The sequence below is a fragment of the Cucurbitaria berberidis genome, assembly GCF_010015615.1.
Source record: "Cucurbitaria berberidis CBS 394.84 unplaced genomic scaffold K460scaffold_4, whole genome shotgun sequence".
Classification (NCBI taxonomy): Eukaryota; Fungi; Ascomycota; class Dothideomycetes; order Pleosporales; family Cucurbitariaceae; genus Cucurbitaria; species Cucurbitaria berberidis.
In genome coordinates this window covers 41114-563921 of record NW_024468938.1, presented here as the reverse complement: position 1 = coordinate 563921, position 522808 = coordinate 41114, and the positions used below count along the sequence as shown (strand labels likewise).

The window sequence follows — 522808 nt, the reverse complement described above, 5'->3', positions numbered from 1 at the left end:
ACAGCTCTCCTACCACACACGATGACCATCGAAACTTGCATTGGTCTGCTTGCAATTTGACGACTCCATGACTTGCGCAAACAATTGCTACGGCCAAAGTATATTTAGCTCCAATGGCCCCTCTTTAGCGGGGCAATCGCGCTGCACGAGATGCCTCGGATAACTTTGCCCACGGCATGACGTCGTCGTCGGCGCGATCCTCGGTCATGGACAACTGAGTCGCGACGGGCAGCTATCCAATCTCCAAACAGCACGCAAGACGATATTTACAAGTCCCTAGACCTCAATTGCACTTATCGAACCTCCACACGCGCATCGCCAATCGTATTTCACGTCGTAAACGCGATCGCAACCCTTCACGAGCCTATTCCCATCATGACATCTCCCGCCGAATTTCACGGCTGGCTAGGCCACGACAACAAAGCCGCCCAAGGAAACCTAATCTGGTCGTCTTTCAAACCGAAGTCGTTCAATCCAATCGATGTCGACATCAAGATCTTAGCCTGTGGAATCTGTGGTAGTGACATTCACACGTTGCGCTCAGGCTGGGGCGCCACGCACTACCCTGCGTGTGTAGGGCACGAGATCGTGGGCCATGTCGTGCGAGTGGGAGACAAGGTTACAAACATTAAGCTGGGCGATAGAGTCGGAGTGGGAGCGCAGGCGTTCAGCTGCTTGCGGAACGATTGCGAAGAGTGCAGTAACGGCTTGGAGCAACACTGTACCAAAATGGTGGGGACGTATAATGCGAAATACCCAGACGGCAGTTGGAGTATGGGCGGGTATGCAGACTACATTCGTGTGCCCGCGCATTTCGCCATCAAGATCCCCGCGAGCCTGAAGAGCGAAGACGCAGCACCAATGATGTGTGGCGGTATCACAGTCTTTGCGCCGCTACGGAACAATGGCGCAGGCCCCGGTAAGAAGGTGGGAATCGTAGGCCTAGGAGGACTAGGACACTTTGGCATAATCTTTGCGAAGGCGCTCGGCTGCGAAAAGGTCGTGGCGATTAGCAGACGGAGAAACAAGGTCGAAGACGCAAAGGCCATGGGCGCAACCGATTACATAGCCACTTCCGAAGACGACAAATGGGCCCGCAAGCACGCGCGCAGTCTTGACCTCATCATATCAACTGTCTCATCACCAGATATGCCCCTCGAGTCTTATCTCCGGCTCCTTCGCACAAACGGAACCTTTATCCAGGTCGGTGCGCCCGAGGACAAGTTACCGCCCATCGCGGCGTTTGGCCTCATTGGAAAAGGATGTAAAATCGGAGGCAGTCAGATTGGCAGCCCGAAGGATATTGAATATATGCTGCATTTTGCTGCGGAGAAGGGGGTCAAGCCGTGGGTGCAGCAAAGAAGCATGAAGGAGGCCAACAAGTGTGTAGTCGATATGGAAGATGGCCATGCGCGGTATCGCTATGTGCTCGTGAATCCGGATCATGAGGGCAGGGCGAAGATATGAGAAGGTTATTTCTAGTGTACAAGATGGAGTGTATCGCGACTACATATGGTATCGTCCAGCGCCGGAAAATAACAGCGGGACAGGATCGCGGCCCTCGCGCATCACTACCTCGACATGACTATCATTATCCTCCTTTCTATCCTCCTGTTCCTCTAGCCCCTGTCGCCCATAGCGGCAGTGTATTATTCTGCTCTTGAACCTTCCCGCTGTCCGCTTCCGATCGGATGTCAGCGTAGTAGTGTACTCTTGAAACTTTTGCACACTACCGCCTCCTTCAACCTCACTCTGGAAAGTATGACGTACCCGAACGCCCTTTGTAAACGCAATCATCTTCGTCTTGGAATCCGCCTGTGGTACCGCCGTACTCGATGTCCTCGGACTGCTAAAAGAGAGCCTCTTCATGGCTGTTTTGGCCACCACGGCCCATGTCTTCTCGCTGAAGAGCGCGTGGTCGAGTTCCTTCTTCAACCTCGCCAACAGCGCGGCGAGCAGCTTGAAAGTATCAAGCATCAGAGGCCAATACCGCTTCGCAGCATTCTTCCACCCCATCTTGATTCGGTCAGAGGCATGATTGCACTTCCTTACTTTCTTCCACAATGCCTCTTTTGCATCATCAAACTCCTTCAGCCACGGCTCCGTCGACTTCCTGACGCGGTACACCAGATTCGTGAGCTGGTACTGAATTTCCGATTGGCGGTCTTGGATCCTGGGTAGCGCTTTGTATAAAGGGTGGGCAGAGAGTCCGGATAAGACGTTGATGTCGGCTTGCTGCTTCTTCAGGATGTGGGCGAGGAATATGCAAGTTTCGACTAGGATTTTGGCTTGGTCGCGGGTGAGCGACATGCCCGCTATCTCGGCGGTGGTTGGTTTTCTTGGTAGTAGAGACATTAGGGTCGAGTGTACAGATGGCCTTGAGCGGAAGTGCGTAGTAGATGTGGTTTGCATCGAGTCTTGGTGAGGTTGAAGGGCGGAGATTAGCGGCTGGACTGTTGAAGAGCTGGGTTTAAGTGTGAAAGAGTGCTTCGAGGGCGATGTCTGGCGGTGTATTTAGTTGTTTCTTCCCGTCGTTGCCACGCCGGTGTGGGATTACTTTCACCGGCTGAACCATGGTACAGAGTATTCGGTCAAAAAGAGGTTTTGGAAAACGTCCTCTGGCCCAGAAGAAGTTACCCAGTAAGCTATCGCCGTATGTAATCGAGCCGCAACGACATGGTGAATATCTGCTCATGGAGTGTAGTGTAGGAGGCACAGCGTCGGAGAAGGAATACGCAGTGAAAAACAGTTGGCGCAGGTCAGGTACATCCGAGTTTGAGGGGGTAGAAACATGTCTGCGTTTGGGCTAGCAAACAGCGAGGGTGGCAAAGCGGAAGTGGGAGCGACAAACGAGGTATGGTTTCACAGTATGTCTCTGACTAAGTAAGACTTTTCGCAACGTTTTTCCCGTCCAGAGGAGCGAATCACATGCAATTTGGGCCATTTAGGATGCATATAAAATCTCGTTTCAAATTACGATATCTTGATGATACCGGAAGTTTACCCCATTTGGAGATTGGACGTCTTGGCTTGCTGTGTCGTTAACTCGTAAAGCTTCGGCACAGTGGATTCCATTCTGAGAAGGCAACAAACGATGATTGATACCGTCGACGCTTCCAGCCACGATAGCAGAAGTGGTGGTAGAATCGGCGGCGAAGATGGTTGCGGCTACGAAGTGGACTACAACTCATGAAAGATGATATATTCCAAGGACGAAGAACACTACGATAAGAAAGAGAGAATACAAAACCAGCCCCATGATGAAACTCCCGAACGCCAGAATAAAGAATGAGGCCAGACATAACAGACCGCCTACCGCCAAGTCCCATGCGCTCCGTCGACGCCATCTCAGTTCGCGAAGCGTGTCAGCTTCATCGAAGCCTGCTTGAAATTCCCACCTCCGGTAGAAGAGATAAAGCTGACACACGGCTGAACAGACGCGCTGCCACTTCGGGCCCGGTCCAGAGAAGACAACAAAAGCCGGTGTATTATACCAAGTCAGAGCAACAGTGGTAATCGTGGTGCGCCTGCTCAATTGCTCCACGCCCATGAAGACACAACGGCGAACCGTTGACCGCTGTATAAGGGCGTCCATTTCCCCGCAGATATCGTCCCACAGGTCGCGGTACCCCAGATGCGCATGAACGCAATCCGCATTGAAAGTGAAGACCACCTTGGTGATCCAGGCCCAGTTCCACGGTATCAGCTCGGAATCGAAGCGAGTCATCGGATTGAGGAGCACTTGGGGGATCTCGATCGTTAATGTGGAGGTGTTGAGCGTGTCTGCTAGCGAGGATAGCATGATCACACCTTGCTCGGCTAGAGCGCTTTTCCTCAATGCGTACTCCCTCCTGATGGTTTTTAGTGCCTCATGGTCAAATTCTTCCTGGATGAGGCGGCATGTTCGACGCAGGCCGTGGAAGTCAGGGCGCTGTGCGACTGTCGGTAGAAGGTGTTTGTAGATGTTGAGGCGAATTTCTGGGGGTAGTGAGAGCAGTGACGGGCGGTATGTTTGTTCTCGGTTGAACATATCCAGGAGTATTTCGAGGATATTTGCGTCGTCTCTGTAGTTGCGTTTAAAAGGTTGTATTCTTCAATGTCTTGGATGGCTTTGCGGAGTTTTAATCTTGAGAGATCCGGGATGGATGCGAAGTCTTATGAGTTTGCAGGTCGAGTAAAAAAAACCAGTAGGGTTGCGCTCTTTTAAAAGGTATTTTGAGAAAGAAAACATCTATAAATTCACTAGCTTGAAAGTGGAACTTTGGATCAGACGAATAAAATGAAGGTAATGTGGTGAGCATATTTCCCACGATTGAGAACTTTCCCGTGGTTGACCTTGCAAATATGAAAGGGGACCCATCTCAGGAGCTGCAAAGTAATCAACAAATAACTCACATCTCAAGGCAGAACGCCATACTAGCAGTGGCTTAGCAATTGTCCCTAGGGCGTAGGCGCTTCTTGACACCCTGTGTATTCTGTAGTGTGCAAATTACATTATCAGTCTGCAAAAACGTTGCCAAAAGCAGGGCGCAGGTGTATGAGGTGCTACCTCAAGGCTGAGCATTGTTTTGAGAAGTCTGCGTATGAGTTAGGCAATGCGAGTACAATGCGTTCGGGCATATTTCTGCCAAAGGCGTGTAAGGATATCAATGAGTCAATTTTAAGTGTCCTGCAATCCAGTTTAGGAGTCTATCATTTGGTATCGTGAAAATGTCAAAGCTCCGTCCCATGCACTTACGCCACACAAACACATCTGTCCCCTTTCAAGACCTCGATTTCGTAATGGTCGTTCCGTGCCCGCGCATGTGCGTCGATGAGCGCATAACGCTCTGGAAAGACGTCGAATGCGCTGTAGGCCAGGGGAGGTCGCAGCCAATTGTTTAGTCTAGGAAGCCCGCTCTGGGCCAAAGTTCCCTGTGGGATTCTATCGAAGCCGATCCTCTGTCCGAAAAGTCAGTTTTACATGCCCGCGCCCAGCTTGTCGATCTTCTCAAACTCACGCATCTTGTTCAGCTCGTCGAGTATTGCTTGCAGTTCATCCGTGTGCAGTTTGTCGTTTAACGAGGGGATAAGCGTCGTTGCCTCGTCAGCCGTCTCGGGCGTTAGCGTCCCTAACATGTTGTTAGACTCATTGCTCTCGTATAAATGGTGACTACTCATGTACCTAACAGCGCCCGCTCTACAGTTGAGAGCTCAGGGTGGGTGTCGAACAGGGCGCCAATGGAGATGATACTCTCCTCCTCCTTGTAGCGGGCAAAATTCTCGAGGTAGTCTAGGAAGTGGGTGATGATCCTGTCCCCAGTTAGCTACGGCTCTTTCTCTCCATATTCTGCCCTTTTCCTCGAGTAACGATGATCGACGTACTGGTTGTCATTGTATATCCTATCTCGCAGCGGGTTGTTCTCTGGGTCCTTCTTCTTTCTCGCCTCGTGGACAGCGGCTACGACAGCGCGCGCCTCGGATACGGACAGGGCATGGACATCCTCGAAGTCGCCAAGCTTGATCTCGTTACCCATCTCCTCCTCCTGCTGAACTGGGGGTTTCGGGCGCGAAACTAGCCTTGGGGCCTTGAAGACTTGTGGCTGTGGCATCTGCCGGGATGCGCTCTCCCCGTCTCCATCCATGATGATTTAGGTGAAGTGAGTCGTAGTTTGGGGTGGCTAAGTTGAGCGCAGTGGAGGGATGTGCAAGTCTTTGTTGCTGTCTGCGGCGCGTCTTTGTGTGTGTGAGAAGGCTGCGCGTGACGGCGGTCGGGTGGTCGGGCAAGCAGAAGCGACTGTGTTTCCTGGAGGGACGTGAAGGTTCAGGGTGGTGGCAGTGGTGACGGCGACGGCGACGAGTACTCTGGCGGACAAGTTTCGCGGTGGATCAGTTTCGCGGTGGATCCATCCATTGCTCGGTGCCAAAGTCGAGCTCCATCCCAAGACGTACTAGCGCGCGGCAGAAAGCCCCACCGCCTGGCGTACATTTCCCGGGGTTAGCTTGGAGGAGAGAAGGGGAGTTGAGGGATGACGGGAGGGAGCTGGCTGCAGTTAACGCTTGACTTGCCGTGTGTCAAAGTCATGTCCTATGTGAAATGCTTGGTGTGGCGTGTCCAAAGACAGACAGCAGTTTCGTACGTCGGATGAGGCCTCGTTCATGTGTAGGACGGTTGCAGTCTTCCAGGTGAGACGGGTCCTAGCAAAGATACAAAGGAGGCCTGCCGACCGCGCACCTCACATTGTCTGCCCTTGAAGGCTAACTTAAAATAAGTTCAATGGGCCTCCTCGCCCTCCGTCTGCCCTGGTGTGTTGCTGACGGGTGTGCATCGCAATCAGCGGACAGCGCTAACCTCGAGTGCTTACCAAAGAGGCCTAGCGTTACAGCGCCCATCCACAGCCTCAACATCGCTGTGTGCTGTAACACCTCACGATACCAGACGCCCACGCCCGCCTCAAGTCTGCCCGCCTCGAGACCTGGAATTGCGCTGCTGCAAACTCCCAGCTTGCCCCCCAGTCCCACCGGCTGTCCTGGCCGTGTTTCAGCCCTTGTGCAGGGTCCCAGGCCCATCCCACCCCCCCAATAGCTCGCCCAGTCCACCCCATTCACTGCACCACTCCCTCTTCCCCGCGGCGACCGCATGCCACCGAAATTCACCCTCGCGCCCACTGTACATACGCACCACGCCTCCCCGACCTCTCGACATTGCTACACGCTGCGCATCTCCAAATCAAGCGCCCTCGCCCTCGTCAAAACAACCGCGGCCTCGCAGCACCTCCTGTCCGTCTAGGTCCAAGTGCTGCCTCACAACCAGCCTCGTGTTGCCCTCGTCTATTGTAACACTGACACGTGCGCCGTCGCATAACACACTGTCGAAACTTATAGGCCCCTGCCATCTTCCGACTGTCACGCGTTCTTCAATCGCCCGGTTGCAGCACGACTCTGCCGCGTGCCTCTGTGAAGGGAGCAACGCCAAATCTGGCGTAAGTGGACATGGGAACGCCGGCGGAGGGACCGCCTCCAATGGACAACCATGGCACCCCGCAGCAGTACGGCTACGACCCACGCAGCAATGGCCTCTCGAGGCGACTCACCGACGACGCGCAGTCGTCAACACACAGCCTGGCGCCCCAGAACCGCTCAGACTACCCCACCAGGTCAATGACCGATCCACTTCAACAACAACAGCAGAACCTGCCCGTACCCAAACCGAAGCGCAGTGGGAAGATATGTGGAAAGTGTGGAGAGGGGTTGACTGGACAATTCGTAAGAGCGTTAGGTGATACTTATCATTTGGAATGTTTTACTTGTCACGTAAGCCTTCCGCTTTCTTTGGTGACCTAGCGTCGCAACTGGCGTGACAAACTCGCCATGAGTGGAATTGTTACGCTTACAACCGCGCTTTGTTGCGATTTGGGCTTCGTGTTATCGTGTTTTTACTGCTTCGTGGGGCTCTATGCTAACATTTGCTTAGGACTGCGGCAAGATAGTAGCGTCCAAATTCTTCCCCGTGCCTGAGAAGCCGCCCGGGCAGTACCCACTGTGCGAAACGGATTACTTCCGGCGACTCGACCTGCTTTGCTTCGAATGCGGCCAGGCCCTTCGCGGGTCATACATCACAGCACTAGACCGCAAATATCACATCGAGCACTTTACGTGCTCCGTTTGCCCCACCGTATTTGGCGCGTCGGATAGCTACTACGAGCACGAAGGGAGCGTATACTGCCACTACCACTATTCTACAAAGTTTGCGCAGCGATGCAACGGCTGCCAAACTTCAATTCTTAAACAGTTTGTCGAGATCTTCCGTAATGGACAGAACCAACACTGGCATCCGGAATGCTACATGATCCACAAATACTGGAACGTTCGGCTCCATTCAACCGGGCAGCCCATCATCGAACGCCTGCAAGATGACAGCGACGCGACGGACGAGGTGCGCGAGACCGTGCGCCAGCAGGAGGAAGAAATCGAAGCCAAGGTCAACTGGATCTGGAAGACACTGTCGGCCTTTGAAGAGAAGTCTGCGACTTGCATCTCTGATATGCTGCTTCATGTAAGCAACGGCGCGTATGTCGACGGCGTAATGGCAGCCAAGAAGTTCATTGTGCACGTGGAACTCCTGTTTGCCGCTGCAGACGATCTTGAGGCGCAGTTAATTACCAGGACTCCCAAAGGTCTGACCTACTCACGTGAATCAAAGTTGCTCTGTAAGAAGGTGGTGGCTTTCTTTGCGCTCCTCACCCAATCCCAGGGAACGGGTGTTCGACGGCTCGGCGTTACCCAGGAACTCTTATCCCTGGTTACGGGCTTGGCTCACTACCTCAAGCTTTTGATCCGCATCTGCCTGCAAGGTGCCCTAAAGCTAGAGCGGGAAACCCGGAGTGCGACCGGTCTGACCAACTTTCTCACTCAAGTCAATTCGCTCGATGCTCGACTCGAGGAAGAGGCTCAACGGGACCAGGCCGCCGAATCTGCTTTACTCGTCCCTCGATGGGCCGACGCGTGTCCGATATGTGACGCCCAAGTCGAGGACAAGTGCTTACACTTGAACCATATGTCATTCAATTACGGTTGTATGATCTGCCGAGGCTGCAATACTGACCTACGCAGCGATGTTCGCAATGCGTATTGGAGCAAGAGCACGCAACGAGTCTACTGTCATTCCTGTGCAGCAGCGCAGCCAGACGCAGAGAGTGGCTTCCAACAGGTAACGAAGCTCCGGCAATATGTACATCTGTTAAACGTGGCTCATGCCCGTCTCATGGCGACACTGCGATCCAGTGGTGCGCTACCTCACACTTCTGGTAAGCTCGGTCTCTCCTAACAGCCCCTACCTATCGTCGCCACTCATCTTGACACCCTTCCTCAGATTTCTGGAGCCGCTTCCGAGATTACATTCGTCCCACTAATGAGTTGTAGATGATCCCAACCTCACAGGCTACGATTCTTCGCAAGGACATCGTCTGGGTGACAAGGGATCCGAGCTTCAGCCAGCGCACCTGCGACAAGATTCGCGTTCAAAATCATATGGAGGGACCTCGACTACCGAAAGCCAGCATAGCACGAACGCTGCCTACGAGCAGTCCATGTCCGATATCAAACGCCTGAGATCAACACGTCTAGACAAGCACCTCTCAAACACAATGAAGAGGGCCCGCGCATCGCGCATCCTCGACGGCCCAGAGGGTATCGAGGCTGGGGGCGATCCCAATGTACGGAATGGCATGCAAATTGTGCAGGAGCGTGATGGGCAGGCCGATCAAGACAACGTAACCTTAGCGGTCAACTCTCTTGCCTTGGACGACATTGCACGTATGGCCGCAATGGAGCAGCAGCGAGAGCAAAGACCAAATGCATTCCGTGCTGGTGGTAGTGCTCTACTCGGGCAGGATATACCGAAATTGCACAACGGACATCGTCGTGACTTTTCCGGGGGGCAAGAGTTACAAAATGTAACGGAGGGCCGATCACGAACGTTCTTTTCGGAGCTTTCCCCCCTAGAATACTTCAAGCTCAAAGGGCTTGCTGTGCTTCACTTGGGACTGCTACTTGATGACAATCAGTACAACCAGGGTGAGCTACTCGATCTCATCGAATCCAAGAAGAACAACTTCTGGGGCAAAATTGGATTTGGCAAAGCCAAGAGCAAGCCAAAGAAGACTCCGACGGCAGTCGAGAAACCCGTCTCAGATAAAGCAACCTTTAGACAGGCACTCGAGTACTTGGTGGAAAAGTATGGCGACGAATGTACTGAAGGCGTAGGACCCGGCGCACTCAAGGTTCCCGCCCTGCTGCAGGATTGCATTACTGCGATGAGGAGCATGGACATGTCGATAGAGGGCGTTTTCCGAAAGAATGGCAATCTCAAGGCCTTGCGGGAGCTCGAGGAAGAGATTGATGCCAAAGGCGTGCAACAAGTCGACTTGAACACGAAGAACCCGGTCATCCTTGCCAATCTCCTCAAGCGCTTCCTGAGACTGATGCCGGAGCCGGTGCTGACTTTGAAGCTCTACAGGCTGTTCATGACAGCTAATGGTGAGTAAATATTTGTTCTTTGGTCAACATCTACTGACAAAGCTAGACCTCGAAGATGAAGAGCAAAGAAAGAAGGTGTTACATCTAGTGTTGTGCCTATTACCGAAAGCTCACCGTGATACCATGGAGGTGTTGTTCTGCTTCCTCAATTGGGTCTCGTCTTTCCACACGGTCGATGAGGAGTCGGGGAACAAAATGGACACATGGAACATTGCCACTGTCATGGCGCCAAACATTCTACGAGAAAGCAATGACAAGGAGGTAAAAAATGTGGATCAGGGTGCAGTCCGGGTAGTTTTCGACCTGATCGAGAACAACGATGAGTTTTCCGAGGTATGTGCATCTCAATTCCCAATATGGTATCTTCCTGACTCTCTATAGGTTCCTCCCGAAATCATGGAGCTCCTTAGCGATGACTCGTCTGACATGAGTGCCAAGGAGATTATGCGACAGTGGGAGCAGAGAGGCAAGAACCCTATGGCGGCTGCCCCCGCAGCCTCACCTAGAAACCAAGGTGGAACAGCGAAACGAAAGGATGAGCGTAATGCGCCCCAAATCACGCAAGCGGACAATAACCCCCAGGCCTATGCTAGCGAGGCATCGGTCCGCCAAACTCCTGGTGCCGGCAACCAGGCCTTGGCACCTCCTAATTCTCAAGACAACCCTGAACTGGGCTCACCCAATCCTCCTTATGGACAAAATCCTCAGGCTTCGGCAGAAAGCCATCGAACTGCGTCGCCGCACCGGCAGAGCTACCGCTCACCGGCGGCTTTGCAGAAACAGACACAGATCGGGACTGCGGGCGCCGGGTGAATGCTCTAGGCCGCTTCCCCAACATTGGATCAAGCTCGGCGTTGGTGTTTATTATTTTCTTTCTCGGCATGAGCGACAAGCTTTAAATGAGCGGCGATACCATTCTTTGCACCCAAGACGGGCTGTTTAACATTACGTTCTCTGGGTCCAGATGATCCTCTCTTCGCATCGGTTTGGCACAGGGTGACGACTGCGACCTCATTACCTCACTTTGGTTCCCACGCTGGCTGGATTATTCGGCGAGTCGACGCACATCAAAACGAAATTATTCACGGCATTGGCGACGGCGTTTTGATTGGTTACACCTGCCATCTACGATTTTGGCCGCGGAAATGTTTCTGTGAAAGTTGAGTTGTATGACGGAGGGGCAAGTAGTGGAGCGAAGCATCACAGAGAGCTAGCTATGAGCGACTCGGGGTCATGTTGGGATCATTGGGCCTGTGTGCGCAGGTGAAGGCGCGTCCATTGGTGTATGCCCAAACAGGGGCTGGCGGTGTGGATAATGTGTGCGGATTGGTGTAATAGTTGGCATCGGTCTCGATACCGATTGAAAAAGCCTATCGTGCTATGCATAAGTCATCTCGGTTTCTCTTCTCCATCCTTCTCATTGTTTTGACTAATTGTTGTTTCTGCTGCCATCGCACCTTCCCCTTTCCCCTCACCTTTCATCGCGGCGCTTTCCGCTTTCCTCAGCTCTTCACACCACAGAACGCCATCTTCCTTCCTTGCCCCTACCTTCCATACCTTTGCTCTCTCGCCTAAAGGCCTAATACACGCACGTTTATCTGCAAACCTGGTAATCTCTTCTGGATTGAAGAACTGCCTCATTGCAGTCATCGCTGTCACCAGTACCTATCTCTAGCCCTTGGAGTTTATGCATCCCGTTGCGGCAAGATGATGGACCCGGCGACGGCTAGATTAGCATTGAAGATTCAGCTCGACGATGTCGACACCATTCTCAAGACCCTGACCCCATCGAGCCACGATGCTAACACTAATGATGAGAAAGCAGCTTTCGAGGCACTTCGCAGCGAGCTAGTCAAAACGAGGAACGAAGTTCACGGCCAAGTATACGCATATAACATACTGAAGGAAGAGAATGCCAATCGCACAGCGTTCAAGCGACTCTTGACTGAAGAGCAACAGGCTGAACGTGAGTAGCGGCATCATTGGCATAGAGAGAGCTAACATGGGTGAAGGTGATCATGAGATGGCCTGTAGACTCGCCGGTAAGCCGGTGCCTCAGCGTCCTGCAGTGTTGAACAAGCGACCTGGAGATGAAGAGGCTGCAGCGGATCAGAGGGCCGAGGCAGTCAATGGTACATCAACAGGTAGTAAAGAGCTATGTGTCAGTCTCGACGGCAGTCAGACAGCAGGCCCGCAACTTCAGCCACAGACTTTGAGAAAGCGCCCTATCGAAGAGCAACTGGTGTCAGAGCAGAATAATGGCGCGAGCAAGAAAGCCCACATCGACGATGAAGCCGACGAGACGACAGCACCCCAACCTCGACCCCGACCTGCTACGCCGAACAAGCGTACCGCCTTCCTAGATCCTGCCGTGCTTAGAGAGATCGAGGATGGCAGAACCAAGCGAGCGAGGCGTGAGGAACCGGTCGACTGGCCCCGGCTTGGTCTTGATGGTGTTGTCACCACGGCACCGGCTACAGTCGACCCGTCTAGTATCGACAAAGGCAAAGGCAAAGCGGATCCTGCCACACAGGGTACCTGCTCCTCGTGTCTTGACATGCATCCCACATACAACATGCTCCAGCTACCGTGCAAGGAGGACGGTGAAATGGAGCCGCATGCCTACTGCCGCGAATGCATTCGACGACTGTTCGAATCATCAGTTACCGATCCCTCCCACTTTCCGCCGCGCTGCTGCTCGAAGATCATCCCGTTGCTCAGTTGCACGCCCTTCCTGCCACGGGATCTCATCGCTCGGTTTATGGCCAGGCGCGAAGAGCTCGAGACCGCGAACCGCACGTACTGTAGCAACACAGGGTGCTCAAAGTGGGTACGGCCTGTCGATGTCGTAGGAGGCGTGGCGACATGTTCAGTCTGCACCCATAAGACGTGTGCAACGTGTAAGGGCAAGCAACATGACGGGCTCTGCCCCGAGGACAAGGACGTCAAAGAGCTCATGAGCGTTGCCCAGCAGAAGCGCTGGCAGACATGTCCTAATTGCAAGGAGATGGTGGAGCTTGAGCAAGGCTGCTACCACATCACGTACGTCGTCAGATAAAGTATGGGAATGCAAATTTGCTAACTACACGTAGTTGTCGTTGCCGTCACGAGTTTTGCTACCTCTGCGTCGCGAAGTGGAAGACATGCAACTGCACAGTTTGGGACGAGCGCAACATCATCGACCGTCCTCAGGGTGACAACAATGCAGATGTCGCTCAACCTCTCGTTCATGTTCCCGCACCAGCTCCAGCTGTCCCCCCTGTTGTCCGCCCTCAACCCGCAGTCATTGCGAACCAGAACGGAGAGAGGGCCCAGAATCAGCTCCGAGTTCAGATACCAGTTCAGCGACAAAATCAACCTCAAGTCGGAAAGGATCCCCACGCAAATCGCCGCCCAAAGCGACGCAACAGAAAGCAAAACCATGTCCATGAGCACGGGTTTGAGCGTTACTATCGTAGCCAGGGATGGAACACGGCATGCCATCATTGCGGACGCGCAGATCGCTGGGTCAACTGCTGCTTCCAATGTGGACTAAGCGTGTGCTGGTACTGCACGAAGCATCCCAACTAGAGAAGGGTTAAGGGAAGTGCGACCAGAGAGTGTCGTTGGAGTGGTACTTGAATGTACGATTATGTGTCAAGATATGGCATGGAAGGTGATTTGATTAGACATAGCCACCTCTTCTAAGAAGAAGAAGAACACGCGCAGTCTCGTGGGAAGTTCTCGTGGTGATAGCGATAGTCTGTCTCACTACAATCAGGTCTCTGATGATCATATCACGCAGGTAAGTAAAGTTAGCATAGTACAAACCTACATATCTACATTTCATCTATGGGTCACTTCTGTTCGACTTATCCCTCACATTAACACACATCGGTCATCTCTCTACTTTCTAACAGCAACAACAAACAGCCTCGGGTACCCCAGTAGCACCTTCCCATCCACCAACTGCAGATACGCCCTTTTCAATCGTCTTTCATATTCCCCCAGAAATGCACTCTTCGCCTCTTCCCCGTCAATCCTATTCAGATACGGCTGCAGGCCCGTCCCCTTAACCCACTCAACAATTGCACCCGCATCCTTGAGCACATGAAAATAATTTGTGCGCCAAACATTAACACTCCCCGCCAGCGGAATAAGCGCATTATAAAACTCTTCTGGCGGCTCAATAGGATCCAAATCCGGCCTATCGCGATCCCCCACGTCGCCTATGCGCGTATCGGAAAAGGAAGACGACCACGCTGAATCAGGTAGCAGAGCTGTGTCCCGCATCAGCGCGTGCGACGCTTCGTGGTAGTTGTCTGGCACCTGGATTGCTACCACGCCGCCTGGACGGAGAGAGGCGAACAGGCGGGTGAGAGTAGGGATGCGTGACGTGTGCCGGAGCCAGTGGAACACAGCGTTGCTGAAGAGCAGATCGGGCTCTTGTCCACTCTCAAACGTAGCCAAATCCCCCGTTACGAACTCCACATCTGGCAGCGCTGAGCGCGCTTTTTCTAGCATATCGGGCGATGAGTCCATGCCTGTTAGCTTGGCGCCTGGAAATGCGTCGCGCAGTACCTGTGTGCTGTTTCCTGGCCCGCAGCCTAGGTCGTAGATGCGTGGCGTGGATGTGCTGATGTGTGGTGTTACTTGCGCGACGAGGTCGTATACGGCGCGTGTGCGCTCGTTGTTGAATTTCAGGTATTGGGTTGCGGACCAGTCTTTGGTTGTAGGGGCCGCCATGGTGCGTCGTGGTGTGGTGCTGATGCTGCGATTTTGGTGCTTATAAGGCAGTCGTTGTCGTTGGACTTGTTGTGAGGTGCATGTCATTGTATGATAGAGGGCATTAGTCACAGTATTCCGCGCCCATGATAGCGGCTGCGAGATGCGAAGAGGGGCTCGGGATATCATGGTCAAGCCGATCTTAGTGTAATTGTGGGATGTTCTAGGTAGAGCGGAGGGATGCAAGCTGAAGACTGCGAAGGCGATTCCGATGATAGAACTACTACACTGTTAGAGGTTCACTGCCAAGGCTGACCAATCGGGACGCTGATCCTTACGGGAATTGATTCATCTCCGGAGCGATCTAATTTTAGTACATTATTTTCTAACAAGAACGTCAGTAATAAGGCTGACAAGGATACTATGCTGCGATATGACTCAAATCCAACATCGATGAAAGAAAACGAACAGCCTGTATTACACATTATTCCCAGCAAGCAAAATCACTTAGAAATGTAAGTCAGAAAGAGATAATCAAGCTATTACGCCCTCACTCTTGCCAATTGTGACTTCGGGATATGCCGTGACATCCTCGTTATACTCAACAGGCACGTTCGGATCATCTGGGATGCGCGCAGTAGTGCTGACAACCTGAACGGTGAGAGCCTTGAGGTCTGACTGTGGGATCAGGACTCCATCACCCTATTCCCTATTAGCTAAGCTGTCGAAAGAACTATATGGAGAGAACATACCGAGTAGACCTTCCAGGTCAATTTGTCCTTCAAATATGGCACAACGTCTTCCGAATTCAGACTTTTCAGTTTCCCAGCGGCGACTTGATCGAGGAGGTGTGCGGTTAGGCCGACGGTACCTTTGAGTGTCTGATCGATCGTGGAAGCCCGCTCTGACTTTTGCTTGGCCCTACGACTTGTGTGCGCCATACTGTTGTGATCTGTTGGCATTAAGATCATCCACGTTCCAGCATCGATACTTGGATCGGATGAGAAGTCTCCAACAAGCGAGAAGCGAACGACAAAGGTTGGCGGAAGACCATGCGCAGAGGCTTGCGTCTCGATCGTCCAGTCTGTGAAGGTTCCGTTCTTCGCTAGTAGGATATGGCCACCCCCTGATGCAGGAGGGGTCGTGAGCTGTGTTCTAGCGTTTCCGCCATAGAGGTTTGAGATGATTGCTTTGATAGCCACCCTGTAATCCTCATCTGAATCGTATTTCCAAGGCTGTGTTTCCGGGTATGTGTAACCCAGGACTGTATGATTCCAGCAATCCTTCGTCGTCCAAAAGTCACCCGATTCCTTTCGGAAGGGGAGCAATGCCGTGCGATTGTTTACCATTTGTCCGTCTTCAAGGAACCGATTGCCATTACGTAGCTTGAATGGTTCCATAGTGGAGTTCGGGTGTGCTGCCTGGTAGAGTGCGAAAAGACGGTCGACGTTACTATCAGGCTATCAGCTTCAAAACGTGGGATATTTGGTAAGGAGCACTCACGCGTGATGAAGCATGAAGAGTGGCTCGAAGGCGGAGTACTCTAGTGGCCAGAAATGGCCTTTGAATGCGACATTAGCCTCCCAGCCACCACCGACAATTCCATGTATCCAGCCATGCGGCTGTTCAATCCGGTCTGCAAATCTTGCAAACGTACTGGACCTGTATACCAGACCCATCTCGGTTAGGATATTTCGTTGCTGTTCGTTGTAAGACCGTTCAAACTCAATTTGCTGTGATGTGGCATTACGTCCGTCTCCAGTCGGCCATCGAAGCGTTTTCGTAATATTTGCCCACTGCAGCTTAATTAGTAACTATTTTCAGAACTAGCCGTTTAGATTACCTTTCCCTCAAAGTCTTCGGGGACAACTGGGTGGAATCGATATGTATGAAGTGGATTCCACATATCCTTCTCCACACCATCGGTTTTGATGACCGAAATCATCTCCGTTGTAAAGAAGTCTGGAACAGGGCCCCCCTTTTCCCCCTGGGCCCAGTCCCAATAAGGCATGCGAAATGATCTCGCAGCTTTACTATACCGTTCATACCGATCCTCGGGCGCGCGGGATGCAATTTCTTGAATGCGTTCATGCAATACTTGCTACATTCTCGTCAGCATTCAAACTTCTGAGCATCTCGCGGGAAAAATTCTCGCTAGGGTGCTCTGTGAACTCACTTCGAAAAGCGTGAGGTATGGACGATGCCAACTGAGAAACAGCTGATTGTTATGTGGACAATAACCTGAGCTGCCAATCCTGTCAGGACGGCCTGGCGCATTCCCCCAAGTCTTGTATGGTCTGCCATGGACGCCTAAAATATCAAAGTCAGTCACCTTTAGCATTCAATGCGAGATCTACTCACCAGCAAGTCCATAGAAGGAGTACGGATCACTTTGATCTGTCCAGTGAAGTGCTTCCAGCCCCAGTAGATACAGGTTCCATTGATCTGGATAGTTTTCTTTCAGATCGCGGACTTCACGACGGACAAAAACATTGCCTGAGAAAAGTTTAGCACTGGTTCAAGGGGTCTGGACTGCAGAGGATCCGCTCACCGTTCCTATCTCTTGACTGGACCCCAGAAACTAAGCCCGCGCCAGACTGCCGGCCCCGCAAATGCTCGGCGCGACTAACTACGTTGCATTTGGCGATAGAAATGAGACTGAGTGGCAGTAGCAATCGAATGACCCACGGGATGGGCATCGTGGGCGGATGTGCTGATGGACTTGTTGCTGTTTGAAACCAGGCAGATGGAGTGGACAGATATATATCTGTATTACAGTGAGGTCTGTAATTGGATCTAGTCTAGCCACTCGTCAGAGCTACCACTCAAATGATGGGGCGATGCGTGGCGACTGTTCAGACGTGGTCTAGGTCGTAAGACTTTTCGCCTCTGTTGGAAAGCCACGGAGAACTAGAAAAGATTTTTAAGAACACATGAGCGAACTGGCTGCTGATGATATGAATGCGTGCCATCAAAAAGGTAACTGATGCTATCCTTTTGAAGATTTGAGTTGCTGCTGGCGGTGTGTGGAATGATGGTAGCGAGATCGTGTTTACAAGGGAACGGAACCCAACCGTAGTTGCCTGAAAGAAGAACCACGTACCTTGAACTATGACTCTGCGACGGAGAACGAGCGTATGTATATTGCGCGCGTAAAATTAACAGTATTTGAAGATATTACAAACGATTAGCGAGAGATTTCTTGCAGAAAATGTGCTATAAGTATGGCCTAGCATTAGCGCGCGACCCAACTAGCAGTACGTGATAAGAACGGATCATACCCTGCAATGCGCTAACGACACATCAAGGGTTGACAGTCATCAATGATGTGGCCAAGAGGATTGTGAAAGAAGTTGAAGTGAGGGGCAGCGCTGACGTGGAAAGTTGTGCTTTCCCATCACAGCTCTGTCCCTCCTGCCTCAGCGGGTGTTGGATTCCTGGAGTACAAGAACCATCGCGTTTTCGAAAAGTTTGCACAAACAGCCGTTGCATGTAACATACGCGTGGTTTTCAAAGCGATCTGACGGGCGTTTACACATGATGGTGTTGTGCATGCTGACGGCCATGGGTGCCTTTCTCCAAGCTGACTTCCATCTCCCCCATAAGGAACGCAAACAACAAAGTTGAATGTTGCTGGGCGGTTACAGCCGAGTGTTTCCGCAAGTCATGTAGCACAACGCGTGGATATAGGGGCCGCATACGCTGATATATTGGCCACTGCACGATCGGGTAACGAATAATCGGTCAGGTACTAGCGGCTATCAAAGATATGACGATCACTTACTATGCAGTGATATTATACATACCGATACCGGTTCATTTAGTGGTCGATATGTCGGACATCTTCCAGCCTCAATATATCATAGAATTTGCAAAAAGAAAAACCCGGAGATTGGAATTGGACGGTGACTCGTAAAATAGCTGTGCCACGTCACAGAAGATAACGAAAAGTTTATTGGCGGTATGGAAACTTAGAAAGGAGGCACTAATGGAAGTCACTTGTAACCATGCAACCAGCCGCAGTTGATAGCTTCGTGTGTCTGTGGAACTTGGGCCACGCCTCCAAATGAGTACCGTATCGTCAAAGTCATGAATTATTCTGATCGTATCCTCGTGTAGTTTGTGGGCTTCCACGTCAAAGCCTCCCTGTACTACCTCATCACCGCTTCAAATATCATTGTACCCGAGGAATCTCTTCTCCAATTGCTTATCGGCGACGGCCCAAGCCCAGGCACGTCCAGCTTCGCCACACCACAATGCTGACGGGTCATCTGACTTTTCGAGCATGCCATCTTTTCCCATCAATTTGATCTCATGGCCCGTCGTGTAGGTCATGAAGTGCTCAAACTGCTTCCCATCCAACGCAAGAGCGTTTCCGGCAATGCCATGACACAAGCAGGGCTCTTTGGTCAAAAGACCCCTTTCCCATATACTCTCTCTAGCCTTTGCAATCACCCTGTCTATGCGATCGTGAAGCCCCGGGAAATATTTTCGAATTGAAAGTAGAGAAGCGACCACACCTGGTGCCCCGTGACAGAATTGTACAAGCCTGTCGCGGCCCGGCGGGAGTGACGACGGAAAATTTCCGCTCTCGTATTGATAGCTTAGAAGCGCACCCAACTCAGCTTCCAGCTTCGGTGCCCATAATGGATCGGTAAGTACGATTTGTGTGATGATACCGACTGCACCATGGACGGCGCCCACATAGGCCTTACCACGCCATTTCCAAGGGCGAGGGCTAGCCACAATGTTTTCGATCAACTCATCCGCCGTGTCCTCAATGAGCTCTATAATCTCCTTATTGTTGGTAAAGGCTCCGCGAACCAATCGAAGGAGGTATAAATAGCCCGCACGTCCGTGCAGCCACTCATTTGAAGTGTCGGGCTCGAGCATGACAGCAGCGTGGTCGCAAAGCTCCTTCACTGTATCCGGATCCCTTGCTGTGACGGCGTACAGGGCAAGCAGAGACATGATGTCGTTGGAGATACCACATTTGCTTGGAGAAGGGGCTGGGAACTCTTTGATATGGGCTTGTGCCTGTTCGATATACGCCGCAGACCATGTGTTCAGTGGATAGTCGTCCAAGGTCAGATCTGGGTATATGTTATGGAGAGCGTAGAAGAGGAACGCCACAGAGATCGGTCCATAATAGAGGCCACCGCCTGGTGGAACGTGATGCGGAGGATGTTCTGTAATGAGTCGGTCTAGAGACGCCAGTAGTTGCTTGTGAGGATCTCGGCGTGCCAGCGGCGCATCATTTTTGAAATAGCGGGGTATCGATTTCGGTGCTGATTGCGCTGTGGTTTCTGTAGGCGGCACGGATTCCCCAGACATGGTAACAGAAGTAGACGAACTAAGGTCGATCTCTGGCGGCAGAGGATGTACTAGGTTTGCGGGAGTGACTGAAAAGGTCTGAGATCGTAGCGGCCCGACGATGACGTCAGCGGGGCTCGTAGGTGCCTTCGTAAGATGCTCAGAATTTCGTCCTAGGATAGTAGACTGCGAGTCAAGGATTAACAGCAGAAATTAAGAGAAGGAAGTCCTGAGAAGGTGAGGAATGGTGAAGATGTTGCAGGATGATAGGGCTCGGATCTGACCATGACTAGCTTCATCACGTGGCGATCGTGCGACGGCTCTAGGCTGCTTTGACAACCAAACATGCTTTTGCATTGACGAAGATTAATGTTCTACATAGAAATATTTTACAATCATGCATTTTTGCTGAAGAAGTATGCTAACGTGTGGTACCTGCACGTACCGAAGTACCACTGCTCACAATGGGCTTTCTTTCAGCCACATGTACAGTTCAAGGGACATATGATTTCGGTCTGTAGAGTTTAAAGGTTCTATACTGAGCCTTGAGTGACCTGATGCAATGCATGCCTATTCACCTGATGAATCGGCCTCAAGACTGGTTCGGCTGGGAGTTCAGCAAAAGGTCGGGTCCGTTGAGGATAGAGTGGCACAATCTCACGACCATCGAGCTGCTGAACATACTCTGGGGTGGTATGTGGTCGGGATACTTGCGATTGGGGTTTCAAATTGTCGTATTGGGAAGATGCACTGCCTGCATCAAGATCAGTCACGACCAGAACGTAATGTGGGTGTGCGATCATCTTACTGGAAAGCTGCTGCGACATGTCGCTACCCACACAAGGAGAGGGATAAGATGGCGATTGATACACCTTTTTGTGCCGCATTCTCCTAACGCAAAAGAATAGGAATAAAGCTATGACGACGAGAATAACAGTACCTACCGCCGCTCCAACAAGTGCTGCTATGGGTGTCGAATGGGAACTGGTAGCCGGTGTCGAGACTGCGACAGATGGAATGATAGTCTCCGATCCATGTGTGACTGTTTTGTATACTGTAGGGTCTACAAGAACGGAAGTACCGGTCTGCTGGAGTGATGTCTCGAGTGAATTCGAAGTCCTTGAATCACTCGAAATATGGGTGAAGGACGTAATTACTGGGCGAGATGACGATGCTATTGCGAGAGGCAATGGCGTCAGCACAGTTGTTGGTCTTGACATCTCAGCTGTTCCACTTGTAACTATACGCAAGTTAGATTCTTCTATGATCAGTTAATTTGAACGTACATCGACCTGGCGTGCGATCATTCTCTTTTGGACAACTAGCGCTCGGATTACAAGGATCTTCTGGAGGATTCAAACAGCAACCAATGAATCCACCTGCACAATTGTAGATGGTTCCTCCAGATGGGCAGGATCCATTTTGGCGTCGCATTTGTGGGCTCATTGTAGACAGTTCATCAAACTCAACACGAAAGGGATGCAAAAGGAATTTTGAGCTGTGGAAGGAGAATTGGAAATATACCAGCGCATCAACTGCTGGGATTCGTCTGCAATACATTGCCATGAAAGCGACGTGGCGAGGTGCGGCTGTGCGCAAACAAAGCGTCGCACTCCAAGGGTTAAACACTTCGATCGTGACCTGAAACGACCTGCCAATTGCGGCCATGGGATGAAAGAGAACCTGTGTTTCCATCATACTGATCTATATTTATATCACCGCAAATATAGGCATCTGATCAATACGTAAATGGGAAAATATGATGCTGCGCAGGAAGAGAGGCAGTGATGAACGAGAACATCAGCTTCGTTCAGCGAGCCAACAGGAGCAAACTGTTCAATAACCCTATAGTTGTCTACAAAGTCGCCTCGTCTTCGATACTAGCACAAAGCTCTAGTTTGGTCACGCCGTATTCCTATGTAGGATCTATCGCGGTCCCGGCTACTCGCGTGGAGTCGAGAGTTCGCTCCACGCATGAAGATGATAGTAATAGTTGACCTATCATAACCCTTCTCACCACACACGAACAGTAAAACTCATTCTTTAAATACCAAAACAAAGTTCTACGCAGTGATCTCTTAGATCTTCTTCCAGCTTCTAAAACAGGTCAATGACCGTCTCAGATTGCTTACTATCCCAACTGTTTAGACCCTGTACACAAGCTTCTCAGCGCTAACTGGCCGCATCCACTCCTCTGGCCGCTTGGCTTTTCTATCTTTCATACCACCCGCACCAAGCAACTGGAAACCATCCTCCACTACTTTTTCCAATCCACCGGGCATCAATCGAACCGGGGTCGGTTTTAGCTCCAAACCCATGGCCACGCTGAGCCACTCATAAAACGCCACTGAAAAGCCGCGGGCGGCAGGCGACTGTTTCACAGTGAAGCCTTGATATTGAACTTCTTCTCCGAGACCTTCCCATACCGCGCCGTATATTGGCTCAACAGAGAGATCATCCGCTTTCCAGGTTCCGCCTTCTCGAGACCTTACGATAGCGCTCTTCCCACCCCGTGTGAGGGTCGAGGCAATGCGCTGTACTGTGTCGCCTTCAGCGATGCAGTCATAAGCGTAGTGAATTTCAGAATCGTCAGCTAGCTTCTTGACTTGCTCCGACCAATTGGTGTCGCGATAGTCTACGAGATAATCGTATGCGTACGGTTGTGCTCTCAACATTTCCCATCGAGCTTTGCTTGCAGCACCAAATAGTCTGATCGTCATCCCGCTTGCTTTCGCAGTTAGTCGTACCATTTGAGCAGCGTACAAGCCGACTGAAGTGGAAGCCCCATAGATGAAGAAGTTGACAACTTTGGGGTCCTGTTCATTGAATGCGTTGCCTTGGTTCCATTCTGGGTGCTCCTCGAGGGCTAGTTTTGGTTCATAATGAAACGGCGCTTTTAGTTGAAGACGGTACCAGATCGCTTGTGCGGCAGTCAGAGCCACAAGGCTCACACTCGCAGCCTCATTTGTTGAGACGCCGTTCGGTATTATCCAAACGAGATCCCATGGGACAGTCAGGAACTCCGAAAAGGCGCCGGCCCGCTCATTAACGCTACAAGCACCTTGCAAGAATCCAGCAATACGGACACCTTTCTTAAAGTGAGCAGAGTTCGGGACTGACGCTCCCACATCGACGACTAAGCCGGCAAAGTCGCTTCCAATTTTTCGACCGGAGCTTGCCAATGGATGCAGGACGTAGAGTGGGTCTATAGGGTTGAGTGAGATGGCCTCAACCTTAACCAAAAGTTCGTTTGGTGCTTGCACTGGTAGGGAGACGTACTGGAGTTCCGCGGTTCGAGTTTCGGCATTAAGCACAAGGGCCCGCATGCTGAATTATGTCGATATGTTCAACGCTAGGACTTTAAATAGAGAGAGAGAGAGAGATGTGGAGTTGTAAAGATCGCCTAGAGAGCTCTCTGCGAATCGTAGAAGCTATTTTGCAACAATGAATGGTACTGGCTGGAGGTAGGCAGGACTACGCAGGGTTTTCGTTTGGAATATCAAAATAGTAGCGGCATTAAATATATCCAGGCTTTGTTGAAATCAAAAAGCGCCCACTGGTAGCCTTCATGCTGACCAACATTGCGCTCTTAGTGAGCAACTAAGATTACGTGAGCAATATTGCGCCCTACCAACAACACAACCAGGCAGTGCCGAGGTTGACCTATCGTACCACTGGGGATCAACTGAAGAATTCTAGTCTATCTTCCAAACTTGCTACCCGAATACTTCCAGCAAATCAAGGTAATAACAATTAAAGGTCCGAGTTTTAATTTGACTAGATGCAAAACTTATATATATTACTCTTTGCTATTTATTATACTGTTTAATATTATACACAAGTAGCATAACTAATATTTTAATTATTATTTTACTTATATTTATAAAGAAATATTATATATTATTTTAATTTTATATAAAGTTTTAAAGTACTTATAAAATTTTATAAAATACTATTTAATAGCTTTTATATATATAAAAAAAAACTATTATACTAAACTTTATAAGTATAGTAAAAGACGCACTATACTTTTTTTTTAGTATAAAAATAATTTATTACTATTAGTACTATTTTAAATTTTATTTTTTAGTATTTTACTTTACTTATTAAAAAAAAATTTAAAAAAATAAAAAAAAATAATAATTATAGCGCGCAGGGCACGTAGTTTCTAAATATTTATAATTATAATATTTAGTAATTTTTTTAGTTTTTTAGCTATAGCTACTTTGCAGCGTAGGTAGAAAGTTTAAAATATAAATAATACATTATTATATATATTTAATTTATTAAGCAATATTATTAAATTATAAGTTTTAAAAAAAGTGCTTAAATAAATTACTAGCTTTTTATTTTATTACTGCTATAGGCAGTAGCATTACTATTATATAGCTAGAATTAGTTTTATAGTTTTACAACTAGGTTTTGCGTTATAGTATTATACTATTTATTTTATTATAATACTGCTTTTATAATTTGTAGAAAATTTCTAAGCTTTACAACTTATTCTTCTCTCTGTATATTGCTACTAATATTCGGTCGCAAAAACCTCCAAAACCTATATCCTTTTACATGTATGAATAAAGTAACTTTGAGTACTACATTTCTTTTTCTCATTCATCACACATTCAGCATTACCCCTCACAACTACATATTAACAACATATATTCAACACTACGCACCACCAATACACATTCAACACCACACAATCACCATCACGCACAAGCAACATACTCTATCTTCAAAATGGTGTCCAACATTATTTGCGGTACTATTCTGGATAGGTCTACCGCCCGGCATATTCTTGAACTCTCCCGCATAATCCACCGAGCTGTCACACTCGCTCTGAGGTCTAACAAGAAGCATGACTTCACACGCCAAACGAAGTCTACTTGGGCCATATCTGCAGCCAAGAATCTAGACCCCCTGGATGAAGACATCTGGAGGGCCAAAAGCGAAATCGCCTCACGCCATATCAGTTTCTATGAAGAATGGAAGGCTATCAAGTACGAAGAACACGCATGGACGTGGCCCAAATCCAAGTACAGTAGTTCACTATGGAGAACCTTCCAGAGGGCCATGGACCAAAACCGCCCGATATATGAGCTTCGAAATTGGTTTTCCCACGAATATGGAGTCCGCCGGACTACAGTTGAAGCCGAGCAAGAGCAATTCGAGAGGCTTCTTCAGGAGTACAAGGACCTTCAACCTATCCTTAAAGAGTTGATTGTAAATCTGGAAGCAGGCCTGGAAGATATTTTAGCCTGGGGAAATCCATATGACGTATCTTCGCGTTCATTGCTTGATGACAAACAACCTGGGTACACGCAAGACTGCAAGGCAGTTTGTCTCAAGATAAAGAAGAGAGAGGAAAATATATTGATAAAGCGCAGGCAAGTAGATATCGAATACGAAGCAAGGCGGACTCGAGTAGCCAGGGGGGAGGACCCTTGGGGAGGCGAAGAATCGGTGCAGACTACCGAGAAAGTGGAGGAGTGGTGCGCTCAGGTCGGTGAGCACTTCCAGGGTGTCGAGTATTCGGAGGCCTCTGATGAGGTAGACGAAGGCATAGTAGTCCTTACAGACGAGGCACCAGATTCGGAGGGTGAAGAGGCACTGGGGTGCATTGAAAGCCCCCCGGGTGCCCTGATCTGGGGCGGAGATGTGCTGCTAGTAGAAGGTGCTGTCGAACTCCCGGCTATCTTGAAGCAAGCAGGTTGGGGCATGATTCTGGGGTTGGAGATGATGATGCGCCTGCTGGGCATTGTAAAGCCTGCACTTGCAGAAGTACTTGATGGCATACAGGCTGCAGTTTGACACGTACCTCTGTGTTGCGAAAGGTCAGCGAAGGCAATCAGGCTAGGTTATAAACAGATAGTGTAGGCATTTATTGTATTTCGAAGGCCTCCAGGCATTCCTATGTAGCAACAGGCAAACTCTTGTAATTCTTCTGTGTATTCCATGTCCGCCACTCTCCAGCGTTGACCGGCTCATATTTCTTCACTTCACCCTCCTCTTTTATCACAGGGTCGATGAGTACATCCGGATCGGGATGAATAAAGAATGGTATGGAGTACCTCGACGGCAATATATCGCCCGAGGTCTTCGGACTCACGACCCTATGTATAGTGCTTCGACAGCGATCGTTCGTGAGACGTTGTAAGAGATCGGCGATGTTGATGAGAACGGTCCCGCGGACGGGCAACGCAGCTTTGAAATCTCCGGTGTGGAAAGGATCGACTTCGAGACCGCCGACAGAGTCTTGGAATAGCAAGGTGCAGAGTCCAAAGTCTGTGTGAGGGATGATACGCGCGTGGCCTTCTTGCTCGACAATCTTCTTCTCGATGGCCGGGTAGTGGATCAGACGGAGTTGCGGGTCCGCTTGCTTTGTGATGCCTGTGAAGAAATCTTCGCCAAGATCCATGGCAATTGCGAGACACTTTAGGACGTTGAGACCAAGAACGTAGCATTGCCCATAGAACTCATCAATAGTCTCTCGGAAACCTGGAAGCTCAGAGTCGGTCGGGCAGGATGGATTTCTGAAGCGGCGGTGCTCGTAGCATTCTTTGTGATCGACGCCGCCGTTGGCTTCGTCCCCATCACCTGTGTAGCCTTGGTTTAGCTCGGCATCTTGGAGGCGCCAGGTGATCTTCTGCTGTAACGGAAGATCGAAGAAAGATTTCGCCTAATTGCTGTTAAAAGGTATCACCACCAACTTGCCCTTTGACATACGAGCCCAAAGATCTCGTCCACCCTCTCCTGTGGAATTCCATGATCCTTCACGTACACCCATCCCACGGTTGAGAACGCGTTATACAGTTGCTTCGCAACCGCGCGTTTATCCGCATCATCGCCGTTGATGAACTTGTCAAATGACACGATAGCGATATCTGCAGCGTCAGTCATGTTCGAGTTAGTGAACTTCAACGTGCTAGACAATTGACTGTGTGACACTCGAGCAGGCACCTAGCTGATATTAAAGTCATAGCCATCGTCGGGCCAAGATTATAACGGCGAGGTAGGTAGTGGGGTGGTGGGGGCAAAATTCTACGTTAGCCCGCGAGGACCCCTAAAAAGCTATGACCATGCTATTAGTTACCCCGCTAAGTCCGAGATAATGTTATTCGACTTTGATTACACCCATCGCGATCGGCAGGCTGTAGTCGTTATTATTTGCGCATACGGAAAGCAACATAACCGAAATCCGGGCGATGATAGCAGCTTTCTCCGATACTGCTCAATCTGGTATCAACCAATTCCCGCCAGAGACGATAGCAAGCATGATAGCCGGCACAATTCAGCAGTGCAGTGCGTGATATCAAGGGACTCCAGACTAAGAGACAGTGAAGAGATGCGTAGAGCCTTGAGACAGCGGCTGGCGTTATATTTCACTGCAACAGCCGTGAGGTTTCGCCTACTCACCTAATAAACCGTTCAAGAAGAAGGTTAGACGCAGGGAGTTATGGTAGAACGCAAAGTCTCGCGGCTGGTACCGCGCAACTCAAAAGCACTGGTCGTATGTCTGATCATGCTTTCAGCAATCGACTCCGTCCTCGTAGGCTACGACTCTTCCCTAATGGGGTCATTCAATGTAATGCCCTCCTACATATCCTACTTTACTCTCAACACTACGACGAAGTCCCTCAACACAGCTATATCCTACGTCAGCGGCGCAGCCATTTCCTTCATCTCCGGACCATGGGTAGATTGGCGGGGTCGTCGTGAGGCCATCTTTTGGTCCGCATTAATCACGCTAGTTGGCGGAGTGATTCAAGGTGCTGCTCACAACATTGCAACATTCCTTGCAGGAAGACTGATCGTGGGATTTGGAATGGGGCTTGCGCAGACTAGTACGCCAACCTTGCTGGCGGAGACGGTGCCAGTGAGGTGGAGGGGTTTTGCGATGGGGTTGTATTATGCGTGCTGGGGGGTTGGGACGTTGCTTGCTAGTGGGGTTTGCTATGGTGTAAGTACTAATGTGTGCTAAGTCATGTTGGTGCTGACGCGAGGTAGACGCAGAGCCTGACAACAACTTGGGCATGGCGCATCCCATCACTTCTTCAGGCTGCTCCATCGGTGTGGTGTTTGATCATCTTGCTCTTTATTCCTGAGTCGCCCCGCTGGCTGATCGCAAAGGGTCGCAAAGAGGAGGCACTAGAAGTCATCGCAATAGCCAATTCGAACGGCAATGTGGACGATCCCGTAGTCAAGGTCCAGTTCAAGGAGATCGAAGATACCATACGTTTTGAGAAAGAACGGGAATCATCAGTCTGGAAGGCCCTCATCCACCCATCAAACCGCAAGCGCGTGCTTATCACGGCGACATTCCCACTTTTTGTCATGCTACCTGGAACCAACATTGTCACTTTCTACTTTGGTGACATGCTGAGCAGCGCCGGTATTGAGGACCCCACTACGCAGCTCCAGATCAACGTCATTCTCACATCTTTCACGCTTGTCGTCGCTCTTGCTGGATCCTGGTTCGCAGACAAGGTCGGCCGCAAGACGTTGTGCGCCGGCTCGCTCACTGGTGGTATCGTATCTTTGTACGTTCTAGCGGGGCTCACTGCAAAGTACGGAGAGTCTGGGGATTCGAGTGGCATCTACGGTACAATCGCGATGATATTCATCTACAATGCAACCTACGCATGGGGCATGACGCCGCTTACCGTGCTATATCCACCAGAGGTCCTGTCATATGACATCCGTGCTATAGGTATGGGTATCTATACGCTTGTAACGAAGCTCTGTGGGATCTTTGTCACCATGGTCATTCCATTCGGCATGAAAGCAATCAGCTGGAAGGTGTATATCATCAACGCTAGTGTCGATATACTATTCGTCCTATTCGTGCTCCTCGTCTGGGTGGAAACGCGAGGCTTAACGCTCGAAGAGGTGGATAAAGTTTTTGATGGTGTGAAGCACTCGAACGTGCCGGATCTAGAGACTATCAAAGGTGGAGAACAAGACGCTCTAGTGGTTACCGAAGGTTTCGTTACAACCCGTCAGAATGTAGGGTTTGAAAACAAGGAGGCGACATGAATACATCGCGAGCTATATCTCAGACGAGAGAAATACTCTAACATAAATAAATGAAAAGCGTCAAATACAGGGACACGGCCATATATTGATACGACGATTGAGCTTGGTGATTTCTCTATGCTTTATTCATACTACGTGCTAGTATATGATACAGGAAGCGAATTTTGACTCTCTTATTGCTTTCGTCTTCTTCTTTTGCCATCCACAGTCTTTACCATGTCCGCAAAGATCGAACTAAAGCTGTGATAATATTTGTCGTCCCCTTTGACATCTGTGAGGAAAATCCAATCCGCAGTCTCCTCAACCTGTTCAATAACAAAATCCAGAACCTGTCTGCTCAGGTGTGGTAGTGAATGGAGGATGATGGCGAGCTTTGAGCGAGGCATTTTGTGCGAATGGAGTGGGTCAAAGGTGTCTTTATCGAGCCACTTGTCGAACGTTTCTTCGAACACGACGGTGATATCTGTGAGATTGAGGTATGATTCCTGGTATATAGCCTTAGAGTTTAGGATCCGCGAAGATATGAGACCAGGGTTGTGTGCTGGGTATTGATTAGCAATTTACTCGGAACGACGTTGGTGAACTTGTAAACATACCCACGAAGCGGTCCTTGAACGATGTCCCGTTCTTCACCGCCTGACCTGCCCTTTTGAGGTAAGAATACTCTTCAGCACTGTATGTGCTTGGTGTTTCATCGAGGAAGATTCCGTCTACCCTCATTTTGGTGTTGTTCGTCACCTTCGGCCATTTCGCATAGATATCAATCTCTGCTAACACGCTCTCAATGTCTTTCTCGGTGTAATGTGTTGCAACATAGCCCAAGGCCCTGATATTTGGGTACGCTCGTAGTTTCGGTATCTCGTCAAGGTAGACTTGATCGGGAAGTGAGTCTAGACAGGGTCCAGAGCACGGGTTGATGATTACAGTGAAGTCGACATTCCGATGTGCTTTTGCTCTACGGAAATATCAGTATGAGAATTTATTTTGACCAAGGTTAGACTCACGCTGCGTATAGCGGATCCCAAGCGCCAGCATTAGGGTAAATGTAAAGTGGCAAAAGGATTGACATGATTGGCCAAAGATGTATCGTAATGCCATAGTTGGGAATTAACTTGCAGATGGGCTTCTTATACCTATGTACTAAGTCGTAGTCTACGATATGTCGTCAGGCGTAGAATAAACGCTCGGCATACCTTGTACATGGGAACAAATTACGGACCAAATCGTTGTTTACTGCCATGATCCTTTAGATGACCGGCTGTATCACACATGAAGGTCTCGGCAAATGCTTACGTGGCATACGCTATTTGCAGGCTTGAGATGCTGTGATCGGCTTAACGGCTACTGTTACGGCAAATAGGGTGCGCAATGCGGGTTTCCAGATTGTATGCCAGGATACCGCAACAACCGGTCAAATGAAATCGATTGCTAAGTAGCCAATAAGCGCAAAGCTATCCCACATTTCGGTTTGCAACGCGTACATATATCGTTCTATGGTGGTTTACAGACCTGCGACCAGGTTTTGCGTGCGGTACCGTACCGTTCATTTTATTGCAACACCGCTTTTACGATTTGCAGAGAGCTCTCCGAGCTTTACAACTTATTCTTCTCTCAAACCTTGCTCAGTAGACACCGAGTAATTTTTGTGCTATTGCAAGCCTGAGAGATGAAGTTGGCGTTTATTTTATCACGATTCTACTAAAGATTGCTTTGCGCTCGTAACACCGGTGCGCCCATTCCATGGGGGTAGTATGACAAGCCATCGATCTCAACGATGTGAGAAATTAAGCCGCAATGCAGGCCGGGATTGATCTTCACATTGATATTTTCTTCAGTTCCAGGTTTTCCCGACAAAGTCGATAAATCGATCTCGTCGTGTGATCCACAGTCTTGAAAGTCACCAAAGTGATGGAGTGCAGCCCGCCAGTCTTTTGTAGGAGCATGAAGATTAGGCCAGGGCCCATGTTGTGATCCAGAATACAATGCTCTACACCAGACCCGACCAGTCGAACGATCATAGCCTACTAGAACCTGGATTAAAGTGCGAAGGAAAGAATTGACACAACTTAGCCATATAATGCCAATGAAGTGTTTTCTACCCTTCGAAATGGCAAAATCGTGCTGAGAAAATCTTTCAGTGTCTCCATACGGCGTGTCATATTCTGGGATCAACAGTTCCTGGTGTTTCCCATCCCACAAATCGTATGGTCGGACACAATCGATCTGGTATAGAGAGACACTTTCTTTGCTACTGCTTCGCTTAAGATGAAAGCAATGCATTGCAGAGCTCCTGAAATTCCGTGGGATCTGGGGCGTGTGCTCGATGTAGAGCGTGGTGGGATTGTCCTGCAATGTGGTCCAATCCCAGCAAGCGTTTGCCTGCACTCTTGTATACTTTAGCGACTCTAACTGTTGCAGTAGCAATGCGACTTTCTTCCCAGTTGGAAATTCAGCATTCAGCATGCAGAGATAAAGCGACTTGTCCCAGATACGACTCATTCCTTTCCTTGGAACAGGCTGAATACATGTTTCGATGCGCAACCCTAAATTTAAAGTTGCGTATGCAATATGATTATGTTCGCCGCATACAATATGTTGAGAGTTCTGGAACTCACGAGGCGATCTTGCCAGTAAGCCCCGGAAGCCTGACGGAGATCCCTGCAGTGCCCTCCACGCGAATATTGAGTCATCCGAGGACGTCCTCATGATTTCTTCTTGCAGTCGCCTGAATGCGTTGTCTCCTTCTCCATTCAACATGGCCATGTGTATCGCAAAAATACCCATCAGGCTATAAGCCATGTCTTCCTTGCGAGTAGTCTTCCGATGAGCCGCCCAGGACATTTTTTGTGCAACTGAAGCTTGGCTCAAGTCACCGCTTGACAAAACGTACGTGGGTATTCCAGTTATAGCGCAAATAGTGCTGCTGAAGTTATGTTTGTCGAAGATATGATTCCATTCTTGGTCATAAAAGTTGACCAAGAATGGTGCGATAAGCTCTTGTAATGTCCAGCCCCTAGTGACCCACCTCGACTCTTTCAGAACCTTATACAAGTAATCTCCGTCTCTCTGATCATAAACGACAGTTCTTGCATCTTCAAGGTATACGATGCAGAAACTCGACCTATTATACCATTGGTACATCGAGTTGATCGCTTGCTGCAGCTCTGCGCTACTGCTCTTATCAATACAACATGTATCGACCCAGAAGTAATCCAACTTCTTTTCTTTCGCCAACTTGGCAGTTTGCTCAATCTTCTTGTACCCGGCACGGTCACCCATGGACTCTCTCACATTTGTGGAAATGTTATGCCCAGCGGCGGCCTCTAGAGCAGCGACAAAGGCATGGTTCTGCCTCAAATGGTCGGGCAATGCAACGAGCTTTTGCAGGAACCACATTTCCTGGTAGCTAACCTCCTCCTCGCCCCACGTGTGGGAGAGAATGGCGTATGGTGGGATTTGGTCATCGTGAAAGACCTCGAATTCGAAGGTGGTGGAATGCAAGAGGCGCATGGTCGCTAGCAATATGGAAAACACAGGAAATTCCTGTGCTCAGATTGAAAAGAAGGCTGCGTTGGCGATGGGAGAGGGCTGAAAAGCTGACAGGTCGTAGGGCGAGGCACACATGTGTCGTGTCTTAGGCCGGAGAGATAACGTTATCAACGACGCAATAATCGACTGTTATCTTGTTAACATAGTGGAGTGCAGAACTTGTGTGCTTGACTTCGGAAGGAAGGCTGAAGGAAGCGTGATAGCTATGTGGCGCAGTGATCGAGCTAAAAGCTAGGCGAAGACGTTCAGCCTAGCTAAGCATGGGAGAATCTGCCGTGCGCTGGATCGGGTGTCGAGGGCAAATATTGTAAATATTGTAAATATATAAAGCCCTGGTAGTAAGGGCAGAAAGAGAGGATGAATATAGAAAGTGGCTACTCCTCCACCAATCATCAACTAGCCGCTCCGCGGATGGTATGTACGACACTAAAGCACCGCTCTCACGCTCTCTTTGCTATCTCTATAGCCTGCCGACTTTGCTTCTGCTTCAACCTCCCTCCATCTTCTCTCAACATCTTCCTCGCAGATATACGTGATTAACCAGCTCCCCACCCCACCCCACCTCCACGCGAGGGGATCCTCCTCAACCCTCAGCCCCGCCGCCTCGTACTGTGCTTTCCCAACCTTGCCCTTTCCATTGAAAGCGCCGAATTCCTTTAGTTGACGATCACGCTCTTGTTGCTCTGGGCCATCATGGACGTGATACAAATACTGCTGTCGATTTCCCCGTGAGACGACGCGCTCCGTTCGCTCGCGGCGGCAACGCTCGTACACTTCCAGGACTTTCTTCTTCTCGGCAGTAGATTTCGATGTGAGGCGGGCAAGGCAGAGACCGAGGACGTGGCCATCTTCTAGACTCATACCTGCTCCACTCGCTAGGTATGGCAGAGTTGCGTGTGCAGCGTCTCCAAGAATCGTGAAAGCAGCTGACTCATGGGACCATGTTGGATCGAGGCCTGGCCGGATCATAAGCCGCCATTTCGCCACCGACTGACACAGATTGAGGAGCTTGGGGATTCTGGGATCCCAGTCTTTGTACAAGGCGCGCATTTCTTCGACATTGCCGGCTAGTGTGTTGGCGCCAGCGGGCATATCGTCCGGCACAAGGAGCACCATGTTGAACAATTTGCCGCCACGGAGGACGTAGTTTACTGCATGAGCATCCGGCCCAATCCAGTAGTTTACTTGTGGATCTTCAATCATGGATTTTAGTTCGGGGTCCTTTATCATATCCTGAGTGTTGAGAAGAAGTCTATATGCTAGGTCGCCTGTAAGGAGGGGAGGATCTTCGTGACCGAGGAGAATTTCGCGACATTTGGAATTTATGCCGTCTGCGCCTACTATGAGGTCGGCTTTATATCTCGTTCCGTCTGCGCATACCGCGATAGCGGTTGTGGAGTCGCCATGGGCACCCGTCTCATACTCGATATTGTCAACTCTTTTCTTGACCGTCAATGTTGCCCCTAGTTCTATTGCTCTTTCTAACAATCCCATGTGCAGATTTGCCCTATGGAAATCCCAGAACGGTGTTCCACACTGCTCGGCATATTCATGGAAATCCATATCTGATAGCTTGTTGCCCTTCCACCCGATCATATTGCATAACCGCGGTGCGGTAGAATGCTGGGAAAGATAGCCTTCCAGGCCCCAGGAGATGAGGACCCGGGAAGCATTGGGAAGGCATTGGATTCCTGCCCCGATTTCGCCTATTTCAGCTGTTGATTCGAGGATGTGAACGTTGTGGCCTGCGAGCAAGATGGATATGCCTGCTCCAAGGCCGCCGAGGCCCGCGCCGACGATAATTACCTGCAAAGGTCAATAGACATCCCCAGAGGAAAACCAGCTTCTGAAGAGTGACTGCTTACATCGAGCTTGCTAGAGGCATCTCTTTGCTGTTTTTGGATTACTTGAGGTTTGTCGGAAGCCATGATGTCACTATTTCAATACTTCAAATACTCGACTGTCAACCCTCTTAGCAGATGTCGACAGAATAATAGTGTCAACAGATCATTAAAAGTATGAGGACATACCGAAAGTGTGGTTAATACTCAACCGTCTCCAAGTGCCGCCATCCTCGCCCACCTATCGTCCCAGTAAATGTGACAACATCCTCATAGCACCGATCGTATCGAATGGCGCTTATCGAGCTAGTGTCTCAGTCAAAGGATCGTACATGGAAGCACAGAATGGGGGGTGCATCTCGATTGGTTGAGATATTTGAGTGGTGGAGGTTACAAATGGCTACGGCGGGCTGCTGATGCTGGAGATGTAAAAGTGGGGGATGATATGGGAGGAACGGTGAGGGGTATACATAGCTTCAAGCGGGGCCATTCCGATTCTTCGGAACAAGCTTCAGGAGGGGAAACAAGCTGAAGCAAAAAGCCGATACTAATCGCGACAAATTCAATGTATATAAGACAAGACGTGCAAAAAGGCAGAATTAGTATGCGATTACACGTCACCGACAAGTGAACGTCTTCCGAGTGTTGCATTTTGAGGAGATCATCGTGTTTATTGCTTGTAGTATCGAAAAGCCTACTGCGGAATGGGGCCATTATAATCGATCAAAGAGTATGCTTTGCCCTCTTTCTGCAGTCTCAATATCTCACCAGGTCGCGCCGGCATCTTTGCGCCTTTTGGTACGGTGTTGTTCTTCTTAAAGTCATCTGCCATCTGCTCCATTGTAACCCACTCGACTCCCTCGTGCTTGTTGATGTGCTCAATGATTCTGTAAAGAGTTAGCTCTTACTTCTTAATTACCTACTCAGAGTCAACGTGCCTTTCGTGCATAAGAATGACATGTGGTTTCCCTGATACGTCGGGATGAATCGTCATTGGGAAGACAAACTCGTCGTACTCTCGGTAGAAGTAGTCAAAGTGGTCCATCCAGATCTGCTCAACATCTCTAGGATTAACCCATCCGTGAGAATTTGCACTCTTCTTCATGAACATCATTGGCGGCAGATCATCTATGTACCAACTCCCAGGGATCTGCGAGAAGGAATCCATGAGTTCATGTCTCACACGCAGGTTCTGCATCTACTCTTACCTCTACCAGTCCTGTATCTGTCCCTTTTGTGAGGGGCTTCATCCACTCCACTGCCGTCTTATTGTAGTCGATCTTTGTCCACTCGTCGCCCGTGCGTAGCCAGTAACACTTGTGGTCCTCATGCGACATGGAGTGGTCGTATGCAATGCCGTAGGATAGGAGCAGGTCGCAGCCCTCCTTTGAGGTTTCCCACCATGGGGCTACAGTGCCACGGGGCGGCTTGCCACAGAACTCGGTAAGCATTTTGTAGGTCTTGTCGAGGACGTCGCGTTGTTGTTCGAAGGTCATGTCTGCGGGGTTTTCATGTGAGTATCCATGGAGCCCTATCTCGTGGCCTGCGTCGCGGATGGCGGCACAGTCTTCGGGAAAAGTCTCAAGGGAGTGACCTGTGATCATCAATCTGCTGTTATGGTGTCGAGTGTTTTGGAAAGAATCGTACCAGGAATGAACCACGTTGTTTTGATATTGTACTTGTCGAACAGTTTCAGTAGACGCTGCGTGCCTACAGTGCCGGCCCATAGTCCTAAATCGTGTCATTTCACAGTCATAGTTCGGGAAACAAATAAATCTTACCTCTACTAATGTCACTTGTAGAGTCTTCTCCTCCATACGAGCCTAACCAGCCAGCTACAGCGTCTACGTCAACTCCGTAGCTAACGAGTACCTTCTTCTTGCCCATTGTATCTGTGTGTTAAGGGTTGAGGTGGCTCTAGTGAAGGAGTAAGAAGTGATGTGAACGAGCTATGAGCGTGGATCTGTGAATAGATTGCAGGCAAGACACAGCTCAAGACGGGAAACAGCTACCCCGCTTACGTCGGAACCTTTACGCATGGCATTGGGTCGAGAATCGACTGAGAGGGTGGGGGCTCGATAGTGAGGCACGTGATCTCCGATAGCTGCTTATCATTTGCATGGCGCGTGAGCACGTGCACTGGCTCCCATCGTACGCGCCGTCGGCTATTACGTTATCGGCAATACCAGCATCCGTGTCAGGTAGCATACTGATCCTCTTCACTCGGAGGCGCAAAGTGAAGCCTGAGTATCTTCGAACACCCAAGTAGTTGCGAAACTAATTTTTATAGTGTATTTAGATACCTACAAACAGCTAAGCAGCTCCAAGCTACATTCAATAGTACCCTGGTAGGCATTGGTGGTACCTTTTCTTAGAGGTCTACGTGATTTCTAGGAATGACATGACTAAGGTTCAACGGAACCCCTAAGAATCTTATCAATAGCCTGAGCTGCACCGAGAGCCTTCTCCTCCTGCAAGCGACGGGCTACAACTTGTACACCAATCGGCATACCATCCATTTTTTCCAGATCGAAAACATTCCAATTCCACTCATCTATTGCATTCCTCGGTTGGTACGAGTCCATCGACTGCGCGGCGTCGGCATCAAGCTCTTTCGAGACGTGGCCGGCCGGTAATACTACCGCAGGGTAATCGACGAAGTTAAAGACCTTCGTGTATCCCACCCACCGGCACTTACGGTGAGGTACTGCGGAGTGGGGCATGACAGGTGTTAGCAAGATGTCAATCTGCTTCCCCGTTGGAGACTTCGACGCGTTCCAAAGGTCCAAGTATCGCTCTTGCGCGGCAATCTTCTGCTTGTTGAGCTGCCAATAGTTGTAAACTGAGATCGGCTTCCCCCTATTGACAAGTACTTCGACGTGAGGGATGAATGGCTCTCCTCCGGCTTCAACATCTCTCTGAATGTCTTCGCCTCCATCAGCGGTGTAGTATTGATCCTATTCAGTCTTAGTTGACGTGCTTCTATCATGAGGTAGTAGCTTACCATAATCTCGATACATTCTTTGTGTAGGCTACCTGGCGTCCACGACACGACTTCGTGTCCCGCCTTTTCAAGCTTCGCGACGACCTCCTCTAGTACGCGTGTGACGGGCGGATGTGGTCTAACAACACCATCATCTCGCATTACCGCAACAACTAGGGGCCGTGAACGTGCTTGCTCGAAGATCTCGGGACGCCACGGCACTGGACAGCATTTTGGATCTCGATCCCAAGGACTTCGCTCAATTACTGCCTTGGTGACTGCGATTAGCGATTCAATATTGCGGGTCATAGGCCCAATTACGGACGGCACATGTTCTTGGCCCTCGGTTGACACAGAGACACCTCGATACGGTAGGCGAGTATTCTGGTGGGTTATTAGTCACACTTCCATGCCAAAGAGCGAGCTAAGGAGATTCAACTTACACTGGGCTTCAAGCCATAAGTGCCGTTCATATGCGATGGGATACGTATGCGCCAATGTCTGTGCCCCATCCAATGACGGTTCCGCGGAGTGATAAAAGTGTACCCTCTCCTCCCGTAGAGCCACCGGGGGTGAAGGCCGGATTCCTCGGATGAACGGTGAGGCCCCATAGCGGGTTCTCCGTTTCACACCACTGTCATTGTTGAGCTTAACGTAACTTCACATATAGCCCTGCAGATGGGATATCCTTGGGCAACATACCATAATGCTCTGCGGCAAATTAGACTTTGCGACAATAATGGCCCCCATCTCCTTTAGGAGCGATACCAAAGCGCAGTCCCGTGTCGCCGGTTTAAAGGCACGCCCGACATATCCAAGTGTACTGTCGTATCCTTGAACATCAAACTGATCCTTCAGAGTCATGGGTACGCCATGCAGGGGTCCCACGAGGCGGCCGTTATTCTGAAAATACTCGTCAAGCTCATTGGCCTGCTGAATCGCATTGTCGAAAAGAACTTCGGTAAGGCTAAGACCCAGTTAGCTAACTACCTGGGAACGCAGCAAAGACTGCTAACGGGGACGTGCCAGTTTGTCTGTGCGAGTTAGTAGAATTCCGAAACGGATTTTCGAGGGACTGTGGGGAATTGTACACGTCTGTGAGCTTCGACGGCCCTGTGAAGATGGCGTGAGAATGGTACGATAAGTGAGGACCTCGCGGAGCCTACCGGTGGATGTATGCGTTCAGTAGTTGCGATGCCGTCACAACGCCAGACAGTATTGCTTGCAAAATCTCTTCGACGCTGTCAATGGCTAGAGGGTCTTGGGCGTTTCCTTTAGTTGTGCCGGTTCCAACGAGGTGCAGCAACTTGGCGTCGTCTATTTGCGAGTCTTTGGCAGAAATAGGGGGAATCCGGACCTCGGAGTGCGCCTTGTGAGTCTCAACGAAAGCTTGGATGAGATCGTCGCGCAGCCTTCGTTTCGTGTTGGCTGTTTGAAGCCATTGAGGTGTGTTGGAGATGGTCATATTAGCCGTAAGATGCTGACGAGGAGGAAGAAAGTTATTTCACCCGCAATCGTATATCACAAAGACGCGCGACATCGGCGCGACGAGACCAAGCACTCAGCAATTGAAGCTACCGCGGCTGCTGACACATCTGTCGGGAATATCATGATAGCGGGTGCTTGTCAAACAGACGAGATGAACAGTGGGGGAAGATGCAAGGGGTCATCGAAAAGCCGAGGCCCGTTCTCCACATTCAACCAGAATATCTTCACGGCGCTGAATTCGGCTACCCCTGTCACAAGTCACCCCATCCCAGAAAACGTTTTCACGGCAAAAGCAACTAGACGCACTCTTGTGTCACACTCTTGGTACACCATGGCGACCCTCGATGGACTGAAAATGGGAGCATGTTCAGCAGAGCATCGGACGGTACCCCTCCATCGTCCTCACGTACCCCCATTTTCGCACCCTAGTGGCCGACCAAACATAGCCAGGGCAAGACTTATAGCATGTCTCCTTCGATATGGAGCTTCATGAAGCGCACAGCACCCAACAGCCCACCATCGTCGAAGCTTCAGAAGATGGCTCCCGGATTGCTGGAGACCGAGTCCCGCTCGTCGGGCACCAGCATGGACGTGACATCGCAGTTCTCGTATGTGAGGGACGAAGACTACTCAAGCTTCATGAGCGATGTCTTAGTTGTTGGTGCAGGGCCGGCTGGTCTCATGCTTGCGTAGGTGACTAGAGTCCAATGAATGGGCAAGACTCCGTCTGACTTGAAGCAGCGATAATCTAGTGAGATACGGTATCAAAACGCGAATCATCGACGACCGACCCGACCGCACCTTGACCGGACGCGCCGATGGCCTCCAGCCCAAGACGATCGAGACGCTACGCCAGATGCGCGTTGCTGAGCCGCTGCTACGGAAGGGCGTCAAGGTCTACGACATTTCCTTCTGGAAGTCGACGAGCGAGAAGTCGTTGTACCGCACAGGTCGCGAGATCCACTACCCGCCCATCGTAGATCTTCTCGACCCATACATTCTGCTGGTGCACCAGGGCATGGTTGAGGCCGTCTTCGAGGATGACCTTAGGGAGCGGGGCATCGTCGTCTCGCGCAACACAGCCTTCGTCGGCTTCGACTACACGCCAATGTCTATCCGCCCCCTGACGGTCAGCTGCGCACAAGATGTCAATCACGCTAAGAAGACCTACTCCACACGGTATATTGTTGGTTGTGATGGTGCACATTCTAAGGTCCGCAAGTGTATACCGGGGGCGACGCCTGTGGGTTCCTCTACAGAAGCAGTCTGGGGTGTACTCGACGGCGTACTTGAGACGGATTTTCCCGACCTCTGGAGCAAGGTCGTTGTACAGTCGGAAGCACTTGGATCAGTGCTAATTATCCCCCGCGAGAGGGGTCTGACTCGCATGTACATTGAACTAAGGCCAGGGTCAACGGAGGCAGTTGGCGGGGAGCAAACTACACAAGAGTTCGTACAAAAGCGAGCGCAGGCCATCATGCAGCCATACAGACTGGAGTGGAGGAATGTAGAATGGTTCGGCCGTTATAAAGTCGGACAGAGGGTAGCTGCCAGATTCACCGACGACGAGCAAAGAGTGTTTATCGCTGGCGATGCCAGTCACACTCATTCGCCCAAAGCGGCTCAGGGTATGAACACATCGATGCACGACTCGTGGAATTTGGCCTGGAAATTGAACTTCGCTACCCGTGGCCTCGCGAAACCTACTCTACTAGAGAGCTACGAGCAGGAGCGACAAAAGATTGCGAAGGACCTAATCGACTTTGACTACGAACACGCCAACGCCTTCCACGCTGGAGACCCAACAGCTCTTGCAGCAAATTTCGCTAAGAACGTTGCCTTCATGTCGGGATACGGCGTCAGCTATGAGCATAACATCCTCAACGTCCAATCCAAAAACTACGACCGCGGTTTCTTGACACCTGGTTTCCTGCTACCCCCTGCCAGGGTCACGCGTTACGTCGACGCCAATCCGGTCGACATCCAGACCGACATTCCAGCACTCGGTCAGTTCCGCCTCTATTTCTTCACACACGACATCCGTGCGGCGATGCCCTTTTTGGAGACTGTGTGCCACTGGCAATCTGGAAGCAGTTCCTACGTCGGTCGCATCACCGCTGCTGGTAATGCATCATATACCACCCAGCCTCCTCTTGCTGCACCTCACGATCAATTCGTCTTACCTGAGCGATACACTCCTGTTAGCGGCGTGTTCACCTACGCTCTGGTAACGGACGAGGACCGCAACGGTATTGAGATCAAGGACCTACCTCCCGTCCTCCGCGAATCAGTGTGGACATTCTACCTCGATGACATTCCGGAAACAGACACTCGCAAGCAGAAGTGTATGGACAAGTGGCTTGATGGTCTGGATGAGAACGAAGTGGTCATTGTTAACGTGCGGCCTGACGGTTACGTCGGCACTGTTCGACGATTCGCGGAAGGCAACAGAGACAATGGTCTTGTTGCTGTGCAATGGATGGACGACTACTACGAACAATTTTTACGAGACGCATAGTAAATATTTTGATGAAGAACGATGATTACCGTTTGTTTGGATGCATAGTCTTGGCGTTTGGGATAGAGTCGAGTCCGCAAGCATGAGTTACATGCCGTGTGTTACCTGTCAAATGAATATAGATAGTTTGAGCATTTTAACTTCACGTCCTATTTGCTTCACTATTTTAGCCACAATTTTTTAACAATCTGCAGGCAAGCCAATGTAACGGTCCTTAACCTACTCGTTACCAGAACATCGCCAAACCTCCAATTTCAAGCCTATCTTCATCACCTCCGCTCTCGCACACCATCTCAAGAATCATCAAAAACCAAAACGCTAGAGTGTATCTAGGTGGAGCTACACGCCCGATGGTTCCCTATCTTTGGCGTATGTCCACCGAGACCTCGAACAGCCCAGTCCCACAGTCACTAGCCTCCCTCACTCTTATCAACATATCCCCGCGGCTGCTAACACTAAGACTAATCAGCACATCAACCTCAACGTTGAACAGTTCAACATATCCCCGCGGCTGCTAACACTAAGACTAATCAGCACATCAACCTCAACGTTGAACAGTTCAACACCGATTGTGTATTCAGTGGCGTGTGCCTTGTTCGAATCACGGTTGCCGTACAGCCCATGCATGATATGCAACGAACCATGTCAAGTACAGCCCAAAGATGGAGGCACTAAGCCGCGTACAATAGGTGTGGAGGGAAAGGATGGAGAACCTCAAACTGCACATAAGGTGTCCGGCATTACCACTCACTTCAGACCAAGCTCAGCATCTTGCTTAGACCAGAGCTGTGCATTTTTCTACTAACTGTTTCAAACGGCACGTAGCTGCAGTCTTGGGCATGAGACACGATGAAACCGAACCAAAATCCATAGGAGTCGACGAGACAGGGCCAAGGATGTCATAGTACAGCTTCGAGAAAGACCAAGTGCTTGGTACCACAATGTCAATTGTTGACACTGCTACTGAGCGCGCCTACGGTATGCCAGCTCCCAATGCTGTTTCCATATGTGTTGTCCTCTAACATCAAACCAGTCCGAAAACTCGACTTCTATCTCCTTCCGTTTCCTCTCCATCATGTGTTTCTTCAGTGCTGTTAAAAGGTCTAATCTGGGTAGCGCGGAGACGGACGGCATGGACAAAGATCTCCGGTTCACTTGGGAACAATACTGTCTCCTCATTCTACTGTTCTATATTCCAACGGGTTCTCTGGTTTACCGCTGAATATGTTGACAAAGAAGTGGAGTGGGTAGTTTATGCTTCCGTCTCGTAAGTTGAATTCTCCTTCAAGGCTTTGGTATGACAATATATTAACGTTTGGATGGTAGGCTGGGGCGCAATGGCACTTTTCCAATGCACCGCGACGAACTTTGCTGGCATGCTCGTCATCGTCATTCGTCTCCTGCTTGGTGCTTTCGAGGCTGGTTTCTTCACCGCTGTCGTCTTCTACCTCACGCTATTTTACACGCGTGGGGAGCTTGGGTTCCGCATCGCGCTTTTCTTCAGTAGTGCGCTACTTAGTGGTGCCTTTAGTGGTCTCATTTCGTTCGCCGTTTTCCGCATCGAGCATACCATCCCGGGCTGGAAATGGCTGTGTATCATCGAAGGTAAGGGCATTAATAATGACATTAATCCGAGTCTTTCCGGACTAACGGGGACGTAGGTGCAATGACTGTCATCAATGCCTTTATCGGCTTCGCCTAGCTCCCTGCCTCACCTCAGTCTGCATGGGTTCTCAACGAGGCCGAACGTGCCGTAGCGGAGCGACGCACGCTCCGCGATCCATCTTCGACTGGATCTCATGATTTCAATGTGAAATCCATGTTCAAGGACTGGAAGGACTGGAAGATGATGCTCTGGTGCATCATCGCCTTCACCTACCCTGTCGCCTTCGCCACAACATCGAATTTCCTGCCCCAAATCGTCCAGTGCCTTGGCTATAGCGTAGTCACAAACCTTTGGGCTATGGCGCCCAACACTGTCGGCTTCGTCGTGCTGTCGTGTATCTGCTATAGCTCAGACTACTTCCGCGAACGTACATTAGACATCGTCCTCTCGCTGTGCATTTCGCTCGTCGGTCTCATTATCCCCGCAACAATAGATGTTCTGCATAATAAGAGTGCGACTTACTTCGCATGCTTCATGCTAGCTTCCAGCGCTTATATCCCATCCTGCCTCGTGCACTGCTGGCACAATAACAACAACCTCCACGAGAATGCGCGCGCCTCTACTACCGGCCTCCTGGTCGGCTTGGGCAACTTGGGGGGTATCTTGACGGCAGCGACGTTTAGAAGTCAGTATGCGCCCAAGTACGTGCCGACATTGATTGCAACCGCGGCGTGCAATATTACGTGTATCTGCTTTACGATGATTTTGGGTGGTGTGTGGATGAAGACGGATAACCGGAGGAGGGATAACTAGCAGGGGCTGAGAATCCGCGCGGAGAAGATCCGGACGGACCAATTAGCTGATGGGAAGAAGAGTGAGCAGTGGCGGTACTTCACTTAGACGAGGGACTTAGTGCGCGAGCAGATTCGGGAAGAAGGTCATGCTAAGAAGGACGGTAAAGAGCCCTTTTCCAATAAAAGTTGCTGTACAAGTCTTTGCGGTATTGACGAGATCAAGAGGAGTTGGACTGGCTAGTGCGATATTGTGGCTTAGTTTCTCGGCGGTAGATTACACGGTGACATAGGCTGTCCACCGAATCTGAATCCATCAGGTCGTTAACATATTTTAAAGCCACAAGGTTGAGTGATACCGGTTGCCTCGTCTCTTCACGCATCGTTCCGCACCTTGCCTCATTCAGGCGGTGCACGTGTTCGCCAAGCCTTTCTGCACAGGCCCAATCGGAAAACTGGACATTACGGCAATAGACCTCGAGATCATCACCACTTCATCACATTGCGTTTTTTGCCGCCCTTTAACCCATGCGTTTGCGCTCATTCTATCCCCCATGGTCTTCGGCATCCGGTTGTGGCGCATCCCACATAGCCTTTTCACTTGCAATCGATATTGCATCCTGCCAAGAGCTGGGCACAGAACCGTACATAGACCAGGATGGGTCAGAGAACTAGTCGAAATAAAGAGATGGGGAAATAGAAGCGTAGGCATGACTCAGCTGCAGGCCTGTTCAAGACAAATTGATCCGACGCTCACTGAAGAGAAAGACAAAAAGAGCGAATGCCACCCCAATCGTTTAGACGACAAGGTGACGGTTCACCCCTCCGTCAAGCCAGTCCCCCAGATTTTACAAGTAAAATGGTCGATCAAAGACTCATTGGTCGACGCATTTCCATCTTTACCACCAAGTATCCTGAAATCCATATCCCGCCAGGAACCCGATATTCGCATGTTAAAGGATTATCTCGGCCGCTGCCCAAATCCAAAGTTAGTCTTCGATGCCATTCAGATGAGACGGTTAGCCTTTGAAACGCGAATGTTATATCAGAAAAAGCAGAAGATCAGGTTGATGGAACTTGGAACATCTCATGACCCACAGGATCTCGCTAGTGTCGCAAACAAGTTGAGGAGGTACCGTAGGCATCTTCGTACCCTAGATTACATCCGCCAACAGTTGCGTTCGTATGGAGATGCTGTAGATGCACATGATGGGGTGCCCCATGTGGTTCAGGCAACGACAAAAGATGCGACCCATCCTACAACAACAGATGCCGGTCATCCTACAACAACAGATGCCGGTCATCCTACAACAACAGATGCCGGTCATCCTACAACAACAGATGCCGGTCATCCTACAACAACAGATGTCGGTCATCCTACAACAACAGATGCCGGTCATCCTTCAACAACACCCATGGTAGACGCATCTCGACCTCTCTTATTGGAACAAGCAATTGCCAACGGTTCGTTTCTAAGCACTTATAGGATAGATGAGTTCACTATGGGCCGGTCTGATGCTGAGAAGGCTGCAGTTCTGCGCAAAGTCATAGTTGATATAGAACACAGATTACGGCATGACAGAAGCAGTGGGCTATCACACAGGTCGAAAAAGCTCAAGATGCTGCTGAGCACGTTCAAGGATCGGTACAAGTTATCGCAGACGTCGCGCGGGATTCCAGAAAATAAACCTGTTCAAGGTAGAATTCCGAATAGATTCACCAAGATATCCTACGCAACCTTAGAAGAAGAAATTGCAGGGGTCAAAGAGTGGAGAAATACTGAGAAGAAGACCATGAGGAATGCCTTTGCGCGATACACTCGCGTGATGCGGCATAATAGCGCCGTCAAAGGATCTGAGTCTCGCGCCACAATCAAGCGTCAGTACGAAACGAGCTTATTGAAATACCAGACTGTCTCTAAGTATCTGGAGAGGCTTAACAAAGAAGTCGCTCGAGGGGCCAACCTGTGCGAGCAAGTAGACACGCAATCGGTGTCTGACCAAGTGGAATCTTCCACGCCCGACCTGTCAGAGGGTGCAAACGAGCAGCTCCCCATTGAACCTCTTTATACTCCGTATAACGTCCAGCATTACGTATTAGGGAATATTCTTGATCAATTCAAGGAGGCGATGTATCTGTTCGGCCGCCGTGAATTTCGAGTACACATGGAGTCCCGAGGCTGGAGTAGTCCAGAAAGCATCCCCGTTACAGAGTTCATGTCGGTCATGACAACGGATCCAGACATACGCGACCGCTACAAATTTTTCGAGCACGAATTCCAATCATTACGGCGCATTCGCAATGCCTATGCCCATTCTGTAGTCAGTATGACTATAACGGAGACGCATACATTGCTACGCGACATGCGAACAGTAGCAAGCGCTCTCCGCTTTTCTACAATGGTGCCTCGGATAGAAGAATATCTTGACGTCTTAGCGTCATTCGAACACAATTACCAAAAAGCACAAGCAGAAGTTCGAGAGAAAGGTCTAGCGAAGTTACGCAGGTTGCGCTTGGAACGAGACACCGCAAGTAAGAGAATCGATGGCAAAATATCTGAAATCCAGCGCCAGTTACAGGACCTCGAATCACAAAAGAGGACCATCCAAAGTAGCTTTGAAAAAGGATCTCTTGATGTCCGTCAAAAGTGGGGACGTGTGGATCGCCAGGTAGGGTCGCAGCTATCGCAAGACCTTGCAGCATTTGCATTGGAGGAACATATCCGACGCTCATTGCGGGCTATGCCTACCCCCAGGGCTACATCTCTTGTACAAAGACTGTTTGCCGACCATGCTTCGGGCTCGGCAGTGAGCTTAGATGCAAATACCGGCGCTGGTTCGGCACAGGTTTCAGAAGCCAGCCCATTGCCCTCCGCTTCAGATACAGCACTGGGCATGCCGTCCAGTGACGCAAAATTAAAGGACTCGTACTTGGCACCATCATTGGTAACGACTAGCGCGGCAGACATACCGATAAAGATGCCGCCACCGGCTGTGGAAGAGCCTCGTGAGCTCAGACAAGGTAAGCTTCAATTCATGAACCATGGAATCATCTGACCTTTACAGGGGTTAAAGAAACCGCCTTCCCTTACCAAAAATTTGAACCCCAGACTGTCAAGCTGGCGGATATAGATGATTCGAATGAAATCGATGTCAACCAAGATCCAAGTTTCCGCTTCCTCCAAGTTGAAAATCTTTTAGACCAATCACAAGATGTTGCGTTAGATAAACCGTCTGCACCGGCCAACGACCTTTCACAGTCCGGCGAGGCTTGCGATGCAGGGCTCAAGACCAAACTTCTATCTGTCAACGGTCTCAGAGCCTCTACCCGACAGAATAAGTTCAAGCCTAAAGTAGAGATTGCACAGTCTGAACAACTATCTTTCTCAACCGATTCGAAAGGAAGCAAGACAATTACGCGACGATGGCACGAGAAAGCGCTAAGATTGGAACACCGCCACAGAGCAAGTAGGACGCGGCCGGGTTTTGGCAACAGTCGGGGCCTTCATCACTCTCTACTTTCGGTCCAGAAATATGGCACTTCCTCGTCTTCCGGAGAGTTGGCCGGTTGCCCCAGTAGATAATAAGGCATCCCTTGATTCTCCTGGCCATCAGTTCAAGACGAGTCGTCATAGCGATCTCAAATCCCCTGAGGCAATCCCTCGGCCAAGCCATATACGCGTGACCCTCAGTCAAACCGGAAAGGTGGTCCCCATCTCCTTGTTTCTTGTTATGCACTCAAAAGCATGTTCGTGGAAACCTCTTCACGCTTTCAACCTTTTCCTGTATACCAATAGCACAATCAGGCATATTTTAAGTGGATTTTTGCATTTTGGATGTACAATTAGCACTTGTGTTGATATTTGTATGCATGCTTGAGAGAGGTTCCTACTGCTTAGAGAGCAGGAGTAAAGCTTTAGGCGCGCTTTATAGTAAATAGTAGCCTTAAATGCTAATATTACTAATATTATTTTACACTTTACTTTTTATTAATAATAAAAAGTATATTAATAATATAATAAGCTTACGCTAAGCTTTTTGTAAATATACTATTATTAAACTACTATTATTATTACTATTACTACTACTAAAATACTTTTAATTATTTTATTATAATTATTATAAATCTTGCGTACTTTGCGTAAAAACTTTTTTATTTTATTTAATTTTTAATTTAGTATGCTTGTAATTTTAAAAAAATTTACTAAAAATTTTTGCAAAACTAATATATTTTTACTATAATTTTAGTAATATGCTAATTTTCTATACTTACTATACTATATTTTTAAGTATAAGTAGCTTTAGCTCTAGCAATTTTAGTATATTTAAAAAATAAGTACTATATCTGCATATTTTATAATTTTAATTTAAAAATTTAAAAATTTTAAAAATATATAAAATATACTAAGCGCAAAGTATTTACTTTATTTTTTTTTAATAAATTTTTTATATTACTAAAATTTTTTACTTTAGCTTTTGCTTTTACTTAAAATTTTATATTAAGCGCCTGCAGTAGTAATACAAATACTATTTATTATTTATACTTAAAATTTTTTACTTTATTTTTAAATATTTTAAGCTTTTTTTTTTTTACTTTTTAGCTTTTTCTAAAACTTCTACTAATTTATTTCTACTTTTAGTATTATTTTTTTTTTATTTTTTTTTTAATTTTTATAGTTTACTATTTAAATTACAATAAGCGCTGCAAATATTAATATTACTAGTTAAAAAGTGTAAAATAATAGTTTTTTTAAGCTTTTATCCTGCTGCCTATAGTTTATTATAAAAACTAATAAAAATTTTTTAAATATTAATAATTTTGTTTAAAAAGTATAAAATATTAGTTTTTTTAAATTTTTATTTTTTAGTTTAGTAGTTTTTAAGCCTGCGCAAGAGCTTTATAATATTAATAATTTTACTTAAAAAGCGCAGAATATTAATTTTTTTAAATTTATACTTTTTTACTTATAATTTACTAAGCCTAAAAAAAAGCTTAGCAATATTAATAATTTTAGTTAAAAATTATAAAATATTAATTTTTTTAAATTTTAGCTTTTTAACTTTTTAGTTATTAAGCAAGGGTAAAAGCTTAATAATATTAATATTTTTAAAATAAAAGCGCAGGATACTAGCTTTTTTTAGCTTAAGTTTTTTAATATACAAAATACTAAGTTTAAAAAAAAGCTTAGCAATATTAGTAATATTAAAAAGGAAGTATTAAATAGTAGTATTTTTAAGCTTTTTATTAAATTTAATAAATTTATAGGAAAAAGCGCTAAAAAGAAAATAGTAAAAAAAGTAGCTATTAAAAAAGGCAAAAGCAAAGGCAAGCGCGTAATAAATAAAAATAAAAATAAAAATTTTAAAAATTTTAAAGCTTTGCTGCTTTTGCTCTTAATACTTATACTAATAAAAAAAAAAGTAAAAATATTTTGCTTTTTTTAAAATACTTAAACATAGTAAATTATTTTAATATAGCGCGTAGTAGGGCAAAAAGCAAGTATATAATTATATAAACTAAAAAGCTAAAGCTTTTTAAAAGTATAAATTTAAATTTTTTTTTTTAGTAATTTTGTTTTTTTTAAGCTTTAGTTAATATATTCTAAAATAAACTACTTAAAAACTGTATTTAGTAAATATATTTAAATTTTTTATAATTTTTTACTTTTTTTATTTTTAATTATACTAATTTACTTTGTAGGATTATTTTCTTTTTATTTACTTTTTTTAGTTTAGTATTTTTTTATTTTAAAATTTTAGTACTTATAAGCTTTGCAGATAGGTATTACTAATTTTATTATATTATAGTGCTATATTTTTTAGTAATAAGTTTTATAATACTAGTAAAAAAAATTTTAAGCTGCGCTATTATACTTATTATAAAAAAAGCAATATAAGTTATAAGTATTTTTAAAAAAAATTTTAAATAATTTAAAATTTTTTTAATTAAATTTAATTAATGCTAAATTTTAATAATATTTTAAATAGTACTAAAGTCTGCCTACTTGCGCCTTATAACTATAACTATGCTATAAGTTTTTTTTTTAAAATTTTTAATATTTATTAAAATAAAAGCTAATAATTTTAGTATTAAGCTACTTGCTTTAAGTTTTACTATATAATACTTAAGCTTTAAAAAGTAATTAATTTTAAATATTATTTTTTTTAATTTTTAGCTAATTATATATATAGAAATTAGAGCTTTAGTATAGTAAGCTTATTTTTTAATATACTATACTTAATCTTTTAAGCTTTAGTATATCTGTTTAAATAATTATATAAATTTAAAAAATAAAATTTAGCTTTTAATTATTTAAAAAAGTATATTTTTTTAATATTATTAGTATATTCTAGAACTACAGCTAATATAGAAGTAAAATGCAAATATTTAATATTAGTAATAAAAAAGCTAAAGCTGTAAAAACGCAAATTAAAGCTTATAAAGTAAAAAGCGCTATTTTAAGTAAATATTTTTAATTTTTTTAATATTTAAACTAGCACTTAATTAACTTTTTATAAGCTTTAACTTTAAGCTACTTTTTAAAGTTAAAAGCAAAGCTAAGTATTTATATAAAATTAAAAAAGCAAAACTAGTTAAAAATAGCTTTACTAGGCCTAGTACTCTTTGCAAAGCTTAAAAGTAAAAAAGTATAAATAATTAAGCTAGTAATGCACATTTTTTATAGCAATAATAAGTAGATTTTTTATTTTTTTTAATATTTTTTAAGCTCTAATATAAGAAAAATAGTATTTAGAATTTTTTTTAAAATTATTAGAATAAATAATACCTAGCTCTAATAAAGCTTTATATAGTTATTTTTTTTAGTATTATTTATATATATAGCTAGGTAATAATAAGCTTTATAAACAATATCTATAATTATTTTATATTATAAATTATTTACTTTTTCTAACTTGTTTTTTTTTAAATTGCAGAATAGTTATATAAGTATAAACTATATTTTATTATATATTACTATAAATAATAAAGTTAGGTTAAGATATACTTGCTAATATATAAAATTCTAATTTAATTTATAAATATATTTTATATCTTCCTACTAGAACATTTAAATTTATAAATATATTATTTTAATATAATAAAACTCTTATATTATAGAAAAATAGTAATAAAATATATATATTAACTTATGCTAACTACTAAGTATAGTAAAGTAAGTATTTAGTATTTTTATATATTATGCTAAGTACTTTAGTTATACTAAAATATTTTTTATAAATAAATAACAAAGCAACGCTAAAGCTTAAAATTATATAAACTAATAAAATAGCCTAAAAGCTGCAGAGCGCACAGATAAAAATGCTAAAAAATTAGTTATAAAATATTACTTTAAATATTTAGCTAGGCCTTAATAAATATAAATAATATATAAAAAAAAGCAGTTAAATGCTTAAAGCTTAAAAGGGTAATATTTTATATAAAGTAGAGTTTAGATTTTAAATACTATAGTATAATTTTTAAAATTTATTTTTATAATTTTAAAAATATTAAGCACTGCAAGCACAGAAATTTAATAGCTTTAGCTTTAATAAAATATATACTATTAAAGTAAAAAATATAATGCGTCTAGTAAAATAAAAATATAAATATAGTTATATTAAAGAATTTTACTATAACTTTAGATTTTTAGTATATATTACTTAAACTATTTTCTCTTCTAAATTAAATTAAAAATATTAATTTTTTAATAACGTATTATATAGGCAAGTTAGTTGCCCGGTTGAGTTAGTTACAATGCTAAAACCCTACTAAAATTAGTAGTCTTCTACTATTAAACGCAATGCTTTAATATAACAATATATAATCTTTTTAAAAAAAAAACTAAATATAGCTTGCAGTTTAGGCTTTAAAATATAATATAAATTTTTTTTAATAAAAAGCTGCGCAGATCTACAGCGTTTTTTAAATAATACTTAATAATTAACTAAAAGGAAAGCTTCTACAATACAATATTAAGCTTAATAAAATAAAGCTTTTTTTAATAAAAAAAAAAGTAATTATTTAGTATATACTTTATTTTAAGAACTAAAAATTTCTGCCCTAACTAGCTGCTATAAATAATATAGCTAATACTTTGCTAGTTAAATATAAGCAATTACTTATTAGCAAAAACTAAGCTAGCATATTTGTTAGATAATATCTATAGTTTAGTACTAGAATTTTTTAAAAGTATAATTACTAAAAAATTTTATATAAAAATTTTAAGCTTATACAAAGCTAGTTTTAACTTATAAAAAATATAAAGGCTAAGCATAGTATTTAAAATAAAAATATATATAATTTTAATAAAATAAGCTTTATAATAAGCTAGATATTATATAAAACTATTATTTTAAGTACTAATTATTAAAAACAGCCGAAAATAGTGCAGCAGAGTAATTAAAAATAAGTAATAATAATTTAAAATATTAATATAATAAAGTAAACTATTTTACTTTTTATTATTTTTGCAGGCAAAAACTACTTTTTAGCCTAATATAAAAAAAATAGCCTACCTTATAATTAAGTTATTATAGTTTTTAAAAATAGCTAAATAATAAATAAGTTTACTTTTAAATAGTTAAAGCACTTTAATAAGTATACTAAAAAAAAAATTATTAGTACTTATTATTTATTTATTATTAATAGTTATAAAAGCTACGCATTAGTTTAATTCTAGCAGTACTATAAAAAATAAAAAATTATTACTTTTTATATGCCCTTATATTTGTTGCACTTACTATAACTACTTAATATAAATTATTTTATACTTTTAAAAAAAGTATATAAATGCTAAGCTAAAAAGCTAATACGCAATAGCATTAACTATATTATTAAAATTAAGTTTTTACTATACTTTAAACTAGCTTTTAATACTATTATTATAAAAAGTAATATTTTAAGTAGCTTTAAAGGCGCTAGTCTAATTTTTTTTAATTTTAAAGCTATAATATTAAAGCTTAATATCTAATTGCGTACTTTACTATTATTTACTATTAAAAATAGTCCCTAAAAGTTAAAAATACTAAGCAATACTTTAAAATTTAAGTTTTAATTAATATTAATTAAAATAAAAATTTAAAAGTACTTAAATAGTTCTTTTACTTTAATAGTTAAAGTTTTTAAAAAAATTTTAAAAAGTGCAGCTATAGTTGTATATAAGCTTGTATTAGTATAAAAAAAAATTGCTAAGCTTTAAGCAGCTAATAAAGCTACTATATAATAAAAATTATATAAAAAAAAGTAAGTATAGAAAAAAAAAACTTTTATAGTAAAAAATAATTTTTAATTAATAATTCTAAAGGAGTTTAAGGCGTATAGTAATAAAAAAAAAGTAAAAAAGCAAGTATATATTAAAGTAGGTAAGCCTTTTTAAAGGCGCTATAAATACTATAGTAAAGCTAGGCATAATGCGCAAATATATAAGCAAAAAGTAAAAATAGTTTTTAAATAAATTAGCTTATTATAATTTACTGCTATAGTTTTCTACAGTGCTGTACTATTGTGTATAGTACTAATTTTAGTAAAATTTTAGTATTATAATTAACTTAACTAGGCAACTAACTCGCCTGTGTAATACATTATGCTAAGTTTATTTTTTTAGCTAATTATATTCTTTATCTTAATTTATACAGTACTTATATAAAATATTATAATATAGCAATTTTTTTTAATATTTAAAGTTTTAATTTTAAGTAGAAAATTAAGAAAGAGTTTTATATTTTTAAAATTTTTATATAAAGTAAATAAAAGCTATATTATAGCTATAAACTCCTAGAAATATTAAAGAACTACTATAAATACTATAGAAAAATATTTCTTAGTATTTTATTTTACTTATAAAAATAAAAGCGCAAGTATTTATAAAGTAATTAAATAAATACTATAGTATATATAAAGTATTATTTTTATTTATTCTATTATATTATTATTTTCTTCTTTTTTATTCTATAGCTATAGCTAGTAGTACAGCCTACAATATCTAGATGCAATTTTTAAGTTTATATTATATACTTTTATTACTAAACTAACTTAGTATAAAAAAATATTATTAAAATTATAAATATATTTAGCTTTTGCCTGCTCTAACGCTTTTTTATTAATTTTAGCTTATTTTTTTTATGCCTTTTTTACAATTTTTTTTTAAAGTAGCTATTCCTATAATTAACTTTATTTTTTTTAACTTTTTTATATTATTTTTTTAAAAAAATTAGCTTAAAAAGCATTAAGAATATTATATAGTTTATAAATACTAATAACTAACTATATAATATAAGCATTTATAAAATTTTTTACTTTTTGCTTGCTAAAATTCTTAGTATATATTTTTTAAAATACCTAGTGCAACTTTTAGAATATATTTAGCTAAAACTAAATTAATATTAAAATTATCTAGTATATTATAAGCTTATAGCTGCCTTCCTTCTAATTTTTTAATAGCGCTACTATGTTGTTTTTATATACTTTTTTCTTTATTAGTAGTAGTATATTACTAGTATTATATAATATAACCTAGTTTTTAATAATAATTTAGTATATTTTTGCATATTTTATTAAGTAGCGTAATAAAGTACGTAGATTAAATAAAAATTAAGTAAATAATTAAAGTAAATAATTATAAAAATTAAAAAGTATTAAGTTCTATAGTTGCAGTTCTAAATATAGTTTTATTAATATAATAAATAGTATTAGTTAAAAAAAGCTATTTAGAATAGCTAAATGCTTATTAAAAATAATAATATGCTTCTACTATAGTAGCATTATAAATAAAAGCAGCTGTACTAGAGTTTTTAAAAATTTTAAAGCTAAAATTTTATTTAATTTAGCTTTTTTGTAATTGCGTATAGTATTAGTATAATATAAATATATTTATAGAAAATTTATATAAGCTATTTTTTTAGTAGAAAATAACTAGACTTATAGCCTTTTATTTTACTTTTTTATAAATATTAGTTTTATAAGCATTATACGCAGCTTTTTTTAAAAAATTTTATATATTTTTTTAAATATTATAATATTTTTTATAGTAACTTTCCCTTGCGCAATAAATTTATTAGCAGCAGTATATATTTACTTAATATTATAAGCACCTTTATTATTATTTAAGTTTTTATTAGTATTATTTATTTTTTACTATTTATTTAGTTAAAAAAGGAAACGCTTAGTATAGCGCAAATTCTATTATAGTTTTTATTATCTTAATATTAAAATATATTAGAAAAAAAAAAGTAATATAAGCTACTTTTTAGTTTTAATATAAAATTGCAATTATAAACTTATTATACTTATAATGCACTAGCCCGCCTTTTTGCTTTAATATAAGTATTAAAAAAGTTAAATTAAACTTTACTAAGTTTTATGCTTATAAAATTAACTTTTATTTTAAATAAAATTATTTAATATAAGCTAAAAAAATTGCGGCTTTAGCCTTTATATTTATTTACTATAATATTTTAGTATTATATACTTATTTATTGCATAGTACAGGTTTTTGTATACTAACTATTATAGTTACTAATTTTTTTTTATATAAAGCTTTTAATATTTTTTTATTACTTTTTTGCTTTTAGCCTAATATTATATACTTAAGCTTAAAATTTCTAATTAAACTATTATATTTTTAGCTTTTTAAAATATTTTTGCATTTATTTGCCTATAAATTACTAAAAAAAATAGCTAGCCTTAAAATAGCATTAACATTAATAAAGAAATAAATAAATAAGACTAGAATTTTATAAATATTTAAATTATTTACTAAAATAACTTAAATAATTTAAAAGTAGTTAATAAGCGTCTATAAGTAGTATTTAAAAATATATAAAATAATATTAAAAGTACGCACGCAAAGCAGACCTATAAAAATTATAAATTATAAGTATAGTTATTAGGGGGTAGCTTTAGGCAATAGTATTTGCTTTACGCTATAAAGAATAAGGAAAAAATAGCTAATAAAAAGCTGTCTTTTAGCTTAATAAATTAATAATACTTAATACTATTATTTTGTAAGTATAGCGCAGGTTAAATATAAAATTTTTATATATATACTAATTTTTAAAAGGGATAGCGCAGTATTACTATAATATTAATTTTTAGTAATAATATTTTGTTATAAAGCCTTTTTAGCTAGCTAGCGTCTTACTAGTATGCAGAATTCTTTTTATATATTATTATACTATAGTGCTTTTAGTAAATTTTTTACGCGTGCGCAATAACTCTGCGTTTATTATATAATTATTATACTATATAAATAAAATATATTATATACTTTTTTTATATAAAAGTAAGAGCAAATAAGTAGCTTATAGTAATATAGTAAAGCTTAATAATAGAAGATTTTTATAAGCTACTATTACTTTATTACTTTAAGCATTTATAATTTATCTAATTTATATTTTTTATATACATATAACGCACTTACTGCGCCTACTATTATAGTTTATTATTTAAATTTTAAGTATATTAAAAAGGCGTATATATGCAATGCTTGCTTTTTTATATTTAGTATAGAAAAAAAGTATACTAATTATATTGCTATAGTTGCAACTTGTATATACTGCGCTTAAAATATTATTAAATAAAAAAAAAACTACAACTGCTTTAAGTATTACTATTGTAACTATTACGCTGCTAGTAACTATAGTAGCTATAATTTTATAAATATTTTAAAATAATTTATTATAAATATGCTTTAGTTAATTAATATAAGTACTTTATAAATTTAATAGCTGCTTAAATTATTTATATATGCTGCGCACTTGCTATAGCATAGTAGTTACTAATACTATAACTTTTAAAACTAATACTATAATTATTTAAACTAGTATTAAGCTTGCGCGCTACTAGCGCTAGTTTAATTTAAAATTTATAAGCTATTATTATATTACTATTTATTTTAAAACTTTAATAAGTATAGCTACTTAGGTACTTACAACTTTTTCCTAATTTTTAAAATTAATTTTAGCTAAGTAGTATTGCATTGCAACTGCTCTAAAGCAAGTTATTAGCTATTTAGCTAGAATAGTATATTTGTATATTACGCGCACTTATAATACTTACTAATTATACTTTAAAATAGTGCTAATAGTAGTAATTCTAAGTTTAATTTTAAGCTTAAAGCTAAAACTAAGCTTTTATATATTGCACTTACCGCGCCTGCTTTTTAAGAAAAAGCTATTACTAATAAAAAAATAAATAAGTTTCTTAATAAGGCCGGCCTTTTTAAAAAAGAATAATTAGTTTAAAAAATTTTTTAAATAGTATTTTTTTATTTATTTTTTAGTTTTATAGGCTATAAATACCTTAGCTTATAAGCTTTTACTATAAATAAATTTTCTTTTATATGCAATATATATATGTTTTATTTATATAAACTATGCTTTTTTACTTTTTTTTAACTATAGTGCTTGTTAATCCTACTTAAACTCTTTAATTAAATTATTTATATTTTTAAAGTCTAATACTAGAGTTTAAGTATTTTAAAACTTATTATAGCCTTTTTAGCGTAATAAGTACTAAAATTATCCTTTTTTAGTATGCTTTTTTAAAATTTTTTCTACTTCCTAAATTTTTTTTTTTTTAGTATTAATTTTTAATAACTAAGTATTTTTTTCTGTTTCTTGCCTAAATTTCTAGCATTCTAGTAAAAAAATATAAAATATATTATAAATCTAGTAATAAAGTAAAAATAATAAATAATATACTTATAATCTAACTGCTTTTTATACTTAAAAAAAGCTAATAAACTTGCTAAATAGTTTCTTGCTTAGCTAGTTTACTAAGTTAATATATTTTATACTAAGTAGTATAAAATTTTTTTAGCAGAATATTTTAGGTTTATATTTTTTATTATAGTATTAATTTTAATATTTTTATACTTTTTATAAATATATTATAAGCGTTGCTTTTGCGTAGTATATATGCTTAACTTTATTAACTATATTTAGCATTTCTTTTTATAGCCTACTGTCTTTAAAAAGGGTAGTAATTAGTAAGTACTTGCTATATATAGCATAAAAAAGTATTATTTTTATTAATTTATATATAAAGTTATTATATACAAATTGCGCTATATTTAAAAGCTATATTTAGTTATTTTAAGCAGTTAAAGCAAAGATTTAGAAGTACTATTTAAAAGTTTAATTTTAGTATTTTATTTACTTATTAGTTTAAAAATAAAAAGCAGTACTTAACCTGCGCTTTATTTATAGCTAATAGCAGATTTTTACTTAAAAAGTAAAAATAAATATAAATTTTTTATTTAATATAATACCTTTTTATAGCCTAAATTTAAAAATTACTTAGTTAAAATATATAGCTGTAAACTATTTTGCATTTTATGTTTTTAAAGCAAGTATATAAAGCGCTATTTTTAAAAAATAGTTAATAATTATAAAAATTGTATTATATACGCAACCTAGGCTATCTTTTGCTAAAAATAAGCTAGTAATAAAGTTTAGTAAAATTTTTTTAAAAATTTCTATAAGTATAAGTAGTAAAAATAGTTTGCTATATTAACTATGCTTTTACGCTTTGCTTTTTTAGCATATAGCGCACATTTTTATATAATTTTAAATATTATTATTAAGTATAAACTAGTAATACAACTAGCTAATTAGCTTAAGCATTTTTTGTGCGCTAAAGTAGCCTATTAGGCGCATATTATAATAATAAAAAAAAATTTCTTGTTTAATAGCTAGCTTTTCTAAAATATATATCCTGCTATTATATTGCAAAATACTTTTTTTATTAAAGTATTAAATATATATTTTTCTATTATTTTAAGTACTTTTTATATTTGCAGAATTTATAACTTACTATTAAGTAAAAGTATTTTTTTGCTATAGCTAATATAAAATTTTTACTAGTATAAAAAACTTTACTATTGCAAGTTTACTACTAATTAATACTTTAGCTAGTAAGCATAGTACATATAAAATGCACTTTATAGCGCTAGCAATAAAAACTATTTTAATTTTATAAATAGTAGTAATGTATGTTTTATACGCGCTAACTAAGCTAAGCTTAAGTATAAATTTTTTTATTTTATTTAGTACTACTTTTACTAGTAGTTTATTTTATAAAGTAAATAGTAGTTAAATTAGCAATAAGTTTTCTTGCTTATAATCTGCTTTTTTAAATAGTGCGTCTGTAAAGTTTGTTTTCTTTAAATAGTATTTTACTTTAAAATTAAAAATTTTAAAGTAAATTACTTAATATGCTTAGCGCAGGTTTAGCTTCTGTATAGCACGCATAAAGCTTAAGTTATTATAATTACTAAGTACTTATATTATATACTGCGCTCTTTTAAAGTAGTACTTTTATTATTTAAAACTATATATAATAGCTAAAAGCTTTAAATTATATATTTTATAGTTAAGCTTAGCACTCTAAAGTTTCTAAAATATAAAAGCAATTAAATATTATTTTTTATTTTTAAAATACTGTAATAGTATATTTATAATAGTAAAAGTAAAAATATTTATTTTAATTTAAATAGGCCGCGCAAGATTAAAATAGCGTAAAATAAGTATATTTAAAAAGCGTTATTTAAGCATTTTAAAAAATATATTAGCTTTATTAGTTTATTAAAATTTTTAAAACTTTTTAAAAAAATTAGTTAGAGCGGCAGTTTTCTTAGTATATTTTTTAATAAATTAGTAGTAAAAGTTTGCAAAGCCTAAAAAGAACTAAAATTTTTTAGTATTAGTAAATTATAATTATTATATAATTATTTTTACCTGTATAAAGTCCGCGCATATACTTTGCATTATAATAATATATTTAAAAAAGTATATTTTATTAGAAGTAAAAGTATACTTTTTTAAGTTAATAAAAAATTCTGCTTTATATAAAAATATAAGTATAGAGCTAACTGCGCGCTAGTAAACTGCAATATTAGCGCTATAAATATAAATAAAAATATTATTTAAGTAAACTACGCAAATATAGTCTAAATATTTACTAAATGCTTTATTAATATAGGCTTAAAAGCTTACTAAAGTATTAATAAGCTTAAAAAGTATAACTAAGTACTTAAAATGCCTGTATTAAGTTTAAAAAGCTATTTTTTATTTATTACTTACTATAATTTTTAAGTAGTAGTATGCGTTTTGCAAGTTAAAAGTAGTATAGTAATATATACTTAATAAGTAGTTTAAAGTTTTTCTAACTAAAAAAAAAAAGTAATAGTTTTTAATAGTAATAGTATTAAATTTTTAATAGTTAATGCAAAGGCAGAGCTTACTATTTTTTTTAAAAATAAAAAGTATAAAAGTTTTTATAAGGCTTATACTATGCCTAATTTTTTTTTTTTTAAATATATTATTTAAATATTTGCAGAGCACTTTAAGCTTATATATAAAAAAATTATATAAAAAACTATAAAAAGGTTCTTTGTTAGCTATAAAAAAAATAGTATAATTTAATATTTTAAAATTTAAAAAAGTTTCTGCTACTTTTTTATTAAAAATATTCTAGTATTTAGATAATGCGTTTAGTATGCGTACTTTATATACTATATACGCTTAATAAATATAAATATTATAGTCTAAACTTACTTTAGTAGTTTGTAGAACTCTTAAAAAGTATATATTAAAACTAGTTTAATTTAAGCTTTTTAGTAGCTAAGCTATTATAGCTAGCTAGATATTTACTAAAGTATATCCCTAATGCTAAGTTTAAAAACTATAATTAATATAAATTTTTTTTTATTGTAAAAAAGAATTGCTAAAAAAAAAAAAGGCGCCTTTTTTATTTATTCTATATACAGTAACTTAAATATAGTATTTTATATTTATATTATTTATTAAGTATATTTAAAACTTATATACTGCGTATATACTTTAATACTATAAACTAATCTATTTTAACTTTAAAAGCTTAGCTCTTTTAAAAAATTTTAAATTTATTTTTATAGCTACTTATTAGCTAATAAAGCTTATATCTGCCTATAAGTCTAAAATAATTTAAAATTTTTTTTTAAAACTAGTATTATTAGCAGCGCTATATATGCGCTTTATACTTAATAAAATATTTATAAAAACGCGCTTTATTATCTTTAAGCTAAAAATAAGGCCTAGCTTTTTCCTATTTAGTTAACGCGTATAGGAAGGTAATTTAAATTACTTTTATATTTATTAGTATAGTATTTAATTTTGTAATATTTATAATATATAATACTATTTTTATTTTATAGTTTAGTAGCAGGTTTACTTAGCTTAAGCTTTAAAGCTAAGTTTCTAAATTTAGCTTTAAATATACTATATAAGCATTGTTTATGCGCAGGCAAAAATTAATATAAATTATATTTTAGTATAAAGCTTAATACTATTAAATTTTCCTTAATTATAAGTATTTAATAGTAGTTAATAATTACTTTCTGCAATTTTAGCTTAAATTTTAAAAACAGGTATTAAACTTTCTGCTTTTTAATATAAGGCGTAAGCTAGTTTTTAAAAATATTAAAATAAATTATAAATAAACAAATAGTTTAGTTTTTTTATTATATAGTTTAAGCGTGCGCTATAGCTACTTTAAAGCTATAATTAACTAAGTTAGCAAGTAAGTTAAGCATATACTGCTTAAAATATTTTTAAGTAAATAATATACTGCGCGCTTTAAAAGTATACTTATAATATATATACTAAAGTTTTTTTAAATTTTTACTAAAATATTGCATTACTTAAGTAATTTTAATATTATTTTAAAAAAATTTCTATAGCAGAAGTTAGAATGCTACCTTGTATAAGCAGAAGAATTTATAGTATTTTTTAAAATTTTTTTTTTAATATTTAAAAAAATTTTTTAGTTAAAGCATGCGCTTTATGTGCAAAAATATAAGCGCACTATTTACGCCCTACTTGCGCATTTTAATAATTTTAAATTTAAAAGTTCCTTTTATAAGTAAAATTAAAGTAGAATTATATTTAGTATTTTTTAATTGCGCTATTTCTGCTTTAATTATAAAAAAACATTATTATACTTAAAATTTATTGCGCTTTTTTTTAGCAACTAAAATACACTTTTTAAATATTAAAAGTGCGCTTTAATTGCTAAGTTCTGCCTTGCTATTTAGTTAAAAATTAGCTAAAGCTAGTAGTTTTAATAGTATAGCCTATTAGCTTAATTATATTAGAAAGGCTATTTTTAGGCTATTATACTATAAAGTATTATTTTATTAAAAAATAGCTTTAGGCAATAGTATTTGCTTTACGCTATAAAAAATAAAAATAAAATAGCTAATAAAAAGCTATTTTCTAGCTTAATAAGTTAATAATACTTAATACTGCTATTTTGCAAATATAGCGTAAGTTAAATATAAAATTTTTATATGCGCACTAATTCTTAAAGGGGATAGCGCAGTATTACTGTAACACTAACTCCCGGTAACGATACCTTGTTACAATAGTTAAAAAAAAACTTTTTTATTAAATTTAATAAAAATTTATAAAATAATAATTAAAGTTGTAGTTATTTGCTAATATATATATACTAATAATAAATAATTTTGCTATTATTTCTAGAAATACTCTACTTTTAATTTATATATAAATTAAGTTTTACTATAAAAAACTAAAGGCATTATTAAATAATATAAATATTATAGCTAAATTTTTTAAAGCTACTAATTTCTATAAGTCTAAAAATAGTAACTTTTAATTATTTACTTTTATAATAAAAGCTGCTATAACTTATTACTACGTTTATAAATAAAACTGCTAAAGCTTAGCTTTTACAGAAAATAACAAAAAAAAATAAATAAAAAACTTATATTTATTAAATATTATTTAGCATTATATATAAGCGCTTAAATGCTAAAAAGTATATTATATATTAAATTTAATAAGTAAATATATACTTATTTTATTTTGCAGGCTAGAAAAGGGCTTAACTAAAAAAGCGTGCAGGTAATAATTAAAAAAAAATTTAAAAATTTCTACTAATATAACGCGGGATATACTAAAAATTGCAGTAATTACTAAAAATAAAATAAAGTTAATTTTTGCAGCTAGGCTAAGTAATATTAATAAATAATAATAAGCCTAGCTTATATTATTGCTTTTTTATATTTACTTTATTTAGACAAAGTTTTATAAATTAAAGTTTAAAATATTTAAGTACTTAATAATAATATAAGAAAAATAAAGCTTATATTATATTTCTGTAAAATATAGTAATTAAAAAGTAAGTTATTAATAATACTAAAAAAATATAATTAACTAATTATTAATATAGAAGTTTAACTTTTTTATTTATACTATAACTAAAATTACTTATAGCTAAATATCCCTACACTTTTTTTTAAGTAAGTCTTAATATTAAAAATTATAAAAAATTATTTATTTTGCCTATTTTTTTTATTAGATTAGCTAAAAATTTTAACAAGTAAAGAAACTTTGCTAGTAAATTTATTTTATACTTTAAAATTTCTATATTAATAAGCTTTTCTAAAGCTATACTAGTTTTATTTAAAAATTTTGTTATAATTTATATAAAATTAGAAAATAAGTATAATTATATACTAGCTACTTATTCCGCCGCAGTAGAGCGCAATAATTTATTACTACTATATACTAAAATATTATATAATTCTATAATTATAGAAATTAAAGTAAAAATTTTAATAGTACTATAATTATTTAGTATTTAATTAGTATTTTTAACTAGTTTTAGACTTCCTACAAAGACTACTTTAATTTAATAACTTAAAAGCAGCGCTATACAACTTGCAGCAGAAAAAGCTAGATATTTTTAATATAGCTTAATATAATTTTTAATAATTTTTATATTTTTTATAATACTATATTTTAATAAATTAAGTATATATTAAGGTATAGTTAAATATATAAATTGTACTAGTATCCTAGTAAATAATACTATATTTAAAGTAATTTTTTAAGTTAAATAAGGCTTTTGCTTTTTATAGTTTTTACTTACTATTTTTTATACTTTTACTTTTAAGTTTACTATAAACGTTATTTTTTTATATATTAATTAGTAAATACTATATTGTACTATTATACATTTTTTTTATTTAAATATTTATAATAGCTTTATATTATAGTAAAACTAGTAGTAAAAACTAGTAAGCTTTTATATATTACAAAAGCAGTACGCACTAAAAAGCTAGGCAGAAAATTTTTAATTAAAGCTAAAAATACTAGAAATACTAAGTTTTTTACTAGAAAATATTAAAATATATACTTACTTTTTATTTTACCTAGTCTAGACTAGAATACTTTACTAGTTTATAGCTTTTTAGTTTATACTAATTTTATAGTAAAAAATACTAATATATTTAAACTTTATAAAATAATAATTTATAATTTTTGCTATATTTAGTTAAAATTTTAGTTTATACTTTTTATGCCTAGTAGCAATTATAGTAATAATGCTAGAATATTTAAAAAGTCTGCTCTACAAGTTTATAACTAAATATAATTTAATTTATTATAAATTTTAATTAAATAATAAGCAAAGTATTAGAAATATTGTAGAATTAAAAGCAAAATAAAATATTATTTAAAAATAGAATACTTAGCTACTATAGCTACTAAGCGTTGTGCTAAATAGCAGCAGAAATAAAAAAAAAAATTTAAAAATTTATTATTTACAGAAGAAAAGCTTTAGTAAGTAGTAGTTATTTTAAATATTATTATAAATAAATTTAAAATTAATATGTTTAAATTAGTATTTTAAAGTAGTAGTATTATAAAACTTTGCTATTATAGCTATAAAATTTAGAAAGCAGTATATTTTTTATATTTTATAATTTATATAATTTAGTTTGCTAATTATTATTATTATAAAATTTAGTAAATAGTAAAGATGTTTTAAATAAAACAGAAAAAAAAGAACTTTTCTTCTATAGCTATTTTTATAAAATATTATAGTTTATAGCTTTATATTTATAATAATAGCTTATATATTTTAAGCTGCCTTATTAGAAATGTAGTATATTAAAAAAAATATATTTTATATAAATTTTATAGTAAAATATTATATTATTTAAAAATTTTATTTATAAAGCTTTAAAATTCTAAAATTAAATAAACAAACTATAAAGCTAGTAGCTAGTAAATTAAGTACTTTAGTTTAAAAATACTTAGTAAGCATAAAATGCTACTTTTTTAATTTTAAAAAATATTTTTTAGCTTTTTTAATTTTTAAGCAGTATATTATATTAAATTATATTAAAATTTATATACGTTAGTACTTACACGTTTAATTAATTAATTATTAAAAATAATAAAAAAAAATATTAATTTTATTTAATAATTTTAAAAAAAAGTTACTTATATTTTTTTATAAGTATAGTTTTTGTATTTTTTGCAGTATTATACTAAATATATTTATTTTAAAATTAAATTTAGGTTATACAAAGCTAAAATACTATAATAATTATAAAAAAAAATAGAATAAATTTAGCAAACTTATATAAGTATAAAAAAGTTATAAATTATAATTACTTAAGTTTTAAGTATTAAATTTTATAAGTTTTTATATAACTAATGCGTAGTATTTTTAAAATTTTTTATATTAATTTTAAAAAAATTAAAAATTTACTAGAATACTTTTAACTTATTTATAACTTATTTTGCTTTATGCACTATAGCCTAAAATAGTATTTTTTTTAATTTTTTAGTTTAAAATTTTAAAAAAAAATAAGTACTATATCTGCGCATCCTGCATTTTTAGTTTAAAAATTTAAAAATTTTAAAAGTATATAAAGTATGCTAAAGCAAAATATTTATTTTACTTTTATATAGTAAATTTTTAGTATTACTAAAAAAATTTATTTTATTTTTTACTTTTACTTAAAGTTCTATATTAAGTACTTACTATAATAATATAAGCACTGCTTATTATCTGCACTTAAAATTTTTTATTTTATTTTTAAATATTTTAAATTTTTTTTTTTTACTTTTTAGCTATTTTAAAAATATATATTAACTTATTTATACTTTAAGTACTTACCCTTTATATAAAGCCCTATATTTATAAAATTAATATAACTTAGCTATAATAATATTTATAATTTAGCTATTAAAAAGTAATAATACTATAAATTTTAAAAGTAAGCTTAGTAAAGCCTTTACCCTTTATTTAAAAAAAATTAAAAAATAAGTTGTAAAATTTAAAGTAAAAATGCAAAAATATTATATATTTTAAAGGCTAGCCTTATTCCCTAAAAAAAAAGAAAAAAAAAAATTAAAAAATAAGTTATAAGATCTAAAGTAGGAATGCAAAAATATTATATATTTTAAAGCCTAGCTATATCTACCTAAAAAAAAAAAAAAAAAAAAAAAAAAAATTATCTTTTAATATTTTTAATTTATTCTTTTATATATTTGCTTTTTACACTCTTATAATTATACTAAACAATTAATTAGCTTTAAAATATTATAAGTTTAAATTTTTTTTTAAGTAACTCTATTCCTTTTAAGCTTTAGCTAGTATGCCCTAGCCTAATATATATAAAAATAAATTTAGTATATATATTTTTTATATTTATAAGCATTTGCTGCATATATTTTTAAATATACTAATTTATTTTATAGTATTACTTTTTTCCTATTTATTCTTTTTAACTAAGTATTTTATTTTTTTAAAACTTTAGTACTTATAAGCTTTTCTAATTTATATTAAAAATATTTAAATATTATTTGCTGCCTATTAAGGTAAATATAAAAAAATTAAACTTAATTTTACTATATTTATATATTTATTTTTTTATTATTAAAATAGCTACTAAAGTTACTACTATTTTTTTAAAAAACTTTAAATACTTTAAAATTTTTTTTACTAAATATTAATAATACTAAAAAATAATTTAAATTAAAAATATAGAAGTTAGTGCATTTGCAAACTATAACTATAGTTTAGCTATTTATTTATATATTAGAATTTTTAAGCATATTATTTATAAAAGCTAATAAAAAACTTATTTTTGCTTATTTTGCTTTTTTCTAACTAAGTGTATAAACTTTTTTATTATATAAGTAGAGAATATTAGTACTTTTAAGCTTTTATTTTTAAAATATTAATACTACTTTAGTATTATATTTTATCTTTTTTATATTAATAATAGAAATAAGTACTATTTTTTTTATTTTAATATTTTAAGTACTATAAAAAATAGTATAATATTTATTAGTATAAATTTAATATTTAAAATTAGTAGTAAGTAAAGCTTGTATATGCGCTACTTATATTTTTTAAGCTAAAATAAAAATAAATATTTAAAGCTATATTTTTAATTTTTTTAATTTTTAAATATAAAAACTGCAATATATTCTTTATAATAAATATAAAATAGCTATAAAAAACTACTCTAATAGCAAATAATACAAAAATTAGGGGTATAAGCAATTATTTTTAAAATACTTAATATTTTTAAAAAATTTTGCTAGCTTTTTTAATTTTTTTAAAAAATTTTAAAAAAAAATGCAAGCTTACTTATATTAAAATCTAAATTTTAGTTTTTAAAAATGCGCAGTACTTAAAAAGTATATAAAAAAATAATTATAGTTTTAACTATTTTTATTTTTAATATATTTTGTATATATTAAGCCCTCTTTTAAAAATTATTATTTATTTTAAATTATAAAATAAATACTTTTACTTATTTTTATACTTTTATTATTTTTAAAGTTCTTAGTACAGAATTATATAATAAAAAAATAATTTACTTTTAAAAATTGTATAATATACTAGTACTTATTTAAAACTAGCTTTTTACTAGTAAGCATAAAAAGGCGCAGCTAGAGTCTTACCCTTGCCCCCCTAATTCTGCTTTGGCATTTTTCATTAATGAGACTTTAAAGCTGGATAGCTAATTACACTAGTAATTAAATAGTGCAGAAGTAAGCTTACCGCTAGGTAGACTGCGCTAGGACAGCCATTAAACAGTTACACATTATGCCTTGAAATGTAAATATGGTGCGAGTGTGCGCAGACCCTTAGTCCCAGGTAGTACTAGTATTGGTGAGAATGTCTGTGCAATACGAGGTGCCCATGCCTCTTATAGCAAATACCCGAATGCCTCTCCGGATACTTCCCTGGTAAGGCGAACGCCGAGGGTTTTTCATGTAGTGAGACTCTTTTCTTACCAAAAGATTATATTAAATCCATTGATGTGCTTCAAATGCCAGCATTCTCGGTCCTTCTCCACGGGCTCGATGCCCTGAAGGTCGGACATACGGTACAGATGGAGACATGGCGTGCACCGCCAACGAACTGCCCTCGGATTAGGTAGACAACGACTATGCCTAGACCGTGGGCAATTTTCTTTGGAAGATGTATAAGTAGACGAGAGACTGCTGAGCAAGAATGGCATCCACAATCACCAGAGCGTCGATCCCCAGAGAGCCACTACTCATTCGAAGGCTTCGCCAACTCAATTGCAATACCACCAAACATGCTTCTAAACAGGATTCTCACCATTGCCGCAATTGGGCTTACAGCTTCTGGCTTTGTCATTCCAGAAGGGCAGGAAGAAGGCACCTACGCTGTCGAGTTCGTTGACGGCGTCGAGGTCCACACAAAACTCGCCAACGCCACCGTCTACGCCCCTCTTCCGAAGCCTTACGCATCTGAGCCTCAACCTAACCGCCTTATACGCCGCGATTACTCCTGCGGAGGTGCCCGGGACCTCCATCACGGCAACACGGATGCCGCCAACGCGGACCTGGACCGCCAGTGCGGAGGAGGTGTGAACGTCAACCCTGGGATGAACTATTACTCTATCCGCGGCGATATTGTGGCTTTCTTCTGCAACTTCAGCGATCGCGAAGCGAAGTATTGCAGTGCGGGTGGCAGACAGGATTACTCGAGGGAGATTACGAAAGCGTGTGGTTGGTACAACTCCGGCTGGTTCACCTTTCCAAACCAATGGAGTATCGGCTATGATCGCGGACGATGCTTCTGTGGCGGATGTGCTTGATTGAAGAATCAGAAAGATCGGTGGGATTATCGTATAAGTGTGATGGCAAAAGTTGATGTGGAGTATGGGAGGAGATGTGACTACTAGGAGATGTAGGATTTGCGAGGACGTAACATCCAACTTGCTGCGTCCTTGGATGGGGATTTTCAAAGGCGATGGGAGCTAAAACACCAAAATCAAGCGATGCTAGCTTCTAAGTTCGTTCCCTTAAATAAGATCCTTCCATCTTTCACTTATAGGCTTCATAAATGGTGAACGCCCAGTAATTCCAAAACGCAATAATTCAACCGCACCGCTTTAGCTAAACTACCAAGCGGAAGCTTTGACTCTCGGGTACACTTATACCTTCCCGCCCCGTGTCGCAACTACTGTGCCATGACGGTGCTAACATAGCGACGGGGCACTTCATAGCTCTCCACGAACTTAACGTACGATAGATCAGTAAGTCATAACATGACAACAGCTTCACGTTCTTCATTGATGCGGCGAATATGTGCTCACAGAAAACATCCCGGGCGATAGACACCAATTACTGGTTCAATGTTGAAAATCAGCCGAACGAAAAGACAATTCGGGGGTATATGCAGCGTTTATTATAATCATCGTGGAGCAATACTATGGTCCTCCGAGTCCACCCCCTCCAACCAAACGCCACTGCACCAAGCCTCTAAGCACTATCATTCCGTCGTGCACAACCGCCCATCGAACTTTACTCAAGCACCTACTAACCACTGCAGCAAGGCCATTCGTTCCTCTCTTCCCCATCCCACCCGCGATTCCTCCTTGATATCCACTTTGTAGCAACTTCTCCGGCTCACTCTGGAGTATCGCGCCAAGCAGGCTTTTCATTTCTGCCGCGGGATCCCAGATAATCTCATCTTCCTCATCATCCAGATGCTTTAAGTGAGTGGGCAATTGATCTGTTGCAACAGGAGGGACAGGGCGTGCATACCACACGCCCCAGACAACGAGTGTGCCGAGATAGACAGCCCAAGGGTGGTGCCATAAGCGTCCACCGCCGACATCATGAAAACTCAGTTCGCCATCGAGAATGTCGACACCTTCGCTTACGAGCGCTGCGGCATGCCAAACGGCTTTTCCTGCTTCGTGCACGTTTTCCGCTACCCATTTCTTGACAGCGCGTTGTGAGCGTGCGTAGTCCTGGCGCGCAACTGGCCGGCCGAGAATATGTCGCGAGCCAGCGTAGATTTGTAGATCGAGAAAGGGTGTGCAAAGGAGAATATGAGCGGCGTGGTAGAGGGCTAGGGTAGCGGTGCGAGAGACTTGGAACTCCTTGGCGAGGTAATGATCGGATGAAGGGAGGCGGGAAAGATACTGGTTGCAGAAGTCTGTATAGTCATTGTGCCATGTCGTGTATGACGTGGCGAGGCGCGTCTGCCAGTTACCCAGGGGATTGGTGTCGATGACGCCTGGGATGGTTAGTGGTGCTCTACGAACATTGGGACTACGCAACTTACCTAGGGACGTCTGATCTCGCCGCTGCATATCCCATGCAACGGACATTAGACCATGCAGGAGCAGCGATCTTGACAGAGCGTTCATGTTCTTGGGTACGGTGGCAGCATTCGGGTGGAGATACATCTTCAAACACGACAGGAATATGGGAGGAGTAGGCTGCTTTTGGCGCAACTGATGCCAGGTCTCAGCCGAGTCCGCCTCCCACAATGACTGGTCGCATGGAAGGTTCGAGCGAAGTTCGAAAGCTGACATGCAGAGAGACTGACAGAACAGTACTGCGTGCTGGGTGTCCCACATGAAGCATAGAAATGCAAGTCTACCAAACGTTAGTCATTGTGAAGTTTAACAGATATCGAAAATACCTTTTCATCTGTTCGGCTTCACGCCATGTTCGCCAGTCGTCCTCCAAATCATCAGTGGCATCAGCCAATGTTGGTGGGCGAATACTCTGGCAGTCACTCCGCCGAATCAAGTTAATTAATAAACCGTGGAAAAGATGAGACATCTCGTGCTGCTTTTGCCCCGCCCTACTCTTACCGAAGCACTCAACAAGTAAAATCGTTTGCAGGACCCATAAACTAGGTTTCGCCGAAAATCCAGCATTCGCAAATATTTGCGGCCGCAATACGTCGTGAATACAAACCTGTTCAAGTCAGGTTAGGGTTTGCCTCAAAGACGCGGTATAACGTACAGCTAGCTGATGGGCATCCTTCTCGCCATATGTGGCCCCAAGTAGAAGGACTGACATCAAAAGTAGCGTGTCCACCTCCGAGGGGTCGAACGTCGACATGTGTATAAGAGGGTAAGCGGTATTGAAGCGCGTAAAGAAGAGATCACAATATGTTTGTAAACATGACAGGGTAAGTAGCGTGTGATCACGCATCACAATACTGCCATCTGGTGCAGTGGGCTGCGTGATATCAACCAGGTCTAGCATTTGTTGGCGAGCCAGTTCATCAATGATGGGTAGACTTTTTGACGGAAAGAGCATCGACATCGGACGCTCTACATCGAGGACTACCCCGGCGTGCGGTATCGGGTTTGTTATCCCAGGGGACACTGGAGCATTTTCCAGCTCGAGCCTCGATTGCTGGTTGACTTTACCCTGGGCATTCTTCTGCACCTCGTCACTAAGTTGCGGCGAGATCAGTGTTGCAGACGGTGAATGATCTTGTGGTGAGTCAGTCCGCGACCCAAAATGACCGACTGTCGACAAAGTCTTGTCAACGTTCACATGATCAAGCTGAAGGTCGAAGGCATGGCTTGGTTGTGAGATGGTAGTGGTGTTCAAGGCAAATGCAGTGAACGGTTCTTGCACAGCGGCTTGTTGAAATTGACCAGACCGTGGAAGGTCCATGTCGAAGAGCCAATTATAATTGCTCATCGTGGTAAATGGGTTGTTGAATGAGCTCGCCGTATCCGGGTTGAAGATATCGTCAAAGGGAGCATCGCCGAATGCAGTAGAGGCCAACGGCTCAGGCAGAGGCTGCGACAGATCCGTAGACCAAAATCTCTGGTCTATTGGCGAGTACGATTCCGATGAAGAAAGGAGATTTGAGTCCAATGTGGTTGAAGGAAAGTTTGTTCCTGTGCCAGAATCATGATCTTCCCAGGAATGGCTAAGCGAGGCGTTATGTGAGCTAGGCGGCGAGATTGGGGCACCTTCCTCCTGGTTTGAGAAGGGCACAAAGTCTGATAATGACTGAAGTGGGTCCACGTCATGTGGCTGCTGCGTAGTAGGTTGAGGTATTTGCACGCCGCTCGACAACGTAGGCTTCTTAGTGACGATTCTGCCAGTGGAATCCTTCCACATGCGCTTTCTCGTATTCAATATACCGCAACCTTCAGCACCAGCTTCCTCGTCCTTCTGACGATGACGACTCACGTGCCTTTCTATACATACTGTCAGCACTTTCCACAAAGAGCGGTGACAATGTAAGGCTCTACAGAAAAGACAACTCTTTACGTATCCTGCTCTAGGTTGCATCCGAATTGGGTACACAGTGGGGGCGCACGGCATACAAAGCCTTGCCCTTTGCTGTGCTAATCAAAGCTCGGCCCGGTTCAAGGACACTTGCGAAATAATGATAGTGTTACGCAGAGTCGGAGATGATAGAAAGGTCGTGCAAAGTATTCAATCCACTCTTGAAGAATCGAGTGATCAAAGAAGATTGGAGCACGTGCAGGGAACCTGAAGACTTGCAAGGAACCGCGTCTCACCGAGGAGGTCTCTCCGCTTAAAGTGAGCCCTGCATCTATCGCATGTATACTCGCCAGTCGAATGGTTCAGCAGATGTCTTTGGAGATGCTCTGTATACAGTCAATACGTAGCGCTATGATCATCCCAAGGCTATACTAACCTGCTCTCGTAAAACTTCTGCCACACCCGTCATTTGTGCAAACAAATCTCTTGCCCTCATTTCTGCCCACTACTTCCCTTCTCCTTCGTCCTCGAGGCATTGAACTAGCGTAGTCTGAAGTAATGGATGCCATGACGCAAATGAACAGCCGGTGATATGTCGATGTTGCAAGTGCAATTGAAGGTTGGGGGCGTGCGGAGGTGATTAATGGGGGTTTTGAGGACCCACTTCTTGAAGGATTAGGGTGTTATCAGGAACGAAACATCCGATATCAAGACCGGATTTGGCAGTTGGAGCCGTTCCTCTAGAAAGCGGGGTTGAGAGGGAGCTACGCACATTAGCGTGCCACTATGTGATCCTTCAGACTCACAACCTCAAGAGTGGGGGTGAGCAATGGTTGGCCATGAACAGCTCGGAGAACTTTAAGAAGGCCATGACTAGTACTTGTATAGTTCGTTCTGAGTACTGCTGTGTCTCGTACTACCTGCTAACAGCTGACATAATAAAAAAAGTAGGAAACTGCTAACAATACACCAACATTACTAGCAATCAAGTCCTATCGTTATCAACGAACTATACTAGCCCCCGTTGGAGGACGGCACATTTACGAGTGCATTGCAGCGACGCAAGGTTAATATGTATGACAACTAAATGAGGGTTGTCTATCCATAGCTTTGCGATAGCTTTTGACACATTGGCGGCCTGCGCTTTAGTCACGACTCGACTAATACTTGCGAGGTGTTCGAACAATAGCCGGTTTGTTTACAATAGAAAATACGACTCTGGACTAGAATATACGTTGAAGTTGAGCATAGATGCAAGCTAGTATAACGTGACTTTCGTAAGCGTTAACGAAGCTAATTTCTTAGACAGCATTAATGATGATTGATTTCATAGTGGTAGGAATTCGTTACCTTTTTAAAGCTTTAGCTACACGAATTAATTCTGTCATATCTAGAAGACTCGCAATCTTCATTGTCCCGAAAACCCCGGAATTATCTGCCTGTTACACTACAACTACGCAACAGCAACCAAAAAGCTCGTCTCCCCCTCCCTCCTCTCCACCCTCGCCCGATCAACAAGCTCATCACCAACCGCCAACCGCAGCCTCTCACTCGTAGCCGGACTATCCAGCCCCCACCCATCCGTCACACTCTTCCCGTTCATAATCCGCGCCGCCTTGATCGCTTCCCGGAGCGCAAAGAAGACGGTCGAACCCATGAAAAGCGGCGGCTCGCCTATGCCCTTGCTACTCTGCACACTGCGGAGGTGGTTCCAGGACAAGGGCTTGCCGTCGTTATCGTAGCGCAGCATGCTGGTGTTGAAGACTTGAGGGATGTCGCTGAAGCCGGGGATCTTGTAGGTTCCGGGCCCGCGGGTGAAAAGCTGGCCGTCGCGCGTCCAGAGGGTTTCTTCCATGGTGAAGAGGCCTTGACCTTGGACAAAGGCGCCTTCGATTTGGCCGTAGTCGATTGCCGGGTTGATGGAATTGCCCACGTCCTGTTGTGTTTTGTTAATCGAGAGGGATAGTGTGGAGAAAAGTGTGTGGCTTACCATCATGATATCAGTCCGCAACACAGTGTGATCGCCCGTAAGTAGATCCAATTCTACCTCCGAGCAGCACGCTCCTTGGGTCCAGTAGTAGTACAGGGGCTTCACCGTCTCCAAGTTCGTGTCGCCCCAGGTATATCCGACTTTAGGCATCTTCCAGAATCCGTTCGCAGCGAGGTTGACGCGGTCAAGGTAGGCAGCATGAGCGATCTCCTTGAGCGGTGCGCCCTGGCCAAGCTTTTCACGATAAGGTTTCAGGCGCTCGTTGATTTGATTGCAAGCATCAATGACAGCCATGCCGTTGAGATCGGAGCCTGAGGAGGCAGCGGTGGGCGACGCATTTGCAATTTGATAGGTTTGGCTGTCTTGGGTGTAGATGGCATCAAGGGGGGTACCAAGCTCTTGCGCAGCAATCTGGCACATCTTGGTGTAGAGACCTTGACCCATTTCTGTTCCTCCGTGGTGTAGTAGCACACTGCCATCGTGATATATCTTGACATAGGCCCCGGCTTGGTTGAGATGCAGAGCAGTCGCAAAACTGAGCCCGAACTTTGACGGAATGAGGCAGATGCCTCGCTTCCTCCAGCGATTCTTGGAGTTGAACTCCGCAACTGCGGCCTTTCGTCTGTCGTAATCTGAAGACTTGCTTAGTTGTTGTAGGAGAAGTGGTACATGCCAGTCCTCGTCAATCTTCTGGAAGAATGGTGTGTGTTCTCCTGGCGTGTACAGGTTTTTCCATCGTAGTTCATCCACATCCATGCCCAATCCTTCCGCGACGTTGTACATGACCGTCTCTGAGAAGTACATTCCCTGAGGAGCACCAAAGCCTCGGTATGCAGTGTTGCTATGAATATTAGTTCTGCAGACATAGCCTCGTAGGTATACGTTCGGACACTCGTAGGAATTGTCAAAGTGCGTAAGACATCGATCCATGACGGCTCCACTCATGTCCTGTGAGAAGCCACCATTGTTGTAGACATCGGCTTCAAGTGCGAGCAGCTTGCCCTCCTTTGTAACTCCAACTTTCCAGCGCGCCTGGAAGGGATGCCTCTGGCCACTGAGCAGCATGTCCTCATCGCGGTTCAGCATGATGCGTACTGGCCTCTTTTCCTTTCTCGCAGCGATGGCCGTGTAAACTGCGAATGGCACGCTGCGAGACTCCTTGCCACCGAATCCACCTCCCATCCGCTTCACACGGGCGTTAATGCGATTGCTGGGCACGCCTAATACCGAACTCACAAACTCTTGCGTTTCCATAGTGTTTTGTGTTGACGACCATACCTCCATTGCACCATCCTCGCCTGTTGGAATGGAAAGAGCAGCATTGGTTTCAAGATAAAAGTGTTCTTGGCCACCCAGTCTAGTGACGCCTTCGAAGATCCTATCACACCGAGCGAAAGCGTCCTCCATCTTGTCGTCAATAGCAAGACGTTTTCTTAGGAACTTGCCATGTGGAAAGAAGCTTTCGGCTGCGATTGCTTCGTCGATGGTAAGGATGGGCTGGAGAACCTCGTATTCTACTTTGACAGCCCGCGCCGCTGCTTGTGCTTCAAGAGCTGAATCGGCATACACCATACCAATAACCTGGCCATGGAAAAGGACCTTGTCTTCCGCGAAGAAGGGTTCATCTTTCTTGATTGAGCCCCAGACGTTGACATCTGCCGGTATACTGTTCCGGTTGATGTATCCCACGACGCCAGGCATTTCCAGCGCTCGTTCCCAGTCGATGCTCAGTATCTTTGCATGTGCTTTTGTCGACATGACCAGTCCGCCAAATAGCTCTCGGTCTAGTCGCGGTTCGTCATCCAAATACAAGGCCTCCCCCGTACACTGCTTCAAAGCAGAGAGGTGCGCAACCTGCTTGCCTACCACGCGCTGTTCGTGGGGATTATAGTCATCGCGAACACCGCTAGAAATTTCCCGGTGAATCTCATCAATGACCTGCTCATCGACGTTTCCAAGACCAAACTCGGCTGCCGACTCGTGCCAGAAGCGGAAGAATAGCGAAAGCGTCAGCGTCTTGCGATAGTCGGCCATGCCACCTGGGACGCCGTATGGAAGGTCATAGTCCTCGAGCAAGGCAGTGAGGGCGGCTTCCAACGTGTCTGAATGAAACCATCGCTTGCCCAAGAGAGCACTCTGAGTTTTTGGAGATTCTTTGGTCATGGGCGCCATCCCGCCGTACACGATACAAGCATCCTCAACAATGTCTTCCGAGTCAAGCCTCACACGGAATGCAGCAGTAACGATAGCAATATCATCATCTTTTCGTTTGGCTTGTTTGTAGGCTTTCAAGACTTCCCTCGAGTTGGGCGGTGGGAGCGGTATTCTGATACGATGGAGGATAGCATCAGGAGGTAGATTTGTCGTTCGATACGCCACAAAAAACTTCCGTATCGGAAGGTCAACGCTGCCATGTTTCTTATTGATGGCCTCTAATGTTGCACCAGCCGCTATCAACACCGGATTCGCGTCGGAGATTGGCGAGGCCGTGGCAATGTTGCCTGCAAGAGAGGCTACATTGCGGATTTGGCGACCAGCGAAGTATCGAAGTTGTTTCCGGAGCGCCTCCAACACCATTGCACGCTTCCCAAGCTTGGCATAGATCTGCTTACAGATCTGCTCCAACTCGGTGAGTGGCGTGTTAGCAGCTACTACCAGTTCCCTAGCATTTTCCAACTCCGCTTCTAGCGGCAGCTTGGTTTGCTTCAACTCTGCGATGTCCGAGACATATACAGAGACAGCGAAGTCAGAATTTTTGAAGCGAACTTCTACTTGCACTTCGCTAGCTCCACCGACAAGCTTCGCCGAGGGGTAAGCGTCCTTTAGCTCGACCAGTTGCTCGAGCTTCGTAGGCCTGAACCAGATCTTCTTGTCGTTTCCATAGCACAGAGCCTGTGATTCGTACTTCCACAGAGCTGGAGGGAAAATAATCTCTGTGTCTGGTATGTATTCCTTGAACTCAATCTTTGGAACTCCCTTCTCCGAATTCACGGATAGTGCCTCCTGGAGTGCTGTTGTTGCTTTAGTCTCGGCACCAGCACCATACTCCTTGCTCTTTAAAGGTTTGGCGTAGCTTGCTCCAGCAATTGCTGGGTCTTGCGTGGGACAATTCGTCGCGCTAACGATGGCGGGGATATGCTCATCGTCTGAGCTGGTGATGGGCTCTGTTGGTGGCGATGATGTGTTCGACCTGCTTTCATTTGAGCTGCTATCAGAAGGGGTATCCCGGCAGCAGCCTCCCGGCCGCCCACAGGAAACCTTGGAAGGACCTGCGCCCCGGTTGCGAGTCAGGTCAACTAAATCCCTCTCAAGATGCTCCCCATCTGCGGTTGTCGGCTCATTTTCCTCCGCCAGCTGACCCTTTAGATCCTCTGTGACGAATGTTTTTGCAGCATTCAAGATTGGCTTGTATCCTGTGCACCTGCAAAGGTTCCCATCCAGATGACCTTCCATCTCAATATCGCGCGCGCTGAGGTGGTACTTGTGCGTCTCTGGGTCGTATGCATTTCGCACGACCGCATACAGCGACATGACAATCCCAGGCGTGCAGAAACCACACTGGCTCCCGTGTAGCTTCGCTATCCTCTCTTGCAAGGGATGTGGCCTGTCCACGTTGCCGATGCCCTCCACGGTAATGACATGTTTGCCATCGATGCCCACCAACGGGAAGAGACATGCGTTTACAGACAGGTGTTTGATCCTCCTCTTCCCAGACTGTACATGTGCTACTTGGAGCACGACTGTACATGCGCCACAACCGCCCTCGCCACAGCCTAGCTTCGTGCCCTTGAGGTTTGGCTGCGCGCGGATATAGTCCAGAAGCGTCCAATGTGGGTTCGGATTGCTGATGATGGTTTTCCGTCCATTGATGTAGCACGTAATATCCGATTTCAAGTACGTCGATTCGATGAGCGGCGTGAGTGCATCGGCGGCGGAACGGGCCCGCGGCGGGTCCGCCGCTGCCGATTTGGGGGGAGTTGGCAGCAGGGGCATGGCAGGCTATGAACCAAGAAACGGAGAAAGACGACTTGAAAGACGCAGCCTATGCGACGCCCTGCACAACCGCACAATATGAACCCCCTCAGTAATCCGCGACGTTCACGCCCCCTCACGTAATGCTCTCGCTGATTGGGTGTGAAGCTAAGGTCTCGATAGCTTTCCCGATCGGAGGGTTTGTAGCACACCCCACTCTTACATGCAGAAAATTGTACGGTGGGCCGTTTGGCTGTAGGGCGCAAGGCGCGAGGGCGTAAAGTGTAAGGCTTGCAGTACTGCCCCTCCCCCATTCCTGCAACACAAACTTGGGATTTGCGGCAATGGATACTATGGGTGGGAGATTTAGCGCAGGTACAATAGGGGACCCTGACCTCAAAATATGCGTACATCCAAAATTCTTGATATCTTGTGGGGAGCTTCCACAACTGCTCCTGCACTCCCAATCCAGCACATAGCATATCCAGAAGCACATACGCCAGCATGCCGAAAGCAGATAGCCCGTCTGGGTTCAAGTCGCTCAAGCAGACTGCTCTGTTTACACCGTTCAAGCTGGGCCCTCTGAACCTCGAGCACAGGATCGTACAGGCGCCTCTTACGCGCATGCGAGCAACCAAGGAGAGCGATGGCGTCTTCGTCCCCAACGACTTGCAAGTCGAGTACTACAGCCAGCGCGCGACCAAAGGCGGTCTCCAGCTGACTGAAGCTACTGATATTGCCCAATATGTAAGATGCAGGAGACTGAGAGTCGTGACACTCGCTGATTCTTCTAGGCTAGCGGTTACCCAGGCGTACCAGGGGTTTTCTCAGACTCGCAGATTGCAGGTTGGAAGAAGGTGACAGATGCCGTCCACGCAAAGGGTGGTTATATATTCTGCCAACTATGGCACACCGGACGCGCTTCGCCGCCCTCGTTTCGTGCTGGCGCCCCCACAGTCAGTTCAAGCGACATCCCCATGGAAGGAAGCTGGCTGGATGGCGTGGCTTGCGCTGAGCACCCGCCCAAACCTTTGAGCTTCGAAGAGATCCAACACTGGACGAAGACTTGGGGCGAGGCTGCGAAGAAAGCTCGTGAGGCTGGCTTCGACGGCATTGAGATCCACGGTGCCAACGGATACCTACTCGACCAGTTCCTGCATGATAACGTAAATAAGAGGACAGACCAATATGGCGGATCAATCGAGAACCGCAGTCGCTTCCCCCTTGAAGTCATCCAGGCATGCTCCAAGGCTATCGGCGCTGACCGTGTCGGTATCCGTCTCAGCCCGTACAACTACTTCCAGGACACCAAGGACAGCAATCCCAACGAGCATTGGGAGTACCTGAGTGAGAAGATCGCTACTCTACCAGAGAATGAGAGACCCGCTTACGTGCACATGTGAGCACATTGCGTAGCAATTTGTCTTGATAAATACTAACAACGCCCACTAGGGTCGAGCCTCGCTTCGATGAAGTACTGGACGAGCAGGCCAAGTTGGATGCTCTGGCTGCATACACCTCGAAGGGTGGCAAGGGCGTTGAGGCCGAAGCCACAGCCAAAGGCAAGGGCAATACCCTCGCCGTCTTCCGCAGCATCTTGCAAAAGGGTGGCGTCAAGTTCATCGCTGCTGGTGGTTTCGATCGGGATAACGCTGTGCCAAAGATTGAGTCTGGCGACGCTGACCTCATCATCTTCGGTCGATGGTTCCTCGCGAATCCAGATCTTCCAAAACGTCTGGCCGAGGGTCTAGAGCTGAACCAGTACGACCGTAACACATTCTATGGCGCAGACCCACCCCAAAAGGGCTATGTTGATTACCCTTTCTACGGACAGACTGCCTCTGCTTGACTGCATAGTAGGCTTTGATGCATTTCCGGCGCTGGACTTCGTCAGTATGTTCCTCTCATAGAATAGAGTCGCATATACGATAGAATTTGACTCACTTTGAATGTTATTCGTCATGTGTCGCCATGTTTAGCTGTCCTCATTGCGTCTTCGAGGTTGAAATGGCCCATAAGGCCGTAGTGGTCTGTCACAAAGGCCACCTCTCCTTCACTCTCAAGAGCTTTCCTGAATCTCTCGTCTCCCACTTGTACTCCAACCCCTATCCGCTCCAGCCGGTCGACATGCACACCACCCCAAAATATTTCCTTGTCGAGCCTCTGATGTCCCCACCTACTCGCACCAACACCACTCTGAAACCCCCACGTCGCTCCGACATCATCACCCTCAATGCCACCTAGTTCAAGGTAGGCGTCTTTGAAGCCGTGTTCTTGCGGGGCCGTCTTATCGCGCGCCTGATTGGCATTACAGTCTCCAGCAAGAATGCTGGCTGAGATGCCTTCATCTGCATTCTGAAGATGCTTCGCGAGTGCGCTCCACTGCACAGGACGCATGCTGCCGTAACTGGAATCAAGATGAACATTGCAAAGTCGCAGATATCTTGGTTGTGGCGTATCGAGGCGTATATCCACTAACAACGCGTCGCGCTGGTACTCACTCACGAACCACATCCGGGAGACGTTGGATATTGCCAGTCGTCGATCGATCAAAGTGATCTGACCATATGGTGCAACCAACCTTGATGTATCGACATCTGTAAGATTGAAGCATTCGCGAACCCAAGGCGCGTTCATGATTTGATTGAGGTCATTCGCTTGCTGCTCGTCTGAGCCGCTCGTTTCCATAATCTCTTGCAAATGGACGACCACAGCGCAAGACTCTGGGATCTGCGAGACTAGCTCTTCCAGATGCGAAAGCGCCGAAGCCATGCGCGCGCGGGGATGCGAGGCCATAAAGTCGATGTTCCATGTGATGACGCGGAGGGCTTTCGAGGGGGCGCCTTCTCCTGCGGCCAAACGCGGGAATGACACGTCGGGCTTGACAGAGCTCCAGTAGCCATTGCGGAAGCTGAAATAGGGCTGCGGCTCGGGCTCGTAAGTCAATTGCTTCTCCAGAAGCGTGTTGAGCATAGATTTCGAGACCATAATTAATGATAGCGTCGAGGGCGTGGGAGTCGCAGATGATGGCGTTTGCAATTCGCTGTTCCTTCATCAACTTTAGGCGCGGGACGTGCTCCGGAAACGACCAAGCAACCCGTTTTCGTCATTTATACCCACTTTATCGTACCAACTTCCATCAAGCCGAGCTTATAGCTTGTGTAGTAGGTTTCCACAAATAAGTTCAATGAGGAAGAAGAAATATTGTGGAACTAATTTACAACCGCTTGCTGTATCCCCGAACCTCAAGTGCCTAGGTCACTACAGTCACAACAGTTACCAAGATTTATATGACAAGACAGTGCATCGCAAGCTAGAACACAAGAAGTGAGTTTTTAGTCCCGGCATCACTGTTAGTTTCGCATTGTTGTTCTCTCATAACAAGGGGCAAGTGCTACCATTCTTACTAGTGCTGCCACCTACTTCTCTTTGATGTACCTCGTCTTCCCGTTTCCTCGCCTCTTTATGATGTGCATTCTGATCCTACTCAATTGCAGCTCCCAGAGACCAAGAATCTATAGCAACCATGGGCGAAACATGGTACACTGGGGATTCTCAGGGTCTGATGCGAACTGCGCGTCAGTCCAACCGTTCTGATACCTGGAGAAATAGTCGCAACTTCCTGTCGCACACGTCCAAAATCCCAACCTAGGTATGCTAGTTTCATTACCTGCTCGATCTTGACGACTGATGGCACCACAGAAGCACAATGGATTACCACCAGATATACCACGGTTGTCGCCCCATGTAATCCATCTATGGCAATGGTCGCATAAATAGTACGGTCGGCCTGCATTGCCATTGCTATTGCCTTGATTCACGATATTTCGATCTCCTTGCCCCGCGCCACAGTGGTGGCAAGGAGGAGACATAGGAGATAATCGAGGCTGTAGTGTTGACATAGGGCCGTGAAGGTCTCGATCCTCGGAACCACTACATTCAAGTTAGGCAGGACATCATAGTTATACATGCGAATACTAGCCAAATTGTATAGGGCTGACGCCTCCCAAAGTCCAAACGAGCTTGATTGTGATGATTGATGGATCTGATCAAATGGAATGCTGTCCTGTCCAGGTCCGAGTGGAAAAGGATGGAAGAATGTAAGGCCACAAGAAGATAACAGCTATGAGGCAAATAAATTCAAGTTAATAGGGAGGAGAAGCCTGCCTTTATGGTCTCCATATGCGAGTTGAGCCACTTCATGCAGTCCAACGTGTCTTCCAGTAAGTCGTCAATAATAGGGCTCTGTCATGGTCATCCTCACCGGAACTTGGCGCTCAGAACTACCTGTTAAGTTGTCGCCAATCAATGGAGGTATTTTGAGTGCAGGGATGCTTGTAACCAGGCCAGTGGTGAAGCAACACAACATGTACTGTGCATCGCAGGCCACAACAGTATAGATGCATGCGACTTCTTTCAGGCTCTTAGTATGTTCATCACCTGTACAAATGCCTCTGTTGTTCCTCCTTTTCCCTTCTATATCCCATTCATTCCTGACGACCTGCAAGTTCCCCTTCACTGTCCCCGGAATATGGCAAATGGACCACGGCCAGCTCAGGATGGACGCTAAAAAGGTATGGTTTAGTGTCGCAAATGAAATAGGGTTCCAAAGCGAAGAAGTTCGGCATAGGTTGTGTGTCTAAACGTACATAGAGGGGCTTTCCTTTGATGTGATGAAGAGTAGAGCACATTCTAGAAGCCAAGACATTACTAGCAAAGTGACATCTTATACTTTGTGTAAGCTTTAATGTTTATAGTTATATCTGAGCTAATCGTTGGATTGCCGCTGCGAGGTCTCCTGCGCCGCGGAAGCGATCACTCCCCCGCAGCCGCCTACAACTCAGATAAGCTCCCGATAAGAGCTCCATCAACCAACGGTTGCATGACGTTTACGCATCTCCGCGCCCCGTGGATATGTACACTGACATAATGTTTCTCTTGTCAAAAAAAAAGATGCTTCACTACTATTCATCGCGTTGACTGCCCTGACTCGATCTGAAGATTGACTCACCAAAATTCAACCTTCAACACCAGGCACAATGACTGCAGCGAACGGACACGCAAACACTGTAAACTCGGAGCACTTCTCCCCATATAGAGCCGATGGCAAACTAGTAGGTCGCATTCCAGCTTTGCAGATCTTGTGGACCTAAAAGGACTGGACGCGTTACCTCCCATGAACTCGCAATATCGTAATCGCCCCACACGTAGTACTGGACTGACATTTTTGTCTGGTGTAGTATGGATTTGTCTGTGTGGTGACAGGCGCGACCCAACCTGTTGGAAGAGCAATTGTTGCTGAGCTTGCTGGTGAGTCTACGTCCTAGGCAAGTTCAATGTCTTCCAAGTCACGAAGCAGCAGTCTCATCAAACCTACCGAAACTAACCAGAATTTAGCCCACGGCGCGGCATGCATATACGCATGCTCCTCGAACCCGAATGACCCATACGCCGAACTTGCTGAAACTATCAACGCACAATACCCTAACACCAAAGTCATCGGGTACCCCTACAAGATCAACTCAGAAGAAGACACTCTAGGTCTAATCGACGATGTACTGAACTCCTGGGGCCGCCTCGACGTATGGACTTCCAGCACTGGGCTCCTCGGTCCACCATCAATCACCACGACAGGCACGAAAGACCTGTACGCAGCCTTTGAGACAAACGCCATGCCTGCTTTCTTTGCCCTGAAGTACGCGCCTGCAGCAATGCAGAAAACCGCGCCTAAAGGCAGCTATCCCAACGCTGCACCTAAAGACGCACCCTACGGTAGCATCATAGTCATCACGTCTGTTGCAGGGACGTATGGTGGTTGCTGGGCCCCTGCCTTTACCATGGCTTCTCACGCGGCTCTGGGCGTCGTGCGCTCTGGTGTGCTAGTTCTCAAGGGCACTGGTGTTCGCATCAACGCCATCACTGCCGGCCAGATTGACGTTGGAGTCGATTTGAGGGATAGCGGTGTGAAGGAGATGGCGCAGGGACAGTTTCCGCCCGCCTCGTTGCAGGGTGGGGAGACTCAGAAGAGGACGATTGGGCTGGAGAGGGCTGGTAGGCCAGAAGAAGTAGGGAGGGTTGCTGGGTTTTTGGCGAGCGGCTTCAGTAGTTATATCACGGGGGCAGAGCTGAGGGTTGATGGTGGGGCGGGGGTCATGAATCCTTTGACTGTGCCCGTGTAGAATGTGATATTTGTGTAGTGGGAAGTACTCTGATAATCTGTTAACAAAAAACAGAGGTTGAGCCTCGTACGGCTTTGAGATATTCTACCCCTCTTCTCTCTGATCACGCATTGACAAGGCTCCTATCACCGTCTCACAATTTTGCTGTCACTTCCTTTTATTCTAGAAGTTTGGCTGAGTATGCGTAGCACCTCAATTGTCATCATCATCCTCGCCATCAAACAAGCCCCGAACCTTATGCTCAGGTTCCATCTCATTCCACTCCTCGATCACCTTCTCCGCCATTTCATAATCATCGTTTGAATGAAATCCAGTTATAGCAAGACGACAGATGTTCCTCGCGATACGATACTCTGTCGAATATGCGTACCTCAAATACTCCGGCCCAACAGCGTCCTCAAACGCGGTCTTGACCGCCTGAAGATCAGAATCAGTTGGCGCCACGTTGGCCAGCGCCTCATCCAAGTCCTCATCTCCTTCAAAATCCCATAGCCAAGATGGTGGACGGCAGTTCACGAATGAGGGGGCGAAGACAGCTTCGTCCCAGTCTAGAATCGCGGAGAGGTGTGCAGTGCCAGGCGAGGTGATGTCGATGAGGATGTTGCGCGGCTCAAAGTCCATGTGCGCTAGGGAGTATGTGACATCTTTGAAGATTCCCCTTCGGTGCAGCTCCTCGATGATGGGAGTGAAAGATTTCCACGGATTAGTGTGTTCGCGGTGGAGCGAGAGGTCGTATTCGCGCTGACGAGCAAACTGAGACGTGAGGAAGTCGTACACGCTTTGTGGAGCGGAGTATGTGAATGCCTCTCCTGAGCCGGGTCGGAAGGCGTTTCGTGGTGGGCATTGCAAGCGCAGGACTTGGGCGGGTGAAGCACTGTTTGGAATACTGTCTGGATCAAGAGTGCCAGGGCATGATGACCGCAACTTTCCCATCTCCGCTAGGGCGGAACCAAGCTCCCGCGCGAAAGCGATGCGCTGCTGGGTATTCAAATCCAAATACACCTCTTCGGCTGACTTACCGGGCAGGCGAGGCTGAATTGTGAATCGACTTCCAACCGGATTATCGCTAGAAAGACTCAAGAACTTTATCTTCGGCACGGGGACTTTTGTGCCAGCGAGAAAAGATAGTATAGCAACTTCTTGTTCAACCCATGCATGCTCGTACCGTGGTATACGAATCACAAACTCATGGAGCTGAGAGTTGCGGCCTGAGCTTGGGCAAACCTTCTGAGCTAGTTTCTGAGCATGGCGTAGAATCCACGACATCTGCTTCTTCGAGGAGTCAACTTGGATTCCAAGAACGCGGTTGTAGGAGCCTCCCTCCATACGTGTGACCCGGAAGGCGTCCGTTGCTAGGCGCGGCCACATCTTTTTGCTCAGCTCGATGACTTTCGTTTGGAGGGTTTCGAAAGGTTCATGTTCGAACATCTCGGTCGAAGTGGTGGATATTTCGGACACAGCGATCGATGCAGCATCATCTATAGTATCATGGTTGTTGATGAACCGGTCCATATGCTCTATGAATATGCTGGACATGTTTGGGTTGAGTTGGAAATAGATTGGGTGAGAGCGGGAAGATTATAATGCTATTCCAAGATGTGGAAGGCTTCCTATATGTTAGCTACAAATTCTAACACAAAGTTTGACCTAGGGGACAAAGAATACATTGTGGCTTACCAGGTCGGATATGCCACCCTTAGAGCCCCGTTGTTCATTGTCTCCTACGCTACTGCGTAGAGTCAAGGATAGCTCCTTTCCTTTGATACCTTGTTCATACTTCCTCACTGTAGGATGAAAAGGTACCAAAATAGCATTGTCTCTTAACATACTCTGCATTTGCCAACAAATGCAAGAGCACATAGCTTGACTCTATATCTCCCCCTCAAACTTACATTCCAATTTCATCATACAGCGTTCCATTATCGTCATTAAGACCACAATACAACGACCTAACGAGCTAACTTACCTCAAAGACTAGTTTAGAAAATGGCTCGCAAACTCGGCGCAAAGGTAACCCATCATTGTTGGTGTGGCAAAACCGGATATTGTCGCAAGCACTTAGCTAGGTGTGAAAAACACCAGATAGACTACTACGCCAATGGTAAGTGTAAAAGCTGCGAAGGCGAAGCAGATGCTGCGGCTCGAAAAGAGCAGAAGCAGAAGCAGGATCATATTAAACAAGACGAAGAAGCCAGAAAGCGACAAGAAGATGAGGCGTGGTACGGTAAGACCAAGAGTAGAAAGTAGGTATGAGGGGAAGGTAAGGTAACATGACTGAATATCTGTCCCTGGTTCCCGAGAAATTGCCCCCGTCGAGAGAAGCACGGCTTGTAGAAGTCTTGTAGGGTGGAAAGGCTGCCATCACATCGTCGGCGCCGTACCCCTAATTTACCAATTCCTAACGGTATCATGCAAAGATTAGATGAGGCTTGTAGCTTTGTGTTAGAAATGGTGTTGGAACGGAAAGTGCAGAATATGTGCACTTATCCAATACATTATGCAATGAAATCCCAAGCTCTCCAAATAAAATCGCCATCAGCCATCAATTGCACAATCTGCCTGGCGAGTGAACACGCTAGACCAACTTACAGAATATCACTATGATTCATCACCAGCGTACCGGAATTACTGGGTCGAGTTCTACGAGACTTCCGCAAGGACAGTGAGTAATATTTTGTTATCGATGCGGCAACCCTCAGTTGGTGTGGCACCATGCCTGTATCCTGCGCGAAGCTTGAGATCCAAGTCTGCGGCGCTATAACCTTTCAAGTTATTCTTAAGAACAAGCGAAAAGGCCCAGGAGCAGAGAGTCGTCGTGTCTGATACATTTTCTGCGGGTACTGCACTACTAAATGCTTGTATCATCAAAGAATCCATAGTCAACTGACCAACGCCTTCAGCATGGACATCCGTCTGCAGCAACTCCGAGGCAGAAGTTGAAGCAGTAGGAAAGGTGGGAAGCTCCCATGAGAGAGGTGAAGCGAGTTGGAGCGAATCTCGAGACATCTGAGTTGAAGCTATGACATCTGGACCTAATGATCCAGGTGTACATTGTGCTTGTTCTTCGTGGCTCATGATTTGTGTCAAGTGCGGCTTGTAGAGGTTAGGAATGAGCAAGATCCGGACATCATGAGAATTACACACCTGTAGACTATTCATAGACAGGAAATGAGGCGAGCAGAGTTTGACTTGGGAACCACTTTCGTTATCTAGTAGAACCCGCGAAATATTTGGAGCGATGTGGGCCGCATTATTGTAAACTTTGAGAAAGTCATCGCGCAACCCCAGAGACTGTAAGAGTCGTTTGAGCGACTTGTTTTCTGTTTCTAGCTGCTCTAGCTTTTGATCGGTTGCAGATTCCATATTGCCGTTTTCGTATTGACGGATCTTATCCTCGAGGCTTGCGATGTATTCTTTCTGGCGCGCGCGACAACGTCGCTGGTTGTTACGAATGCGCTCAGGATCTGTAGTCTATTCTTCAAGTTCAGTACCCAAGTCAGAACTTGGGAAGATGGGATGGACCGTACCTTTCCTTTTGAGGTTGATCCGTTAGTACTGCTTGTCATCTTTAAAATCCTGGGGATGACTGCTCGAAGGATGCTGCCTGAAGTCGGTGCGGTGCTGTGAGTCGCTTCCTTGGTCTAAGACTTGAAAAAGTTAATATGAACCTGTCTGAAGTCGAGACTGAAGGGCCGCTTAGTGTCAACTTATGTTGGTGTAGCTACAGACGAAGTTGGCCGTAATCATGTCCGTGGTCGCGGTGCCAAGGCCGGCCAACCTAGCTCCGGCGAGTCAATATACAGTGTGAGCTCATCCGCCATTCACCACTCAACCATGTCGAGAAAGGTCCGTTAAGAGTACCCACATTGATCTTCGAATGAACAACTGACCACGTACTAGAGTAGCGACACGCCATCATCCAAGCGCATTCGCGAAAACCAAAGGCGTTCCCGTAACCGGCGCGCCGAACTCCTAAACGACCTCCAGACACGCGTGCACGAGTTTGAGCGGCAGGGCGTTATAGCCACACAGGATATGCAGCAGGCTGCGCGAAAAGTTGCCCAGGATAACATTCGACTTCGCAGTCTGCTTGCGCTCCACGGCGTCTTGCAGGAAGAAGTAGACTCCTATCTACGATTGTCAGACGAGGTACATGTCCCTACCCTCCAGGGCTCATTGGTAAACCCACAAGATGGAATGCCTGAGAGAGATTTGAATCGCAGCTTAAGTCCGACACAATCCTCGCATCAAGCTCAGAGTCAGTACGTCGGTGATGGGCCTACGAATGTTAATCTACAGTTTGAACCGCACCAACAAAAGCCATCTACCGCACGGCATTCGAAAGCAATAGAAACCGATACTAGTACACGCGTTCAAACAGAACAGTCAATACCCAAAGTAGCAGAGCAATGTTGTGATCTTCAAGGCCATAATGGATCGATTGACAGCAATTACGTATGCCCTGTCACCGAACCTCCAGGATGTCCGAACTCTTCCAGCTGCTTCTGCGCTCCTGCGCCATCAGTTCCATTTTATTCCGTTAGCTCTGGACTTGAAATCTCATGCGAGACAGCCGCAACAATCATCGCCGAAATGCGAGGGGATGGAGATAGGGACTCAATTCGTGCATCGCTTGGGTGTGGTGACCGAGGAGATTGTAACATCAAAAATTCCACAGTTTTGCAGGTTATGGACGAGGGACACGGATGACGCGGGATGCTACGGCATGTTCTGTTGAGCATCGAATTCATCCCGATGAGTACCACATTATCAGCCGTGCGAGCCAACTATTACGAAAATAGATTTCGAGCCCAAATTGGTTCGTGCGAGACTATGCACATCCTACAAAGTAGAGACCCTGTCGGTGGTGCATATCCTAGCTCGAAGCATCTATTGCTATGAAAAGGCGGTTGAATAAGTCGCGCAGCAAGCAAGACTCGTCACAATGCAAAATAACTATTGTAATAGCTCAGACATTGTCCGAGTCTCTACGCCGGATGATTTTGTGTTTGGCGACTCTTTACTCTACGAAGTTGGAAGATAAAGAAGCTTGCGAGTACATACGTAATACCAGCGAAAATTTGGGTATAAAGATACTGCTTCGAGGAAGAAGGCCGTCTAAGTTTCAAGGCAATGCCTTCAGATACTAAGCAATATTGTTAGTTACAACGTCCATAAGAATAGTGGGTAAACCCTACCCGTAGCTGGAATTATAACTGTCGCCCATGAGAGAGACAGTAGTGACTGCAAGTTCTTTATCCCCGCAACTTCGACACAGAGCGGACCTATAGTCTGTATTAGAGGCAATGTTAGCGCATGCACTATGGATAGTGGAGAGGGGTTAAGTGACCCAACGCACCATCCAGAAAACCCCAACGACAGCCCCGCAAATGATTGCAAAAAACCCAGTGAGTCCAAAAGATGTAGCAGGCAACCAGAAAGCAAAACATGAAAGACCACACAACAGGGTTAAAACACCGGCTGTGTCGATTCGGCTCCATCGGTCGCTGAGTATGCCAATAATTGGTCGTCCGACTGCAGTGCCCACATTCAACAGCCCGATCACGTCTGTAGCTTGGGCTCTAGTGAGACCTATGGATAAGGCAAAGTCGGATAGAGAGAAGAGCAGCGTAACATATCCCAGCATGCTAATGAACACCCAGGAAAGCAGTAATATCACATCGTATCGTTGAAGGAGTTTAGTGTCGAATGCAAGCTGAAATGGTTGGATGACATGATTCCGGTCCCGTATTGCTATGATTGCGGCGAAATTGGCGGCGAGTGCGATGATCCCGGTGATGCGTAAAGCCCAGCTCATATTCAGATGTTGAATGATAGCCTCAGTGCCCCACGCGAAGGCAGCACCGCCAACGCCAGATCCGGCAGCACTAATCCCATTGGCTAGACTACGGCGTCGAACGAACCACTGAGAAAGGATGGGAAGACTGGGGATGTATAGGAATCCAATGCCACAGCCGATGAGAATGCCTTGAGAGATATGCAGCTGCCATATTCGAGTCGCGAATGAAGCTGCAATGAAACCTCCGATTTGGAAGACCAATCCAGCAAGCATTGTCGTGTGTATCCCAAACCTCCGAGTAAGAATGGTAACAACGGGCGCTATAAGCATCGCTATCGAGAAGTTGAAGCCGCCAATGAAAGCATAATCCCATGTCGTTGCTTCAGGAAAAACATCGTCGGCCAAATAATGTGAGAGATAGATGCCATATGCCTAAGTAACGAGTCAGTAAAATTGCTGATTAAAGAGGTAATAGTTGTAGAAAGATGTCAAAGGTAGTATGAAGACACCACAACAACCTGTCTAATGCGTTTATTGCAGTGTATGCCTACCGAGACGGTGCCCCAGGTAAAGCAATTGATCGTAAAGCATGCTGCTACGCAGACCCAGCCATAACCACCGTCTGGAAGCACATATTCTTCTCTGTTGTCATCGTTTCCTATGCTATTGAATTCGTTCATTGGTGCCGATGATCGGTCGGCCAGGGAAATTGCCATCCTGCTTTTACAATGCGAGTACTAGTGGATCCTGAGAGGAAGTTGTGAGTCATCTTGGACTTTTATGGTTCTGAGATACAGGTTGGGTGCTCAGTATGTCACCTGCTCGCGGCAGTATGTCACTCCCGCGGTAAGCATTCCGAACACTTGCCCCGCGCACATTCATACGCCATAAAAGTTTTTAGTTAGTGAGCTAAGGCAGAGATCTGATATTAATGTTTCATGTCATCAGATCCCCTTTCTATGCTTGATTTATGCTATATACATTTTATATACTTATTTCTATGATATCCTATTGAAATGCCGGCGTAGGCGCAAGGCCGTTATCAAGCATACAACCTCTCGTTAATTCATTTACATATCGTCCAAAGATGGACCATTCCTTAGGTCTAACAACCTCGCCTTTTCCTCCTTCACCCTCTTCTCCTCTCTCTCGCTGTACCGATCACCGAAAAGATCAAAGTGTGGCCGCATTACCAGCGTATACTTTACAAATTCCTCCATACAATCAACGAGCCTGTCTCTGTTCCCACTTGGCATAAGCCTACTCCCTCCTTCACTCGCGTCCTCGCCTGTGAACTGTGTATAAGCCATGGGTATTGAGCTTTGATTCGGAATAGCAAACATGCGCATCCACCGTCCAAGAATGCGCAGGGAGTTCACAGTATTGAATGATTGGGATCCACCGGATACTTGGGCAATCGCTAATGTGCGTCCTTGAGTCGGCCGAACGGAGCCTGTTGAGAGGGGTATCCAGTCGATCTGGTTCTTGAAAACTGCAGTCTAGGTAGAACAAGCTCGTTAGCTCAATGGAAAGCATATGGTACGGAACAATCCAAGGGCACTTACAAGGTTTCCGTGTTGCTCAGGACTTATCCAGACGTGGCCATCGCTCCACTTACTAAGATCTCGCAACTCCTGCACTTTTGGGTGTGAGTGCTGAACATCGTCCTTTACAGGCAGTCCACTAGGGTCGTACACGCGGACGTCGCAGCCAAGCCGAAAGAGTATTCGACTAGCCTCAAATGCTAGGAGACGTGAGTAAGACCTGCACGACATCAGCTTCAATTACACGCATGCAGATTGCCGCACGACCAGTAGGGTTTATACCGGTTTCGCAAGCTGCCATATAAAACGAGCACATTCAATCTGGTGCCCCCATTCCTCAGGACTTGGAGATCTACCATCTCCAATGCTGTGCTAAGCTCGAGCCGACCAACCCAGTCTTGGTCTGAGTGTGTATTGTCATCTAACAGGAAGGGTCGATACTTTTTTCGAATGATAGCGTCATCTTGGCGGGCCGGAATTGCAAGAGAGAGGCCGCGATATGCCGGGTCTGTCGTGAGTTCAGTTCGAGCACGCTCTGCTGCCGTGTTGTTCAAATCCCCGTTCGTCACTGTACCCATCGTTCGAAAGAATAATTGATAGCGACTGAACTTCGCGATAGTACAGATACCCGTTCGTCGAAGTGAAGGGCAAATAATCATGAATCTGTTGCGCGGAGGAATATACTGAGATGGCAAAAATGCTGTGGAGATACGACCCTGATAGCTGTAATGGTATATGTCGCTAAATGTAGTGTCGAAAGGGTCGAATGTCACTGCGAAGCGAGCAGTACGTCACTCGGAAAAGACCGATTAGCCCGCTACATTAGCGCCTACTCTTACTTGCCTCTAAAGTACGCCGTTAGCTAACTTCAAAGATATATGAGGAGTTAGACGTCTAGATAATTTGTCCACTTTAGTAGGAGTTTCTTGTAATAAGGGATATATATCAGGTAGGACGCGCAATTGGTGTGAGGGCTTAGGCTTCACGCAACCTTTGCCTTATCCTCCTCCTGCGTCTTCCTCATCTCCTCCCTCGGCGGCAGCACGTCCGGCCCAAAGCTCAATGGCAGCAACTCGCCCATGGTCCTAACAATCCACTTGCCCTCCTTGTTGAACATGAATATCGGTGTCTCTAGTCCTAAGAACTCTCTCAGGAATTGTCGACACATACCACACGGCGAGCAGAAATCAACAATGTCCGTAGAGACGCCGACAGCCTTGAACGACCCAAGGCGGTGTCCAGCTAAGACTGCGGTTCCCATTGCGACGCGCTCAGCACATGTGCCGACTGGATAGGAGGCATTTTCAACGTTTCCGCCGGTTATGATGTGTGAGGTGGGGTAGGTGGAGGATGATGTTGAATTCGGAGCTGTGGAGGAGGTGGGTTCGAGGAGGAGGGAGGCGCCAACGCGGAAGAGAGAATATGGGCCTGATAGTAGAATTAACATGGGATTCTTCATTGGTAGTCAACTATGTCGGCCATGATTAATACGCCCTGAAGTGGTGCCTACTCACAGTATGCCCTTGTCTTCGCGTCAAAGCATTGCTCGCCCAGGGCTTGTAGTTCCTGTGCGGAAACGCCGTGGATCAAACCATCTTTCTCAGTGACAGGTTCAGCGGGACTGAAGTTTGGAGATGTTGTAGTCATGGTGAATGAAGATGGAAAGAAGAGTCGTAACGTGGGAAGCTTTTGACGATGCTAAGCCGAGGCTTGCCGCTATGGCTACAAAGGAAGGTTGAAGACAAGCGTCGGAGGTTCCCGATAGATTGGCTGAGCTCGAGATTGAAGCTGTAAGCTATAGTTTTCAAGTATGTCAGCGTGCCGATTGCTTGGTCACAATTACGTGAGTTTGATGGGTCCATCATTTCGAGAGTGATATCCCATCCCAACGCCCTTACATATGCGCCTCTTTTGTGACACTCCAGATGTTTTATCTGCAAAATCATATAACAATTAATAGATTTCTCGTCAAAATTAACATTAGTAGTCTCTGAGGCGTATGCACTTCTATTCGTTTTATCGATGACGCGCGGTGATGGTGACGTAAATTGCCGCGGCTCGACCGCGGAATTCCTCGCCGCCGAACTCGCTCTCGGAACAAACCCAACACCGCGTCGTCCTTTTAACACCTGCCACTGCATAGACAAGTCCAAACATAGCCATTTCGAATTTGTCAAACATGCGAACAATCCGCCCAACATCCGCGCGCAGACTCCGCGCATCTCTCACCTCCGAACCATCCATCTCGCCGTTCCGCGCGCAGCATCGCGCAACACCATGCCTCCTCTGCGCGCACCGTATACCACCCCAAATTCCAGCGCATCGCTTTCAATCAACATCAGCTGGTTCAAATACTCGAGAAACCCCCTTTGACGCGCAAACATCACCGCTGCAACAGTCTTCACAACCCCAAACACACTACGCCTTCTTCCCTAACTCCGTACCGACGGGCCCTCCTCCAGAAGGACATTTCACCATAGACCTAAACGCCCTGAAGAAAGAGTTCTTACAACTCCAAGCGCGCGCACATCCCGACCTGCACCCGCAAGCCAACAAGAAGCGCGCCGAAGCCCTCTCCTCGCGAATAAACGAAGCCTACAAGACGCTACAAGACCCGTTGCGGCGGGCACAGTACGTGCTGAGCTTGAGGGGGATTGAGGTAGCGGAGGATGAGACTGCAAAGGTGGAGGACCCTGAACTCCTGATGGAGGTGCTAGAGGCCCGGGAACAAATTGAGGAAGCGGAGAAAGAGGAGGATTTGGTGGAAATGAAGACTGTCAATGAAGAGAGGATAGCGGAAAGTACGAAGGTGCTAGAACAGGCGTTCCGGGAGGATGATCTCCAAACGGCAAAGAGCGAGACTGTGAAGCTGAGATATTGGATCAATATCAGGGAGAGCATACATTCATGGGAGAAGGGTGTGCCGGTCGTGTTGCAGCATTGATAGAATGGGAGGTGTTGAACTTTATGACAGATGGCCTTCTTAATGGCGTTTTAGTATCCGAATCCGTATTTATTATGATTCGTAATGAGAGCTATTTTAATACTCAATAGGATAGCTTCAGCATCACACTTAAGTAGTTGCTTGTTATCAGAAAAAGACGCGCTTCAGGCTCTACCACCCCCACCGTGTAGAGGGCTGCCCGCTGGTATCTTCTTACAGTATAGACGCGACCGTACTAGTCCCCAAATTCAGAGAAGTCGTCTTCAGTAGACACACAACAGATCCCACAGAAGCCCACCCCACCCTCCTGGAGTCCAATCGTTGTAATAGAAGTGACTAAAGATGACGCAGTCGGACGTGATTGCGGTTCCGTTGAAAGCATTTTTGAGCCCGCCAACCGCTTTATTGTCTGACGACCTTCCATGGTGGCCAAGCTCCGCAACCAACTGCGACAAACTATCCATGTTCGTACGAATAAACTTCTGTCGCGTCCCATGGTTTTCGAAAAAGTCCATCTCGGTCACAGATATGCCCTTGAGCACTACGGCCATCTCCATGAAAATGACACCAAGACAAGACTCCAAATGTCCGGCTTGGTGTTGCGAGATTCATGATGGGCGACTTCAGGCGCACAGTACCTTACAGTCAACCCATTTCCCTGCTCACCGTGGTGCTACCGCTTGCATCATCGAAATCTCGAGATAGGCCAAAATCTGCGAATAAGACATTTCCACGATATAGCTTCAGCAGCAAAAAAGGCAATTGTTGACGACGAAAGCGCAAAAAATGGGTCCTGCCGCGACTCGAACGCGGGGCCTCTCGCAAATGTGCTTAGAGTCACATGATTTTAAGTCACGTGACGACCCCTAAGCGAGAATCATACCACTAGACCACAGGACCGGACTTCAGAAGCTTGATGCTGTGAAGCGTGCTGCTTTGAAGATTGATGGAGAGGAGGAAAAATGCAAAATATATATATTTGGCAATGGATACGTTGCAGATTTGAGACGGGCCTAAGCGCACAAGGAATGATGGACGCGAAGTGGGGTCCTCCTAAAGTGATGACATGTGAAAACGAAGACAATCAGCTTTAGCTTCCAGTTGTGCTGCGGGATACAAGTCTCAACTGTACATTTGCGAGGACGTGCCATCAGCGAATGACGAACATAAACGCGTCGAGCAAGCTCCAATCCGCGATAGCTCCACCAACACTCTACATCGCGCACAGCAAGTCCAGCTCTTCATGGCTGCCACGAAGCTCCCATCCTTCCCTTGATTAGGTGAAGGGAATATAGGCTATAATGGTGCGACTTTTCGTACCTGAAGGTGCGTATCTCTACAATTGCATCACGCTTTGCTAATCCAGTGCAGGAGAGGGTCAGCATGCCCTAGCACGCCGACAACCTGGTGCGCTGGCTGCACAGCGCAAAATCACATCGTTACCTTGGAAAGCATGCACTGTCGCCGGCGGCATCACAGGATTCCTTGCGCTCGTGGGGCGATCGCGTCCAGGCATCTTCCTCCGGTCTGTCGCGGTTGTCGCTGTCTTAGACCTCTCATTCACGGCCTGTCAACTATACGGACGACGTGAGCTGAACAGAGGCGTGTTCAAGTTAGATGGCATCGAACCAGCACCGGGAAAACTGTGGGAAAGGACAAGGCATTGGACTGAGGAAGACGCGGCTTTGGGCGGAGCAGGTCTTGGAATCTTTACTGCTTTGAATCCGCGCGCATTGCCCGGTGTCTTCGGATGGAAACGCATCATAGGGTCAGCGGTGGTTGGGGCTGCCTTTGGATCGTTGGTTGGAGAGCGGATGCTGCCCCGATTTCCCTCACAACTGCTGACAGTCCTTGATTCAGCAGATACGATGGCTCGACGCACAAATTACGATCGATTGCACCAGAATGAAGAGGCGAAGGCATCCCTCTCCCGCTTCGGGAACTTCGCACTTACGCTCTACACTTTGCCTGTCCTCCATATTCTCAGAAGCCCCACGGCATGGGATGCAGCACCTAGGTCTGGTATGATACAGAGACGATCACAACAAGGAACACCGGGACCACAGCCTACTACCATACAGCAGCTCCAGAGTATTGTGACCATCAACGTTGATTTTGAGAAAGAAGAGCTAGCTGGGCCTGACATTGAAGGAGCGAGTCGAACGTACACAGATGATCTCAAGACCAGGGACATGGAAGCCGTAGAGCACTATCTCGAGCACTTGCAGGAGCTAAAGAAAAACACATTCCACGAAGCGCGATACGTATGGTACCAGTTGGCCAAAAAGGAGCGCGTGTTTTACGATATAGTTGAGGACGACGACGAAAAAGATCTTTTTCGCAGAGAAATCCAACTCCTCAGCAGCGTCGCTCAACAGCTGATGTGCCGCGAGGCAATACTCGCTTTCCACATCGCCGACGCGCGCAAGCAGGTTCGCCAGATGGACCACAGTGGCTCTACTGCCCCTGCTGCCCCCACGCTGTCCGATCCGCTTCAAAGCGACATCCTCATTGACAGTGAGGACCAGCATAGCCCACAAATCACCACCAACCAAATCCGCACAGTCTGGACGCGACAGAAAGAGATACTAGCCCACCTTGAGCAGGCCGTATCGCATCACGATACGTTCAAATTGCAAAGTGGAGAGGCTGCAGACCCCCACCTCCAACAGCTCAGGCAGGATATAAAGTATCTCACCAAAAATGTGGAAGCCACAGGACGAGTACTGAGAGAATTCGAGGAGCAAGTGCGCAAGGCTGAAGAGGATGCACAGAAGTGATGGATGGCAGAGCGCAAACAGTGGAAAACACGTTTCAAGCTTGCTGCCAGCCGCTTCTGCTGCCCGCATGTCCCTCGTTGCCTAGACGATGTGTGCTCATGGCCAATACGATTCGCCATGAAGATTACAGCGTCTTCCGGGCTATTTGAAATATCGTCAATTGTTCCGCCCGTCCTGGAATAGCATCTGATGTGATGGAAGATTCATTCCAGATGTTGCTTTCGCTGCAAGACTTCCACAGGCAGCCACGATAGCACCAATCACACTCCTTCAGGGGTAAATTACTACGTCTCTGCACGGAGGTAAGCGACTCTATAGGACCTAGGAAGTTCCATTACAACTGCGTACGAACGGGTCGCGTGCGATATTGGTACTAGAGGCGTTGTCAGGTTCCAAGCCAGCTCCATGAGGGAAAGTAGCCTAGAGCTATTCTATTCAGATACATTCACACAAGCGTGTCTAAAGCCTAATCTCAATATGATGTAATACTGTTACTCAATTCTTTACCATCTTCCACTATGAAGATGCCTTCTTCCCCTGCCCTACACCGAACGTCGCGCCACCTTCCTGAAGGAATGCTTCTTCTTCCTCTGTACTCTGTCTCCCTAGCGCCCTATTCCGATGCGGATATCTTCCAAAGCGATCCAGAATCTCCCTATGCATTACCTCTGCTTTGCTCTGCCCGTCGAGAAACATCTGTGTGCCTTTCAAATTGCCTTCCGCATATCCTGGTAGGCCTTCCAGCTCCCGTCTGTACTCGTCTAGTATGTGATCGACTTGCTGGTGGGCAGCTATGTCCTCGGAGTGCATGAGCGGCATATAAAACCACAGTCTATGCGCGGCGGAGTAGCGGAACAGCGGGTGTGTATCTAGTCGTGTGACGGGAGCTCTACCATCGAGCAGCGCACGAGTAAATTGAAAAGACATATTGTCGTAATGCGTAAACACATTCCGCAAACCTTCATCAGTGCGGTATATATTCCTCGGCATCTGATCCAGCAGGAGCGTCAGACTGAGCGCCGTCCACGCCGCGTCTTCCCCTTGTCCGCCCTGATCCTTCCGCGCAACGGCTGCCACCTCATCGAGAAAAGGCTGCGCATTCGCGTCCGGGAAGTTCTCTGGTCCAATGGCCTCCAGCGCAGGCGCAAACGCCTCTCTACACACCCCGTCGAATGCGCGCCGCTCTTCAGGCGCAGCCATGAACCAACGCTGCATCACCTTGGTATCAAGCTCGCGGCCCTGCAGATCCATGTCAGGGAACCATACGTCGATTACTTGCTTGTATAAAGCAGGATTGAAGATTGTTCGGTCGAGCTGGAAGGTAGACATCGCGCGTCGATGGTGCGTGGAAAGCGGGAGGAGGCTCGAGAGGAATAGGCTGGATGTGACGAGGCGCAAGGGCGTTCGCGCTGTGAGGTGTGTGAGCATTTAGTAGCTATGGTATTATGGAGGGTAATGGTCTATCATTATTTGTGCCAGGGCGGACGATGCCATAGTGCTGTTCTAGCTTGTTAGCTAGGAATTGAAGCTCGTCGGTCCTTGTAGGATGCCGATAAGTATCCGATGACTAATTGATCGTTCAAGGGAACTTCCGTCGTCCGAATGCTAAATAATAACATCCTAAATTTAATTTGTAGTCGAAGTGATGGCGATACATCGTCTCTGTAGGCATTGGCTGTAGGACGAGGAGGCGGGACAGAGCGAGGCTTCGCTACCGGCGGTGGTGGTAAGGGTTGTCCCGTCCCACTCTTCCTACACCCATGTATGCCACTCTGCCAGCCAGGCCTATCTACGAATCACCCAACAGCTAATAAACCATCGACTGGTTCCCTGGTCATTTAAAGTCTGTGTCATTATACCCATGCTCCTATTGCGCGAGAGGTGTCATGATACATCTAGCCCGTCTTCTTTCAACCAGGTCTTGCTGGACCTAATACGCCGACTAGGAAGCACTCTGTCCAGTCATGACATAGGCCTTCAGAATAGAGTTGAGTCTAGAGCATTGTCTAGAAGAAAGCTTCAGCTACCTCCTTTCTCCGCACCCCGCCAATTCCCCTCATCTATGTTCTCCATAGGATCTATCCGGCCGAAATGTGGGGAGACGTGCATACTCCAAACACTATGCACGTCAAGCGCACTAAAATGTTCGGACGGCAGTAAGCACATATCGAAGCAACAACATAGGTTAGGAGAACTTTGCCTGACTCTCTTTCATTCTCTCTTTCCTCTGCTCTGGTTGTTTAGAAACACAACACCTAGCCCCACATGTATACCCTCGTGCTTCTTTCCGTCTTCCTCACCATCTTCATTGTCTATAGGCGTTACCAGAACCGCCCACCTCCCGGAACCAAGCATGCTCCTGGACCCTCCGGCCTGCCTATTCTTGGAAACGCACACCAACTTAGTCGCCAGGCACACCAGCAAATCACAGCATGGGCCCGCGAATATGGCGAAGTCTACAAGATCCGATTGGGATGGAACGACTGGTACATGATCTGCTCGCCCGAAGCATGCAAAGAAATACTTGACAAGCAATCTATACATACAAGCTCGCGAACGCCGATGCCGGCTGCCGGTGATGCGCTGAGTGGTGGCATGCGCTTCCTGTTCATGCCTTATGGGCTGGAATGGAGGAAGCTAAGGGGCATTAGCCACAAATTGTTGACGCCGGCCGTGAGTGCGACGTTCAAGCCGAGTCAGGAGTTTGAGGCGAAAATGCTACTTGAGGAGGTATTGAAGGGAGCGGATGAGGAGAGGGGGAATGGGGTGGGTTATACGGCGATTAGGAGGTATACGGTTAGTGTGATCATGACGAGTACGTATGGGAGGAGAATTCCTGACTGGGTAAGTCGTCCATGTCGAACCCGTGGAGGAGCGAGTGAAATCAGCTGATTGATGCCAGGACTGCAACGAAGTCCATGGAATCTACAGCCTCATGAACGACTTCTCCATCGTCGCGAGACCAGGAAATTATCTCGCGGACACTTTACCTTTTCTCGGTAACCTTCCACCGCGGCTGCAATGGTGGCGCAAAGATCTTCAGCCGCTGTTTGAAAAGCAAGCCAACCTTTGGATGTCCTTCTTCACTTCACTTAAAACGCAAATGGAAACGAAGCAGGCGCCCGAATGTTTCGTAAAGCAGTTCATCGAGAGTGACTACGAAAAGCAAGGCATCAGCGAGCTTCAAGCTGCGTTCCTCGCTGGAAGTATGATCGAAGCAGGGAGCGAAACAACCTCTGCATCGCTCAACACAGTAGTTCTATACCTCGGCGCAAACCCAGACGTTCAAAGAAAAGCACAGGAGGAAATCGACAGAGTTGTAGGCTCGTCTAGGTCACCAAGTTTTGATGACGAGGCAGACCTACTATACATACGCGCCATCGTGAAGGAAATCCTGCGCATACGCCCCGTAACCAACATCGGCACACCGCATTACACTACCGCACCCATAACATACAAAGGCATCTATATCCCCGCTAATTCAGTAGTGGCTCTGCAACAATACCCCATCCACTATGATGCCTCTCTCTTCCCGGAGCCCAACCGCTTCAATCCAGACCGGTACCTCGCCCACCCACACGGCAGCGGCCACTACGCGGCGGGCCCGGCCTCAGCGCGCGACCACTGGTCTTTCGGCGCGGGACGAAGGATTTGCTCTGGGGTGCATCTTGCGGAGAATAGCATGTTCATTGTGCTTGCCAAGGTGCTGTGGGCATTTGATATTTTGCCGCCGATTGGGCAGGATGGGCAGGAGGAAGTGGTGGATACGAGCGACGACGCTTTCGATCCTGCGGGGAGCACCACCATGCCAAAGCCATATAGAGTGAGATGGAAGGTAAGGAGTGAAAAGATTAGGGAGACAATACTCAAGGAGGCACAGGAAGCGAAGCGGAATGGGTATGTACTGAGAGGAGTGAAAGTTGGGGAGGAGGGCGTTGGGGTAGAAGTGTGAGTAAGAGAAGGTGAAAATTCCATGCATCTATTTCCATGTCGTTGTCTCATTTGTTTTTGTCTCGCGCTTTCCACGCTAGTTGCGTTTGCCCTGGCAATATGGGGTGCTCAATGTTTCTCTACATACGCGTAACAAACAAAGCAACTTCCCTCGTTACTATTTATTCCGCGCGTCACCCACACTCATCGCAACTTCCGCAGTACAAACGAAAAGGATCAACCAGAATTACGCAGGATAAATGAATGCTCACCGAACACATTCCACCCTCCATATGATCGATGCCTCTCTCACTTGCTCAGTCTCTAGAAATGCACGCCAATGGCAACAGCCCTCCATCTTCCCCGTCTCCGATGCAGAACGCCTCTGCCCGTCCGTCTCTCTCACCAGCAGACTGCCGTACTCTTGGAAAGATCCTCAGCGATGTTCGCAGTCCTTCGCCTCTGTCGGTACCTGATGTTAGCGAAGTAGACGCAAGCTTTCTTAGCGCAACGGCCGCCACCGACAAAAACAGAGCGTCCGCCTACAAAGATGACGCGCAGTATGAGGATGAGCAGTACGAGTGCGGGGATGAGCGGGAGGGCGGATATGAAGATGAGGATGGTAGCATGGAGTTGAGTGATGTGGACGGACAGGAACCTCTAGGGCTTGCAGAGTACGAACCTGACACGATTGAGGATATTATGAATTTACCGGGGCAGACTGCCCCTCCTGCCCCGGTCCAGGATTTCAGCAACCTCTATGCTCACGACTTGCCAGCGGATTACGAGATGAAGAAGAAGCAAGAGCTGGCTGCTCGTGCTTCGATTGAGGAGGCGCTAGAGAAGCAGCGATTGGAGCACGAGGGTGTACAGCTAGTTGCAGCCGAAGATGACAGGTACGAAGATTATATGGCTTTGGATGAGATGCAGGGCGAAGAGTTGGATTTCTCTGAGGACCCAGTATTCCAAGCTCTTCAGGTTGAAATCGGCATGAGAGCGATGAACAAGGACGAGGAGGAAGAGGGAGAGGTTGAGGTACGCTTGACAACACATCCACCCACAGTGTTGTGATCTTTGACCACAAACTAACGGCTTGACAGACCTTCACAGAATACAATAGTGGCTCGTCTCTACCCTTCTCCAGTACCACCGCTCGCCGAGCCTCAGAAGATGCACCGATGAGTTCGCTCTCCTTCCCTCTCCAGGTCAACTCGCCAGCAGTCATACAAACCCCAGGCGGCAAGCACATCGGCTTCGCTCCCAACGCTACCATTCCTGACACGCCCTTTGCCAAGACCTTGAACTACTTCAAGCAGTACAAAGGCAAAGAGAACTCACCTTCCAAACGCCGTCGGAATGCCTCGTCCCCCGAAGAGATTGCGGAACTCGCTCGTGAAGCTATAGATGACGACGAAGAGGGCCTGAAGGATCTGGACAAGTATCGCGAAATGGATCTCGCACCCATGGAGCCTGTGATGGAGAGCGACTCGGCTGGCGACTTGATCACATTGGGCACCCCGGCGAAGGCTCGGCGCTCTCAGAGCTTCACTGCCGTGGGTCAGGGTCCATTTCAGCTGCAGTGCATGCTTGCTAATGAGAGGGTCGGGCTGGATCAACATACCATCCCAGAGCTAGTTGAGGCAGCTAACGAAGAGATCGAATGTGATGCATTGAGACAGTTGGAGGATCGAGAGCAGACCGCTTCTCCTCTCTTTACGCATTCTTCTATACGCGAGCAAGACAAAGACAACGATGCCGATACGGAAGACTCGGACTATGTCTCACGCACAGTGCAAAAGGAGAATCAGCTCGTACAGATCTCACAGCACCCAACATTCATACTCGTTGTTGAAATGCTTCCGGGGGCTATGTTCTGGGCAACCGCTGCGCAGATTGTGAAGTATAGCAACGGGGCGTTTGATATGCTTGTGGAGAAGCTTACAGGGTTGAAGGTGTAAGATGTAGACCTCGGACTTCCTATAGTAGTTTTACTGGGTCGACTTGAGGGCGAGGGTTCAGTGTTCTCGGAGGCTTTGCGCTGGAAGATGTATAGCCTGATAGATAGATTCAATGACGATAGCCATAAGCCTTTGATACTCGCCCATAAATGCTAAACAACCCAATCGCTTACAACACCAACCTATGCATCATATCTTTACTCCAACCAAGAACACCTATACACACACCGCACTCTTTTTTCTTACTATTATCTCACCCAACTCAACCTAACAGTCGTCCTCTTCCCCATAAATCCCTCAGTTGCGTGATAGACAAGCACAACGAGGAAGAGGACGACCGCAACCGTCATGCTTCTGCTCCTTCTCCTTCTCCTTCCTCGCCATCATCCAACCCTTCGTAATCCGTCAAATCATCACTCATAATATGTAGAATCTGCGAGAAAGTACGACTCTTCCACCTGCCCATGCCCTCCATCAGATCCGCACAGTGTAGTAGCGTTCGGCGTGCAGCGAGATACCCGCCCTCCATCGGGACGCCCGTAATGCTAAAGGTCCCACCAGAACGAATGAATTTTATTGCGGAAGAGGAGGTGCTGTTATTATTACTGTTATTATTGCCATTGCTGCTGCTGTTGTTATTAAGAGGCGATTGTGCGCGGTGGTCGATAAGGCCGAATTGGCCGACGGAAATCCAGTCTACGATGTCGAGCAGCTCGATACATGGTTCGATATTTAGGCCTCCGCACGCTGCTGCTGCTGCCGAAGTAGGAGGTATTGGTATTGGTTCTGGAGGTAACGTGAAGATATACAGGCCCAGCACAAGCGCCGCGTGGAACAAGGCGACCACGCTGTGCGGATTAACGATATCAGATACCTTGCGGTCGAAAAGTAGTTTGTAAATATGCGCAGCGTGAAGGACGGAGCGGCGCGCGGCTGGAGTTTGTGACCATGCGGATATGTCTTCTAGTGCGTTGACAGCGGGCTCTGGCCCTGAGCGCCCTGCGGCGATCTCGAAGTAGCGCATGTTTGCGCCGAGGATCATGCAGGATGCGTGCCAGAGGACAGCAGAATTGAGGTCAGCGGTGCGCAGTGCGTCGATGGAAGACGACGACAGGTTCACCAGGAGGGGCAAGATATCCCTGCTCCGCGGGTCCTCGGCGTAGATGCGCCAGGGTTCGAGATGTTTCTGGGAAACACCTGTGCCGGAGGCGAGGCGCTCGTTTGACTCGTAGATGCGGAGTAGTAGCAAAGTCAAAAGACTTCGGAAACTTGATGCGTCGAGCTTCAGCCCTGGTGTTGGATGGAAGGATGGCGTGATTTTGTTCGAGTGAATTTTGGAGCCGCGTTGCACGAGGTGGAACCATTTACTCGCCGAGTTGACGTGGTAGAGGGTGTAATCTGAGGGAGGGAGGATTTGGACTGTTTCCGGCCGGATCATGGGTGTAGTGGAAAGATAGGCTGCCCACCAGCAATCTGCTTCGATGAGACCAAAGATGATCCTAGTTGATGTCAGTAGTCTCCTTGCGAGAAGGCACATTAGTTGTATACCTTTTACCGCATTCAATCTTCGACCACGCCTTCCATTTTGCATCGATATCCACGACCTCTTCAAGAAGAGCATCTACTTTTACACCTTCATTGGCGGAGAATAGTCCTTGTTTGTGAGCAACCGTTATTAGCTCCGCGTACATCTTCTCGGCCTGCGCTATGCGACTCTTCCGCTGATTCATATTAGCTCGTGTGATTGTTTCCTCGTTAGCTGACATACCCCCGTTATAGACGCGAGATTCAGAGCGAGTAAGCTCGTTGCAATGATGCGCATTTGTCTATGAGGTGGATGATTGGCTGATGATAGGGATTGAAGCTCCGTAAAAACTATTTGTAGTACAGCCTAATCTGTTGTTAAACATACGAAACCAATCATGGCAGTGGAGTACTTACCGGGAATGTTCGTGTGACAAACTTTGCCGCGCCTGCTGTACCCAAAATACTAAGACCAATGAGGCACATGCACAGTAGTAAAGGCCGGGGTGAATTCTTTGCCGAGAATGTCGGAATGTGGATGATGGGGAGCGTAGGATGGAAGTAGTAGAGGTACATTTCCATTGCGATGTCCAGAATCTCTGCGGGTGGAAATCGTACATTATCGATGCTTGGGCTTCCTGCTGCGTCTCCACTTGAAGATGCAGTGTCGCCATAGGACTCTGATCGCGTCGGGCCAGACAGTGGCACATTGTTCAAAGCACCCTGGAGCATGCTTCTACACTCTTCATCGAGGCCCCAGCGCGAATTTCTCCGTTCCCTTTCGCTTATGGGCGTGTCCACAGTTCCAGAGGAGACCTCGGAAAGAATGTTCGTGCAATCGCAAGTGACCAGACTTTGCCATAGCTCTGGCATTAGTCGCGAAGACTTCGGATTCCGCGAAGGCCAACAACTTTGCACCCGCTGGAATCGTTCTCGTGGGACTCTACTCGCTATAGAGACACTACTGCCGGATGGGCTGGGCTGGTTATCTGGAAGTGCACGGAATGCCTCGTGGTCAAAGAAGCCATCTACTCCCATGTGATGCGAGCCGTGGGGCGTATGCATGTCGCTTTCCAAGGGAAAGAGCCACGTTTGCAATGCATCGGCTGGTGTTCGATTCGGGACTGGATTATTGCTTTGTACTAGCTCAAAAGCCCATTGATCCAGGCTCGACACGTGTGCAGCTGGCGAGAAGGAGAGGGCCTCCATCGCCGGGTCGATGGGCGGACCCATACTTTCGTGGTGGGTGCGATTCATCATATGTCCACTATCCGACCGCGCGATAATCATAGGTGATGGTGACCGCCAGGGTGTGTCCGCCGATGGTTCGAGATGCTGTGCTGCATTGATGAGCGCTTCGATACGGTCTTCGCCTGGTGACAGTGGCTGTAATCTCGAAGGTTGCCGAGGATGTGTATTTGGCGATAGAAATTGGCCTTCCCCATTGACTTGCTGTAGCTGCGATTCTCTTCTCCTCGATAATGGCGACAAGCTGGGGTCTTCTCGGACTTGTGGTGTCGCTGCCGGAGTCGGGCCGTTTCCGCTTCGTAACGCAGTTCCGCGAGGAGTGTGAGTGTCATCTAGCGAGTGGTGACGAAAGTCTTGCTGTTCGTGACGATTTTGCTGCTCATTGTTTTTCATCCGATTCATGGCATTTTGCGCATGGCCTTTGCAATGTCGAAATAGGACGTCGCTATGCTACTTGTTGGACGCGCGCTGTAGGATGATTGACTGGGTCTCACCTTCTGGAGAAGTGTTTCTTGCATGTCGGGCACTCATACGGTCGCTCGCGTGTGTCTGTGGGCAAAATCAGTCTGGGTGCGATGCTTGGGATTTATGGGGAACATACGCGACCTCTCGTGTCGCTTGACGTGCTCACTACATAGTTAGCGAGTGTTTATGAAGCTAGGGCGTAGGTCGTCGATGGTTTGACGACGTCGAACAATTGCTCATGTAAGACATGCGGGCTTGATTGCAGATAGCACTTACTATGAGGAAGTTAGCAGACATGTCCCGATGGTTTATGTGTAGGAGTTTATTACCAGCTTGGTAAACGTACGCTCGCACATGCTGCATTGTTTCAGCGCCATGACGGGCTCTTATCGCGTCGCGAGCAATGTTCCGGCACAGCTGTTTAGTCCTTCGGCATCTGTTTCGCGTCGTCGCAAAGGGTCTCTTGAGTGAATGGGTGACCGGAGGTGTCGAGCCTGGCGTTGCGAGCGGTCATAGTAGCCAAGAGATCGGATGCGGGGGAAGCACGACCATCATGACTCGGTTAAGCGTTATAGGCCGGGATCCTTTCATCTCTTCACTCAATCTTCATCTAGAAAGCATATAAACCTGTCGACCTGCGCCTGCAGATTGAGGCGTCTGCTTATCTGTCTCTCTTCCCTCAACAGCTGATCTTTGGGCTGCTCATCGTTGCTACTCGGGACCATCACTATTCACATTTCAAACGCCCACCAAGGAGGCCGAGGCACGAGACCCTCATCTACAATGAAAAAGCTGCGCCAGTCCATCATTGCCCCCGAAAATAAAAGCCATATGGCCGTAAAGGACCGTACTTGAAAGGTAGGCTTCTCGAAGGATTTGCCCTAGTCCAACAAGGACCGACGTGCATGTGGGGCCACCCCTGCCAGCTGACCATTGTCGGTTTGCATCTTGTATCATTCGCCGCATTTTAAACATATGCTTAAGATGATCCGGTGCTCGTTCTCAATCAATGTCTACTTTGGCTGTCGATTAGATCTGCGCGAAATGGCCAATATTCATTATAGGTGCGGATCTTGGGTCATAAGGTTTCACTTAGACACTCGATCGGACAAGGTGGTACCCGTATATACTAGCTTGCATGTCGCTTGCTGTCTCTTCTTGGTCGCTCGCATTGCAAGTACTGTGTGGGCAAGCAAGAGTAGTACAAGAAAGTAGGCATTACCCCATTATTCGTAGCGGTTTTTACTAGTGAACGTTCCTAAGATACCTTTCCAAGTATATCCAACACGGCCGAATAGACAACCAACAACACACCACCGCCGGGCCCAAACCTCAGGATCTTGGCCACGTACCCCTTATACAATGCTTTGAACCCTTCCTCTCTCGCCACAACGCCTAAACTCGGCCACGCCCATGCATACTTGGGTCTTACACCCGGCACTTTGGCAACACTCTGGATCCTGCTCTTGACCACATCAAGCGGCGTGTTAAACGTCGTACCAACAACGCCACCAACAAAGCCCGCGACTAAATCATTCACAGTCTTCTGCCTACGCGGATTGGAAGACGTTGTGGGATTGGGCAGCTGGGCCCGGACTTGAAATATGCAGCCGAAGTACCCTGCATTCCAAACGATATGCCGCCAGAGCGTGGCTTCGAAGCCATTATAGAGCGCCAAGGGACCTTCTTGACGAACCACTTTGACTAAGCAGTCTAGAAGTCCGTTGTAGCGCGACGCAGAGGTCTTGTCTTGAAGGCGGATCTTGAGCAGTTCGAAGGGGACTACGATGAGCGACTCGGTAGCACCTGCGCTGGCGCCCGTTAGGACAGCGAGTTGTTGATTGAGTGTCGGTGTCGAGAAAATGCGTTGGTAGAAAGGTGCGAAGGAGTCGTTTGCGGAGAATTTGATCGCTCTGGAGTCAGTTAAACCAAGTAAGAATGCTCAGAGGCGGATGGCTTGCTTACCTTTTAGGGACTTCCATCAGAATAGGAGCAGTTATACCGCGATACAGCCTCGAGACTCCTTCATTCCGAATGATCTTCCTGAAGCAGTCCCAGACACCATTGTACCCTTCACCGTCGACAGCTCGCCCGTGCTGCAATTGTATGCGTGTTTTCACCACGTCAAGCGGATACCTTCCTACACTCTTAGTAATCTGGTCTCTCAAGTAGCAAATTAGTTCTCACATTACTAAGATCTCCGATATGCCAGCAACAGCTCCAGCTGCGAACTGATACCGAAATGGCAGAACTTGCGGCCTCTCATGCCCTGTGCCATCATTTTTGCCCACCATCTTGGAAATGTTCGATCTCCAAAGGGGTTGAGACAATTATTCAGCAGCAAAACACTTCCATAATCATTTTCGTACCCCGACTATGTGGTTGCCTAGGTACTACCACTATCGGATTTCCCCACTACTCCCATGATAAATTTGCGGCTTTCCTGACATCCCACATATTGTTGCCATATGCAGGGTCCTTCTGGGCCGCATTTGAAAGGATGTGGGTGTGCAGGGGTATCTACAGGGGCTTTTTGTGGGGTTTAGACAGCGTTGGTGGGGCTAGTGCGGTGATTGTCCACTTTGGGGTATAACAAAAAATGTGGATGTGGGGCATGTTGGAGAAGGAGCAATTAGCATAGTCTCCGCATCATCAACTAAAATTACGATCATGTGATAGCGCGAATTGGTTAATTTTGAAAGTTACGTGTTTCTGTATCGCGGTGAGAAATTTGCTAACCCTATTTTAAGTCCTTCGAAGGCTGAACAAGTGAATTTTATCGCTATGCTACAATGTTTCTCTCTCTTAATTCTTTGATCTCCTCTGCTTCAAACCCTAACATTTCTCTCAAGACCTCATCTGTGTGCTGACCTAGCAATGGCGGCGGCGAACGGATCTTCGGTTCTGCTCTTGAATACTTGACCGGGTGATTGACTAGCTTCAGTGGGCCACAAGCAGGATGGTCAACCTCCTCTATCATGTTGCGCGCAATTACATGCTTGTGGTTTATCGTGCCCTGGATGTCATTGACCGCTGCGTATGGCATACCACTGCCTTCCAATATCTCCAGCCACTCTTGTGTTGTTTTAGTCTGAAGTTGGGTTTCAATGAGGTGGTCCACGGTTTCGCGGTGTTTGACGCGCAGTGCGTTCGTGATGAAGCGTGGATCTGTCTTCCACTCTGGTTTGCCAAGTTTATCGCATAGGATACCGAACATCTTCTCATTAGTGCCACCGACGGCGATGTTTGTGTCTTTCGTTTTGTAGGCGCGATATGGTACTACTGTCGCTGTGAACCAGTTAGCCATTAGTTCATCATTATTTGTCTTCCATCCAAGACCAAAACATAAGATAGAGCTTACCGTGAGCAGTTCCCCATCGACCGCTGTCTTTCTTTCCAGTCACTAGACAGCTACTCGCGATATTCGCCAACCCAGCGACTTGACAATCACTCAGACTCGCGTCAATCCACTGCCCCAAGCCCGTCTCTTTCCTCGACAACAGCGCCGCTTGTATCCCAATCGCCGTATACATTCCCGTCATGATATCTGTGACTGCAACGCCGACCTTCACTGGTGGCCCGTCTCGCTCGCCCGTGATGTGCATTAAGCCCATTTCCGCCTCAACCATGACATCGTAGCCTGCGCGGTCGCGGTATGGGCCTGTTTGACCGTAGCCTGTAACGGAGGCGTAGATGAGCGAGGGGTTGAGAGCTGAGAGGGTATCGTAGTCAAGGGAATACTTTGCTAGGGACCCAGGGAGGTAGTTCTCGACAAGAATGTCGCATTGGCGAACGAGCGAGTGAAGGATCGATGTGCCAGTCGGGTTGTTGAAGGAGAGGGCTAGAGACTTCTTGTTGCGGTTCACCTTAAAGTAATCAGTATCATGGGTCTAGGATTAGGTGAGTTCGTGAGGAGCCTACGGAGAGGTAATATGCGCTCTCTCCCGGGAATTGACGCTCGACGCCGTCATTGTAGGGCGCATCTGGTGGTCCCCATGATCGGGTGTCGTCACCTCTTGTTGGATGCTCGATCTTGATGACTTCTGCACTGTGATGCCCGTTAGTAGGTAGATAGAAATATTTGAACAGGCTGTAACTCACCCAAGATCCCCCAATATCTGGGTGCAGTACGGCTACTAGCTGTCAGCATCTTTGATCTTCTTCCCGATAGAGCAATGACCTACCCCTGCAAGCACCCTGGTCATATCCAGCACCTTGATGCCAGCCAAGGGTAACCTTTCAATTAATTTCTTGTCTACATTGTTCTTCGTTGCAATATCCCTCTTCCATAGCTGGGATGGCCTTGCCGGCAACCGATAGGTCGGTAAACAGAGCCTTGTGCGCGGTGCTGCCCTCAGAAGGGTCTCTAGAGAATTCATGGTACTGATTTGGGTACGCCATCCTTGAGCTTTGTCATGTTAAAGAGAATGTGTTAGCGATAGTTGTAAAATCTTGCCCCACATGCTGTAGGTGGGGACGCTAGGTAGCTCAGGAACCGGACGAACCGGATTGCACAGACGTTTTCTGACAACTGCAGGAACACCGAGGCCATACTCATTGCTTGATATTAGATATAGAACGAACAAGGTGTACAAATTGCCTGCCAAAGAACCTTGCTAAAACCCGAGAATACTAAAAGATTATCAAAACATTCATGCCGTGATCCCATGAGTCTCACCAGTCCCATTCGTCCCATTCTGTCCATTGATCTTAGAATCACGGCGCAGGTACGGCTCGAGCTCTTCTGAATGAACACCTTCCGCATCGCTAGTGTTTGCGCCATGTGCGAAACCGCCAAAGTAGTAGGGAGCGAGCCGTCGCTTCTCGGCAATCTTGTCCTCGTGCACTCGAGCGAGCAGTTCCTGAGCTCTTTTGTTCGCGGAGAATCGATCCTGAAGTGCATGTTAGCTCTGAGTTCACAATGCAGTCTTTGACTCCAAAGCTTACCGGAAGGCCCTTCCAAACTTTGTAGTCTGTACCGTGAGTGTCAATCGTCCCGCAACCCTTACGAGCGTACTCCGTCCAGAGGAAGAGTCGGCTTGATTCGACCATAATAGTCAATTGATCTTTACGCACGTTAGTTATTAAGTTTTGGGCTGATTTAGTAGAATCTCACCTTGCAAGATCTTCTCTGGCTGGCTCTCTTGTATCCTCATGCCATGCTGGTACCCTTCGTGAAACCCACCGTGGGGTGTATGCCCTCCCTCATAGCTACCGCCTCCAGGCAGAAAGTCATCGCTTCGCCCCAAGCCTTTCCCATAGATGCATGCAAGGAACTCAGATGCAGAGTTGCGATGGAAATAAGGTAGTCGGAAAGTATTCGTAGCCACATCCCAGCGAGGCCCGAACCATAGGAAGTCTGCCAAAGGCGTAAGGGGATCCCGGGATTTGGCGGTCAGAACAATAAAGATCGATGGGTCCGTATGGTCGATCGACGTGCTGTTTTGTGAGGAGAACTTGGTTAGGTCGTATTTGTACGGCACGACATTGCCATGCCATGCAACGAGATCGAAGGGGCTATGGTCTTGCTGTATGGAGACCAACTGTCCGTTGATCTTGTTCACGATCTGCCAGTCGACGTGAAGCTCGTCATCAATGGCAGCAACCGGGTAGAGGAAGTCGCGAGGATTCGCAAGACCATGGCCGCCAAGAGGACCGAGATCTGGGAGCTCCCACGTCGATCCCCAAATCTCAGTTATGTAACCCCGTGCTTCTTTAGTATCCGGTGCTAGGTTCAAACAGAACCTGATACCTCGTTGAATGACGCAAATCTCGCCAGGCTGTAAAAATATCTTCCCCATCTCAGTCTTGATGTCAAGGTTACCCTGCTGCGCACAGATGAGGAAATCGCCATCTGCGTTACAGAACGCTCGCCGTTCCATACTCGAATTAATCATGTACACGTAGAGAGCAAGCCCTTCTCGAATGTTGGGATCTCCACTGCCTGCAAGGGTATGCAGTCCGTCCGCAAAATCGATCTTCTCGTCTTCCTTCGGTAGCGGAAATGGGTGCCATTCTGCTTGCTCGGGAAGTGTTGCGACTTTGGGATTGAGGGAGAGAAAGCAATTTTGAATGTTAGATTTTGATTCAATCGGAATATATCCATCTGACGGGGTTAGGAAATGCATCAGAAGTCGAAGACGATGCTTACTGTGTGCAGCCGCTGGCCGGCAGCGGTACATATAGGTACTGAAGTTCTGGTGGCGTGGAGCCGTAAATGCTGAGGATGTGATGCCCTCTGTGTACAGTCCGAATCGAACTTCATGAGGGTTGTTTTGCGCAACTGGCAACGTTCCTGGAATGACTTCAGACTGATGTCGGTTGCCCCATCCTGGTTGGTAGTCGTATGGGTCGTTCGCACGAGTTGGCTTTAGTCTTTGAAGATCCGTGAAATGAAAGGCTTTCTGAGGGTCGGTGACAAGCTTGCGTTCCTTGAACTCTGACATGTTGTTAGACAAATGGTAGAACGAAGAAAGTCGATGAAGTTTACCATCTCAGCTCAATCCAGCCTTTTATCAAGTGGTCCATGATCACGGACCTTTAGCTGGCATCTGCCGCTAAGAGTGGTGCGGGTGGCCCATGATGTGGTGGCGGGGCCCGTCCTCAATATGGCGGGGTTATAGATTCGGTAAGTCCCCTACGGAGGCTGTGAGAGGCCCACAATGAATGGAACATGTGGTTAAACCTGGTTAGTGGGACGCGGTAAATGAATGCGTAAGATGCTCTGCGTACTGAATAGCATCGCAATATGAGTGATGAGGCTTATTTGCGGGGTTGTCTATAATGTTGATGATATGACCAATTGATTTAACAGTGCTTACTCAAACCAAGTACATGCAATGCTCCCATCAAGATATATCTACTCTTAATGATCTTTTCTCGCTAATTTTAGGGTCGAAGTAGATATGTTATCTTGATGCAGCCAGAACCTCATCGACCATCAGACCGCATGACCCCAGGTAATTCTTTGCGTCGCACAGTGAGCTCAATTCGTCGTTGGAGATTTTGTCAGTAATCTCAGAGCGGGTCTGCAGAGCCTCCAATAGACTCGTGTCGTTTTCAATACTCTCTTTGCATGCTTCGTACACAACGTCGTGAGCTTTCGAACGACCAACGTGAGGAGCGAGGCCCATCATCACTGCTTCAGCGACGATGAGTCCTCTGGTCGAATAGAGATTATCGAGCATCTTTTGGGGATTCACAACGAGCCCGGCAAGTGCAAAGTCCGCTTGGTTTAGTGCACCAACAGCAATGACGAAGCTCTCTGGTACCGCGACCCATTCCAGGTGCCACGGACCCGAGGCACGTTCAAAGTCTGACACCATGCCGTCAAGAACCAGTCCGGCGTTCGATCGCAAAATCTTGGATGCTGCCAATATAACTTCGCTTGAGATGGGGTTTCTCTTTTGCGGCATAGTAGAAGATGCGCCGCGATGCGGGACGAAAGGCTCTGATACCTCCGAAAGCTCGTTCGATGACATGAGGATGATATCGAGAGCTAGTTTGCCCAAAGTTCCACCAACAAGCGCGAGATAGTTTGTGATCTCAGCAACACCATCTCTTGCAACATGCCAGGTGATTGGTGGATCGGTAAGGCCAAGGTCCTTCGCCATTTCCTTTCGAACACGTATGCCATCGTCGCCTGAGCCCAAGGAAGCTAGAGAGCCTGCAGCTCCTCCAAATTGAACCATTAACGCGCGAGGCTTCAGTTGTTCGAGACGTTCGAGGTGTCGCTGAAAACTCGATAGCCAGATGGCGCATTTGTGCCCGAAGGTGATCGGTAGAGCGTGTTGCAGATGGGTGCGGCCAGCCATGGGCGTGTCTCGATGTTTCCTCGATAGGCTTTCAAGGTTCTTGATGACGGAGCGAAGCGTCCGCTCAACAATCTCAAGGCCTTCTTTCATCTGCAAAATGCTGGCCAGGTCCATGATATCCTGAGTTGTTGCTCCCCAATGTACATAGCGGCCAGCTTCTTCGCCGCAAGACGCAGACAGTTGCCGGACCAAAGGGAAGATTGGGTAGCCGACGATTTCAGTTTCGCGACGCAGCCTATCATAGTCCAAATCCACTTCAATGGCCTTGGAGGTCACAAGTTCTCCAATATGGGACGGAATAACATTGCATTTTGACTGTGCTCTCGCCAAAGCTGTCTCAGCGTCGACGCAGCGATTGATGTACGCCTTGTCGTCAAACACCTTTCGAATCTCATCGGTTCCGAATAGTGTGCGAAAGATGACGGAGTCGATAGCGCTCACACTGCCTAGGCTTCGGCGTTGGTAATGGACATTGGCCAGTCGTGGAAGGGCACGTAGTGGGGCACGTCGAAGGAGAAACATGACGGGACGCTCAATCGCAACAAAACCTCAGGGAGGAAGGTACAAATGCAAAAGGAACCGTAGCGACACAAAAGACATTGCGGCTCCAAGACGGCGGTGTAAGTGTGTGTGGGACGTCCTGCGCTGCATCGTGTGGGGAATGTAGTGCCGAGACGGGGCAGCGCGCCCCTGTAAGTAGTCTTCCGAATTCAGCTAGCGTGCATATCACATGAGCCACGCGTCGTGCTGGCGTTCACCGAGTTCGTAAACGCGTCAAGCTACACATTCCCATCATAATCAGAATTCGGAATTGTGTACCCGATAGATATCTATCTCCTTAATCAATTGAGCTAGTTCATCTCCTCTGCTACGACTCCCGAATGAATAGCGATGCGACGCCTTGCCCGGTACTCGCGCACATGCTTACAATGCCAATCTCCTTGTCTTGTCGCCGTAGCTCACCAAAGAGAGTCGCAGTCTGGCGGGCGCCTGTTGCGCCCGTCGGATGACCAAGAGCGATGGCGCCGCCGTTTGGATTTACTTTCTCTTCATCCAAGCCTAGCTCGCGTATGCACGCAATGGTCTGGCTTGCAAAGGCCTCATTCAGCTCTATAATATCGACGTCCTTCAGCTCAACACCCGTCCACTTTAGTAACGCTGGTATGGCATAGATTGGTGCGATGCCCATCTCGTCGGGCGCACAGCCTCTGACCTGTGTTCCAACGAAGCGACCCAGTGGTGTCAGCCCACGCTCCTCTGCCCACGACCTTCGAGCCAGGATGGTAGACGATGCGCCGTCTGATATTTGGGACCTGTCGAGTTAGTTCTATGTCTGTGTCCGAAAAGCAAGATGAAACTTACGAATTGCCTGCCGTGCTCTTTCCATTCTCGCCAAATACTGGCTTGAGTGTTGACACTTTCTCGAATGTCAGACCATGCCTAATGCCATCATCCTTCGTCACCTCGTATCCACTTGGCTGCCCTGTTGCCTCATCAACCCTCTGGATTGTTACAGGAACAGTCTCCCAATCGAAACGACCTTCTTTCTGGGCTCGACTGGCACGGCCATGACTCTCCACGGCGTACTCGTCCTGAGATTTGCGGTCAATCTTGTACTTTTCCGCCACATTCTCTGATGTAATTCCCATAGGCATAAGACAGTCGCGAGCATCTTTGACAGTAGAACCCAGGAGAGTAGGCGAAACATCGGTTGGAACACCTCGCGATCCATAATTTCTTGACATGCACTCTACGCCTCCAGCAAGGCCAACATCAATCTGTCCCACCATAATCGAGTGCGATATGTGGGTGATAGCTTGCAGACTGCTCGAACACTGGCGATTGACAGTATGGAAAGTCGTCGAGTTCGGGAACCCAGCATGGTTGAGCGCCATGCGACCGGTCTTCGCAAATCCCAGTTCAGCCAACACATTGCCAATCATGGCGTCGTTTACATCCTTAGGCTCAATATGCGCACGTCGTACAGCCTCTTGCATCACCTGCGGAGTATTAGCATGGAAATACGGCTGAGCTTGTCCTATCCTACTGGCATCAAGATGTCTTCCGGGTGAGCATCTTTGTATCCCCCTTTGAAGCTGCGGTTAATTGGAGACCTGACCGCAGAAAGCAAGACCACATCGTTTGGACTCTTCTGCAGTACATTTCGTGCAGCTCTGGTGAAGGTCGCCATCTTTTGCATCAACTTCCAAATACGAGCTGCAACATGGTTACAATGTTCACCGCTTAGTGTACTCTCAAAACTGCAGGGGTTGCCGCTTCTTGGTCACGGAAACAAGCTGTGGCGGGGCAGGGTTGTGTGGGGCGAGATCCAACGGCCCCTCCATGACGATTCATGGAACATAGCAATGGTGCTTACTAAGATTGGACGCTGCATCGAGTACACGTTCGACCTCACCATTCGGTGTACACAGCTAACCGATTTTCTTCGCTACTAATGATGGCGCTTCCGAACAAGTATCAAAATGGCAGCATTGACTCCTCGGTCAAGGGCGTATATCGAGCTTCCCCCATCAAGCTTATGATATATGGAAATGGTAAGCTTGATCGCTAAAAGGCCACACAGGAGTTAATAGAATTTTCAGGGACAAGCAATCAATTGTCAGATGTCGTTGCAGAACTCGGAGGAACCAAAGCGTTCATCATTACCGGTCGATCACTGTACGAGAAGACTCCAGTGATCAAGAACATCGAGAAGGCACTTGGCGCTGCGCACGGTGGAACTTTCAGCAAGATTGGACAACATGCGTATGTGTGGTTAGTATGTGGCGTAGAAGTGGTAGCTGATGCACGACAGACCAATTCAAGATATCCGGGAAGCCACGGCGTTAATGTCGAAATCCGGATGCGATGTTCTCATAGCAATAGGCGGTGGATCACCTATTGACTCTGCTAAGGCTATTGCATACAACATCCACCAAGAAACGGGAAAATGGGTACCTAGCATTGCCGTACCGACGACACTGAGCGTAGCTGAGACAACACAAAACGCTGGCTTCACTACAGAAGAGAAGCATAAAATCGCCGTCAGCCATCCAGAGCTCGTACCGAAAGGTTGGTCACAGAGCGTCCTAAAAGTCGGGAAGAGTGAACTAACTGGTCAAAGCTGTGGTATATGATGGCAATCTTGCAATATACACGCCACTCACTCTATGGACAAGCACGGGTGTATGCCAACGCCGCCACAAACCTCCTAGACTAGTGTAGTGACTGACGACAAGATAGATTCGGTCACTGGACCATGCAGTCGAGCTAATGTACCACCCGCTTGCCGCCGAGATACCAACGAAGCGCATGTGCTTGGAGGCTATCAAAGATCTCTTCGCCTACCTCCCGCAATCCAAAGACAATCCAGATGACGCGGAGGTACGCACGAAACTCTTCCTCGCGTGCTATTCATCGCTCTTTCCCTTCCTCTACACTGGCGGCGTGGGTCTTAGCCACAGCATCGGCCACGCCATTGGCGCTACATACAGCATTCCACACGGCATCACAAGCTGCCTAAGTCTAGCGCCAACAGTGCAATTCAAGGCCAGTAACCCGGAAGAAGCAAAGCAAATCGCCAGGATCATCCCATACATTGGGAGGCAAAGTTCGGGAAGCGATGAAAAGGACTCGCTAGTTGTGGCAAATGCTATCGCGAGCCTTGTCCAACAGCTTGGACACAAGACCACTTTGACAGCTGTAAGTGTACAGCAGCGTAAAAAATAGGCAGAAGCTGATGCATTGCAGTATAAGGTTCCCACTGGCGATGCTGAACAAGAAGCTATCGCATCTCGTGCACTGCATAGCAAGGATCACAAGGATTTCGCCAGTTGTGAGTACACCACCATACAAACTTTATTATCATGCAGCTAAACATTCCACTAGTAAAACAAATTGTTCACAACCTCTATTGATAAAGCCAATCGTGAGAGAATAGTATTAGGGAAAGAACTAGCAACATGTGTAAGAGCGCAAACATGTCGAGTGCAGGAATGGGAAAATGTATATCAGTAATGGAAAACATCTCCATATCCGTGTCCTAAAACTTCTTCCAGTTCTTCCATCAACCAATGAGATTGCATATTGGCCGCTTTTCCGTGCTCTGCCGGCTCAACTCTCTTCCGCCAGCGGTTTGCGGAGCCTTTTCCGAGCTAAAGTCTCCACCGGCTTCGACCGGCAATTGGGTCGGCTTGCTACATTGGTTCTAGTGCATAATGCAACCCACCCGCAGTCGTGTGGGGAGCTTGAACTCCGCAACCAAAAAGTTGTAACCCCCAATATCACTCGCAGCATTGTGCATTGAGAGTTGTGGAGCGGCTGGAAGCTGGTGGTAATCGTTCTACATCGTCGCGTATACCACTTGTTAGCTTAGGGTTCAACAAGCATTTCAACTTGCTTCTGCACCAACCGGAACTCTTTTTGAGCACTTTGAAGCCTATTACGATTTAATTACGTCTTTACGACTCCAACGCCCACGATACTCACGATGCAACGGACATTTCTCTTCGCGGCTCGCCGCAATGGTCCAGCCATTCGCTTCTTTTCCAGCACAGCAATGCGACCAGCGATAAACAAGATAGTCGCATCTGCACATGAAGCCATCAAGGATCTAAAATCGGACAGCACAGTACTTGTTGGTGGCTTTGGGTTTTCTGGGGTACCGAATACATTGATCAACGCTCTGCGCGACCGATCAGACCTCACCAACTTCACGGTCGTTAGCAACAATGCGGGGATGCCTGGCGTCGGCCTCGGACAGCTGCTTGAAACCAAGCAAATTGGGACGATGGTTGCAAGTTACATCGGAGACAACAAAGTGTTCGAACAGATGTATTTGAAGGGGCAGCTGAGCTTGGAATTGACACCTCAAGGCACAATTGCGGAGAAGTGCGCTGCTGGTGCGGCTGGTGTACCGGCCTTCTACACACCTGCAGCTTATGGAACAATAGGTACGCGATTAACGACTTGGCTGGTGGACGACGTAGATAATAATAGTGTGGAGCAAGGAAGCTAACACAACTCAGTACAAACTGGTGAACTCCCGGTCCGCTACAACACCGACGGAACAATTGCGAAAATGGCCCCTCCCAAAGAAACTCGCGAGTTCAACGGCAAAGCTTACGTCCTCGAAGAAGCGATATATGGCGATTACGCTTTCGTCAAGGTGGCGAAAGCCGACCGTTTGGGCAACTGCCAGTTCCGCAAAGCGCAAAACAACTTCAACGAAGCGATGGGCAAGAATGCAAAGATCACGATTGTGGAGGCGGACGAGATTGTGGAGGATGGACAAATAGCGCCGGAAGACATTCATTTGCAGGGAATATATGTCAAGAAGGTCATTAAGAGTACCGAGAAGAAGGAGATTGAGAGGTTGGTGCATTGGAAGACGCCCGAGGAGCAGAAGAAGGCATTGCTGGCAGGTGGTAAGTACAAGTGGCCCAATAGTAAAGAAGTCATACTTATTCGTCGTCAGGTTCAACAGAAGCATCACAGAAGCGAGAGCGCATCATCAAGCGAGCCGCGCAGGAGTTGAAGGATGGCATGTATGTCAACCTCGGTATCGGCATGCCTCTTGCAGCACCTGCTTTCCTGCCGGAAGGCACCGAAATCATTCTAGAGTCTGAGAATGGTATTTTGGGCATGGGCAGATATCCCAAGCCTGGTGAAGAAGGTACGAACTCTTGAAGCCCGAACCCAGAGTCAAATATCTTTGAATAGTCGGTTACTAACTTACATACAAGATCCGGATCTTATCAATGCCGGCAAAGAGACCGTAACTTTGATTCAAGGAGCATCCACATTCGGCAGCCACGAGAGCTTTGGTATGATTCGATCTGGGCGAATCGACGTCGCAATGCTAGGCGCAATGCAAGTTAACCAATACGGAGGTGAGTTCCATATCCATTTCCATTTTATAATACTTTTCATCTAATCGCGCCGCCAGATCTTGCAAACTTCATGCTTCCCGGCAAAGTGAAAGGCATCGGTGGGGCCATGGATCTCGTCGCAAACCCCACCCAGACTAAAGTGGTAATCACTATGGAGCACGTCGACAAGAAGGGAAACCCGAAGATCCTGAACCAATGCACGTTCCCGTTAACAGGGCAGAAGTGTGTTTCGACGATTATCACGGATCTGGCTGTGTTCGACGTCGATCGTATTGAGGGCCTTACACTGAAGGAGTATGCGAAGGGCGTCACAGTTGATGAGATCAAGGCAAAGACAGAAGCACCGTTCAAGGTCGCGGAGGACTTGAAAGAGATGAACGTTTAAGCTTAGAGAAGAGCAGCAGAAAGTTGAAAAGGTGTTCTGGCTTTGCATTAGGGTGTAAGTAAGCGCAAGGCGTTCAGGCTTTGTCGATTGTTCATCATATCACCAGCAAATATACCGTTTCCGTCTAATCACACTACCGACTCCCTCCCTCTACAGCATCCAAACTCACATACGCTGGTGCAGGTAAGTCCTCACTAATATCACCCCAAGCACTCCAATGTTTCCATACCAACTTCTGCTGCTCGACCTCATCTGCAATCGCAATCGCCATATCTGCCACACTGATGCCCGTCAATCTCCCTTCGAAGATATCCTTACCCTCATGCCGCTCGCCATTCAGCGCCATATCGTCAATACTAATTTCGTAGTTTCCAGTTCGTCTACCAGGTCGATACAGGGCGCTAGGGCTCACGAAGCTCCATCGAAAGCTCTCATTCCCATCAAAAAACATATACGCCGTGCGACCCGCCTTGATGAAATCACTCGCCTTGTCCTGCTTCTTGATAGAGTCTTCATACTCCCTAATCACACGCTTTTCTTCCTCGGTCGCTGATCCTTTCGCCTCAGCGATCCGAGCTTCACGATAGGCACGCAGGCTCGTGCCCATGATCCCGAGCCGCTCCTCCATGTACGCTATGTGTGCGAGCGACGTGGAGATTGCGCGGCGGTATGCAAGGAAGAAGTCTGGATGGTCGACACAGCAGGTTAATGTACCGGGGACATGCAAGGAGCCTGCGCCACCAACAAAGAGGAAGTAGTTTGCTGAAGAGACTTTGTAGGCGAGGATCAGCTTACGAACTGTTTCGAGGAATGGCACTGTAGAGATGTAATCAGCGCTGTCTTATCCTCATTCATGGTATATCTTATTTCAGAAAAAAAATAAAGGATTCTGACGCACTATATTGCAGCGCCCCAGCACCGGCCGTGTGCGGTCCGTACTCTGAGACCAAGACATCGACACCATCAAAGCTCCGTGCTAGCTCTTCAATTGATGTTGCGTCTATGTCTACGGGTCGTGGGATGTATCGCTCGTGCTTGCCGAGCTTTTGCGGGTTGCGCGAGATTCCGATGACAGTGTGGCCGCGATTTAGGAGTTCGACCGCGAGGTATGATCCTCCAAAGCCTGCTGGGCCTATGACACCGATTTTTAGGGACTTTTCAGAAGACATTGCCGTTGAATCTTGATGCAAATGACAATGAGACTTTGATAAGATTGAAGATTATGGGCAGAGCAAGTGGGGTGAGTTAACTGTCACTTGATTGTACTGAGATAACATGTTCAATTCCCCAAACTTAACACATAATTCCTCTGCTAACAAACACGGTACTATTTCACCGAGGATGTTAATTTGGGGAAGGATTTAGGAAGTGAGGGGATAATGTGGGGCAATAGTGAATATGCAGGGACAGCAACGCGCTAAACAACTAACTCCATGTAGGAGCAGCATAGAGATTAAGACCTCGAATGCAGTCTCCCAACGTCATTAGGAAATATCACCAACTCAAAGTCCAAAATATTGTCCTCACTATGTCGGAAAACTACGCTTTCATCGGTCCATCTGCCTCATCCAATGGCGTCGTCACAAACTAATTTTATCCAGGTCTCGGAGCCATGGGCTACGCAATGGCTGTGAACATACGACAAAATATACCGAAGGATTCAATCCTATATATTAATGACATCAATTCCTCGGCATGCGAGCGCTTCAAAGCCCAATACAGCAACCATGGACCTATCGAAATAGTGTCGACCGCGCGTGAAGCAGCAGAGAATGCCAAAATACTAATCTCAATAGTACCAGGCGCTATAGACGTAAAGAAAGTTTACTTGGACGAGAACACTGGTGTCATTGCGGCGAGGAAGGACGACGAGAGGTTGTTCTTAGAGTGTAGTACGATCGACGTAGAGAGTACGAGAGAAGTAGGGAAGACGTTGTTGGAAAAGGGTATGGGAACATACATCGACACGCCAGTATCTGTAAGTTATTTTCTATCTCCCTCATCCTACACTTATGACTAAGGACTACAATAGGGCGGTGTCCCAGCCGCCGAACGGGGTGATCTTAGCATGCTCATCGGCTATCCTCCGCCATCAGACTCAAACCCAACCTCCCGTCGCCTCCGGTATGTTCTCGCTCTAATTGGCACTCCGTCAAAGTTCTTCTACCTACACACCCTTGGCGCCGGCCTCACCGCTAAAATCGCAAACAACTACCTTTCCGGCACCATTCTCCTAGCGACAGCCGAAGCCCTCGCCATGGGTGTTAAACACGGCCTGGATCCTACGGCCCTGTACTCTGTCATTAAGAATAGCACAGGTCAGAGTTGGATGTGCGATCATGTTCTGCCGATTCCAAATGTGCAGACGGAGTATTGGGTGCCGAGCAACAGTGGGTACAAGCCCGGTTTCAAAACGCAAATGATGCTCAAGGACTTGGGCTTGGGGATAGAAAGTGCGAAGCAGGTTGGTGTTGCCCCAACCATGGCGGAGGCGGCCTTGGGTGTTTGGGAGAATGCGAGCAGGGATGAGAGATGTCTAGATAGGGATGGAAGTAGTATTTATCTGCACGTTGGGGGTATTTTGCCCGAGGGGTTCGAAGATACTGGGAAGAAGAAGGAAGATGGGACATGGGAGTTTGCATAGATACGTCTTAGCTTAGACTATAGACTTTACTGCCCCTGAAAGAAGTTCTGGAAAGCGTCCAGGATGTTATCAAAACCCGCCAACTCACCCAATTTAAGCACACGATCGTTCCGCCCCACATCCACTGGATTCCCATCTTCGACATACTTCGTTGCCACTCCTTCGCTACTCGGTCCATAGACCCTCGCCCCAAGCCTTTGCCCTTGAACTGGCGGCCATGGATCCTCGCCGTTCACAAAATCGATAAAATCTTCTGCAAATTTCTTTGCCAATTCTCTACACTCCTTATTCAAGTGCTCGTTGAAATTTTGAAACAGATAAGAAACATCAAGAATGTGTCCCGCTTCGCCTTGGAAGCGGCCAGGCCAAGGTATGCCTTCATTGAAATGGTAGAGGAAGAACTTGGACTCGCTGGTATTGGGCCATCCCTGGGCAAAGGCACGAGCAGGCGCATAAAAACTGATCTCGGTCGCAAAGCGAAGAATGGAGAGGAGAGCCTCGTCATCAGGGGTAGATGGCGTGATGTTGTAGGATGAGAGGAGAGCTGTGGCTGCTGAGGGGTGAGAGGCGAGGGTGGCGTTAACGGAGTGGATAAACTTCTGCGCGATATTGGCCTTTCGGGCATCAAGGCCCATGTATGCAAGTATGTTGGCCTGGATAGTGTCAGTGACACTCAGCAAGTCGTAGTATATGGCATACATCGAGCTTTGACTCCCCAATCATTACCGCATTACACCATTTGCGACCGGGCATCAAGAAAGCAACGTTATCTTCCTTAGACGAGACTGTTAGGAAATCCGGTGTGCCCGGTACAGTATCTCCATCGACTGCGGGGAGCAACAGTGCGCCTAATGGAACTTTCTGCCAGAGATCATCCACCGGTAGGCTAAGGAGTGCTTCGATACGTTCTTCGGGTGACTTATCAGCGAGCCCAAAGGCTTTGATGATTTGCTGATACGAAGATTCTGCAACGGCTAGAGGTATGGGCTTGAAAAGAAGGGTAGCTCCTCCTGTGCTGAGGCAACGCTTCATTAGAGGCTCCTTTGAGCAAAGGAACATCGTTACGGAAACTGATATGGTTAATCAATGGATAGGGAAGGTGAAAAGCCCACTTACGCCCCCCGGCACTCTCGCCGACAGCTGTAATCTCGTCTGGATCGCCGCCGAATCCACCGATGAACTTCTTGATCCATCTCATAGCGGTGCGTTGATCATGAAGCCCATTGTTCGCTTTATACCCTGCATTGCGCAACTCCTCTGAACTCAAGAAGCCAGTGACACCTAGTCGATAACTACGGATTTTCAGTAAAAATGTTGTATGGGATTTCAAATACTCACTTGATTGTGATACCAATGATAGGCTTCCCCTTCTCAGCTGATAGCTTCACTATCGAGGCTGGGTTGTAGTGCGGGTACCAACTTGACCCAACGGCAAAACCACCTCCATGTATAAACACGTATACAGGGAGTTTTGAGTTGCTGTTAATGTCGCCATTGGGGCCTCGAGGTACGGTGATGTTCAAGTTGAGCCCTTCGATATCGGAGTGTGTTGGAACATCTGGGATTGGAAGGGAGTGTTGAATGAAGCCAAACTCGCGATTGACAGCACCGACTGGTGATACTGGGGGTGGTCTAGTAGACATTAATAGAGGATCAAAAGGTAGCAATGGAAGCATACCCATATTTTGAAGCATCGATAGCCCCAGAACCGTAGCCTTCCACAAGTTCGGCCGCAGCGAGGCGGTTCTTCAAATTCGCATACTTCAGGCCTAGGAATTGTACTGTTCCATCTCCCACATTGCCCTTCAATTCGCCTAAGCTCGAATGCTGGAAATTTGCAGACATTCTGTTCCTATTTTTGATAGGTGATGTAGTTCGATCAATCCAAACAGAACACACCTTCCCAATAGCACAGTTGACTGGATAGTATTGATTCGTGGTCAATTAAGAGGGTATTGATGGCTAGTTCCTGTGTCAGGGTCTAGCGGAATAAGCTCCGTGGGGTAAAAAATACCCCGCATTGGTACTTATGAGCAGTGGGGCATCACACTAGGATGTATATTTAACTGCTGCAACAATGTGGGGAATCGGAGTAAGGATGGCTCTCGTATGGAAGCTTTCGGTAGTCGCTGTGCGTGTCGACGCGATTCGGCAATTGACAAACACGAGCGGGTGTAACTGGTATTAGCTGAAGGTACTCACCAACTAAATATCTTTGTACTTGTACCGAAGATGACAGTCACGGACTTCGGAAGTGGAAGCTTGCCGCGTACAGATGCTTTTGTCGAGCTTTCTCTGCTTGATGGTGGAAGCTTCATTGGCGACCTTAGCAGGTTGCATGCTGGCGAGAGTGGCGGATTTCGCATGTATAACTGGGCTTTTTACATCTCACATCGAGGAAGACACATCATCTGGGATCTTGGATTGGACGAGGTACGTAGCCATCTTCGAACTGATCGATTGACTTACCTTGCTGATTTTGATGTTGGTAGGATCGGAGTTGCTATACACCCTGGGTCAACCAATTCATGCTTGATCAAGTGAACCACGTCGGGCCACGAAGAACTATAGTTCAGCAGTTGTCTGAAAGAGGAGTCTTGGCAAACCAAATCGATACTGTGTTGTTCAGGTAAGCCGATGCCTGTCTTTGCAGTCCGACAATTGACTAGTACGCAGTCACGCACACTGGGATCACTCACGACCTATCAGCGACGTGTTTCCGAACGCAACGGCCTACTTCGGACCGGGAACAAGGTCTGCTTGCTCGCCCGGACACCTAGAGGAGCCTAACGCGCAATGGGACGGCCGTTTCTTCGATCCGAATCATGCGACGGAAAGATGGGAAGAGGTTGCGGGGACCTGGGCGAAGTTCGGTCCATTCAACGTAGCGATGGACTACTTCGGTGATGGTAGCTTCTGGGTCATTCAGTCGCCTGGACACATGCCAGGAAACCTGTCGGCTGCTGCAAGGTTGCGAGACGGTAGCTGGGTACTGCTCGGATCTGATTGCTGCCATTCTAGGTACGCTAGAGTTGAAAGGGGTACGGGGCGTTTGCTGACAAGTTTAGGGAGTTACTTGACGGAAAGAAGGAGATTGCGCAATTTGGTGAGAACATGTCTCTTCACACTGATCTCAATGCCGCAAAGGACACAATCGCGAAAATACGAACCTTAGAAAGGGGTTGCGGTCTCCACGTGGCACTCGCGCACGATGCAAGCTGGTTGAAGCAAGGTAGTGATAGCGTACTAATGTCGTTATTGGATGACTATATGAAGGCGGCGGTTAAGGAGGGACGGATAGCTAGGGATGAGATACCATAAACAGTGGAAGTTCCAGAATTCATGGGTCATTTGACTGACCTCCTAGCAACGACAGTTACTGCTATCGAGATGACGAAGTCTAGTAGCTTCAAGGCTCTATGCACGCGCTAGATGAAGTCTCTCGATTCTCCCCGTGATCACCTGAGTGCAAGCCTTGTCATCTTTTCAAGACTAGCTATCTAAAGATTGGTAAGATTTATGTTACGGCGCGAAGAAATGCACCAGACATTGTTAGAGATAGTATTTTGATCGGGTATAGCTCCGGCACTTATTTGAAATGTAGATGCTAGACACAGCCGTTATTTTCGCGTTGGTTTCGAGAAGGATGCGCGTTGATAAACGTCAGCAAGGCGGCGTACGAGATGGAGTCGCGCGCACTCCCACGCACGAAAGCATATACATGGAGCTAACACGCCAAGTGTACCCCAAAGTTTTGAAAGGCGAATCTCAACACAGAAGATGCAGGGCTCTCTTTGGAGTGACGATCCATGTCATTTGAGCCGACGAATACATTGTGTTCCATTGCAGATTAGTACAGGTTTGTGCGACCAGGCACCGACCCAACAAAAGCGGGGAGCCTAGCGCTGACAGCTAATCAGCGAAATAACACCTCCTAATTTGATAGCCCATGAGGCTGCTTACTGCTTACATTCCCCAAGCCATGGCGGCGGATCTGTTCTGTCTTAAGGTCCTCGAAAGCCTTCCCGGTTGGTAATCTGGACGAGGTGACACGACTTCTGCTCCTCACTTCCTGTGCATACAATGGCAGTACACGACTTACCGTTGGCAATGATCTTTTTTACTGGAATTGTCGCAGTACTGGCATATGGTCTATTCAAACTTATCAATGAGCGACGTTTCTATAAAGACCTGGTACGTCGCACTGCGATGATTTGCTCTACTGATCGAAGAGATTATTATTGTCATCCTCACTGTGCTCCTCGCCATGAACGATATTCTGATTTTACTGCACATGGTTCTAACATTTATGTAGCCGAAACCACCGCACAGTTTCTTCTGGGGTCACCTTAAGATCTTGGAAGATGCCTTCAAGATGTTGCCTAAGGACGCCCATTATCAAGCAGCAGTGATGACTATTGCCAGGAAGTACGACATGCCGGAAGTCTTCTACCTGGATCTTTGGCCAGCTGCCCCTGGTCAGGTTGTGGTGACAAATCCAGATGTCGCACTTCATATGACCGCCATCAGGAATCACCCAAAGCATGAGGCTGAGAAGTGGTTTGTCGATCCTCTGATTGGAACAGGCAATATCGTCAGCACAAATGGAGCGCGATGGAAATACTTGCACAAGATGCGTATGAAAATACACTGTATACACTGCAAATAAGACATATCTGACTTTCTACCCATGCCTTTAGTGAGCCCAGCATTTTCTATAACACATATTAGCAATATGAGATCTATGGTGGCTGCCGTAAGTATTCTTGATCCAAACGATAATGCAAAAGTCACTGACAACATGTTCTGCCTCTCAGGAAGTCATGAAATTTCGCTCGATCCTTCAGAGGAAATCCGAATCTGGAGACACCTTCAGACTTGAGGATATCACACAACATCTGACTTTCGATGTCATCACCACCGCTACTTTTGGCCACTCACTAGATGCACAAACCAAAGGCAACATTGCTCTACAGCATTTCGAAGACATGTGTAGGGCATTCATGCAAACTCGAAAATCATTCAACTTGGTCCGGAACTTCTTTCTGGACAGAAAGCGCAATGCAGCAAGGAAGAAGCTTGACGAAGTCATCGCCGTGCTCATAAAAGAAAGATTTGAAAAGATACTGCAAGATAAAGTGGACCTTACGGAAAAGCGTGGCCTTGGGGTCATGGATCTTATCCTCCGAGACCATCTAGAGAATTCGAGCCAGACGGGGAGACAGGAGCTCGATCCTGAATTCCTCGAAAATGCTATCACACAGGTCAAGACACTGCTCATCGGCGGTACCAGCACAACGTCAGACACAGTCTGTTTCGGGGTCATGCTTCTGAGTGTGCACCCCGAAGTTGTCCAGAAGATGCGTGAGGAACATGATCGAATCTTCGCAAAGGGTATCGAAGCAACATACGAACTTCTGAAATCAAATCCACACAAGCTTAATGAGCTCGAATACACAAACAACGTCATCAAGGAAGTGTTGCGCCTCTATCCAATAGGCAACACTGCCCGTGCAGGCTTAGACACTATCCCCTTCGAGGGCCGAGATTATCCAACCAAAGGCCTCATGGTCAACCCGGTCCAGTTTGTGATGCATATGAACCCAAAGATCTTTCCGAATCCGACCAAGTTTGACCCAGACCGCTTCACACGCGACGATTTCCCGCGCCACGCATGGCGTCCATTTGAGAAAGGTCCTCGGGCTTGCTTGGGTCAGCCGTTGGCCATGGATGAATTGAGAATCACGCTGCTGTTGACCGTGAGAGACTTTGACTTCACGTGTGCAGATCTCAAGCCAAACAAGACACCGCGTGTGGAGTGGACCGATCTCGACTTGACATTCGGCGACCGCGCATTCCAGGAAATGGTCTTCGAGGCAAGGCCAAGAGACGGTATGCCGTTGACAGTTAGGAAATCTCGGTGGTCGCCATGATCATTTCTTTTTTCCGGGCCTGGGGTGTCGATGAGATAGGAATACGGTATGCGCCCACGATGTTGAGTCAGTGGAGCCTTGCTAAGACGTTGCGGCACCAGCAATTATTCGACACTATCTAGCTTTTGACGGTGGTCGGTAACCAGGTTTACAATCATTCTCTATCGCCTACGAAATTTCTGTCGGGGCGTCGATATTGGGATGTATAACTTGTAAGCATATCTAGTAAGCAAGTGAAAGGCAGCGAGAACTTCCCAGGCTATGATCTCATTTGGGAAAGCGGAAATTGAGATCACTAGCCGGAAATCAATAGATTCTCTAGCAAGTATAGTGAGCATCCTGCATCATTTTACTAACATCTTCCATGCTAGAGACCTGCACGTGCGCATTCGTCTAAGCTATCGTTGTAGTTGTTACGCTCTCTTAGAGCCTACTGGCGTACCCACCAGCCTCCTTGGTGAACATAACTTTTATTGGCGCAGCAAGTAAATCCTCATCCTTGATTGCGCGGCTCAATGCTTGATAATGCTCGCTTTTTGCGTGTGCCTCGAGTGACGCCTGGTCTTTGTATCTGCTCGCTGTTAGCTATAGCACTTCACAGTATCGAAATGCAGTTGGAGATCGAGCTACATACGTCTCTAGCATTACAAACGAAGGGTTGTCACCCTTGATTTCTCGCTGCAGATGGTAGCGAAGCGCACCGGGCTCGTTGGCTTCCACGGCTTTGGTAGCGATGGTGAGGAGTTCTTCAACCTGAGATAGGAGTCAGGAACGGAGAATTCAGGGTATCGAGATGTAATATTTACCCTATCTGCTTTCCCTGATTTAGGTGTGATTATTGCGATGATGTCGAAAGGGCTCGACATGATGATGTAGTGGTGGCTTCCTCGTCCAGTAGGCTGGTATATGTAATGCAGAGATGTTTAAAAGCCCAGTAAATACAAGCGAAGTTTTTAGCAGCTTATATTGTTTATAATATATCCGTAGAGCAATGTATATGGAAGTAGCGAGTCGTCGCAATTTTTTCTCCACTCGACTTTGGAAGCCGAAAGATGCCGAGGCACAGCTAAAAAGGAAACGTCATCGTTGATCGTCATCGTTGATCGTACGCCCACCTCGCCAGCTTGGAGTTATCAGTCTTAGAACAGCTCGTGGATATTATATTGCAAGTGGGCAAGGATCTTTAGAAACCGAGTCCACTGTGTGACAGGAATTTGCTACAGTGCGCCGAAATTGCAAGGCAAGTGTGCGCTTATCTTCTGCCAGTAGAAGATGTATCAGACTTCCCTCGATCAATATGAGTATTTCTCATAGTTGTCGCTCAATGCGAGAAGCTAGATAATTAGCTTGTTGGGGCACAATAGGGTTGGCCTACAAAAGTAACTCGTTGTGAAAGCAGACCGACCGTTTCGAGAAGCTATACAGAGATACTAGGTGGACAGGTACGAGGACCGTCACCGCATTTTACGAGCATCTAATAGATTTTAGTATAGGAAGTAGTGAACGCCTTTTTCGTTGAGCTATCACCTTTAGAGCGCTACGGCTTACTTTATTCGCTAAGAGTCTACCAGCCGGCCGAGAACCTCATCTATGCCACAATTGGGGACCATGCCTGCCTCGATACTAAGTAGTTAGGCATCCAGCAATGGTATGCGCACGATACTACAACAAGAGCCTGCTCCACTAGCGTAGGATTGTAGCTGATACGTGCGTCTCTAGTTTTCGATCAGCGCAACTTTATTCGTGCAAATCACTACTACTTGGTCCTGGCAGCAGTCTCGGCCTTTCGAAAAGCAATTGGATGTCAGCCCTAGTATACCTAAGTGTCCATGTGTTTCCCCTCACTTAGTGGAACTCCACAGCGGCTTCCGACTGACATAAGAACGCGGCCGCACGCAAGTTCAATTCAACGCAAAAACTCGAACATTAATTTTAACCTTATTAATTCTCAAGAACACCGGAACAGACAACAAGATGGCAATCACAGTGTTCATGTTCATCCCCCGCAAGCCCGGCATGTCCCTCGAGGCCTTCAAAGACCACTACGAAAACAAACACGTACCCCTTATTCTCAAAGCTCTCGGCGACGCAAAACCCCTCCGTCACTCGAGGTATTACTGCCAGCGTAATTCTGCAGCCCAGGAGGGCGCTGACGTTCCACCACCACTTCTGTACCTCGGTGATCCAAGCACAGTCGACTATGATTGCATTGCGACGGTAGAGTTCGAGGACCAAGCACATTTTATAAGGTTCAATGAGACATTTGAGACTAGTCCGTTGAAGAAAGAGATACAGGAGGATCAGGATGCTTTTGCAGACTCGAGCAAGTTTAAAATATTGGCTGTTGAGACGCCGAGGATTACAACTTGAAGGCTAGTCGTAAGGGAGATATTTTGCAGTCAAGGTTATCAGAGCTGTGTTATCACCAAACAAAACAATTTGTATTATGTGTCCTTAGCAATCATACGTGAAATGCCCTTTCTGTGTGATGACGGAAAAGGAGAATCTGCAGCCAACTGCAACGCGAGAACCGACCCTATGAGAGCACTAAAGAATTTGAAACATATCCACATAGCATTATTCGCTATCTTCCAAAAGCAAAACTCCCACACATATGTAAATTTCCTAGAGAGGTCTTACTGGATGATTGCTGGCTTTTTGTTCTGCTGCTGCTGTAGGCAGCAGCATCGCTGTTACGTGGCTAGAATCAGTTTTATAGTTCTGTTTTGCGTTGCGGTACCGTAGCGTTTATTTTGTTGCAACCCTGCTTTTATAATTTGCAGAGAGCTTCTGAGCTTTACAACTTATTCTTCTCTTACTGCATGCCAACAGTGGTTGCTGTCTTGCTCCAGGAGCACACGCCAGCAAGGTTTTGTTCTCGATTATGAAAACGCCAGACAGATCGCGAGGCCTACGGTGTGGATCAAAGCTCGACGGCGAAATACAAGAATGCAGTGTCGTTGATCACGTGGCGAATAAAGGGTGTGGGTGCGCCTTATTTCAAATCATTTGGGATAACTCGTAGGCTCTAACGATCTGCTAAAATGCATGTAGTTGTATTTTCGCACCTACAGTGGTATAGTTCGCTACTCCTACTCATCATCCCCACCACCCGTAGCATTCGTGATAATGACCTGCCTCGCCCCTAGGTCGTACTTGTCGCCCGGTCTGAGGAAGTAAAATCTCTCTGCGGGTGGGTTCTTCAGTTCACTTCCCTCACGAGACCAAAACCCTCCATCGTATATCAGCACGTACGTACTACCGAAAACCTCTGCCTCATTTTGGTGTACAATGAGCGCTGTATCCTCGTCGATGGCCACTCCCAAAATATCTGGGTACTTGCGTGTGATATTGAACAAATCAAATTGTCGATTTCTTACCAGCACGTGCTGGTCAATGGCCGTGTTCTTCAGGTATCCAAATCCAACGATGTGATCCCCGATAATGGCTTGATTGCCCGCTGTGTCCCCTCTGGCAAGGAAACTGCCTTGTATACTAGCTCCAGCGCTCGAGCCAGATATTACACCTCCTCGGTCGAGCACTGCTTGAAATGCCTTCTCCGTCTTGGTGCCTGCATATGCATCCACGAGCCTCCACTGCCTGCCTCCTCCGAAATAGACACCCTTGGCCTTAAGGAGCGGCGCAACAAAATCATCAGTGTTTGCGACCTCTGGATCGTAGGTGTGAAGAATGGTCACATTCTTTGCTCCCAGGCGACGGAAGGACAGTGCAGCAGAGAAATTTGCTCCGTATGTAGATTCGCCGCCAGCGGTTGGGACGACGACGATCGGTGCGTCTGGTCCACCGGCAAGCGATATGATGCGCTCCCAGATTTTATCACTTTGAAGGTTGCCGCCGACTATCACCAAGTGTCCATTTTCAGGGCCAACATAAGTTGTGTTGGTGCCGTTGGTGACGGGTTGTGCGAAGGCCGTTACCGCGAAGAAAGCGGCGGAAAGGATAGGTATGAGTAACATAATCCAATGCTTACCAAGTCGGATTTATGTAGCGGACTTGCTTTATATACTTATTCGAGCTTTGCGTTCGTCGTGGTGACAATTGGCTATCACATCATCGCGGGCCTAGTCCAGTTGAGGCAAGATCATCAACAACCTGCCTAATTAGGAACATACACCATCAACCCCACTGTTGACGATGTCTTGGACACGTACCGCAGTATGGCAAACCAGACCTGAAACAAAACTCCGAAAGCAACTCCCAGGACTCTCCTGAACAGTGACAAGATGGCACTATAACTACATCCATACCCTCTAACGAAGCCCCTAGAAAGTCATAACAAGGTCGTCTATGATAGATCTCGTCTGTTTGCAGATTAGTTCGTTTGAATACCTCGAAAAGTTCATTGAGAAAAGTTATAGCGGTTGCCATGTTTATCCAGTCTTAACAGGAGTGCAGACCACAAGTATTGTAGAACATTGGCGACGGGATCCCAAAACACACCTTTACCTCGTTAACAAGAAGCTTAATTCCGGGCCCAACATGGCCTTCAGAAGACGTCTTACCTAACGTCGATGACTTTAAAGCCACCGTACTCGACTACTACATCGAAGTCTTCAACCTCGCCAAAGACATACTTAAAGTCCTCGCGCTACCCTTGGACCTGGAAGAATCATACTTGAACGAGTACGCCACCGACGCAGTCGCCATAATGCGCCTACTCCACTACCCCAGCCAGCCCCCCGATAGCCCAGAAAAGTTCACCCGCGGAATCGGTGCACACAAAGACTTTGGATGTGCTAACAAGGAGTGGCTAGATGTTGCACCGACGCCCGACACCTTCGTCGTCAATTGAGGCAATCTGATGATGCGCTGGTCGAACGATAAGTACATATCCAACCTTCACCGTGTTATCAATGTCAGTGGCGTGGAGAGGTATAGTATCCCGGTGTTATCCTCGGGCAACCCGAATTATGTGGTCAAGTGCCTACCAAACTGCAAGAAGGAGGATGAGGAACCCAAGTGGCCACCGATTACGATCGAGCGGGCAATTTTGGCAGGGTACTCGGATAGTTGTTGGAGTGCGGAAAGGTTCAAGAGGGATGCTGCAGCAAAAGCGGCGAGTGAGGGGCCTCTAATGCCACAGCCGAAGGAGGTTGCTGTTGTATAAATGGGCAGTTCACATGGATATGTAGAAGTGTCTCGCAAGTCAATATATAGTTCCGTTATTGTCCCTAGACCTTGCTTAGGGGTGGACTTTGGGCTACTGTTGCCTTCTTGGCTTTCTTATCTTGTTGCCCTGGCTACCTTCCTTCACCCTATTCATGCTCAGTCTACCGATGGTCATTCCAGCTCTTCATTTGTCTCCTCCTGTCTCTCGTGCATTCCTACCTGCTCCATCTGACCCTCCCTTTGCCCCTGGTATAGCTGTCCTCCCAAAACGTGATAAAGTATCCGCTTCTGCCCGTCAATAAACACTGTCGGCCAAGTTCGAGCCCGTCTCCACTCCAACAACATAAGTTTACAGTACATGATTTGCCATGTCGTCACAACACCGGCGCGTAGATATAAGAACATGCGTCGCAACATCACACACTCAGGCTGATACGCGTATTTCCTATATTGCGCGCCAACTATGCTGTCGAAATAGGCTTTCACTTGTCGACCTTCTTCAGTCTCCGGCTCCCGGATTGAATTGAAGTCCCCGTAACTGGCGACATCGTCTTCGCTGTGCTACAGCCAGGTGGGTGGGCAGCAGGACATGTACTGGGGCGCAAAAAGGCCGTGTTCCCATCCAAAGACACATTTGATCTCCACCGACTTGTCATCTACTCGATCAACGAGTATGTGAGCTGGGTGAAGGGCTAGGTGCGTGAAGTAGAAGTAGTCGACGTCTGGGATCATTCCTCGACTGTGCATATCCGCTGCAAGGCTGGTAAAACCATCCCAGATCCAGTGTTGATCGGGCGAATCGTGTCTCTCCTGGCCCTTCATGTGCTCACATAGATCGATGATAAACTGTAGAGTTGTTTGTTTCCGAGCTTCCGAAAGGTCAATCTCGTGTTCCGCTCCCATGACATGACGGTTGAGAAGTTCCTTTTGGAAGATCATGATGGATTCTTCTGCGTAGGTATAGCTCGAAAGGATCGAACAGCTCGTACTTTTTTGGCTCTGCAATCGCAGAATCAACTTAGCAACTTCCTTCGTGAGACCCATCCGCTGTTCGAAATTGAGTTTGCTCAAGACCTTTTTCAGATTTTCACCTGACTGATGGTACTGGAGCATGAATGGCATCCCGAGGGGATTGGAGTTTGACAAATCCCATTTGACGAAGGAGGGTGTCGGAACGACTGTGTAATTCTTTACGTAGTGGGAAGTGATGATATCGAGGTTCATATGTTTATTGTGATGGTTCGGAATGCGAAGAACATATTCTTTGGTATTCGAGTTCCTGTCGGGTGCTTTACTGCTTGACTGAGGCGGTTGTCCTGACCCTTTCTCAAAGTTCTCAAAGTATCCTCAACGTACGCGTTCAATTTCTTCCGCCTGGGGTAGTCTACAGCTCTCAACTATGGTTTCTTAACCCGCCTATTTTAATAAAAATAACGCTAGCTTTAGTTACCTAATCTCTGCTCTTGCATTTAACTAAATACTAGCTACTTAATTCTATTCCTAAACTTCTACTATTATTCCAACGCTTATAGCCTGTACGGCCTACTTAGCCGTTTGTTTATTATTTTTTAGAATTATTTAAAAAAAACTAGGTAGTCTAGATTAGTAGCAGTAAGAGTAAAAACAGATATTTTTTATATAAAAAATTAAAGTTGCTAAATTTTAACATTTTTAATATTTTTAACTGTTGGAGTATTTTTTAGTATATAGGCTGTTAGTAAATAGTTATAAAAAAATAAAAGCTTTTTACTAAATATTAGTTTTTAGTAGAAAAGGGTACTTTGCATAAAAGCTACTATCTTTTCTATTTTTTTAAGCTGCAGAATTCTGCTTTTATAGACATTATTGTTTAAAAGCCCGTCACAGGTTAGCTAAAAAAAATTTAATAAATTAATACTTTAATAAGCAGTAAAGAAAAAAGGAATTTGTTCTATTATTATATAGTATAGCAGATAGAAGACAAAGGCTACAGAGCAGCTTTATACATGCTTTAAAAGCAAGTAACTCCTCGCAAATATAACTACAACTTGCATTAAACTTATTAGTAGTTATCAAGAGCAGAAAATTAATATTTAGTACTATAAAAAAACAATAATAAAGTTTAGAACTATAGTTAGCAACCGTCTCAACCTATCTTAGAAAAATTAATGTAATTACAAACATCTCCGCACTCAAAGTACTTTCACAGAACCAGCGATAGCTCAACTAGGGCGTAGGCGCTTTGAAAATCCTCTTGTCCTGACCCTCCAGCGGTTGTCCCGTCGTAGAGACGCACTCCCAGTTTAACAAATCGATTATACTTGCCACTGTCCAAGCACTTGATAACAAGGTCGTCTATACCGAGATTGGGAAAAGTTTGAGCCGCAAGCTGGGCGACTCTCGTCTCGAACGTACTCCATGACACTCTTGAGTGTGCAACCACAGAAGTAGGTGGGATGTTCTCATTAAAATCTAGACCTCCAATTAAAACTATATTCGTGCTGTTGGTCTTGTTTCCATCACCCTCCATGTTCGAGTCGGAATTGGCCATCTGCTCTTCAATAGGAATTGTTCCACTGTCTGCAAGAGCCGCTTTCGGATAGTGTACCAAGTATTGGGTTGGTGGAGTTGCTGCCCCGGACGCTATAGCGGCAGCGAACGATGACCATTCGATAACCGGAAGATGTGGGGATAGTGATAGACTAGCGAAAGTACAGGATAACGATACTTCTGCGGTATTGAGGTGCTTGTTTTTAGGCACAAAGGAGAAAAGACAGGTCGCGAAAGGCGTATATGTGCGGGTAGGCTCACCTTCCCCGCGCGCCGAGGAGGACCTGCCCCAACATCATACTTCCAAGATCAGTGAAGGAAAGCTCGCATGACATGTTGGAAGCTAGTACCGTGAAATGCTAACCATCTTTGTTGATCGGTAATACACAATCGACGTTCCCCAACCCATTGTAATGACGCTTTAATAAAACTCTATATTCATACCATCACATTGCTCTTCAATCTACCGCTTTACTCGTCCGGTCCAATCACGCCCTCACTAGCTGCCATGTTACATTGCCTGAAGATTCTGACTTCCTCAGGCAGGAAGCTGCCAGTCACACTATGCAACACACCACGGTTGTTGAAGAGAGCCATATCACCTTCCTCCCAATCCACTGCATACACTAGCTCCGGTGCAATACCCGGCCGCTGCAACCGGTGCACGATTTCGCGAACTTCTTTCAGGTCGGAGATTGTACTTCCGTCAGCCAGGTGCAGCGCTTGAACGGCGGAAGGATGAATTTGCAGAGCGAGCTGGCCAGTGACCGGGTTCTTCCAGCACATGGGGAGGATTTTAATTTTGGACTTGTCGATTGGGGGAAGTTGATCGGCCGGTAGCTCGATGTTTTCTGAAACGAGACCGAGACCGTGAGAGCGCGAGCGTGCGGGGGACATCCAGATGTAGGGGTGTGGCGCATACTGGTCATGAGCTCGTCAGTCTCGATTCAGGACTGTTTGTACAGTAGTAGATATGTTCTCTCACCTGCACCTTCGTGGTCCTAGCGAACTTCTTATCCTCTTCGCTCAACAAATCGTACATCTTGTAGCTTGACACAAATGCTGTGCTACCTCTCGAGAGCTTCAGTTCGTCACCTGTCCCATCATCATACCGTAGCATCTGGTACTCTGTCTTTGGCACCTTGACAGCTAGTAAGCTAGTAACCTTTGGCGGCTCGAGATCATACAGGGCAGCGTCAATATGCCACCTGTAAAATCGGGTATTATCGCGATCGTCTTCGTCACTGATTACTTCCTTATGGAACGTGCGGTGGTGTGGGTGTTTCAAGGTTATGTTTTTGAGGCCTTCAAATTCAGCTACTGGTCCATTACCGATAACTTGGACTTGTGGTTGATGAGGAATGGTCTTTAGGTCGGGATGTAAGATTGAGCGCTTTGCATCGAGCGTTTTGCCATGGCCGTAGTCTGTTGATGTGGGGTCGAAGAGGCGTGTGAGCTCATATTGGGCTTTGGCGGAGAGTGATTGTTGGTTTTTGAAGAGGACGACCTGGTTTGAGTAGAGAGCGTTGATGATGACTCTGGTGTCAGTTTCTGTTGGAGTGTTACGATTAGGGTTCTCAAACTCGCAGAAGTAGACGCACCAGTGAGGTTTTCGAGGTCAGCTCCTCGGATTTCGGCACCAAAGTCAAAAGATGAGCCTGGCTGTGGCTCAATCTTATGAATGGTGATTGGGCTGGCGGTTGCGTGCGGCATTGTGCTTTAGCGACTGGGGGTTTTTTGCCGTAGGCTTTGCGCGTCTTGCTGTAATATTATATTCACTCGCGCTCTTGTGTTTATCTATCGTATTCCCTCCATCTAGTTATATACTGGACGTTCGGAGACTCAAGTGAACGCTCGTCCCGACAGTGGTGGAGCGCGGAGGTCGCCGATAGAGCCTAGGTTCCGCCCCGAACCAATGAAATTCTATCGCGCCTATAGGCGGCGGAGATTCACCACGACAGAGCCGTGATAAGGAATCGTCGCACTGCGATTTTCACTCCTGTCGCAAGCTGCCGATGATTATTCTATCTTCGCTATTATGTGATGCGCCATGTACAACTTGTGGAGAACGGAATATGGCGACGTAGGAATAGAACTAAGTTTCGAAAACGTCCCACCAACAATTGAATATTCCTACCTACACATTATATCTCTCAGTACTGCCCGATTGCCCTATTGGGGTCTAACTTCAGCTCAGAACCTTCGGTCCCGCGTCGTCATTCTCGTCCTCGCTATACTCCCCATCATTCGAGGATTCGCAGCAGTCGTCTTCATCTAACTCACTACTACAGTCGCTCCCACAAATTGGCAAATCATCTTCCACTAACCCCTCGGTCTCCGGGTACATCTGCTGCCAGGTCTGGAAGATATCCCTCGCCTCTTGCCAATGCTCCGGGCCGTGTACACCGTTCCTCAGAAGTTCGAATACCCGCCTGGCTATGATGAATTCTGGTTCGAAGGCATATCGTAGCCACTCCTCGTCTGCCAATTCTTCGAACGTCTTCTTCAGCTCCAATTGATCAGCATCTGCGGGTGTTGACAACGCCCTAATCTCATAATTGCCTCCGCTATAGATGTCGGTCCAAAGCCATAGCGGCGCCCGATAAGCCATGAACTTAGGGGCAAAGAAAACCCACTCACTGTCCCAATCTAGGACTGCGGTGATTTCGACAGCTGTCTCGTCGCCCTTTTCGACAAGTATATTGTGACCGACGAAATCAGTGTGGCAGAAGTAGAACTTATCGGTATCGGGAAGGAATCCGTGTTTGCGGAGTGACGATATGATGATGTCCACTCTGTTCCAAATCTCCTCGACGATGATGTTACGAGCTCCATAATGTTCTCTCCAGCGGCTGCACAAATCCTTGAGGGACTCGAAGGTTGACTGACGTTGAGTTGCAGTGCACTTCGGAATGGGTGTTCGATTCGAACGGGTCTTCGGAATTTCAAATTGATGAAGTTGCATTTCAAATGATGATAATGTGGCCGGACCGATATTCCCTGCTGAGGTACTCGTGATAGAGTTGAGCTCGCGTTGGACCTCCATTATGCGTCGCACAAGGCACTTCTTTTGCTCAAGGTTCAGGTGCAACTCCGAAAGCTGCATACCCGGAAGGCGAGCTTGAATGGCATACGGGGAGCCGATGGCATTGACTGAGAGAACGTTGAAGTGAATGGTCTTAGGTATCGGAAGTGTTAAACGAGAGCTGGCGAATTGGAGAACAGCGATGTTATCTGTCAACTCCTCACTGCAAGTATAGAAGCGCGGAATGCGAACAATGTACTGCTCCGAAACGGTTTGCTCGCCTATGCCAATCATAGCGCGCACTCGCTGCTGCAACCATCGCACTGTAAACTTTTGTGCTCGAGGCGGAAGTAGAGTGATGCCGATGATGCGATGGAAACTACCGCCCCGCATGCGCTCGATGCCAATACTCGCGGTATCATGCCCGGGGAACACCTCTAAGCAGAGCTGTATAACCTTATGTTGAAAGTTCGTAAACGGCTCTTGCGCAAACTTGTCGGTAGAGGTAGTGGAGACCACAGAACAAGCGCCATCGTCGCTTTCGAAAGCAGTCTTAGCTTCCGTAGAGTAGCACTTGTCGCTGTTATCGACCTGCATCGAGTGGGGTGCGCGGGCATTGTGTTGGCCGTGGTTTGAATCCGTTGATTGTGACAGACAAGAATTGGCTCGGATGGCACAATCTCCCATATTGTTGTTGGTTACACCCATTCCACAAAGTGAGGGAGCTATTAACGAGATAGCTGGTACGATAATGCGCGTGGAAAGAGCGGCTGAGTGGGAACAGGTTCAGTGCGTGGTGTCTGGATGAGTAGCCCTTGTCTGAGGGGAATCTAAGAAACGTGTCGTTGGGGGTGAATAAGAAATTAGGCACAGAAATTCACCTGCAGTTCCATGGTGGGGGACCAGTACAAACGAAGTGGGTGGTCGCAATCGGTGACTCAGCGACTGCACTTGTGGACATTCACCTTTCCTATACATACCCAAAGTCTTGCACAACAGCGAAAATACTAGCATAGAAATAGTGAGAAATGTCTTGTTGATCCTTATGTGGATTATTACTTACCTTTTGCTTTTGAGCATGGGGACAAGCTGCGTGGTTGTGAGTAAACCAATCTATGGCCCCGATTTTGCGTATATCATGCGTACAGCGAGTAAATAGTCCGGGTGACAGCTTGATACCGTTTGCTTCTCACTTAAGTAAGCGCGCACTCTCTGTTGATATCTCTTGTGCATCTGTTCGCTCAGAGTGAATCGTCATTCACAGAAAGTTCCGCGCACCTCTATGATATATAGAATCTTGCAGATTTGAAGACATCGAAACCAACAACGATCGTCGTATAGGTCTACCAGCTATGCCTTCTGAGTACGGAACCCAGCATCATTGTCCGAAAGACGATAATTGCCGCCGGAAGCCAGCGAAAGGGCCATGTCCAGTGAGCTGCTCCCATCAGGATAAACATAACAAAAGCTAATAGATCTACTAATAGGTACATCAGAGGTGGTGCCTTAAACCAGGACACGAAGGACAGTACTGCCTCATCGACGAGAAGATTGGCTGCGAGTCATGCAAGGCCGAGTTCTACGCTGAGCAGCGTCGTTTGCACAGGGAGGCACAAGAAGAAAGAGAGCAGAAGAGGAAGGAGAAAGAAAACAAGAGCCAAGCCGAGAAAGACCGCCAGGGCCGCCGTACAGGGAAGAAGTGAGTGGTGTATATGTGCTTCATGCAGGTGCTTCCTGATAACAATAAGGCTACCTCGGGGCGCGTTCTTGAGTTTCTCGGGCAACCTACTAGTACATCGCGCTTTAAATTACGTTCGCCTTTTTTTAGTTTACAAGAACGTCTTCCAAGTGCTAATTTGAAAAGAGTTCGCTGGACCAAGGAGCAAAAGGATCAACACCGCGATACTTCCGGAGATGTTGGCGCTACCGCCACGAACTAACTCTGCTCGAGCTACAACATCTCCTACAAAGAAGGAATGATGGGAATAAATGGAATCTTAGGAGAGGGACTCGAATATAGACAGGTAGTAGGACGAGGTTTCTGGGTAAAGAAATGGATAACTTAAGTTACTTGAATATATACAACGATTAGAGGATTCAGAGAGCTTAATTCCCGAAGGCACACACATGTTTCGGAACATCAGTCAATCATTCCAGGCTGAAATCAGTAGTCACCAAATGCTCTGACAGCTCACAAGATCGACTAAGTGCTAAAGTGAAAGGATTGGCTTGGGCCGCTCAACAAAAAGGAAACGACCCTACCACTATCGTCCACTCTGGCAACCATATGCCCTCTCGTAAAGCATATCTCCAACCCTGATCACTTATGTCGTATTCTTCATTAGGATGTTCTCTTTTCATCCTCGCTATCCTCACCACTACTATGAAAGGGTATTTCGTCTTCCTCACTATCGGTATCCTCTCCGGGGAAATAGTCCAGTTCCAATTTCCGGTCATAATGCAGCTTCTGCCACTCGCTGACAATGTCTTCTGCCTCTTTGCTATCTTCATTAGAGAAGATTCCGTCTCTAAGTCTTGTGAACATTCGACGTGCCATGATGTACTCGGGACTCAACGCATAGCGCTTCCACTCGTCGCTTGCTAATTCTTCAAACAGTCCTTTCATTCGTGAAAGCTCCGGATCCGTAGGCTCCGTCATTGGAAACATCTCATCCCACTCATTGGAGTCATCCTCTAGCCACAACCAGAAGGGCGCACGGTAGGCCACAAACTTGGGACAGAAGTGAGCAAACTCCGCGTCCCAGTCGAGCACACCGGTGAGAAGCAAGGTTGACTCGTCGACAATCTCTACAAGCATGTTGCGGGAATAGAGATCCAGGTGGCAGAAATAGAATTTGTCTGTGTCGGGTATGAAGCCCTTGTCATGAAGTGATTGTGCAATCCTCTTGAAGTGGGCCCATTCAGGATTCACAAACTGATCATTGTGGCCTTCGAACTCTTGCCAGCGGCTCGCCTGTTCGACTAGAAATTCCAGCGTCGTTTGCGGAACGGCGTGTGTTGACCACGGCTTTGTCCAAGTGGGTACCCGATTGTGTCCGACTTTGAAGGTATGGAGCTGCAGCTCTTCTTCGCTAGCCATATGTTCAATGTCGTTTGAAGGTGCAATGATGCCTGCAGAAGAACTCGTGATAATCTGCAACTTCATCGTGAAGTCTACAATGATACGTAGCGCACAGTCTTTCTGGGCCATCGTGAGAGTCTTCCATATGCGCTCTAGGTTTCTACCTGGAAGGTAGTCCTGGATTGTATAGGGTCGAGATAGAATATTGTCCGGGCTCGTGTCCAGGCGAACAATCCGTGGGACCACAGAACCGAGATGCTTCCTCGCGAACTCCAGGGCTGGGATGTCGTAAGATATATCCCAGTTGTTGCGCGATTGATCCCACCGCGGAGTTCGCAGAATGTAGTTTTTCGGAACTTGTGGTTCAAGGCGGCCAGTAATGCGAGGGAGAAATGAACGAAGCCATGGAAGGGTCCATTTCGCCGGAAGCCGAGGAAAGATGGTGACGGCGGTGATGCGATTGTAGCTTCCCCCCTCAATGTGTTCAATATTGAACGTCGTGTTGCGAAACTCCGAAGAGCAAATATGCGCTACTTTGTCATTGAAGGTATCAGAAGGCTCCTGGCCATACAGGATGGTCGAACGGGTAGAGGTATTGGGACTGTTCGCGCCGTCTTTGTCGTCCACCTGCTCCGAATCTACAACAAAATCTTCTCGTGTTTCACCTAACTCCTTGCTATTGCGCGGAGCAGGCGGGGCACTACGAGAGTCCTCGGTGGTCATCGGCAACGGTGTCGGGTAGTTGAGCATGTCGCCAATGAGGACCCATCTATAGGCTAGGAGTGAGAGGGTTGTGCTGCAAACCAAATACTGCACGCGACATTGTTTCTTGTTTGTCGCGCTTGGCATCCGCCTATTTTTGAGGTATAACAAACTGACTCAGAAGGTGAAAGCGGAGAGGGTTCGAAGAGTGAATGCTGACAAGAGCTCGCGCCCAGAGCGTCAATGCGGCCATGAAGTGAGTAGCCGAGTCGGAAAATATAGAGGGTTTCGAAGCAAAGGGAAGTGTATAATTTTGGAAGAAGATCGTGCAGGAGATGATAGTATTTGGAATTCGATTTGGCGATTCATAGCTAGGCAGATCCAATGCGAAGATGCCGGGTATCTTTCAGTTCCAAGTTTCTAAGCGATTTGACAAGTGCAAGAAGAAGCATATGAAGAAGTTCACTAAGAATCTTCGATGGTGTGCAACATCGCTATCTTTGCGAGTTCTCCACGACATGTAGTCGCCACGGTATTTCGAAGAGCTGTGAGAAGTATTTGCGTTGGGTATCAACATGCTCGCGCCTGGCATGCCACAGGAGGGAGAATAGACCTGGCCAAGTCATTTCATCTAGGCCAGAGAAGATGGCAGCCTACTGCAAAGTCGACATATATTCTAATCAAGGTTGGTGTTGAGATGAGCAGTGCGGAATAGGCCGCATGTCTCCTGTCATCGCCCCTCGTCTGATTGGCCATCGGGAGCTGCCCCCTCCGCCCCGACCCTGACTGCCGACTTACAGCTGCTTGGTCATGATGGACAAAGCATCGTCCTGCCAAGTCTTGCAGCTCCATTCGCCGCTTGCTAAACCTTTACCAACCAGCCATCAGCGCGATGATGTTCTTTTACAAGCCTGCGTTCGAACATTCTCGTAGACTTTTCAGTGAGCGGTATAAAGCGCCACCCTTCGACCGATGAAGACGCTCTCCACCATCTTCTTCGCCATCATCGCAATTGCCATAGCAGTCTACCGCAGCGACTCTATGCTCTCGAGGGTCACGCAGATATCGAAACAATTCACTCCGATCACGAGGTTCACGAATACCTTCTTCAATAACACCAAAGATATGTCGACAGGCACCATGTTCCGCGGCTTGGCCGTCATCCCGGACGAGCCATTGACCACGAATGCGCCTCGCAAGATCGCCAAATCCTTCCACGCGATTGAGCAGTCAGAGGGTGCGGGCGCAAAAGTGAGGAGAAGTGTTGGAACACCACAACTTCGCAACTTCTCACCCTTCCTCATGCTTGACCACTTCGCCATTCCGCCTGGGGCTGGCTTCCCGGACCACCCCCACCGTGGCCAGGAGACTATCACATACCTTCTCTCCGGCGCTGTCGACCACGAAGACTTCGCCGGCAATAAAGGCACAATCGAGACGGGCGACCTCCAGTTCATGACCGCTGGTCGAGGCATCGTACATGCCGAAATGCCGCGCCAGAACGCTGACGGCTCGCCAAACGTCGGAATGCAGCTGTGGGTCGACCTTCCCAAGGAGTTGAAATCGTGCGAACCGAGATACCGAGACTTGCGCGCGAATGAGATACCGGAGGCCACATCGGATGATGGCAAGGTACGAGTGAAGATCATCAGCGGGAAGGCGTACGGAACGGAGAGTTTGAAGGAGCTGGCATATACACCTGTTTGGTTGCTTGACTTTACGGTTCAGCCTGGCGGGACAGTCAAGCAGAGTCTGCCAAAGGGGTGGAACGCATTTGCATACCTGCTCAACGGCACCACCATCTTCTCTTCCGACGGCGTATCGCGACCGGTCGAGCAATACCACAACGTAGTTTTTGAGAAGGGTGGCGACAGCATCGAAGCGTCGGTTGAGGAGGGCGCGGAGAAAGAGTCGAGATTCATATTGGTCGCTGGATTGCCACTCGATCAGCCTATTGTACAGTACGGACCTTTCGTTGTGACGAGCAGGGACGAGGTCATGCAGGCGATGATGGACTATCAGACACACTCGAATGGATTTGAGAGAGCGAACAACTGGGAGAGTGAGATTGGCAAGAGCATGGTTCACTAAGTAGTTCTTTTCGTGTTTCTTGTATATATTTCACTCACGATGCGTCGTTGAGCAAGGCTTTCTACCGAATGATATCACTGCAGCGCTCTACTTTTCTCCCTTACGCTCAACAGCGTCCATTTCTACGTCTATGGCTACACGTACTGACCTTGAAACCAGATCTTCCATGCTTTTCTCTACCCACGTTCTAACTTGTTCTATAGACTGACACATCCATTCGAGCTATCCTCGACAAAAATACTCCCATAGATCTGACCCTCACCGCGCTCTGAAATCGGCTCCTGGTACCCATCCCAAACCACCGTCTGTGTCTCTGTTGGCTTCTTCGCAATCCCCACCTGCAATTGCCCTCCTCCAGCATTCTCATTCGGAAGAGACCCCGTAACAGCTTCCAACGGCGCATTTCCCGCAGAATAGTAGACCTGTATCGTACTACGCTTCTAATTAGCATCTCAAAAAAAAAAACTTCATCCATCCCAAGCCCTCGAAAGACTCACTTATTCCCATGATCCAACTGCACCCCGAAATTCTGCCACGCACCAAACAGAATCGGCGTCCGAAACACAAACTCATTCTTCCCATTCTGCACCTTCCAACTCTCCCTCTCTTCCCACGTATCGACCCCGTTCCCTCCATCCCCTACAAGCACCACTCCGCCCACAAACGTAAACTGGTTCCCGCTATAATCCGCTTTCTCATGCCACACATTCATGTACTCGTGACTTAGGTTTAGCGGCCGGGTAAGGTCTTGCTTGATGCTCCAGTGGAACGTCACGGTACCGTTGTCTGCTGCGTCGGCGCCGACGTCGTTCGCATCGTCTTTGAGGAGGAGGCCCGCGCGGCGGAATCCGGTTTGTAGTCTTGAGCCTGGGCGGAATAGGGAGGCAGAGTCGATGGTTACTTCGATTGGTTTGTGCAGGGAGGAGGAGTCGAAGCGTGAGGGGGACGCAGAGATGTTCGGGAGGAGGAGAATCGAGGACCAGGTGCGGTTTTCGCCTTTGACGAAGCCTGGGTTATAGGGTGATGTGGAGGCATCGTCAAAAGAAGAGAGTGTGAGGTTGGAGGGTATGCGGCCGTCGAAGATTAACGGACATTTTATCTTGTTTGTGCTGTTAGTGAAGGGTTGGCGATGCGATAGTGTTGCTGCGGCCAAGGTAGCGAATTCGAGTGCTATGAAGAAGCGCATCGTGAGCTTCGGGGGCTTTACAAATGAATACAAGATCGCAACTCGCGTATTACCTTTATTCGATTATAATTCAAGCTAGTGGGTCTTGCATATATTACGCAATTAGGTAGATCGGGTAGAGTAATATAGAGAGTTCGAGAATAGCAATTTTGCCGGAACACGTATAAAGCATTGAACGTTTACCCCTGTCTCGGTTATAACGGAAGCCTGTTGTTTGGATCTGAACTGTGCCTATTATCGAGACTTTCCCTAGAATGAGGATGATATGGGTCATCTTGCTGCGTGAATGTTTACCTTATAAACAGCAAAAGTTGAACTCGGGAACATGTGATACGATATGATGTCCCTATATGAGAAGATAAAGAAATTCTAGACCTATATTAACGCAACTATGCTAGAGCTGGAATACTAGAGAAGAATGCATACAGTCGATAGAACGCCCAAAATGATAAAAAAGAATGACCGTATGGATGAAACACAACGCTGCACCACACAATGCAAAATATAACAACAAATCCTCACCTCCGCATGGTATGATCATAAAGCCCTGTAGCCTTCCTCTTCATGGGCCCAGGTTTCTTCTCGCTATTGCCCCAAAATTTCAGATACCAAAGTGGTCTCCAGGTCCATTGTGCCTCATCGTCGAGCGCAGTGTCGAGGATCCAAGTCACGACAGCGGTAAATGCGACAGCACCGATTGCACTTATCCAATATATCCAGAAATCCTTTTTGTTGGGCGCATAGTTGTCTTGCATGCTGAAAAGACTGCTGGTATACGCGAGTGGGATGAACAAAAGAGCGAGCAAATTCAGACGTTTGACGCGCTTTGCTTCCTCCAGATTCTGACGGTTTCCGGCAATGGAGGCTAAGCCCGTCATGGCTTGCACGAGGTTATCTGCACGCTCTTTGAGGATCTTGAGTCGGAAGTATACATATTGAAAATCCTTCTCACAGTCTTTCCAATTCGCGCTGCGCACCTTCGAGGAGGCGTCGAGCTTCCCATCTAGATGATATCCTAGGCTAAGCAGCGTATCTTCAATGTCATCGCGATAATTCCCGCAGCGGCGAGATATAGTTTGCAGGCTCTTCCACTGATCCTGCTCTTCGACCCATGCCGTTGTGAGCCGCAGTTCGAGCGATGGAAGCATAGCCTTTATATAGTCAACCAATTGGAGGTAGTGTGCAGCAACGATCTTCTTAATAAAGATAGCAGACATGTTGGGTGTGTCCCAGTCTTCCTGAGAGAGCATGTCAGAGTGTTGCTGATAATAATGGAGGAGATCGCGTAGCATGGAGGTGTGCGGATGTGGCCTTTTGCTCGATATTCGATCATGCGAGACAGCCGGCAAAAAATCGACATAACCATCCTGGAAAGGCCCGTTCTTGAGTTCACCTCGAAGATTAATATTTTGGCGGATTGTATTCTCGCTCCCAACGACCTCCTTTGGGGTAGGGGAGAGATGAAAGAGCTGCGGGTCACAGAGAATCACAACTAGCTAGGCGTTAGACAAGATCACAAGAGCCACTGCCCAGTGTAAAAATTAACATACCATCCCAGCCCCCCTTTCCAGTCTTCCTGCACCACCAGGTGACCTTCCGTCTTAAGATACCTGTCGTGCTCTCCTCTTTGTGTCTTGGCGCCGTCATTCCAATGTGCCTTCGTGTCCGCTGGCAGAAATAATAGCGGTTCTCAATCGCCTTGTTGAACTGCCTCAGCTCGCAGTACTGCAAATGGAAACTCTTTTCTGGGTCCAACAAGCTTGGCTGCGGTAACGCGTCGCTTACAGGCGTGAAATCATTACTCCAAACGCAAGTTCTCTCTTGTCGCTGGAAAAAGGTAGGCTCCATGTAAAAGTGGCCGCCAATGATAGAAACATAGTCGGGTGCCAGACCTTCCATTATGTAGATACGTCGGCGATCATGGTCATGAGTCGAGTTTTGGAAGTGATTCCGAAGATCTGCGGCGTTCTTGAACTCGGTCGTCTCGAAGCCAGGCTGGCCCGTTGCAGGGGCGTCCAAAAGCACAACAAGCGCATTTCCATTCTTTAAAGGACCATCCTTATTGTTCGGATCTGACTTTTTCAATCCAGGATTCGAGCCGCTAAGGGCTTCAATGTACTTCTGATATGGACCTATCAGAGGTAAGCTGTGATGTGCAGGGGTCTAGAGAGGGATTATATCTACCTTCAGCACACAACCAGGATCCGACCAGATCTTGCTTTGGCGGAACAGGACTGTGGGTCACAGTCCTAGCGGTCGTGGCGGCGGAGGCTTTTTCGAGCTCGAGGGGTCCGCCAACATCGCTCATCTGGACTGAATTGCCGTTACTGGTCATTGCGACATACGCCCCACCCAACGTGTCAGACGTCTGGCAACCACTTTACGACCACCAACTGACGGCACAACGAAGCAATGAAGAGAGCACTGTAACGCTCAGAACGCGTTGACGATTACTCGATGCCTTCCGTTGTCGCGGGAGGGATGAAGCGAGCCGCAGGCGACCGTTCGACTTTTTTCAAGCGGCTGCATCGAGGCGGAGCTGAGCTGCACCTTGGGGGCCAAAAGTACGCCAAGTCATCCGTGCGTTCAGGCTTCGCTTGATGTTGCATCTTGCGCTTTGATAGCGCGCGCATCGAGGCTGTGAGACGTGGATCCGGTGAAGGATGAAGAGAATGTTTCTAGTGCTCCAACCTGAGGCAAAGAACGGGCAGTGGGCATGGTGTGCGAGCCAACAACAATTGTAATCAAAAGTGGCATGAAAACTTAATGAAACTTGTTTCCCGAAGGATCAGGGGTGTTTGGCATGAGTAGCTTCCAGGGGCGACGCCCGACGACTGGCAAGAGAGCCATCGTTAATGGATTGGTGAGGGTTAGGGACTGGAGATAATATGTGGAGCATCATAGCGTGCCACAACATGCGCAGCGCTTAACGATTGACAGTCTCCTGCTTCTTGCTCTACTCGTTCACAATACTCTACTCTTAGTTAGTTTGAAATGGCACAGCCTGGCTCTGCCGAGCGTGCATGATTTATAGCATGGAGGATCCCTTCAGGCTGCGCTGTTTCTGCAGCCACGCCACAGCGGTACCCCACACCATCGAGCGTGGGCTGATTTTCATCTTCAGCCTGATCGGCATACAGCTTACCTACAATCCTCATGATATTCTCGCCTCGCCTTCCACTCTCTGCATTTTTGTATGCTAGTCTAGCTCAACCAGTTCTTGGTTGTTGCAGAATGAAAAAATTCTAAGGCTTTATTCCAACACCGAATACCATGAGGCTCCTCAACACGCGAACGTTGGAATTGACCATCTTCATTGGCAACGTTCCGGAATATGTCATTCTTTCCCATCGTTGGGAAGAAGACGAGCTCACGTTCGAACACATCGTCAAAGACCCGATAAGCAACCCGAAGAGCAGGGCTCGACAGAAGCAGAACTTCAAAAAGATTCAAGGGACTTGCGCGCTTGCAGCTAGAGATGGTTTCGATTGGGTCTGGATTGACAGCTGCTGCATCAACAAATCCAGCTCAGCGGAGCTTCAAGAGGCTATCAATTCTATGTTCCGGTGGTATCAAGAAGCTGAAATCTGTTATGCGTTTCTGAACGATGTTCCAAACCAGGAGGCCGGATGGGGCGAGCGATTTCGACACAGCAAGTGGTTCACTCGAGGCTGGACATTACAAGAGCTACTAGCACCAGCAACTGTGGAATTCTATGCCGCAGATTGGTCCCCTATTGGAACCAAAATCTCACGGTACGAGGAGGTCTCATATATTACGAGGATCGCGCCAATCGCGCTGAGCCACCAATGGCACACAGTGTGGTACAAATTTCTAGCGGCAGAAAAGATGTCGTGGGCTGCCCACCGGAAGGTCAGTCGCGCTGAAGACGAGACATATTGCCTTCTCGGCCTTTTCGACGTCAACCTACCCCTTCTCTACGGCGAGGGGAGTGAGAAAGCCTTTCGTCGGTTGCAAGGAGAAATTTACAAGATGGATGGCGACTGTTCGCTATTTCTCTTCACGTACATGCCCAATTCCGCATGTGCTCCGCTGTTTTCAGAGAGTCCAACACGCTTCTGCCAAATCACAGACTGTCCAGAGTGCGCTCCACTTCCCCGATGTTTCCCTCTTGATGTTTCGTACTCTCTCCTCTGTTTTCTGGGCTCTGCTCGTGAAACTATGGCAGACGATCATTTTGTGAGGCTTGTCAGAAAAGGCTCTAGCGTCAGGTTGCCATTAGTGAGGTTTGAAGAGGTTAAAGATTCCATCCTGCCACTTGGTCCATCTATCGGCCCTGATAAACCTAGTTGGTTCGCGATTTTGAACATCTTGCGCAAAGATCGCCAAGACTATGTAGTAGGCCTTCCTTTGATTAGACGGGATAACCATTCATTCTTACGTCTTAAGTACGTCCCGGTCCTCTTGTCTTCCAAACATCGACAAAACGTTGTGTCAACTCCGATAACAGTACTTGAAGATTGGCAGCCAATTTTAGGTGATAAAATAGTGTCTTTTGAGTTCAAAAGTACATCGTTCAGTATTATATCCTGGAAAATGCGAGGGGCATGGGGGAGTGTGGAAAGAATGGAAGCATGCTCAGAACGGACAGCGCGGCTCTCACTCCCTATGCTGAGCTTTGAACCATATACCGTCACTCTACGAGTTTCAAGGACGCGATTTCCTGCGATTCAGGTTCTTTGCACTTTCAGGACTCAAGGACAAGCTAAGTTTGATAATCTTGGTATGGTAGGAGCTGAAATTACGAGCGGGTTGGAATCCACAGACACTGCTGGGACGTCGCTGAGACTGAAGGAACTGCTAAGTTATTGCGATCGACTTTGTCTTCCGTTGCAAAACGAGGATTATGTGCGTATTGCCTTACGACGACTGCCTCCGTTAGATCGTCGCATCGGCTCAAATGAAAGCAATTCTCGATATCGAGTTGAGATTGATCTCGCCAGTGCGGATATATCAGATCGAGTTCCGGTAAATCAAGCTCAATGATCAGTACTTCCACCCCATTCTCATGTCTCAACACATCGCCACGTATTGCTACCTGGGCCTTGAATAGTATACTTTTCTCGTCTGTACATACAGCAGAGGCCATTTTGAATCCAGCAACTGCTTCTTTACTACAGCCACTGAATCAATTTGTTTCTACCAATGGCCGTTCAACGGAGTTACGCAGTGTGCACTTTCACGACGACACAAATCTCATTAACCCAAAGTGAAATTCAACGCCGGGACACCCATTGCACCCCCTTCAATCCTAGTACCAATACCTTTGCACAACGTTACTCGATGTCTCAGAACAATCGAACCGGAGCGAGCGCAGCACCTAGTGCTCGAAGACCCCGCTCCGAATTCATACCATCTTTGCCATTCTTCTTCTCGTCTAGGTACTTCTCTACCTCTTCTTCATTCATATTGCGGTATTTCATGATAAGCTCTTTGTTCTTCTGTTCCTCCTGGATCTGGGCTTCAGTCTTCTCGACCAATCGCGCCTTGTCCTCACGAGGTTCTTGCCCTTTACTGAACGGGTTCAACTTCGATCGCTTGGAAGGCTTGATGGTGCTTGAAGTATGAACAGGTAGTTCTGCCGCTGATGATGGCTTTGATATGGTAGATTTTTCTGCTACGGATTAGGAAGTGACGAGGGATTGAATAGTGGCTAACGTACTTTCGCGACCCGTTGTGTCAATCGGCGGGTTATACAAACCGATTGAGAGCACCATCGCGATTTTACTGGAGAGTTTCTGTTCGAGTCTAGTCTCACTTTAATATCATGAAGATCGTATATCCACTTTATAGATCGGAGGATCACTGGTGCATGGAGCTCGGGGGCTGTGCTGCGGGGCTGTGGAGCTACACCCTAAGATCGCATTTCAGCCTTGAGATTGAACATCGGCACGCAATAGGCTGGAGATCATACTAGACGTGTATCCAGTGCGAAGTACGAGGACTTCTAATGCAATGCCTGTGACTATACTAAAGGTGAACAAATAATATGACTCAAAAAGCGCCAGTCGAATACGCTTTACTAGCTTTGCTGGGCCGGTGAACCCTTGTCGTCAACCTGACCTTCGCATACAAGGCCTCTAGTACCACTCTAGAAACAAGACGATATTTCTTGTGCACTGAGATTTTATCTTGTGGTTATCACAGGATTGTTGTGGCTTCAAGTTTCCCGATAGATTCTAGCTCTCGTCGCCTTGTTTTTGAATAGCCGCCTGAACCATGGTGGCTGCCGATTCTGCCTTGAACAATGTGCATATACGGACGCATCTGATAACACCTAGCGTCATGGCTGAGCATGCGGAATCGCAGTGTGGGATAATCACACGCCAAGAAGTGTGGATGGTCACTTGATTAGAAAATGAGATCGAGACCACGCCACCCTGAGATTCTAAGAGAAAGTGTGAAAATGGGCAAAGTTGATTAGAACAATGCAGTTGTGATTAGGAACATCATCAATTTGTGCCATGTGGAAGCCTACTGATACATCCACACAATCACGACAAAAAGTAACGGCGTGTGCCTATAAGGATGGAAAAGAACTATAGAGTCATTGATTGATTCTGTACCCGTCAAGACTGCCAGTGCCATCGTGCAGGAATATCGCTCCGCCTGTAAATGCTCAAACGCCTAGCAATGCCCCACCATTCCATATATCCGCGTCCCAAAGCCACCCCATACTCAGGTCTATACACTCAGTGCGGCGGGAGCAACTATCTCTTGAGGCTGGGCCGCAATTGGAACTTCCGTCGCTGCCTCTGGACCCTTGACGCGCTTCGCTTCAGGCTCGTCTTCGGTATTATCATTCCGCGTATCTTTCTGCTCGTTGGTATCGGCTTCTTGCTTTACCGCTTCTTTGACTCTCGCCCTCTTTGAAGCGCGAGATTCTTGCGTTGGTATGCCTAGATGCCCATCGACCACCTTCGCTTGATCCAGCATACCATCCACATCCTCTAGACGGAGCGCCTTGATAACATCGACATAACACTTCGAGCTGTTCATTGCCTTATATGCCTTGTCCTTCCCAGGAATCATCTGACCTAGTAGGTATTTTGTGTTTCCCCATCGATTCTCCACTAGTAGTGCGAAGCGCATGTAGTCGGTTACCGCGGTCTTCCACTGCGATCGCCACTCGTGGGGTCCGCCCTCTGCGTCTGGTCTAAAGCAGCTGGGGTTCTTCTCAGCTTCGGTCGCGATCATGGCCCCGTCAACGTTGAACTCTTCCATAAGCTGAAGAGCTTCTGTGCGTGATATGACGTCGCCGTTCATAATGCATGCGACACCAGCTTCCCTGCATATATCCCCAATCATTTTAAGTTGGTGTCGGATGGCCCTTTCCCTGGGTCGCATGGGTGTTGTGCGGCAGTGCACTGTGAGCCCAGTGATGCCTGTGCGAACCAGCCGCTTGACGAGCGTTTCTGTGTCTTCTGGCAGGTCCAAGATGCGTATCTTGACACTGATGCCAATTTCGTACGGCTTGCCCACCTCCTCAACTAAGCGCGTCAAGATGTCGCAAAGCAGGTCTGGGGTCTTGAGAAGTGCTGCGCCCATGCCTCCCGCTGTCGAGAAAGGCTTGGGGCATCCCGAGTTGATATCAATGCCCGCGACATCCCCTGCAACCATCTTTGCCGCCTGCACGGCTAGCTCCGGATTCGCTGTACCCATTTGGTATATCAGCTTGCCCTTCTCGAGCTCCGGGTGTATACGGTATATGACGCTCTCGCGATTATGCGGATCGAGCGTGGGGTTTTTGAGCTTGGAAGTCGGCAGGCGCGAGAATTCTAGAGTCGACGTGTGCGGATTCAGGCGTCTCGTGGTACCAATCATGGCGCGATCGATCGTCTCGGGCCCCCATACCAAGTCTGCGCCGTACTTCAGCGCCAGCAATCGTGAGGGTAATTCACCGGAGCGCACCATGGGCGCAAGCACCACTTTGCCTCGGTAGTCGACGCCATTTTTGGGGATAGGTACGCGTGCGGGCTCGTTGGAAGCCATGGCTCGTGTTATCGTGCGGGACAGGCTTCGTAGCATAACATGTCGTGGTGAAAGTCAAGTTTTGAGTACATTTGCATGTGGAGTCAAAATCGTCGGGCGTTCTAGAAATTCCGCGTGCAGATGATGTCCAAAGGGGGTATAGCGCGGTACATCTCCCGTTGTAGCCCCAGATAACCTCCCCCCGAGCGATTGCAGTCACACTAGCACAATATCTCTCGCCTCGATCTCCATCTCCATCTCCATCTCCATCTCCATCTCCATCTCCATCTCCATCTCGTCAGCTTCTCCATTCATCAAATCATGGAAATAAGCGTCCCAAGAAAATGCCGCCTTTGCGTTTCGTTGTTCCCATCACCCACATTTCTGAGGATATGTACGACCGGTGCTCCATTGAACACGCAGACAAGGTCGCTGGACTGTACTCCTCGCTTTGTGAAGCCGAATCTTTCTTCTTTGGTTTGAAACAGCTGCCTGCCAGAAAGGCACCGTAGTAAATCATGAAATCGCCATGCATGGGTATTTTGCCATCTACGCAAAAACCCTGCCATGTCTGCATCGGACATGTTTAGCTCCGAAAGTGGAGAGCTCGCATTCAACCTGGCAGATCGTGAGCATGATTCCAGTTCTACGAACCACGAGAGAAAGAGAGATATCGCGAATCTCCAGCGTCTCAAGTTCGAATCTTGAAGGTCCTCGAGTATAGGTTTCTATGACCTTGTGTTCAAATCCCCCAAGGTCAAGTGTCGTAGAGTACCTTTACATAATTCAAGAAATGTCATGAAGGTCGAGTCAAAAAGTGCAGGTGCGAATAATTCAAGGTTCGTCAGACCTGGACGATGTTGGTAACGATGTATCTAGCGGGCCAAGATCCCATTGGGCCGATAGTCAAGGTATGCAGAGCTGGGGACGTTGTTTTCCTTAAGTTCACCTGTGGTCCAGATCCATACAGGCCCAAATGATGCTAAGTTGTCATGCGTTTGACAGTCAGAGTTTAAACACGCTTAAAGATGGCAGAGATCTTGTCCAGTGGAACCGACATCATGAAACTGTGGGCTTCGTATAATGCTACTACCAGCTCTAATACCTTTAGAGTGACACTAGCTTCTCCCATTGCCTTCAAGAGAATATATAGCCCAATGCAAGTACCGCCCTCATGAGGGTAGGGAGGCTTAAGAAAGGCAAAGCTGGGGGTAGATTCATATCGACGTGCGACATTTGTATAGCTCGCAGAAATGTAGTCCTTGTACTGGGATATTGAACGTTATGCAAGTTAAGTTGAGCTTTCAGACATGTGGAGACAATGACAATCTGCCCCTCTATGCTCTTCCGATTTACATAGCACCCCCAGAGAACTCGTTTACTCGTAACACACAGTTAAGTCAAAGTTAGTTAAACTTTTCTTGGGAGTAATTAATGATACTAGCATATGCAGAGGTGGTTTAATTACAGATATAATTCTCGAGCAACAGTGATTATTTTACAACTTAGCTTTCGCAGCCTCTGGACTCGCAACCTGAACCATGATTTTACCTGTAACTAGTTAGTATCGTCCATTTACTAGAGCGACAGTAGACTTACCAGTATTTTTGCCTTCAAATAGCCCAACCAGTGCTTCTTCAGCCTTCGTGATACCGCCCTCAATGATAGTTTCTTTCCTCTTGAGCTTGCCTTCTGATAGCCACTGAGCAAGCTGTTTCCTTGCCTCAGTGTACTTGTCTGCGAAGTCGAAGACAACAAAGCCTTGCATGCGAATACGCATGGAAATGATCATGAGGTAGTTCTGGAAGTGTAAGCAGTGAGATCTGACTTGAGGGGTGGAATGCAGAAGACGTACCTTGGGGCCTTGCGGCTTCTTGTTGTTGTATTCGCTGATAGCGCCGCACATGACGAACCGACTGAACGGCTTTGCCCTCGACAGCGCCAGATCCAGAATTTCTCCACCCACATTGTCAAAGTAGACATCGATGAGTCCCTTCGTTGCAGCCCTGAACTTCTTTGCGAAATCCGGGTCCTTGTAGTTCAGCGCGTCATCGAAGCCGAGCTCCTCCTTCAACCACTGAACCTTGCTATCCTCGCCAGCAAGACCCAAAACGGTCGCACCCTTCAATTTGGCAATCTGACCGACTACACTTCCCGTAGCACCTGCCGCACCGCTCACAACTACAAAGTCTCCCGCTTTGACTTGGCCAATCTCCAAGATGCCAAAGTACGCAGTCAAGCCGGTCATGCCTAAGACGCCCAGAGCGTCCGTAGGTACCGCGCCTTCAGGAAGATCGAGTGGCTCGACAAACTTCTCTTTCAGTACAGTGTACTCTGACCATCCGCACATTCCTGTCGCATAAGTACCAACGGGAAATTTCTTTGACTTGGAAGCGACAATGATTCCGATGCCATTTCCGCGCATCACGGCGCCGATCTCAACAGGTGGAACATAGGAGCGTGTGGGGTTCAACCAGCCGCGCATTGCCGGGTCCAGGGAGAGGTAGAGCGTCTGGAAGATGACTTCGCCATCCTGGAGGGAGGAGGCGGTGGGAATGGCATGTGTTTTGGGTGTAAATGTCTTTCCGGCGATGATGTGGCTTTGTGGCCGCTCGGCCAGATGTATTGAAGTGTATGATGGCATATCGATGGTTGTAGAAGAGTAGTATGCACTTTTGTAAGACGTCGTCCGGTTCAAAGTTCAGAGAGCGCTACCACGAAGCCGATAGTATCGCGAGGACTCGTAACACAGTTTAAAGTCGAGGAAGGATCGAGGAACGGAAATCAGAATCTAATGGTTCTTTTGTTTCTCTTCGGTCCGGCTCTGCACAGATTGCGCGGCAGTACGTGCCTCATGGCGTCGTCGAGCGAGTTGTGGGGTTTTGAGGAAGCGGAGAAGATACCGAGGCTCGGGCAGTGGTTTCCTTTTCGGGACGCTTACCTACGAAGGTCACAAAATCTTCACGCCCTGAGCGCCCCAACACGCAATACCGACTAGAGTAAACTGGAGGGGTAGTGCAATAGCACATGCAAGAAATTTTATAAATGAAGGTGTAAATAGAATCATGATGCGCTGGCAATCACTGCTGCTCGTCTTGGTACCATCTCTTACGATCTTTGACAACTGGAATTCCACGTCGAAGGTAGGCATGATTTTGCAATCAGTCCTGAAAGAAGTAGATGTGAGGAAGCTTTAGCTGACCGATAAATGTGCTGTTGGTGTGGATTAGACATTCAAGTAAAGGTAAAGCGCGGGAAGAAAAAGTAATTTTGGCCAACCAAAATTATTTCAATATCAACGCCGCCCAATGCATGTCGTGCTGGATAATCACTCCTCCGCACCCGCCATCTCGACATCACCATCCTCACCCTCTTCACCCTCTTCTTCTTGCTCGCCCCACCACAGCGTTGGGCCTAGACCAGCCTGATTCATCGAGCCCTATTTCAGACATTAGTATATCAAGGAAGAATGTAAGGGTGCTAGATACTCACAACAAGCCTCCAAGCCGTACCCCTCTCCTCAATAATCTCACCCTTCTCGTCCTTTTGCACGATAGTTGGCCGTTGGTCAATCCACTCCTCTTGCTCAACCCTAAACAGCACTGGCTCGCCCTTGTCGAGAAAGAGCTCTGTGCCATCCGAGTTCCACACCCAGACATTCTCAGCGGCAGAAAAGGATGAGTTTTCGAAGAGGTTCTGATAAGGAATGAAGACCTCGGACGTGAAATCTAGGTCGAGAATGATGCCATCTGGATTTGAAGTTTTGATGCGTCCGTAAATGATCTCACCGCGGAAGGGGCGGAAGACAGACATGCGGAATTCGACTGTAGGATGTCAGAGGACATACGGTGCGATTGAGCGGTAGAATGGGCTTACTCTTTACGTTGACGAGCCCGGTCCCGTGGCCGATCAGCCCCTCAGTTGCTGAGAGAAGGTCCCACATGCATATACATAGGCCGATACCAGGGATGATTTTGTTGCTGTACTTCTCGTTGACTACATCTTTGATAGCTTGGGCGCTAGGCTTGTTGAAGTCCTGGGGTTTGACTTGTATCAAGTCTTGTATAGTGGACTAAGACTGTTAGTGACTGTTGTGCAATCATGAGTAGTAGTCTTATGATTAAAACTCGGACATTGCTTTTTTCAGCTTGCCGGATGAGATCGTTTTATAGCGTGTAGCTCATGTTCCAATGTGTTTTTGTAGCTAGCTCGATTTTTCTTTCGTACCGTTGAAGGGTACGTTATACGGAGAGACTACGCGTATTCAAAGACAGAGAATCACTTACGAGTATGAACATGATTGTATCTTTGGAGGCTTCATGAGTATAGAGGCTGGCGAGGAGGGTTATTGCGACATATTCAAGTGATTGGAGAAGGTGAGGCTGCGGAATTGATCTTAGCGTTGCACTAGTACTATCGATAAGACTTTTTGTGAGAACTGGTCGGACTTCCGCGTCGCGTCCCATCTCGAAAACAATCTGGAACTGTTGTTGCCTCTAGTTCTCCTTTCATGTCAGTTCAACCTTTAGGATGTGAAATTATGTTCTTCTCATTTCATCAGACCTAACCCTATCAAACGGTGACGATGACGTCGTTCAAATTCCCACCTCCACCGCCGCCGCCGCCGAAAGCCTCGTCGTCCAGCGATAGCCAGCAACCGTACGCAAGTCAGAGGGGTGGTCACAGCAGAGGCAGGGCTGATGGAGGTCGGGGGAGAGGAGGAGGACAAAGTCGAGGGGGCGGCAGTCAGAACTTCCGCGGAAACGCAAGAGGCGGACAAGGGCAGTTCAATGGGCGCGGAGCTACAAACAGCAGAGGCGGCCCGAGAGGAGGCTCAGGGGGAGGCTATCAGAACAACAGAGGAGGTGGATACCAAAGAGGTGGCTCAAACCTAGGCTATGGGCAGCAGCAGTACCAACACGCTCCTCTACCTACGAATGCACCACCGACTGGACCCCCTGCGAGAGCCTACGTCAACCCTTCCTTCGTATCACAGTCGCCATCGACAGGACAAGCGCAGTCACAAGTTGATCCGAATGCTCTCGTGCAAGCCATGTCGTTCATGTCTACACCCGCTGGACAGCAGTCCATGGCCGCGTTCGCCAACCATATGGCAAGTGCGGGAAATACTGCACCCCAGTACTCACAGTCACCTCCACACCATCATGCGCAACCAGTGCCTCGATACTCCCCACCCCAGCATGCAGGCCAGAAGCGAAAGCTTAACGATCGCAACAGTCTTCCACAGTCGCAGTCGCAACGAAAACCACCGCAACAAAGCACGAAGCCGCCACGGGCGAAAGCTGCTGTGCCCCCACCCGTTCCTAGTTTTGGCTTCTCGCTACCCACGCCTTCTGTCGTACGACCATTGACGATATCAAAAGGGAAGGCCAAAACCGATGCGAAGAAGCGCAAAGTCAACTTGGGACTCACTAAACACCCTCTGCCCGAGGAGAGCAGCGACGAGGAAGATATCGATGAAGAAGCTAAATATGCTGAGAAGCTCGCTGGCGGAGGCTTTGCTTTCGAGCATGAAGGCGAACAAATCTCAATACGAACTGCTGCGGAGGTTGCTGCATGGATTAAAGATAGAAGGAAGAATTTCCCGACACAAAAGAGGATCTTGGAGAAGGCAGAAGTAGCTGCGATGAAGCGGATGAGTGAATTAGACTTCTTGCGCAAGCTAAAAGGAAAGGCACCGAAGTCGGAGACGTCGACTCAGCAGGATAAACCCGCAAAGATTCGCGATGAGAGAAAACCGAACAAGAAAAAGACGGATGACGATATGCGAAGACAGGCAGAGCTAGCAGCGCTACGGAGGAAGCTTCACGAGAGCATGTTGGCGAAAAACGCAAAGTCCTCGACTGTCGACCTAGGGCTTGGGTATGACAGCGAGACGGAGTCAGACTCTGAGAGCTCCGTGCTCTCGGAATCATCCGTGGCGTCAAGCTCTGAGGAGTCATCAGACGAATCCGAATCCGAATCTGACGAAAGCGACGAAGCTCCAGAAGCGACGTCGTCGAAGGTCGGTCCTCCGCCGATCAACGTTCCACGACCTGCGCCTCCACCAGCCCTACCCCGACCCGTGCCAGGAAAGCCCAAGGTTTGCTCCGATTGGGAGCGGCATGGGAGATGTAGCTATAGCAACAAGTGCAAGTTCGAGCATCCGCGAAAGGAGGAGAAACGGATAGGGCTGTTTGAGATGATGGTGGAGCAGGAATTGGTCAAGGCGGATGAAACAGCGCTTGATGCGATCAAGTATTTGGGACAGCACGGCTTCCTAGGCTGAGTTTTGATGTATACAGTTCACGAGCATCGCTTCATGTGCAATTATTCTCCAATGACATAAGTACATCCTTCCTGGCCCACCCAAACCTCATGTATGCGCTTCGCGTCGACATCCCATCTTGCGCCAGGGCCTATTGTTTCCCTTTTCGGCTCTTCATCGTCAGGGTATGCATATGTTATCGAGCCGTTGAGTACAAGGTGGGTTGTCATGCCACTGTGCTTGTGTGGTGGATAGTGTGCATTGCTGTAGAGCGGTTAATATCACTGTGGTGGGGACTTGTCTTTAGTGAATGAACGCTTACGGGCTGTCTGTCCAGGTGAAGACGTGATTGAAACCCCAAGACCTCACCTCAGTCTCAGCTTCTCTGCGCGACTTGGCCATAGTTTGTTTGCTGTTTGTTAGAGACTCAGCAAGACGTAGGAAGCTTGGACGATCAGGTCCCGACTTTGGACCCTGTGACGTCGACGGGCTTGGCGAGGCTGCAAGGGCACATGTCAGCGTGCATCCTCTGGCTTGTAACAAGATCAGGGAGACGAGCGCAAATTCATGGTATCTCTCCCCATGATGCATATGATGTCGCGTGTCATACGCAAGCAAGTATTCTCTGGCAGCTGCCATCGGCCTGACTGGTCGATCAAACGGATAGCGGCAGCCAAGGTAGGCTCGAGCTGACTGACGACAGGGCTGCCAGCCCACTTCCACGTCGCGGGCCGCACTTCACTCGTAGGTCCCGCTCTCCACAACAAACATTGTCAGACCTCACATTGCGTGTTTGAGGTCTGGCGAGTGAGCTGATTTCATATTTCGGGGTTTGTTATTACGTTATTCGCATGACAGGACATTGGAGGTTTGGACACGCAAGCACTGCCACCCGCCCATAAGCACAGCCAGCTGAACCCAGGCCTCAAACCTCCAACACACCGCAGACACCTCTCTTTCTCCCTACAACCCTCACGATGACGATGCCAGCCAAGGACCAAAAGGTCGGCGCCCCGAAGCTTGACGAGCCACAGCTCCAGGCAGGTGGAGGTACAGCATCGGCCGCACCGAAAGCCCGCGTTGTCGATGCGCTATCTCCACTCCTCGTCCAGCACCTGAGAACGGCACACGACGAGCTCGTGAACAAGTACCAGCTCACGACCAAGGAGGGACAGACACGCTGGCTGACGGATGAACAACAATGTTCAGCGCAAGATGCGGAACTGCTGGCGGATGGCTCCTTCTCCCACTTTGCAAACTACTTCCTGTCTGGGGCCGCCAACGTTATGAAGCCTGCGCAGGCTGTCGACGAATCGTATCCCATCTCCAACTACTTCATCTCGTCGAGCCACAACACATACCTCACTGGCAACCAACTGTCGAGCGAGTCGAGCGTCGATGCATACAAGAACGTCCTTCTTCGAGGCTGTCGCTGTGTGGAGATTGACGTGTGGGACGGAGAAGAACCCTCAGATTCGAGCTCGGATGAGGAGGCTGCCCGCGGCAACCCTGGCGCTGCAGCTAAGAAAGAGAAGTCAGGGCTTAGTATCCGCAAGAGACTTGAGCTCAGATTCAGAAAGAAAGGAACATCTCCTGAAGACAAACCAAAGGAGCCGTCATCACCCACTCGGGATGGTGATCAAGGAATACAGCCCTGGCGTTCAACCTCTTCCTGGAGAGCCGAACCGAGAGTATTGCATGGCTACACCTTAACCAAGGACATGTCGTTTCGAGCAGTGTGTGCTGCCATCAGAGACTACGCGTTCAGAACATCGAGTCTACCACTCATTGTCAGCCTCGAAGTACATACTTGCCCCGAACAGCAGGAGATAATGGTCGAACTCATGAACGAGTACTGGAAGGGTCTGCTGGTTGACCTGCCGCTAGATCCTGCCCAAAATTCAGAGAACACGAGCTTGCCGACTCTGAAAGACCTAGAGAACAAGATTCTTGTAAAGGTGAAGCGTGCCTCGCACGCCAAACCTGCACCTGATGTAGCAAAACCTACCACTCTACAAGCGCCAGCACCGCCCCTCACGCATACTACAAGTGCTGCTTCAGTGGCTTCGTCCGTAACATCGTCGGATGAAACCCCCGAAGGCGAGAAGAAGCCATCAGAACCGAAGCCTAAGGTTATTGAAGCGCTGTCGAACCTGGGAGTGTACTTTGGGAGCTATCACTTCAAGGGGCTTGATGCACCCGGTAAGTACCATTTATTTTCTCATTTGACGCCGTATACACAATGACCATGATGGCGGTCTAGCCATGTGCTTACTACAACGTGCTAATACCAAAGCAGAGGCCAGCATACCTACCCACGTCTTCTCCCTATCTGAAAAGTCGCTGATGGAGGTTCACGAAACAAACCCCGCTGGCTTGTTCACGCACAACAAGCACTTCTTCATGCGCGCATATCCAAAGGGGCTTCGCCTCAACTCTTCCAACCTGAACCCATCTGTCTTCTGGCGCGCCGGTGTACAGATAGTAGCACTCAACTGGCAACGCTGGGATGGTGGCATGATGCAGAACGAAGCCATGTTCGCAGGCACTGCTGGCTGGGTCCTCAAGCCAGAAGGCTATCGCAGCACTAGCCAGGAAGTAACACAGAAGACTGCGATCGCGCACCACAATCTCGACCTGAGCATCGAGTTCCTTGCGGGGCAAGATATTCCATTACCGCCTGAAGAAGATGATCCCAAGGATTTCAAGCCGTTCATCAAGGTCGAGTTGCATGTCGAGAAACCCGAAGAGCGCAACGCTGAGCCTGTTCCTGGTAATGGTAGGAGCCAGAAGGGCGAGTACAAGAAGAAAACCAAGACATATCGGACCACAAATCCCGACTTCGGACGCGAGATTGTTAAATTTGAGGGTGTACACGGCGCCTCGGATGAGTTGACCTTTGTCAGGTGAGTTTGACCTGCTTTTTATTCCCATATTCAGGAAGTGTACGTCGCCATGAAAGCAAGCATCATCCCGTATAAAGTGGACCATCTGCCGGAATCGGCGAATCCGTCGTCGACGACCCGGGTTTGGCCATCACTGCATCGACGTTGCAGCTTTCCACGTTTCACCAATTACACAAGCGATCCAAAACATTCCAGCTTTGCATGCTGGGTGCGACACCTGGGATTGGCGCCAACGCTGCTGCATGTCATGCATATTGCCGTTAAACCCGGTTTGGCGTTCACGCCTCGTCACTCCTTCAAGATCTAGGCAACGCACGGTTCGGACTTTTAGCCACCAGCACCCGGTTACCCGGCTTAAGGTCTTACACGACCGCCTGGCTGCAGTTCCCAAGGTGGCACGTTAAACCAGCCAATATCACGGCGGTCACTTTCCCATCGCCCTCGACGTTGTCTTACGGACTACAGCCTCCCACCGCCGGAAAAGCCTCCTGGTCAATCCATTCGCTCCTCTTCTCTTATCCTCTTACAGCCTTATTGTCTGATTGTGCTAACCTGGGTTACACAGATTCAAAGTCATGGACGACGAGCGTATCAGCGACGATCTCGCCGCGTGGGCGTGCTTCCGCCTCGATCGTCTGCAGCCTGGCCTCCGATTGCTGCATCTCTACGATGCAAATGGCGTGATTACCAAAGGAGTGCTGCTGGTGCGGATCAGGAAGACGGTCAGTCTGGCTTGAAGCAGCTTTACAGCGATTCACCCATGACTATTGTTATTATTCATGCTTCCTTGCATGGCGTCTTCATTACCACCGCCGCTGTGCTCACCCTCGGCGAGAGGTATTACATACTGATGCATGTCTAGTTGTTCCCGATAGGGCGGAGATTGGCTCGCGGAAACGTTTTCAGCGAGGACGTTTCCGATCGTCATCATCGCCGGAACCGATACCATGGGAGCGAGGGACATAGACCCATGCCTTGCGGTGGGTATTGTGGACGAAGGGGCCCTAATCGACCCGGCCATTCTTCTCGCTGAGTCAGTCGAACTAGCGAGGTCTGGGGCAGCTTTTCTTTTGCCATGTGTAGACGATGACTTTCCTTTTGTGCATGCCCTCTCCCGTTAGATACATCCAGGGTCGCGATTACGACCTATCTTAGCATCGATACCACTGAACCTGCTCTGGAATACATATGATATTCTTACCCACTGTCAATACCCTTACAAATACTCCGATCAACAAAGTTCTTCTCGTACTCGATGTCGTTGATGTGCTGTCTTGCAGTGAAAACCTCAGCTACTTATTGTCTAAGCATATTAATTATAGTGCATGCGTACAATATTTGTTCTTACGAAACTAAGTAACGTTGTTCTCCATGTCCCGTGAAAGGGAGATGGATGAAACGATGATATAGCAGCGTCATGTCATGTAATGTTGTAAACGTATTGTCAATCCCTTGTCCTCGCCCCCTCTACTCAAATAACTAATCACTCCCACGGGTTCCTTATTTACTTACACCTAGGATTCAGGACCTCGCTGAGATAAAGACACACATAGAGGAGATGCGATGATGTCAATTCACCGTTCTAAAAAGGGCTAGCTTTACGATTAGTAACGATGGTATAGGGAGTGTAGTGAGAAGAAGAAATCCTAAAGCCCATCTAGATCGCCCCGGTAACCGTAGAGACAGAATTTCCATTTCTAGGCACACTTGCCAGGGCTGAACCGATCGTCATCAATGATGCCCCTACCTCCATCCCTCTTTCTCTATGTGTGTGTACGCCCCTCGTAGCATCATACCAGCGCATGAAGCTCACCGCTCCGAAGACATGTGTTGTATGCGCAGCATTGACCGATAAGCATAATGTCGAAAACGTAGCATATACCAGATTCATTCTCGTCGTGACACGTGCCAGCCCTCCCATCCGCGTGTAATTTCCGATCCAAACGTTGCATACGTGTGTCTTGTGTTCCACAAAGTCAGTCAGCCAGCCATCGTCGCCACAATGGCATGCCCACCTTCGCCAACAGGTGTGGAGACTGGCCAAACGGAACAGGTTCCTGGGTTGGAGACTGGCTCACGGTATTACCAATGCGACGGCTGTGGTTGCTGTTGTATAACTTTACGTGGAGGGGTCGTCAAAGCGGCCGCATGAAGCCGTGTTCAGACAAGCATGCCATGCTTCGGTCCCATTGGGGTATGGATTGTCGGTAGAGTTGAGTCGGCCCATCGAGGTCCTCTGATGGGAGCTGACTGAAAGCCTTAGTTTGGTTGATAAAGTATGTATCTTCTCTATAATGGATGTTTACTATAGTTCGTATTGACGGCGTTGGCGTCGAATTTCTCTGCGGGACCTCTTGCGAAGCCCCAGGTGGGTACCGGTCCCGATGACATGGACCCGACGAGTGTACGAACGCACGTTGTCGTACGATGCGAGTAGGTTCGAATGGGAGATTGTAGGCGAGAAGCATGCCAAAATGCCTAACAAATTGCACGTAGAGAGTTTTAGGCACGCAAGCTCTGTTAGTTGAAAGCGACTCGAATGGCATAGCTCAATGAAAATGCTGCTGCACCAGGCACTCGAATCCAAACCTTCTCGATGAGTGGAGAGCAATCACGTGGAGGCACCGAGACCTCGAAGTCGCCAACTGAATGAAAGTGAATGGTTGTCTCTCCTTAAACTTCAATTGGTTTTGAAAAGAATCGTCATCCCGACTGGGCTGGTGCCGAAGGCCAATTAGCTGTCTTCTTGTTTATGTGCTGTGAGAATATTCGTGTGGTGTGGGCCACATCGGAGAATCTGGTTTCGTCATTGAGTGTTACGCTCCTTTATCCTCAATCTGTCCGATCGCGGCGCTGGTCTGAGGCACAAACCATGATATGCATATGTACTCCCACCAAATGGCGCCTTGCGTTACTGATTGAACAGATTAAGATACGTCCAATGAATAGTATTGGAGGCCATGTTCCCGCCGTTTGGGTAAGGTTGTAGGGATATGAATAGCGGCGCACAATCACTCATAGTGTGACCTCTTGGAACGAGTACTGAAATAGTAGAGGCAAAGGTGATTAGACCCATGTTCAGACTTTATTGGTGGACCGAGTCGGTCGATCGCTTGGGAACGGGACTGGATGATGTTTATGAAATTCGCCCGGACCTATGTCCCTACGTCTAATTAGTATGCATGGCCTCGGGAGATCGGACCCAGTGCGTGGATCCCGCCAGCGTCAGACCATCGCGGCAAAGGCGGATAAAGAAGTAAACTGGTATTTCAAAGCTCCGACTGTAGAACGGGTCAGAAGAAGCCCCGGTCCCTGTCTTAACGTGTTGACCTCGAGCTTACACCACCGCGCGGATGTGGTTCGCTGACTGGATGATCATGCGTAGGATTGCGTTGATTCGGTGTTCTGAAGCCTTGGGTGCAACGTATCTCCTCCGCAGGTACGGTGTCAAGGCGAACCGCGTCTAACGCTGTGTCTGTGTTCCTTGTCACGAGGCCAATAGAGGGAATTCGAAGGCACATGAGACGCGGCCTGTCAATCGTAGTCGAGGACGTATGTGGAGCGATTTGTTGAGCCATCATTTCGATTCAGGCCTTCACAAACTATCAAACGGACCAATTAGCTAGGTAGCGGCTCTCCCTTTATTTAGAAGAGGAGATTGACGCTTGCCGAGTGATAGGCTTGGAAACTACAGGGCCATGGCTTCCGAGCGGTTAAGATCGCTAGTTTATCACTCGTTCTGGCCTGACAGACGGGACTACCCTTAGCTTACCAGTATGATAGGCAGAACAGCTACGTTATTTGCCATCCTCGTTCTGCCGTGCGCTTAGCCATTGACTGCTAACATCCATTCGCTCTCTCGCTATATTTCTAGCCGCGAATCTGTTCAAACATAGCATAGCTTGCTTCCCGGAATAGTCTTTCAACGCATCCAGAGCAATGAGATATCAAGGAGACATCTCCGTCAATGAAATGTACCCCGTTTACGTAAATTTTCATGCTGGGTATGCACCCTGGGAAAGCGACCTGTAGTTGAAGCAGCGACGTGCTATGTAGATGAAACTTCTCCAAACGTATCAGCTCGTTTTGGGCCGAAGCAACCTTGTTGTTTGAGCGGTGAGATTATATCTGTTGCATGGCATGTCCCGGAACAGGCAAACTGTTTCCAAGGACGTAGCGTGTTCGATCGATTGCGGCGTTTCTTGTCAGACCGACTCAGCTTCGATGGTGCCACCTTGATCAAGTCCCGAGATTCGTGATGCTCGGCTGTTTTGAGACCGAGAGTAGAGCCGAAGCCAGATACCAGATGAGAAACGATGTGCTAAACGTTCGATTTGTGCGTTCAGCCGAGCCTCCAAAAAGCACTATGACTGTCTGCCTCGCAGTAGCGTGAGTTTGGGCAAACGTCAGCATACAAATGTAAGGGAATTTTGGGGATTGATTGTTAAAGCGCCATAACCAGAGGAATCTGGTCGGTGATATCTTCCTACCCTATGCAGACACCTTTCGCATCAAGCAGGTAACATATGTTGATTGATCGATATGTCAGCCTCTTCAAGAAAAGCGCAAGTTTCGCAATGGATCGCAAATGGTTCCTTTCTAGAATACCGATACGACGAGACTGATGTTGTAAGGATACTCTTTTGTACTATATCATGTGCATATTATACATCGAAGTCGCAGAAGCACACCGGGGAGTCTGAAGATAACGGCAGTTACCCTTGCATGTTGTTGGGCGGTGGACCCAGGCCTGCGTGACAGGTACCGGGGTACATGTTAACGGTTGTGAGTGGTGGGAACGACGAAAAGTGGCTAACACCGATCGTAGAAGCTTAGCATATAGCTGCATAACTCGATGGGATCTCCGGCTGAATGTGTGGAACTTGAGTAGGCTGTGTACATCAGTGGCCGCTTGACGTGCCACAATTGAGGCCATCTGCATTAGCTGAAAGAGGTAAGCGAAACAGCCACCCCGGGGAAAAGAGAACGACAAGACGTTAGAATCGGAGTCGATAGTTCCACAATTCTTGTTCTACTCATTTGAGCATCCACAAATTATGATGCTCCACAACATGGGGAGGCGCGTAAGGGTATGGGACCCTGGTTGCTTGGTGATCCAGGTTTGGTATGGTGCTGCTGTGGCTTGTTTAGCGCAGACGCAGAAAAGTTGAGAAAGTGACGAGTATAAGCATCATGTTTGGACAACATGAATCCTTGCCATTCATCGGCCCATCCCAAGGTCGCACCTCGGCGGGTTGTCAACACGATTTGCACGCAAGATGCCATCCACTGTGAAAGTACGGACACGAAAAGCTATAGTATGGTAGCAGCCTAGATGCACCAAGACGGGAGATGCTCAATGCTCAAACTATTTAGGTAGCGTTAGTGATCAGGATCGTGTTGTTTGACCCATTTCAAACCTTAATCGGATACAAACGTTACTCGTCAGAAGAGCGGTGGATGCCTGTTATTAAACTTCGAGGTTATGGTAAATTGATAGTGTCCAGACTGTAGGTCCCTTGAGGCAGGGAGCACTCGGTGCCCGAACCTTCCATGCCTTCCGCGTAAGAGGTGGGTTCTCGGGGGGTTCGGAAGGCTTGCGAGTCCTAAAAAAGCAACCCGAGGCCTTGCATTCCCGGAGAACCGGTTGACATGTACTCGGCCGCATGTCCGCGGCCAAGTAGGACTGCATGGCGCAACCTTTCCAAACTCCTATCGTCAACGATACACAACATGCCCTTGCTAAAACGCTTGCCGGCGCTACAGTAAGAGTTGTCTTCTCGAGATCGGGAGAGTGTAGGCGCCACAAGCGTGCCGTGCTGTAGCAGGGGCTCCTAGTGTTGTAACGCTGCTGAGGAAGCTGGTACATATATAAAGAGACGCCTATCCACTGATCGGGAGGAGCATCATCCCGCTCGCTCCCGTATAGCAGTATATCCAGTCCATCTCTTCAACGTTCCTTTAATCCACACACGCACACACGCACACGCACACGCACATAGATAGCCCCGCTCCCTCTTCGACTATCGACGCTTGTCATTCTGCTTCTCGAAACCACTGTCATGTGCCAACACACTCCAGTCGACAAAATCGTCATTCCTTATATGAACGAGGTTGAGGGCATCAGCACCATGCCGGTAAGTCTTGTGAAACCCTTCTGAACTGCATTGGCTTGAAACGAGCGCTGAGTTTTGAAGGTACCTGGTCGTCGTTGCCCTGCCTGTCTCGAACGCGGAGACACTGTGTGGGTCATTCCTGGCAAGTGCTGCCCACAGTGCGGTACTCCAGTCAACTAGACTGGTGCTTCGGTACGTTTGGATGGTACAGGGTCCTAGTCTGACAGCCTCGTTGACATTCAATGAAGGACTGACACTGCTTTCGAACTCGATACCTCCCTGGCTTTCCGGCGTAGAATGGGATACTTAGAAAAGAGCTGCTGCATCTTGAGCTTGGGATTATTGTCTGCATTTGCTGGAGTTCAGTTTGTCGATATCTGAGGATATCTTTATTTTTGTAAACCTCGGTCCAGTCTAATAGGCAAATGTAAACTTGTGACTTGCTGCGATGCGTTCGATTTTACGTTCAACTCTTTCCGCGGGATCGTTTTCGAATTGATGTTGCTGCACCAGTGTATATGTCATCTGCTCAAGCTCTATAAGCTGATTAAGGTAGTAGGTCCTCGAGCTGCAATGAGTCCTTCGAAAGAGTGAATGCTCATGAGAAATTGTGTTTCAGGTGTCAACTAAGCATCCGGGAACGAGGAGAAACGAAGTTGAAGGTTGATGGTGGTGGATGAGTGCGAGTGTAAACAACGGCGCCTCGCTTATTAGTCAATAGACGATCTGGAAGGAGCGCCCTAGAGGAAGGTACGTTATCAACAGTGTGTTTGTGGACGGTTTAGTGGAGGTCATCGATGAAAAAACATGCAATATTATGATCGTCATCTACAGTGCGGATGAGAAGATACATTTGTCGGGGTGAGACTGGTGTCTCGAGCAGTTCAATACCGCAAGCTCGCAAGAGAAACAGACAGACATGCCGGACGCAAGCCCTGCTAGCCCTTGATGATGCCCAGATGGCGCCTACTCGTCCCAGAATGCTAAGGGGATGAGTGTCCAATTCCAACGCCAGATCCAGATATGGTACAGATTGCCTTCTAACCCAAAAAACATTGATCATTAAAAGTCGTAGAATGTGCGGGATGCACTAGGTTCAGCTGCCCGTTTGCTGCCGCTGTTGGGTCATTACCCACCGCATCTTGTCGCGTGTTTCTTTCATATCGTCAGTGAGCCTCTGTGCCTCCCTCTCTTTCTCTGGCAGAGCGAGTCGTAGTCGTTGTGCTTCCTGCAGGAGGGCGTCCATCTCTTTGCGGTGCTCCCTCTTGTAGGCAGCCATCATGTCTGTCATTCTGTCCTCGGACCGTGTCGTCCTCGTCATTTCATGGTGTAACTGGTCACTGATGATGGCTTGCCGTTTGATCTTGTCTGCGTCCTCGATCCGCTGTTTCCGTAGCTCATGTAGCGCCTCGTTGATGTGCCTGATCTTCTTCTCATAGCCGTCGGTAATGCGCTTGAATCCATCCCTCGCTGTTTCGAGTTGTGTCTCTGCTAGGCCCTTCATTTCGTACGCCTGCGAGAGCTGCCTCTGTGTTTCTGAACGTGTGTCTCCCAGCATCTTCAGCGCTTCTTCGGCCCGTTGCTCGGCAACCCTCCTCCTCTTAGCTTCGGCCTCGAGTGTAGCCTTCAGCTCGTCCAGCTTCCGGTCCTTCCGCTCTATCGCTCTCGCATTGGTGTCGGCGAGCACTTGGAGATGCTGGAACTCGGCGCGGGAGTCTTCGGCTTTGGATCGTGCGGCCGACACTCGCTTGGTTTCATCCTCTCTGGCGAGCTTCTCTGCTGTCAATTCTCTCCGCAGTCGGTCGTTCTCTGATGTGATCTTATCAATGTATTGCGACGTCTTGGAATTCGGGATGCTGTGTGGGTTGGGGCGGGCCCATGGTGAGGTTGCGTTTGGATCGCCGGCCATGACGGCTGTCTCGACGGCTAGAGGTCCGGATACGTTGCGAGAGGATGTGTAGGCAGGCATGGCAGCGGCGATGGCTGATCGAGGGGGGATTGCGTTTGCGGTATGCAGCGGGTCGTCTGAGGTCCATGCAGAGCCGTTCATGACATTCTCCTCGCGCGTGGTGAAACTGAGCTCGGGGAGCAGCGGTGCTATTTTTGGTTCTCCAGCGTTAGCATTGAAGCTCGTCCAATTGTGGTTCAGAGATATGTGCGCGAAAGAACAAGCAATGCAGATGTGCGGTAGAAAGAGTTGGATGTTTACGCGGCTCGCATAATTAGCATGACGGGGGATGCGCCCGTGTTTGGAAAACGCAGGGGGCGTAGGGGAAGCGCGCTAGGCTTACCTGGAGCAAGCGTAACCACCTGCTTGGTCGTATCCTTCTTCTTCTTACTAAAGAGCAGCGGCAAGCTTCGCGGTTGAGGATCTCTTGGGGGATCCTTTCTATCGTTCATCTGTATTCATATGAGCATCTGCATCCATATCTTGAAGCTTGTTGAGAAAGGAAGACACCATTCAGGCCAAAGCAAACAGAAGCAACGTGCTGGTGAGACAAAGTTTTGGTGGAGATTGCCAGCCAGAGACATTGATAAATCGAGCCCAATTCTATGAACTCTCTTTAATGAGACACGTACCTTGGCCACTCCAATTGCGTTGATGCGATTGAAACAAACCTACACAATTGTTAGCTTTGGCTGCAGTCTTGCAAAGTTGGCTGCTGCTGCTGCTGCTCTGTACACAGTTGGCTAGTGAGTTAATCAGTGAGCAGTTGGCTATGGACTTGCGCGCCAATGTGATTAGTCATGCTTGGATTACTTTGCTTCACTCTGCAAACATCCATCTTCAAAAGCAGCTTCGTGTTGGTGAATATTGCGGCCAATCGTTCATCGTTAGCTACAAGAGCGGTTTAGCGCCAGTGCAAAGTGGGGCTGCAACCCCAGCAACGAATCTACGAAGCATTTCCATGATCAAAGAACACTCACTGACATGTAGGTCGTTCTAATTGAACATTTGTTAGCGCTCGAATTTTGCCTCGCATTTTGTGTTCTATTTTTGCGTGGTGGTTAAGACCTCGTACCTGTTTTAACCACTAACATGATCAGATTAGTCGCTGCACAGCCATGAAACAGCTTCTAAATTGTGATAATCCTGAGCTTACAGACTTCGGCATCTTATTCTGGTCCACCAACAATTGATGTATCAGTTCTGGACAATTCCTGAGATCAAGGGTTCAGGTGGTTATTTAGCGTGCGGAACCCTATGTAGACGTGAGAGGTAGAGTAGAGGACTTGGGATGTCAATAAGGGGAGGGGGGGTTGGGTAGGTAGAGAGAGAAATGGCTCTTTCGTGTTTACATGTCCCCTTCACCACTAATGTTCGAGAGATGTATTTTTGGGGGGAAAAGTTGACTTGGGTTTTCTACCAGACCTAGAGGCTGTTGAAGACAAATGAAACGGATATCATTCCTTTAGTATTTACATCGACGAGCTATGCTGTCACGTTCTAGAACATATCAGGCGCCTTTCGAATGCGCTCCTTTCCCTCAAAGGGCTGCTCGGACTTGATCTCGTTGTTCCTGAGTACCTCGAGCTTGCGCTCGTTCTCTTCGTATGCGAGCTTCTTGTATTTTGCGATGACTTGGTCCATTGGGACCTGGCTGCCGGCTGGTACGTTGTATGGTGATCCGACGTTCATAATCCTGCACATTGTTAGTCTCAAGCCCTCCATCGCGAATATAGTCTTGCTCAACGCTCCCTGACCACCAAAGATTCCCCTAGAGAAAAATGGCCGATAACTGTAGTGACTGGTACGTACTCGGGGAACTTCATGTCCACATACTCCTGCGGCCTTGAGTTCATGAAGAGCACTCGATCCTCACCCGCCTGCTCAATCAGACGAACGTGTATATCATTACTCCTCGCCCACCGCTCCTGCGCTTCCGTGTACTTGGCGATCATGCGGGTAAAGAAAGGTTCTGTGTTGTCGCTGTTGGTTCGCGAAATGGCATAAATTGCCCACCCGGTCGGGATCACGGCAATCGTGCCCCAAAAGCCCCGCTATAAACCAATTGAGTCAGTAACTTCTCCCTTGAGGTATTGCGATAGAATATAGCACGCCGGTGGTGCTACGGAAAGGTGGTGGACGCTTGACGTACCCCCATGGGCTCATTGACGGGTCCGTGGCCGTGGCCATGAGCGTGCGTATCGTGCGCATATCGACGCGGCTGGCGCGAGAGGTTGGTTCGGCCGGTCCGGGCAGCAGCCACTGTTGTCCTGCGAAGTGACTGCATCGTGTGAGGGGTGGGTTGTCGGGTTGAGATGTCCAACCGCCGGAGCTCTGCGATGATGAAGCTCAAATCCGCTTGCGCCGTATACGGATTGGCGCCTTGGCGCTACACCCTGCTCGTCACTCATCGTCCTGTTCAACCTTGTTCTTCGCATGACTGATTCCTATTTCATGTATCATACAAGATGAGTATCTTTTCCTCTACAATGTTGCGAATCTGCCATCATGGCTCGCTTCGAAGATTTGAGCGACGACGTCCTTTACTTGATTCTCCGACATGTAAGCACCTTTCCAGGTTCAACGATTGGTCACTGACATTGAGCAGTTGTCCCCTGAGCGTTTATCTAGCCTGTGTTGTCTGCGGCTTGTGTCAACCCGAGTGAAGGCCTTTGCCGAGTCCGTACTGTACAGAAATATCATCCTGGAAGACAATGACCAACATGACCTCGCTTCGTACCGTTTCATTGAGCGGTTAAGCAACCCTGGGGATGCTCTGTCTCAACATGTGCGTTCTCTTCAGATTAAGTCATTTAGAGGCGATCATGAAAGTTTTTGCATGAATACGGAACTCTTAGCAGCATGTCTGAACAGTCTTGAGAGACTCAGCTCGTTTAAGTAAGTAATCTCAACTACGTCTGTGATTCCACAATCGTCGAGCGATAGTTGGACTCTACGCGGCATGTCATTTGGTTATTCACTAACCATTGCCTTTAAAGTTGGGACTCTAAAGTTCCTTTACCCGGGGGACTACTGAGCATCTTACATGAACGTTTGCCAGATGTGCGGCTCTGCGCTACTGTCAATGATCTCGACCAAGCGCTCCTAGATTCGCCTCAACTTCACCGTTTGGCCGTTTCACTTCCAGACTTGGACCCTACCGACCATAAGAAGCCAGTTCTCTGGGAACAGCTTAAGCAGATACTTGTACACTGTCATAATCTGCGGCGCTTAATGCTTGATGTCCATCCGGACCGTACAGTACGACCATTACCCGACCTCACCATAGAGGGTACTCAGAACTCGGTTGTTGTTGAGTCTTATACACGTTGGGGTTACCGAGGTGTATCTACCGATGCCGACATCACTTCTCATCGGTCGCGCGAATCAGAGAAGAACATGGTGCAAATTCCACTAGAACCTGGCGATGTACTGCCTACTCTCGAGGACCTTGACATCCGAGCCAAGACTTACAATCTTGATGCGAGACATTGTGCTCAACTTCTGCACTGCATGAACTGGACAAGGCTGAGGCGCCTTAGGCTCGGCCCATCAGATCCCAAGATGTTCTTTGAAACTTTCAAGGACAAACTTCCCAATCTCGAGGTTTTTGAGTTCACGTACATTTACGAGAATCTACACTACACTCCATATGATACTTACACACCCAAGCTTTCTGCATGCGCCGAATTTGTCGCTTCGATCACCGTACTGAAGGAATTTATTGTTCGATGCAATACCGTCAACCTGAAAGATAGTCTCTGGATGTCCCTGGCGGAGGTGCACGGCCCGCATTTGGAGCGTCTTTCCATTCAGGCTCGTTACCAGGACCTAGAGGCTCCTATCTGCAACGGCAACCTAGGCGATCTTCTCGCTTGTTTCTCTAACCTACTCGCATTGGATCTTGCTCTTCGCACCTGCATTTCAATGCCATTTATGTGTTCGTTCTGCCCAATACAAGGGCATGCATTAGTAAGTATTACCTGTGTAATCTGTCCCAAATGCTAAAACTGAGCAGAGTACAAACTACGTTGACACAATACCGGTCATCGCATCTATCAGATCTCTTCAGATATCGATCCGAGTTCACCCTTGCGATCAATCGCTCTACTCGTACATTGCCGATCACGCTCACTGCGCTATCCGGAAGGTATGGACTGCATACGCAAATGATTCGAGAAATTGTGAGCTGGAGACGTTCAACATTAAGTTTTGGCGTTGGGAGCCTACGTCACCTCATCTGAACGAGGATGGATTTCCTCGTAATGCCCATATCACAAGACTGGTTTTCGAAAGCAGGATGTGCGGAGACAGACTGATTATCAAACCTCGCAACCACCATAAGGTCCAGCCAGTGAATCAAGTATGGCATGGGACTGAAGGGGAAGGACTTCAGGCGACATATGTTGCTGAAGAGCAGAACGTCCCAGCTCCACTGTTTAATGTGAGCGATCGGTTCCGTGAAGCGCTTGGGCGATTCTTTCCACAGTTGCCCAATGGTACTCGTTCGAGGCGTTATCGGTGAATGTTTCCCATATCGATTGAAAACCACTGTTGAATACTACTCATAGTAGAGGGTTGCACGCTTTGTTAGTCATGTTTTTGTACACCATAAATCTGGAGCCTCGACTAAGTTCTTTCTCTTTTGTATCAATAACTGTCTTTTACCTCTCACAATATAGGCTTTATGCTGATACACTCAATTATCTACTATGTAAGTCTTGGCAACATGTCAATTAACCTAATCAGATCGCTCATCAATAGGGCCGATGTTCGTCTTGCTGCACCGGACCCAAGCACAAACCAAAGGGCATCAGCGATTTGACCACATGTCAAAATACCGCGAATATCTTCGAAGCGCGAAGCTGCCGAATGGCTTTCTGCCATCGATCGGTAACCGCTTTCCGATTTGGATACATTCGAGGGTGGTTGGTGGTGATGCTGATGCGATTCCCTACGCGAATTGCGCAATTGGCCCAGCTCCACCGTCCAATCACAGTCACATGCCGAGCCCATTCACCCCCGGCGCGAACCATTCTCGGCTGGCACCAAAACGCCATGCATGTCTTTTAATGTGCTTATCCTATCGCTGAAGGCGCATTTCCGACATCGCCAGCCATTTTGCACAGATGTGAGCGGATGCTGTCGATCAGTTGGAACCTCTACCACAAGACATTTGCGACACCTCGTGAGCGGATTGTCTTTGATACGATTGTGGATACGCAGTCGACTGTTAGCTTGACAGATTCACTCGGAGTGCTTGGGGTTAGTTGGGACTACAATATGGGTCATCATCGATCGCGCAGGCCTACGTCTTCGGATTCTGGGTATGACACTACTTCCGAAGGACCCACTTCACCCTCAAACGACAGGATCGAGAGTCGAGTCACCGTAGAATCCCCAGGAGCAGCCATAAACCAAAAAGGCGAGAGATTATCAGCGGGCGACGAACGTTCTTCATTCCTCTCCTCCACTACACGCACCGACCTTAACCTATCTATCGGCACAGAACTCTCTGATATCCAGCTTTCATCACTTAATCCGCAACAACTCGATGAATTAGCCTTGCTTGTCTCAGAACGAGGTGTGGTTTTCTTTCGCGACCAGGACCTCACTTCAGAAGAGCAAATCCACATTTTCGACCATTATGGAGCGTCCGGGGAGAGACAAATCGCAGAGAAAAGCCAAGGTTCCTTGAAGGTTAAACGGAGTAAAGAAGACCATGGGGAGAAGTTCACATATGCATCGGGGAGGCAAAATGAATGGACGTCGGACAGAAGCTTCGAGGTGGAGCCCCCAAGCTATGCAATGGCGAGAGTGGAGGAGGTGGAGGGGTTTGGAGCGGACACAGTTTGGGTAAGTTGAGATAGTAATCTTTCAGAACCAGAATGGTCTATTAATGGCGGAAGGTTTCGCAATACGGCTTGTATGATGCCCTGAGCAAACGTATGAAAAGCTTCCTGGATGACCTGGACGCGGTACACACATCAAAATTTCAATGTGAGTACGCTCAAAATTTCGTGCTGGTAAATACCTGATATACATCGCAGATGACTCCATTGTCAATCTCAGGGGCATGCCATCAAACCGCGGTCCGGTAGAAACCTACCATCCCGCAGTTCGTACGCATCCAGTGACCGGATTGAAAGCACTGAATGTCACGCCTGGTTCTGTCACGGCGTTTGAAGACCTAACGAGGAAGGAGTCCGATAAGTTGCTTGAACTTCTAGAGTATCAGATCAATTCTTCAGATGAGCAAACTGTGCGGTTCAGATGGGAAGCTGGGAGCGTTGCCATATGGGACAACCGATGTACTGCGCACAAATCCATTCCGGGCTCAACTACCAACAGTATCAAGATTATCGAAACAGCCGTACTTGGGGAGAAGCGTGGGTGTATATCTCTGTGAGAAAAACGACCGCTGACGAAATCTAGCGTATCTTGATCCGCGCAGTGAGAGTCGTGACGAAAGAGGGAAACGCCTTGCGAGAGAAGCACTACAGGAACAAGAAAGACTAAAGGAGATCAAAGCGCGGTACAATAACACCCCTTTGCGTAGGATCTTGCGGTATCAAGCCTACGGCGGAGAATGTACATTTGGCACTATCTCTTCCACTTCATCTGCTAATGACCCTAGCAGCAAATTCGGATAAAACCAGCCCTTCACATCATTCGCACGATTATAGAGCAAGATTCGTCCCGGATCCTATAGCGACCGAGAAGAGTTCTGAAGATTCTGCGTCAATCCCAAATGGCAAAAATCTAACGCAGCACGCGAAGGAACTAGTAAAAGACATCGAGTCCGAGGATGCGGTACTCGTGGTCGAGAAGAAGTTGAATTCGGAAAGTAGAGTGGAAGTGAGCTCAAAGGGGTCGCCATTGAGGCGTATAATCCAGAGACAGATCTCTGGCAATATCGGAGCGCGAGGAACGAATCGGAAGTAACGGCTTCTCTTTCTACTTCACAATCAGTCCTGGAAATGTAATGAATGTCGAGGAGAGTCGAGAGGTCTGCTTGTATCAGTATTTCTTTTTCGGAAGATTGATTGTATGAATTTGGTACGTAGGTGCCTTCTTTAGATGTAAATTCTCGCATTCCTTCGCTCAAATTCAATATTTTCTGTTCTGATCGAGGAGGAAATATTGTGAGGAAGTCATCATCTTTAAAGTCTGAGCGTCTTCAGCCGAAAAGGGAATAGTTCGATTATCATGACAACGCATACAGTGGGTACCACAGTTATCATTTGTTGAATGTCGATTAAACCACTCAGATGACAGGTAGCTGTCATTCTGACTTCGACCTATCAAATCGGACACAGTTATAAGCTTGCCCCTCACTGCTCCCTATTCTCAGAATCTTTGTATACTGCATGGTTCTTAGCGTATATGTACAATTCCGCTTCTTCTTAGCTAGCCATTAGTGTCCTATTTCCCTAAAAAAACCCTTACACGACTAAGAGTTGCAGCCCATAACCTCAGAGGGGCTGCCTTGCGTCCTTGTAAATCGCATCTACCGGACTGCCCTGCATCATAACTCATATACTCGAGGTCGAGGAACGAAATGAGTAACGACACGCGGCAACACCAAGCCGAGGCCATGGAAGCTGGTAGCTTCAATTACGATCCCCTGGAGACAGCATCAACGATTCGCATCTTGGCCCTTCATCCTGGAGTTGGAAATGAGCCGTTGCGTGCTGATCTATATCACGAGGAACTTGGCGCGGCGAAGGATACATTTCTAGCTTTGAGCTATGTCTGGGGCAATTCTAGCTATCAGCGGCTACTTACTTGTCAATCGGGAACAATCTGTCTCACCGCAAATCTAGAAGACGCTCTCAAGCACCTCCGACTACCGGACGAAGTACAAAATGTCTGGGCTGACGCTGCTTGTATCAATCAAGAAGATATACAGGAGCGTGGCAACCAAGTTAGGCTCATGGGACAGATCTACAGCTACGCAGGGCAGGTTATAATATGGCTGGGTCATGACCACAATAACACTGCATCGGCGACTTTCAGGATGTTCCTATATCCGACAGAACCCCTAGCCCGAGACGCGAAGCCGCTTTCACTGATTAGCGAGTTATCGAGATGCGATTACTTCACGCGCATATGGGTGATGCAGGAGGCAATCCTGGGCGAGAACACAGTCGTACTCTGGGGAACCGAAGTAATTTACATAGACGACCTGACCGAGGGGATTCAGCTTAGGCTGTCTGAACTTTACCTGACACCGCGACACTTTGAAGCCTTCTCGTGGATCGAGGAGAGGCACGAGGCGACCAAATTGAGAGATGGTGCGTTTGACCTTTTACGCGTCCTACAACTAGTGCGACCCAGACACTGCAAGGACGACCGTGACCGCATCTACGCGATCTTGAGTGTTCCGTACAATGCCTCGATTCCGTGGAATTCTTTGCTCAAAGATGTCAACCCGGACTACACCATATCAACTCATGAGTTGTACTTCTATGTGGCACACAGGGCAATTCATTACGGAGGCACTCTGGGCTTGCTGAACTCGGTACACCATAGTTCAATCCTCGAGAAATGGAAAGTCAACTCACTACCTTCATGGGTACCCAAATGGAACGAAGATGTTGCGTCGAACTTGGACAACGAATATCTGTATGGAGCCCATGACCCTGAGAGATCAATGTCCTCTTTGGCTGCAACAGTCAACCTCGACGCAAGAACTTTATGCGTCAAATGCCGCCGAACAAACAAAGTCACAGCGCTTTCCTGTGATAACATACTTCTTGAGAGACATAACCCCGATTTCGACAAGCTCTACAAATTTTGGGACGAAAGTCTGAAACCAATCGTTGAAAGCAAGGCACTTGTCGATGGGGCATGGTTAAATATAGCCCTATGCAATGTTCTTCGTACGCAAGATGAGTGGGTCAGTAATTCTCAGGCCGATAACTGGTCTAAGACAATGGGTCAAGTCAATTTACTTGAACTACATATCAAAGAGCAGCGTGGTAAAGGTCCTCTGAATGGGACCTGGGAAAGGTTATTAGACGTCTTCGCAAATGCCGTGAGTACGGTCAAAAGGGAAAGTTCGCGAAGCGCCGATTGGATTACTTTTAAATCATACCTTGAACCTCTTGGCCATGACATAACCTGGAACGGGATGCTGCGAGGTCGTAGAGTGTTCTTGACCAAGACGCATCACGTCGGCCTCGGTCCGGAGGCCATGCGTGAAGGTGATATCATCATCGAGCTAGAGGGAAGTAATGTTCCCTTTGTCCTCCGGCAGCAAGAGCATTTCTATCAGTTCGTCGGCGCTGCTTACATACCTGAGATCATGCAAGTTGATGCAACCAGGCATGCCACGAATAAAGGAGCGAAGACGGAAGCAATAGCCTTGGAAGTAGTCGACATACGATAGGAAGAATTCGTGTTTGGCTGCCTTTGAGCGCTAACAGTAGTATCCCATGAGAATTACACGCCAGACAAGAGAATATACAGATCATTATAAAGACGGGAATGCCTACCCTTCTTCTTCTCTTTGGTTCACGTGTCCATCATTCTGTGGCTCTCCTGATATCTGCGCATCTGTTAATGTCCCACTCTCCCAACTACGCCAATACTTTTGAATCTCAACTGTGATATCCCTTTTCGTTTCGCCCTTCTCCCACACGTTACCCACCTCCCCCAACATATTTAGCCACTCAGGCATTCTCCCTGAACGTCCATCGTCACCCGCAAAATGCACGATGAAGTCCCCTTTGCGCGCTCGGAACCATTCCAAGTCTTCAGGCTCAAGGCCATCTCTGTATTTTTCCACACTTTCATTCTCATCTGGGTATGCATTGAACCAGTACCATGGCACCCTTGCAACGCCATCCTTCCACTTCTCTTCGTTTATGATCTTCTCCATCGCCGTTTGTTCTGCAAGTACGAGTTCTTCGTCGGGTCGGAAGTATCGATACGCGAGGATCGTGTTGAAGAGCGAGATAGACCATTCATTAACACGGAACATGAAGACGCCAGCGTTCAGGCCGAGCCCGTCGTTGTTGATGATTAGGTTCACTGTTTCATAGTCTTTAGTAGCGGGTGGTACGAAGGCTGAGAGGGGTCTGCAGGAGTCGAGGACGATGGCGTCGCGGTCAATCCACATAACCCACTCTAGGCGCTCGTCCTCTGGCTTCAGCATCTCGTTCATGACGAGATTGAGAAGAAAGGCGATCTTGTTCCATGCGCCGTCGGATAACTGTTCGCATAGTATGTGAGTTGATGTGCCGTGGACTGCGCTGTGGAACATCTGGGACTGAATCGCGCGTTGGTATGCTTCTGCTGGTTGTCCGGTCGTGATTGATGCAAATGCAACGCGGCGGGTTTCCTCTGGTGTAAAAGGTGTGTGCTTTGTGCATGACTCATTTCGCGCAATCGCTGACTGCTTCATGTGGTCGTCAAAATGCGGTAAACATTGCGTCGTACCATAGGAGATAAATGTTCGATTATATTCGCTCAGTATACTTGCGGTGGTCGTATTGCTTGAGGAAGGTGCAGCGCTGGCATCTGCTGAGATTGATGTCTTCGTGACAAGATCTGACGTTGTTCCACTGATTGAATTTGCTAATGCAGAAGACTCTTCGTCGTTGTCTTCGGCCTGATGTGTCTTGATGGCATCTCGGAACCATGATCCTTCCGGAATATTGCTCAACTTCGTTGGACTCGGGTCTGCTATATGCGGGGCTGTCGAGAATAGTGGCAATTGGTAGAACACGGCGATGGTGAATACTGCGATGAGGACTTTGGGTAGCAATGACCCGGGTAGGGGCATCCTAAAAGCACTTCTTGACGGCAAAAGCATGTTAAAGAAAGGTAATACTGGGTGAAAAAGACACTTCAAATCTCGATGTGAGTGGAAATCTGGCGTCCCCAATGCGCCAGGACTATTCAGGGGACTATTCAGGGGATTAGAAAGTAAGCTTGAAGGCGCGGCAAATCCCGCTATTATATTTCAGGGTTTCAGTTGTCATCACCTGTCGTTCATAGACTTGGCATAATTGTATGTGGAAATGGTCTCTGCAGGGCTCGACGTCGTAATCGTACAGAAGCCAAATCCCAGGCCGAATTTGCAAGGAAGGAATGTTATCAAATTTTCATAAATACCCGGTTAACTCTACTAACAGGATACTTTTGACTTACGAGCATGTATTTAGGGCTATTTTATAGAGTTTTATATGGACAACGAGATGGGGTATCACGTAATAGACACTAGATAATACAAACCGGTAATTCCCTCTATTAGTTATACAAAAACACGAAAAGCGTATATTTAGAGCTATGCACAGTCGAGATAATGGGCTGTTCTGCGGTCAAAGGCGCGCAAGGGCGAACTATCCGTACAGAAGGCGTCCCCAGTGTCAAGTGAACGCCAAGCATGGATGGGAACCCTATATCAATTACTCAGGTGGTACATTAGCAGGGCATAACCTGAGAATACATGAATCAGACCCCGTACATGTCACAGTAAGCACTAAGTCTTCCTATCGGTCCTAGCCTCTAGCATCGTTGAACTAGTCGTTTTACCTCCCACACCAGCCCTGCGCACCTAAACCTATGTTATAGCTATAGAAACAGCAGAATAAGAAACAAGGTAATCTAGAACCTCAAGATATATATTTAATAGCAGAAAGAAAGTATACAGACGACTTTGGTAGGTTGTGTTCAGCCATCATCTTATTCCCGTTTCTTCGACGAGGCTAGAGCGGGGCGTAGTGCAACCCTGTAAGGCGTAAACAGCTGTCGGAGACCTGCGGTCATATTATTGATAAGCACGGGTAGAAATAGTTTACCCGGAATTATAAAGCTGGCAGAGATCAACGCTCGAACGCTCTCAGCATTCGTCACTTCTGCTCTGAATCCCCGACTCTCCTCAGAAACACAATTTACCACGGAACTTCGATCGATATGGCAGCGCAAGACTTCGACCCCGATATGTATACCAAAATGTTTACTTTCACGAGTAAATACCATCGCGACCTGTATCCCGCCATTGAAGCCGCGCAAAGTAGCGGATCTGGAAAACATGTCCTCGTCACCGGCGCATCCAAAGGCCTCGGTCGCGCCATGGCACTATCATGGGCCCGTGCAGGCGCTGCCGGAATCGCAATATGTAGCCGTAAGGTGGAGACTCTCGCGCCAGTCGCTGCAGAGATCAAAGCTCTCAATTCCAAAATAGAGGTTCTAGCTCTTGCCTGCGACACTACAAAATCGTCTGACGTTGCCAAACTTTTCGAGAAATCAAAGGAGAACTTTGGGAAGCTGGATGTCGTGATTGCAAATGTTGGACTCACATCTTATGGCAAGATTGGCGAAGAAGACGAAGAAGAGTGGTGGGACATCATGACCACAAATATTCGCAGTGCACATCTCGCTGCGCACCACTATATTCGCATCTTCGGTCCAGACCCCATAGGGACTTTCATTACAATGACTTCCGGTGTCGCGGGTGTGGCTTTTCCTGGTCTATCTTCGTACGGCATGTCCAAGTCGGCGGATATCAATCTCGTAGAGTATCTAGACATTGAATATGCCAGTCTCAAGGCCTTCTCGATGGATCCAGGGGTCGTGAAGGGTGTTGCGGCAATGCCAGCGTTCGTGCCATATGCGTTTGACACGCCGGAGTTAGTCGGAGCATTTTCAATTTGGTTGGCGAGTGGGAGGGCGGATAAGGTCAAGGGCGGGTATGTCCATATTACATGGGATGTGGAGGAATTAGAGAAGTATGGAGATGAGATCAAAGAGAAGGGCTTGTTGAAAAGTAAATTTCTGGGGGGACTTTTAGGGAACGAAGGTGGTGCTCTGAAGAAGTAGATCTGTGGACTGTCGGGGGGACAATAAAATATCTTTGATAGGATGTAGACCTGGAAAAAGATAAACATGTGTAAAGAGGGCCCAAAGCCGAAAGCAATCTTACCACCCAACTCTTCAGAAGGCACTTGCCCGTTCTGGCAATCACAATGAGTGCGACCCGTCCGTGATCAAATGCACAGGTCCAGCTAATCTTCTTTCAGTCTCCGCCCAGGATGCCATTCGTCGCTTGTCCTGGGTCCAGAGTGTGCCCTCGAGACCATGCTTCCACATCCAATTTTCGCATAGAATCAGGTCATCATCATCGCCGTAGAAGCTGGTCGCCACATCGGCTTCCCAAATCCTCACCGTATCGTTGGCCTCCCAGCTTCTGGTGCCATGAGGCGTACGATGATTCGAGTTCACGTCGACCAAAACAACATCCAGAACATTTCCCTTGTATGCCTTGAACAAGAGGTCGATGTCGGTAGAGGCTAGCTCTGGTGGGCGCAAGAATATCAATGTCTGTAGAGACGACATTGAGAAACAAAAATCTAAGTGTGCATCCATCATCTCTTGAACGGTTATAGCTAGCCTCTTGAGGTTGAGAGGTGGATAAGGAAAGTAGTCGACGACATCGAAACTGACAACAAGTTCTTCGAGATTCGGCATATGTAGGAAAATGTTATTCTCGATGATATGTGGCTGGACTAAATCCACCTCGCTTGCTGGCGCATACAAGGTTTGAAGATCCAGGATCAGCCTTCTCAATGCACGCCCAATGACACTGCAAAGATCGATGACCTGCGGTAGTCGGACCATGGTCGAGCCAATGCCATCTTTGGTTGTATTAATCGGCGAGATGAAAGTAGAGGTGATATATCGCGTCGTCTCCGCGTTGGCGAAGAGTTTCTCATTGCGCCCCGCCTGTCCATACTTGAGCGCTTGGGGGTGAGATCCAAGATTTAATCCCAATGTTCTACAAAAGCGAGCATAGTTCGTACAATTGTCCAAACAAAGACAGTAAGAGTAGAGATATCTTGATGCAATAGGATAGATATTGCGCGACACTAAAGTGAGCGCGCGCAATGCTTTGGTGATCGCATTGGAGGGTTCGTATGCCACCGGCTGCTGACCGTCGCGTGTGCCTACGAGCTGATCGAGAACGTTGAAGAACAGCTCAGGAGGTAGAGTTGAGAACGCTCCCTGTAGGCGCGCTTCTGCTGGTGGCCGTAGCATGTTGTTTTCCGGTACTCAAAAAGTGTTGATGTGAAGACAGGAGACAGGTCATCTGACCGTGGGAATACTTCGGCAGACCATGGGAAATACCTCGGCAGACCATGGCACTGTCCTTATGCCTTACGAAGTTAGTTTGACTCCCCTTTTGGCTAGCCCTGGCTCCCAGTACCTTCCATGGTCTGCCGAGGTATTTCCCATGGTCAGATGAGATGACAACACACCTTATAGTCAGATGTTGAGGAGAGTGAAGAAAGTGGGGCCATAGTAGGGCTTACGTTATCTCACTAATGTTGACCGGGACTAGCTGCTGTTCATCCGACACGAACGCATTGCAAACATTGTACTAAGCAAAAAAAGGTTAGATTTATGCTTTTGAAATACTAAAGTCCTTTTGGGTAAGTTCACGAACGCTTGGCTATTCACGCCATACGCAGGCAATATCATTTGGGCTAAGCTGCGATACATATTATTGCATAGACTCTGACCATCAAGAACTACCGTAAACGGGGAAACTTATACGAGTCACTAAAGGTATCAGGTGACGATAAATGGGAATTAGGGACTATGTTACGGACATCCTGTCTGATACACCACTATTGAAAGGTGAGTGCTACACTGCATTGAACTGGCAAAGCTTATCGGTAGGATATAGATAATCCCACTGGCGAACCAGCTCAGTAGCCAAGATCCGTCTACCTTTGGTCAACATGCCACCTTCCAAGATATAGAAGAGCTTTCGGGCAAGGACACCCTCTGGCGAAAGCGCAAAACCGACGAACTCTTCAGATGCCACCAATTTAAACGTGTTCTTGAGCAGAATGCCTTCCTCATACTCTGGCTCTTCTATAGCATTGTCTTCATCTCGCTCGCTAGAATGAGACCCCATCCATGCCCAGTAGGGTGGGCGGAAAGCGACAAACTTCGGAGCAAAGAAGGACATGTCCCAATCCACGATCCCCGTAACTTCTACCGTAGTGGGAGAAGTGACAATGGCGAGGATGTTGCGCGGATAGAGGTCGTCATGAACGAGGTGGAAGCGGTCGCCTAACCATCCGCGACGGCTGAGGGAGCGCCCAATAGCGACGAGTTGAGTCCAGAGAGCCTTGTTTTCGTGGTGATCGATGGACTCCTCATATCTGTGCCAGCGCTGACAATGATCTACTAAATACTCAAACGGCGTCTGGGGTGATGCTAGCTGTTCGTCTACCTGATTGAAGCCAGGAAACCTCGCAGCCAGTTGGTCAGTTGGAACCGGGTACTGTCTGATGTGGATATGCGATGCGCTAGGAAATTCGAGATTCTGGATGGATATAAAACCAGCTGCCGGTGCAGTGACTGCTGCAATTTTTTCGATGATTTTCGTGATCTGCTCTACCGCGGACACCATCTGCTGAGTGTTTAGTGTTCTCATGAGGATTCGTAGACTTTGCCCGCGTAGACGATTTTGAAGTACATACGGTCTTTGTAGAGCGTTATTCTCATTCAACTCGTAGCTGATCACTTTAGGTACTGGTATGGTAAGTCGAGAGCTAACAACTTGCAGGATTGCAACATCGCGTGTCATGTCGCTAATTAAACCTGAAAGCTGATCGCGTCCATCCAGCGGGAGACGGACAACGTAATCCTGCGGTGTTGAAGTACGAAGGAGTTTGTAGAAACTATAAGCAAATGACAATGCAGAATCTCGATGCTTCTTGGATGGCAGAATCGACACCCCTATCACGCGATTGAAGGCGCCTGACCCTACTTCTTCGATCATCAGCTGCGCAGATGCCTCCAGACTTGGGAATAGCTCTACCACAAGCTGATTTATCTTGTACTTGAACGTAGAAAAGGGTTCCTGCCCGTTGTCATCCAGTTCATCAGTCTTAGCCCACACGATATCAAGTGGGTTGCGTAGCTCTCGTTCCTTGGCTGCGTGTGTGAGAGGCGAGAGAGTAGAGTATGTGTTCTCTACCGCTGTAATAGTAGATAACGAGGCCTCTGATGACCATGGCGACTGCTTATAGAGACCTTCTGGAGGAACCAACTTTAAAGCGCACATTCTACTGCCCTTATGCCACGGGCCTTTCGGTACAGGTAGGAATAAAATCATAACTGATTTTTGATCCTCATTCATCACCTCATTGTGTACGAAGTACCGGGCATTGTGTATACACATAATCGTTACGCACCCACATTGTATTGAATGGCAGAAGTAGGTGATTGATTAAAGACTGAGACTACGGGCAGGAGCCCCTATATATATATAAGCCCAGCCCCCTTTCCAGTGTCAACACATCTTGCTTCTAGCCTTTGAAATCCGTAAGATCCCACAGACATATCATTACTACTTGGTGGTCCTCACGTTTATGACACCAAATTGCTTACACCAACATATAACATGTGATACTCTTTACTACCTTGTTCCTAGATGATATAGTAGTTCATGCATGCGCTTGCGGCGCCAAATCCACACTCTGTTCCGAACCTTAAACATGTGCACTTGTGGCGCTAATGACCAGGAGGAGGCTCATAGAGAAGGAACCTTTGTAAAGGTCTGAGAGTTCTCTGCAAACAGTGGAAGTGGTGTTGTAACACAAGATAAGTCAATGCCAAAATGCCTTCTACAAACTATTACGAGCTCACTATATGTTAGATTGAGATCAACGACAAACTTTGCAAGATAGCCTACACTTACCGTGTTTAAAGATACGTTGCCTAATACTTTGACTGCTTTCTAATCTTCCCAGGGTTCCAAAATGTCTCATTCTCCTTGCTTTTCTCTGAATCCCTCTCAGCCGCAGCAACGAGTCGTTCGCGCTTCGCCTCTGCATCTCGCTTACGCTCGCATGACTGGCAGCCTTCTTGGTTTTGGAGATGGAACTACCCACGGCAGCCATTGCGACATGGCATCTCGTGCTTCTTGCAATATATGAGTGGACCGGATTTAACTTCAATGCATCCACCTGGGCTGATGTCACCAATCCAGGCGCGCCCACCTGCGCAATGATGCTTAGTTCCTGTTCCTCCTTTCGGCATAATGCCTATGTCAGTACAATTACAAATCTTGTGTATCTATTGGTAGATATTCTCAGGGCATGGGTACCTTGTTCATAAGTAAAGGATTTAATCATATCTTTCACGCAGGTCAGCTATGTATGCCGAACTTCTAAATAAGACCATTGTGATAGAAGCACTGTGAAATGAAGTCAAAATGCATTGTTCTTCGCATTGATAAGTTAGACGAATATTGTACGCATACACAATTTTGAAAAGGATGTTAACATTGACAATGAACGAACATCGTGGAAAAATAACAAAGAACCGTTAAACCAGCAATCTGCTTGATTCCCAATACTTAGAACAAAATCTTCTTCTTCCCCTTATCCACAACCATCAATTACAGTCGCCAGTGGCGCCATGAACACAAACTCACGAAACATTGCACCTTCTACTAATTTAAAAAATGCAGCACAAGAGCGGAGAACATATCGAGCCTGAGGTGAGCAATGTCGCCAATGAGGAGGCGGCCTCTGAAACCTCAACCATTCGTCATAGTCATGAGCCCTTTGAATACTTCCAACACAAGGTCTCCAAAATCATCGCAGAGCACTTCAGTCGAGATATATTGGACATCAAGGCCAAAGAAATATAGCTTTAAGTGGTTCAAGTCGCAATATCTAGGCGCTCTACGGAAAAGCAAATCACACGGAGCAGAGTCATACATTGTCCGTATTCCTCGCCAAGACGGAGATGATATGGACCGCAATGTTGCCATTTTGAAAGCAACTCGGTCACAGCTTAAATTACCGGTCCCGAATGTCATCACTTACGATCTGTCAGCCAGCAATGTCTTTGAGAAGCCGTACATGATCCAGAAACGCCTACCAGGCCAAAACCTTGCGCAGCTCTGGAAATCCCTGAATATGGAACAAAAGCAGTGCGCCGTAAAGCGCATCACTGACCTATTTTCTAGGATTGCTTCAGTTGAAGGACCAGCCGGTGATATATCGCTTGAAAATCTCTCACGAGCTCCAAACGGGTGCATCCACATTGAGAAGTTCTGTGTTCCAGCTCGCGGTCTAGAAGATGAATCCTTTGACAAGGCAAATACTTGGTCAGCACTACCACAAAAGCCCCTTGACCATCTGCTCGAACAATGCGAACGATGGCGCGAGTATCAAACGTCGCAAGGTGCATGCTTCGATGAGATTTGGGACAGCTTCGCTGCTATCTCCAAGGCTCTGGAGGCGCGTGGATTTCTTGATGGGCCAAGTGGCTTACTTCATGGAGATCTCAAGGCGTACAATCTACTCGCAGAGGTACAAAGCCCTACCGAAGTCGAGATTACCGGCGTCATCGATTGGGACTATGCCGTCGTTGCGCCCGAGTGTGTAGCCTACCGTGCCCCATTTTGGCTTTGGATTCCCGAAGATATGGATAGTGCTGATGAAGACGATGAATCTAATGCGAACCTTGAACCTTGCTCAGATGAAGGCCGGATATTCAAGGATGTGTTCCTGTCCCATGCTTCAGAGAAGTTCAAACGTTATGCTTTTTCCCCCGAAGCATTGCTGGCTAGACGTATGTTTCTCATCTTGCAGAAGGGCATCTTTGGACCCTGGAACATGATGGAAGCAGATAACATCATTCGTGATTGGGATGAATTACATCCAGGGGACAACGTCACCACCGCCGATATAGGCGCTAATGCCTCTATAGGCATCTTCTACTAGCAACGAGCACGTCTTGTTATTTTCCAGCTTTTAAACTGGCTTTGATAGTGTATTTTTAGTTCTAAATCCGCTCCGTACTAAAGTAAAACTGTAGCACTGTAATATATATATACCTTTGTAAAAACTACAGACACTGCCTTAACGCACCCTGGCCTTTACTCTCTAGTCCTTTCATTTAGACTAAAAAGCTGCTAATTAGATAATAATAGGAGTATTTTACTAGATTAAAAACAGAATAAACATTATTATTTTGTAAATAATTTAGCACCTTGTCCTATTTTTTATATAAAAAAAATATTCAAAAAATATTCACAAAGTATTCACAAAATATTCAAAAAGTACTCATAAAATAGTCAAAAATAGTCAAAAATATTAAATAGGATTAGTGTTGTTCCTGGCCTTGACGTATAAGAACACTACATTCGCCAACTTAAGACACTCAACATCCAGCACTCAGTTTGACTCCAGAGCCTCAAATACTCTGGAATATACCAAATACCAGCTTTGTGACCTTTTTTGCATCTTCCAACAGCAGTCGTGGGTGTTTAGCACTTTGACGACAAATCGCTCCAACGGCCGGTCTTCAGCCAATCATACGAAAGCCTGTCCCGACCAATCATATACGTCATCGACCATCGACAGCAAACTTTGGAAACTTGCGCAACCATGGTGTCTACCATACGACGCTCTATTCGTCACAGTCAAGCATCAGATCAAGCGCGTAGGATTCACGAACAGCGCGCTCGACAAGAGCACCTTGCGGAATTGACTAGGGCCGAACAAGAGCACGACAGCTTGCGCGAGGCCAGAGAAGCTCTACAGATCCAACTACGACGTATACAGATACACCGTGTTGTGAATCAGCAAACGGTCACTGGACCTGAGATTACTACTGTGCCCCAGCCTTCCACTCCGAGTTTACCAATTCAATCAGTCACTCAGAAACTCTGGGCTTCGTATAAAGACGAGGTGAAGCGCAACGCAGTGAAGCTGAGTGTTCCTGTTCCGGTCTTGGGGGACTTGTCTCGACATCGTCACAAATTCGGCATTGGTCACGAAGTAAAGCGGTTTCCAGCACGAACTCTCTTGCTGATCGTCGCGCGACTTGTCATCTTACCCGCGGGAGACATTACGCCACAGACGGAGGTTCGCTGTATCGAGGCAACGAAAGTACACCAGCTGGTTAGAGGTGTAGTACGCGCGGCGCAGCCTCCGGCATACAGGGCGAGAGGGCAAACCATACCTGTTAAGATGAAGCGCGGGGCACTTGACACCTTTTTCAAGCCTGCGGTACCGAAGAAGCCAAAGTATGAAGCCAGCGTGGATAGCTCGAAGCATGTCTCTTACCCTTTCGCCATTCCACACCTCCCAGCTCCGTTCAAGGAGCAGCTGGGCTTTGCTCCATCGGAAGAAGGAAAACCCATGAACGATCAATTGGATCTCGATCTCGTGTTCTACGAGCCGTATATTCCATCCTCCATCGCAGCAGGGGTCTTTGAATTTCTACGCCACGAATTACCTTTTTACCGCGTTCAATACAACATCAATCGTGGCGGTGCACAAACACAGGTCAACACACCACGCTTCACAACTGTCTTCGGCGTCGACGAAACTAGCCGATTCGCATCTGATGGCAGTCTCGTAGACACCATGTCAGGCAAACAGATCGAAGCAAACCGCTACAAGTGCAAACCTCGTCCCATTCCACAGTGCCTCGACGAGCTGCGCCAAATCACCGAAGGTACAACAGGCGAAACCTTCAACTTCTGCCTAGTAAACTACTACGCCGACGGCAAAGACAGTATATCCTACCACAGTGATGATGAGCGCTTCCTCGGCCCAAACCCCGCAATCGCTTCGTTCTCGTTGGGAGCAAAGCGTGACTTTCTCATGAAGCACAAGCCTATCCCTCCCAAAGAGGGTGAGGTTGTTGAAGAGCCTAAGCAGATCAAGCTCTCCCTCCGTCCTGGAGATATGGTCTTGATGCGAGGCAAGACGCAGGCCAACTGGCTGCATAGTATTCCGAAGCGGGCTGGGCCTGAGGCGGGCAAGGGAAGGATTAATATCACGTTTAGGAAGGCGATGGTCAAGGGTGGGACGGAGAATTACTATCAGTATAATGTGGGCGTTGGAGGAGTGTATAAGTGGGATGCGAAGCTGGAGAAGATGGTGCCTTGGGATGAGGCAGCGGGCGAGGCAGAAGCAAGTGGAAATGGAACTCAGAACAGACGCTAGAATTGGCGTGTTTATGCTGCAGTAATACTGGAAATTGTTCCCGAGTTGCTGCAGTGGCTTTACGATTGACGATAGAGCTTGAATCTAGGAACTGGGAGCGGGAATGTGAATATATTTTTCTCTTACCAATTGGGTTGCAAGTTCTTTCAGTGGACAAAGTGAGGTCGAAAAAAAGACAAAAAAAACTGGGAAAAAGAGTTATCTTAAAAAAGAATGCGTTGTTTGCTGTGGCTAGGTTTATCTTTTAGCTTAGTAATGTCACCTGTTGGTATTCTTGCCCTTTCAAGTGTCTCTTCTTGTGTTTGACTCTCGGACTCATGCCATTGCTCCAAGCTCCGTTATTTTAACGATTGTCGTAGAGGTAGCAGCGTGCTAGTATATGCAACACTCGTGCTACGGAGGTATATTATACTCCGTGCTACAATACCATGGCAGTATACGTGGCTGGAATCAGTTCCATGGTTCTGCGACCAGGTTTTTGCGTCGCTGTACCGTACCGTTCATTTTGTTGCAACACCGCCTTTACGATTTGCAGAGAGCTTCTGAGCTTTACAACTTATTCTTCTCTCTCTCATGGCAGTATGTCGTGACGGCGTTGTGAGAGCACCAGCATTTTGCGCCGTCGTTTGCAATATCTTCATCAGATGGGTAGCGAGAATCCGCCCCTCAACTGCATTGGTCCTACTCGAGTATATTGAGGTGGTAGAAGGGCAGTGTGGACTAGCAGAGTGCTTATCAGAGATTGCGAAATGATGCTTCCTTCGATGGTTGAGGCGGGCAGGTGGCTTGAGCTCAACCCCGCTTCAGCTGTGCGAATAGTCTCGACGACGATATCGAACGGGCTAAATGGCGTTTCGACATGAGGCTGAGGATGGACTACTGCAGAGTGTAAATGCAGAACGTGTGAGTCAGAACAGTGGTCTAAATTAGTCAGGTGAGCGATGCTTGCCAGTGACGACGGAACGCACATGTAAGGATAGCTTGGCGGTCGTCCCTTTGGCCTCGTCGGAGTTAAAGGCCTGAGCCCGCCCAACTCTTTAGCCATCTCCCTCGAGCGGTGTTCTACTACGCCATCCTTCTTAGCCGTGTGCTCTCTGAATTTCTGGTGTCGCCGAACCAGGCGCATTACCTTCTGGCCTCATTGAGCGCATTTCGCAACTTGGCAGCGCTATCGTGAGGCAGGCGCTTTTCGTAGCAGGCTTCGTGAGACGGTGCAAGCAAGCTTCGAAGGTATCTATTCCGCACAGTGCCTCGAATAATGCAGCGACTGACGTGGAGACGGCAGGCCTTAGCACCTTGAGAGATCCGTAACTCTACCTCGTAGTCGAAACAACCAGGCCTCGCCCGAAGACGCCTACGCGTAACCTCATCTCCCTACGGTGAAGAGAGCCGCTGCGTTGGGCCTCACACCACCCCCGACAAACGTTTGCGACGACTGCTTTCCCGCGACTTGAGCATACGAACGAGCACGGGTACTCGGAATACTTACAGATAAAAGAGCGGAACTTTGCTAGGTCAAGTGAGGAAAACAGGCAGAAAGGGTGGAGGCACATCGCGAGAAGACTACACCTGGGCAGTGCTGCGTTTTCAATCGCAGGGCTACTAGTCACAGTACTTGGCGCCTGGAGATAGCATCAGCTCCGAGAGATTTAAGACCGCGAAAGGCCGCAATTGTGCAATCCCACTGCTTTCGACCTTTTGCTCATCCGCTCTACAAAGCACAAGCTAGCGACTAGCCAAACCTGCACGAGACGACTCTAAGCCAGCGAAAATTCTAGCTTTCCATCTCAGGCGTCCAGCAGCCGTCAGATTCATCATTCACCTTCAACGGATTTAGCACCACTAAATCCGATCCCTCCGTCGTGCTCCTAGTCAGACGACAACACACGACCATGCCACCCACACCACCCTCGACCACTTCGTCTAGCGCGGGACATTCACCACCAGACCCTCAATTCAGAGTTGTGCGCAAGAGGAACCGCGTTCCTTTGTCTTGCGGACCATGTAGACACCGAAAGTAAGCAATGTTTTCTTTGGCGAACCGCGAATGCTAATAACGACAGGTTAAAATGCAATCGCGGCCACCCCTGCGACAACTGCACCAAACGGGGAGACTCGCCATCATGTACGTATGCCAGTCCAGGCAATCGCAAGAAGAGCACGGCCAGCGCTGGGCCCACGACTTCTCCCGACGATATGCAAAACCGCATTGACCGCCTCGAAGGACTTGTTCTCTCATTAATGACCAATGGCGCACAGAGTGCTGGCCCCGCTGCCGCTCAGGCAGCCATTGCGGCAAGCCTCAATAGCGCCTCGTCGGACCAGCACTTCGACATGAGTAATATGGGTAGTGGAATGAGCAATGGCCCTCCCGAGTCAATACCAGAGGAAGATGCAGATGAGGAGAGCGAGATGGAGAACGTGACCAAGTCCATTGGTGTGATGAAGATGAATAATAACCATACAATATTCGCCTCGGAAGCACATTGGTATGCCATATTGGGGGAGCTTTCTGAGGTCAAAAGTTACTTTGCCGAACACAAGAAACAGTATGAAGACCAGCTGAAACGATACAAAGCGGCCCACAGCGAGGAACGGCCACCTGGCAGAGCATTTCTCATGGGTGGACAGAAACCCAGCTCCAAGGCTGAGGTCCTCTCCCGCTTTCCGCCGAAGCCTACCGCCGACATACTGGTCTCGCGATTCTTCAACACGTACGATCCTGGTATCCACATTATACATGGCCCATCATTCCAGAAAGAGTATGATAGACATTGGCTCAATCCTGATGATTCGCCATGTATCTGGCTTGGCTTGGTATACTCCATGATGTGCATAGCGCTGCAATCGTACACCAGAGCTGGCGATGAACCGCCTGAGTATCACAACAAGTCATGGAGCATGTCACAAGAGTACGGCGACTTGACAGCGCAATGTCTGATCATGGCAGACATCACGCAGCCAATCACCGGCATGCTAGAGACGCTTATCCTTCACATACACGCCGAATATGCTCGCAGCAGAGATGCCGAAGTAGGTGTGCTCATCAGCACGGGCATCATTGTACGGCTGGCGATGCGAATGGGCTTGCATCGAGATCCAGGCCTATACCCGGGCATACCTGTGTTTCAAGGTGAGATGAGACGACGCGTATGGGCTGCTATCCGATCGATAGATTTGCTCTTCTCGGCGCAGGCCGGTTTGCCTCCAATCGTACGCCCACGAGACACCAACACGGAGATACCGCGCAATATTTACGATGACGAATTGTTTGAGGACGTGAAGGTCTTGCCACCATCAAGGCCAGAGAGCGAGGCGACACCGACCTTGTTTCTCATCAATCGGACAAGGCTCATTTACAAACTGGGAGAAGCGGTAGAACTGACGGATGCACTGACATGCTCGTCTTACGAAGAAGTCATGAAGGTTGACGCCGAGGCACGAGAGCTGCATGACCAAATCTCGCCGCACCTGAAGATGCGAACAATGGATGAGTCTGCTCGAGATCCATCTACATTGATCATGCAACGCTTCACGTTGGACCTATCGTACCTCAAGATTATTTGTGTACTTCATCGGAAGTTCCTCGCCTATGCCAGGGTGCAATCACGATTCAGCTACTCGAGGACGGCGGCAATCAATGCTTCCATGACGCTGCTGCAACATCAAGCAACGCTGCATCGGGAGTGTCAACCTGGTGGTCGGTTGCGGAGTGTGAAGTGGTTCATCTCTTCGCTTACTACAGTCGACTTCCTACTCGCCGCTATGATTGTTTCTTCCGATCTATATCACACAATTAGGGTCGAACGTCAGGGGCGATCTCCGCCCGCAGACATGTACATTTGGAGCTCAGATCGACTTGATGAGATGCTTGAAGCGATCGAAACAGCAGTACACATATGGGATGGCCTCAAGGACCACTCGATGGAGGCATACAAGGCGCATACGACGCTGAGCGTCATGTTGAACCAACTGAAGAAGGATCGACTAGTAAGACAGGCGCCAAACGGCTTCCAGGCGGCATCAACAGCATTTCAGGCGACAGCGCCCATGGATGATGCAAACGTGGCTCCGGAGCACTCGGCAGCCATGACACTAGGCATGCTCAGCACCGGTGGCATGACACCAAACTCAGCCAACATGTTTGACCAGCGGTACCCAGCGTCGATGGCAAATTTGCTCAACGACCCTATGCCTCAGCAATCGACAGGTCTGACACCAAATTACAATGGACCGACGAGCGGACCGGAAAACGCTCCCAGTCCGTTCTCGAACCTCTTTGGTGCGAACCTGTTCCAGAACTTGGATCTTCCTCCTACGGACAACATCAATTGGGTATGTATCTAAACGCACCAGTGGCTAGACAAGGAATGCTAACTGTGGTAGGATGCTTGGGACAATTACATCCAAGGCCCGGGCGTAGACACATCGAACAACTTTTTCCCAATGGACTTGAGCGGGATGCCAATGCAGACCGATCAAGCACATGGAGTATCAAACGTTGAAGCGACGGCACAACAGCAGGCTCAAAATACACACGCAAACGCGTTTGGGCGGAACGTATTCATGGGTGTAAGTGATGGAACTGATTCTTTGGGAATTTAGACACGTGATAGCTGACAGTCGTAGGCTGACCCGAAGACGAGCTCTGGTGAGGGTTATGCGATGGGCTTCTTGCTACCTAAGCGGGACCCTTGATGCAGGTTTATTGTTATGGTTATGAGTATAATGCGTTATGGATACCTATGCATGTCAGTTGGCGAACAAGGGGCTCTGTAAAAGTAACATGATGGCTACAGCCCATGGAACGGCCGGGGGTTCTAAGAGTCGATCAGTCTCTAAAGGGGAAGTAGAGGCGGATAGAGGAGGCGCAGCAGCAATGCCCCGCGTTGAAGGACAATCAACTCTCAGCTTTGCACGATTTGCCCTGTTCCCTCATATCCCTTTGAATATTTTTGGTGAGCTCTTAGTTTCGTCTCCCAATCGTTTTACATTTCATGGGCTTGAGTTGAGTACAATACCAAGAGATCTCATTTCATCTATCGGACCGCCTTATTACAAGGCTACCCAAGACCAAGCTGCCCCGGCCCGCTTCAGCCCCACCTTGAAACGCGCTGGACCCTGAACTTGGAGTAGTAAACGTCACTTCAGCCCGACTGCTTACGCGCAGCGCGGAGCTTTGTTGGACCGCGTATCGTGAGGCTGAAACCACAACGATCACTCCCCAGGCTGCTTTGCATAGCATTTCACCCCTCCTCTCCTCTCTTTTCTTCCCTCTCGCCTACTCCCCGTTGCTGTTGTCGTCATCGCCTACACCCACCATGACGGCCCCAACGCCCATTTCCCCGCCCATCCTCCCCGCCAACAACGCCGCCCCGTCGGACGGACCCGTCTCTCCCGTCTCACGAACCAGTACCTTCCCGCACAAGACGTCCCCCGCTGTCGCGACGCAGACACGTCTCATTGACACGGCGACGCCGGCAATTAATTCTGTGCCTGTTGAGCTGGATGGCATGGCGACGAGTGCGGGAGACTTGCAGCGGAGACAGACGGGGGAGAGTGGAGTAGGCGGTGGTGGTGGTGGTAGTGGGGTGATCAGCCCGGCAGACGAAGAGGATATTGACGCGGAGTTTCTTGGCGAAGGGGGGAATGCGGGGAGGGAGGCTAGAGAGGTATGTTCTGTTCTGTTCTTCCGATCTATTTATACATATATTGATGTATACGCCTACCCATCTCCATCAGCCAAAGCTAACAACCAACCAATAGAAACGCGCTGCTATACTTGCCTCGCGCTCAAAAGATCCCAGCGTCATCGTCGATGTGCCGCAATATCCTACCGCCGAGGAAGTAGAAGCTGCGAAAAGTGCAGAGGGCATGATTACGCCTGGCTTGCATTCGCCGGGGATGGCGTCACGGTCGCTAGGAGGCGCGCGGTGATATGGAGAATATCGGAGGCTTTTGGCGCTGGGTTGGGTGGGTTGCATTGGCTTGTGTTGCAGGAGTAGATTTTCAAGGGAGGAGTCTTCACGAACATGCAAGCGTTAAGGATTTTGACTTATCGAGGCTTTTATGCTGAGAATTTGGATATATAGTTTCCTTCTTGGATGGGATGGAATGGGTAATAACCATTGTTCAATGGATTTTGATGCATATCGAGATGTCTTCTTACGGGCAGTGTATTGCAAGCATTGGGTTGGCTCATTTCCATACCGTCGACCATTTTACGAAAAACCAATGCGATTTGACTCTGCCAGTTTAAAAAGTGCACTGCCTCAGCTGCAAATCTATGAATCCTTATCATTATTTGTATTCGCTAGTATGAACGAACAACTTTACTCCTCTCCAAGCTAGTATATGTGACTGGAGATTCCAACCTCTGTATCAACGATATTCGTTTCCCAGGTTCAGGAGGCGGGGGAGTGAGTGTATAATGTTGCTTTAGTCCCCCTGTTTCCTTCTTGTTGGGTCCTGGAGCTGTAGTAGCTATTCAAATGCTGCTTTGCACGCCCATGGTCCACACTAATGCTCGGATAACTTCCGCTCAAGACAGTGCCGCTCGCTGCGTAACTGTTCGAGGATCCATATCGACCTCTCAATCCCATAGCTTCAAGCGCTCCAAGGTGTTGCTGTCATCGATCGAGTTATGCGCGTCTTCTCCTTCTCTGCCTACATGCGTACACTTTTCTACTTCAGTGGTGTCCCTCTTCACTTATGCACAACCGGTAGCTCATACACCTGATTGACTCCCCCTGGGACTTCTTGTGGCCGGAAACTCGGTGGAAGGCGTGCTGGTTGCTCCATCTCCGGTACCGCCGCGTGATATTGATACTCGCTTGGAGCTGCGGTTGGAAATGCCCTTTCCACATCGTCGACATGCTTCGTTGATTCTTTCACGGGCCTTGGATTGCGTCGTCGAATCCAGTATAGCACGATGACGACAATGCCAATGACTGCCAGGCCGCCCACGACACCTCCAGCGATAGCGCCATTTCGTATCGCTTTGTCAGCATCTGGATTTGATGCAGTGGTAGATGATGATGTTCTCGGGGGTGAAACAGTGGTCATGTTGGTAATGGATCGCGAGGACGTTTGAAGTATGAAAACAAAATCGAGGATGGAGAGGATGCGCGGTGAGCGAGCAGGTGTAGAGTATATAAAAAGATGTCGATCCTTGCCGATCGCTTCCTGAAACTGAGCAACGCGAAACGCTATTTTAGTTTTATTCATGAACGCAGGGAATAATACGACTTCCTACACAGCCCCATCTTCCAAAAAGGCATAGTCAGACAGGGGCCTTGCGGTCCTTTCGCTGGGTGCCTTAATATGCAGCCCAATAGTCGCATGTTGCGAAATTTAGAACTGCTTGGCTTGGTAGATCCTTGGGGTCCTCACTCGCATCTGTTCGTGAAATCCAGCGATGCGCGGGCGACATCGCAGCGCGCACCATATCGGACATCTAAACGAACTTTGGCATCTGAGAACGCAACTTTAATCTCCTCCGGCTGTTGCCACGGGATGAAAAAAAGCTCGCGCTCGAATAATACATTGTTTTGGCGGGCAGGGAAAGGGCTTCTAAGGTATCGCGGCTCGTCTTCTAGAGTGACGTGCTTCAGGTTCTCTAAAGCACTTTTCTTAGCGAGTGCGAATTGAAAGATCCATTTATAACAGTCCCGGGAAATGTGAGACTTGTTATTGTCTTCATGTATAAAGCTATTATCAAATAGGTTGTTGAACATCGCGTAATGGATTGGAAAAATGATCTGCTGCTGTTAGTAGCTGATTGCATGTATTAAAGATGTGACTAACATGAAGAATCTCGATGCTATGCGGTAGTTGTCGGTGAATGTTTTGCCTTTGAACCCGATAGGCAGCCCTCTGACGATCGTACAACCTAGGCTCGTCGTGTTCTAAGGTTTGGGAGGTATTCCACAAGGGAAATCCTGGCGTGAGAAAAAAACTGTTGATCTTGAGATATTTCAGGCATCGAAGTTGAGCAAAGTCCACGGGGAATCCTTCTTGGTGTGCGAACATGCTGAATAGTCTTCTTGCGTCTTCTAGAGCTAGTTCTAGTGTTGTAAGGGTATCCCCGACCAAATGTAGGCATTCAAGGAAAGGGTGCGCAGAGAATTTTGTCCAATCATCAGAACTGGTCCAATAATCCGAGCTATTGCTGTACCTGCGCTCCAGCGCTGGGGTCCATCGAAGCTCCTCGAGCAAGGGACAGTGGCGCATAATCTGGGTCACAACAGGAATCCGAGTTTCGGGTTGACCATGCGATTGGAGACCGCATAACAAGAGTCGACGCAAGGTGCTTTGATGTTTACCGAGAAAGTTTGGGTGATCAGGCCTAGGCGAGCGTGATGTAATGAAATGCGCGACGAGCGTGCGAATTTTGGGCAGTTTCAGAAACAATAATACCTCAGAAACATCTAGTCTCTGTACGAGCGTTATGGACGACACGTTTTGAAGAATGGATGGCTCGAGGGACAGCGCCATCGTCTCCAGCCTGTGTAAACGGATGTAAGAACGGCGGAATGCGGTAATTCGCAGTTCCCTTAAGTTTAGAAAGCACGACAAATCCCTGGGTAGAAATTGAGATGTTCTTGAAACGGACGACGAAGACGATATTGCTCCTTCCTCATCCGGGAAGGGTTGACCACCTCTTCCAACGGGGCGACGTCGCTTCCCATACTCTACTCCACCGAGGTAGACTTCCTTCGTATCTTTTGACATGAGCATGGTAGCTTCACAGCTCCATACAAGCTTTAGAACATGCGGGTTCTCGTTAAAGGTGCGATGTAACAGTACATATCGTCTGTCGCCCGTAGTTTTGCCCTGCTCATCCTGGTATAGTGGTTCGATATGTCGATATAAAAGCTGCTCCGCGATATATCGCAAGCGCCGCGAGATGAGCGCAATTCTATATAGAGCGGGCCTGTCGTACTCCAAAAATGTTGCAATATGCAGGAGCAGCTCGTCGGGGAGATCAAGAATGACTGCCATGGCAAGACGTTGGCGACACACGTAAGCTGGAGCAGCAATCGATCGCGAAGTTGCCGAAGGCTCTTTAATCTGAAAAATTAAGATGTTGAACTGTAGTGGATGAGCCCGAGAACCGACAGAAGAACCACAAGATGGACGCAGAGAGAAATGAGGGGAAGCCTTGGGATGGAGTGAGTCCTTCGCTTCCCCGTAGCACCTTCCCCCGTCCTTGGCTTATACCCCACCAAAAAACAAACAAAAAAGGCAAAATCCAGTCGCCCACAAAGTTCAGGAATCATATAAGATTACAATGTAAGATTCGACGATGATTTATGAAAAGGCCAACTCCGCAAAAGACCACCAGTGAATGCTCAGGAAAATCTCTGTGGGGCCATATCATAGCAGGATTTGAGCGCAAGGACAAATGCTAACAACACCTTGACATCGACAAGTCACTGGAAGACAAGAATTCATCGTATGTACGTGTCAATTGCCTCTATTTACATTTACAAAAGTCGCATAAAGAATCGTCATGTACAGAATATGAAGCTCGCAGCGAGGCGTACTGTTCTACTCCAGACACGCAGCTTTGTAAGCCGCAGAGCCACGGATAATATCAGCTGCCTTCTCAGCAACCGCGTACACCGTCGTCATGGTATGTGCAGCAGGCAGGATCGGCATGACGCTGGCATCCACAATCCTCAGGCCCTCGACGCCATAGACCTTGAGCTCGCTGTCAACAACGCCGCCCTGGTCCTTCGGGCCCATTTTACAGGAGCCGGCGGGATGGAACAGCGTAGAGGAGCTTCGTCGGATGAAAGCATCGAGATCCGCGTCGCTGGTGACATTGGCGCCGGGCGCGACTTCGACAGGCTTGAGTTCGGTGATGCCTTCTGTCTTGACGAGGCGGCGCGCGAAGTGAATTCCCTCGCGTAGCAACGCCACGTCTATTGGGTTACGGAGGAAGCCGACGTCTGCAAGCGGGGCGTCAAAGACACTGGACGAAGCCGCCTTGACACTTCCGCGAGAGTACGGGTGTTGCAGACCGAGGATAACAGTGCCATCTCCCCAGATAATCTCAAGGATTGCCGAGTCTTTTGCGACAAGCTTCTCGTTGAGGGACGCGTATTGGGCCTGGTAACCTTTGGCGACCTCAGGGGGCGTATCAGATGGTAGAGAAGCCGATGCCTTTCCAGCCTTTGCTTGGGAAGCGATGGCGCTGGTGGCGTTGGAGTAAGTTTGAAGGGGCAAGAAGAGCAAAAAGTCACCAGTAGGAGACGTTAGAGGGCCCTTCTTTTCCGTATCGTACTGTTTCCTAGCCTCGGCGGCGAATGTTGCGTTGCTCCTCAAGCTACCTGAGGTGATCAAGGTGGTGTTGACTGTTTCAGAGTTAGTTTCAAGTACATGCGGATCGTACAACAAACTTACGCGTGTTGGCCACTGCAAGTAGAACATGGTCGTGTAGGTTGTGTCCGACCGCTGGAAGTTCAACAACTGTTGTCACGTTGATGGTCTTGAGGAGCGCGGGGTCTCCAATACCAGAGACCTGTAGCAGCTGAGGAGTGAACAAAGCTCCAGCGGCGATGATGGCTTCCTGCTTCACTTTCACGCTTTGTCGTTTAGCGCTTGCAGAGCTCGCAAACTCAATGCCAGTCACTTTGACGGCACCGTTGGACTTCTTCGTTACAATTCGTGAGACCTGCTGACCAGTAATGACATGGAAGTTCTGTCGCTTGACGGCAGTGTCATAGTAGGCTTCGTCGGCGGAGGAGCGTGTAACAGTGACAGGGTCCTGGTTATGGGGACAGAAGAAGCCACCGATGGCGTTTCCAGTAGCCTGGTCGTTGATGGGGATCCCCAGAGCTTTGGTGGCTTTCACGATGTTCTCTGCGCTTTGTATCAGTGTCCATGTCAGACGGAAAGTGCTGAAATATATACTTACTTGTTGTTGGCCAAAAGAACGGAGAGAATGTTGTCTGCATGTATCCCTTGTCGCCGTGGTTTTTGAGATCGTTCTTGATATCATACTGAGCTGCAATCTCCTTTGTGGGCGGCGTGAACTTCTCGTTCTGCGAAATAGTCAGCATCGGCTTGTGGGACGAAAGGCCAAAGTGTTATATACCTTCTTGAAGTATGGCAGCAAGCCAGCAAAGTTCCAACCCTTGTTACCCAGAGACTCCCAGCCGTCATAGTCTGACTTGGACCCCCGATCGAAGATCAATCGGTTTAATTTCGACGAACCGCCGACGATCTTACCCTGGGGAATTGGGACTTTGCGGCCACCCAATCCTTCGTTCGCAGTGTAAGTCACATTCCAATCGTACTTGGTTCCTGCGGCGCCGCCTGCAAGGCCTGGGATGGTGACAAAGTCTTCATTCTTGTCACTGGCAAATTTAATTAGCTATATTCTAGTGAGACTAATGCGGAGGAAAGAACTTACAGATCTCCAGCTTCGATGACGAGAACATTGACGTCTAACACAGACCTTGATTAGATGACTGGCGCAATTCAATGCATCGGAATCTACTCACTCTTTTGCTCTGTGAGTCGATTTGCGACAGTAAGGCCAGATGTACCAGCGCCTACCACAACATAATCATATTCGGGAAGCAGATCAGCTCTCGATACAACCTTGCCCGAAAAGAGTGGGTGGGCGGAGACTTCAGGTATAGAAAGAGCAATCGCCAAGGAAAGCGCACTCAGTTTAGCGATCTGCGACATTTCGATAAGTGTAGTGAACGAGAGTAGGCCTGGAGATCAATTTCCAGATCTGAAGATACATAAACATTTAAATACTGAACGGCATGCTCATATACTATGGTACTATGCCATGGTACCGTAATGACACCGAGCTTGGACGGCCGTATCGGGCCTATCACAACTGCCGAAAGCGGTGCAGATGGATACCATCGCCTACAAACACAAAGAGGGCGACGTGAGCTGATAACGTGTTTATGGGCAGTGTTCCTTGGCTCTGGAAAGTTCGCCATGCCATCTGGGGGTTCAGTAACCATTTTGAGCTAGATGTGGAGCCCTCTGGTACCTGGACGCCAAGGCAATTAACCAGGTTGTTTCATCTCCCAAACGTTTCCATAACTCGCGGTAGTTGGCAGCGGAGCTGCTCGATATATGACAGTTCTATTGCTAGGAGCGTAGATGGAATGTTGTATGGTATGGACAGGTAGAGTAAGCTGCATGCCCGTGTAGCGAGATAGATTCGAGGAACAGAGACAGTGATAGTAACAGCATTCCTGCGAACCACGTGCTCCGATAGCGGCGTTTCAATGGTTTGCGCAAATGGAAAGCGGCATGATTCGACCGGCGTCGTACCTCCTAGACTTGTCTCATGTTAAAGCAAACGTTTGCACGGGCGCAGCAATTCTTGGCGTTATGGCGGTGCAACTTCTTTGTTCAGCGAAATTCGACTATACCGAGGTAGGACAGCCGATAAACTGCGGCAGCTAATAAACTACCTTAATATTAAAACAAACTTAACACGTTATTTTTAAACTGCAATATATTAACTACTAATAATCTAATTTTAAATATAATTGCAATAATTAATTTATAAAATTTAAAAGAATAATTTTTATACTACGCAGCTGCAAAAATATTTAGTATTAATTAAATTATTTTAGTATATTAGTACTAAGGGAAAACGCAATTAAATGCAGAAAAGTTTTAATAATACTTGTATTTTAACTTACAATAAAAATTAAAACTTGTGCAGTATATATAAAGATTATCTAATTATAAGCTTCTACTTATAAAAGCTATAATAAAAAATTTTACTTTTAAATTATTAAAATAAAAAGTTTTTAATAAGTAAATTTTATAATTTTTTAAAAAATATTGTAATATTTTTATTTTTAAATATACTACTAAAATTAATTGCAAACAGCTCCTTGCTAATACTAAATATAGCTATAAATTATATTTTAATTTTTTTTATTTAAAAATCTAAAAGTATAACGTTAACGCGCGCTATATTTATAATATAAATAAAAAAAAGTTTTTTATTAGCATTATTTTACGCTTTAAATAAGTTTTTTTAAAGTAACTTTAAAAGTAAAAACAAATTACAGCAGCCTTATAAAATAGTAACTAAAAATAAATAATAATTTTAGTATATATTTATGTAAATAAAAGCATAGTAAATCTAAATATAGTTTTTAAAAAAAAAAAAAAACTTTGCAACGCTTAGTTATATAATATAAAAGTTAAAAAATACTAAGTTTTTTTTATAATAAGTTTTTTTAGATAGTTTAATAATAATATTAGTTTAGCCTAGCTTAAACAGGTTTTTAATTAGCGTATAAAGAGTAAAGCGCAGGCAAGTTATAAAATTTTTATTTTTAATAGCTATAGTAGCTACTTTACTACTAATTTTATAGACTTTTATAACGCTAATAAAATTTTTTTAATAATATTTTTTTTTTATTTAACTTATAGCTTATAACTTTTAAATATAGTGCTTTTTTTACTTTTTTTAACTGCTTATTTAACTAAGCTTGCATACTACTTTTATTATAGCTAAAGCCTTATTTTTATAAATAAAGGCAATTTTTTTTTATTATTTTAAGCTATTTATAATACTATGTTTACTTTTATAAATATACAAAAAATATTTAAAGCTATAAGCATTAAGCTACTTAATACTAATATTATATTATAATAATTTAAAATACAACTATAACAGGAGAATAAAAAATTAATAATTAGAAAAAATAGTAATAAAGATACTTAAAACTAGCTTTGTAATTTATTTAAAATTATTATAAAAAATAAAGCAAAAGTTAAAGCTAAATAGTTAGGCTCTATACTATATTTTTTTTAAGTATAAAATAAGCTTTTTTACTATAAAAATAAAAGTTTTTATAATGCGCTTTTAACTAAAAAAAGGTATAAAAGCAAAAATAAACTTTTAGATTTTTAATAGCGCAAAAAGTTTTATAGCGTTGTAGTATTTTAAAATTTAAAAACTATTTAAGAAGCTTATGCGCGCAATATAGTAAAATAATATAAAAATAAAACTAAATAATTCTAAAAAAAAAAAATAAGAAAGCTAAAAGCAGCAGCAATATTATATAAAAAAAAAATTATAAAAAAAGCAAAAATAGTATAATTATTTACTAAAAAGTATACTATAAAAGAGCGCGTAGTAATAGTTTAAAAATAAACTACTATGCGCGTGTAAAAGTAATAAAAAAAAAAAGCTATAATTTTATAAAAATTTTATAATAAAGCAAATAAATATTAGTAAATAACTTTACGTTCTGCAAATTTAAATATAGTAAAGTATTATTATATTATAAATGCTAAAAGTAGTAGTTTAAATATATTGCAGTTACTGCAGCTTTTACTTAAAACTACTGCGCGCAGCTGCCAAATTAATTTTCTAAAAAAATTTAAATAGTATAAATTAATTATAAGCTTTTATTTACTAATATTTTATAAAATTTTATAATACTAACTTTTATAAATAGCTTTACAGCCTTATTTTTGCGGATAAGTAACTTTAGTTAAGGTGGTTTATTGGCTGCCGCGGTTTATCGGCTGTCCTACCTTAGTATCAGGTTTAGTGTTGTACGCAATTGGCCGTGTACTGGGGGCACCCACGGGGTTCCCCGATGTCACCAATTCAAAGCGTCTAGGCCCTCTGCGGATAAATCATCTGGACAATTCGCTGACCAATGTCCGCAAAAAACGTTGAAACCTGTCCACGTAACTGCCCTCCGCCATTGAGTTTACCAAGCATGGGCATATCATCAATCACAACGACCTGGGATCTCTCGTGTATCAGAGGGAGGTGCGGTTACGGGTGATCGCGTCATAGAATAAGCGCTAAGATCTATCAGATCGAAACAATGATATGCATATCATTTCGCCATGATACTTGGCTTTCCTCAGCGAAACATCGAATCCCTTAACCTAGATCCGAAACCAAACATGATTACAAGCCACCTACCTCTATTGCAGCCCCTATTCATTCACTGCAGGCATATAAAGCATCAGACAGCGCAAGTCAATGACTTCCAATATAAAGCCGCAGTCGACTTGATCATCATTGTGATCCCATAGCCGAGCTCGGCTCACCAATTCCACTTCTCTCTGTAGACACGAGTACCGAACCGGTACTAGCTATAGACGCATTGATCGACAAGACAGCCAAGATGATAGACCTAGCACGGTTGAAGCGAAAAGCTTGCACGCCTCTAATCTAAAGCGGATGCGTGCGAAAGGCCTCAACGTCTCGCTCCCTTGCTCCCGACCGTTTAAAGCGATTGTGGACGCTAGACCTACATGCGCGGGTGTCTGGGGAACCTACGGAGACAAGCGCCTTGGCCACGTGGGGATGCCTACTGGTTGAGGGTCAGTGGTTGAGAGTCATAAGTAGCTAGCTAGCAATCGCAATCGTGGTCAACTGTCACTGTCACTGCCACTGACGAGTGCCAGGGTTTGGTCCTATGGTTACGTCGCGGTACTTTCCCGTTCATTATTACGACGACCGTTTTCATGATTTGTGGAGATTCCACGCGGAAGTGCTAGGAGATGTAAGTGTCGAATTCAAAAGATTTCCTTCCAGCCTATTTTTTTAGAGGTCTGTGGTGTATGTACGGTTTTATCATAAACATAGTGATAGTCTTGTGCCCTGATTATAAGAAAAGCAAAGCTTTAAACAGCGCTCAAGCCTCAGAATACTTTGTTGAGCTATCGCTAGTCTCTGGGAATGTACTTTAAGTGCAGAGATGTTTGCGGCGACGTGAAAACTTCCGGGTCGATTGGAATGTAATAATAGAAGCAAGGATAGAGACCATCACCAGGTAATCAGAAGGCAGAAGTTTTCTTCAAAATTCATTATTCATGACTTGAAAAATATATACAAGTGTTGCGCTAGGAAGGCACATTAATAAAACCAACAACCATGGTATATTTACAAAGTGGGGTATTCTTGTGAAGCGCTATGCACGCCAACATCCCGTCCCCTATCGTATCGGTGCAGAAATTCCATGACCCTACCTACACCTGCTTCTCGTAGGTCTCGTTGTACTGCGCACTCTTCTTACGCGTGGCCGCGTCCTCGGCGTCTGCCAAGCTCGTGCGGCGGTGATCAGCGTTGAGGTCGCGGACATCTTGGAAGGAGACGGTAGGAACGAAGCCGGGCGACTTCCAGGCCTTGCTGACCTTGCCGTAGAGCTCGTCGACCTGCTCCAGGGAAAGACCCTTGGTCTCGTAGATCATAGCCCAGACGAAGAAGATGCAGATGAAGCAGCATCCGCCCCAGACGAAGAAGACCTTGGCGCCCATGTTGGCGTTGCCAGGGCCGTCGTTGACCATATAGGGTGTGGCATAGCCGATGGCGAAGTTGAGGAGCCAGTTGGAGGCTGTGGTCATTGAGAGAGACTTGGCGCGAATCTTGAGGGGGAAGATCTCGCCAGTGACAACCCAAGCGACTGGGCCCCAGGAGCAGGCAAAGAAAAAGATGTAGATGCATACAAATGCGATCAAAGTCTTCTGGGCAGAGATGTTCTCGATACCAGCGACGGTGCCCGTGATGGCCACGATGAACTGGCACACAGCCATGCCAATGGCGCCAAAGAGCAGAAGGTTGCGGCGACCCCACTTCTCAACAAGGTAGAGGCCAGGGAAGGTAGAGGCAACGTTAACGCAGGAGGTAATCATGCTGATAACAAAGGGGTTCTGGATGCCCGAGTTCTTGAAGAAGGATGTTCCATAGTAGAAGATGAAGTTGACACCAGTAAGCTGCTGAAGTGCCTGGAGAAGGCAACCGGTCGCGAGACGTTTGCCGAGGTTACCGCGGAAGCAGTCAATGTAGGTAGCCTTTCCGAGGGACAACTCGTACTCGTGGTTGGCAGTAATCTCGCTCAACTCTTCAACAAGAGCAGGGTGGTCAACATCGAGCCTCCTGAGTGTGGACAGAGACTTGGCGGCCTTTTCTGGGCGACCCTTCTTGATGAACCAGCGAGGGGTTTCTGGCAGCCAGACGCAGCCGACGAAAAGAACAATGGCCCACGCAAATTGAACGGCGATGGGAATGCGGTATGAACCAGTGTCGTCACGGTCCTTGGAGGAGTTGTTCACAATGGCAGCGAGCAGGATGCCGATGGTAATGGCCAGCTGGTAGCTACCGACAATGGTACCACGGATCCATTTGGGGGCGGTCTCAGATTGGTAAAGAGGAATGGTAGCGCTGATCATGCCAACACCGTAGCCAGCAAAGAAACGGCCAGCGACGAACATGGGAATGGCAGTAGCCGCAGTCTGGAGAATGACACCGACACAGAAGACGATGTTGCAGACCACAAGACCCAGCCGGCGACCGAGGAAATCGGCTACCGGGGCAGCAGTCAGGGCACCGAAGAAGGTTCCAGCAGAAAGGATAGACACGATCAACGAAGTTTGCTGGGAGGTGACATCGGGATTGCCATCTTTGGGGTTGATGTAGCCGGTGCTGAACAACTGGCGCCAGTGGTTCATACCCAAAATACCACCAATGGTACCAGTATCATAACTGCAGCCGTTAACACGAGGCATCGAATGAGAGTCAAGGAGAAGCATACCCAAACAATACACCACCGAAGGCGACGAACAAACCGACCATGATGGCCGGCAGAGCTGAACCAGCTGCGCCCGCAGGCTTCTTCAACATGAGACCCATGATTGGGGTTTGTCGACAATGATTAACAAGGAAGTTGTGTACTCGTTGTATATTCGGAAGAGGTTGCGCATCTTTTCCACGCGGGACAGGCCCCCTTAAATACACGGGGACATGCGCTTGTAAGATCCTGGGGCGTACCATGGGCAGGTGTCGGGGTCTGGAGGCTGGAAGCATGGAGTTGGCACGCTAGCAGCGTGATTGGATGTTGGAGAATGGTCCGATGGTAGTGGGGAGCATGGTGAGTAGCTCCAATAGGTCTAACGATGGAGCTACTATGCACCACCGGGAACCACTTGTGCGTTCCAGATTTGCGTGCGCGATCAAAGTACCCTAGCCACGGGACTGGTTTGCCCTGGAGGCCGAGGCCTTGGGACAACGAGGCCAAAGTTTGCTAGCTAACGTCGTAGTGGTTCCAAGAATACACTTTTCTTCCTGCCGGAATGACATTACAAATATCGCTCAGTCACACCAGAGTGAAGAGACAGGTAGAACGGACTGTTGGTGGTCTGTCCGATCACGACCACGTAGGTGGAGACAACGCCCGTATTGTCACCAGGGAAAGTGGCTGAATCAAGAGATGCCGATAGGGCACTAGAAGGCAGTCAAGTGCTTAGCGGGCACGGGTTGTCAAATCAGACTCGTGCATGTCACAAACCACTGACCTCATCTTGGAGATCATGGAGCTGCAACTGCAGATAACCAGCCTATGCGGGGTGCGGCAAAGCGCCACACCGTTTTATGAGACGTCAGTTGTGACAAGAGAGGTGTTCGTAAACACGCACGCTGCCAACAGGGACGTATCTCGACTTGACCGTGCTTGTTCGAAGAACTCAAAGTCGACAAGTTGCTCGACAGAGATTCGCCCGGAATGCTTAGCCTGATGTAAACAAAGACGCACACCACCTGGACAATTGGAATTTCTTTGCACGCGCTAGCTGGAAGTGCACGACTTCTAGCCATGTCTGGCAAGGATATGGAAGCGCTCTGAACACCCCCAAGCAGCCTTGGTTGCATCAGGTCATCAAAGCTGAAGCCATCTAGCTGTCCGTGAGAGAGCGGAGTGGGCATGGGCGGGGTGGAAATAGGGATGGTGGCAGCAGGTTTTGCGTCTGGCCATGTGATGGTCGCAACAAAGCGACGGGGCGGCGGGGTGCATTAGTGTCCTTGTATACCCCGGAGGCTCAACAAGCATGGCGCGGCACACGCTTGTTAGCCTAGTACGGTCTCGACCGCCGAGATGGGTCGGCGATAATAGCCTCATCAAGCGTGGGACACAGCAAGCTTGGACGAACTCCCGGAAAGATTTTGCCAGCCTAACCGGACAGGGCTGGCAAGCGGTGATGTTTTGGGGCCGGCACATGCTTGAGCGAGAGAAGCTTCGAAGGGGCGAGGGCGAGATGGCGGGCACGCCGGTCCAACCGGGGTCATTTGGCTACCTGACGTCTGTTTAGTTTGGTTGGTCGTGTTGACAAAGAGCGCTCGGCTCCATCTGGTGGTCCATGGAGATGAAGCCCCCTTGTTCGCGTGAAGGCGAGTTTGGCCGGGTGGTGTGTGGGTGAGGGTGGTGTCGCAATGCGCGGGGTTGCCTCCGCCATTGGTGACACGCGTGTCTTCGATGCGGGTGAATCTTCGCGGGGTTGCAGAAGCTCGTCAGAGTGACGAGCGGCGATACTCGAACAGCGCACGACAATTGGGTGGGCGTCTCATCAGGGCGGGTGTTGTAGAACCATGACGGCTTCAGGTTGGTTTAAGCTTGAGCCGCCAAGGGCGATCGCTCGGCAATGTGACGTGACGATGGACTGTGAATAACAGCAGCTGTGTGCCCAGCCCAATGTCGCAAAGAAGAGGAGCTGCTTCTTGTCGGCAAAAGAGCAGTTTCCAAGCACCCAAGCCAAACGCGTGACATGGCCAAGGTACAAGACGGTCCCAGACTCGACGTGTGCAGCTCATCAACCATACGCCATACGCCGTCAGCACGCGAAGACGAGCCAAGGCTGTGGCTGACTGCATGCATAGCTACGATAACAGGACGAGGCCCGCGTCTCACCATCTCACCAGAGCAGAAAAATGAGTGCCAGTCACGAGAACAACTGCCAGAAGAGCTTGAGCCACCGGTTGCGCAGTGACATGCGGAGGTAACATGAATCCTTCGATGCAGAAAAAGGAGAAGGCCATCGGTCGATTCGATACGGGCCCCAATCTCTCCACAACATCTCAGGGATACGCCTTGTGCTGTAAATGAGAGCTTTCATTGCCGCGGCACCTGGATGCTACCCAGTCGGCGTCTTCTTCGCCTTAGCGGCCCGACAGTTGTCGAATAGGCCTCGTAAAAAGGATGTACCTTTAACCGCTCAGTCACAGGTAAGGCATCCAGCCGTGAGGAATTGTAGAGCCATGAGAGAAGGTTCTGAGGAATCACGCACAGTCTTTTTCTTGCTCCACATTGGTTGTCTGTCTGAAGTCCTTCACAGCCGGAACTCGAACCAGAGCTTGCTTGTGCCCAAGGTCATGCGAGAGATCCTTTATTGCTGCTTTGTATTGTTGGCGCTCGGAGACATTCGAGTGTCGTAGATCTTGAAGTGTTAATTCGCATCGAACATGAGTTCATCACTGGGTTCCTCCCAACACCATCATGGCCACTATGGCTGAACCACTAGTATCCAAGCAACCTGCCAGACCAACTCATCCAAACAGCTGCAAAAATTGAGCATCTAGCTACCTCAAATTCAAAAGAGACAGAGCAAGCACCCGTCTATCCATCACGTCGCATTGTCCGCCAATCAAAAAACTATGCGCCCCGACGCGTCGCACCTTCCCCACCACAACGCGTCTGCCAATCCCTAACCATCCCAGGTCACTTCCAATCCTCACCGCCTTCTCCAAACTAACCAACCAACCATCCACTGCACACAGTCTGTTAACGAAACTAGAACAAAAAGAAGAGAGAAGAGAATGTCAACAACACAAGACCTCGAAAACATCTCCACCCCAGCACCCGACCACGAACCGCCCTCCCTCCCCGCTTCACCCCTCCCCAAGCGGACAAAAGTCATCGACGACCCCACACCCCTCGCCCACCACACATCCTCCTCACTACGCCGCGGCACGGATTCAGGCGCCGCGACCCCGACGCCCCTAGCACACACGTACAACCCCAGCGCATCATTGTCATCAAACAACATGTCTGAACCTGGTCTACAACCGCCCGCGCAAATCGCCCCGTCAATCGCAGCGGCCGCGGCAGCAGAGCAGCAACTGCAGGTCCTCCTACTCAGCGAGCACGCGCGCGCGCCTACAAAGGGGAGCGTCTACGCTGCTGGACATGATCTGTATAGTGCGAAGGAATTGGTGATCCCCGCGAGGGGAAGGGCGCTGGTTCCTACGGATATTTCCATCTCGGTGCCGGTGGGGACATGTACGTTTTGACGATATGACGAGGGAATGTAGAGATAGAGGATGCAATGCTGATGTTCAGGATAGATGGCAGAGTCGCACCGCGCTCTGGCCTTGCGTATAAACACGGCATCGACACGCTCGCTGGCGTCATCGACGCTGACTACCGCGGTCCCGTCGGCGTTATCCTCGCGAATCTGTCGGACAAGGACTTTGAGGTCAAGGTCGGTGATCGCATTGCGCAATTGATCGTGGAGAAGGTACGTTATATACTATATATACTATATATCCCTCCACTGGGATGGCTTGTCAAGAAGATCAGGGGAATAGGAAGCTAATGAGGATACAGATCGTCATGCCTGAAGTTGTCGTGGTGCAAAAGCTCGAGGAGAGTGTTAGGGGCGCTGGTGGATTCGGGAGCACGGGAGGCTTTGGAGCGGGCACAGCTGTAAATGGTGCTTAGATGGGTTATATATCAAAGCCGACATGGCATGCTGTGCAATACATAGTTCACGGCGAGCTCATGAAATGATGCTCCATGCTAGATATCATCAATTGATACGCAACGCCATCACCTTTCTTCGCTACTCCCCCCCTTCACACGCCGAGGCTTGAACCTCTCCAAATCAGGCGGATCAAGCAACTCCTTGACATGACGCACAATCGTCACCTCACTAGCATTCATCAACGCTAAATGCCTCCTCTTCTCTGCCTGCTCAACCGCCTCGTCGCCTTGCCCACAGCCCTCCTTCTCCACCCTCTTATCGTATACGTCCATCTTCTCGTGGCATGACGCTGCCGTCTTCGCTAGTATAGCCTGCATACTCGCAAGCACCTTCTGACACGCTTTCGCTAGAGGCAGTTCCTCGGCGGGCACGTCGTCCGGGCTCCGCCAGCTGGGTGTAGAATGCAGATCGAGGTCGGGCGAGGACGCAGCGTGCACTGCTTCGATCAGGCGCGGAATGGTCAGCGCAGCGAACATGTCGCCTGTTCCTGAGAAGAAGAGGGGGAGAGCAGGCGTATCTATGCGGAAGAGGCGCGGCGTGTAATCTGAAGTCGCAGTTGAGCCGATAATGGTGAGGTTTTCAATGTCATCCATGCTGGTCGGGGAGGATGCCTCTGGTTGTTGAGCCTGCGATTGCTCCGATGATTGTGATGTGGGCCATGTGGAAGGGTGCGAGGTCGCGGCATCGAGATTTGGCGATTCGGACGGGGTATGCGTCCCCGATGCGGGTTTCGATGCTGGTCTCGATGGGGCACGCGAGGGTATCGTCTGGTTGTCGCGAGTCAAGCGCAGAGACGTGATGATGACATGGGGTACTTGGTACTTCTTGTGGAGGACTTGAATCGCGGCAGCAAGTGACTTGAGATCACTAATCGGGGTATCGGAAAGCAGCCTACACCTTCATGTTAGCGATTGCCTGGTCCGGACCGTCCCTCACGCAAGTAGACCTACTCTGCCTCGAATTGGTTGGGTAGTATAAGGTCTGCCTCGCGTAGCAGCGCCTTATATTCAGGTACCTCATCCTCCGGTATGTATAGCTTCCCGTTGTCTCCCATGACTGGATCGAGCACTGTCCATAATCAGCCCTGCTGGGCGCGTCTTACTTCAACCCCACACTCACCCCAGAAGAAGCTCCCCGGTTTCGTCCCGGCATTGAACTTGATATCTCTACCAATCTTCCCTATCGCCTGGACTGCCTCGGCGCTGGGGACATATCCCGTCAATAGTACGTCGAAGTTGGTCAGATTCGATTGGCGGAGGCCTTCGTAGAGGTCCAGTATTTGCGGGGCTGATGTCTTCGTGCCTTTCACTTGTTTGTAGGCAGTGTGATTGCCTGTTAATCTCAGCCCATGTCCTATCAAAAAAAGACCTTCCCAGCTGAAGCATACTTACTGTAGTGCACCGTGTTGATCGCCGACACGTCGCATCCCAAAGACTGCATCACAAACGTTGCCATTTTATTGCCGACGTAGCTCGGGTTCCAAGTTAGTCATATGCACGTCTTCCCATGTAGCGAGACTCACCCATGGACTACCTGTCGCGCATTAGCTGCAAGGCTTGTTGTAGCTGTGCGCGTGTGAGTCTTACATGGCTGGCGATCGCAAGCACGCGCGTGTCCGGTATGAGCGTGTCGGAAGCCATATTTATGACGAAGAAGGTCAATGTTAGTGTAGAGCAGTCGAAGGTTGTGGAGAATTAGGCGCAGACAGTGACAATGAAGTGTGTTGATTTCTTATCTGAAATTCCGCGCACGATGACGTGAAAAGGTTGGTGGGGCGGGTAACCCTCCTTTTACCCCGAGGGCGCGGAACACCAGTGCGCGTTTCTCGCCAATCTAACATGCTGGAACCATGAACCTGACAGACGCTCCGAATGCATATCAAAAGACCATACGCCACATATCCCCCACATGAGTGTTGAAAACATGTCGCTCGTTTCGAAGGAAGTCAAGAGTCTGCTCACTCGTCATCGCCGATCTACTCATGTTAGCACATGTCCATTGTGAGGAGAGATCATGCAATAATACCTTAGGCGCAAGGTAGAACCTCAGGTAGCTGTTGCTCTGCAGGCCGTATTCAACAAGGAGGGGAACCTCGGCTGATAGGCAGAGCTTGACCGTATCTGACATGCCACTGGCCTTGCAGAAGTTTACCAAGTATTTGAGCGAGAAGGTGAGCAAAACAGGCTCGCTCATCTCAATTTTGACGGAGTTTTCGGGCTTGTCGACAGACTCTTGCTGTCTAAGCGTGACGGACCCTGACCCGATGTCGCCCTGGCAGGAGAATTTGATACCCTCTTTCGTGCACTCGATCGACACTGGACTGTAGTCAGTCCTGTGCAATAATGAAATAGCTCCTTCTATCCGTAAGATGCTTTGACGCTGACAAAGTGACCATACCTGATTCCGACAACGCATTCAAATCCCTACAAATCCTCTGGAACTCAGACGTCGGCATGATAACGGTAGCCGCATACTCTGTGTCCGGAATGCCCAGATGTTCCTGGTCAATATCCATAAGCTTGATATCATACTCGCTAAGTCTGTCGTTGGACTTGTTCTCGAAAACAAGGTTGACTACATCAGGCGCATCCTCCGCCTTGATCGTGAGCTCATCGTCGTTCTGGGCTGCGCGCAGGACTTTGGTAAGGGAGCCGACATTGATGCCGAGGGCGATGTTACGGTCGCAGCGGAAGGGCTCGAAGGCTTCGGACCGCAGAAGCATCGAGACGAGGGCGACGTGGGAATTGTCCATGGCCTGGAGGGCGATGCCGGAGTCATTGCAGTCGAAGTTGCAGTCTTGAACGAGGTCCTTGATTGCGTCGACGACCTAGGGCACTGTCAGATGTGCTCTGAAGCAAGGCACTGCCTTGTTACCGTACCTTCTTCAGGGTGCTGGCCTGCATTAAGCGTGCCTCAAGCACTGTGACATGTTAGCCGGCATCCATCTATAGTATTGAAAGGGAGAGCGTACTTTTGGCTGTGGATTGGGGTGATTGGGTAGTAAAAGACGCTGAAAGTGGATATACAAAAGTGCTTGTGGATGTGCAGGATCGTGGTGGTTGAGGCAGCAATGGAGGGGAAACGCGAAGATGGTAGGCGAACGCGTCGACCACGCGCTAAAAGTTAATTGGTGAGCTTGGGCCACAGAGGCGGCTTCTTGCGCTGGGCCAAAGTAAAAAGGAGCTATTGCCAGATCAAAGGATTCATCGTTAAATTTTAGAACAGACGGCATTACTCGTCAGAGCCTCATGTTCAACATTGTGCACACTCTTCATCTAACAACGTAGAGGAAAGCTGAAGGTATATAGCTATTGAGAATCTTAACTGTATGGGCCCTCGGTGGAATTGTATGAAATAGTAACTTTAGTACAAGGGATTAAGCCATCACGAAAGGATAATAACAGGAGTCAAAATTTCTTTTTATATCCATAGACCGAGCGGGTATCATGTAAAAGCAGCTCGACGGTGCACGACAACGTCAGGCTATTAACTCTTTCAAAGGGGCTTCATCCTTTCCATCGTTTATTTGAGCGGGCCTGGAGTGCTTTCTGCCTATGCAGTGTCTCACTGCATCAACAACCGGAGATTCTCCTGCGTCGGGTTCATTTCAGCCAGACTTGATAGCGGCCAGGAACACGTAGGGAGCCACTTGATACTGTCCACGCAGCCTACCCGCCCAAATTGAAGTTCGTATTACGCGCCTTCGTTTTTTCAAAGTGTAATATTCGTGTCTCATCCTCCTCACGCCCTGACCAATCCATAGAACAACGTCCAAGTCAACACAAACCCACTTAATCCCCCGAACACTTCTCCAAACCACATGTCCCCTAGCGGCCGGTAAAAGTAAGCACCGGGCTTGCCATCAGTCTTGAGGGCAAACAGTAGGGCTGAAACGAATAGCGAGCCTATAAGGTAGAAGATGAAGCCCGTGTACGATTCGAGGCCTAGTGTGCCAGCGGCGACGCCGAAGAGCGATGCGGTGAGGTTGCGTATGTTTGCGATGACCTGTGGCGATATATGTAAGTAGGAGCACAGAAGATTATGAGTACGAAAGCGCAGTCAAAGACTAGGGATCAATCCTGGTGAGTGATGGTAGTGTAGTAGTGGGGGAAAGTACCTGGGTGTTGTGCTGTAAGCTGGATGCGACGATCGGGTTGATTGCGAGTTCTCGCTCTTCATTTAGGGACAATGCAGCCATTGTCGGGAGGGGGGCGTCAAATATCTAGAAGTCCCAACAGGCGGTCGAAGGACAGCACGGCCGACTCGTTCAGTCGTAGAGTTGCTTGGTGCAGCGAGAAATGGCGATAGTCGGAGGCGATGAGGGGCGGCGGGTAGGTCGTAGGGTGTTCTCAATGCGTCGAAATGTTTGGAATAGCTCACTCGAAATTTGACTTCGCCTTCAAGTCGCCTATGACGAGATAGCAGCTGCTGGGGATAGTAAGATGGATCGGTGGTGTTGTCGGAGCTAAGGTGCTGGAGATGCCGATTCGAGGCTAAACTTCCTTGGCCTCATCATCCGTGCACAGCATTGATGACAGTCCTGACTTTGCTCACACAGCCTATTCTGACATCGAAATCACAGTATTTGTACGTAGGATTTGGTATTTCAGCAAAACCTGAAGGATTAAGTCACTATGGCGGCGCTTTGAGAGGGAAGAAAAATCGATTGCCATTACTAGCTACACAATCAACGCCAAGTATGAAACGCGTACCAGATAAGCATGCGGGTAACGCAGTCTATATTCATTCAGGTGTCTGAAGTGATCAGCTTACAGTTGGCAGTAGGCATAGATGAGCTCACTGTTCCAGATGAGCAGGTAAGGCTGGAGCCCTTAGTCGTTGCGCGTAAATAAGCCATGGCTTGCTGGTGATACCGATCATTGACTCTGGGGGTAGTCGCGTTTCCAACTCATATACGCTTCTACCGCCTGCTAAGTCCGCAAGGAATCATATCTATGCATTAGTTCATACCGTAGATAGTAAAGTACCATTGGCATGGCCCTGCCCTAGCTCCATCTACTGCACGCTGAAGGTATTCAGTCGCCGGTATCAATAGCCCTCTTTCCTTGACGTGGTCTGCTGCATGCCGCCGTGCCTTTACTGCCACAAGGCCTCATCCGTAGATTACACCACAAGTCGGCCATATGTGCTTTCCCCGCTACTATAGAGCTACAATCTGCTCGGCTGATGTTTGCCAATGACTTCTGGGCTCGCAGTAGCCAATTTCGCCCGATTACTTGAGCTTTTCTTGAGGATAGCTATGCCGCGGGACGGTCTTACAGACTAAAATATCAGCATCCTCAGGATAAACTTGTCAATGCTGCCTCAAGCTCCAATCGGCCACATCTTGGAAGGCTCCGATATCTAAATCGGCGAAAGCTACGCGATGGGTGACGCTGGTTAGCGGTAGCTTCCAGCGCCCACGTGTTTCATCAGCAATCGTATCTTATAAATCCAGAGAGGTGGTCGTCCTACCGATGGCGTGCAGCTGGTCTCGCCAGCTGTGGGGCGCAATGTCGAAATTAGTGGAGTTCAGGGTGACAGTTGACGTAAGAGTATCAATCAGGCGGTGTCCGTGGTTATGTGTGGGTCCCTTAGCCAGGGGAAGATCGTCGTTGGATGGTATAGTGTTTTTGTAGGAAGATATGTAGATGACAAAATAAAATGAAGCAGGATGCAGAATTGGACAGTTTGACAGCTAAGAGAAGGGGTTGAAAGTACGTTCTATTCTCAATGGTATGATTCAAGGGTTGTGAGGGTCGATTGCTTCTTGATAGATATCTACAGTGATCGGAGCCTACCGCGGCGTAGGCGGTGATCTAAAAGGAAAGGGTTCTGGGATGGTCTAATAAGTATGAGACAGTCAGCCTCGCATTGTCTGACTGCTAACATGTGAGAAGCAGCGCGAGCTCTGTCAGGAAAGTTCGACGTTTTAAACACCGGCCATAGCCCTTGAAATAGGGGAACTAGTTGGTTAACGACATGGACTAGTGGAAGAGATCCTAGGACTGCTCGGTATATTAGAGTGTAAGTAAGTTATTAACCTTCTCGCATAGCAAGCTTAAATAAAGGTCCAGGCTAAACACGGCACGTCGCATAGCTTCTCCAAGACGATCAGCCGAGGCTAGCCCAGGATTGAGGTTGACGGAACGGATACCTCGCTTGACGACCGTAGAGAACCAGATATAAGGTCGCCAGTCTGGCAGGCAGCCAGACCCAGGCTGGCAGAGTTGAAGGCCTTCATGGGCAGAAGCGGTTCGTACGTAGGAGGGCCAGAAGACGTTGGAGATATCTGCACCTCGACATAACGCGCGCGTAGGTGTTGGATAAGACAGGGTCCATTGAGGGGGGGCATCGAGTGGGCCACAAATGGGGTGAACGCCCCCCTAGGTTACACCAATCGCAGGGGTACCATCTCCGCAACGCCTCATTTCCCGAGTGTCATTGAACCACCGTGTGCTCTCCTTTACATCCGCGGTTCCGACTTGACGATAAACGCCGTTACGACTATTGCTTGCCACTGTTCACAGCGTCGTGCCTGCCAACACTACCTACGGACGACGGACTCGAGCAATCGCACCCCGCCCAAGCACATCCAGCCAAGCCACACGACCACGCATCATGAGGTAGCAGCACGCATGGAGAACGTGATACTCGACGACTCGCCGCTGGCAGAGTTTCTAGAAGGCAAGCATCTTCTTCTCCTTCTCCTTCTTCTTCTTCTTCTACTCGACTACCAAGCAATCAGCCCTAACGACTATGCCAGGCGAAGGAAGACGTCTCGACTCAACACCGCCATCACCCGCTACATCGTCGTCGCCAGACACCGACGGCTTCGCGCCACGAGGACCCTCCACACTCCAGTCGAGAATACGAGACAGGCTCCCACAACCACTACGGATACATGAGAGGCATGGCTCCATCGCTCGCATACACACCGCATGTTCGGTTAGTCCAACCCACATCCTTGGCCATGTATGCAGTCACTGATTCGCGCGCATAGAAAGCGGTCAACTCGCGGCTCGGACGCGCCGACAACGAGCGGTTTCTAGAACGCTTTCGCTACATTATTGTCGCCTCTCAGCTCTTGGGAGAACAGGGAGGCTTGCGGGCCACTGCTGTTCCTAGCTTCGCTGCCGACGGACGACCCTGCCCGCAAGATGTCAAGATTTCCACCATAAGCCCTGTTGGCGCGGCTCTGACTGGCGCAACTGCTTTCATACTTGTATGGCTTGTCCATTGGTCGCGACGCCAGGGCGGCTTCAGCAAGAGGAGGACACTGCTCGTGATCGTGGTGTTCGCCGTGGTTGCCACCGCTGTCTACGCGCACATGCGCCGGCAGTGGCTACAATATCTGAGACAAGAGGGAGTAAAGGGCGCATCTGCACTCGTCACCAACCTGCAGTCATTCGAGGCCTCGACGTCATCAGCCCTGGCATTGATACAAGAAGTGGAGCTCGTCTCAAGGGGTTACCGACTGTAGGTTCCCCTCTCGGCTAAACTCACATTCCTCGTTCACTACTGACCTCACACAGCAGTAGCCCTTTGCCTCCCATATCACGCATCGAAGAAAAAGGACAGGCTCGCCGCTGCCAGCGCCTACGCCGGAGTCTCCGAGCCGCCTTTGCCGACATCATCCCGATCCTCGCGGAACAGTGTGGAACTCTCAAGCAACTCATTCTAGAAGATGACCTCGAAAAGTACCTCGATGTCTACGAAATTAGCAACCCTGATTTGCAGGAGGCGGCTCAAGGCTGCTCCGCATCGGAATTCGAGGATGCCGAGTCGCTTAAGGCTCTCAGAACCCTCCAGTATCGCCTGTCGACCCTTCGCCGCGTTTACCTATGCTCCCTCTTGGCTCTTGAAGCTGATGGTGGAAAACCAGACTTTACGCGATGGTCGATAACAGTGGACTCCATGTTGAGTTTGGCTCGTCCTATTGGGCAATGGAGTGAGAAGTTCAATCGCGTCCTAGCAGAGGAGGAGCAGTTCATCTTCCCATCCCCAAACAAGGTTTCGCATACGCCAGGACGTGAGAAATTGCGCAATTCTGTTCGAAAACTGTCCGGTTTGTCGCAAGGCATTCGTGGCCTACAAGCCAAGATGCAGGTGCTCCGAGAAGAGACGAACAAGAGCTTAGAGGATACAGAAGATGTCACTGAGCTTGGGACTCATCTCATATCCCAATACGAATCCATCGGAGCAGATCTAAAGAGTCTCATGCAAGCCTGGGAAACCGGTAAAAACGCGCTTGCACTCAACATCGATCGACACGAACGACGCATTTCCCAAGCATCGAGTGGCCTGCGTTCACCAGTCCCAAGCCTAGGTGGGCTGACTGCTGTAGACGAAGGCAGTCCGTCTGATGCCCTTCGTGCCTTGAATGGGGATTTACTAAGCTCTGAGCAGAGCGCTCCTCCGAGTGACCAAGGTAGCACTTCTGACGATGAAGTTTTCGAAGCCATTGCGATACCGAAAACCCGTGTTACTATGTCGAGAGAAGAACGAATGCACAAGATACAAGAAGACCGCGCACGACAAGCGTCGCTACGCGAGCAACGGGAAGCTAGTACCAACATGCTTAGGGAGCTGGAATCGGTGATTAACTTGAGGCCAAACAGGATCTCGGGGCCCGGGTCCAGAGTAACGAGCCTTTAACTCAATTTTTCCTTGTGTTTTTCCTTTCTGGGTCTGTTTGGGCTAATGATCGCATACTAGCATCGCTCTTTGTTATTTTTATTATCTTTTGGGCATCATCCGCTGGGCAGGATGGGATTTGATCTTGGGCATCTACGTATACCACTGACGCGATCGCATAATGTTTTTCTCTCTCTTAACATTGGGAGTTTGGAGGTTGGATGTCTCATATGCATACACTGCTTTGGTCAATCTCGTGCGGAGTAATCAATCAAGACACGCTTAGTCACAGAGCTATAGAGCTCGCGTTATTTTATTAATGATATCTTATGACAAGACGCAGTTCGCGTACGCGCAAAAATCGCCGTCTCGCGACTCGCCGTGTCACTTTCTGGGCAGCTAGAAAGCTCTAGGTTTGGCTAACGCGTAAACGTGGCTGGCGAACGTTGGTCCGCGGAAATTTTGTGCCCGTTGGTCCTTTGCATTAGCGTTGCTGTACCGACTCGACATATAATTAGCTCGGAAGTGTGGGTGTAGCAGTTGACCCGTGTATATAGGCTTTGATGGCTTCTGCCGCAGGCATACCGCCGGCTGTCAGTACGACAGAGTGTGACGGGAGGTTTATAAAAATTGGAAAAAATTTAAAGCGCCTACGCCGCAGAACTACCTGTTGATAATGAACGAAGTCACGTTAAATACAATCCCCCTCTACAGTTATAAAACTCTTTCGTCACCCCTAAAGTCCTTTCTAATTGCTCTCACTCGTAACTGACAAGAGGCACCAATTCAATGCCCAAGCAGGCTATCCCAGCCTGTTGCATAATGTGCGTGTCAAAGGCTTGCTGGAGTTCCACAACGTCTCGCCGTAGAGCTGCCGGTTTGATTTACTTTACACAGCTTGTACTCGGCAATACCGAGCCAGGGTACTAGAAGCGGTTACAATGTTACTTGATTTTCTCCTTCGACTGATTCGAGTGACTCTTGAGCGACGGTGTGCTGAAGCTGGTCGGCTAGTTGACGGAGGAGGGTATAGGGCGACGCAGGGCGAGCCTCATCTGTAAAAGCAGGTACTGAGAAGAGCTGACAGCCAATTGTTCTACCCCGAGGAGACGCAGCCATGCCTGAGGTGATTGATCTTGGTCCGTGACCGCTCTTGCCCAAAGAGATCGGTCCGTTTGGCTAGTGTGATTTGGGAGGTGAGAGCCCCTGCGCCTTTATTTCGACCTCATCCTTCAACCACAACATGTTCTGCTCACAACGTTTGACAGCGGCATTTCCAAGTGCGGTGAAACCAGCTACCATTCTCCCTCTACCCCTGCGATACATACTAAGGACTATATCGTACTCGAGCGATCTGCTCCTTCACGGTTGGCGGACGATAGCGACACCAAAGTACCAGGACCCTCTGCCGAACTCCGAACCCGTCGAACCTCCTCATTTCCAAACGAACGCCTTTCCACGCACGCGCAATATAACAAGAACGCAAAACACTAGCAATGAAATACAAAAGACAAAGGATAATCATACCTGAGAGCTGAAAGTCGACATTCTATCAGAGGCATCAAGGACGGACGTGGCATGTCATACCCCTACCCCAATAAATGGAGCCATCCGCATCGGACCCAGCCCACGCCATCCTGACTTCCTACTCTTCATCATATTCGTACTTGGGAGGCTGGAGGAGCGCCGTGCTGCCTCCGCATGTGCACACTCAGACCATCCTTCCGAATGTACTCTTTGCCGCAACCTGAGATTGGGCAGGGGTATTTCACTTTTTCTTTACCTGACCCTTCGCAGGCTTGCGATTTCAAGTGACGTGTTAGGTTCCCATGTGCATACATGCCCGTCAGTACCGTTCCACAGTGATAGGGACAAGCGACACTGGTGTCCTCGCCTGTTTGTTGTCCTTCGGTTGAGTTGTACTGCGTGCCGTTCGAGCTTGGATTGTGAGGAGATGTTGACGCGCTGGCTGTCGAAGGATCATAAATGTTCAAGCTCTCGCTTTGTGAACCGTGTCAGCTTTGATAGCGGAAAAGTCCAAGACGCCCCTTACATTTCTTGGGCCGTAAGCCGCCCTGCCTGGGGCGCATACGACGATCTACCATCTTGTCCTTTGGTTGTTGAATGGTAGCCATGGTCTGGGTAAGAGGTTCTCCTAGACTTTGAATCAGCGACATCATCTCACCCAATTCACGTATATGTGTACGCACTGATATTCATACTGATAGTTCTCAGGCAGTCCATGGCCAGGAGGATATATTTGACGCTGTTGACCAGCTTGCGGGCTTCGCCATTCACTACCACTGCCAGTAGCGTTGTACGTTGCTGCAGTTAATTCTTGGAACCCACCGCCTAGATGGTATGGCACAGCGTTGGTATTTGTGCTTGCGAATGCTTCGTGGCTCCAATTGGTGGTATACATATCCGATCTTGGAGTTAGCTGGACTCCGTACTGCTGCCGAATCTCGTTGACGCCAGGGCCTCTCACCCATGCAGTGTTCGTTGGAACGCTATATCCTTCGTTGTTTTGCGGTGACCAGGGCTGGTCTCTTCCGTCGTCGGGGTGAGTGCGAACCATGATACAAAATTCCGTGTCTCTCTTCTGGATCTTGGCGTTCGTATCTCCCGAAGGGCTGTCGGCTGTGTGAACAACGATATGAATCTTTTGGTCGGTGTGCTATCGTCTCAACGGAGTTTGAAAGCGCTGCGTTTTGCAAGATACTCGTCCTTCTCAGGATACTCTTCAGTAGCACAGCCTGCCAGTGCAATCGGGAAGAAGTCGCCAGTGGAGAGCAACATGAATTATGACCTTGAGACGTCTGCTATAGCATGGACAATATCACACAACGCGACGCCGGAGTCTCGCAGTTCACGGTCGAATTCGTGTCAGCTGATCGAGTTTCGCCTTACTCTGTGTTAGCTTCTCAGTTTGCTTTATAGGAGAACACTTACTGATACCTCTTGACTTCCGCGTCAGTTCTAGTTGCACATGATAGATGGGTATGCAAAATATCATGGCACCCAGGCGGACGAGACGCGATAAATATACCATCGGTACGCGTGGTCGACAACTGAGATCTTAGGCATGAGAGCAGGAGGCGATGCATCCTAGCTCGATGTACACCTAGGGCACAGCGGGCTACTGCACGCGCAGGCTACCAGGGCTTTTGCAGGGCACAATCGCACCTCAATCGTACGCTCGACTTCGTTAGCTGGGGTGCTAGTGTGCCCTGCGGAGGGCAGTTGCGTCTTCTAAACCGAGCCAAGGGGCAGGAGTCTGTGCGACAATTTTGGTCTGTCTACCAATCAGCTACTTTGCGATATGACTGAAAGTGGTACAACGCATCAGACGCACTGTTATTTTCCATGCGACCGCGGTCGCCTCATCCAAACCCCAGTGCCGCAGGATGAGCAATGTTGCTGCGATGAAAGGGGCCCTACATTTCGACATCCGATACGAGAAGGCAAATGCACCATGTACAGCAACAGTGACTGTACACGACGCTTGGGTACCGCTAGCGACATATGCCGTTCAGAACGCTCATGCCCAATCGCCACTCCAAGGCCCTAATTTTTGTTAATACTAGCCGATGGCTCGCAGTCAGTTCAAGCGCAAATCAGACGTATGATCTTGCCGCTTCGTGCGGATCATGTGCATGTGCGTCCTAGTGAACGCTACGCGCCCTTTCGAAGTCTGGATAGTCTGTTTCGATTGCCTTGGCTGACCCATGAAGTCGATATGGACGCGAGAACTCGTCCCGAGCACCTGAGGCTGTTGGAAGACCTGTTAAGACTGGGCGGCACGCGATCCTACTCTCTCGAACCCATATTTGCCTAATCGTGGCGTTTCTAACTCAACGAAGATGTTCTCCGACAACTCAGGGCGGACATGCACCACACAACCTCCTGAAATATTCCCGGCCAAAGTCATCACTTTTCCCTTTGGCGAAGTTTGGACAGAATATACCCCTATCCCGGAGAGAGGTGGTTTGTAAGGAGCTGGAACGAACCTCTGGGCAGCTCAACATACTCACGGCACACGCCGGCTAAGAAGGGGTGCGCTTTCGTATTCAATAGCGCTACTGACAAGCCTTCTCGGCCCGTTCCTTGCTCAGATGATTGGCGAGATGTACCGAGTTCCCAACGATGAATTCGTCTCCACCTGGTTGCAATAGAGACGATGTCCAGTCCATCCAGCTCTCACAATTAGCGCTGAAACACAGCGCTTACGCTCATCGGCCTATGTGGTGTAGTTCCACCTACCATGAACAACATTTCATGCTTCATTGCGCAGTCAGGGTTGAGTCAATAAGTCACTACGCAAATATGTTGCCAGAGTAGCGAGATGAGAGGGCTTCTCTCCGCTCGTCTTTGCCCAGGGGCGCAACTGATGACAACTGGTCAAACAGCTACGCCACAACATTGCAGTCAAGGACTCCTGATACCTCCAGTTTACCCTTGTTAGTGAGCATCTAAACTCAGCCCTGGACTAGTCGTTGCTTGTCGACCCGTATCAGTGACTCAACAGCAAAGCATAGCTGCAAATCAGCACGTCTTGCTTATTCGCATAAAACGTCTCGTAGCGATCCTTTACACTGCATCTCGTCGGGCTAACCGCGCTTACTTGCTTAGATTTCTTCGCGCGTCTCTCATTTCACTCGGCATGACTATCATCGCATGTTCGGACAACATTCAAGCTTAGGGATATCAGCACCGTATCTGGAAAGGCTCTTCGTTCCGGCTGCAAGGCGTCGCACGTGTATTTCATGTCTTGTACTCCCGACTGAAATCGGATCAATCATTGCTCCCCTTAGCAGGCGGTTGTAACACAAATGCTCCCTCACATACACGTTGGATAAATCCAGGCTTAGGAGTATCCCAAGTGCTCCACGTGAGTGGTCCCTCATGCGTTTGAGGATGACAACAATGAATATTGCGTGAGAAGAAGCGGTGAGTTGACGCTTATGCTGGCGGGCATGCCAAGTCATGCAAGTTTGCCCTCTTTTCCACCTCCTTAATCAAAGTAGTTCATCACACGACCGTCGGATACGGACTCTACAGTTAATAGGAGATGAGAATTGCCCCCTCAATGAGCAACCAATGAAAAGCAACTTCAATACAGTTGCAAAATCGGGCGGTGAATAGCGCGGGATGCGAGGGCTTGGGGCCAAATCCGGCGACTCGTGCGTGGAGTCCGCGGAGGCATTATTGACGTGCCTTGCTATACGGTCTACACCTCCACCAGCTACAGCAAGACCGTTGAGGCTCCACAGATCTAGCTGTTCATGCTCAGGGTAAGGCAATCCCGCCCCTGCCTGCTTTGCCAACCACCCGTCCTAGTGATATCAGGAACAACGGAACGGGACTGAAACCGGCTACTTCGGTCCAAAGTTGCACTGCCTTCAGAATCTGCCCCATGGCCCCATCCATTGCTCTGCCATGAGGCACGATTCGAGCTTTTGTACCTCGGGGCCGCAGCCTACGAAATCGGCGAGCGTCTACAATTGAAGGACTAGTGGCTATACATGATGCTCTTCGCGTAGGTGCCTTACGAAAAGGCCGTGTAACGAGGCCGTGCTGCTGTCGAGGCTAACTCTATAACCCTCTACGACATGCTATGGTACTAATCCATATACCGACACTCGGCACGAAAGAAGCCCACATCGATGATCTAGGCGGAGCCTCCACCCGTCTAAGACAAGCACCGTCTATGCAGGTGAGTAGACAAAGCTATGGCACGCGAAATCATCAGGGTGATGCTCGTATTGTCCTGATGGGAAGTCTATAATTTTTTGTTTTTAGAATCTTGAAACTTCTAAGACTATTATCTATAGGTACATGGGAAGGGGCATTATCTTCGAATCTTTACAACGCTCGAATGCACATCCAAAGGCGACATGAGTCAATAACAAAACAAAGCAAGCACATAGATTGACGGCAGCAAGACCAGCGAGTATTGAAGGGAGGAGTTTGTGGGTAATAACTAAGTGCATCAGATCAGTCCTCATCGGTCCTCTTCCGCTTTTTGGGCGGCGGCGTATCCAGTTCTGGATGGCTTCTCCTCTCATGAACGAGGCGGGCATCATTACGTCCGAAAACGGAGTCGCATCCCTCCTGGTTGCAGCGGATATGTTTTACGCCATTTGGGAATTCAAGATCACTATGTTTATTCTCCAAGTGTCGAAGCAGGTTACGATGGGCCCAGTTGCCGGTATACTGTTTGTTCGGGCAACGAGGACAAGTCAGAGTTTGAGTGTTGGAGCTACGTAACGGTTAGTTGCTGATGTCTAGGGCGGAGGAAGTATCTACCTAGAGTGGGCAGGGATGTCCAGTTGAGTGGTTCGATGGGTTTCCGTTCTAACTGGCAGGTTCTCCGTTTCCGACACATCGGTGGTGGTGCGAGTTCCGATCAGATGGTACTCCAACGTGCCGGACGGGGAGCCATGATCGCTCCAAATACTACTGTTCGCCATTAGTCGGCCGTTATATGCTAGTGGTTGAAATATCGCTCACCTGCCCCCACTGGTGCGCGATCCTGCAGTATCATTTGAGTTGATAAGACTGAAGATATCATCTGAGTTATCTATCGCCGAGTTTGTGTTTCTTCCTGGAGAGCCCGGCGACAGTGGATCATCAGACGGTAGTTCAAGGGCATATTCCATCTGTGGGAGGGCCATTTCAAAGTTCTGGTTGTAGAAAGAGAAGGGCGTTGCAGCGACTGCTGGGTACATTGTTTCATTTGGAGACGTATCCTGGGCTATAGCAGTATCGTACGGCGACCACAGAGCATTCTCTGCAGCTTGGCGGATGGAAGGTGGCCAGTCTGGATTGATGATCACCTCCGGAGATATATTGGTAAGACGATAGGTCGACGGGGACGCAATGGACGGGACATGGTATGAATGCTGGAGAGGTTCATGTCCAGCTCGATCGTACGTTCTATGCTACATCCAACTTTAGCTCTCATTCGTTATAAGGGTCACTGGCCGCCCTTAGACTGAGCCACTTGGATTTTAACTTACCTCATCATAGCCGTTCGCACCAGGCGTGAACGAGTGATCGCGCCTCATAGACATCCTGATCGCATTGTGGGCCCTCTCCACACCCGCTGGTTTCTCCAGATTCGACACTGCGAGCTCGGCGATGCTACGGAAAACAGAAGTGAGGCGTAGGCGAAAGGTACATCTCGAAAAGAGACCTCCGACCTGGTTATGACCAGTCACAGTCAGGACCGCGGGACCCAGTGTTGGCGCTTCCTGAATGGTTGCAACACTCGCGCTGCCTTTTTTGATGTGGGAAATGGGAGCACAAAGGTACCCTAGCCAGCGAGACACAAGTTCGGGGGTGTTTGGGACGAATGAGTTGGATTGAATACTGACAAGAAAGAAATCCCGCCCACTAACGGCCGGCCAGCAGTGGCGGCCTTACCGGTACGTGAGTTGGCACCTGTCTCAGCAGTGGCTTGTACATACGTGGATGGACGCTATTCCTCGGTGCATTGCGGTGGCGGTAGATTCATCGTATGGGGGTCCAGAGGGCGGCCTCAGGAGGGCGCCGATGTGCCAACGCAACACGAAGGACGACGGTACGGAAGAAACGTTCCCCCCATCGCTCTGGCATGGGCCCAGGATGTCCCTGTCAGTGCCTGCGCTCTTAAAAATAATCGACAGACGTCGCACAATCCGGAGAGAAGTGTAGCGCCGAGCAAACCAGAACGCACTATATGATGGGGCTTTCGAAACTGTTGTGCGAAAGAAGGCTGGCCTCGATCAATCAGTCGCAGCCATAGTGTCGAAGCAGGCAAACGACCTCTGCAACAGGAGTGGACAAGGTAAGGCGAATGAGTGAAAACCAACTAGACAGCTGAAGCGAAGGAAGAAGAGGACAAGGACTCGGCAAGCTTCCGCTGCCACGTTGGAGACTCGCACATACGTATACCATGTCCCACAGGGCACAGCATAGCACACGAGCTAAACGTCAAGCCTGAGTGAAGGGTGTGGACGCAACGCCTTATACTAGATCTCGAGTCTTTTGGGGGCACAACAACAAGAATAATTACTACACCACCACGACGCGCCACCTTCATGCTATGCTACGTCTTTTGGGCACAACTGCATCAACAGCCCCATTGCAAAACATTCGTGAGGCGGCCGGGTACGCATGCCACGTGAAGCCTTATCATTCCCTCCTTTGGCACGCGGATGTGTGTACGGTACCGGTACCCCTCTACGCCACCAAAACGCCCAACAATGCGTTCAGCCTGACGGTGCACCCCACACACACCACAACTAGACTGCCACGTTGGTAGGCGGATGCAATTGTGTCCAGATTCAGCGTTAATCAAGGCGGCAAAATGCGCCTGACGTCCCAAACATGACTAGACTAGGGCTGGCTGGGTGCCCTTTACGAACCCCCTGGCGCCTCGTAGGGTTGACGTGGTTGTTGTCGTCGTCGTTATCGTGTTGTTGATGTTAATGCGTGCCTTAGGCGCGTCTCGTATTCGGATAGGGCCGTTTCGTTCAGCCCTGGCTAGCCCTTTGCCTTGTTACGCCACATATGCTTTTGTCACGTCACGCATGCCTTTGTCGACTTTCCCGGCGCTGACTCGTGTGGGGCATGGTATGTTGGGGGGTTTGGCACTTTGGCACCCTTGTACAGAAGTTCAAGTGTAGGTCAACAGAGAGTGAGGCGCCAGTTGTAATTAAAGCGGATTAAAGATTGTATAATGACACCTCTACGGATTGGTCATGGCTCAGCAGGTAGTCCTGGGGCGTGGGCGCTTAAATCCTTGTTATCAATGACGCTGGATTGCCTTCGGAACTCAGACCTGAGATTATCATATTACAACAATGGGAAAATAGGTCGGATCCGCAAAAGGCGTTGTAGAAGATAGAAGTAGATATAGAGCGTTTGTACGGCAGTAAGTATGTATCGATATCTGTACCACTCTCCCTAGCGGATCAGAGAATTGAATGTTGAGAGTTCAAATGTAATGACAGGCTTGATGGAAGTATACAAAGCTCCAACGTCAAAATTAGATTACTAGATTTCAGTGTCTTTGGTATACTCCATGCACGTTGTCCCCATCAAAGTAGCTGAGACTTGAGTTTAACTGATGAGACACTCTGTGACTGAATGTGAAAAAGGAAGGGGATGAAATAACAGTCATTGTGTGATTGATTTAATCAGGCAAGAGGTTGAAGAATGTATACACGCAACCGTTGTAATAATCGTATGATACTCATAGCTCGTCTTTATACACCTCTTCACTCCCCTCATGGACCTCTTCACCCTTATCGTCATGACCCTTCGTGGCCTCCTGATCTTTAGCGTCATTACTCTTCCTAGCATCCTCCCCTTTCCCCTTCCCTGTCCCCATTCCACCCGCGGTATTATCTTCCTTCTTCTCCCGACTGCCAGCCGCCTTCTCAGCAATCTCACTCTCATCAGGATCTTCGGCCTCAATAATGCCCCGGAACTCCCTTCCTTGCGGCGTGTCGACTAGATCCAACTTCCACCCCTTCCGACCGGCCAACTTCATCAGATTCTGCTTCAACTTCTCAACGTCTTTCGGATCCGCACGGAGCTTCTTCATTTCTTCCTTGGACATTTGCTTGCCATCGCTGGTGGCCACGGTGCCGACGTAGGTTTCTTTGCCTCCACCAACGACGACCGATTTCTCGATGACTTTGCCTTCGGAGCCGACGAGGGATTGCCCGCCGACCTCAATGCCGCCGATGATGGGGCCACGTTTTGAGGAGCCCTCGGCACCTTCCCCAATGTCGCGTAGGGGGTTGGTATTTATGTTGTCGACGGGTTCAGCGACGTGGCCTTCCAGTTCACGCAGACCTGCGTTTAGTTTCGCGGTGGTCCAGGCGTCGACTTGCGATTCGGGGATTACGGGTTGGCAGGATATGGGGTGGCCGAGGTTTTCTTGGGGTGGGAGGAAGGCGACGTCGTGGCAGAGGCGGGGGGTGTCGACGATCATAAGGTAGGAGCAGGTGCTAGTCTCTTTGATCATGGCGATTCGGTCGCCGGATTGCGGATTGCAGTGGAACTACAAGTGTGGTATTAGTATCTTGTGGCGCAGTGAGACGCGACCCAAGAGCGTACCTGAACATCGATCTTGCGTGGCCGCCCTGTCAGATCGCACTTAGTACCTGCTGACAGTCGTTGCACCATATACCGGCTTGACCCCTTCGATTCCAGTCTCGGGAGCTCTAGACCCTTTTCCTCGTTGTCTTTCTTGTTGCCCTCGTCATCGAAGGCCTCCTTGGTGCCCTGCTCGCTCCCCAGGGTCTTCCGCGCACCCTCCTTCTTGTTCTTTGCTTCTTTTGGAAATCTTCCCAGCACAAAGCTGTGCACACTCGTGTCTTCAACCGGTGGATATATGGGTACTCCTCGGCTTGGCGGTAGCTGGTGGAACTGCTTGACCTCGTTCTTGTAGCAGAAGCTGTAACTCCACCACCCACTGAGGTAGTATATGCAGTTGCCGCGCATACCCTCTAGCAGCTCGAATCCTCGGTCTGAAGCGCGTATGAGCTCCTTCTCCTCCTCGGCTTCAGCTTCCTCGGCGGACGTGGTGCTGTTTTGTGGTATCTCCTCTGGTATGATGGGTATACTGCAGAGATAACGTTGTCCCTGCAGTACTACCGCCTCGTATATTTGCTCGAGCGCATCATCGCCAGGTGGGTCGTTGGACGACGGCTTATCGCGCTTCGAGAGCTCTTGGGTTTCTTGCGAACCTGGCGTCGCAGAGCTTGAGCTGGGAGATGCGTGACGCGACAAGAGAGATGTCGCATCGTTCTCCGTTATGAAGGTGTCGGGCCATGAAATTTCGTACTGAAGGCATTGTTAGCAATCATTTGTCCGACTGTCGTCTTCATGGCGCGTCATACTTGAGGGAAAGCTAACAGATCATCAAACACACTGAACGCATGCGGGCTGGCTAGCGCAATACGCAACACGGCCGGTAGTGCCCAAAAGTTTCTCATAGTAAAAGAATATAGCAGCTGGAGACAAGATGCAAGGAATACGGGTGAGCATGCGACGTGGAGACTGCGGACTTCTTGTACCCTGGTTGGAGCCAGATGTCACTTCCGGCAGCTTACGGCGCTAAGCCTGAATAAGATAACCAACCAAGTTGGTCATTCCGAGGTTTATTACCATCACCACATGAGTAGAAGGAACACTAATGTGATGAATGGGCGTTTGTTAATTTGACTAAGTAGCTATTTGTCCGTCATAGTGCGCCGCAAGATTGCCCGTATTACTCTGACCGCCGTTCGATCCATAACAGATATTCACCATTAGATTTGCTTGAAACCGTAGACCTCCCAAGTAACTCGCTATAAATGTCGACAAAGTTTTCCGATCTTGGGGCCCCAACACCGGAACAATGCTATAACAAAGGAAATGCAGATACGAACAGTGCTGCCGCTGCCCAACGCCCGCTAAATGAGCAAGAGAAGTATGTCGACATATTTGAGATAGATGGCATGTGCCATGAACAGGTACTGTGATGCGCTATAAGTGATCACAACGATCTATTCGTGGGAAAGCTTGTTACCAAGTAGAGTACTGAAGCTATCATCTGCTGGTCGAGGCTCTCTACCTGATCCTAGATAGAACTCGCACCTGAACTTCAGACACTCAGTCCCGCGGGAGTCGTGATAGACCTGAACAATGTCGCCAGTATGGAGGTGTCCAAACAGGGCACGCCCTTTTTCGTCCTTTTGCTTCAAGTGCTTTCCGTTGATCGAAATACCGTGGGTTGCGCATGTCCAGATACCAACGTTTAGGTTGTCCAGACTGGTCCAATCCTTGCCTTGCTGAGACAGCTCGTCAACGTTAACTTGACTCTGACCGCCTGACGAGTACCAGAAGATGATGAAGGCCGTCTTCGGAATGCGTGTATCGCGGCTATTTTCGTAAACGATGGTGTTATTGGCAAGACGACCCCATGAAGTCTTGCTCTTATTTATGTTGAGGGTGAGAGATGGGACGAAGGAGTCTGGTGTTGCGATGAGTTTGCCCAGTCGCCTTGGTGGAGCCTTCATATCTAGCTCAGCAGGGACCGAGGGCACATCGGCAGAAGGAGATGGTGCTGCTACAGGGTTTGAAATCGAAGAGTAGCCGCTGGTATCGGATGCCCTGGTGTCTTCATATGCAGATGCCCCAATCTCCACTTCTCTCTGTGCTGATATGAAGTCAAATCCGCTTACTTTCGAGGCATACTCAAGGTTGTGGGTGCTCGGATCTAACGGATTGTAGTAGTAAGATGCCGTCAGAGGCAAGCTGATCTGGCGATTCACCCCCGAAGGCCGCGCTTTCGGAGTCGGCTCGCTAATCTGGCTAGGATCATTTGAGGACTGGCCTAGTGAGCTGTGTGGGAAAGCGTCCGGGGTCTTTGGGGTCGCCGGCATAAGAGGGCTCTGGGTTCTTGATATTGGCGACTGAGGCGAGGCCATGTTCATATCCCGCACAAGGGACTCGGCCCCGAGAAGACTAGGTGACGAGAACGAGAACTCGTGGTCTCGCCGGGCAGGTGTCGTGAATGGCATTTCTTGTTCCGCTCCACCCACAGTCTGACTAAACTGCGAAGGGACATGTAGTTGAGCGGCTTGAAGTGATTCTTCATGAGACAGAGCAACATTCGCATGAGCATTGAGAATCCCTGAACTCTGAAGGGCAGACTGACCGATCTCGCCGAATAAGCGTGGCTGCCGAGGCATAGGCTTTATTTTGAAGCTCTCTCCTTCACCGATGAGATGCGATGACTGGAAGGACGGATCTGCACTTGAGTTATCGTGGTCGCGCAGTTGGTTTCGTGGATATAGAGGGTCTGCGCGCACTCGCTTTGGCTCTCTGTTCGCAACAATGCCCATGAGTTCGTCATCCGATAGGATGTCATCTTCTTCGTCCGACTCCGGAATTGCTTCTCTAATACTCAATTGGGACAACTGCTGTTCGGCCTCTTCCGACTCGTCTTCCTCAACAATAGACTGAAGAGTGGGATCGGCAGGGATGGCTGCGCCGTCTTTGAGCCAGGGATGATTGAGACAGTCTCGGTCCGTAGGGCGCAGGGCAGGGTCAGTTCGAAGCATGCGCATCAAAAGGTCAATACAAGCAGCCGAAACACCTGCCTTCTTCAAAGGCGTTGGGTCGAGGTGGGTAGCCATGATGTTGTTGTACATCGCTTCACCCGTAGTGTCGGCGACACCCTTGAAAGGAGGTACCCCACAGAGTGCATACCAGAGAACACCACCGAAAGACCAAATGTCCACTGACGAGCTGTAGGAGTGGTATATTTTCGCGCCACGTCGACGTTTTGTACCCGTTGACGGTCCGCTGCCAAAGTCGGGAAATACTTCAGGAGCACAATAAAGCAGAGTACCACAAAAGGTCTTAAGGAAGGTCTCGTCATGCTTGACAACCTTGGATAGACCGAAGTCGGATAGTTTGACGGTGAAAGGGTTTAGGTCAGCGATGAGGATGTTGTCGGGCTTAATGTCGCGGTGAGTAATTTTCGAACGGTGGAGATAATTGAGTGCGCTCAAGATTTGTTGCGCCATGGTCTTCGCGAGTTCCTCCTTCATCGACCCTCCTTCGTTGAGGAAACCTTGTAGATCGCCCTGCTGTACGTATTCCATAATGATGTAGAGATAGTCGCCCTGGTCGTAGTACTCAACGAACTCAACAATGTTAGGATGCCGTAAGCTCTGCATGATCTTCATTTCGTTGTCGATCCTTTTGTCGAGCATCCCATTCTTCATGGATCGACGCTTCTCTAGCTCTTTTGCGGCAAGAAGCTTGCCAGCCATCTTAGTGGCGAGTTGGTAGACAGTCGCAAAGGCACCTTTGCCAATTTGACCTAGGGATAGTCAGCAAGATAGGGCAGATCAACCAGGAGCCATCGTACCGAGGATGTTGTAATTTGCTCCACCATCCCATTTCATGGTTGGTCCACCATACTGCTTGGTGATGCGCTGAACGGCTGCGTCGTGTTAGCATGAAACGATATAGTAGGCAAACAAGCTCGCTCACCTTTAGATTGCGCCTCGCCGAAGTCAGGGGAGCATTCGGTGATAAAGTTGCGCAAGTTCTCGCGAAAGCGTTCCATATACGACACCCGCGATGGAACACGGACGATGAATTTGATCATCTCCGCGTCATTGGCATTCTGTATGCAGATGATCGATCCCGAACCCAGCATTCGAATGCTGTTGAACCGTTTGTCCTTACACTTCAGAAGCGCATCGTCGACTATAGTTCCGTTAGTAGACATGTCTTCGAGCATGAGGATGCCATCTGTGTTTAGGTAGATGCGAAAATGCTGGTTGCTGATTCGTTTTCCGGAGTCTTGGCCAAAGACAATGTCTGCGCTGTGAGGATTCCGTCCGAAGATGAAGCCGAGCTCCTTGAACCTGAGCCTCCGAGCGGATGACATGCGCAAGGCCAAGTCGGCGCCTGCACGGGAACTGTGACCTAATCGATCTCCAGACGCATTAATGATGATGGTCTCTTGCTCTTCAATATCAGTCAAGGACCCACTCATTGAATCTAGAGAGTTGCGGAAGAGGACGTGTTCAGGGCGAAACTCCGCGGATTGTTCGACAATGTGAATGGCGGTTGGCGTGGCCGGGTGGAGGATGACAAGGACGTCAGCAATGTCGCCATCGTTGAGTCCCGAGTTGTTCCTACCGAGCCGACGAGGGTCAAGCATCTGCTGCGTAGCAGGCTGCGTCTGTTGCGACGGGCCCGTCTCCATGATTCTCGGATATAGATAGGCTTCAGGTTGTCGTCTTAAGCGAGCGAGGTTGGGTAGAGCGTCGTTGTTGGGCCGGTTGAGATATAGAGGGTCGAGGCGAGAGTTGAGTGATTGCAGTTGGGAACTAGTCGCGCGTCCGATATAAACTTGGTGGTTGCTCCGACAGCTAGGCAGCTCTGTATGGACGAGATCACTGGGTCAACACGGGTGGGATTTGGCCGGTTCCGTGGTCAAGTGAAAGAGGTTGCCAGCAACGGCTCCTCCAGTAATGGCAATGCTGATCCGCGATGAGCACAAAATATGCAGCGCAACCCCCTTTCACATACGTCTTCCAAGCTAATGGGACGTGGTAGGGCTTCTACTACTCCAGAGGTGAATCAGATCTCTGTGTGAATCCTCGACAGCCCAATCAAGTCGGCTCCACCCCGGATGCGTTTATTGCCAGCCTGGATGAGGTATAGCGCAAGCCAGCCTGTTATAAGACTGAAGCCTCAAGCCTCTTATCTTTCTCAGGTATCAAGATCTCTCCACGCTCGAGCTGGTGTTGAGCGGTGGTTGTGGGGGTCGAAGAGTGTGTCCGACGCCGGACGAGAAGGCCTAGAGCGCGAGAGAGTACGGTACGATATATATACAGTCTTGGAGTCGCGGATAACGCGTGGATCTATACGTAGACGCAGTAAGGCGGACGTTTGCCTCGTCGGCGAGGGCAGATGAGGGAGGGAAACGAGGCGAAGGGTTGCCCTAGGAACAGGCTCTATAACCCAATTTGTCAGCGCAAATGCGGTCGGAAAAGCAACTACGGTGCGATTGTAGTTCAGACGGCAGCGTACCTCTCCAGTGAAACCCGTATGCGCATTCACGCAGTCCTCGAGGGTGCAGAAAAGCAGACCTCGAAAGGTCAGAGAGGTTGTGAGACAGTTGGGCACGTCATGCGGTGATTGGCCAAACTCGGAAAGGCTAACAAGTGGATCCCTGCGCCAGGCACCCGTCCGTCCACGTACTCTCACAGACCTATACGACGCGTCAAATGTGAAGAATAACGCGTCAACCCATCTTTGGTGTTGAAACAGTCATTCATCCTACTTACTATACTAGCAATATTAGCTTCCACTCGCACGCACCGACCGCTCTCGCACCGCCATTCATCAGCCCGGGTATGTAACGCCCGGGTATGTAACAGTCCCCGACAACGGCAAGTTTAGGAACAGGAACGAATCAATATAATCACAAACATCTCCGTACTCAAAGTACTTTTATAGAACCAGCGATAGCTTAACTAGGGCGTAGGCGCTTTGGAAATCCTCTTAGGAGCAGGAACTGTCTCGTCGCTCTCTTTACGACGCCACAGGACAGATGGGACCTTGCCACCTACGAGGAAGTACAGCTCATCACCGTACCCTGCATCAGCTGGTCCCAGCCCGATGCGAACATCGCTCACGATCAGCCTTTGCGAGAGTCCTCCTATTCACGTCAAGATCAACGTGTGAGCCGTAACACCGTGTAAAACTTCTCCCCAAGTTTGACGACTAAATGTCTCCAAGGACATTTGTATCGGAGTTCTCTAGCGTTATTGAACAAGTGCAGCGAGGTCAAGGTTTCGTTCCCCAAGGAGGTTAACAAGTTCCGAATCTTTTGCACCTTTGGATCCTGCTATAAGCTATTTGGAACATATTGGTCGTCTGCCTCGTGAGCCTGTTGGAATACAAAGCCCAGAACTGATATACCAGGCCACAATACTAGCCTAGTCATGTAACCTAGGGCTTAGCCCATTACAACACTAGATGATATGGACGCTGAGCTGGCAGCAGTTTACCACGCCCTCCAGGATCTACACGACCGAGGCCTATAGGGAGCAGACATACGTCTTTATAGACAGCCAAGCTGCGATAAGACGGCTTCAAAACTTCTCTCTTATAGGAGGTCATAGGGTCTGCCACGAGATAACAGTGCTCTGCAAGATGCTCTCACTGCAAAAAATCAAGATCCACATATCCTGGGTATTAGTCGTCAGCCCTGTGGACTCTTTTCACTCGTAACCTTTTCTTATGGTTTGCTATATTCCGTCGCTACAAGTCTCTCACGCAGTCTATCGAGCGAGGCGGTCCAGACCGCTCCTTAAGACCCCGCGCATGAGCTTCGCCCACAGAATCGGACGCAAGAGGAGGGCATATCTACCGTGAGCAGAGACTCGCGCGCTTCGGGCCTGGCGATTCACCCAACAGACCCTCAATGAACAGCCACCGAGTGATCGCGATGAGAAGGTGAGCGCACCAAGAAGTAGCAGGTGTGAGCATGCTGGTCCACGGAGAGACCGTAGTGATGTGCCGAGTCGCTTTGGTGAAGACAGACCGGCGAGGAATTCCGATGACAGGCCGAAGAGTGAGGTGTTGGAATTAAATTGCTTTGGGCATACTAACATTTTCTCGCTTCCGAATTTCGTCCTGAGGCTTCGAAGTTGGCGAGTGACAAGTACAAAGTAGGTCAGCTACATTTCTACCATGATGCAAAATGGCACATGTAGGGCGCGAAACGCCCTTAATACCTGATTACCGTCCTCGAGCCCTTACTCGTGGCCTTCAAGACACTCTACCGCTCACACTCTCCTGCCTTCCCACCAGGAGCGTCTAACGCCTTGCTACCATCCTCAACCCCTTACTCCCCCTCGCTACTGCAGGAATAATATACTCGCTATTCGTATCGATATCTCTTTCCTTAGCTGTATCAAACACCTGTAACGTAGGTCCCATCTTCCCCCCTCCTTCCTCATATACATCGTACTTAACCAGCAGCGCTGCTAGTAAGACAGAAATCTCTCTGCGCGCGAGATTGACACTGCAAACATCTGTTAACTTTCTCACCAGAATTAACTGATAAGAGGGTTGGGTTGAGGGACACGTACGCAATACACCCCCTCGGCCCCCTCGAAAACCCCATGAATGCGCGCGACAGCTTAGGGTTCTCAATCCACCTCTCGGGCCTAAACTCCTCCGGATTTTTGAATACTGAGGCTGTTTTGTGCAGGATCGTGGGCGTCATGCCGTACGTGACGCCCGCAGGAATCACATACTCGCCGTACACGACGGACTCGGGCTAGTAGCGCCACTGCCTGTTCACGACGCCGGGATGCAGGCGAATGGTCTCCTGGATCACGGCGTTAAAGTAGGGTAGCGCGTCGATTTGGGCGAAGGAAGGCGAGTCGGGTAGAGAAGACAGCTTGGCTTTGACGGTAGCGAGGATAGAGGGGTGTGTGCTGGAGATTTTAGGGTTAGCTGAGGTTTCGTGTCTTTGAAGAGGGTGAGAAACGGAGAGGGGTTAGATGGTCTTACCCGTAGTCCCTTCGCCGGCGAAAATAACGAGTTGCGTTTCGCTCGCAAGACGCAGATCCGTATTTTCTGCGTCGGGAAGCGAGCTGTTCAGCACGCCGCCGAAGATTGTGCTCTTGACGCGCTCGGGGTCGTTTGAGGTCCTAATCTCACCAACTTTCTGGATCCACCACTGAATAAACACATTAGTTTATTCAGCGCTCCGTTACCATTACGCGTCAAACGTACCATTTTCTTCTCCACATTTCTCTCAGCCCCTCGCCAAAGTTTCTCATCACCCAGCCGGGCGCCTTCCCTACCATCCACCCGATGAAGGGCCAATGCCCAAAAAGATGGTTGAGGCTGAAAAACATGTCGACGGCTTTGAAATACGGCTTCCCGCACTCGGCGTCGTCGAGGAAATGGAAGCAGACGCCAAACGCATACTGCACGACCGTGTCGTTCGCATATGCCTTGAACAGTAGATTCATCTCAACGGGCTCGGTAGCCTGCTCGAGCCGAGCCAGTACCTTTTCGGTGTGTTGCCTGATGACGGGCTCGAGTTTGCGGACGCTAGCAACGGAGAAGAAGGGATTAATAACGGCGCGGCGCCGGCGGTGCATGTCGTGGTCTTCGGTGGCGGTCATATAGTCTGGAGCTAGGAAGTATAAGTGTATATAGGCCAAACGTACATGCGATTTCAATCATGGGCATACTTCCACTTTGTTTGCCCACCATGACGGGTCTATTGGTTTTGCGCTCGCCGGCGCCGGGGTAGAGGGAGTCGATGAAGTCTAGGTCGTTAAAGTGTACTTCGTTGGGACTGATGCGGACGATGGGGCCTGATGCCTGCGTTAGACAAAGTCCAAGTATATTTGGTCCGCGTACGAGGCTATGACGAACCGTATTTCTGGTGCATTTTCGCGATTGTACGGAAACAGTGTCCGCCTAGCCAGACATCGTAGTAGCATTCGTACCATGAAGTGAGTGCTGCTATCCTGGGCCCTGGGTTCTGGCAAGGGGGTGAAGTGTCACTATGAAGCGTTGAATTAGTAAAGACGGCCTTGAGATTTGACTAGCAAACACCTACGTCGATACAACCCAAGACTGATAGCATAGCTCAGAACAAAAGTTGCAATATATTATACAACCTTGCGTCTCAATTCTTCATCCTAATACAGGGCTAATAGGTTCTGGCGTACGTGTTCCATGGCGTTTGCTCAAGTTGAAACATACGATGACATGGAAAACGAATGGAAAGCGCCATGCTCATAGCAGAGGTTGAATATAGCTGTTAGAGGTTTACTCTGCACTTACATTGATCACGTTGCATTCAAGAAAACATCGCCAAACGTGAAGTCGTAACCTCATGCTGGAGGATGACGGTAATGCTAATCGTGCATGTCAGCGTGTGCATGAATATTCCTGCAAAGTCATCCAGGTATTGAGGGATGTAGCGGCCCACTGTAATAGATATGCACCACGCTGCTTTGTGCTTACCTTGCGTCGCTTGGCTACATGCCCCTGCATTTGCGGCCTGGCTTAGCTACACAATGTTGGAAGGTAACCCCAATTCGGGTATGTGGCGCAATGCTTAGAAATGCAGAAACTGATAGAAGGTTGTCAGTAGTGAATCCCACACACGTTATATCCGTGGTTAGCGCCTTGACCTTCTCTTACCTTTGTATATAGTCTCTCTCTCCCATAGTCCTAATACTACAAGTTTCTTCTCCACAAAGGTAGGTAGGTACATAATCTGTCGCGGAGCAAAAGATCGACCTTTTACTCCCTCCTTGAATAAAGCTATCTTAACAGTCACATATTCACCACCAACGCACCCAAAGAGAAAGAAAACTAACAACTTCACCCTTACGACATGGCCCCCACCATAGTCCTTATTACAGGCGCCACCGAGGCATAGGTCTCGGCCTTACCGAGCGCTTCCTAGCAGAAGCCTCTTCTCAAAGTTCTCAAAGTCTCCTCAACGTACGCGTTCAATTTCTTCCGCCTAAGGTAGTCTACAGCTCTTAACTATAGTTTCCTAACTAGCCTATTTTAATAAAAATAATACTTTAATTACTTAATTTCTGCTCCCGCATTTAACTAAATACTAGACTTTTACTATTATTCTAGCGCCTATAGTCTGTACAGCCTAACTAGTCGTTTTCTTATTATATTTTTAAACTATTTAAAAAAAGCTATATATATTTAATTAGCTATAAACTTAGTTTAGCTAACTAGTCTTTTAAGTAACTAGTTAAAAGTTTTTATTTTAGCTATTTTAGTAGGCTTAATGCTTAGCGTAGCTTTTATTATTAATAAATAAATATAAAAAAATAAAAGCTTTTTACTTATTGCATAGTCCTAATAGAAAAAGGCAAGTTATACTATAGCTATATTTTTTCTTATTTTTATAAGTTACTAAGTTTTTTTTATAATAAAATTATTAAAAAAAAGCTTTTATAGTTCTGGCTAAAGCAGGTTTAAAAAATTAATATTAAAGTAAGCAAGAAAAAAAAGAATTTATTATGCTATTATATAAAAATAAAAAATAAAAATTATAAAATAGAGTAGCTTTATATAGGCTTTAAAAGCAAGTAACTTTTTTTATACTTAAACTATTAGATATAACTAAAACTTACATTAGACTTATTAGTTATAGAAAGCAGAAAATTAATATATAGTACTATAAAAAAATAATAATAAAGTTTAAAACTATAGTTAGCAACTATTTTAATTTATTTTAAAAAAATTAATATAATTATAAATACTTCTGCACTTAAAGTACTTTTATAGAAACTAGCAATAGCTTAACTAGGGCGCAGGCGCTTTAAAAATCCTCTTAGCAGAAGCCTCACACACTGTCATTGCCGCAGTGCGTAGCCCAGCACACGCAACCGTGCATGCACTGCAAGAGCTGCCCACAGGTCCCGACAGCCGGCTCATAGTGGTGAAGCTCGACGCAAGCATCGAGCAGGACGCGCAAGAGGCCGTTGTCGAGCTGCAGCAGAAGCACGGAATCCAGCACCTGGACATTGTGATTGCGAATGCGGGCATCGGGTACATATACCCCACGGTCGCAGAGGTTAAGATTGCGGATATCAGGGCGCACAGAAGAATAAGTTGTAAAGCTCGGAAGCTCTCTGTAAATCGTAAAAGCGGTGTTGCAACAAGAAGGAAACCCAATGCCAAGCATGCCAAGAAATATGGGAACGGATCTGTTCGAACAACCATGATGCGCGATGGTGTTCCACTGTTCTTAATAGTTGCCACCTGTGTTGTACACAGAATGCAAAGAAAAAAGAGTATGGCAACTGTTTTCCAGGCTATCCGGAGGCGTGGGCTATATGTATGTCAACTGGGGCGTAGGCGCTTTGGAAATCTTCTCACGTCAACCCTTACAGGCATGATTACGCTGCATACAGTATGCCAATGATGACTCTGCATACATATGTCAATGATTACTCTGCATACAGTATGTCAATGATTACTCTGCATACAATGTCGACGATACTTCAAAGAATCATTACTCTGCATACAGTATGTGTGGATGAGACAGTTGTAGTGCATGTGCTGTATTGGAGAGCATCTGAACTGCCCAGGTTTCGTGTGAAGGAAAGCGATTAGACCAAAACAGGCACTAGCGGCAGATCCAATCTGGCAACGGTAGGTACCCATAAGAGGATTTCAAAGCGCCTACGCCCTAGTTGAGCTATCGCTGGTTCTGTGAAAGTACTTTGAGTGGGTAGGTACCCAGGCATCAACACAACGCCTGGATATGTCGGAAGTGCTGGTAATCAAGAACGCTTTGTAAGAGATTTGTATAGGGCCTATCCAGCCTTACGAGGTTCGCGGGGAACCTCTGTTGATAGAAGTTAACCTGCACCTTGTCACTATCGGCGCGCTTCTCCAGCTTGACAGCGTCAGCGGGAGGGTGTTGTGAATTGGGAGGGCATCAGTGAGGTGGTACTCTTCTGCCAGGCGGTCGAAATAGCCGTCCATAGCGAGCGAGATGGCGCGACTGTTCCTAGCCCGCCTTATTCGGAAGCCTAGATAGAAACCCACAGGTCCAAGATGGTGACACTTGTAGTAGTGAAGGAGTTTCTCTTCAACCCGGTCATGCTCGTCTTGTCCTTAGTGATGAGTAGGAGATGGTCGACGTAGACGATAATAATATGGTCATCGTCTGGATGGACGAAGACGCACTGGTCTGCTTCGATCGGTGCGAAGCCCAGGACGTTAAGCGAGTCTTTGAGGTCGTTGTACCACAACAGTGCTGACTGGCAAAGCCCGTACAGCAAACATCTTGACTTTGTCTTTGACGGGATACCTAGAATTTGTATTTCACGGGATACCTAGAAGTACTGGAGCTGATCCTGGGCTGCCTGGTTGGCGCAGAAGTACAATATTTCAAGTACCTTTACGAAACTATAATACGGTTCACAAGATGCCGCTTATCCAAGCTTCTATGGCTTCAACCTACCAGCAAAGTTTCGGGCCTTTGACAGTAACTTGTAGCTAGCAGCCGTGCTCGATCTTTCGGCCCGGGTCGAATCGAATCCACTCGCCCAAGTGCGGAAGCCACCAAGCATTCATCTCCCGCGCGTCCAAGGCGTAGAAATCAGCAGCCACACCCCAACGTCCAGCCTATACGACAGATATTGCGGCGCGGTGCCATCAAAGAGGGGGGAAAAGTGCGCGGTGTGTGTGGCACAAGAAGATTGCTTTTGAAGCATAGTGGGGCACTCAAAACAGCCACGTCGGCAACAATTGGCTACTCCACACGAGCCGTCGCCGCCGCTAGTCCCGGCTACAACTTCCCTGTCCCCGCTGTGCGCAGACAGGTCCATGCTTCTCCCTGCCCCAGCCCAAAGCGGCCTCGGTCGAGATAATGTCCTTGTCATGACTACGTCTTGGACTGGTACCACCATCGAGCCTAATCATGGGCGTGTAGGCGGTCTGCAGTGGAGATTCGTGACTGTTTGATGATGTAAGTGATGTTAGGGGGTTGGGAGGATTGGGTTTAGGGAGAGAGGAGATCGGAGCTTGCGCAGGTACCTGTACGTCAGTGGAGAGATGGATCTGGGGTACATAGGGGAGTTGTTGGACGGGCTTGACGAGTGGAAATGTATCGTGTGCAGCAACCTATTCCACAGTCAATCCGTGTGTAATACTACATACTGAAGTCTCGTACGACCCCTATTCTCGTACACCGGTTCTACTCTGCCTTGAATGCAATATGCCGTCCAAAACGGACGACACCGCATCGACGACTGGGCAAGTCAAACATGATCTAAGGAAGGATTCCAAGACAGATGAAACTGCATCGGCAACCAAGCAAGGCAGCCAGGATACAAGAAAATATTCTAAATCCGACGATACCGAATCGATGGCCAAGGAAACCAGAGAGGGAATAAGGAAGGATTCCAAGGGGTTGACTACGGAAGAAGCTACAGATTGCACGCAGCACTGGGAAGACCCAGAGCACCTCGCCCAGAACCAAAAGGAATACAAAAAGTTCCAAGAGGACAGTCGTGCGCGGAGTAATACCTCGGACGACGACGACGAGCAAGCCGACGGATCACGGATCAAGAAGCGCGGACGCGGCGCGAATGCACATGGGCATGCAAGTACCACTGCATCCAACAAAAAGCAAAAGACCAGCAGCAGCAGTGGCCCGCACGACGACGACGACGACGACGACGACGACGACGACGAGTATCCAGCCGGCAGAGCAGGCGATATAACGCGGGTACCCACGGACGACCAAAAAGTGCAATGGAAAGGCCCCCCAGGCAGCCGCAGCATCGACGGCTCAGCGGTAGAAGTCGTCTACGAAGAGAAGAGGGTGGGTGGGAAGCAGATCAGGGCAAGCAAGGAGGACCCGAGGGTCGTTGTGCAATGCGAGGCGACGGGGAAGACGAGTGTGCACAGGCCAGAAGCCGTGTATTTTGATTGAGCGGTTAGCGATCCGTAGTTTAGTAGTATGTAGTGTAGTCAAGTCTTGGATGGCATGGCGGGAGTTTCCGCGTTGAGGGGATTGTTTGGTTCGCATGTGGGAGCCGGACGCATGGTTAGATTTATATACTGTGTGTATTTGCAGTGGGGTGCATTTTTGCTTTCGAGGGACAGACTATCTGATAAATAAAAGACGGTTTCCTTCAACGAGTGTGTGGTTGATCTGAGGCATTTCCTTGGGCGAGTGGCCCATGGTACTGCACCCAATGCAGGGCTGGTCGTCAGATGATGGGATAGCCAGCCGCGTATTCGTCCGTACACGGCTCCATGCAGACAACGAGCAGCAGGCAGCATGTACGATGCCACATGCAGCGTGAGCAGGATTCCTTCCCGCATGGTCGGAAGCGCAAGCAGTTCCCCAGGTTTGGCAGCGAATAGGCATGGAGGGGAGGGAGCAGGCATTACATAGTTTAATGATATTAGTCCCAAGACGGCGCTGCCCCACACGAACGGCGGTGCTATTTCAAGTTGGATTGTTGTTGGTTTGGTCAAGGTGCAGCTGTAGCGGGTCTGGCCTCTGGAAAGGAGCCCTCGGATGGCGCGCAGTGGGTGTGATTGGATCGAGGGTAGGGGGAGAGGGAGGGGTTGGATCTGCACGTCTCCAGAAGATTGTGCTCCCGAGCGGGCATATTTTGGCAGGGGCACATTGTTGTCGTGGAAATGAATGGGATGGGCATGGCATGGCATGGCATGGGGAGCGAGCGGGCAGTGAGTTGTGCAACGTTCAACAACGGTTGCTGGTGGTGTAGGAGGGGCAACGCAACGGCCGTCATGTCTCGCCTGACGGTGGCGTGTGTGTGTGTTATAGTAGCCTAGTAGCAGCTACACTATCCTGAACCATCGCTGGAGGTGATGATATTGGTCATAGCGGCTGTTGGAGTAGTTCTCTTATTAGTAAGAGAAGTTGTCCTTATGAGAAGTTGTTGTCCTCATGTCTTGTGTTGTATTGTAGTAGCAACTAGTAGAAGCTGGGTAAAGAGAAAGAGGCATATCCTCTCCTCTCTTCTCTCTCATCCATCACCATGACCACTGTAGTCAGCAGCAGCACGAGAGATGAAACACTGGGAATCATGTCTGCCGTTGTTGTTGGCGCAGTCATCACGCAGGACGCTCGGTGCAGGATACGAGCCCGCCGCCTCTCCAACGCCTAGCCCAGCGTCTCGCATCCACAAGCCGGCTCGCTTTGCACGCCCTGCCCTGTCCTGTCCTGTCCTGTCCTGTCCTGTTTTCCGTGTGACTTTGTCTCGACGCGTGGGGAATTGGCTTTTTGTCCTCTTATCCTGTCCTGCACACCCGCGGCTTGTGGTCACGCTGGCGTTTCTTTCTCCCCCCTCTCTCTGCTCCCCTCTGCTCCCCTCTCCTCCCCCCGTCCGCCGCCGCCTGCCTACTAGTCCTTGTGCTGCCTGAGACGTTGGGCCATTCGCGCTTGCCGTGTCCTGCCCCTCTCTCTGCTGCTGCCCTTCACTCTGCTCGACCCTATCTTTTTTTTAAAACAAACTTGCGAGTGCCGCCATCCACCGCCAGCGCCCTGCTCTCGACCCTCTACGCTCATTACATGCCTCAATCGCTCTCCCAGTAGCGCAATGCCCCTCCAGTAGTCTCGTCTGCCGCCATTAGCTCCCGCGTTTTGGCGTCGAGGCCCATCTTCCTCGCAGTCAGCACACACCACAGCACACCTCGATCCGCCCACCGCAATCGCACTCGCACTCGCACTCGCACTCGCACGCACTCGCACTCGCCCGCACCTTCCGGACCACTGCTGCCCTTCACCATGGTCCTGGCCATTGTGTGCTTATAGCCCAACAACCACCGGCCCTCGGGCGGCCGCCGCCTTATTCCCGCCGCGACTGGCCCTCCCAGCCATAGCCGCATCGAACCTACGCGCAACAATCCACACCAGCCATGGCTGACGCGACACGCCCGACGACCTTGGCCCCGCCAGCCGTCATGGCGCTGAGGCAGGAGGCTGCGGGGTCCAACACCCACAGAGTCAACATGGAGCGCACTGTCAGTCAGGACATGCGAGAGGAGCGCGACGACCTCAAGGAGGCAGCCGAGCACAGCTTGAACGTCATTATGGACTTGGACCTCGAGGGCAAAATACGCTACGTCAGCCCATCGTGGAAGGATATCGTCGGCTCTCTGCCCGACCAAGTCATCGGCAGGCCCGTCCTCGACATTCTCTACGCCGGTGCCGATGGCCTGGCTGAGACAATCGAGTCAGTCCGCAAGTATGATTCGCGGAGTCACATTGCCCGCTTCTCCGTGCGACTGGGCCCTCACTCCATCTTGCACAAGAGGGCGTCGAGACCGTCTGCGAGCGAAGGCCAAGAGTCAGCACCACCATCCCCTACAACCGAGGTCGTCGACGAGGCCGAGCAGATCCTAAACCTCGAAGCCCAGGGCATCATGGTGTACGACCGGACCACTGGAGCTGAAAGCCATGTGGGTAACAACATCTAATCATTCGGGTCATCACGCTAATCATGCTAGACTATGTGGATGGTGCGACCGTCCGTTCTTCGCGAGGTGACAATTGACCTCCCAGAGATGCTGGTAGAATCACTCGGTGTGGGCGCAGAAGTCCTGGCCCACTACCTGACAGGCCTCGCTGAACAGGGCGCCAACGATCCCCGGAACCATGCACCACCGCTCCCGGTACTTTGCCGAATCTGCGAGAGACAGATTACACCTTGGTGGTTCGAGAAGCACTCTGAGCTCTGTCTGCAGGAGCATCGTGCAGAGATGGACGTGCAAATTACCCAGGAGACCCTCTCTGAACATCGCAACGCCATTGTCAAGGTTTTGGATACCCTCGAGTCTCAGAGCTCGCGTTCCAGAGCTGCTTCCGTGGACCCGGTGCAGCCAATCCAGCCGGCAGAGTACAAAGGCCTAATCATTCACTCCTCATCTACCCCATCGTCAGGTACCCCTTCCGGTCGTAACTCGCCTGCCTCGCCACCCTCGAGATCAAGAGAACGCTCCGAGCGCTCGACTGGGTTTGGCCATCATCGTGCGCGATCTTTCGCTGTTCGACGGCCTTTGGCGCGCATCGTTGAGCTGGTTCTCGATCTTTGTGATACAGCGCTTGAGATCAACACGCCTGCCATCAAAGACAACGCCCGCGGTCAGGCAGCTGCCGAGATTCGCACTCAGTCACCGCAGTCCGAGAACCGCATCTCGCAAGTTCTGCAGTGGCAGTCTCCGACGACGGGCTCGTCAGATCATAGCGAGGGGCTGAGAATGCTCTGCGAGGACACTAATAAACTAGCAAAGGCCAAGATCGACGCCGTCACTCGGCACAGGCGGGTGCTGGAGTACTCTGAACGTCTTCGTGTCGAGTTTGATGTCCTAGTCCAGGAGTGCATAGAGGCCGCCATGGTGAAGGCCGCTCGCATCGCCGCCGGCGAGGACAGTTCTTCAGAGGAAGAGCGGCTCGAAGATGACCCCCAGTCAGATGTGAACGACATACCTACTGGTGAAGAAGGCATTTTTCCAGGATCATTCGATGCACCATCGGCCATGGCACAAGCCCTACGAAATGTATCCGACGTCTCACTACCTGCAAGAGTAGGACGTCGAGAATCTTCTGTCGCAGGCTCAAACCGTTCGAGCAGCCCAAGAGGAGGGTGTCAGACACCGCGATCACACGCAGGTGCTATCAGTATAGTCACCCAGAATAAGCGACACTCCATGGCAATCGAAAGCGATACTGGCGCAGAAAGTGATACGAGCGTGCACTCCTCTGTGTTGTCCGGTCCGCGACGAGCAGACTCTCCAGCGGCGTCTGATGTCGGCTTGAGCAGAGTAGCAAGCTCACGGGAGCGGAAACGCAAGAGTCTGATCCTCCCGAGTGTCATGTCTAGCCGACAACAGTCACCTGCACGCTCTATGATACCGCCATCTTCACCCTTGAGGACAACCAAACCGCGCCTTCCCAGCGGCGTCGAGGGGTTACAGTCTCCAATCACGTCGCCCGTTCTGGCCTACACCGAATTCTCTTCGCCGGCCATGATGCACGCTCTCCATCATCACCGTAGACAGTCATCCACAGCCGGATCAGATGGTCCACGACCTATATCGCCCCGCCTAATACCTACAACTCAGCCCCAGCCACGTGCAGTTCCGCCATCGATCAAAGACTTTGAGATCATCAAACCTATCAGCAAGGGTGCCTTTGGCAGTGTTTACCTTGCTAAGAAGAAGTCTACCGGCGAATACTACGCCATTAAAGTCTTGAAAAAGGCGGACATGGTGGCAAAAAATCAAGTCACCAACGTCAAGGCCGAGCGGGCCATCATGATGTGGCAGGGCGAGAGCGACTTTGTTGCTAAGCTGTATTGGACGTTTTCCAGCAAGGACTATCTCTACTTGGTCATGGAGTATCTCAATGGGGGCGATTGCGCGTCATTGATCAAGGTCCTCGGCGCACTGCCTGAAGATTGGGCCAAGAAATATCTGGCTGAGGTGGTTCTCGGTGTCGAGCATTTGCATAGTCGCAGCATTGTCCATCGTGACCTGAAGCCGGACAACCTTCTCATTGACGGCAAAGGCCATTTGAAGCTGACCGACTTTGGTCTCTCACGCATGGGTATGATCGGTCGTCAAAAACGTGCTCTCAGGTCTACAGAGCCAGCCCCGGATCTGCTCAAGTCTGGTCCATTTCATCGCGCAACATCTGTTGGTTCTTCTCGATCCGCATCGTTCGATCTCAATCCATCGCCCTCGCATACGCCAGCCATGGCGCCCGCTTACACTGGAGACCTCGGCCAACCCTCGTATTTCAGTCTCGCACGGGAGAGTTCCAATGGGCGTGACACTTCAAGGAAAACCTCGAATCGAAGTGACAGTCAGGACAGCGATGCTTTGCAAGCCATGTTCCGTCGTTTTTCCATTGTTGATGAGCAATTCGGTAACCCGCGAGCGCGTTCGCCCATAGAGGAGGAAGCCTACAGTGATGATGGCTCCCCCGATCTTTATCCAGGGCCGACCATGAGCCAGTCTATGCTGGCGCAAAACAGCACTCCACCGGCCACGTCGACTATGCCTCCTCCACCCATGGCCTTGTTCGACCCAGAAGATAGTAACAGAAAGTTCGTTGGCACGCCTGATTATCTAGCACCAGAGACCATTGCAGGTAATGGTCAGGATGAGGTCAGCGATTGGTGGTCCCTAGGATGCATGTTGTTCGAGTGTTTGTATGGCTACCCACCATTCCATGCTGATACGCCAGACGAAGTGTTCCAGAACATCCTTGCGCGTAGGATCGACTGGCCTGAAGACGATGACGAGCTGTATGACATCTCAGATGAAGCGAAGGATCTCATGAACCGTCTCATGTGTTCTGATCCTGCACAGCGTCTTGGAGCGAACAAAGACGACAAGTTTGCCAGTGGTGGTGAGGAGATCAGGAAACATCCCTGGTTTGACGACCTGAACTGGGAAACCCTGCGCGACGATGAGGCGTCATTCATCCCAGCACCCGAGAACCCAGAAGACACGGAGTACTTTGACGCTAGAGGAGCTGCCATGGCCAACTTCACTCCTGAATTCGAGGATCAAGCCCCCTCGGCCGCAGGCACGCCTAGTGCTGATTATCCGGATCGACCGCACGATGCGCTGTCTAGAGTGCGCTCACAGGTCACTGTGTCAACCATGAAGCGAGGGCTCATCCCTCTCCACATCCCAGCTCATGTCCGAGAGGGTAGATCGCGTCGACTCAGTGAGCCCATGGCTGCCGATGATTTTGGCAACTTCAGCTACAAGAATTTGCCTGTTCTCGAAAAGGCCAACAAGGATGTCATTCAAAAGCTCCGCGCAGAGGCAATGCTCCCACAGAACAAGCCTGGATCCGCGCTTCAATCTCCCGTCCTGACGTCGCCCTCACCGTCTTTGGAAAATAGTCCCATGCTGCCTGGCCCCCTAAAGCGTGCCCTGTCGACCAACAAAGGCAATGGTAGGCCATCGTCGCCCTCGATCAGTGGGCCACACTCGTCTCCCAGCCGTGGGTCACAGCCATCATCGCCTTTGCTTGTCCAATTTAGCACGGGACAACATAACGAGCGACGGAAGACATCTAGTAGCTCATCTACCTTGTCACACTCAACGAGCAATACTGCTTCCCTCCAGCCTGGCAGCTTCTTTGACCCCTCACGACTCTCTGGGCTGAGGCCTTCGCCAGAGGCTATATCGCCAATCAAGCTAGCAAAGACGCCGACTGGACAGTCTGCCATATTCCCTGAGAGGCTCGCCCCTGGACAACGTCAGACATCCCTAGGGCAGGCGAGCGCTTCCTCGCCACGTGCTCGATCTCAGACCCTAGGCTCTCAAGAGGGCGATGTTGTCCGAGACCTTTTACCCGGCCACCACAAGCGTCGAAGTCAAGTGCTCGATATTTCGCCATCTTCGTCTGATACGGAAGATTCTCGCGCAAAGGCGCTTCTTCGTGTGCAACGGCGAAGGCAAAGCTCCCGAAGGCTGTCACAGATCAGCTTTGGTGAGGGGCCATTCTTCCGACCTTTGGACGTGTTAATATGCGAGGATCATCCCGTCTCTCGGCTTGTCATGGAGAAGTTGCTGGAGAAGCTTCGTTGCCGCACATTGACGGTTACCAATGGGTCTGAAGCCATTCGTTATGCGATGGGCGAGGTCAAGTTTGATGTGATCATGATGGAGTTTAGGTTGCCCCAAGTCAATGGCGCAGATGTTGCTCGCATGATACGCGACACTAAAAACGCCAACACACATACTCCGATTGTCGCGGTCACGGGATATCTCAAGGAACTGCAAGCGCCGCATTACTTTGACGCGCTCATTGAGAAACCGCCGACTGTCGCCAAACTCACAGACACGCTCAGTAGGCTGTGCCAGTGGAAATCAGCTCCTCCGAATTGGACGCCAAACCAAATGTACCCTTCGATAATGCCTTCAGGCCTTCGACAGGAATCCACACGACAAGAGGACAGCCCCACGTCCAACTCGTCTGGATTCCCACCAGTGCCTTCCGGTAGCTACCGGGGCTCTAGCCGCGAGGACTCCATCAGCTCAAGCTTTTTCGGCGACAACGAGAGCCGTGCAGGCGAGGATGTACCTGTTATCATCGCTCGCCACAATGCAGATGATTGGCGTGAGCGGGACATAGCTCGCGCTATGAGTGGTCTGGGGATCTCGGATGATGTGACAAGTGTCGATCCCAAGACTATCGTGCAGAAGCGAGTCGGCCCACCTGACCTACCCCAGGAATCTGCCCCAGTCGTTGTTGAAGAAGCAACGATCCGACGGCAACGGTCTGCTGAGCAAGTTGGCGCTAAACGTCGTATACTTGAGACGCGGAAACATGAGTCCGCGGAATCCGGCGATGACGAGGACGACGAGCTAGGCCATGTCAGTGTCCGCACCAGGAGCCCAAAGTCGCGACCCAAGTCATCTTCCAAGCTCGGTATCGAGATGATGCGCACCAACAGTAGAGGGAGCGTCATTTCGGTTGAAGATATTAGCAAGGCAGATTCAACCCTACCGTCTTCTCCGCCGCCAATGATCACCGAAGAGCGGGCTGCAGAGGAATACGAAGGCAACCTCGCTACACCCGAGGTCCCGCCTATGTCCTTACACACACCGCCTGAGATCTTCCCCACGGTACCCGGCCACGCGGTAGCCGAGTTCCTGATGCGGACGCCCAAGGCGCCCATACAAAAGGACGCTACCACTCCTGATCCCGATCCTACGCCACGAGCGAACAGTGGTACGGGCGTCTAGCAGGCACCGCCACAGCTGTCCTTCGGCACTACATCTTCAGTAAATTATTCCTTTGACTTTTCTCCTTCCTTTCTGAGTAAATGAAATTTGACTAGTTGTTGCTTCGTTGGTGTTGTTGTTGTAAGTAAGCATGGTGTTGGTGGCGTTTCTACTGGTAGTGCACCGTGAAACAGGCTTTTCCATCTGACTTTAGCAATTTGAATTTGAAAGTCACTTCGCTTTTTTTCCTTTCCTCTTTCCTTGTGCTGCTGGGCCGTTTTGTTTTATTTTGTTCTCTTCTACACTGTGTGTGAAATATACTTGCTTACTTGACCTACTCTGTCAAATTTTTCCTTTTTTCTCTCTTTTCTCTTGGGTTCACGGGTCGGGGCGGTCTTTGTGCCGAAATTTGTCATTCGCTTTATACCCGTCGCTCGTTACTACGTCAGTTGGTCAGGCAGATCACTGACGCCCACTGATTTGCATCAGAATCAGATTGCTTCTCACTCTGTGCTATATGAGATTGGAACAATTATACAACTCCTCTCCTATCCTTCTCTTTTGTTCTTGGGGTTGGGAACGGAAATGGAAACGGGGGAAATGGCTAGTAATCCCTTGCTGGTGGGTTGGAATTGTGTACGGATGGGGCGGGGGATTCAAGTGTATAGCTGAAACGATTGGGAAGGCGACGTGGTTTATTCGTAGTGGTGGTGGAAATTTGGAAATTAAGCAACAGGAATGGAATATTTGCGCTCATATGCAAAATACAATGCACCCAAATTGTTTGATGTATATAAATGGTCAATTTTGTGCTGTTATACCTATGCCATACTACCATACTTCATTTCATCATGTCCCTTCTAGGAAGTCCCCCCAATGCATCCAGCTCTTCACGCCAACACAAGCTTGAACGTCGCAATCTCAAACGCTCTCACCTCAATCTTCACGCCCTTCAGTCCACTCTCCATCGTCACAAACTGGTTACTGGCATCTTCGAGCTCGTCCTCGAGCGCATTGACCTTTACTACCTTCTTCACTGGGATATCACCCCACGTAAGCACACCTTTACTCTTCCCGCCTAGCGCATCGTAGATCCTTAGGATAACACTATGTCCCTTCTTAACTGGAAGATCGCCACGCGATACGTCTTCGTCGTCTTCGCCACGCTTGATAGTGTCGAGGATAAGATTTGGTGCGCCGTGGATGTCGAAAGAGTTGAGTAGCGAGGGGGCTGATGAAGACACTACTGAGGAGGAGGAAGACTTCTTATGGCCCACAATCCTAAGCGGGTTATTGAATTCGAAAGCCTTGCGGACGGTAGCTTCGTTCAGCGGGCCCTTGTGAGGGAAGATGGCGTAGCGCGTCTTGTGGCTGCCCATATCTGCGTGTGCGTCTGGGGCCTTGGGCGCGCGGAGAAGCGAGAGACGCATCACGTTTCCTGCGACTGCGAAGCCGTACTTGCTGTCGTTTAGGATGGACACGCCGTACGTTGCTTCGGAAAGATCCGCCCATTTATGCACGCAGACTTCGAATTTGGCCATGTCCCATGTTGTGTTGTAGTGTGTGGGCCGGCGCACGATGCCGAATTGCGTTTCGTAGCTCGCTTCTGTGTTCACAATGTCGACGGGGAACTCGACCTTGAGGAACTTCATAGTTTCGTGCCATTCAATTTCGGCATCAATCTCTATCGCTGTTGGTGCACTGCCAATAGCTGCGGGTAGCGATATGGTGGTCTTGATCCAAGATTTATCCGAGATCTTGGTTTCGATCGAGAGAGACACGCGGTGGATGCTGTCTTCTGAGATGGTCACTTTGGATGGAGCAAGTTCCTGGCGGGAGTTGAGGTGGAACACCTCGACGTCCCAGGCTTGCCAATAGAGGGGTTTGTCGTCGTAGATGACTAGTTGGGCGGCCTTTTGGCCTTTGATGATGAGTTCACGGTCGGCGGAGATATCGTAGAGGGAGGTGATGGCGCCGTTGGAGACTTCAACAATGAATTGGGTGTTGCGCAGCTCAAAGACGTTGGGCCGGATTTCCTTAACCGATGCTATGCTTGCGGAGTATGGTGAGGCGAGAGTGCGCACTTCCATGGCTCCCAACCCCTTGCCGTGGGCGAGACCATAGGTTGTCTGGCTTGCAGTACTAGGCAGCTTGACAATCTCACTACGCTGCCATGGCAGAGTATTCAGCGCAACAAGCTTGCTGTCGGCAGTCAAGTTGAATCCATCATCGAGACCTAGTTCAGACAACGCTTCAGACAATAGTCTCTCTCCCGTAGCGAAGACTTCAGCGTAGATCTACAGCCATCAGTAAATAGTCCCATGGACGCTTTGAGAGGAAGCTTACCTGATCCGAATCATCATAGCACATCTCGATGGAGCTTCCGGGCAAGCAGTCATGGAATTGACACAACAGCACATTTTCCCACATGTCGTCAATATCCTTCTTGGGATATTTGTACGAGCTCTTCTTCCCAAACCCATTTTTGATCGTGGCTAGTGTCGCAAGGTACTCGATGTCCCGGAGCATGATCTCAGACATGCGGTTATTGCGTTTGTTGTTCGATTGCGTTGTGTATGTGCCGCGGTGCAGCTCAAAGTAAAGCTCACCGTACCAAGTCACCAACTCGGTACCATTCTCGATCTTCTTTTCCAGTCGGTCAAAGAAGTCATCAGCTGAATCACCGAGCTTGATACGAGGTAGCAGCCCCGTCTTGTCACTAATGCCGCGACACCGTCTCAGTTTTTCGAGGTGCTGCCAGGTTGGACCGCCTCCTCCATCACCCTTTCCAAAGACTAGAAGTGATGACTTGTCTTGATCAAGAGACTTGTGCTGTGTGACACTCCTACGGACATCACCAAAGTTTGCTTCGGCGGTATATGTTTCCGACGGCGGCATATGGCATATGACTTGGCTGTTGTCGAGCGCAACCCAGTTGAATGTGGTATGAGGGAAATTGTTGATGTTGTTCCAGCTCAATTTCTGGGTCAAGAATCTTGTCATACCTGATATACGGCAGACCTGCGGTAGCTGGGTAGAGTAACCGAATGTGTCTGGGAGCCAGAAGGTGCGACATCGCTGGCCGAACTTGCTCTCGAAGTAGCGTTGCCCATACAGAAATTGTCTGATCAAAGACTCTCCGCCAGGGAGATTCGTGTCATGCTCGACCCAACTGCCGCCGATGGGCTGGAAGCTGCCTTCCTTGACCTTCTTCTTAACGCGGTCAAAGGTAGACGGATAGTATTGCTCCAGCCACTTGTACTGTTGTGCTTGAGAGCAACAGAAACGAAGCTCTGGGTATCGCTCGATAAGATCGCACTGGCTTGACCATGACCGATTGACCTTGCGCTTCGTCTCTGCAAAAGGCCATAGCCAACAGGTGTCGATGTGACAGTAGCCAATACCAGTCACAATGGCTTCCTTGTCGCTATCATAGACTTTGTGCGAGTCTACTTCTCCGACATAGTCACGGGCAATCTTGCGCGCTGCAACGATGCTCTCCTTGTTTCCATTGCCAGCAATGAAAGTGTCGATGATGCGATTGGCGACCTGTTGGGCGTCGTGGGCTTCGGTTGAGTCTTCGGGAAACTCGCGGGCGGCGTCTACAAGGAGTCAGTCCATGGATACTGTCATGTGGTCATCTTTGGGCATACCTGATATCTCCCAGAAATCAAAGTACAACCCCCTTGCTTCCAGATTGACAGCTACAATCTCGGCAGTGTGCAGTTGGTAGTACTTATCCGGGTCTGGTGGCTGAATCGAGTCTCCGCCTGGCGCGTTGCCGAACATGCCATTGCATGCCATCTCAATGTAGAAAGTGTGCTCCTTCCCATCTCTGAAGGCCTTGGGCAGTATCCATTGTGTCCTCTCACCACCCCCGGTCAAGCCATGCACAGTATGCCCATCTTCTGTCCAGATCAGACCCTCGTTATTTGCGTCCCATACGAATTCGAGATGCTCCTTGTCAAGTAGATCCTTGGGGACGGTGAGCTGGACCTTGAACCAGTGCGTTGACCAGCTGGGACCGAAGGATTCGCCGACTTTGGTCGGGTGGAAAGCGTGGGAGGTCGCATCTTTGAAGAGCGGGCGAGAGAGGTTCGGTGGTGAGTAGACGGAGAGCTTGATGTAGTCGGAACCGGATGCGCGGGCTTCGTTGAGCTTGCTGGTAGCGTGTCAGCATGGGAAGTAACTCGACTGGCTACCTTTATTGCTGTGAAGCTCTGGGCATCTTACCCAATAAGACCCTGTTCTCTGTACTGTCCACCGTCGACGAACTGCTTCAAGCGGTCCTGGTAGATGCGGTGGATCTGCTTGCCGACGGGTCTAGCCGCCAGCTGCGGGTAGTCCTGGGAGCCGGACATGATGCGATTTGCTTCTCCGCCCATGATTGACGCTCTACACAGTTACTCTGTCGGATGTATATAAGGGGGCTTGGGTCGGTCAGCTGCTCAGGTACGCAGCTCTTGTACCTTGCATGAGCTGTCCCCATGATTCGACCTCGAGCAGGAGCTCTCCCCGCATCTTGGCGTCAGCGCCCAAGCTCCTATATCGATACCATGTGCATCCACGTCCGGCTATGTTCGGAGTCTACCCGTCGTGGTGTGAAACCACCTGTACCATCTCCAAGGTTGTAGGCATGGTCATTTGCTAAACTGTACAGCTCGGTGTGTGTCCGTGCCGTTTTCTGAGGCTTCTGACCTCAGGTCATGGCGACCCATAGCATCGTTACACAGCATTTGCCATGCAGCGCATTCGGTTTTATACTCGGACTTTTGCGGATACGTTCGAGGGAGGGCGTATACATGGCGAGTAGGTCCAGTCGTCGAATATCTCTCAATGCACCTTGGCACCGATATACCTCTCTCTTTTCCTATAGTACGTCTTCATAATACCCCTCGATACTCGACGCGGTCTTTTCGCCAACCTCATCTCGTCTCTCACATCTCCATCGTATCCTTCAGCCCCTCTCTTCCTCTTCCAAGATTGCTTCACAAAATAGCTCTGCATGCTCCTATGCCCATCATCAGCAGGCGTCCCCTCACCCATTGTCAATTTTGTATCCGTCTGGCCATCTCGCTCCCACCCATCTCTCATCCATCTCTTCTTATCCTCACTGGCTCTTATTGTCCGATCTTGGCCTCTGATCGCTCGTCGCACATCGCCGGTAACAAGGTTCTCGCCTAGCCACTGCCTCGGCTCGTCTTCTACGTATCGTTCCTTTCTCGTCACGCACTGGATACGATACATCTCTTCGTTTTCACGGCGTTGTTCCTTTTCATGATGATAGACCATGTCGGATAACAAGTATGTTGCGTACTCAGGATCATAGTCTTCTGGGTCCTCCTGCTCGTCCTCAAAGACCTCACTATCTCTCAATGGAAAGGGCTTGAGTGCGATTGGCGCTGACCAGGTGTCTTGCGGAGAGGCGGAAGTATAGCGGTCTACAGAGGTTGTCGGCGGCAAGCATGGTTTCCAGGAGCAGTTGGATGATTCATAAAGAATTGTATTACTCTTGGCCGACACATTGCAGTACTTTCCGGGAGTATCAAGTTCATATGTAGCTGTCTCATCAGGCCATGCGCCCGGCACTTTGTACTCGTAGCGTAGTGGACTCGAACCATTGATTGGAAAGTACGGTTGCTTGAAATCCAGCCTAGGCCTATACAAGGGGGAACATGTCAAACTTGAGAGTAGGTGACTTGTGTCCATGGGTGTAAAGATGAGGCACGATGTTAGGTCTGAGAATAGAGGAGCTGAAGCCATGATACTTGCGTATTGGGGTGTGTATAACAAGTTAAGGTGGAGTAGAGCAAGTTGAGGTGGTGTAGAGCGAAGAGTCGGAACCTGAAGTGGTCCGACTCAGGCAGAAGATCCTGGCGAGATGAGAGGGAAGACGTCATGGTGGGTATAGGTGAAAGTGAAAGTGAAAGGTGTGCGCAGTGTGTACTTGGGACCACAGAGAAAGACCTAAAAATACTCGGTTAGCACTAAGCGTGAAATGTTGGTATTTTGTATATATGATTAGAATTGCAGGTGCAAAAAAGGAGCTGTGGTTGAAGCTATTGTTACCAATATTTGCAAACCGCTGCAGGAGTAGAGATATTATGTGAACAGATAGCTAATAGGAAAGTAGTGGTTTGTGTGCTCTATAATCCAGTTCATGAGCTATGTAGTAGAATAACCAACGCCTATCTATGCCACTTCGATCGGTCTCAAACAATTCCCTGTCACACTCCACCGTCATGCGGGTTATCAACCTACTTAATGCGATCCAACCTGGCGCGGTTCATAGCAATCTGATCATCGACCTTATCAGTTTTCCCAATGATACGGTCAATATGCCCGTTTTGCGTTTCAACCTCCTCGCCCATCGCACGACCTAACTGGTTGAGGCGTTTGGCCGCACCATGGAGAGCATCTGTTATCACACGTTAGCACAAACGCGACTTATACCGCCAACTTGAAGTAGAGGGGCTTACCGAGATTTCCATCAATTTCATTCTCCATCTGATCATCATCGCTATCAGCTTCAAACTGAAACCTCGCTCTGTCAGCTAGCGTGGATTGGCTCTTCGCACCACCCATGCCCTGCGCTGAGCGGTTCACGCCTTCGGTGCGGGAGTTGGACTCCCAGGCGGCTTTGCGGGTTGCATCGCGCTGTTCTCGGTCATTGTGGTGGTTCTCCATGCTAGAATTTGCGTTAGCTACAGTGAGTTTTCGATGGATGGGAATAAGTAAGTAGTAAAGGGGTGACGTACATCTTACGATCACGGTCTTGGCGACGAGATGAAGCTGTAAAGGGGTTTGCGACGTGCACGGCGAACATGGACTTGTTCAAGGCTGTGATGTTGTCAGCATGGAATGAATAGAAGAGGAAGGAATGAAGGTCTTACTCTTCAGCTCTCGAGCCTTCTCTTCCGCAATCCTGTTCTGTGTACTCGCAAGATCCAGGTTGCGTTCAGTGCTGTGACAATATCAACATCGTATCTTTTCGCACCTGCTAGGGCTGTAACATACTTATGAATGCGCTCGCCCTGCGCACCAAGCCTCGCCAGAGTATCTCTTCCAGTTTCCTCGGCCTGCTGAGCAAGTCTCAGCGCATTTCTCGTGCTCGACACATCCTGCTGTTTCATGAACTTGATCTCGCTCTTCGTAGCAGTAATATCCTCCTCTTCCTGCTCTTCAGCCGTCAATTCGCGATCACCGTAGGCCCCGTAGCCGCCAGGCGTAGAGCCATATCCACCGGGCGCAGCGCCGGTTCCACTTCTCTGGCTGTTATCCCCATAAGCGCCGCTTTGACCGTAGCCACCTGGCTGCTGCTGTGGCTGCGCTTGCTGGCGCTGAGCTGCGTTGCCGAATAGCTCATTGCGGCCAACCTCTGTGCTCATGGTGTCATTTGACGCAGTTCTTCCGAGGCCGCCATAACCTCCGGGACGCTGAGGAGCTGGTGCTCCTGCGCCATAGCGGTCGTTTCCATAGCCGGACTGTCCACCGTAGCTTCCTCCTTGGGCGCCATAGCCTCCAGGTCGTTGTCCAAAGTTCTGACCAGGCCCAGTCACAGAAGGCGTTTTCTCTTCACGGAACGAGTTGTTATTGTTACCGCCGCCGCTAGAGTACGAGGGTGGTGGTTGGGCGTAGGGGTCGTTCGTCGGAGGGGCGGCATAAGGGTTCTGTGCGGCTGGGCTGCTTTTGCCCTTCTTCCTGCTACCGAAGAGGGCAGATCGGCCGCCGTCCTCTCCTTCGTCTTTCTTCTTGCTTAAGAACCCCATTCTTGTGTTGTGCGGCTTGTTTGGGTGGTCGATTGGAGCGTCCAAGTCGGGGAAGTAGCTGAAACCTGGGGTTTAGCTTATCGATTGAACTCGGGAATTCAATGCTCGCAGATTACGCAGAGGGTATCGAAGGTGTGAATGAGGATCTCGTGAAAAGGGTGAATTGTGAAGGTCGCAGCAGAGTGAAAGAGGGCTCCAAGGGGGGTGGGGGTGCGGACGGAGCGTTGGGTGTTTCGAACGTGAATGGCGCCTAGCTGAATCGCTGACGCTGCACGAAGGCTGTGTTCAGACTCGCCACAATATGGAGCTGCAATGACGGGCAATAGATAGTGGAACCAGCAGCGTCAGCGACTCGTGCAATTGGTCAAAGAAAGTACTTATATTACTCTACTCTATTCATACCAAGATACAGACTTAGAAGGATTGCTTCTGCCAACGTTGGATGGCCTGGCACGTGCCTGGCCAGGTGGAGCGTGGTGTTCGGTCCCTGCATATGATTACGGCATGCTACTCAAGCCTAGTGTGCAGAAGGCAGGTAGCGCAGGACGAGTGAGCGTGGAAAATTCGACGTTACAAGGGTGTAATTGGGTATCTCAATGTCTATCCAGACATACTATGCGAAGACTTATATATGCATCGTATGCGAAGCGCTAGACAGCATCAAATCAAAGGCTTATACAATCCGATCAGATGTCTGCAGTCTCTCTCTTGCCTGCTCCGTCCAGCTCGCGCTGTCTTCGTCATAGACAAGCTCTCCGTCAGAAGAAGGCAAGTCATCGTGCTCTTCCTTCGTCCATATCTCGTTGCCGTGGGCCACAGGAAATGGTGTGAGTACTCTGCTGATATCACCCCACCAAACCTCACCGAAGCGTCGATACCAGTCGACCGTGATCTTGAGGCCCTCGTCGAAGCTCATTTTAGGTTGCCAGCCGAGTGCAGTCAGTTTTGAGCCGTCTGTAGCATACCGCTGATCATTGAACGGCCGGTCTTCTGTGTGCTGCATCCATTGCGCTAGCTCGGCCGGTGTTTGATGTGGTATTCCAAAGACGTCTAGTAGCCTGTGGCAGATGTCGATATTGGATATTTCGTCTTTCGATGCGATATTGTAGATTTGCCCTATATCCCCGTTGTGGAAGATGGTGTCTAGCGCGTCAACAATGTCTCCTGCGTAGAGATAGCGGCGTGTTGGTGAGCCATCGCCGTGAAGGAGAAGCTTCTGCTGTCTTTGTAGTAGCATGATAAATTTAGGTATGATCTCTGCTTCGTGTCAGCGACAGCCATTATGAGAACCTGGTGTACTCACTCTCAGGGAACTGATGTGGACCATATACATTATTGGCCCTGACCGTGATGATAGGTAGCTTGAAGCTGCTCCTATATGCGAGTACCATCATCTCTGCTGCAGCCTTGCTCGCCGAGTATGGATTTGTTGGTGCCAGAATGCTCGTCTCGCTCAGCTCTGCCGCACCGATTGGTACATCGCCATATACCTCGTCCGTCGAGATATGTATGAACCTGGTTATGCCATGCTCTCGAGCTCTTTCTAACAGCACATGTGTCCCGTATACGTTCGTGTTCGTGAACTCATATGAATTGCCGAAGCTTAAATCTACGTGTGATTGCGCTGCGAAGTGGAAGATGGTATCGACCTTGTATTTTCGAAGAACGCGCTTGACGTCTGTGGGCGAGGTGATATCACCTTGTTCGAATGCGAAGTTTCGTTTACTATCAAGTATTCGCGTATTGTTGAGAGTGGCGCAGTGGTCGAGTTTATCAAAGGACACAACGTGGTAGTGGGGGTATGTCAGGACAAGGTGCCGGACGAACCAGCAAGCTCTACACGTCGATTAGCTCTAGAAGCATCCTGAGACTTTGAAGCGTCGCACATCAAGCGACTTCCTGCGCTATAACCGCGCAGTCGACGTACATGAACCCAGCTCCACCCGTAACGAGGATGCACTTCGTGTCGAGTAGTGGCTCGAATTTGGTGCTGCCAGTAAGAACAGGCGCCTGTTTCCACAGCTCTTCTTTTACATAGGATCGAGGATTGAGAATCGTAGAGCCTCTTCGGCCACCTGTAGCCCATTGAGCGACTGCATTGCGTACTTGGTACAGTAGAGTAAGTGCTTACGCTTTGCTCCGAGGAAGCTATCCGCCGCCGTGTCGGTACCCTCAGGGCTGTGCAAGGCGGACATTGTAATCGCAATAGCCGGGGAGCCAGTGGATATGGTTGGTACTACCAATTGGACTCTCAAACATTATGTATAGTCGCAGTGTACCATGCGACAACTCAGCTACAGATTGGGATGGATGCGACACGATGAAGCTAAGGTGAAAAGGGCAGTCCTTCCGCACTTACGTCATTCACACATGATCTTACCTCCACAGTCCGAACACCTCACATCGTTTCATCTGCTGATTCGGAGTTGCTTATATTGTCCGGTTACATTGCCGGTGTTGCTACATGGCCTGCCATATAAGCATGCACCTACTCTCTCGCCACAAGGTCCATGATTCCGTTTCTTTCAACACCAGCTGAACGACCTCCTGCTGGCAAGTACATTGAGATTCAACGAGATACTTGAACTCAAACCCGGCCATCCAAAGACACTTACTCGGCATCATGTCCCAAAACGATAGTACAGATGACAGGCTTGCTACTTTCAATAGCGCGGCTATGGGTACCACGATGCCCGTCGTCACCTTGCCAGACGGACAAAGGGTACAGACAGGCACAGTCGGTGCCCTCATTATCAACATAAAGCTCTATGACGAGCTTATGGGTCAATCCAAAGTTGACCAAGAACGGAAAGCAGAGTTAGAAACTATGATCACAGCAAGTGTGCCAGTGTTGAGAATGGCTAGTAAGTACATTGCCACCTCCGCGTGTTGATGCATACAAGATCGTGCAAGTTAAAGACTTTCGTTGTAGATATATTCAGTTTGTTCACTCCTGAAGAATGGATTCAGGGGTCTAGTGCTGGCCGACGATTTGTTGGAGAATTCGCCCTTCGGAGTGGCCACGCTTGAGGGGATGTGCCTATACAAAACTATTACGTCAGTCACAATGGCTCGTAATTCTTGTCCGCAATCAAATACCTGCAGTGTCATGTACCAACGCACATCATACGAGTACAAAAGGTTCATGGCCTTATTCAATTATCTATCACTTCGTTTCTCTGGTCCTCTGCTTCGTTACACTCCTTGTCTTTGGTCCTTCTGTACGCTCTTCCGTTCTTTGCACATCTCTAGTCGGCTTTTTCTTTCCTGGAGACACTTTTGTCGGTTTACGCTTCGTAGCTTTCCTTTCTTTCTGGCGCTTCTCGCACAACTCCCTGCGTAATTTCCTCACATATACATCTGTTTGTGCCTTGGTTATCAGCCCTGTGCTTCCATATAGGAACTGGTTGTTGTTTCCATTGAAGCCACCGTTAGCAACCAGATCTTTATGGCTGTATTTCTCAATAGTGCACTCATAGTTTCCGAATGCGTTCTCCTGTACCAAATCTGTTGGAAGTTCTCGCATGATCACCAAGTTGTCATGACTCGGACGACCCATTTTTCTGCCATTCTGTGCGATGGCTTCCCACGTAGACTCTCGAAACCATAAGTTGGTGTACTCAACCGGTAAGATAAAATCGTGGATCAAGACACTGTGCTTACCTTGGCCACCTTGTTCTGTGGAGTCAATCCAATTCCACTGACATCGCTGGAAGATATTAGGAAGTTCCTGGCCGGTACACTCATGGAGCTTACCTGCACCTGGTACACGAGATCCGAAAGCCCAGTATTCCCAGCTGTTGCCGATCTCTGGTTGGCTATTGAAGGTTGCTTCCGTTTTCGACCACCATGGATCAGCCCCTTCGCAGTTCCAACATCGTCTTTGCGTCCACCACCAGAACATGTGCGCAAGCTCGTGGCACAGCGTAGCTCCAACCGCCATCTGAAATCGAGTCTCTTCGCTTTCCGTCCAGACCTCGTCTTCAAGCCCGTCTCGGATGTGCTTGACAACGTCCCAGTGTAGGCCCACTTGGAGATTGGACAGCTGTTCATCTGTCGTTCTATACGCAGAGTCCTGCCCATGATAATCTTCCTCCATGACTTCATCAAGATGTTCCAGCGCAGCAACTAGGTCCTCCTTCAGTCTGAAATTTCCATACGCATGCGGAATGCTGCGGTTCCAAAGTAATTCTTTCAGTTGCGGGATAGTCTTGCTGTTGTAATAACTGGTATGGCAGACATGGCATCGAGCCTGGCTATTGGAATCACAGTGTGCGCACTCACCGAGTGCACACCGGTCTTCTCCGAGATCCTCGTTGCGTCGGCATTGTCTGTGACCCGGATCAGTGAAGCTTTCCGCAGCCCTCATCCAGTCAGTTTTGGACCACTCTTCATCAAGCACCACAAAACTAAGGTTATCCGCCATATTCAATAGCGTCTGCTGGGTTTGTGCGAGCGCTTCTTGGCTGTCGACTGTCGCCGCTTCAATAACCTGATTCCTCCACCTACCATTACACATTTTACCCCGTCGATTGTCGTCTACGGGTCTTCCAGTGCATATGTGCGTCCAAAATCCCATATACTCTTCTTCTGTGATGAGCCGTGAGGCTAATGTCAGCGCAGGTCGGATACGTTCGTACTCGTCATCTGAGATGTCAGTGAAGGCTTCACGGCGGAAGACCGGATGGATAGGATTCTGCAAGTCCATTGGTGGAAGTTCCTTATCTTCGATGCATCCGCGCCTGTACATCTCGTCGTAGGTGTCCTTGGACAATCTTCCGGTAAAATCTTGGTCTTTCTTGAACTCGACGAATACCTTGTGTTGACCAAAGGAATTTTTGGAAGATCTGGTGTGCGGCCTTTTCTTGACTCTTGGTTTCGTCATCTTTGTCGTCTGTTTGTTGAATATGTGACGTCAGTTGACAAATTTTTCTGTGAGAATGAATATGTACTAATGTGTTAAGATGTTTTATCATCTTCAGATTGCAGATGGAGCGCATCTTGTATACATTGATATGCACAATGTCCTTCGGCCTCTAAGACACCATTTTCTTTGTGGTCTCGAACAAGGCCATTCTGAGAATCCATTCACAATGATGTTATCCAATGCAATGTTAAGTGTGGACAATGCTATTGTCGCTGATGGGAACAAGGGAAATGCCTCAGTGTAGCATAGAGACTGGATATCGCTAGTGTTGCAGCAATGTTATATTTTAGGATCATCTAAAGCTTTATTGGTTCCCACCACGTCGTTGGGAATGATTTCCAACCTGAAAGTCAAGGAGACTATGATCACATGGGAAATCAAGGGCTACAATTTGGACGTCTTCTCCCAATCAGTATACGAGGTAGTTGTGCACAATAATGAAGATGTCCAAAAACAGTGTCGCCCGTTTCGAATGTTATGTCACCAGTGTAGTCTCCATCATTGAATCATGGCAGCGCGAATCTGAGGCCAAAAGACCCCTGTTTGTCGAAATGATGGCCCTCGCTCAAGGACCGCCGAGATGACAGCTCTTACCGAAGAACATCTCTTGTTTGTCTCTCCCGTGGCTAGGGAGTGAAACAAGCACTACTTAACATCCAGATGAATATGACAGCCTGACAGGAGCATCACAGCCGTGGACTATCAAAGTTCATATCCAGGGATGAGGCTACAAAGATCCTGGGCCGTTTGCTCGGCCCGAAGGTCTTCAATTTTACAGATAAGATGGACAAAATCTTCGGATTTCTTGGGGTTGCGCAATATGTTGATAAATATATCATGCCAAATTACCGAATGAACATCCAAGAGGCATTTAGGAGACCCGTCGTCTTGGATATCCTCAGGATCGGTGACCTTCTTGCAGTTCAGATCTAGCATCTTCCCCTTATAGGTCGCCATCATGGATACCTGGTTCCATAAATCTCGTTAATATGTACTCACACGATACCCAATCATGAAGTCGAGAGGATGTATTGCGCCAAATAACATCTGAGGTATGCTTTTGCAATTACCTGTGCTCGAATCCACCGTTCACATACCCTCTTGAAGTAGTTTTCTACCTCCTTCCACTATCTCAAGGTTCTCAATAACAGGCTGTTGCGCCCCGTGCACCACCAGACCTCCAACAAAAGCTCCCAGCTCTTCGCTTCTAATCGCAAGGCTTCTCCCAAATATGTATTCCACCGCTTTGTTTAGATAAGTATCACCACCGGAGAGTATTCCCCCAGGTCTGATGATAAAAGCCTCCCAAAAATCTCGATGCGCTTCTGCAAATTCGATCGTTTTCGTATGAAGCAAGCCTTTCATTCTCCGTTGGTCCCACAGATAGTACAGTCGACGGGACTGATCCGGTTCTACAAACGCGCCTGAGAGGAGAATGAATCTGAACTTGTCTTTCGTTCCTTCTCGTTTCCGCGGGAATGCAAGTAGTCTCTTCGCAAATTCTTCTTGGAAAGACAGAGGATAATTCAGGTTGACTTCCTCATTCAAGTCATATGTGCCCATTGCCCAGACTAATGCGTCAGCGTCTTGGATCTTTTCCCACGTTTCATCCTGCACTTTTGCTAGATCGCCGAAGTCTTTTATGACTATGTTTTTGATTTTCTTGTCACCGATCTCGTGATCAGAGAGTAGTCTCCTTGTTAATGCGATAACTTGCGTGACGTCGTGACGGCGCACTACGTGTTGGAGGATTACGCTGCCGATAGAGCCGGTTGCGCCGACGATGAGGACCTTCATTTGGAATTTCGATGAGGTGGACTGCTGTGTAGCAACTGCATAAGAGATTGCGAAAAGGGATGGTATGAATATGATATTATTTTAGTTCAAGATACGCATCTCGAAGGATTGTTGCATGTCTCGGTACAACCAACTGCTTCTTTGTTGGAGTAGTCCAGTCTTATGAAGGCTACAATATCTTTGCCGGACGAAAAGGCGAAGGGCTGGGCCCTGGTAAATATTAGATTACGCGAATTACCTAACCGCTTTTGGTTAGAACCGGACTGAAATTCACGTACTGCATGTACGTTCACGAGGTTCTCGGAATCGGGCGTTATGGTTACGACCTAAATAAACGCATGATAATAAGCGAATTAGAAATACTGATAAGTGTGGTATGAAGAAAAGATAGTCGAAAACTAGCAAATGAGTCAACCTTGTATCAAACGAGTGTCCATCAAAAGCACGTCAACACTGATAAGTGTTAATGACGGTAGCTCTCATCTATAAGTTGCAGTACGTAGATACATTACCGCCTCACTTGATACCTGTTCCTCGTTCAACGTGGCGAACTAAACAAGGCTGTTTCAAAAATCAACAACAAAGAGATGTAGAATTAATTTACATTCTCCGATGCTAACTAAAGAAATCAGAGTCAAACGACTCAGTCATAGTTACGATGACCATGCAACTTTTTTCTCTTCAATAAAATGTCAAAACTCTTCGGAGGGTACCCAGTGATCTGCTCAATCGCATCACCTAATTAAAATCATTAGAAGCCAAGACTTCGAGACTAAGGATTCTGTAGTCGCAATTGTGCGACTTCTTGTCGGCTAAGACGTGAAATGCAACTTCAGGTATTTCATCAACGCTGATAAAGGGAATACATCCATCCCGACATGCAGTGATTATCTTGTTCATTTAGTCGATGGTATGAACATCGCCAGGCCCCACCAAATTGTCTTTAGATAGTACGCTAGGTTAGAGCTTTCAATGTCCGAAATCCTTTCCATATTGGCACTTATCCATGAACCAAGTGGGGCGGAGACCACAGTAATCAATGCGAATCTTCACATAATGCTCCCACACCCGACCGAACCATCCTCGCCAGACTTAGTAGAGGTACCCGCGCATAGACAAAACGCTTAGTACCATTGCTCCTAGCAACATCGACGAACTTAATCATAGGGATCCAGGGTTGAGGAACCGATGGCTTCATCATGTAGATGGCTTCGATATCATCATTTTCGAACGCTTCAACAGTATCTCGTCGTCCGCCCAGTCGAGCTTGACTGCGGCGAACCCATACGGTGCAGCACCGGATCCCTGGCGAGGGGCGAGGGGAGAGTGAACTTTTGCAGCTTTGAGAAGGGATGCTATACGCGTGCCCGTCTTGCCGATGCTGCCCGCGAGAAGAATCGTCATAGTATGAATTTGGATAGAGTATCATGAGAATACCTTGAATTTTAGGGAGCTTTAATGTAAACTACTGCTTCGCTCGCAGCCTCCGCAAGTTATAACCGGCTAAGCGCCTCGATATCTATGTAAGCTCGTTAGCGATAAAACCTTAAGTTCGCTAAAAGTCAAGGGGTAGTGACTCGGATCTCGAGATAGAGTCCACACTTCTTTCAGTGCAAGATGCTATTTTTCAATGTTAGTGCGATGTCGTGCACCTGTAGCGGGTGGCAGAAGAAAGCATGGGTGGATAATGTTACACTACGTATTCGATAGATCTATTAGAATCTACTAGGTTTAGATTATAAAGCCTACTAAAAAAGTACAAGAGTGTCCGAAGTATCTTTGTAAGATGGTGAGGTATGTTTTAAGGAAACAGGCAGCCCTTATGTCGACTTTGCTTTTGTCGGTCTGAGACCTTAGACTAAAATGTTGAAGTTGAGGCTATGTAATTGCAAAGAGATATTAGCGTTAATTTTAGAGGAAAGATAGACGTCGGAGTTAAGTAGTCAGGCTCGGACTTGTACTAGCGTGGTTTTGTTTTCCGATGCGCCGGCCCCGCACTTCCATGTAGTCCCGCCATCATACAGACATTCGTTGTATGAACCCGTTAATCTAATAAGATGGGAAACTCGTTCGTAGGCTCTGTAATACAGCCTTAAATTTTTCCAATCACGCAATTGATAGCTGATTTTACAAGGGCAGTATCTGCCACCTGTTGAATATCCTACCCACCCCAAAGCTTCGGAGTCCGGTCTTTACTTACGGGTAAGACTGGAAATGCAATACTCGGTGCTTTATTTTAGGCGCGTGCTGCATTAATGTCCTCAACTTTAAGTTTTCGTGTACTTCTCATCATTCTCTGCTGTTATTTAAATTATATCTTACATCTACCCCCAGCTTTTGAAACCCCACTGTGAATTGGTACTCGCAGGATCGCTCACATTTTCATGTCCGAGGCGTTATGGTGCCCTCATCAGCATCTCCACCAATATCCAAAATACCCTCCGTCACCCCCGACTCGAACGCTTTCCCGCGCATCCTCTGCCTTCACGGAGGCGGCGTCAACGCTGCAATCTTCAAAGCGCAATCGCGATCCCTCATTCGCCATCTCCAACACTCCTTTCGTCTAGTTTGGGTCGATGCACCCTTCTTCTGCGATCCGCATCCCGACATCATTAGCGTGTACGGCGCTTACGCGCCTTTTCGGAGATGGTTGAGATGGCTTCATGAACATGCTGAGATCGACGCTGATAGCTGTATCGAGGAGATTGGATATGCGATACGAACAGCGATGGAGGATGATCATCGTAAAGGCGGCGTGGGAGAGTGGGTAGGCTTGATGGGGTTCAGTCAAGGTGCAAAACTCTCGGCGAGTTTATTACTTGAACAGCAAGCAAGAGAAGATAAAGCGCAACTGGAAGGGAGGGTTGTCGAAACTGGCCTCACAAGAATACCAGGGTTGAGTTGGAGGTTCGGTATCCTGCTCGCAGGACGGGCGCCACTGAGCAATCTGAATCCGGAAATATTGAAAAGCGAGGCATTGGTCAGCGCTGGAAACATTTCAGAGGGGTTCCAATTCTGCAAAGAGGTAAATGGTGAGGCTATTCTGCGTAAGCCTACGCTTCATGTCCACGGTATGGCTGACGTAGGGCTACCCTTGCATCGAAAATTGCTCCATGAGTACTGCGAGGAAGGCACTACAACGCTAGTAGAGTGGGAAGGGGCGCATCGCATACCACTGAAGAGCAAGGACGTCGATCGAGTTGTTGAAGCAATATATAATATGGCCGAAAGTACTGGGGTTAGGGTTACCTGGACTGTATTCTCAAAGTCTCCTCAACGTACGCGTTCAATTTCTTCCGCCTAGGGTAGTTTAGCAGCAGCTCTCAACTATAGTTTCCTAACTAGCCTATTTTAATAAAAATAACGCCTTAGTTACTTAATTTTTGCTTTTATATTTAATTAAATACTAATTTTAAAGTTTTTTTACTTTTTTAAGCGCCTATAGTTTATATAACTTATATAACTATACTTTTAGCGTTTTTTTAAAGTCTTTAAAAAGGTTTATATAATTATAGTTTTTTATAATTTTAGTTTTAGTAACTAGTTTTTAAAGTAACTAGTAAAAAGCAGCTATTTTAGCTACTTTAGTAAGCTTAATACTTAGTATAGTTTCTATTATTAATAAATAAATATAAAAAAATAAAGGCTTTTTACTTATTATATAATTTTAATAAAAAAAGGCAAGCTATACTAAAACTATATTTTTTTTTTATTTTTTTAAACTACTAGGCTTTTTTTATAATAAAATTATTAAAAAAAGGCTTTTAAAATTTTAGCTAAAGCAGATTTAAAAAGTTAATGCTAAAGTAAATAAAAAAAAAAAGAATTTGTTTTGCTATTATATATTAAAAGTATAGTAAATAAAAACTAAAAATTATAAAGTAGCTTTATATAAGCCTAAAAAGTAAGTAATTTTTTTTATATTTAAACTATTAAATACAACTAAATCTCGCATTAGACTTATTAGTAGTTATAAAAAATAGAAAATTAATATTTAGTACTATAAAAGAATAATAATAAAATTTAAAATTATAATTAGCAACTATTTTAATTTATTTTAAAAAAATTAATATAATTATAAATATTTTTACATTTAAAGTACTTTTATAAAACTAGCGATAGCTTAACTAGGGCGTAGGCGCTTTGAAAATCCTCTTACCTGGACTGTACGAGGGTCTTGAATGGCATTATTGCCTCACGTGTAGTCCAGTCTTGAAAACTCAGGCTAATCTAGTCAACGTGTGCTTCGAGTCGGCCTCTCCTACCTCCACAACACGGTCCATCATTTCATTTAAACTCCCAAAGTCCGACTTGGTTTTCTTCCACCGCGTATTCACCCCGAAATCGGGTGGTCGCTTGATGCCCAGCTTGACTCGGTCTGCTGCCATCGAATGACGTCAGCCATCTAAATCTGACAATGACTACTTCCAGATAACTGCAATGTTTAGCAAACGATTAGTCAAATCTTGATAGTCTTATATCTCACTTTTACTTCCCTCACTGCCAATCGCAAGTTGAGACCCTGTATCTCTGAAGGGCCGATTTAGGCAACTGCCTTTAAATGAAAAGTCATGATGTAATCTCACCTCAAGCCTAAACATACACCTCTCCAAAGAATGCGATGGTGATGAAGCACGCTTCGACCATAGCCGAGCGTAAATCAAACGTGTTTGCTCATTTGGACTCGCTTATGGCGGGTCATGACGTCTGAGTAACAACATCACGCATAGAGATGGGGCTGTGGAGGACTTGTGAGCGTCAGAGGTAATTGACCATGAGTGACGCAAGGCATTGCTTCATTACAGTCAAGGTATATATAAAGTTCAGACCAAAAGCCAGTGGAAGCTCGTCTACAACCAACGCAAAACCCTATCATCTACAACATCAATCACCAAACCAACTCCGTATTTCATCAGTATGCAGAACGAACACGGACAAGGCATTAGCCACGCATCGAGTGACTCTAAGATCCAGAAGCAAGTCCCCGCGGGTCTTGAGGAGAACCTACCCAACGCTGTACGCTATCTTATCATCCGCGCTACTCACCTATAACGCTAACATTCCATAAGATCCACGACACCGGCAGCTCAAAGGAGGGTCCCCAAACCAACACTAGCCACGCAAAAGGCGGAGGTAAAGCATCCATCGTCCCTCAGAAGATCCAGGAGAAGCTTCCCGAGAGCATCGAACGCGCCGTTCCCAACGCGATTCATGACACCGGTGACACTGGCGGGCTGCATCGCAAGCAGTAGGTGTGAGATTGTTCAAGGGGGATAATAATAATTCATGAAGTTATGAAAGGATGATTTCCTTGAGCTTTTCGTACACTAGAACAACAACACATGCCACAAAATTTGTTGGTATACAAACCGGTGATGTGTAGATGCGTTCTTAAAACCGTGATTTTTGTGACTGCTGGTATGATGTGTGCGATGCGACGGTCCAAGATGTGGTCAGAGAGCATATTGGAAGGCTGAACAATACCTTATTTACGCTTGCCCATTACCGGCAGTCAAGCCTCTTTACTCGCCCCTTAACAGTTTCGTTTTCAACTGCTCGAATTGGTGGGTAAAAAAAGGGCACCAGCGCACCAATTGTTACGGAACCTAGTGGGAGGTTGATGTAAAATAACCATCTCCAGGACACATGTTGTGTGAAGGCACCTCCAAGGAGTGGTCCACATATCATGGCAATGCCAAACAAGGACGAAAGGATCCCTGTGTATAGTGCGCGAAGGCGAGAGGTGACTACGACGGCAGAAATAGACAGTGTTGTTGACAGGAGACCCGCTGCTCCGACGCTCGCGATCGCTTGGCCAACGATGAGCATCTCGGACAACGTCGCTTCATACTTGACTCCATGGCTTCACGAAGAGGATTCATCGGTTCAGTTCTTCTGCCAAAACACAAGACAAGGTCTTATATCCACGCAGTGTACGGATCCCAACCACTCTAGCGCTTCGACCACGGCAGCATCAGGCTTCAACCCTACGTTAAAACCGAGTGTACCTTTCCATTCGCTCAACGGTAACCCTTTGAATTCTACGGAGCAAAGCCGGCTTCCCTATGTCAACATGATGAACCCTAGCCCGTTGGATTCCATGGAATCACGTTACCTGGGTCTTCCTCTCTGCATCAAAATGACTTTGATGATGGGATCTGGGATTCAGTCATAGAGAGAGAGAGAGAGAGAGAGAGAGAGAGAGAGAGAGAGAGAGAGAGAGAGAGAGAGAGAAGAATAAGTTATAAAGCTCGGAAGCTCTCTGCAAATCGTAAAAGCAGTATTGCAACAAAATAAACAGTACGGCGACGTAAAAACAGAACCATGGAACTAATTCCAGCCACGTAACAGCGATGCTGCTGCCTACAGCAGCAGCAGAACAAAAAGCCAGCAATCTCAATCATAGACGATTTTAATTGACTTCACTTCGAAGAAGAAGAATGGGCTAATAGATACGATGAATTCCATGCTCAACAAAGATGAACTATATTTTCTCTCTTCTTCCAGTCTTTTCCTTCTCGGTTCTCTTTTTCTCTTCTTGCTCTTGTCTCCACCTCATCCCGTCCCTCATGACCCAATACACAACAACGATCAATATAACATATACCAATGCTAAGAACGTAAATGCCCATCCGGGATTCATAGTATGACACATGGGGATAATCGCTGCACTTCCCCCTGCGCTCATCAGACATCTCACAAAGTTCACCGCTGCGGTCGCAGCAGCGGGCTGGTCGCGGTGTAGATCGATGATAAGTCCGTTGGTAATGTTGAAAGCTGTCGATATGCCAAATCCAATTACAAACAAGGCGAACTCAGGACCCGCGAGATGTGTTTCATACTTGACTGTCCAGCCGAACATGAGCAGACCAAAGATGCCGATGATGTGGCCGGGTATGACAATTTGGAAACGCACGCGCTCGATAGGGAAATTAGTTAGGTCTTGTTGTTTGCCTTTGGTGATCGTCATGCCCATCACGGTGGCGTGCCTTTTGAAATTCCAGTCTACGACGTGGCCCATGGTGAGGCTGGAGAGAAGGGAGCCTACGCCAGTGGCAATGTAGCACAGGCCGATGTGGAGTTCATTGAGGTGGTAGGTTTTGTGGAAAAGGACTGGGATGGCGGAAGCAGCCATCATCATTCCGGTGAAGAAGAGGCCGTTGTATAGCAGGATGATGCAGTATTCCTTCTCAATCATGATGTGGAATGTCGCGAGTGGGTTTGGAAAGGCGACTTGCCGTTTCTTAGGCTTGATCTCAGCCGTTACTCCTTCGGTTGGTGATTGTTTGGCGAGTTTGCGCTGTTGTATGCAGCTGATGACAGATCGATTGATGCCTGTTGGGGGAATTGATCCATTACCGACCACGTTTCTGCAGGTTTCAGGAAAGAGAAATACAAAGAGGACAAGCAATACACCGGAGAATATCACCAGAAACCAGAAGATTGATCGCCATCCAAGGTACTGCGCGAGTAAACCACCAATTGTTGGTCCGAAAGCTGGACCCATGAGCATGCCTGCACCTGCATATCCTACAAAAATGGGAGTTAGAAGTTAGTACATTTCTCACGCATAGTTCCCGCTTCGGCACGCACCCATATATTTGCCCCTCTCGGCAGATGTAGCAAGATCGGACACAACGGCGAAACAAAGTGCGATAGCAGCTGTACATCCGACACCTTGCACCATGCGCAATATCAACAGGGCGATGTAGTTTGTCTGAAGAGCAAGACCGATGTTGCCTATAATAAATATAATGAAGCAAACAATGAAAGACAATCGCCGGCCGCTATTGTCCGACATGGCGCCGATGAAAGCTGGAGCTATTGCTTGAGCAATCTACTTTCGTTAGCATTTTGGGCCAAAGCATCAGTTGGCCTTGCAGATGCCAAACGTAACGTTCAAGCACGTTCAAGCCATCGAGATTAACCTCGGCTTGTAGTTAAACGTACCATATATGTAGTAATTGAAATATTGGCCTGTGTCGGCGTAATATGAAGGACGTTGGAGAGGACGTTGATCGCAGGAAGGTACATGGCTGCACCGAATGGAGAAATCAAGGCTGACACAGACACGAGAAAGATGATCCATATCTTCATGCCTTTCCCGAAGACCGAGTACGGAGGCCCGGAGACTTGCCGTTGGAGCGTCGTAGGAATGCTATGCTTTTCTAAATCTATCTCTTTCTGCGAATTAAACTCGCTGTTATCATCGATGATGGATCTGTCCACGTCGTCTTTTTGGTTATCCATGGTGAATACTTCCACTATAGGCTGAGCTTGGAACGAAACGGTACCGTGGCGAGGACCTTGAACAAACCAATGTTTTCAGAAGGGACATGAATTGTCGAGACTAAAGGACCGTCACGAATCTGGGGTATCGGCTTCTTTAAACTTTTTGGAGCCTACAGGGTATTTGGACGTCGGAACGCATCCCTGTAGTCTTCGCTCCAACCAGAATGTCTTAATGGTCTGATCCTAAGGCTCTGATTTGACCTTGAAATAATAGGATGCGAGCCGACGTTTGGTGACCTGTATCGTCCTGCATAAGTAGCGCCGAGTGTTGGAGACGATGTGTTCTTCGCGCTGTTGGCCGAATGCGCGAACCCGCAAACGTAGCCTCGCGTAGATCTCTACAAGTCGTAACGACAATAAGATCCGATCGATATTTGCAAGGCCATCTGCTTCCTAAGAGCCTGAAAAGCTCAATATTGAAGTAGAAGAGGATTGTATGAACCTAGACGATGATGTAAGTTCGGGATCGAAGAGGAAGGTCAGGCCTTCCACCGGGGATAAAGACCTCAACAAGCCCTATTTCCGGCCGAAGCCGGTGTAAGAATGTTGCGAAACACCGGACTGATCTTACACGTGCTTTTGTTCAAACATAATTTTCTGACGTCTATTTAAGTCTTTAGCCCTCTATTGAATCTAACTGTCGTTGGCCAAATAGTTATCTGACAAAGGGACGCTGACGCATATATATAGTCTCCGATGCCCGCACTTGAAACAAAAGGTGTAAATATCGCTCGCTCCCTACTCGAACTTGTCGTCATCACCATGAAAGAACCGTAGCACAGCCTTTGCTACTAATAACCCATCGTGCATCCAATCCGCCTTCTCCGCAGCTTTAGCTCCATCATCCTCCGTTATACTCTTAGCTTTGACGCGCATCTCCAACTGCCTCTTCACCATGGCCTCGTTGAACTCCATATGTCCTTGTGTAGTGAACAAACGTTTTTGAATATACACGCCTTGGACACCGGTGTGGTCGCTCGTACCCCAGACGTGTACTTTTGTACCCTTCGGTAGCAAGTCGGTGGTGGACGCGGATGGTGGGTCCACGACGTGGTCGAGATGCATTTGGTGTAGATGTATGCGATCTTCTGTGCTGAGGAGGTTGAAGAGCGAACGTCCTAAATCAGAGAGGATGATTGGAGAATGGCTAAGCTCCCATTCGCCATTTGCTTCTGGCTTAACGGTAGAGCCAAGTGTACGACAGAGGAGTTGGTGGCCGAAACATATTCCTGTGAAGCGTATATCTGGTCTGTTCACCCAAATATCTAGTATGCTAATTAGTTGAGGCAGTGCCTTGATTTTCAAGGTTGCTTACGTCTTATGAACCCCATCAGCTTGTGTATCCACGCGTCGTCCCCATGCGCATCCCAGCAACTCCCCGTGATCAATATGGCATGTATGTCGTCTCCAATTTCCTCGGGTTTTGGTATCACGCCGCCTTCAGGCTCGACAACAAATTGCATAGCTGTCTCGATGCCCAGACTCGGATCATGCTCTTCTCCTGCTTTTTGCAGCAACTTATTAAGAACTACGCCAAAAGAACCCTTCTCTTTCTGGGTATCAGGATGTGTTACATCTGTCTCAAGAACAAGCATGCGGACCTTGACCGGGTGGTCAGAGATGATGGTTTGGGCCGCAGGGGGTGCCATTGTTGCTTCGTAGACGTTCAATTGGTATGATCTGTGAGTTCTACCAAAACGTCGTCAAAGACTCTAAAGCAAACATTTGACAAGGTTTTAACTATGACGCATGCGGCGCGAATGGCTGTATGCCAAGTCGCGTAGCCTCGATTCTGGAGCCCCATGTTGGACGCTTATGCTTTCATCTTGGTTCTTGGCTCGATGAGGGAAGTTTTTGGCTCTTTAATGGATGTCATAACGTAATAGTGAGTCTTGGAAAGCTTGGTGGTTCCGAAGATTCCGAGAGTTCGGAACGCCCGCCTTAGCATCTTGCATTGAAGATGGACTTGTGATACGGAATAAATGTACACGTTGCTCTGGAACTCTGCCGTAGACATGCTTCTACTCTACGCCCTTACCCTTCAGCTTCAAGTCCTCCGGGTCATGTGGTGCCTCCGCCTTCTTCCCACTTGACTCTTTGCCGGTCAACACCTCGGTGAACAACTTCCTTAATCGTGCAATGGCCTCCTCACCAATCTGATAATGCACGACGAATCTGCCAGCGCGAATCCTCAGGCCGTACTTCTCCGCCAATTCAATGAAGTTGTTGGCATCAATACCATGAGCCTCAAGGTCCAACCATACCATATTCGTGTCGACGGGATACTGCAGCTTGCCTCCTAAGTCTGCCCAGATCTTCTCGATCCTCTTCGCATTCTCGTGTGATTGAGCGAGCTTGCCGCCAAGGAACGTCTCTTCGACTGCGACGCGAGCGGGAGCTGCAATAACACCTGCTTGTCGTAGGCCACCACCAATGGACTTGCGGATCCAACGGCTGCGCTTGATGAAGGCCTTTGTGCCGACGATGATGCTGCCGATGGGTGCTCCAAGACCTTTGCTGAAGCACAGGCTTATGCTATCGAATTCCGCGCAGTACTCTTTGAGTGTTCCAGCTCCCGCGGCTACGGCTTCCCATAGGCGTGCGCCATCTAGATGCATGATGATACCATGCTCACGTGCCCAGGCAGATATCCGTCGGACTTCTGAAAGTGGCATAATGGCACCATTTAGTGTGTTTTCGAGCGATATCACGCGTGTAGGACAGGCGTGAACGTCGTCGGACACAACAGCATACTTCTGCACTTCCTCAAGCGTCATGTATGCGTTGTTCATTGCGTCGATGGGCTGCATCATGGCCTGGCTCAGAGTTGCTACGCCCCCAGCTTCATAGTTTATAATATGTCCTCTTCGGTCACACAGAACAGCGTGTGGAGGGGTGGTAAGATGTGCTCGCAGCGCGACCTGATTGCCCATTGTGCCCGATAGCACCAGCAGCGCGTCTTCTTTTCCCGAAAGCTCGGCGATGAAGCGCTCAAGGGACAGTGTCGTTGGGTCTTCCATAGTGACATCATCGAGAAGTGTGCATTCTTGTATCGCTTTCAACATGGTTGCTGTTGGCGTCGTGTGCACGTCGGAGCGGAAGTCGAAGGCAGCAGGGTTCTGCTCACCACCCCAAGCATTACCATTGGAAGCCGAGCCATTTGTTATCGTGCTCTTACTGCTATTTGCAGTGTAAGCCGCGAACTCGGACATGGCGAAGCGTGCTGGAGAGGCGTGGAGCCTGCGTATAGGCGGCGTGGTGGGGTATGCGAGTGACGCGACGGAGCTTTGATTACCCAGGCGGCGATTTATTGCTGGATCAAGGTGAGGTCAATCGCACAGCAAGTGGACAGGGCCACATACTGGAGAGGCGTGTGAGCGTGTTTAAATGCAGTGGCGGCATTGCAAGGCGATGTGGTCGGGTCAAAGGGCGTGAAGGAAGCCGAAGCTAGGCGGTAGAAGCCACCAAGAGGACGGACAAGCCTTCATTCCGATTCGCTGGAGTTCACACCTCCGCAGCACTTCCATGGGCCAACAACAATCAAGAAACACATATCTACGTCGCTCATTATGAGGTACAAATCATACCACTTCGAATGCTAGTAGCCAGCTCCTATTGTGTTTATTGGTTGCGTGTTCGATTGCAGAAACAAGAGCTCTCGCGTAATCGCGGATATTGCAAGATGATTCTACAACAATTGCATTCATAGAACAGACTCGACAGCCCTCAGGAATGTTTCGTACTCCGTTGTAGCAACTCCGATTACGCCGCATCAATGCGCTCTTCATAGTCTATCTAATTCAAGTTCTCTTTATTGAAACTAGATCGCTTTCGGGACCCCAATTCGTGTCCCTAGATCCGTGGTAGGGTCGCGTTGAGAACCACTATATGTGAAACTAGACGTCGCTAGTGTGCCCGAAATTCAGGGGAAGGCTTATGGGGTTGGATTGTGTTTTTAGTGCATCCGGAATAGGGTTCGAGTCAGCTATACTGGCATTGCTAACCTACTAGACGGTTGTCAACCATGGTTTCAAACCTCATCATCCTTGGGGTTGTTACTTGAGTCCGTGTCATTATTATCATAATTTCCAATCTGAGTGCATGGTGGGTATTATCCTCTAAGCACTTGAGACAGCCACTGATTTCCGTGGACCGACGTGGAAGATTGGATGCGCGTAGACGATGCGTTTCGACAGCTCATGAAGACGCGGGGCATCAACCACTCCATCGTCTTGAAATATGTGGTGGGTCTTCGGAAACGAGTTGAATTCGTGAGAGGCCTCATTGATTAAGTCGAAAGAAAAGATTGCCTGCGAGAAATGTGAAGACGTGTGAGACGCGTCTTCAACATTTGGCAATGATGAATGCCAGGACTATATCGTTCTAACTCGCTTGGGCCAAACATCATTCGGCAATGAGCCCTTCTATCAAATTATACGTCTGTCCTAGAGAATGCGGGTGCGAAAGATGAATTCCTCGCCTTTGTCTTGGCCTCAGTTTTGTCGGATGGATCGTCGATACGAGATATTAGAGGAGCTATAACAACTCTCCCATATACCATTAGATTGTTACAGAGCAAGATGCCAGCTTGGATATTGCGCCTACCCTCAAGCATTCACTTAGTGTTATCAGATTTCCGCGGTCAGCCCCATGGAGTATCGTTGGTCCCTAAAAGACTTCCATATTGCAGGGTATACTAGTTATTCCCTTTTATAGAGGTACCGATGTACCGTGCTAGGTTAACTCGGGACCGTTGGATTAATAACGACAGTAGAATGCGTTTTGCAAAAGCTCTTCTCAATGATAGAACGTCCTGTCACTTTGCGAGGACTAACTTGAAGGGTATGTGCCCACCAGCGAATGGCGAGACGGAGATAAGCTTTCCACAGAAGAATGACGATGATATTAGGGCTGCTTCGCCGAACGGCCTTGTGTGGGGTTAGGAGAATAGAGACCTTCCCGCAATAGCATAGGCACTGATAGTGAGGTCATTCGACTTTGAAGCAAGGCATTAATAAATGGGTCTTGTATTGCAAGGGCGGTCTATCTAGACCGCGTCATTGAGAAGCCGGCGAGGTCGTTGGTGAAAAAAAAATGCGTGTCGGCCCGAACGATAAGACCTGACACCTGTCGACCACGAGTATGCATGCGCGGCAGCTAACGGGGGTACCACGGAGAATTTCCTCTTCCTTGAGTGCGTCGCTTGCCTCTGCTAGGATTTGCTAATAATCTTTCGTTTAGTGAACAAAGGGAGAAAAAAAATCCTTGCTTCTACCTACCCAAGCGGTGTTAAACGGCGATAGTGCGCACATACCTTCAAACATCATGAAGTCACCGGAGTGGGTCGTACCAGAGCGGCAAGAACCGGCGAAGGGGGGCGGACACACCTTCAGGACACTGCAATTCGATGAATTACAAATCAAACGTGTTCAGACTGTTTAAGATGGATCGACTAAGAGCGAGAAGTATCCCATCAAGCAAAACCAAACACCCTCAACTCGACATTTCTCTTCGATATCTTTACTTCAATCATAACCCCTAACACACATTATGTCATCAAATACTTCTTCCTCCGATTTCCAGGGCTGGGTAGCTCATGACCCTTCTGCAGCTGATGGCAACATGCAATGGGGCTCTTATACGCCCAAGTCCTTCACAGAGACTGACATCGAGATGCAAATATCTCACAGCGGAGTCTGTGGCTCTGACATTCACACCCTCCGTTCCGGCTGGGGACCTTCGAACTATCCTCTCGTCGTCGGCCACGAGATCATTGGTAAAGTGTCTCGTGTAGGCAAAGACGTTAAGGATTTGAAGGTCGGTGACCGCGTTGGTGTTGGTGCGCAGAGCGACTGCTGCGAATCGTGCAAGCCCTGCAAGATGCAGCAAGAATCCAACTGTAGTTCCAATACTGGAACCTATAACTCCAAGTACGCAAACGGCGACAAATCTTACGGCGGTTACGCCAAGGCATGGCGCGGACCTGCTGCATTCGCGATCCCTATCCCGGAGGGTCTGCCATCAGAGTTCGCGGCGCCTCTCATGTGCGGAGGTGTAACGGTCTACAACCCTCTTGTCACTTATGGAGCCGGCCCCGGAATGCGCGTGGGTGTCGTCGGTGTAGGTGGCCTTGGTCACTTCGGTCTTCTCTTTGCGAAGGCCCTTAACTGCGACAAAGTCGTGGCTATCTCCCGTTCGTCCAGCAAGAAGGCCGACGCCCTCGAACTCGGCGCCGACGAGTTCATCGCCACAGGAGAAGACGCTGAATGGATGAACAAGAACGCAGGTTCCCTTGATCTCATCATCTCCACCGTCTCCGGCTCCTTCCCGCTCGACCAGTACCTCAACCTCCTCGACGTTAACGGCACGTTCGTGCAGCTTGGTGCTCCTGAGGACAAACTGCCCAGCTTCTCGCCCTTTGCCTTGATCCTCAGGAACCTGAAGATCGCAGGTAGTCTGATTGGAACCAGACAGCAGATCAGGGATATGTTGGAATTGGCGAAGAAGACAAATTTGCAGGCTTGGGTTCAGGTTAGGCCTATGGAGGAGGCTAACCAGGTGCTGATTGATTTCGAGAAGGGTCTGCCGAGGTATCGATATGTGCTGACGAACTAAGGTCAGCATGGAGGAGAGAGTATTTCGGAGCAAGCTGTGCGCAGGTTCGATTCAAAATCTTATCACACAAACTATGTATCTAGGTATACAGCACCTGATGGTTGATATTAGCGAATCCTATAGCGAAAGAGAACGAAAAATTCGTATTCCTTGACAATTTCTACATTAGCAGCTACTTTGTTAACCTGTCCCATATTTGATGAGACTGCTCACTAGCTATGTCACTTACCGTGGCAGCCAGGTATATTACAGTAAGGGATGGAATTTATATGCGTACCTATAGTTAATAGACAGTCAGTCCATGTCACGTATCGCGTTGTGCGGGGTTGGATCAGTCGAGCTGCAGGAGGGATGATCGGGATGTGATGAGCGAAGGGCCACGCGCAAAAAGCACGCTAAATTTGAGGCCTACCAGAGCCTACATGCAACCAATCACACGACTGGGGCCGCAGCACCTCGCCGCGAGCATATAAACATCTAATCAGTTTCTTTTTGATCTCTTTCTTTCTTCACCGTGGGGCCTGGAGCCACCAAAGCATTCGCTTCTTTCATTCTTCTCTTCTCCATCTTCTCGCTTCGCTCTTTTCCGTTCGATTCTGCCTCGAGCCTGGAGCTCCTGCGGAACACCCCTATTCCATTGCTACACTGCTAGTAGCGTTTAATTTCCGAGTTTAGGCAAGCAAGGCTTCAGCAAGAAGAAGAACATTATCAACATCTTTACGTCGATCCAAGCTTGCTTACTCTCGAACCACGATACTGTGTTCCGCCAGCGACACAGACTCTTGAACAGACTCATGGCGGAAAAGAGCAACAGTCACCTCACGAGACAGATGGATTCCCTCCTTACCCTGATTGCGTTTTACTTTCTCCACGGTCAACCCACTCCTTTGAACCCCTACCAACCGCTTTCGAACCACCGTCAACTTCACCCCAACCTCAACCTACAATCCAGCTCAGCGACAACGGGCTCCAACACAGCTGCCCGGAATGTGGTCGGCTATTCACACGTCGACGGGACCTGAATTAAGTACACCATAGTATGGCAATAACAGTGAACTAACAATTACTAGTCTACACCAAAAGACACACGAAACATACATTTGCGAGGTCTGTCAAGCATCACTCCGTATGAGTAAAGACTTTACCAAAGACCTGGAACGACACAAGAGGACAGTAAAGCACCAGCGCTGCCTCAACGGAGCTAGCTCGCAGCGAGAGTATGTTTGCCCCGTGGACCGGTGCGCGAAGAGTATGCCGCGTAAAGACAATTTAAATCGGCACATCAGGTCTCAGCACCCGGGGCAGCCGCTGATATGATTAGCTAGATAGTTGAGATATAATTGCATGAGTTGATGTAATTTATATCTCTATGGTGACGCTATTCGGCATTTCGAACTAATTGGCCCTACGCGGCCTTTACCCCTTACCCCATTTACACAAATGTGCATATCTTAATTGATACGAGCCTAGTTAGTAAGCATTATCTCTACCATTTCTCGATGGTCAACCTTGAGCTATTCCTCTGTTGCAATCTTGTCGATAGGACAACTGTGCCTACATTTGGTTAACGCCTGGATCATCATTACGTGACGAAGTCGTGCACCTTTAGAAGCTACATCAAATATACTTTACGCCCAATGAAGCTTCGATCACACCAAGGAGCGTCTCACAATGTGTCGCACCGCAGTGCGTCGTTCCCGCATTAGGGTTTTCCGAGCTTGGCTCATATGGTAGGCCTCAGACCTACATCCAATTAGCCACCCAACTTAACGCCATGGTAGGCCTCAAATTGCCAGCCAATGACACAATAAGACAAATCAGGTAATGGCATATAAGAGCTTGCTTACAACAATATAAGGTTCCGAGATATCCACTGGTTTCCAACACCACACCACTTCTAACTTCTCCAATTTCCCAATTTCCATCATGTCTTCCATTTTCTGCTGCACCAACGTCCACGGGTACAAGAACCGAATCATCTCACACGAACAAAAGTTCACTGCATTCATGGCTTGGGCCACGTTCCCAAAAGAAAGTACCATCACTACCGACGAATCTGTAACCGCTGAAGCAAATATTGGATCCCCTTTCGTCATTCAGTTAGTCAAGCAAGTCAACTACGGACCGCTTGAAAGTAAGCGATACTTTGCGTCCAAGCAGGTCAGTGGAGAGGGTGAAGGTTTCGTCGAGGTGACGGAGCAGTGGCTTATTGATGCGAATTTCGAGAAGCTGAACACGTAAGTTGTAACGTGTCGTCTTGAAGCCTAGAGTGAGTACTAACTAGTCTGGAGGTTTAAGAACTTCAAATGTGCTACGCACAATAGGTTCTTTGAAGTCAATGTTTATCAAAAGGATCCAGTCAATGCACACCATTGGCGTGCTAATATTGCTCGACCGGCTACTGAGATTGATTTGTGAGCGAGCGGGAGCCCATAAAATTGCGTTACGTGTTGTTGGCTATAGAGGTGGGTCAATGGTATCGTAAAGGAAGAAGGCGGGCTAAGTAAATCGTAACGCTGTAGCCACTGCTGAAAAGTTGATAAGATCAGATCCCCTATCATGGATTACTGTGAAATACATCCAACTCTCAACACCTGATCAAATCAGCCCTTACCGCTGTGCTTTGCAGAATTTTACAGTGTTTGCGTTATACCAGTCTTAATGCCCTCTAATTTGCCAACCAGTTCGTTCCAAACTCTCTGCTGCACCTGATGTCCCTCCTGACTCAACACCCAAGTCCCCGGGTCCTCAACCCGCCCATTAGTCACGTACTGGCCGTGGCTTTCTGGACCAAGGGATGCGGCGGCGACCAAAACGCGTGAGCCGACCTCGGTGGTTCGAGCGAGGAAGAATTTCATAATGATCACGCTCCAGCCACCTTCGCGGCCGAATTCACTAGTTTCGAAGATTAGAAGGGAGATTATAGTTGACTAGGAGTTGGAAGAAAGAGAGAGAGAGAGAGGGAGTACAAGGGGGCGGGACACAAGATGGGGGTGAGGCACTTACGAATGGCACAATCCAGGATTGACGAAATTGATAGTCACTGGAATTTCGGTCGCAGACTTCCTTTCGCACCACGCGCGCACGATGAGAACCTCAAGTAACTTTGACACCATGTATCGCGTTGACAGCGCAACCGCTTTGCCGTCCACCATCTTCTCATTCAACCTCTCAAATATCTTCCCCTCTGGAGCGTGCCGCTCAGCAAAACCAACGAACTCATGAGTCTCCGACGAGACAATGGTGAGATTTGGTCTCGTATTAAACTTCTTGCTCGTCTCTACAAGCTTCGGCGCGAGAGCGAAGGCGAGGAGAAATGTGGAGACGACGTTCACAGTGATGGTGCTCTCGTCTTGTTCGAAAACTTCCCACTGCCCACGCATAACTCCCGCGTTGAGCAGTGCGACATCGAGTCGGTCCAGCTCTTTTTCTGCTTTTCCCGCAAAGTCTAAGACGGACTGGTAGGATGCCATGTCAAGCTGCCATACTTTGACAACGCCGTTGCGTCCCGTGCTGGCTTCAATGTCGTTCTTGGCTGCATTACCCTTCTCAAGTGACCGGACAGCAAGAATCACAGTCGAGGCCCCGAGCTGTGTAAACTGGCGCGCCGCTTCTTTGCCGAGGCCGACGTTGGCACCCGTGACGATGACGGTCTTCCCGGCGTGAGAGACGGTAGGTTTGGGAGGTGTGACAAAGAGTTGAGAGTATAGGAATCGCCCGGCCATAGTCGCTGAGCTTATTAGATGTTGTGTGGGTGGAAGACTGTTGACTGTTAGAAGTGTGGTTCTTTACAAAACTATGGAATGTGGAATGCAGACTCTTTAAGGTCCTGGGACTAGTATTTCTACATATATAATCGCGCTCCTCAATTCTGGCCTTCTTAACACCGAGCGTTCTGGCCGCACCTTCTTAACGCCGAGCACACGTCAGCAGAGTTTAGATCAAACTTAAATCCTAGGCGCTGCCAGATCTTTTGTTTCCGAGTCTTATCTACCATTGGTTTTGCTCCACGCCGCATTTTACTATCCTTTATATGGCTAGTAAACGGACGAATATAGCTCGCTGGAGCACCGTTATTGTATAAACTCTACTAAACCATTTCCAACATGACTACAGGGTCAAGACCGCCCATAAACTGTCAACTGTCTTTGGAGCGCCAATCAGAGCTTCGTATATCAGCCTATATAGCCTTGTCATTGCATGAAAGACTGACAGAGACGCGACTTGGCGTGCGGTGACCCTAGGGCGCAAGGCTGCCCGGAAGGATCATTTTGTTGGTGGAGTTACACGAGCTTAACCCAGGATACCACGCAGTTTCGCCATTGCAGACCTAATGACTGTGCTGAAGTAGCCTCTGCGGCAGAATTGAAGTTGAGTTTGAGGATGTGATGTTGAAGAATGACGACGTTGGTTTACGCTCTGTCATCGCTAAGACGGGGTTTACCTTTGGTCAGCACTCTGCTTCGATCTCGTCGTTTGAGCTCACATAGGCATGCATGTCCTGGGGTGCCTTGTCGACTGCTCAAGCTCTAATGTTGAGTTAGGATGCATTGAGCCCAATATCGAGTAACAGGGAAATACAAAGGATTCCACGGATTGTACCGTCTGGACACATGTATACAGCATAGCATTATGGATATGTTATCAGTGCAGGTAATGGTATTCAAGAAAAATAGCTAGATCTCAATTGAGCTTTCCTACCCAACGATGCAAGAGCATTACAATCAGCGCGTCACCACGCTCATGCTTGCTTTTTTGCCTATGACCAAATTAGTGTACAAAACTCCCCCTGTTTTTACTATCCTCACACTCGTAGGAGATGTCTGCACCAAAGACCTGATACACACCATGACGAACGAGATGCCGAAGCAAGCGCTATAACGAGTATAAACTACCAAGCATCAACATCAAAGCCTTCTTCCGAAAACTCTGTCGCGACTACCGTTCTCCTTGAGAATTGGCGGCCGGCAAGGCTCTTGATCGCCTTTTGTGCAGACTCAGTATCCTGGTACTTGATGTAGACCTTTCCGACGCCAAGATTGACGCGGGCTCCTGCAGGACGAGGGATCTTAGTCTCGATGATGGGGCCGTATTTGACGCATTCTTCTTCGATTTCTTCTTTGATCTCTGTGGTAGTGTCAGTAAGCCGTTAATGGGAGGGGCGCAAGGGTGTAGTATATGAACGTATAGATAGACGTACCTTCATAGTCATCGTCATTGATAAGGTCGTCCGAAGTAACCATGTTCATGAGACAAATGACGCGGCTATGTTCGTGGTTCTCGGCTGCGCTGGCACCGGCCAACATTGAGATGGCACCAACTCCGCCATCCAAGCCAGTCGTCTGCTGCAGGCCCACTGTCGCACGAGAGACCTTCAGGTTGGTGTCACCGAGCGGGATGCCGTTCAGGCCTTCTATGACAGCATCGACGATTTCGTTGTCTGCGTATTCGCAGAAAGCGATACCCTAGAGAGATTGTCAGCTTGATATACAGAGAGAGATGAGCTACTTACGCGATGTTGGTCATTGCTCGTATCCTTGACCAAAATGAAAGCCTTGAGCTTGCCCATGGTCTCGATGAGCTCGCGCACCTGCTCTTCCTCGATGTATGCAGGAATATTGACAATGCTGAGCTTGTTGGGGCTGTCCTTGACGACCGAAGACACTTCGTCTCCAGGATATGCGTTCTCGTCGGCAGCGGGGGTGATGTAATCTTTTGGACGGCGGATCGAAAGACCTCCCGCATCGTCGCGCATGGAAATGCCGTTCATAGCGAGAGCGACAGTCGCATCCTCGGGCGTCTTGAACTCAAGCGCAGCGTACTCCTTACTAGTGGCAACATGTGCAGACAGGCAGGGGTCGTTGCTAGAAACGACATTCAAGCCATTGAGCTGGAGATTGAAGAAATTCATAATGTTCTCGGAGCTAGCGCCAGAGGGCAAATTATGAACATAGAGACGCTTCGACTGTTTGGCGGCGGATGGTGCAAGAGCAGCAGCCGATGCGGTTCCGGCAGACGGGGATATAAAGGCAGCCAGTTTGGACGGGTCCATTGGGGCAGCGCGGGGAGCTCCAGGCAGCGAAAACATGCCCGAAATCTTGGCCTGTTCAGCGGTGATATTTTCGTAGCCAGCGGGCTTGATGTCCCACTGTGTCATGCGGCGCGGGCGCTGCTGGATGTTGACAAAGCTGGTCAAGTCTGGTGTAGCCTCGCGCGGTTTGTTGAAGGGCGGCGACTCTTCCTTCTGCTGGCGCCCTCGATCGCGACCACCACCAAAGCCACCATCACGTCCGCCCCGTCCCCTGCGTTCGCCGCCATCAAACCTCTCACCACCTCTTTCATTTCTGTCACCTCGATCCCTTCGAGCACCACGGTCATCTTCGCGATCGCGGTCTCCTCGAGGTCGGTCGCGCCTGGAGTACGAGTCGCCCCAGCTTCTGTCACCGCCTCCGCGGTTCTCGCCCCGATCATCGCGCCTCTCACGGCGATCGTAAGCACTCTCGCGCTCGCGCTCACGGTAATCTCGGCTGGAGGAGTACGTGTCAACCTCGTAGTCGCGGCGGGACCCTCCTCCTCCTCCTGCTCCTCCTCCTGCTGCTCCTCCACCGTGGCGGGGAGAGCGAGAGCGGCGCCGCCGCCTGTCGCCGCGGTCGCCGCGATCGCGATCGTCTCTCGGGGGCTATTTGGTCAGTTTTCGCCTGAAATCGCGCGTCGTCTTCACACTCACGTAGTTCCTCGATCCGCTCGAACGGCCTCCGTCTGTTTATGTTAGTACGAGACCATCTTGGAGAGCTGTACACCAGTCAGTACGTGTACTGAGCTAAAGCGCTTACCTCGAGAGTAGCTATCGCCGTTCATGCTGGGCAATTGGGTGAAGGCTGGAGCTGTCGCGTTATGGCAATGCAGCCGCGCAGTGCTTGCTGCTGCGAGGGGTAAGATCGCTGACGAAGCTGCTATTAGCAGATCTGGATCAAGAAGTGCTGATGATGATTCGACCAGAAGCAGCTATCCGAGCACTAGGACGCGATGCTTTGGCGGTAGTTGGCGTTGTCGTTCGGGGAAAACGGGTGGTGAGAAAGTCGACGGTTTGTTAGCGCAACTTGGCGCAAGACCTACCCCTGCCTGCTGCTGGCCCAGCCCTTGGAGCTCAGGAACATTCACTCTGGAAGTGTGCACTCGTCCTCTGCAACCTTTAGTTGTCTAGCAATGGCCGTACGCGCTGCAGAATGGCACAAGCTGCCTACAAGTCTGACGGAGCTGTGTATCAACACGACATTGCGCTGTGGACAGTCCTTCAGGTACACGACTCTTCACCTAAGCGCCAATAGCTTCCTCCTAATTGTACAATCAGATGGCGCAAATCCGCTGAAGACGAGTGGTCAATGGCGCTCCACGGTCGCATAATCTCCCTACGTCAAGATGCCGAACATCTTCACTACCGCGCAATATACCCCTCTGTGACCTCCGTCCTTCCAACGCCGCCACCCTCCAATGCGCCCTCCGTCGCCTCAGAAGAAGACGACACACTCGCCCTCATAACGCACTACTTCAACCTCACACCGAATCTGGGTCAACTCTACGATCAATGGGCTGCCTCGGATGCCAACTTTAGGAAAAAAGCACCCAAATTCACCGGCGTGAGGATATTGCGACAAGGTGCTTGGGAAGCACTCATAGGCTTCATATGCAGTAGCAATAACAACATCAGTAGAATCTCGGGCATGGTTCATAATCTGTGCCTGCACTACGGCTCTTTGATCGGACACATTGACGACGTTCCGTACCACGACTTTCCGACCCCAGAAGCGCTTATTGGTCCCCAAGTTGAGGCGCATCTCATGAAGCTTGGATTTGGATATAGGGCGAAATACATTGCCAAAACTGCAAGGATCGTTTCTGAAGAGAAAGGCCTGCAGTGGCTGGAGGATCTCAGTAACCCAGAGAGCCCACAATTTGGTGTCAAAACGAAGCCGGCTGGAGAGTTGCTTCCAGGTGGTCGCGAAGGCTACCGGAAAGCGCATGACGAGTTGTTAGCGCTGCATGGTGTAGGCCCCAAGGTCGCCGACTGCGTGTGCTTGTTTGGCCTCGGCTGGTCTGAGTCTGTACCGGTTGATACGCACGTGTGGCAGATCGCACAGCGCGACTATAAGTTTGGCAAGGGGAAGCATAGTAGTCTAACAGCGGCAACTTACGTCGCAGTTGCAAATCACTTCCGGAAGCTGTGGGGTAAAGAGGCTGGGTGGGCGCATTCGGTGTTGTTCACCGCTGATCTTAAGGCATTCTCCGAGCGAACAGCGGCGAAGCCCGAAGTCAAGGAGGAAGATGTTGTAGTGAAGAAAGAGGGTGACGATGTAGTCATCGCAAGTGTGGTGAAGAAAGAGACAACAAAGCGAAAGAGGGTAAAGAAAGAACCCGAGGAGGAGCAACAGATCCTCGATATCAAAGAGGTGGTATCCAGGCGAAGCAAACGCTCAAGGGCGTGAGTTTGATAGTCTTCGAAGGCGAGATCTTCATACCATCCGGACTAGTTACGGCCGTAGTTAGTTATCAACTACCCACCCCGAAAGAGACTTGTGCAACGGTGCAGCCTCGAACGAGCACATGATCATGGCTCAAAAAGCATTGGCCTGCTAACCGACTTCCGTGATAAACTCACAACGACGCCAAGTCATAAACGTCAATGGCGATCGTAATTTTGTATCGGTATAGGATCCGCATTAAGGTCTTAAGACAGACTCTAGTTGTAGACGGAGTGTTTGATGCCACACTATGAATCCGTGTGCATGAAGCAGGCGGCAAAAGTGAAGATCTATGGAGTCGGGCCCCAACGACTTATTTCTTGTTCATACGGCCATCATCGATAGTGTTCCCAACATGGTAGTCTTAGGGTTGCAAGCTCCTTTGCACTGCTATGTAGTCCCTAGGAGGCAAGGTTCTCAGTTATTTTAAGGTTCTTCGTATGAATATTGTTTCACTAGTGAGGTATCCTACAGGCAAGTATACCGACGCACTGGGTTTGTAGGTTTTGTAGTGGGTTCATGCAGATGTGCACATGGAATCAGTAGTAGTCTCGCCATGTGTCTACTAGGCTCAGCTTGCTGCTGGGGGCTTTCATTGTCGGGCCGAGTATGTGCATTAGCACAAAACCACGTTGATACGACGAGTCAAGTGCGCACTATCTTCGAAAGTTTGCGACGAACTCCAAGGCCATTCACTAGCCTCAAGTTGGTCGATAGGCCGTTGAAGAGAGGGAGGATGGCGTCGACAGCGGCGCTTTCCGAAGCGCCATGGCTATGTTTCGATCGTGGGTCAGATTAACCCTGCAAGGCTGAACGGCAGTCCCAGGGTTGTTTCGAACCGTGTCCCAAGACAACGAACGAGCTCATGGAGTCATTTCCTCGCAACCGAAGGGATGGCAGAATGTCTCCATCTATTCGCGCTATCACTGAGGCGGAGACGTCGTATCAAGGACCGGAAGTGACAGAAGGTTTCGGACGTAGCTTGCCACGACTCGAACAATTCTACATTAGTCGAACAAACCTTCCCACAGCCACCAAGTAGTCGCATGTCAGCTCGCTACATTGAGCTTCCGGCGGCGACCTAGATGTCGTCCAGAACGCCTGACCAGAGTGCCATGATGCTGTCAAGCGAGCAGCGAGAAGCGAGATGCGAAATGCGAAATGCGAAGGGCGATGGAATCAGAACGACCCATAATTCTCCCGTTGACAGGTCGGCATCGTCTCCAAGTCAGGTAAGACCACTGTTTCCAGACAGTCTGACTCTCCTTTAAGCTGCATCATCACACGTCAGCGCCCGCGGAAGGAAAGAAGTCACGCCGCCTGCTCGCATGATACGGATGTTGCCTTTGGCGTGTTTGTGATAACCGACTAACAAACTGTAAAAGTTGACTTGTTAATCGAGTGAAGAGGATAGTCTCCAGACTCCACAAAGCAGGATCGACGTCGACGCGCGCGTGCGCAACGAACTCGATCGTCAAGGAGGCCAACGAGTCACTATTCCACGTGGCCACGAGCCACCACTAATGAAATGACGATCTCTGTGCAAGTTCGCCGATGGTGACCTGCATGAGTGTGTGGAAAAAGGTGGAGTGGGAACATATTGAGGGCCTGGTCTGTGCACCCACCGAGCCGCACGTCGCTTCTCTCAGTCGTCTCTCCAGCCTCAACACATCTTGAAGATAGCCGAGGACCTGCAAAAACTTCCGAGTACCCCCCCGACGAGGCAAACTATCAATACATGCTGAGAATAGGATGGCTGACTGAGGAGCCATCAGTGTGTGAACCTCCTCCGAGCGTCATGATACAGATCGTGTTCGCTGACCGCGGCGTCCTTTGGGCGGATAGGCACTTCCGTCTCAGCTTTCGCGACATTTATTAGTGGAGATTTTGCCGTAGCTTCGTGACAGAAACCACCCGCTTTTCCCGAAGAGTAAGATCTCCGCTCCTGATAGCCTGCGTCCTGCATACCATTAGTGTCGCCCCACCTGTTGGGAAGGTCTGGGGCAATCCCAATTTTTCATTCTTCTGGCGCAAGTTCATCCTGACGATTGGCTGGAACCGCAGATGAGAGCTTTAGCTCAAACTGTACAATGCAGGCACCTGGGATAATCTCTGCGAAATAACATTTCTCTAGGACGGAAGAAGCATGACCCTCGAATGGCAACGCTAGAAGCAGTCCCAACCCACACATGCTACCAGTTGCCGACGCCTCCGATGGCTAAGCTTCTGCAGCCACTCGCTTCGTCTATGAGATGACGGGGTCTCATATGAGTGCTGGTCTTCCCTGGACAGTGTATCTGCTCAGGACAGTCTCCCTAGCTACCAGCTAGTAATACTCACGAATATCTATCAAGGATAGACTCCAAACTCGAAGAAGAAGAATTATTCTTGTCAGCGCTCTCTTTGAATCTGCCCTACTACTTAACCACTCTGCATGAACCTTGCCTTTGAGTGCAAGGAACAATGAGGCCCCTGCAACTGCTCCTTCCACTCCTAGCATGGGTATCGGTTGGATTCGCACAAGACGCTGAATTGTCTTCCGCGATTGAACATCTTCCCAAGTGCGCGGTACGTCCTAGTTTGAGTCAACACAGTCGATATATACTAATTCGCTTCCACAGCTACCGTGCCTTCGCACCGCAATAGCACAGTCACCCTGCGACGTGAAGAACACGACATGCATCTGCACCAACGAGCAGCTACAAAGCGACGTCCAAACTTGCATGTTGAAATCCTGCCGCCTGAGAGAAAGCTTGAGTGAGTGACTTCTACACTATAAAGTACAAACGTCGACTAAGCGCGTGGTCACTATTAGCCGCAAAAAACCGTACCTCAACAGCATGCCACGCCCCGATACGTTACAAGGGAGAAACTGCCCGCATTTCCAACCTAATACTCTCCGTCGTGACGGCTGTGTGTGCTCTTTCGCGAGTCCTATATAAGGCGGTCTTCTCCATTGGCGAACTCGGATGGGACGACTACACAGTCCTGGCGACATTGATCACCGGCGTCCCTTCCGTAATAATCATCGATAGAGGTTTGGTTCCGAACGGACTTGGACGGGACGTTTGGACCGTGCCTTTCGACAGCATCACCAACTTTGTCCGCTGGCTATATGCCCTCGAGGTCCTCTACTTCCTCCAAATTGCACTGCTAAAACTCACACTACTCTTCTTCTTCCTACGGATCTTCCCGAAACGGCTCACTAGGCGTCTCCTTTGGGGGACAGTCATCCTCAACGTTCTCTGCGGAGCTGCCTTCGTCCTTGCGGCAATCTTCCAATGTCAACCCATTTCCTTTTACTGGACGTCGTGGGACAGGGAAAGGCCAGGGAAATGCATCAACATCAACGGCTTGGCCTGGAGTAACGCCATTATCAGCATTGTACTGGACATCTGGATCCTTGTCCTCCCGCTCTACGAGATTTTCCACCTACAATTGTCGTGGCGCAAGAAAATCAGCGTCGCCCTGATGTTCGGAGTTGGTACCTTTGTCACTGTCGTCTCCATCCTCCGCCTCCGATCCCTGGTGCACTTTGCCACGTCGACAAACGCGACCTGGGACCAAACCGACGTCGTAAACTGGAGCAACATTGAGGTCAACGTCGGAATCATCTGCGCCTGTATGCCGGCGCTTCGCGTTATACTCGTACGCTGCTTCCCCAGGGTATTCGGCACAACCAAAGGAACCAGTCAGCCATATCACGCATACGGCAGCCGCAGTCAAGGCATGAAGAGAGGAGGGAGTGCGGTGGCGAGCGGATTGGGAAGGAGCGCGAACACGAGCGGAAGGGATCCGAATACCATCACGTACACGAAGACGTTTGAAGTCCAGCATACGGATAACGATGAGACGTCGCTTGTGCAGATGGATGAGTTTGGGCCAAAGAAGCCAAAGATGCAAAGCAGCAGTACGAGTATATCTAGTCTATAGATTTTCAAATGTTAGGAATTTTCTGAAGTCGGGGCTTCAGCCAGAAAAAAAAAAGCACACGTGGTTTCACATCTCGATTGCAGTTTGCGATTGCTACCTCGTCAAGGTACCCCTATGCTTGGAACAAAACGCCTCGCAATGACAAAGTTTGCGGAAAGATACCAGCAGCTGGATGGCCATAAGACAAGGCATTGGGATAAATTATAGTATTTGGCATCTCGAAGTAAGAGTGAGAGAACTCAACCCAAGGAGCCTGACCTTTCGTGTCAGTATCCCACGCACAAGAGCTGGACGTATCCGTGGCTCCCCCCGTCATCGGGTCATCACAAATACTCAAACTACACAACATCCGTCTGAAGGGGCAACAGCAATGTCTCTGGACCATGCCACGGAACTCTCCCAAAGCCAGACAAAGACCTGAACTACCATTGAAATGAATGAATGTTAAACTTGTCGTAGTCTTGGACCTATTCACAACCTATTGGTATTAAAGAAAATGCGCGAATCAAGTAAACTACCCATTTAGGGGTAGCAAGGTTCCTTAACCGTATCCCTCCATTTTTTGGTCCCTGCACCCTAGCTAGCTCCTGCCATTCGAAGCCCGCACGCGATCAATCCCTTATCAGAGCCATATCGATATCTTGGCACAAGGACTGAAATGCAACCCCACATAGGTTACCACAAGTACAAAGGTGACGTCAGGGCCTCTGTCATATATGTATCTGGCGGTAGTACTGATACCTTCTAAGCTGCCTTTGATGCATTGACGGAATATTGGGTGAGAAATTCGGGGTCGTTTTCGAATTCTTCTTTAACCTGTGGATTGTTAGCACCTGTTACATCTGCTCCCTGACGATGACTATCCATAGGTTACGCTGGAGTACTCACGATATCAAGTCCACCGACCAACTCTCCATCCACCCACAACTGCGGAAACGTTGGCCAATCCGCATACTCCTTAAGCCCCTGCCTAACCTCATCGTCGGCGAGGATGTTGAAGAAGCCATATCGAATGCCCTTCTCGCGCAGTACGCCCACCGTCTGCCGGCTGAACCCACACTGTGGTGCGCTCGGTGTGCCCTTCATGAACAGCATGACTGGCGCGGCCTTGACAAGCTCCCCAAGCCTCCTGAATAGCTCTTCCTTGTTCGTCTCCTGCTCGCCTTCTTGGTGTTGGCTGGCGGGTGCTGACCTCGGGTCTTGAGCGCTGGGCGCGTATGCGCCGAAGTTATTCGCGCTTCCCGCAGATGTGCCGTTTTGAACTGGTGGTCGGGTAACCGTTTGTGCGGGTGGTAGGGTCGTTCTCGCGCTGCCTGCGCCTGCGCCCGCGTACTTTTCTACAGCAGCTCGTACTCGCGCTGCATCTGAGCCTGACACAGTCTCCAAGCTCCTGCCGTCTTTCTGCAGGACAATAAAGGGCACTGCTGTGACATCGTACTGCTCTGAGACATCGGGTAGCTCTTCGGCGTTGAGGGCGAGAAACTGGATGGGCGCGTTGGCGGGGTATGTGCTAGCAAGCGTCGACAAGATGAGCGACATTTGCTCGCATGGTTTAGCCCATGGCGCGTGGAAGTAGATGACGGCGAGTGTAGAGGGTGGTAGCGCAGAGATGGTCGCGTGGAAGGCCTCTTCGTCGGGGATCTCTCGTACAGATGCCATATTTATTCGACGTCGCAAAGTTGTGTTTTCGTGACTGTGGGTGGGGTCTTTGAAGCGGTCGTTTGGACGATGGGGGAGGTTAAAAGAGTGGATTGATAATGGGAGTTACAAGAGAGAGAGAGAGAGTGGGCGCAAAACGCAATGCTGTCGGTGCGGCTTTATGATCTGATCCGATGATGATAATGATAATCTGCTCGCCTCTGACGTGCTTTCTCCTCCGAAATCGCGGAACAACGACCGTCTTGCAACCCCGCGCGCGCTTACGGCAACCGCCGCTGATGTTCGGCGGCCAAACCTTTTTCCCCAGCGCCGACAGAAAAAGTTCCAGCTGCCCTTGCCAAGAGCTTGCAACTTTCCCAACCGCCCGCAAGCCAACGACAAAATGCTGAAACAAGTGTACGTACAACGGGTTACTAGAAGCACGACGATGCAGCGATGCTAACTCTGAATTCAGAAAACCAAAAAATGCCCGCGCCAAGCGCGCAATGGCAAAGCGTGAACCGCAGCAGAACGAGAACCCCAAGACGACGCTCTTCGTCACGGGCCAGAAGACGTCGCAAATCCTCAAGCTCGCCGTTGCCGACCTATGCACTCTCAAGCGGCCCTTTGTCGAGCGCTTCACCAAGAAGAATGACATCCATCCGTTCGACGATGCCACTTCGCTCGAGTTCTTCTCTCTCAAAAACGACACTTCGCTCCTCGTCCTCAGCTTGCACTCGAAAAAGCGCCCACACTGCATGACCATCGCGCGGACTTTCTCGCACAAGATACTCGACATGCTGGAAATCTACATCAACCCGGAGACGTTCCGCACACTACAGCAGTTCAAGAACAAGAAGCCCTCGGTTGGCCTAAAGCCGCTCATCTCCTTCCACGGCACAGTCTTTGAAGATCCAAACCAGACCAAGTACACGCTCGCAAAGAGTCTTTTCATCGATCTATTCAAAGGCCAAGACGCAACCGAGGTCGATGTCGAAGGCCTACAGTACCTGATAAGCGTTTCAGCAGAAGAGCCAACGGACGAGCGGCCAAACCCTGAGATAAAATTGCGCTTCTACCTCCTCCGCACCAAACGCTCGGGCCAGAAGCTGCCGCGCATCGAAGTCGAGGAGATGGGGCCCAGGATGGATCTCACCCTCGGCCGCGAACAGTTCCCAGATGCGGATATGCTGAAGGCTGCGATGAAGAAGCCAAAGGGCGTCGAACCAAGGACGAAGAAGAATATTGAAACTGACATCATGGGCGATAAGACGGGCAAGGTTCACTTGAGCAAGCAGGACTTCAATACCCTGCAGTCGAGGAAGATGAAGGGTCTCAAGCGTTCAAGGAAGGACGAGGATGATGAGGAGGTGGGTGTCGAGGACGCGGGCTCGCAAGACGATACAACGACACTGAAGAAGGTGAAGGTCTAGAATTGTTCTGAATCATGGAAAGAAGATCAAAGGATGACGTTGCATGGGCTGGCGTTCGGGCATTTCTGGTGTTATCAGGGTTATACCACCTGGGATACTCAGGCAATAGGCGTCTCAAAAGTCAATGGTATCAGTTATCAATCTACCAAAGTCTCGCCTGAATGGCTTTACACATGCTTGCATTTACTAAACCTCCAGGTACTACCAGACCTGAAAGATATCCGGACGCTACCAAACCTAATCATCATCTGGCTCATCGGCCTCCAACCACTTAGCTCTGCATCTCACCGCGGCACTGCGCACCTCTCTCTTTCGATCATCCAGTGCAGCTATTAGCCTCTTGACCACTTCTCTCCTATATCGCAAGATCTGATCCTCCTTGAATTTCTCGGCGGCCAGGTGCAGACACCTAAGAGCTGCAACACGGACCGCTGGGGGAGGTGGTGCGCTCTGGTTCTTACTGACGGTGGCGTTGGCCAGTAAGCGAGAAATAAGGGCCCCAATGTGCTCTTCGAGGGCCTGTGGCTTCTCGATGAGTGTAGATGTGAGTGTACCAATTGCTGCTTCTTTAACGATATCCACGCCCTTCAAATCGAGCGACTGCAGAAGGAGAGTAACGAGCTGGTCTACCTCTTCAACGACAATGTCAAATGGCATCCACCTCAATGCCCCGCTAAGCGCAATGAGATAATTTGGCTTGGTCTCTAGAGTCGCTTCCCTGAAGGCCTTTGTGATATTCGGAACCAGCAGTGCAAAGGTCTTATGCTTATGCAGACCCAGTATCTGACAATGATTTTGCTTGGTGAGTAAGTCATCAGGCTGAAGAAGCGTCGAGAAACCCTGCGCGACTGTGCTTCCATACTTCGGATGTGACAGTAATGAGAGCAGTGTAGGGTAAAGAGTATTGAGCACGGGGCTACTTCTCAACACGATGCCTTTGAGGCATGCGAAGATAATGCGTATCCGTGGCGGGTCGAGCTTGTCAGGATTGAAGAGATCAAAGTCGGCGATAAGAGGGTCCATGCATGTCTTCAGTGCCGACGTGGTGTAGTACTTGTTGATGACTAGTGACATTTGGCGAAGGGTGGCTGATCGGACGTGTGGTGAGAGAACAGGTTGCTGAGCGTAGTTTGCAAGAGTTGAGACGAGAAGCTGAAGCTCGCAGGGAAGAGTAGTCTCTTTCCGGAAGGAGGCGACGAGGTGTGTAGGAACAATCATGGTCTTTTGCGAATCTGCTGACGCATTTGCGCTGAACGGTGGTAACTCTGTCTGTGGCTTATCGCGGTAAAGTGTATACAGCTCTGCAGCAACAATGTTTTGCAGCTCAGTAGGCTGCGCCCTAATGATGAGATTGCATATGCGGCCGACGAGATCCAGTGTGGACTCATCGTTGAAAGCTGTCGGATGGGATGCATCCGAACTTGCTATGCGCTTGAGCAGAGGAAGGGCGATGTCTTTGTAGTGTGTTGAGATATTCGGGTTTTGCGATAGCCTGCCTTCACCTTTATTGAGCGCGTACAAGATTGCTGATAATAGCGCGACAATGTATGCCGAGGACGCACCCTGCTTCACAGCCGAAGTAAGCTTATTCTTTAATCGTAAGAGGACGGTATCAAAGACTTGTTCCTCGCTTGCGAGCCTAGCAAAGGCCCCCAGAACAGTCGAGTAACCTTGTGATCCATCGGCATCAGTATCCGGGAGTTGAGCCAGGAAAGCTGGGAAGGCTTTGTCGACCACGACTTGGGGCTTTTGATGTGCGATCTCGACGAGGCCGTTGATTGCTGCTTCCTTGACGTCGTCCTTGCCATACGATTCGTCAGAGATTACAACGGTGTGTAACAGCTGAATGATGCGTCCGACACCCTCGTCGCTTAGTAGCTGTCGTGCCTTTGACAGCTGGATCAAACCATCAAGAGACACCAGCCGAAATGATACTTCCTTGCTGGGAGCAGTCTCGAGTCCATTAAGCATGACCTCTAGGGCCTGGTCGCGGAATTGAGCCAGCGCATTGTTGCCCACTTGTTCTCCACCAGGGCCAATCGTTTGCCAATCTCCATAAACGTCGATATTTGCTCGAAGAAGTTGGATAAGAACCTCAAGTAATCCTCTTCGCTTTGCCATGGTATCCGCGGTTTGGAATAGCACAAAGAGACTGGGTAATACTCCAGCCAGAAGGATGTTGGTGACCTCAGGCGATACATCGGCGATTTTATGCAATATGCGTGCTGATGCTTGCGACTGCTTTGTTGGTGCATCTTCTAGGTGCTCATTGCATTCCTTGATGATCGGTCTCAGGTAAGCGTTGAGTGGACCTGTTGTTCCCTGCGACAGCGTTCTTGCGATTGTGGCTAAACCTGTCAAAGCTTCTTGGGCAAGGTCCTCTTCCTGCACGTTGAGAATCTCGAACTTCAAAGCATCCCACAAGGTTATCGAGTAAAGTGATACCGTTCGGGGTCCATACTCTTTCACTGAAGCGGTGATAGTTGAAAGGACATCTCGCTTTGTGTTCATGGACGTCGAGTCCAGCTTGTCTAGGAGCGCCGGAAAAGCGTAGGGCGCAAAATCAGCTGTTGACGAAATACAGTCTCGCAGGCGATCTTTCAAATCTTGAGCGGTGATACCATATGGATCATCAGGGGGTGGGCGGAAAGTGATGGGAAAGTAGTTGAAGACTGCATCGAACAGATCTTGCGCATCTGCACCAATAGTCCACTCCGTCATAGGCACTCTCAGAATTGAGAAGACCATCATCAGGTTCCGGGGATCCTTTTCACCATCAAAGTACGATATAAAGCGTGCCATGAAACCGGGGGTGGTTTCGTGATGAGCTCGGAGCGCTTCGCGGTACTTTGCCATCAAAGTGTCAATTAATCGCAAGACCGGGCACCGTTCGCTCTGCTGCTTGAACTGGCGCAGAGGGTGTGTGTTGGTGAGAAGAGCCTCGACGATGCTGACCACCCTTTGGTCGTCCCATTTTGCTAGTTCTTCCAACGCTAGTAGTGCCTTTGCGCTGGAACCTAAACCTTCGTTATCCTCGGTTCGGGAGAGGATGAAGTCGCAGAGAAGATTTCCTGGCCTTGTCAGCTCTGTCATGTTGCAACTTCAAACCTCCTCAGAATCCTGCAACCGCGTCCTGCTCGAGACCCTTGTTCCATGTGTGTTCGTGAAGCCCTTGAGACTGCGTTGTTGTAGTATAGCGAGGGGGTCTTCTGGGCGTTCAGGCTGGCAGCCATGCGTTGCAAGAGGGTGTAGGAAGTCGAAGTAGAGCCGGAATGGTAATCAACGTACTTTGCTGTAGGGATAGCACCTTCTGTGGAGTGGAAGCCAGCACCTCCGCGAGGTACGACATCGCTATCAGACGTCAACATTAGCCTACAAAATTTAAGACGGCATATACGCACTCTTCGACCGTGTTGGTCCATCCTCGCTATTGAGGTACTCTCCAAGGTCCGTAATCAGACTTATGAGCTTCAATTCGCCATTCTTTAATCCTGCGCACTATCAGCACTCAAGCCGCCGATGCCCCTCCAAAACCTCGAACATACGCGTCGCGCTCCGTTGTGCGGTTGCTGTAGCTTCCTTCTTATTCCTGTCATGGTCCAGCAGGTACTGCTGGATGTCTGACATTCTCACGACGCGTTCTGGTGGTGTATGGGTATATTGCGGGAGTCCTGAGGCGCGCGATACGGAAAGTTGCACACTGCGGCAATAATGTTACTAAGGTAGGACAGCCGATGAACCGCGGCAGCCGATGAACCACCTTAACTAAAGTTACTTATCTGTAAAAATAAAGCTGTAAAGCTATTTACAAAAGTTAATATTATAAAATTTTATAAAGTATTAGTAAACAAAAGCTTGCAATTAATTTATACTATTTAAATTTTTTTAAAAAATTAATTTGGCGGCTGCGCGCAGTAATTTTAAATAAAAGCTGCAGTAGCTATAATATATCTAAATTACTACTTTTAGCATCTATAATATAATAATATTTTACTATATTTAAATTTATAGAATGTAAAGTTATTTGCTTATATTTATTTATTTTATTATAAAATTTTTATAAAATTATAGCTTTTTTTTTTTATTACTTTTATATATATATAGTAGTTTATTTTTAAACTATTATTGCGCGCTCTTTTATAGCGCGCTTTTTAGCAAGTAACTATATTACTTTTACTTTTTTTATAATTTTTTTTTTATATAATATTACTACTGCTTTTAGCTTTCTTATTTTTTTTTTTTAAAATTATTTAGTTTTATTTTTATATTATTTTACTATATTGCGCGCGCAAGCTTCCTAAATAGTTTTTAAATTTTAAAATACTACAGCGCTATAAAACTTTTTATGCTATTAAAAATTTAAAAGTTTACTTTTATTTTTATACTTTTTTTTAGTTAAAAGCGCGTTGCAGAAACTTTTATTTTTATAATAAAAAAACTTATTTTGCACTTAAAAAGAATATAGTATAAAGCCTAACTATTTAGCTTTAACTTTTGCCTTATTTTTTATAGTAATTTTAAATAAATTGCAAAGCTAGTTTTAAGTATCCTTATTACTGTTATAGCTTGGGCTTTGGCCTAAGCCCTAGTATTTGCAGACTAAAGACCTCAGCAAACCTTAGCAATAAACCCCTATATAAATAGCTAGAAATCTCTGTACCTTTTTAAAGTATATAATACTATTATTTATACTTAAAATAAAATAATCCTAAAGCTAGTTTATAATATTTATATACCTTCTTTTTGTTATTTATATTTAATAGATAGAATAGAGCTTAATAATAAAAATAATTTAAGCTTAATTAAAGCTTTTCTGCAAATTTTTAAAGAAAGACAACAAAAGAATATAGCAGCAATAGTAATATTATATTAATAAAACAAAAATATATAAAATAAGCTTTAAAATTTTGCTAAAATATTTAAAAGCAACTATTTACTATAGCTAGGATTTATAAAAGCAGAACTAGTACTTGTTTTAGTACTGCTAGAACTTTAAATTAACTTTTAATTAGGCGTATTTGCTTTACTTATTGCGCTTATACTTTAATTAAATTTTCCTATTATTTACTACAAGCTTCTCTTAATAGGAGAGCTATTTTTAAAATATAAAGTATACTTTTAGGCTTAAAAAGTTATAATTAAGCATAAATTAAGAACTAATGCGGCCTTTATAGGGAATAAAAAAAATATATTTGCTTTTATATAGAATTAACTAGAAGTAAGTATCTAAAAAGAAATTAGCTTTTACTATAAAACTAGGGGGTAAGGGGAACAATAGGACCTAGTTGCTTTTTTTTAATATTTAAATTTTTATTATAAAAATAACTATAAAAAAGAGTAGGCGCAGGCTAAACTAGAAAACCTCCAGCAAAGTAACAAAAAAGTTTTTTTAAAATTTTTTATTTATTTTAAGCAGCTTTTAGCCTAGAGTAGTAAAGCTAAATAAAATTTTAAATAAAAATTTTATAAATTCTAGCGCTGCTTAAACTATATACTTTAAACTATTACTCTACACTAAAAAGTTACTTAGGTAAACTACTATACAGTAGTTGCAGCTTATAAATTAATTACAGTAAATATTAAAATTATAACTATAAAAAAAAAAATTTATTTATACTACTAGCCTACACTAAGGGCAAAGCGTAATAAAAATAAAAATATTAAAATAATTTTAATTTATGCTATAGAAATAGTAAAATTATAAAAATAAAAAAGCTTAGTAGCTTTAAAAAGCAAATTACAACTATAGCAACTTAACTAAGTGCTAAATAAAGTTTTCTAATAATAACGCAAGGCAAAATTGTATATATACTGCAGGGAAAATAAGTATTTTGCAAGGGACTGCGCGAACGCAGTATTTTTATATATAGTATTTATTAAAACTATAGTAGTAGTATTATTACTAGTTAAAAATAAAAATTAAGAAAACTAAACGCTTTTAGCTAAAAATTAGACTAGGGGCGATGCAGGGATACTATAGTAAAAAAGCAAGCTAGGGCAGAAAATAATATAGAAAAAATTTAAAAAATCTAGCAAAAAATAAATAAACTTTTATTTTTTATACTAGTTTTTTTTAATAAAATAAAGTTTATAAATGCCTTAGTTAACTTAAAATGCAAGTATTTTAGTACTATAAGCAAAAAAACAGCAAAGCAGGTTAAAATAAATTTTATTAATATTCTGCTCTAATTTTTAAACTAGGCTATAGGAACCCTTTTAAGTGTAAAAATAACTTAGCTAGTTATACTAGGCTATAATATAGATAATTAGTAGTCTTGCTTAGTAGCATATATAATTTTTAGCTTAAAATACAACTTTATTTTTAAAAAATTATAAATAAGCCAAAAAAGGGCTATATTAGATATAGCCTAAAGTAAGCTAGTTGTGCGTAACGCAGGATATATAATAATAAAAAAAAACTATTTTTAAAAAATATTTCTAAAAATAAAGATAGTTTTAGGCTTAATATACGCAGCTCTACTATAATAAAAAAAAAAAAGTCCTAGTAGTAGTAATAAATTTTGTAGAATAATAATTTAATATTTAACTACTATCTTCTAAGAACAGAGCCCTAATAATACCCTGCTAAAAAAAAAGTTAATAAAAAATAAATTAAAATTGCTAGAAGAGCTAAAAGAGTTTTAAAACTTATTTAATAATAGTAAAATAAAAAAACTATTTTTATATTAAAAATACTTAAACTATTATATCCGCTTGTAGCAAACTAAAGAAAGTAATACTTTATACTTACTATAAAAACTTTTATATAGTATGCTTTAGAATTATTTGCTAAAATTGCAAAAACAAATTATAAATTTAATAAATAAAAAATAAATCTAGGCTAGTTTTTTTTTAGTAAAAGTACCTGTTTTTCTTGTATATAAGCTTTTAAGGGGGTAGCGCTTTTATATAAACTACTAGGCTTTAAATAAAATTATAAAAGCAAATTAGTACCCCTTGCTTTTTATTAAAAAAACTTTTTAAATATTATTTAACGCTAGGTAGTTTACAAAAGTAAATATCTGCTTAGCATTTTATTATTTATAGGTAGCTAAAAAGAATAAATACTTAACTGCATTCTAAACCTAGTTTAGCTTTTATAAATAGTTAGTATATTTAATAGGCCTAACTAAAGCGCCTACTTTTTTTTAATAATATATTAATAGAGCGCTTTAAGAAATATTAAAGAATTATGCTACAGTATACTTAAATAACGTCCTAATATACTTAGGGGGCACCTATAAGGACTATATAAAAAAAGTCTGCTAAATTTTTATACTACTTAAAAAAGCTAAACTAAATTTAAATTTAAAAAAGTGCGTTTTTGCTGCGTATAAAGTCTAGTATCTAAAGTATATTATAAAAGCAAGAAAAGCAGTCTACCTAAATTTTAAAAAAATCTAGGCAATTTAAAAATAAAAGCTACCTACTATAGTATAAAAAATATAAAAGTTTTTAGAATTTGCAAATTTTTACTAAAATTTTATTTTTTAGTTCTTTTAAGTAGCAGGGCCGCTATATTTTCTAACAAAAAAAAGCGCTTTATTTTTATAAAAAAAAGCTTAGTAGGTAGCTTTCTAAATGCTAAAAAACACTTTTATAGCAGGGCTAGTATTAGCCTAGTAAAATTTTAAAAAAAACATAATTATAAAAGTAAACTATTCTAAATAAGTATTAAAAAAATACTTATTCTAAATTATAAAAAGTATTTTATACTCTATTATATACTACTTAGTAGCTTTTACTTTAAAGCAATAAAACTACACAATTTATAATAAAAAGCTAATTATAGTAGTATAGTATTTAAAAGCGTAGTTAGCAGAACTTTAAAATATAAAATACTTATTTATAATACTAATAAACTATAAAAATTTAAAATACTTTACTATCTTTTGCACACTTAGCAAATGCTAGCATAAATAAGCAAAAATACTATTTTAGTATAACTTTTATCTGCAGTTTTGCTTAAGCTAAATAGCAGCTTACTTAAATATATTAAGTTAATAAAAATAAAATATTATAATAAAGTCCCTTTAAATATTTTAAGTTATAACACTTATTAGCATAGCAGCAACTTAGAGTAGTAAAAATATAAAAGCTGAACTAGAGCTGCAAAAAAGCTGTATTTTTATAAATAATTATATACAGGCCTTATAAAACAAAGCTATAGTTTAAAATAAAATATATAATATCTAGTTTAAAGCAATACAAAAAAGCAACTAATACTTTCTACTAAAAGTAAAAATTTTATAGCAAATTAAAGACTGCACAGTTAGCGCGCATAGCACTTTATTATAAAAAAAAATAATATAAGTACTAGCATAAAAACTACTTACTACTATAATTATTTAGCAGGCTTATAAGTCTAATCTAGCTAAGTACTTAAAAAAAAATACAACATTTTAAATAATATAATATAATTATTACTAAAATAGCATATCTAAAGACGTTGCCTAGTATATCTAGAACTGCTATTATTATAAAGCTTATATATCCTAAAAAAAGCAGCAGAAATTATTATAATTTTTACTAGTAGCAGACTAGTTTTAGTTACAAATTTCTATAGATTTTATAGTAGACCTGCTAGCAAAAAAAAAAAAAACTTTATACTACTTATTAGTTATTACAAATTGCTTTTTTAAATATATTTAGTTAAAAGTACTAATTTTTATAGCTGCTAAGCATTGCGCGGCGGTTTTCTACAATATATAATAAAAATTTTATAAATTCCTATTTTCTATTATTACTAACTGCAGATTAGACTAGTTAGGGAAGTTCTAAACTATGCTATATAAATTTATAAGTATAATACAGTTTTTTTTTACTGCCTATTACTTTTAAACTAATAGTAGTACAAAAAAAGCAAACTAAAAAATATAAGTAGTATTAAAAGTAGTAATTTACTTTAAGCAGATTAATTAGCCTAATTATTTTTTAGCTTGCTAGCTAGCCCTAAATAATAAAAATTTTATAATAATAAAAGTAAGCCTAAACTTCTTCTTTAATAAATATATAGTAGACTTGCTCTAATAAGTGCTAATAAAAAAAAAAAGCTAAACTATACTTAAAAAATATGCAGTATAATTTTTAAATTACTTAAAATAAAGCATAAAACTAGCATAAGCTACTATTCTATTTATACAATAACGCTAGTAGAAAGCAATAAACTAAGTGCGTTAGCTAGTAGAGTAATTTTAAATAAAAAACTGCGTTTAGTTTTTTTTATAAAATATAAAAATAAACTAGCCTAGTAATAAGCTTAACTAGCTGCAGGCCTAATATATAATTATAGTAGTACTTACCTTTTTAATAGTTACTTTAGACTTGCTAGGAAATTTTTATAAAATAGTATATATAAACCTAGTAGAATAAGCCGCAACTAACCTATTACTAAACTAGAAAAAAAAAAATAGCTAACTAAGTTTAAAGCTTATTTTTAAAAAAAAAGACCTTTTTTTTTATAAATAGGAAATAGAAGAGATCTTTAACATTAAAAATGCTAAAAGAAAAAATAAAAAAAAAACTTTAGTTAAATAGTAAAGCTAGCTAAACTTAATTTAGCAACTTTTAGAAAATGTAAAAAACATAGTAGTACTAAACTACTATTATAAAAAAAAAAAAAAAAAAATATTATTAATAAAAATAAAAAGTATACTAGAAAAAGCAAAGCACTATGTATTTTTTTAGCTAAAAAAAGGCAAAAGCTGCCTTAGGCCTAAATAGGAAAAGAAATACAAGGGTAGGGAGCTTTATTATAGCTAATAGGCTAGCCTAAATTAAAATAAAACCTTAAAAAGAAAAAATAAAAAAAATATAAAAGCTAGAAGCTATACTGCAGCTACCTTAGACCAGCCTAAGTTAAAACAATAGAGAGCCCTAAACAGAAAAAAAGCAGAGAAAACACAAAACTTAAAAAGAAAAAAAAGACAAAAAAAATATAGGGGCTAGGAGCTACACTGCGGCTACCTCGGACTAGCCCAAGTTAGGACAATAAAAAGTTCTAAATAGAGAAAAGGCAGGGAAAATATAAAACTTAAAAGAAAACTTTACTTTTCCTTATTATAAAAACAGCTAGACTATTAATACTTTTTACTACTATAGTTACAGCAAAGGCGAGTTTTTACAGGACGCTAAGTAGGCATAGCACAGTTTTGCTAAAAAAAAAAAAAAAAAATATTTAAGCTTAAAATAAAGCAGCCTAAAAAAGCACTGCCTAAAGCTTAAGTTTGCTAGGCAGACACAGTATTACTAAAATAAAAAAAACTAAAGTAAAAAAAGCTAAATAATAAATTGCTAAAATATTTAAAGCTAAAAGGGTAAATAAAAAAAAAAAAATCTAAATTAGCCTAAAAATAGCGCTGCTAGTAAAAATTAACTAAAAAAAGCTAGGGCAGAAGCTAAGCTTAAAGTAAAAGCTAAACTTAGAGCAGAAGCTAAACTTAAAGCAGAAGCTAAGCCTAAGGCAAACCTATTAACTTATTTTATACTAAAAAAAAAAAAAATTCTTTAAAAAAAGAATACTTATACTAGCGCTAAAAAAAAGTAGAAAAAGAATGCTAATTATAAGTAATAAGCAACTAGTTATAATAGCTATAAAAAAGCTTAAAAAGCTTTTAGCAAACTTAAAAAAAAATTAGCTTATTACTACTATTAATAAAATTAATAAAAAAAATATATTAGAGCGCCTTTGCATTATCGCGCTAAAAAAACTATTTTAAAGCTAACTTATAAAACTTAATTTACTAAAAAAAACGCGCAAGAGCAGACAAACTAGCCTAAATATAGTAAAAAAAAATTTTTAAAAAAAAAAAAAATACTTATATTAATGCTAATAAGCAACGTGTTTATAAAAGCTTAAAAAATATTAAAATAAGCATTTTAGCCTTTAATACAAGTATAAATTAAGTTAATAGCTTAATTTATAGTATTTGCTATGCTATTTATATACGCGTTTAGTTTTTAACTAGTATAATTATAAAATAAAATATAAAAAACAATAGCTAAAGCCTTTTTTATAATTGTGTAGGGGAAATTACTTGCAGTTTATTTAAAGCTATAAGCAGTCTAAAATAGAAATAAAGCAATAATATTATAAATAATAGTATTATAGATATTTTTATAGCAATAGCGCAGCATATAAAATTATAAATTAAACTAATAGTATATACTAACTATATAATGCGCTAAATTAGTACTATAAGTACTTTAAATAATAATATACAAATTATTGTTAAAATTAGACTTATTGCAGTAGTTTTATTAAGCTTAAAAAGCCTAGTAAAAATTAAAATACGTAATAAAAAAAATATTTTTATACTTATATATTTTCTTGCCTTAGTAGCAAGCAGAGTATAATTAATTAAGCCTATTTTAGTATTTAGTATAATTAAACTTTTTTATAATACTAATATACTTAGTATATATTTAGCTTTAAATAAGCATCGCTTTAAGTTTTTTATTATTAAAATTATTTTTAGTAATATACTACCTAAATTTGCGCACTAGCTTAACTAAAGTACTTAATTAAAAAAAAAATTAGCTCTACTATAGCGCTATATAAAAAAATAATATATATTTTAGTAATAGCTACTAGGACTGCTACAACTGCTACTAAGTAAACTACTACTACTACTTAAAGTAAAAAATTAAGAGCTAAAAATAAAATTACAAGTTGCTATAGCAAAAAAATAGGCAGCGCTATAGGGCTAATATAGAAAAAAAAGTATATAAAATAAAAGTATAAAAAAAAGTAAAAAAAAAGCATATAAAAGTAGCTCTAAAAAAAAATAATTAAAAAAAAGAAGTTATAAGTTCTTACTTAAAAGTTTACTTAAATTTAATATAAGTTATTATTATAAGTACGTAAAGGCTAATAATTTTTAAAACTACTTAAAATTTTTTTAAAAAAGAACTATACTAAAGTACTATAAAAACTTAATAATATTGCAACTAGCCTAAAGCTTAAAAAAAAGGGAAAATTTTTTCTAAAAGTAAAAAAGTATATTATAGCTTAGGCTTTAGCTTAAGCCTTAGCATTTGCAGACTAAAGACTTTAGCAAACTTTAATAATAAACTTTTATATAAGTAGCTAAAAATTTCTGTACTTCTTTAAAGTATATAATACTATTATTTATACTTAGAACAGAATAATCCTAAGGCTAGTCTATAACAATTACTATTTTTTCTATTTATTAACTTTTAATTTTTTTATTATAGTTATATTTTAAATTATTGCAGTATAATATTAGTATTAAGTAGCTTAACGCTTATAGCTTTAAATACTTTTTATATATTTATAAAAGTAAACATAGTATTATAAATAGCTTAAAATAATAAAAAAAAATTACTTTTATTTATAAAAATAAAGCTTTAGCTGCAATAAAAGTAGTGCAAAAGCTTAGTTAAATAGGCAGTTAAAAAAAGTAAAAAAAGCACTATATCTAAAAGTTATAAGCTATAAATTAAATAAAAAAAAATACTATTAAAAAAATTTTATTAGCGTTGCAAAAGTTTATAAAATTAGTAGTAAAGTAGCTGCTATAGCTATTAAAAATAAAAATCCTGTAATTTGCCTATACTTTACTTTTTATACGCTAATTAAAAACCTGTTTAAACTAGGCTAAACTAATATTATTATTAAACTATTTAAAAAAATTTATTATAAAAAAAATTTAGTATTTTTTAGCTTTTATGTCGCGTAACTAAGCGTTACAAAGTTTTTTTTTTTTTTTAAAAATTATACTTAGATTTACTGCGCTTTTATCTGCATAAATATATGCTAAAATTATTATTTATTTTTAATTACTATTTTATAAGGCTGCTATAATTTGTTTTTGCTTTTAAAATTGCTTTAAAAAAACTTATTTAAAGCATAAAGTAATACTAATAAAAAAATTTTTTTTATTTATATTATAAATATAGCGCGCGTTAACATTATACTCTTAAATTTTTAAATAAAAAAAATTAAAATATAATTTATAATTATACTTAGTATTAGCAAAAAGCTGTTTGCAATTAATCCTAATAGTATATTTAAAAGTAAAAATATTATAATATTTTCTAAAAAATTATAAAATTTACTTATTAAAAACTTCTTATTTTAATAATTTAAAGGCAAAATTTTTTATTATAGCTTTTATAAATAAAAGCTTATAATTAGACAATTTTTATATATACTGTATAAGTTTTAATTCCTATTATAAGTTAAAATGCATATATTGTTAAAATTCTTTTATATTTAATTATATTTTCCTTTAGTGCTAACGCGCTAAAGTAATTTAATTAATACTAAATATTTTTGCAGCTGCGTAGTATAAAAGTTATTTTTTTAAATTTTATAAATTAATTACTATAATTGTATTTAAAATTAGATTATTAGTAGTTAATATATTGCAGTTTAAAAATAACGTGTTAAGTTTGTTTTAATATTAAGGTGGTTCATCGGCTGCCGCGGTTCATCAGCTGTCCTACCTCAGTAGGGAGTCGCGATGCTGCTGATTGGCCGGTATCGGCATGGTGGGGCAGCGGCAGAAAAAAAAGTTATTGAAAGTGCTACTGGATTGCAAACAGCGCAATTAACTTGAAATAGAGTCTCAATTACGACTCAGGGGGCAAGTGAGAGGTGTAAGCTGCTCAGGTCTCGGATTCTTGCGGGTCTGCATCTCGCGTTTCTCTCCCTACCTCTTACGATTCCACCCTATACCCCGCCATGGCCGACGAGAAACCCCATTGCAAAGTCATCCTCGCCAACAACATCGCCAAAAGCGTTCTGGAGGAAGTCCGCGATGGTCTAAGCAAGCTTGAACGCAAGCCGCTCCTTGTCGGCTTCCTTTCGAGCGCGGATCCAGCCGCGAGGGTGTACGCAGAATGGACGGGCAAGACGTGCATGGAAAAGTGAGCCTCTTCGTGACGTTGGACATGGTCGATGCGCCATGTACTTGATGAAGCGGACTCGTGCTTATATGTATGACAGTGGCTTCGCCTTTGACCTCCGCGAAGTTGACCGCGAACTCCTCGAGGACGCTCTCATCGACGCGAACAACGACTCCGCTGTCAATGGCATAATAGTCTACTACCCCATCTTTGGAAACCGTCAAGATCAGTACCTACAGCAGATTGTATCCATTGACAAAGATGTCGAAGGTCTCTCCCACCGCTACATCTTCAACATGTACCAGAATATCCGCTTCCTCGACCCCGCCAGCACGAAGAAGAGTATACTACCGTGCACGCCGCTCGCTGTTATCAAGATCTTGGAGTACTTGAGGATATATAATACCATTTTGCCGTATGGAAACAGGCTACATGGGCGCACCATTACCGTCATCAACCGAAGCGAGGTTGTAGGCAGGCCACTGGCAGCTTTACTGGCGAACGATGGGGCGCACGTATACAGTGTGGATATCAGTGATGTGCAGGCATTCACCAGGGGTGTTGGTTTGAGGAAGAGGAGACACGAAGTGGTTGAGAAGCCTGGCTGGACACTCGAGGACTGCCTACCCATCAGCGACGTGGTCATCAGCGGTGTGCCAGGCGACAAGTACAAGGTACCGCTTGAGAAGATGAGGGACGGAGCTGTGTGCATCAATTTCTCGAGCGAAAGGAATTTTACGCCTGAGGTCAAGGAGAAAGCTTCGATATACGTGCCTGCCATTGGCAAGGTTACTATTGCCGTATTATTGAGGAACCTGCTGGTAGTTACTCCGTGTCCCAGTTATTGTTGATGTTACTAATATGTTCGCAGCGTCTTGCGCAAAACAAGATCGATGCCGCAGCTCAAAGCGTAGAAGAAAAATCTTCGGAAAAAGCAACCGCTCCGGCAACCGCGTAGCCGCACACTCTACCAAATCAACCGCCATCTACCTATTTTGATACCCATTAGACGGCATATCTGCCGTACACAGATTTGTGAAACCTTCCTCACAAACAATATTTGATTTACTATGGGTTTCTCCCGAAACTTGTGCATTATTTGAAGTTTCAATAGCTTTTCTGCACGTGGTTGCATTGCATCTTGTTGACCTATATATGGGACATTCCAGATAGGCATTGAAGACACCTTCCTTGCCGCTTCGGTTCCAGTCCTAACCAAGCCAACACTATACAGCCCTAGTAAGCACTACCACTTGTTTCCCGAGTACAGTACTACCCATATCATATTATCTCCTTCGATTATATGAACTAGTCGACTTCTTTCGCATTAATCCAGAAAGTAGAGCATTTTAGAGTCTGCGCCTAAGTTCGCAACTATCACCCATGTCGCTGCCGGTTCACTAAGTCTAGCAACCTATGTCAACCTCGGTGACTACAGTTTGATCGCTATAAAAGCAATACATATATCAGTGATCCGAACTTCTCGAGGAACAATCAGGTCAACGGAAACCGGACCTCCAAGTTAGCCGATCTGTAGACTAAGCGAATCATATGATAAACAGAATCCGATTACCTCGCAGTTCATTTCATGTGCTTATGTACACATCCACAAGCTGACATGTTGTAGCACCGTCAGTTCTCGCATCCGTACGTCATTGTCTCGGCCATCGGTAAGCGTTGAACACCGAACACATACAGATATATATATATTTGTTACCACGACTCATTGCGAAAAGACTAAGTTTCGATTGTCTATATACCACATTCTCTGTATTTCTTTTTATACAGTGACTAACTACAAGCCCCCTTGGCCCCGCGCTCACGATGCCAACCTTCACGACGGGCAAATCCATCATCTCGCTCGTAAACCTCGTCACGATGATCGGACCGTATCTCGCTGACTGGAAGTACGTTCTAGTTGCGTTATCCCATCTCCCTTCATTTCCCTCGTGTTCTTCCCTCCCAAACCCTATTAGCTAACCATCCCCAAAAGTGAAACACACATCTACAACCCCAATTGGCCCCCACACGCACGCTACCACAACGGCCAAACAATGTCCATGGGCCTCTTCATCGGCCTAATCACATGGTACACTCTGTACTTCCTGCTACCCAGCATTCAGTCCCCTCTTCTCCAACTGGCGCATTTGCACTGGGTCGTGGTGCTGCAGAGCTTGATTTATATTTCGAGTTTGACGGGTATTCTGTATCCCGGCGCCCTGTGGATGGATCCGCAGTTTGGCGAGGGCAGTCCACAACTTTATGGGTTCCCGGTTTTTGTGGGACTTGCGTGGGTGGGGTGGTATATTGAGAGGCAACGGCTACTGCGAGTAGTGCTGAAGAGGACACAATAGTCTTTATTATCGCAAGGTTGACGATTTTGGTAATGAGATAGCAGGGTTGGAGGTTGAAGTTGACCTGAATTGTTGGAATTTGTACTACAGATATCATGTTTGTAGCAGGTACATGTAAGAGAAGCTCGCATTTGCGTTGGACATAACATGAAAAATAATGTTCCTTCAAGAAATACACACATTCGGCATCATCATCCAGTCCCAAAACGCCAGCTATGCAGTCATACTTATGGTACATGTACAAGCATGAGATTCACAAAGGGCATTTGGGTATGTCGTAAAATAAACGACAGATCCTAAACAGATATCCCAACCTTCAAACTCCATATACAATATCAAACATTACTGGGAAATAGGTGGGTTCATCGAATCAAGGGCCCTCCGGTACAGGCACCGGCGTGCTCTCCAGCTTGATTTCCGGTGGTAGAGGCTCGTATATTTCGCTCTCCGCCTCAGGGGCAGGGCGCCGTGAAAGCGGTCTTTCCCTCTCCTCATAATACATATATTCTTCTGGTCGGCTGCTGTGCCTCTGTGATGGAGGACGCTCATACGAAAATGGCACATACTGGTAGTGTTCTGGTTCGTAACGAGCTGGCTGGTACCCACGCGGCTGTCGAGAATCACCACGCACACGAATAATCTCATATTCATGTACTGGCTGACCATACTCATCAACGTAGACTGCTTGCGGCCCGCGGGGCTCATCGTAGCGATAGCGTGGTGGGGAGTATGGGTGCAGACGATCTTGAACAGATACATAGTCACGTGGTTGCTGCCGTACGCGTGGGTAGACGCTATCCTCTGGTGACGGTTGCTCTATGCTCGGATCTCTTGAGTATGCCGGCTCATAGTCGTGTTCCGCAGTAGGTTGCGGTGTCTCCTGTTGGTCAATCCGACGACGCTGCTCCTCGTACCTCCTACTCTGCGAGCGGCTCATGCTGGATGCGCGGCCGTATGGATCATCTCGAGCCACGCTCATGTAGCGGTAGAACCGGGAAGGCATCCGATGTTCATGGGGTCGGTCCCTTCGACGATGTGGTCCAGCTCTCCGTGGAGCACCCGCTGAGGAAGGTGCATGAATGTAATGACCATTGACACGGTGTTCCTCGTATCTAGAACCGTTGGATACAGTAGACGGGGCCCGAGGATGTGGTGGCGCAAGCGGTTGAATTTGAGCTCCCAATTCACTCGCTTTTGAAACATTTAGCGGTGGAGGCGTATATCGTGAGCTATCTTCAGATTCCTGTACCGGTGCAGAAGGCTTTGTTTCCGGTGGGAGAGGCAGTTGAGACTGGGTAGATTCACTAGCAGACGTCCGACCAGGTACAAACTCTTCTAAGAAACGGTCCGCAGCCGATTGCCCTTGAGGCGGACTCGCTTCTCGTGGTGGAGGCTCTCTCACGTAGCGGTATTCCGGTTGCTGTTCGTCTTCTTCATAGTACCGGACCTGGCGGGGGGGATAAGTAGAATACTCCCGGCTGCCGTGGCTTCCTTCTCGTGGGTGCGTATAGATGACCTCGTCCTCTGGTGGACCGCGAAACCTATCCTGTTCCCGGAAGACAGTGCGGCGACCAGAATATTCCTCATAGGCATGGCTAGGGTGGGCTATCCTAGGGCTCGGGGCATACTCTACGTACTCTCGAGGGCGAGAGTACCCTTCATCTAGATGCTCCCTGGACATCTGGCGAACAGGTAAATTAGCTCCATTAATGCGCTCGTTCGGGTCCTGGAGACCACCTACATAGTATCGAGGCTCGGCATGATATCGCTGCCGGCGCTCGGCAGGCGGACTGCCCTGATAGGACTGCTTCTTGGTCATGGATGTCGAGGGTTCATTGGCCTGGGCTGTCAGAGTTGGTCGAAGAGGATCATACTCATTCTGCGTTGTCTTCGAGGGTAATGATGACTCCTTGGGGGTGGTGACTAGAGACGAAGAGCCACGTTTCTCCAAGGCGTCGCCTGCAGTATCAGTTGTGCCAGAAACACCTTTTGCATCCTTAAGGCCAGAAGAAACAGGTGAGGCTACTCCATGACTATCGATCACACCGATCTTAGGGAGCGGCACCGGGAAGAGACGAGGGAAGACAGTCGCAATCATAAGCAGCTTCTCGTCGTCCATACCAGGGGCATGAATGAATCCGCGGATGAAGCGCTCATTTGGTAATTCGATCATATCCTCCTTCCAATCCAGAGGGGCGTTTTGTAGTCCATGGCTAGGACCAGTTTGCTGTAGTGACAGATGCTGAGCTTGGAAATGTGACAACAGATTCAATACAGTGTAGGTTTTTCTCTCTTCCGGCTTCGAGTAGTAAGCAGTGGTAATTTGGTGTGAAGATGCGACTTGGCACGCTTTACAAGATAGACCAGGAGCGTTCTTCAGCCCCTTTGGTATCTCATGATTGGAAAGGGCATCGATAAAGTGATTCAGGTTTGGTTCATGGTTGAACTCAATATGGAACTTGGAGATTACACGGTGCAACAGAACGTAGATCCGGAGACTATTGGGCATGTCTTTGATGCCTGATGTCTGCTTCCAGATGTCCTGTGCCATCCCAATGACGGTACTTACTTGCTTGTCAAACGAGCTGGTACTGTGACCGGCATCTTCCGTACCATGAGAATTGGTGTCAGCGGGACCCTGGCCTGGTGGTGGCATAGCTGGAGGTGGTGCTACAGCAGGATTGATCATGGCTGGGGACGGAATGTAAGAGGTATGACCTGTTTGGTGTCCATAGCCAGGAGCGCCCGTTGCTTGGTATGCGTAGTTATCAGCTGGAGTAGCGTATGGCTGGGGGTACCCAAATCCTGGAAGAACACTTGAAGGGGTCTGCGGTGGAGCAAAGGGTCCATTGTACCCGCCATACTGGTAAGGACCTGGACTGGCTTGAGGTAGGTGAGGTTGCATGTGAGGTGTAGACGTTCCCGCACGAGAATACCCACCATAGTAATTACCATAACCAGTGCTGTTAGAAGGTGCATGGTAAGCGTGCTTCACGGAAATGGGATCCGGATGAAACGGTGTTTCCTCAGGCCACTCGGCTTCTCTCCACGCAACCACGACGTTTCCCACGCTGAACGCATTAGTGTGTCTGGCTCCAAAATGCTGGATGACGCCTTCGAAGCCGTAGAATCTTGTGTTGCGATCGCAGTCGTTACCGTAGCAAAGAAATATCTCTTTGCGAAACTGTTCTGTTAGAGGTTTGAGCTTGTTGTCATAAACCCATTTCATGTCATCTAGAACGAGTTTTGGCTTAGTATTTGCGTTAGTATTAGAATCCTGTCCAGGTTGTCCCAGGCGAGCCGCTCCGTCGTTGGCGGGGTCTGCGTAAAATGTGCGTCGAACATACGAAAGAAGGTCGGCCGCAAACTTTGGGCTGTTCTCGTAGGTAACAGCATTGCCACGGTCCCAGTCCTGGTTGATGAATTCTTCGGCAATGGTGCTGAGCCGGGTGCGGATTGGTCGTTGCGATTCCTCCCAATCTCGGTCCATGGCTTCCTTTGTTTCCTTGGAGTTGCCATCATGATGACGGCGGTCTGTTGTTCTTGTGGGAAGCACAGCTACTCGAGACACGTGGTCAGCTTCGGCCTGTTGGGCATCAGGGAGTTGGGCGAGTAAGCGGGGCTGAAGCACACTCCATGCATGGTCGTTCATTGGCTGCGAGATTTGAATGGCTGCTTTGAACGAGTCCATGTGGCGCAAGATGTTTGGAGGAATGGGAGGGTCCATCTGCTGGCACCGTTGCTCAATGTCCGTCTTCCGGTTTGCTTTGGCCTCGATGGCATCATGAAGATTTCTCTGCGTTGGTGCAGTACTTCCAGTTGGAACAGGATGAGGCGTGAAAACCTGCGGTGGAACGGTTGTAGGCCTCGGTTGCACATATTGTGATGGAGCTGCAGCTGTTAGGTTGGGCACTGCAGGGGTATTTGTGAAACATGAAAACGCGCTGCCCGTGCTGACAGTTCTTGACACATGAGAAGCATACTTACTCGCTGGGATCGGGGCATAGATCACAGGAGAGGGCATTTGGCGCGTAGGGGATTTGGACGGTTCTTTCTGCGAAGTCGCTGCAAGTGAGGGCGCAGCAGAGGTCGCACGCTGTTCTTGGTGCTCCTCCCACCACTGGTGCTTGACTTCCCAGCGCTCCCAGTTTTCGGCGATTCTCATTCGCTCCTTTCCTCGTATGTCAAGGCCTTTGGACCACTCCTCGGCTGCTGCAGGGCCGAGACGCAAGGCATCGTTGAGCTCCTGCGTGATTTCCGCTACATGCTTCTTGTAATAGTACTTCCCGATTTCGATGTCTGCGGGGGTTGTTGCAGACTGCAGGGTGTAGGCGGTAATGTAGTTGTGGTCGTTCGTAACGAGGGCGAATGGAAGAGCGGGTCGCAGCGCAGAGGCCGCCGAAAAGAGAAGACTCGAGTCCTACAAGGTCAGTTACGATCCGGTACTACGCCAGTGCGACTCACTGTCTGACACTGCTCCAGCAGACATGGTCCACATGCCCTGACAGCAAAAGGCCATATCGCCCGTACTCCTGTCTCGCCTGGCCCCTTTTGCCATATCCTCTCACCCGGTGTAAAGGAACTGAGCTTGTCACAGAACTGGCATCTCTTACGCCACGCGAGCTGCCACATTTGCAGCTCAGTGAAGCCTGGGAGCGGCTTCGGGGGCTTGGTAGGAAGCGCATTGCGGGCAGAGGCCCACAATGATTCAGACTTTAGGAGACGTAGACAGCCGTGTTCTGGCTTGGAAGTAGAGACGTTGCGCACGTCTGTGAGATAGGAAAGAAACAAGCGATTGACCTGGATCAAGCGACCCAGGTCTGCAAGCGAACAGTAGAGGAAAACATGCTGCCACACTGCCGGTGGTAGCCTGGCACATGGTCTGAAGTCGCCTGAGGTGGAAGCAGAAGACAGACAGTCTAGTCTGGGCTTCTTTCCCTGCTCAGACGACAGATCTTCTGCCTTGCGCTTCATGAAAGGCGCAGGATTCTGCACATCGCTCGTGGGGGTGTTGGACTTGGCCTCGGTTCCGTAGAAGTCGGCAGAGGAGGCCACGCTGGACTCGCGCTCCTCCATTGCTGGCCCCAACCGTCCGCTGAGCTGAAGCTCACAAGAGCCTCACCACCAGTGCGCGACAGGCTGCAGACATGGGTGGAGAAGCAGTGGGACGGGGTGCGGGATGGCTGTGGGTTCGAGGGGGATGGTATATGGTATATGGGTCGTAGTGCAGATGCTACAGATGGGGGGGGGAGGTGGTCGTGATGGGAGTGATTGAGGGAAGGATGGATGCCTAGAGAGCGACCTGTGTCGATAGGAGAAGGGTCTCGGGCTGCGTATGGAGGACGACCAACAACAACTATTATGGTTCGCGGCCAGGTCAGGTGGTGCAGCGAGCCGTCGCCCAATGGTGCAAATGAAGCGGACGAGGAGGGACTGACTGACTGACTGACTGGGCTGGCACGCTGGCTGGTGGCGCACTAACTAGCGCCAAGCATGACATAGCTGCTTCACGGGGACATGTGTTGCTGCGAGGCTGTGCTTTGCCAGGGTCGACGTTTCGAGACTTTGCATGCACATAGACATTCGAGATACATACACGTACGCTCAGCTTGTCAGACACTCTGCGCTTTGGAGGACATCTAGGGCCTCTATTACTCCCCCCCCCCTCATCTTTCCTTCCTTTCTTCGTTCCCTCTCCCACGCTTCAAAACACGACACAACAGCTCCACCACCCCCCCACCCTCCATTCATCGTTCCCAATGGCCTCGCTCAACACCTCAAGCAACGGCCCAAACATTACTCGGAGCTACCAAAATGTCGTCAACTCTCCGCCGCCATCCGGTGCCCAGGCCAGCTCGCCCACGTACGGTCAATGGGCCGTCTTCGCTGTCGCTGCTCCGCTTGTCAGCGCATTTCAACAAGATGGAGGAAAAGAGAGTGTACTGAAGGTCCAAAGCACCGGAGGTAGGTGAATAGAAGCTTCATGGGCCCCCAATTGCCTCGTATAGAAGGAGCAGAGGACATTGCCTGCGCAAGGGACCTTGTCCTACACACACCGAGTGTCGTGTCAGCCCAAGCTCGGGTCTCGGCACGTCGTTCTCCAGAACACTCGCTGGGATCGAGGGACATCACGTACGGACAGGCGCTAACGTGTGACAGAGGGTGAACTTCTCGACCTGGTAGACGAGTTCTCAGATGGCCGCATCCAGTTTGCTTTCGTCAAGGTCAAAGACCCGAACACATCTCTGCCCAAGAACGTTCTGATCGCCTGGGTACGTCTTTGATCGAGCTCGTGGAAGACACAACACTAACACTATCTAGTGTGGCGAAGGAGTACCGGAACGAACAAAAGGCTACTTTGGCAGCCATCTTACTGTGGTCTCCAAGCTTCTCCATGTGCGTTTCCACCTTCCCACAAGTGTCTCGCACCGACAGGCTAACCTGATTTTCAGGGCTATCACGTCCAGGTCACCGCTCGCTCCGACGCAGATCTCACACCAGAGAGGATCATCCAAAAGGTCTCTGATGCGTCGGGCGCGAAGTACTCTGGTGGCCCCAATATCCCATCCTCTAGTGGTCCCCCTCCCCCCGCCGCGAAGAAGCCCGTCTTCACACCGACACACGTAGGTGGAGGCGGTTCTGGATTCAACCCATTGGGGCGTTCGAGAGCGCCTGCGCCCAATGCTAACGAGGATGCGGACGGCTGGGGCGCTGATGCTCCGCAAGTCCAGAGGTCGCAGTTGGAGAAGGTCCAGTCAGCATACAAACCCACCAAGGTCAACATGGCCGAACTCACTTCGAACAAAGACGAATCGACCCGCTCTCAGCCATCGCAGTCGCAGAGCGACCGCCCAGAAGTGGTCAGAGGCGCCTATCAGCCAGTGGGAAAGGTTGACATTGCGGCAATCCGAGCACAGGCGCGAGAGAAGCAAGACGATAGACCTACCGTGGTCAAGGGCGCATACGAGCCGATCGGCAAAGTTGATATTGCAGCCATCCGAGCTAAGGCTCAGGTCGCGCCTTCCCCCTCCGGCAACTCCCCAGCAGCAACGCCCGCATCGGGCGATGATGAGGAAGACAGGCCGAGATCGCTCGCAGAGAGGTCGTCGGCCTTTAGCTCGCAACCGGAACGCCTTACCAGCCTACCGAAGCCAAAGGTTGCGAACAAGTTTGCTGGCGCAAGCTCTTTCACTGGCACGAAAGCTCCTACGCCCTCAGCATTCGGTGTGAAGCCCGCCGCTCCCGCCCCAATAGTCGGTGCTGCCAGCAAGACATTTGCGGACGAGGGAGGCAAGACTCCCGCCCAGATATGGGCTGAGAAAAAGGCTGCCCGAGGCGAATCTCCCAAGTCATCCGCTGACGCTGGAGGCCGCCCAGCCCCTCTACAGAATCAACAGAGCGGAGGGGGCGGCTGGCAGAGCGGCTATGCGGGCAAGTCTTGGGCCCCTGTCCAGACCACTCGAACAGGACAGTCTGTGGCTAGCAACCTCAGCGAGCAACGAACGGGTGGAGAGCCCCAACAGCAAGAACCGGCTTCGCCTCCATCTGGCGCGGTTAGCTCTTTGAAAGATCGATTCGCAGGCGCTGTGCCAATGGGAGCTCCAACGTCCCGCGCCATACCAGAGCCCTCGGACCCAAGCCCTCCCGCTCTCGACACCTCGAGCAAACCCAACGCAGGCGCACGAGGGGTTCCTATCCCAGGTCTGCCCAGCCGTCCGAGAGAGCCAGAGTCGGACGAGGACCATGTTCCGGCTGTCCAGCACCAACGGGTTCCCTCGCCTCCACGTCAACAGCGCAGCCCGTCCCCCGAGCCTTCCGGGTCGCCCGTCCGTATCGCTATGCCCGTTGCCCGTGGGAAAGAGCCGGACCATTTATCCCCTGCCGCAGAACAGGCGCCGCCTATGCCCACTCGTTCTCTTGATCAGGCAGCTCGCCAAGCTCGCGATATATCTCCAGAACGCCAAGTTGAAGCGAAGGATCCCGCTCGTAGTGCTGGTGCCGCTGTAGCAGCCGCTACATTTGGTGGTGCTGTGGTAGCAGGGGCGGCAGTCGGCGCAGCCGTTGCATCTGGACATGATGATCAGGGCGGCGCTGGCCAGCGAGGTCTCATTCAGTACGACTATGAGAAGGCCGAAGACAACGAGGTGGAGCTTCGCGAGGGTGAATACGTCACTGACATCGACATGGTAGATGAAGATTGGTGGATGGGCACGAACTCTGAAGGTGAACGTGGCCTTTTCCCGGCCAACTACGTTGAGCTAGTCGAAGACGACGATGCAGGTGCCACTTCTGCTCCGCCGCTCCCGACGCATCCTACTGCTGCGCAAGAACCGGAGCCATCACACTCGGCTAGCGGTGCTGGCCCAACCGCTACTGCCATTTACGATTATGATGCTGCGGAGGAAAACGAATTGAGCTTCCCTGAGGGTGCTACAATTACGGGAGTTGTAAGGGTACCCGTTCTACCAGTTTCGACTTGATGCTGACAACATTCTAGGAATTCCCTGATGAGGATTGGTGGCTTGGGAACTTCAACGGCAAATCAGGTCTTTTCCCTGCGAACTACGTTCAGCTAGATGAGTAGACCCCACTATCGACTTGATCAATGGGGGATCCGTGTTTTGGTGCATAGAACAAGCGCAGCTCGTCTCGCTTGTGGTAGGTGAAACACTGTAGGTACAAAAGTTGCAAAGTCAATATCATCAACTCACGTCCTTCTATTGGCTCGTGACATTGAACTCTTCAAAATTTCAAAATGTTCTCGCTCCAGTAAAAATTGTCGTCAATTGTCTTATGATACCTATACCGCAGTATAGCTATTTTTTCAGTCTCGACCAGACATGGTTGGTGTCCTCATTTTGGTAATAACTTCCGCATGGTTGGCAGTCCCTCGTGGTAGTGCTGCCTATAGCACCGTCTTCGTAATCACATCCAGTACGGTGGCTTCTAGGGACGGCTCTTGTTATTATGTTCCCGACATATTTTTCTAATATCGCTTACCTCTTATTCGTCCTTCGTCAACCACGGCAGCGTCTGCGCGCATTGCAAGTTGTTCTTATCAAATGTCTATAGATTTTTTCCTAGATAGAAAAGGCTCCATCTCAACCTGTATTCCCCCACATTCACATACTACTATTTTCACAACAGTCACCTCAAGACACTTGAACGCTTTCCCACTCAACTCACCAACAATAATCAGAAAATGCCTCCGGAACTCTTCGCCATTATGTCCATATGTATTATGGCCCTCACATTCCTCCTCCTCTTCTATTTGACGGACCCTTTTCCAGGCATGAAGCAGGAAATCGTATCCCTCAAACACGACAATAAAGCTCTGGGACAGGAAAACGAAGCTCTAAAGCACATGAACGAAGCTCTCGAACAGGGAAATGAAGCTCTCAGGGCTGAGAATCAAACAGCAATGAGTGAGCAGATAAAGCTGCTGACTGAGAAGCTGAATCTCAAGACCACCAACAACGCCCTCGCCGCCGAAAAAAAGGTCATATTGGCTGATATGCGGCGCCAAATTGCTAGCAAAGACGACGAGGGCTACGACATGCAGATGCACATTGAGAATAAGGCCAGGGAGCTGCATGAGATGACGATTGGTTGGGATATGTCGAAGGCTGCGCTCAACGCTATGCAGAATGAGCTCGACGATAAGGCAGGGAAGTTGGAGGAGCACGTTGCTGCTCTGCACGACAAGGAGTTGCAGTTGGAGAGCTGGAGAACGAATACAGTACGTATAATCTTGTTATGTATGACAAGCCTGTCTTGATGCTCGACTCTGTCCTTGTTTGCATATTCACTAATTTGACCTTTAGGCCGGTACAGTCCATGCGCTGCAGACTCAGATCGACGACATCGACCAAAAGAACTGGGATCTTTGCCGCGAATTGGAGACCCAGAACGATGCGATCAAGACGATGAAATTCGAGCACGATACTTCGATGAGTAGTCTACTAGGTGTGCTAGAGAGCCGCCAACGCGACATCGACGCCGTTCGGGATGATAATACAGAGCTCCGGCACGATAACGATGTACTTGAGCAAGGACTCATGGGTCTTGTCGAAGAATGCGAGGAGCTGCATGACTGGCAAGCTGCGCTTATTGAGCGAACTAGAGTTGGGCAGGTGTATGAGATGGAGGGACTTAATCTCCTTAGTGAGACGGGTAATGGGGCCGAAGCTGGATGGGCGAGTGAAGGAGAGATGGAAGACCTTATGATGGGTTACATAGAACTTCCTGAAGACGGTGAGGTCTAGGATGGTTCCCTTTTGTGAGGTATCCAAGTTGATCTCTGGTGTTCACGGTATTTGCGGATATCATTAGGGTTATGGACCTTTTTACACATCACTTTGTTTATTTTATTCTAAGAGGATTTTCAAAGCGCCTACGCCCTGGGTGAGCCATCGCTGGTGCATTCTACCCATGAAATAAAACATGTACAATCCGAACTATATTATTAAAGGTATTGGATTTGTATATTCGCTTTGAGAAGCAATTCCTGTTCCGGAGCTCGGCGATCAGGAAGGTTGTTAAGTATGTACGCTGTGTAATGCTGTCGTACCTTCACAGAACCAGCTCAGCTAGGGCATAGGCGCTTTGAAACTCCTCTTACAGAGTCATTCTTCACTCTCTCTCGCAACATCATGGTTGACCGCTGTTGGCTTGAATGCAGCCTATCCTGGAAGATTTGAAGTAATCACAAACATATCCACACTCAGAATACCCCCACAATATCAGGGATAGCTCAACATATATTCCTGGGGCATAGGCGCTTTTGATATCCATTTTTATTGGGGGTGGGAACTTTTTCCCGCTCCCCCGTATCCCGTGGCATTTTGTAGTTCATAACAGAACAGCGCCAGTCCCTCCCAATTTCTCATACCGGGACATACAGCTGTGAACTTGGGTGTACCACAATAGTAGTGATTGGAAACCTTGGTAGGACGGTTGGTTCTGCGAGTCTAACTTTATAGAGACTAGTGAGTCGTAACACTCACGTTTTCACGCGACAGAAGCTGAGACACCATGACGTCGCACGAAACGACTGCGCGTCTAGCCTCTCCACTATCGATTCGACTTTCGACTTTCGACAGTCGTTGATGTTGATCGACGCAATCATTCCTAACTCCAAGCCATGCCTGAGCAAGCTCTAATCACCACTACCACGTCACCAACGCTCTATATTGCGAAGTCCAATGTTTGCTTGAACAGCAAAGGCGAGAGCATCGGAAGAGGTGTTTTTGCCAGTGGTGACTTTGGAGCAGGCGAGCAGCTTGCAGCTTTCCAGCGTCCGCTTGTTGGTTCACTAGACACCGAACGGCTTCTTGATACATGTGCGAACTGCTATATTTGGACCGAGGGGTCCTCAACAGGGACTAGGCTATACGTACCAGAAGACACGAATGTGCAGAAATGCGCTGGGTGCCAGAGGTTCCGATATTGTAGTAAGGTTAGTTGTCACAGCCCTATCGTTCTAGCGATCGATTGACCTGTTATAGGCATGTCAAAAAGAGGCCTGGCATCGGGGACACAAACACGAGTGTAAACTTCTGAAGCCCATGGCCGGTAAAGATATGCCCAAGGCTGTTCTTGCCTGCATGGAGCTCTTGATCAGACGGAAGCATGGCCTGATCTCGGACGAAGACTGGGAACTACTGTGCAACTTACAACCTCATGTCGAAGATTTCAAGCGGAATGGAAACTATGGTAACATGGAACTGATGGCCATGGGAGCAAGTCAGTTCTCGCTTACGCAGAACATGTTCAACAAAGATTTTGTGGCAGCGATGTATGCCAGGGTAAGGTATTTATAATACACACTATTTAAACCGTGTACTGACTACTAGAAGGTACTCACGAATTCCCTCACACTAATCACACCGACTCTTGATCCCTTAGGCATTATTCTAGACCCCATTCTCGGTCATATAAACCACTCGTGTGATCCAAACTCCTTCGTCATCATGGACGGCGCCGAAATCAGCATCCGAACCCTGAAACCCATCAAGAGAGACGAAGAAATCTACATCTCCTACATCGACACTACGAACCCTTACTATAGGCGGCAAAGCGAGCTACAAGCACGCTGGTTCTTCCGCTGCAAGTGTACCAAATGTCAGAAAGGCGCAACCCTCGACGAAGATCAGTGGGCTCTGGAACCGAAGGCGCTCTCAAAGAAGGTCCAAGACGAAGCTGATGCAGTTGCTGAGCACGAAGCTTATGCCCAAGACCCAGCGAACTATGTCGGAGAGACAAAAGATGAGATTAAAGTCGCTACCATTCAAGGGAAAGCTTTCGCGGCGTACGAGGAAGTACAGCGCATAGGTGATGCCGAACAAGCCCTTCAAGCTATCGAGTCTGCGATGCGATTCTGTCACGAGTCTGGTCTCTGGCCGGTGTATCGCCAGCCTCATGCGGCGCTTCGAGACGATATTATTCTCAACCTTCTCTCCATAGGCGACTATCCCACTGCGTGGGCACACTGTGCGAAGCGGTACAAGTACATTCTCCCGAAACTATACCCTATTTACTTCCATCCAATACGTGTCGTACAAACGTGGCAAATGGCGATGCTGGCTGCATATCTCGCAAGTACTAAAGATGGCATCGGGGCACCCGGGGTAAATATGGGATTGATTGCGATGATGCTTGTGAAGCAGGTGTTGGATGCTTCAAGCTTGAGTCACGGCTCGAATAGTGCGTTTACCAAGAGTGTGAGGCGGAAGGCAGAAGAGATGATCGAAGAGTTGAAGCGCAGCGTAGGAAATCCAGATAAGGAGGTTATGGATAGAGAGCTAGAGGCACAGAGAGATATGTTGATGCAAATGGGGGACAGTATCAAAATGTAGATGGGAAAGTCCTGGGTTACATGCCCTCAGGTAGCTTTCAATTACCGGGTGGGAAACGCATTAGGTATTGAAGGCATACATACCACCCTGCATGGTGCCTGCGTCCATTAAGAATGTGGGGTCTGACGTGCGCCTCTCGGATGGCTTAAAGCGGCTCTGACAAGGTGAAGGAAAGTGAAAGGCGCACCACATTCACATTCACATTCACCTTCATCTCTCTGACCGCAATTTCCCTCACTAAGCCACTGGGATAGCAGGCCATCTGCCCATTTTTGATTGCCTGCCCACTCCACCCTCCACTCTTTACACACTGCACTTGATCCACGCACGGCCGTATACCAACGCGAAGCTATCTAGCCCCACTCCTACCAACGACACCGTATCACAGCTACCATGGCCAAAGCCGCCGCCGACAGCGCCAAGGGCGTCAAAATGTTCAGTGCTGACACTGTGGCCGCGGTCCTCATGAGTACCGGCACGACCTCGCTCTCCATGAAGAACTACGAGCTTATGAGTTCCCTCGATGGCACCAAGACAGCGAGCGGCTTCCAACATGATTTCCGCTCCGTTCTCGCCAAGGCCAAAGAGTTGAAGTCGCGGGTTGACGATGGTGAACCGTTCGAGCCCGTTCAACCGGCCAAGAAGCGCGGTACGTGATCTAGCGGCCTCGAGGCATTGTCGACACTAACAGTGTTAGGTGGGCTGGCATCTCCAGCAACCCCGAGGAAGCGCAAAGCTGCAGGCGCCAGCGACAAGGACGAGACGCCTTCCAAAAAGAAGGCCACGCCCAAGGCCCGTGGAAAGAAGGTCGCTGACCCGGTCGAGGAGCCCATGAGCGCTATGGGTAGTGAAGGCTTCCCTGAGGATGCCGATGCCTTCATCAAGGGGGAGCAAGACTGGGAGCAGGGATTTACCTAGGTCCTGGTCGTGGTGTTACAAAGCCCTTTTCTAGGCTGAAGTATTCGAGAGTGGTCCGAGGTGCTGCCTAAGGTGTCAGAATCGGGGGAGTGCTCACACATCTCCGGTATATGGCCTGAAATGGGGGTATATTTGGCGTTCCGGCTGGTATTGCATTCATGCGACTGGATGACCATGGGTGGTGAAATTCAAGTCCTAGGTTTCGAGTAGAGAAAATGCAAGCAACCAATAAAGATTGATCAAATGACAGTGATGAAAACGGTGTCCCTACCACATGATATATCACGCATAGGGTGTTTGACATTGAACTTGGAACGGGGCATATCGATGGGTCTCTGAAGACATGTAGGCTGTCGCATAGAACGTGCGGTCGCGCGGACTAAAGAGATTCAGGCCTATTCATGGTGAAGAGAGGCGGTACTACACAACAAAACAAAACAAAACAAACAGTCGTCCTACTAGCCTTCACGAAGTTCTGCACAGTAGAAAATCACGTGACGTTTACGTCACGTCTCTTCTCTTCCGTATTCGGAGCGGCTATATTTACTCGGACCCAAAGTCCCAAGTCACCCACACCCATTGTCGTCCTGAGCAACGCGGTGTTTCCAGTTCGACCGGCAACCTTCCCGCCATATCAACAAGGCGATCAAGAGCCTCCACCGTAAACACGAAGCGCAATTGGCTTTGGATTTGTTGGGCATGACGCTGAGGGCGGATATGAGTGAAACGGGGCTCGTATTCAGCCAGCGTTTGCCGTAATTAGACTGCCGGATCCAGAAGGCGGGTGCTAGGAGGCAGCTTGTTGCCGAGGCAGCCAGGAATGTCGCTCACGAGCCTGAAAGGAGCAAGATGGGTACAGTTGTGCACCACAACACGAGGGCATTTCGGAGTTTGCAGGAGAATTCTGCTCGTCTGCAGGCGTTGCTTTGTACTCTGGGTCTGGAAATGCCTTGCGAACGCCTCCTGTACGCCCTGCATGCTGCTGTGACATGGGTTCTGCAGTCTCAGCCCCTGAATTTCCCCAGATTCACTAGGGGGCGCTCCGGGCTAAACTCGCATCAGCTAGCCGGAAGACACAGCGGTTGGCGTGCTCATTGGGAGATGGTGCCAAGGGTGCTTGAAGTGAATGATTTTGGGCTAGGGGTGGGAAAAAGGGGGCTCATGGGTAGAGGGTCGATTAATGACGCCAATAGCCGATTGGAGCTTAACCTTGGAACTCAATAGCTCCATCCCAAGCTATACTACTTTGGGCACCTAATTATGCGTCCTAGCCTCCTAGACCGTTGCTCTGGCACCCGGACACTAGCTTTCGCAATTGTCAGCTGTGCCCAGCCATCACAGCGGTTTTTCTTATTATATTCGGGGCGCCTCCCACTACTATCCCTTCTTTCCCTCCCAAGCTGTACAAAACCTTCAATCCATCTCTCACATATACCCATACAACTTAAATACCCACCTAATCGACCAACCCGATACTACCGTCAATATGCGCTTCTTCGAGACTGTCATCTCCGGCGCGGCCCTCATCGCTGCCGTCCTTGCTCTTGAGATCAACGACTTTCCCAAGGACGGTGTCGTTGCCGGCCAGACCTACACCATCACCTACTCCCCCAAGGACAACACCCCGACTACTTTCATCCTCCGCAAGGGAGCTGAGACCAACCTGAACACTGTTGATACCCTTACCAGTACGTTATCTGAGTGGAAGACGCAATCTACAAGGCGCTAACCCAATTCTAGCCACTGCCACTGGAGGTTCTTTCAGCTGGACCGCCCCCAAGACCCTCCCAGCTGGTTCCGACTACGCTCTCCAGGTCAAGCAGGGAGATGTAGTCAACTACTCCGCCCAGTTCCCCATCTCTGGAGGATCCGGCACCGTCTCCTCTGCCGTCTCATCCGCCCGAGCCTCTGCTTCGTCCGCAGCTTCATCTGTCGCTTCATCTGCATCTGCTGCGATCAGCAGCGCCGCCTCAAGCGCTCAGTCCGCCGCCGCCAGTCTCTCATCTGCGGGCTCCAACACCACCGTTGCTTCAGCCACTCTCTCCCACAGCGGCTCTTCTCATGCTTCGGAGTCGTCCAAGCCCACTGGCTCCAAGGCTTCCAGCTCCCCCAGCTCCTCCCGTACAAGTGGCGCACCTCAGAGCACTGGCGCAGCTTCATCGCTCGCCACTAGCCCTCTGGCCTCCATCTTCGGTGCTATTGCCGCCTTTGTCTACCTTGCTTAAGCGGTTGCTTGCGCAGTCTGATCCTATATCTGTCTGTGTACGATAATCTGGTGTTGGATAATATGGAGGATTTGCTTATAGTCAATTGTTAATGAGTCACGAGCGCAAAGGTGTACGTGATTGTGGTGGTTTGGGGCTAGGTGAAAACGCTGTGCATTGCTTCCTCTAGCGCAGAAGGGCTTTGTACAGTGGGTAGTAGATGATTACAATATGAAACCCATACCCAGCGCAACCTTTTCCGTTGTACCTACTATGTTGTATGTGGTCGAGGCACTGCATCCTTCCGTGAAGTACTGTGCGCCAGGCAGACTGTCAGCCTGTGAGATCCAGGTTCGTAACCACGCTGCCTTGTGTACTTGTCCAAAAATAAAAGTTTATCTTCACATGCTATCCTCACTACCTCATGCAAATGCACGTCACCACAATCATTCGCAAGAATTAGGGAGTTAGGTGGCACCTCATCTATTACAATGTCGTGATACGAGGCTGTCATCATGCCATCTCGTGTTCTCTCCCAACTTCACCTCTGATGTCGTCCAACAACCCTTCACAACATTGGATTTTCTGAGACATGAAACCCCCACAGTTCACATCTGCTCCTACTCTACGCCACCACAATACACGTGCGAATACGTCTGTACCACACGTTCTCCATACTGAACTTACAAAGGCACCCGCTTATGATCGTCCTACCTCTTCAACAGAAATAGGCTCTCACAACCAAACTTCAGCTAAGCTCAACAAGCATTGCGCGATCGTCCCAAAGCGGATAGGCGCACACCACAACATGCCGCAGTGTTACGCGTCAATACTTTAAAGGCGCGGGGGACAACGCTGACCCTGCGTTAAAAAGTCTGCATGGCGCTAACGCAAGGAGGTGGCAACGTATGAGGATCGGAGGATTCAAAGCGGGGACCGGAGTACAAGGCTGAGAGGGATACGATTTGTGTCAGCTGCTGGGTAAGATCCGGTGAATCGCAAACCTGCACGCTCTCCATGCGGGATAGACACGAGGCGGCTGAGCAGATTTACCGGCATGGTTAGATGACTGAAGCCTAAGCTTGTAGGTGTGTAGACAGTGATGCACGACTGCGGGATGTCTCCTGAGACTAATCGTTGACGCATCTCCATCTCGCATGGTCGTCAACGTCCACATGAGAGTTGCATTTAAAAGCTTCTTTCTTCGCGCGATTTTCTTGTCAGGCATCTCTTATTTGCAATTGAGTAGGCGAATACTTGGGTTTCAACACTAACTGTTGGTAGTGCCGCACATCTACGCGCATACCCCTACTTTTCACAGCACACACATCGGACTATATAGCCCACACTGCAAATCTTAGGAACCACTATGTGCTATCCAAGTTTAGTGCTTCCGAAGGGATTCGCGGTAAATCCCGAGTTGATCTTCTTTCCCGAAAGCCATCTACATAACCCTCGCCTCTGAGCCAGTGGCCAACTACACCTGTGGCGTATGAGCATAGCCTCTGCGTTGGCGTCATTCCGTTAACTGTTTCGTTTACCATCGCGAGAAGACGTCACATCACGCTCTAGCGTAGCGCGAGCCATTGAACTTTATGAGAACAAGGGTCTTATCAAATTTCAGGCGACTGGAGAGGATGTGAAATTTTGGAGCGGAAAACTTTCAAGTAATCATCACAGAGAATAGAGGAGTACAATCAACAGTCTCATGTTTTCAATAATCAACTTGCATGACGGCATTCTCAATCACCATCCTTACATTTAAAGTTGCTTTCGAATTGTCTCAATATTGTTGACTAATATGGCCAGGAGTCCAGAGTAGTACGAGTTCGATTCGTATTTTCTTGCCTAACAATCGAAGTACCGATGCTCACTCGGGTTTCAAGCAAGTGTTTCAATACTATACCCACGGCCAATTTCAGTCACAGTTTAATGGAATCACAGTTGCAGCTGGTCTAAAGAAATACCCGGACAAAAAACTCCCTATGATGGGGTAGCTAAAAGTGCCCCGTCATTGCTGAAAGGTGGTAGTTAGGCGGCATGGAAACTTCGGCTTCGGCAGCCGCACATGCATGCGGAGACCCGAACCAACATCATGACGGCCAACCACACGCCGCGAATTGAACTGTCTCTCTACGCCAGTGCGACAAGATAGCTGTCACAAACCTTAGTGCGGGGAGAAATATGTCAGACGTCGGGGCGCTACGGAAATGGCATGATGACAGTCCGGAGGAGTTGACGGGTTTATATCAAAGGCCCTACCAAGATTCTAGGAAGACAACTCGGCGGTATTGCGGTTTACTTGACTTGCAGCGGCGTGAAAAGCACAAAACCACGACAAGTCATTAGACTTTATTCAGCTCTACCAAGGACCAGCAAAACACTTAAAGTCGAATTTAGATCCGACAACAAGGCCAATCATTACGCTCACCGGCTCAATCGCAAAGATGCGCAAATCTACACTACGCAAAACGACTCTCCTCTCCCTCATCGGCCTCTCCTCACAGCAATCCACAGTAACATGGGGCGAACCTTTCACAGTGGACATCAGCACCCCAGCCGCCGCATCAACCGCATCAACCGAGAATCTACTTCCATCGTCCTCGCAGCACCTGCTCACGCACTCGATTGCTCCATCAGCCACCTTGCCATCACTATCAGTGTCGGACAGTACGGTGATCTCTAATATCCAGAGTGCTGTGAGTAGGGACTCGACATTTAGTACCGGATCAGCTACATCGCCTTCGAGTGGGTCGACGGTGAGCACGTCGGTTAGTCAGAGTGGGACTACAACGAGCACGCCGACGACTCAGAGTACGAGAACTGTGACGAGTGGGTCGGGGACGGGCGCTGGGGCGCAAAGTACGGGCGTTGCAGCTCCAGTATACCGGAGGATGGGAGTCGCTGGCGCGTTGGCCGGGGCGGCAGGAGTGTTGTTTGTATGAGACTTCAGGGCGTTAATTGTGAAGAATAGAAGAAATTGAACAAGTCGATCAGCGGGAAATCGTTGACGGTGAAGATGGGGCGTTGAGAGGTCAAATCTTGTAAGCCGGGAGAGATGGGCTCATCAAGTTGGAAACCGAGCTATCGACCCTCATCGCCGGGAGGAAATGGGGAAAATAACTTGCGCTCCAATATTCACATTGCTTGAAATACTTCAGGCTCTTTAAGTGATTCATTTCCCCTATATGACCATGCATTTTCCGAGTTCATTACAGTCGTGATTTCATATTCCATTCCATTTCGTCTTTTCCTTCTCAAATTCAAGCTTCATGTCCCACAGGCAGGTGGGCGGACTTCGAATCGGGAGTTTTGTAGGGAATGTATGTATTCCCCGCTTCCAGCTCGACGGGCGGAGGCCGTTCCCGCGCATCCAGTTCCCACACATTCGCACTTGTTGGCATTTCATTTTCCCTGGGTAAGGGTGGCGGTTCGGATGGCGGTTCGCGCGATTGATAGACAGTCTTTTCGTCTCCTACTATACTCTCTTCTGCAGTAATAGTCTCAACAGACGGCTCACCGCGATAGACAGCGACATTGCCCTCTCCATTCTCTGCGGCAGATGTTTTCGTAGAAGTCTTCTTCCTCTTATGGCGAAGGACTAACATCAACAAGATGCCGAAAAGGACAAGAACGGCGACACTTCCGATCACGACACCGGCGATGAGGCCTGCTGAGGGGCGTGAGCGGGTAGACGAGATCGAGGCTGCTCGAGGAGAAGAGGTCGATTGCGCAATAGACTGCGAGACGTCCGAATTCGAACTCGTAGCGAGACCCTGGGTGAGAGAACGGGTTGGCGTGGGCACACTACTCCGCGCGCTCGATGCAGGTGCGACCGGTGTAGATACCGAACTCCTCATCGACTGCACAGCGCTTGCTGGAGGCGTGGTAAAAGCTGACGGCGCGACACTCGCAACAGGCGACCTCGAAGCCAATGAAGGCAGGACAATTGTAACACTAGCACTTGACAGAAACGAAGATATTTCGCCTCCGATGCTCGATAGGATGCTGTTGATTTGTCTGCGTTGCGCGTGGTATTGGCGCTGCACCTTGGTGGCGTCGACGCTCCCTGCTACGCGGCAGTACGCGTGCATGTCCATTTCTATGGTCGCCCGATCAGGGTGTGAGGATGGGGTCGAGGCATGGTCGTCGTAACATCTATGTCGAAAGACGAGTAAGTGGAATTGTCCTTGTTGTGACTCGACAAGACGATCTCATGCTGGAGAGAAGTGGAAGTGGATTAGGAAGAAAAGAGTACGTACGCGACACGCCATAAATACTGTTCGCACAAGGAGGTATAGTTTGTAGGAGTGGTTGATTCGTAGGGGAAGTATATTTGAACAGCGGAGATGCAGTTGTCTATCGCACTAATTGCATCAACGTCAGTTTCTTGGATTCCGTCGGCCTCTATTGCGAAGTAGAAGAAGAAGGCAATTACACTTTGTCGTGATTGACGTCATGCACAAGAGGAGTAGGCCATCGCAGCGTGGGGACAAGTTTGAAGAAAAGACCAAACATGGCTAACTTCATGAGCATATAGAGCAGAAGCTAATCAGGGCCGCGTCGTTGGGGCATTGTCACACCTTTAACATGGTAGATAGCATGCCGAGTATAAGAATAATGTTGAGAGTTGTACAGGTCCATTCGCTGTCATTTGCTAGGCTTGCAGTTCATGTTGTAATCCCGAGGAGCCACAGGTCGGAAACCTGCTCTCAATCGATGATGTCGGTATGAAGTTTGACGGGGGCTGGCCCCGCTTGGACCATAGGAAGGTCCCAACTTCAGCCACACAAGCCACCACGGCCCAGGAACGATGCGGGGAGGCGACAAAGTAGCTCTAGACCACCAATGTTACACCCTATTACTTGACCTTGTTGATCTACAGCATCTAACACATACTCTTAGCGGATCGTCCATGTTCACTCGTACGTACGTGTCTGACCGCAGTAACTTTGACGCCATTCAGCCCAAACGGCCCGTCCCCATGTGCCATGACATCCGTAGAGTAGTATTTATATAAGAGTGGTATGATTGACTGTGATCTAAGAGAATGATAGAAGCATAACAAATAGACGGAGGGCAGTGAGAACTACAGAAGATGCACCGCTACACCGCAACACTCACTACCCCTTCCCTCGAGCGCTAGATGGGATTGCAACTTGGAAAGCATGGTATGTGCCTGTCAAAAACCAAACTGACCTTGTGGAAAACAGGTATCCATTCGCTACAATAAAGGGGTATGTCGATTGAAAAGCACAACTCCAAGGTAATGCTCGTGCTGAACGAACGTATCAGAAACGCTGTCCCGTCTGCAAGGGACCACTCCCTTTTGTTCCCGCTCCCCTTCGCCCATCACCATGCTTTCTAGAAGAAGCCCCACGCATGAAATTTCACTTTCCATTAACCTCGCCATGACCTTCAAGCCTGTTGACCAGCCTCTTGACACCGTTCCACTCCTCCGCCCTGGTCTCCACACCTCCAAGCTCACTCCCAACTTCAAACACCGTCACTACGCCATCCATGCCGCCCACCGCGACCCGCCTACCCTCGTTCCTCTCCCAAGCCAACTTATTCAAACTGCGATTCATGTACCCTAGTCCACTCGGCAGGCCTGCAAACGCACCCCTCTTCCCATCACTCGGCTTGACAGACTGTACTGGAACCTCAACATCAACGTTGAGATCCCAGACTTCTAAGCTGCCTGCGCCATCGACCAAGGCAAAGACGGAAGGCTTGGTAGGGGACCAGCGGACGTCGTAGACGAGGTCTTCGCGCGCAATGTCGAGCACCGGGTGCACTTGTTGGGTGCCGCCGGCGAGCGTGGTGGGGTTGGTTGCGCCAGTTGCCGCAGGGGGACGCACTTTCCAGAGCTTAACGCTCCAGTCGACGCTCGACGATAAGACAAGGTCGCCTAGATCGATTTGGCCTTTGGCGGGGTGGAAGTCGAGGCTCATGACGGGTGCGGCGTGGCCAGCGTACTTGACGCGGCCATCGACGCCGGCTTTGGCGCCTGCGCGGTCGTAGCGGTGACAGGGGTAGATGGAGCCTTCTTCTGTGCCGGCAAGGAAGTAGGTTGGATCTGATTGCGGGAAGGCGATGCACGTCACTGCCATATCGTCTGTCTTTGCTGGTGGAGGTGAGGTTAGTTCCAAAAATTCCTGTGGTTGTGAGAGCATGTCGACCGTCCAACCGCACACGACGCCGTCCGTTGAACACGAGATGATGTTGTTCGCGTTCTGTGTACCAACAATGTCGAGCGAATAGACAGGGTGAGTGTGACCAGAGCCTGTGAGCGGCGTCTTCTGCACTGGTGCAGACTTTGCGCGGGTATCCCACAACAGCACTTGACCTGAGTATGCACCGCCGATGATGAGGTTGGGATGGAAGGGAGAGAACTTTGCAGTAAGGATGTCGGACTGAGCATGGAAGATGTACTCTGGTCGGTCATGCATATGTAGATTCCAAACTTGAATGAGGCCATCTGGATCATGTGGAGCGGACGGATTCTTGGTATAGGATGCGAGGACGAGCTCTGGAAACTAGGAATGCTGTCAATAACGACCAACGATGTAGTCTTGGAAGTCAGTAGTACCTTTGTCGAGAAGGCCAGGTCCGAGACCATCCTCTTCTTACTCCACCTCTCATCCCAAAATTGTGCAATCTCTTTTATCCGCCTACCCTTCTTGCCTCCACTTGAACCGTATCCCTCATCTTCGTCATCAACATCTACGCCACCGAGCGCATAGTCTGCTAGGATGTCGTAGCCTAGTTGTTGATCGAGGGCCCGCTCAAGCACCTTGGTACTCCTTTCCACGAAGCCGATGAACTCTTCCGAGTTCTCGACGGCGGTCAATTCCTCGTTCGTCAACGTTTTGAATGGGAAGTTCTCGTCTGAGCCTGCTGGTGCTGCACCGTCTGGAGGCGCTTGTTGCACGGCCTTGATCTCGTCTTCGATCTCTTTCCGCAACTGTGCCCGGATCTCCTCGTCTCGTTCTTTCTGTCTCCGGCTCAGCCTCTTGCTCTTAGGTGACCGTGTAGGGCTCTCATCGTGTTCGGTGTCGCTCCCCCCAGCTCCTCTCGGCCTTGGCGGACTCCAGTCTATGCTCGCCTGCACGCCCTTGCTGTATGTGATGACCTCCTTTTCTGTCTTGACCTCGTCTGTGACCTGGCCATCGAACTCGTAGACGGTAGCTAGTGGCCCCATTGCCAGAGTCTGCATTTCCCGGTCCACCATGCCACTAGGCGCCTGATAGCCTGACGATCCTTCATTGTCACTACTAAGCTGTCCTGCACTGACTACAGATGTGGGTCGTGTTGCTCGTCCTGCGCCGGCTGGCGAGCCCGGTTGCGTAGAGCCCGGTCTGCTTTCTCCGAGTATGCTGTTGATAAGATTGGTGACATCGGTTCTTCGGTCGAGGTCTTCGCTTCGCCTTGGTGTTGGCGATAGTACCTTTGATTGTTGATTAGCAGCTATTGGAACGCGGCTGAGGGGCTGCTGTACTTCTCCCAATGGGCTGCCACTTAGAGACTGCCTACTAGCGGACTCCTGCTTCCTCAGTTCGCGCTGGCGCTTCAGCTCGGCGAGCTTAGCCTTCTTTGCAAGAATCTCATCGCGCCGCTGCTGCATTGTGGATTCCATGGCGGAGACGTGGAGTATGGGCGGCTTGGTTGTGTCGGGGTTGATGGTGCAAAGCCCTGGCCATGTTCAGTATGCTGGAGGCTACATGTCTTTCCCTTTGTTTCTAATTACCTCTTATATAGAGACCAAACAAAGTACAATGCAAAGCCAGACGCGTGTCGTTGTCGAGCTCCCAAAATCGCGCCAAGCTGTCTGCCAGCCAGGGACCGACGCACTAGCCGCCTCTCGCGATCCATCCCGACCCAAATCTTGCGCGAGGTCCAACCTCAACTTTCACAGCTCCTCCGCCCAACCTCCCACATCCGCCCCGACGCCGTCGTCACAGCCTTCCGGACCTCGAAAAGCGGTGCCCTTGTCGTCGCCAATCCGCTTTCTCCGCCATTGGTCATCTACGAGCTCGATAGCTGCTATCGCAAGCCCTCGCACGACCCGTCGTCATGTCTACTTCCGTCGGGGTTAATGTACGCCTACACTTTGCAACAAACCCTCCGCATGCTTGAGAGGGCTGCACAGCGCTCTGCATAGCCTGGGAAATGAAAGATGGTGCTAATGGGATGCATCTAGGTCTTCCGATGGTCCGCCCTCGGATTCGGAGTCTTCTACGGCGCCTATCACCAGCTGTCGTTATCAGCAGCCGACAAGGCAAAGGCTGCACAAAAGGATTGGGATAACAAGGAATCACTGATCAGGCAAGCGAAGAATGAGTGGGCAAGGACGCACCCCTCAGAACAACCAAAGGCTGGTGGTATGTTGCACTTTCAAGAGTCCCCGCGAGAAACTTTGAGCCGAAGCCCAAGATTCGACAGAGATACGAGCGAAAAGACCACAAGCTGACTTATCGTTACAGCCAAGGCAGACCCCAACGACCCCAACGCAGACCTGAACACACTGCTCGGAATAACCGATGCCAAATAAGCGGATGAAGATGGAGACGATTCCTTTTGTTGCCATGGACATAATACGGCCATCTCGAGCGAGCCCGAAAAGGCAAGGAGGCGGATGGCGAGAAGGCGGTCAATAGTGGTGCGCGCTATCAGCCTCTTGTATTTTGTACCATCTGTACAGTATAGACAATGGTTATTCACGTTTTCAATATACATGCTTACTTCTTGATCAATATCACGTCTTTGCTCAACACCACGTATCTGGAGTAGCATTTGACTTTGGAGTGATATATTCTATACACTGTGCATCTTTCAGCTCATCCATCCACCGTACTCTATGATACATGCACTCCTTCGACATCTAATTCAAAAAAAGGACCCTCCAAACGCCCTGCCACGCTTAAACAGTCAGGCATTGGCAGAAGAGTAGAAAAACGCGCACAGGAGGCCAAAAAAATACCGACAAAAGTAGCCTCCTGACGCTGACCTGCTTGTGTATGGCGGCACAATCAATGAGCTAAGAGAACAGCGTCCGTTTCCAAGTACAGCGAGCGACTATTCGCACATTTTGTAAACCTACAAGTAATCCAAACAGTATCTCTTACAGTACCTCACCAACAATCTTGGCCGCCTCCTTATAAGTCTTGAGCAGCTTTTCGCACTTCTCGCGTTCTGCTTTAATAGTGTCATCTTCATAGAGGAGTTCCTGGAACAAGTCCTCCTTGTAGAGTGATGAGACGAGTCTGTTCTGAACAACATCTTTCGAATGGTTGACTAGTAGGTGCATAATCGCCTTGGGAACCTGATCCGCGACGGTTTCCCGAACAATATTGAAGTATGAGGAAATGAGACGGCGGATGAGTTCGGTCTCTAGGGCCTCCCGGTCCGTAAGAGCGGGTGCGGACTCAGGGTTGGAGGGCTGTGGAGTGTTAGTTTGGCTTTCTTTAGAGAAGAGAAGTAGAAAACTTACGAAGCCACCTTCAAAGGACTCCCGAATCATAGGACTCATTGGATTGTCGTAATCATCATCATTCGGAAGCATCTCCAACACGTGAGTGGGTTGCCTCGTGTCACCTCTCCGAATGCTCTGAGCAAAGCTAGGCTCAGTGTTCTGGCTAACATGCCGACTTCCAGGACGGTTCTCGAGCGCCGCTTGCTCTGCCGCTTGTGCCGGGCTAGCATATGCTGTCTGACTATCCTTGCTGAAGAAGTAGGTCAAAAAGCTATCGCGAGCTCCGCTAGCTGGTGGAGATCGGTTACGGTTGTTCAGCGCACTGCTAGAAGTACCATTGATCAAGCGTCCGACTGCTGGCGACATACTGCGACTGGATTGCGCTTGGTGTTTTCGGACTGCGAGGGGTTTTGCGACTGAGTTTTCTGCCTCTTCGCCATCCTCGGGGTTCCCTGCCCCGTTGAGGCCATTGAGCTCTTTCATCCTCCTCTGCTCTCGCCTTTTCTTCTCTTGCTCCATAGCAATCTTCTTCTCCCTCTGCTCCTTGTCGTTGATCACCGACGACATAGCCGCAGCTGCACCAAGGAAGTTGGGGTGGTTTGTGTTGATGTAGGCTCGCTGGATATCAATCAATGAGCCAACATAGTGCGAGCAAGGCCCTAGCTGCTCTCGCAGAAGGTCAGACACAACTTCGATAAGTTTTCCTTGCAGTCTGGGGTATCTAGTCAGCTCGGTGGATCCGCAAGTGTGGCATATCTTGATGAGCTCCTCGTATACAAGCTCCACGCAACGCTGACTGGGAATCTCTAGCAATTTAATCTGGGGCTTGACGAGGAGGTCGAAAGCCAGCTCAGGTACGAATAAGCTGGGTCGAGGACCGGTCGAGTTTCGAATGGCTGTGCGGATATCCAAAACTGAGAGGTTCACTGTCGGATCTACTTGCTCCAAGGAGTTGCCAAAGACCGAGTTGAAGATGTAATAGATTCTGGCACCACCACACAGCTCCTTGGTCGAGATTTCTGTAGATGTACCATCGATGGACGAGATGAACGATGAGGCGAAGCGGGTCATGAGTTGGAGGATAAGCGAACCTCGATGCTCCTTTCCAGTGAATGCTACATCGCCGTAGCTTGCTAGTTCTTGTTGCGTCTGCCCCATCAATGTGTTCAACCGTGCTTTGATGTCTGGTAATCGATCCCGAATGTGGGCCATGAGGGTCTGGTTCAGGCTCTTCGCAAGGAACTGAGTGCCGCACCGATTCGCCATGTTCCTGTATGCCGGGTGGTGCTTGAAAAAGTCCCGCTCAGCTTGCAAAGCATCCGAAAGCGACTTGTTGCCCTGGATATCTTGTTGCGAACGATTGACGATACCGATGAAACCCAGTTTGAGTGGGTACACGCGTCCAGAGAGAATATCCATAGCGTTTGTGCCATGGTCCATGAGATCCAACTTGGTAAGGACACCAATCGTCCTTTTGCCCATAGGATCAACATGTCGGGCCAACTTCAAGGCTTCCGAGTTCACGAGGTCAACGTTTGCGGGCGAGACAGCGAGGATTACACTATTCGGCTTCGCGATGTACTCGGTGATGAGGTTGCGAGTCTGCTTCTCGATATCTGTAGGTTGATCGCCGATGGGTACCTGCAGCCGTCAGCTCTATCCCTTGCGAAAAAAAGAAGAAAAAAAACTGCAAATACCGACCTTGGTCAAACCAGGTAAATCGACCAGCGTCAAGCTGAGGACGTGCGGAGAATAAATCTTGAGATTGATTGGCTGCCTGTTGATGCCCTTGTTGTTTCCTGCTATCCTCGAGGTTTCATTCTCGATTTCGCGCTTGACCTCGCTGAAGTCGTAAAACCTCCGTCCGGGAACATGTAGAAATTCCCCCCATTCTTGTTGGCCGGCGGCTACGCTTGCAGGAGTATGTGGGACGTGGACTTCGTCGCTTTCGTCTGCATCTTCGTCGCTTGGAAGATTGATGAGTTGCAGGATCAGTGGCCGCCTGGTGACGATGCCGCTGCCTCGAGGCAGGAAGTCTCTGCCAACGATGTTCTCAAGCACCGATGACTTTCCAGATGACTGCGACCCTACAACGACCTGGTATGGTCAGTATACACTTTGGTAGATAGAGGTAGCGCCTCGTGAAGCCTATTCTGCTCTGTCGCCTTCGCCTTCACGGATGGGGAACGCATACAATCTGAGGCAAGTCGAGGGAATCATTTCCGATGGTGTTGAAGACAAGATCCTGAAGTCTATTGACGATGTTGAGCAGCTCCTCACCCAGCGAAGTCATGGCGCTGGTGGTGGATGTGTGCGGTGCCTGGCTCCTGACGGGTTGGGCGTGATCTCAAACAGACAAACAACACGACTTTGGAGTGTATAAAAGGCTTCAATCGGTTCGCGAAGAATGCGGCGTGTTGCGGAGCACAGATGGAGGATCGGTGAGGAAGGCGTGGCTGATGCCGGCTTCGTTGGGACAAGAGGCTCGTGATGAGTTTACCTCTGCTGCAGCTGCATCGTCATGGCGAATGCCCTCGCTTCACGTTCCAAGGCTTTGCTATGGGGCGCAGTCACGTGCTCCGGGTAGTCCCCACATCGAGCAATCTCAAACCCATGTCGCCAGCCTTTCGCATAAAGGAGAAGTTTGGACGTTGTTTGCATAAATAGCAGACAAATCATTTCCGCGTCAAAGCAGCACTCAAACCCATGTGTCTACAGCTACAACATGCAAATATCGCCACCCCTATCGCTGCGGCACTCGACGGATGCGGCATCGAGCCCGGATCTACTATCAATCTAGGCCAGAGAACCTCCACTCAACCACATGACACGTCACACCGAGCTTCTAGGAGAGCGGCACTCTCACAGAGGCGCCGCCATCGTCTGTGATTTATTCGTGGAACGAGTTGTCGGGGAGCCTCCTCTTGAAGCCTGTATCTCTTTTACATGCTTATGTAGCGGCTATGAAACAGACGACGCATCGCACTGTGAATACATTGGCCTACCTTGAAAGCTCACGATGCTTCTCTTTCTTCCCTACGCTGCGACATGAAAGGTGCCCACTGTTTGCGTTTGAATACAGTCAACAGCTGTTGAATTTCATGGAGCGCATCGGGTATTGTCGGTCTATCAGTACCCAAAGGCGACGGCTATCTCTTCCGTCACCAGCCTTATCGCTTTTGAAAACACGGCCCCATGCGACAGCACCAAATTGTCAAATTGATCTGTGGGTCGTATCTCCACAATCTGGGGACCACTTGACCATCGCCGGATCCCAACGGTCCTTTAGTGTTGGGACGCATCCAAGAGCGTTGGTGAAACCTTGGGTTTTCCAGCGGTCTCGATCGTCCGTACCAAGTAATAGGTGTGAACAGTCCATCGAGGTCTTGCCGGAACCGTGTCCCATGACCAAAACCTTCCTCCCGATGGAAGCCTATCAGAATGATAAGGTCGTTATCAGGTTGACCGCCAAACAAAGGAAGCAGGCGCAATCTCACAAGTAGTACAAAGTCAAGCTACACTACATTCTTTCCTGCTTGATATTTATTTCTCTCCACTCTCGTCCTCCTAGCTGCACCCTTCTTCCACGTCCTATGGCCTCGGATTCTCTCCTCCTCACTACTACCGAAGATCAATACAACGACGTTACAGTTGGCACTATCAAATGTACAGCCCCCATCCCATTCGGGGGCCAAGGGGAATGGCTTTTTCTACCTGCCACCAAAAAGTTCGACCTGTCCCGAGGGTCGGAGCAGAAGATGGTGTTTGATTGCGACGAAGACAAACGTAACCATACTGGCTTCATGATCGACCCTGGAACCTCAGTCTTGATCGTCGTCGACATGCAGAACTACTTCATCCATCCAATCTACCGGGATCATGCCGCAGGCATTGCTGCAATTGAACCAATTTTGAAAGTCATTGAACGAAGCCGAAGTGAAGGAATTCAAATTGCTTGGCTCAACTGGGGCATTACTGAGCATGACATGAAAACCATGGCACCCGCAGTCCAACGAGGTTTCAGCAACACCTTGGGGTGGCATGTTGGACTAGGCGCTCAGCTACCGGAGGGCCAGGGAAGGTGCTTGTTCAAGCGGACTTGGAACGCTGACCTTTACGAGCCTTTCCAAGCTGTTGCTCAACCTGGTGATTTATTCTTCGACAAGACGCGAATGAGTGGACTGTGGTCCACAGAAGAGCCTTTGCACGAATATCTGCGCGCCTCTGGCAAGCAAACATTACTGTTTGCTGGAGTCAATACCGACCAATGCCTGTTTGGGACCATGTCCGATGCCTACTCGTACGGATGGGACTGTGTTCTTCTTGACGACTGTACAGGCACGATGACGGGGAGAGGAGCTCAGGAGCTGACGGAGTACCAAGTTTCTACAAACATGGGTTTCGTGACGAGTAGCAGGGCGTTCTGCGAGGCACAAATAGTGCGAACATTGTACCCAGAAGGCTAGATTTGGTTCATTGTCTTCTGTTGCTTAAGCGCTTTTATTGAAATACCCCATAAAGTAACCATATCCAAAATGATTATGCGAATGAGTCTCAAAAGCTTTCCGATGTCATTTCGAGGTTAGTGTTACCCAATCAGAGCGTGGTTTGAAATGGTCGTCGATCTGCAGGGTGAGGCACACGAATGACGACACGGTGGGGAAGCTCCAACACAGGAACCATTTCACGCGACAGCACGCTTTCCTCACACTACAATTCGACGGACCCTGCTGGAGATCGATTCCGAGATCTACTGAAGCGAATTGATTGTAGTTATATCTCATTGACGCATTGAACGCTCGATTCAACAATATGCTTTTCCAGGCCGCAGCAGGGCTAGCTTGCTTACTTCAGCTCTACGGAATTGCAACTGCTCTACCGACCGAGCAGCAACTATTACACTCATATGGAGCCAAGAATGTGCAAACTGTGCGATCAGAGTAAGCCTTCTGGTGTACCTCATACATTTCATTTTCACTAACTCGTAGTAGGCTCAGGAAAGCCGAGATCATTCCTACAGGTATCGATCGATCCCTCTCTTTATCCAATCACCAATACACCAGTTACTAATCAAGTTGTAGTAATCAATGACTTTCTCCCCAGCCTCACACTCTCTGTTACCTGGCCCAAAGAGCATGCCAAATTAGGAAACACCATCAAACCTAAATACCTCCAGAAACAGCCTGCAATTAGCCTACATGACGAGACAGCCCACGATGGCTTGGCTACAACCCCCGATTTAAGATACATTGTGACGCTTACCGACCCCGATGCGCCCTCTCGCGACAATCCCGAATGGAGCGAAATGTGCCACTGGATCGCCGCCAACATTTCCATCTCCCAGAAGACATTCTCCATCTTGCCACTTCCCGAGTTTGGACTCACTGGGCACGATTCAGCGAAGTATGGTAGTCTTGATGATGTTGTTGAGTACAAGCCGCCTGGCCCGCCACCGAAGACTGGCAAGCATCGCTACGTGTTTCTAGTATTTGCCCCGAAGAACGGAACGACGGAGCCACTACATTTGAGGGCTCCAAAGGATCGAAAGCATTGGGGGACGGGGAAGGAGAGAGGTGGAGTGAGGGATTGGGCGGAGGAGAATCAATTGGTACCTGTGGCTGCGAATTTTATTTATTCGAAGAACAAGAAGCAGTGAGCAGATGCAAGATATAGGGTAACATGGAGAGAAGGCGGCTGTGTAGGATGGTCAACCGGCAATATATCGTCATTATCAATGCTTTACCTCATCAGTTGAGATTATTAGTATGTCGCATGTGAAACTGGTCATGGTAAGACTCCGCTTGTGGCTAACGGTTCGATTAACTGTACGCGTCGAAGCAAAGTGTTTGCCTAGTACTCGTTCCCGTACAGTATGTGGGTTGACAGTCAACTAGAAGCGGACTTGACCCCACGGCTGACTCCCTCATATAATAATAAACCACATCCGCAGATATATACAGGCCGCAAAAGTTACGACGAAGAACAAGAGATTCGTCATGATTCGTATTAAACATAAAGTGAAAGGCGGCTAGATGGTAGACATTTATCGTCCCCGAAACGGAGCGAAAGACTCTGAGAGCGCAAACTGGGTATCTCTGCGAGAAGAACTGGCGTCCGGCGTTTGGCCGTAGGTAACGACTCCGAAGAGCGAAGAAAGTGCAAAAAAAAAAAAACGCTGGACAACACTGAAGACTAAATTTTATGCAAGGATCGTGGATCAGGACTGACGAACACAAGATGCTATGCGGTGAAAGTTAGCTCACGCTCAAGCTTTCCCTAGCAGCCTATGTTTTCGCAGTGCCTATCCCAAACATCGATAAACGATTTCTTTTAGGCTTACCTAGCGACTGTCCTTGGTCATCCCAGGGTACAACGTCATTCTTTCGAAGGCGTCCACCTAGACCAAGCCGTTCGCGAGGAGATTCGTACCAGTGCCCAGACAGCTCCGAGGGGGCAATGGAGGATGGCGCGAGAGACCGTGCATCACTGTCGTCCCGCACTGTAGCGAGAGATTCTGTACTGGCAACAGAAGCTTCATACAGAGTCGGTAGTGCTGAGGCCGACGGTGTTGACCGATAAGTTGCAGGTCGAGGTGTGAAGCTGTTAGACGCAATAGGTCGACTGTAGTTCTGCACCGGCCGTGTAGGAACGTAGTGTGAAACAGGTGGCGAGGCCATGGGCGAATCAATCTTTGTAGTGTCCTCAGCCGATGGCGGACCAAACAGAAAGTCATGTGAATCGGGCACATTTCCTGGCTTGCTTTCATCCGATTGTTGTACAATGGGCTCCTCTCCCCAGAAGCTTTGGTGGGGCTGGTCGTTCAACTTCTTGAAAATGACGTCGGCAGTATCTCTGACAACTGTGTCTACAGAGTCAGTTGACGAAGCTGGAGAATCTGCTCTGAAGACTGCGCGGTCTTCCGATATTGGGCTGGAGTCTAATGTGGAGGCTGGCAGCCTAGGTGGGGATCCGGCGATTGGCTCGTGGATTCCTTCTGTTTCCAACGAGTTCTTTGGCAATGCACCAGACATGGTAGGGGCATCTGGGAAGTAGTAGGACATTTCAGGGAGCGTGGTGGTGGATGGTGAAGATCCATAGACCAAGTCATGGTCGGCGACGACGAAATTTGAAACTGAAGGTGCGGCCGATGCGATTGAATTCGGAGGGTTGCGAGTGCCATCCGACATGACGGATAGTTTGGAATCGTTCCAGGGTCCAGCCTTGAGTTGCGCATTCAGTGAGCCTCGGGAGGATAAGCTACTCCTGTTGTCCTTGGTTGATACGCTTGACATGGAAGACCTGTTTTTGGCCGCGGCTGGAACACCGTCCCATTTTGAGTTCACCTTGGGCACGTTGGAAGGAAGCTGCTTGCCGACAAAGGTACTGCTGCTGTGTTTTGAGGTTGGTGTTGAAGATCCCTTCGTGGCCGTCTGTTTGCGTTGGTGTTCAGCAAACTGCTCCAGAGCGACCTGGGACGGCTCTTTTAGAGAAAGGAAGCCGAGCACCGAGCCAGTCTTTTTCTTTTTCTTGGATGACCTGGAGTCATTTGAGGATGTCGCACTCGACGACGTAGAAGCCAGGCTGGGTGACGTCAGGCTGGCGGTCTCGAAGGACGGCCGGGAGCTGGTCGATACAGGCTTGAAATCCGAGGTCGCGGGACCCTCTTGGGAGTGAGAAGAGGGAATTGCAGTGTCCTGGGATGTGCGGGGTGATGGACAGTCTGGATCCGAAGGCAGCGGGTTTCTGTACTTCAGCTTTGGTATCCGCGCAGGTGGCGAAGGCGCTGTCAAGTCTGCGTTGGACGCCATGGCCAGAGAGAACACCTAGGTAACGGCAATTATCTCGGGGGATGGACCGTTGTGGTTTAGCTGGGACAGGCGACTTGGTGGAGACTGGCGCTTTGATTGGCAGGCGGTGGGCGGGCTGCAGCATATTTCGCGCAAGGCGGAGTGTGGATAGCTGAGGATGGAGATGCAGACAAGGTGATAGTTTGGGGGAGGAGGAGGAGGAAGAGGAGGAAGGTGGATGAAGTGAGATGGGCAGTGCAGGTGTTTGAATCAAGTTGGGTCTGCTGCAACAGGTGGAAGGCGCAACGGGTGGGCTTGGACTCGATTGAACCGCGACGACGACGAGACGACTCCTCACTGCACAGAAGGATAGCTTTACGATATGCGCTACGGGAGATAGACCAGCTTGTGGAAATCAGGTCATGGCCCGGACTGGGTATCCGTTCATTGTCATTGGCAACCAGGCGCTGGCGTTTTGGTGAACTGCTCCAGTGGCTTTCTTGCCACGGCTGAACCATGCTCAGTCTCAGTCTCACGGCCAACGGCCAACGGCCAAGTGTCTTTCCCGTGTCTTGTTGATATTGCTGATTGACTGTGTCGACCCGTTCATTATCAATGGCGTCTTCTTTACAACTAGTCTTCCATGACTCGCGGTAAGTAGACATGTCTTACCTACCCACCCAGCGTGGCATGGCGAAGCAACATCAGACAGAGGGAGGTGAGCAATCGTCTGCACATGCAAGCACATCTTCCAGACCTGACGGAGACGCTCGCCATGTTCCACTGCTGTAGCTCTTCCGTGGCCTTAGGCGCGATAGTTCTTCCGCGTTCACCGTGGCCGTTCGTGTCCCAGGCGGGTCGCGGTTTGCCGAATTCGGACAGTTGGAGGAGGACCATGTTATCAGATTTTCGCGTAATTAAGCAAGCCTGCATCTTGATACCATCTAGAAGCTGGCGATGTGTGCAACCGTTGACTTGGTGGCTGGAAACAGGCGTGAGATTGATAAATAACCAGGTCAAATTCCAGCCGACCTCTCCGCAGTCCCGACACCAAGCCTGGGAAATCTTTTTTTTCTTTCCCGCAAGTCTCCACCGCCACCCCTCAGCGCACGGCACAGGCTGCAAGGGCGCAACAAGCGCGCGTAGGCTTCCAGTGCAGTCGCTTGCTTGTACAATATATTCAACCTCAACTCCACGCAGCGCACCTTGTATCTGGCATGGACGAGCGAAGCCCAACTCTAGAAAGCGCCTAATCGCCGCCACCACGCGCGGCGACGCATAGCCGGACATCTACCCTGCTGCGGTACAGTCCACTCGTACAGCTCTCAGGCCTCCACGCGGTCTGACCTCTCCCTCCACATTGCCTTGTCGTGGGTTGCCGGCCGATCGCTATCCGCCAGGACTCTCCGGCTCTACGCCTGGAGACGTCCATCCACGACGCCGCCATGCCAGCGCTCCTGGTCGACACAAACCCTCGCCCTGCCTCTCCAAGCGACGCCTCAACCTCGTCCGACCGCTCGCCAAAACACTCCGACTCGGCCTCCCCTGACCGCCCGCCTGTGTCCCCCATCACACCCACAGTTTCCGTCGCCCAGCTAGCTCCTGTTGAGCCCACAGCAGCCCGGCCCCGCGTCGTCGCTCCGCCAACAGCAACCTTCAGACAGCAGCCTCCCTCTGTACCAATATCCGAGAGCGAGAATCCGGATGCTATAGCGTTGCGGTCCGCCATATCGCTCCTGCAGCTGCAGCGAGAAAAGAGCAAGCGCGACCTCAAGGCACTGGAAGAGCTCAAGGCTGCCGCCGTCTCCGACCCGCAAGCCTTTGCACGCTCACTGCAAGAGCAACGAGCGCAAGCATCGCAGTCTTACCACGACATTCTTACTCCTACACTGTCTGGTCTAGTCGACCCAGCGCAGGACCATGAGCAAGACATCAAGGCAGAGCAGCCCAGTACAGATGAGCGCAAGGACTCGGCAGCTACGGGGGCAAAGCTAGGCCCCGCCAAGATTCCCGCGATACCACAACCTCAGAATGTAGTTCGGTGTCCTCCAGTCAATTGGGCAAAGTACCACATAGTTGGAGAGCCGCTGGACAAATTACACGAAGAGCAGAAGAAGTGGCCAGGTGCAGCAGAACCGCCACGCGCCAAGTCAGGAATGAGAGCGCCGCCACATACCGTCACGGCGCCATACTCGCCATTCACAGACGGACTCGGCCAGTCCCCATCCGCATCACAGCCTCCGAAGAGCTTCAAGAAGTCGCCGTCATGAGAGCAAGTGGATAACACCGACTAATCTACCTCGGCGCGTCCTTGATACGCAACCCTCTACCACCCACCCAAGCCCAATAGCATATATAATGGCTCCACTCAAATTACGAGAGCACAGGTTGCTCCACTTACGAACATCATGCCATCATGGTCATTTACGATAGACGACGCCTTACGAATAGACAAAGGGCGAAATAGGCGATGATAGACTTCTACAATAGATAGATATCGGGAAGAATCGTTCCACATCCCAAAGTCCATGGTTACTCCCATTCTGCTTCGTTTGCGTCCCCACACTGCTTCGTATCCACCGTGGCAGTGCAGCCCCACCCACTCACCATGCACGTGGCGTAGCCGCGTAATACCGCACGTTTTTGGTCTACCATCTTGTCGTAACCGTCACCTTTCCTATTCCAACCATGCTCCTCTCGTAGCCAGGTTTCCAAAATTACACCTTCTTATCCACTCATCTGATCCTGCGCCCCTGCAAAGAACTCGGGTCCCTGCACCAGGCGCCCTCGCTTCGACCCATATGCCCCTGTTCCTTTGACGTCATAGTACAAGGGCCGTGACAACAAAGGGCCGGCTCCACGTCAAACTTCGTGGTCGGTGTGTTTGTCTGCCTGAACCGGAAAATTCGGCGGTTGATCGTGAGGCTGGGCGTGTAGTCATGCAAATAAACAAGTCACAAACCTGCACTGATCCTTGGTCCCCCTGGCGGCTGGTGTGACGTGAACTCTGGATGGACCGCGTAGCATTCCAGGTTTGCGTGTCGGCATGAGTTGTATAAGTCATTAAATGCCCTTTGTTCCGACACTCTGTCTCTTTATACCACTCGTCTATCGCTTCTTCCCCGTCTTGCTCCATCTTTGCTTATTCCATTGTTTGCTCTTTGACTAAATAAACACATAACCCTCGATCGCTCCTAAACTCATCGCCCACCACCAGTGCAATAGTCGCCATGCGTCCTACGGCGCTCATCCCAGTACTATGCTGCGCCGTGGCTTTAATCCTCTCCTTCCTCTGCCTCTTCGCAGGCCATAAGAAGGGCTTCATGGAGAACTACCACCTCATTACCGTACGCGCTCAAGTCCTCTCTACTACATCACATATACTAACAACAGACTAGCTCAACACCTCTGCCATCGGCGAAACGCTCCTCAACGAGAGCCGCACCAGCACCAATCCAATTACGAATTTATTAGACAAGATCCCCAACCAAATCTCCGAAGAGATCAACGACCGCATCGGGGAAGTAGCTGAGCGCCTGGGCATTGAGGACTGGTATTCGGCACACATGCTGAACTACTGCTACGGGCAATACACACCCGCGGAGAAGGCAAACGCGACCGTCAGCGACAGCGACATTTCAAAGAATGCCACGGGCTGCAACCAGAGCAAGGCAATGTACAAGTTCGACCCGACTCGCATACTGGAAGATGCCCTGAACAAGACAACGGGCACAAGAGTGACGTTGCAAGACCTCAAGTGGCCCGAGGACATACAGAACGGCATCAAGGCCCTCAACGCTTTGATGGCGGCCATGTTCGTCCTATACGTCATCGCCATATGCCTGATCTTCGTCGCGCTCCTCGCTGCCGTTTTCGCCATCCTCGCCTCTGGGCGACTATCCGCGTGTCTTAATTTCCTCGTCGCTACTCTGGCCTTTCTTGCTATTGGACTTGCTAGCGCGCTCGTCACGGCTGTCATCGTCAAGGGCTCTGATATCATTAACAAGTACGGCAACGATGTTGGGGTCGAGGCTAGGTGGGGAGCCAAGTTCCTCGCGCTCACTTGGGCGGCCACGGGCGTTATGCTGGTTGCGCTCCTAGTATGGATTGTTGAGTTCTGCATTGGACGGAGACGTAAGACGCCTCAGAGCTACACAAAGCATGGCTAGATTGCTCGCGAGAACACGTACTGCCAGAAGGGTGCAAGTGAGCTCCAAGAATGAGGTTCACTCCTACGTCGTTGAGTCGCGAGAGCGGGAGAGAGTAGGTGGCAAGTTTTACGATTTTCAATGTCTTTCCTTGGATTTTCCTCGTTTTATACCCCACAGATCAGAATGCGCGTCGCATAGCAGGATGGCTATGCACTGTTATACCATAGTTTTCAGATTGGGAATTTGTGAATGAATACTCAGATTAAATTGTAACCGTGTACACTTGTTGTCTTCTTATACACACCGTGCTTGAGTAGCCAGACAAATAAAATGTATGTGAAATAAGTAAATGAATGCCATGTTTTTGTCCCCGCGGGATTCGACCTAGGAGTGAACTTGAAGCAATGCCGACTACGTCAAGAGGACCTTTGCTCGAGTTTGCGTGGCTGTGCTTTCGTACGAGTCGACGACCTCATTGGGGTTGTATTGCTATTGTTGTTGTTGTTGTTGTTGTTGTTGTTGCTGCTGCTGCTGCCATCTGACCTGTTTTCAAGTTTACGTGGTTTCCCCTTGGTACTGGTCGGCTTCGAGGAGCCTGTATTACTGCTATTGGCCTTGACCTCCAATTTGCGTGGTGTCTTGCGGTTTCTAGGTTCCGTGTTGTTCGCTGAGTCTTCTTTTGGGGGCTGATTCAATTTGCGCGGCTTCTTGCGACTTTGACTTTCTGCTTTGCCTTCTCCTGCGTCTTGCGTAGATGACTTGCTGTCTGTACTCCACTTTGCCGGCATAGCCTCTTTCGCGCTGTTGATCCAGCCCTCATCATCCTCTTTCTCACCACCACCACCGCCATCTTTTCGCAATTTCTCCAGTTCACTCTCATCAGGCATATCCTCCTCTTGAGCCTGCCCTATCATCTTCTCAAACGCCTTCTTCTGCTCCTCGCTAGCCACCCATCCAGGAAAGTTCCCCGTCACCTTCTGCACTCCCCTCCCCGCCATTTTCCCCAAGTCCCAAAACGGTCCGTGAAGCGCCCCGGTCAGAGCTCCCACTCCACCACCTAGCCCGCCCGTTATTGTCGACGTGATTCCACCGACTAACGTTCCGGTCACGGCTCCCAGCGTGGCTCCCGGTGCAACGCCGAGGCCTGTGCCGACTGCCAGACCTTGGAATGTGCCGGAGCGGAGGTACTTTGCTGTTTTCCCAAAAGACTCGGCCTCGATTTGTGCGTTGATGGCGCGTTCCATTAGTTTTTGGCGCTCCTCTGGGTCGCCAGCGCCGGCGGCTGCATCTTTCAACTCCTGTGCCTTTCGCTGCGCTTGCAGGGCACAGTTTGCATTTTTTGATGATTCTTGGCGCACTTCATGGTCAGGGACGGCAGGTTTGTCATCATTTTTCTTTTTGTTTGCAGACATTTTGGCTGTTGTTGTTGCTGTTCTGCTTCTTGCCAAGTCGTGAGGATTTGGCCTAGATATCAAGTGCTTCGTACAATATACGTCATCGTTACTAGGTCGAGCAAACCAGCCCTCTCCTAGCAAAGTACAAAGCATGCGGCTGAAACTAGTCAGTTCAACTATAGCGCTATAGGTTGCCACGTATAATGGGAATTTGTTCTGTTTTTTCATTTTACGTGCAGTCATCTTGATACCCTAGCACGGGAGCATCACAAAGCATGCGTGTATTGAACTACGCTCTGGCATGATTTACTCTTGTAACCGATTGAACGAATGGATGAAGCAGGATGTAAAAGTTTTTAAAACGGGTATCTAAATCATCTCCGTGGCGTAGTCCATAGTGACCAAGCCTACGCCTTCATATACGTCAAGTTCTATATGGCGTTTTTTTGACCGTGTGCGCAATCATACTCGCCAAACTCGACATGAGCAGTTCATGCAGACAGGCGGTTTCCTAGAGTTCTACCGTTTACCTCAAGGACTCTGGGAATCCAGATGTGGGTTACGTGTTTTCTCTTCTTGGAGATCAAACAGCCTTATTTTGCTCATCGCTGGCGGATGATTTCTAATAGAAGCCGGTATCAGTCTGGGCGGAGATCGAGTTGAATAGGAATAAAGCTTGCGCACCTGTGAGGAACTCCTCGCTGTCACACAAACGTTAGTATGCCACTCCCATGACTCCGTCAAACAGGGAGCAAACTTACAAACTCAACGTAATGTAGCCATCCCGGTCCTCATCGTACTTCTTAAATACGTCCGTCATCCTCTTCAGACTAATGCAAGCCTGAACAAATAAATCAAAACTCAGCCCGTTCTGCCCACCGCGGTCATAGGTTGTATACAACAGTGACACAAACTGCTGACTCAAGCGGTATCCAAAGGCAACGAGCGCTTCGTTGAACTCGGCGAAGGAGATGCTACCGGAGTGGTCGGCGTCAAAGCGGTCGAAAAGGCCGCGCCAGGCGGAGAGGAACCCCCAAAGGCCACTGTGGTAATGAGATTAGTTTGGAGGTCGGGAAAGGGGGGGAAGACGTACCAGAACTCATCAAAGTTGACGGAACCCGAGCGGTCAGTGTCGAACATTCGAATCATCATGCGGACAGTGTGCGGGTCAAAGGGGGACCAGTCGCCGTTTACAAGGGCGGTTCGCAGTTCGGCTTCGGTGAGACTGCCGTTGTCTAAAACCGTTCATCAGCGACGCCCAGTTTCCACACAGCTAGCTAGCTAGCAATCAATAATCACGTACTGTCTTTGTCCACGGCGCCAAACAGTCTCCATAGCGCTTCCCGATCATTCGCATCTCTTGGCGGCGCAGGCGTGGGCGGCGGCCGCGCCTGTTGCGCAATCGGCGGTCGTCCATGATAACCTTGCGGCGGCGGTCCCTGACCATAATTCGCTGGTGGAGGCGATCCAACTCCATAGCGAGGGTCATGCCTGGTGTCGTAGCGATCACTGCTCGCGCGGCCGTCATATCGTGAGTCCTGAAATGCGCCTGGTGGGGGACGGCTCTCATAGCCTCCCCCGCCGCCGCGCCCACCCCCGCCGCCATAACGTTCGTCTGGGCGAGGATCGTATCGCTGGCTAGGTACAGATGGCGTGGGCTTGTTGTATTCCGGGCGCGCTGAGCTGGTGCGAGGAGGCCTTGAGCCTGGCGGGGGTTGGCTTTGCGCCATTGCTTGAGCAGCCTGCCTAGAGTCAACCGATTGTTCTCCTCTACCATGTGGAATCACGCACCTGCTCAGGCTCTGCATGCATGGGCAGTCTGTCTGGATTGAAACCCTTGTTATACGCCATGGTGGGGTCGGGGGGTGGTTGCGAGGATGGGGAGTAGCAAACACCAGGTCCAAGGCTGATGCTGATATATGAGTGTGACTAGAGAGGTAGCGCGTCCAGTGGAGGGATTCAGTGCGCGAGCGTGGGCGGGTAGTGATGGTTTGTAGGTAGCGGCTCCACCAAAGGGTATGCCCAAGTAAGTCACAGCCCGTCTGCGGCTGACAGTCCCCCGCGAGCGTAGGGTACAGGCGTAGCGGGGCTGGCTGGCTAGCTTCGCCTTATGACGCCGGTCAACACACAAGCCGTGGATGCACAGCTCAGACTTGGACCACAGCATCACATTAGCGGCAGACCAACGGCCCGGACATCGGAATGTGGTTTCTGCGCCATTATCCAAGTTGTCATTCAATATGTACAAGGAAGAACAAGCCTTGATCCTCATCCCCATCATGCCATGCCATGACAAGGCCGTGTTTGCAGCCCAAAGAAGGCCAATACTATCGTCAAATTGTAAAAGAAAAGGAAACAGACAATCGTGGGTATCCAGCAACGCCCCAGCACCAAGCATGTACGAGCTATGGAAATGTCGACAAGGTGTTTGAAATGCCATGGCCTGCCTGCCCGATGATGAAATCTCACTAGAAAGGGAAATGTACTAGTACAACAACATGACGGCACTTTTGTTAAAAAGCCATGCCCAAGAACCAGATGAAAAACAGGCAGCAGCCTGTGCTACTAACAAGGTGGGGCTGCTCAAGTCTTGATGCGCTTTTGACTGCCAGCATCGGAGCCTCCATCGGACGTCTTCCGCTTGCGATCCGAAGAATCATCGCGAGCAAAGCTAGGTCCACTCGGTGCTACTGGGGTCTGAAACGTCAACGGACTTGGTAGCATATTCGAGTCGCGACCAAAACCCCATTCGGGGTAGAAGCTCGAAGGCGAAGGCAAAAGGCCATTCTCCACAAAACGACTAGGCAGGGCCGAGATGGGGGTTTCCATATCGTTGCGGCTACCGTACGAGCCGTTGTTCGAAGGCGGTGGAGGACGCGCGAAAGGATTGGGTGGACCAGTTGCACCGGCACTGAGAAGCGAGTTTGCGCTCGGTGAAGGCGGAGGTAGAACAACGCCGGAAGAATGTGATGCATCCGTGCTGCGCCCGGGTGTGGCACCTGTTGTACCAGAATCCTTGGGAGACGAGTCGGCAGTGGCACTTCCAGCGTCTGAGTGTTCGCTGGGAATCTGCACCCTTAGTCTCGGCTTATTCTCGCCCATTCGCAGACTGTTTGTCCGTGAAGGGGGAGGGATGGTAGGCATCGAGGACGTGGACTGCGTCCGCTGGGGCGGCGGCTGGCTGGGCATCTGTGAAGGCTGTGGTTGGGGCGGAGAAAGTCTATTCGGTTGAAGCCGTGACATGGCAGCAACGTCAATGGACTGCGCACGATTTTCTTGCTTGATGAAGGGAACTTCACTCCGCGGCGGGTTTACATTGCTGCTGCCCCAATGCGCTGCGAGCATCGACTGGCTGTCATCGATCGGGGTGAAGATGCTGTGTTTGGCGGACGCATGTAGAGGCTTTGGCTGGGGGAGAGGGGGGCTTTGGAAGTCGTTCTGCTGAGGTGGAGATGGGACTGTGATTGTGGGTTGCGGAGGACGCTCTTGTTGCGGCTGAGATCCTTGAGGTGGTGGCGGTGGTGGTGGCGGTTGCTGCTGTTGTTGCTGATGCTGTTGCTGATGTTGGTGTTGTTGTTGTTGTTGCTGCTGTTGCTGCTGCTGTTGCTGCTGCTGCTGGATCGTGGGGGGCATCGACTGCCTCCGCTGCTGTTCCTGTTGGATAAACTGCTGCACCTGTGGGTGTTGTGGCATGGGGTATGAGTGCTGGAACTGCGGAGCTGGTGGAGTGGGCTGAGGCTTGGGCGCCATGTGTTGGGGAACCTGGGGGTTATAGAAGGGCGGGTTCGGCATGTATGCATAGCTGTTGGGCGGCGGCGGAGCTTGCGAGGGATATGGCTGAGGAGGAGCGAGATTTGAGCTTGGTCGGCGAATGTGGGCTCGTGAGTTTGGACGCGACAGATGATGTCCAGGCTGGGGTGAGGGGCCTCGCTGCTGGAAGGGAACGCCATTGCCTATCGGTGGGGACATGGACGGCGCAGTGTTCCTGATGTGCTGGAATTGCGAATGCTGCATGTGATGCTGCATCATGGCGTGCTCTGGCGGGGTGTGCGAATCCCGTGGAGGCGCGCCCTCTTCGTCGTCATCGTCCTCGTCGTCGCCGTCCTTCTTGCCCATGAAGTCCTCGGGACCCTTGTGTTCGTGGGCTCCGCCATACTGTGAGACCTGTCAGCGCATTACTCATTGAGAACCACTGTCTCTCTCTCTCTCTCTCTCTCTCTCTCTCTCTCTCTCTCTCTCTTCCTCGCTCTCTCTGGGTTGGTGGGGGCATGCATACGTATTGATAGCGGCCAATCGTCTCGTTGATGTCGCCCGATGAAAACTCGTAGAGCTTCTTGTTGTGGCCAAAGATGATGACGGCGACGTCGACGGAGCAGAGCACGGAGAGCTCATGCGCCTTCTTGAACAGGCCGCCTTTGCGCTTCAGAAAGGTCCTATGCACGGGTGAGTTCAACTCGTCGCGCCGGGCTTGTTGCGGCGAAAAGAGAGGGCAAGCTTACACTGAGCGGTTCCGGTCGTCCTTGATGGCCTTGATCTCGATCTTTCTGCGGCCCATGGTGAATGTCTATAGGCAGACGTCAAAGCGCATCGAGCGTCAATGAGGGATGAGGAACAAAAGAAGTTGGTACTAGCTTGCGCGGCGGCGGCGGCGGCGGCGTTGACGACGAGAAGACGTGGAGGGTTTCAGAAGGCCAGCCAGCAACAGGCGGCGAAAGTCGGCGTGGATGGACTGGACGAAGATGGGACCGCGACTCGAAGGGCTATATGTCTCTGGTGGGGGACATGGAGGCCCGAGACAGCACTCGCAGACGACTCTTGAGGCTCTGGAAAGTGATGTGCAAAGGGAAGCCAGCCATGATGGAGCGGGCGGGCGCCCCCTAATAATAGAACGCTGCCTGTCTGCAGCGCCTGGGCCACGGCCGGGTCGCTAAGTTCGCTAATAGGCTCCGTTTGGGCTATTTGGTGTGTTTGAGAGGCCGTGTCACGCCCGCTGTGTCCGCTGTCATTGGGTGTGCAATCAAGAGTTGAACCCTCTAGCCTGTCTGGGCTAATTTACTCGACGGTAGCGTGCCCAGCTGAGTTATTTTAAGGACATATTAGAGCCGGGGTAGGCAGGCATCGCAGGGCCTACGACGAACATGGAGTGTGTGTGAGTAGGGAATATCGACGCCGTTCAAAGCTATTCTACCGGCTAGATGGCATGCATCTTCGCATTCAGCGTGGATTCCGTCTGCTCACTGCAGGAAACCCTCGGATGAGCAAGCTCCTCTTACCGGCTCTGCTGCATCCAGACGGGGGGTGGTCGCTATTCTTGCTTGCGACGTAGATTGATCTCCCTCCTTTGTTGTCTCTGGCACCTTGACTGGCCCCACGGCTACAGACACAACTACAGACACAGACACATACAGGCATACATACAGACACACCTACAGACACACCTACAACCTCTTGTCCATCGGCCCAACGTTGTAGTCGGAATAGGGCTGGCAGCACCTCGTCCCTAGCGCCATCGTCAACCATGTCCGAGTCGCGATATTTTTAGCAACGCATGCTGCCAATCCACAGGCGCGCTGAGATGACGCAGCAGTTCATCCTCGCCTCGATAACCTGCCAGACCTCTAGGCTTTTGCACAGTTAGGCTCCAGCTCGTCTATCATTTTCTATAATCTCACCCGCCTAACCGCCGGCTTCGTATCTCCTCTTCACCTTCATAGACATGCTTCGCTTCCTCATGCGTACATTTCCCCGCCAGGGACGGGTAAACATTCCTAGACAACCCTCACCTCGCTAACGCGCCATGTTACTCGTACCAGGTTCCCTGATAGTAATCTCCCCTTGATAAAAGCCTAGTGTTTCTAATTGAAGCCTGACAGATCTTCCCATCACCCAGCAGCACCACAATCCCCCTTACAACGTGACCTGTCCAACGGCAAGGGTGCGGGCCGTTGCGTCTATTTCATCTAGCAAATGCAGGTACATGTTTCGCTTCTTCTTATTCTTAGCTACTGCTGCACACTTCCCCACACACATGTTGCTCACCACCTTCAACCACTGGCCAATCTCCTTAGCCAGGCCCAGCAACATTTCTCTCAGGAACGCGTCTCTCTCGACGCAGGCACACACAACTCTCGCTGGCTCGGTTGTTATTCTTAGTTCACCACCTCCGTGAACATCATCTTCTTCAACACCGACTACACGCCATGCTCAGTCTAACACCAATACCCCCTCCCTCATCCATGCACGTACACGTTATTCTTAGACATCTCGTTCCATGCCGCACATGGATTCAGACCACAGCTTGACAAATACCATACCTCTACATGTCAGACAATTGATAGCCCGCAACGGGAAATGAGAGGATCGTCTCAGATGAACGCAAAGCGCCTTGTGTGCCTTGCCTGTTACTATCTGTAGAACGCAGACCGGCGTCACCACTATGGGATGCGTTCATGATACGTACAATAATAGTTCAACATGGCCCCAACGAACAGCAGCTACGTTGCCTACAACTCACATGCCCACATCACGCAAAACGCCGTGCTTCGAATAGAGCCCATGACGCTATATGTAGACCAATTTCATATTAGACAGCAATTCTCCTCCACTTTCGCCAAAACTATAGATTAAAGCCAGCTTCCCAAGACCAATTCTCGGGTCACGGCCAGAAACGCTTCTCAGGGCACTAATATAATGTACATCCTCTCAATTACCCTGACAACGTGCAGAAATCGAATTATATAACAGACTCGGAAGGTTGTTGTCGGTCGGGAACATGAAATGCCGACGGGGGTATTACGTGTCAAAACAAGTACACAACGCAAAAGTCGAAAGGGTATCAGGGCTCTTTATCCTCTTAGAAAGCAGACGGTGTATGTGATGATGAAAAGAAACTATCTCATGGTCAGCCCAGCCTCCTCACAAGTTCAGGGACGGAAACTAGCCTTTGAACAAACTAGTAATGCCTTCCAGCACTGTCTCTGGACGGCTGCCCCTCGACATTGCCCGTCAGTTCAGCAACGCGAGCCTTGATACGAGCAACGCGGCTCTCAATCGTCTCTTCGCCGCTCGTCTCCCCTTCATCTGTACGTTGGCTCTGACTTTGGCTCCGGCTACGACGGGATTGCTCTTCGCTAAGCCTCGCCGCGCGATCTGCTGCATTTTTCCTGATTTGAGCCCACCGATCCTGCGAAGGCGATGCTTGCTTGGTAAGGTCGATAGACTCCTCAGATATATCGTCTCTATGTTGCGCAACTCGCTGTATCGGCGTAACAGGGCCTGGCTGCTCTACATACTGTGGCATTTGTCGACGAGAAACGACGGGTGCCTCGTCGTCGCTATCATCTGGAACGAATGCTGGCATATCTTCCATTGGACCTTGATCAAACCGCGAGAATGCTTGGTCGATTTCTTGTTGCGTCGCAGCACTGCCGGGTCCAATAGGGGGGGTAGGCCCGCGGGAATCCTGATAGACAGGAGAAGAATTGGCAGGACTGTGCTCAAACCTTGGCTCGGGCGCTCTGAGAGACTCGGGCTTCTCGACACTGTATGCTGGTGATGGCTCTCGTACTGGGGCTTCGTGATTCTCAAATCGAGACGTACTACGGACCGCATCCGACGCTTGGAAATAAGAGTCACCCTCGGGTTCCGAAGGATGTACTGTCTCCACAGGTGCAGGTGCGGGCGTGGGGGCCTCGGTCTTCTTCCTGCCGAAAAGTTTCCTGAACCCTCCGCCTTCTTTCTTCTTGAGCTTATTTGGCGGTGACTTCTTCTCGGGCGCCCGAGTCGGCTCTTCCGTGGCGTGATTGGTGGTTTGAGGAGCAACGACAGGCCTTCGCTCGGGCACAGCCTTCCTCAACGCAGGATGCTGGACGCCAGTCTCTGTCGAAAGAAGGGATTTGTCCTCAGGAAGTGGCGTAGCGAAAGGTTTCTCTTCACCAAGTGAGCTATGTGGGGGAGAGTCGTTGGGCCAAGGCACTCGCGTTGCAGATGAAGCTTCTGCAGGCGGTGTGGTGTTGGTCGCAACACGAGCAGGAGAGCGTGAATCTCCTCTCTTCGTACTAGGTGCATGCATCTCGGATGCTGGCAGTGCTGGTAGGTCGCGATTTGTTACCTCCGGAGGTAGAGGTGACGCGCGACCATTAGCAGTAGCCAATAGATTATCTCTCGACCCTTTACCAGCGCTCACATCTCCGAGATATTGCGCGCGGAGCGCATCTTTATCCATTGCAGCTTCACCGAACCTCTTGTCCCACTTCATGGCTGGGCCAGCCTCGCTCAGTAGGTGTGGTTGCAACGTCAGCACGCTGTTCGTTTTGATAGAAGTCGTATCGTCGACACGCCCCCGACGCTGCGCGAATTGATCCGCCTCCTTCTGATCCCTCTCGTTTTGCGCCAGTTTTGCGGCTGCGGCCTGGATCCTCGCGTGCTGATCTGGACCAAAGCTAGTTTTACTCATAGGCGTGTTTGAAGTGGTGCGATTGTAGGGCTCCTTTGATGGAGGAGTCGGCTTCTTCCCGGTCGACTTCCGGCGCCCTAGTCGACCGCGCCTTGTAAAGCTGAATTTGGACTTCTTCTCTGCAATGTATGCGCCTTCTTCCGGCCCAGGAGAAGCGCCCTTGACCTGTTCTTCCATCACAAGCCATTTTGCGCCAGGTATCCGGGTTTCGATCAATGTACATCTGCCAAAAGCAGCCTTGCGATCCGTGGTTTCCTCGCTGGCTAGACTGATCATCCACACCCACCAGAACGTCTCGTCAAGGTCGAACTGGGTGATGCTTGCAAGCTCACCCGGCTCAAGATCCTCGTCAACTAGACCATTCCGCACATGCGACTGAGAGCTGTGTACGCGAGCTGTCTCACCGAGTGGAGGGAGCTTTTGCGTTGGTAGTAGCAGGGTTGTTGGCGAGGTAGTGTTACCCTCGTCGGCGAATCCAGAGGAGAGAAAGTCCGCCCACGAAGGGGTAGTAGGGCGGCCAAAGTCGGTATTCTTCGAACGCGCTCCAGATCGAAAGTTGGAAAACTCCCGCGGACTGCCAGCAAGCGATGTCCCATTGGTGCTACTTGCAGAGCTATCGAGAATTCCAGAGAAACCAAAGTCCTCGAACCTGGACCAGGATGGATCTGGTGTCCTGGCTTCTTGTGCCACAACCGATTGGTTGGTGGTTGCTATGCATTCGAGTACTCTACGACATTCGTCCGTCAATGCTTTCACAGTATCCTCGTATGCGGAGAATTGCTGTAGCGCTGCATCGTCATCTCGATATTCAAAATGCTTTGCGCGGCGCAACAACGAGAACGGTGTGGGTGAGACAGAATCTACAATCATAACCACCTTGGTTGTGCGCGTCTGCATCAAAGTCGGCGTCTGCGGAGGGTATTCCGTTTGGGACAGTAGCGCTAGCAGAGACCGAGGAAGGGTAGAAATGCCGCCAATCGTGTTTAGGTCCGGAGATAACGATCGTAGGTAGGCAAAGAAGAGATGGCTCGCTGCATCGGCAGCCCTGTCATGCAGTCAGTTATGGGCTTTGCACCACGTTACAGCGCATATGCTTACTTCTCCCACGTGCGATAGCCCCCGTCGAAGCCTTTTCCATCTTCGGCGAACTCGAATGCCCACCATCCCGCTAAACGGGAGAGTTTCCTGCCACCCATGCCATTGCTTTTTCCTCTTGCTGCTACGGCAGACAGTAGATCGAAGAAATCGAAAATGATGTGTTTGCGAGCATCTGACTCGACGCTGATAGGGATAAAAGTGTCGAAAGCATGTCGAGCGAAGTTGGAATCTGCACCACACATTAGCACGCTTCGAGGGTATGTATGACGCTGTTGACTGACCAGACTCTCCGATGCGGAAGAGTTCGTACGCGTCCCACGTTACGACGCCGCCTGGAAGTCTGCTCCAGCACCATTTCATGATACTGCATAGTGTCTGTGTTCGTTAGCGTTTCTGCGCTGTGTAGAGTTGGGGGCGATTAGCCCTACCAATGGCTCAGTAAGACGTAGTTCTTGGGCTAGACCCTCGGCGCTGTATTGCCGTGTACCGTCATAGGCGGCCTTGAAGAAGTTGCGCACAAAGTTGCGGGAGGCGCTGGTGTCGGACGTAGGGCGGAAGGGGAGGAGCATAAAGGGCATATCCAGGGCTGCTGCGCGTTAGCAACGGCGGCGCACAGAAGGCAAGTGGTGCAGAAGACGTACCTCGTGACTTCATCTCTTGCGTGCAGACGTGTACCAGTTCTTGTATCTCTTCTGGCGCGACATCTTTGCGCGACCATGCGTCTTCCCAGCGAGGCTTGGGCGGTGCGACAGGCTGCTCGTCGCCGTACTTTCCTGCCTTGGAGGCCGAACGCGACCCATCTTTCGACTTGAAGACATTCTTGAAGAAGGGCATGCTGAAGAGACGCGGGGAGGCCTAGGATGTGCCCGACTGCATTCGTTACCCGGCAGAATGTACGAGGGGACGGGGATGCGACGTGGTGGTGAGGGCGCGCGGAGGCAATAGCGCGTTGACGCAGGGAAACAAGTACGAACGACTGCACAAGTGGTGGTGTAGTCGAGCAGTGCAGCGCTGAGGGCTTCAGAGGCAGGCCTTCAACAATGGCTAGGTAAAAAGGAGAAGTGCGTTGAGGCAGACGCCCTCAGGCAGGGTTCCTTTTGGGACTGAAGCGAAATAACATGCACTGGAGGTCCAATAACTCGCCGACCCCTGCCCCGCCAAGACAACCTTATTGCTAGCAGCTGGCTCTCCCAAGTATCCCCTGGTGCACCTGCAGCCCGCACTCCCCTCTGTTTTCGTATCACTCCCCTGCTCGCCAGCACATTGCGCCCGGCATTCGAGAGCAGCACATGCTAGGCCCGCCTCTTCTCAGCTTCGATTGGTGCGAGACAAGCGATGCGCTGTCCAAGTCGCGTCACTCACCGTGCATCACAGACATGTCAGCGTGGAGACGACCACCTCATTCCTCTTCAACTCGTCGTACTCTGGACCATGTCACAGAGCCCCTCTCGAGAAGGACGCATTGAGCTCCCCGGCCCTGCAGTAATGCGCATTCCATCCTCGGGCTCTCTCTCTCGGAGTATAGTCCGGGGCCGCGGGTGGCTTTTTGTAGATCATCTTCCATGAGGTCCATCCTCAGGCTACACATACAACACTACCCGCCAGGTCTCTCACCGTGTCTGATCCATCTTAAAAAAAAAGGGGGACTCGATATACCTAGCTTCCTACTGAACCTTCATCGCGAACACTGATGCACAACCAGCCCCTGAAAGTACAGACATACTTTTTTTTTTTTTTCGATGGATACTTTATCTGGCAATTATCGACCCAGTATCTAGGATACTGTCGGCGCCGCCAATGTAACACGAATAGAAATACCACTCTTCACATGCATGATACCTATCTAGACTATGAAACGGAGCGTCGCTATGCTAGACTGCCTGACGAGGCCTAACGGACAGGCGGTAAAGTTTTTGGAATCGTGCGAATCGCGCTACGCCTCCGTGAAACAACACAAAGAAATTTAGTACTCATTCGTTTCCGAGTACAGACATCTCAAAATATTGCCAAGACACCTATTCATTATTCAACACTTGTGTGTGACTATGGTTTCAGATACAGCACTGTTCTACCAAGCATGTCCGACGTCTATTCGTCATCACGCTAAATGAGCCTAGTTCATCAATTGCGGGCACCATGCGTCACAGAGTCGTCAAATTGTGGCTGTGTATGTAGTGTTTAGCAGCATGCTTCCCTGGCCTACTCTGGGCCAGCTGCCATTTCATCACGTGACTTCGTGATATGCGCCAAGGCTGCAAGCTAGTGGGTGTTAATGGACCCACCACCTAGACAACACCATAACAACTGAAATCGACTTCCGCCTCCACAACGATGTTATTCAACCGTCTCAAGGTCTAGAAAGCCCATCACAGTGATTTTCAACATCACAGGTTACCTTACAACACCGTGGTCTTTCAGGAGCCTCCAGCACGACCCACTGCGGGGTGTCACAGACTCTCTCCACATACTATGCCAGCCCAAACAACATGCCCAATATCCGAGGTCGATCGAGCACTAGCATCGTACATCAACTCCCGCGAAGATACATTGAGAATCCGCCGGTCGCTCTCCAAGTACCTGACCTCGAGCCTCAGGCCCGTCAATGCCGCAACCCAGAACCAGCATCTAAACCACCAATGCCCGCAAAGCCTGACTGCTGTCACTACAAACCCTCCTGGCCTGAAAGGTGCCAGACTTGCATATCTGCACGCTTTTCGGGTAAGGAATCAGTCACAAACGAGACATCGCGAGCTCCAGGCTTCGCTCGAAGAACTACGCAATCGACACATGGATGAGAATCCCACCAAAACTCAATCTGAATATGACAATGAGGTCATTCGAGACTATGTTTCCCTTATCCGACTACGTCATCAATATGGGGAGTTACAAGTCATCCAAGAGTCCCTGAACAAGTTGCTGAGTGCAAAGCCTTCCAATGCGTCTCTAGATCCGAAGGCTCTAGTCAGATATACAATAGGCGAGCAACCAGATCTCCCCGCAGAACGGCTGGAGCATCTCTCTCCGGCTCATGATGACCAGACTTGGATCTTCAGATTGAAACAGGAGGTTTTAGAAGCAAGAGCAAAAATGGAACATGCGCAGGCCCATAGGAAGAATGCTCGGAGCGCGTCTGGAGGAGCACCAGTTCCACAAAACCAGATATATGCGCTCGAACGCGCGAGAGACGAGATCGTGGAGTGGGTCCAGGGCGAACTAGCGAAGATGGAGGAAGACTCCATCTTCCTTGAGGATGCTTCGCCAATCAAACGTACCGTGAGTAATGCTGCACCTACGGATCTTGCCTCAGCGGAAGTTCGGATTCAAGATTCGTACAATCAATACACATCTTCTCGGGCAAGTCTCATAGGAACCTTTGAAAGTCTCCAACAACCACTATCAGTGCCGGCAGACAATTGCAACAATCGCAAAGATGGTTCTCATAGTCCGGATCAGTCACGCGAAATATTCAAACCTTCTATGCCCATCAACAATATTCTACCATACCTTCCCCACCTCGCTCAAACAGCAAACACTGAGCGCTCTCTCCTCCAGCAGTCCGTCTACCTCCAAGCCCAGGTTGCATCCGCAGATCGAGAAATCGAGGAGGGTCTGTTACGTCTCTCTGGCGAAAGCCATCTCCTCCCTGCAGGAACAAAAGACGTCGCTGTTTGGAGTAGAACGGCGATCGAAGCTGAGGCAGCCACAGAAGAGTTTGTGAAAGAGAATTTGCAGGCGAGTCGGCAGGAAGTGAGTAGTGTGACTGCGGTCGTGGAAATATGCTCGCTGCAGAGTAGGGTTTTAGCGTCGACATAAAGAGAGTTTGGAGACTTGGAAGCCATGGTGTCATAGTTTCAAGAAGAATTTATAGGCTAGAATGCCGTTGGAACCAAAAACATGACTATTCTAGAGGCATCCATTCGCAAGAAATCTGTACAGAAGTCGCAAAGAGAGAACTACAATATCGCTCTGCAACTCAGGTAAAGCTAATTTCATAGTCTAACACTCTAATACTATATTTCTATTTCCTAATATCATAGCAACATCATTCTGTACATGATGATATTCCATTTGCAGTCTCTATCCTAATAGATGCAAACTAGCGTTCCAACGTCGAGAACATGAATTACTTCATCATCAACACCCGATAATGTGCACCGGGCTATAGGACTGGCATTTCGAGTAATACCTGCCGATCAAGAATGCCATTCTAAAAATCCTTAGAGAAATACCATGCCATCCGGGTATGGTGCTGTAGTGTTGCTATGATTTTTTCCACGTATGCAACATACAAAACGAGACTGAAATACAGGTATCACTGAATTGGGCCAGATACTCTTTGACACTTTCAGAGGTTTTCCAAAACACCTACGCCCTAGTTGAGCTATCGCTAGTCTTTGACACTGTCAGACCCGATGAGGGAATGATGCTGCACTGGGGACGGGTCCTCGCTCCAAAGCCTTTGACCACATGAAGTAATTTTAGGGGCCTATCGCCATACTAGACGGCAAACGTCTACACCATCCCTTGAGACCACTGAGTACCGGAACTATATGACATCTAGACCAAGGTAAGCAACCCCAAGGCAGCGTTTTGCCCTCTCCCCACCAGGACTTTGTTCCAGGTGCCCCTGAAGGCTTCGTCCTCCACTCGACAAGACGCAAGCAACAAATGCACAAGAGTCTGCGCGTTTCCGCTTCGAGGCGTTGGATTACGTTGCGTCATCAACCATTCGGATGATCAACAGCGCGAATGTTAAGTAGTGGTGCGGCGCAGCCGTCCTGCAGAGCCAGAGGACCCTGCATCTCGTAACTGCATGTAGCCTAAAATGTCTCAGCCTCACTTTTGCCTGATGCGTGCGAGCCTCAGGCAGAAAGAAGGCAAATCAGCAACGTGTCATGCCCGTGTCAAAAGGTGGTTCATCCATCGTTGGACTAGTTGAGATGATAGTGCGATTGCTAGAAGACTTTGTCAATCATAGAGCGGGGTTTCGATCAGGGAAAGGGTAGTGGTTTGCAACGCGATATCCGACAAACCGTGACTCCTCGCTCAATTGGCCATATTCAACATTTGAAAATCTCACAGATGCATGAATGCACCATGATGGAGGAATGTCCGTACCTGCAAGGATCATGAACATTCACCGAGTCCTCCTCTTTCCTAGTACCTAGGTAGCTCCCGAGATCCCGCCCGGGCGCGTTCATATGTCTAACCTCGTTTCAGTACTAGCGGGCCAATCGCCCCACTTGGACAATCCCTCCGCCCTCCTGCATCCCGCTACCACGTCTTGACCACAACATCCCGCGCATTGGAAAAACGATCTCACTGCATCCGGTGAACTTTCCCTTCTAGGCTTCTTCCGGGCGATTTCGCTTAGCTTGTTTCACTATTGCAAGTTTGTCTATGAACCAGCCATGCGCTTCGCCTTGTGGCTGTACACGATAGAATCTATGCAGAATGGGTCTATCCTACATGTGGTTTCATAGTACGATTGGATATCCAAGGCCCAATCTACCCAATGAGCCCGATGTTGTGGGTGCTGCGACTCGTTTCGAGGGGCCGCTTTTGGAGGACTACATAGTTGAGTAGGCATAGTGCAAGAGCTTGTGTGGGGGCTGAGACATCTTGGAAAGAGGTGTGGCTTGTGGCTGTGACCGTTGATGCCTAATGCCGGCAACGACATGCTGTGACAATATACTTGGGCGGATATGACTGTTTTGGTCTGAGGCTCTGTTGATATAGTAGTATGACAAAAATCGGAAATGGGAATTGGTATAATCAATATGCAGGTGGAAGAGTCGCAGATTGCTGGACACGAAACTGAAAGTATGACTTGACTATCCGAAATTTTGCCATGTAGAGTGAGCCCCATCCCAATACAGAAGAGCTAAAAAACACATGCTATGGTAGACTCAGAAAGGGTATCAGGCCCAAGGAAATTCGTGGCGTATCGTCATCTTACCCTCATCTCACACCTTTCTTACTGCATAGTAGTATGCCAGTGAACTGCATTCAACAGCGGACGTCTTCACTCTTCTTCCGACTCATTGTCGCTCCCAACAGCAGTATGCCTCCTCGGCTTCCCATTACCAATCTTCCACTCACCCTTCTCCCTCACAATGAGACCTTCATCAAGAAGATATCGCTCAAGCCCCTGATCCATATTCCAAGCAGCGAAGTCAAACATATCAAGACCCTTCTTGCGATCCTTCTCGAGATGACGTCCAACGTGCTCCATCCTCTCTTCCCAAGATGTTGGTCCATCGAACGTCACATTGCAGAAGAGACAAATTGACTGTTGTGGCGGTGTTCGGAGTGAGAGGAAGCAGCGTGTTTGATGCCCCGGGAGGTTTTCCTCGTTGACAGGATACTCTTTCTGATTGCGAGAAGAGTGGTCTTTGGGAGCCGCGTGCATACGGCGAAGGTGCTGTGTGAAGAGGTCTTTGCGATTGAAGTCGTTGTAGTAAAATGTCTGCTCATCGCTCGGGTCGGTCGTTGGTGGACAAAGATCACAGCGCCAGTAGCCGAGTTTGACGTGTTGGGTGCTGACGTGTCTCTTCCATTCATTCTTCGAGGAGAAATTGGACATACATCCATAAGCGGCGAGTGGGCAAGGAAATGGCCGTCGATCGTCTGGTTGGGCGTTTGCTTCAATGGCCACCCTAGAAACGTTCGAAGCCCCACGGGGCCTCTTGGGCAGCCTGGTTGAACTTGGGGGGCTTGTGACGTGTGACTCCTTCGGACGACCAAGACCACGACGCTTTTGGGCCCGGCCTGAGCACCCGTTCGAAGCGGAAGATCGTCTCCGCTTGCCTGAACGGCTAGATGGGGGACTGTAGTCTGAATCCGACGCGGGCTCTTCGTAAAGGTCGATTGGTTGGACGGACTCAGCATCTCGCACTGAGTTGCCGATGCCCGAGTCGGCATACTTGTAGCTAGAAGTCGTCTCCATCTTTACAGTCTTATGGTCATGGCCGCAAACAGCTTCTTGTTTCAAGTCGACGTGATCCGTCTCTTCAATGACTGGCTCCGGCTCGGGGTGTTCGTACTCAAGCTCCCGCAGACTGATGCTACCACCAAGTGCAGCCATCTCAGACATGTATGATGCATCGTGGAAACGTTCAGTTGATGGGTAAGGTAGCGCAGACTGAGAGTATTCAGTAGGGCTGCCGTACGGAATAGGATGGTACGTGTGTGGCGAGCGAAGTTCGTTCTGAGTAGTTTGACTGGAATTGCCTGACGCAGAAGTCTGGTCTGGCGAAACGTCTCGAAAGTAGTCCGCCGAAGGCCATTGTTGCTCGTAATGTCGATCATGGTGGCCCTGTAGAGGAATATTTGCATTGAGTAGTCCCGGAGTAAGGGGACACTGATCGAGCATGAACCGCTGCATTGGTTGCATGCTTACTATCCCATTGTCGAAGTTATCTAAATAAATGTCTTCTTTCGTACCGAAGCTGATTGCCTGTTGCTTGTACGGTTGCATGTAGTTACTGTGGTCCGCTCCCCAGATGGTGAAGCGTGTGCCGTCCATACTCTGAGGTATTTGCGGTAGGTCTCCGAATTGGTGTGCCATGGCTAATCTGCAATGGTAGTACGAACCAGTATATTCGAAACAGCCGAGATATGTTTCAAGCAACTAAGCTTGCCGTTTTGCTTGATTGAGGGTCAATTGAAGTGAGATGGCGTGCTTGATGGACAACAAAGTCAGAATCGCATCGATCCGTTGTGAGCTCGGAAGTGTACGTCAACCTCAAGGTCGGATTAGCTCAAGGTGAGAAGAAATTTAGGGCGGTCCTCTGCTGTCGTAGTGGCCGGATACAAGTAGCCCACGGGCTGGGACTAGATGGGAGAATAGTAGGACAAAAGGGGCGGAGCATCGATCGAATGTGCAATGCTTCAAGGCAGCAGCAGAGCAAGAAACTTGATGTTGAGTTGCACTGCCCACGAGTTTGGACTGGTGTCCCCATCTCGAGCTCCCATACTTTAGTCTACTTTATGGTGATGGGGGGTCTCGCAGAGCCGCATAGAGCCACCAATGGGAAGCAGGCTGCACGACCCAGCACTGGGCTGCATGGACCCCTGCACTATTCACCGGTGGATCGTGTCGCTTGGGAAGGGACAGCGGGACAGCTGGACAGCCACCACTCTCCTAAGCATGGGCGTCTAACTCTGGCTACCGAAGTGGATAAGATCAAGTCGCCAAAACGACGCGCCCTGGAAAGAAAAAGCAATTACGCCATGCAGGTGGCAGATCACTGCCGTTTCGCAATGCTCCCGAATTCACCTCGTACTTAAACTGTAATCCGAGGACCGCACAGACAAAAGCTCGGATGAATCCATGCGAACTAAGCGGGCGATGTGAATGCTAGTGTGCCAGCCCGCAGATTCGACTTTTGGGGGCCAGAAGAGCGATGCAGCAAACGAGACGAAGGTCAAATGTGAGACTTTGGGAAACGAATCACGTTGCCTGACAGTCTTCGTCGTAGCTTCATCTGGAGGCCGCACATAAAGGAGCCAGGGTTGAGTTTGTTTTTGTGCTCCCGCACTTGCATTCGGGGCCTGACAGCTCTGGTTGCCGCGGAACAGAAGACTGCTGATTGAGCAGCCTAGATCCCGATCGAGAGGGGAGAGCTTCTGTCAACCGAGCAGGACTAGAAGGAGGGGTGGTGGAGCAGCCCATTCCATTGGAGAATCCTGACACATGAGAGCCCCAGCAGATGGGGCGCAATCTTTGGAGATAAGTTGCTAGGCATCAAGACAGGGCGCATGGTTTGCCTGGTTTGAAGTGTGTTGTACATGGCTAAAGGCACTAGTTTGAAAGTAATCGCGATGACAGCGCCCTCTGAGTGGTGAACAGAACAGGAGAAGATACGCCTAGGCTGTTTCGCCAGCTGTTCCGCCAGCTGTTCCGCTCCCTTTGCACCTTCGATTGCTGGACAGAAGCCTTAGAGTAGGTTTGGCGTTCGGGGGGCGCATTGGGGGCGGTGCGACGACGAGACTTCAGAGGTGAGTGGTGGGTCGTGAAGTGGTGGCGCGGGGAAGCGTGGAGTGATGGATGGAGGACTCGGGAGCTTGCTCACCGTTCCGAGTCAAGGACCACCAGCACCGCCAGCAACCACCACCTATCTGGAGGACAAAAGCTGGGCACCGCTTTACCCCTGCATGGGCGCTTGGGCAAGCTGGGTGCCATCGTCTTCAGCAAACATTCGCTGTCAAGAAACACAACATTATTCGGCGGCTCTGCTTGCATTCATCATGACAAAATTGCATTCATCATCTTTTGTTCTTGATGACTAAGTATCCTGGGGCTGCTGACGTCTGGCACACTAGCTGTCATGCTGTCCTCGCAGATCCCCGGCTATGTCTGCATTCCACATGATAGTACTGTACTGCCACTGTTACCGTACGTCTGGGACAGGCCGACTTGGTCATAACAATTGGCTATCTCGCGGCCGGCTGTGCGGATCAGGCACCCCTGCGCGAGTTCAAACGCGGGATCATGACCACCTGACGCTCCCTAGGCATGGTGTGAAAGCCAACATGTACCTAGCTGTGCTGTAACGAGCAACTGACACCATCAGCACGTCGGCATTCACGCCGCGAATTTGGTGACTAGACGGTCTTCGATTCCCTCGAGGATCCATCGGTGCTCCACCACCTCCAAGTTCTCAGCTTCACTCAAGAAGAGCTTGTCAGGATCCTGCTCGGGACCCATCACGCCACCCGCGCCTGGGTTGGCCATGGCCATCTGTTGTGTAACCTGGTTGGCGGCTGGGGACAGGTGCAATCAGCTTGGCTCAGCTAACGAGGCTTCCGTGTCGAGCACGGGTAGTACGTACCGTTGTTGCTGCCCAGAATGAAATTATAGACGGGCTGCAGCCCGAACAGCGTGAGGAAGTACCAGGACAAGCTAGACACCCATCTGACGTCCAAGTCGTGAGTGCCTACACCAGACTGGAGCATGGACTTGAACTGTGGCGTCAACGGGAAGGGTAGTTTCACTGCAGATCGACATCGGTTAGCGAAGAACCCGGGTTCAATCAAACTCGGAAGGTGCTGCATTGTTGCCCGCCGAAATGTCGCTCGCTCTGCGTTCTAGACAAGCGCTGGTCCCATGCAACTTGATGTGTACCTTCGCTTCGCCATGCTGTTGACCGCGAAGCACCGGGTACGAGACCCACTCCGGCAATGTTTGTTGCTTTTTGAAAGCTAGGCAAAGCGAGTCCAGAACGTATTCGTAACAACGCTTGTCATGTTCACCCAAAGCAATCATCTCCCCTGTCTTGGTGACAGGATGAACAGGAATGAGAGGCAGACTTACTGATGACAAAACCCGAAAAGAAGGCGTTAATCCAGCCCATGATTAACGTCTGCGGAACCATCATGGCCATGTTGCCCTTCATCATGCCCATCATGCCCTCCATGGCCGCCGGATCACTCATCGGATTCGGCCTGGGCTTGCCCCTCAGCTCGGGCTCCGCGAGAAACTTGCCTTCCTGGTAGGCTTGCACCATGGAGGATTTACGAGCGGCGAATGACGAGGGGGAGAGCACGTTGGCGTTGGTGCGTAGATTGACACCCCGGACGAGGGAGCGCTGTTGTCGGATTTTGGGGAGGTCGGCCTTCTTCGGAGGGGTCTGAAGAAGCGTCATTGCATAGTGGCGGAGGATGCCAGTTAAGATCTAGAGGCGGGTTTAGACAGATACACAGCTATGAGGGCGTAAATGAGAACCTACCATGACCACTGTGATGGGGAGTAGAATCCACCAACTGCGTAATTATCAGCTATGCTTCTCTTCGTCCTCCAGGCCAGGCAGCTTCATCAACGCACAACAGGGCGGGATCCCTATGGATCGTCTGTACTATGGGCTGTCCCATCTTTCCGGTCGCCAAAGAATTGCGCGTGTCAACGAAGAGGTGGGGTCGTCGTCGTGAGGTTGTGGTGTCGCGACTCGATGATGGAGCTCTCATGCGAGACACCGAGCGGCGGAACTCGCGAATCGTCCTACTAATAAGCCAGGGTCCGCGCTCACTTGTGGCAAGGTGTCCGTCCACTAACGAAAGCTCCATCAACATCAACTTCTCGAGCGCAACGCCCCACAACCACTTGATAACTTTCTCAGAGTAGAAGTGGCCCTCTCCAGCAACTCAACATGTCCGCGACACAGAAAATCGCAGTCCACTCACTTTCCGGTACAGCCTCAAATCCCCATACTTGCAGCATTGATGAGCTACTTTTATTAACCACTCGGCATAGATCTCAAGAACACAACTGATGATGCTCTCCCAAACTACCTCCACTCACTCAAATTCAAGCAACTACATACCCAGACCGATGTCCGGTTGGTATTCGGTTATACAGCCGTCATCATAGCTGGAGCGCTCTTCTATTTTGACTGGAAGTTTGGATGGGAAGCATCGAAGCCGTATACGTTGCCCGCAGTAGTCGCATATTTCCTCCTAAATGGCGCATTTACCTACTGGCTATGGTTTGTGGAGAATGGTGTAGTGTACGAGGGCGAGGGGAAGACGGGGAAGGTACGATGGCACCACCAACACCCTTGAAGCCCCATGTACGCAGGCTTGAATCGAGGCTAACAGTGCAAATAGGTCCGGATATCATCCTCGACCAAAAAACACATCCCCATCTACGAATGCGACGTCATCTTCACACCCACCCCATACGGCTCCAACCCGCAACAAAAGCTCCACATCCGTGCCCCAATGACCCGCTGGTTCACCTCGGACGGCTACTTCATTGCAAAGCCCTTCCAGCAATGGCTCGCGTCGGAAGTCCCCGTTATCGGCGCCGCGGATCCGAACAATGTGATTGAAGAAATTGGAAGGGGAAGCGGGGGCGAGGGCGGCTTGCCGACGAGCTTGAACTTGAATAGCTCCAACGCCGTCGAGATTCTGGAGCAGCTGAAGGCTAGTGGGGCGAAGGTCGCGAGTGGTGGTGGTGGCCAGCGGAGAAGAAAGGCGTAGACGAGGGCATATTGGGGACGAGACTAGAGTGGTCGGGGGTTCAAGCGGGCCATAGGACGGCGTTTGGGACATTAGACGCACAGCACATGTGATGATTGTGTAGCACTGTCTACGCGAGAATACCTACTTTGGGAAGTGCTTAGCTTCGAGGCTTCTATCCAAGCCAACTTCATCACCAGGAGTAGGAGGCTTGATATTATATATCGATTGACATTCTTGGTGCTCGTAAAAGCTATGCTACCAACGCCGCAAGATGCTAAAGATGAAATCTCATGGATTGTCCTTTTTAAAAGCCCAGGTTAGGGTGCCGTCGTACTCATTCCGTCGATTCTAATGTTACCCGACCCCATTCATCGTCGACCTCAATTCATTTCCTGCTCGAGCATAGGCAGGACCTCTAGCTCTCTTTGAATGATGCGCTCAAACTCTTCCCTGTCAATCCCGGACGCTCTAGCTAGGCGGAACAAGCTCTTTATATCCGTGCTAATGTGCTGCTTGATAGCGAGTTCCGCTTGGCTGTAGCTTTCTGCTTGGCGCTCCAGCCTTTCCACGGAGTTGATTGATGCTGAGGAGGAGGGTCGTGGATGGTTTAGTGATGCACTAGGGTTCTCCTCCATGGGCTCGATGTGTTCTGGGCTGTCATTTCCGTAGAGACCATTGTCGTTTGTTGTGGCATTTGTGTAGGCCCGTGGCATAGACGAGTCGTTGTCATTTGGCCCCAGGTTTGTGGTCTCGAGTGGCTTAGGTTGAGGCTCACTGGTATAATTTAGTTCGTTGCCGTTCAATGTCGATTCGCCCGGTCCTGGGAGCTCCTCGTCGGGGTCATGCGCATCAAGCGCGGGTTGTACCTCAGAGGCATATCGCGCAAAATAGTCCAACTCTGACTGTGTTGGCCCCATTTGCGTTCGCTTAGCGGCCATTGGAGCGGGAGATCGCTTTTGTTGCGGTGTCTGCCCAGGCGTACGGTCGTAAGCAGCCCAGTATGAATCGTCGTCCTCTTCATCGTCCTTTACAGGCTCAGGTTGTAGCGATGCTTGCTGCGTCGGGATTCCATTACTCTTGCCTGCCTTTTGTTGTGCTCCAGTCTCATTCGCCTCGACGATGCTCTCGAACCATGCCGTGCCATCGTCGGCATCCTCAGTTGCTCTCAGCTCAGCAAGAAGCCATTTGCTCCCACCGTCACCGCCCGTGCACCACAGGTATGTCGGTAAAAGGCCAAACTCACTGAGCACCAATCTCGAATGCAGTGTCTCAGGATCCGACCGCCGGAAGAGTATCTGATCTGGCTCTTCCACCTCAATCTCTCCTGAAGCGGGGTGTGGTTCGACGTGTATTTTCTCAATGACTTGCGGCAACCTCGAGCCTATGTCGCTGTCCCAACATAATAGCGAAAGCCAGTCGCTGGATGAGAGCAGCTGTATTCGCTGGCGGAGGATGGGCGACAGAAGAGGCAGCAAGCCTGGTGGGGCGTCTTTGGATGTGCTGGCTGCGGCGAGACAGGCTAGTAATGGTGGGAGGAGCTCCCTCGAGTCGGGTCGTGGGATGATGTGGTCGAGCCCAGGCATGGCTGTGGTGTGCGGGAGCGCTGTGAAGAGGCGGGCAAAGCGTTCACGACTGGCAGGAAAGGTGAGATGTTGGTTTGGATTCGAGGCAGGGTAAGGCGGCTCGAGCTGTACAACCCCTCAATGGCCTTGAATTGGTGAGAAGGGGAGGGGGTGCGGTGGGTGGTGGTGCTGAACTAGCCCTGTGATGCTGTCACATGTGGCTGCCACCAACAACGAGCGGGGACATTGGAGCACTTGGTTGAAGAATTGAATTGAGGAAGAGGGAAAAGAAGGGTCAAGGCGATCTTGGTCCATAGTTGCGGACAACACCTGCAAGCTGCAAAGACGAGTGGTGCTTAGTCTCCGTTCCGCCGAACGGTTGCACCTGGCCGCATTCTTGCGCTGCCAGGACCGACCAGATGCGAGGGCGGAAAAGGTTAGCCTCATCGCAGAGCCTCGCGTGCTTCCCCGGATCAATCAGATGGCGGTTAATTCAACTCGGCGGCATGAGTTCCAGTACTGTCGACGAGGCCTAACAAACGCGTTTGGGGGATTCCACGTCTTTTTGCAGAGGTAAGCTCTGACATGGAGGGGACAGACCACATTCCAATTCTAGCCGTCTGCACCACACCCACCACCAACGACGACTCCGCTGATGCCCGTGGCTCTCCTCCTTCACACAGCGCACGCAGCAAGCTACTATGTTATCCAGGCAGATAGATGGTGTCAAGGTGGCTATTTCGAGACAAGGGAAGTGCTCGCCCACGGTCAATTTACAGCACACTGGTTCAGCTCTAGTCCCGCGGAGAGAGAACCATGTACATAGATAGCACCATGTACTTGGACCTACACTACATTCAGCCTCTCTCTCTCTCCTCTCTCTCTCTCTCCGGAGCCCCACTCGACGTTCGGGAGTCTATCGGCATGGCTCCGTGAAACGGGCCCCAGCCACTAACTGATCCATCACATGCTGCGACGTGGCTAAGAACAATATAAGCAATGGGTAAGCCGGGAAAACGCATTCTGCTTTCTTCATAAAAAGCCTGCTGGTGATGGTGTAGCAAGCACCCGCCTTGGACGAGAGCAACTGCAGGCTTGGCTTTCCTTTATATAGCACCCTCGACATGGCCTGTTCAATGGTTAAGCGCCAGCATGCTGCGCAGGCGGACTACGGAAGCTGGTCAGACATGCCTCCTGAAATGTGAGACGCGACCATGATGATAAACATCATGTACGCAATAAAGAGGGCCAACACGGGCTATGAGATGTGCTACTCCAAAGCATAGCCACCCGCCCGCACGCCCCCCTGGTCGCCCTTGTGGTCCCGCTTCTGTAGAGGACTGAGGCTGTGCATGTGCCGTTGTATCAAGCCTGCCAAGGACGAGATCACCCATCTGCAAATCTGCCTCGAGACGCCAGTCAAGCTTGCAGCTCCCGTCGCGCTTTGTTTCTCGACCAAGTTGCACCTTTCTTTGCGACCATCAGACGCTGGAAAATAGAAAGCAACCTGCGCCGTCACCGTTCTGTTCTGAGCGCCCGCCAACACCGTCCGCTTGGCATTCAGCCCTCTACCCCGGTCTTACCATTTGGAACCATACTCGAGGGGATTCAGCCTTGACCAGTGCCTCGAATTCTCCCTCGCTGCTGCTGCTGCTGCTGCTGCTGCTACTGCTGTTGCTGCTGCTGCTGCTACTGCTGTTGCTGCTGCTGCTGCGGCAGACTCCATATTGCCAACCACCATTTTCACGCTGTATCCGCCAACCAACAGATTGCTTCACATCTGGTCTTGAACCTCTGCACGCGCTCTCGCCCGAATCCCACCTGCGACCCACTCTAAACTTCTCTCAACTTCGTGGAGCGCCGGGCACTGCCTCTAGCTTGCACGGCTTGGGCGTTCCGTCCTGTACGAGGCAGATCGCAAAAAGTCAACCCGTCCGCTGTCTGACTTTATTCCTCCTCGGCCCGCGCTGCAACGTCTCTCTCTTCCATTATTCGCCTCTTCGCACTCTGTTTGCGCATTTGGACGCGTTGCAACCGTGTCCCCCCTCGGCTTTCCTTCGTCTGGCTACCTGGCTCTCGCATAATTCCCACCAGTAGCCGCCAGGCAGCACCATGCCTCCCTAAGCCGCAGTACCCTGGAGTCACGTTACCTTGGATTTTCATCTGGTCCTGATTGCTGTCATCGTCAATCATCGCGGTCCGATCCAATCTCGAGTCTGCCTTCGCCTCATTCCGAGTGATAATGAACGCCGTCGATGGCCCCACACAGCCCTATGAGGGCCCGCGCCGCCAACAACGCCACCTTCAGGATGCGCAGGCTAACGGGTATCACTCCGTACCTGCTGCCGGGAATTTCTTGATGCCAGATGCCCAAGGCACATTTACTTTTTCCGCAGAGCCCACTTCTATGGTATACGACGGAACCATGGTTGCGCTTCCGTCATCTAGTACCCCCGGTCAAGACTCCATCTTCACTCCAAATGCTGGATCCTCCTTCGACTCCTCACTACATCCGGACATGTCCTACCCTCCGCCGAATGTCTACCACCAAACACAGAATTATAGTCTTTCTCCAGGATCATATTACGGCAACAGTCAAGGCATCTCACCATCGCACTCGGTAGAACATCTCAGCCCAGAAGCTGGATACATGAGCGACCCGAATTATCAAGATCCTAGCAACTACACTACTCCAAACTTCAATGGGAACGTCTTGGACGAGTTTTCTGGGCTTACCTTCACCGACAACGGCTCAAGCACCGCCTTCCCTACTTTTCAAGACATGTCGCTTTTGACCACGGGTACTCTTAACACCTACAACGCTCAACGGGCGGTCCCTTCGACCAACGCCCCCTTGGACCCTCATCACCAATTGCTATCACCCTGCATGACGAATAATTCTAGTCCAGTGGTTGGTGACGACGGCTCAGTGTTCCCTACGATGCACTACGCTAGCACGCTGTCCACACCCCCAAGCCACACAACCCATCTCCAGCATTCGACGCCAATCAAACAAACGCAAAGCCCGGCATTAACGAATAGTCCTGGCAATGTACCACTTGCAAATCCTAGGCCTCTTGCGCGGCATCTGACAAGCCCAATCGTGCGCGTGGAGAACTACAGTAGGGAAGAGTCACCTACACGCTCGGATAACAGTAGACCTGTCAGCAAACGAAGTCATAGTAGCCGCCGATCCGGCAACCATCTATCTCCTTATCCGCAAAATGATTCGTCTGACGAGGAAGAGGATGAACGTGAGCAAGTGCGCGTTCAACCCGTAGTACGAAGCCTTGAACGTAATGACGATGGCTCTTGGTTGAAGACAGGAGATTCAGGTCAAGCTGGGCTGAGTCCCGACGACCGCCAGATGATAGGAGATGTAAGGATGTTGACCATAGAAGAGATTGCAGAGCAACGATCGAAACGCGAGAAGAATTCCGAAGTCCAAGAATGGCTCACCAAGAGCGAGGTCGGTAGTGAAGCTGGTGATGTTGGTCCCTCAAATAACTTTTTAAAGCCCATCACTGGTCGTCGTCGAGCGAAGAGTACGAATGACGTCCATCGTCGAGGTCCGCAGGGTAATTTTGGCCTCGGTGTGCGCACCGATTTCGATCACATTGACGACTCTGCTATTCCTGGACCTGGCCTTTACATAGACGAGCGAAGTGACTACGACGAAGACGAGGACGAGGATTATCCAGAGCCAGAGTCCCCTCCTGCCGCAATCGACATTCAGGCCAGCCACGCCGATACCTCCTACTTTCCTCCTGCTAAAGACTCCATTTCCATTAGTGGTGCTATCGTCCGACCCTGGGTGGATGTGCCGTCACAGTCTGCCAATTCAGTAACTCATTATCAACCACCTACCTCAAATGCTGCCATGATGCGTTTCCGAAGGCGGGCCAAAGACGTGGAATTAGCATCGCTTGCCGCTACCGTTGGATCACGCCGACTAAGTGAATCGGATCTTGGGAGTATTCGCGCTTCACCTGGCATCTCTAGGCTAATCGAACCTGACCCGAAGAAGCATAAGGAGAGGCAGCGCCGTCCCAGCTTCCTGGATAACATCCTTCCCAAGCGCACACCAAGCAATCTGCTCAAGCGCAAAGGTAGCATACCTGTACAGCAGCAATCGGACACGGCTTCTGAGAAATCCAAAGACCCTGTCATTGAGAAGCCCAAGCGTATTGGAAGCTGGGGCCGGCCGAAGTCCCCCAGAGTTGATACCAACCTCAGCAACCACAGTAGGGATGCAGGGCCTCTTAGCTCCACAGGCTTATCAGCAAATTCGGGGCCGTGGTACCAGGGGGCTAGGAATGTTATCAAACGTAGTCGCAGTAGGAGCGATCTGGGTAGATCCCCTGGACTCGCTGAATTAATGACGCAGCACGGAGGTCCACCTATGCCTATGCTTGCTTCGCCACTGGCAGATACAGAAGCAACAAAACCTTCCGCACAGCCTAGCCCTGCTGGAGATGATGAGGATGATGAGCAGGAGGCTGTGACCATGGATCTCAAGATCCGCACCGACCCCATCATACCGACGTACGAAGGCTTCAGGACCCATACCCGACAGCTTAACCCACGCTTGGCTGACTTCATGGTCGAACGGATTACCCAAGAACAAATGCGAAGGTACAAGAGGCTTTTGGAGTTCAAGGTCAAACATCTGAATGCCGTCAAGAGCAAGAATTGCTCGTCTGGGACATTTTGCCCGGAGCTTGGCGGCGAAGCGAAATCACTCCCCCCGCGAGCAGGGAACAAGGACGCTGATGCACCTTTCATTGGCTTTCAGATAACTGCTCCTGGCTCATCTGATGACGATGGTGAGCCGCCGCCAGAAGGAACTGTCGTGTCTGCCCAGTTCCCGTCCGGTGTACCCCTACCTCCTGTCAAACGCCTTCCTGCAGAATTCGAATGTCCCTTGTGTTTCAAGGTCAAGAAGTTCTATAAGCCATCAGATTGGACGAAGCATGTTCACGAGGATGTTCAACCGTTCACTTGTACCTTCCCTAATTGTGGCGAACCCAAGTCATTCAAGCGCAAGGCTGACTGGGTTCGACATGAGAACGAGCGGCATCGACAACTGGAAAATTGGACCTGCCAAATAGCTGATTGCAGTCATACATGTTACCGCAAGGATAATTTTGTGCAGCATCTCGTTCGAGAGCATAAGATTGCCGAGCCACGGCAACGCACTGGTCGAGCTAGCAACAAGGATGCGCCCGCCAGCGTTGATCCAGGTAGGACATCATTGGAAAGCCTCCTATCAATGACCGCTAACACTGCCGCAGACAACATTTGGGCTATTGTGGAGAAATGTCGCCGCGATACTACCAAGCAACCAAAGGACGAGCCCTGCCGATTCTGCGGTAATATTTGCAACAGCTGGAAAAAGTTGACTGTCCACTTGGCGAAGCACATGGAGCAGATCAGTATGCCTATACTTCCGCTCGTCGACCAGAAACAACTCAACGCCGATAGTATCATAAGCCCTGTTGTAGAAATACCGGAAAGTCGCAAGCTTTCCATTACCCCTAACAGGTCACCCATCGATAATATGTCGCGATACAACCCCAACTCAACCCTCGCACCCGGTATCGATCCATCTGCTTTATACCCTCATGATACGAAGCCCGAGGCTGCATCCAGTGTGATGCACACTTATCCTCCACCACAGATGGCACCGTACAAGAATCAACAACCGGCGCAGATGAACGGATATGCCAACTATGCCGCGAATAGCGGGCAAAACTATCCCAACCAGACATATCCAGGACTCCAAGAACCTCCAAAGCTACGCAGTGGCTACGACGATGGACTACAGATTCCCAACCAGCCATTACACAATGGTAACATACAGAACACTGTCACTCAATACGGTATGAGCCCAGTATCTGCAGTCCAACAACAACAAACTATATATACCGACTCCCCTGTCGACACGGCAGCTTTCCCTTCCTACTACACGCAGGAACCACAGAATTTGACGAACGACATGTCCACCATGGGCTACGACAACACCAATGCAATGCAGTACCAGCAGCACGGCACGTATCCGGCTATGTCGTACCTGACGACTCAACACAACAACTATCAATACCAGAGGCAATAGAACGGGGTTATGGAGCGCGGGGCATCTATTTTGGAATGTGTAGGATGAGATTAGGGAGTATGTGGCGATTTGTTTTCCTGATGATTATGGCTCTTGCTCGATATCCACTATTGCGCGTTGGATCATGTTTCTTCTTCACAGAGGCAGAATGGATCAAGATGGGCATGGAGAAAGCTCATGTCGTTTGCCCTTTAGTTATATTTCCGCATCCAAGGCGCCTTACGTTGTCAGACCTGCACATGACTATCACAATCGCATCAATTCGCAACCTATCACGACGCATTTTCCAATCGCGTTGACTAGATTGTAAACGGATGCATACTCGCAATGATACATGGCCATTGAGCCTTACTTGGTGCCTCGCCGTCGGCAGCTGGCATGTGGCCCGCCCCAAGCGCGATGGAGGACTACGAGCTACAGACGTTGATTGGTCCACAGCTTGAAGGACCACAGCCGGCAAGATTGGTTGCGCGTGGCTGTGTAGAGTCCTCCATTTGGTGGTATTGGTAGCGCAGCTTGGCAGGCGTAGAGGCAGCAACAAAGCAGGCAAAGTGTTTGCCCTGTTGCTCTTCTTCATCCATGGAGGCCGCCCACCATGACCAACGCGGCGTGAAGCAGCGACAGCGACAGCGACAGCGACGACGAGAGAGCCTCATTCCTTGAGCGCGTCCACGGCATCCCGTTTACATTCGCAGTCTTCAAGTCCAGAGGGCTTATCGCGAGCGAAGAGGTGACGTTCATCGTCTGGTCTAGGTTCCCGCGCATAGCCTTCCCTTATCCTACACCGGCAGCCCGTGCGTGGGGACACGAAACCGGAGGACCTCCTCTGTGTGCATTACGGCTACTTTGTTACGCACGTCAGTCTGGCTGTCAGATTTGGGGCGGTGTGCTGCAGCGGAAAGAATACTAATGCAGACACGCGCACTTTCGACGGTCTGCGTACCTTTTGCCAGGCGTAAGGCTGCAGGCTGACGAGTTTGTTGCGAGCAAGAGCATCGGTAGGTTCATGCTGTCTCATCTCATTCTGGCTCTACCACATTCTGCCCTCTTTTGATGGTTAGTGGGATTGTGTTTTCCTTTCCGTCTTTCGCCTTTTTGAAAGACTACGTGGGGCAGAAGCATTGTTGGAGCCTTCGGCATCAGGCTGACCAGACGTAGCGAAACATGTCGCACCCAAGTCGGAGCTTTCCGCCTCCCTTCAGCTTCGTTGTTGAAGAACCTGTACGATCATTCATCACGAAGATCCATCAATAGTCAACTGATTGCTTCAGTATTCTTTCGATGGTCAAGTACCTCAACTGAGCATCAACACCACACAGCCATGGATGTCATCATCAGGGCCACGGAGTGTGCAGCACCAGATGCCCAGTCCATCGGCCTCTATACGGACTGTCGTGACTGCTCCCGATCCAAGGTCGTTCAACCAGTCGAGCTTCCATCAAGCCAACCGATCCCCAATAGGGCATAACATCGATCCCAATCTACCCGACAACCTGTCGCTACTTGCTCCTTCTGGCCATGTCTCTCGACCTAGCTACAGTTTAATTGCGCGCCATTTTCAAGATCAGCCATGGAGCGCAGGTAATTTGAGAAGTTCAGATACTAGCGGCGGTCGCAGTCCGCTTAACCAGCCCGCCGTGCAATATGGGTCCTACCGTGGAGTTCCAAGTCCGGGTTCCGACATCGACAGTAACGTCTTGCCGTCTGATTCAGGCTATCATTCCCAGCCCCCGCAATCTGTCTTCAGCAATGAACCGGGTCAAAGAAGTCAGGATGTACCTTCAAGTATCCCTTTTCCGGATTGTAATCTGAATATCGAGTCTACTCCAAGCGAGGCTCCTGCAATGAGACGGATGACCTCAGATCAGATCTCCCAGATTAGCGGTCGGAGTGAGAAGTCCGGCAAATCACTCCTATGTTACGAGTGCGACGTCGTGTCTAAGTGCAATTCAGACCTGAAGTGCGTGCATGGATCTGCTGTTGATTGTTAAAAGCTAACATGTAATATCAGGAAACACATGCTCAAGCATAAGAAGCCTTTCAAGTGTGACATACCCAATTGCAAGCGAGATGGGCAAGGTTTTACTACCATCAATGATCTTGACAGGCACAAGAAGAGCGTTCATCGGATAGGCTTACGGACGAACAAGTCGTATCAGTGTGCATCGCCAAATTGCAGGAGTAAGGAGAAGATATGGCCACGCCTTGACAACTTCAAGCAACATATCGAACGCCTGCACAAGGACGAAGACGAGGATGCTCTCATTAAAAGGTAACACTGTGCACCACTGCCGCTCAGCATTGGCTGACAGGAGTAGATCTGTGTTTCGCCCCTTGCAGCGGGCATCTATTGGCGAGAGCACCACTGTGGCTCCTATGGATACTAACCTCGCTGTGGCTGGAATGGAGAAGTCGTTCTCAGACAATCCCGCTATGAATGCTGTGCCTGCACTGGACCTGCCTCTAGATCAAAGCGCTCGTCGATGGGCCTCACTGAGAAGAACTCCTAGTGATCTTGCGAAGGATGTTTGCCAATTACCAAGCCATTCCACTGGGTCCGCTGTGGGGGATACCACAGCTGCCTCCCAAGAACTCCAAGGGCCACCATCGTATATCTCTCAACGTGCATCGGGAACAATGACCCGACGAGAATCCCAAATACTTCATGCCAATGCAGAATTACATATTGTGTCAGAACAGCCTGCATTGAAGACGCAAGGGCAAACGGCGCGCCCTTCGCTGTCGAATGCTCCGCAGACTAAGGCCGAGCAGCAAAGATCAACACTTGAAAAGGCTTCGCAGGCTATCACTGGAAAATCCCAGTCCTCATCACCATCCGATCCCGTGAATCTCGAGGACCTGGTCTTGCGCATCCTTCACAAGGCGACTAATTCAGCATTAGCGGAACGGGACGCTAAATCTCCACAGCAAACTCATAATACCCAGGAGTCTCAGAACTGCAATACACCCGTGATTCTTACCCAGCGCGAGGCACTGAAGGCTTCACAGACAATCTCTAACATGATCGGAAAATGGCCGGGGTTTACGTACACGGTGCCGCGTCGCCCCACTCAAGGTTTCATCTCAAATGCGAAGGTCTGTCCGAAATGTGACTACGCGGTAGCTCGCGATTGCGATCTGCGAAAGCACATGAAGCGCCACGAGAAGCTGTATGGCTGTACATATCCCAAATGCCACAAGCGTTTTGGGGCAAAGTCTGACTGGAAGCGCCATGAGAACAGCCAGCACTTCCAGCTCGAGGCGTTTCGCTGTGCGGAAGCAGTAGCGGGACTACATTGTTCCCAAGCGACCTGTGGTCAACACTTCTTCCGAGCCAGGCCATTCGAGGACCATCTTGCCACTCAGCACAAGATGTTGGACCCCGTCCAGTTGAAGGAAAAAGCCAAGTTTTGCAAGATCGGAAAGAACTGCCAAGGAAGCTTCTGGTGTGGCTTCTGTGGCCAAGTCATAGAATTAAAGCAAAAAAGAAACGCAGCATGGGACGAGCGATTTGATCACATCGCTTGTCACTTTGAGAAGGGCAAGAAGAGTATTGACGAATGGATCTGTGTGGAAGAAAACAAAAGAAAGAAACATCTATCTGAAGAGATGGATAGCAACGTCTTGGACGATGAGAATGAGACTGAGAGGGTGGATGTTGATGTAGACGGCGATTTCCCACCGCCGGCGGCGCCAAACGCCCCTGAGGAAGTACCAATGCCGAGGGGTCAGGCTACACCACCACCGCCGCCGCCGCCGCCACAGGTCTTTGCAGAAGGAAACGATAGGAAAAGACAGGCTTCTGCTGACTCTCCAGGCCCTCAAAGACGCATGAAGCGAAGGCAAGCAACGATTATACCAAATAGATACTGTGTAAGTGGACAGAGAACAGGAGTTGGGTGTAGCTAACCTTCGTAGTGCTCATGTTCAAGCGGCCCGTGTGGTGATTGGCAAGCGTCTTGCGCAGACTGCGAACACCAGCTGTGCATTAATTGCACTTTCACCAACGAGTTGTGGATGGAACCAATTTACCAGTAAAGGTTGCGCTTTACTGGGTAGGTTGCTTGAGATGCATAGATGTGCTTTGATTGTGCAAATATCAGCTCCGCGCGAGTCTCAAAAATAGAGTTGCTTATAAACAGGACAATCTTCTCCACTGCCTGTTTCTACTCTTGCTCTAAGATGTTAGCCTTGTTCGGCTTCGGTGATGTGAAGACGTGATGTTGTATGTAACAAGAATATCGGGGGGTATTCATCCCTGCGCGGGTTGCTTGCTTTTAGAAAGCAAGCAAGCTCTACTCAAGTTTGCGACCAGTTCTAGAATCGAGTGAATGTAGGTGCAGCAGGGTAGGGGTGGGTGCGGGTGTTTGGGTGAAAGCCATGGAGGCCGGCGAAACCTAGCGCCGACGTGGAGTTCGCATTCGCAACGTGTGCTCAGTGATGCTAGCTATGAGAAGCTCCGTTGACGCGGCCTTGCGAGCAACACCATTCCCTCTCCACACTCTTTGCTTTTCAACATGGCTGCCGTAGAGGACGGGCAGTTCTTGAAGCAGGCCACGGGCCGGAATACTCGAGGCTTGCTCCGAGTCATCATATTGTGCTTGATTGCGGGTGCAGCTGTGAGCAGCCGTCTGTTCTCGGTGATCCGCTTCGAGAGCATTATCCACGAATGTCAGTAACATGCGGCCATGCTTTGGGGGCAATTGACTAATTCAAGCGTGCAGTCGATCCGTGGTTCAACTTTCGAGCGACGAAATACCTTGTACAGAATGGCTTCTATAGTTTCTGGGACTGGTTCGATGACCGTACGCTCCTCCGCCAGCCAGGCCTCCCTCTGTCCCCTAAACGTGCAGTCGACTAACTTGGGCTTACAGGAACATGGCATCCTCTCGGACGAGTCACTGGCGGCACTCTCTACCCAGGATTGATGGTCACCAGCGGCGTCATCTACCACCTCCTGCGCTTCCTCGCCATGCCTGTCGACATCCGCAACATTTGTGTCCTCCTCGCGCCTGCCTTCTCCGGCCTCACGGCATTCGCTACATACCTCCTAACGTCCGAAATGGCCACCTCGCCCTCCGCCGGCCTGCTCGCCGCAGCCTTCATGGGCATCACACCTGGCTACATCTCGCGCTCGGTGGCAGGAAGTTATGACAACGAGGCCATTGCCATCTTCCTGCTCGTATTCACCTTCTTCCTCTGGATCAAGGCGGTCAAGAATGGATCCATGTTCTGGGGCGCGTTGACCGCGCTCTTCTACGGATACATGGTGTCGGCTTGGGGTGGATACGTCTTCATTACGAACTTGCTGCCTCTGCATGCCTTCGTTTTGATCTGCATGGGGAGGTATAGCCCGAGGCTTTATGTTAGCTACACTTCGTGGTATGCGCTTGGTACGCTTGCGAGTATGCAAATTCCCTTTGTCGGGTTCTTGCCTATCCGCAGTAGCGAGCACATGTCCGCCCTAGGTGTCTTTGGTCTTCTGCAGCTCGTCGCCTTTGTCGACTGGGTTCGCGCGCAGCTCCCGAGCAAGCAGTTCCAAACGCTGCTACGCGCCCTTGTCCTCGTTGTCTTTGTGGTCGCCTTTGGGGGATTGGTGCTGCTAACTGTCACTGGAGTTATCGCGCCCTGGACCGGCCGTTTCTACTCGCTCTGGGACACTGGTTACGCCAAGATTCACATTCCCATCATTGCCTCCGTCTCGGAACATCAGCCTACCGCGTGGCCTGCTTTCTTCTTCGATCTCAGTATGATGATCTGGCTCTTCCCCGCTGGTGTCTACCTCTGTTTCCGCACTTTGACCGATGAGCAAGTTTTCATTGTCATTTATGCTGTGCTTGCTAGCTACTTCGCTGGCGTCATGGTCCGTCTCATGCTCACTTTGACCCCGATTGTCTGCGTCGCATCTGCGATTGCCTTTTCTCAGATTCTAGACACCTATCTGGATGCTAAGACGCCAACAGTCGTGGACAAGGAGGATGGAACTGCGGATGCTGCTAAAGTTGCCGCTGCGGCAGTGCTTCCCGATGGTCTGCGGTCCACCCGAAGGCCTCTTGTGGGCATCTATTCGTACGCGTCCAAGGTTACCGTGGTCGGAGCCTCTCTCGTATACCTCATGCTTTTCGTTCTTCACTGTACGTGGGTGACTTCCAATGCCTACTCTTCGCCCTCGGTTGTGCTTGCATCCAGGCTTCCCGACGGTAGCCAGCACATCATTGATGACTACCGAGAGGCCTACTACTGGCTCAGGCAAAACACACCGCAGAATGCCAAGGTCATGTCCTGGTGGGATTACGGTTATCAGATCGGTGGCATGGCTGACCGCCCGACTCTTGTCGACAACAACACGTGGAACAACACGCACATTGCTACCGTTGGCAAGGCCATGAGCTCGAAGGAGGAGGTCAGCTACCCAATCATGCGCCAGCATGAAGTTGACTACGTCTTGGTGGTATTTGGAGGTCTTCTTGGCTACTCCGGAGATGACATCAACAAGTTCCTCTGGATGGTAAGGATTGCCGAGGGCATTTGGCCAGATGAGGTCAAGGAGCGTAGCTTCTTTACACCACGGGGCGAGTATCGGGTGGATGACGAGGCCACGCCGACGATGAAGGAAAGCTTGATGTACGTATACGTGACGCTTTTGCGTTCTACTGCCACTAACAGCAATCTAGGTACAAGATGTCCTACTACAACTACAACGCGCTATTCCCCGCGGGACAGGCTCAGGATCGTGTCCGTGGCGTCCGATTACCCGCCGAGGGCCCGCAACTCAGCACCATTGAGGAGGCCTTTACCAGCGAGAACTGGATCATCAGGATTTACAAGGTCAAGGACCTTGATAATTTTGGCCGTGACCATCAGAGCGCTGTGGCTTTCGACAGGGGGCACAAGAAGAAGCGGTCGACGAAGAGGAAGGGCCCGAGGGTATTACGAGTGGAGTAGATATTCACGTCTATATGCCGTTTCCCATATAGAGTGTTGAGCCTTTGTAAAAAAATAAAGCCCGATGGGCATGTTTCTGGAACCGGGCGTTTTGGAAGAATAGAAGAAAGTTTACCTCCCATCGTAAGTTGATGTGCCGTGTGCAGTCGCGGTGAGAGCCGTGAATAGATGTGGCGGTCGGCAGGAGGGACGGCTATGGAAACGCGCAGCCACGTCATGCTTTCACTTGGAGTCGTTGTATATCGCCTCTTCTACTTGATTTTCTCTCTTGTCGTCGACCTTGTTTCTTTCTTTCGTCCTATTTGACGCTGTCCACCTCGCGGCTCTTGCTCCTTTGCGCGACCTTGTCGCCTTCTCTTGCCTGACACGTGCCCACGACGAGCTCCACCACAAGCCTTCCTCCACGTACCTCGACTCGAGCTCCTCCGCTCGCACCTACCCACTAACAAGATGGCCAACGAGGAGCAGAGAAGGGCATTTGCGTCGTACATGGGGACCGCGGGTGCGAGCAACGGCCAGTCAATTCCCCAGTATCCGGGCGCCGTCGCCAATCCAGGCAATCCATATACCTTCAACGTGTAGGTTCGAGTTGCAGGCTTGGAGACCAGCGAGTAGCTAACAGCGTGTTCTAGACGTATACTCTGCTCTTCCTTCCTTCCTTCCTTCCTTCCATATTCAAAGACTACGCTGACACACTCGACAGCAGCTTCCACGCCTCGGGGCTCCTCCCACCGCGCCCACTCCTCCGCCCGCTGCGCCGTCTTCGGTCGCTTCATTCCCCAACTACCAGGCTGGTTTTACCCAGGGCGGATACGGTCAGGCTAGCTTCCCTCAACGTCCACCGCCGCTCGGCCAAGCAGCAGCCCCCCAAGATCAACAGCGGATGCCTCCACCAGCGAGACCGCCAGGGTACGTGCAGGTCCAGAGAAACTACAGTGCTCAACCGCCACCTCCACCGGGCTACAACGTGGGCTGGCAGTACACGGATCCAATGGCCGAGCAGAATAGGCGCCTCAGTGGTGCTCCCGCCGGCGCAATGGTCCCAGCCTCTCACAATACCTCTGGGGAGGTTGTAGAGTCCAGATCAAGGCAGACGAATGAATACTACCAGTACCAGCAATATGGGCAGCCCTTGGGGTCTCCAGTACCCCAAGCACCAGCTCTCCAGGAAGAAGAAGTGTCAGTGTCAGTGCCGGTAATGCTCTGCCATACCTGCAGCCATTGCGGTCGTTTGCGCTCAGCAGGCTTTCATCGCAATAACCCAGTCCTCCCAGGCAAACCCCTGGTCTCGACTCCCTGTCGACGATGCAAGAAGAAGATCAAGACTCGACATCGTTCCAAGTTCACTCGTATACGCTCTTGCACCGCCGACGAACCTTGCGATTGGCCTACAGAGTCTCTTCGCATTGACATCGACCACTTTGAGCGCAGGGGCCGGCAACGAGATCGAGACGACGAGTATGTGACGCGAAACCCTCCCAGTCGGGCTCGCATCATTAGGCGAAGCTCCAGCCAGGCACATTTGGGCTTGCGCTCTTTCCAACAACCTCCACGCGAGTTGCAGACTGAGACGAGGGTTCGTGTTTCTTCGTTAAGTCCACGTCGTTCTTCAAGGTATGACGAGGTTTGGCCTTCGCCAGACGTCAACCCCATGAGGCGATCTTCTAACGACGTCTTCTCCGCACCTCCAGAACCGTTTCCAAGTCGTACCTCGAGGACGGACGAGGTATGGCCTCCACCTGATGTTGTCCGTACTCACTCATATAGGAAGGTTGACGGGAACCCACCACTCCGTCGCTCAAGCTCAAGGATCATTGAGCTTAGCCCATCGCCGCCTCCCACACGCACGAGATCTACGAGGGTTTTCTACCGCAGCGACTCACAGGAACATAGTATTAGAAGTCGAAGTGTATCCCCGGTGCGTGTAAGCTTCCGCGAGACACGACGCAACGAGGATACTGAAGCTCGCATCACGGCGCACCCTAGTCCTTACCGGCAAGTGCTACCGGATCATCGCACTCTCTTTAGGGAATCTGATGAAATCCCGAGCAACAATGACTCTGTCCCTCGTCGGTATTTAGAGTCACCTAGCCGCAGCATCCTGAAGCCTGCAGGCATGGATCGCGAGACTTCTTATAGGCGCAGAAATAGTATTCGAGACAGCCAGCAGAGTACCCAGGTTGAAATCGGGGGCCCTCGCGTGCAATTCGCATCGGATCAGAGAACTGATAGAGCAGCCCCTGAAAATGGTGGCAGGACCAGGTATGCGGATGAACACCAATCCAACAGCGAAAACTACGAACATTATCACGAATATTCCCGACATCGACACGTTGATGAGCCTCCACATACACGGCTAGCCGACGACTTTGACAGGCTACGCATCCGACGATCGTCCTTATCACCACGTAGGAACCACGAAGAAGAGATCCGTATCGACCGAGCACGCCGCATCTCTCCTTCGCTTCCTCTTCCTCGACATTACGAAGAAACCCGCGCCCGCCGCAACTCCCCTCTACCCACTCGCAGCTACACACCCCGACCCCCTCCCTCGCCTCCCTCACCAGAGCGCACTCCATATTCTGGCTATCGTCACGTGTCGCGTACGCGGACCATTGAGTGCAACCGTTCTCAACCTCCCCCACCCGATCGCAGTAAGGAAAAATTGCAATTTCCAGAGGACGTTACGGATTCTGATAGTGCCGCTTCTGGAGAAGTCACGGAAGTCAGGAGCTGGAGAGGCATCGATGAAAACGGGCAGCCTGCCACGTTTGTAGAAGAGAAAAAAACAGTGAGGATGATTGAACAGGGGAGTGAGAGGGGAGGAGTAAGGGATTTCAGGCCATTGAGGGAGGGAATCGCGAGCAGGAGTTGGAGGGATGTCTGAGGGGCGTGGATATTGTAACTGTGGTATGTCAGTGGATGTGTAGAAAGATTTGAGTCAAGAGTGATGGGCTTACAACAGCTGGAGGTATGGAGGTTGGGCAATGTGTGGTGAGGCGGTTGGTATGGTTTTAATTCCTACGTGTATGATTATTATGACTTCACAGCCCTATTAAAAACCCGATCAGATTTTGATCACTATTTTCAAACGGAAACCAAATAGATAGAGACACATCTCGACCTATGAGGCATTGGGATGACATAGGCATGAGCACAGAACATGAGATAGACTTTGAAATGTGGGCACATAAGTCTTTTCAGCACGAATTGCCTCCCCAGAGCCTACCTTTTTCAAAGAGTGACCCCATTTGTCGATGTCCAATGCAGTTCAGTGCCTTGGATGTAAAACGCAAATTCTCAACGTAGGCGATTTTATGCATGAAATAAAGATCAAAAATTCATGACCACAAGATGGTCGAGGAAGGATTCAGAATTCCTCATGTGTCCATCTTCGGCAACCTAGACTTTCCTGATCGACGCGAGGGTTTTCCAAAGCGCCTACGCCCTAGTTGAGCTATCGCTGGTTCTGTAAAAGTATTTTGAGTCTGATCGCAGCGACTACATCTCGCCAACCGGTAAGACGACCTTGCACATTCAAATCTAGCTTGCGAGGAATTTTGATAACTCGCATTTGAAATATAGTAATGGCGTTTCAAAAAACCGCGTGTCAAGGAAACCCATAGCGGGAGGCCGTCGTCACAATGAGAAGCTGACAGGGGCAAAATATTCTATAGAGTTTTATATGGACAACAAGATGGGGTATGATCTGGCACGAAGAACAAATGTTCGGGTCATAATTACACGGCTGCATCTGGAAATACGTAGATGAGCTTTAATCTGTCTATGTGTCGAAGAAGAGGTGCTTCGGTACCCGTGTGACTTTGGCGCTAGGCCAGGCCAATGCTGAGCTTCAGTAAGAGGATTAGGGGTGTAGGAAACTTAATGATGCTGGTGAGTAGAAGTAGAACAATGATCCCGGGAACATAATGAGATTTCAAGCGAGAGCTAGCATCGTCTATCGTTCAGAACTCTCTGCCCCCCAAAAAACCGAACATCCCCAAAGAAGTAAATCGTCACCTCACACATCACTATGTCTGTCTACTATGTAGCACGCTCAAGAATAGCGTCTTATTCTCAAGCACACTACATCCAACTATCTCTTGGTTCAAGATCCTTTCTACTTTCAACCTTTCGTTACGTTCTATTTAGCTTCTCGATGTTGAATTAAAAAGGGGAGCAAGTGCCAGATACACGAGCCGAGCCAATATTCTTGCGCGGCCCAAATTCGAAGCAGCGATGGGGAACCTGGTCACGGGGAACGACGAGAGACTGCGCAGAGTTGCAGCCCTGGCCGATGAAGAATTGAACTGGAGGCTATTGTTAATACTGCTATGATCCGCTACAAACTCTCCCCCACCTCACATGTTTTGATTCCTCCCAAGCTCCATAGAAAGTGCTGAGAGGTCGAGGGTTTGGAAGAATACTTACTCTGGCACCCAGCTGGGATATCAATATCCACAGTTCCAGACGCGATTCCCGTCTGGAAGTTCTGGCACTCGCCCGAGTCGTTGATGTTGACGGTGCCAATTCGGTCGCCGTTCTGGCAGCCGCTGTTGCTCCAAATGGCAAACTCAGTTATCGTGGATTGGCGGGGTGTCACGTCCGCGGGGAGGGCGCTGACAACAGTGGCGTAGACGGTGGCGAGGGTGGCAAAAGAGAACTGCATTTTGATGACTGGTGGCTGGGTTCCTAGGAGTGCGAGGGACTTGGACGTGAGTGTGGAAATATTGATCGAAGAGCTGGTGACTGTTGTTATGGAATGGAGGATGGACGACTACATGGCCGAGGAGGTGGCTTTATAGTGCATTCTGGTTGCATAGACCAACTGAGAGTATGTTATACCGTCTGATTGAAGTCCTCAAAGCGAGCACAATATAATCATCATCTTGCAGTTAGTTCTCCGGCACTATGGACATGGTACAGTAAGGCCACGGATCCTACAACGTGTAGTTTCACCATTCACGCCGCGACTTGAAGCTCGGTGAGGTATCACACTTCGTATTCGAGCTGTGACCATGATGATTTCGAGAAAGGGGGTGAAGAAGGATCCAACATATGCTGATGAAAGCTTTGATCATTGGTTATTTTCTGCCAGCGAGATAGCTTAGCCTCTCAGAGGATGCAAGAGCGGCGTATGAGTGTGACCAACACGATGTTGTGTGGCCATGCACGTGAATTGTGCGGAAGCGTCAATGGTTAGTCCCAGCGTTCGATCCTATTATCGCATTTCAGACAAACTGCTGACTGCAGATTAGTCACAATTGTCTGGCGGTCATGTCGGCGGGCGAGCAAACATGAGTGGAGTGAATCTGTACAGCAATTATGTGTCGTATAGACTACTAGAATGCACAGCACCTTTATTCATCTTATTTTCTAGGAGCACGCTCATAACCAGACGTGACTCCTCAAGATGTGGTCTCTAGCAATTTAGAGGGCTTCACGAACGCTCATCGCCGCTTGCGGGCCGTCACGGTACCACATATCGCCTTGTAGTGACCGGGGAGACGGGCAGAGGTCGTAAGCTGCAGAATACGAAGATACGCCGTGGCCCGAGCCCATGGGGGCACGTAAGACGGCGAAGGAATTAACCGAAGCAAAAAGTAGCTCGATGAACCCATAGCTGCTATAATTGACTGCACGGGACGTGTTAGGATCTCCGTGCAGGAAAGACACATATGCATACTGCATCCAAGGGCTAACCTGATCTGAGGATAGATAGTTGTGTGGTGGAAAAAGAAAGAGAGGAATATGGGAAATCTGTTCCCAACGTAAGCTCGAGAGAAGGACCTGAAATATGAGAGGCACGGATCGCTCAGACGGACCATAGAATTGGCCGTAATTTACTGCCCTAGGCAAACGCGGAATGAAATGAAAGGAGCAGAAACAGCGTACCTCGGCCAAGCACTATATGATATATGGACTTAGCTCGAACAATAGAAGCGAGTGTAAAGAATGAAGACTATAGCTCAAACAATCGATGTCCTGTCTGCTCGACCAGGTTGACCTAAAGACTCAATTGGTTCAGCAGAACATATACAAGGGCGAATCAGTTCTACCTAGCGCTTCTCCTATATACCCTATTTGTGAGAACCAAGGTGGTAGAATAGCGTGGTGGTTTGCTAACTGCTATCAAGCCTCCATAGATGACTGTAGGTCCACAGAAATAATTTTGGGGTGAATCGCCCCAAGGTAAATTCGAGCGTGGTTTGTCGATGCAAAACGTCGCTTGGTTGAAAGCGTATTGTTCATGATGATCCCCCCTAAAGATTGTCTTGACATGACTTCAACCGATTGACGTCCATCAGTTCTACAACTTCCCATTCCCAATATTTGATCGTGAAGGCGTGTGGAATTATGGACCGCAAGCCAGTCATTGGGGCTGTACCCGTATGTGACCATGGCGTCTAGAGATTCCCGCCTCAAGGTGTAAATAACCGGTAAGACGCTCTTTCCTTCTATAACATCCTGGTTGACATATATGATGGGTTTAACGCCACGATTGGTGTAGCTCGTATTGATCGCTAGATGTAGTGAGGAAGGCAGGCTAAAAGAACACGAGAGGTGGATCAGGAGCGCCTCACAGTAAAGCACGTACGCTAGCGTCTGTTGGTGATTTGGCCAACCAAGCTCCAATCGGGAGGCAGGACGACTTTCATTCGATTCTCACCTGGAAAGCTTATTCGCTTACATGGTGTCTAATGAACTAAACACCGAAGTCTCCATAGGAGTTCATCGAGGCGGAGATAGTCCGCATGCGAAAACGCCGTAAAGATGAGAATATGCCGCCCATCATGTCATGCCCCATGGTTCTAGCACGCGACCCCCTGACAATGCAAAGGGGATGGTAAATACAGAAACGCCATTCGCTCCATAACACGGACTCTTAGCGGAGGAGGCCATGTGTTCAACGGGTATAAACGCCGGCTGTACAATGCACAGAAATGAAAGAAATCCTCCGTCAAGGTCACCGTCCGAACAGGCCATTGCCAACGCTTAACGAGCCGAGACCGCTACGCTGCGTTAATGGCACTCGGGCTGCGTCGGGTCGACCGGGACCGGGTGTACTAGTAGGAGCTGTAGTTGGACCTGAGCTGAGTAGCCGGTTACTACCACCACCCCAATGTTGACCGCCTAGCTCATCTGGCTGCATCGCGGGACTGGACAATATCCCGTAATTCTCCCTTCCTAACATTCCAGGATTTCGAGGGTTAGAGCCGGGCGTATCTGTGTACGCTGCGTGATCGTTCTGAGGCCGCTTCATCTGTAGGACCGGCGACTCTGATTCACCTATCCGACCATTGATGTTATGGGCTTTGGAAGACGGAGGATTTGAGGTCGCTTCAATTGTGGAAACCGAACCATTCGGAGCAGTTAGGTCAACCACGCGACGCTGGCCAGCTGGTGTCTGATAGCTTGGCACGCGTGATGGTCCAGAAGTGTAACGTGTTTCCTGATGGGCAGGGTGCCTTGGATTTGCCCAAGGTGTACTTTCTAGAAACTGCTCTTCTGCAGCAGCTTCATCCGCTGTAGTCGTCCGGTTGTACGTGCGGAATGAAGGAGGAGGCGCTGGAGCACGCGTCGCGATCTGCAGCGCCGAATCAGCTGCTATTTCTGTAGCAGATGCGTTCAGCAACTCACCTTCATGGCTCGAAGATCCTCATCAATCTCTGAAGGCCGTGCAGCACTGATATCTGGTGCTGCAGGGAAACCAACATATTTCGCCACTCCAGACAAGATGGAGACCTCGAGATTATATGCTGTTTGGTGTCTTATCTGATCGGACCGCTTCTCTGGAAGCTGGATCATGTATTCGGTTTCGTCGCAACCGAGCTGTCGTCTTCCTCGCTGCAGTTCGAACACGCGCTGGTTGCACTCCTCGAGGATCTCCTCGCGCACATGCCGCACTGACTGGAAATACTGGCTATGCATCTGGTGTCGCTCTGCTGTCGTTATTGTCTCAAGGTTCCTCTGCTTATAGTCGAGTAATCTTGTCTCGTACGCGATCTTATCGGCTCGTCGGTCGTCTACGCACTTGATCATGGCGAGATACTCAGGGTGGACACAGTTCGGCTGCTTGAGTAGTTCGAGCTCTCGTTCGAGTTGCGTAATCTGTTCGTCGCATAACCTATCTACAGTCAGCTATTGTTGCGTGAGCGTCTGCTGCGTACAATGCACTCACTTTTCCCGGAAAACCTTGAACTTCTTTTCGATCTCCGCAAGCTTGTCGATCGCGAATTTCTTCTTGGAGACTTCCTCGTCAAGGCCTGTACTGTCCTCTTCATCGTTCTCGCCCTCACCTTCGCCCTCGTGGGCCTCAAGACCCACGAACGGCTCGCTGTAGGCATAGCTGGGATCCTCTAATTTCCGCTTCCCTCGTCTGCCGCCCTTTCGGGGTTTCGTGTGTTTCGCAACGGTCGCCATTTCGCTGACGGTTTCCGCTGCAATATTGGCCTGTCGCTCTTCGAGATCCATTTCTTCCTGCGCGAGCTGTGATAAACGCTCCTCAGCATTTTCAAGCTCCTCGTCTGCATCTATTTGTTCCAAACTGCCGACGATAGGATCGACTGAGCCATTGACAGTCTTCCCAGTTCCGCTTCGTTTCCGTGCGGGCTCGTCGTCCTCGTCGTCAACAGGGCTTCCTTCAGCACTTGTTCTCTTCCTTTTCTTGCCCGCATATTCCAGGCTCGCTGCTTCTGAAGCTGCGACGAGCGATAGGGAGTGTAGGGGGTTTTTCGCTTCAGCGGCTTCGTCCCTAGTCGCTTCATTATTGATGACAGAGGGTGTGGGCGGGGCAGAATCTTCTTGTTCTACTGTGTTCGAGTGTGCCAGCTTGCTCGGCGTCCTCGTGTATGGTGGTTCAGACAACAATGACGTATCTGTGGCCGTGCGCGTGAGTTTTCGTGGCGTGTTCTCTAATCGCTCGGTCTCAGCCTCAGAATCATCCTCGTCCAAGTCCAATGCTGTGGTAGGCCGCGGTGTGGGCTCAGACTGATCATCGGAAGCATCTCCAATCTCGCTCAAGCTGCTGGACCTATTGTCTGCAAGGTCGTCGAAGCCAGAAGTTGCCGCGTCAACTGCTAGTGCTTGCGCAAGGATTATCGTCGGAGCTGACATTGTACTAAGCATTGCGGCAGCAATCGCTGTGGCTTCCTCGCCGGTTGCTGTTGCCGGTTGCGCTGGTGCAGACGGGTGTGAGAGGGTGGACGTAGAAGAGGGATCGGGATAACTACTCGTGAGCGTAGGATTCGCACCTGTACAGAAATAAAGTAGTTAGCTTTAAGCCTGAGGCGGACAGTATTGATAGCTAAGGTGGAATTGTGAGGAGGTTCGCAACTCTAGTGTCGCCTCGGTTGACGCAACAGCGCAACAGCCAACGTCAAAGAGCCAGTGAAGTATTCGTGACTCGCAAGGCCCTCAACTGAAAGACGACCAAGCTCCTAACATCAATAAAAAGGTACGTACTGTTTGGCTGTAAACTATCGTCGCGAGGGTCGGGAGCTGTTCTCGATGTGCTCCGTCTCGCCTCGTGTGCGCTCATGGTGCGCCCCGGCAGGAGAGTGCGTCAGCTCGCGGCCAATGTTGGGTATAGCAATTGTAGATAATATGGTAGGAGTCGGCGATGCTTGAGAGCTACTATGGGAGGTGGCGGGTGCTGGGTTTGGAGCGAGGTCAAAAACGCTTCTGCCGCTGCGAAAGACGCGGGCGCCGGGGGTGGGTATAGGCACGGTTCTGGCAAGAGCGGTCCGGTGACAGCCCCGGGAAGTGTGCACGAGTGTGTATGCAAACGCGGGGCAGCGTGAAGCATGAGCGTGTTGGCAGACAGAGCGGAGAAGCAGCTAGGATGGGAGGTGTGAACTGCGCTCAGAAGCGGAAGCGGGTCGACTGCTGGAGGCCCTGAGAGGCCTGCGAATGACCGACTGCGATCCATCTGCCAGTCTCTCACCGCCCGCCGCGGGCCGTCGTTCTGCCGGACAAAGTGTTCCCACTTGGGCCTAGCGCAATGGCACACCGTGAGTGGTCAACTGGTGCGAGGGTCCACCAAAAACTTTCTGACAAGCTTGCTGCCGACAACCATCTAATTTGTCGCCATGGCCAAATCCAAAGACAAACACTCTGCGAAACCAGAGACGCAGCAGAAGAACGATAAGTCATTCATCAAAGTTGACAAGAAGGCGTTTGACCCTACGCTATCATCGCTGTTTGCGAGCAGTGTGCGTTTATCTCACTCCCGGCCATTTACCGCGATTGCTAACTGAATGCGTAGGCAGGTCCAGTGCAGGCGCCTCCAAAGTCACGATATCAAGATCGTATACAAAAGCATTCGGCCGAAGACGCGAGCGAGGCAGATGATGAAGTACTCTCAGAATTGGAAAGTGAGGCTTCAGATACCGAAGCAGACGGCGAGGATGATCATGACAGGGAAGACTCCTCCGTAGCCAGCGATGCTTCGTCCGAGGACGAATCAGAAGCACACCAGTCTGAGAATGAGGTAGTGCTCGCCAGGTTGAGAGAGTCGGCTTTGAGTGGGGCGCAAGAAAAGCCAAACAAGAAGCGCAAGCGGGGCGACAAAGAGGAGATCGAGGACACCTACATGCGCAAGCTTGCCCTCGAGGAAGAGAAGGAGGAGGAGCAGCGACAAAAGAAGCGCAAGTCTGCAAAGGCTGCCGAGGAGGACGAGGCTTCAGACAAGGCAGCGCATGAAGAGGTAGACTTTGCGCCCCCCACGCACGAGTCGCTCGCGGAGACGACGGACAAAGATGCATCAGAGCTGGAGAAGGCTGCCCGCACCGTCTTCCTTGGCAACGTGTCCACTGAATGCATAAGCTCCAAATCCGCCGAGAAAGCTCTCAAAAAGCACCTTGAGTCCTTCATCTCTGATTTGGCAGACAACAAGCCCCCTCACAAAATTGAGTCGATACGCTTTCGCTCCACAGCGTTTGCCAGCGCTTTGCCAAAGCGCGCTGCTTTCGCAAAGAAGGAGATTATGGACTCGACGACGAAGAGCACACACGCCTATGCCGTATACACGACCAAGGTTGCTGCACGAGAGGCAGTGAAGCGACTGAATGGAAGCCTTCTTCTCAAACGTCACCTGCACGTCGACTCCGTTGCCCACCCAATGAAAGTCGACCACCGCCGTTGCGTCTTTGTAGGCAATCTACCCTTTGTAGATGACGAGAGTCAGACTCCCAACGAAGACGGGTCAGAGAGGAAGAAGAAAGCTGCGTCTGACGTCGAAGAAGGTCTTTGGGTGCACTTCGCCAAAGCAGGCAAGATAGAGAGCGTCCGCGTAGTTCGCGATGCTAAGACGAGGGTTGGGAAAGGATTTGCTTATGTTCAGTTTGTGGATGAGAACGGCGTCGAAGGAGCTCTTCAACTCAACGAGAAGAAATATCCGCCTATGCTCCCGCGTATACTTCGTGTAACACGGTGTAAAGCAGAGAAGAAGAACAAGGACAAACCGCGCGGTCCGCCACCGTCCAAGTCACCCAAAACCAACGGCAAGGCAGGATATGCGCCGAAGATGACCGAGGAGCAGAAGTCGATGCAAGGCCGTGCACGGTCGATGTTGGGTAAAGTGGCCAAGGCGCAGACGAAAGAGGCATTTGTATTCGAGGGCCACAGGGCCAGTGAGAAGCAGGGGAAGAGTGGCTTGAAATTCAAGGGGAGTGGAGGAAAGCAAAAGGGTCCAAATGGACGGAAGAGTAGGAGTTCTGCGTGGAAGAAGACGGGTGCGAAGAAGTAGGAGTAGTAGTCGCATTATGTAGTCACGCACGCCGAATTACTGTCAGTACAAGTCCCCAAAGAAACATACTATGGACTTTGCTATGGCCCCTCGCCCATGGACAATGTCGTAACATGTACATGCGCGTGCACATGACACTTGATTACAGCCTCCCGATAAGTTTCACTATCCAAGGGATCTGTAATAGTGATGGCGGACAGATTCAATTGTACCTTGGGTATAGGAAGAGAGCAGAATACCGGATAGTAGGTTTCGTGGTGTTTTGCTCCATGGCTATGCTGCGTGTCGTCAGGTGAAAGTATGGTATGGCTATCATGGGTAATCTGAAGAACGATGTTGATGTTACTTCCGTGTTTGACCTAAAGAGGAAGGCGGAACGGAGTCGCGACCATGTACCGGAGGACGTGAGGGGATCTGCAAGACGGAAGATGTAACCTAATTTGATTAATGCGATGAGCAATCGACGCTGATACGCCAGGTGCGACGTAGAGTTAGCGAGATGTCTAGCCGAGCTTCGGTCGGTACTCTTGGGTACATTCTGGTACTTGGGATTTGGCATGGTTATTAGGCAGTCATGTGATGGTAGAAAAGTGAGGCATCCACTTGTCATGATTGATGCTGAGAAGAAGAAGAAGAAGGGTGGTTGGAGTGGTTCACTCCATTCGCAAAACTACCGTACTAGTTAATTTTATTACCTGCTTGAATACCAGAGAAACGCCATTTGGACAGGTTCGACCTGGCATTAGCTATTTGGCGAAGATCAACTGGAGTTTGGCACAAACCAGCACGAGGACTAGCATTTGCCTGAGTTGAGCAAGCCATGCCATCTGAGGTCGGCGGCGCTCCGTCGCTCGTCAAAAAGAGCGCACACTTTCAGCCGCCGGACAAGGCGCGACTTTAGGAAAATGCACCGATTATCCCTCCCTACTATCATTCAAAAGGTTGTGTGACCTCACAAGCCGGCCGAACCGAACTGACGGGCTCGAGGTGTGGGAGGATAAGATGACGGTGGAGAAGAAATTGTCGGAGGCTAGTCCTGTGGTCAACTGCTTTGGGACATATGGGACATGCGGTTGTCGTCGATGGTAGAGACGCGAAGTCGAGCCAGCAGTACAGCTTTTCTGTCGCTGAGGCCTTGACTAGGCGACGTGCTGACGTTATCTGGTGGCTCTGAGACGCGGACGAGACAGCCGCTAGGCCAATGGATGCAGGAAAGGAAAACACGGTTGCTCGTTGGCTGAGTGTGAAACACACGGTGCGGACAGAGCATAGAGGCACTTCCGATCACGCAGGCTGAAGGCATACAGGGTGCTAGGTGCGACTGTGACGGACCAAGTTTGCTATCTCGCGGCAAGCTGTGCACACTGTTGAGACAGCCTGGGGGCGCAGCAATTTCAGCTGCTTCGGCCAATTACCAAGCCGTGCCAGCAGAAGAGGGCGCACGGGCGGAAAAGTGCGCCATCACGTTGGCTAGGCGCCGGGAATTGTTGGGCCAGTGTGATTGTGATTTGCCAGTCATGTGCAATATGTCGGCTCTCGGGTGGTGTGCAGGTGCAGCACTGCAGCACTGGACAGGACGACAACGTGTGCGGGTTTGATGATGAGAAGAGGGTGCCAGCGGCGGAAAGGTGCGGGTGGGCAAGTGGAAGGTGCGCCTCCCCAGCTCCTTCCCACACAGCTCACCGCTGCTGCCCGCTTTGCTTTTGCGGACGTCATCGAGCCTTTCCCAGCCTCGGGCACGGTAACCGACGACAACAGGCCCTTTTTTTCCCTGTTGCTGAAAGGTGCGGCGAGCGTACCAAGTCGTATATGAATCTGGGGACAGCATCTATAGTAGCGCGTTTGTTTTGGTATCCATATAGATAATAGTAGATGGTATAATAGTCCCCGGAAACCGCCAAAAGGTATTTATTGCGCAGGCAAGCGATTGGGCGGCCACGCAAACCTTGGAACCTTGGAAAGTTACCCCCCAGCGTGGCTGACCTATCCCTGTTTTGGGCCGTGCCTCTATTTCACCGAATCGAGGACAAGAACCCCGCCGTTCGCTGTTTTCCCTAATAAACTACCAATCCCGCATCTTCTTTTCCTCTCCAATCATCTGCACCACAGCTATACCTGAATACCTAAACTAGCCCATAGCCACACACGCCAAACGTCGACGGCTACTTGGGTGCACTGCTTATTAGGCGCATCCACACAGCGTGCAGCTCGCGCACAGCTGCCCATTGCCAGGTATTTCACACGCGCCAGTGAGACAAGAACCTCCATCAAATCAACGCGAGTCGCCATCCTCACCACCACCAAAAAAAAATCTCGTGACCCAACTTTGCTGCGGCCTGTCGCGTCGGTAAGTCCATCATCTTCAATATCCTCTCGTCGCCGCTTGGATCAGTCCAAAACGCCTTGCACATACATGCCTTTGTCTCTCCCGCCTGGTTCCGTCTTCGCCCGTCGCCGCGCGCCGCCCACCATGTTGCTGTGCGCCTCGAGCGCTTGTACTCGGTCGGGCGCGCTCTCGCGACCATTTCCCAATCTTCTCTTGCTCACAATGCTGCATCAGGAACGGGAACACCCGGCTCATCAAGACCAAAAGCAAAAGAGCCATCTTGTATCGCATACGCTGCCGCTTGCCTAGGCCTCGTTGCTGCCAGAACTGTCAGCTGCGCGCCACGACAACAAGTTGCTTGCGCTGTCGCGGCTTGCATCCCCCCCCCCCCCTTGGCTTCTTCGTAGAGCCGCCGCCGTACAAGCACCGTCACCCTGACGGCGCAGCAACCGACAGAGCGCGCAATTGCGACGTGCATGTGCCGCCGTTGATCAAAGTCGGTAAGTGTGCTCATGGGCCTGCATGAACCTGCATTGCCAACGCATCACCTCCAATCGCCCGCCCGCCAGCACATGCCCACCCTCGACCTCCTCCAATTGCTTCAACATGCGCGTCTGAAACTAGCTGACGGTTACTCTTAACAGTGTAGACAATTCTCTGCTTCATTCCTGACTGGTGATCTCCTGCAACGGCTCATTCCCCACACGGCGCGGGCCTCTAGACTGCGTCTTCCTCCTCGCCAACCCCCTCTATTCTTCTGTGCGAGAGCACCGCCCCAGCATCTGCCTCTGCACCCAATCGCTACCGTTGCGCCTCAAGTCTCGCGCTGAGGCTACAACCGTGCACTTCTCTAGCGATTTCGCCTCATAAGCGTGGCCATTGACAACGCATCAAGCATCGGCCCTGCCGCGACGTGACCTAGCCTGTGCTTGCGTGCCTAGACACAGTGCTCCTCCCGATATCTCACCCTCGATCAGCAAACAGCATCACGGTCGAGCATCCTTTTAATCGTCTGGCGCACCGAGAGACCAGCCATCTAGCACCTCAACTCGCCGCAATACTCCTTCCCTCGTAAGCTCCATCCCCCACGCATGTTTGGAACGCGCATCATTGGCCGCATGCTAATCTCGGCTCAGCTCCAGGCTACAGCTCTTGACCAGTCGCCGCGCATCTACTCTACAAGTCGCGTCTGCCGTCGACCCAGTCGCAATCCTCACCACGATCCTCCGTCCCAATCACCACGCTCGCGCAAATCCTGCAACGGAGGCTCATTTCAGCGCAACACGAAGGCTTCCACGAGGACCGATACAGTGACCCGGGTCTGTGCTCATCAGTGGCGCATCTGGGGTAATACTCGAGACAACGCCGCCTCAGGTCGCGTACAGCAAGCTTGTCTCTGTGCACCCAACTGTTCCATACCCCCAACATACCTAACATGACCGACTACGCACAATTCCAACAGTCTCACCATGGGCATGCCCCCGGACACCTGCAAAACTATGGTGGAGCACCAAACCCCGCCGCGGGAAACCCATCAATAACTTCTCCGACACAACAACAGATGCAGTATCAACAAACGTCACCAATACTTCCGTCACAAGGCTACAATCATGGCGGCGCACCAAATCCACAGCACCATCAGCAAATGGGCTATGCACAGCAAGGATACATTCCAAACATGCACCAACAGTACATGTCACCAACGCAAGCAGCTGCTATGGCGACAGCAGCCGCAGCAGGTCCAGCGGCGGGATACTATGACCAAAATGCGATTCCAGGACAGCTGGCACAGGACCCGAGGGCCTCACCACGTATGTCTGGGGGACCAATGAAGGGTGACGGACGCGTCGCCCCTCGATCGCCCACTGCTGTTTCCAATGCCATGAACAGCGCGCTCCCATCGCAGGTTCAGATGACCCCAGGTCAAGCAATGCAGCAGCGGCGGATGAGTACTCAGATCAGCAGCCCGGCGATGCAACAGCCACAGCCCGTCATGAGCCACGTTGGCCCCAGACCATCCGTTCCGCCACAGATGACTCAACAACCACCTCAGCATCAGCAATCCCCTGAACTAGTATCCGGTGCGCAAGCAGAGGAGGCACCTCTCTATGTCAACGCCAAGCAATTCCATCGCATCCTGAAGAGGCGTCTCGCAAGACAGAAGCTTGAAGACGCTCTACGACTGACCTCCAAGGGACGGAAGCCATACTTGCACGAATCTAGACATAACCATGCCATGCGTCGCCCACGTGGGCCTGGTGGTCGATTCTTGACCGCTGAAGAGGTGGCTGCTATGGACGCTCAGAAGGGTGGCGAGGCTGAAGACGGCAACAAGGAAAATGCCTCCTTGCCCATAAAAGCGACTACCAGCTCTGGACCCAAAAGAAAGGCATCTACCACCCATCTGAAAGGAACACCCAACAACAAGAAGAACAAGGCAGGTGTTGCGCAACGGCAAAGCACAAGTGAGGAGGATGAGGACGAGGAAGACGATGATGCTGAAGATGATGGTTGAACAATACACGTCCTCACTCCACTCTTCGCTTGGGCTATGCGGCCTCTATACCTTTTAATCTTGACTTTTGATCTTTTCAAGAGCTGCCTTTTGATTTTCATGAATTACGAAGCGAGTGCTTTTGGGATTTCGGTTGGCTTTTGCATGTTACCCCTGTTGTCACACTATCAACACTTTACACCACTAAATTGTCTTAGCGAAGGATTGGTGGAATCAGGTATACATACGGTTGGACGGTCGGAGCAACGGCACTCACTCATCCAAGATGAGAAACCTGTGTCAACACGGGGAGGAAAGGATTTGTTGCTTCATTTCACCCCAGTGTTGGACTTTGTTATCTTTCCTTGTCTTTCAACCCAGTCATTCACAAATACCCACATTCGCTACATGGCTTTGGCAGGATGCCCGTTTGCCCATCCCCACTGGCTGGGATAGCCAGTGGTTTACACTAGAAAGGTTCTTCCTTCATCGGACGAAAATCGATACCACCTTACTTGCTCGATACGTGTCTCCCTTCGCTATCATTCTCTCCATTTGCAAGCTAGTCAAGTCCCATACAATTCGGACGAAACGCCTAGAGCTGAATAGATGTGCATTTGTTCCATGATTACATTTTTCCTTGAGTCCAAGCAGTAGTATTGGTCATCACTCGTAATCCGGTGCGGAATTACGCCTTGCCTCGCTAACGGCAAGTGGGAAGTTCTACACGAATCGCGGAGCCTCAGCATGCCGAAACTAGGCACACTTTCAAGTCATCTACGATAGGCGTTCTGGCCGCTTCCATGCATGAATCTCACAAATAACGCGCTTCTCTTATGTCTACCCCCAGGTTGCTCATTCTCTCACCCCTCAATTCGCCGGCAAAATGATGAAAACCCCTCCTAACCAAAGCTCATTCGGCGAGTCGATCCAAGAGGTGCAAGGCGATGAACAAGCTGCCAGTGTTACTGGAGAACGAGATCTCGTCGAGGAGGAGTGGGAAAATAAAATCAGACTAAAGGTTGATTTGCGCCTGTGCAGTATCGCTGGCATTCTGTGCAGTCTAAATTTGCTCGATAGTGGGGTCATCTCTTCCGCTTCAGTTACCTCGATGCTCAGCGATCTGGAACTCAACGTTGGCAATAGATATTCAGTCTCCATCTTCATCTTCACCATCGCCTCTATTGCCTTCCAGTTACCGTCTACAATCGCGGTTAGGATCTTTGGACCGAGAATCTGGTTTGCGTTCATTACATTCTGTTTCGGCATTATTACACTAAGTACTGCTTTTGTGCAGACATGGCGGCAGATGATTGCTCTAAGAATCCTACTCGGTATTACTATGTCGGGCGTGTACCCAGGGCTGACCTATTTGGTTTCTACTTGGTACACGCGCAAAGAGCAACAGCTTCGCTTTGCACTCTTACAGAGCGGAGAGGTCATTGTGCTGGCTACGGGAAGCATTGTCAACTTTGGCCTCAACCAACTTGATGGAAAATACCTCAAAGGCTGGCAGTGGATGTTCGTAGTCCAAGGGTCCATTACAGCATTTGTCGGCATAGTCACATACTGGTGGATGGTAGACTTTCCAGAGAACAGCCACACATCATGGAACTTCCTCACACCCCACGAAAGCGCCCTCGCCTCTTCGCGCATCGAGAAGGACCGCGGCGACGTACAGCCCGATCCTTTCACCTGGACTAAAGTTTTCATCCACGCCAAAGACACCAAAGTCTATGGTTTCTGTGGTCTCTACTTCCTGCAGAACCTCGTCTCAACATCCCTCTCCTACTTCCTGCCCATAATCCTTCGGTCCGGCATGGGCTTCAGCTCCAACAAGAGTATACTTCTCTCCGCACCACCATACTACTACGCTGTTTTGCCCGCCATCCTCTCCTCCCTCATCGGCGACAAGTTCCAACTTCGGGGACCCATCATAGTGTTCAACAGCATATGTCTGATTGTGGGCTTCTGCATGCTTGGATTTTGTGACCAAGTCACTGTGAGATATGTTGGCACATATCTGGCTACGGGAGCCTATGTGGCAAACTGGGCGGCTATGGCGACGTATCAGGCGAATAACATTGTTGGGCAGTGGAAGAGAGTTTTCACAGCAGCGGCAATCACCGCGTTCAATGGAGCGGGAGGCATTGCGGGGAGTTTTATCGTGAGACAGCCAGAGTCTCCCAGATATATGACGGCCATCTGGGTGTCGATAGGGCAAGTACATGGAGTTTCCTGCGGAAGATGGGGAATGAGGCTAACAGATGAATTAGATCGCACATGATGATTATTGGAGTGATTGGTCTGTTCTCAGTATACTTCTACATGGCGAACCAGCGACAGAGGACAGGGAAGAGAGTATTAGAAGGTACCAAGGGCTTTAGGTTCACGTATTGAGGGTTATCGTGAAGCCACCGAGTTTCAATTGAATTGATTGATGTCCTCCTGCCCTTGATCAGCTCATGGGAAAACCTGGGAGCCATTGTGAAGTAACCACATGTGGTTGATAGATGTTATAACAACAGATCAAGGTGGACATGACGAGACGAATTGCCTTTTGGTGAGCAGCAAGAGGGAATGACTCTGATCTAGGCCCATATAGCACCATGTCAAACGAGGAAATGGAAGAGAAGGCTGCACGGAAGAAGCGCGTTGACGTCGTTGTGGACCCAGCTCGGCGGCAGCCCGAGGCGCCTGAGGCTAGCGCACTGAGCCGCCTCTCTCCAGCTTCATCGGAGATGAGCAATCTGTCTCACCTCTCGCGGCTGTTGCAGCACGAGCATCCCCGCAACCTGCGTTTGATTTCCTCCAGCAACACCATCCTTAGCCGTTCCTTGTGGAGTCTTGGTGCCCCAGCAGCTGGCCGCTTGTCCGGGCAGTGAGTGTGGAGCAGCTCTCTCTCCTTGCCAACCCCTCGAAACGGCAGCAGCATCCCCGTCGCTCTCCGCCCAGCGTATGCGCATCGGTGCACGCCAGTAACAGCTGCAATCCCCCCTCCCCATACCATAGCAACGCGCTCCGTGAGGGTACGCCCCGCCGCCAGCCGACACAATGGTGTTCCTAGGCATATACCGCGCCATCTACGACTATGAGCCCCAGAGCAGCAATGAGATTGCCCTGAATGAGGGTGACATCTTGATGGTGCTAGAGAAGTCAACGGACGACGACTGGTGGAAGGCGAAGAAGAAGGGCCATGACGAGGACGAGGAGGAACCCGAAGGCCTAATTCCTAATAATTACATCCAAGAGGTACGCTACCAATCGTTCGCCATCCTCGCCTTGTCCCACCAGCCTTTCCCACCTACCCATATACATCCATAGCTCTCCGGCTGACCATCTATACTAGGCCGGGCCCATCTCGCAAGCCAAAGCCCTCTACGACTACGCCCGCCAGACCGACGAAGAGCTCTCCTTCAAGGAGGATGCCATTCTAGACGTCTATGACACCACAGACCCAGACTGGACATTGGTAGGGGTGGAGAGTGACTACGGCTTCGCTCCAGCAAACTACATTGAGCTCATCAAGGGTGGGCCAAGTGCAGCAGCCCCGGCAGCAGCATCGCCCGCTCTACCTACCCGCCCGTCCATGCCGCCAGCTCCCGATTCTGATGACGAACAGCAACCTCCAACCCCAGAAAGCCCTCCCCATCAGAGCCCTGCTGCCGCGCTTGCTGGTATCATCCAGAAGAAATCCGAGCAAACTGCTGCTCCGCGATCCACTATTTCCCCCCCGCCCAATGTGAGCGCGCCTGCTCGACGACGCGTACAATTCACACCCGACGAGTCTGATGAGGAAACGCCAGCTCCTCGTCTCCCACAGCGACCACCGTCCGACTCCTTCTCACCTCCTCCTACTCAATATGCCCACGCGCGGTCCCCATCACCACGGGTCAGATCGCCTCCAGCTCCAAGTGTTGCATTCGATCACTATGATCACGATATACCTGATACGCCTGTTTCGGGTGGAGGGTATCATTTATACAACATCTACGAGTACCTAACACAGCCTGGCAAGAATAAGAAGATGCCCATGACTCTAGGCATCAACATCCCGAAAGGCATGATTATGATCGCACCGGAAAAGTCACGAGACGGGCCTCAGCAAGAATGGAGTGCTGATAAGATGGAATACTACTCACAGGAAGGCAAACATATCTTCATGGAGCTAAAGCAGCCAAGCAAGAGCGTGGATTTCCACTGCGGAGCGAAAGATACCGCGACAGAGATCATGTCGGCCCTGGGTGAGCTTGCAGGAGCTGCCAAGGGAGTAGGGTTACGCGAGGTGCTTGCTGCTGGCTCTAGACACTCGAATGTGCAGAAGAAGGGCGTCATGCAGTTTGATTTCATGGCCCAGGGCGACGACGAGGTCACTGTTGGACTCGGTGATGAAATCTTGGTTCTCGACGATTCAGCGAGTGACGAGTGGTGGAAAGTCAGGCGACTCAAAAATGGCAAAGAGGGTGTCGTACCAGCTAACTACGTTGAGATAACAGAAACCGTCCCCATCTCTACTCCTGCGTCCACTGTCGCTCGATCAGGGACGAATGCCGGTCGGTCCATAGTCGATCAGAACAGAAGGGAAGAAGAAGAGCTTGCTCGTCAGGCCTCACGACGGAAGAGGCCGGAAAGTGAGGCGAGAAATGATCAGGTAGGCCCTGGCCTGCATTTGCCTTCGCGTAATTCTAGCCTCATGCATGCAAATGTTGACCATCGTCGTACTTCACAGAGATCTTCGAACAAGCGCGAAAGCTCCACCAAGGACTCGAGTTCAAAGTCCTCGTCCAAGCCGAGTCAGTATCCCATAAACTCTCTTTTGCTCGTCTCTCAACCCATCCTGTATCTTTTCAATGGACATTACGACATGTTCCGGGCATTGTCTGGTTCCAGTTCATTCATCTTACAACGCCCTGCTTTCGTTTGCATGTGAGAAAGCTTGCTGATATGAAGTTATAGATTCTGCAAAAATACGCACCTGGACCGATCGGTCTGGTTCTTTCAAGGTGGAAGCAGAATTCATTCTCATCAAAGATGGCAAGATCCACTTGCACAAAGTCAATGGCGTCAAGATTGCTGTACCTGTTCCCAAGATGTCTGTCGAAGATCTTGAATATGTGGAGCGTGTGACAGGCGAGTCCCTGGATGACGACAAACCACTTTCCGATCTGAAGAGAAGGAGCACTCAGCGCGCTAAAGAGGCGGGTCCCCGATCGCCTTCGGGAATCACTGTCGAAAAGAAGCCGGATTACGACTGGTTCGACTTTTTCCTAAAGTGTGGTGTCAACCCTCAGATCTGCGAGCGGTATGCGCAGGCCTTCCACAAGGACCAAATGGGCGAAGAGAATATGCAAGATATCACACCTGCGCTTCTACGTACGTTGGGTCTCAAAGAAGGAGATATCCTTCGGGTGAGGAAACATTTGGACAGCAAGTATGGGCGAAGTGCGGATCGCGAAAAACGAAATGTCAGCTTTGCTGAAGAGGGCGAAGAGGGAAGTTCTGGCGGTCTATTTTCCGGACCTGGTGGCGCGTTGAGGAATAACACTCGCAAGGGACGCCCGGCTCCTCCTGTTCAGACGAGCGATGTCGTAGATGCAAAGGCATTCGAACAAAAGACTGACGATACAGTCAAGAAGCCTGTAGACGCTACCCCGACCCCATTGGCGTCCGCTCCGGTGCCAGGGAAGAAAGTGGAAGGGTTCGAAGACAACGCTTGGGATGTGAAGCCGTCGAGGTCTGCCTCCGCGTCTGCACCGCCGCCAGCATCGTCTCCGCCTCCAGCACAGGCAGTTGCCCCTACAGCTCCTGGTCCTGCAGCAAGACCTCCTGCGCTGACTGGCTCCATGAGTGAATTATCCCTCTTGGACATGCCTGCACTTAAGCCTGACGAAATTGCTCAAGTAGCAGCCCCGGAGCCGGTACCGCAACCAGCTCAAGCTCCTGCCCAGCCTGCGCCTCCCCTGATTCAGCAACCGACAGGTGCAACGCCCACCCTGTTCGAGCAGGTTGCTGCCATCAAAGCTTTGACGCAGCCTCAGAACATGGCTCCACCACGAATGCGACCACAACCTCCTCAGCAACAGACTGCCGGTGGTCTTATCGCTCCACCGCCACCGCGAGCCTCCTCAGCTCCTCAGAATCCTCAACTGAGTGCCTTTGGTCCACCTCCGCCACTACAACCCCAACTGACCGGCTACAACCCGAACATGGTAGCTCAAGTTGCTTCTCCGGGACAGAGTATGCAGGACTTGCAGAACATGCAAAACATGCAGCGTATGCAACAGCAAATGACGGGCTTTCCCCAGCCATCTGGCGGATTCGGTTTCCAGAATGGTATTGTGCCTCAACCAACGGGCTACAACACAGTGTCACCTCCACCACAGCAGCCTATGCAAACGGGATTCGCGCCTTACCAACAACCACAGCCCACTGGCTTCCAGCAGCCCATGCAGACAGGCTTTCAACCACAAGGGTTTCAGCAAGGCTTCCAACAAAACGGTAGTCCGTTCGCAGATCCTCCGCGAGCACCGTTTCAGCCTTTGCAAGCTCAACCAACGGGCTATAGCGCCTTCCAGCCATCGCCGCTCAACCCGCAGGCGACAGGCGTCAACCGTTTCCTCCCTCCAGCTATCCAGCCACAGCCGACTGGCTTCATGTCAACGCAGAGTCCTCCACCCATTCCGCCGATGCCGCCGATGCCATCGATGCCTCAAATGCAGCCGTTGGTGCCACAGAAAACAGGTCCTGCACCCAAGATTGCTTTTGGCGTACAAGCAGCGAAGAAGTTGACACCGCAGCCGACGGGGAGGGCAAACCTTGCCAATGCTAGTAAGTCAAAACAGAAAAAGGCATGGTACGAATGTGATGCTAATATCTCTGTAGCCCCTCAGAACCCTTTCGGCTTCTAATTGTAGTGTCGTGTTTCGGTTTGGTTGACAACGTTGAGGGGGGGCGCCTACTTACCCTTGTTATATTCTATACACCTTTGTGAATAATCCCCAGATGTTAGTTTGTCATTCTATGGAAAGGTTGAGCGGCTGCATATCATGTTTATCCCACATACGACGTATTGTTACCTCTGTATTGCATGGCGCTGTTCTATCTATCCGGCCCGTTCTTCATGCGCGTTCAAGGATTGGTGCATGCTTCTTGTATGTGCACAGAGTGTGAGAGCAGTGAACATGTACGTAGTATTTAATGCATAAAGCACGAGAATGGGCAGGGAAGAAAACATGTCTCGTTCATGGCTAAACCCAAGCTTTCGCCAAGCAGAGCTTAGCACGGGCATTAGTGGGTCTGATGACGCCAGCAAACCTCAACGCAAGCAAATGTGGCTGAAGCCACCCATTCCATCTCAAATCAGGTCGCTGTGTGTGTGTGTGTGTGTGTGTGTGTGTGTGTGCAGACAAGGCTTAATTAAAGGCGCAGTCAGCTGGTGAAAGGCCTGCTGTGGAGGGATGCGATGGAATGACAAATGTGTGGCCGAGGCCGGCTTATTTGCGCCAATTGGGCGAGTGCGCTTGAAGCTGATGGCAAGTGTGGCTACATGACAAGATGATGCGTCTCCGCTTTGCGCCCCCTTGCTAGGAGGTAATGATTAAAAGCTGCCTGAGCTGCCTCTAGTTGCGGCTGATCTGCTTTGCTCTCTCTTCTATCAACTTCTACCCTACCAAAATTAACCGAAAGCTCTGACACGCGCGACAAGCTTTTCGGCGCAAAAGCTTGGTGCTCGCGCGCATACCGTATCTATCCATTACCTCATCGACGACCGACTAGGCACGCCTGACATCTCGTCGCAAACAAGCAAATCCTCCCGAGACTCACCTTTGAAAACAAAGTTACCAAAATGTCGGCACAAGGTTACTATCAAGGAGGTCAGGCCCCGCAATATCCGCAGCAAAGGCACGTTCCCCACATTACCTCCTACGTCTTGAATATCGTACATGCGCGCGAGGTTATAATGCCTTTTGACTGACGTATCGCTGTAGCTACGGACCACCTGGCGGCGGCTATAACCAGCAACCCCAATATGGCGCGCCTCCCCAGCAGCAGCAGCAAATGTACTACGGCCCACCGCAAGGACAGGCCCCGCCACCACAGCGACAGAAGAAGGACAGGGGCTGCTTGGCTGCTTGGTAAGTCAAACCGAGGACAGAGTCCGAGAGAAACGGCACAGCCTTTGATAGCCTTTGATAGATGCGCTAACGTCTGAATAGTTTGGCAACACTCTGCTGCTGCTTCGTCTGCGAGGAGGGATGCGAGTGCTGCATCGACTGCTGCGAATGCGCTGGGGACTGTTGTTAAGCCTTGTGCGGCAAATAGTCGAATACGACTACAAAGAAATAAAGACTATACCGGTAGACGAACGTGACTTGGTCGGAAGTCGTCTTCCATACCCATAGGCTTGGTTCTGATGAGCGAACAAAGGATGTAGTAGAGGTGGTCAACAACCTGTTTTTTACTTTAGCAAGGACAGTAGGCGCCCAGTCTACTTCGATATGATCCTTAAATGTGTTTTTCCGGAGATATACTTGACCTTTGGTCTTTCCTATGCTTGCCTAGTAAAGTAGTACATCACTGCCATGTAAATAAAAATACAAAACGACTTGTATATTCCTGGAAAATCAAAACCTAGTAATAAATAATACGGATATTGCAAATCCCCATTAGATAGGCCTCGCCCTCCTCCTCTAACTAGCCTCAATTGTGACTGGCGCTAGCTCGATTGCTTTTGGATACTTACACCCTTGTTTGCCACAAAGGCACTGTCTCCCCTGGAAGTAATCGCTTCCATAGTCGATGCAAATCTGCTCACCAACCGCAATGTGTTTGATCGCTCTTAGCGCCAGTATACGCTCATTTCCTACCCTCGCTTCTGTGACGATCGCATTGTTTTCGCAGCTGTGGTTGCAGAACCTCGCATAATTTCCATACTTTTCCGCATCAACATATCCCACCATCGCTTTCGTTTTACCAAACATGGGACCGATCTTGACTTCATGGCAGTAGTCAGTATTCTCTGGTTTCTCAGGGATCATCTCACCAAGGTAAGCACCAAGAATGTCGCCCTTTGTCCACTTCCACTTCGAGTAAAGGCCGTAGCCGAAACCAGGCACTGGCCGAACCTCAAAACGCACCTGCCAGTCTGCACACCCTTCCTTCCATTCGGAGATTGTGTGATCGCAGATTGCAGTACCATCGTACTCCCTCTGGCAATAGAATTCGGACGAGAAATTGGACTGTTGCCAGCAATACTTACCGAGACACTCGTCCTTGATGAGATCACCGTGCTTCTTCAGGAAATCATTCTGCTCTCTCTTTGTGCCAAGGTTTTCGAGCTTGATGTCTACATTCATTAGCTCAGTGGCGGATGATGGTGGCCATGGGCCATGGAATCCCGCTGGTCTAGAGGCGCCGGTCCACTTCCATGCCTCGTACTTGAGGGATGTTATTACATTTGGCGTGACTGACCTCGAGTATGCTGCAAAACTCCCGTTGTTGTTGATGATGACAGCTTCAGACTCAGTCGTCTTCACTGAAGAATAAAAATGCGGTCTGTGGTATATTAAACGAGAAGGACGTGGGCCGTAACTGTAAGGATCAAGTCGCGCAGTTTTTACTATGCGTTCGCGTTTTGAGCGGCGTAGAGCTGTCATGGTTGTGTCTTATTGTTGTGTGGGATAATTCAGATGGAGCTGGGCTAAGAAATTCTGACAATGCATTATTCACTATACATAGCATTCACATGGCACAAAGAGACGAAGAATTACTTTGTTCTCAATCCTGAATACAAACCAAGGTAATAGAACAATGTGATTACTACCGAAGGTTAGTAAGGTACGGTAGTAGGTATACAAATAAGAATAGGACAATGTTCGACAATACCTTTCCGAAATTGGTACCAATATCTTGGAAAGCAGGCATTACGCAACATCTTTCATTCTCAAGTCAAGCCTTTTGGCTAGAAGATTTATCGGTCTTGATGTCGTCCAACAGCTTGAGAAGTACTGTGTCCGTAAAGGCCCAAATAGTGCTACTATACGGAGCACCCCACACATAGCCTACGTACCATATGCCTCTATAGCCTTGTAGACCATATAGTTTCTGTACCAAGCCACTTTGCAGCTGTTCAGCAGTTTGCTTCCATTGTGGTCGACTATGGTCTGACGAAGACTTGAATTCCACACCGCATTCCTCCGTCACGGTTCCGGCATCTTCAAGCCTTTTGGTGCCTTCGAGCACGAGATTTTTAACATCATCGAGCGAAAGCGTATAGTTTGCGCCAACGATTATACGAAATAGGCCTAAGCCTGGTGGCCCGGTTGAGTCGAGTCGGATACTATACGGCCAGTCTCTAAAAGTAGCGACACGATTAGCACTTCTATAAATAGAGAATACGAATACTACCCGAGACATTTCAACGAGTATCTTATAGAAAGCTGATTACTTACTGTCCATATATTAGCAAAAACATTTAAATAGTACTTGTGGTAGGACTTTCGCACCTTAAGCGCAAGGTAATTTGTCGGTACTGCTACTGAAGGTATGAAGTTTACTAATGGTAAAGGCACTGATTCAGCGAACATCTCATATCCTCAACGAAGTCAAACTCTACGTACTCGAATAATTTTCAGGTATGCAGGATATCTTCGCTATGCCGACAAATTCGCTGTCCTCGGCCCACGTCGAGAATACTGCAGCCTCTTTTTCATCGGGTTGAAACGGGGATAGATTGCGTAAGCTGGGCGGTGCAGAATACAAGATGCGACGAGCCTTGATGATATACTCGGTGTCGCGTTGTTTGACCAAAATTGTCATCGCAGTCGAAGTCCGCTTGACATCTTTGACTGTACTCGATAGAAGGACGTCGGGTCCGAGGAAATCATGGGCGCGCTGGTATATGAGGCTGTTGGATCCTGTCGGCACAAACATCTGATTCTCTAACATATCTATATGATTTCACAATTAGCAAGACTAGAGCAACGTGTCAGAAGCAAAATGAGTCCAAGGTATGTCTGGAATACTTCGCGGGGATTTGCAAGCCTTATTCAATCCGAGGTTTAGCGTATGTTTGCGATGTACGTACCCAGTGTCAGTGACGCGCCGAAAGCCTGCAAAAGGTGCAACGTTATGGGATTGCGAACACCTCCATAGCCTACGCCAGATATAGCTAGAATGCGAGGAACAGCCGCTTCAAGCTCATGTCGCTTTGCAAAGTCTTCGAAAGGGACCAAGAAATCCGAAGGAATATCGGGTGAAAGCGGGAAGTTCCAGTAACCGGGCTCTAAAAACGTCTTATATTTCGACACAATGGCCAGCCATCGCTGAAAAGCCTCATTGGTGGCGTTGATATTCGGTGATAAGTAGTCTTTTAGCTGCTCACCAGTTTCGACGTCAATGTTGACAGTGGTGAGTCTTTTTGAAGCAAAGGGGCGAAGGGCGATTCCGAAGCGCGCGAAGAAGTCCAGGGCAGGGCCGTAACGTAAATATGACTGTACGCCAAATTCAAGCGTGGTGTTGGTTTCGGGTACGAGGTAGGTACTGACAGAGCCTCCAAGGTATGGTCTTGGCTCAATGAGCACAATGCTTGTGTTGAAATCTTCGCGGAGGCGAATGGCTGCATAGGTTCCAGAGGCCCCACCTCCAACAATGGCGACATCTGTTGTCAGCACGGTAGACTCAGGTACTTTGCGTCCAGCGAGAGTAGACGCAGCTTGGAGGACGAAAAGTAGAATCAGCAGGGTGTCTTTCCGAGGCATTGTCACGTCGGGCTGATACAGAAATTGGGAAGAAACGGACAGGACAAGCCTCGGACGACTCGAGGTAATTGAATGGTTCTGTTAGTTCGTATTCGATGAACTGGTAGCGCTTACTGTAAGCACCCCAGTAGACGGTATATGGCTTGTAAACTTAAGACGGGGAGATCAGCCTGCCGAAGACAGCGGAGAGTAATCACAGCCCATACAACTCCCGGGACAAGGGTTTGTCTGCATGCTTGTTGCGTTGCGGTATGACCAAGAGTGGTCATTTAGTTTGGTCGGGGTCAGACACACGACGCATATAATATGCTGAGCCTTTGGCAATGAACATGCACCTTCGGATGACTTTCCGGCTCTTTGGTACTCATTGCTCTCCGGCCTAGAAGCACGATCTGGAATAGTAAGAATTCCTCGGGTACTCTCCAATACTACCAAGACAAGAGTATCTGACTTGCCCAGCCGACCTTTGGAGATGATTGGTTATGTGAGCAAGGTTGTTAGTGGGTGAAAGCGATGGAGAAGCGTTTTTCAAGAGAGTCGAAATCCCCGAGCTATGTTGTCTGAAAAATCTGTGCATGGTGCTCGTTGTTGTTGTTCTCTGGCAGCTAGCTATAACTTTCCAAAGCGACAAGGATGCGGGCTGCGGAAGCGGACGGTGCGGCGCATCCACGCGTTTCAGGCGCCAAGCGATTACGTTGGGGGCGGTTGCGTGCAGCTTGGACGAGGCTGTGGACGGCAAAGCAGCCATCTGTTCATTAGGCCCACGCCTACCTTGGACTTCACCTCACACGCTTTTCTCCGCATTCATGCATCATGAAATACCTTAAGGGCCTACTGCTGCCCGCCCTGCTGGCATTAGCAGCTTCCGCTGCCGCCAAAGACGAGCCGCTCGTCGAGACTACGCCATTCAGCAATGAGCTAGTCAATCTCATGTACTTTGATGACTCGGGCGTCGCATTAGTACAGGAGCTCGAGACGGGCAAGATCTGGCGGTCCCACGATGCCGGCAAGGGGTGGAAACAACTGAAAGATTTGCATGGGCTGGGAATTCTCAAGAACCCGTACGATAACAAGGTTGCGTTGGTCCTGAGCGAAAAGAAACACTGGATTACATACGACCAGGGAGAGACTTGGGACGCGTTCAAGACGGATCATCCGCCTACCCCGAATGGGCCTGTTGGGTGGCATGCGCAGGATAACAAGAAGATACTGATAAACGAGATTGAGAACTGCTTCACTGCACCGTGTCTAGGCAGGGTACAGCTCCCCCGAAGACGTGTCTTGTTGGAACATGGCTAACAGGACAACAGACCTACTACACCGAAGATGGCTTCAAGTCAGAGCCCAAAATCCTCGTCGACGACCGCCGAATGTGCCAATGGGCCAAGAGCTCCGAACGCTTCCTCGAAGGCAGTGACAAGCATGATAAGCGCGTACTGTGCATTACAAGAGGCAAATACTCGGACCGATCGAAAGACTTCAGACTCCTGATGACGGACAAGTAAGTAGTGACTTCGGTGTCTGAGTGTAGGCAACGACTGACTAGCGTAGTTACTTCAAAGATGAAGAGGAACCCGTCATGTCTTCTGAACGTACCGTACAGGGCATGGCAAATATGGCCGCCGTTAAAGGCTACCTCGTTGCCGCCGCCAAATCGGACCACTCTAGCGAACTATCCCTCTACGTGACCGAAGATACCGAGACATGGCACCATGCCGAATTTGGAGACCACAAGATTGAGGAGGATGCATATACTATACTGGAGTCGACCAACTATAGCATCCAGGTTGATGTCATGACCTCCAAGTATGTGGCGATTGGTAACCTGTACACGAGCAATTCGAACGGAACTTACTTCACGAAAAACGTCGAGCACACGAACCGCAACCAAGACGGTTACGTAGACTTTGAGAAAATTGCCAATATACAAGGGGTGGTCTTGGTCAATACTGTGGACAATTGGAAAGAGGTCGAGAAGAGCGGCCAAAACAAGAAGCTGAAATCTCGTATCAGTTTTGATGATGGAAGGTCCTTCGAGAAGCTTAGCGTCAAGGGCAAGGACGGAGAGCTGCACCTGCACTCCGTGACCAACCTACACAACAGTGGACGCGTTTTCTCCAGCCCTGCGCCCGGCATCGTCATGGGTGTAGGGAACACTGGCGAGTACTTGGGTAAGTACACTGACGGCGATCTTTATGTCTCTGATGATGCTGGCCTCACGTGGGAGTTGGCACTTGAAGAAGCGCACAAGTACGAATTTGGCGATCAAGGATCGGTCCTAGTAGCAGTCTTTGACGAAGGCGACACCGATGAGATCAGATACTCTCTCAAGCATGGACGAAAGGATACTTGGAAGAAGATCAAGCTGGACTACAAGATCCGCGCTCGCGAACTGACCACCCTCCCTGACTCGACGAGCTTAAAGTTTATGCTCTATGCGGCCAAGAAGAAAGATGGCGGTGGCCGTGAACACGTCATCATCCACCTCGACTTCACGGACCTGCATATGCGAACATGTGAAGAGAAGGATTTTGATGCGAAATGGCCTGTCCGCAAGGAGGAGGACGGCCAACCAAGTTGCATCATGGGCCACAAGCAATTGTTCCGTAGGCGTAAATGGGATGCTGACTGCTTCGTTGGAGAGGTCTTCAAGGATCCAGTACCGACTTTTGAACCCTGCGAATGCGACGAGCTCAGGGACTACGAGTGCGACTTCAACTTCACTCCCTCTGGCCAGGGCAAAGACAAGAAGTGCGAGCCTTCAGACTTTTTGAAAGTACCCAAAGGCGCCTGCGAGGGTGATGCGAAGACGTACAAAGGCAGCTCTGGATGGAGAAAGATCCCTGGCAATCAGTGCACAGGCAAGACGAACAGGGAGAAGGAAGTTGAGCGCCAGTGCGACGAGGCGGAGAAACCGCCGCCAAAGAGCGAAAAGATTACCAGTGAAATCACCAAGTTCAAGGGCAGCGACTTCATGGAGCAATACTATCTAGAACGTGATACCCAAGGAAGCGATGATACTGGGAATGACAGGGACAAGGATGAGACAGTTGTCATGCTGACTGATGAGCGTACGGCCTGGATCACGCACGACCATGGAAAGAAGTGGAAGAAGGCTGTCGACGACGAAGTCGTACGAATTTATCCTCACCAGTATGATACCAATTACGTGTACTTTCTGACTGCGGGCAAGAAGGTCTACTACTCCGAAGACCGTGGACTCAAGGACAGCATACACTCCTTCCAGGCTCCTGTCATACCAAACCGAGAGATGCTTCAGATTATGCAGTTCCATCCAAAGAGAAAAGACTGGGTCATTTGGATGGGTGGCAAGAATTGCGAGAAGCTTGGAGACAAAGACTGCCACACTGTAGCCTATGTTTCCCAAAAAAATGGTCAAGAGGAAAGTTGGGATTCTCTTGTACCCTACGTCAAGAAATGTGCTTTCGTTTGGCGCGAAGCTGGTCGGAACGTCAAAGAAGAGCAGGTCTTCTGCGAGCAACATACTAACGAAGAGATGGGCGCGCCGCTAGAACTCATATCCAGCGACGATTGGTTCAAGAAGAAGGACGTCAAGTTCAAGTCTGTTGTTGAGTTTGCGACCATGTCCGAGTTCATTGTTGTCGCGACAAAGGGCGACGATGGCAAGACATTACACTTGGATGCTAGTCTCGATGCCAACACGTTCGCCGAGGCAAAGTTCCCACCCAAGTTCTTTGACATCCATCAGACGGCCTACACGGTATTGGAAAGCTCCACACACGCCGTGTTTCTTCACGTCACGGTGAACCCTCGCCCTGATCAGGAGTATGGGTCAATTATCAAGAGCAATAGCAACGGTACATCGTACGTCATGAGCTTGAATGCCGTCAACAGAAACACGGAAGGCTATGTCGACTTCGAGAAGATGCAAGGTCTTGAAGGCGTGGCAGTCGCCAATGTTGTTGTAAACGTGGACGAAGTGAATAAAGGCGCCAAGAAAAAGAAACAGAGTCGAATCACTCATAACGACGGTGCGGACTGGGAGCCCATTCAAGCGCCCGAGAAAGACTCAGACAACAAGGCTTACTCTTGTGACGTATCAAATAAAGAGAAGTGCGGTCTACATATCCATGGATACACGGAGCGTGCGGATTCTCGCGAAATGTACTCATCGCCGACAGCAGTGGGCCTGATGCTTGGCGTCGGCAACGTCGGTTCGGAGCTCAGCACATTCGGCGAGGCCAATACATTCATGACGACCGATGCAGGGCTCACCTGGAAGGAGGTCAAGAAAGGTACTTATGCTTGGGAGTTTGGCGACCAAGGATCAGTCATTGTTATTGTGCGCCGCGGCGAGGATACAGATCACTTGTACTACTCTCTCGACAGTGGTAACAAGTGGAACCTCTACAAGTTCGCGGAGCATAAGATACGTGTTGATAAGATTACTACCGTGCCAAGCGATACGTCGCTCAACTTCCTCCTCTGGGGTAAGGACGGCAAGGAACTAGTGGCCGTCAACGTTGACTTCTCTGGTCTGCCGGAATTCGCAAAGAAGTGCGAGCTCAATGAAAGTGACCCGACGAAGGGAGACTACGACCTATGGTCACCGCAACATCCCATGCAGTCGGAGAATCCGGAGTGCCTTTTCGGTCACGTAGCGCAATATCACCGAAAGAAGCGCGAGGCCAAGTGCAAGAACGGAGAGCGAATCGACCACATGCATGACATTGCCAAAAACTGCTCTTGCACCCGGCGCGACTATGAATGGTAAGTGTACTCTGCTCTCCTCACCTCTTTGGTCCCATGACACACACACACACAGACGTGATTCTAATACATCTTTCCAATAGTGCCTATAATTATGAGCGCCAACCTGGCGGCGAATGTATTCTTATTCCCGGCCTCACGCTCAAAGACCCCAAGGCAGTGTGCGAACAACAAGGGGTAAAAGAATGGTGGGACAACACGCCGTACCGTAAAATCCCTCTCTCGACGTGCGAAGGTGGCAATGAGTTTGACAGGACGGGTAGGGTGCATGCTTGCCCTGGGTTTGAAGAGGACTTTGAGAAGAAGCACGGTGTTTCTGGATTTGGTATATTTTTGGCTGTTGTGATTCCGTTTGCTGTGGCGGGCGGGATTGGGTACTATGTTTGGAAGCATTGGGATGGGAAATTTGGTCGCATCCGGCTTGGAGACTCTGGTGGCGGCTTCGACAGCGATACACGCTGGGTCAAGTGGCCGGTTGCTGCTGTTTCGGGACTGGTGGCGGTGGTTGCCGCTATTCCACTACTCATTGGCAGCCTTTGGCGGTTCGCTGCAGGTAGGATGGGTGGGGGGTATGGTGGACGGACGTATACGAGCCGAAGCTCGTTTGCGAGGGGGAGGGGTGATTATGCGGTTGTGGATCCCGATGAGGGGGAGTTGCTTGGGGAGGACAGTGATGAGGACGTGTAAGCTAGATGGAGTGTATGCTTGTGATTATCGATACCAAGAGTTGGATGAGCATGGGGAAGTTGGCGCCCTGGTTTGCCAAAGCAGCAGCGAATCCAGGTGGGTATGTAGTTTAGTCTTGGATCTAGTGGGTTGGTCTTAGAGAGGTGGGATCTGTACATTCTTCGTAACAATCCACTGTGTTTATGTATCATTAGGTGTTCTATGGGAAAATAGCCTAGCTGATGTTCCAGGCTCTATGTAGATGCCATTGGGGGGGTTTTTTTTTTTCATTTTTCATTTCTTTTCACAATCATAGTACATTCATTGCTTTACATGAAGGTTGGCTTTGCGCAAGTTGTTTATGATTATATGATTAGTAGGCTCTGATCCAAGGATGGCCACAATGTGGCACAGACAGAAAATATATACGGGCCGCAGGAATCCCGCCGGGCACACGCGGTGGATCCTTTGGGGCAACAAGGCGCAACGCTGTCCACGGGTAGTGTTTAAAACAACGTTAGTTGTTCTGTTTCTTTCTCTCCTATATGCATGCCGTCGCGTTTGGCGGTTGGAAACCTGTGAAAAAGGGGTCGTGGTACATGCCGATAGAGCAGTCTGTTATGCGTGTTATTTCGGGCTTGGCCTGTATCGAGACAAAGGGTGCGAGGCTACGAGATTGTTTCGGATCCGGGGAGTAGTAAGCGACGGGAGGTGCAAGCGTGCCTTCATCAGCGCCTGAAACACGCGCCTTGACGTGCGACGGCGACTAGAGGGCCTAGATGGTTGTGGTTGGTGTTGAGTTTGCCGGCTTGACACGCTGGTGCCGGGAGCCTCAGGCTCGAGGATGCTCGTTGGTCGCTCGTTGGTCGCTCGTTGGTCGCCACCGGTGGGTTCTCGCCATAGCGCATGAATTATTGACGCGCAGGCGGGGGCCCACCCCTTAGCCGTGCGTTGGCTTGTGGTGAGTACGTGAGGGCTTCTCTCATGCGAGCTGTGGGGAGTGGCCGGGGACTGTGTGTCGACGTCGCGGCGGCGGTACCGGTAGCGTCTGCACCAAAACACCAATTTCCCGCCTCCACCTCCAACAAATGGACGGCGTTTGTCACAGCCACCAAGCACCATGCCAAAAGAAGAAAAGACGAAAAGACGAAAAGACGAAAAACAAGTCGATTCATCTCCCAGAGCGGCTCGTTTCAGCAGGGCCTGCACTCTTGGCGCCTCGGACGGCAGCAGTGAATGGGGCATGGTGGCTCCCGCAAGCCAAGGCGTTTCAAATGCACACAACACGCGTGCGCTTCTTCACCAAGCTTTGGTGACCATGGCCTGCAACACGACGACGCCTGTAACGCGACTACGTGAGCCCGTGGGCGCCGCAGGCCCATGCTCGTCCCTCACTCTCTGGTCTTGGGGCCCTCTTTCCTCCTACAACCTCAAACCGTTTCCTTTCTTTATTAACCACACTCACTTTCGTTCATTTAGTGTGCCTGTCTCCGGGTAGATAGCCTTCCTGCACCACCCACTTCACTCCTTCTCTTCTCTTCTCTTCTCTTCACTTGCTTTCTCACAACCCTCCCTCTTTATTCACCTTCGCGTGCTGGCACGTCTTGGCCCCTACGTGCTGCTCCTCATACCTGTGGTACCCGACTTAACCTGGCACAGCACTCCGCCGCACCTTCATTGCCTGCTGCAACTTGATGTAAGTCTCTGACATGGATGCTCTAAGCTCTTCAATTTGTCACATTGCCTTCTTCACACCGTGTCTCGACTTGATCGGCTCCGACACGCTTCACTCTCGCTGTTACTTCTTATCGTTCCTCATAAAAGCCTGGGCAGTTTCCTGTCTGTTTCGCTGCTTTGCTCCATCGAGCGTTGATTCACGTTCGAGTAGTCACTAACAGTACCAGTGCTCCTCGACATTCATTCCCTGTGACCTACAAGACGGCTGCACACTCTTTCCCACCCCTCATACAACTTCTTTCTGGACTGGATCCTTCCTATAATCCATCATGAGGTTTTCCTTCGCTATCGCCACCGGCCTTTTGGCTGCGTGCTCTACCGCTTTTGCCGCTCCGCAACCCAAGGGCGAGGGCTTCATCGGCAAGACCGTCATTCCCGCAAATCACTCCAACGACACCAAGGAGTACATCATCACCTTCATGCGCAATGAGACTATCCCCAAGGGAGTCGAGGAATATCTTGAAATGATGCAGCTCAAGGGCCAGGACGTTGTCAAGTTCCAATCGACCAACAATTACACAAAAGTTTGGGTCTTTGAAATGTGCGATGACCATGCCAAGGCTTTCCAGAATCTGACTGAAGTTGCCTACGTCGAAGAGAAGGCCATGATTGAATCGTTTGCTACCCAAAAATCTGGCGCCCCGTGGGGTCTACAGCGAATCTCCAACGAAGCCGGTGCATCTGGTTCCCCACAGGGCCAGGACTTCACCTACTCGTTTACCAATGAAACCCTCGGCGCTGGTGTTGATATCTATGTCATCGACACGGGTGTGCGAACCTCCCACGCTGTCTTTACAGGCCGTGCCACAGAGGGCTTTACAGCCACTGGATCATTTGTTGATGGTGATGGTCACGGCACTCATGTCGCTGGTACTGCCGGTGGCGCCAAGTTTGGTGTCGCTCAAGGTGCCAACATCATCGAGGTGAAGGTACTTGGTGACGACGGTTCTGGGTCCTCCACGGATACCATTGCTGGTATGGACTGGGTCATCAGCAATCACGAGAAGCGCAAGACCCAGCCGGGCTTCGTTGGCTCCATCATGAGCATGTCTTGGGGTCTCAAGGGAACGGCCAACTCTGTCGATGAAGTCATCGCCGGTGCTTCCCAGGCCGGTATTCACATCTCCGTCGCCGCTGGAAATGATGGTGCCGATGCGTGCGGCTCTACTCCCGCTCATCTTGGTGGAGCAAACTCCGACGTTGTCACTGTCGGTTCCGTCAACATCAACAACCAAGTGTCTACCTTCTCCAACATTGGCAAATGTGTCGACATATACGCCCCTGGTGAACAGATCCTTAGCGCCTGGAGCACCGGCGACACCATCATCAACTTCCTGTCTGGTACCTCGATGGCGTGCCCCCACACTACCGGTGTCATGGCCGTTCTCCTGTCTCAGGACGTTGCCGGACTTGGTCAGAACCCAGCTGCGCTCAAGGCCAAACTTCTAAAGACTGCCCGAGAGGGCAAGATCACTGGACGCACTGGTGGAAGCGCCAACCTCCTTCTTAGCAACGGTGTCGATGGGGGTGTTGCTAAGCGTCTTGTCAAGAATTACGTCGTCCCCGATCACAGTGGAAGCCCAGCTGCACGCGCCGCCGCCGCCATGGCCAACGACATTACCATTGATGGGAGGTTCCAGCTTCACTCTCGTGACGCACAACTCAGATTCTAAGAAATTCATCGCAACAGTGTAGCAGCAGTGGATGAAACGATACCCTGATTCCTAAGCGCACAAAAGTCTAGAGCACATTCTCTATCTCATCTTTGGGCTATTCATTGCCCATCTAATTTTAAAACACCTGCATCAGCATGGCCTGGTTTCTCTCTTGTAATAAGAGTTTTCTTTTCTATCATCGATGTGGAAGTGGACGTGTCCAAACTTAATTTTCGCTGTCAATACTATTACGCCATGCATTGACCGGCTGCATTGATGGGATATGGGGATGAGATGATGCTTCGCCTTTCGCAGCTTCATGCACAGCCTTGGCCGGATATTTAGACGTGTGTACGTATGACTAGATGATATCGTAATACCATCGTATATACGACATGTCATGATTTGACAGGGCATGCCTTTCTAGTGTCCTAAGATTGTGATGAACTACTAATTTAAAAAAAAAAAATGGAAGTGAAGACCAAGTAGACCCAAGATTCCAGGCTGCAAGTAGACCCAAGCCTGCAGGCCGACTCTCCCACACCATACAATAATGCATAGTGATGATACATGGCACGACGCCTCCGGCTCCACATTTACCTGCGCACTCGCGTATCCAAAATGTTCTAGCAACTCGGAGCTTGTGAGAAGGACCGGTGAACAACGTGAGCCGTCCTTGGTGCGACACTGCTCGGGGCCCGAGGGTACGCGTTCCCTCTGATGCTTGGGGCTGATCAGACAGAGTAGAGTCTATTAATTGGGTGCTGTGTGGAAGCCCGTGGGGCGAATCTATGGGGCTGAAGGGACCTACTGTACAAGTGATTAATGCTGCAGATTTCTTCACGTCATTCGGCAAACCCAAGTTTGTTCCTGGAGCAAGCAGGATCCGTCCACTATGGATCAAAAGGTTCGAGAAGTATACAAAATTCAACACTAGTCACTAGTCTAGTGGCTTCTGATCCAGCCTTTGGTTAACACAAGCTACTATTTTGACTCTGTCAATCCTACATCAGCATTCTTGACTAGGGATCTTGATCTTCTCCCAAGCCTGAGCATTGTCCCCGCTCCCCGGGACAACATTAAATTTTGAGAATGCAATACCATTTATGGACAAGAGGCAGAAGCTGAAGGATCCACCGAGTGCCTGGAAAGAGCCCGGAAATACCACATACTCAGACTTTCTCTTCAACAGAATCGGGGTGTTTGCAACGGCCTTCGCAGAGGACTATATCAGTACAGGATGATGAGACAAGCGAAAAGACGGCGAAGCGGGGATCTGGATGGCTGAGGCTCTGACGACGTTGATCTTTGAATCCAATGAGAGTAATGTTAGATGATGCGATGCCTCAGAGATTTCTTCGGGATGGATGTAGCCTCGATGATGCTCCCCCATGACACCATGTGTCGTCAATGACGCCTCTTTGTACCAGATTCTACAACTGCGCATCACGATCATCCGCCAGCATAACAAGCTGCACGAACCAGCGAATGGTATCCTGATCGTAATCCGCTTCCGACGCACGAACAAGAAAATAGAAGGCAGGGCCAAAGCGAAGGTCAAAGTCAAGGTCAAACTTGAAGCTTCTTCCAGAACAGCGACATGCCGACTGAGCTCTTGATGGCAGGAACTAGCGATACGGGAGTTGAGGGAAATACGTATCCTGCTATTGTCGCACAAGTTGAGTGACTCGCAGTCCTTTGCACGATCCTGCGAAACCGTTCCACGCAGAAACGCTGCCACCCACGGTGGTGTGCACTTGCTATGTGGATCGCGAGGCTTGGAAGCTGACTGGAGGCTCCCGGCGGACAGAATTTCAAGAGCGGTTCTGTAGATCGGGTGGGACAATCAAGAACTTGCTAGCTACGTTGTGGTGCTGCAAACTACCAGTAGAGCGTGGTGGAGAAGGAAGCGAGTGTTCCGCGATATACCCCGGATGATCTTCTAATCCATATGAAAGATTGGGTTCAGAAGATTACACACTTGGTATCAATCGAAGAGAAAGCAGCGACTCAGTGGAAAGGATGTTTCAGGATTATAGTTTCAGAAATCGTTGCTTCATCTAAACATCTCATGTCATCCTTTCCGGATGGATTCTAATGGCCTTCCCTCAGGAAGAAGCCGCCCGAACGCAATGTAAGTTAGATGCCGCTATGCAGTTTCTACACGCAACCCATGCCGATTTTCAGGGTCCTTGTGCCGAAACAGCAGCTATCGCCCAGCTCTCCTTCATCCCAATCGTCTCTCTCCGCGATCTTGACTTTTCGTTCCAGGAGCCAGCCCTTGTAACTTCCATCATCGTGAACTATGTCCGCCGCTTGCGCATCAGACGATATTAGAGCATTACGCTCAAAATTCAAATTCCCCGCGAAAGCGCTCAACGTCCATACCCGGGCCTGCCATATCCGCTAGATCCCGTCGGCCCATTTGTGCAAAGACTCTCCTTAATGTGTCATACAGATTCGTACTTTGATTCTGATGAATCATGTTGTCCAACTGACTTTCTGAAACACCATCGCCTACCACCTCCCTCGCCTTCTCCTTCCCTTCCCGCTCCACAACTTTATGCATAGACAAGGCGCCGAGTAGATGTTGCGCAGCTTCCGTAAAGCATCCAATGTTGATACAAGACACACCCAGATTATAGCGGGCACGGACAAAGTTCGGCCGGAGGGCGAGCGCGCGCGAGTAAGCGTCGATGGCTTCCTCGCTTCGTCCGGAGTTCGCGAGGGTGGCGCCGAGTCGATTCCAGAGGAGATGGACTTGTGATGAGGAGTTGGAGACACCGGATTCCGTGGAGGCAAGAGCGGCGCCGAAACAGTCAACTGCCTTGTCGTACTCTTCTACACCATAGAACAACACGCCGAGGCCAACTTGTACGTCTGGGTCCATTTGCTCACCAGATGGTGATAGCTGTGCGGCTTGAATGAACAGGTTCGTAACTTTCTCGTGCAGTAGGTGGCGGTCGGTGAATCCCATTTCGGCATCGGAGGAGAGTGGTTCTTTAATGAGCAATGGATATTTGGTGGCTAACCAGCGCTCCAGAGTTCGATATGCGGTGCTTTCATAGCCTTCGTTTGTGTATGATACTGCGAGACCCATCAAGGCTTCAAGATTCGATGGATCCTGTTTTAGCGCGTGCTCCAATGCTCGGATAGCTGGCGTTTCCTTCTCGTTCTGCGCTTGCGATTCTCCCAGTCGGACCCAAGCTGCAATATGATTCGGGTCTTTCTGAACCGCTGCTTCGAACGCGAGTGCAGCCAACGATAAGTTCCCACCTTCTTCCATAATCTTAATCCCTTCTTCGAATGGGTTCGTGACATTTTTGAAGAGGTTTTCCTGTTCGAATAGGTAGTCGCCCATGGCAGGATCGCGAACGGAGTGCGTGTTCAGCCCATCGAAGCCCTCCCACTGATCCAAGTCGCCCATGTGCCCGTCGACAAAGTTGTCCTCGTTGGCAAGTTGCCTAGCGTATTCAGTCTCAGCGTTGATGCCCTTCCAAATCGACTCGAAATCGCCGAAGTCGGCGGCTTCAACATCTACTGACCTGTCCATTTCATTCAGCTCCGCTTCAATATCCTTGTTCGCCTGGGCATCCAACGCATCCAAATGGTGCTGATCCGTCTGTTCCAGCTCCGCGAATTGCGCCTCCCAGTCCTGATCATCAAGCTCCACCATGCGACCCTTGCCCTTCCCAGAATCTTGCATGGGCTGCTGGATATTTTGCGGCGCATATGGCTGCTGCATCGTGCCCATGCCCATGCCCCCCATGCCCATGCCCATGCCGTACATCGGCCGCTGGTATCCCATCATGGAAGGCTGAGAGGCGGTCGTAGGGCTCGCTGTTCGTGCTGTAGGGTTCATTTGCTGGAACTTTGCAAATTCAGCAGGACTGAAGCCTGCTGGTCTTTCTTGCATGGCTGGACCCATTTGTGGTGCCTGCATCCCAGGGTCAAACTCGGCTGCCCAGGCTGGAGATCCGCTATGTTGTGCCCGCTCCAGTTCTCTTCGCATCTGCTCCATGGCGAAGGGTGAAGCGGGACCGGGCCCTTGTGGAAGTTGCGCATTCTGCTGCATAAACGCATTCATCATCTAGCAAGCAAACAGTTAGCCAGTCATTCATAGCCCATCTCGCCGACTCTACGTTGGACTTTGGAGACCTACACCGTCTGAGCCACCGCCCATCTGCTGATTCCGCATGCTTTCCTGAAGCCCACCTGGCCCCCGTCCTACTAGGCGATCTCTCTGTAACGACTTGTCATCGTGGACGTGTTTTGTGAACTGGCTGAGCGGATTGGCCGCCGTCGAGCACTCGGCGCCGCCGAGAAATGACATGGCGATGGCGAAGCAAGATGGGATAAGGAGTCGAAGTAGTTGTTGTGATGCGAATGCACAAGTAGCAAAGAGAAGAGTATGAAGTACAAGGTATACAGGTAAACCAAGTGTACGTAAGGCGGCTGGGGTCGACTTAAGTGATCCGCAGTTGGAAAGTGGAGCGCAGCCCCTCCACACGGGGCCGAGGTCTTTGCTGCGTGGCGACAACACACAGAGACAGCAAAGATGCAAAGACGCAAAGATGCAAAGATGCAAAGACGTAAAGATGTAAAGACGTAAAGACGCAAAGACGCAAAGATGCAAAGACGTAAAGACGCAAAGACATGATGCTAGCGTTAATGAAACAAACACCTTAGTGATATGTGAGATTTTTAGACTGGCTTTCACCATGGTGCGCAACGATAGGCTTGACAGAAGGACCATTGTATTTCTAGTACCCCATTCCACCCTATGACAAGAAATATAGCAGAAGAGGGGATTAAAAACGCCAGACGCTGTTCTACTATGATACATGCAATTCATCCTATCAATACAGTGTGCCGATAATAAGGCAGCAGATGTCGCCGTGCAGATCATACATATATCAGCTACCTTCCCGATCAGGTCTTCCTTTTCTTCAAATTGCAACTCGACTCCTCATAGATCACATCCAATCCTTCTTTTAGCGAAACGGTTCGTGTGAGAAGCTATGCCACTCCTGCCTCTCCTGCCTCCCCTGCATCATTTGTATGATTATCCCTCTGCTGTTGTGTACCAGACGTGCTAAAGTCAACGCGCAACTGTCTTCCGTAGATAGTCTTCTCCTGCAAGAACTCTTTGGCCCGGGTAGCGCTAGCAATGTCGATAAAGTCTGCGTGGGCGAAACCTCTTGGCTGGCCAGTCCTCCTGTCGACTGCAACGCGGACGTCCGTGACATTGCGGATGTCACGGAAGAGGTCATTCAAGTCCTTGTCAGACATTTCAAACGACATGTTTCCAATGAAGAGGGTCCTGGATGGGGGGTTGATGCGGGTTCCGTAATTGCCTTTGGGGCTACGGGTCTTGGAGTCCGTTTTAGCGCGATGAAATTGCACTACGAGGTTCCGGCCTTCAAAAACTTGCATGTCGAGGTTATCAACAGCGGCTTGTGCATCGGGGATGCTCTTGAACTCGATGTAGCCAAATCTAAGCGACAAGGTTAGTCTATCATCTTGAGGTTGGATAGTAGCGCCTACCCTCTGCTCATACCCCTGTTGTCGTAGACAATCTTCGCACTCTCGATCTCGCCAAATCGCGAGAAGACGCGCTCCAGTTGATCTGCGGTGACCTCGTAGTACAGGTTGCCGATATACAGAAGAGTTTTTGGTTCGGGGGTGCCTTCGCGAGGTGCTCTGGAATTCCGCCCCGTCGTCTCGGCCGTCTTGTCTGCATTTTTCCCCAACGCCTCCAAAGCACTCGCGCCAACAGTGGCAGAGGCATCAGTGGGCTCTGCCTGAAATTCTTGTTGTGCTGGAGTTAGGTTTTCTTCGACGGGTGCCTCCGCTGCCGTCTGCGCAAAGTTCTCTGGGGCGTCAGCTGTAGCAGCCTGAGCAGCCTCGGTCTTTGCCGCATCGTCGCTAGCGAACCTCCTCTGGAAGGGAGATATAGACCATTGCTGTTGTCTTGATCGCAAGATGGACGATGTAAGCGTGGTGAGTGATCGCGGCTTCGTAAAGAGCGCCTTCGAAGGCGTCGCGCTGAGCGCACGAACAGCGGTACGTCGAAGAAGGAACCTGTATTGATGGATTACTACTTGCCAATTAACTACAATACCAGTGATGCTTACATGATGAGAAATGCGTCAAAGGCACAGAAGAAGGTGACTTTGGAATTCCGGAGGAAGGACGGAGATATTTTTTCATGGGCTTGGATCATGCTTCGAATCGATCACGCTAACAACCAAAGTGGCACGTGATCTTCACTACCAACATAGATTGACGCCAATTATATCGAGTAGCGATCTGTAACCCGAGTTATACCTTGAAAGGCCATATAAAGAAAAGGTTCGAAGGACTTCAGATCCCGCACAAGCCCAAGATAGATGTTCATTTCCTCTGACAGCTAATCATAAGTCTTGGTCTGCACGTTGGACTTGCAATGAATAAACATGTTTTTGAATAGACACAATGGAAGAATGCCTGCACGTCATGCAGAGTCTTACTCTGGGTCCTTCATCCTGTACTTTACAGCCAACGAGACCGGAGTACTGCAGACTGATTGGAACATATTTGCCTGTACGATGTGGAGGCCAGTATCTGTAATTACACGCCTCCAGGACAAGAGCGAGAAAGACATTTCGGTTGGATTCGACCAACTGCGCCGCTTCTGGTACCTCTAACTAGAACTATCGCCGTGACGTCCTTGTGGGAAATCAATTCTCGGTTTGGCTTCCTTTACCCTGTCGATAGCCTCATCAACCGAGGAGCCACGGAAGGATGGACGGGCCATAAGTCCGCAGACTACCCCATGTTTGCTCGTTGCTTCCTACAGCCTCGCGCTGTCAATCGAGAGAATTGACCTCCCTTGGTCAGTCATGTCAGATCCACAATGCACGAAAAATCGGATATGATGCACGAAAGCACGGGACAAAACGTTCGCGGAGACCTCCGACGTGAACCGCGTTCTCAGGTCCCGTCGTTCTTTTCCTGGGTGTGCTTGCAGTGTGTTGCTCCAGCTCCGACAGCCACAACTTGCACCCTAACATAGCACCATGTTGAAAGGTAGCACATGCCAGCCTGATATGTGGTTAACAATCAATACTGACATGTCGTCCAGGTGCATTTTCTGCCCACGCAGATGCCTCACCAGACATTGGTCCTGTCCATGACGACCAGATGCCCTCCTCTGAGGAAGAAGAAGAGCTCAGCCCGGAGTCTTCTGAGCCTGAGACTGGCAATGGCGCGCGCGCACGAGCAGACTATGGTGCGACTGCAACGGCGCAGAATACAGCTGGCACAGGCGTAGAAGACGATGGTGCAGCGGGGATGCTTCCCCGCGACAAGCAGCGACGGACCGCTTTCTACGACTACACGGCCGAGAAACAGATGAGCCATACCGAAGCCAAGCAGTTTTACCAGCGACACCAGCTAGAGACGCAATATGGTGGATCACAGGCGGGAGACACGCACAGTCCCGCCATGCGAGCAAAGACCTTTCCCGCCAACTTCAGCGCTACAGATGGCATCGATTTGCCTAGCGGGGCTGATAGCATTCGTTCACGGAAAAGCAACGTTAGTCTCACAAACCAAGGCCACCGGTCCACGCTTCCGATCGGTGTGTCACATACAGAACAGTCACAGGATCCCCGTTTGCACACGACTCCCAATGCTGCCAATAACCAAGGAAACTATACTGAAGCAGAAATCTTGCTTCAAGCTGACCAACAAGCTCGATCGCATGCACAGCATCCCAGTCTTCCTCGAGAACATAAGCCCCTACTTGCTGAAGAGGGCATTCACGGCGCAGGCGCTGGTATAGGAGTTGGGTCAGGAGCCGGAGGCTTTGCCATGTCTGATTCGAGTGTTACCGCTGAGCTCAGTGCTATCTACACCAACGTCCAAAAGGTATTGGATCTACGCCACAAATACATACGCTTGTCTTTACAGCGAAACTTCGATAACCCCAAGGATGATCCTGGCTGGCGTATCTACCCACCACACCCTGAGCCTGTTTGGAATGACTCTTCCAAAGAACGCCGCAATGCTTCCAGCAGTCTTCAGAACAGCGGCATCTTGGAACCATCCGAGCCAACTAAGCCACCCCGTAAGATGGGCACCAACATCGGAGAAGACTTCAATATAGACGACCAATTGCCAGTCCCAGGGGCTTCAGAGATGTCATTCCGTTTGGATAGCAACGGCGTGTTTCAAGTCTACGAGACTGCAAAGTCGGCAGAGCTTGACACACCCATCGTAACGATTCCTACATTACGAGAATTCTACATAGATCTCGACTCGATCCTAGAGATATCTTCAGATGGTCCAAGCAAGAGTTTTGCTTTCCGACGCCTTCAATATCTCGAAGGAAAGTTCAATCTCTACTACCTCTTGAACGAATATCAAGAGACGGCCGACAGTAAGCAGGTGCCACATAGAGATTTCTACAACGTACGCAAAGTCGATACGCACGTTCACCACTCGGCTTGTATGAATCAAAAACATCTGCTGCGCTTCATCAAGTCGAAGATGAAAAGGTCACAAGATGAAGTAGTGCTGTTCCGTGACGGCAAGCACCTTACCCTAAAAGAGGTCTTCGAATCTATCAATTTGACGGCCTACGATTTGAGTATAGATACTCTGGATATGCATGTAGGTGCATAGTTTCCCCAATATGGAATCCTGCTGATTAAATAGGCTCATACCGATTCGTTCCACCGCTTCGACAAGTTCAATCTCAAATACAACCCAGTTGGCGAATCGCGTCTTCGAACGATCTTCCTCAAGACAGACAACTTCATCAAAGGCCGTTACTTAGCTGAGATCACAAAGGAAGTGATCTCCGATCTAGAGTCAAGCAAGTATCAGTTCGTAGAGTGGCGGATATCAATTTACGGCCGCGACCTCTATGAATGGGACAAGCTTGCTGCTTGGGTCATCGACAACAAGCTCTTCTCTCCCAACGTTCGATGGTTAATTCAAGTGCCTCGTCTATTCGACGTATATAAGGCGACCGGTCTTATGGAAAACTTCCAGCAAGTGGTCGTCAACCTGTTTCAGCCTCTTTTCGAAGTCACTAGAGACCCCACATCCCATCCCAAGCTTCACATCTTCTTGCAAAGAGTCATAGGCTTCGACAGTGTGGACGACGAGAGTAAGGTCGAGCGGCGCGTGTACAAGAAGTTCCCCTTTCCTAAGGAGTGGTGTACGAAGCAGAATCCACCATACAGTTATTGGATGTACTACTTGTTTGCCAACATAGCATCCCTTAATGTCTGGAGGAAGCAGCGCGGTTTCAACACCTTCTTGCTCCGGCCGCACTGTGGAGAGGCTGGGGATACCGATCATTTGGCTGCTGCTGTTCTTTGCTGTCACAGTATAAGTCATGGTCTACTCCTCCGAAAAGTGCCTCTCTTACAGTACATCTTCTACCTCGAACAGATCGGTGTTGCCATGTCACCACTCAGCAATAACGCACTCTTCCTGGCTTACGAACGTAACCCGTTCTTGAGTTACTTTAGACGTGGACTAAATGTCTCCTTGTCAACAGACGATCCTCTCCAGTTCGCTTTCACAAAAGAGCCTCTCATTGAAGAGTACTCGGTCGCGGCGCAGATCTATAAGCTAAGCGCGGTAGACATGTGCGAGCTTGCTAAACATTCCGTTGAACAGAGTGGCTTCGAACACATTGTCAAGCAGAAGTGGTTGGGCTCGCACTACCACCTTCCAGGTGTAGCAGGCAACGACATGGCAAGGTCCAACGTACCTAGCATTCGCGAAGCGTTCAGGCATGAGACACTTATGGGGGAACTTGCGATGTACGTTACGAAACGAGACATTTCCAAATCTTACTTCTGACATCGAACAGGATCGATCGCTATACACGAGCTGCACAGTCTAGTAAAAATGACCTCACGACATCCAACCTTCAACCAGGGGGAGAAGTGCCTCAGATCTCCAAGTCGTTTCAGATCACTCATTCAGGATCTCCCGTCCAATCAATGCATCTACACCCTTCGAGTAGCAACTTCGTTGACCAAAGCCAACCTTTCTCCACTCTACCCCCAGGCGCGGTCTCGGGACCCCTCTACCCGACTCAACAAGCCCGCCTCAACCCCTCTGCTTCCGCCGCTGATATCGCCAGCCTTCAAACTCAGCCAACCTCGCCCACCAGCACCAAAAATAGTGGGAATTTTGAGCGTCCTCGCCGCACCTCAAGCATGACCATCAATCCCAGTATCCTCTCAGCACCACAACCGCAGCAACAGCCGCAGCAAACGCCCGGTGCTTCTATCGCCACCACACAATGGCCGCCTGATGAGCAGAACCTAGGTCTGTCACGGACGACGAGTACTGTGACGTTAGACGGTGAGCCTCGGATCTTCCCCGGTGTAGTAAGTAGGAGCAGGAGGAGAAGCAGTATGCGGAGTAGCCAGGTGGAAGATGGAGAAATGACGGGTGCTCGTTCGGGGTTCCGGGGTGATACGAGAAGTGTAGTTGAGGAACGGGACACTGATGATGAGGAATAGGGGCTTGAAGCCTGAATAGTCGGATGTTTGATCGTGCACATTCAACATCGCCTGGGCACCGGGATAACAACTTAGACTTGAAAATCGTTCGAGAAAAGTGTCAAATCGAAACCCTCTACAGACTATGAACCATCCTCCCATGCTGCTCATAAAACGTTCGAACCCACGTGTCCCTCTGGTAGGTATGCCGTCCAACCTGGGATGTAATCTCGCCTGAACCTTGTGGGATATGTTGACGCTTCAGACTCTAACTTCTATTGCCCGAGGTGCTCCGGGCATCAATATTGTTCCTACTAGTCGTGCTAGCTATGAGTTCATACATTCATTGTAGTGTGGACTCCCATTGGGCATGCCCCTCTAGTTGGCACTAGATCGTCTCGAGCAAATAAAGGGTTTATGTTGCGCGCCATCCACTTGCTCCCGATCCTCCTCATGTCCGGACTAACCATAATCAGAACTTGTCCATTGCGACGGCGCAACATTGATTCCTGATGTCAATCTCCAGTTACTCCACAGCGAAAAGGGTGACGACGCCAGAGTACAAAAACCCAGTCTATTCACGAGTTTATGTGTCTTGAGTAGCAGTCTAGGCACCATGAATCCCCTTCCTGCCCTACTTCTACTATGCACTTTTTGCAAACTGCTTTCCCGCATCCGCCCACGCACTCTCGTGCGCAGACATAACAGGTTCGGCCGTTGCAGCGTTTGCAGTCCAGATAGTTGACTAAATCTTTCTTTCGCTTCGGTGCTAGACTGCATGCATGACACGGTCGTAGGTCGGAAACAGCATGAGCTTCAGCGTCGGTAACTTGGGCAGTCGGGGGCAGCTCGGACTCGATGTCCATGAGGTGTGAGGTCGACTTGACTAGCATTGCTTTAGGGGTGAGCCGTTTAAGTTGCTTGACGGGCCGTCTTTCGGAAGCAGCTGAAAAAAGCGTGTAGGACGAGTGGTTGTTACGTCCAACGGGCGGGGTGTCGGTGGACTGCGAGCGTCCAGCGTCTCGGTTCATGGGAAGTAATCGATGTTGATGTTGATGTTGATGCTGATGCTGATAGCTGCTGCCGACGAGGTTAGGGCTTGAGATTTGTGTAGCGCCTAGGAAGGTCTCGTACTTGGTTGGCCCGTCATCCCCATCGTGCCTCCTTCTCTTGCCCAAAGCTGCTGTGTGCTGCACATTGGCCGTAGCCGGCCAATAGGTCGAGGCAAGATTGTGTTCTTGCCGGTCGTGTGGTATAGTAGGGCCAAAGAGGTCCGAGGTGATGTAGACCATGGTGCCCGGCGAGCTCGCAGTGAAAGCGGAGCAGCGGTGGTTCGAAGTCGAGGGAGTGAGGAGCAGGCGGCAGAAAAGCAGAGGACAGAGACGGCGAGGCAGAGGGTATCTCAACAAGGCTTCAACGCTGGAATGCAAAGGGCAAGAAGAAATTAGACAGAGCGACGTGAGCGGGTTCGCAAAGACAAAGCGATATTGTTGTTGTTGTCCCAAGGGCGACACTGGAAGTCGTCTTCACACGCTGGATCACCCTGCTAGCCTGTACCTGCCTAGCGCCGTCCACCTGGGCAGGCAGAAAAGCGCTAGTGAACCCTACCACCCCCCCCCCCCCCCCACAACACGCTTCACGTGTTGCCAAGCCAATGTTCGCGACCGGCTAATGATCGCGACTGGCAAAGGCTGAAACATTAGAAACCCCATGGACAACTGACGGCACACTGGTACAGTACATATCGATATTTTGGCAACCCTGGCCACGCATACCATGTTGTTCATGATCAGATGAACGGGATGAACTCACAATCTCCGCACATCTTCCCCACGTTTAATTTGGCATCCTTCGCTGAGCCATGGATAGTCTCAATGTCTCCGACTTGGTGGCGCGACTCGGCGCAGAGGAGGAGTCGATACGCAAAATGGCAGTCTTCAGGCTGCAAAGTGCCATTGGAGATCCTTCTTTCGCAGATGTCTTCATATACGAAGGAGGCCTACCCAAGCTCAGATTCCTAGCCCTACATGCCACAGGAAACACCTTGGCCTATTGTCTCACGTCTCTGGCGCGCCTGCTGGAGCTCGACAAGGGCTGGGACCATGTGACGGACGATTTGATCACAAGAGTAAGTTTGGAGAGCCTTAGGCGCATGAGCAAGTCTGACGCAAGGGCAATAGATAGTCGATCTCGTAGTCGCGCAACCGCTCGTGAATGTAAATCGGGGCGCCATGTCCGTCCTCGCAGCCATTGTCGGTCACCCCTCGCATCGCAATTCCCAGCCCGGCGTCACTGGCTTCCAACGATTGAGACCAGCAGTCGATACCCAGCCACAGTTCCTTCCCTCACTCGTCGAAAAAATAACCTCGGCGGACCACGCGCTATGTGCAAACTCTCTGCAGCTGATCAATGCACTTATGCGCGACGCAATCGCCAATGACGCCGACTTCGAGTGGCCCAAATTCATAAAGCAGCTGCAAGAGCTGGGCGTGATAAAGAGCGTATACGGGCTCATGCAGAGTTCCGCCATACAGGACCTGGCACATCCATTGCTAGACTTCCAGTCGCTGACAAAAATCTTGCTGAGGAACTGGAGGGAGGAGAAGGTTGATTTGGAGAAGTCAGATCATCGGAGAGCCCTTCGCGGCTTGCACACTGCAAGCAACCCCGACAATTCAGCATCGGATCCAAAAGGAAGCAAGAAGCAGAATCCAGTAAAGTGGAGGCGACTAGGTTTCGACACCGAGTCACCAGCCTGGGAGTTTGATGCAACCGGCTTCTTGGGCCTAATGGATCTGACGGACTTTGTCTACAAAAACGAAGACGGTTTCCAGAAGCTGTTGCTGGAACAATCAGCGGAGTCGCTCGAAGAGCGGTGCCCAATAGCCCGCGCCTCTCTCTCCGTTACCTTGATTCTTTATGAGCACTTCGAGGTGGACAGATGCGATGATGTCGAGTCGCATAGATACACAGCACTCGAGTCTCGGTCCAACTTTGACCGAGCGTTCAAGCCTCTGTTGCTCCATTGGTCAAGACTGCACACGTGTGGTTTGAACGCCTTTATACGGTTGTGGAAGGTCGCAGGCGCGCAGACGGAAGACTTTGAGAAGATGGAAGACTTGGTTCGGATCCTAGTCGAACAAATTGTGGGCCAAGCGCCACGTACGAAAGAGATCAAGGATGTTGAAGAGGAGCTGGCAGAATTTGAACTCAAGCGGCTTAGAGAGCTTCAGATGGAACTTCTTGAACTCACGTATGAAGATGCATGGGGCCACCATCTGCGGTATGCATGCCTGCAGTTTACCTTAATCTCTACTACCAGACTGACTGACTCTTGACAGCCAAGTCCGCGATGAACTCAACCATGAAGCTCTCCAGTTCGTCAAAGAGCAACGCATCAGATGTCTGCTACAAGGGGCATGGTTCCCCATCGGTGTGAACTACGGCTCAGATGCTGGTCCAGTAACCAGCAAGACCCTTGATCGTTCTGTACCCTCAGCGTGGCGTTTTGTGCGACTGTCACACAACCGACGATATCTGCACTATGCTGACTTGGACGGAAAAACAGCTACAGAGCCGAGGCTTGATGCGCTGCAAGAGAAGAGTAAGTGTAACAGGCCCCACTGTATTGCGTGGTTTGCGGTAGCGCTGTGGCTGACGAGCATCAATAGTCGATCTCTCCATCGTATCGTCTGTGGTGAGCAATGTCTCGGCATCGGCCCCGTCCACCTCATCATCTGACAGCACGGTCACAACTTTGCCAGGCCAGCGTGCACCTACATCAACCAAAATCACCATCCACGGTTACTTGCCTCAAGCCCACCACTCGCGGCAAACCTCTGGTGGCTCAGGCGCCGGGCGAAAGGAATCAGTATTGTTGCATTTACACCCGCAAAGCCACACTCTTGCGTCTGAGTGGCTTGATGGACTGCTGATGCTGCTTAACCAACAACCAATTACCGCAGACACGAACAAGCTGGTCCACTTCATTGGCGGCTACGGACTTAAGATCCGCCTCCTCAATGTTCGGTTCGAGGAGGTCGGGTTGGAAGAGCCGATACTTCCAAGCCGCGAAGGGCTTGACGATGAGTATTATTACGATATAGCGGGAGTTTGAGTGAGACTACGGGAGAATCTCTATTCATAGATGACATGTTCCTAGGTGGACACGAATCTTATACACTTTTGGAAGGGATAGATCATCAGGTACCACAGAAACCCCCCTTTTTTTTTGACACGGCAATGCAGATGGAATATGGAGTTGTAGGCGATTTAGGAAGGTGGCGATGCGTGTCGGGTGTTGGAGCTGGACGCTGTACTTCTCTTGAGATACCCTTGCTTCTACTTCTGCAATCAGACGACGTTTGTAAAGGCAAGGTGTTCCCATGAATGGCTTGCATGCAGCGCGTACGTGTTCCTCAGCTCTGCGTGGTTACACGACGTATGCCTGCTACGTTGCACAAAGAGTGTGGCAGTCTGTACGAATATGAATCGTCACACATTTGGATGATGTGTTTGTTGATCCAGCCATTCGGATGGCACGAGCCGTTGCTTTGAGCAGCCCAGTTGATGAAAGGCTAAAATAAAAGAGGACGAGGGATTGATGCGGTCGCGATGGTGGCCGCCCTCTGTCCCATCAGCCGGGTCACCTTTTGCTAATGCAGCGTGTCGCAGGCCAATGCGCCAAGTAGCCAGGCCCCACTGGCTGTCTGTCCCTGAGTGGACTGTGGCTTTGAAACAGCGGACGGCAAGGTGGAGAGAGCGGGGAGGTATATGTCTGTGGAACCACGATGCGCAGACCCATTCTTGGCCCCAAGTCGTGGTGGTGTTGTTTTTGTTGATCATGTTGATTGTGGTTATTGTAGGCGGCGGCGCCTCTCAGCACACGCTCTCTTTTCGCCATGTCCCTAGGGGTGTTTGTACCTGTTGATCTGCTGCCCCAAGCGCGAATGGGCGCTGCTTGACTCTTGGATAGAGAAATGTAAGGATGAGAGCGAAACGTGCGTCTCTGACGGCGCATTAGCTGCAGACGTAGCATCCCGACTGTACGAATATGCAGCCGCCCCAAGTGCGTCGATGGTATGCTGCTAATAAGCCCTCTGGTTGTGTCTGGTCCAGCTGTCTCTGCTGCACTCTATCTACATCGTTTGCTTCTTCATTCACTTCTCTCGCCCTACCAGCCGGTCCATCGATTCAAGAGGCTTCGCATTCACGGCGAGCTCGACGCACAGCCTGGCCACGGCGTGAAAGCTCCTTTCGCAGAAACACCCACCAATGTGCCCGGCGGCCAACGTCAGGCCATCACCGCTTGCTGCCGTCGAGCCAGCGCCATGAGGAGGAAAGCGAGGGCCCTCAATCCGCCGTTACAGCAGGCCGAGTTCGACGCGCTGCCGTATTCAGTCCAGTACGTTGTTCCTGCATCTCTGATTAGTCGACGGCGTGATAGGAGCGCGTTATCGCGTGCATAGACTACAACCACACACTGTACCTTGCAGTAGCAGGCAGTGGGAGACAATTATGCCATTGCTAATGACCCGTGCCGCTGCAGGAGAAAGTACTTTTCATCCCTGGAGCGCCTGCAGATCCAGCAGCAGGCCGTCGAGGAGCCTACTTCTGGCCGCTCCTCTCGGGCCAGCTCGTCAACCCCATTCCGCCCCTCGTTGACTTTGCCATCCAGGCGTCGACTACGCAAGCCGGGGAATGCCGTCCAGGACGACGACGACGACGACGACAACAACGACAACGACAACGACATCTCGCAAGCCCAAGCTGATTTCTTTCGCTCTTTGCCGGAAAAGCTGCGCAGACAGCACTTCTCGCCCGAGGAGCAGCTGCTTCTTCTGGGAAAGCACCACCACCACCACCACACAGGCCGGCCTGACGACGACCAAGCCTCCGAGCGCGCACAACAGCGCTTCGACGATTTTAAATTCGGCTTCTCCAACCCCGCCGACGACACGTCTGGTCGAGGACGCCAGCGAAGAAGAGTGTCCTCGGCATCATCGTCGGCCAGCCCTAGTCAAGCTTCCTCGTGCTTGCCCATCACAAAAGAGAAGGACAGCAACAGGCTGCGCAGTCTGCTCCACCTCGAAACTATGAACTCATCGGTTTCCACAGCAAATCCGTACATGTACAATCTCAGGCGGACCATGTCTCTCACTAGTCCGCCTATTCGTCGTCCGTGCTCGAATGCCGTGCTCATGGTAGACCCTCCTCTCTTCACCGTCGCATCAAGCCCACGACATGAGCGTGCACATTCCGCGTCACTATCAGGACGAAGATCCTCGCACACGCCTACCGTGCCTGCATTCGACCCCGAGGCCACGCACTACCAGGATCCCGCGGCGAGGAAGAAGCTCCGCATGTACCTGGCCTCCCCGCAGAAGTTCGACGAAGCCATCGAGTTTGGCTTTCCCTCGACGGCTGGGAATGACACAGTCACACCACATTACCAACTCCCGCCCATCGCTAGCCACGCTCGCAAGTTCAGTCGCGACATGCACACCTTCCTAAAAGATGGAAAGCTGTCATTTCTCGAGGACACTGCCACCGAGAACCAAGGTCTTGACTCCGACGGGGATTCCGTCGCTGATTTGGAATCGCCAACGACACCTTCAAGCACCGGTCTGTCCTTCCGCTTGCACTCCCGTCATGTCTCACAGCCGAATTCCTCTCTGGACTCTTCACACCTATCATCTATGCAGCCAATTGCCGGTCACTTGAATCGAGATATGACGCTACGGATGACGCTAACTCGCCCCGACCTGCGAGCAGACGACGATCAACTGTACGGCTGGCATTCTTCTGGCCCCAAGGCCGCCAAGGACGACCCGTTAGCGCTTGAAGATCTACTCCTGACAGACGACATGACCGGCACCAAGGGCGCCTTTTACATCAAGCCCAAAGCGCGCGGAAACCTAGTTACGCGCCTTTTAAAGCGTGCCAGCTTGAAGAGCCGATGAGGAAGGCTGTCGCCCACAGTATCTCGCAGCCTACTAGCGCCTGTTCGATCTATCCCATGTACAATGACACATTGGCATAGTAGTGGGACAAATGGGGGTTTGATCTACAGCTTGGGACGGTCGGGAGAACCTTCTCTTGCACAAAACTTCTACGATATCAATGTTTCCGTACCATTCTTACGATCACCAACTATGCTGTACTTTAGCGGGCGCTTCTCAGCTACAAGCCATTTGTCATGGCCGTGCTCTGTATGATCACCATGATGCATTAATGAGGCGTTTTCCTTCCCATCTACCATCTCCATTTCGGCTTAGCTAGCGATGCTGCAAAAATTCATACCCTGTAGCGAGGATGCACACGTCTTCTCTCAGCTACGAATTCTTTTTGAGGGGTCTTAATTCAATCTTCGTTACAAAGCCCCCTTTCCGACCTCGTCGACACGTATTATTTAAAGTCAGTACTAATCACATCCTCGACAAACTATGCAAAGAGTGAATCGAAGCTTATGCTCTTTTACTTTTATTTTCCACTTGAATCGTACATATATTTGTACACCTCTCGCTCCGTCTTCGGGCCCGATACGCTGGGTTGTTACAGCATCTCTGAGATGTGACGGAACAAAAGGTTTACCGCCGTTCTTACCGCTATCTACATCTCTCTGTGAGAAGAAAAAGGTGATATTTAAAACTCCTTCCCCAGATCTCGCATAGGTGCTTGTGCTACTTTGGTGGCTGCTGAGTTGGTCTTGTTAATTGATTCGCCCGTACTCGGTTTGGCCAGCTTAGAAAAGTTTTACTACGTGTTTGAATGATTTCGTGACAAGGACCGGCATGAAAACACTTTCACTATACATAAACTGCACCTAGAGTCAGCCTAGCTTAAGACTAGTATATAGTTCCTGTGAAGGCCACGCCGTGATGTCGAGGCGGCTGGAAATATTGGAGATGCATGCGCTTCTGGCGTGGTACAGACCGTCGAGTTCGCTTCTACGATTTCACGTTGCCACGTCTGAATCTGACTACATCTTCATGCGTTCGACGCACTATTGCACATTTGCACGTGCTGAATCGTGAGATGTACAAATAGTCTGCTGCTCTGATAGCTTTTTTTATATTACTCGTGGTATCGTACTTTTCCGAGCACTATGCTATTCCTGCAATCAACTTTTTACCTCGACAAAGCGATGTCGTCAATCCGTAGGATCATCTTGACGGTCTCGGCTGCCAACTCAATCGCGCTTGTGCTAACCAGGAGGGGTTGTAGCACGTTCTCCTCACTGATATCGTTCTTGACACCTCCGCTCTTGATGCTAATGCCTGCATTCCTCTGCTCTTGCGCATGTCTATGCCTTAGTTCCGTGACCACCTTGATGCTGTTCAAGCCCGCATTCTCCGCTAGCGTTGTAGGGATAACCTCCATAGCATCGGCAAAAGCTTTCCAGCAGATAGCTTCTGTACCAGAGAGCTCGCGGGCGCGAAGGGAGAGCTGATGTGCGATTTCAATCTCTGGCGCGCCACCGCCGGCAAGGAGAGCTTTCTTCTTGACAAGCGAGCGGATTGCACAGTGTGCATCATGCAGGGAGCGCTCGGTTTCGTCCAGAATGAGATTGTTGGCGCCGCGGCAGACAATGGAGACGGTGTTCACTACTGATTTGACGCCGGAGACCTTGACATATCGAGCGCCTGATGCCTGCACCTCCTCGACCAGGTCTGCTGAGCCAAGCTTATCTTCAGTGAATGAGTCGATGTCGGCAATGGGTTTGCAACCAGTGCTCTTGCAGATGAATTCGATCTCATCCCGCTCAATTTCCTTGATTACCAGAATCTTCAGCTTGGACAAGAAATGTAGGCTGAGGTCGTTGACCGCGTCCCGCAGAATCGACTTTTGAATGAAGAGCACGTTGCACTTGGCCTTTTGGATTTTCTTCACCATGTTCAGCAGGTAGGTGCGCTCCTCTTTAAGGATCTTGTCCATCTGCCTGTAGTCGTTGACGACGATCTGATTCTCCATGTCCGGTTTTGGCGGGCTCAGCTGGAACTGTATCAGGCCTATCCGTGCCTTCTCCTTCATAGTAGGTCCTCCAGCACTCTTGACCACGGGCTGATTGAGTACTAGTCCATCAATCATCTCGCTGTCCTCAATGGTGCCACCCTGCTTTTTGATCATCCTAATGTTCTTCAGGTCCACGTTGTCCGCCGTCTTGGCATCGATGACCTTCAGGACCGAATCCACAGCCATGATAGGCAGCTTGGGCTCCTGGGCGACAATCTTGGACGAGAGCGCAGTTGTTGCGGTCTTGAGGAGGGTTTGTCTATCGGTGAGCGATATAGGGATGGCCATTTCCGTCAAGATGGATATGGCCTCTTGAGCTGCGCGTTGGAAAGCCTCCGATATGACGGTGGGGTGGATGCCCTTGGACAGTAACCGCTCGGCGGCTCCAAGTAGACTTCCTGCAATCACCACCACTGACGTTGTGCCATCTCCTGCTTCGATATCTTGGGCATGTGCAAGGTCGACGAGCATCTTGGCCGAAGGGTGCATGACGCTCATCTGGTTCAGCATGGTAGCTCCGTCGTTGGTGATGATAGTCTCGCCTTTGCCGGTTTGAATCTGAATCTTTATTAGACAGGGTTCACTGGGGAGTGTACACGGGAGCCATACCATCTTGTCCATGCCCTTTGGTCCTAGTGACTGCCAGAAGATTAGTCTTCAACGACTCCCCCGCACCTCAACGTGGGGACATACAGTTCGAATGGCATCGGCCACAGCTGGGAATGGTGAGTTAGCAGGAATGTCTCTCATGGGTTATAACGAAACCATCTTACCTCTAGCAGCGATGATATTAGCGCTCCGAACAGCTCTCGGCTTTTCCTTATCCTAGAGCGTCGGTCAGTCAGTGTTTTCAGGCCCTCTGCCAGTAGCGTGCGTACCTTGAAGGCAGCATTTCCGGAGCCGCCATTCGCAACCTGAGCAGCCATGTTTGGATTGTGGATATAAAAAGGACAATGGTTTTGAGAGGGGTATCGTGGGGCGTGGCGTGCGACCTTCTGCTGCCGCCTGCCTGTATAATTTCTGGACGCGACATTTTAGAGGCGCGATTGCCAAGCCCCGCCGAAAGCGCCGACACGCCGGCTGTAAGCTACCTACCTTCACTGTGTGTACAACCTCCACAGCGCGGCCATATATGCACACCACCCACGACCTCTATCCAACTCTGACATAACTCGCACTACCCGTTTCTATCGCACCTACCACCACCTCATCGCAAACACATAGCCCGCCTGCCCTCTCGCGACCCCGGCCAAAGGCAGCCCGTACTGCAAACATGCCCAGCGCCACGGGCAGCAGCTGGGAGAAGTACCAGAAGAACTTCGCCGACGATGAGGTGGAAGAGAAGAAGATCACTCCTCTCACCGATGAGTAAGCGCCCACTAGCATGTGCGAAAAAAAAACCCCCCAAGTGAGCTAACGCGGCGACAGAGACATCCAGGTCCTGAAAACGTATGGCGCAGCGCCCTACGGTGCTGAGCTCAAGAAGCTCGAGAAGGAGATCAAGGACAAGCAGCAAACGATCAACGAAAAGATCGGGGTCAAGGTACATAGCCTGCATGTTCACGATGCCTGGTGGCAGTAGCTCACGACAGACAGGAATCAGATACCGGCCTCGCGCCTCCACATCTCTGGGATATCGCCGCCGACCGACAACGAATGCAAGAAGAGCAACCCCTCCAAGTCGCACGTTGCACCAAGATAATACAGGACGACAAGGACCCCGAGAAGAGCAAATATGTCATCAACGTCAAGCAGATTGCCAAGTTCGTCGTCAACCTCGGAGAGCGCGTCTCACCAACGGATATCGAAGAGGGCATGCGAGTAGGTGTTGACAGGAACAAGTACCAGATCCTACTTCCTCTGCCGCCCAAAATTGACCCTTCGGTTACCATGATGACGGTCGAGGACAAGCCCGATGTCACCTACGGAGATGTCGGAGGCTGCAAAGAGCAAATCGAAAAACTGCGGGAGGTCGTCGAAATGCCCTTGCTATCACCAGAACGCTTCGTCAACCTCGGCATCGATCCCCCGAAGGGTGCTTTGCTCTACGGCCCTCCAGGCACCGGAAAGACACTGTGCGCCCGAGCCGTTGCCAATCGAACAGATGCCACCTTCATCCGAGTCATCGGTTCAGAACTAGTACAGAAGTATGTCGGTGAGGGAGCGCGAATGGTGCGAGAGCTATTCGAGATGGCACGGACAAAGAAGGCGTGTATCATCTTCTTCGACGAAATTGATGCTGTTGGCGGCGCCCGTTTCGATGATGGTGCTGGAGGCGACAACGAGGTTCAGCGTACCATGTTGGAGTTAATCACACAACTCGACGGCTTTGATGCCCGCGGCAACATCAAGGTCATGTTTGCTACGAACAGACCTTCCACACTCGACCCTGCACTCATGCGTCCAGGACGTATTGATCGAAAGATTGAATTCTCGTTACCGGACATGGAGGGTCGTGCCAACATTCTTCGCATCCACGCAAAGAGTATGAGTGTCGAACGTGATATTCGTTGGGAGCTTATTTCTCGTCTGTGCCCGAATAGCACAGGTGCTGAGCTGAGGAGTGTGGCAACAGAGGCTGGCATGTTCGCCGTGAGGCAGCGCCGCAAAGTCGCGACGGAAAAGGACTTTCTCGCCGCTGTGGACAAGGTGATCAAAGCCAACATGAAGTTCAACAGCACTGCAGTGTATGCTCAGTACAATTAAGGAGGTGGAGCTTACCCGGATCGTTCTTCCCACAGGTGCATAGAGGGCCGTGGGAGTTGGCAGGTGCGACCTGCTGCTCTGCCCACCTTCTACGCAGGCCAAGCAACAAATGTCATTATGCACTTTCCAAGGTTCCTTCCATGTTGCAAGCTTGTACCTTTCGCGTCACACGTTCTGTGCGCTCTGCTTATTCTGCTCCTTGTATTCGTCACTGTCGAAGCTGTTCATGATGTCTGATGCCGAATTCTTTGCGATGCTTTGCGATGTGCAGCTTCAGACAGACCGTACTGCAACGCCTGAAACACGCACAATCCTCTCCTTCGAAAGCTGCAATACAACATCTCATTGAGGAATCGAGCCTGACCTTTGCACCTGGGCTTGCTGACATGATCCGATCACGAAATGCGCCTTCAGTGCAGCAATTGAGGGCGTGCTCTATCCTGCTCTCCAAAGACCATCTCAAATCGAAGTGGTTCGTTTACCTGCAATACTATCGTAAAGGTCCACTCTGTTACATCTGTTGCGGCAAGTCAACAAATTTGAGGGGCGCACAGGAGAGGCTCCACGATTATGAAAACGAAAGTAGCAGCATACCAGATTCAGCCAAGGACCTTCTCGAAAGAGCTTTCAAGCGAATGCGTCACACGAACCTTTCAGCCGTCGACATTCCCTTCGAGGGAGCAGACAGGATATACATGAGTGCACTCGTCACAGCGTTTGAGGCAACCTTCGCTGCAGGACTCTGGGCATATTTACCATTGACTCTTGGATCTGTCACTCCGCTTCGATTCTGGGAGGAGGTGCCGTGGTTCGGTCTATGCGGGCATTCTTCCCTCATGGAAATCACCTTTGCGGACTTGAAAGATGATTTGCCGAATCTCGACGAGCTTCGTCTGGACCGGATTGAGCGCCAGAGCCTGGCTTTGCATAAGTATAGAAGCTCGGAGACGGGTCAAGCTGCATTGGAGCGATACAAGGATTCACTGAAGGAGGCCTATCGTACCGATGAAGAGTTCCGGGATGAAAGATTACAGTACAGCAAGCAGTTCACGTCGGATGGCAAGCAAGCAATCGCGCGGGCCAATTACAGGGCGTCTGAGAAGTACAAGAGCACGGAAGCAGCCTACAAGGCCTCGGGGGCTCTAGCAGAGTCGAAGTCAAGATACGCAACATCGGACAAGAACAAAGCGGCCCAGGCAAAGTATGCGGCTAGTGAGAAGGGCAAGGCAAGTGCAAAGAAGAGACAAGCCAAGTATCGTGCCTCTGTCAAAGCCAAGAGGCAATGCTTTGGTCAATGAAGCAAACGATCAATCAATCACACGATATACATAGATTACAAAATGCTCTCCCACTTAAACTATACATCTCTCTAATACGTACGCTTGAATGGCGGCACAGCTTTGCACTCATTCTCATCTAGTGTAGTACCAACGACCTTCCTGTAACCTAACTGGGTTGGGCCATGTGGCTGCTTCTGCCACGATAAAGTGTGTTTCATCCACTTCACGTCATCGCGATCAGGAAAATCCTCGCGAGCGTGTGCGCCTCTTGACTCCTGGCGATTGGCAGCAGATTCGGCGGTTTGGACAGCGCAGGTAAGCAAGTTCCGCAGCTCAAGAGTCTCAACAAGATCCGAGTTCCAGATCATGCTGCGGTCCTTGATACCAACATCGGCGAATTGCTGGTCGACGTCGTGGATCTTCTTGACACCCTCATCAAGTGACTCCTGGGTTCGGAAGACGGCAACGTCAGTTTGCATGACCTTCTGCATGGCGAGGCGGACTTCGGCTGTCGATTTGGAGCCGTCCGACGTACGGACCTTGTCAATGACAGAGATGGATTCAGCACCAGCATCAGCGGAGACAGGGTCAGCCTTTTGGCCCGGGCTGAAGTTGTCGCGGATGGTGTGAGAGACGGCACGGCCAAAGACGATAAGATCCAAAAGGGAGTTAGCACCAAGACGGTTGGCACCGTGAACAGAGACAGAAGCAGCTTCACCGCAGGCGAACAGACCAGGGACAACCTTGTCATTGCCCTCCCCATCTTGTGTGATTACCTCACCGGTGTACTTGGTCGGGATACCACCCATGTTATAATGGACGGTGGGCAAAACGGGAATGGGTTGCTTGGTGACGTCGACACCAGAGAAAATGGCGGCGGTCTCGGAGATACCAGGGAGACGCTCGTGGAGGATCTCAGGGGGAAGATGGCTGAGTTGGAGGTAGATGTGGTCCTTCTCAGGGCCGACACCACGGCCTTCACGGATCTCGAGGGTCATGGATCGCGAAACAACGTCGCGGGAGGCAAGATCCTTGGCGGTCGGCGCATATCTCTCCATAAATCGTTCACCCTCAGAGTTTAAGAGATAACCACCCTCACCACGAGAACCCTCTGTGATCAAGCAACCGGCACCATAGATACCAGTCGGATGGAACTGGACGAATTCGAGATCCTGATTGGGCAGACCCGCACGAGCAACCATGGCCATGCCGTCACCAGTGCAAGTGTGGGCGGATGTACAGCTGAAGTAGGCCCGTCCATAACCGCCAGTGGCCAAGACGGTGTTCTTCGCGATGAACCTATGAATAGTGCCATCTTCCTGGTTGTACGCAACGACACCTTTGCAGACGCCGTCTTCCATGATCAGATCCGTGGCGAAGAATTCGATAAAATACTTGGTATTGTGTCGCAGGGATTGGCCATATAGAGTGTGCAGAAGAGCATGGCCGGTCCGGTCCGCAGCAGCACAGCATCGGTATGCCTGTCCGCCCTTGCCGTATTTTTGAGATTGTCCGCCGAAGGCGCGCTGGTAACTAGAGCGAGTGAGTGTGCTGTCCAGATTCACAAGGATGTGAAAGCCTACATCTTGCCTTCGTCGGTTCTCGAGAATGGGCAACCGTAGTTCTCGAGCTCTATAACGGACTGTGGCGCCTCCCTTGTCATGTAATGAATAGCGTCCTGGTCCCCCAGCCAATCTGAACCCTTGACAGTATCGTACATATGCCACCGCCAATCATCCTCGTGCATGCTACACACTTTGTCAGCCTTTCTCCTCTTTCACCGTGGTGTGACAAAGGAGGCTCTACATACTTTCCGAGCGCAGCATTGATGCCACCTTGTGCAGCTACTGTGTGTGACCGAGTGGGAAAGAGCTTTGATATACAGGCGGTGTTGAAGCCGGCTTCAGCGAGACCGAAGGCCGCGCGCAGACCAGCGCCTCCGGCGCCAACTACGATGGCATCGTACTCGTGGTCGATGACGGGGTATTTCTGGGAAATGAAGCCCGACGCCTCCTTTGCCCTCAGATTTCCAGTACCGAGGATGCGTTGGGCGGGTAGCGTCGATGAAAAGGCTCGGGTGGACGGGCGTAAGCTCTTGGAAAGCTGTTGCGGAATATGTCAGCCATTGATCTGGATAGCCACGTGGAAAGCGCCCAAAACATGGACAAAAGTAACGTGAGACTGCTGGGCAGCCCTTAGACGTGTAAACCCTCTTGCCAAAAGCATTGTAGGGACTAGCCACACGCCTTTGGTGCGGTGCATGCCGGGCATAGAGGTTGTCGGGGGGAACTATGCCGCGTGAAGCCTCCAGAAGAACTCACCTGGCTCGCAAACTGTGTACGACGCATCCGAAGACAACTCATGTTGGCGGTAGCCGGAGAGCGGGGAGTGGAGGGTGGAGGGTCGGGTGCGACGTCTTTGGTGTTTTCGATGCCGTAGGTCAAAGAACAGTAGAATAAGCCGCACGCGGATTGGCCCTTCGGTGGGCCTCGGCTGGGCGCGCTTTGAAGTGCCCCCCGATCCCGAATAATCTTCTTAATGGACGTGATGATTCATTGCCTCAATTGTTTGTGCGCGTGCGTGACTTTTCAACATGCTTGGGTTTCGTGCCAAACTTTTGGCAGTTTACGATACGAGAGAAGGGCAAGTGGAGCTTCCTACTTGGTCTGAAGGTCGTCTTTCCAACGTACTCAACCACCTTAATTAACTACCTGAGTGCAATAAGCTTCACCACCCACACATTTCTCGGTCTTTCCCCGAGTCCTTAGAGAATAGGCTCATAATGTTTGCCTGATGACGCGCAGCACTGTTTGCCACTGGTGCTGAATGTACTTGGCCATTATTCGTCATCGTCATAGATATTCCCTTCATATTCAAGCTGTACCCGCATCATCTGCCTATCATAACGTGCATATACACCAGCGGGTAGCAAACGTTAAGAGGTATAGTACAAGCATTGGTTAGCTGTTAATAATTGTGCTAGCAGGATAGTACAGAGTTTTGTAACATCTTATTGAGAGAGGTAAGGGACTGAAGGTAGCACAACTTATCTGGCAGATCATCTTTCGAGCAGGCAATGGCCAACTCCATTTACGAAACTGAGAAAGCTTCATATCAACTCGCAACTAACTGTGCTCGAAAGACCCGGAATTACAGCCTTGTTCAATGGGCTCGAGGTCAAGTCTTAGTAGCAAGGAAACTATCACACATGTCTTGACTAAGAGGATCATTGATAATGAATTTGGGAATCGTTGAATTTTGTTTCAGTCGCTCATCATGACCGGCATCCATGTAGTATTCCTATCCCGTTCGCCAAAGAGCCCATGATGAAAGAATGCACTCCACACCCACACCCACAACACTTCTAAGCAGTTGTCTGGAGATCCTTCTTGAGCACACCCTCGTACTGCCTCTTCTCCGCCGGTGTCTGGTACGCACCGTGACCGAACTTGGATGAGGTATCGATCCACTTGAGTTCAACCTTCTCCAATGCCCTCCTGCTGGTGTGGGTGAACATGGACTTGCGCAGGGTCATGACACGCTTCTTGACACCAGGGCAGTTACCCTTGAGCAGAACGAAGTCGTTCTTGACCTCACCGTAGCGGACGAAGCCACCCAGACTGGTATATGTTAGCAAGATTCAGTGTGGTCAAGGACCATGCGACTTACGGAGTGATCTGCTTCTTTGAGACGTCGAACTCGGTCGAGGCGTTACCCTCGTCCTCACCCTTGCCGATACGATAGATCTTGTGGTTGACAGAGGTACGATGATGGTAACCCATCTGACCGGCACGGGCCACAGTCCACTGGACGTGGGCAGGATGCCAGGCACCGATACAGGCAACCTTGCGGAGACCCTTGTGCGTCTTGCGGGGAAGCTTCTTAGTGCCCCATCGGGAAGTGACACCGTTGTATCCGTGACCCTTGGTGACGGCAATGACGTCGATCATCTCGTTGGCCTCGAAGATGGAGCTGATCTCAATTGGCTTCTCGAACAGGCCGTGACCGTAGGAGACCTTATCGGCAATGCTGCCGCCGTTGACCTGGATCTCCATGAGATGGGCCTTCTTCTGCTTGAGCGGGGTCTTGTGGATCTGAGTGTGGGCGAGGACGCGGACGACGGTGCAGTACTTCTTCATGCGCTCGAGCTCGCGGGTAATGGACTGGCCGCTGCTCTCAGAGTGCTGCTTGGCGTACTTGGTGAAGGCCTTCTTCTTGCTCTTGTACCAGTTGCGGTAGAAGCGGCGCTTGACCTCGTCGCTCAAGTGCTCAGCCCAGACGGTGGTGAGCGAGCGCAGGCCGCGGGGAGTCTCGATGTAGCCAACAAGACCGACGGCAATCATCTGCAGTCACGTTAGTCACAGTGTCCAATGGCTCTCGAGCTGGCGTGCGTACCGGAGGCGTCTCGATGACGGTGACAGCCTCGACAATCTCCTTCTTGTGCAGTTTGGCGCCCGGGCGGTCGAGATCGCGGACGATGGTGGTCATGCCGGCTTTGTAGCCCATGGCAGCCGTGAGGTGGACAGGCTTCTTGGGGTCATCCTTGGGGAAGCTGGCAATTGCAGTGAGCATGCTGTCGACTTTGATGGCGGCGGTGCGTGTTGGCGTTGCTTACCTCTTCACCTTACCGCGGTGACGGGCGGCGCGCTTTCGCGGCAAGAAAGCCAGAGAGCCGTGGCGGGGCGCTTCGAACTTCCTGTGAGACATGGCGAGTTCGATGTGCTGTGGTTAGTATCGAAGTTGACGAGGAAGTTCGCGTATCGAAATATGGGCGAAATTTTGGACGGTGTGCGCTGAGCTCGGGCCATGGCGGCAGCCGTTCTTGGCACTTATCACTCAAAGCACCAGGTGGGGTGTCCACCGCCCACGGCTCAGTCGCCCACCGCCAGCCCAAAGTGTGAGAGAGGTACACACTGTCCGCCCCCTCCCCCAAATCGCCCACTACACGCTTGGTCTTGTACCTGCTACTATACTACTGCTGCTCTTCCTCTTCCTCCTCCTCCTCTTCCTCCCTGTATCGTCGTCCGTGCTCGTCATTCCGCTGCCGAGTCGAGTCCGCCGGTTCTGTCCCATACGCCCGCCCAGCCTGCTGCTGGCTACTGCTGGCTACTACTGCTACCGCCGCCGCCGCCGCATTCGTCCATCACAAACACCAGTATTATCTTGCCTGCCTGCCTGCCTGCCACACCTCGACGTCGGCGGCGCCATCCCTCCCTCCCCGCCCTACTACCACAGCCCATTGCACCTAGTACCTGGGAGTCTGCAAGATCCTAGCTGCATCGAATCCGCATCCCGCTGTGTGTCCCGCCATCCTGGTTGACAATCATGGTAGAAGCAGAAGGCAGCCCCACGACGTGGAAGTTTACACAGTACGTTCTGCTCTGCTGTCCTGATACGCTAGGCATTATCAGCAGTGCTCTTGCCAACCCCGCTGCGACAATCTTCTTATCGCCTCTTTGAGCCACACTGACTCTGGTAGATGCTTTGGCGACAAAGGAGATGTTGAAGACATAACAGAAGGTACGCACTCTCCATGTTCCATCCAGCCCAGTGTCATGTTCGGTTAATAATGGTGTGCAATGGCTGACAGCAAGCGCAGCGGACATCATCTCCACAGTCGAATTCGACCAGACGGGCAACTACCTGGCGACGGGCGACAAGGGTGGTCGAGTTGTACTGTTTGAGAGGAACGAGACGGTGCGTAATGCCTGCGCCTGTGTCACGGCTGGCAGCAAGACTGACAACAAGTAGAAAAAAACATGCGAGTACAAATTCCATACCGAGTTCCAGTCACACGAACCCGAGTTCGACTACCTCAAATCGCTCGAAATCGAAGAAAAAATCAACAAAATCAAGTGGTGTCGTCGACAGAATGCCTCGCATTACCTCCTCTCCACAAATGACAAGACAATCAAGCTATGGAAGGTGTTCGAAAAATCCTTAAAAGTGGTGGCGGAAAACAATCTATCACACGAATTGACCCCTGGAGGTGGGGTTGCTGGCGGAGGCGGTCCTGTCAGGAACCCAAATGCGCAGTTCCGCAGCGCCACCGACTTGAAGCTCCCCCGACTCACACACCACGACACTGTTGTCGCGGCTGTGCCTCGAAAGACGTACGCGAATGCACATGCCTACCACATCAACAGCATATCAGTAAACAGCGATGGAGAGACGTTTATTAGCAGCGATGACCTGCGGATCAACCTTTGGAATCTCAATATTCAGGATCAGAGCTTCAACATTGTCGACATCAAACCCGCCAATATGGAGGAGCTCACAGAGGTCATCACGGCCGCCGAATTCCACCCTATAAGCTGCAACTGGTTCATGTATGCCAGCTCGAAAGGTACTATCAAGCTAGCAGATATGCGAGAGAGTGCTTTGTGCGACCAGCACGCGAAGCGTAAGTTATCCATTGCCCTGCCAAGATTCTTATACTGACGTCCCATTTCAACCAGAATTCGAGCAAGAGGAAGACCCATCTTCTCGCTCCTTCTTCTCCGAGATCATTTCGTCCATCTCAGATGTACGCTTCTCACACGACGGGCGATACATCCTCTCACGCGACTACCTGACCGTGAAGATCTGGGACGTAAACATGGAGCGAACTCCAGTCAAGACAATTCCCATCCACGAACACTTACGGCCCAGACTCTGTGACACCTACGAAAATGACAGTATCTTTGACAAATTTGAGGTCGTTTTCTCCGGGGATGCCAAGAACGTCATGACTGGCAGCTATAACAACAACTTCATGATTTACCCGTCGGACCCAGAGAAAGACACGGAAGTCGTGCTCCAGGCCGACAAGTCGGCTTTCAAGGCTAAGAAGGTGGGTATTCCGACGCCAATGAACTCGTCAACAAGCCCGACGGGCAGCAGTGCTAGTAAGAAGGGTGGTTCAAGAGCCGGTAGCCCCGCTGCTGGCGCAGTCGGGCAAGGGCAACGTATGAGGAAGGAAACGGACGCGGATCAGATCGATTTCAACAAGAAGATCTTGCATATGAGCTGGCATCCATTCGAGGACAGTATTGCCATCGCAGCGACAAACAACGTAAGTAGCCCCCTTTTTTTCAACCATTCCGAATGTCCATCTAACCTCTCGCAGCTTTTCGTCTTTTCCGCATTGTAATGGGTCGCTGTCATGGCGCGGATCTTTCTCCAGGGCATTCGCAAATAGAAGCATTTACTTGCTTGTTCCTTGGCGGTCTTACTTCTCCTCTTTCTTCCTTCACGTTTGGCAACAGCCTGCTCGGCGGCGCTAGGATGGTAGATTTGGACCCAGCATGGTGAACAGGCGCGAGGGACGCAGATGGTTCATGTCGTCATGCGCAATGTGAATGATCGAAATGCAAAGCAGTGTAGATTGGAACAGCACAACAACGACTCTGGGTAATGCAGAGAAATAACAAAAGAAATCATGTTCAGAAGCTATTCTTTTGGTGGCCTGTCCTACGATGCTTGGATCTAGAAGCTCCTTTAACTTGTCACCTAGCGTAGCAGTTATTCGCGATCAAAAGCCTGTCTGTTCCAAACTTTTTTAAAGGGACCTTTTATAGGCATTCAAGCTTTTCAAAAATTCCCGTGTTCTACTGTTAAAGCAGAGTGAAGGCCTCCCAGGAGCTAGTTGCTTGTAACGGTCCGATGCGAAATGCGGCTAATTGCAGTTAGCGCTGTGAGGCTCTTAAATCCCGGTCCTCCACGTCAACCATATTGCAGCCACCACTACTAGCCAACGTCTCCCATTCTGGTAGACCATGATAAACCCATAAGTCAGTTACAGTCCTCTGTAGGTCCCCTTTGTCGATCTATAGGTGCTGTGCACTCTTTGTTTTCGCGATTATCCTCTGCCTGTTTCCCTAGATGCGCGTTCTCGTTTTGCTCGGTGTATTTTCTACGTCACATGGCTGATCAACATTAGGTCCCTCTTTCGAGATTCTGTATATATTGTCCTTGAATACCCGGCCATTGAAACATCTTGGGAAACCAATTGCGCTTAATTGTTTCACGGCCAACATGGCTGCATTTGCACCAGTTGTTAGCAGCTTCTCGCTCATTTTCGGGGGCTGCTGCGCAAATGTAAGGACTTTTGTGTACTCCATCGCAATACTCGCTCTAACAAAGCGCAGGTGTATTGTCTAGAAGCCATTGTGAAGTAGGTACGAACATTCCATGGTCCGAACACAAAAACTGACGATATGCCAGACAAGAGCCCGACAGCGGTCTTCTTATCACACTCTTTCAGTTCGTTTTTACATGTCTTTCAACATTGCACTATCAGTTCGATCTCAAAGGCCGTTATTTTGTTAGATCTTCACCTGTTCCATTCCAGAAGTGGTGCGTCAGCGCTGCGTTGTTCTTTACGGTCAATATGCTGAACAACTGGGCTTTTGCTTTTAATATCTCCGTCCCAGTCCATATTATCCTCAGGAGTTTCGGTAGTGTGACTACGATGGCAGCCGGGTGGCTTCGTGGGAAGAGGTTTACCCGCTTGCAAGTCTTTTCGGTCGCAGTTTTGACACTGGGAGTCATGGTGTCTGCGTGGGCGGATGCTCAATCGAAGGTATGATAATTTGCTTCGTCTCAGGTCATGCACGCATTGACCATCGCAGGGCAAAACTATGGAAACATCGAACATTGATTTCGCAAGCGCGTCATTTGAGGCCGGCCTTTTGATCCTCCTTGTCGCGCAGCTTCTATCCGCCTACATGGGTGCCTATGTCGAAGACGTCTACCGAGACCATGGCAAAGACTGGCAGGCAAATCTCTTCTACTCCCACCTGCTGTCGTTACCACTCTTCGCAGGCTTCGCTCCTGTTCTCACGGGGCAGTTTACGCGCCTGCAAGCCTCGCAGTCTTTCCAGGTCCCGCCTAATATTGCCACAAGCCTCCCACCAATTCTGAACAAGATACTTGCGTCGACATCTCAGCAAGTCATCTATCTCACTGCCAACGCCGTCACACAATTACTTTGTATCACAGGCGTCAATATGCTCAGCGCCAATACTTCTGCTGTTACTGTTACAATAGTGTTAAACATCAGGAAGTTGGTCAGCTTTCTGTTGAGCATCAGCATATTTGGTAATCAGATGGCTGGATTGATGAAGGTCGGCGCTGCGATGGTGTTTGGTGCGGGTGCATTGTATGGTTGGGAGACATCGTACCGAATCCCACAGAGGAAGAAAATAGAGGCTGAGAAGGTGAAGGTGAAGGAGGACAAGGAGAAGGGTCAATGAACAACGGCGCTAGATGTGGCTTCACATTTGGTGAAGGGGTAGGTAATGACATGGACGAAGCGGTCGCGCTGCGTAAACAACGAGGCACTCGTGTATATAAGCAATAAGCATGCATACTGCCCGGCAGGCGACTCTAGCACATGCGACCCTGCACTCAGAAACGTAGAAGCCAGCCAGCGCAGCATCCAAACAGCCATGCATCACGACGCCTATGTCCACATTTTTCGCGACTGTCCAATCACACGTGGGACCCTTACGCGAAAAAAGGGGCGTGCGCGAAGCTGTTGATCTGGCTTTCTGAACACCAGCTCTGGCCCCTAGCTACACTCTTTCACCCTCGAGTCCATCGACTGGTTTCTTATCTTGTGTGAGGTGCGTCTTCTGCGGCCTCTTACCAACAATTGGACGTTTCAACTAACCTTCAACCCAGCAGGCAGCTTCAACGAGCTAATAGCCCACCATGTCTTCGTCTCCGTCTGGTGTTCGGCAGCGCGCTACAAAAGACAAGAAGCGGCCAACGACACCGAATTCAGAGACACTCTCCGAGAAGGTAGCCAACGTCATCGAAAAGACGAAGCCCTACAAGCCCCTACAGCAGGGCAAGGAGTGGGATTACAAGCTCGCCATTACGGTCCTCACAGTGCTCGCATTCATATCGCGGTTCTGGGGCATTACGCACCCCGACCAGGTCGTTTTCGATGAGGTGCACTTTGGAAAGGTATGTTGGTGCCCTTTTAAGGCTGCCCTATGTCCCTCCCCCACTAGCAATTGGAGGCCTTGCTAGGCTTGGACGCACAGCTGACAAGACACATAGTTCGCTTCATACTACTTGCAACGAACCTACTTCTTCGACGTTCACCCTCCTCTCGGAAAGCTCCTCTTCGCATTCGCAGGATGGCTAGTCGGATACCGGGGCGAATTCCTCTTCGAGAACATCGGGGATTCGTACATCACCAACAAAGTCCCATATGTGGCATACCGCGCCATGCCCGCCTCACTGGGCGCCCTTACCGTACCCATCGTCTTTTTGATCATGTGGGAGTCTGGGTACTCTCTACCGGCTTGCGTCACCGCAGCTAGTCTCATGCTCCTCGATAATGCCCACATCGGCCAGACGCGCTTGATCCTGCTCGACGCTTCGCTTATCTTCTTCATGGCTCTTTCGGTGCTGTCTTACATTCGCTTTTACAAGCAACGACATGATCCGTTTAGTCGCAAATGGTGGAAATGGCTGCTCTTGACCGGTATCAGTTTAAGCTGCGTCATATCGATCAAATACGTTGGTGTCTTTACTTTCTTCTCCGTTGGTGTCCCAGTATTGATCGACCTGTGGGACCTCATGGATGTCAACCGTCGCCAAGGCGCATTGACTTTGGCTGAATTCGGCAAGCACTTCGCTGCGCGTGCCATCGGTTTGGTCATCGTACCGTTCTTCCTTTATCTTTTCTGGTTCCAGGTTCACTTCTCCATTCTTACCAGGTCTGGACCAGGCGACGACTTCATGACCCCGGAATTTCAGGAGACCTTGAGCGACAATATGATGAGCCTGCAGTCTGTTGGCATCAATTACTACGACTCTATTACCATTCGTCACAAGGAGACGAAGGTTTACCTCCATAGCCACCCTGATCGCTACCCGCTACGCTACGACGATGGACGTGTTTCCTCTCAAGGACAACAGGTTACTGGTTATCCTCATAACGATACCAACAATCATTGGCAGGTTCTCCCTTCGAAGCCCCTTCCAACCGAACTCGGCCAGCGTGTCAAGGTCGGCGATACTATTCGTCTCCGCCATTTGATCACCGACACTGTTCTCCTAACCCACGATGTTGCATCTCCATACTATCCCACCAACCAGGAGTTCACTGCTGTGAACAAGGAGGAAGCCGCCGGCGAGCGCTATAACGATACCCTCTTTGAGCTCAAGGTTGACAAGGGCAAGGGGGACTTTAGGACCATGTCTACCCACTTCAAACTTGTTCACGTGCCAACCAAGGTAGCTATGTGGACTCACACTTCGCCGCTTCCCGAATGGGCCTATAAGCAAGCTGAGATCAACGGTAACAAGAACGTCCAGCAGTCTAGCAATGTCTGGTATGTTGATGACATCCCCTCATTGCCTGTTGAGGACGAGCGCAACAAGAAGGAGCCCAAGCAAGTCAAGCACCTCAGCTTCCTCAGGAAATGGGTGGAACTTCAGCGCGCCATGTTCTACCACAACAACGCTCTAACTAGCTCGCACCCATACGCTTCTCAGCCCATCTCGTGGCCATTTCTCCTCCGCGGTGTGTCTTTCTGGACCCATAACGACACCCGCGAGCAGATCTATTTTCTTGGTAATCCAATTGGCTGGTGGCTCGCTTCTTCGCTTCTTGCTGTCTTTGTTGGCATCCTTGGTGCTGATCAGCTTGCTCTGCGCCGTGGTATGGATGCGCTTGATGAACGTAAGTCGAAAATCTTCCTTATACTACTAGCCCCCGTACAAGAGTCTCCTTGAACTGTTAACAAATATTTTCTAACTTATTTGACTCAGGCACTCGCTCTCGGCTCTACAACTCGACCGGCTTCTTTTTCCTCACCTGGGCTGCTCATTACATTCCATTCTATATCATGGGTCGCCAGCTCTTCCTACATCATTACCTTCCCGCCCACCTTGCTTCCTGCTTGGTCACTGGTGCCCTTGTTGAGTTTATCTTCTGCATCGAACCGCAAGACACTGAAACCCCTGCGATCAAGGGTCACCGCAGGACTCGGTCGCGCCCTGTCCGCGAGCGTGTCGCCACAACTAGCCAGATGGGAAGTTGGATTGCTACTGGTGTCATTCTAGTAGTAGTCTCCTGGAGTTTCTTGTTCTTCGCGCCACTTACGTACGGCAAGCCGGGTCTTACGGTTTCGCAGGTTCAGGCAAGGAAGTGGCTCGGATATGATTTGCATTTTGCCAAGTGATAAATGCATATTCGAATGCGCAATGGATAGATTGAGACGTGGAGTTGGATCGAGGGTTCTTTTTCGTTAGTTTCACTAGGGTAAAATGTTGCACAGCGCGGAGTGCTGGTGGTGTGGGTTTCTACATTCTCTCCCTTCAACGGTTTATCCCATGTACAACGCTCAAGATTAAGGTCACGGCCTTCTGATTTCTTCTCATATGTATTAGGGTATCGAATAGGGAGATAGGCCCCGCATGATTGCAAAGTTGTGCAAGCCAAATATACGGATAGGGGCTAACTGACCACCTTAAGTGGATATGTCAATGTCACCCATATTAGGTTTCTCCTCTTTTTGCAAGCTTCGCTGAGAGTCGACCATCTCGTGTCAGAGATTTTCGGGTCATTAATGAGTATCATAGGCCTATTCATATCTCGATACCATTGATCTCTTACATACCAGTATATTCATGGGTAACAGACCGAACATTCACTATTCACTAGTACATTGGTCCCTACAAGGTTATAAGAGACTGCTGTAGGCACCAGAAGGCAGCGTACTAACTTATCTTCAGGGGTTGACGATATCCATCATCATGAGCTGAGGGTATCACCAACTACCCCTAAGAGCTTCAATAATCATATGCGTGTCAAGTTTGCTTGAATCAATCATATCTTCTATCAGAAATGACTGGAGATTGATATTCAACCACGTGCAGTTGTCTGAGATTTACGAAGGGTAAAAACTTAATATAGAACACTAATAAGGGGATCCCGTGATTGCTATAGACTGTTAACATATCAATCTATTAGAAGACGATGATACTCTCAGCAGGTGGGGTTCTCCGTCTGCACCATACATCATACATGCGTCCAGCCGGAGGCAGCAATCAGGTAGCACACGCCACAGCATCACACTTCTCTTAGATAATTACTATTTCCATACCCGTTTTGCATTATGATTCGATCATTTCGATTTGACCCAGCTAGTCTTCTCCGCTTTCAAGGTCTCCTAGAGCGTAAGCACTACTCGAACCTGTTTCTAAAAAAGGAAACGTCCTGGCTAGTCTCGGCAGACGGCTGCCGAATGTGAACTGGTGATACTGAGTAACGGCGTGTGCGACGATGATCGTCGTCGTTAGAATTCAGGGACTCGATGCTGTCCGGCCGGGCAAGAGGATTTTCAAAGCGCCTACGCCCTAGTTGAGCTATCGCTGGTTCTGTGAAAGTACTTTGAGTGCGGAGATGTTTGTAATTACATTGATTCTTCCAGAATATGTTGATAAGGTCGCCAACCATGGTTCCAAACCTCATCATCGTTCTCCCATGGTACCAAATATCGATTTTCTGATTCCGGCCGGGCAAGCTTGGGTGTCTAAGCACGATAGCATTAATGAACTGCCCTTTCCTGCGCGCGGAAGTGTATACCTGGCCACCTTCTCATTTACCGACAAGGACGTCAAGAAGTGGTTCTGGCTTTTCCGTTCGGCATTGAGGACACATTTCTCATGGAAAGCGGGCGGGTCACATGGGTGAATTCGACTCTGACGGCGAGGATGCACCGTTTTCTAGTGTAAGACCTGTTCGACGGGGCCGAGATAGGTCACCTTTGTACTATCCTCCAACCATCGACATCCCATCTGTATTCCTCTCGTGAGCATTGGATACGAGTGTCATATCGGAGACTACTGATAACCTCGGATACATCGTCGTCACACAATATCGCCACAGGCCCGCCGGCAGTAAGTTACTTGTCGCGGAGAGCAGGAAGGCAGCTGGGATGTTAATGTACTACGAGCTGCTCAAGGGCGATTCGATCATGTTTGTTGATGTTTGTTGAAGTTATAGCGTATCAGTTCAAGAAAACTGTGCATCCTGAGAAGTTCAAGAAGGTTGATACGTTCGTAGAGGCTGTGAAGGTGCATGAAGATGGGTTTGTGGGTGTCGTCTGCTAGGTAATTGGCACCGACGGCGAGAGGATGATGCAACATACGGCCTTTGTTACTCAACCTCTTCTTTTACTTGTTCTACCATAGAGTATGCAAGGCTTTTTAGTCTCTATATATGATGAGAATAGCTGGTATTCATTTTCGGTACTTTTCTTTGATACACGTTTTCAGTTGCTGGGGGCTGTACCCCTCCATCGAAGAGTATCATCTGGTCTTGAAGAGAACTCTAATCTGTAAGGTAGACCCGTGAAACGACCGCCTTTTGTAAAGCAGTATTCATTGGTCTATATTGAGGTATCAGGAGGCACCGTACCAAGTTACCTCGGAGACTATCACCACTAACTAACTCCTGAGAGCTCCAAGCGACCGTATGCGCGTTAACTTGGCCCAGATTAATCAAATATCCAGACCAATCGTTTCCTGGTCTAAGAAAAACCAACGGTATTCTCAAGAGAAGTAAGCAAAGTGATGACAGTTATTCTATTTCACGATCACATGGTGTGTCGCGTCTAGTCTACACCAAATGTGGCCGAGCTATCCACGGCCTGAGTCTCTAGAACAATTTGCGCATTATTATCTCTTGGCCTTTTTTGCGAATGAGCTCCATGATATTCACGTCCAGAGTTGTCGCTCTGTTCGCCATGTGTCTGGTTTTCTTCATTCACGGGATCTTCTATACAATCCATGTCAATACCTCCTTCCTCATAACTCTGCGAATCAGCAATATGACTCTGCTCAACGTGCTCTTTCTTAATCTGAAGCGAGGAATTGTTGGCTTGATGATGGTTATGCGTGCGTGTATGTACTGTGTGATCAAGGTCTTCTTCAAAAACCTGGCGGGTATAGTCATGTTGCTTCCGCGATTCGTCAACGCCACTCGGGAATATCTTCTCCATGATCGCACTATGCTTCTTGTGTACACTCGTTGAGACAGCCTGATTCGAACTATAGCCGCTTGGACTTGGCGTATCTGGTGCACCGGCGGAATCGGAGTATTGAACATTGGTAGGCGTAAATCTGGAAGGTGACTGATTGGGATCACCTTCCTTACGTGCATGCACTTTGCGCAGGTTTGCAGCCGAAGATTGCGATCGCATATCCGGGCGACCATCTTTCCGGATAAGCACACCGTCAGCGTTACGAATCGGCTTAGTCCGAGTCTTCTTTGTGTGCGAGTATGGGTCGCCCAGGTGTCCAATGCCCATACTAGCGTTCACACCTTGTAGACCTAAACTCACAGCCCGTTCGCTGGGTGCATAGCTATTACGTGTGCCACCACCTCCGCTACCACGGCGCGCTATTCCTCGCCCTGTACGTGCAACATGATTGTAATATCCGCCCGAGTTAGTATCCGAATCGGTAAGTCTCTGCCAGTCGTCCTTCTCCCATTCTGGCGTCCTGAGGGTATGGGTTTGGACCGGCATACTCTTCCTGCCTCTTCCGCCACGACTTCCTGGCCCTCCTCCACGTCCTCTACCGCGAAGGCGATGCTCGATGATGCGTTGTGACTCAGGCCGCCAGCTATCGTCTGAGGGACCATCTTGCGTACCGTATGGCATATAGACCGAATGGGGTAGTTGTGATGGAAGGACAGACTCAGGGATAGAATGTTGAGATGGCAGTGTATGCGCATAGACCTGAGTTTGAACCTCTGGGCCTCCAGTATCCGTGTGGCTTAGTGACGCTAAATATGTAACAGGAGGCTCAACAATATTCAACCTCTGACGCTTTGGAGATCCAGGTATTTGTTTGCTAGTTTCATGTGGACTCTCCATGCCATTTGCCAAGGTCCGCTTCACACCAGCATTGACGGTGGCCCACCCAATGCTTTGACTGGGCACAGGATTGGGCCTCTGAGATGTCTCCGGTGTTGTGGATGGTGGATTTTCGAAAGAGTAGTAAGACTGGGGGTTTGAAGGTTGAACCGGAGTGTTGTGCAAGACGGGTACCGGCGCTGGTTGATAAGAAGCTGCAGTGTGGGTCGATTGGGAAGTGAGTGCTATTGTTTCTCTTGGAGACTGATAAGCTTGTGGCGTTGGTTGGGAAAGTGGTGGGACGGTTCCTTCTTCCAGTCGTTGGATCTTGTTCTTCATGATCTCGATTGTGATTTTAAGCGTATCAACTTCATTCGCCTTCTGTGAGATAGTAGCGATTTGTTGCGCCATAAGCTCGAGCGCTGAGTCCTGAACGCTGGTCGCTTGACCAGGTGGTATAGTGGAGCCTCGCGGTTGCCTATCCCCTTTCGAAGCATGTAACTCATGACTCAAGCCTTCCATCACTTGGCGTGTACCTAACATCTCATGGTGTAATCTTGCGACCGCTTCGTCCACCCTCTGGATATCTCCACGTTGGCGAATTAGCTGGCTTTGAAACTCTCGCCGAAGTGATTCCTCAAGCTGCTGGAAGGATTCTTCGCCACGTCTTATGTCGCGGGTATGGGCAGCTAGGGCACCACTATTCTGAGAGATTTGTGTTTGCAGGCGCTCGATAGCGTCAAGTTCAACTTCACGCGACGAGCGAGGATATTGGTGACCGTTAGCATGGTGTAGTTCGTGAGGAGATCGAGGTTGAGGTGCAATAATGGAGGGGTTATCTCGCGAACCACTTGTTGTCTTGACAGCAATCTCACTAGAAGGTAGTTGCGCAGCGCGTTGAACCTCATGGATCGGCTTCACGGCAGGGGACGGTGACGAAAACGTATTGCTAGACGGTTTTTGTGAGATAGCATGTAGCGATGCTAGCCTTGGGGGAGATCGCACTGACGAGGGAAGTGGCAGTGACTGCAGGTCTGCATCGGCCTGCTGCAAGGACTGGTTCTGGAGAGAGTGTTCGTGATGCTGCTCATGTCGACTCTGGTGGTGGCCACCATGGTGGGATAGTGGCGGACGGGAGTCGATCTCCATGTCTTCTGTTGGCGCAGCTGTTGGTGTTGTTGCCGGATCAGGCGTCGGGCTGGCGGACTCCTCAAGGGTTAATAGTGGTGGTGCTGTGTCCTCCTGGGGCTCTACCACGACGGTTCTATTTGGTGATACTTCGCATCGCAGCTCGATGCGATTTAGCTTAAAGAAGTCGCGGCCACTGTAAGAGAAGATACATATTAGTGGGAAAAGTGCTGCTATAGAAATGGTGAATTGATTATACAATCGGTCGAAGTGCAATTAATACCTGCCGCAGGCGATAAACATGCAACATCCCGGTATTAATGGCCACAAAGCAGCGTGCATGAGATGAGAAAGGTGGAGCGTCAAAAGGACCGAATCACGGAAAATTGAGCAAAGACAATAGGACAAGGAGAGTTAATATGACTTACCGGAAATTTCCCTTCCCTGCGGGCACGTCAACAACGGTAAATCCAATTGGTGAATCGATGCAGCCGGGAGTTGGACAAGACAACGGTTGAATGGTACTATTGTGTATCAGTCAACGTGTCAGCGATAGAATGTAATGCGAAATGCGGACCGGCGGGTTTAATAGATGATAATGTATAGTGTGGAAATTATTCGGGCAGACTAGCGCGGACGCGCTTAGGGAAAAAAATAAACCATGTACCAGTGATTGGCACCGGGATAAGCTCATAAATGGGCAAGGAGAATCTTGATCGCTCGACTAGGAAAGGAACTGTGCGACAACGCGGAAAGGGCTCAATGCGAGGGAAGCTTACCATCCTTCTAAATCGGTACCCTTGGATGCCGCCTTCTGCTTGCCGGTACTTTTTAGGAGGCTTCTGTAAGACCCGAGCAGCGTTGGGACGAAATAGCTGCCAGTAACTTTGTGCCATGAATTGTAGAACTCGCCGACATTATTACTACAATTCCTGCAGAAGCCTTCCGTGGAAGGATTGACGGGTGCGTTCAGACGGGGAGAGCCTTCCTCAGCGCTCACTGCGATCTCTACCGCCTTGGGAGCCACAACATCTGCGCTCCCTTGGACAATTGACGTCGAATGAGATACTGAGCGCTGATTTCCATGTGTACTCGTGTCACTTTCACGAGAGTGCCGTCTCGTGCCCGCCATGAGTTGTGGATCGCACCAGGCAAAGATTTGGTACCGCTCATGAAAACGGGCCGAAGACGTCAGCTAGTGAATCAAGTAGCGCTTGAAGTAGCCTCCGGCGTTCTACGTTGCGTGTTGCGTATTGCGTGGCTGCAGATAAGAGGAAATGCTGCACGAGTGTCTTATCCAACCTGGCCGCTAGGGTCGGGCAATGGCGGAAGGAATGGCTATGTAAGCGTCCGAGACTGCCAGTACGTGACTCCTATAAGCGTCGCGCCGTGACGCTTCGAGAACGTGGCGGAGGTGAAGGATTGACGAAGGACGAGAATAGTTATTGTTGAGACCAAGCACACGGGAGCCTGGCTAGAAAGGAATGTGTTAGGAGCTTAGAGAGGGAAGGGGTGACGGTGTGAAATAATTAGCAGAGGTTATTCCATGATTAGCATGCATGAATCCCTCCGCGGCTTAGCGCCGACGCTGGGATAGATGCGCCCGACTCTACTATTACCTAGGTACGATAAAGCCGCTTCGTGTCGCGGGCGCCACACATTCGCCTTGTCTGTCCAACGAAACAGCAGTTCCAAATCATCAAAAAGCTAGCCATGTACCCCCGACCGAAGTAGATGTGTATCTTTAGTACCGCTCCATTCCATTCGCAGCTATATTTGTTTGCCCCTAACTCAAAGTAAGTCGGTCAGCCATTAGGTCATGACCGCATCCTAAAGCCGCTGGTAAACTAGGCTAGCAGAGATCATGAAATAATAATCATAACGACCATGGGAGAAATGCGACGTCGCGGTCGCGCGGTAGATAGTCTATCTCATCAAGCCTGTACTTTTTACTTGTAGATTTGCTGTCTATACCCGCAGTGGCGCAGTGGAATGATATGCGCTAAAGCACTTTGCTGCAAGGGAGCATTGCCATGGATGTTGATTACTTCTTGCATATCAAGGATGCATCCACAGCCGCGCTGGAACTTTCTGCTGAGACAGTCATTTGCTCAAGCCTAAATCTGCTACCGAGGTCCTTCCGTCCGCAGGAGGTATTCAGCCTCTAGTCGCTTCCGCACCAACGGTAAGCCCTCCAGAACACCACCATACCGGTACCTGTACAAGACTAGCCAGACCGCCATGTATCGAGCGTAAAGAAGCGACACAGTGCTCCGCGTGTACCTATAAGCATGCGACGGGCGCCGCAAACACAATGTACTACTCCACGCTCCGTGTTGTGTGGTACAAGCGAGGCACAAATACTATTTACTTTACGGCGATGAAGCCAACACCGTTGCGTGCGTCTTGACAAGCCTTTGAAAGGGCTTGAACTTCCGTGTCGGTCCATTTGACACTGAGGTTGTCCCAATTCTTCGTAGCGTATTCGCGACGGTATTGTTGTTGCATTGCTTGTAAACGGCGTATTTCTCGAGGGTCGCCCGTGCCACTATACACGATGAAGGCCGTGCAGCGGGGCAAAGAGTCGTAGATTTGCACGATTTGGGCAATGGTCCTGGAGACAGCGTCGCCGAGCTCGGCGCCTTTGACCTCGACATCTTCACCATCCCCCTCCCTCAAGAGTCCTAGCCTCTGTAGCGCGTTCTGCCGAATAGCTTCAACATCAGCCGTCTTCGCATCGTCCCACCAGCCTCGAGCTAGCTCGAGCTCGCGCAAACGCGCCCAAACGAAATCAACCTTTTCCACCGCACCTTCTTTGCCCTCTGCTCGTCCACTTATAGCGCGATCGATAGCGTCTACAACTTCAGCGTCTGTTTTACACCCAATAGAAATATGGGCTTGGCCACCATGTCCACGATTTGGGTCGCCCCAGTCGATCACAGCTCCGGCACGAGGTTCGTTGTTCGATTTCGGTCGCGTTGTGCGTCCTAGCCTCTTGAAGAGGGATTCCGCGTTTGTGTCGCCAGAACCCCATCGTGGACCTTTCTCGCACTTTTGTTTGACGAGATCAAGGCAAGTGCGGGCGTCTTCAACACTGTTATGGCCTTGTGCACCTTTCTGGACTTCACGCTTCAGATACTTCTGTGCGAGCCATTTCAGCGACTGTTTATATGGCGATCCGCGAGGGTGCGGATAGAGGATGCCAGTGTCGATTATGAAAGGGTGTGTCATCTTGAGCGCATTGAGGTCCGAGTTTAGCGAATGTCCTATAAGGATGGTGCACGGTGTGACGAGTTTCAATAGTTCCGTTTGTATGTCCGCTAGAGTGGTCGTGACATGCTCCAGCATAGTTGCTGTGATACCAGACCACTGGGTCAGATAGTCTTTGATGGTGACATCAGGTTTGACTAACTTGTCGAGAACCACGCTGCCGTCCCAATCAATAAGACTGATTCGTGTGAGCACAAGCTGGTCGTCTTCAGCCTTGCACATCTCACAGTCAACGGAGATTATGTGTCTTCCGGCAGTCACACTACCCTGCTCAACCTCGTTTTCAGGCACAATTCCGTCTTCAAGGTTGGCGACATTGGTGTCCACCCAACCATTGTCGGAAGTTTGCTTGGCCAGTTTCCTCCTCTCATGGGCAGCTCCTTTAGACTCTGGTGTTGTGAACAATGCTGGATGAAGTACGTATTCATTTTCTTGCTGTTCAGTAAGACTAGCAATGTATTCAGTTATTCGTGTGCGCTTGTTTTCCCAGTGCTGCGAGTTTTGCGGGCTAGGTCCTTTGTGATTCCCGCTCTTCTTCAATTGCTTCTCTTCTTGGGATTTTGGGATTTGTGAGGTTAGCATTGTATGAATGGGTGAATGGACCCTAGTATATTGGTTGGCACGATGTTCGCCTTGGGCTTTGATGGGCCATACATGCGCGAAAACGTCGGAAAGAGACTTCAGCGATGTAGGCAGCCTGTCTTGTCTAAGACTAGCCGGGTAGAACTCATCAGGTGATATTTGCAACCGCTTGGACTTTGCGCTGTCTCTCGCGGTAGTTGTGGTATCAACCGGAGTATTCCTTGGTTCTCCACCATGTGAAGAGTTAGGCTGCATTGCAGGGTCAAGAGTAATGTCGCCATTAAACATGCCAAGCTCCAGCCCAGGAACCATCAGCATGACAATCTGGTGAATACTCGTGCGATTGCGCACCGACACCCATTGCGGAGCATTCCCGTCTGTGAGTAGATAGAGTACCAACGACTGTAGGTCTGTTATTTTCACGTGGGACTGCAGCCGAGCGTGATGCGAATGCTCGATGGCTGGGTAATTCCTCTCGAGCTTACGCGCCTTCCTACGTTCTTCCCTGCCCAGATGAGGCTCGTCAGGCGACTGCTCGAAGCCCTGCTTGTACGTGGAGAAAGGGTTCTCTGGGGGCGAACGGTGGCCGCCAAGCTGTTTGTTTGTGGTCAAGAAGGGATTATCGAGCGGAACATTCTCAGATGATGAGGGACATGGCTCGGCGCGAGGGGAGTGAGGGCTAGCACTCAAACGACGGCGGCGATTGGAAGAGGGTGATTTCGAGCTCCTGTGCCCATTGTTGAGATATGAGCTGCGCTCTTTCCGTCTCCTCTTTGATCCGCCTACTACTGCCCATTCATGGCCGTCATCGATCACAGCGGTCTGTGTCGCATTGTCGGGCTGCGTTTCGCCCCGCAAGTGCGCCAGTGTCGCACCAAGTCCTACGTCAACAGGCTGCTCGTCGCCATCGCCATCGCCGCGCTTTCGTTTTGCCATGTCGACGCTCATGCGATTAGCGGGGTGTTGGTAAAGGAGGCGGGGAATTTGGTGTGCAAAAGGCCTGCTTGAGCTTCAGAAATGTTTTGGCAGGCCTAGGGCACGGGCATTACGCTAACGGCTTAGCGCGGTGCCAGATTCTTAGTAGCTTGTTATTCACTTTCATTTTGAAGGCCGTGTATATAAAGGAGTGTGGTCTCTATAAAGCTCTAAGAGCCTAGAAACCTAGCAGCTGTAGCTAGGAGATATTAATAATATTTAGACTCACATTTCTACCGTGTGATAGGGTGTAGCCTGGATGACTTCAAAGTCTTTTAAGCTCCACGATAGAAAGTAGCAACTTCATTGAGGATAAGCACGCTTCACTATCGTGACCATAGGAAACAGTGCCGACTGTTTAGTAGAGGACAATAGGCGCCTTCTCGGAACTGTTCGTCCTCTCATAGTAGCGGATTGCACCCTCAGCTTTCGCGCAATTGGTTAAGTAAGTCGACGAAGCGTTAACCGGGACAGTGTTTCCTTCCTGCGGGCGTCCATAAACCTATTACAGTGTGAGCATTCAGTTTTGTCACTTATGTGCTTTGGACGGAAACTTACGTGCTCGTAATACCACACTTCGTTCAGTACAGTGAATCCATTGTCCGTGCTACCTTTGCCAGTCGTCGTAGTGTTGTATCTTGGGCCAGAACAGCCAAGGAATGGGATACCACCATGCCTCTCGAACAGAATATCCCTCAGCTTGGAATAGGTATAGGTGGTACTGTTGGACGGCGTGATACATTCGTCCTCTAGCCACTTGAAGGTCGGGAACCTCTTGTAATATTTGATTGCTGTCTCGAAGAAATCAACAACATCCTCGTGTTGACGGTACTGTGGGCCGTAGCAAGGTACATTGAAAGTGCTGAAGCAAGTGGCATGTTTGCTGAACTCGTGGGCCCAGAATCCCGGATTATCTTGATTGAATCCAGTCCAGTACGTGTTCATATACTCAAGCAAGTCGTAACGGCCGAAGCGCTCGAGAAAGGTGCCAATGTTAGGTCCTCTAGTGTAGGGAGCGACAAAGGTACCATTTGGTAGGCCATTCGTGGTGTTTGGGGAAGGAATTGGATCATACTGGCGGTTCAGATCACAATATTGTCCAAACTTTGAGTCACAGTAGTCTGGCCATAACCCATGTAAAGTCCACGCATCTGTGGGCAGTAGCTGGCCCTGAGACTCAAGACCGGTGTAAGTATTCCAAAACTCGGTAGTGAGAAGAAGGCCACCAAATGTCTCGACACAACATGAGTCGACTTTCGAAGGGTCTTGCGAAGGGCAGGAGAGGAGCGGTTCCTGGAGCTGGCAAGTGTGGTTCAACCGGCTTTGGTTGGGGTACAGCTGTGCCTTTGCTGTATTGATGAGCAAAATTACTGCCCCTGCGTTCCTGAAGATACTCTTCATCTTGGGATGATGTGGGTGGATCGAAAGGAAGAAAACTACTAAACCGTACCTGAAGTTGTACCAACACCTAGTATCTATAAGTGATCGACAACCTGGTAACGACCTACCTAAAGCAGTTTCATCATAGCACTTTGCTCCTTTTGGAAGGTACACAGTTCCTACAGGGAAGCTTAAGTGCAAGCTGCTCTCACGTGTCCATCTTATTGGATGATAAGGCAACAAGGCTACGCAAGCCGTGCATGCTTGTCCTGACCGGAGCTGCCTCCGAGGCGATGATACAGCCACAATTTCCTGGGCAGCTAATATGGATACTCTATGCAGAATAGCGCTCGTGATAGTGGATACAGATTCCAAACTTTCGGTGCTTGGAAGAACGTGGGTGGTCTATAGGCGAGCAACTCCGGATTTGAGGCTCAGCCGATGACGTTTTTAAAGTTAGCGATAGCTTCCTAAGAACAAATGCACCTACAGACAACGAATGTATAAAATAATTATTACTATAAAAGTATAAAAATGTACTCTACAAAAGACTAAATTAAACAAAAGACTAGATTACTTTTACTAAGCCTTTACTAAAACTTACTATTACTTATAGTATAACGTAATACTTTACTACTTTAATATATTACTAGCTTTAAAAAAAAAGCTTAAATATAGCTTATACTTTAAGCTATTAAATAAAATATAATTTTTTTTAATAATATATTATAATATACTTTAATATTCTTTAAAGCTTACTTAGCGCTTATTATATTAAAAAATAGTTTAAACTTAATTACTTATTTAAGTTAATAAATCTTACTATAGTAAAAAAAAAAAATCATTTACTATATACTTAACTTTAATATATAAAAATACTTACCCTAGCTTATAAATATAAAAGCTATAGCTAATTTTTTACTTATAAAGTGTTCCTATAAACTAATTAGTATAAACTAAATTATAAACTTTATTAAGCGCTAACTAAAGCTTAAAGTTAATATTACAGTTCTACCCCTCTATTATATAACTACTTTACAGTATTAGGTCTGCTAATAGCAATTGTCAAGGGTTTCTTAATAATCTATTTAGCTAACCTAGTATTGTATAAACTTTACTGCCTTAATACTATATTAAAGGCTAAATATAGTACCTAAATTATAATTTTATACTAATTTTTTTTACTATATTGTATAATCTGCTCTAGCGTTGACTTTACTTTCTCTTAAAGCAACTACTTTACAGTTATATAATATCTAACCTAATATAATTAGACTAGTAAATAAGTTTAGGCTAAGTTTAGGTTAGGTTGCTTTATATAAAACCCTAACTTTAACTTACTTTAAATTTAATATTTTTATATTAAAAATAAATTAAAGTTAAATTAAAGGTATATAAACTTTAAGTAAAAATAGAATTATATAAACTAAGTAAAGTTAAGTCTTAGTTATAATAATTTTTAAATTAAAGTATAAAAATTAGTTAAAGTTAAAGTAGCTAGTATTAAAATATAATTATTATAATTATTTATTATAAATTAATAATAATAGGGTTGCTAGTAGTTTTATTTACTATCTACGCTATATAAATTATTTTAAAAAGTAATCTTTATTAATTATATAACTAAAAAGTTTAACTTTCTATAGTACTGCTTTACTAACTATAAATTTTTATATTAAATAGTAACTTTTTTTATATAAATAGCATTCATGTTGCAGTCTAGAGCAGTTAGTAATTATTATATAGTAAATAAATAAATTAAAGTAGTATATTTTTTATATATTTAATTATATAAGCCTTAGCAGCCTTTTAAATAGCAAGTAAAGCAGTTTTTTAAAAGCAGAAATACTATTATTTACTAAAAATATTTTTAGTAATTTTTTAACATAAACGTAAAAAGGGAATTTTAAAAAAAAAAAAATTAGTTTTTTTTTAATATTTTTTAATTTATTTAAAAGCTACTGCTGCGTACTATTAAAATAATATATAATAAATAGCTATAATAATATACTGCTAGGCTTAAAGCAATGCTTTTTTTTAATTTTTATTAAAGTAGATAGTTTTTTGCGCGCAGCTTTAGCAGCTAATTACTTATAAAAAACTTTTCTACTTATTTACGCATATTATAAGTTGTTTAGTAATTGATAGCTACGGCGAGGGCAAAGAGGCCCTCCAAAATTAGTTACAAAAAATCAAGCTGCAAAAATTTGGATTTTTACCTAGGTAAGTAACTAAATTTGGCAAAAAAGAAGAAAAATACAGCTTTTATTATTGGAAACTGCAGGATTTGAACTCAGTTTACTGCATATAATTCAGATATAATTTAGGTATAACTTAAATATAATTCAGATTTAATTAGACAATTTATTAAACTTAGCTATATAGTTAACTAAATTATTAAAGTTTTTAGAGCTATAGAAGCTTTTCCTTAATAGGCTATAATATTCGAATTTAACTACAATTGTATAGCTGCAACAGCAGCTTAGGCCTCTATTTTTAAAAAAAAAAAAAAATTGTTTAGTATTAATTGCGCATTATATAAATTATATATTAGCTTTTTAATAAAAAAGCAAATACAGGCTATAGTAAAATAATTAATATATATAGTAAAATTATTAAAATAGTAGTTTAGTAGTAGTTAAAAAGTTTATATTACGCAAAATTAAAAAAAAAAAAATATTTCTATAAATAAAAGTAAAGTCGACGCTAGAGCAGATTATACAACGCAGTAGAAGAATTTAGTATAAAATTACAGTTTAAGTACTATACTTAGCACCTTAATATAGTATTAAAGTAGTAAAGTTTATACAATACTAGGCTAGCTAAATAAATTATTAAAACTAATAATTACTATTAGCAGACTTAATATATTATTATTTAAAAATTATAGCAACGTAACTATTAATTTTTAATAGTAACTAATTTGTTTAAGTAATGCTAGGCAAGTTGTATTAAACTAAAATAGAGCGTTTAGTTAAGTTCTTAAGCTAATATTAGGAATTTAGTTTAGTAGTAAAGCGCTTTAATTAATATTTTCTTAAATAGAAGTAAGCAATTTAATTAGTAACAGTATATAAAGTATTAATTAAAATTTTAGTTTAGCAAGTTAGCTTATAAAAAAACTTTAAAATTATAGACTATAATTTTTAATAAGTCGCGATAATTAATAGTTAATAGTTAAAAATAAAAAACTGCAGGCAGCAGTTTTAAATGTATAATATATATATAAAAAAATACTTTTCTTTTATATAATTAGCTTTTTATATTTTTATAGCAAGCTATATTAATTATTAACTAATAGGATGCAAGCTTTACTAACAAAGTCTATATAATACTTATTAATAATTTTTTTAATACTGCCTTTTGTCTTATTATTTTTTTAGTATTTATAATAAAATTTAAATTTTAAAATACTATTATTTACAAAACTAGTATGTTAAACTAGTATAAATAAGTATTTAAGTACTCTAGCAAGCTTAGACAAATTTTTTAAAACTTAAATACTAGGCTTTTTACCCGCAAAAACAGGACCTAATGTATTATTAATAGCTTACATTATTAATATTTTACTATATATTGCGTACTTTTATTTTTAGAATTGCTAAACAATAAACTTCTAATTCCTAATATAACTTTAACTACTAAAGCACAGTTTTTTTTAACAGTTTCTAAGTACATATTTAAATATCTAGCGTAATATTAAACTGCTAAGCAGCTAACTAATACTAGGCTTTTAGGCAATAATACTAACGCTAATACTAATAATAACAATAATAATAACTTTTCCTATAATATTAGCCCTAACGCTTAACTGCCTCTTTGCTCTTCCTTTTGCTAGCGCTATTTCTTTTTTTTATACTTAGCTTAATTGCTTGCTTTTTTTTTTAAAGTTTTTATCTTACTTAAGCGTTTATACAATCTCTACAGCTATAAAAAACTATTACTTTTAGTTATTAAATTGCTAGTAACTGCAGCAGTGCAAAAATATTTATTAATATAGTTTTTAAATAAGCTTCTTATACTAAAAAGCTAAATAAAAGGCTTTAAGCTTAGCTTGCTAGTTAGTAATAAAAGCTTTCTAAAAAGCAGTTAAACTGCAGTAAAAAGTCTATATCTAGCAGCTAATAATAAATATAACTAATATATTTAATTTTTTCTAGCAGAGCTTTTTTAAGCTAATAAAACTTTTAAAAAAAATATAATTAAGCATAAAGTGCTTTAGCATGCAAAAAAGCCTAGTATTTAACTTTTAAAAAACTTGTTTAAGCTTGCTAGAATACTTAAATACTTACTAGTACTAGTTTAAAGTACTAGTCTTGTATAGCAAAAAACTAGCCTAAAGTTTAAGCTTTTTTGCAAATACTAAAAATATAATAAAACGCAGGGCAGCATTAAAAAAATTGTTAATAAGTATTATATAAACGGCGTTAGTAGGCCTTGCATAATTATTAGTAGTTAATATAGTTTATTGCAAAAAGTACAGGCAGACAATTGCATAAAGAAAAGGCGTTTTTTTATATATATATTATATATCTAAAACTGCTGCCTGCAGCTCCCTGCCCTTAACTATTATAACCTATTAACAACTATACAAAATATTACAGTCTATAATTCCTTACAAGCTAACTTGCTAAACTAAAACTTTAATTAATACTTTATATGCTATTACTAATTAAGTTACTTACTTTTATTTAAAAGAACGTTAGTTAAAAAGCTTACTACTAAACTAAGCTTTAAATATCGGCTTAAAAACCTAACTAAACGCCCTATTTTAGTTTAATCTAATTTACCTAGCATTGCCTAAACAAGTTAGTTACTATTAAAAGTTAATAGTTACGTTACTATAATTTTTAAATAATAATGTATTAAGTCTGCTAATAGCAATTGTTAAAGGTTTCTTAAAGATCTATTTAGCTAGCCTAGTATTATATAAACTTTACTGCTTTAATACTATATTAAAGTGCTAAGTATAGCACTTAAACTATAGTTTTATACTAAATTCTCCTACTGCGTTGTATAATCTGCTCTAGTGTTGACTTTACTTTCATTTATAGAAATACTAGGCTTTTTAGTATGCTAAAGTACTTAATAATTAATTACTTTTTTTTTAAAAATTTAAACTTTCTTAACTAAAAAAAATTTTACTAGAAAAAGCTAGACGTGTTAGCTATATTTATTACAGGCTACTAGATATAAACTTTTTATTATAGTTTAATAGCTTTTTAAAAAGCTTTTATTACTAATTAGCAAAATAAATTTAAAAGGCTTTACGCAGCTTTTTAGCATAAAAAGTATATTTAAAATTTATACTAAAAAGCATTCTTGCGCTACTGCAGTTACTTGCAATTTAATAATTAAAAGTAATAGCTTTTTATAGCTGTAAAGATTGTATAAATACTTAAGTAGCTTTAATAAATATTTTAAAAAATTAAAAGCGCAAGCAATTAATTTAAGCAATAAAAAAAAAATAGTACTTGCAAAAAAGCAAAAAAGCAGCTAAGTATTAGGGCTAGTATTATAAGAAAAGTTATTATTATTATTATTATTTATATTGCTATTACTGCTTTACTATTACTATTATTGCTTAAAAGCCTAGTATTACTTAGCTACTTAGCAGTAGTCTAATATTATACTAGATATTTAAATATATGCTTAAAGCTGTTAAAAAAGCCGCGCCTTAGCAGTTAAAGTTATATTATTAAAGTTTAAAAATTTATTACTTAGCAATTCTAAAAATAAAAGTACGCAATATATAGTAAAAAATACTAATAATATAAGCTATTAATAACACATTAGGTCCCGTCTTTGCGAAAAAAAAAATAAATATAAAAAAATTAAAAAGTATAAAGTTAAGTTTATAAGTAAGAAATTATAATTATAATAAAAAAGTAAAAGTAAGTTTAGCTATTTGCTAGCGCAATTAGTTTTTTATATTAATAAATAGCCTACTTTATAATAAAAAATTATAATAATTTGCAAGTATATACAATTTAACGCGCTCTTTTAAAAATAGCTAATACTAGTATAATATAATAAAAGGGGGGCTAGAATAGTAAAAAAAAAAAAAATACTTTAAACTGCGCTAGTGCATATAAATTATATTTAGCTTTTTATATTAATATGCAGCTTATTTTATAATAAATAATTATAATAATTTGCAGGTATATGCAATTTAATGCGCTTTTTTAAAAATAGCTAATATTAGTATAATACAATAAAAAAAAAGCTAAAATAATAAAAAAAAAAGTAAATATTTTAAACCGCACTAATATATATAAATTATATTTAGCTTTTTATATTAATACGCAGCCTACTTTATAATAAATAATTATAATAATTTGCAAGTATATGCAACTAAATATATATTTTTTAAAATAGCTAATATTAATATAATGCAATAAAAAAAAAGCTAAAATAGTAAAAAAAAAAGTAATTACTTTAAACTGCGCTAGTGCGCACAGCTCCTTACTTTTAATATATAAATTAAGCTTAATTTTTTAACTATTTATATACTACTTATTTTTAATTATATATATTTAATATACTTAATACTATATAAGCTATTAAATAAAAAGCTAAAAACTTTTTTAACTAGCTAGCACTATTTGCTTAAGCAGAAATTCTATTAAATTTTAAAAGTAATAAATAGTATAAACTTACTAAAATAATAATTATATTTTTTTATTATATTATATACTAATATAACTAGGGCTTTATATTTAGAAATAATAAAATTACTTAAGCTTTTAAATAATACAGTTTAGTAGAGTTTTATAAAAGTTACTTTATTAAATAATAATTTTTATACTATTGCGCAGAGAACTTAAGCTACTTTAGCTAGTAAAAAAAAAAAAGTATTAATAACTGCTAAAATAGCTAATTGCGTAGTAAAATACTAATTTAAGCATAAATTTAATAAAAACTTAAAGCACAATTTACTATTTAAAAAAAAAAACTATAATAATTTATATAGGTAGAAAAGGAGTTTGCAAAAATATACTTTAATTTTTATAAAAATAATAAATAATTATATTTTTTAATTATATTATTTTACTTACAATACTTAGCTAAGTAGCTAGAAATAACTTTAACTACTATTTATAAAAAATAAAATAGTATTAAGTACAAAGTTAATATAAAAAAATATAAAATAATTTTAAAAAAAATTATAAACTTTGCAAATAAAAAAAAAACTTTTTTATTATATTAAAAAGTTACTTTAAAAAATATATCTATAGTTTTAGTAGCGCATTTAAAAAGATTTTATAAAATATATATAATAAAAAGCTTAAAAAGCTTTATACTAATAGCTTTAAAAATAAAGCTATAAAAAAAAAGTAAAAAAAGTTCTGCAATAAATTATCCCTTAAAAAACTAAAAATAATAACTAATAAAAAGTAAATATAAGTTTATTATATTTTATTATTATATATATTTATTTATTTTATTAGCTACTGTAAGCCTGCTTCTATTTTTAACTTTATAAAAAGTAGCAATAATATTGCGCTATATAGTAATAAGCTATATATTAAAAAACGTAATAATAATAAGTATAAAAAAAAAGTAATAAATAATAATTTAAAGCTTAAAAACTACTTTAAAGCTAAAATAAATAAGTATAATAAAAAAACTTTTTAAATAAAAAAAAATAAGTAGTTAGAGTAAAAAAAGTTTTCTAATAATAATAATATATAAATAAAATATATAAATACTGCAGTTTAATTAGCGTATAATTACAGCTAATAATAATAAAATATTATATTAAAAATCTTATTAAGTATTATACTAATATAATAATTACTTTTTAAACTAAACTTAATTTAAAATAAATATATAATACTTAACTTATAAATATAAAAAATACTAAATAAATACTATTACAGTAAATTTTGTAAATTATTAATTATTTTATATTACTTATAAGCTATATTCTACTTATAAGCTATGCCTAATTATTACATTTTTTTATTATTATAATATTTTTTTTTTTTTATATATAGCAGGTTTAGACTTAAACTTTTTAAAAGTTTTTTCTAAACTTAAACTACTAGCTTTATATACTTTAAAATTTAAAATAAAAGAAATAATTATTTTTATTAAATATTTTTTTTTAAATACTAAAAATTTAAAAGTAAAAAGTTAGCTTATTACTATTTAAAACGCGTAGTAGGATAAAACTATATAAGCTAAAAATTTTAATACTAGTAATTTTTATTAGGGCTCTACTCTCCGCAGAAATTCTATTTAGGTTTAATTTAAAAAAGCTTTAAATGCTATAAATAGCTGCTTATATATATACTATTTTAATTATAATTATATACTATAGCATTTAAGTATAAATGCAATTAGCATAAAGCACTTTTTTAACTACTTTAAATTTTAAGCCTGCAAGTATACTAAATTACCTATTTATAAAAAAGCATATATACTTTAGTTTTAGTAAAAAAAAAAGCTTATTTTAAATTCTACTTACTTTTTATACGCGTTCTATAATAAGCTTATATAAATAATTATAAATAATAATTAAACTTTTTAAATAGTTAAATAATTATTATTCTAATACTTTTTTTACTTCTTTTGCTCTAATTTTTTAATAATTATTTATTTTAAATTCTGTAAAATATTTTTAAATTAATTTAATACTACTAAAGCAGCAATTTTTTATAATATTAAAAATGCAATAAAAATTTTTATTATATTAAATATATAGTCTACAGCAAATTATTTTAGCTTTTTAGCTATTAATAGATACTATATTAATAAAAACTAGTAGCTTAAAAAAATGCTACTTAATTTTTTACTAATATACAAAAGCTATACTAGAAATTTAATAGTAATAAAAGTACTATAAGTCTTAAAAAAAATAAATATAATATAAAAATTCTTTGCTATTATATATAATAATGCAAGTAATAATAGTATAATAGCTTAAAATATTTAGCAAAAATTATTAAAAAAAAACATTACCTAGAATATTTAAAAAAATATAATTCCTTATTTTGTATATATTATTAATTTTATAATTTAAAATATTATTTACTACTTTAAGCTATTAGCTACTATAGAAGTTAAAAATAATAAAACGCTATAATAGTAATATATAAATAAAATTTAAATATAAATATTTATTTTTAACTTGCTTTATAAAGTATATTATTTATTATTATATATATTTATTATATACTAAGCAGCTAGAAGCTTTAGGCTATTTGCATTATAATTAATTAATTACTATAGTACTTTAAGTATTTTATTGCAACCTAGCGCAATATACTAGTAAAAAAATATCTTTTTATAATATAAAATATTAAAACAAGATAGAATTTTATATAAAATATTAAAACAAGATAGAATTTTATATATAATATATATAAACATACTATAAAGCTCTAACCCTATATTAATAAATAGCTAGAATAAAAAATTGCGCTAAAAGCAACTAGCAGCGCAAATAGCTTTTCTACTTATAGTAATACTATAAAAGTAAACTTTAAAAATTTTAAAAAACTTTAACTAGCAGCTATAGAATAGCAGCACTTTAGAGCAATTACTTAAATACTAAAAAAATTTAAAAAAGTTATAAATTTTTTAAGTAAAAATTAAAAGCTTTAAATCCTATACATCTAGCTTATATATAACTAATTATTTAACTTTTTAGATAATATAACTAAAAAGCTAAAAAAGGAATTAAATAATATAAACTAGACTAAATAGCTAGAAATTATTAAGGCTGCAGCCTAAAAAAGTTAGTTAAAATTAAAGAAATATTACTTAAAAACTAGTATAGAATAAAAATTCTTATTTAACTGTGTAATTATATTAGACTTATCTTAAAAACTTATAGTATATAAAGTATTATTATTATAATTATTTATTACAGCTGCACGCTAATTACGCGTATAAGAAAAATTATAAAATACTTAAAATAAGTATATATACTATTAGCAGTTTTTAAACTACTTTAACTATTATAATAATACTAAAGTTAAAGTTTTTACCCTAGCTTTAAGTAGCTATTTAAAATAGTTAATAAGTAGTAAATAGTTCTAAAAGCTTCCTTTTTTATTTACTTTGCAGTTTAGTATACTTTTTATTTTTAATTAAAATTTAATTATTATAAAAATTAATAATAATATAGGCTTAATATGCTAAAAAAAAGAATCCTACTTAAGTACTTTTAAAGTTATATTAAATAATAGTTTTAATATGCTAAAGTAGTAAAAAAATAATAAATTAACCTATTTTTAATTTGCCTAAGTTGTAAAAGATATTTTAATAGTACTAATTTTATAAATAAATATTAAATACATCTTTAATATTAGCAAGAATATAATTAAAAATTAAAAGCATAACTTTTTTGCGCAAATAATCTAATAAACTATAATTTTTTAATATTAAATATTAGGAAAATAGCTTATTATGTTATTTAATTTTTTTATAAACAATTAGCTAGTGCTGTATAATAAAATAGATAATCTATTTAAATTGCTAGCTAGTATTAAAAAATTAAATAAAACTAGTATTAGGCAGTTAAGTAAAACAGATAATAGTTTAAATAATAATATAGTAGATAATTAGCTAGCAACCCTTTTGCGTTAAAAATAATAATTATAAAAAAAAATAAAACTTCTGCGCTATTATAATAATATACTATAATAAATTTATATAATAAACTACAAAGTTACGCAAATAATAATTATTTTTTACTTATATATATATTCTATGCGTATAAAATATTAAATAGTAATAAATACTATTTATATTATATATTTTTAAATTAGTTTAATAAAAGTATAATTTTATAAATTATATAAACTAAACTTTAACCTAAGCTCTTACTACTTTAACCTACTTTTAATTTAAAGTTTGTGCGCTTATAATTAAACTTTAATTTAAAATTTTTAGTACTTTTACTAATTTTTAACTTAAAGTTTGTGCGACTATAATTAAATGTATACCTAGTAGTAGGTACTTCAAACCTATTTACTAGACTAAATATAATTAAACTTCCTACTAGCGCCTTTAGCGCTTACTTTACTAAATTATACTAATTTAAACTTAAGATCTTATATTTAGTAATTTAGTATTCTATTATATAGTAATTAATTTAATTTACTAAGTTTATTTTTATATTATATTAAGCTTTTTTTTAAAGCAAGTTCTAACAAGCTTATATACAAATTATTAGGCTACAGGCCTAATAAGACACGCTTCTAACTTTAGTTAAGTTAGCTTAGGACTATATAATACAAAAAAAAGCAATTATTATAAATAGTAGTAATTAATTTATCTTCTACTTGCAATATACTATTATTTTATTTACTATTATATTTTATATTTATTTATAGCTTTGTATTTTATTTTCTAATTGCTTTTTTTATAATACGCTTATATAGCAGCCTTTAATAAAATAAATAGTTAAGTAGTACTATTTAAAAACTAAAAAATGCTATTAAAAAATAGCACTAGTACTTTACTTTAACTACAGCCTATAGCTATAATATAAATTTAAAAAACTTTTAAAAAAGATTTTAAAATTACTCTACTTATATATAGTTAAAAAAGTAATAATATATAAAAGCAGAAATAACTAAAAAGTAAAATAATATTTTTAAGCAATAATAAGCTTTTAGTAGCTTAAAATAGCCTAAAAAAAACTATTTTAAATAAAAAATTACTAAAAATATATAAATAGTTTAAGCTTAAGTAAAAATACAAAAAGCTTGCCTGCTTTTACTTAATCTAAGCTTAATTTAAAGCTAGTAATAATATAGCTATTTAATTTAATTTAAATAGTTTATAATTATTTAGCGCAATATTTATAGGCCTTTTTATAAAATTTTTTAAATTATAGCTACTATAAGTGTACTTTAAGCGTAATTATATAAAGTATAACTACTAAAAGTATAATTATAAATTATACTTTTTTTGCTTGCCTTTTTATTTTATAAAAAAGTAATAAAAAATAAATTTTAAAATTATATATATTTTTAAGCTACTAAAAATACTTTAGTAAGCTTATAGTACTTTAAAAAAGTTTTTTTTTTTTACTTAAGTGCTTACTTAGAATACTTTAAAAAAAAGTTATATTAAATATATTAAAAATACTATTTAAACGCAAATAATATGCTTTTAAAATAATAAAATAAGCTTATTAATATTAAAAATAATTTTTTATAGACTTGTTAAACTACTTATATTTTTATTAAAAAAAACTAGGCATAGCCTATATTTCTAAAATGCAAGTATTAGAATATATTTTAGTATTATATAAAAATATTTAGCGCAACTTATTTTTTTTTTAAAAAGTATTATAGTATGCTCTTTACTATAAAATAATTTGCTATAATTATTTATAAGTAAAAAAATATAGCTAAAAAGCTAAAAAAAATTTAGCTTAAAAAAAGTGTAAACAGTTTAAAGCAGGACTTTTTAAAGGAAGACTAAAACTGCTTAGGCAGCTATTTAATAATAAGACAACAGTACTATATACAATAAAATCTATATATCTATGCTAGTTTACTGTATTAAGCTATACTTTAAGAAAAATATACTGCAGTATGTTGCAAGCTGTTTATTTGTAGCTTGCAAAAAGTAGTTAATTTAATAAAAAATACGCAATGTACTTAGTTTGTAAAAAAACATTATTATTTATATAAAACTCTATAAAATAATTATTAGTTTAAAAAATATTCTTCTTTAGTAAGGAAGAAAACACTGCAAGCAGGGACAGCACTATATAGTGTAGCTTCTAAAGACGAAGATCTCCAACGCTATAGGGAGCGGAAAGCGAGAGGGCAGAAAGCAAAAAGCAGGACTTAAATAAGTTAAAAAAAAGCTAAAAAACTTTTAAAAAAAATTAAAAAAGCTTAAAAAAGCTAAAATAGCCTAAAATATTTTAAAAAAAAAGTAGTAGTGCTAATATAGCAGTACTAACTTATTATTAGTATAAAAAAGTTAAATATATTAAATTTAATTATTTAAATATTAATAAAGCTAAAAAAGCTTATAAAGCAGCCTAAAATTTTAAGTTAAAAAAAAATAAAAAATAAAAATTATAGAGTTTTATTTTTCTGCTCATATTGCTTTTGCTTTAAAAAATTAAAATTTAAAAATTTTATAAAAAGCAATCGCACCTATAAAAGCGCAATTACTAATTATTTAAATAATAATTAGTTAATTTTAGCTAATAGAAGCTATAATTAATAATAGCTTTTAGTTAAATTTAATATTAACAATCTTAGTAAAAGAGCAAATTTTTTAAATAAACTTTTTTTTAATACTATTAGCAGAAAGGGTAAATAAAAGCAAGTTATTAATTTATAAAACTATTATAGTAAATATTATTATTACTAATTTTAAAGGTTGCAAGCAGACTTAAAAAAATACTATTTATAATATTTAATTTTTAAAAATATTAATTATACTTAAAATTACTTTAGATTAATACTTATTTACTTAAAATAAACTATACTAGTTAATATATATTATTTAAAAGTAATAAAGATAAAAATAAGGCTTTTTTTAAAAAAATTATATTAAAAATAGTAAAAAAGTTTAAGAAAAGCATACGCAATCTAACTATAAATATTTATACTTATTTTATAAATTTAATAGTTTAAAGTAGGCTAAAATAAGCTACTTTAACTAGCCTACTTCTGCAATATACAAACTTTACTAATATAAAATTAAAAAAAAATCTATAAGTCCTACTTAACTATAAATTATAAAATTTAGCACTTAATTTAGTTTTAAATTTAGTTTTACTTTATTAATTATTATACAATTTTTCTAAAATAGAATTAGAATTATTATAATAGTATTTAGTAGACTATATATTAAAAAGTTAAATTAAGTAATTTAAATTTTTAGCAGGTACTCTAATTTTTTTTATTAAAAAAAAAGACAGGGGCATGCGCCTTTATATAGATTATTATAATTTAAATAAAATTATAATTAAAAATAAGTACTTACTATTTTTAATTATAATTTTTTTAAATAAACTAGCTTAAATAAAGTACTATACTAAGCTTAATATTAAAGATGCCTATAATAGAATAAAAATTAAAAAAAGTAATAAATAGAAAATAGTATTTTGTATAAAATATAGCTATTTTAAATATATAATAATATTTTTTAGCTTTATAAATACTTTTATATAATTTTAAATTTATATTAACTAAGCTCTAGCAAGGCTAGTTAATATAATTTATATTATATATTTTAATAATATTCTAATTTTTTTAAATATAAAAAAAGAATATATAGTTTATATAAAAGAAATCCTATAAAGGCTACGCAAGGCTAAACTATATATAAAGCTTAAGAAGTGTAAATAGCATACTTAATATACTAAGTATTTAGGCTATATAATTAGCTTAAAAAAAGTTAGTATTAATTAAAATTATATTAAAATAATCTAAGAATAGCTGTTGCTAAAAACTGTATATAATATTTAACTATTTATTAATTTTATAAACTACTACTAAAAATTTATTACTAGATTTTCTAAAATAGCTTTACTATTAATTAAAATAATTTAAAAAGGGCTAGGTGCGGCCTAAAGCAGCCTATAAAAAAAAAAATTTAGTATTTAAATATAAAATTAAAAAGCAAGTAGGCTTTTTAAAAGCTAAAAAATATTTTTTTAAAAATTTTAATTCTAGCTTACTTTAAAAAGAATAAAAAAATAAAAATTAAAGTAAATACTTTAAGTAGTATAATTTTAAGTATTTTAAGCTAGTTTATTTTAAAAAAAAGTAAAATAAATTAATAGAAGCTAATAGACTTCTATTTACGCAAGCTAATTGCAGCTAAATATAATTATAATATATATAATTAAAAATTACTTGCGATAGTTAAAAGTCTAAAATATTAATATTATTATTTTAAAAATATTTATTTTAAAATTTTAATAGATTACTAAAACTTAAAATAATTTATAAAAACTAAAACTTTTAACTACTATTAAGTAAAGTTGTACTTAGTACTTACTTAATATAATTTTAATTTATAATATTGCTTTAAAATTATAAACTTAGCTAATAATTTATTTAAATATTTAAATTATATTATAGAAGCTTAAAAACTAGTGTAAAAGTATAATAAAACTTTTATAAAGTTTTTGCAATATATCCTTATTAATAAAAATAAAAATATTGTGCTAATTTTAGTAGTTATAACTTATTTTACTAATTAAAGCAAATTTTAAACAAATTTTTTAAAAAGCTTTTAAATTTTTTTAAAAAGCTAATAAAAATTAATTAAAAAAACCTACTCCTATATAAAAGCGCAATATAATTAAAAAAGAAAAAAAATATTACTTTTAAAAAATTAGAAGTAGAAGAGCTTTATAATAGCCTAAAAAAAGCTACTATGCTTTACTTTAAGCTAAAAGAACTAACTATAGTTAAAAAAAAAGTAGAAGCAATAAAAAAATATTATAATAATTTAATAGCAGGTTATTTTAGCGCAAAAAAAATACTAGAAAAGCTCTAGTACTATTATACTTAAAAAAAAATAAAAAAAATAAAAAAAAATATTATAAAAATTATTTAAGCTATTATAAGTTAATAATAGCTAAATACTATTTTTATAACTTTTTAGCTCTACTTCTACTTTTAAGTTAAGTATAAAAAAAAGTTATTATAAATTTTATTATAAAATAGCTTTTAAGCAAATTTACTAGTGTAGTATATAATATAATACTTCCCGCGAAGACGGGACCTAATATATTATTAATAGCTTACGTTATTAGTATTTTTTACTATATATTATGTACTTTTATTTTTAGAATTGCTAAGTAACAAACTTTTAATTTTTAATAATATAATTTTAACTACTAAAGCGCGGCTTTTTTAATAGTTTTAAGTACATATTTAAATATCTAGCATAATATTAAACTGCTGCTAAGCAGCTAACTAATACTAGGCTTTTAAATAATAATAATTATAAAATAATAATAATATTATAAATAATAGTAACGCAAATAATAGCAACGCAAATAATTTTTTTTATAATATAATTTTTTTTACTCTCCTTTGCCCGCGCTTTTCTTTTATTGCCTAAATTAATTACTTGCTCTTTTAACCCTTTAGGGTATTTATTAAAGCTACTTAAGTATTTGTACAATTTTTACAGTTGCAAAAAACTACTATTTCTAGTTATTAAATTGCTAGTAACTGCAACAGCATAAAAACAATTCTTAATATAGTTAAATAAGCTTTTTATTTTAAAAAGCTGCATAAATAGCTTTAAGCTTTTTTTACTAATTAATAATAAAAGCCTTTTAGCCTGCAGTTAAACTGCAGTAGAAAGTCTACATTTAGCAGCTAATAATAAATATAGCTAATATATCTAACTTCTTTTAGCAGAACTTTTCTTAGTTAAAATAGTTTAAATTTTTAAAAAAAAAGCAATTAAGTATAAAATGCTTTAGCATGCTAAAAAGCTTAATATTTAAGCCCTAAAAAATTTATTTAAGCTTGCTAGAATATTTAAACGCTTACTTATACTAGTTTAATATGCTAGTTTTATATAAAAAGCTATCCTAGTATAAAGCATTTTTTGCAATATTTAATAAAATAATAAAGCAAAGAGTAAGATTAAAGAAATTATTAATAAGCGTTATATAAACAGCGTTAGTAAGCATTGCATAATTATTAATAGTTAATATAGCTTGCTGCAAAGGCACAGGCAGACAATTATATAAAAAGAAAACATTTTTTTATATATATATTATATATTTAAAACTACTGCCTGCAGCTCCCTACTTTTAACTATTATAACCTATTGCTAACTATACAAAATACTATAGCCTACAATTCTTGCAAGCTAACTTGCTAAACTAAAGCTTTAATTAATATTTTATATACTATTACTAATTACTTACTTTTATTTAAAAAATTATTAGTTAAGGCGCAAGCTTATAACTGTGCTAAGCTCCTAATACTAGGCTAAAAATTTATCTGTGCTTTTATAACAAACCGCAAAACTTAAAATCTAAGCGCCTAGCATTGCTTAACAAGTTAGTTACTATTAAAATTTAATAATTATATTGTTATAATTTTTAAATAATAATGCATTAGGTTTACTAATAGTAATTATTAAAAGTTTCTTAATAATTTATTTAGCTAGCCTAGTATTATATAAATTTTATTACCTTAATATTATAATAAAGTGCTAGGTATAGCACCTAAACTGTAGTTTTATACTAATTTTTTTTACTGTGTTGTATAATCTGCTCTTGCGTCAACTTTACTTTCATTTATAGAAATAGAAATAATATAATACTTATAATAGTATACTATTTAATAAAAATATTATACTATATTTTAGTTAAAAAAAATTAAATAGGTACTAACTTTGCCTAGGTTTAAATCTAGGAAATTGTCTAACTATATAGTATACTAAAAAAAATTATTTTAAATAAAAGTTTTTTTTATAAAAGCTATATACTAGGATACATTTTAATACTATTTTAATTTAAAAAAAGTTTTTTTATTTACTTTCTATTTAAAAATAAATAGGCAGACTAAAAAATTAAATTAAATTTTAAAATAGTATTTTTAGTACTTCTATATATTAAAATAAAATAATTAGGCTTTATAAATTTTTATAGTAGAATTTATATATAATAATAGCTTTTACTTTATTATAAGTACTACTTTTTTCTAAGCATACTATAGTATAGATTTAGTTAGGCTAAACTAGCTTATTATACTTTTTAAATAAGAAAAAAGCTTATTTAAAAAATAAGTAGCTGCAAAAATACTTTGTATTTAAAAAAACTATAAAAGCAAAATTTTAGTAGTAAATAAATATTAAAAATTATATACTAATAAGAAAAAATTATTTATTTTTTTTACTATAAAAAACTAAGTTTTAGTTTCTAATTATAATATACAATTTACAAAATTAAAAAAAAAGCTAAACTAGAAATATATAAAACTTAAAGTTATAATAGACTAATATAGCCTATTAGTATTTAAAATAAATTTTTTTAAATTATAAAAAATTTACTTAGTTTTCTATGCTTTATTACTAGAGTTATATAAACTAACTAGGCAGATCCTTTATTTAAAAGCTAAAAAAGTTAATATATTATATAAATTTAGCAATAATATGTATATTATAAAAAAGGTTATTAAAAAAATTAAAAATTAAAAATTAAAAAAATAAATAAAAATACTTAATTAAATAAGCAGGATATTTTTAAAAAAAAATTTATAAAAGCTAAAACTTAATATGTTAGTTAATGCCCTTAAACTATTCTAGAACTAGATAAGTATAATTTTAAAGCATATACTTAAAAGAAAAATAATAAAAAAAGTATAAAATAAACTTAAGTATTAAAGACAACTTTCTAAAAAAAAAAAGGATAACTAAAAAAACTTATAGTATATTTTTATTTTATTATTTTTTTGCTTATAAAGTTTTTATAAGTATTTAATAGTACTTAAGCTTTAGTTAGGCAATTATCTATACTTTTGCCTAATAAAGTCCTAGTTTTATAAAAAATTACTTTATTACGCTATAATAAATTATTATAAACTATTATAATTATTATAATTTTAATTAACCCTAGAGCATACTTATTAGTACTTATTTAAATTTTATTTTAAGATTAAGTACAAGTTACTAGTTATAAAAAAAAATTAAAAATTAAAAAAAAAATTTTAATTATAAAAAAGGTTTAAAAATAAGCTAGGTATTATTAAAAACGCCCTTATTTCTGCTATTATAATTTATAATAGCCTAAAATAATGTATAAAAATTTACTATAAAGCAGTAGCGCTTACTAAAGCTAAAAAAAAATACTTATAAATTAAAAAGAAATATTTAAAGGTACTAAACTTTCTAAAGTTAAACATCCTACTATAGTAGCCTAAAATAAGCTAAAATTACTAAATTTTTTTATATTAAGTTATTTAAATTTTTTTTAAAATTCTTAATTTTTTTAATAAAGCTAGCCTTTTTTTTAAAAAAGGCATTGTGCTTTTATGTTTTAAAATTAAATATTTTAATTATAAAAGCCTAGCGTTATTGCTTTACTTTTTTAAAGTAGCTAAAAACAATTTTACTACTTTAATTTTAAATAAAAAAGTTAGCTAGTGCTATAATAACTTAAAATAGGCCTAATTACCTTTTTTTAAAAAAAATTAAGGTTAGAAGTAGTATACTTTATTTTAATATTTATTAAAAACTTATAAGTACGCTTGCTAGCTTTTTTTTTAATAGTAATAATATTTATATTATATAAATAACTACTAGGGCAAGCTTTAAAGCAAAGAGTTTTTTTTTTATAATAAATACTATTATAAAAAAAAACGTAAAAACTATATAAAATATACTTGCTAGAATAAGTTAGTTAGCTTTATTATAATTTAAAATAACTTAAAAAAAACTAATTAATACCTAATATATTTACTAGCTTAAAAATAGAGGCCTAAGCTGCTGTTGCAGCTATACAATTGTAGTTAAATTCGAATATTGTAGCCTATTAAGGAAAAGCTTCTACGGCTCTAAAAACTTTAATAATTCAGTTAACTATATAGCCAAGTTTAATAATTGTCCAATTAAATCCGAATTATACCTAAGTTATACCCGAGTTATATCCGAATTATATGCAGTAAACTGAGTTCAAATCCTGCAGTTTCTAATAATAAAAGCTGTATTTTTCTTCTTTTTTTTTTTTGCCAAATTTAGTCACCCACCTAGGTAAAAATCCAAATTTTTGCAGCTTGAGTTTTCGTAACCGACTTTAGAGGGCCTCTTTGCCCTTGCCGTAGCTGTTAATATTTACTAGCTTATTTTATTAGCAATTAGGCAATAAATAGTAGAAAGTTAGTAGTATTTAGTATTTAATTTATTTTGCGTAGCTAAACAAGTTATAATAAATTTTTTAGCATTATAGTAGTTATTTTATTTATAGAAAAAATATAATTAAAATTTAGTATAATAGTTATAACTTTTTTTTAGTGCAAGAACTTTAAAATTTAAGTAATATTTTTAATATTACTATAAAGCTTTATAAAAATCTAAACTAAATTAGTATAATTTATAATTATTTATTATAAACTAAATACTTATAGCTATATATTTTTAATTTATTATAAAGTAGTAAAAATACTAAATATACTCTGTGTAGTTACTTTTTTTATTTTTAATAATTTATACTTTATATAAGTCTTTATTATTATTAGTAATAATAAAAAAAATATAACTAATTTTACTAAAGTAGCAAAATTCTTTATTAGCAAAAAAAAAGTAGTAGTAGCTATAAAAATAAATAATTTTAGTACTATGCTTTATTATATTATTGCTTATTTTTATTATATTTATTTTAATAGCAAACGCGCAAAACAAAAGTAAAATAATTAAAAAAAAACTAATATAGTTTATAATTAAGGCTATATAGCTAGTTAGCCTTATTTTAGTTTATAATAACTTATAATAAGTTATTTTTTTTCTAATTATTTTTATAAGCGAAAAGACAAAAAAATAAAAACTTACTAAAATATAAAATAGAAAAAAAAAGTAATAAAAAAAAATAAAACTAAAAAAAACTTATATAGTTTATAATACCCTTCTTAAGTAGCAGCAGTAAAAGTAAAAGTAAATACTAAAAAATAAAAATAATTTTAAATAAAGGCAATTTAGATTTTAAATAAAAAAAGTCTAGTATTTTACTTTTAAATATACTGCTTTACTATTCTTTATTTTACTATAGTTTATACTAGTTTAATATAATTTAGTTAAAGTTAGTTAAGTTAATTAACCCTAAAAAAAAGATATTATTAGACTATAGGCCTAATAAAATACGCTTTTAACTTTAGTTAAATTAGTTTAAAATTATATAATAATAATAAAAAGCAATTATTATAAATAATAGTAATTAGTTTATTTTTTACTTATAATATACTATTATCCTACTTACTACTACATTTTGTGTTTATCTACGGCTTTGTGCTTTATAAAAATTGCTTAAAAAAATTATAAATTAAAGAAAAAGTACAGTATTTTACTTAAAATAAGATAATAATAATAACTAGCTATTATTATATTTATTCTAACTTTATTCTAATAGTTAGATAAAAATTACTACTAATAATTGACAGCTATAGCAAGGGCAAAGAGGCCCTCTAAAGTTAGTTATAAAAAATTAAGCTGCAAAAATTGGATTTTTACTTAGGTAGGTAACTAAATTTGGCAAAAAAGAAGAAAAATACAGCTTTTATTGTTAGAAACTGCAGGACTCAACCTCAGTTCTACGGAAATAATTCGGATATAACTCGGGTTTAACTCGGGTTTAAACCTAGTAATTTAGATTTAATTAGACAATTATTAAACTTAGCTATATAGTTAATTAAATTATTAAGGTTTTTAGAGCCGTAGAAGCTTTTCTTTAATAGGCTACAATATTTAAATTTAACTACAATTGTATAGCTGCAACAGTAGCTTAAGCTTCTATTTTAAGTTATTATAGTTTTTAAAAATAGGTAAATAATAAATAAGCTTACTTTTAAGTAGTTAAAATACTTTAATAAGTATACTAAAAAGAAAGTTATTAGTACTTATTATTTACTTATTATTAATAGTTATAAGAGCTATGTATTAGTCTAATTCTAGTAGTACTATAAAAAATAAAAAATTATTATTTTTTATATACTTCTGCATTTATCGCACTTATTATAGCTACTTAATATAAGTTATTTTGCACTTTTAAAAAAGGCGTATAAGTGCTAAGCTAAAAAGCTAATATATAATAGTATTAACTATATTACTAAAATTAAGTTTTTACTATACTTTAAACTAGCTTTTAATACTGCTATTATAAAAAGTAATATTTTAAGTAGCTTTAAAAGCGCTAATCTAATTTTTTTTAATTTTAAAGCTATAATATTAAAGCTTAAAATCTAATTATGTACTTTACTACTATTTACTATTAAAGATAGTCCTTAGCAGTTAAAAACACTAAGCAATACTTTAAAATTTAAGTTTTAATTAATATTACGTTAGGAAAATTTAATTGTGTTTAATTTATATTTAAGTTTTAAAAAATTAATTTAGCTAGGTTATATAGTAGTAGATAGTTGCGCATAATTATATATACTTATTAGTAGTTAAATAGCTACTAATTTAAGCAAGTTACTAGTATCGCGCAAGTTGCTAGTATTACTATTAATATAAACTTTTTATATATATATACCCTGCTACCTGCAGGCTTATTATTTTATATTTTTATAAAAACTAAATTAATAGTACTTATTAAATAGTTATCATTTTAGTAATAAAATACAGGCTAGTAATATAGTCTGTAAAAGTTAAATATAGAATATATTTTTTATAAAAATTAAATTAGAGTTAAAACTAGTATACTAAATAATTTAATTTATATATATAGTTTTATACTGTTTTTTACTATCTTTTACTATTTTTTACTATCTACTTTTATTAATATTGCAGAATTAAACTTTTTTATAGACTTTTAAGCTTTATAGCTATATTTTCTGTTATATCCTAGTTAATATGCGTACTATTTATTATTTTTTTACTTTATAATTTATTTTTTAAAGCTATTTTAATAAACTATTTGCTTAGTATACTAATTTTTAGCTTATTTTTTAGCGTATATAAAATATAATTAACGTATATTAGGGTAAGCTAGCCTAGGCAATATATTCTAAATATAAATTAGTTTTAAGTATTCTGCCTATTTTATAGCTTTATAATTATAATTATATTTATTTTTATTAGTATAATAGCTTCTGCAAAAGCTATAAATACTACTAAAATAAATAGTTTATTTAAGTTTTTTTATTTTAAAAATACTTTATCTAGTTTTAACTTTTTTATTTTTTTTTTATTAAAAGAATTTTATTGTTACTATACTTTTTTTAGAGCCCTAGCTATATAATAAGCTGTACTAAAGGCTTATATAATTTCATTAGTATTTTTATTTAAACTATTTTTAAAAGTATTAGCTTTTTAGTATTTTTAGCCTTATTTTTAACAGCCTAACTTTAGTTGCAGTTTAGCATTATTTAGCAGCTAATTACTTTATATTTAGTTTTAACTTATTAGTATTTTATGTAAGGGATAGATTTAGTAAATTAAGTTAATTACTATATAATAAAATACTAAGCTACTAAATGCAGGATCCTAAGTTTAGATTAGTATAGTTTAGTAAGGCAAGCGCTAAAAGCGCTAGTAAAAAGTTTAATTATATTAGGTTAAATATTATATAACTGCAGGGTAGTTATGTAATAGAAAAATAGAACTATAATATTATTCCCCTTTTTAAAAAATAAGAGCACTTGCGACTGTAGTATCCTAACCTATTTTTTTATTATTTTAACTATCTAGTTGTTGTCTATATCTGTAATATTAATAGAAAAGCTGCTAGCATTTTTTTTAACTAAATTTATATATTATTAGCATTATTATTGCTTACCTGCCTTATTATAAAAGCTATAACGTATTACACAGGCAAGTTAGTTGCCTAGTTAAGTTAGTTACAATACTAAGACCCTACTAAAATTAGTAGTCTTTTACTATTAAACGCAATGCCTTAACACAATAATATATAATTTTTTTAAAAAAAAAACTAAATATAGCTTATAGTTTAGGCTTTAAAATGCAATGCAAATTTTTTCTAATAAAAAACTGCGCAGATCTACAGCATTTTTTAAACAATATTTAGTAATTAATTAAAAAGAAAGCCTTTATAATATAATACTAGGCTTAATAAAATAAGGCTTTCTTTAATAAAAAAAAAAGTAATTGCCTAGTATATACTCTACTTTAAAAACTAAAGATTTTTACCCTAACTAGCTGCTATAAATAATATAGCTAATACTTTGCTAGCTAAATATAGGCAACTACTTATTAGCAGGAACTAGGCTAGTATATTTATTAAATAATATCTACAGCTTAATACTAAGACTTTTTAAAAGTATAACTACTAAAAAGCTTTATATAAAAATTCTAAGCTTATATAAAACTAATTCTAACTTATAAAAAATATAAAGGCTAAGTATAGTATTTAAAACAAAAATATATATAACTTTAATAAAATAAGCTTTATAATAGGCTAAATATTATATAGAATTATTGTTTTAAGTGCCAACTATTAAGGACAGCTAAAGATAGTATAGTAAAGTAATTAAAAGTAAATAATAGTAATTTAAAGCATTAATATAATAAAGTAAACTATTTTACTTTTTATTATTTTTATAAGTAAGAACTACTTTTTAGCCTAGTATAAAAAAAATAGCCTGCTTTATAATTAAATTATTGCAGTTTTTAAAAACAGCTAGACAATAAATAAGCTTACTTTTAAGTAGTTAAAGCACTTTAATAAATATACTAAAAAGAAAATTATTAGTACTTATTATTTACTTATTATTAATAGTTATAAAAGCTATATATTAGTCTAATTCTAGTAGTACTGCAAAAAATAAAAAATTATTACTTTTTATATACTTTTGCATTTATTGCACTTATTATAGCTACTTAATATAAATTATTTTGCGCCTTTAAAAAAAGCGTATAAGTATTAAGCTAAAAAGCTAATACGCAATAGTATTAACTATATTACTAAAATTAAGTTTTTATTATACTTTAAATTAGCTTTTAATACTGCTATTATAAAAAGTAATATCTTAAGTAGCTTTAAAAGCGCTAATCTAGTTTTTTTTAACTTTAAAGCTGTAATATTAAAACTTAATATCTAGTTATATACTTTACTATTACTTACTATTAAAAACAGTTTTTAAAAGTTAAAAATACTAAATAATATTTTAAAATTTAAGTTTTAATTAATACTAGTTAAAATAAAGATTTAAAAGCACTTAAATAGTTTTTTTACTTTAATAGTTAAAGCTTTTAAAAAAATTTTAAAAAGTGCAGCTATAATTGCGTATAAGCTTGTATTAGCGCAAAAAAAAATTACTAAGTTTTAAATAGCTAATAAGGCCGCTACGCAATAAAAATTATATAAAAAAAAGTAAATATAAAAAAAAAAAACTTTTATAGTAGAAAATAGTTTTTAACTAACAATTTTAAAAGAATTTAGGGCGCGTAGTAATAAAAAAAAATAAAAAAGTAGGCATATACTAAAGTAAGTAAGCTTTTTTAAAAGCGCTATAAATGCTGCAGTAAAGCTAAGTATAATGCGCAAATATATAAGTAAAAAGTAGAAATAGTTTTTAAATAAATTAGCTTATTATAATTTACTGCTATAGTCTTCTACAGTACTATACTATTATATATAGTACTAATTTTAGTAAGGTCTTAGCATTATAACTAACTTAACTAGGTAACTAACTCGCCTGTGTAATACATTATATAGTTAACTATTACAACTACTTTTATAAATCTGTGCTGTAGTATAACTTTTTTATAGTAAATTAGCTAACTAAGCAGCGTAACTATTTAGTTTGTTATTATTAAAACTATTTACAAAGCTATTATTATTAAAAGCATAAATTAAAATAATACTAAAGTATATTGCAAAATTGCGGTACAGTTTGTATAGTAAAAGCTTATTTAAATATTATTAATAGAAATTATTTACTGCCTCCCCCGCCCCCTATAAGTTAGTATAATTTTGCTATAGTAGTACTATATTTTAGTTTAGTAATTTTATGTACTTAACTTTATATTATTATATATTTTTTTTTTATAAAAGGATTTTTGCGTCGCCTGTTAATACAATAGTTAATAGTTTTATTAATATAATAATTATATTTACTATTAGGTTATTCTGTAGCAATGTTTCCTTTTAGTAATAGTATTAACTAGTTAGCATTAAAGTGCAGCAGCTATAAATAAAATATAAAGTAAATATTTTTATAGTAGTTAGGCAATTTTAATACTATAGTATACTTGTCTAGCATAGCAATTATTTTATATAGTTTTATATTTTTTGCAGCAAGCTTTTAATTAAGCTGTATATTAAAAATATTATAAAAATTAATATATACTTTATTGCTAATGTAATATTCTAGTACTGTGTTGCGCCTATAATTAGTATAGTATTTTATTTTATTTTAATTTTATTGTAGATTCTTTTGTATAAAGCGTATAATATCTGCTATTTAATTAGTAGTGCTGTGCGCGTTATTGCGCAATAGCTACTTAGCTTATATATATATATATTATTAATAAAGCTATTTAGTTTAATACTTAAGTATAAAAGATATTTTTTTATTGCTTTATGCAGTAAAATGCTTATAAATATATTTTTTTTGCTATTAATTGCGAGTTCTGCGATTAGTAGCTAGTTAACTTAGTTATTTTATATATAATTTATATATGCTTTTAAGTAAGCTTTTAGGCTAATATTAGTAATTTTTATTTAGCTATTAGTTTTTAAGTAGTACGCTATTAATAGCTTAAAGGAAACTTTAAGCTTTTTGTAAAAAAAATTTTAAAAATACAAAATAAATTAAGCTTTTTAGTCTAAAATTATAGTAGCTAAAAAGCTTTTTTTGCGCTATATATATTTAATAAAAGCTTATACTATATTTTTAATTTTAAGCAATACTAGCAGTATAAACTTTTATTTTTTACTAAAATAATTTACTATAATTATAATATATTTAAAATTTTAACCGAACCTAGTGCATATAAGCAGCAGTATAATAAAGTTAATTAAAATATTTATTTAAAACTGCTTTAGTATTAGTAGCAAGTATAGTAATTTTTACTTTTTATTTTTATATAGTTTAGCTTAATAGTACGTTTTGCAGTTCCTAGTATATATTACAATAGTATTTATTATTAGTAGCTAAAAATAATACTAATTAATAAAAAAGTAAATAGGCCGTTTGCTGCCGTGTTTTGTAATAAATATATTATAAAATTATTATATAATTTTTTTATAGATTTTGTTATTAAATAATACTATAAGCTGTTATTAAAAATATACTAACTTATTGCGTACTTTGTAATTTTTAAGCTTTATTTTAAAATAGTATTTAATTATAAAGCTATGCAGGAGGCGTTTAGCGCCTATTGCTTTTACTTTAATAATTTTTTTTATAATACTATTTTTTTTATATGCTTTCTAAATAGCTGCTATAATATTAACTTTAATAGTATTTTACTCTAGTACCTGTACTAGCTTAGCTAATTTATTAAGTAGTAAATTTTTTATTAACTTTTTTACTGCGCTATTATTTAAAGATGCAGACAATACTAAATTACTATTTAACTTATTAATATTGCTTAATATTTCTTTGCTTATTAAGTATATTATAAATGCTAATATTAGTACTAATTTAGTATAATTATTAAATAGCATCTTAGTTAAGAACGCGCTATATACCGCTTTTTTTTTGTAACTTGCTTATATAATATTTTCTTATATTATATTATTAAAGCGCTTAGGGCCTAGAATTATCTATATTTAATATAAAATATGCAGATTATTAAAATTTATAAAAATATTGCTAGGGCGTTAAGTAAGTGCGTCTAGCTTAGTGCTAAACTTACTAAATTTATAAGTAATTTTAAAGTTAAATTTTAAAAAAAATTCTACTTATTAAGCTTATTATTAGTTTAGGTTTTTGTTAACTATAAATATTTATAGAATAGTATAGTTTAAAATAACTTTAATAGAGTTATTTATACCTGCAAGCTCTAGTTACTATTTTTTAAATACTTTAATAATAGCTATAAGTTTTTTATTATAGATAGCGTAATTATACTTTACTAAAGTTATTTTTATAAAAATAAATGCAACTAGCTTAAAAGTGCTATTAAGCTATACTTATAATATTACTGCTATAATAATAGTATTTAATAAATTAGTTTTAAGCTAAGTTTTTAGGTTTAGGTTAAAATATAAAAGCACTAGCGCTATTATAAATATTTTTTTTAGCTTTTTAAAAGCTTTATGCGCAGCAGAGCTATATGCTATAAAAAAATTGCTATAAATATTGCTATTTTTTTTTTAAGTTAAATCTATTAGCGGGCGCGCAATATACAAAAATGCAATTATAAACTATTAGTAAAAGTTTATAAATTTTAAAAAAATTTAAAATTCCTTTAATATAGTAAGTAGTTACTATTTTAAAATAGTCTTAACTTTTACAAAGTCTATCTTAATACTTTTTAATATAAGTATAAAGCCTAAGTATATTAGGAAAATTCAACTTAGGTATAGTAGGCTAGGCAGGCCCTAGTAGCCAGTAATCTGCACAACTAAGATATTCGCTATATTTACTCTATACTTATTTTTTAATTTTAGCCTGCTATTGCGTACCCTAGCTAGTGCTGCTTAACTATTTTATATAGTTTACTTATACTACTTGTGTCGCCTATATTGCTAGTATTGCCTATATTGCTAGTGTCGCCTATATTGCTAGTATTGCCTATATTACTAGTATTACTAGTATTGCCTATATTGCTAGTATTGCCTATATTGCTAGTATTACTTATATTGCTAGTATTGCTAGTATTGCTTATATTGCTAGTATTGCCTACGTTGCTAGTATTGCCTGCTTTAATAGTATTGCCTGCTTTAATAAAGTTGTAGAAATAAGCAAGCTTGCTTATAGCGCCTAACTATACTATATATTAAGTAAAAATTATATATATAAATTCTACTTAATAGCTCCTGTAGTAGTATATATTCTACTAAATTTAAGCGCCTATTACAAACTTTTAAGTAGAATTTAAAGTTTTGCCCTATTTTATTATTTTCTATAGTCCTATACTATATATACTAGCTGCAATTATAGTATAATTAATAAAGTATATTAATAATTATATTACTAAACTACTACTAAAGCAAACTATTATATACTTATATAGGGCCGTTCTTAGTTATATACTTATCTACCTGCGCTTTATATATATTAGCCTATTTTTAATACTTAGTTAGCTCCTGCTTTTATTTATTTTTTATAAGCACAATAACTATTATATATAGTTTAGTATAGTACTTTTCTTAGGCTAGTTTAGTAAAAGCATACTAGTTTATATTTATAATAATATTTTATCTACTATTACTATTTTAAAACTAGGCCTAGGCGTTGTTATTTAGTTTATATATTTATATAAAGCTTACAGCGCTTATATTATAGTTAAAGTTAATTTTAATTATATTACTAGATAAAAGGCGTACTTAAATATGTGTTTATATAAGTAAACTTAGTTAGTATTATTAATAATAGTTGCGTATATAGTACTGTACCTCTATATTTTCTATATAATATATTTTAACTTAGTTAAAGTAAAGTTGCTGCTCTTTTTTATATTATTAAGCTAACTATATATAATACTCCCCTTCTTCCAGATTATATATAGCAATAATATTATTAATATTATTATTATATTAATTATCTTTAATAGCTATAGCAAGTCTATTATTATTATTATTATTTATATATATAGCAATCTTTTTGCGCAGTGCTTCCTATATAATAAGCTGCTTTAATAGACTTAGCTAGTTTTATTTTTAGCAAATAGTATTATAGTTTGCTATGTCTTATTAGTTATGTGCTATATACTATTCTATATATACTTACTTTCTATTATATAATTATAAAATAGTATAGTTTTCCTAGTACTAGCTTTGGCGTACTTATTAATAATATAGTATATTATTATACTTACTAGTGCTATAGTGTTTGCGCTTAGTATTTAAAAGTAGTTTTTTAACTAACTTATAATAGCAAGTCTTTATTTTTTATTTGTATAGAAAGCTTTAGCAAGCATAGTAGTAATACTAAAGTATATAAACTATAGTAAATTAGGCTGCAGGTTTATTATTCTTGCTTTATATACTTAGGGGATATACTTGCATCTTTTAAGTTTTTTAGCAGGTAGGTAAAATTATTTAAAAGCTAACTAACTATTATACTGCGTTACTTTAAGTATAATATTATATATATATTTTTAACTTTATTCCTAGCTTATTGCATTACGTGCGTCTTTAAGTTGCTAACTATATTTAGCATTTATAATAAAATATAGTTAATTACTATTTTGCTATAGTAAATTATAGTACTTACTTATTAAGTAGTACTAAAGCATAGCTATAAAGGAACTATTTTTTAAACCTATAGTAGTATTATTTTTTTTACTATTATTTATGCATTAAGTATAACTTATATAAACTAATTATAGTAAAAGTTTATTTATAGGGTAATATATGCCTTATCTGCACTTATGCTATTATCTATTACAATTTAAATTACTAAAATAATCTTAGCTTTAGCAAAAATACTTTTATATTTTACTAGTATTTTAACTTTAGCCTAGCGCTTTATATCTCTTTATAGTATATCTTAAAAAAAATTAAATAAGTATAGTTATATCTGCAGCAAAGGCTAGGCTACTATTTTTATTATATAATAAAATTAGCTATACTTTCTCTTATAATTGTATTGCAAGTACTTAATATATATTAATATTACTATAAAAAAGCTAGTATAAATATATCTCTCTGCGCGGTAGTATTAGATATTTTATATTTACTAACTAGCTTTACTCTATCGCAGTTATAGCTAGTTACAAGTATAAATATATAGTTATTTAAAATTAATAACTATAGACTAGTTAATATCTAACTACTTAAAGCAGCCCCTTAAGTGCGCTATAAAGCTAATAGCATTATAATAGTATTTAATAGTTCTTTAATATCTTTGTCTAAACTATTACTATATACTTAAAATAGCGCTAAAGTATATTTTATTCTTTATAACTACTTAGTATTCTAGCTACTAGATACTATAACTAGAACTAACTTTACTACTCCTAGATTTATTAATAGCTTGTTTTTTTTTTATTATAATATTTCTATTACGTAATAATAAATAGGTTCTAGTCTCTATATTTATAATAGTTAAGTATAATAGTGTAGGAAGTATAGACTGTAAAACTATAATAATAGAATAAACCCCTTAGCATTAGCAAAACTCTAAAAAAAAAGAGGAGCAATAATTTCTAAAAAAATAGCTAGTAAAAGTAAAGGCTAGAGTATACGCGTTTCCTATTAAGTATAGTAAATAGAACTAATAAACGCTGCAGATTTATTAGTAGAAGAATAGTAGTTTATAGTCTGCTATTAGCATTAATAGTTGTTTACTATTAGTATTAGTATTATAGTAATATAAGCTGTTTTTATAAACTTAATTACTTTAAGGCACTAGCACTTATTTATAATAGTTTATTAAGTTTATAAAGTACGCATAAAAACAGATAGATTATATACAGTATTATATAAAGCATAATATAAGAATATTATAAACTAAGTTAGTATATATAGTAGGGAAGGCAACTACAAGATAAATAGGCAGTTAAATATATAGTATTTAAATTTATACTAAGGGTTTAATTGCAAAGCTTAGTTTATTTTTTTCTAAATTAACTATATTTTTTAGTGCACTATACTACTAAGACTTAGTTAATATTTATATCTATCCCTAATTATCTTTATTCTTTATATAATAATATATACTATTATTGTCTTTCTAAAAGCTAACTTCTTTTTTTAATATTTTTAGAAATAAGATAAAGCTTAGCTTATTAATATTTAGTATATCTTCCTTAAAGCTAGGTTGCAGCAGCTGTCTTATTTATATAAATATTTAATTAAAGTTATTTATTATATAAAGTATTATAGTTAATAGTTTATATGTATTATTAGCGCTGCTTAATAGTTTTCTATACTTTAGCACTATAGGTCTACTGTAGTTTATGTATAATATAGTAAAGTATTTAATATTAAGCAGTATATATAAATTTTGTATTTTTTAAATGCAGATATATTGCGTAGTATTATAATTATAGCAGATAATAATCTAGGTAACTGCGCAAAGCTGCTTATAAACAAGTATTTAATTAAAAATTAAATTATAGTCTAATATTATAATGCTTATTATCTGTTATATTTATTTTTTTGCAGATTTTATTTAAAGTAACTAGCATAGTATCCCTTATAACTTTATGCTTTGTTTAACTTAGGCGTATAATATATTATATTCTTATTTTATAATGCGCAGTTTTTTGTAAAGTTAGTTTATTGCTAGGCATACTATATTTCTGCATTTTTATACTATAGTGCAGGCTTAAGTATTATCTAGTAAGGTAGAGGGGCTAAAATATTACTATTTATAAATAATTCTTAGCGTTAAAGTATTGCTTATAAGTACAGTAGTACAAATAATAGCTAGTTTATACTAAAAAAGTTAAGTATACTCCTAGCCCTATTTGCGTATAGTTAATATATTAGCAATATAGTAGTATAAAATATTAGTAGCTTAGGGAAACGCAAATAGCAGTACTGCGCCTATATATATAATTATATAATAAATATATAGCTTTAGTGCCTTAAGTATATATCTTGCATTCTATGCTAGTATTTTATAGTATATTTTATAACTTAGCCTAATACTATTTTTGATGCTAGCAGACCGTAAAGCACTATTAGCTATAGCTTATTTTTTAATTTAAAGAAATTTATAAGGTAGAAAGCTAGTTATTATAATAGTAAATTTAAAAAAAACACCTATCTTAAAGACTTGCGTAGCCGGTACTAGTAACTGCAGTAATTAGCTATAGCTAGTTATAAAGTATTAGTAGAAAGTTAAAAGTATATAATTATAAAAAAAGCTATAAAGGCTTAAATTACTATTTAACTACTAAGATACTAGCCTCTTTTACTTTTTAGAAGTAGATAGCTATAAAAGTAAAATATTGTTTGCTAAAACTATATAACCTTCTATTTATACCTGCGCTACTATAAAAAAATACTCTTTAAGCTTAAAAAACAAGGTAGCTTTTTTCTAAAATCTATAGTTTAAGCTATTAAATAATAAACTGCCCTAGATTTTTAATATATTAAAGTTTAATGCAGTCTAGTATATTAAGCTCTTATTAGTATACTATTTTTTTATAAAGCTACTATAGAAGCGCAAGAGCATTTTTTACCTAATTTAGTTCTTTAATAACTACAAAAATACAGAACCTTAACTATATTTATAATACTACTTAATAGCTAATAAAGTTCCTTGTTAAGCTTAAGTTTACTTAATCTATAAATAAAAAAAATACTTATAAAGCATTTTTTTTTATTACTTATCTAAATAGTTGCTTTAAATAATACACTACTTGTCTTATTGCTATGCATAAAAATAGTATATATGCCTTTCTATTAGTAATAACTAATTACTAATACTGCTAAAACCGCAATGTAATAGCGCGCGCAAAGACTTATAGAATACTATTTTAATTTATATTTATTTTAATATTAACTATATTTTTTAGAGTATATACTAAATCTTTAATAATAACAAAAATGCCTATAATACTAAGCTTAAGCTTAAAGAAAATACTAAAGCGCGCTTTAGTATCTTCTTTAAGCTTAAGTTCTATTTATTTAACTTTAAAAGCTAGCACTCTAACACTAGAACTACTAGTTATAATAATAGAAATCTTCCTAGAGTAGCTAAAAACTTAACTATCCTTAAATACTTTTTTTTATTACTAAAATAAGTATAAAGTGTTGCGTAACGCCCGCCTACTAACTACTTACTTATTACTAGCTATTTATATGCTACTATTTATGTATATATTAGTTTTACTTTTATTAAATATTGCTTCTAGTTTTTTTGCTTTAATCCCTAGACGCAAAAAAACTAGAAGCAATATTTAATAAACTATACTGCTACTACTATTTCTACTACTATGCAGATAAAGACTTAACTATTTTTAAATACTTTATTCTACTACTAAAATAAGTATAAAGTATTGCGTAACGCCTACCTGCTAACTGCCTATCTATTGCTAGCTATTTATATGCTACTATTTATATGTATATTAGTCTTACTTTTATTAAATATTACTTTTAGTTTTTTTGCTCTAATCCCTAGACGCAAAGAAACTAAAGGCAATATTTAATAAACTATACTGCTACTACTATTTCTACTACTATATAAACAAAAACCTAGATAATAAAAACTGTACTAATAATATTAATATTACTATTACTAAAACAAGTATAAAGTATTGCGTAACGCCTGCCTGCTAACTACCTACTTATTACTAGCTATTTATATGCTACTATTTGTGTATATATTAGTTTTACTTTTATTAAATATTGCTTTTAGTTTTTTTGCTCTAATCCCTGGACGCAAAAAAACTAAAAGCAATATTTAATAAACTATACTACTACTACTATTTCTACTACTATGCAGACAAAGACTTAGATAATAAAAACTATACTAATAATATTAGTATTACTACTACTAAAACAAGTATAAAGTATTGCGTAATAAGCTAAATTAATAAGCACCCTTTTAGCTTACTATTTATACTACTTTTTATGTATATATTTTATAAGCACAATACTATAAGTGCTTTTATTTTTTTCTGCTATAAAAAAAATAAAGGCGCAAGGCGCGCTTTAGTATTTTCCCTAAGCTTAAGCTTAAAAAAGATACTAAGCTTAAGCTTAAAAGCTATACTATAAATAAGCTTAATATTTAAAAAAATGTCTTTAATTATATAAAATTAGAAGAAATAGTTTAAAATAGTATAGTATAATTTTCTATAGTTGCGTCCTTACTACTGCTATTTATTTGCAGTTAAATACTTAAAACTAACTAGTACAAAGTATTAGGACTTAAGCTTATAAATTAAGTTAACTTATTCTATTAATATAAAATTATATATATTTATTTAGTTCTTTGCTACTTTATATTATATCCCTAAATAATTTTTGTCTATTTAATATTAAATATAGATAAATATAGTTTATTATACTTGTCCTAGTTAATATAGTTATTAATATAGTATAAATATAAGTTTCTATCTAAAAGTGTAATAATATGCTTTAATACTAAATGCGCTAGGCAGATAATAGTAGATAAATTATAAAACTTAAATACTTATAGCGTGCAATAGGTAGCTGCGTTTCTAGCTTACTAGCGTTATATACTTAGCATGCCTAATATTTTATTAATATTTTTATTTAAATTAAACTAAAGTGCCTCTATAAATACTTCTATATACTCTAGATTTATTTTATTATAGTTGCTATAGTCTATATTAATAAAAATTATAAGTAGGTAGAGCTGCGCTATAATACAACTATTAGTTACTATTTTAGTCTATTATTAATAGTTGCTAAATTTAAACTTTTAAATTTAGACAAAATCCTTTCGCTATACATTCTACTTATTCTAATTTAAAGTATACTATATTATGTTTTTTTTATAATAGTCTAAGTTATTATAAATTTTGCTACTATTTATTTAATAGTAAATAAAAAAATAAATTTTTACCTTAAAGCAATTTACTTATAATAAGTTAAACTTTTAATAATTTTTATTTTAAAAAGTACTAAATAGTTTTAAAAGCTTGTACTAGCTTTAGTAAACAAATATAGTAGCTGCGTCTACAAAATTTACTATAGTAAATTATATTATAACTTTTTTTAGTAGTAGTACAGTTATATTTAGTTAAGACCTATATATTAATTAGCCTAGTTTTTAGTATAGTAATAGGAAAAATAGATATATTAAATATGTCCTTTCTCTGCAGTTAACTGTTATTAATAGTCTACTTAAATTATCTGCTATCTTGTATTCTGTTGCTAATACTACTAGCTTTTTAAAGTTATATAAGCAAATTTAGGTTAAAAAGTTTTTTTTATTTATTATATAATAGAACTGTTTAACTATATCTATATAGTAAGCTTTGCTATTAGCGCCTGTACAGGTTTTATTTAAAGCGCTAAATTCCTAAATATTATTAAGTATATACGTTAAAGCATGCTATTTTAAGTAGTTAAAGTATAGCTTGCTATTACGCTTGCCTATGCAGTAAAGGCAAAACTTTTTTTTAAGTATATTTAATTAGATAATTAAAGAATTAATATACTCTATTATATTAGCGTTGTGGCTTTTATACTATATAAGAGTAATAAAATTATATATAGCGCAGATAAAATATAGCGCATATAAGGCTTTATATATTAGAAGTAGTACTACTATAAGCATAAGCTATTATACTAAGTTTTTTTGTTTATTCCTAGTCTACTATACTATATTAGTAAATAGTTACTAACTATTAAATTATTTAAGCCTATTACTATACTTAACCTAGTAGAATTACTTATTTAACTGCTTTGTACTTATATTAAAGTTAATAGTAATTTTTATACTATTTCTAGTTTTTTAATAATTAGAATAAATATTATTAAGTAACTTGCGCAACTATTTAGTTATACTTATAATTAAACTTTTAAGTAACAAGTATAAAGTATTAATAAGTAAAGATTAGTATATATTAAAGTAAAAATATTTTTATTTAAAGTAATTAACGTAATGCACCTAGTTATTATAGCTTTTATTTATATTCTTAGCCTATTGCATACAGGTATACTATTTAGTTTACTATAAGTAAAACCCTAATAAATTTTTTTAATTATTAGGTAGAATAGTATATCTTGTATAGTAGTAACTTTTTTTTACGCTAGTTAATAAAACCTGCTTTTTATAGTCTGCAAATATAGTATAAAATACTAAGTAATAGTGCTATATTTTACTATTAGTATATTAAAGTTATATTCCTGTAATAGCAAGACGCTTAAGCGCTATAGTTAACTATTAGCTATAGTTAACAATAGTTTAATACAGTACAGTACTTATAAGCTAGTATTTTACTTATATAGTAATAGTATGCCTAATTTTTTATATTTATACTATTATTATTTATTAAGGGTATAAACCCGGCTAGCACTGTACTAAAAGTACTCTAGCGCCTCTGCGCCTTACAACTAAAGTTCCTAATTATAAAATATATAAGCTATGCTAATATATTGCTTTAATGTATAGATAGTTAAGTTTTGTCTACTGCTAAAATAACTAGTATAATAGTAGCACTAGGCAGCAATTTTGCTTGTATATTTTACTATTAGTTTGCTAAATATAGCTTATAGTATACTTAATTTTTATTGTTTACTTTGCTATTAAAAGTTTAACAAAATGCGTATACTATATTATATTAAAATAAAAAATAGCTAATTAAGAATAATATTAAAAGTATAACGTTCTAGTAAATTAGAATATGTATATTTAATTGTAAAATTAATAAAGTAAAAATTTTAGCAAAGTTTTTATATATTTATATATCTTTTTTAAAACTAGAACTTATACTAGATATAGCATTTTGCTATTAATATTTAAACTAAAAGTATAACTTTTTATACAAGTTGCTTATATATAAGTTATTAAATAGACGCTATATATTTCTTTTAGTATATTAAATATATTAGAGCTATAACGCAAACGCATAATTAAACTTACTACTAAAATTACTATATACTATTACTTTATACTAGTTAGCTGTATATAGTATATCACGGCGTGCGCATACTTAGGCTATATTTATAGTATATTTAATAAGGGCTCTTTAGCCGCTCGCCTACAAAGATATTTAAATATTTAATTTTATAACTATATAAACGTAGATAGAAAACCTATATATTTAGTTAGTATTAAGCTATTATTAGATTCTAGTTTACTAGCACTGCGTTTGTTGTATAGTATAAAATAGTCTAGTATAGTACCTGCATACTTATTAAGTATTAAGGTACTATTATTAGGAAAGTATATATTATTAGAATATAGTACGTCTAAGTCCGCGTTATTAATTATATTAGTTAATAAGTATTATATTTTATTTTTGCAAATATAATATAACATGTGTTTAGTAAGACTAGTATAGGTCTTTGTATAAGTACTATATATTATATAGTAATAGTTTATATTTTATAAAAAAAATAATACTAAATTTGTATATTAATAGCTAGACGCGCAGCCTTTCTAGCTATATATTAGTATAACTACTATTTAATAGTTTATACTATATTTAGCAATATTCTAATTCTACTACTACTTGCATGCTCTAGGGACGCTTTAAAGCCTATTTAGTGCTTAGTTTTAAAATATTATTTTGTTAGCTTTAAAAAAAACTAAAAAGTTTAGGTTAAGCTTAATAACTTTTTTAGTTTTAGTATTACTACTAATAGCGTTATTATAGGCAATCTGGCCGCGCTAGAGGCGTACTTTAAAGCTTATAAAAATACTTAAAAGTTTAAGCGCTAGCTAATTAAGTATAAAAATAAGCTTTGCTAGTTATTTAATAGTATACTTGCAATAGGCAGTAACGCCTTTATAATTAAAAAAGTAATTAGTAAAAATACTATAGATTAAGCTTGTTAAAGTCCTTATTTACGTAGTAATAATAGTTTATATAGTTATAAACTATAATAAAAGTATATATAAGCTTTACCTGCGTTTAAATTAAGAACTTATGCAGCTAATTAAAAATCTTCTAGCGTTATTTAAAAACTCTAATATCTGCTTAACTATATTATAGAGGCTTAAATAATAGTAATTAAATAGCTCTTTCTTGTTTTTAGGTATTTAGGCAGCTTAACTAATTTTTTATAAATAATATCGTACGCCTTTATATAGGCAGAATAATATATTGCTATTTAAATAGCCTGCGTCTGCTAGATAATATCTGCCTATTAGCGCTTTAAAGCTTTAATCTACTGCATTTATAAGTACTCTACTATTATAGGCAGAGCCCTCCTAGCCTAGCAATATATATATAAAGCTTATATTAAAGTTAATAACTGCAAGGACGTTTTAGCTAAAATAGCTATACTAGTTCTAGAAGCAGCGTTGTTAATTAGCTAGTATATAGAGCTTAAAGTAAGAGCTATTAAAGGCTTTAACGCAGTTTTTAAAAGCTAGCTAGCGCCTTAAATTATTGTAGATTTAATTAGAGACTTTTAATAAAGCTAGTTAAATAACTACTAGATAGAGCCTTATTAAACCTCTAAGAATCTTATAAAAATAGCTAGTAATTATAAGTAATTGCCTATATAACTGCAAAAAATGCTTACTGCTTACTATAATATAGTCTTAAAAGAGTGCCTAGTATAATATATAATATTTTAATATAATATACCTTGCGCGCAAATATATAAAAATATAAGTAGTTTTTCTTTAATTGCAGTATAGGTGTTTTTTATAAGTTTATGCAATTTTAAGAAATCTAATAGTAATTTAAATGCCTTAGGCTTTAATTAGGTTTTATTGTACAACTATTTTAGGTTATAAAGGCATGCCTCTAACTAACGCTTTCTTTTTTTATTATTGCTAAATTAATTAAACTAATTATAAAAGATAGAAGATAGTATACTTTTAGCTTTTTTAGCAGACTTGCTGTGCGCTAGTAGCTTTTTTAGCCTTTCCTATAACTAATTATAGGAAATAGAAGATAGTATATATTTAGCTTTATTAGTAGACCTGCTTTATATTATTATCTTTATCTTGTTTTTATAGTCTTAGCTACTATAACTAAAAATATATATATATATACTTATATATATAGACTAGACTATATTTGTAACTTTTTATGCCTTTAAAAAATAAACTAATACTAAATAATATATATATAGTATTTACTTTATTTAAATACTAAACGTGTATAGGCAATTTTATATTATATGCTTAGGTAAATAGCTAGCATGTTTAGTAGTATATATATATTATAGATAAGCAAGGATAGTCTTGCACTATCTCTAATTAAAGCTAATAGTATTTATCTAAGTGCAAATAAATAACTATATTTTTTTTTATACTACTAAGTCTAGCTGTGTGCATTGTGTCTATAATATAATATTAGTTTATAATTACTAAAACTTAAGTATAATTAACTCTTTTTTTCTTGCCTCCTCCTTGCGTAATATATCTAATATAGGTTTACTTTTACTTATATACTAAAACATCTTTATAAAAAGCACTTTTGCTATTTAACACTTTATATACTTAAAGTAGTTAATATTTCTATTATACTTTACTAATTATTTAATTTCTTTGCGCTATTTTTATAAGCGCCCGCTTAATAACGCAAGTATATATAGTTTTCTATTTATTATATAGTAAGCACAGCGCTTTATAAAAATATAATATAATTTATATATATATGCTAGCAGCTTACGTTTATTTCTTAATATATATTTTTAGTAATTGCACTGCCTTGCGCGCACTGCTTATAAACGCTATTTGCTATAATATACAGCTTTTAATATAGTTAAAATATATTAAAATTATAGGGATAAAGACTGCTAGAGTCTACTTTAAAGCATGCAATAGTATAGAGCCTATATAAAAATATTTAGTTTAAATAATATATTTTAAGTAACTATAATATAGGCTACAGCCTTACTTCGCTTAACTTACTATACTTATTAATAGCTTTATTAACTTTTTTAAGCGTCGAGATCTATACAAAAAAGTTAAAAACGCTAGTAATTATTTTAATAAGCTATAGTTGCTATATACACTAAAGTTAATAGAGTTACTATAAGTTATAGCTTATTTTTAACTATATAATACAAATATCCCTGCAGAGTTCTATAAAGCTGCAGCTAGCGCTATATAAAGTTTAATACTTTTTAGGATAAGAAAATATAAAAACGTAGAAAGTAAAGTGCGTAATAAAATGCTAATACTTATATTAAGTAAAGTAAAATATAAGTAGTTATTCTTAACTGCTTTAAATATATCTATAGTATTAGTAACTAAGCAAATAGGCCTTATTATGCTAGATATTAAAGTAACGCTTAATAACGCAAATATTTTTATTATAAATAATATAAACTACAAAGTTGCCTAGAACTTTCTATTATTTAGGTTAATATTAGCTGCCTACTAGAATTAGCTTAAAGAAAATAACTTTAATATTAGGCTATAGTATTTTAAGTTTAACGCACTTGTTGCCAACCTACTATAAAAAAAGTCTAAAGAGTAGTATATTTCTAGTAAGCTAGAAATATCTAATGCGCTAGCATTATGTTTAATTATATATAATAATAGTTTAGTAGCTACTGCTAGTTCCTATATTAAAGTAGAGAGATACCTAGGTATTGCTATTAAATACTATAACCTAGCGCTAGCGAATTTAGAGCTAATAAGTAATATAATACATTTAAGTATAATTATATTAATAGCTAACTACAGACTATAGTTTGCTTCTAATCTTCTATGCTTAATCTTATTTTGCCTAAGCCCTTACTTTATAAGAAGAAAAAACTAGTTATTTCTAGTTTTAATTTTAAAAATAATACTAACTTTAGTATAACTGCTAAACTATATAAAAAAATAATAAAAAAAAAGACGCTGCCAAAATAACAGATAAGGTAGAAAGAAGACAAGAAAAAAAAAAGAATAATAAAAAAATAAAATAAAAAAAAAAAAAAAAATTAAAAAAGCAAAGAAAGCTAAAAGCAATAATAAAAATAAAAGCTTAAATAATAAAAGTTTTATAGATAACAATATTATTAACACTAATAATAGCAATAAAAAAGATAATAATATTATAATAGCATAGCAGTGTGTAAAAGAGAATTAACAGCGCTCTTAAGCTTTAATAAGCGCTAGGTAAGTATATAGTAAAAAACTATTAACTATAGTCTATAATACTAATATATAGCTTAGGGATTTAAGTGCCTTAACAATGCAAATAAGGCTAGAAAAAAAATACTATACTATTAAAAAATAGAAAAAGGCAGCTAAATTATTTAGCATTTGCATTAAAAAGTTCTAAAAAGTAAATTAATTACTTTGCTAGTAGTTTAGAACTTTTATATTACGTTTATACTTTATTAACTAAATAAAGTTTATTTTCTATACAAGAAGGTATAGTTAAAAGACAAAAATTGTATATTTAGAAATATAATAAGTATAAAAAAAACAAGGGCTATACTACTTAAGCTTTTAGTAAAGTGTATCTACTAGCTTAATTAATTAAAAGTAATAGATGCTTAAGTAACTAGAAATACAAGTTAATATTAAATTGTATATAAAAGTAGTAAATAGTGCCTAATAGCTAATAAAAAAACTATTTAATATACGTGCAAAAAATTTTTATTTATGCTAAAAAGGCCGCATATATATCTAATACTAGCTAGCAAATAGGGCTATATACTAGACGCATAGAATAATAATACTATAGTAATAGCTATTTTTAAGTTAAAGTAGTACAACTTAGCTAACTTTTTTTAATTATACTTAGGGTTTTACAGATAATAAACTGCTAAATAGTATAAAACTACTAATAAAAAATAAAAAAGTAAAAATAAAAATTAATTTTTACGCTAACGCACTTATTGCAAATTATAATAAAACTATTACTATTTATAAATACACGTTTAGCTACAAAAAAAGGCCTAAAATAGTACTATAAACAATTAGAAATAATAATATACTAGCAGTTTATAAAAATATAATAGAAAACTGTTTTACTTTATCTATAAAATAGTTTATTATTATATGTAACTTTACTATATATCTACAATACATTTTAAAAAAGTATTATAAAATAACTATTAAAAACTACTATATAGTAAATAAGAAAAGTGCTAGTATAGTTAAGTACTTATAACTTTAGATTTTTAGCTATATTATAGTTTAAAGTAGTATAATCTCTAGCAAATCCTATAATTATAAGCTTAAAAATATAATTATAAGTATACTATACAAAGAGCTTTAAAAGTATAATTATAAGTATTAATAAAAAGCTTAGGCCCTATCTAGTACCTTAAAAAAAAAAAGCTTACTTAAAACTTTAACCTTTATTTTTTTATTTTAAGTTAAACTAGAAAATACTAATAAAATATCTAAGTAGTACAAGCTAGTTAATAAAGTAGACTTTAACAGTATTATTAAGTATAAATTAGTAAATAAAGTATATAAGAATATTACAATAATTTTTCTAGCCTAATACTAGCGTAAAAAGATAATCGCAGGCCTAGCTATAGTAAAGTATTAAGCTAATATAATTTTAAAAGCTAATAATAGTATTAAAGCTATTACTACTTTTAAAAAGTATAATATGCTTAAAACTACTAGAGTAAATATTTTTTTTAAATTTATACTCTGCCAAACGCTTATTACGTATAACCCCTAGCATAAGCAAATATTAAAAATTAAAAAAAATATTCTAATACTTTTTTACTTTTATAAATTTATTAACTCTTTTTTTATTGTACACAATTCTACTTAATAGTATAAAGCTATACTGTTTTAAGACAGGTTTAGCAAGCAAATAGCTAATAAAATAATTATTTTTAAATATATTAAAATATAGGCAATTATAATATACTTAAGCTTTGCTAGACTAAAGGCTATAAGTATATAAAAATAAAAACAGCAAAAAGTCTAGCTAGTTTATATTAAAAAATATGCAGCTATATTTCGCAATATTAAATAACTATTTATTTACTAAAAATATTAATAAACTAACTAAGTTAAAGTCTACGTCCCGCTATATTAAATGCAAGTGTAATATAGTTAGTAGTAGTATAATACTAAACTGCAACTAAAGCTAGGCTGTCTAAAATAAAGCTAAAAAGACTAGAAAGCTAGTACTTTTAAAGATAGCCTAGGCAGAAATACTAATAAAATTATATAAGCCCTTAGTATAGCTTTATATACAGCTAGTATACTAGAAGAAGTATATTAATAACAAAGTTTTTATTATAAAAAGAAAAATAAATAGGTTAAAACTTAAAAAAGCGCTCTTAAAATAGAAAGACCTAAATAAACTATTTATTTTAGTAGCATCTATAGCCTTTGTAGAAGCCAGTATGCTAATAAAAATAAATATAGTTATTATTATAAAAATATAATATAAATAATAACACAATACTTGTTCTTATTTAGAAGGTATTATATAAGCTAACTTGCTAATTTATATAAAAGTATTATTTTATATACTATAAAGAGCAAACTAGAGTTTAGCATGCTAAGCAAGCAGTCCTTAAAAACAGTACTATAATATAAACTATAAAAAAACAGAACAGCTAGTAATAAAATTATTAAGTAAAATACTAATAAAAATATTAAAATAAAGCTAAAAAGTCTAGTGCAAGTTCCTAAATAGCTTTATTAACAATAATTAATAGCAGAAAATAGTAAAAAACTATAGATGTAAAATAACTACTGCACTTTTTTATACTTATAAAAAATTTTAAAATAAAACTTGCAAAACATCGCCGTATGTATATAAACTACTAAGTATAATAACTACTAAATTTATCTAATATTATATTAACAGGCTATAACTAATACTATATATATTATAATGCTATACGCTACATTAAACTAACTTAATAAAAATATTATTTAAAAGTATTATACTTTAGCTGCCTTTTTTAACTGCTATAGCTACTCTGCTAGTTTTTAAATAGTTAAATAGTATATATATATATTCTAATCTTTAGTTATCTCTACTGCCCTCCTATCCTTTTATCTAGTTTAAAGCTAGTACTAAAATAGTATAATTTACATTGCATCTATTTATATATATACAACTTGCAGTTTACTTTTCTCCTTTTTTCCTTTCCCCTACATACGCTATTTGCTACCTAATATTAGAATAATTCTGCTTATAGAAGTCTTGCTCTAACTTAGACATATTGCACGCCTTAAAAGGAGCTACTCCCTATTTATATTAAAATATAAAATATTAATATTTATTTATAAGACTTTAGGTAGTTTATTAAAAATTATATTATACTACGCGTTAAAAAGTATACGCAAGCTAGGGCCGCTTTAAATACTTTAATATATTTATTTGCACTATTAATATGCAAAATACTATTTTGCTTAATAGTATAGCGCTAAGCTTTAAAATAGAATATTAAAAGCGCAATTTAAATAATAAAGTTTTATTTTTTTACTAGTCCTAGGCAGTTCTTTATAGTCTAGTATAGATAATAATAATTTTAAACTACTGCACTTTTTTGCATTTAATAAGACACAGCGTTTTTAAAAATAGCTATATTATAATATTTATACTAAATATATTATATAACTATTAAAAAGTTAGTTGTAGCATATATATAGTACCTAAAAAAACTTTAGTTTTTTAAAAAATTTATGCTAAAGTTGCAGACAATATGCAAAAGCCTTTAGAAGTATTTAATTAAAGTAAATATATATAGTATAAAAAATATAATACTATAGCTTTAAATGCGTACTCCGCGCTAGCTACTTTATAATAATTATATATAATATACTATATAACAAAGTTTATATACTTTTTACCTTATATTTAATTCTAACTGTATTAGTAATATTTTAGCACTTCCCTAATATTAGCTTATAAAGTAAGAAGATATAATACTTTATACTTTTTAGTTAAACTAGAGCGCTAATAGCAGTTTATTAAACTATTTTTATATTTATATACTAGAATACAAAAACTGCATACTTTATTAATTTTAACTACTTTTTACTAATGCTAACAGCTTTTTTAAGCTCCCCTTTCTTAACTATAAAAAAATACAAATAATATATTTTTTACTTTTTAGCCTAGCCTATCCCGCGCTACTAACTTTTACTACTATTAAAAAAAAAGTATATACTTCCTTAGCTTATAAGCAAATAGTAATGCACTAATAACTTTATTAAGTTTTTATAATATAAACTATTGCATATAAAGATATATACGCTCTAATCTTATAGTAGCTTTACTATTATTTTATAAAATTAACTTAGACTAGATAATATACGCATAGTCCCTACTTTGTTAGAATATAGTTTTTATATTTAAAAATTTATAATTTATTTATGCGTAGGCAGTTAGTAAGTAAACCTTGCTATTATTATTATAAATAATTATAAATAGTCCTGCACTGTTTTTAATTTTAACTAATAGTATTTATTAGAAAGCAAAAAATACTTATACTTATACTTATACTACTAATACAACTTATGCGCTCTGCGTTTATAATATAAAGCTAGCTTATAATCTTAAGTTTTTAGTTATTTTTATTTTTACTTTACTTGCCCTACTTCTATACAATATCTAATTTTAATTTACTATAACTCTGCTACTATAATAATATTTATAAATACTTTTTAGTTTCTTGCTTTACTAATAATAAACTAGCAACGCTACTATTATACTTTACTGCTTATTTACTTTTTTCGCGCTATTTTTATAAGCGCCTAATTAGTAATACAAGCACGCGCAATTTTTTATTTATTATATAATAAATATAATACTGTACAAAAGCATAATATAACTAATATGCGCAATTTTGCAGCTTATAACTGCCTTTTAATATATATTTTTAGTAATTGCACTGCCTTGCGTATACTGTTTATAACTATCCTTTACTATAATGCATAGCTTTTAGTATAGTTAAAGTATTTTAAAACGCTAGTAATAAAAACTACTAGTATTTACTTAAAAATGCATAGTAGTATAGAAACTATACAAATAAGCCTAGTTTAAATAATATATCTTAAGTAACTATAAAACAGGGCTATAACCTTAATGCAATTAACTTTAATATTTTTATTAATAACTTTATTAAATTTACTAAAACTAAAGAACTTTATAATATAATTAAATATTTTGCTATTTAGTTTAATAAATTTAAGTTGCTGCGTATACTAAAGTTAAAGTAATAGCTAAAAATTATAGCCTATTTTTAACTACATAATATAAATATCCCTGCAGAATTCTATAAAGCTATAGCTAGCGCTATATAGAATATAATACTTTTTAAAATAAAAAAGTATAAAAAAGTTAAAAATAAAGCGCGTAGTAAAATACTAATATTTATACTAAGTAAAGTAGAACGCAAGCAGTTGTCCTTAATTGCCTTAAATATATCTATAGTATTAGTAACTAAAAAAATAGGCTTTGCTATACTAAATACTAAAGTAACGCTTAATAATATAAATATTTTTATTATAAATAACGTAAACTGCAAAATTGCCTAAAACTTCCTATTATTTAGGTTAATATTAGCTGCCCGCTAGAAATAGCTTAAAAAAAAAAATTTTAATATTAAGCTATAGCATTTTAAGTTTAATACGCTTGTTACCTACTTATTATAAGCAAAATTTAGCAAGTAGTACACGCCTAGTAAGTTAGGAATTTTTAATACGCTAGCCTTTTATCTAATTATAAATAATAATAACTTATTAGCTACTATTAATACTTATATTAAAGTAAAGAAACATCTAGGCATTGCTATTAAATATTATAACCTAGCGCTAGCAAATCTAAAACTAACAGGTAATATAACGCATTTTAGTATAATAATATTAATAGCTAACTATAAACTATAGTTTGCTTTTAATTTTTTATGCCTAGTTTTACTTTACCTGCGTTACAATCTTATAAAAGGCAGAAACTAATTATTTCTAGTTTTAATTTTAAAAATAATATAAACCCTAGTACAACTACTAAAATACTAAAAAAGATAAAAAAATAAAAATTATTAGCTACTATAACAGGTAAGCAGGGGAATAGAACAAGAAGAATAAGACAGGATAAGGAAAAAAAAAAAAGAAAAAAAAGGAAATAAAAAAAAAGGAGGAAAGAAAAAAAAAGGAAAATAAAAAAAATAAAAGAGCAAAGCAAAATAAAAATACAGAAAATAAGTTAGAATAGAAAAGTTCTATAGAAAGCTCTGTTAACTTAACCTTTAGTAAAAAAAATAAAAATAATAATAAGTTTAAAACAGTAGAAAAGCTTGTAAAAAAAAATTAGTAGTACTTTTAAGCTTTGCTAAATGCAAAATAAGTGCACAGTAAAATATAGTTAATAACTATTTATAATACTAATATA

At 46.2% G+C, this 522808-nt stretch overlaps 186 protein-coding genes and 1 non-coding gene across 187 annotated transcripts; 82 read left to right on the top strand and 105 right to left on the bottom strand.

Annotated features, from left to right (window-relative positions):
- Positions 1–375: 375 nt before the first annotated feature.
- K460DRAFT_289001 (alcohol dehydrogenase-like protein) lies at positions 376–1467 on the top strand (the record flags this gene model as incomplete). The annotated part of the gene is made up of 1 exon (XM_040929092.1): positions 376–1467. The coding sequence occupies one exon, from the start codon at positions 376–378 to the stop codon at positions 1465–1467; it is 1092 nt and encodes a 363-aa protein (XP_040785392.1).
- A 39-nt stretch (positions 1468–1506) lies between these two features.
- Positions 1507–2355, bottom strand: K460DRAFT_288867 (uncharacterized protein; the record flags this gene model as incomplete). Its single annotated transcript, XM_040929085.1, has 1 exon — positions 1507–2355. The coding sequence occupies one exon, from the start codon at positions 2353–2355 to the stop codon at positions 1507–1509; it is 849 nt and encodes a 282-aa protein (XP_040785391.1).
- Positions 2356–4636: 2281 nt separating this feature from the next.
- K460DRAFT_367771 (uncharacterized protein) lies at positions 4637–6030 on the bottom strand. Its single transcript, XM_040933642.1, has 4 exons — positions 5365–6030; positions 5165–5292; positions 5001–5111; positions 4637–4941 (listed from the first exon to the last, which is right to left on the bottom strand). Exons 1-4 carry the CDS (start codon positions 5622–5624, stop codon positions 4925–4927), a joined length of 516 nt encoding a protein of 171 aa, XP_040785390.1. The 5' UTR covers positions 5625–6030; the 3' UTR covers positions 4637–4924.
- Positions 6031–6972: 942 nt separating this feature from the next.
- K460DRAFT_287736 (rho-type GTPase-activating protein-like protein) lies at positions 6973–10830 on the top strand (the record flags this gene model as incomplete). Its single annotated transcript, XM_040928989.1, has 5 exons — positions 6973–7293; positions 7454–8786; positions 8896–10017; positions 10064–10350; positions 10399–10830. The coding sequence occupies 5 exons, from the start codon at positions 6973–6975 to the stop codon at positions 10828–10830; spliced, it is 3495 nt and encodes a 1164-aa protein (XP_040785389.1).
- An 897-nt stretch (positions 10831–11727) lies between these two features.
- K460DRAFT_290154 (uncharacterized protein) lies at positions 11728–13075 on the top strand (the record flags this gene model as incomplete). Its single annotated transcript, XM_040929179.1, has 2 exons — positions 11728–11983; positions 12030–13075. The coding sequence occupies 2 exons, from the start codon at positions 11728–11730 to the stop codon at positions 13073–13075; spliced, it is 1302 nt and encodes a 433-aa protein (XP_040785388.1).
- A 760-nt stretch (positions 13076–13835) lies between these two features.
- Positions 13836–14939, bottom strand: K460DRAFT_367767 (S-adenosyl-L-methionine-dependent methyltransferase). Its single transcript, XM_040933641.1, has one exon. It carries the CDS (start codon positions 14908–14910, stop codon positions 13903–13905), a length of 1008 nt encoding a protein of 335 aa, XP_040785387.1. The 5' UTR covers positions 14911–14939; the 3' UTR covers positions 13836–13902.
- Positions 14940–15255: 316 nt separating this feature from the next.
- Positions 15256–17420, bottom strand: K460DRAFT_418010 (Di-copper centre-containing protein; the record flags this gene model as incomplete). Its single annotated transcript, XM_040937917.1, has 7 exons — positions 15256–15423; positions 15474–16173; positions 16225–16517; positions 16565–16822; positions 16898–17031; positions 17083–17217; positions 17273–17420. 7 exons carry the CDS (start codon positions 17418–17420, stop codon positions 15256–15258), a joined length of 1836 nt encoding a protein of 611 aa, XP_040785386.1.
- A 1468-nt stretch (positions 17421–18888) lies between these two features.
- K460DRAFT_407207 (uncharacterized protein) lies at positions 18889–20861 on the bottom strand (the record flags this gene model as incomplete). Its single annotated transcript, XM_040937045.1, has 3 exons — positions 18889–20220; positions 20613–20788; positions 20843–20861. The coding sequence occupies 3 exons, from the start codon at positions 20859–20861 to the stop codon at positions 18889–18891; spliced, it is 1527 nt and encodes a 508-aa protein (XP_040785385.1).
- Positions 20862–22178: 1317 nt separating this feature from the next.
- K460DRAFT_290069 (GroES-like protein) lies at positions 22179–23360 on the bottom strand (the record flags this gene model as incomplete). The annotated part of the gene is made up of 1 exon (XM_040929170.1): positions 22179–23360. One exon carries the CDS (start codon positions 23358–23360, stop codon positions 22179–22181), a length of 1182 nt encoding a protein of 393 aa, XP_040785384.1.
- A 1417-nt stretch (positions 23361–24777) lies between these two features.
- K460DRAFT_356632 (uncharacterized protein) lies at positions 24778–25848 on the top strand (the record flags this gene model as incomplete). Its single annotated transcript, XM_040931972.1, has 1 exon — positions 24778–25848. The coding sequence occupies one exon, from the start codon at positions 24778–24780 to the stop codon at positions 25846–25848; it is 1071 nt and encodes a 356-aa protein (XP_040785383.1).
- On the bottom strand, positions 25685–27049 carry K460DRAFT_418007 (Clavaminate synthase-like protein). The gene is made up of 2 exons (XM_040937916.1): positions 26764–27049; positions 25685–26716 (listed from the first exon to the last, which is right to left on the bottom strand). The coding sequence occupies exons 1-2, from the start codon at positions 26935–26937 to the stop codon at positions 25949–25951; spliced, it is 942 nt and encodes a 313-aa protein (XP_040785382.1). The 5' UTR covers positions 26938–27049; the 3' UTR covers positions 25685–25948.
- Positions 27050–27176: 127 nt separating this feature from the next.
- K460DRAFT_314470 (general substrate transporter) lies at positions 27177–29153 on the top strand. The gene is made up of 2 exons (XM_040930280.1): positions 27177–27997; positions 28045–29153. The coding sequence occupies exons 1-2, from the start codon at positions 27494–27496 to the stop codon at positions 29071–29073; spliced, it is 1533 nt and encodes a 510-aa protein (XP_040785381.1). The 5' UTR covers positions 27177–27493; the 3' UTR covers positions 29074–29153.
- Positions 29154–29211: 58 nt separating this feature from the next.
- Positions 29212–30142, bottom strand: K460DRAFT_340287 (uncharacterized protein; the record flags this gene model as incomplete). The annotated part of the gene is made up of 3 exons (XM_040931112.1): positions 29212–29614; positions 29670–30028; positions 30078–30142. 3 exons carry the CDS (start codon positions 30140–30142, stop codon positions 29247–29249), a joined length of 792 nt encoding a protein of 263 aa, XP_040785380.1. The 3' UTR covers positions 29212–29246.
- Positions 30143–30444: 302 nt separating this feature from the next.
- On the bottom strand, positions 30445–32792 carry K460DRAFT_367762 (HET-domain-containing protein). Its single transcript, XM_040933640.1, has one exon. The coding sequence runs from the start codon at positions 32581–32583 to the stop codon at positions 30772–30774; it is 1812 nt and encodes a 603-aa protein (XP_040785379.1). The 5' UTR covers positions 32584–32792; the 3' UTR covers positions 30445–30771.
- A 121-nt stretch (positions 32793–32913) lies between these two features.
- Positions 32914–34751, bottom strand: K460DRAFT_340281 (FAD/NAD(P)-binding domain-containing protein). Its single transcript, XM_040931111.1, has 3 exons — positions 34653–34751; positions 34488–34582; positions 32914–34428 (listed from the first exon to the last, which is right to left on the bottom strand). Exons 2-3 carry the CDS (start codon positions 34548–34550, stop codon positions 33049–33051), a joined length of 1443 nt encoding a protein of 480 aa, XP_040785378.1. The 5' UTR covers positions 34551–34582; positions 34653–34751; the 3' UTR covers positions 32914–33048.
- Positions 34752–35095: 344 nt separating this feature from the next.
- Positions 35096–36377, bottom strand: K460DRAFT_367760 (polysaccharide deacetylase family protein). Its single transcript, XM_040933639.1, has 5 exons — positions 36245–36377; positions 36111–36194; positions 35672–36057; positions 35402–35613; positions 35096–35350 (listed from the first exon to the last, which is right to left on the bottom strand). Exons 1-5 carry the CDS (start codon positions 36348–36350, stop codon positions 35158–35160), a joined length of 981 nt encoding a protein of 326 aa, XP_040785377.1. The 5' UTR covers positions 36351–36377; the 3' UTR covers positions 35096–35157.
- Positions 36378–36868: 491 nt separating this feature from the next.
- Positions 36869–38911, bottom strand: K460DRAFT_407198 (acetamidase; the record flags this gene model as incomplete). The annotated part of the gene is made up of 6 exons (XM_040937044.1): positions 36869–37420; positions 37468–37830; positions 37934–38080; positions 38149–38413; positions 38463–38480; positions 38613–38911. 6 exons carry the CDS (start codon positions 38909–38911, stop codon positions 36869–36871), a joined length of 1644 nt encoding a protein of 547 aa, XP_040785376.1.
- A 239-nt stretch (positions 38912–39150) lies between these two features.
- K460DRAFT_367756 (FAD monooxygenase-like protein) lies at positions 39151–41621 on the top strand. The gene is made up of 2 exons (XM_040933638.1): positions 39151–39623; positions 39676–41621. The coding sequence occupies exons 1-2, from the start codon at positions 39400–39402 to the stop codon at positions 41450–41452; spliced, it is 2001 nt and encodes a 666-aa protein (XP_040785375.1). The 5' UTR covers positions 39151–39399; the 3' UTR covers positions 41453–41621.
- Positions 41622–42393: 772 nt separating this feature from the next.
- K460DRAFT_396286 (MFS general substrate transporter) lies at positions 42394–44167 on the top strand (the record flags this gene model as incomplete). The annotated part of the gene is made up of 3 exons (XM_040936094.1): positions 42394–42430; positions 42779–43057; positions 43210–44167. The coding sequence occupies 3 exons, from the start codon at positions 42394–42396 to the stop codon at positions 43869–43871; spliced, it is 978 nt and encodes a 325-aa protein (XP_040785374.1). The 3' UTR covers positions 43872–44167.
- A 392-nt stretch (positions 44168–44559) lies between these two features.
- Positions 44560–47432, top strand: K460DRAFT_407194 (uncharacterized protein; the record flags this gene model as incomplete). The annotated part of the gene is made up of 2 exons (XM_040937043.1): positions 44560–46870; positions 46915–47432. 2 exons carry the CDS (start codon positions 44560–44562, stop codon positions 47430–47432), a joined length of 2829 nt encoding a protein of 942 aa, XP_040785373.1.
- A 20835-nt stretch (positions 47433–68267) lies between these two features.
- K460DRAFT_287342 (uncharacterized protein) lies at positions 68268–68792 on the top strand (the record flags this gene model as incomplete). Its single annotated transcript, XM_040928957.1, has 1 exon — positions 68268–68792. One exon carries the CDS (start codon positions 68268–68270, stop codon positions 68790–68792), a length of 525 nt encoding a protein of 174 aa, XP_040785372.1.
- Positions 68793–69407: 615 nt separating this feature from the next.
- Positions 69408–72084, bottom strand: K460DRAFT_287868 (uncharacterized protein; the record flags this gene model as incomplete). The annotated part of the gene is made up of 4 exons (XM_040929002.1): positions 69408–70222; positions 70271–70587; positions 70634–70914; positions 70963–72084. 4 exons carry the CDS (start codon positions 72082–72084, stop codon positions 69408–69410), a joined length of 2535 nt encoding a protein of 844 aa, XP_040785371.1.
- A 201-nt stretch (positions 72085–72285) lies between these two features.
- K460DRAFT_134551 (uncharacterized protein) lies at positions 72286–72834 on the bottom strand. The gene is made up of 2 exons (XM_040926702.1): positions 72632–72834; positions 72286–72581 (listed from the first exon to the last, which is right to left on the bottom strand). The coding sequence occupies exons 1-2, from the start codon at positions 72762–72764 to the stop codon at positions 72433–72435; spliced, it is 282 nt and encodes a 93-aa protein (XP_040785370.1). The 5' UTR covers positions 72765–72834; the 3' UTR covers positions 72286–72432.
- Positions 72835–73648: 814 nt separating this feature from the next.
- K460DRAFT_288270 (xanthine dehydrogenase/oxidase) lies at positions 73649–78178 on the bottom strand (the record flags this gene model as incomplete). Its single annotated transcript, XM_040929034.1, has 2 exons — positions 73649–74131; positions 74186–78178. The coding sequence occupies 2 exons, from the start codon at positions 78176–78178 to the stop codon at positions 73649–73651; spliced, it is 4476 nt and encodes a 1491-aa protein (XP_040785369.1).
- Positions 78179–78576: 398 nt separating this feature from the next.
- On the top strand, positions 78577–80129 carry K460DRAFT_367750 (FMN-linked oxidoreductase). Its single transcript, XM_040933637.1, has 3 exons — positions 78577–78904; positions 78952–79556; positions 79610–80129. Exons 1-3 carry the CDS (start codon positions 78662–78664, stop codon positions 80004–80006), a joined length of 1245 nt encoding a protein of 414 aa, XP_040785368.1. The 5' UTR covers positions 78577–78661; the 3' UTR covers positions 80007–80129.
- K460DRAFT_291214 (uncharacterized protein) lies at positions 80117–81130 on the bottom strand (the record flags this gene model as incomplete). Its single annotated transcript, XM_040929260.1, has 1 exon — positions 80117–81130. One exon carries the CDS (start codon positions 81128–81130, stop codon positions 80117–80119), a length of 1014 nt encoding a protein of 337 aa, XP_040785367.1.
- A 635-nt stretch (positions 81131–81765) lies between these two features.
- On the bottom strand, positions 81766–81981 carry K460DRAFT_268311 (uncharacterized protein; the record flags this gene model as incomplete). Its single annotated transcript, XM_040927535.1, has 1 exon — positions 81766–81981. A coding segment is annotated over one exon (216 nt), but the record flags the coding sequence as incomplete, so codon positions are not given.
- A 1092-nt stretch (positions 81982–83073) lies between these two features.
- On the top strand, positions 83074–84551 carry K460DRAFT_396280 (NAD(P)-binding protein). The gene is made up of 3 exons (XM_040936093.1): positions 83074–83271; positions 83398–83467; positions 83555–84551. The coding sequence occupies exons 1-3, from the start codon at positions 83197–83199 to the stop codon at positions 84334–84336; spliced, it is 927 nt and encodes a 308-aa protein (XP_040785365.1). The 5' UTR covers positions 83074–83196; the 3' UTR covers positions 84337–84551.
- On the bottom strand, positions 84529–85848 carry K460DRAFT_289421 (uncharacterized protein; the record flags this gene model as incomplete). The annotated part of the gene is made up of 4 exons (XM_040929121.1): positions 84529–84673; positions 84716–84994; positions 85262–85311; positions 85393–85848. 4 exons carry the CDS (start codon positions 85846–85848, stop codon positions 84529–84531), a joined length of 930 nt encoding a protein of 309 aa, XP_040785364.1.
- Positions 85849–86634: 786 nt separating this feature from the next.
- Positions 86635–88048, bottom strand: K460DRAFT_314437 (uncharacterized protein). Its single transcript, XM_040930279.1, has 3 exons — positions 87864–88048; positions 87481–87807; positions 86635–87429 (listed from the first exon to the last, which is right to left on the bottom strand). The coding sequence occupies exons 1-3, from the start codon at positions 87900–87902 to the stop codon at positions 86977–86979; spliced, it is 819 nt and encodes a 272-aa protein (XP_040785363.1). The 5' UTR covers positions 87903–88048; the 3' UTR covers positions 86635–86976.
- Positions 88049–88163: 115 nt separating this feature from the next.
- K460DRAFT_387079 (uncharacterized protein) lies at positions 88164–89544 on the top strand. The gene is made up of 2 exons (XM_040935631.1): positions 88164–88182; positions 88237–89544. The coding sequence occupies exons 1-2, from the start codon at positions 88171–88173 to the stop codon at positions 89044–89046; spliced, it is 822 nt and encodes a 273-aa protein (XP_040785362.1). The 5' UTR covers positions 88164–88170; the 3' UTR covers positions 89047–89544.
- On the bottom strand, positions 89141–90816 carry K460DRAFT_432181 (MFS general substrate transporter; the record flags this gene model as incomplete). Its single annotated transcript, XM_040938350.1, has 3 exons — positions 89141–89628; positions 89696–90568; positions 90688–90816. The coding sequence occupies 3 exons, from the start codon at positions 90814–90816 to the stop codon at positions 89500–89502; spliced, it is 1131 nt and encodes a 376-aa protein (XP_040785361.1). The 3' UTR covers positions 89141–89499.
- Positions 90817–91076: 260 nt separating this feature from the next.
- Positions 91077–92306, bottom strand: K460DRAFT_367743 (arsenate resistance ArsH). The gene is made up of 3 exons (XM_040933636.1): positions 91963–92306; positions 91702–91900; positions 91077–91635 (listed from the first exon to the last, which is right to left on the bottom strand). The coding sequence occupies exons 1-3, from the start codon at positions 92256–92258 to the stop codon at positions 91207–91209; spliced, it is 924 nt and encodes a 307-aa protein (XP_040785360.1). The 5' UTR covers positions 92259–92306; the 3' UTR covers positions 91077–91206.
- Positions 92307–92662: 356 nt separating this feature from the next.
- K460DRAFT_407182 (cytidine deaminase) lies at positions 92663–93327 on the bottom strand (the record flags this gene model as incomplete). The annotated part of the gene is made up of 2 exons (XM_040937042.1): positions 92663–93108; positions 93195–93327. The coding sequence occupies 2 exons, from the start codon at positions 93325–93327 to the stop codon at positions 92663–92665; spliced, it is 579 nt and encodes a 192-aa protein (XP_040785359.1).
- A 453-nt stretch (positions 93328–93780) lies between these two features.
- On the top strand, positions 93781–94809 carry K460DRAFT_367736 (Co-chaperone Hsc20). The gene has a single exon (XM_040933635.1). The coding sequence runs from the start codon at positions 93860–93862 to the stop codon at positions 94622–94624; it is 765 nt and encodes a 254-aa protein (XP_040785358.1). The 5' UTR covers positions 93781–93859; the 3' UTR covers positions 94625–94809.
- Positions 94810–95412: 603 nt separating this feature from the next.
- On the bottom strand, positions 95413–95524 carry K460DRAFT_t46. Its single transcript has one exon. It is a non-coding gene; the product is annotated as a tRNA-Pro (tRNA).
- A 401-nt stretch (positions 95525–95925) lies between these two features.
- Positions 95926–97404, top strand: K460DRAFT_407180 (uncharacterized protein; the record flags this gene model as incomplete). The annotated part of the gene is made up of 2 exons (XM_040937041.1): positions 95926–95950; positions 95996–97404. 2 exons carry the CDS (start codon positions 95926–95928, stop codon positions 97402–97404), a joined length of 1434 nt encoding a protein of 477 aa, XP_040785357.1.
- A 216-nt stretch (positions 97405–97620) lies between these two features.
- K460DRAFT_367734 (DUF924-domain-containing protein) lies at positions 97621–99070 on the bottom strand. Its single transcript, XM_040933634.1, has one exon. It carries the CDS (start codon positions 98731–98733, stop codon positions 97921–97923), a length of 813 nt encoding a protein of 270 aa, XP_040785356.1. The 5' UTR covers positions 98734–99070; the 3' UTR covers positions 97621–97920.
- A 103-nt stretch (positions 99071–99173) lies between these two features.
- On the top strand, positions 99174–101508 carry K460DRAFT_340233 (cytochrome P450 76C3). The gene is made up of 2 exons (XM_040931110.1): positions 99174–100248; positions 100307–101508. The coding sequence occupies exons 1-2, from the start codon at positions 99670–99672 to the stop codon at positions 101354–101356; spliced, it is 1629 nt and encodes a 542-aa protein (XP_040785355.1). The 5' UTR covers positions 99174–99669; the 3' UTR covers positions 101357–101508.
- A 198-nt stretch (positions 101509–101706) lies between these two features.
- On the top strand, positions 101707–103292 carry K460DRAFT_340230 (uncharacterized protein; the record flags this gene model as incomplete). The annotated part of the gene is made up of 2 exons (XM_040931109.1): positions 101707–102398; positions 102479–103292. 2 exons carry the CDS (start codon positions 101707–101709, stop codon positions 103290–103292), a joined length of 1506 nt encoding a protein of 501 aa, XP_040785354.1.
- On the bottom strand, positions 103243–107004 carry K460DRAFT_314411 (uncharacterized protein). The gene is made up of 7 exons (XM_040930278.1): positions 106860–107004; positions 106666–106694; positions 106559–106613; positions 105234–106509; positions 105061–105183; positions 104841–105013; positions 103243–104791 (listed from the first exon to the last, which is right to left on the bottom strand). Exons 1-7 carry the CDS (start codon positions 106904–106906, stop codon positions 103639–103641), a joined length of 2856 nt encoding a protein of 951 aa, XP_040785353.1. The 5' UTR covers positions 106907–107004; the 3' UTR covers positions 103243–103638.
- A 783-nt stretch (positions 107005–107787) lies between these two features.
- Positions 107788–108823, bottom strand: K460DRAFT_288101 (mitochondrial 2-oxodicarboxylate carrier protein-like protein; the record flags this gene model as incomplete). The annotated part of the gene is made up of 3 exons (XM_040929021.1): positions 107788–108442; positions 108495–108665; positions 108717–108823. The coding sequence occupies 3 exons, from the start codon at positions 108821–108823 to the stop codon at positions 107788–107790; spliced, it is 933 nt and encodes a 310-aa protein (XP_040785352.1).
- Positions 108824–109267: 444 nt separating this feature from the next.
- Positions 109268–110937, bottom strand: K460DRAFT_340224 (CoA-transferase family III). The gene is made up of 5 exons (XM_040931108.1): positions 110714–110937; positions 110631–110662; positions 110451–110577; positions 109891–110395; positions 109268–109817 (listed from the first exon to the last, which is right to left on the bottom strand). Exons 1-5 carry the CDS (start codon positions 110906–110908, stop codon positions 109312–109314), a joined length of 1365 nt encoding a protein of 454 aa, XP_040785351.1. The 5' UTR covers positions 110909–110937; the 3' UTR covers positions 109268–109311.
- A 244-nt stretch (positions 110938–111181) lies between these two features.
- Positions 111182–112975, bottom strand: K460DRAFT_291030 (Homogentisate 1,2-dioxygenase; the record flags this gene model as incomplete). The annotated part of the gene is made up of 4 exons (XM_040929251.1): positions 111182–111421; positions 111477–111595; positions 111646–112635; positions 112681–112975. 4 exons carry the CDS (start codon positions 112973–112975, stop codon positions 111182–111184), a joined length of 1644 nt encoding a protein of 547 aa, XP_040785350.1.
- Positions 112976–113288: 313 nt separating this feature from the next.
- Positions 113289–114950, bottom strand: K460DRAFT_367728 (adenylosuccinate lyase). The gene has a single exon (XM_040933633.1). It carries the CDS (start codon positions 114863–114865, stop codon positions 113438–113440), a length of 1428 nt encoding a protein of 475 aa, XP_040785349.1. The 5' UTR covers positions 114866–114950; the 3' UTR covers positions 113289–113437.
- A 186-nt stretch (positions 114951–115136) lies between these two features.
- K460DRAFT_396266 (3-ketoacyl-CoA thiolase A) lies at positions 115137–116624 on the bottom strand. Its single transcript, XM_040936092.1, has 3 exons — positions 116391–116624; positions 115706–116343; positions 115137–115656 (listed from the first exon to the last, which is right to left on the bottom strand). Exons 1-3 carry the CDS (start codon positions 116541–116543, stop codon positions 115212–115214), a joined length of 1236 nt encoding a protein of 411 aa, XP_040785348.1. The 5' UTR covers positions 116544–116624; the 3' UTR covers positions 115137–115211.
- Positions 116625–116752: 128 nt separating this feature from the next.
- K460DRAFT_387068 (uncharacterized protein) lies at positions 116753–120745 on the top strand. The gene is made up of 12 exons (XM_040935630.1): positions 116753–116898; positions 116947–117109; positions 117159–117415; positions 117468–117529; positions 117587–118045; positions 118094–118178; positions 118578–118581; positions 118781–119295; positions 119371–119769; positions 119820–120017; positions 120088–120234; positions 120291–120745. The coding sequence occupies exons 1-12, from the start codon at positions 116799–116801 to the stop codon at positions 120617–120619; spliced, it is 2718 nt and encodes a 905-aa protein (XP_040785347.1). The 5' UTR covers positions 116753–116798; the 3' UTR covers positions 120620–120745.
- Positions 120746–120752: 7 nt separating this feature from the next.
- Positions 120753–121788, bottom strand: K460DRAFT_378084 (uncharacterized protein; the record flags this gene model as incomplete). The annotated part of the gene is made up of 2 exons (XM_040935040.1): positions 120753–121435; positions 121518–121788. 2 exons carry the CDS (start codon positions 121786–121788, stop codon positions 120753–120755), a joined length of 954 nt encoding a protein of 317 aa, XP_040785346.1.
- A 455-nt stretch (positions 121789–122243) lies between these two features.
- On the top strand, positions 122244–123263 carry K460DRAFT_378083 (6-phosphogluconate dehydrogenase C-terminal domain-like protein; the record flags this gene model as incomplete). Its single annotated transcript, XM_040935039.1, has 2 exons — positions 122244–122597; positions 122652–123263. The coding sequence occupies 2 exons, from the start codon at positions 122244–122246 to the stop codon at positions 123261–123263; spliced, it is 966 nt and encodes a 321-aa protein (XP_040785345.1).
- Positions 123247–125214, bottom strand: K460DRAFT_314388 (alpha/beta-hydrolase). The gene is made up of 5 exons (XM_040930277.1): positions 124942–125214; positions 124602–124895; positions 124380–124555; positions 123963–124333; positions 123247–123916 (listed from the first exon to the last, which is right to left on the bottom strand). The coding sequence occupies exons 1-5, from the start codon at positions 125106–125108 to the stop codon at positions 123290–123292; spliced, it is 1635 nt and encodes a 544-aa protein (XP_040785344.1). The 5' UTR covers positions 125109–125214; the 3' UTR covers positions 123247–123289.
- Positions 125215–125390: 176 nt separating this feature from the next.
- Positions 125391–126584, top strand: K460DRAFT_417975 (Metallo-hydrolase/oxidoreductase; the record flags this gene model as incomplete). The annotated part of the gene is made up of 4 exons (XM_040937915.1): positions 125391–125696; positions 125756–125892; positions 125940–126284; positions 126332–126584. The coding sequence occupies exons 1-4, from the start codon at positions 125496–125498 to the stop codon at positions 126582–126584; spliced, it is 936 nt and encodes a 311-aa protein (XP_040785343.1). The 5' UTR covers positions 125391–125495.
- A 762-nt stretch (positions 126585–127346) lies between these two features.
- K460DRAFT_314382 (cytochrome P450) lies at positions 127347–129187 on the top strand (the record flags this gene model as incomplete). The annotated part of the gene is made up of 4 exons (XM_040930276.1): positions 127347–127457; positions 127579–127900; positions 127964–128019; positions 128081–129187. Coding segments are annotated over 4 exons (1596 nt in total), but the record flags the coding sequence as incomplete, so codon positions are not given.
- Positions 129188–129329: 142 nt separating this feature from the next.
- Positions 129330–130190, bottom strand: K460DRAFT_340198 (antibiotic biosynthesis monooxygenase-like protein). Its single transcript, XM_040931107.1, has 3 exons — positions 130003–130190; positions 129831–129949; positions 129330–129767 (listed from the first exon to the last, which is right to left on the bottom strand). Exons 1-3 carry the CDS (start codon positions 130060–130062, stop codon positions 129620–129622), a joined length of 327 nt encoding a protein of 108 aa, XP_040785341.1. The 5' UTR covers positions 130063–130190; the 3' UTR covers positions 129330–129619.
- A 787-nt stretch (positions 130191–130977) lies between these two features.
- Positions 130978–131566, top strand: K460DRAFT_340196 (uncharacterized protein; the record flags this gene model as incomplete). The annotated part of the gene is made up of 1 exon (XM_040931106.1): positions 130978–131566. The coding sequence occupies exon 1, from the start codon at positions 131171–131173 to the stop codon at positions 131564–131566; it is 396 nt and encodes a 131-aa protein (XP_040785340.1). The 5' UTR covers positions 130978–131170.
- A 718-nt stretch (positions 131567–132284) lies between these two features.
- Positions 132285–133173, bottom strand: K460DRAFT_314373 (class I glutamine amidotransferase-like protein; the record flags this gene model as incomplete). The annotated part of the gene is made up of 1 exon (XM_040930275.1): positions 132285–133173. One exon carries the CDS (start codon positions 133171–133173, stop codon positions 132289–132291), a length of 885 nt encoding a protein of 294 aa, XP_040785339.1. The 3' UTR covers positions 132285–132288.
- A 178-nt stretch (positions 133174–133351) lies between these two features.
- On the top strand, positions 133352–134009 carry K460DRAFT_407162 (uncharacterized protein; the record flags this gene model as incomplete). Its single annotated transcript, XM_040937040.1, has 2 exons — positions 133352–133372; positions 133629–134009. The coding sequence occupies 2 exons, from the start codon at positions 133352–133354 to the stop codon at positions 134007–134009; spliced, it is 402 nt and encodes a 133-aa protein (XP_040785338.1).
- Positions 134010–134021: 12 nt separating this feature from the next.
- On the top strand, positions 134022–134324 carry K460DRAFT_356591 (uncharacterized protein; the record flags this gene model as incomplete). The annotated part of the gene is made up of 1 exon (XM_040931971.1): positions 134022–134324. One exon carries the CDS (start codon positions 134022–134024, stop codon positions 134322–134324), a length of 303 nt encoding a protein of 100 aa, XP_040785337.1.
- A 563-nt stretch (positions 134325–134887) lies between these two features.
- K460DRAFT_356590 (uncharacterized protein) lies at positions 134888–135550 on the bottom strand (the record flags this gene model as incomplete). Its single annotated transcript, XM_040931970.1, has 1 exon — positions 134888–135550. One exon carries the CDS (start codon positions 135548–135550, stop codon positions 134888–134890), a length of 663 nt encoding a protein of 220 aa, XP_040785336.1.
- A 364-nt stretch (positions 135551–135914) lies between these two features.
- Positions 135915–137190, bottom strand: K460DRAFT_356589 (uncharacterized protein; the record flags this gene model as incomplete). Its single annotated transcript, XM_040931969.1, has 3 exons — positions 135915–135923; positions 136602–137007; positions 137117–137190. 3 exons carry the CDS (start codon positions 137188–137190, stop codon positions 135915–135917), a joined length of 489 nt encoding a protein of 162 aa, XP_040785335.1.
- K460DRAFT_396258 (Clavaminate synthase-like protein) lies at positions 137117–138702 on the bottom strand. The gene is made up of 3 exons (XM_040936091.1): positions 138457–138702; positions 137841–138406; positions 137117–137776 (listed from the first exon to the last, which is right to left on the bottom strand). Exons 1-3 carry the CDS (start codon positions 138566–138568, stop codon positions 137327–137329), a joined length of 1128 nt encoding a protein of 375 aa, XP_040785334.1. The 5' UTR covers positions 138569–138702; the 3' UTR covers positions 137117–137326.
- A 341-nt stretch (positions 138703–139043) lies between these two features.
- On the bottom strand, positions 139044–143685 carry K460DRAFT_289852 (uncharacterized protein; the record flags this gene model as incomplete). Its single annotated transcript, XM_040929147.1, has 2 exons — positions 139044–139422; positions 142547–143685. 2 exons carry the CDS (start codon positions 143683–143685, stop codon positions 139044–139046), a joined length of 1518 nt encoding a protein of 505 aa, XP_040785333.1.
- Positions 143686–144499: 814 nt separating this feature from the next.
- On the top strand, positions 144500–146025 carry K460DRAFT_367718 (RmlC-like cupin). The gene has a single exon (XM_040933632.1). The coding sequence runs from the start codon at positions 144637–144639 to the stop codon at positions 145753–145755; it is 1119 nt and encodes a 372-aa protein (XP_040785332.1). The 5' UTR covers positions 144500–144636; the 3' UTR covers positions 145756–146025.
- Positions 145813–147085, bottom strand: K460DRAFT_367717 (glycoside hydrolase family 131 protein). Its single transcript, XM_040933631.1, has 2 exons — positions 146253–147085; positions 145813–146187 (listed from the first exon to the last, which is right to left on the bottom strand). Exons 1-2 carry the CDS (start codon positions 146939–146941, stop codon positions 145953–145955), a joined length of 924 nt encoding a protein of 307 aa, XP_040785331.1. The 5' UTR covers positions 146942–147085; the 3' UTR covers positions 145813–145952.
- Positions 147086–147283: 198 nt separating this feature from the next.
- On the bottom strand, positions 147284–149439 carry K460DRAFT_417964 (uncharacterized protein). Its single transcript, XM_040937914.1, has 3 exons — positions 149126–149439; positions 148492–149073; positions 147284–148433 (listed from the first exon to the last, which is right to left on the bottom strand). The coding sequence occupies exons 1-3, from the start codon at positions 149274–149276 to the stop codon at positions 147460–147462; spliced, it is 1707 nt and encodes a 568-aa protein (XP_040785330.1). The 5' UTR covers positions 149277–149439; the 3' UTR covers positions 147284–147459.
- A 775-nt stretch (positions 149440–150214) lies between these two features.
- Positions 150215–150964, top strand: K460DRAFT_263487 (HET-domain-containing protein; the record flags this gene model as incomplete). The annotated part of the gene is made up of 1 exon (XM_040927483.1): positions 150215–150964. A coding segment is annotated over one exon (750 nt), but the record flags the coding sequence as incomplete, so codon positions are not given.
- A 1286-nt stretch (positions 150965–152250) lies between these two features.
- K460DRAFT_407152 (uncharacterized protein) lies at positions 152251–152679 on the bottom strand (the record flags this gene model as incomplete). The annotated part of the gene is made up of 2 exons (XM_040937039.1): positions 152251–152576; positions 152625–152679. 2 exons carry the CDS (start codon positions 152677–152679, stop codon positions 152251–152253), a joined length of 381 nt encoding a protein of 126 aa, XP_040785328.1.
- A 662-nt stretch (positions 152680–153341) lies between these two features.
- On the bottom strand, positions 153342–155018 carry K460DRAFT_367713 (FMN-linked oxidoreductase). Its single transcript, XM_040933630.1, has one exon. The coding sequence runs from the start codon at positions 154952–154954 to the stop codon at positions 153647–153649; it is 1308 nt and encodes a 435-aa protein (XP_040785327.1). The 5' UTR covers positions 154955–155018; the 3' UTR covers positions 153342–153646.
- A 1335-nt stretch (positions 155019–156353) lies between these two features.
- On the bottom strand, positions 156354–157805 carry K460DRAFT_314346 (NAD(P)-binding protein). The gene is made up of 3 exons (XM_040930274.1): positions 156789–157805; positions 156533–156734; positions 156354–156484 (listed from the first exon to the last, which is right to left on the bottom strand). The coding sequence occupies exons 1-3, from the start codon at positions 157575–157577 to the stop codon at positions 156432–156434; spliced, it is 1044 nt and encodes a 347-aa protein (XP_040785326.1). The 5' UTR covers positions 157578–157805; the 3' UTR covers positions 156354–156431.
- Positions 157806–157943: 138 nt separating this feature from the next.
- Positions 157944–159286, bottom strand: K460DRAFT_314344 (DNA-directed RNA polymeras-like protein III 25 kDa polypeptide). Its single transcript, XM_040930273.1, has 4 exons — positions 159220–159286; positions 158810–159005; positions 158426–158757; positions 157944–158372 (listed from the first exon to the last, which is right to left on the bottom strand). The coding sequence occupies exons 1-4, from the start codon at positions 159229–159231 to the stop codon at positions 158262–158264; spliced, it is 651 nt and encodes a 216-aa protein (XP_040785325.1). The 5' UTR covers positions 159232–159286; the 3' UTR covers positions 157944–158261.
- Positions 159287–159866: 580 nt separating this feature from the next.
- K460DRAFT_255030 (uncharacterized protein) lies at positions 159867–161222 on the top strand (the record flags this gene model as incomplete). The annotated part of the gene is made up of 1 exon (XM_040927413.1): positions 159867–161222. A coding segment is annotated over one exon (1356 nt), but the record flags the coding sequence as incomplete, so codon positions are not given.
- A 41-nt stretch (positions 161223–161263) lies between these two features.
- K460DRAFT_407147 (uncharacterized protein) lies at positions 161264–161603 on the bottom strand (the record flags this gene model as incomplete). Its single annotated transcript, XM_040937038.1, has 2 exons — positions 161264–161465; positions 161524–161603. 2 exons carry the CDS (start codon positions 161601–161603, stop codon positions 161264–161266), a joined length of 282 nt encoding a protein of 93 aa, XP_040785323.1.
- A 332-nt stretch (positions 161604–161935) lies between these two features.
- K460DRAFT_367708 (PLC-like phosphodiesterase) lies at positions 161936–165344 on the top strand. Its single transcript, XM_040933629.1, has 3 exons — positions 161936–163403; positions 163501–164107; positions 164673–165344. Exons 1-3 carry the CDS (start codon positions 162179–162181, stop codon positions 164842–164844), a joined length of 2004 nt encoding a protein of 667 aa, XP_040785322.1. The 5' UTR covers positions 161936–162178; the 3' UTR covers positions 164845–165344.
- Positions 164673–165393, bottom strand: K460DRAFT_367707 (uncharacterized protein). The gene has a single exon (XM_040933628.1). It carries the CDS (start codon positions 165126–165128, stop codon positions 164862–164864), a length of 267 nt encoding a protein of 88 aa, XP_040785321.1. The 5' UTR covers positions 165129–165393; the 3' UTR covers positions 164673–164861.
- A 4469-nt stretch (positions 165394–169862) lies between these two features.
- K460DRAFT_314331 (uncharacterized protein) lies at positions 169863–170871 on the top strand. The gene is made up of 2 exons (XM_040930272.1): positions 169863–170244; positions 170305–170871. Exons 1-2 carry the CDS (start codon positions 170170–170172, stop codon positions 170401–170403), a joined length of 174 nt encoding a protein of 57 aa, XP_040785320.1. The 5' UTR covers positions 169863–170169; the 3' UTR covers positions 170404–170871.
- A 138-nt stretch (positions 170872–171009) lies between these two features.
- On the bottom strand, positions 171010–174668 carry K460DRAFT_387050 (uncharacterized protein). Its single transcript, XM_040935629.1, has 4 exons — positions 174324–174668; positions 173984–174225; positions 173679–173867; positions 171010–172436 (listed from the first exon to the last, which is right to left on the bottom strand). The coding sequence occupies exons 1-4, from the start codon at positions 174456–174458 to the stop codon at positions 171320–171322; spliced, it is 1683 nt and encodes a 560-aa protein (XP_040785319.1). The 5' UTR covers positions 174459–174668; the 3' UTR covers positions 171010–171319.
- K460DRAFT_134131 (uncharacterized protein) lies at positions 174320–177003 on the top strand. The gene is made up of 4 exons (XM_040926701.1): positions 174320–174733; positions 174780–175069; positions 175171–176143; positions 176190–177003. The coding sequence occupies exons 1-4, from the start codon at positions 174680–174682 to the stop codon at positions 176694–176696; spliced, it is 1824 nt and encodes a 607-aa protein (XP_040785318.1). The 5' UTR covers positions 174320–174679; the 3' UTR covers positions 176697–177003.
- A 451-nt stretch (positions 177004–177454) lies between these two features.
- Positions 177455–178824, top strand: K460DRAFT_289893 (alpha-ketoglutarate-dependent sulfonate dioxygenase; the record flags this gene model as incomplete). The annotated part of the gene is made up of 4 exons (XM_040929151.1): positions 177455–178027; positions 178081–178171; positions 178222–178560; positions 178607–178824. The coding sequence occupies 4 exons, from the start codon at positions 177455–177457 to the stop codon at positions 178822–178824; spliced, it is 1221 nt and encodes a 406-aa protein (XP_040785317.1).
- A 739-nt stretch (positions 178825–179563) lies between these two features.
- K460DRAFT_367701 (HET-domain-containing protein) lies at positions 179564–181653 on the top strand. Its single transcript, XM_040933627.1, has one exon. It carries the CDS (start codon positions 179733–179735, stop codon positions 181563–181565), a length of 1833 nt encoding a protein of 610 aa, XP_040785316.1. The 5' UTR covers positions 179564–179732; the 3' UTR covers positions 181566–181653.
- A 14-nt stretch (positions 181654–181667) lies between these two features.
- K460DRAFT_407142 (glycosyltransferase family 34 protein) lies at positions 181668–182963 on the bottom strand (the record flags this gene model as incomplete). Its single annotated transcript, XM_040937037.1, has 1 exon — positions 181668–182963. The coding sequence occupies one exon, from the start codon at positions 182961–182963 to the stop codon at positions 181668–181670; it is 1296 nt and encodes a 431-aa protein (XP_040785315.1).
- Positions 182964–183890: 927 nt separating this feature from the next.
- Positions 183891–185072, top strand: K460DRAFT_134096 (NAD(P)-binding protein). The gene has a single exon (XM_040926700.1). The coding sequence runs from the start codon at positions 184097–184099 to the stop codon at positions 185000–185002; it is 906 nt and encodes a 301-aa protein (XP_040785314.1). The 5' UTR covers positions 183891–184096; the 3' UTR covers positions 185003–185072.
- Positions 185073–185143: 71 nt separating this feature from the next.
- Positions 185144–186217, bottom strand: K460DRAFT_378060 (uncharacterized protein; the record flags this gene model as incomplete). Its single annotated transcript, XM_040935038.1, has 1 exon — positions 185144–186217. One exon carries the CDS (start codon positions 186215–186217, stop codon positions 185144–185146), a length of 1074 nt encoding a protein of 357 aa, XP_040785313.1.
- Positions 186218–186827: 610 nt separating this feature from the next.
- On the bottom strand, positions 186828–188261 carry K460DRAFT_290114 (uncharacterized protein; the record flags this gene model as incomplete). Its single annotated transcript, XM_040929175.1, has 1 exon — positions 186828–188261. The coding sequence occupies one exon, from the start codon at positions 188259–188261 to the stop codon at positions 186828–186830; it is 1434 nt and encodes a 477-aa protein (XP_040785312.1).
- Positions 188262–188917: 656 nt separating this feature from the next.
- Positions 188918–189238, bottom strand: K460DRAFT_378059 (uncharacterized protein; the record flags this gene model as incomplete). The annotated part of the gene is made up of 2 exons (XM_040935037.1): positions 188918–189060; positions 189091–189238. The coding sequence occupies 2 exons, from the start codon at positions 189236–189238 to the stop codon at positions 188918–188920; spliced, it is 291 nt and encodes a 96-aa protein (XP_040785311.1).
- A 427-nt stretch (positions 189239–189665) lies between these two features.
- K460DRAFT_378058 (uncharacterized protein) lies at positions 189666–190935 on the top strand (the record flags this gene model as incomplete). The annotated part of the gene is made up of 2 exons (XM_040935036.1): positions 189666–189788; positions 189847–190935. The coding sequence occupies 2 exons, from the start codon at positions 189666–189668 to the stop codon at positions 190933–190935; spliced, it is 1212 nt and encodes a 403-aa protein (XP_040785310.1).
- Positions 190936–192186: 1251 nt separating this feature from the next.
- K460DRAFT_287168 (DNA repair family protein) lies at positions 192187–193170 on the top strand (the record flags this gene model as incomplete). Its single annotated transcript, XM_040928946.1, has 1 exon — positions 192187–193170. The coding sequence occupies one exon, from the start codon at positions 192187–192189 to the stop codon at positions 193168–193170; it is 984 nt and encodes a 327-aa protein (XP_040785309.1).
- A 1892-nt stretch (positions 193171–195062) lies between these two features.
- Positions 195063–197868, top strand: K460DRAFT_290296 (uncharacterized protein; the record flags this gene model as incomplete). The annotated part of the gene is made up of 4 exons (XM_040929189.1): positions 195063–195187; positions 195234–197505; positions 197557–197742; positions 197800–197868. The coding sequence occupies 4 exons, from the start codon at positions 195063–195065 to the stop codon at positions 197866–197868; spliced, it is 2652 nt and encodes an 883-aa protein (XP_040785308.1).
- A 258-nt stretch (positions 197869–198126) lies between these two features.
- On the top strand, positions 198127–199408 carry K460DRAFT_134078 (uncharacterized protein). The gene is made up of 3 exons (XM_040926699.1): positions 198127–198128; positions 198196–198842; positions 198937–199408. The coding sequence occupies exons 2-3, from the start codon at positions 198492–198494 to the stop codon at positions 199105–199107; spliced, it is 522 nt and encodes a 173-aa protein (XP_040785307.1). The 5' UTR covers positions 198127–198128; positions 198196–198491; the 3' UTR covers positions 199108–199408.
- Positions 199409–199491: 83 nt separating this feature from the next.
- On the bottom strand, positions 199492–200477 carry K460DRAFT_133983 (uncharacterized protein). The gene has a single exon (XM_040926698.1). The coding sequence runs from the start codon at positions 200395–200397 to the stop codon at positions 199876–199878; it is 522 nt and encodes a 173-aa protein (XP_040785306.1). The 5' UTR covers positions 200398–200477; the 3' UTR covers positions 199492–199875.
- K460DRAFT_417946 (uncharacterized protein) lies at positions 200471–202337 on the bottom strand. Its single transcript, XM_040937913.1, has 2 exons — positions 200977–202337; positions 200471–200930 (listed from the first exon to the last, which is right to left on the bottom strand). The coding sequence occupies exons 1-2, from the start codon at positions 202171–202173 to the stop codon at positions 200559–200561; spliced, it is 1569 nt and encodes a 522-aa protein (XP_040785305.1). The 5' UTR covers positions 202174–202337; the 3' UTR covers positions 200471–200558.
- A 203-nt stretch (positions 202338–202540) lies between these two features.
- On the bottom strand, positions 202541–204986 carry K460DRAFT_314303 (GMC oxidoreductase). Its single transcript, XM_040930271.1, has 6 exons — positions 204684–204986; positions 204593–204626; positions 204275–204536; positions 204095–204221; positions 203581–204039; positions 202541–203531 (listed from the first exon to the last, which is right to left on the bottom strand). The coding sequence occupies exons 1-6, from the start codon at positions 204871–204873 to the stop codon at positions 202723–202725; spliced, it is 1881 nt and encodes a 626-aa protein (XP_040785304.1). The 5' UTR covers positions 204874–204986; the 3' UTR covers positions 202541–202722.
- Positions 204987–209172: 4186 nt separating this feature from the next.
- On the bottom strand, positions 209173–210832 carry K460DRAFT_288494 (high affinity glucose transporter RGT2; the record flags this gene model as incomplete). The annotated part of the gene is made up of 2 exons (XM_040929051.1): positions 209173–210685; positions 210735–210832. 2 exons carry the CDS (start codon positions 210830–210832, stop codon positions 209173–209175), a joined length of 1611 nt encoding a protein of 536 aa, XP_040785303.1.
- A 2892-nt stretch (positions 210833–213724) lies between these two features.
- On the top strand, positions 213725–214670 carry K460DRAFT_314297 (dUTP diphosphatase; the record flags this gene model as incomplete). Its single annotated transcript, XM_040930270.1, has 3 exons — positions 213725–214247; positions 214313–214485; positions 214575–214670. Coding segments are annotated over exons 1-3 (732 nt in total), but the record flags the coding sequence as incomplete, so codon positions are not given.
- A 126-nt stretch (positions 214671–214796) lies between these two features.
- Positions 214797–216371, bottom strand: K460DRAFT_407129 (Ribokinase-like protein; the record flags this gene model as incomplete). Its single annotated transcript, XM_040937036.1, has 6 exons — positions 214797–215622; positions 215682–215799; positions 215851–216063; positions 216123–216202; positions 216254–216264; positions 216318–216371. 6 exons carry the CDS (start codon positions 216369–216371, stop codon positions 214797–214799), a joined length of 1302 nt encoding a protein of 433 aa, XP_040785301.1.
- Positions 216372–216688: 317 nt separating this feature from the next.
- On the bottom strand, positions 216689–218929 carry K460DRAFT_407128 (proliferating cell nuclear antigen; the record flags this gene model as incomplete). The annotated part of the gene is made up of 6 exons (XM_040937035.1): positions 216689–216706; positions 216757–217046; positions 217129–217558; positions 217611–217651; positions 218523–218736; positions 218849–218929. The coding sequence occupies 6 exons, from the start codon at positions 218927–218929 to the stop codon at positions 216689–216691; spliced, it is 1074 nt and encodes a 357-aa protein (XP_040785300.1).
- A 2206-nt stretch (positions 218930–221135) lies between these two features.
- On the top strand, positions 221136–223778 carry K460DRAFT_387037 (uncharacterized protein). Its single transcript, XM_040935628.1, has 4 exons — positions 221136–221418; positions 221498–221679; positions 221735–222210; positions 222267–223778. Exons 1-4 carry the CDS (start codon positions 221370–221372, stop codon positions 223387–223389), a joined length of 1830 nt encoding a protein of 609 aa, XP_040785299.1. The 5' UTR covers positions 221136–221369; the 3' UTR covers positions 223390–223778.
- Positions 223779–225023: 1245 nt separating this feature from the next.
- Positions 225024–225946, bottom strand: K460DRAFT_407126 (uncharacterized protein; the record flags this gene model as incomplete). Its single annotated transcript, XM_040937034.1, has 3 exons — positions 225024–225369; positions 225422–225523; positions 225579–225946. 3 exons carry the CDS (start codon positions 225944–225946, stop codon positions 225024–225026), a joined length of 816 nt encoding a protein of 271 aa, XP_040785298.1.
- Positions 225947–229365: 3419 nt separating this feature from the next.
- On the bottom strand, positions 229366–229641 carry K460DRAFT_287456 (uncharacterized protein; the record flags this gene model as incomplete). The annotated part of the gene is made up of 1 exon (XM_040928967.1): positions 229366–229641. A coding segment is annotated over one exon (276 nt), but the record flags the coding sequence as incomplete, so codon positions are not given.
- On the bottom strand, positions 229564–230920 carry K460DRAFT_133639 (uncharacterized protein). Its single transcript, XM_040926697.1, has 4 exons — positions 230748–230920; positions 230391–230573; positions 229882–230312; positions 229564–229830 (listed from the first exon to the last, which is right to left on the bottom strand). The coding sequence occupies exons 2-4, from the start codon at positions 230442–230444 to the stop codon at positions 229674–229676; spliced, it is 642 nt and encodes a 213-aa protein (XP_040785296.1). The 5' UTR covers positions 230445–230573; positions 230748–230920; the 3' UTR covers positions 229564–229673.
- A 1217-nt stretch (positions 230921–232137) lies between these two features.
- K460DRAFT_396225 (uncharacterized protein) lies at positions 232138–234430 on the bottom strand. The gene is made up of 3 exons (XM_040936090.1): positions 234267–234430; positions 233482–234210; positions 232138–233425 (listed from the first exon to the last, which is right to left on the bottom strand). The coding sequence occupies exons 1-3, from the start codon at positions 234360–234362 to the stop codon at positions 232610–232612; spliced, it is 1641 nt and encodes a 546-aa protein (XP_040785295.1). The 5' UTR covers positions 234363–234430; the 3' UTR covers positions 232138–232609.
- A 472-nt stretch (positions 234431–234902) lies between these two features.
- On the bottom strand, positions 234903–238392 carry K460DRAFT_133599 (Pkinase-domain-containing protein). The gene is made up of 3 exons (XM_040926696.1): positions 237415–238392; positions 237290–237364; positions 234903–237241 (listed from the first exon to the last, which is right to left on the bottom strand). Exons 1-3 carry the CDS (start codon positions 238136–238138, stop codon positions 234915–234917), a joined length of 3126 nt encoding a protein of 1041 aa, XP_040785294.1. The 5' UTR covers positions 238139–238392; the 3' UTR covers positions 234903–234914.
- A 2176-nt stretch (positions 238393–240568) lies between these two features.
- K460DRAFT_387035 (cytochrome P450) lies at positions 240569–242651 on the bottom strand (the record flags this gene model as incomplete). Its single annotated transcript, XM_040935627.1, has 9 exons — positions 240569–240970; positions 241038–241222; positions 241253–241407; positions 241465–241633; positions 241686–242098; positions 242157–242282; positions 242344–242503; positions 242589–242612; positions 242643–242651. 9 exons carry the CDS (start codon positions 242649–242651, stop codon positions 240763–240765), a joined length of 1449 nt encoding a protein of 482 aa, XP_040785293.1. The 3' UTR covers positions 240569–240762.
- A 1605-nt stretch (positions 242652–244256) lies between these two features.
- Positions 244257–244552, top strand: K460DRAFT_314276 (uncharacterized protein; the record flags this gene model as incomplete). The annotated part of the gene is made up of 1 exon (XM_040930269.1): positions 244257–244552. A coding segment is annotated over one exon (296 nt), but the record flags the coding sequence as incomplete, so codon positions are not given.
- A 937-nt stretch (positions 244553–245489) lies between these two features.
- K460DRAFT_396223 (uncharacterized protein) lies at positions 245490–246067 on the bottom strand (the record flags this gene model as incomplete). Its single annotated transcript, XM_040936089.1, has 2 exons — positions 245924–246067; positions 245490–245770 (listed from the first exon to the last, which is right to left on the bottom strand). The coding sequence occupies exons 1-2, from the start codon at positions 246030–246032 to the stop codon at positions 245490–245492; spliced, it is 390 nt and encodes a 129-aa protein (XP_040785291.1). The 5' UTR covers positions 246033–246067.
- A 541-nt stretch (positions 246068–246608) lies between these two features.
- K460DRAFT_367685 (uncharacterized protein) lies at positions 246609–247468 on the top strand (the record flags this gene model as incomplete). Its single annotated transcript, XM_040933626.1, has 1 exon — positions 246609–247468. A coding segment is annotated over exon 1 (716 nt), but the record flags the coding sequence as incomplete, so codon positions are not given.
- Positions 247469–249360: 1892 nt separating this feature from the next.
- Positions 249361–255213, top strand: K460DRAFT_287610 (uncharacterized protein; the record flags this gene model as incomplete). The annotated part of the gene is made up of 2 exons (XM_040928977.1): positions 249361–249903; positions 249952–255213. 2 exons carry the CDS (start codon positions 249361–249363, stop codon positions 255211–255213), a joined length of 5805 nt encoding a protein of 1934 aa, XP_040785289.1.
- Positions 255214–256082: 869 nt separating this feature from the next.
- Positions 256083–259577, bottom strand: K460DRAFT_290810 (glycoside hydrolase family 38 protein; the record flags this gene model as incomplete). Its single annotated transcript, XM_040929234.1, has 4 exons — positions 256083–257489; positions 257539–258794; positions 258846–259354; positions 259426–259577. The coding sequence occupies 4 exons, from the start codon at positions 259575–259577 to the stop codon at positions 256083–256085; spliced, it is 3324 nt and encodes a 1107-aa protein (XP_040785288.1).
- A 231-nt stretch (positions 259578–259808) lies between these two features.
- K460DRAFT_367682 (uncharacterized protein) lies at positions 259809–261268 on the bottom strand. Its single transcript, XM_040933625.1, has one exon. The coding sequence runs from the start codon at positions 260953–260955 to the stop codon at positions 260026–260028; it is 930 nt and encodes a 309-aa protein (XP_040785287.1). The 5' UTR covers positions 260956–261268; the 3' UTR covers positions 259809–260025.
- Positions 261269–261275: 7 nt separating this feature from the next.
- On the bottom strand, positions 261276–263413 carry K460DRAFT_367681 (uncharacterized protein). The gene is made up of 5 exons (XM_040933624.1): positions 262210–263413; positions 262086–262156; positions 261951–262032; positions 261672–261880; positions 261276–261610 (listed from the first exon to the last, which is right to left on the bottom strand). Exons 1-5 carry the CDS (start codon positions 262959–262961, stop codon positions 261450–261452), a joined length of 1275 nt encoding a protein of 424 aa, XP_040785286.1. The 5' UTR covers positions 262962–263413; the 3' UTR covers positions 261276–261449.
- Positions 263414–263525: 112 nt separating this feature from the next.
- Positions 263526–265222, bottom strand: K460DRAFT_367680 (NAD(P)-binding protein). Its single transcript, XM_040933623.1, has 4 exons — positions 265093–265222; positions 264889–265036; positions 264265–264797; positions 263526–264218 (listed from the first exon to the last, which is right to left on the bottom strand). The coding sequence occupies exons 1-4, from the start codon at positions 265154–265156 to the stop codon at positions 263635–263637; spliced, it is 1329 nt and encodes a 442-aa protein (XP_040785285.1). The 5' UTR covers positions 265157–265222; the 3' UTR covers positions 263526–263634.
- A 160-nt stretch (positions 265223–265382) lies between these two features.
- K460DRAFT_133460 (uncharacterized protein) lies at positions 265383–266059 on the top strand. Its single transcript, XM_040926695.1, has 2 exons — positions 265383–265825; positions 265894–266059. Exons 1-2 carry the CDS (start codon positions 265585–265587, stop codon positions 265989–265991), a joined length of 339 nt encoding a protein of 112 aa, XP_040785284.1. The 5' UTR covers positions 265383–265584; the 3' UTR covers positions 265992–266059.
- A 68-nt stretch (positions 266060–266127) lies between these two features.
- On the bottom strand, positions 266128–267846 carry K460DRAFT_340083 (uncharacterized protein; the record flags this gene model as incomplete). The annotated part of the gene is made up of 1 exon (XM_040931105.1): positions 266128–267846. One exon carries the CDS (start codon positions 267844–267846, stop codon positions 266128–266130), a length of 1719 nt encoding a protein of 572 aa, XP_040785283.1.
- An 846-nt stretch (positions 267847–268692) lies between these two features.
- K460DRAFT_367679 (uncharacterized protein) lies at positions 268693–269843 on the bottom strand. The gene has a single exon (XM_040933622.1). It carries the CDS (start codon positions 269683–269685, stop codon positions 268978–268980), a length of 708 nt encoding a protein of 235 aa, XP_040785282.1. The 5' UTR covers positions 269686–269843; the 3' UTR covers positions 268693–268977.
- Positions 269844–271864: 2021 nt separating this feature from the next.
- K460DRAFT_367678 (uncharacterized protein) lies at positions 271865–273051 on the top strand. The gene has a single exon (XM_040933621.1). It carries the CDS (start codon positions 272084–272086, stop codon positions 272987–272989), a length of 906 nt encoding a protein of 301 aa, XP_040785281.1. The 5' UTR covers positions 271865–272083; the 3' UTR covers positions 272990–273051.
- A 1551-nt stretch (positions 273052–274602) lies between these two features.
- On the top strand, positions 274603–274937 carry K460DRAFT_407111 (uncharacterized protein; the record flags this gene model as incomplete). The annotated part of the gene is made up of 2 exons (XM_040937033.1): positions 274603–274701; positions 274755–274937. The coding sequence occupies 2 exons, from the start codon at positions 274603–274605 to the stop codon at positions 274935–274937; spliced, it is 282 nt and encodes a 93-aa protein (XP_040785280.1).
- A 250-nt stretch (positions 274938–275187) lies between these two features.
- On the bottom strand, positions 275188–275514 carry K460DRAFT_289431 (uncharacterized protein; the record flags this gene model as incomplete). The annotated part of the gene is made up of 1 exon (XM_040929122.1): positions 275188–275514. The coding sequence occupies one exon, from the start codon at positions 275512–275514 to the stop codon at positions 275188–275190; it is 327 nt and encodes a 108-aa protein (XP_040785279.1).
- Positions 275515–276127: 613 nt separating this feature from the next.
- Positions 276128–278414, bottom strand: K460DRAFT_387028 (MFS general substrate transporter). Its single transcript, XM_040935626.1, has 3 exons — positions 277636–278414; positions 277279–277522; positions 276128–277215 (listed from the first exon to the last, which is right to left on the bottom strand). Exons 1-3 carry the CDS (start codon positions 277933–277935, stop codon positions 276170–276172), a joined length of 1590 nt encoding a protein of 529 aa, XP_040785278.1. The 5' UTR covers positions 277936–278414; the 3' UTR covers positions 276128–276169.
- Positions 278415–278578: 164 nt separating this feature from the next.
- K460DRAFT_367675 (class I glutamine amidotransferase-like protein) lies at positions 278579–279742 on the bottom strand. The gene is made up of 2 exons (XM_040933620.1): positions 279293–279742; positions 278579–279242 (listed from the first exon to the last, which is right to left on the bottom strand). The coding sequence occupies exons 1-2, from the start codon at positions 279624–279626 to the stop codon at positions 278716–278718; spliced, it is 861 nt and encodes a 286-aa protein (XP_040785277.1). The 5' UTR covers positions 279627–279742; the 3' UTR covers positions 278579–278715.
- A 56-nt stretch (positions 279743–279798) lies between these two features.
- Positions 279799–281396, bottom strand: K460DRAFT_367674 (uncharacterized protein). Its single transcript, XM_040933619.1, has one exon. It carries the CDS (start codon positions 281187–281189, stop codon positions 279999–280001), a length of 1191 nt encoding a protein of 396 aa, XP_040785276.1. The 5' UTR covers positions 281190–281396; the 3' UTR covers positions 279799–279998.
- Positions 281397–283373: 1977 nt separating this feature from the next.
- K460DRAFT_367673 (cinnamyl alcohol dehydrogenase) lies at positions 283374–284723 on the top strand. The gene has a single exon (XM_040933618.1). It carries the CDS (start codon positions 283528–283530, stop codon positions 284590–284592), a length of 1065 nt encoding a protein of 354 aa, XP_040785275.1. The 5' UTR covers positions 283374–283527; the 3' UTR covers positions 284593–284723.
- Positions 284724–285090: 367 nt separating this feature from the next.
- K460DRAFT_367671 (uncharacterized protein) lies at positions 285091–285943 on the top strand. Its single transcript, XM_040933617.1, has 2 exons — positions 285091–285615; positions 285663–285943. The coding sequence occupies exon 1, from the start codon at positions 285387–285389 to the stop codon at positions 285612–285614; it is 228 nt and encodes a 75-aa protein (XP_040785274.1). The 5' UTR covers positions 285091–285386; the 3' UTR covers position 285615; positions 285663–285943.
- Positions 285944–286518: 575 nt separating this feature from the next.
- Positions 286519–287010, top strand: K460DRAFT_407105 (uncharacterized protein; the record flags this gene model as incomplete). The annotated part of the gene is made up of 2 exons (XM_040937032.1): positions 286519–286829; positions 286884–287010. The coding sequence occupies 2 exons, from the start codon at positions 286519–286521 to the stop codon at positions 287008–287010; spliced, it is 438 nt and encodes a 145-aa protein (XP_040785273.1).
- K460DRAFT_314243 (NAD(P)-binding protein) lies at positions 286884–288424 on the bottom strand. The gene is made up of 3 exons (XM_040930268.1): positions 288411–288424; positions 287599–288354; positions 286884–287487 (listed from the first exon to the last, which is right to left on the bottom strand). Exons 2-3 carry the CDS (start codon positions 288315–288317, stop codon positions 287226–287228), a joined length of 981 nt encoding a protein of 326 aa, XP_040785272.1. The 5' UTR covers positions 288318–288354; positions 288411–288424; the 3' UTR covers positions 286884–287225.
- Positions 288425–289256: 832 nt separating this feature from the next.
- On the bottom strand, positions 289257–291450 carry K460DRAFT_314239 (uncharacterized protein; the record flags this gene model as incomplete). The annotated part of the gene is made up of 5 exons (XM_040930267.1): positions 289257–289719; positions 289793–290057; positions 290105–291271; positions 291320–291351; positions 291426–291450. The coding sequence occupies 5 exons, from the start codon at positions 291448–291450 to the stop codon at positions 289484–289486; spliced, it is 1725 nt and encodes a 574-aa protein (XP_040785271.1). The 3' UTR covers positions 289257–289483.
- Positions 291451–291798: 348 nt separating this feature from the next.
- K460DRAFT_288843 (DNA glycosylase) lies at positions 291799–293075 on the top strand (the record flags this gene model as incomplete). Its single annotated transcript, XM_040929082.1, has 2 exons — positions 291799–291890; positions 291944–293075. The coding sequence occupies 2 exons, from the start codon at positions 291799–291801 to the stop codon at positions 293073–293075; spliced, it is 1224 nt and encodes a 407-aa protein (XP_040785270.1).
- A 2499-nt stretch (positions 293076–295574) lies between these two features.
- K460DRAFT_314232 (uncharacterized protein) lies at positions 295575–297091 on the top strand (the record flags this gene model as incomplete). The annotated part of the gene is made up of 3 exons (XM_040930266.1): positions 295575–295679; positions 295733–295868; positions 295927–297091. The coding sequence occupies 3 exons, from the start codon at positions 295575–295577 to the stop codon at positions 297042–297044; spliced, it is 1359 nt and encodes a 452-aa protein (XP_040785269.1). The 3' UTR covers positions 297045–297091.
- A 697-nt stretch (positions 297092–297788) lies between these two features.
- On the bottom strand, positions 297789–298703 carry K460DRAFT_356531 (monothiol glutaredoxin-like protein-4; the record flags this gene model as incomplete). The annotated part of the gene is made up of 2 exons (XM_040931968.1): positions 297789–297860; positions 297933–298703. The coding sequence occupies 2 exons, from the start codon at positions 298701–298703 to the stop codon at positions 297789–297791; spliced, it is 843 nt and encodes a 280-aa protein (XP_040785268.1).
- Positions 298704–298975: 272 nt separating this feature from the next.
- On the top strand, positions 298976–300273 carry K460DRAFT_396204 (ribosome biogenesis protein-like protein RPF2). The gene is made up of 2 exons (XM_040936088.1): positions 298976–299099; positions 299158–300273. The coding sequence occupies exons 1-2, from the start codon at positions 299086–299088 to the stop codon at positions 300113–300115; spliced, it is 972 nt and encodes a 323-aa protein (XP_040785267.1). The 5' UTR covers positions 298976–299085; the 3' UTR covers positions 300116–300273.
- Positions 300060–303791, bottom strand: K460DRAFT_367662 (ARM repeat-containing protein). The gene is made up of 4 exons (XM_040933616.1): positions 303661–303791; positions 303517–303606; positions 303404–303466; positions 300060–303186 (listed from the first exon to the last, which is right to left on the bottom strand). The coding sequence occupies exons 1-4, from the start codon at positions 303740–303742 to the stop codon at positions 300353–300355; spliced, it is 3069 nt and encodes a 1022-aa protein (XP_040785266.1). The 5' UTR covers positions 303743–303791; the 3' UTR covers positions 300060–300352.
- Positions 303792–313823: 10032 nt separating this feature from the next.
- On the top strand, positions 313824–314945 carry K460DRAFT_289559 (NAD(P)-binding protein; the record flags this gene model as incomplete). The annotated part of the gene is made up of 3 exons (XM_040929131.1): positions 313824–314008; positions 314088–314808; positions 314859–314945. 3 exons carry the CDS (start codon positions 313824–313826, stop codon positions 314943–314945), a joined length of 993 nt encoding a protein of 330 aa, XP_040785265.1.
- Positions 314946–315825: 880 nt separating this feature from the next.
- On the top strand, positions 315826–316395 carry K460DRAFT_367660 (uncharacterized protein). Its single transcript, XM_040933615.1, has one exon. It carries the CDS (start codon positions 316042–316044, stop codon positions 316339–316341), a length of 300 nt encoding a protein of 99 aa, XP_040785264.1. The 5' UTR covers positions 315826–316041; the 3' UTR covers positions 316342–316395.
- K460DRAFT_396201 (uncharacterized protein) lies at positions 316365–321761 on the bottom strand. Its single transcript, XM_040936087.1, has 2 exons — positions 320806–321761; positions 316365–320761 (listed from the first exon to the last, which is right to left on the bottom strand). The coding sequence occupies exons 1-2, from the start codon at positions 321415–321417 to the stop codon at positions 316712–316714; spliced, it is 4662 nt and encodes a 1553-aa protein (XP_040785263.1). The 5' UTR covers positions 321418–321761; the 3' UTR covers positions 316365–316711.
- A 339-nt stretch (positions 321762–322100) lies between these two features.
- Positions 322101–324925, top strand: K460DRAFT_290779 (actin binding protein-like protein; the record flags this gene model as incomplete). Its single annotated transcript, XM_040929230.1, has 5 exons — positions 322101–322305; positions 322501–322613; positions 322663–322737; positions 322794–324788; positions 324839–324925. The coding sequence occupies 5 exons, from the start codon at positions 322101–322103 to the stop codon at positions 324923–324925; spliced, it is 2475 nt and encodes an 824-aa protein (XP_040785262.1).
- Positions 324926–325110: 185 nt separating this feature from the next.
- K460DRAFT_432086 (uncharacterized protein) lies at positions 325111–326606 on the top strand (the record flags this gene model as incomplete). Its single annotated transcript, XM_040938349.1, has 2 exons — positions 325111–326080; positions 326166–326606. The coding sequence occupies exons 1-2, from the start codon at positions 325544–325546 to the stop codon at positions 326604–326606; spliced, it is 978 nt and encodes a 325-aa protein (XP_040785261.1). The 5' UTR covers positions 325111–325543.
- A 780-nt stretch (positions 326607–327386) lies between these two features.
- K460DRAFT_417909 (SET domain-containing protein) lies at positions 327387–329388 on the top strand. Its single transcript, XM_040937912.1, has 3 exons — positions 327387–327799; positions 327849–328148; positions 328200–329388. Exons 1-3 carry the CDS (start codon positions 327485–327487, stop codon positions 329196–329198), a joined length of 1614 nt encoding a protein of 537 aa, XP_040785260.1. The 5' UTR covers positions 327387–327484; the 3' UTR covers positions 329199–329388.
- Positions 329389–329498: 110 nt separating this feature from the next.
- Positions 329499–330116, top strand: K460DRAFT_340032 (uncharacterized protein; the record flags this gene model as incomplete). The annotated part of the gene is made up of 2 exons (XM_040931104.1): positions 329499–329847; positions 329890–330116. The coding sequence occupies exons 1-2, from the start codon at positions 329592–329594 to the stop codon at positions 330114–330116; spliced, it is 483 nt and encodes a 160-aa protein (XP_040785259.1). The 5' UTR covers positions 329499–329591.
- Positions 330117–331602: 1486 nt separating this feature from the next.
- Positions 331603–332341, top strand: K460DRAFT_288782 (uncharacterized protein; the record flags this gene model as incomplete). The annotated part of the gene is made up of 2 exons (XM_040929073.1): positions 331603–331804; positions 331857–332341. 2 exons carry the CDS (start codon positions 331603–331605, stop codon positions 332339–332341), a joined length of 687 nt encoding a protein of 228 aa, XP_040785258.1.
- Positions 332342–334613: 2272 nt separating this feature from the next.
- On the top strand, positions 334614–335503 carry K460DRAFT_367654 (uncharacterized protein). Its single transcript, XM_040933614.1, has one exon. The coding sequence runs from the start codon at positions 334768–334770 to the stop codon at positions 335263–335265; it is 498 nt and encodes a 165-aa protein (XP_040785257.1). The 5' UTR covers positions 334614–334767; the 3' UTR covers positions 335266–335503.
- K460DRAFT_133199 (uncharacterized protein) lies at positions 335425–337011 on the bottom strand. The gene is made up of 3 exons (XM_040926694.1): positions 336759–337011; positions 336583–336687; positions 335425–336478 (listed from the first exon to the last, which is right to left on the bottom strand). Exons 1-3 carry the CDS (start codon positions 336854–336856, stop codon positions 335584–335586), a joined length of 1098 nt encoding a protein of 365 aa, XP_040785256.1. The 5' UTR covers positions 336857–337011; the 3' UTR covers positions 335425–335583.
- Positions 337012–337342: 331 nt separating this feature from the next.
- K460DRAFT_367652 (WD40 repeat-like protein) lies at positions 337343–340121 on the bottom strand. The gene is made up of 4 exons (XM_040933613.1): positions 340071–340121; positions 339822–340015; positions 338913–339770; positions 337343–338859 (listed from the first exon to the last, which is right to left on the bottom strand). Exons 2-4 carry the CDS (start codon positions 339945–339947, stop codon positions 337711–337713), a joined length of 2133 nt encoding a protein of 710 aa, XP_040785255.1. The 5' UTR covers positions 339948–340015; positions 340071–340121; the 3' UTR covers positions 337343–337710.
- A 95-nt stretch (positions 340122–340216) lies between these two features.
- Positions 340217–341073, top strand: K460DRAFT_367651 (uncharacterized protein). The gene is made up of 3 exons (XM_040933612.1): positions 340217–340420; positions 340524–340704; positions 340807–341073. The coding sequence occupies exons 1-3, from the start codon at positions 340397–340399 to the stop codon at positions 340872–340874; spliced, it is 273 nt and encodes a 90-aa protein (XP_040785254.1). The 5' UTR covers positions 340217–340396; the 3' UTR covers positions 340875–341073.
- A 4-nt stretch (positions 341074–341077) lies between these two features.
- Positions 341078–344465, bottom strand: K460DRAFT_367650 (dynamin-1). The gene is made up of 4 exons (XM_040933611.1): positions 343990–344465; positions 343497–343892; positions 341814–343436; positions 341078–341762 (listed from the first exon to the last, which is right to left on the bottom strand). Exons 1-4 carry the CDS (start codon positions 344086–344088, stop codon positions 341445–341447), a joined length of 2436 nt encoding a protein of 811 aa, XP_040785253.1. The 5' UTR covers positions 344089–344465; the 3' UTR covers positions 341078–341444.
- A 923-nt stretch (positions 344466–345388) lies between these two features.
- K460DRAFT_378017 (PEBP-like protein) lies at positions 345389–347451 on the top strand (the record flags this gene model as incomplete). Its single annotated transcript, XM_040935035.1, has 3 exons — positions 345389–346245; positions 346686–346735; positions 346877–347451. The coding sequence occupies 3 exons, from the start codon at positions 345389–345391 to the stop codon at positions 347449–347451; spliced, it is 1482 nt and encodes a 493-aa protein (XP_040785252.1).
- Positions 347452–347910: 459 nt separating this feature from the next.
- K460DRAFT_133137 (uncharacterized protein) lies at positions 347911–349928 on the bottom strand. Its single transcript, XM_040926693.1, has 2 exons — positions 348136–349928; positions 347911–348035 (listed from the first exon to the last, which is right to left on the bottom strand). Exons 1-2 carry the CDS (start codon positions 349601–349603, stop codon positions 348013–348015), a joined length of 1491 nt encoding a protein of 496 aa, XP_040785251.1. The 5' UTR covers positions 349604–349928; the 3' UTR covers positions 347911–348012.
- A 1099-nt stretch (positions 349929–351027) lies between these two features.
- On the top strand, positions 351028–351852 carry K460DRAFT_289308 (uncharacterized protein; the record flags this gene model as incomplete). The annotated part of the gene is made up of 1 exon (XM_040929111.1): positions 351028–351852. One exon carries the CDS (start codon positions 351028–351030, stop codon positions 351850–351852), a length of 825 nt encoding a protein of 274 aa, XP_040785250.1.
- A 960-nt stretch (positions 351853–352812) lies between these two features.
- K460DRAFT_407080 (integral membrane protein-like protein) lies at positions 352813–353751 on the top strand (the record flags this gene model as incomplete). The annotated part of the gene is made up of 2 exons (XM_040937031.1): positions 352813–352929; positions 352981–353751. 2 exons carry the CDS (start codon positions 352813–352815, stop codon positions 353749–353751), a joined length of 888 nt encoding a protein of 295 aa, XP_040785249.1.
- Positions 353752–353965: 214 nt separating this feature from the next.
- Positions 353966–355170, bottom strand: K460DRAFT_367645 (uncharacterized protein). The gene has a single exon (XM_040933610.1). The coding sequence runs from the start codon at positions 355143–355145 to the stop codon at positions 354150–354152; it is 996 nt and encodes a 331-aa protein (XP_040785248.1). The 5' UTR covers positions 355146–355170; the 3' UTR covers positions 353966–354149.
- A 579-nt stretch (positions 355171–355749) lies between these two features.
- Positions 355750–356978, bottom strand: K460DRAFT_407078 (EF-hand; the record flags this gene model as incomplete). Its single annotated transcript, XM_040937030.1, has 5 exons — positions 355750–355828; positions 355889–356170; positions 356221–356362; positions 356431–356869; positions 356919–356978. 5 exons carry the CDS (start codon positions 356976–356978, stop codon positions 355750–355752), a joined length of 1002 nt encoding a protein of 333 aa, XP_040785247.1.
- On the bottom strand, positions 356762–357885 carry K460DRAFT_133080 (uncharacterized protein). Its single transcript, XM_040926692.1, has 2 exons — positions 356919–357885; positions 356762–356869 (listed from the first exon to the last, which is right to left on the bottom strand). Exon 1 carries the CDS (start codon positions 357565–357567, stop codon positions 356968–356970), a length of 600 nt encoding a protein of 199 aa, XP_040785246.1. The 5' UTR covers positions 357568–357885; the 3' UTR covers positions 356762–356869; positions 356919–356967.
- K460DRAFT_407077 (uncharacterized protein) lies at positions 357711–359682 on the bottom strand (the record flags this gene model as incomplete). The annotated part of the gene is made up of 3 exons (XM_040937029.1): positions 357711–359282; positions 359404–359560; positions 359627–359682. The coding sequence occupies 3 exons, from the start codon at positions 359680–359682 to the stop codon at positions 357711–357713; spliced, it is 1785 nt and encodes a 594-aa protein (XP_040785245.1).
- A 2397-nt stretch (positions 359683–362079) lies between these two features.
- K460DRAFT_356509 (uncharacterized protein) lies at positions 362080–365514 on the bottom strand (the record flags this gene model as incomplete). Its single annotated transcript, XM_040931967.1, has 5 exons — positions 362080–364627; positions 364681–364909; positions 364962–365055; positions 365109–365266; positions 365322–365514. The coding sequence occupies 5 exons, from the start codon at positions 365512–365514 to the stop codon at positions 362080–362082; spliced, it is 3222 nt and encodes a 1073-aa protein (XP_040785244.1).
- A 1470-nt stretch (positions 365515–366984) lies between these two features.
- Positions 366985–368751, top strand: K460DRAFT_367637 (uncharacterized protein). Its single transcript, XM_040933609.1, has one exon. It carries the CDS (start codon positions 367150–367152, stop codon positions 368491–368493), a length of 1344 nt encoding a protein of 447 aa, XP_040785243.1. The 5' UTR covers positions 366985–367149; the 3' UTR covers positions 368494–368751.
- Positions 368752–370705: 1954 nt separating this feature from the next.
- K460DRAFT_378008 (uncharacterized protein) lies at positions 370706–372250 on the bottom strand (the record flags this gene model as incomplete). Its single annotated transcript, XM_040935034.1, has 1 exon — positions 370706–372250. The coding sequence occupies one exon, from the start codon at positions 372248–372250 to the stop codon at positions 370706–370708; it is 1545 nt and encodes a 514-aa protein (XP_040785242.1).
- Positions 372251–373910: 1660 nt separating this feature from the next.
- On the bottom strand, positions 373911–375647 carry K460DRAFT_367634 (uncharacterized protein). The gene is made up of 5 exons (XM_040933608.1): positions 375509–375647; positions 375414–375447; positions 374999–375359; positions 374517–374678; positions 373911–374448 (listed from the first exon to the last, which is right to left on the bottom strand). Exons 1-5 carry the CDS (start codon positions 375553–375555, stop codon positions 374270–374272), a joined length of 783 nt encoding a protein of 260 aa, XP_040785241.1. The 5' UTR covers positions 375556–375647; the 3' UTR covers positions 373911–374269.
- Positions 375648–375708: 61 nt separating this feature from the next.
- Positions 375709–376843, top strand: K460DRAFT_132973 (uncharacterized protein). Its single transcript, XM_040926691.1, has 3 exons — positions 375709–375870; positions 375935–376215; positions 376288–376843. The coding sequence occupies exons 1-3, from the start codon at positions 375831–375833 to the stop codon at positions 376660–376662; spliced, it is 696 nt and encodes a 231-aa protein (XP_040785240.1). The 5' UTR covers positions 375709–375830; the 3' UTR covers positions 376663–376843.
- A 181-nt stretch (positions 376844–377024) lies between these two features.
- On the bottom strand, positions 377025–378227 carry K460DRAFT_407071 (uncharacterized protein; the record flags this gene model as incomplete). The annotated part of the gene is made up of 1 exon (XM_040937028.1): positions 377025–378227. The coding sequence occupies one exon, from the start codon at positions 378225–378227 to the stop codon at positions 377025–377027; it is 1203 nt and encodes a 400-aa protein (XP_040785239.1).
- A 2221-nt stretch (positions 378228–380448) lies between these two features.
- On the top strand, positions 380449–384321 carry K460DRAFT_290025 (uncharacterized protein; the record flags this gene model as incomplete). Its single annotated transcript, XM_040929167.1, has 2 exons — positions 380449–383449; positions 383501–384321. The coding sequence occupies 2 exons, from the start codon at positions 380449–380451 to the stop codon at positions 384319–384321; spliced, it is 3822 nt and encodes a 1273-aa protein (XP_040785238.1).
- Positions 384322–385485: 1164 nt separating this feature from the next.
- On the top strand, positions 385486–388359 carry K460DRAFT_407069 (uncharacterized protein; the record flags this gene model as incomplete). The annotated part of the gene is made up of 5 exons (XM_040937027.1): positions 385486–385542; positions 385593–386281; positions 386333–386593; positions 386640–388194; positions 388240–388359. The coding sequence occupies 5 exons, from the start codon at positions 385486–385488 to the stop codon at positions 388357–388359; spliced, it is 2682 nt and encodes an 893-aa protein (XP_040785237.1).
- Positions 388360–388838: 479 nt separating this feature from the next.
- Positions 388839–391266, top strand: K460DRAFT_356501 (glycosyltransferase family 66 protein; the record flags this gene model as incomplete). Its single annotated transcript, XM_040931966.1, has 4 exons — positions 388839–388992; positions 389046–389126; positions 389196–390945; positions 390996–391266. The coding sequence occupies 4 exons, from the start codon at positions 388839–388841 to the stop codon at positions 391264–391266; spliced, it is 2256 nt and encodes a 751-aa protein (XP_040785236.1).
- A 225-nt stretch (positions 391267–391491) lies between these two features.
- On the top strand, positions 391492–394273 carry K460DRAFT_132854 (uncharacterized protein). Its single transcript, XM_040926690.1, has 2 exons — positions 391492–391842; positions 391970–394273. Exons 1-2 carry the CDS (start codon positions 391717–391719, stop codon positions 394151–394153), a joined length of 2310 nt encoding a protein of 769 aa, XP_040785235.1. The 5' UTR covers positions 391492–391716; the 3' UTR covers positions 394154–394273.
- A 1160-nt stretch (positions 394274–395433) lies between these two features.
- Positions 395434–396020, bottom strand: K460DRAFT_417883 (uncharacterized protein; the record flags this gene model as incomplete). Its single annotated transcript, XM_040937911.1, has 2 exons — positions 395698–396020; positions 395434–395576 (listed from the first exon to the last, which is right to left on the bottom strand). The coding sequence occupies exons 1-2, from the start codon at positions 395933–395935 to the stop codon at positions 395434–395436; spliced, it is 381 nt and encodes a 126-aa protein (XP_040785234.1). The 5' UTR covers positions 395936–396020.
- A 2213-nt stretch (positions 396021–398233) lies between these two features.
- K460DRAFT_356498 (uncharacterized protein) lies at positions 398234–400807 on the bottom strand (the record flags this gene model as incomplete). Its single annotated transcript, XM_040931965.1, has 4 exons — positions 398234–398854; positions 398908–399394; positions 399449–400520; positions 400732–400807. 4 exons carry the CDS (start codon positions 400805–400807, stop codon positions 398234–398236), a joined length of 2256 nt encoding a protein of 751 aa, XP_040785233.1.
- Positions 400808–401326: 519 nt separating this feature from the next.
- On the top strand, positions 401327–403498 carry K460DRAFT_339961 (uncharacterized protein). Its single transcript, XM_040931103.1, has 2 exons — positions 401327–401480; positions 401534–403498. The coding sequence occupies exons 1-2, from the start codon at positions 401358–401360 to the stop codon at positions 403013–403015; spliced, it is 1605 nt and encodes a 534-aa protein (XP_040785232.1). The 5' UTR covers positions 401327–401357; the 3' UTR covers positions 403016–403498.
- Positions 403499–404948: 1450 nt separating this feature from the next.
- On the bottom strand, positions 404949–405653 carry K460DRAFT_367622 (uncharacterized protein). Its single transcript, XM_040933607.1, has one exon. It carries the CDS (start codon positions 405618–405620, stop codon positions 405378–405380), a length of 243 nt encoding a protein of 80 aa, XP_040785231.1. The 5' UTR covers positions 405621–405653; the 3' UTR covers positions 404949–405377.
- A 1123-nt stretch (positions 405654–406776) lies between these two features.
- On the top strand, positions 406777–407856 carry K460DRAFT_289688 (uncharacterized protein; the record flags this gene model as incomplete). Its single annotated transcript, XM_040929138.1, has 1 exon — positions 406777–407856. One exon carries the CDS (start codon positions 406777–406779, stop codon positions 407854–407856), a length of 1080 nt encoding a protein of 359 aa, XP_040785230.1.
- Positions 407857–407988: 132 nt separating this feature from the next.
- On the top strand, positions 407989–408597 carry K460DRAFT_132760 (uncharacterized protein). Its single transcript, XM_040926689.1, has one exon. It carries the CDS (start codon positions 408122–408124, stop codon positions 408461–408463), a length of 342 nt encoding a protein of 113 aa, XP_040785229.1. The 5' UTR covers positions 407989–408121; the 3' UTR covers positions 408464–408597.
- A 124-nt stretch (positions 408598–408721) lies between these two features.
- Positions 408722–414743, top strand: K460DRAFT_377996 (uncharacterized protein; the record flags this gene model as incomplete). The annotated part of the gene is made up of 7 exons (XM_040935033.1): positions 408722–410044; position 410864; positions 410903–411087; positions 411185–412486; positions 412565–412628; positions 412792–414663; positions 414718–414743. 7 exons carry the CDS (start codon positions 408722–408724, stop codon positions 414741–414743), a joined length of 4773 nt encoding a protein of 1590 aa, XP_040785228.1.
- Positions 414744–415431: 688 nt separating this feature from the next.
- Positions 415432–416499, top strand: K460DRAFT_367617 (uncharacterized protein). The gene is made up of 3 exons (XM_040933606.1): positions 415432–415737; positions 415824–415970; positions 416052–416499. Exons 1-3 carry the CDS (start codon positions 415682–415684, stop codon positions 416137–416139), a joined length of 291 nt encoding a protein of 96 aa, XP_040785227.1. The 5' UTR covers positions 415432–415681; the 3' UTR covers positions 416140–416499.
- A 26-nt stretch (positions 416500–416525) lies between these two features.
- Positions 416526–417491, bottom strand: K460DRAFT_417877 (SET domain-containing protein; the record flags this gene model as incomplete). Its single annotated transcript, XM_040937910.1, has 1 exon — positions 416526–417491. The coding sequence occupies one exon, from the start codon at positions 417489–417491 to the stop codon at positions 416526–416528; it is 966 nt and encodes a 321-aa protein (XP_040785226.1).
- Positions 417492–417783: 292 nt separating this feature from the next.
- On the bottom strand, positions 417784–419601 carry K460DRAFT_339951 (FAD/NAD(P)-binding domain-containing protein; the record flags this gene model as incomplete). Its single annotated transcript, XM_040931102.1, has 4 exons — positions 418922–419601; positions 418455–418784; positions 418333–418390; positions 417784–418189 (listed from the first exon to the last, which is right to left on the bottom strand). The coding sequence occupies exons 1-4, from the start codon at positions 419592–419594 to the stop codon at positions 417784–417786; spliced, it is 1467 nt and encodes a 488-aa protein (XP_040785225.1). The 5' UTR covers positions 419595–419601.
- Positions 419602–420407: 806 nt separating this feature from the next.
- Positions 420408–425033, top strand: K460DRAFT_407058 (vacuolar protein sorting/targeting protein 10; the record flags this gene model as incomplete). Its single annotated transcript, XM_040937026.1, has 4 exons — positions 420408–420851; positions 420905–421095; positions 421146–424346; positions 424430–425033. The coding sequence occupies 4 exons, from the start codon at positions 420408–420410 to the stop codon at positions 425031–425033; spliced, it is 4440 nt and encodes a 1479-aa protein (XP_040785224.1).
- A 1627-nt stretch (positions 425034–426660) lies between these two features.
- Positions 426661–428488, top strand: K460DRAFT_132626 (subtilisin-like protein). The gene is made up of 2 exons (XM_040926688.1): positions 426661–426708; positions 426917–428488. Exon 2 carries the CDS (start codon positions 427019–427021, stop codon positions 428420–428422), a length of 1404 nt encoding a protein of 467 aa, XP_040785223.1. The 5' UTR covers positions 426661–426708; positions 426917–427018; the 3' UTR covers positions 428423–428488.
- Positions 428489–430751: 2263 nt separating this feature from the next.
- On the bottom strand, positions 430752–432737 carry K460DRAFT_356487 (TPR-like protein; the record flags this gene model as incomplete). The annotated part of the gene is made up of 2 exons (XM_040931964.1): positions 430752–432494; positions 432567–432737. 2 exons carry the CDS (start codon positions 432735–432737, stop codon positions 430752–430754), a joined length of 1914 nt encoding a protein of 637 aa, XP_040785222.1.
- A 686-nt stretch (positions 432738–433423) lies between these two features.
- On the bottom strand, positions 433424–434630 carry K460DRAFT_407055 (RNA binding domain-containing protein; the record flags this gene model as incomplete). Its single annotated transcript, XM_040937025.1, has 3 exons — positions 433424–433901; positions 433952–434488; positions 434542–434630. 3 exons carry the CDS (start codon positions 434628–434630, stop codon positions 433424–433426), a joined length of 1104 nt encoding a protein of 367 aa, XP_040785221.1.
- Positions 434631–435465: 835 nt separating this feature from the next.
- Positions 435466–438939, top strand: K460DRAFT_407054 (AMP deaminase; the record flags this gene model as incomplete). Its single annotated transcript, XM_040937024.1, has 4 exons — positions 435466–435475; positions 435531–437062; positions 437108–438228; positions 438279–438939. 4 exons carry the CDS (start codon positions 435466–435468, stop codon positions 438937–438939), a joined length of 3324 nt encoding a protein of 1107 aa, XP_040785220.1.
- A 557-nt stretch (positions 438940–439496) lies between these two features.
- On the bottom strand, positions 439497–440210 carry K460DRAFT_290206 (uncharacterized protein; the record flags this gene model as incomplete). Its single annotated transcript, XM_040929181.1, has 2 exons — positions 439497–439995; positions 440053–440210. 2 exons carry the CDS (start codon positions 440208–440210, stop codon positions 439497–439499), a joined length of 657 nt encoding a protein of 218 aa, XP_040785219.1.
- A 371-nt stretch (positions 440211–440581) lies between these two features.
- Positions 440582–443418, top strand: K460DRAFT_314110 (uncharacterized protein). The gene is made up of 4 exons (XM_040930265.1): positions 440582–441046; positions 441099–442201; positions 442260–442522; positions 442590–443418. The coding sequence occupies exons 1-4, from the start codon at positions 440780–440782 to the stop codon at positions 443033–443035; spliced, it is 2079 nt and encodes a 692-aa protein (XP_040785218.1). The 5' UTR covers positions 440582–440779; the 3' UTR covers positions 443036–443418.
- Positions 443419–444248: 830 nt separating this feature from the next.
- On the top strand, positions 444249–445880 carry K460DRAFT_289856 (uncharacterized protein; the record flags this gene model as incomplete). Its single annotated transcript, XM_040929148.1, has 2 exons — positions 444249–444322; positions 444467–445880. The coding sequence occupies 2 exons, from the start codon at positions 444249–444251 to the stop codon at positions 445878–445880; spliced, it is 1488 nt and encodes a 495-aa protein (XP_040785217.1).
- A 1168-nt stretch (positions 445881–447048) lies between these two features.
- K460DRAFT_407050 (T-complex protein 1 subunit delta) lies at positions 447049–448859 on the bottom strand (the record flags this gene model as incomplete). Its single annotated transcript, XM_040937023.1, has 5 exons — positions 447049–448491; positions 448543–448572; positions 448627–448649; positions 448707–448758; positions 448812–448859. The coding sequence occupies 5 exons, from the start codon at positions 448857–448859 to the stop codon at positions 447049–447051; spliced, it is 1596 nt and encodes a 531-aa protein (XP_040785216.1).
- A 209-nt stretch (positions 448860–449068) lies between these two features.
- K460DRAFT_339928 (26S protease-like protein regulatory subunit 7) lies at positions 449069–450947 on the top strand. Its single transcript, XM_040931101.1, has 3 exons — positions 449069–449301; positions 449362–449476; positions 449530–450947. Exons 1-3 carry the CDS (start codon positions 449207–449209, stop codon positions 450637–450639), a joined length of 1320 nt encoding a protein of 439 aa, XP_040785215.1. The 5' UTR covers positions 449069–449206; the 3' UTR covers positions 450640–450947.
- K460DRAFT_417867 (uncharacterized protein) lies at positions 450903–451937 on the top strand (the record flags this gene model as incomplete). The annotated part of the gene is made up of 1 exon (XM_040937909.1): positions 450903–451937. One exon carries the CDS (start codon positions 450903–450905, stop codon positions 451935–451937), a length of 1035 nt encoding a protein of 344 aa, XP_040785214.1.
- A 71-nt stretch (positions 451938–452008) lies between these two features.
- K460DRAFT_407047 (succinate dehydrogenase flavo protein-like protein subunit) lies at positions 452009–454282 on the bottom strand (the record flags this gene model as incomplete). The annotated part of the gene is made up of 4 exons (XM_040937022.1): positions 452009–453452; positions 453503–453667; positions 453730–454022; positions 454241–454282. 4 exons carry the CDS (start codon positions 454280–454282, stop codon positions 452009–452011), a joined length of 1944 nt encoding a protein of 647 aa, XP_040785213.1.
- Positions 454283–454969: 687 nt separating this feature from the next.
- On the bottom strand, positions 454970–456626 carry K460DRAFT_339924 (60S ribosomal protein L3; the record flags this gene model as incomplete). Its single annotated transcript, XM_040931100.1, has 4 exons — positions 454970–455539; positions 455589–456262; positions 456315–456471; positions 456535–456626. The coding sequence occupies 4 exons, from the start codon at positions 456624–456626 to the stop codon at positions 455284–455286; spliced, it is 1179 nt and encodes a 392-aa protein (XP_040785212.1). The 3' UTR covers positions 454970–455283.
- Positions 456627–456926: 300 nt separating this feature from the next.
- K460DRAFT_367608 (protein phosphatase 2A regulatory subunit PR55) lies at positions 456927–459506 on the top strand. The gene is made up of 6 exons (XM_040933605.1): positions 456927–457288; positions 457399–457439; positions 457519–457616; positions 457671–458322; positions 458378–458973; positions 459028–459506. The coding sequence occupies exons 1-6, from the start codon at positions 457245–457247 to the stop codon at positions 459049–459051; spliced, it is 1455 nt and encodes a 484-aa protein (XP_040785211.1). The 5' UTR covers positions 456927–457244; the 3' UTR covers positions 459052–459506.
- A 130-nt stretch (positions 459507–459636) lies between these two features.
- K460DRAFT_339916 (glycosyltransferase family 39 protein) lies at positions 459637–464508 on the top strand. Its single transcript, XM_040931099.1, has 8 exons — positions 459637–459708; positions 459841–459998; positions 460049–460074; positions 460125–460482; positions 460532–461125; positions 461610–461873; positions 461970–463602; positions 463692–464508. Exons 2-8 carry the CDS (start codon positions 459936–459938, stop codon positions 464102–464104), a joined length of 3351 nt encoding a protein of 1116 aa, XP_040785210.1. The 5' UTR covers positions 459637–459708; positions 459841–459935; the 3' UTR covers positions 464105–464508.
- Positions 464509–466540: 2032 nt separating this feature from the next.
- Positions 466541–470045, bottom strand: K460DRAFT_356474 (uncharacterized protein; the record flags this gene model as incomplete). The annotated part of the gene is made up of 3 exons (XM_040931963.1): positions 466541–469109; positions 469342–469437; positions 469693–470045. 3 exons carry the CDS (start codon positions 470043–470045, stop codon positions 466541–466543), a joined length of 3018 nt encoding a protein of 1005 aa, XP_040785209.1.
- Positions 470046–471280: 1235 nt separating this feature from the next.
- Positions 471281–473701, bottom strand: K460DRAFT_407041 (uncharacterized protein; the record flags this gene model as incomplete). The annotated part of the gene is made up of 1 exon (XM_040937021.1): positions 471281–473701. One exon carries the CDS (start codon positions 473699–473701, stop codon positions 471281–471283), a length of 2421 nt encoding a protein of 806 aa, XP_040785208.1.
- A 397-nt stretch (positions 473702–474098) lies between these two features.
- On the bottom strand, positions 474099–475156 carry K460DRAFT_417859 (ribonuclease T2; the record flags this gene model as incomplete). The annotated part of the gene is made up of 2 exons (XM_040937908.1): positions 474299–475156; positions 474099–474242 (listed from the first exon to the last, which is right to left on the bottom strand). The coding sequence occupies exons 1-2, from the start codon at positions 475139–475141 to the stop codon at positions 474099–474101; spliced, it is 987 nt and encodes a 328-aa protein (XP_040785207.1). The 5' UTR covers positions 475142–475156.
- Between the last annotated feature and the right edge of the window lie 47652 nt (positions 475157–522808).

Excerpts from the sequence above, each read along its gene's own strand:
- K460DRAFT_367771 (XM_040933642.1), bottom strand. The coding sequence starts at position 5,624 with ATGGATGGAGACGGGGAGAGCGCATCCCGGCAGATGCCACAGCCACAA. Across the intron at positions 5,293-5,364 it reads AGGATATACAATGACAACCA|GATCATCACCCACTTCCTAG; the intron begins GTACGTCGATCA and ends AACTGGGGACAG. Across the intron at positions 5,112-5,164 it reads TGTAGAGCGGGCGCTGTTAG|GGACGCTAACGCCCGAGACG; the intron begins GTACATGAGTAG and ends ACAACATGTTAG.
- K460DRAFT_367767 (XM_040933641.1), bottom strand. The coding sequence starts at position 14,910 with ATGATATCCCGAGCCCCTCTTCGCATCTCGCAGCCGCTATCATGGGCG.
- K460DRAFT_418007 (XM_040937916.1), bottom strand. The coding sequence starts at position 26,937 with ATGACTGACGCTGCAGATATCGCTATCGTGTCATTTGACAAGTTCATC. Across the intron at positions 26,717-26,763 it reads TGGACGAGATCTTTGGGCTC|GCGAAATCTTTCTTCGATCT; the intron begins GTATGTCAAAGG and ends AACAGCAATTAG.
- K460DRAFT_314470 (XM_040930280.1), top strand. The coding sequence starts at position 27,494 with ATGGTAGAACGCAAAGTCTCGCGGCTGGTACCGCGCAACTCAAAAGCA. Across the intron at positions 27,998-28,044 it reads CTAGTGGGGTTTGCTATGGT|ACGCAGAGCCTGACAACAAC; the intron begins GTAAGTACTAAT and ends GACGCGAGGTAG.
- K460DRAFT_367762 (XM_040933640.1), bottom strand. The coding sequence starts at position 32,583 with ATGCGCCTCTTGCATTCCACCACCTTCGAATTCGAGGTCTTTCACGAT.
- K460DRAFT_340281 (XM_040931111.1), bottom strand. The coding sequence starts at position 34,550 with ATGGCTTCCGACAAACCTCAAGTAATCCAAAAACAGCAAAGAGATGCC. Across the intron at positions 34,429-34,487 it reads ATGCCTCTAGCAAGCTCGAT|GTAATTATCGTCGGCGCGGG; the intron begins GTAAGCAGTCAC and ends TGACCTTTGCAG.
- K460DRAFT_367760 (XM_040933639.1), bottom strand. The coding sequence starts at position 36,350 with ATGGGCAAGAAGAAGGTACTCGTTAGCTACGGAGTTGACGTAGACGCT. Across the intron at positions 36,195-36,244 it reads TACAAGTGACATTAGTAGAG|GACTATGGGCCGGCACTGTA; the intron begins GTAAGATTTATT and ends GACACGATTTAG. Across the intron at positions 35,351-35,401 it reads GTCATTCTTATGCACGAAAG|AATCATTGAGCACATCAACA; the intron begins GCACGTTGACTC and ends AACTCTTTACAG.
- K460DRAFT_367756 (XM_040933638.1), top strand. The coding sequence starts at position 39,400 with ATGTCTCCTTCGATATGGAGCTTCATGAAGCGCACAGCACCCAACAGC. Across the intron at positions 39,624-39,675 it reads CCGGCTGGTCTCATGCTTGC|CGATAATCTAGTGAGATACG; the intron begins GTAGGTGACTAG and ends GACTTGAAGCAG.
- K460DRAFT_134551 (XM_040926702.1), bottom strand. The coding sequence starts at position 72,764 with ATGGCATCCATTACTTCAGACTACGCTAGTTCAATGCCTCGAGGACGA. Across the intron at positions 72,582-72,631 it reads CAGAAGTTTTACGAGAGCAG|AGCATCTCCAAAGACATCTG; the intron begins GTTAGTATAGCC and ends GACTGTATACAG.
- K460DRAFT_367750 (XM_040933637.1), top strand. The coding sequence starts at position 78,662 with ATGCCGAAAGCAGATAGCCCGTCTGGGTTCAAGTCGCTCAAGCAGACT. Across the intron at positions 78,905-78,951 it reads CTACTGATATTGCCCAATAT|GCTAGCGGTTACCCAGGCGT; the intron begins GTAAGATGCAGG and ends TGATTCTTCTAG. Across the intron at positions 79,557-79,609 it reads AGACCCGCTTACGTGCACAT|GGTCGAGCCTCGCTTCGATG; the intron begins GTGAGCACATTG and ends AACGCCCACTAG.
- K460DRAFT_396280 (XM_040936093.1), top strand. The coding sequence starts at position 83,197 with ATGACTGCAGCGAACGGACACGCAAACACTGTAAACTCGGAGCACTTC. Across the intron at positions 83,272-83,397 it reads ATAGAGCCGATGGCAAACTA|TATGGATTTGTCTGTGTGGT; the intron begins GTAGGTCGCATT and ends TGTCTGGTGTAG. Across the intron at positions 83,468-83,554 it reads AATTGTTGCTGAGCTTGCTG|CCCACGGCGCGGCATGCATA; the intron begins GTGAGTCTACGT and ends ACCAGAATTTAG.
- K460DRAFT_314437 (XM_040930279.1), bottom strand. The coding sequence starts at position 87,902 with ATGACAAGCAGTACTAACGGATCAACCTCAAAAGGAAAG. Across the intron at positions 87,808-87,863 it reads GATCAACCTCAAAAGGAAAG|ACTACAGATCCTGAGCGCAT; the intron begins GTACGGTCCATC and ends CTTGAAGAATAG. Across the intron at positions 87,430-87,480 it reads TGTCTATGAATAGTCTACAG|CCGCACTTGACACAAATCAT; the intron begins GTGTGTAATTCT and ends AACCTCTACAAG.
- K460DRAFT_367743 (XM_040933636.1), bottom strand. The coding sequence starts at position 92,258 with ATGGGTACAGTGACGAACGGGGATTTGAACAACACGGCAGCAGAGCGT. Across the intron at positions 91,901-91,962 it reads TATGGCAGCTTGCGAAACCG|GTCTTACTCACGTCTCCTAG; the intron begins GTATAAACCCTA and ends GATGTCGTGCAG. Across the intron at positions 91,636-91,701 it reads CTGAGCAACACGGAAACCTT|ACTGCAGTTTTCAAGAACCA; the intron begins GTAAGTGCCCTT and ends TGTTCTACCTAG.
- K460DRAFT_367736 (XM_040933635.1), top strand. The coding sequence starts at position 93,860 with ATGCGAACAATCCGCCCAACATCCGCGCGCAGACTCCGCGCATCTCTC.
- K460DRAFT_367734 (XM_040933634.1), bottom strand. The coding sequence starts at position 98,733 with ATGTCTACCTTCCAGCTCGACCGAACAATCTTCAATCCTGCTTTATAC.
- K460DRAFT_340233 (XM_040931110.1), top strand. The coding sequence starts at position 99,670 with ATGTATACCCTCGTGCTTCTTTCCGTCTTCCTCACCATCTTCATTGTC. Across the intron at positions 100,249-100,306 it reads GGAGGAGAATTCCTGACTGG|GACTGCAACGAAGTCCATGG; the intron begins GTAAGTCGTCCA and ends GATTGATGCCAG.
- K460DRAFT_314411 (XM_040930278.1), bottom strand. The coding sequence starts at position 106,906 with ATGGCGCTGAAACAATGCAGCATGTGCGAGCGTACGTTTACCAAGCT. Across the intron at positions 106,695-106,859 it reads GAGCGTACGTTTACCAAGCT|TGAGCACGTCAAGCGACACG; the intron begins GGTAATAAACTC and ends CTAACTATGTAG. Across the intron at positions 104,792-104,840 it reads AAGATTGAATGCGGTAAAAG|GATCATCTTTGGTCTCATCG; the intron begins GTATACAACTAA and ends GACATCAACTAG.
- K460DRAFT_340224 (XM_040931108.1), bottom strand. The coding sequence starts at position 110,908 with ATGAATTCTCTAGAGACCCTTCTGAGGGCAGCACCGCGCACAAGGCTC. Across the intron at positions 110,663-110,713 it reads TGACCAGGGTGCTTGCAGGG|CCGTACTGCACCCAGATATT; the intron begins GTAGGTCATTGC and ends GACAGCTAGTAG. Across the intron at positions 110,396-110,450 it reads AGAGCGCATATTACCTCTCC|GTGAACCGCAACAAGAAGTC; the intron begins GTAGGCTCCTCA and ends GATTACTTTAAG.
- K460DRAFT_367728 (XM_040933633.1), bottom strand. The coding sequence starts at position 114,865 with ATGTTTCTCCTTCGACGTGCCCCACTACGTGCCCTTCCACGACTGGCC.
- K460DRAFT_396266 (XM_040936092.1), bottom strand. The coding sequence starts at position 116,543 with ATGCAAAAGATGGCGACCTTCACCAGAGCTGCACGAAATGTACTGCAG. Across the intron at positions 116,344-116,390 it reads CGGAAGACATCTTGATGCCA|GTGATGCAAGAGGCTGTACG; the intron begins GTAGGATAGGAC and ends AATACTCCGCAG. Across the intron at positions 115,657-115,705 it reads AAGAGCACGGCAGGCAATTC|GTCCCAAATATCAGACGGCG; the intron begins GTAAGTTTCATC and ends CTAACTCGACAG.
- K460DRAFT_387068 (XM_040935630.1), top strand. The coding sequence starts at position 116,799 with ATGATGGCGCTTCCGAACAAGTATCAAAATGGCAGCATTGACTCCTCG. Across the intron at positions 118,046-118,093 it reads ACAAGACCACTTTGACAGCT|TATAAGGTTCCCACTGGCGA; the intron begins GTAAGTGTACAG and ends GATGCATTGCAG. Across the intron at positions 120,235-120,290 it reads GCAAGTTAACCAATACGGAG|ATCTTGCAAACTTCATGCTT; the intron begins GTGAGTTCCATA and ends TCGCGCCGCCAG.
- K460DRAFT_314388 (XM_040930277.1), bottom strand. The coding sequence starts at position 125,108 with ATGTCTGCAAATTTCCAGCATTCGAGCTTAGGCGAATTGAAGGGCAAT. Across the intron at positions 124,334-124,379 it reads CGGCGAGAGTGCCGGGGGGC|TTTCCGTAACGATGTTCCTT; the intron begins GTAAGTGGGCTT and ends TAACCATATCAG. Across the intron at positions 123,917-123,962 it reads TTGGGGAGTCAAAGCTCGAT|GCCAACATACTTGCATACAT; the intron begins GTATGCCATATA and ends GACACTATCCAG.
- K460DRAFT_340198 (XM_040931107.1), bottom strand. The coding sequence starts at position 130,062 with ATGTCGAGCCCTTTCGACATCATCGCAATAATCACACCTAAATCAGGG. Across the intron at positions 129,950-130,002 it reads AATCAGGGAAAGCAGATAGG|GTTGAAGAACTCCTCACCAT; the intron begins GTAAATATTACA and ends CTCCTATCTCAG. Across the intron at positions 129,768-129,830 it reads TCGTTTGTAATGCTAGAGAC|ATACAAAGACCAGGCGTCAC; the intron begins GTATGTAGCTCG and ends AACAGCGAGCAG.
- K460DRAFT_396258 (XM_040936091.1), bottom strand. The coding sequence starts at position 138,568 with ATGCCGCACGCAACCGCCAGCCCAATCACCATTCATAAGATTGAGCCA. Across the intron at positions 138,407-138,456 it reads TGACCTCGAAAACCTCACTG|AAACTGACACCAGAGTCATC; the intron begins GTGCGTCTACTT and ends ACACTCCAACAG. Across the intron at positions 137,777-137,840 it reads CTAGGACCACGAAGGTGCAG|TATGCGCCACACCCCTACAT; the intron begins GTGAGAGAACAT and ends GCTCATGACCAG.
- K460DRAFT_367718 (XM_040933632.1), top strand. The coding sequence starts at position 144,637 with ATGAAGACGCTCTCCACCATCTTCTTCGCCATCATCGCAATTGCCATA.
- K460DRAFT_367717 (XM_040933631.1), bottom strand. The coding sequence starts at position 146,941 with ATGCGCTTCTTCATAGCACTCGAATTCGCTACCTTGGCCGCAGCAACA. Across the intron at positions 146,188-146,252 it reads CAGTTGGATCATGGGAATAA|TACGATACAGGTCTACTATT; the intron begins GTGAGTCTTTCG and ends TTAGAAGCGTAG.
- K460DRAFT_417964 (XM_040937914.1), bottom strand. The coding sequence starts at position 149,276 with ATGACCAGTAACGGCAATTCAGTCCAGATGAGCGATGTTGGCGGACCC. Across the intron at positions 149,074-149,125 it reads ATCCTGGTTGTGTGCTGAAG|GTCCATATCAGAAGTACATT; the intron begins GTAGATATAATC and ends TACCTCTGATAG. Across the intron at positions 148,434-148,491 it reads TGGAAAGGGGGGCTGGGATG|TTGTGATTCTCTGTGACCCG; the intron begins GTATGTTAATTT and ends ACGCCTAGCTAG.
- K460DRAFT_367713 (XM_040933630.1), bottom strand. The coding sequence starts at position 154,954 with ATGGCTTCCAACGAGCCCGCACGCGTACCTATCCCCAAAAATGGCGTC.
- K460DRAFT_314346 (XM_040930274.1), bottom strand. The coding sequence starts at position 157,577 with ATGCCATCATACACTTCAATACATCTGGCCGAGCGGCCACAAAGCCAC. Across the intron at positions 156,735-156,788 it reads AGAAGCCGCAAGGCCCCAAG|AACTACCTCATGATCATTTC; the intron begins GTACGTCTTCTG and ends TTACACTTCCAG. Across the intron at positions 156,485-156,532 it reads ATTTGAAGGCAAAAATACTG|GTAAAATCATGGTTCAGGTT; the intron begins GTAAGTCTACTG and ends AACTAGTTACAG.
- K460DRAFT_314344 (XM_040930273.1), bottom strand. Across the intron at positions 158,758-158,809 it reads CGGGCTCGTCAACGTAAAGA|TCGAATTCCGCATGTCTGTC; the intron begins GTAAGCCCATTC and ends GACATCCTACAG. Across the intron at positions 158,373-158,425 it reads GTACGGCTTGGAGGCTTGTT|GGCTCGATGAATCAGGCTGG; the intron begins GTGAGTATCTAG and ends TGTCTGAAATAG.
- K460DRAFT_367708 (XM_040933629.1), top strand. The coding sequence starts at position 162,179 with ATGACGATGCCAGCCAAGGACCAAAAGGTCGGCGCCCCGAAGCTTGAC. Across the intron at positions 163,404-163,500 it reads CAAGGGGCTTGATGCACCCG|AGGCCAGCATACCTACCCAC; the intron begins GTAAGTACCATT and ends ATACCAAAGCAG. Across the intron at positions 164,108-164,672 it reads GATGAGTTGACCTTTGTCAG|ATTCAAAGTCATGGACGACG; the intron begins GTGAGTTTGACC and ends TGGGTTACACAG.
- K460DRAFT_367707 (XM_040933628.1), bottom strand. The coding sequence starts at position 165,128 with ATGGCCGGGTCGATTAGGGCCCCTTCGTCCACAATACCCACCGCAAGG.
- K460DRAFT_314331 (XM_040930272.1), top strand. The coding sequence starts at position 170,170 with ATGTGCCAACACACTCCAGTCGACAAAATCGTCATTCCTTATATGAAC. Across the intron at positions 170,245-170,304 it reads AGGGCATCAGCACCATGCCG|GTACCTGGTCGTCGTTGCCC; the intron begins GTAAGTCTTGTG and ends TGAGTTTTGAAG.
- K460DRAFT_387050 (XM_040935629.1), bottom strand. The coding sequence starts at position 174,458 with ATGCAGTCACTTCGCAGGACAACAGTGGCTGCTGCCCGGACCGGCCGA. Across the intron at positions 174,226-174,323 it reads CCGTCAATGAGCCCATGGGG|CGGGGCTTTTGGGGCACGAT; the intron begins GTACGTCAAGCG and ends ATTGGTTTATAG. Across the intron at positions 173,868-173,983 it reads GTGGACATGAAGTTCCCCGA|GATTATGAACGTCGGATCAC; the intron begins GTACGTACCAGT and ends AACAATGTGCAG.
- K460DRAFT_134131 (XM_040926701.1), top strand. The coding sequence starts at position 174,680 with ATGGCTCGCTTCGAAGATTTGAGCGACGACGTCCTTTACTTGATTCTC. Across the intron at positions 174,734-174,779 it reads TTTACTTGATTCTCCGACAT|TTGTCCCCTGAGCGTTTATC; the intron begins GTAAGCACCTTT and ends GACATTGAGCAG. Across the intron at positions 176,144-176,189 it reads CAATACAAGGGCATGCATTA|AGTACAAACTACGTTGACAC; the intron begins GTAAGTATTACC and ends AAAACTGAGCAG.
- K460DRAFT_367701 (XM_040933627.1), top strand. The coding sequence starts at position 179,733 with ATGAGTAACGACACGCGGCAACACCAAGCCGAGGCCATGGAAGCTGGT.
- K460DRAFT_134096 (XM_040926700.1), top strand. The coding sequence starts at position 184,097 with ATGGCAGCGCAAGACTTCGACCCCGATATGTATACCAAAATGTTTACT.
- K460DRAFT_134078 (XM_040926699.1), top strand. The coding sequence starts at position 198,492 with ATGACGGCCCCAACGCCCATTTCCCCGCCCATCCTCCCCGCCAACAAC. Across the intron at positions 198,843-198,936 it reads CGGGGAGGGAGGCTAGAGAG|AAACGCGCTGCTATACTTGC; the intron begins GTATGTTCTGTT and ends ACCAACCAATAG.
- K460DRAFT_133983 (XM_040926698.1), bottom strand. The coding sequence starts at position 200,397 with ATGAATAAAACTAAAATAGCGTTTCGCGTTGCTCAGTTTCAGGAAGCG.
- K460DRAFT_417946 (XM_040937913.1), bottom strand. The coding sequence starts at position 202,173 with ATGGCAGTCATTCTTGATCTCCCCGACGAGCTGCTCCTGCATATTGCA. Across the intron at positions 200,931-200,976 it reads ATAGCATCGAGATTCTTCAT|ATCATTTTTCCAATCCATTA; the intron begins GTTAGTCACATC and ends TAACAGCAGCAG.
- K460DRAFT_314303 (XM_040930271.1), bottom strand. The coding sequence starts at position 204,873 with ATGTCGCAGATCGCTAAACTGAGTGCGCTTTCCTTGGCGATTGCTCTT. Across the intron at positions 204,537-204,592 it reads GTCATCGAAGCTGGAGATCT|TGACAAGAATGAAGACTTTG; the intron begins GTAAGTTCTTTC and ends TAAATTTGCCAG. Across the intron at positions 203,532-203,580 it reads ACTTGCAGTGGCCAACACGC|TCAACACCACCTTGATCACC; the intron begins GTAAGTTTGTTG and ends ACTCTGAAACAG.
- K460DRAFT_387037 (XM_040935628.1), top strand. The coding sequence starts at position 221,370 with ATGGAGAACGTGATACTCGACGACTCGCCGCTGGCAGAGTTTCTAGAA. Across the intron at positions 221,419-221,497 it reads GCTGGCAGAGTTTCTAGAAG|GCGAAGGAAGACGTCTCGAC; the intron begins GCAAGCATCTTC and ends CGACTATGCCAG. Across the intron at positions 222,211-222,266 it reads GTCTCAAGGGGTTACCGACT|CAGTAGCCCTTTGCCTCCCA; the intron begins GTAGGTTCCCCT and ends GACCTCACACAG.
- K460DRAFT_133639 (XM_040926697.1), bottom strand. The coding sequence starts at position 230,444 with ATGTCTATGAGGCGCGATCACTCGTTCACGCCTGGTGCGAACGGCTAT. Across the intron at positions 230,313-230,390 it reads GTGCGAACGGCTATGATGAG|CATAGAACGTACGATCGAGC; the intron begins GTAAGTTAAAAT and ends AGTTGGATGTAG. Across the intron at positions 229,831-229,881 it reads TCGCGCACCAGTGGGGGCAG|TAGTATTTGGAGCGATCATG; the intron begins GTGAGCGATATT and ends AATGGCGAACAG.
- K460DRAFT_396225 (XM_040936090.1), bottom strand. The coding sequence starts at position 234,362 with ATGAGAAACTTTTGGGCACTACCGGCCGTGTTGCGTATTGCGCTAGCC. Across the intron at positions 234,211-234,266 it reads ATCTGTTAGCTTTCCCTCAA|TACGAAATTTCATGGCCCGA; the intron begins GTATGACGCGCC and ends CAATGCCTTCAG. Across the intron at positions 233,426-233,481 it reads CACGCAAGATCGATGTTCAG|TTCCACTGCAATCCGCAATC; the intron begins GTACGCTCTTGG and ends CCACACTTGTAG.
- K460DRAFT_133599 (XM_040926696.1), bottom strand. The coding sequence starts at position 238,138 with ATGGAGACGGGCCCGTCGCAACAGACGCAGCCTGCTACGCAGCAGATG. Across the intron at positions 237,365-237,414 it reads CGGCGAGGCGCAATCTAAAG|CCGTTCAGCGCATCACCAAG; the intron begins GTGAGCGAGCTT and ends AACACGACGCAG. Across the intron at positions 237,242-237,289 it reads AGCAAATTACAACATCCTCG|GTCAAATTGGCAAAGGTGCC; the intron begins GTACGATGGCTC and ends GACTATCCCTAG.
- K460DRAFT_367682 (XM_040933625.1), bottom strand. The coding sequence starts at position 260,955 with ATGGCTTCAGCTCCTCTATTCTCAGACCTAACATCGTGCCTCATCTTT.
- K460DRAFT_367681 (XM_040933624.1), bottom strand. The coding sequence starts at position 262,961 with ATGGGGTTCTTAAGCAAGAAGAAAGACGAAGGAGAGGACGGCGGCCGA. Across the intron at positions 262,157-262,209 it reads CAGGGCGAGCGCATTCATAA|CACTGAACGCAACCTGGATC; the intron begins GTATGTTACAGC and ends ATATTGTCACAG. Across the intron at positions 261,881-261,950 it reads CAAGACCGTGATCGTAAGAT|CATGGAGAACCACCACAATG; the intron begins GTACGTCACCCC and ends CGCAAATTCTAG.
- K460DRAFT_367680 (XM_040933623.1), bottom strand. The coding sequence starts at position 265,156 with ATGTCCGCCTTGCACAGCCCTGAGGGTACCGACACGGCGGCGGATAGC. Across the intron at positions 264,798-264,888 it reads ACGGGTGGAGCTGGGTTCAT|AGCTTGCTGGTTCGTCCGGC; the intron begins GTACGTCGACTG and ends ATCGACGTGTAG. Across the intron at positions 264,219-264,264 it reads TCCACATCAGTTCCCTGAGA|AGATCATACCTAAATTTATC; the intron begins GTGAGTACACCA and ends GACACGAAGCAG.
- K460DRAFT_133460 (XM_040926695.1), top strand. The coding sequence starts at position 265,585 with ATGTCCCAAAACGATAGTACAGATGACAGGCTTGCTACTTTCAATAGC. Across the intron at positions 265,826-265,893 it reads GCCAGTGTTGAGAATGGCTA|ATATATTCAGTTTGTTCACT; the intron begins GTAAGTACATTG and ends CTTTCGTTGTAG.
- K460DRAFT_367679 (XM_040933622.1), bottom strand. The coding sequence starts at position 269,685 with ATGAAGGTCCTCATCGTCGGCGCAACCGGCTCTATCGGCAGCGTAATC.
- K460DRAFT_367678 (XM_040933621.1), top strand. The coding sequence starts at position 272,084 with ATGGTGCCCTCATCAGCATCTCCACCAATATCCAAAATACCCTCCGTC.
- K460DRAFT_387028 (XM_040935626.1), bottom strand. The coding sequence starts at position 277,935 with ATGGATAACCAAAAAGACGACGTGGACAGATCCATCATCGATGATAAC. Across the intron at positions 277,523-277,635 it reads TTTCAATTACTACATATATG|ATTGCTCAAGCAATAGCTCC; the intron begins GTACGTTTAACT and ends TAACGAAAGTAG. Across the intron at positions 277,216-277,278 it reads CGAGAGGGGCAAATATATGG|GATATGCAGGTGCAGGCATG; the intron begins GTGCGTGCCGAA and ends CCATTTTTGTAG.
- K460DRAFT_367675 (XM_040933620.1), bottom strand. The coding sequence starts at position 279,626 with ATGGCACCCCCTGCGGCCCAAACCATCATCTCTGACCACCCGGTCAAG. Across the intron at positions 279,243-279,292 it reads GCTGATGGGGTTCATAAGAC|ATATTTGGGTGAACAGACCA; the intron begins GTAAGCAACCTT and ends TTAGCATACTAG.
- K460DRAFT_367674 (XM_040933619.1), bottom strand. The coding sequence starts at position 281,189 with ATGTCCGAGTTCGCGGCTTACACTGCAAATAGCAGTAAGAGCACGATA.
- K460DRAFT_367673 (XM_040933618.1), top strand. The coding sequence starts at position 283,528 with ATGTCATCAAATACTTCTTCCTCCGATTTCCAGGGCTGGGTAGCTCAT.
- K460DRAFT_367671 (XM_040933617.1), top strand. The coding sequence starts at position 285,387 with ATGGCGGAAAAGAGCAACAGTCACCTCACGAGACAGATGGATTCCCTC.
- K460DRAFT_314243 (XM_040930268.1), bottom strand. The coding sequence starts at position 288,317 with ATGGCCGGGCGATTCCTATACTCTCAACTCTTTGTCACACCTCCCAAA. Across the intron at positions 287,488-287,598 it reads AATCCTGGATTGTGCCATTC|TGAATTCGGCCGCGAAGGTG; the intron begins GTAAGTGCCTCA and ends CTTCGAAACTAG.
- K460DRAFT_367662 (XM_040933616.1), bottom strand. The coding sequence starts at position 303,742 with ATGTCAGACATCCAGCAGTACCTGCTGGACCATGACAGGAATAAGAAG. Across the intron at positions 303,607-303,660 it reads CGCACAACGGAGCGCGACGC|GATTAAAGAATGGCGAATTG; the intron begins GTATGTTCGAGG and ends GATAGTGCGCAG. Across the intron at positions 303,187-303,403 it reads GGTGCTATCCCTACAGCAAA|GAAATCTTCTCTGCGACTTC; the intron begins GTACGTTGATTA and ends TGACAAGGCCAG.
- K460DRAFT_367660 (XM_040933615.1), top strand. The coding sequence starts at position 316,042 with ATGTCCATGGGCCTCTTCATCGGCCTAATCACATGGTACACTCTGTAC.
- K460DRAFT_396201 (XM_040936087.1), bottom strand. The coding sequence starts at position 321,417 with ATGGAGGAGCGCGAGTCCAGCGTGGCCTCCTCTGCCGACTTCTACGGA. Across the intron at positions 320,762-320,805 it reads TGCTGGAGCAGTGTCAGACA|GACTCGAGTCTTCTCTTTTC; the intron begins GTGAGTCGCACT and ends CTGACCTTGTAG.
- K460DRAFT_417909 (XM_040937912.1), top strand. The coding sequence starts at position 327,485 with ATGCCTGAGCAAGCTCTAATCACCACTACCACGTCACCAACGCTCTAT. Across the intron at positions 327,800-327,848 it reads GGTTCCGATATTGTAGTAAG|GCATGTCAAAAAGAGGCCTG; the intron begins GTTAGTTGTCAC and ends GACCTGTTATAG. Across the intron at positions 328,149-328,199 it reads TGGCAGCGATGTATGCCAGG|GTACTCACGAATTCCCTCAC; the intron begins GTAAGGTATTTA and ends GACTACTAGAAG.
- K460DRAFT_367654 (XM_040933614.1), top strand. The coding sequence starts at position 334,768 with ATGCGCAAATCTACACTACGCAAAACGACTCTCCTCTCCCTCATCGGC.
- K460DRAFT_133199 (XM_040926694.1), bottom strand. The coding sequence starts at position 336,856 with ATGCTCATGAAGTTAGCCATGTTTGGTCTTTTCTTCAAACTTGTCCCC. Across the intron at positions 336,688-336,758 it reads GACGTCAATCACGACAAAGT|TGCGATAGACAACTGCATCT; the intron begins GTAATTGCCTTC and ends TGATGCAATTAG. Across the intron at positions 336,479-336,582 it reads CAGTATTTATGGCGTGTCGC|ATGTTACGACGACCATGCCT; the intron begins GTACGTACTCTT and ends CTTTCGACATAG.
- K460DRAFT_367652 (XM_040933613.1), bottom strand. The coding sequence starts at position 339,947 with ATGCAGCAGCGGCGCGATGAGATTCTTGCAAAGAAGGCTAAGCTCGCC. Across the intron at positions 339,771-339,821 it reads GTGGCAGCCCATTGGGAGAA|GTACTATCGCCAACACCAAG; the intron begins GTACAGCAGCCC and ends CAACAATCAAAG. Across the intron at positions 338,860-338,912 it reads ACCTGGCCTTCTCGACAAAG|TTTCCAGAGCTCGTCCTCGC; the intron begins GTACTACTGACT and ends CAGCATTCCTAG.
- K460DRAFT_367651 (XM_040933612.1), top strand. The coding sequence starts at position 340,397 with ATGTCTACTTCCGTCGGGGTTAAT. Across the intron at positions 340,421-340,523 it reads CTACTTCCGTCGGGGTTAAT|GTCTTCCGATGGTCCGCCCT; the intron begins GTACGCCTACAC and ends GGATGCATCTAG. Across the intron at positions 340,705-340,806 it reads AGAACAACCAAAGGCTGGTG|CCAAGGCAGACCCCAACGAC; the intron begins GTATGTTGCACT and ends TTATCGTTACAG.
- K460DRAFT_367650 (XM_040933611.1), bottom strand. The coding sequence starts at position 344,088 with ATGACTTCGCTGGGTGAGGAGCTGCTCAACATCGTCAATAGACTTCAG. Across the intron at positions 343,893-343,989 it reads CCCTCGACTTGCCTCAGATT|GTCGTTGTAGGGTCGCAGTC; the intron begins GTATGCGTTCCC and ends TGACCATACCAG. Across the intron at positions 341,763-341,813 it reads AGTCCTTTGAAGGTGGCTTC|CCCTCCAACCCTGAGTCCGC; the intron begins GTAAGTTTTCTA and ends AACACTCCACAG.
- K460DRAFT_133137 (XM_040926693.1), bottom strand. The coding sequence starts at position 349,603 with ATGGCGTCCAACGCAGACTTGACAGCGCCTTCGCCACCTGCGCGGATA. Across the intron at positions 348,036-348,135 it reads TGACCAAGGACAGTCGCTAG|CATCTTGTGTTCGTCAGTCC; the intron begins GTAAGCCTAAAA and ends TTCACCGCATAG.
- K460DRAFT_367645 (XM_040933610.1), bottom strand. The coding sequence starts at position 355,145 with ATGTCTGCAAACAAAAAGAAAAATGATGACAAACCTGCCGTCCCTGAC.
- K460DRAFT_133080 (XM_040926692.1), bottom strand. The coding sequence starts at position 357,567 with ATGGCATTTCAAACACCTTGTCGACATTTCCATAGCTCGTACATGCTT.
- K460DRAFT_367637 (XM_040933609.1), top strand. The coding sequence starts at position 367,150 with ATGCCAGCCCAAACAACATGCCCAATATCCGAGGTCGATCGAGCACTA.
- K460DRAFT_367634 (XM_040933608.1), bottom strand. The coding sequence starts at position 375,555 with ATGGGACAGCCCATAGTACAGACGATCCATAGGGATCCCGCCCTGTT. Across the intron at positions 375,448-375,508 it reads CATAGGGATCCCGCCCTGTT|TTGGTGGATTCTACTCCCCA; the intron begins GTGCGTTGATGA and ends ATAATTACGCAG. Across the intron at positions 374,449-374,516 it reads CATTCTGGGCAGCAACAACG|CCGCCAACCAGGTTACACAA; the intron begins GTACGTACTACC and ends ACCTGTCCCCAG.
- K460DRAFT_132973 (XM_040926691.1), top strand. The coding sequence starts at position 375,831 with ATGTCCGCGACACAGAAAATCGCAGTCCACTCACTTTCCG. Across the intron at positions 375,871-375,934 it reads CGCAGTCCACTCACTTTCCG|ATCTCAAGAACACAACTGAT; the intron begins GTACAGCCTCAA and ends CACTCGGCATAG. Across the intron at positions 376,216-376,287 it reads GCGAGGGGAAGACGGGGAAG|GTCCGGATATCATCCTCGAC; the intron begins GTACGATGGCAC and ends CAGTGCAAATAG.
- K460DRAFT_132854 (XM_040926690.1), top strand. The coding sequence starts at position 391,717 with ATGGCCAACGAGGAGCAGAGAAGGGCATTTGCGTCGTACATGGGGACC. Across the intron at positions 391,843-391,969 it reads GCAATCCATATACCTTCAAC|CAGCTTCCACGCCTCGGGGC; the intron begins GTGTAGGTTCGA and ends CACACTCGACAG.
- K460DRAFT_339961 (XM_040931103.1), top strand. The coding sequence starts at position 401,358 with ATGGCCAAATCCAAAGACAAACACTCTGCGAAACCAGAGACGCAGCAG. Across the intron at positions 401,481-401,533 it reads CATCGCTGTTTGCGAGCAGT|GCAGGTCCAGTGCAGGCGCC; the intron begins GTGCGTTTATCT and ends CTGAATGCGTAG.
- K460DRAFT_367622 (XM_040933607.1), bottom strand. The coding sequence starts at position 405,620 with ATGGCTCTTTTGCTTTTGGTCTTGATGAGCCGGGTGTTCCCGTTCCTG.
- K460DRAFT_132760 (XM_040926689.1), top strand. The coding sequence starts at position 408,122 with ATGAGAAACCTGTGTCAACACGGGGAGGAAAGGATTTGTTGCTTCATT.
- K460DRAFT_367617 (XM_040933606.1), top strand. The coding sequence starts at position 415,682 with ATGTCGGCACAAGGTTACTATCAAGGAGGTCAGGCCCCGCAATATCCG. Across the intron at positions 415,738-415,823 it reads CCGCAATATCCGCAGCAAAG|CTACGGACCACCTGGCGGCG; the intron begins GCACGTTCCCCA and ends GTATCGCTGTAG. Across the intron at positions 415,971-416,051 it reads AGGGGCTGCTTGGCTGCTTG|TTTGGCAACACTCTGCTGCT; the intron begins GTAAGTCAAACC and ends ACGTCTGAATAG.
- K460DRAFT_132626 (XM_040926688.1), top strand. The coding sequence starts at position 427,019 with ATGAGGTTTTCCTTCGCTATCGCCACCGGCCTTTTGGCTGCGTGCTCT.
- K460DRAFT_314110 (XM_040930265.1), top strand. The coding sequence starts at position 440,780 with ATGGATAGTCTCAATGTCTCCGACTTGGTGGCGCGACTCGGCGCAGAG. Across the intron at positions 441,047-441,098 it reads CGGACGATTTGATCACAAGA|ATAGTCGATCTCGTAGTCGC; the intron begins GTAAGTTTGGAG and ends CAAGGGCAATAG. Across the intron at positions 442,523-442,589 it reads TGATGCGCTGCAAGAGAAGA|TCGATCTCTCCATCGTATCG; the intron begins GTAAGTGTAACA and ends GAGCATCAATAG.
- K460DRAFT_339928 (XM_040931101.1), top strand. The coding sequence starts at position 449,207 with ATGCCCAGCGCCACGGGCAGCAGCTGGGAGAAGTACCAGAAGAACTTC. Across the intron at positions 449,302-449,361 it reads ATCACTCCTCTCACCGATGA|AGACATCCAGGTCCTGAAAA; the intron begins GTAAGCGCCCAC and ends ACGCGGCGACAG. Across the intron at positions 449,477-449,529 it reads ACGAAAAGATCGGGGTCAAG|GAATCAGATACCGGCCTCGC; the intron begins GTACATAGCCTG and ends CACGACAGACAG.
- K460DRAFT_367608 (XM_040933605.1), top strand. The coding sequence starts at position 457,245 with ATGGTAGAAGCAGAAGGCAGCCCCACGACGTGGAAGTTTACACA. Across the intron at positions 457,289-457,398 it reads ACGACGTGGAAGTTTACACA|ATGCTTTGGCGACAAAGGAG; the intron begins GTACGTTCTGCT and ends TGACTCTGGTAG. Across the intron at positions 458,323-458,377 it reads GTGCGACCAGCACGCGAAGC|AATTCGAGCAAGAGGAAGAC; the intron begins GTAAGTTATCCA and ends CATTTCAACCAG.
- K460DRAFT_339916 (XM_040931099.1), top strand. The coding sequence starts at position 459,936 with ATGGCTGCATTTGCACCAGTTGTTAGCAGCTTCTCGCTCATTTTCGGG. Across the intron at positions 460,483-460,531 it reads GGGCGGATGCTCAATCGAAG|GGCAAAACTATGGAAACATC; the intron begins GTATGATAATTT and ends TGACCATCGCAG. Across the intron at positions 461,874-461,969 it reads ATGAGGTGCACTTTGGAAAG|TTCGCTTCATACTACTTGCA; the intron begins GTATGTTGGTGC and ends CAAGACACATAG.